The following is a 535,103-nucleotide window of genomic DNA, read 5'->3' as shown; positions in this document are numbered from 1 at the left end:
CTTCGACAGCTCTTTGGTCTTGGCCATCGTGGAGTTTGGAGTGTGACTGACTGAGATTGTGGACAGGTGTCTTTTATACCGATAATGAGTTAAAACAGGTGCCATTAATACAGGTAACGAGTGGAGCCTCGTTAGAAGAAGCTAGACCTCTTTGACAGCCAGAAATGTTGCTTGTTTGTAGGTGACCAAATACTTATTTTCCACTGTAATTTGGAAATTCTTTAAAAATCAAACAATGTGATTTTCTGTTTTTTTTTTCCCACATTCTGTCTCTCACGGTTGAGGTTTACCCATGTTGACAATTACAGGCCTCTCTAATATTTTCAAGTGGGAGAACTTGCACTATTAGTGGTTGACTAAATACTTATTTTTCCCCACTGTATATGCTGTCGTGGATTTAACATATTATGGCTAAATGTATTGTGATGCCCCACTGGATACATTAAGAAGTATTTTCATAAGGCATCTTTAGTATATTATGTCTGTATGCATCTAAACAAAACAAGCAGAAAGCGAATGGTAGTACATTGGGTGTTAAATTTGCCTCTTGTAAGACATTTTGCCGGTGTAGCACATTTTGGCAGAACAGTTTCCCCCCCCACTCTCATCTCGTCTCATCCAGTCTTTCCCGTTCAGTTTGCTTTTGCTGCTCGTTTCATGATATTTCAACAGTGCTGTCATGCTCATTTATGTTCCTCTCGGGTTCAAATTGAAAGGGCTGAAGAGATGACATGTTTATGTCGCTAGGGTCATACCCTGGAAGCCCGGCAGCGTAACCATGTGACGTCACCGCCCTGAGACGTCAACAACAATGGCGAGCTACGAGTTACATTTTACAAAATGTATAAAAACGAAAACATCTAGAGGTGTTTCAATAACAAGTCTCAAGTTTCAATATCTCATAATAACATTTTTTACGAACTACAAGCCTTTCTATTCATAGACCCCTTTAAGGCCTGAATTTTGACAAAATCCATGTAATGACTTTTAATGCTTTTTAATGACCTGCATAAACCCAGCTAAAGAACAGAACGAGGTAGAATTGAAATGTTCTCCAGGTAAAAAAAGGGTATTCTTCAGTTTTGTATACTCCATGCATCTATAATCATACTTCACATTATTGTAGGTCTTAATGAATCTGAGGGTATGGCTGATCTGAAAAGAGAATACAATAATGCAGTTTTCACTCAATTTTCCAAGTGTGTTCTTGCTTTTAGGAACTTTTCGAGTTGAAATTGACTACAAAACCGACATCAAACTAAAGAATTCAACATCATCAGTCATGTTTAACACTCATACATAACCCTGCACCTTGCTCTAATCACTCAGCAACCCGCGGACTCCGCTAGCCATCACTGTCACATTCTTGCGCCCTCCAACTTAGCTGAGCGTTACTTAGTTCCGAAGCAACGTTGGCGGAAAGGTCAGACTCTAAAGTATTGGCGGAGATCAAAGTGCCCAGATTGGATGGCGAAAATGAGCGGTGACGTCTCAGCAGTGGCTCGTTACCACGTCAAAATGTCAGGGCGGGAGGCCCCCGGTTTTTCAAAACGGCCTTTCCGTAACATTTAGCCCGACATCTGAACGTTACGTAACCGTCCTAGCGCACGATGTCGCGATTTGACGTGTTCACTGCGAATCCATTATTGATGAAGCAGAAGCTTTTTGTTTTTTTTTTTAACATCACAACTCATTTGGATCAAAAAAGCACCAGACGACAAACACTTACGACTCACACAAACATATTACATAAGAGGAAATCCTAAGGTCTTCCTTGAAAGTGACTGTTTTAGTGCCATTGACTGCTACAGACGTCCAATCTATTTGGAATGGAAGCGATTGAACAAACCAATCCAGTACTAATGGATTAAATGTGTATTGCTGTCAATGAGATAAATTAATGATTAAAGACATGAAGTGAAAGGTAGTCATTCTCAGAGGAAGAGATGCTACCCTCTTGTGGTTAAAGTTGGAAACTGTAGATGGAAAAGTTTCAATATTAATCAATCCTGCCACAAAACTACTAATAAAATCCTATTGAACTTTATTGAAAATATTTATTATTCAACAATAACTTTATTATTCAACAAAAACTTAAACACTTGGTAACTTTTCAGTTATGGTCGATATTAGCGACACCAGTGGATAAAAGCAGTAGTGTTTTAACTCAAGAAAGACTGCGTTTCCTATGAGGACCAGTGCACACCCGCACAGTGTCGTAAAATATATATTCAATCAGAAATCAATCTCCCGGTCTTCTGCAGATGGATTAAACGACATTTCTGTTTCCAGTGGCTGTGTAAAGGCTGAATAGTAATAAGGTAATGAATCCAGCTGTGGCTAAAGAATAGCATATGACTGTTAGCAACCGTGTGGCTTAGTAGGGCTAACGCCTCACCGCTGATGAGTTCGGTTTGGGGATGGGGGGGTTGTCACGCCAGCGAGTGAAAACCGGGCCAATGTTTATTCTGTATAACCTGAAAAAGTAGTGCCTTATAGTCTGAAAATTACAGTACATGACGGTTAGCAACCATGTGGCCTAGTGTGGCTAAGACCCCCACCCCACCTGAACTCATCAGCATTGACGAGTTCGGTTGGGGGTGGTGGGGGTCGTCATGTCAGCGAGTGGAAGCAGGGCCAGTGTTTATTCTTGAGTATCCTGGTAGCCTCCCTTTTTTTCCCCCTCCTCAGACTAAACTTTTTGTCTCTCTTTTTGCTCTGCCATCTTTGCAGAATTCACGCGAAAGCATCCGACTTCCGTCTTTATAACAAATGGGGAAAGGGGTAAGTGACGTATGCCGTAAAGCAGTCAGCACATTTGTAGTTTTTTTTTGTGTGTGTGTGTGTGGCAGGGTTCCTGCCACCCTCCTAAAAGTTCATTAGTGCTGCTGAAAGCGATACAGAAGCCCTCAAGATATAAAAGATGTGTCATTCAACTAGTCAGTTGACATATTACCACAAATGTTATGAAAGTATTTTAGAAAGGTCGACAAGTTACCTAGATTTGCTTTATATGTAAAAATCACTCGATAATTAATGTACAAAACCTTGATTTACATATCTTTTGGGACAAATTGACCAGTCAAAAGTTGTTTTTCTTCAAAATGAAAGCTTTACACAATTTTTCATTCCCATACACTCACACACACATACATATACATATATATACATAAACTGAAAAAGCAGTTTCTGCTCTTGCACTCCTCTTTAAAAGAAACTGCTGTATTTTAAGCCAAACAACTGTTGTTTGATAAAACAATGTCGATATGCTGCCATAGTAGATTCATGGCGCATTAAGCCCCCGAACTATTTTTGATCTGTCCGTTTTACCCTGAAAACCCCCGTTTACAGACGTCGCGAAACCACTTTTTTTTCAACCCAGCAATAAAACGAAGGTAATTAATTATATTTATTATTCAAAATGTCCGTCATTTTTAGCTTAGAATCGTGAGTTGATGTCTAATATTTCGTTTGAAAAAAAAAAAAAAACTTTAAAAAAATTATTCACTCACATATTATAAACTTTTAAACAAATGATGTCACAATGAAAAAAATGGTATCGGTAAAAAAGTCAAAAATCTAATCTTAATTGTTTTTTTGTTTTTTTACTTTAGCATTTTCCCCGATATATTAGATGATAAATGATCCAAACAAACAAAAATTGGGGGGGGGGGGGGGGGGGGGGGGGGGAGTTTAAAAGGGTAAATACCGTATTGGATCGAATATAAGACAGCCCTGATTATAAGACGACCCCCTCTTTTTCAAGACTCAAGTTTGAAAAAAAGATTTTTTGAACACCAAATTAATTTTTATACACAAAATAATTACAGTACATCTGAAACAAATGATTATAACAATATATTTGAGAGAAAAAGCATGTTATTTTGCATCATTCAAATCTTAATATCTGAACATTTAAATATGTAAACTAAAGTGCAATCACATTCGTAAATGAATGGCTTCTGGTTTTTGAAATGTAAATAAACCAAACTATTGTGATAAAGCAACAAAATTGTCTAAATGAATAAAAAGTCTAAATGTAATTGTAGTCTTGAAAGAAATCTGAATATGGAAAAACCTTGCAATAAAATAATGCAAACTGGTTCAACTTGAGAGTGGCTGAGATCTGTCATGACAGAACATAGCTTCAATGATATCTGGCGCCATCTAGCGTCGTGAATTGGGAGAGTAGCTGGGATCTGTCATGAGAGAACATCGCTTCAATGATATCTGGCGCCATCTAGCGTCGTGAATGGGTAGAATGTCTCGACCGTGAATATAAGACGACCCCCTCTTTTTCAGTATTATTTCAATACAAGAAAACACCTATATTCAGGCCAATGCGGTATATGAAAAAGAACATCTCGACTACTCCTTGATGTCTGCAATTTCTGCATCGCAACCTTTGTTATATTACCATGTTTCACCCATAAAATCCCCTAAAAATCCGGTTGTGGCCATTCACATCTGTGTCTTGACACTCGATGATACATGCTACACAGAGTTTTTGGATCGAAACAAGGTAACTACGCGATAAAATCTCGTTAAAATCATGGCGTCTTTAATTATGCTCTCACCTCCAGTTAGGGTTTTACGGTTTAATTATTATTACTATTATTCTTTTTTTAAATGCCCTCCTGTCCCAAAATTTTTTTTTCCCCAGAAAATTAAGATTTTAAGCTTTCCAATGATATATCACACGTGCATATCGGACAATTTTGAAATTTGGCCAAATTGGGGGTCTCAGATCGTAACTTGAAGTCACCTGAGAGTGTTTTCCGCCATATATATTTTTTAGGACCGAGCCATTTGTGAATTCACCAGTTAATTATGGCTCAAGCAATAAAATATGCATGATGTCACCCAGGAACAACGTTGACACAAGTTCAGGACTTTTTAGGGAGAAAAAAAAGTTGCGTTTTGCCTCCATCTTGTGGCAATCATAGACATAGATTTTCCCAACTGGCAGCCGGACTGCCCCCCAGGAATTCACTGTATTGTATTGAAAAGCCCACGATAAACACGTATCAATCACTCACTGGCAAAAACAAAAAAAATCCTCAAATTTCTCTGATCTAAAAAGGGAAAACTGTAAAACAAGACCATGTTTGGCATCCATTTGATGGCCGCTTCCCGCGTTCCCTCAAATTTCATTGTGCTCTTGTCATTGCAGTCCGGGAGGTCTTTTCTCCTAAAGTAAACCCAGACAGAGATCAGAGCGCGGTCCAGACGGCCGGGCCGGCCCGGCGCTGCTCGGGTCTCGGACCGCGACGTGCCGAGCTACTGGAAGCACAAAGGCCAGGTCAATAATGTCAAGTGATCTGCTGGCTCAAAAGACTTGGCCTGCTTCCAGTCATTGTTGGAGGGCTTGATTTGGGATTTTTTTTACAAGACGGCATGCAGTCCGCTTGTCTGTACTCACGCTAAACTCTTGAGTATTTCCTGCGGCGGAAACAATAAGACAATAGAAGAGAGTGGCCCGCGGTCACTAGAAGGTCCATATCGTCAACATTTGGTTATCTGAATTATGTGAAGAGCAGGAGACGCAAACGTCTTTCACAATGTCCTACGACCCCGGATGCTCGACAAATTTAGTTTGAAAGGGAGTGTCAGCAATAAAATTAACTTACAAGAATATTTATAATAGGGCGGTCAAAATTATCGCGTTAACGGGCTGTAATTAATTTTTTAATTAATCAAGTTAAAATACTTGACGCAATTAACGCACATGCCCCGCTCAAACAGATTAAAATGTACAGTACAGTGTAATGTCCGCTTGTTACTTGTTTTTTGGAGTTTGGCGCCCTCTGCTGGCGCTTGGGTCCAACTGATTTTATGGGTTAGTACCATGAGTGAGCATGGTGTAATTACTGACATCGACAATTGCAAGCTACTAGTTTATTTTTTGATTGAAAATTTTACAAATTTTAATAAAACGAAAACATTAAGAGGGGTTTTAATATAAAATTTCTAAACCTTGTACTAACATTTATCTTTTAAGAACTACAAGTCTTTCTATCCATGGATCGCTTTAAGAGAATGTCAATAATGTTAATGCCGTCTTGTTAATTTAATGTTATAATAAACAAATACAGTACTTATGTACAGTATGTTGAATGTATGTATCCGTCATGTGTCTTATCTTTCCATTCCAACAATAATTTACTGAAAAATATGGCATATTTTATAGATGGTTTGAATTGCAATTTATTACGATTAATTTTTAAGCTGTAATTAACTCGATTAAAAATTTTAATCGTTTGACAGCCCTAATTTATAATAAGTTGACAATGAGTGTTTTTTGTTTCCCATCATTCTTGAGGGGAATTCTAAATCAGGCTGCTTAGGCAATACTTTTCGCCAAGATCGTCATCCATTGAATATGGTACGCCCGCCGGTGTCGTGCCAATGTAGTTACCCCAGTCAAAAACCGTATCCCTTGGGCGGAGCCATATGGAAGTAGATTTGGGTCTTTATTAAAATATATATTTTCTGGACTAATACACGTTGCAACAACAAAAATCATTTTTTTCTGCGGGTTTGCAGAGTGGAGGTGGGCAACAAACATAACCTTAGTGGTGACATGCGTGAGCCAGCCAATGGGAGTGAAGCATTTGAAAGTTATTTTTAGAACAGCATGTCTCACACTCGCTTACCAGACTACGCAGAGTGACAGCCAAAAACTGAGCCGAATGAAGTTAGAGGAAGAGGCGAAAAGGTACGGCAAATGGCGTGCTCAAAACTACGCAAGATTGATGCAGAAAACTGAGTGGTTATGGAGGAGTGGATAAACACATTTTTGTTCATTTTACCTGGTGGCATCACAAGACCGCTATGCCTCATCTGTTCAGAGACGGTAGCGCTTGTAAAAAGCAGCAACGTGAAAAGGCACTATGAGACGAAGCACGCAGCTTTTTTGCAAAGTTTCCCGATGAACTCTGCCATCCGTTCGCAAAAAATAGCGGAATTAAGGGCTCAATATGATCGCACCTCAAGGCTCATGGTTAATCTCTTTACATATTCACATCATTCACAGCAACGCGCAAATGAATGCTCCCTCAGAATAGCGTGGATATTGGGTCAAAACAAAAAGTTTTCAGTGACGCACCGATTGTCAAAGAATGTATGAGTGCAGTTGTTGAAACTTGATGGAAAGCAAAAAGAAGAGGTCTGTCAAAAAATAAAGCAAATCCCCCTGTCAGCATCCACAATTAAAAAAAAAAAAAAAAGCCTTGAACATGCACTTATGTTGCTATTTAATGATTCAATTATAGCACTTTTTTAGTTTTATGCACCTTATGTTTTATTTACATTTTTGAATGTTGTAATTATCAGCATGGCCACGTAAAGATACGTTTGTATTTTTTGGAAAAAAAGCATAAAAAATATTTCCGGACCCGAGATTGTTGTAATTTTTTAATCTCGGACCCAGAGGATTTTTAATTCATGACCCCTGGTCTAGACTGTGAATATAAGACGACCCCCTCTTTTTCAATCTTATTTCAATGCAAAAAACGTCGTCTTATATTCGGGCCAATACAGTGTTACACAATACAGTATATCAGTGGCCGTGTCTTTAAGTCTTTCTGATAGTTTTCCCCTGACCTTTTTACTGCAATAATATAACAAAAACCTGAAATTATGGCTTTTAGTTTTGGTGTGCCACCCCAAGATTTTAAGTAGCCCCATCTGGCCACCCCTATGAAAAATTTCTGGAGGCGCCACTGAACACAATATTACGTAAAGGACCTTTAAGTTTGGATATGTTGGTGCTACCTGATCACCAATCCTGGCACTGACCATATCCCTACTTGAGTGTGTCCAATGGCACCCAGTCATGCATGAACCCACTCAGAGGTGTGATAGTCTTGGAGAAAAGTGGAAATGCTGCGAATGGGGAACCCCGGGTCCCCGGCACCGCCCCAGCTAATTGGAGGGGGAACGAGCACAGGTCACCCCTCCTCCCACAGTTCCGGCAAAGGGGCTACCATCCCCCCGGGACCTAAGGCGGTCCCCCAGACCAGCCCCGCCTTCAATTAACAGCCTTCAGGGAAGGGATGAGGGGACTCACCCAACCACCCAGCCAACGTGGCACACCGCAGGACCTCCACGGCCCACTAGACCCAAGGCAGGAAAGGACCCCCACCCGGAGGGGGCGACAACTCTACACCCCACCGGCGTCCAGCTGGCGAGCCGTATCGGGGCCCAAGGAGGATGCCCGTGTAGAAATGATAGCAGAAGGCGGAGCCAGGAGAACACCATGAGGCCACCACGATTAATTTAGACTAATCTCACCAATTTCTGCTCCATGGCGGACGTGCAGATCAGCACCTCCTAATTGCCACTTTTTAGCCTTTTTTTAGACTAGTTGTGCATTGTCTTTTTCAGACAACAGTTCCTAATTGTTGGCATGAGATTCCGAAACAAAGCCAAAAAAAAGGCCAATTCAAGATCAACAATTGTTCGTTTTGAAACGTTTGACATTTGCGTTGCTATTCGTGAACTCTCTCAGGATGTGATTTTTTTTTTTTTTTTGGGAGGGTGGTGGGTGGGTTTATCACCTTGTTTTTTTGAGCGTCTGGCAATCCATGTCGCTGGTCGCTTTATAATCAGCGAGAAAAGCTGAAGGCAACTGATAAGAAGGTCAACGACCGCTATATGAAAACAGGAAGCGTTTTGTAACTGTATTCATTGATGGTGATAGACGTCGAACCCGTTTAAATGTAAGGTCGGAATGTAGACAGCGGGAGCGTTTTAGTATTCTAAAAAGATTTTTTATTTCAACTGACTTGATATTTACAAGGAACAATTGTACATAAATAAGCCATTGTTATAAATATCAGCTGTTTGGCTGGTACAAAATGTTTTTTTGTGTGTCCTTTTTTTTTTAAGAAAAAAATTCACATTTTATACATTGTATACAAGCGCCACTGAGTTTTGGACATTTTTTTTGTTAAATTGTGGTATTTTGTATATTTGCTGCCTTTGACAGTGATGGATGTCCAAGCCATTTTAATCTGCTTAGAAAATAAACTCAAACACAACTTTAAAATGCAATGTTGATGTGAAACTTTGAGGTGTGAGTTTAATTGGTTACATTAAAAGGGATTGGATGTCTACAGCTGTCAATGGCAGTGATTGAGTTCATTTTTTTTGTTGCTGCGTCAGTATACAAAGAAAACACAGCTAGCTCTAAATGTCAAAATGGCGGTGGAAATTTAAAAATGATATTCAGATTTGCTTATGGCACAACTGCTTAGCCAGGAAATTGTTTTTTGCGTGTACGCTGGAAGGATGCGTGAGTTTACTTCACAAAAAAATTCAACAAAAATCATTAAAATTACAGTGGTATGAAAAAGTATCTGAAACTTTCGAAATTTCTCACATTTCTGCATGAAATCACCATCAAATGTGATCTGATCTTTGTCAAAATCACACAGATGAAAAAACGGTCTGCTTTAACTAAAACCACCCTAACGTTTATCGGTTTTCATATTTTAATGGGTAGAGCATGCAAACAATGACAAAAGGGGGAAAATAAGTGAACCACCACTTTTGTAGCTGCCTCTTTGGCAGCAGTAACTTCAACCAGACGCTTCCTGTAGCTGCAGATCAGTCTGTAACACCGATCAGGACTAATCTTTGCCCATTCTTCTCTACAAAACTGCTGTAGTTCAGTCAGGTTCCTGGAATGTTGACATGAATCGCTGTCTTTAGGTCATGCCACAGCATCTCAATTGGGTTCAAGTCTGGACTTTGACTTGGCCACTCCAGAACGTGTATTTTCTACTTCTTCTGAAACCATTCTGAAGTTGATTTACTTCTGTGTTTTGGATCATTGTCTTGTTGCAGCATCCATCCTCTTTTTATCTTCAACTGCCTCACAGACGGCCTCAGGTTTTCTTGCAAAACATCCTGATAAACTTATGAATTCATTCTTCCATTGATGATTGCAAGTTGTCCTGGCTCTGAGGCAGCAAAACAGCCCCAAATCATGATGCTCCCTCCACCATGCTTCACGGTGGTGATGATGTTGGTGAGCTGTTCCATTTTCCCTCCTCACATGACGCTGTGTGTAACTCCCAAACAATTCAACTCCGGTTTCATCAGTCCACAAAGTATTTCGCCAAAACTTCTGTGGAGTGTCCAAGTGCCTTTTTGCGAACATTAATTGAGCAACAATGTTTTTTAGACAGCAGTGGCTTCCTCCGTGGAGTCCTCCCATGAACACCATTCATGGCCATAGTTTTACACATGATTGATGAGTGCACAGAGATATTGGACTGTGTCAGTGATTTCTGTAAATCTTTAGCAGACACTCTACGGTTCTTTTTTACCTCTCTGAGTATTCTGCACTGAACTCTGCGTTCTTTGGTGGATGGCCACTCCTTGGGAGAGAAGCAACAGTGCCAAACTCTCTCCATTTGTTGACAGCTTCTCTGAGTGTCGATTGATGAACATTCAGACTTTTAAAGATGGTTTTGTATCCTATCCCAGCTTCATACAAATCAACAATCCTTGATCGCAGGTCTTCAGGCAGCTCTTTTGACCAAGCCATGATGCACGTCAGACAATGCTTCACATCGAGACAATTTTTTTTACTAGGTGTGTGTTTTATAGTGGGCAAGGCAGCTTTAAACCACTCATCAGTCATTGGGCACACACCTGACTTAAATTGTTTGGTAAAAAATTGGTTTTAATTGCTTTTAAAGTCTCCTTAGGAAGAGGGTTCACATTGTTTACATGCTATCCTAATTAAAATATGAAAACCCATAAATGTTTGGGTGGTTTTTGTTAACACGGACACTGTTTCTACATCTGTGTGATTTTTACAAAGAGCAGGTCAGATTTGATGGTGATTTGATGCAGAAATGTGAGAAATTCCAAATGGTTTACTTTTTCAGACCACTGTATGTAAAGCTAAGTTCAGATAATTTTATTTAAAAAATAGATTTAATAATTGTATTTTTTTTCCAGGTAGTTGCACAACTATAAAACATCAATGTAATACAACAAAATTAAGTGAAATTAGGTTTACTCAATTTTTTTTTATGTCACTTAGTTGTACACAATAATTTTAAGATGAAACTTCATGATTTAAACATCAATTGTTCTAAGTGAAATTAAGTTTACTAATTTTTTTTTTTTCGACAAATAGTTGCACAAAATAATTTTAAGATGAAACAGAATTTCATTGAATGAACAAATCTGAATTTATACATATTGTGGGTTCATATTCATTTTGTGCAACCATTTGACATACAAAAATGACGTTTGCACTTCCACTAGATGGCAGAATTTGTGCCCAGTTGTTGCCATTGAAACATTAGGAGCATTTCATTCCCTGGTTTTGTGAGTAAAAAAAACAAAAATCAATATTTCAGTCTGCATCATTTTTTTGTTAAACACTGCTTTAGGGCATAATTTTAAATTATTAATACCTTTCAAGATTAAAGCACAGTACCCAAATAATACTGTCGGTGGCAATTACACACATACACACTGCAAAAGCACCTTTCAAATCATACATAGAAAAATAATAAATTAAAGATTCAGTGCCAACACAGCAGGTGAGTCACTAGGAACTCAACATTGGTCCCTGAAAAAAAGTGAGAAAACATTCAGAAGGGCAAAGGTAAGACATATTCAGTCACATTTGTCACCACCAGTTCTTTCAATTCGGTGCAATGGCGCCCTCTTGTGTGCTGAACTGATTGTTAAGGTGAATCATTTTAGTTACACAACCTGGTGGCGTTTACAATTCATTAAAAAAGTGATATTAAAATAAAGACAAATAAAGCTAGTCTAGCAGATACTTTGGCATAATGTACTTTTTGTTTAGCGGGATTTTGGGCAGGTTTTGTTTCAGAACAAGTGAACATCGCGTTGTTGTGCGCTAAAACAAGGCAAGAGTAAATTCCGTGCAAACTGCAAAAAAGTCAAGAATCCATTCGTCCGCTTCTGAACAAGGAAACGTCAGTCCATCTTACCTTGAAACCACTCGTCGTCCCCCCAAAAAAATTGCGACGAGTCTTCCATTTTTTTGTTTTAATACCACCTGCTGGTTTTGCTTGTTCCGACTTGACAAATCAAACCTTTAAGGGACACTTTTTAAAAGAAAACTAAGCAGCAGAAATGAATAAGACTCAGGGGATTACGAAAATATGTGCGTTTGAGTGTCTTAAAATAATTCCAGAACAGTTGGATGCATTCAAAAAAATTGCCATTTGAGAACCCCTTAGTAGTCCGGAAGTGGCAGAGATTTTTAAAACCTGGTCCAAAATAGTCCAGAGTTGAATGGCTGCAGTTGATCCGCTGCGTGTCCTTGAAAAAGTTACCTTCATTTCATAGCGTGGCCAGAACGCGGGAGAAGGAAATTACGACGGAAAGGCTCGTCTGGCCCACGCCGAGGAGCAGAGCCTCCAGCGGCGCCATGTCTTTCCCGGCTACGCGGTATACGCCTGCTATTGCTGCACCTGGTGGGGTAAAAATACATTTTACATTATTTTTCTTTCAAATACATCGGGAAGTTAAATGATAATCCCTGTATTCGCTCTGGAGTTATTGTGGAATTCCTATTCTGGCTATGAGTGGGAACCTCTCCATCCCCATTTTTCTGCGATGAATTGGAATGAGTTTATCACGAGTAGATGTCCAATCCATTTGAACTGGGAGGGATGACAGCGAATGAACAAACGTTCATTCGCTAATGGATTGGACATCTAAAAAAGTGTGTGATGGGACTCACGCATGAATAGGTGCAATTAAACACACTCAAATAAAGAAACTCAGTGTCAGGATTAGCGATCAGGCAGCATAGAATCGGATGCCAACATTTCAACACTCACGAGGGATTCACACAAATACTGGGTTCTACACCGTCCCAATTACTTGTCTTTCTGAACCCCCCCCAACCAAACCCCCCTCCTATTTCTCCTTGGTCATCAGCCCCCCCCACATGGTGTCAACTGGAAATACAACTAGCTAGCGATAGCTCATAGTTACAGTAGTATGAAAAAGTATCTGAACCTTTTGGAACTTCTCACATTTCTGCATAAAGTCACTATCAAATGTGCTCTGATCTTTGTCAAAATCACACAGATGAAAAAACAGGCTGCTTTAACTAAAACCAACCAAACATTTATAGGTTTTCATATTTTAACAAGGATAGCAAGCAAACAATGTCAGAAGGGGGGAGAAATAAGTAAGTGAACCATCTGCCTAAGGAGACCTAAAGAGCAATTAAAACCAATTTTTTATCAAACATTTTAAGTCAGGTGTGCCCAATCACTAATGAGTGGTTTAAAGCTGCCCTGCCCACTATAAAACACACACCTGGAAAGAAATGTCTGGATGAGAAGCATTGTCTGATGCATCATGGCTGTTCAAAAGAGCTGTCTGAAGACCTGTGATCAAGGATTGTTGATTTGTAAAGCAGGGAAAGGATACAAAACCATCTCTGAAAGTCTAGATGTTCATAAATCGACAGTCAGAGAAGTTGTCTACAAATGGAGAGTGTTGCTTCACTGTTGCTTCTCTCCCAAAGAGTGGCCATCCAACAAAGATGACGCCAAGAGTTCAGCGCAGAATACTCAGAAAGGTAAAAAAGAACCCTAAAGTGTCTGCTAAAGACTTACAGAAATCACCGGCACTGTCCAACTGCATGTAAAACTAAAGCCAAGAATAGTGTTCATGGGAGGACTCCATAGAGCAGCGGTCTCAAACCGACTCCACAAAGGGCCGCAGTGGGTCCTGGTTTTTGTTCCAACAGATCCAGCACAAACAGTTCAACCAATGAGGTTTCTACTAATATAAGCAGCACCTGATTGCAATCAACTGATTACACTTGTAAGAAACCAGATTGGTGAAAAGGTATTTGTCTCGTTTGGTTGGAATGAAATCCAGTACCCCCTGCGGCCCTTTGAGGACCGGTTTGAGACCACTGCCATAGAGGAAGCCACTGCTGTCTAAAAAAAAAAAAAAAAAAAAAAAAAAAAAAAACATTGTTGCTTGTTTAATGCTTGCAAAAAAGGCACTTGGACACTCCACAGAAGTTTTGGACTGATTAAACCAAAGTTGAATTGTTTGGGAGTAACACACAACGTCATGTGACGAGGAAAAACGAAACAGCTCACCAACATCAACACCTCATCCCCACCGTAAAGCATGGTGGAGGGAGCATCATGATTTGGGGCAGTTTTGCTGCCTCAGGGCCTGCACAACTTGCAATCATCAATGGAAGAATGAACTCAAAAATGTATAAGGATGTTTTGCAGGAAAATCTGAGGCCGTTTGTCAAACAGTTTAAGATAAAAAGAGGATGGATGCTGCAACATGACAATGATACAAAACACAGAAGTAAATCAACTTCAGAATGGTTTCAGGAAAACAAAATACACGTTCTGGAGTGGCCAAGTCAAAGTCTAGACTTGAACCCAATTGAGATGCTGTGGCATGACCTAAAGACAGCGATTCATGTCAACATTCCAGGAACCTGACTGAACTACAGCAGTTTTGTAGAGAAGAGTGGGCCAAGATTAGTCCTGATCGATGTGCCAGACTTATCTGCAGCTACAGGGAGCGTCTGGTTGAAGTTATTGCAGCCAAATGGGGGCAACACAATATTAAATATGATGGTTCACTTACTTATTTTCCCCCCTTCTGTCATTGTTTGCATACGATCCTCATTAAAATATGAAAACCTATAAACGGGTGGTTTATGTTCAAGCAGACTTTTTTTATCTGTGATTTTGAAAACGATCAGATCACATTTGATGGTGATTTTATGCAGAAATGTGAGAAATTGCAGAAGGTTGAGACTTTTTCATACCACTGTCCAAACAATGCCATTTTTTTTCATATAATGCCATGTTTGTTTCTTTATAATGCCATTGTTTTTCGTTTCTTTTTCCGTTGATGCCATGAATTGGACTGGTGAGCATTGTGCTTTCACAATGGAAACGTTTGAGTTCCGTTTGCACTTCAATCTTGGTAGTCATGATCCCGTACCAGCATGAAACACGATCTTTTTATGGGTTACCAACTTCAGAGCTACTGGATTTGCATTGAAACGAATATCAACCGGCCAGCCTCACCCTGCCATAATTCCGGAAAATATGGCAGCGGTAATGACATTCATAACATTTAATAATAACACAATAATAACTGATTCCATTTGACTGATTTAATTTTTAAACCTAATGAAACAGAAAGACATTATATGTACTTTTCGAAAATAAAAACACTTTTTTTGTATCTTTATTGGGCTCTTATTAAACCTACAAATGTGTCTCGAAACTTTCTAACGCTGTGCTACTTGGAGAGCTGCTTCTAATTTTTGGTTGGCGAAAAACCGCCTCTAAAACATCTATCACGCGCAGCCGTTTCTTCCCGTGTCAGCACCACCTGCAACTGACGCAATACCCTCATCCGTCCTCCCCTGGGTGAACGAACGCTGAGCTCATTATATTAAAAAAAGGAAAACAAAAGAGATGAGCCGGCACTAAACTTACTGGTGATGACGCCTCCAGAGAGGGAGGCCAGGAATCCCACGCTGACCAGCACCAGCGTGATGAGACGGCCTCGCTTGTGGCGCTGAAGCATGACAAACATCAGCAGCCCCATCACACCGTGGACCAACAGGGATGAGAACAGACACCACAGGAACACCCAGTACCACATTTCTGAAAAAGGGCAAACATGAGGGAGAATCCAAAACGCAACAACAAAGACTTCATTTATTAAAGACCACGTTTAAAAAAAAAAAAAAAAAATGAACATTCGCACCCTTCCTATTCACTTTACAGACAAATTATGTTACATTTTTCAGTCTTACTAGATTTTTCTAACTCCGAAGCAGACGCATTCACAAGCACAAAGTCATTTCCGATTGCAACACGACTATCTTTTAAGGCGCTTGCTTTACATCCTGTTAAGCAACATGTCGGGCGTCAGCGGAAAGAGGTAGTCATTGATGCTTAGTCAGCAGCACACAAGTTTAAACCCTTAAATTTCAACGTAGTACATGTACATCAAAAGGCATTTGGAGAATACACACTGAAAAAAATAAATGGTGGATCTACTTGATAAAATCATTGTAACAATTTGCACTTACTTCCATTAAGTGCATTTTACTGCTTGTGAACTGAACTTGATATTGCAAGCAGTAAAATTTACCTAACAGAAGTGCAAATTGTTACAATGATTTTATCGAGCAAATCCACCAGTTTTTTTGTTTGGTTTTTTTTTAACCAAAAGAAAGGAACAGTGTGAAATGAAATGAGTTTAATTTCATTTTATCAATGTGAAAATCACCAGTAAAAGGCAAAATTATTTAAAGGAAATTTGAAATCTGGAAGAAATTTGAACAGGAATTCACTTGATAGGTTTGGAATTCGGAGGAAAATTGCTTTACTATGAAATCCCAAAGGGTTGGGTGGATGCACCTGTGAAACTCATGGGGTTCGGTACCTTTAGCAAGGTTAAGAACCCTCGATTTAGTTATATGTTGATTGATTGATTGATTGATTAATTTATTTCGAGCAGTAATAACAAAAACAGCAAGAATAGGGAAAAACAAATAACAATAGTACCAGTAATGTTGATTTTAACAAAAATTAATAACAAATACATACAGTACATACGTAGCTTGAAAAGGAGTGGGAAGAAGCCAAGCTTTTTTTTGGGTCCCACCCCCAATTTACTCCCCAAAAATTCAATGTGAATACAGTCACTTCCCAAAATCGTCATCATCATTGCACTATCACCACCACCACCACTACCACCGCCATCATCGTCGTCATCACCATCGTCCCCATATATTAATTGTACATTCAAAATCAAAATTTATGTAATAACAGCTTTACTGGTGCCAGTGGTGATAATTATTGAAATGTGTATTATTCATTATCCAATGTTATTTGTGGACCTGCTGCCATAGGGAAACAACCCCCAGGCAACAGGACCACTCATTGCTACGTGTCCTAGCTGTGCATTAAAAGACAAGATTTGGGTACCTGAGCCAAGGGGTTAACCTCCAGCGTCAGAGCTCCCACTTGCCAGCCCTATACTCCAAGTTTAATTGAACGTGTAGCCATATAACATGCTTGCATACTATATCATTTATATAGATATGTATAACCATTTAATTATCACCATCACCATAGACTTGCTCATAACAATAAAATCTGGACTGTCTATTTGATTAGAGCAATAGTGACAACACCAAATATGAAAATGACAGATATGGCCACAACAGTAATGACAACAATGGCAACAACAGCCATGATAACAGTGATGACGTCAATGATGACAACAAAACACTTATACGACAACTCTACTAATCATAACGATTACACAGATAATAATAGTTGCAGTGATAACACAATATATCAGTAGTAATATGTATAAGTAACTATAGCATATGTAATAATTATATATACAGTATATACCCAAAAACATTTAGTTCATATGTTCATGTGCTTATGCACTGAAAAAAATAACTTGTGGATTTACTCAATAAAATCATTGTAACAATTTGCACTTTTATTAAGTAAATTTTACTGCTTGCAATATTAAGTTCAGTTCACAAGCAGTAAAATTTTAATAAAAGTGCAAATTGTTACAATGATTTTATCAAGTAGATCCACTAGTTATTTTATTCACTGCATAAACACATGAACATATAACTAAATCAGTGGTTCTAAAGCTTGCTAAAGGTACCGAATCCCATGAGTTTATCAGGTGCATCCACCCAACCCTTTGGAATTTTATAACAAAGCAATTTTCCTACGAATTCAAAACCTAGCAAGTGAACATCTAAGTGAATTTCTGTTCAATTTTTTTCCAGATCAAATTTACTTTGAATAAATTTGCCTTTCACTGGTGATTTTCACATTGGTAAATGAAATTAAACTCATTTCATTTCACACTGTTCAGTTTTTTGTTGTCATGTCTACATTCTCATTTTATCGTCACATCCTTGCATCACATACTATTGAAGCGTAAAATGAAGCTTATTTCTACACAGTTCATGCTGTCTTTAGGTCTGTTATACTTCCTCATACCAAGTGCCAGTCAACCTTCCACTGAGCAAACCAATTTCTCCTCCCATTAGATAGAGGTCTATCATTTGAAAAATGGAATCAAGCCTGTAAATTGAGGGCAAACCAGTCTAAAACGCCACTTTGCCTAGATTTATCGATAGTCAGCTCTGCGCAGGGGGCGTTACGGGGGGTGGTCAGGGGTGGGCACACGCTCTGCCCACCCAAAGAAAACTGGATGTAGTACCAACAGCAGTCTGGGCACCGTGCATGGTATCCCATTCATATAGTACTGATGTGTTCTAAGTTTTAACCTTTGCCTTGTTACCACCTCTTTCACCTCAAAAAAAATAAATAAATAAAAAAAATAAATAAAATGTTGGTTTTGTTCCTAGGGGCGCTACACACATTTACGCATATTTTTTATTTAAAATTTTTTTTTTTTTTTTTTTTTTTTTTTTAGATTTTATCAAACCAGCTGTTGGGTTTGGTGAGTTTCGAAGCATTTTGAGGGGGTCAAAGTGGGCTCAAAGCGTCGGCGGGACAAAGAATGACTGCTAGGGGGCGCTACATAGTGTATTTGGAATTTGTCTTTACACGGTATCACAGATTGCACCTGCCTTGACCTGCCTGCCGATTTTGAACCATTCTAAGGGGGTCAAATTGAGCTCAAAGGGGCTGCGGAACAAACTATAATAATAATAATAAAACAGAGGAACCACAATAGGTTACCTAAAAAAAACATTGTCACCTGCATGTCCATACTGTTCAGTTATGGATGTGTTCTAAGTCAAATACAATCAAATCATCTTTTGTTTAGACCAAATCGACCTACTTGAGGATTTCTTTTTTTTTTTTTTTGCCCCCCAGGTAAGACTAATGCCCACCCACACCTGGCATCCTGGTAACATCACTGGCTCTGCGTATCTTCACCTTAACCAAACCCCTGAACCTTTGCCCCCTTCACACCCGAAAACCGGGCCCAAAGAAACCCAGGCGCGGCCGCACCTCCAGTACCCCCCTACGTTTCACCCCTGATAACGACCATGATCCATGACGGAATGAAAGATGAGCATTTACAGCCAGTCCTCCCAGTTTTAACAAATTGGACGTCTATCATTGTCAATGCCAGGCAATGAGCTAAAATGATAGTTATCGATTTTTCCAACCTCCCTGGTCAAACAAAGGGGGCCCACTACCTGCTTCATTAATACCCCCCAATAACATCGCTTTCCTCCGCCATGCAGTCCAAACCCAATTGACGGCACCTTTCGTCCTTCCGGCGCACCTACCTGCGAAGTGCTGCAACGCCGTCCCTTGCACCCAAAGACTGAGCACTTGCTGCACCGACAGATTAACGGAATAATCCCTGTTTGTTGACATGTTTCTGCCACCGCAGCCTCCTTTTATCGAGTAGCCGGACTTGGCTCCGGGGAGACCGGGGTGGCATTGGCTGGGAGGCGAAGGTGGCGGCGGCGGCTCGCCTCTACCGCTTCTGCTCCGCGTCTGGAAGGGAAGGGCCGCCTGCCGGTCGGTTCCTCCTCGGCGGCGGCGGCGGCGGTGGTGTTGCCTCGGAGGCCATGACGGGGACGGCAGCCGGAGCTCGGAGCACGCTCGTTCGTCCTACATTTGACTAGCCAAGCTACATAACCCTTAAAGGGACAGGCGCCCACTCAGCTGCGTGTTACGTTGACATTTTCCGTATAAAAGCCCCTTTTTTGAATGGGATACACGAAAGGGGACGGTGAATTCGGAGGGTTGAAGTCCGTTTAACGTCTACCGACTGCTAGCTACACGAAACTGTCTGTAGGTTTTATTTATTTTAATGGAAACAACATGCTAGCTCGTGGAACACAACCGGCCGGCGTGAGCTCTCCTGATGAGCAGCTCAGCCAATCAGAAAAGAGGACGTCGATTTTTTTTTTTTTTTTAATTAATTATTAATAATTAATAATTCCACAGATAAAACATATCGATTTAGTCGTAATATTTACTTTTTGTTTTATCCATTTATTAATTTAAAAGAAAAAGAGTGACTGGTATGGCAGCATGCCATTTCCGGGGCGTTGTCCGTGACGACACGAGTATTGTGGGGGAGCTCTCCATGGTTCGCAGGCAAAAACCATTCATTTTTTGACGGCTATAGACGTCAGTTTGAACAGGAAGGTTTTATTGTATTTCAGTGCCATTGACGGGGATAGACGTCCAATTCATTTGAACTGGGAGGGCTGTCTCGCTGATTTTTTAAAGTCATAACAGGAACTGTCTGCAAGATTTTTTTCCCATCTGTTGCTATGATAACAGAAAACAAAAACTACAGTTTGCGTGGTTTGATTAGTTTGTTTGTTTTTTTTGGGAGGGGTGGCGGGGTATGAAAAGTGAGAACCAAAAATTTGTTGTAGAAAATTTAAATGGAGCGAGAAGACACATCTAAAAACATACTAACATATTGACTGAGCGTAATAGGCGTCAAATCCGTTTGAAGTGGCTGCAAATAAATGTTCGTTCATTTATTATCATGTATCTAAATAAACGAGTGATCTACAAAGGGTTAATAACGTGACAATTTCAAAAAGAGAAAAACATTATTTATAATGTAATATACCGTCATTTTCGCACTATAAGGCGCACTATTAGCCTTCACCGACCATATTTGACGCGAAAATGACATTTCTTCATCGATAAGCCGCACTGGACTATAAGCCGCAGGCTGTCCTCACTGTATTATGGGATATTTACACCAAAAGATATTAACCGGTAACACTTTATTTGACAGTAGCAACATACGACTGTCATAAGACCAAATGAACCACCATGAAGCTTTGAACCATTTGGCAGCAACCATCAGTGCTTCGAGAAGCTTCATTTGGTCAACACTGCTCCCTTGGGAGAGGCAGTCAACCTCTTCTGCCACCTGCTGTCAACACTTTTGTTGTCCAACATGCCTCCTAGCATGTATTGCAACACTACAGATGTAAATAATCAAAATTCATGTTCTGTGCTAATTATTTCTTCTGTTAATGTTCCAGTTGTTTCATTAATTGCTAGTTATATTTCATAACACTTATTTTGACAGTGGTGCCATAAGATTGTCATTAGGCAATCATAATTATGACATGAGACTGTCATGAGCATTAATGAATGCTTATAAGGGATGTCATTTAGTGTTATCCGGCAAATTATCTCACTTTTGAATGGATGTAAAAGATCCGAGCTGGACATAAATGGAATTAGTGACATAATTTGCTGGATGACACTTAATGACATCTGTCATAAGCATCCAGTAAAGCCCATGATAGTGTCATGTCATAATTATGACGGTCTTATGACACCACTGTCAAAGTGTTACCCATTAACCCAAATGAATCAACAAATAAGCCGCACTGGACTCTAAGCCGCAGGATTGAAAATGAAGGGAAAAAGTAGCCACTTATAGTCTGAAAATTACGGTACATGCCTTTAAATCATTTTACTGATCAAAATCTAAAATGCAAATAAGTACTGTACTGTAATTTTATACTGTATTTAAAAAAATATTTTTTGCAGCTAAAATAGTGTTGTCCACGAGATGGCGTACTTCCACCACGTTACACTTGCCTCCCTGTCAATACTGTAGCCATCCTAGCCATGACATCAACAAACCAAAATGACTGTTTCCACCATGTCTGTCATCTTTTCTTCACAAAACAGCTTGGTTACACTACCTCCATTATATTTCAGATCTGAGCCTTTTTCGCCCCAATTATATCGTCAATCTACCTTTGAAAGATGAGGTCATCCATAATTGCTCCTTTTTCAACCGAACATTGATTGGACTTGTAGTTTTTTTCCCCCTTCAGATGGGGATTTTGGAGGCAACGTGAGACGCCGCCGCTGTTTTTATATCGAGCCCATTGTGCTTTTCCGTCGGTGTAACGGAAGCGGTAAGGTGAGCCGCTTCCCCCTTGAAGCCATTCATCTCCTGCTGTTTCTCTCCCTGCCAATCAGAGTCCCGGCATGTGTTTTGTCTCGCCTTTGTGGCCTCTAGCCTCGCCTGGGGGCGGATGGCCTTGACCTACCTGCAGGTGAGTCAGCCCTCTTCATCCTGGCTGACATCCTTGTCACAGTCAAGAGCGCTGGGACAGGAACCGGCTGGCTCATGAGTCAAGGTGTAAACAGTCCACCCGCAGGGATGAGAAATCATACTCTTTTTGTCTTTTTATCTATATTTAGTCTAACATGGATGTCAACAAATCAGAATGCTTCTACTTTAAACCACACATTGAATTTGTCATAGGAAAACTACTGCTTAAAGGCCATTGCTTTTGTGAGTAGCTCAAATTTTTAATGATCTAAGGGTGTCAAACTTAAGGCTTGGGGCCCAGATGCGGCCACATCATTTTGCGTTGCCCGTGAATGTCCCGTAAATCACATGCGTCGAATTGGTTTTCCTCGCTAAACTAATAAGGTAACATGAAAAATAGAATTATAAAAAGTAGGGCTGCAGCTATCGATTATTTTAATAGTCGATTAATCTATCAACTAGTTAGTTCGAATAATCGAGTAATCGGCTGAGGAACATTTAATACGTTGCAGAATACATTTTAGCTGTAAAGCAAAGGCTTGTCAAGATGACACTTTCAAAAGAGCATTAAATGTGAATACAAAATAAAATTCCAGAGTGTTTCTCCAAACTATGCAGGATTGCACTTTCATTTAAGAATGAATTAAAATACTTGAGCTTAGCCTAAAACTGTATAAATAAAATAAATGAGGATCTAAGTGCAGTACAACAAAAGAACAATTGACTAACTTGCTTAGCAAGAGTCTGCTCGCTTAATTGCTATTAAAATGCTAACATGAGAGTCTGCTACCTCAATTGCTATTAACTCATTTGCTCCCAAAAACATATAATTATGTTCTATTTTTAACTGTTTCAGTGTCCCAATTTTAAGTTTTTTTTTTTTTACAAGAGACATCTCTGGGTTCTGATTCAATTTAGCTCCAAAGCACAAAGCTGAAAATCCATTTTAAATCAATCAAACTGGCCACTGGAGGGCAGTAGCGCATTTAGTAAGACCCGCAACCCGATTCAACGGCAACAAATGGCTGGGCCGCATGGCCGGGGCGCCGGCAGAAGACGACCAGATGGCGTCCAGGATGCCAGGCGCTGGACGACCGAGCAGAACAACCTAGAGGACCCCCGGGATGCCAGGCGCTGGACGACCGAGCAGAACGACCGGGACCACCAGTGCAGCGGACGGTAACGTTGAGTCCGTGCTGCTCGCCGAGCAAACCCCGCAGAGACCAAAAAAATTCATCTTTATGAGACTAGGCGGCGATGAGGGAAAAGTTTACCCGGCTGTCGCGGCCACAACAGCGTCATCTCTCAGTTAGTTATGTGTAAATAAATTGTTACTTTGCTATCAAAAGCTCTATTTGTCTTGTTGTTTATGTTATTTTGTAAAATGGTAAATGGTGTTATACTGTATAAGGAAAACATTCAGATGTTTGGGATGTCAAAAAAGCAAAAAATAGCTGTGTTAAAGTCAAAGTTATGTTTGAAATGTATGCTTTTACAAAAAGCTAAATTTCTCTGTTTTTTTTCATCAGAAATTGGAAAATTGCTCAAACTGAGCTATTTTCTCATGCTGATTTCTAAAGAACGCAAAAAGATATGAACTTAACTTTTTTCCTGCTAAAAGAAGAGAGTCTAATCTTTCTTTTGGTGGGTTCCATGTTTATACAGCAATAGAACAGAAATTTCTCTGGGCCTTGCAAAATCAGGCAAAATCCAGTAAAACGGCCGGGAGCGAAGGGGGTTGCACTGGTGAAAATGGCTGGGAGTGAATGAGTTAAAATGCTAACTTTTTTTTTTTTTTTTTTAACAATGCTCTTAAACAAATCATTCAAACGCATATTCCCAACAAAAAACGGCTAAATATACCTATAAACTAAATTACGAATGTGTAAAAAAACATTAACTCAAATAAAAACTTACCTTATGTTGGTCTCAACAGGGAGCAGCTAGATTCAGCCATGTTAAATGAGTTATGTCATATTCACTGTTGCCACTAGAGAGCAGTGTAGCGACCCAAATCAATAAAAGTAAATGCAAAAACTTTCAAAAAAACGATTAGAACGTCACTCTAATTACCGTCAGCGAATACTCAAAGCAGCAAAATTTGATTCGAAGATTTTTTTCTAATTGAATTACTTGAATTAAACGATTCATCGTTGCAGCCATAGACTTCATAATTATCTTGACAGGTCATAACCGTCATATATTGCGCCACGCCTTCAAGTAAGGGGCCTGCAAGAGGAGTTATTTTCAAACACACGGACGCAGCGATCCAACGCCGAATTCAGGTTGAAAACCTAAAAAAGCTGTACCGCATACAAACAAGAAGGATTGTCTCAGGAATGATTTGTTCAAGGGTTCAAGGTAATTAGTATTTTTTTTGTACCATGCATGCATTTTGAAACGTTGTGAAAAAAAATCAATAGGAGAAATTAATTGGCGTCATCATTTGCAATATTTACGTAAAACAAAGGCTAACTGCAGGGTTTCTTTGCTTTTAACCAAGAATCGAGACTGGGTTAGGTCCATATTTATAAAGAATTCAGGGATTTAAGCATTTATTCACAAGAATTTTCAACGGAAAAAGCTTTTTGTGGTGATTAGGTGGCGCTACAGTGGCTTAAAGAATAGCAGCACATTCAACATATTTACGTAAAATAAAGGTAAACTGCCGGGGTTTTTTTTGCTTTTAACCAAGAATCAAGACTGTTTTACGTCCATATCTATAAATAATTCAGGGGTTTAAGAATTTATACACAAGAATTTTCAACGTAAAAAGCTCTTTGTCTGTGTTTCCAGCTTTGATAGGCCCCCAATTAATCGGCCCCGCGCCCCGTGTCCCGTCAATATCATTATAAAGTCTATGGTTGCAGGACTAATAAAACATTTTAATAGTACTGTAAGCAGTTATTGTGATAGTGTAGTTATTTTTTTAAATGTTGAGTTCACTGTTCCGGGAATCCCCAATATCAAAGATAAAAACATGAGTGTAATTGTGCCTCACCTGCGCCGGCCCTTTAAAAGCAGGTGTTCACAATAGTAGCATCGTTTGATCCCTAGCTGACTGCACCTACAAACACATTGACGTCACTTTGTGATAACTTACAGCCTGCCATTGACAGCATATAGACGTCATACTACTACTAGTATTAATATATACATATGCTGTATATAATATATAATAATACATTATGAAGTCTATGGACGGCGCTTAACATCTGATCCATTTTGACTGATTCGCCCCCCAAGTCAAAATGGATCCGATATCTATCGGCGTCAATGGCACTGAAGCACGATCATCCCCTTCCAGTTCTCCATGGCATCAAGGGGTTAAGTTACAGACTCAAGTGTTATCTGATTACAGGAGTTTCATCGCTTTGAAGGGTTACATCAAGAAACGTGTTGAGTGATTGGTGATGTCGTTTCGGGTGCTGTGGGAAAGCCAAAGTGAGATGTGTGTAGCTGAAGGCCGCGTCTTTCCGATGAAAGACAAGTCCCCATTGCTTCTGGTAAGAAGTATTCTGTGGTGAATCACTACAAAGAGGACAAGTTGCTTCACGATGTCGCCTGTGGGCGTATTTTGGTCTCTTATTAAGGAAGCGTCGCCTCGGGGCTCATGGAGTGAGCGCCAGAGAAGTGTACAGTATTTCACTTTTCTTTGTAATTACATTTTTCTTTGATGACCTTTTGACTTCACGTGATTTGGAGTAATACTTTGGGATGCTGCTGTGCTCTTCAGTGCAACATGAATGAATGAATAATTGGAGTTTAGTTGGTGATACTGAACTATTGACCTTGGAAATGTGTGGAAAAAATATATACAATATGGTTACAGGAGTGGATGGTCAACAAAGACAGTGACGCTTAGAGACCATGATAATCAGCTTTTGCTATAGATTCTAGTTAGATGGAAAAGGGAAAACAAGAGGTTGGATGAGGGAAAAACCTGTTTTTTTAAAGTCAGTTTTGAGAAGCCTAGATGTGTTTATTTTACAAAAGTGTAACCAAAAAATAATGAGTTTGTGTCAACACGATTTCACTATCAGCGCCTGACTTTTTAGGTGGAAAAGGGAAAACAAAAAGGGGTTAATGAGAGGGGGGGGGGAAAACAACTTGTTTTGTTGAGGTGTAACCATGACACAAATAATGGCTTTGGCTCAAACTTGTCGCTTTCACTATAGGCACGAAGATTTCTTAGGTGGAAAAGGGAAAACAAAAGGGTTGATGGAGGGGCAAACTTTGTTGATTTTTGAAGGTGAAACCACTAAAATACTATGATGTCTGCTCAAGAAGCTTTTACTACTGGTACCCCAATTCCTTAAATGGAAAACGGAAAATGAGGGTGCATGAGGGGAAAAATGTGTGGAGTTTTTTCTTTGTCGTCTTTGTGAAGGTGTAACCATAAACAAATGATGAGTTTAGATTTTTTTTTTTTTTAATTACTATACGCGCCTCAAATCTTTAAGTGGCAAAAAGGAAAATAAAAGGATATATAAGAGGAAAAAAACAACTCACAAATTTTGTTCTTATAGCTATGGTTATTACAAAAAACACCTAAGCAATAAAATTAGACATTACACCACCAATCAAAGACTAGCGCATGTTAGAGGTAAAAACTGAAAGAGCAGTTACAACCGAACAGGATACAAGAAACATTAAAAACTTAAACTGCTATATTGTAATTTTCGAACTATAAGCCGCTACTTTTTCCCTTCATTTTGAATCCTGAGGTTTATAGTCCAGTGCGACTTATTTGTTGATTTATTTTGGTTAATAGGTAATATTTGGGTTGATAGGTAACATTATTTTGAGAGCGGCGTCATAAGACTTTCATAAGACACCCCACTCGGGAAGGCTGGGTGGGGGCCGTGGCCCTGGGTTTGTCCCTGCGCGCTGTCCCTGCTCGTCTGCGTGGCTGTCACGTGCTTGGTGGGTCTCGCTTGCGGCTGGAAGTGATTGGGCGCGCTCAGGTGGGGGGGTCCCGGTGCCGGCACTGGCGGTGGGGTTGCGTAGGGTTGGTTGCCAACGGGCTTACATTCACAAGGGATTCACACAATTACTGGGTTCTAGACCACAGAACTGATTTGTGTACACTCTACCCCTCTCAATCACTTAGGTTATAGACTTCCCCACCCCCCTCCCCTTCTTTCCCTGGTCAACAGGCCCCCCACATGGTGTCAACCGGAAATAGATCTAGCTGACGATAGCACCAAAATATTAATAGTTAGTGTAGGCGTTTAATGTATTTCTTGTTGTTGTTTGTGTTTCTTTACTTTTATGTCATGTGTTTTTCTTCTGTCCCCCCATAACTCCTTCCTGTTCGCTGCTTTGTCATAATAAACGAGATATGTTGAATGATCAATGGGAGTAAGTTATACTCTCAGTGTTAAAGACTAAAACTGTTCAGACCAACCGGACACTTAGACTTCCATTCTCCGTGTCAAACAGCTAAACAGGACAGGTTTTAAAATAGGGTTGTTCCGATCATGTTTTTTTGCTCCCGAACCGATCCCGATCGTTTTAGTTTGAGTATCTGCCGATCCCGATATTTCCCAATCCGATTGCTTTTTTTTGCTCCCGATTCAATTCCAATCATTCCCGATAATTTTTCCCGATCATATACATTTTGGCAATGTATTAAGAAAAAAATGAATAAAACTCGGACGAATATATACATTCAACATACAGTACATAAGCAGTGTATTTGTTTATTATGACAATAAATCCTCAAGATGGCATTTACATTATCAACATTCTTTCTGTGAGAGGGATCCACGGATAGAAAGACTTGTGAATTTGTATATTGTGACTAAATATTGTCATCTAGTGTATTTGTTGAGCTTTCAGTAAATGCTACGGTAGCCATGCCCTGATGCATGATGTGAAGTGGAACCATGACTGTGCGTAGTGTTACCAATTGATATATCTTCTCTGCATTGGGTAATAACATAAGGTGTTAAGAAAAAGATCAATTTCTACCTTACTTCCCCACATTACTTCCCATGATGTTTCTAATTGTAGGGAGAGGGATTGTAAGGCTTTAGCCAATTAAAAAGAGGCTCCAAAGGCTGCCAAAGTTCACTCTACTCATTTTACGCTGCCATTTATCTCTCTATATAGATAAAACGGCGCCATCACAGATTGAGCGCGACAATGCGTGAGTGGGTCGTGCAACGCATGCATTAATTGCGTCAAATATTTTAACGTGATACATTTAAAAAAAAAAAAAAATTACCACCGTTATCGGGATAAATTTGATAACCCTACCTTAAGCCTAAAGACTCTGGATGAGTGTAAAATATTATGTCTGTAATGTTAAATTCAATTAGAAAACAATTTAATTAAAATATACATATATATATTTCAAAAAAACATGGCCGATATTTTTGTGCCGATTCCGATACTTTGAAAATGACGTGATCGGACCCGATCGATCGGTATGGCGATCGATCGGAACATCTCTAAAAATAATATTAATAATAAATGAATAAATATAAAATAAGACTGTCATAATTATGACATGACACTATCACAGGCATTACTGAATGCTGATGACAGATGTCATTAAGTGTCATCTGGCAAATTATGTCACGAACTCCTTTTATGTCCAGCTCGGATCTTTTACATCCATTTAAAAGTTAGATAATTTGCCGGATAACACTAAATGAAATCTGTTATAAGCATTCCTTAATGCTCATGACAGTGTCATAACATAATTATAATAGTCTGATGGCGCCACTCTCAAATAAAACATTAACAATACCATAACTAGCAATTAATGAAACAACTGGAACAGTAACTGAAGAAATACCGTAATTTCCCGAATATAAGGCGCACCCGTGTATAATGCGCACCCCATATTTACTTGTAAAATCTAGGGGAAAATATTGTACCCATTTATAACGCGCACCCTAATTTTAGCACCAATAAAAAGAGGAATACAAAAAAACAGAGCTCGTGTACAGATACAGAAATGTCATTTTACTGACTGGTGAAACACAGCACAAGCATAGCACATTGGTAGTTCAAAACATTACCATAAACTGACAATATTTACGGTAATAATATGATTTGACAACTTCTCCAACTTACCAGAATCTAGGAGAAAACAAAACAGATGTGACTTTTCTTTTAAAGGCTGCTGTATAACTTGCTCATGATGAATAAATGTTTCTTCCATGGATTGATACGGTAAAATGAAAGTGAGAACGTTAAGTCGGAAATCCATGAGAGCTCATCGCTATCAACACGACAGTATCAATAGGAACTATTGCATTTATTTGGGTTTGAGTTTCCCGAGGGACAAATATAGTTGACGGACACAGAAAGTCTGTGTGCTTACGTTTGTTATGGTCCGAGTTGTGGAGCTGCAATAAACGTTGACTCAAATGAGTTCAAGAAATTAAATTCTGTGCTTTATGAAGAGTGAAAAAAGCAGAATTTAACACGGACGAAATCATTCGGCCGATTAGAGTGAAGTATTACCGAAACAAAATGGTGACGTCACGTACCGTAATGGTCGGCAACGGGTTGCCGCATACGTTTCTTCAACACAACGTGGCCGTGTCAATTAAAAAAAAATCGGTTATATACAATATGTAATATATATATATTTCTGTCTCCATCCATGTACCCGTTTATAATGCGCACCATGATTTTACAAGTTGATTTTGGGGGAAAAAGTGCGCGTTATATTCGGGAAATTACGGTAATTAGCACAGAACATGAATTTTGATTGTCATTTACATCCGTAGTGCTGCAATGCATGCTAGGAGGCATGTTGCACAATAACAGTGTTGACAGCAGGTGGCAGCAGAGGTTGACTGTCTCCCCCAAGGGAGCAGTGATAGCCAAATGAAGCCTCTTGAAACAATGCAATTGCAGCCAATTGGTTCAAAGCTTCATGGTGGTTCATTTGGTCTTATGATAGTCGTATGATGCCGCTGTCAAATAAAGTGTTACCGATCGGGTCCGATCACGTCATTTTCAAAGTATCAGAATCGGCAAAAAAATATCGGACATGCCTTTTTTTTAATATATATATATTTTTTAATTAAATTGTTTTCTAATTGTATTTAACGTGACAGACAAAATGTCTCACATTCATCCAGTCTTTAGTTTTGGCTTAAAGTAGGGCTATGAAATTTATCGTGTAAACGGCGGTAATTAATTTTTTTTTAATTAATCACGTTAAAATATTTAATGCAATTAACACATGCGCTGCACGACCCACTCACGCATTGTCGCCTTCAATCGTTTTACGTTTTACCTGTATATAGAGCTAACAGGCAGCGTAACATGAGTAGAGAGAATTTTGGCAGTCTTTGGAGCCTATTTTTAATTGGCTAAAGCCTTAAAATCCCTCTCTCAACAATTAGATATATCGTTGGAAGCAATGTGGGGAAGAACGGTAGTGGTTGATCTTTTCCTTAATACCCTATGTTACTTCCCAACGCAGAGAAGATATATCAATTGGTGCCACTACGCACGGTCATGGTTGCACTTCCCATCATGCATCTGGGCAGAACAGTTAAATGGCTACAGTATCATTTACTGAAAGCTCAACAAATACACTAGGTGGCAATATTTAGTCACAATATACAAAGTCACATTTATCCTTTAAGAATTACAAGTCTTTCTATCCGTGGATCCCTCTCACAGAAAGAATGTTAATTATGTAAATGCCATCTTGAGGATTTATCGTCATAATAAACAAATACAGTACTTATGTACTGTATGTTGAATGTATATATTCGTCAGACTTTTATTCATTTTTTTTAATGCATTGCCAAAATGTATATGATCGGGAAAAATTATCGGGAATGATTGGAATTGAATCGGGAGCAAAAAAAAAAAGCAATCGGATCGGGAAATATCAGGATCGGCAGATACTCAAACTAAAACGATCGGATCGGGAGCAAAAAAACATGATCGGAACAACCCTAGTTACCGGTTAATATTTTTTGGTGTAAATATCCCATAATACAGTGAGGACAGCCGCGGCTTATAGTCCAGTGCGCCTTCTCTATGAACAAATGCCGTTTTCGTGTCAAATTTAGTGGGTGCGCCTTATAGTGTGAAAATTACAGTAAGTTTGTTTGATTGTACATGTGTCCACGAAAATTTAAACCGTGAATCAATCCAACAATCTGAAACTTCAATTAACAGAACTCGAACCCCCTTTGAGATTCTCATCCGTCTCCTTGCAGCAGACCGGAAAAAAACATCAACCAAAGTTTCCACAAACAAAAAAATGTTCCCGACATGTTTGGAGGATTCTGGTAAGCGATCCAAAGCAACGTGTTCCAGCAGGCCTATCGGCGAATGATTATGCTGACGGCCAAAACAGTTCATAAAAATCCATACAAACGGGCATTCATTCAAAATCATGTCAAGATTTAGTTTGAACGTTTAAACAGACACAATGGCCATGTAATATTCCTGCCAGCATCTTTTACAGTCCTCTGTTCGACTTCACTTTCATGCCTGGACAGTTTTATCGAAACGGGAGTATGGGACCGCTACTGCTTTCATTCCAGGTGAGATGAAAATTTGCTCAAGCAGGAAGGAAGCAGGAAGAGCTGTTCATTATTAAAACCGTAGGTGGTGCTTAGTTGTAAATGTGTAACAAATTATTTTACTTCAGGTTTTTGAATTACAAGTAGTAGCAAGAACGATGATGATTTAAGTTGTATCTAAACTGTTGCTGCGTAAGACGATTAATGTGTTTGCTTTGAATCAGCTGATCCCGTTTAATCCCTTGTTTGCTAAACATTTGCTTCAAAACGACCCATTCATTTTTGCCTGAATATTTCATGAGCGATCAGATGCACAACAGATGCTCTCTTTGCCCTTTATTCCGATGCGTGTGGTGGGTCACAGTTCAGCGGTGGAGCTTTAAATGAGGCCTGGCGAGGTTGGCTGCTTCTTACAGCTGGATTACCTGCTTCCCGTGAACAGACGTGCTGTGTCTTTTGCCAAAATAGCTACAGTAAATGGATGGTAGGCTCTTGGTTATGCTTTAGAGGCAGACTTTTTGGAAGAAAAAGGGATTCTATATTGCTAAAAATTAGGGTTGTTCCAATCATGTTTTTTTGCTCCCGATTCAATTCCAATCATTCCCGATAATTTTTCCCGATCATATACATTTTGGCAATGCATTAAGAAAAAAATGAATAAAACTCGGACAAATATATACATTCAACATACATTACGTAAGTACTGTATTTGTTTATTATGACAATAAATCCTCAAGATGGCATTTACATTATTAACATTCTTTCTGTGAGAGGGATCCACGGATAGAAAGACTTGTGACTTTGTATATTGTGACTAAATATTGCCATCTAGTGTATTTGTTGAGCTTTCAGTAAATGATACTGTAGCCATTTAACTGTTCTGCCCAAATGCATGATGGGAAGTGCAACCATGACTGTGCGTAGTGGCACCAATTGATATATCTTCTCTGCGTTGGGAAATAACATAGGGTGTTAAGGAGAAGATCAACCACTACCGCTCTTCCCCACATTGCTTCCCACGATATTTCTAATTGTTGAGAGAGGGATTTTAAGGCTTTAGCCAATTAAAAAGAGGCTCCAAAGATTGCCAAAATTCTCTCTACTCACTTTACGCTGCCTGTTAGCTCTATATATAGGTAAAATGGCGCCATTAGAGATTGAATGCAACAACGCGTGAGTGGGTCGTGCAGCGCATGCTTAAATTGCATTAAATATTTTAACGTGATTAATTTTTAAAAAATTAATTACCACCGTTTACGCGATAAATTTTTATAGCCCTAATTTAAGGCAAAACTAAAGACTCTGGATGAATGTAAGACATTTTGTCTGTAATGTTAAATACAATTAGAAAATGATTTAATTAAAATATAATATATATTTATTAAAAAAAGGCATGTCCGATATTTTTTTGCCGATTCCGATACTTTGAAAATGACTTGATCAGACCCGATCGATCGGGATGACATCTTTACTAAAAATGTTACTTCTCCACCATTACAGAAAGGTTTTTTTAAAAAAACTACTGTAATTTCCGGATTATAAGCCACCACCCACCAAATTTGACACTGATATGGCATTTGTTTATAGATAACACGCACTGGACTATAAGCTGCAGCTGTCCTTATGGGATATTTACACCAAAAGATATTAACCGATCACACTTTATTTGACAGCGGCATCATAAGACTGTCATAAGACCAAATGAACCACCATGAAGCGTTGAACAAACTGGCTGCAAAGCTTCATTGCTTCAAGAGGCTTCATTTGGCCATCACTGCTCCCTTGGGGGAGACAGTCAACCTCTGCTGCCACCTGCTGTCAACACTGTTGTTGTCCAACATGCCTCCTAGCATGCATTGTAGCACTACAGATGTAAATAACAATCCAAAATTCATGTTCTGTGCTAATTATTTCTTCAGTTACTGTTCCAGTTGTTTCATTATTTGCTACTTCTGGAATTCTGGTCACACATTTGACAGTGGTGCCATAAGACTGTCATTAAATCATCATAATTATGATATGACACTGTCATGAGCATTAATGAATGCTTACAACAGATGTCATTTAGTGTTATCCGGCAAATTATCTCACTTTTAAATGGATGTAAACTATCCAAGCTGGACAAAAAAATGGAGTTAGTGACATAATTTGACATTTGAACCAATTGGCTGGAAAGCTTCATTTGTCCATCACGGCTCCCTTCTAGTAGACAGTCAACCTCTGCTGCCACCTGCTGTCTACACTGCTGTTGTCCAACATGCCTCCTAGCATGCATTGCAGCACCACAGATGTCAATAACAATCAAAATTCATGTTTTGCGCTAATTATTTCTTCAGTTACTGTTCCAGTTGTTTCATTAATTGCTACCATCATTTTCGGACTTTAAGGCACACCTGACTATAATTAATCATATTTGACACAAAAACTGCATTTGTTCAGGGATAAGCCGCACTGAACTATAAGCCTCCCACTGTATTATGGGATATTTACACCAAAACATAATAACCGGTAACACTTTGTTTGACAGCGGCATCAAAAGACCAAATGAACCACCATGAAGCTTTGCAGACAATTGGTTCAAAGCTTCAAGAAGTTCATTTGGCTATCACTGCTCCCTTGGGGGAGACAGTCAACCTCTGCTGTCAACACGGTTTTCATCCAACACACCTCCTAGCATGCATTGCAGCACTACAGATGTAAATGACAAACAAAATTCATGTTCTGTGTTAATTATTTCTTCAGTTACTTTTCCAGTTGTTTCATTAATTGCTACCATAATTTTCAGACTATCAGGCGCACCTGACTATAAGCCGCCACCCACCAAATTTCACGAAAACGGCATTTTTTCAGCGATAAACCGCACTGAACTATAAGCCGCAGAAGTCCTCACTGTTTTATGGGATATTTACACCGAAAGATACTGACCGGTAACACTTTATTTGACAGTGGCATCAAAAGACCAAATGAACCACCATGAACCAATTTGAACCAATTGGCTGCAAAGCTTCATTGTTCCAAGAAGCTTCCTTTGGCCATCACTGCTCCCTTGGGGGAGACAGTAAACCTCTGCTGTCAACACGGTTGTCATCCAACATACCTCCTAGCATGCATTGCAGTGCTACAGATGTAAATAGCAGTCAAAATTCATGTTCTGTGCTAATAAGTTCTTCAGTTACTGTTCCAGTTGTTTCATTAATTGCTACCATAATTTTCGGACTATAAGGGACACCTGACTATAAACCGCCACCCACCAAATTTGACACGAAAACTGCATTTGTTCAGATATAAACCGCACTGGACTATAAGCCACAGCTGTCCCTACTGTATTATGGGATATTTACACCCAAAAGATATTAACCGGTAACACTTTATTTGACAGCGGCATCAAAAGACCAAATGAAGCACCATTAAACAAAATGGTTGCCAAGCTTCATTTCTTCAAGAAGCTCCCATGGGAGAGATAGTCAATCTCTGCTGTCAACGTTGTTGTCATCCAGCATGCCTCCTAGCATGCATTGCAGCACTACAGATGTAAATAGCAATCAAAATTCATGTTCTGTGCTAATTATTTCTTCAGTTACTGTACCAGTTGTTTCATTCATTCATAGTTATGGTATTTAGTAACACTTTATTTGACAGTGGCGCCATAAGACTGTCACAAAATCATCATAATTATGACATGATACTGCCATGAACATTAATGAATGCTTATGACAGATGTCGTTTTGGGTCATCCGGCCAATTATCTCACTTTTGAATGGATGTAAAAGATCCCTAATGACATCTGTCACAAGCATTCATTTATGCCCATTACAGTCTCATGTCATAATTATGACGGTTTTATGGCAGTGTTATGACGCTGCTGTCAAATAAAGTGTTGCCTATTAACCCACATAAATCAACAAATTAGCCGCACTGGACTATAAGCCGCAGGATTCAAAATGAGGGACAAAAATTAGCGTCTTATAGTCGGTAATTACGGTAATTTTAAAAAATGAGTTTAAAGTAACATAAAGTCAGGAACTCACTCAAAGGAACACAATGACACATAACAGCCACAATAAACTGACAAAGACTGAAATAAAACAAGGAACTAAATAAAAATAACACTGACGCAACAATCGGGAACACCTGGACAAGGCACGCTTGAAACTTGTGGATATAAAAAGCTATTCATTAGACAAGACGGAACTAGGAAAACAAGGAAAGACAAAGCATAAAGGGTGAAATGTTACATTCTGCTACATTGATTCCTTAGGTGAACAAGGGAAAACAAAATTGTGGATGAGGGGTGAAAAAAATATTCATTAATCTTCTGAACCGCTTATCCTCACGAGGGTTCTGGAGCCTAACCCAGTGAACAACGGGCAGGAGACGGGGTACACCCTGACCTGGTTACCAGCCAATCGCACCGCACATAGAGACAAACAACTATTCACGCACACCTACAAACAGTTTGTACTAGTGTACAATCAGCCTAACATGCATGTTTTTGGAATGTGGGAAGAAGCCGGAGTACCTGGAGAGAACATGCGAATTCCACACAGTAAGGACGAAGGTGGGATTGAACCAATAATCTTGGAACTGTGAGGCGGACATGCTAACCACTCTGCCACTGTGGCGACGTCTTTTTAAAAAAAGTTTTATATCGGAAAGGCGCAATCACAAACAAATCATGAGTTTGGATGAGAAAGATTTCACTATCAGTTCTCTGATTCCATAGGTGGAAAAGGGAAAACAAGCAAGTTCTATCGGCCTAATTTCCATCTGATTACCACAACATATTTTCAGTAGTGTTGTATATTTAAAGCAACGCTTTGTAACTTAACAGTTTTGGTCGATTTTAGCGACGTCGGTGGACAAAAGCAGAAGTGTTTTGCTTTAAGGAAGACTAGCACACCCCCGTACAGTGCTGTAAAATCATTATCAATCAAAAATCAATCTCCCATTTCTCTTTCCAGCGGCTGTGTGAAGGATGAATAGTAATAAGTAGGGCTGTCAAACGATTAAAATTTTTAATCAAGTTAATCACAGCTTAAAAATTAATTAATCGTAATTAATCGCAATTCAAACCATCTATAAAATATGCCATATTTTTCTGTAAATTATTGTTGGAATGGAAAGACACAAGAGGGATATATACATTCAACATACTGTACATAAGTACTGTATTTGTTTATTATAACAATAAATCAACAAGATGGCATTAACATTAACATTCTGTTAAAGCGATCCATGGATAGAAAGACTTGTAGTTCTTAAAAGATAAATGTTAGTACAAGTTATAGAATTTTTTTATTAAAACCCCTCTAAATGTTTTCGTTTTAATAAAATTTGTAAAATTTTCAATCAAAAATTAAACTAGTAGCTCGCCATTGTTGATGTCAATAATTACACAATGCCAGTCGCGCCAAAGCGCCAGCAGAGGGAGACAAAAAAACACAAGTAACAAGTGGACATGACACTGTTCTGTCATTTTAATCTGTTTGAGCGGGGCATGTGCGTTAATTGCGTCAAATATTTTAACGTGATTAATTTAAAAAATTAATTACCGCCCGTTAACGCGATAATTTTGACAGCCCTAGTAATAAGGTAATGAATCCAGTTGTGGCTAAACAATAGCATATGAGGGTTATCAATCATGTGGCTTGAGACCACTCAACAATGTTCAGAAATTAATAAACATATATATAATATAAAAATGTATAAATTAAAAATAACTGAAAAAAACTCAAGTCAGGAAATAACAAAATAAATAAAAATTCTGCCTTCCATCAGGTAAAACATTACTGGTTTTGTCCACAAGCACAGCCAAACTTTACAAAAAAAAAACAAAAGCTTCTGCTTTAAAACCACATGTGTTGCTGGGCTGCTTTAAAACCACATGAATATAATAAAAATGAAAATTGGGGCGAAAGGGACAAACCTCGGTTCACTACATTTCTCGCAGTTTAATTAACGTTAACAAGAGAAAACACTTCTCGCAAACCAGCTTCCAACACAGGTTTTGCAGGTTAGCAAATTCATACCATTTAATGTTATGCTAACGCTGATACAGGTCAGACTCGGACTTTCAGTAGCAAAATTAGTGGTGTGTTCCCCACATCCACAACATTGACGTCTTTTTACATTACTTACAGTGGCTGCGGCTCCTGCTGGCCCAAAAAAAATTTTTAATATCGCTCCTCTTCGAAGGGGACGGAAGAGGCTGCATGTAGCTGGGGCTGTGAGTGTGTGTGGTTGTCAAGTCATCAGCCAATCAAACGTGCATTTGGGCGGAAAAAAAATGGACTGGCACATTCATCAGGGAAAAGGGCTACATTTAAGTTCAAACATAATTAAAATAATCATTCACTTAATAATGGGAGAGTCAATTACATGCTTAATACATATGGGGAGACAATCTAAATTACTCATACAACTGAAGTCATTATATAATGTAAAAAGGTTGCTTAAAAGTTGGTGGGAATTTGAGCATCCTAAAAAGTTGCTAGTGTTATGTCCCTACCACCCCTATGCAAAGCTAGGCCCTTGCATTCAACTAGTTGTCAGTCGACATATTATCACAAATGCTATGAAAATATTTAATAAAGGTTGAAAAGTTACCTAGTGGTGCTTTATGCAGTTTCTATAGCTGTCTAAAAGCCTACTTTTTCTGTATGCGTCATTATTCGCAACATTAAGTTCCAGTCTGAAAGGAAATCTGCAAAACTACTAAAAAGGGCTCATCATGAATAACAAACACCTCCGATTCTGTCTGAGTAAAAAAATGGAAATGAAACCTGAGCGTCCAATCCACAGTGGCGCTGTAGCTATCTGGCAGATGCCCATATAATTACAGGCTTGCTGTAGTAAATGTCGTCCTCCCTCCCATCCTCCTGCAAGGATCCGCCCTCACGGTTCAGCAGGCAGGCAGCATTAGCTCCGTGACGCTCCCACTTCCACCGGTGAGGTCTTATGGAAACATTCGAGTGGACGCGGCCGGCAATTTCACTCCCTTGTGGTTCTGGTGGGGGGGAGAAGTGATGGGATGAACATGCAGCAAAGCCTCAAGCAGATCTAACATGGACGTTTCTTCTCAGGCTTATTGATTGGAAACAGGGCTCATTAGCTGTCAGTTTATTTCCGTCCGCAACGAGCAGGTGACACGCGTCATCGCCGAGAGGGCTCCAGCTAGATTTCATTTTGCGGTCATTAGCGTGTCACTTCCTGTTTCAACCACTAATCGGCGTCTAACAAGAGTTTGTGCGTGAAAGATTCATACAGGGGAGAACAGGGAGGCCATGGTTATCAGTTTTCGTTTTCGGCCCACAATTCCTGAGATGGAAATGGCAAAAGAAGGGGGTAGAAGAGAGAAAATAAACAAATGTGTAATTTTGTGAAGGTGTAACCCCTAGCAAATGATGAGTTTGGATCAGATTGCACTATTGGCACCCTGATTGCTTAGTTAGAAAAGGGAAAACATGAAAGTGACTGAGGGAAGAGAAACAAAATATGTGCAAACAAAACAAAAGGTTCCACTTTGAAGAAATAATGAGTTTGCATAAGAATGATTTCACTATCAATGTTTCGATTGCTTAGGTGGAAAAGGGAAAACAGGTGGGTGTAAGAGGGTAAAAAAAAAAAAAAGCAAAATTTTTTCATATTGTGAAGGTGTAACCACTAACAAATAAAAGTTTGGATCAAACATATTTCACTATCAGCACCCCCTGGACTGGCTGGAAAAGGGAAAACAAGAGAATGCATGAGGGGAGAACAAAGAAACAGACAAAAATATGAACATTTCATGAAGATGTCACTACTAAGTAATAATGACTGTAATCACTGATCGCTTAGTTGAAAAAGGGAAAATAAGGTGACTGAGGGGAAAAACCCAACAAAATATATGCAAACAAAACAAAAGGTTTCACTATTAAGAAATCATGAATTTCCATGAAAATGATTTCACTATCAATGTTTCGATTGCTTAGGTGGAAAATGGAAAACAAGTGGATGGATGAGGAAAAAAACAACAAAATGCTTTCATATTGTGAACGTGTAACCACGAAAAATGATAGTTTGGATCAAACATATTTCACTATCAGCACCCCTGGGGCTGGAAAAGGGAAAACAAAATTTAAAAAAAAAAAAAAAAAAAGGGGGGGAAAGGGAAAACAAGAGGGCGCATGAGGGAAAAACAAACAAAATGTGTACATTTTGTGAAGATGTCACGACTAAGCAATATTGACTTTAATATCTGATTGTTTAGTTGGAAAAGGGAAAACAAGAAGGTGACTGGGGGAAAACAACAAACAAAATATGTGCAAAGAAAAGGTTTCAACATTAAGAAATCATGAATTTCCATGAAAATGATTTCACTATCAGTATTTCGATTGCTTGGGTAGAAAAGGGGAAACAAGTGGATAGATGAGGGTAAATAAAACAAAATGTTTTCATATTGTGAAGGTCTCTATCGGGTCACTATCAGCACCCCCAGGGCTGGAAAAGGGAAAACAAGAGGGCACATGAGGGGAAAACAAACCAACAAAATGTGTACATTTTGTGAAAATGTCACTACTAAGCAAAAATGACTTTAATGACTGATGGCTTAGTTGGAAAAGGGAAAACAATAAGGTAACTGAGGGGGAAAAAAACAAAATAAGTGCAAACAAAACAAAAGGTTTCACTATTAAGAAATAAAGAATTTGCATGAAAATGATTTCACTATCAATGTTTCGATTGCTTTGGTGGAAAAGGGAAAACAAGTAAATGGATGAGGGTAAAAAAAAAAAAAAAAAAAAGTTTTCATATTGTGAAGGTGTAACCACTAATAAATGATAGTTTGGATCAAACACGTTTCACTATCAGCACCCCCCAGGGCTGGAAAAGGGAAAACAAGAGGGTGCATGAGGGAAACAAACTAATAAAACAAGTACATTATGTGAAGATGTCACTACTTATGGTACTTAATTAAATTTCCATATTGTAAAGGGGTTATCATGAACAAATTATGAGTTTAGCTAAAAAAAAAAAACATTTACTATTAGTGCCCTGATTCCTTAGGTGGAATAGGGAAAACAAAAAAGTGGATAAGGGAAAAGAAACTTGTTGATTTTGCGAAGGTGACTCTACTGAGACATAATGAGTCTGCTTGAAAATTATTTCGACATTTCCTTAAGTGGAAAAATAAGAGGGTGCATAAGAGAAAAGAAACATCATGTATTTAGGCTTCAATGTCAGTGAATGAGTTCAGTAAGGATAAATTGCAAGATTTGCTCACAAAACAAAACAAAAAAAAAAAAAAAACAAATACAGTTAAAAGAAGTGTAAAAGAATTCCGAGCACCAGATGTCGAGTTGTAACACCTACGTTGTAGATAAATCCCACCATAAAACCCCACCCCCAGACAAGTCGCTATCTCCTCATCTTTGGACTTTAATGAGACCTCCAGCTTCTCCAACTTCCTCTAACGTGATAAGAAACCACGCAATCAGAGTCTGGGGGCCTCATTTCCATTCGATTATGGGACCAAGCGTCTGCGAATGTTCGCGTCTACATCTGAAACAGCTAAAACTGACCCCCAGCCTGTCTAAATACCAATAAACGTCCATCTCTGTCACCGAACACACGCTGACGCTAGATTAGGAAAATAAAATAAAAGCATTTTCATCATGAAGTTGAATATTCTCACTGATTTAAGCAGTTCCTGAGCCATTTGCATTCATTTGATTTGAGGAAGTGCATGCGTTGACTTTAACAAAGATTTGCTAATGACTTGAACTTTCCTCTGAGGGAAGCTCAACACACCACTGATTTATTATTTCACATTCACTTCCCGCCTTCCCCGGGCAAATATTATTATCATTCAGCTTTGTTGGTCACAGTGCAAATAAGTTCGTATTTGGTTTCACAGATGGCGGGATTACAATATGCAAATGAGCTGACTATGAAGGAAAATATGGAGGTTTTTTTTTCTTTCTTTGCTGGTGATTATTTTGGGGGGACAGATGGAGCGGGCTCCAATGTTTACTAATGAATATATTAATTGCATCAAAATAGGCAAGTTTCATTTGACTGGTTCGTGTTATATTCAATACATATACTGTTATTAACTCATTGACTACCATTGATGGCAATAGACTTCCAATCCATTTGAAATTTAAATAAAAAGCACAGTGGGGCAAATAAGTATTTAGTCAACCACTAATTGTGCAAGTTCTCCCACTTGAAAATATTAGAGAGGCCTGTAATTGTCAACATGGGTAAACCTCAACCATGAGAGACAGAATGGAAAAAAAAACAGAAAATCACATTGTTTGATTTTTAAAGAATTTATTTGCAAATCATGGTGGAAAATAAGTATTTGGTCAATACCAAAAGTTCCTCTCAATACTTTGTTATGTACCCTTTGTTGGCTATAACGGAGGCCAAACGTTTTCTGTAACTCTTCACAAGGTTTTCACACACTGTTGCTGGTATTTTGGCCCATTCCTCCATGCAGATCTCCTCTACATCAGTGATGTTTTGGGGCCGTCATTGGGCAACACGGACTTTCAACTCTCTCCACAGATTTTCTATTGGGTTGAGATCTCCGACGTCGGCCCGTATGTCCACCGAGAATGCGCCAATTTCGGCTTTCAACGACGAGCTGAAACCTGCTCCCCGCTAGGGGCTGGCCGATCGGTGAAGGCTATCACCCCCACCGCCGTGTGTGACATTAGTCGGGGTAGTTTTGTGTGATTTTTTATTTTCAAAAGACGAGGAAGAGACTTGGAAGAGTCGCTCGGTTCGGGTTAGCATGTAGCATAGCTCTCACACTCTTTTGTTTACGCTCTTTCCTTGTCTCGAGTCTCCGCAGGGAAATGACAAGAGCCGAATAACTTTGGTGGCATAAAATACCATTCGGGAGTTTTAAAAAGTCGGCAGTTTTGACCACTATGCAGTAATTTAGCCCTGTCGTATTGAATAAATGCATTTTTTGATATTTCATATTCCATTTAGCACAAGACATTTGTTATGACCATACAATTTATTTAGCAATTGGGGAAAATACTTAGATAAAAAGAATATCCTGTAAAAATATTGGAGTAGAGAGATAAAAACAATTATGATATTTTGCTGCTGTTTTTCACGTTTTCCAAGTTCTGAATCTTCCTCCTCCATTGGGCTGAATTCTAAATCAGCTGAAATCGTTACTCTGCTGACATCATCACCCAGATGGCGGCGCCAGAGCTCTATAATGACAGGAGTAGCTAAACAGCACATTGAAAGACTCATTTCTCGTCATTTGCCAGATTGTTGTATATAGTCGAATAGTCTCAAAATATGATTTTAATTCACATAATAACGCTATTTAAGATTTTTCCATGCTGTCACATGCACTTTAAACATAATCCTTTACTGTCAGTCTACCTGTTAGTGCTGTTAGGTGGAAAAGAGAAAAACGAGGGAATGGATAAGGGAAAACATGTGCTCACATTGTAAAAAGACTTACAATTAGTTTGAATCGAAAAGCTTTTACTCTCGGATCCCCGATTTTTTGGGTGGAAAAGGGAAAACAAGAGGGTGACTATAGGAAAAACACAAATTATATACTTTTTAAAGGTCTTTTCTACAACAAATATTGAATACGGATGAAAAAGCTTTCATCACTTACGTCACGATTCCTTAGGTGGAAAGGGGAAAACAAAAGGGTGAATAAGGGAAAAAATACCTAACAAAGTGGGGTTTACATCGATTTTGGACATCTATTGCCGTCAACGGCACTGAAAAATGATCAATCAACCAGTTTAAATATATTTGACGTGATACAATCTAACGAATGAATACACTCAAATACAAACTAGCAGTCACAAATCACCGTGTGCGTGTATTTATTTGTCTTTCCTCTTTCAGTGCTTGTGTACGCGCAAGGTAATCCCCCCCTTGGCCTGGTGATGACACAAGCCTGTGGGTGGTCTTAATGGTCAACAACTGCTCTGTCAGTTCAGCCACACCAACGCACCAAAGGTGACGAGACTCAACAGGCGCTGTTAGTTCACGCGGGATCAATAAAACGACCAAATTTTAAAATGATGACTAATTCACTTTTTTTTTTTAATGTTCTGTTCCGTGCCAAGTTTGATGAATGAAGAAGCCCAGACGCTTTAAATCATCTGCGAAATTCTGGCCGCTGTTTGTGATGTGATTAACTGCACATGTGTCATGTCTGCAGTTTGTGGCAGTCACACAAGCAGAAAATAAAAGGGAAAAGCACACAAATTAACACTAATGTGCCAGATTTGAAGCACGGGTGGCACAAAACGGGCCGAAAATGCTGATACTCGTTTTACGTGGATTGATTTCTTTTTTTTTTACACCGGAGACGAGCGAGACTGAAACCCGTACGACCCGTTGGCGGTTCGATGGATGAATCCCAGAAGTCTGCTGGGGAGATACGAGTGGAGCGCAAAGGTCAAAGGTGAGAGGGCAAGCCGCGGTAAACATTCGGCAGAGAGGCGTGATTTTCACAGCGGTTTGTTTGATTAAGCTTGAGAATTGAATGAATGACAAGTTGTCAAATTGGGAACATATAGATTGGAATTTTGCATCTTTGAAAAAATTGGAGTGGAAAGACTCCAAAAGAAGAATGCAAAAGTAAAGAAATAAAGTAAAAACTGTAAGAATCCAGATTTACGGAACTACCTCATGTTATCACGAAACACAACTGGAAAAATTACACTTTTTTTTTTAAAAAATGTTATTTTAAAAAATCCACAAATATTTTTCCTAGTATTTTAGTACAATTTTTGCATTTTTTAAATTTTGCGGTAACATGTGCTTAATCGTGTTCCCAAAACACTCTTTCAAGAATTTTCTGGTTTCGAAATTTCTTTCAACAGACATCATTTATACTCAGCCTCGTCCCTTCTTTTATTCCATTGTACCGTATTTTCCGGACTATAGGGCTAGGTTCATACAGCAGGTCTTAATGCACAAATCCGATTTTTTTCCGACTCAGGTGAGGCATTAACTTGACGGTCTGAATGGAAAAAGTCACATAAAAGTGGACCATTTCAAATCTGCTCTACAGTGGGGCAAATAAGTATTTAGTCAACCACTAATTGTGCAAGTTCTCTGTCTTGAGAGACAGAATGTGGAAGAAAAAAACTGAAAATCACATTGTTTGATTTTGAAATAATTTATTTGCAAATCATGGTGGAAAATAAGTATTTGGTCAGTACCAAAAGTTCCTCTCAATACTTTGTTATGTACCCTTTGTTGGCAATAACAGAGGCCAAACATTTTCTGTAACTCTTCACAAGCTTTTGACACAGTGTTGCTGGTATTTTGGCCCATTCCTCCATGCAGATCTCCTCTAGAGCAGTGATGTTTTGGGGCTGCCGTTGGGCAACACGGACTTGTAACTCCCTCCTCACCCCGTGGCATCAAAATAATAACAAAAACGTGGAGCAAAAATCCCAGAACCACACGGGGGGACCTAGTAAATGACCTACAGCAGGGGTGTCCAAACTTTTTGCAAAGGGGGCCAGATTTGGTGTGGGAAAAATGTGGGGGGCCGACCTTGGCTGACGTTCTTTACGTGGAACAATATATTTAAGCAAATTTTAGCAAGCCATTCTGTGTGTCACATTTGCTCTATTTTTTTTTTTTTTTGAATAATTTCAACAATCTCGCAACTAGCCTTTGTGGCGTTCTCTTTCGACTCTCGGCCTATTGCGAAATACTAATGCTGTAAAATTAAACTAGCTTCAAATTGCTTCAATTTCTCGCTACGTATCTTCCCTGTAATCTTGTCGTACATGTCAGTGTGTCTTGTTTGGTAATGTCGCCTCACATTGAACTCTTTAAAAACAGCGACAGTCTCTTTGCAAATGAGGCTGACACAGTTGTTGCGTATTTTAGTAAAGAAATAGTCCAATTTCCACCTATCCTTGAAGTGTCGGCCGTCGCAGTCAACTTTCTTTTTTTTGTTGCCATTTTAGAAAATTAGGAGTAAAGGGTCACACAGGGTAATTTTGCTCAGAGTGCTGCTACCTTTTAGTGGGTAAATGAGAAGCAGCATTTAGTGTGTAAGCTACTTCATATGCTGGTAGCAGTACTGCTGACCAATTTATTAAGTCTGCGTGCGGGCCAGACGTTAGTGATTTTATGACAGAGGCTGGGGGCCGTATGAAACTTGACCACGGGCCGCATTTGGCCCCCGGGCCGGACTTTGGACATGTCTGACCTACAGAGAGCTGGGACCACAGTAATAGTAACACAATGCGCCACTAGGGACTCAAATCCTGCACTGCCAGACGTGTCCCCCTGCTGAAGAAAGTACACGTCCAGGCCCGTCTGCAGTTCGCTAGAGAGCATTTGGATGATCCAGAAGAGGACTGGGAGAATGTGTTATGGTCAGATGAAACCAAAATAGAACTTTTTGGTAGAAACACAGGTTCTCATGATCATGAAAATATGTAGACTATTTAAACATTAAGAAAACTTGCGTTTTTTTTCTGCCAACTCGAAGAAATGAAAATAAATTGCTGCTTTTTTTCGTGTCACTCCAACAAAAAAACAAAAAAAATTGTGTTTTTCGGGCTGGGCCTGCAAATCTAGTTAATTGATCGGGCTCGGGACGGGTCGGGCTTCAATACCAGCGGGTCGGGCTGGATTTTTTAAGCTCAATTGCACATATATAGTGGGCTAGGCCTACATTTAACTTTTGTTCTACATTGCAATTTAGTTGATGTTTTGTTTGCAACTGAACTGATCCCTGGATTGATATTGCGATAAAGATGCTGCTGCACTACAATATTTTCTCAGTCGTTTTCTTTAATATTTACTTGAATATTTTTATTGATGGGTCGTTGTGACTAAAATACATATATACTGTTATTACTGATTTTGCACAGGAGTTCAGATGTTGCACTGTGTGAAAGGCTGCTACTGTGTGTAAAAAAGAGAAAACCCTGGTCTCATTCAAAGCACTAATTAAATGCTGTGATCTGTTTTTTTTTTTATATATATATATACATATATCTGAAAGTATTTTCATTTGACTTCAACCAGGAGTGACACAAGAGCCAATAAAAACTGGTTTAATGTCTGACCGCTTGTGTTGCCTCATGATTCATGAAAAATATGCTTTGCTTTAGAATTTTAATGTATCCCAGGCTTTAACGCATCGCGATGCATTGCCCAATCGAACCGAATCGAATCGTGACCCTCTGAATCGAATCGTGGCCCTCCGAATCGTAATCGAATCGAATCGTGAGGGCAGTGCCGATGCACACCTCTATTGTCTACCATGTTGTGTTTTTTAGGATGTAGTTATCTGAAAAACTGTTAATTAGGGGTGTCAAACGATTAAAATTTTTAATCGATTTAATTACAGCTTAAAAATTAATTAATCGTAATTAATCGCAATTCAAACCATCTATAAAATATGCCATATTTTTCTGTAAATTATCGTTGGAATGGAAAGATGAGACAAAAGATGGATATATACATTCAACATACGGCACATAAGTACTGTATTTGTTTATTATAACAATAAATTAACAAGATGGCATTACCATTATTAACATTCTGTTAAAGCGATCCATGGATAGAAAGACTTGTAGTTCTTAAAAGATAAATGTTAGTACAAGTTATAGAAATTTCATATTAAAACCCCTCTTAATGTTGTCCTTTTAATGAAATTTGTAAAATTTTCAATCAAAAAATAAACTAGTAGCCCGCCATTGTTGATGTCAATAATTACTTACACAATGCTCATGGGTGCTGAAGCCTATAAACTCAGTCGCACCCAAGCGCCAGCAGTGGGCGACAAAACTCCGAAAAACACAACAAGTACACATGTCACTGTGCTGTCATTTTAATGTTTGAACGGGGCATGCGCGTTAATTGCGTGAAATATTTTAACGTGATTAATTTAGAAAATTAATTACCGCCTGTTAACGCGATAATTTTGTCAGCCCTACTGTTAATATGTTATGTTAACCTAGTATTTCACCTCTTTTCTCTATTTTACTATTACAGTGGTACCTCGACATACGATCGCATTGACATCGGACGTAAAAATCGACTCGCCATTTGTCTCGGCATATGGCGACAATGCTCGAAATACGACGATTTATGACAGCATCGCAATTTTCCCGCAAGACGCACGACGGATTTTCTTGTAAGACAAATTGACATGGGTCCGAAGGTTAGTGCAGGTGGTGGAAAAAAAGGAAAAAGGTGACGCTGACCGTTGAAATTAGGAAGGAAATGATCGATAGATATGAGCGTGATTTGCGTGTCAGTGAAATGGCTAGACAATGCGGCTCACCGGTCCCCCCACCCAGCTAACAACAACAGAACATGAAAAGCAAAAGTAAAAACTTCACACTCTCCACGGTGCGTTCAGGAACAGTATGTAAAACTTATTAGTACATTATTATAATTATTCCGATTTGTATTAATAATTTATTTGTTTTGCTATATGTAATTGCTATTAGTAACTGTACCTGCAGTATTTATTAAGGATTTAGCGTAGGTTTTTGGGGCTTTGGAACAAATTAATCGAATTGCCTTGGGAAAATCCCGCTCGAAATACGACCATTTCGACTTATAAACCAGGTCCTGAAACGAATTAAATCCGTATGTAGAGGTACCAACGTATAAGGTTTTAGTTTCTGATCAATTTAAAAAATCAACCTCTAAAAATGTGACTTATACTCTAGTGTTATTTATATATTTTTTCCTCTTTATTGGGCATTCTTTGGCTAGTGTGACTTATACACAGGCGTGACTTATAGTCCGAAAAATACGGTAACTGCAAATGTCCAAATAGGCTTAATTAACCATTTCCCTTCCCAAGATCACGTGACTCGTTAATGTTCCAAGATCTCAAGAGTAAATTTAACCTCTTTGATACCTGCACTGTTTATCCTTACAATATCTAGTCCAAAATTCTAAATATATTAACATTTTTGACCAAAAACTGTTGGTCCAGTGATCCCAAATCCATTTTTTTAAAGTTGTATAAAACCGATTTAAACAGGCAGCCATGTTGTTCACCTGCTTTAATGTTGTGTGCATGACACTTGACGTTTTGTATACCCGTACTTGTCCCCAAGGACTTTTTAAACCAGGTGGGGAGGACACTTGATACCTGTTGTGCTTTAAGTGGAAACCTATCGGGTTACATTTAACTGTTGGTGAGGTTCCTGCATTTTGTTCACTGTTTTCCCACAGAGGCTCAATACATTGGAGTAGATTCTGGAAATCGGATAGTTATAGACTGAGAAGATCATCTTTCAGCTCCCACGTCTACAAAGAAACAGCCATTGACGGCGATAGACGTCCAATTGGTTTGGACTGGGATTGGATATCCATCACCGTGAATCACACCCAATAATATATGTATTTTTTATTTACTGTAATTTTCGCACTATAAGGCGCACCTGACGATAAGCCGCCACCCCCTAAATTTGACACGAAAATGACATTTGGTCATGGATAAGCCGCACTGGACTATAAGCCGCAGCTGTCCTCACCGTTTTATGGGATATTTACACCAAAAGATAAAACCGGTAACACTTTATTTGACAACGGCATCATACGACTGTCATAAGACCAAATGAACCACCACGGAGCTTTGAACCAATTGGCTGTTAAGCTCCATTTCTTCAAGAAGCTCTATTTGGCCATTACTGCTCCCTTGGGGGAGACAGTCAACTTCTGCTGCCACCTGCTGTTAACTCTGTTGTTGTACAACATACCTCCTAGCATGCAATGCAGTGCTACATATGTAAATAAAATTAAAAATTAATGATCTGTGCTAATTTTTTTTTTTTCAGTTACTGTTCTAGTTGTTTCATTAATTGCTAGTTATGGTATTTGGCAACACTATTTGACAGTGGCGCCATAAGACTTATTATGATATGACACTGTCATGGGCATTAATGAATGCTTATAACATGTCATTTAGTGTTATCTGGCAAATGACCTCACTTTTGAATGGATGTAAAAGATCTGAGCTGGACATAAATGGAGTTAGTGACATAATTTGCTGGATGACACTTAATGACATCTGTCATAAGCCTTCAGTAATACCCATGATAGTGTCATGTCATTATTATGACGGTCTTATGATGACACTGTCAAATAAAGTGTTACCTCTTAACCCAAATAAATCAACAAATAAGCCGCACTGGACTATAAGCCGCAGGATTCAAAATGAAGCAAAAAAGTAGCGGCTTATAGTCCGAAAATTACCGTAACAAAAAAAATAAATAATTTGGATGTTTTTAATTTTCAATGAATCAAATTAAAAAATATTACTCCACAATGTTGTCCCATGTCTAAATTTATGTCCAAAAAGTGGAAAATTAGGTTGCACGTCTAGTTGCTATCAATCGTAGTCAATGTTTTTTCTTTTTATTTAATTCATTCATTCAAAGCAAATGAGTTATTACAGATTAATCTTCTCCGGTTAACTATATTCTCCTACAAATTGCTAATCTTTCATTTTTTTTCACTCATTTGGTCCTACATTAGTTCAATCAAAGATGGACAGTGAATTCAAACTTTCATTTGTCAACAGCAACCGGATAAGGCTGAGCAATCCTCATTTGGATCGGCACCTTTGCATGAGACTTCAAGGTTGCAAAAGTTGGCACCCCGTCAACCCGTTTGTATTATTTTGGAAACACGCAGCTTGTTTCGGGGTAAACTGGACACATTTTTTTTTTCACTTGTATTATGTTGCTTAGTTGACTTTCAACTTACTATATTATGAGACAACTTGCGTCTCCAAAAAACATTTTCCGTCAACTATTCAATTTTAAAGACAAAAAAAACGCATTGTTTCATAGTTGTATAACAAAACTTGACAGAACTTGAACAGCAGCTTGCCACAAATAATTGCAAAATAATAAATTCCAAGGCATTATTGGACTTGCGTAATAAATTAACAATTATCATCAGAAGGGATTGTCTTTCATTTTTCTGTAACACTTTATTTTGTCATAAGAGTGTCATATGTCATAATTATAACATGACACTGTCATGAGCATTAAATAATGCTTATGACAGATGTCATTAAGTGTCATCCAGTAATTTTTAAGCTTCACTAACTCCATTTATGTCCACTCCGCATCTTTTACATCCATTCAAAAAAAGACATAATTTGTCAGATGATACTTAATGACATCTTACATTGGAGCAAAAAAATTAAAAATACATTTTTAGAAATTACACACCTTTAATTTATTTGTAAAGCGAACAACTATAAAACCATTTAACGGTAATCTTTTTCTATAGCTGTATAAGTAAGTATCTTATTATGTATCACTCAGGTGACAGCCAATCATCAACTGTGTGCACACAAAGACGAAGGAAGTGCCTTTGTGTGCTTGAAAAGACATTTATTTCAAGTCTGCTTTGAAAATGAAATATCATTTTCGGAATAACGGGCCAAAAAAAGTAATTGGGAAGCAACAGGAGCTGTTTCGTCGGAACACAGAAATTGCTAAGTGGAAAGCCAGTCGTGACAGGTCAGCAAAACAAAGCGTGCTTGGAAGAAAAGAGACGTAACAACTGCAGGGGGGCTGGGATTGATCCCTGGGGGACGCCCGTCTGATCGAGCTCAAAGCAATATTTCATTGATTTTTTTTTTCTTTCCCTCAGCGTTGTCACAAGGTAGAGAACAGGTTTAGAAGACATCCAGGTTTTAGACATGAGAGCTGAATTGAGGTTTTTATACCGGAGGGAAAGCAGTCTGGCAGCGTTTTAGCAAAACTGGTCTGTTTGGGAAGCAGCTGCCTTGACCCACTTCTACTTTGCTGGCGAGATGCGGCAAGCAGACGGCAAACAGCTCCGCTTTGTCTTTTGCGAGCGGATGTCTTACATTTTGGGACTCCACGTGCAGACAGGCGCTCGCATCAAATGACATCGGCAACTTCACATTGGGGAGGCTGCCATTTGCCTTTCAAATTGAATTGAACACTATGTCTGTTGTGTTGACGGATTGCGGTTGTAATTTGCCGTGTGGAGAATCGCGTTTCGAGTTTGGAGCCCTCAAGCTAAATGAAGTAACTGGATTTGAGCAAAAAACAATGTGAGTCCTAATATTGTGGCGAGTGAATGAATGTTTGAGAGGACATCACACAGATGTAACCACCAACAATAAGTTTGTATAAGTAAGTTTTCACTATTGGCATCCCAGTTTCTTGGGCGGAAAAGGGAAAACAAAAGAGTGAATGAGGGAGAAAAACTACCGTAATTTTTGGACTATAAGGCGCGCCTGCTAAAAGCCACCACCCACCAAATTTGACACAAAAATGACATTTGTTCATAGATAAGCCACGCTGGAATACAAGACGTAGCTGTCCTCACTGTATTATGGGATATTTACACCCAAAAAATATTAACCGGTAACACTTTATTTAACAACGGCATCATAAGACTGTCATAGAACCACATGAAGCTTTGAACCAATTGGCTACAAAGCTTCATTGCTTCAAGAAGCTTCATTTGGCCATCACTGCTCCCTTGGGGGAGACAGTCAACCTCTGCTGCCAACACTGTTGTCGTCCAACATGCCTCCTAGCATGCATTGCGGCACTACAGATGTACAGTGGGGCAAATAAGTGTTTAGTCAACCACCAATTGTGCAAGTTCTCCTACATGAAAAGATTAGAGAGGCCTGTAATTTTCAACATGGGTAAACATCAACCATGAGAGACAGAATGTGGGGGAAAAAACTGAAAATCACATTGTTTGATTTTTAAATAATTTATTTCCAAATTAGAGTGGAAAATAAGTATTTGGTCACCTACAACCAACCAAGATTTTTGGCTGTCAAAGAGGTCTAACGTCTTCTAACGAGGTCTAACGAGGATCCACTCGTTACCTGTATTAATGGCACCTGTTTTAACTCATTATCGGAATAAAAGACACCTGTCCACAACCTCAGTCAGTCACACTTCAAACTCCACTATGGCCAAGACCAAAGAGCTGTCGAAGGGCACCAGAGACAAAATTGTAGACCTGCACCAGGCTGGGAAGACTGAATCTGCAATAGGTAAAACGCTTGGTGTAAAGAAATCAACTGTGGGAGCAATTTTTAGAAAATGGAAGACATACAAGACCACTGATAATCTCCCTCGATCTGGGGCTCCATGCAAGATCTCCCCCGTGGCGTCAAAATGATAAGAACGGTGAGCAAAAATCCCAGAACCACAAGGGGGGACCAAGTGAATGACCTACAGAGAGCTGGACCACAGTAACAAAGGCTACTATCAGTAACACAATACGCCGCCAGGGACTCAAATCCTGCACTGCCAGACGTGTCCCCCTGCTGAAGCCAGTACACATCCAGGCCTGTCTGCGGTTCGCTAGAGAGCATTTAGATGATCCAGAAGAGGCCTGGGACAATGTGTTATGGTCAGACGAAACCAAAATAGAACTTTTTGGTAGAAACACAGGTTCTAGTGTTTGGAGGAGAAAGAATACTGAATTGCATTCGAAGAACACCATACCCACTGTGAAGCATGGGGGTGGAAACATCATGCTTTGGGGCCGTTTTTCTGCAAAGGAACCAGGACGACTGATCTGTGTAAAGGAAAGAAAGAATGGGGCCATGTATGGAGAGATTTTGAGTGAAAATCTCCTTTCATCGGCAAGGGCATTGAAGATGAGACGTGGCTGGGTCTTTCAGCATGACAATGATCACAAACACACAGTCAGGGCAACAAAGGAGTGGCTTCGTAAGAAGCATTTCAAGGTCAAGGTTTGGCCAAATACATATTTCTCACTATGATTTGCAAATAAATTCTTTAAAAATCAAACAATGTGATTTTCTGGTTTTTTTCCACATTCTCATGGTTGAGGTTTACCCATGTTGACAATTACAGGCCTCTCTAATATTTTCAAGTGGGAGAACTTGCAAAATTAGTGGTTAAATACTTAATTGCACCACTGTAAATTACAATTAAAATTCATGTCCTGTGCTATTTCTTCAGTTACTGTACTAGTTGTTTCATTAATTGCTATTTATGGTATTTGGTAACACTTTATTTGACAGCGGTGCCATAAGACCGTCATAAACCCATCATAACTATGAGATGACACTGCCATGAGCATTAATACATGCTTATGACAGATGTCATTTTGTGTCATCCGGCAAATTATGTGAAAGATTTGCCGGATGACACTAAATGACCTCGGTCATAAGCATTCATTAATGCCCATGACAGTGTCATTTCATAATTGTGACGGTCTTATGGCAGTCTTATGATGCCGCTGTCAAATGTTAAGTATTAGTGTTACCTATTAACCCAAATAAACAAACAAATAAGCCGCACTGGACAATAAACCGCAGGATTCAAAATGAGGGGAAAAAAGTAGTGGCTTATAGTATATTTTAAATCTAACGTCGCCACTGGCAGCTAATGAGTTAACTCACACTATAGAGGTGCCGTGTCATGTTTCATTTTCTGACAACCCTATGGAGAAGCAGTACAGTAACACCACCCCACCCGCATATCCACATACACTTCTTTAAGGGATTATACAGTACAGGATGTTGTTGATTCTAAACAATAGTGTTAACCTTTCACTCCCCTGGTTTGTTTGCACGACTTTGAATGAACACTCAGGCAATTTGAGCTCTTTTATTGCTGTGTCAATAGCGCAATGTTGAGGACATTTTGGAATGGAAGCACAAAGGACTATTTTGTAGGAGGAATACGAGATAGCGAACAAGGGTCTCACACAGCGTGTATTTGTTTGCTGTCAAATGATTGTGCTGACATCACAATGCATTCCGAAATCACGGCAGTTTTGAAAGAGTAATTGTTAAGAAATAGTCTTGTTGAAACCAGTGTTACGTCTGAATTATGAATGGTTGAAAAATGAGGTTGGGCTAATCATTGGTTTGTAATGGGTGTGACGTCAACTAAGAACAAAATGAGTTCCTTTGTTTTTTTTTTCTAACTCATTGCCATTGACGTCCAACCCATTTTGACTGGGAGAGGACGAATGAACGTCCCTTCCCAGTCAAAATGGATTGGACGTCTAGCGTCGTCAATGGCAGTAAAGTATTACTGTGTCCATCGGTAACATGTACCTAACCATGAAATTTGCAAAGACAATTTGTAAAATCCATTGTCCATGATGCAAAGAAATATGAGCATTCATAATAGTACCTTTTCAAAAGAAACACATTTTGTTTTTTCCCAGATCCATCCACTTGTTTTCCCTTTTTCACCTGATGAATCAGTGCACCACTACTGATTTTTTTTTTTTTTACTGGAAATCACAATTTCTTAGTGGTTACACATTCACGAAAGAATTTGTTTTTCCCTGATCCACCCTCAAGTTTTCCCTTTTCCATGATTATCCCCGTCCCTCCCAGCTCAAATGGATTGATCGTCTATCGCCGTCAGTGGCACTAAAAAAATTATTCACTTTCAGACCTGTCAAGTGAGCATTGATGAGCATTCACAGCAGTACCTTTACAAAAGAAACACGTTTTGTTTAATTTTTTTCCCATATCAATCCACTTGTTTTCCCGTTTCCACATGATGAATTAGTGCACCAAATAACGATCTTTGAAATAAAAAAAAAATGAAAATCGCAATTTCTTAGTGAGGTTAGGCCACAAAATAGATGAGGTTAGGTCACAAAACAATTAGTTTTCCCTCAACCACCGTCAAATTTTCCCTTTCACACAATCATCCCAACCCCTCCCAGCTCAAATGGATGGAACATCTATTGGTGTCAATCGCACTGAAAATTATTCACTTTCAGACCTGTCAAGTGAGCATTGACTAGCATTCACAGCAGTACCTTTATGAGAGAAACGCATTTTGTTTAATTTTTTTCCCATATCCGTCCATTTTTTTTCCCTTTTCCACCTGAGGAATCAGTGCACCAATAATGATTTTTTTTTAATTGAAAATCACAATTTCTCAGTGGTTACACATTCACAAAATAATTTGTTTTTCCCTCATCCACCCTCGAGTTTTTCCTTTTCCATGATTATCCCAGCCCCTCCCGGTTCAAATGGATTGGTCGTCTATCGCTGACAGTGGCACTGAAAATTATCATTCACTTTCAGACCTGTCAAGTGAGCATTGATGAGCATTGACAGCAGTATCTTTACAAAAGAAACACATTTTGTTTTGTTTTTTCCCCGTATCCATCCAATTGTTTTCCCTTTTTCCACATGAGGAATCAGTGCACCCACAATATTTTTTTCAGAAATTGAAAATTACTATTTCTTAGTGGTTACACATTCAGAAAATAATTTATTTGTTTTTCCCTCATCCACCCCTCAAGTTTTTCCTTTTCCATGATTATCCCAGTCCATCCCAGCTCAAATGGACTGGTCGTCTATTGTCGTAAGTGGCGATGAAAATTATGACACACTTTTAGACCTGTCAAGTGAGAATTGATGAGCGTTTACAGCAGTACCTTTAGAAAGGTAGCACATTTTGTTTGTTTTTTCCCATATGCATCCACTTGTTTTTTGTTTCCCACCTGAGGAATTAGTGCACCAAAAATAATCTTTTTAAAAATTGAAAATTTCTTATTGGTGCCACGTTCACAAAATAATTTTTTGTTTTTCCCCATCCACCCTCGAGTTTTCCCTTTTCCACAATTGTCCCTGCCCCTCCCAGCTCAAATAGATTGGCCGTCTATTGCCGTCAATGGCACTGAAAATTATCATTCACATTCAGACCTGTCAAGTGAGCATTGATGAGCAGTAGCTGTACAAAAGAAATATTTAGTTTGTTTGTTTTTTCCCTTTTCTACATTAGGAATAAGGCGTACCAAAAAGGATTTTTTTAAAAATTGAAAGTCACAATTTACGAGTGGTTACACATTCACAAAATAATGTTTGTTTTTTTTCCTCATCCACCCTCGAGTTTTTCCTTTACCATGATTATCCCTGCCCCTCCCAGCTCAAATGGATTGGTCGTCTCTCGCCATTAATGGCAATGAAAATTATTATTCACTTTGAGACCTGTCAAGTGAGCATTGATGAGCATTCACAGCAATACCTTTACAAAAGAAGCACATGTTGTTTTTTCCCCATATCCATCCAAGTGTTTTCCCTTTTCCACATGAGGAATCAGGCGCACCAATAATGTTTTTTTGTTTTTGTTTTTTTTAATGAAAGGCACAATTTCCTAGTAGTTACACCTTCATAAAATAATTTGTTTTTCCCTCATCCACCTTCGAGTTTTCCCTTTTCCATGGTTATACCTGCCTCTCCCAGATCAAATGGATTGGTTGTCAATCGCCGTCAATGGCACTGAAAATTATCATTCACTTTCATACCTGTCATACCTGTACCATTGATGAGCATTCTCAGCAGTATCTTTAAAAAAGAAATATTTTGTTTGTTTTTTTCCCATATCCATCCAATTGTTTTCCCTTTTCCACAAGAGGAATCAGGTGCACCAGTAAGAATTTTTTTGAAAAATGAAAGTCATAATTTCGTAATGGTTACACCTTCACAAAATAATTCGTTTTTCCCTCAATCACCGTCAGGTTTTCCCTTTTTCACAATCATGCCAGCCCCTCCTAGCTCAAATGGATTGGACATCTATCGCTGTCAATGGCACTGAAAATTATCATTCCCTTCCAGAACCGTCAGGTTTTGGCCCCTTTTGGTCTCCTTTTGTCTTTATGAGAGTATTTTTCATTGCTGTAGGTTTGTTTATAAGTAGATGCAGCGAGGTTTGAGAATGTGTGGGTGAAACTGGATGCGGGTGTACTCGGGAGAGTTGGATGTAGGCAGGCAGGTTATATCAGGTCAGAAGTAGAGCCGGATAGCCTGCAGCCTCTTTTTTAATTCCCTGCCCTCTATTCCAGGACCATCTCCCATGAAAGTGCTTTTGCCGCAGGTAGAAAACTCGGGAATAAATGGGAAAATGTGTTCACTACCAGTGGAGTGAACACAAAGAATACTAAATTGTATTGTTCTATACACGCTAGCCTTTTAAATAGTTTTGGTCCCGACGTTAAATAAAAGATTTACGGCCTTCGAAAGGCAAACAACTAATAAAAACACGACATTCCTCCCAGCAGATGAGCTCAGCAGACAAAACAAATGTCAGTTTCAGGCAGGCGCATTCCTTCAATGATGGGATGTTCATCTGCTGTCTCCTATTCTGGGGATTTTTACTTGCAGGGAACGTTCGGAGTGGAGTTTGCATCAAGTGAAATTGAAGACTTTTGAACCATTGACGATGAGAGACATCCATGTGACTTAATAAACAGATTGAAACTCTTTAAATGAGTTTATCGCTTGTAGACGTCCAATCCATTTGAACTGGGAGGGTGGCAGCGAATGAACGAACGTTCATTCGCTGCCACCCTCCCAGTTCAAATGGATTGGACGTCTAGTGCTGTCAATGGCACCCAACGATAGCGCAATTTAGAATTCTGTTGAAAATTCTAAGCCATTTAAATCAAGATGAGTCGATTTAAGTTAATTCAATGAGGACAAGCTTAAAGTGTGTGAGCTCAGCTGCTCAGTAAGGATAGAAACTAGAGTGCCAGAAGTCAAGTCTCCAAACACAAACAGCTACAATGGAAAAAAACACCAGAAACTAGCTAAAAAAAATTTTTGCTAGTCGTTTTTAACAAAGCAAGTGTCGCTAGTATGATTATGAAAGTCTCCGCTTCAACTTGGAACAACGGAATAAAAATGCAAAAATTACTGTTTAAATGAGTATGACGCAGTGTTGTTTTCGACAACAGTGACGACAACGAAAATATTTCGTCAACACACATTTTTTCATGACGATGACAACAAGCTAAAAACGCGTTTTGGGAGACTAAATCATGACGAGACTAATACCAGTTTTCGTCAGGCAAGATAAGAACGAGACAAAAATGCGTAATAGTTTCCGTCACATGTTCATGATGTGTGGCATTTTATGTGTAGTTAGCCTGCATCGTAGAAATGTTTGGTTGTGTCACTCATGTGACGTGCTTCGTCCCAACCATCCCCTGACTCACCAGTGTAGTCTCCAGGCTTGAACACACGGTAAGATTTGTTTTCTTATCTTGGCCAGGGTTAATGTGCAATGTTGCTTTAGCCTTTAAAGGTCTGTGCTAAGTGATCATCACACACGAAATGTAACTCCTAGCGTTAGCATAGCATTTGCGTAAGCATTAAGCTAATGCTAATAGTGAGTGTAATCTTAAACTTATGCCGTCCAGGTGGTAATAAATCAATTAAAAATAATGTACTGTTTTCCTGCTGAGCGCGTATTATCACCAAGTTGGCGTTGTCCTTGTAAATTGTACTGTACAATATGTGCTCGTCTGTCAATATCAATTCGAAATAGTCATAAACCTTAATCTAATTTATTGTTGGAGTCAATTTTTTAAAATTTTACAGAAGAAAACATTTTAAGTAAACCTCGACTAAAACTAGACAAAGACAAACACATTTTGCAATGACTAAAATATGACTATGACTAATAAGTATTATCGTCCAAAAGGCTAAGAATTAGAAAAAAATCAAAACGGCTGCCAAAACAATACTGGTGTGAAGCTGCATGAACAAATAAAAAGATTACTGATTCGCTTATTGTCACTCAAAAACAGATTCAGCCTCAGACAGATCATCCAATCATCATGCAGTGAAGCAGAGCGTCAGGGCCAGTCGAGCCCCGCCCACTGCCCATAGACGCAGAGCGTCCGATGGGTGGGATGAACCCAGCCTTTAGCCAATGACTCTTATCTTACTTGTATTTTTTATGACTGTAGTCAAGCCCGCCTCCTGCGTAGTAAAAGCCGAGTTCAAGCTAGGCGCTAACGCTAATGAACAGCTACATCGCTGCCATCCTGCCTGTTGATCTCGCTCTTTGGTGACATACAGTTGTGGTCAAAAGTTTACATACACTTGTGAAGAACATAATGTCATGGCTCTCTTGAGTTTCCAGTTATTTCTACAACTCTGATTTTTCTCCGATAGAGTGATTGGAACAGATACTTCATTGTCACAAAAAAACATTCATGAAGTTTGGTTCTTTTATGACTTTATTATGGGTTAACAGAAAAAGTGATCAAATCTGCTGGGTCAAAAATATACATACAGCAACACAAATTAGTAATTTCTTGTGAGTGATTATTGACTTGAACAATCATTGACTTGAACAAGTCAGGAAAGTCACTTGGAGCCATTTCAAAGCAGCTGCAGGTCCCAAGAGCAACAGTGCAAACAATTGTTTGTAAGTATAAAGTGCATGGCACTGTTTTGTCACTGCCACGATCAGGAAGAAAACGCAAGCTATCACCTGTTGCTGAGAGAAAATTGGTCAGGAGGGTGAAGATTCAACCGATAATCACCAAAAAGCAGATCTGCCAAGAACTAGAAGCTGCTGGAACACAGGTGTCAGTGTCCACAGTCAAGCGTGTTTTGCATCTCCATGGACTGAGAGGCTGCCGTGCAAGAAGGAAGCCCTCGCTCCAAAAGCGGCACCTCAAGGCTCGACTGAAGTTTGCTGCTGATCACATGGACAAAGATAAGACCTTCTGGAGGAAAGTTCTGTGGTCAGACGAAACAAAAATCGAGCTGTTTGGCCACAATGCCCAGCAATATGTTTGGAGGAGAAAAGGTGAGGCCTTTAACCCCAAGTACACCATGCCTACCGTCAAGCACGGTGGTGGTAGTATTATTCTGTGGGGCTGTTTTGCTGCCAATGGAACTGGTGCTTTATAAAGAGTAAATGGGATAATGAAGAAGGAGGATTACCTTCAAATTCTTCAAGATAACCTAACGTCATCAGCCCAAAGATTGGGTCTTGGGCGCAGTTGGGTGTTCCAACAGGACAATGACCCCAAACACACATCAAAAGTGGTAATGGAATGGCTAAATCAGGCTAGAATTAAGGTTTTCAAATGGCCTGACTTAAACCCCATTGAGAACGTGTGGACAATGCTGAAGAAACAAGTCCATGTCAGAAAGCCATCAAATTGAACTGAACTGCACCAATTCTGTCAAGAGGAGTGGTCAAAGATTCAACCAGAAGCTTGCTAGAAGCTTTTGGATGGCTACCAAAAGCGCCTAATTGAAGTGAAAATGGCCAAGGGACATGTTACCAAATATTAGCGCTGCTGTATGTATATTTTTGACCCAGCAGATTTGATCACTTTTTTCTGTTCACCCATCATAAAGTCATAAAAGAACCAAACTTCATGAATGTTTTTTGTGACAAAGAAGTATCTGTTCCAATCACTCTATCAGAGAAAAATCAGAGTTGTAGAAATAACTGGAAACTCAAGAGAGCCATGACATTATGTTCTTCACAAGTGTATGTAAACTTTTGACCACAACTGTAATTGCTGCATGAATTCCGATTTGGGAGATCTGACAGTTCAGACCGCCGCCACATTCGGGAAAAATGTGGCCCAGATCGAATTTAAACCACATACGGAAGTGACCCAGATTGGATTTAAATGGTCCACTTCTATGCAACTTGTCTCATTCAGACAATCAAGTTAATGTCTCACTCGAGTCGGAAAAACACGAAAAAATCGGATTCTTGCATTAAGACCTGTGATATTAACCTAGCCTAAGTCTCACTCTCTTTCCTGTAGCTTTTCTTGGTCAGGCAGTGCACTGGAATTGCTTATTAAAGTTAACGATGATTGACAGACGTTAAGGTCTGATCTAGCCAAAGATGCATGGAAGTGGAAACTTGAAAGAGCGCATGCGTCAATAATTGTTTAACTTGTTAAACAGTTGCTAAGGCAACTCATTGTGTGTAAGTGAGCAGCTTGAGCCAATTTGAGAGGATTCACTCAATGAAGCATTTAATAAAGACAAGCATTTTTCTACTTCACTCTTTTTTAAAAATAATTTGGTGGGACAGTAACATGTTTAAAGCTTATCATAATGATTACATTTACACACAAATGGCAGGGCGCTACTTAGCGTTTTTTTTTTACTTATCACGGCGGGTTCTGGTCCCTATTAACCGCGAAAAACGAGGGATTCACTGGATCACCATTTCGATATTTTGTCACACACTTAGTTAAGATAATGAACTGTGTTCAATAATTTAGAGTTAACTTACGCAACCTTATAAATATCTGCAAAAACATAATTTTTGTTGAGTTGTCTGTTTTGTTGAGTTGACTAATTGACAAATTTTCATGTCATTAACACTAAAAAAGTTCATATTTCAATATTTTTTAAACTGACCTCAGTTCAGGTAAGTCCCGCTAATTTGTCCATATGTTACAATGTTAGCAAAAGCTCACCGAGTTGCGCTTTTAGCTCCTTGGTGTCTCGTTTCATATTATTTATTCCGTCTTCCGTCTCGAGTAACAAGAAAAACTGCACGTGTACAAATGCACACCATACGCTTCGCTGTTAAAGAGCGAAACAGTTATGGTTTCTCTTTCCGTTCTGACTGTGAAAACAATCTCAAAGTCCAATTGCTTCACTCGAGTGTATTTTTAACACCAAATTGAATTGGAAAATCAGAGGTCAGGCAAATATTGGAGTTGAGAGAAACCCGGGAAGGAATCTGGGTAAAAGAAACGCTTATAAAAGAAGAAGGGGGGAAAAAACTACGCTCGAAAGCGTTTGTGAGCTCGGTGACACACGTATGCACGGAACGTGCCAACTTGTGCTCAGCACTTTTCTAGCGCAGTTTTAGGCTGCTGCGTATGCAGATGTTTGCTGCAGCTGTTCAGATTTATGCGGCGGGCTGCTTCGGTAGCAGCTGTGCTTTTCCTTGAGTCAAATCGAATCAATGTTTGTGCAATTCAACAGTCGCTAGGCGAAGGACGATAATTGTTAGGGCTGGAGTTATTTTTGTTGTGCGTGAAAGAAAATGGAAAAATATGGATGTATGGGATGGAGAGTAGAAACAAACAGGATTTGGCACAATGGCTGCTATTGACAGGGCTTGACGTCCAGTTAAGTTTGACTGGGACTAAAGAATGAGTCTGTTCATTTGCATCATCAAAAATAAAATGAGAATGAAATGAAAAAGAGAATGTTTGCTGTTTTTCCATTTTTTTATGTAAATACATACAACAATAAATAAAAAAATATATATATTTCATATTAAGATTTGCCCAAAAATAAAAAATATTTACATTTTCTTAAAAATGATAAAAAAATAAATAAATAAATAAACAGAATATTTTTTGTTTTTTTAGTAAATTAAATATTAGTATCAATAAATAAATGCAAGAATATAAATTAACAATTAAAATTTTGTTTCTTTTTTCAATTTAAAAACAAAAGATATATATTAAACTACATTTGTTTTTAAAAATGTCAATAAAGAGTAAAAAATATAAGATACATTCATATATAAAATAATAATATATATTATCATAAAAATATTTTTTTCATCTCATTTTTTGACAAATTAAAGATTTGCCCCAAAATATGAAATTTTTTTCATAAAAATGGAAAAAAACCTAAACAAAAAATAAATACATAAAAACCAGAACATTTTGTGTTTGTTTTTTTGATGAATAAAATATATTTTTTTAAATATATACAAGAATATAAATTAACAAATAAAAACAAGATAAATATTTCCGTTTTTGCTTTATTTTTCAACTTAAACACAAAAGATATACTGTATATTAAAGAACTATATATATTTTTTTCAATGTCAATAAAAAGGTGAAAAATATAAACTATATTAATATATAAAATAATAAACATACAAAACATTATAATAATATAATATAAAAATATTTTTTTCTTTTTTTATTTCATTTTTTGAAGGATTGAAATAAAGAATTTGCCCAAAAATAACATTTTAATTTTTTTCCGTTAAAGTAAAAAAAAAAAAAAAAAACATTAATTCAAAAAAAAAACTTTTTTTAAAATAATTTTAAAATATATATACAGTATCTTTAATTTATATTCTTGAATTTATATTTTAAAAAAGAAACATAACATATATTAAACATATATTCATTAAACCTAAAGAATATTCATATTTAAGAATATTATATGTTTGCTATTAAAAGGCTCTCGGGAAAAAAAATCCAAAGATTTGGACAATTTTTATATCATTTACTCCTAATCATTTACAGTTACTCCTCAAAAAAGGGCGCTAAAATACCTGAGATCAATCCACTCATTTGCTACCATTGACGTAGATAGTCATCCAATCCGTTTGACCATCCCAGCCATGCGCTTCTATAAAAATGTCCTCCGATTTGTCCACTGTTGATTTTTTGGCTCACCTACTAATTGCCCTTGCACACAACGGAAACCTCACATCCCTTAAAAAAAGATACCCCTTATTTCATCTGGTCCTCTCCACCCACATCCAACCCCAAATCCAGATGTCAGCCCTACGCCGGTTTTAGTTTTCAGCCGCAAAACTTTGGCGGAGCTCCTTGTCCTGACAACAACAAATTTGCGCTACCCTACGTGCGTTTATCTCGTTGGACGCGGTAAAGAAGAAACTTATTTTCAGTCCAAGTGTGTTAAAAAAAAAAAAAAAAACGCTATTTGGACACGGAGTCGGGCATGTTATTTATAACGTTGTCTTCCAAGAATTCCCTCCCGCGTCGTCAGAGCACAAAAGGATGGATGGATACTCACCGTAAATAACTAGCAGAGTCAAGCCAAAACCACAATGTTTTCTTTCTTTGCTTTGTTTTAGTGTCTTAGACAGTAGAAACGGGAGTTGTTTGGGAAAATTGCTGCCATTGACGGCAAAATAAAATATAAAATGTGTCCAAACTACAGCCCGCGGTCGGCAGTTTTTAATGGCCCACAAATTACGAAAATAACTCATTCATTCATTAACCCCTCCCAGTTAAAATGGATTGGACGTCAATTGCAGCTTTCACATTACACCAAATATGTGTCATCAAATGTGATTTTGTTAGATTATTCTAAATTAACTCATTAGATTAATCTAATAAATTCACCTTAACACATTAGATCAATCTCTTCAAATATGCATCATCAAATGTGATGATTAATCTTAGTTACAAATGCGCATTTCATCAAAAATGCATCATCAAATCTGTGAATTATGTGTCATCACATTTGATTAATCTTAAATCATTAAGATCACAAATGTGCATTTCATCAAAAATGCTTGATCAAATGTGAACTTCTGAGATTAATCTATTGGAAGTCTATCCCCGTCAATGGCAGCTTTCACATGTAATCAAATCTGCATTATCAAATGCGACTTTGTAAATTATTCTAAATTAACTCATTAATCTCACAAATGCACATTTCATCAAAAATGCGTGATCAAATGTGAATTTCTGAGATTAATCTAAATTAGCGACTTGACTGCCATTGAGGACGCTAAATTCCTCCATTCACCTGCCTCAGTCAAAATGGATTAGATGTTTATCCCCAACAATGGCATCTTTCATATTATATCAAATCTCTGTCACCAAATGTGACTTTGTAAAATTATCCTAAATCAACTCATTAATCTAAAAAATGCACATTTCATCAAATATGTGTCATCAAATGTGATGATTAATGTTAATCAACTCATTCATCTCACAAATGCGCATCCCATCAAAAATGCGTGATCAAATGTGAACTTCTGAGATTAATCTAAATTAGCGATTTGACTGCCATTGAGGATGCTACATTCGTTCATTCACCCCTCCAAGTGGATTAGATGTCCATCCCCGTCAATGTCAGCTTTCACATGACATCAAATATGCGTCATCCAGTGTGACTTTGAGATTATTCTAAATTAACTCATTAATCTCACAAATGCACTTTTCATCAAAAATGTGTCATCAAATGTGATGATTACTCTTTAATCTCACAAATGAATATTTACTCAAAAATGTATCATCAAATGTGAATTTGTGAGATTAATCTATATTAACTAATTGACTGCCATTGACGGCGCTACATTCGTTTAGTCACCCCTCCCAGTCAAAATGGATTAGACGTCTATCCCCCATCAACGTCAGCAAAATATGCGTCATCAAATGTGATTTTGTGAGATGATTCTAAGTAACTCATTTATCTAACAAATTCACATTTCATCAAATATGTGTCATACAATGTGATGATCTGTGATTGATGGATACTTATACCTTTCCACCTTCTAGCTCCTCAAGGCGCTTCACACTACATCCCTACCCACCTACTAGTGACGCAGCACCTGAGGCAACATAGGGTTCAGTATCTTGCTCAAGTATACTTAGACGAGTTCATCGGGGCGGAGAATCAAACCCACAACCTCTAGGTTGGGAAACGACAACTTTACCACTGAGCCACACCATACCATTAATTAACTCATTAATCTCACAAATGAGTATTTAATCAAAAAATGCATCATCAAATGTGAATTTGTGAGATTAATCTAAACTAACTACTTGACTGCCTTTTGGGATTTTATATTCGCTCATTCACCCCTCCCGCTCAAATTAGATTGGACGTCCACCCCCGTCAATTGCAACTTTCACATTATAACAAATATGCGTCATAAATTGTGACTTTGTGAAATGTTTCTAAATGACCTAATTAATCTCACAAAATCACATTGCATTAAAAATGTGTCAGCGAATGTGAATTTAGTAGATTAATTTCAATTAACACACTAATCTTAAATTCAGGTCACTTTAAATATACGTCATTAAAAGTGATGATTAATCTAGTTAACTCATTAATCTCACAAACGCGCATTTCATCAGCAATGCGTCATCAAATGTGAATTTCTGAGATTAAATCAATTCCTTGACGGCCTTTGAGGTCGCTACATTCGCTCATTCACCGCTCCCAATCAAAATGGATTAAACGTCCTTCCCAATCAATGTCAACTAGAGATGTTCGATCACGTAATTTTCAATGTATCGGAATCGGCAAAGAAATATCGGCCATGCCTTTTTTTAACATATATATATATGTTTTAATTAAATCGTTTTCTAATTGTATTTATCGTTACAGACATAATACGTTACACTTATCCAGAGTCTTTAGTTTAGGCTTAAGGAAGAGTTATCAAATTCATCCCAATAACGGCGGTAAAATCGCGCTCTATCTGTACTGGCGCCATTTTGCCAATATACAGTTTAAAGGCAGCGTAAAATGAGTAGAGTGAATTTTGGCAGCCTTTAGAGCCTTATTTTAATTGGTTAAACCCTTACAATTGCTTTCCCTATGATTAGAAATATCATGGGAAGCAATGTGGGGAAGCAAGATAATAATTAATCTTTTTCTTAACACCTTGAATTATATCCCATCGCAGAGAAGATATATGAATTGGTAGCACTACGCACAGTCGTGGTTTCACTTCCCATCATGCATTGGGCATGGCCTTCAGTATCATTTACTGAAAACTCAACAAATACACTAGATGGCAATATTTAGTCACAATATACAAAGTCACAAGTCTTTCTATCCGTGGATCCCTCTCACAGAAAGAATGTTAATGTAAATGCCATCTTGAGGATTTATTGTCATAATAAACAAATACAGTACTTATGTACTGTATGTTGAATGTATATATTCGTCCGAGTTTTATTCATTTTTTTCTTAATGCATTGCCAAAATGTATATGATCGGGAAAAATTATCGGGAATGATTGGAATTGAATCGGGAGCAAAAAAAAGCAATCGGATCGGGAAATATCGGGATCGGCAGATACTCAAACTAAAACGATCGGGATCGGATCGGGAGCAAAAAAACATGATCGGAACAACCCTAATGTCAACCAATGAGTTTTTAGATTAATCTCACAAATTCAAATTTCCTCAAGTGCTATCAAATGTAACTTTGTGAAATTTATTGTAATTAACACATGAAATGATTCTATGAAATTTACATGTCTTCAACAATGCGCCATCAAATGTGAATTTGTGAGATTAATCGTACTTAACACATTAGATTAATCTCTCAAATTCACATGTATTCAACTGTGTGTCATCGAATTTGTAAAAATTAATCCAAACTCATTCAATCGTTCAATGGATTTGACGCCAGTGAGTTATTACTTAATAAATACGTTTTAAATCACAATCTCTTTTACCTGATTCCGATCCTCTGTTTAACAAACTAAAGTAAAGGATTTTAAAGTTGGCCTTTGCATCCTTGGGTTTGATTCCCTCAACAATTTTTTTTGTAAATGGCTCCTACTTGTTCATTCATTGTACACAGCATCTTCCCCGGTGAGTAATTTGCTCCGCGTCGCTCTTGTATTGCCGCACGGGCGACCGTTCATCATTCTGTCAGCAGCCACTGCAGAATAATGTTTCAGTGTCAAGAGAAGTTTGCCAATGGGTGATATACTGATCCCGGCGTACGATATAGGCGCCGCTTACTTGCAATCATCTTCTTCAATGGGCAATAAGCCCTGTCATACTCTGGCAAATTGATCCCGAATGTAGAGGTGTGATTGCGTGTTGACACTCTCATTTCTGCACAGCAGGGGAGGTGTCAGACTGAGCCGATTAACCTCATTCACTCCGGTTGATTGAACCTCACGTGTGCGTTTACTCAGACACTTTGAGCCCTGTTAGAGGTGATGATTGTGATTGCGATAAGCGTCTTTTACCTGAAAATCTTTACTTTTGAAGTGGCGTTGTCATTCGTGTTGAACCAGTGGCAATTGCTCTAAGACTGCAAAATGTCAAAAAATAAGTGATCAAATGTATACTGTTGTGTAGTGCTGCAACAATTAATCAATTAACTCGAGTGGCGTTGTAATGGTTTATTTTGAAAGTGTTTGCATTTCGTTTTATTGATTTGGTTGGATAGTCTGCCTTCTAGTCTGTTTCATTTCACATGGCTGAATCCAGGTGCTCCCTGTTAAGACCAATGCATTTTAATTAGGGTTGTTCCGATCATGTTTTTTTGCTCCCAATCCGATCCCGATATTTCCCGATCCGATTGCTTTTTTTTGCTCCCGATTCAATTCCAATCATTTCCCGATAATTTTTCCCGATCATATACATTTTGGCAATGCATGAAGAAAAAATGAATAAAACTCGGACGAGTGTATACATTCAACATACAGTACATAAGTACTGTATTTGTTTATTATGACAATAAATCCTCAAGATGGCATTTACATTATTAACATTCTTTCTGTGAGAGGGATCCATGGATAGAAAGACTTGTGACTTTGTATATTGTGACTAAATATTGCCATCTAGTGTATTTGTTGAGCTTTCAGTAAATGATACTGCAGCCATGCCCAAATGCATGATGGGAAGTGGAACCATGACGTTTGGAAATAACATAAGGTGTTAAGAATAAAGATCAATTGCTACCTTGCTTCCCCACAATGCTTCCCATGATATTTCTAATCGTAGGGAGAGGGATTGTAAGGCTTTAGCCAACTAAAGAAAGGCTCCAAAGGCTGCCAAATTTCACGCTACTCATTTTACTCTGCCTTTTATCTCTCTATATAGGTAAAACGGCGCCATTACAGATTGAGCGCGACAATGCGTGAGTGGGTCGTGCAGCGCATGCATTAATTGCGTTAAATATTTTAACGTGATACATTTTTTTAAAAATTAATTACCGCCGTTATTGGGATAAATTTGATAACCCTACCTTAAGCCTAAACTAAAGACTCTGGGTGAGTGTAACATATTATGTCTGTAACGTTAAATACAATTAGAAAACGATTTAATTAAAAAATATATACAGTGGGGAGAACAAGTATTTGATACACTACCAATGGGAAAACCCATTGGCAGTGTATCAAATACTTGTTCTCCCCACTGTATATATATTAAAAAAAGGCATGGCCGATATTTTTTTGCCGATTCCGAGACTTTGAAAATGACGTGATCGGACCCGATCGATCCGGATGCCGATCGATCGGGACATCTCTAATTTTAATGCATTCGTTATTTAGTTTAATGTTATTTTTAGCCTATTTTTGTGGGAATATGTGTCTGAACCATTTGTTAAGAGCATTGTATAAAAGTTAGCATTTTATAGTATTTAAACTAGCGGACTTTTGCTATGTAAGTTAGCCGATTGTTCTTTTGTTGTACATAGATCCTCATTTATTTATTTTTATACCATTTGAGGCTCAGCTCAGGTAATTCAATTTTTCATGTTCCTTAATTAATTATGCGCTACAACACACTCAACTTTGTTCAGAATTAGCTTCTTATCGCTGGTTACGATGCAGCTTGCTTTTCATTTGGTCGCGCAGCTTCTTCGTCCTTTAAACAGTCTGGAAGCTTCTTCTCAAAAATATACACGGTCCCAGGCTTCAACTGGGAACGTGTGCTTTGGTCAGATGATACCAAGATTGAGCTTTTTGGCAACAAACACTCTAAGTGGGTCTGGCGTGCCACGAAAGATGCGCATGCTGAAAAGCACCTCATACCCACTGTGAAGTATGGGGGTGGGTAAGTGATGCTGTGGGGCTGTTTCGCTTCCAAAGGCCCTGGGAACCTTGTTAGGGTGCATGGCATCAGGAATGCTTTGAAATACCAGGACATTGTAAATCAAAATCTGTTGCCTTCTGCCCGAAAGCTGAAGATGGGTCGTCACTGGGTCTTTCAGCAAGACAATGACCCTAAACATATGGCCAAATCTACACAGAACTGGTTCACCAGACACAAAATCAAGCTCCTCCCATGGCCATCTCAGTCCCCAGACCTTGTTTTGTTGGCAAAAGGGGGTTGTACAAAGTATTAACACCAGGGGTGCTAATAATTTCGACACACATTATTTGATGTCAAATCATCTTTTCTTTATGTGGGATTTTTTTCCCACTGAATGAATGCACTTGTATTGAAGGTTGGATTTTTCTCTTTTTTTCCATTAAGGTCCCATATTATTTGAATTTTAAAAAAATATTAGAAGCTAAAAAACACATCTTTTTCAGGGGTGGGCACTGGACATCATTTTTTCAAAATAAGCTTTCAAAAGCGACAACAACCACTGAGTAAGAACCAAGGATTGAAGATGTGGACCATGAAACGCCGGAGAGGACCGCCAAAATGGTGAGCAGTGTTTAAGTTTGCTCCACTAAAGACGTTAACCCTACAAAAATGATGGGAAACACAAAAACGCTCATTTTCAATGTATCATTATAAATGTTACTGGCTGGATTTTTGGCCAAAAAATGGTATCCATGCATCACTACTTCTCATGTGTTTAAAAAGCTTTTCCGTTGTAGGAAAGAGTGTAAGACAATCCTGATATAAATTATTAATTGAAAATGACATCATTTCATGAATCAAAAAACACCAACGCGACTGCCGCAAAAATGCAAATATTTTCCATTTTCCAATAGCGTGTAATTTGTCACAAATGCTTCAAAAGTCAAATTTGGGTCACTTACATTTCAATGTTGTCATATAGCTATAAACAATAGCTGCAATGAACTGCTTCGCAATTACATATCTCACCGCAAACTCCGATATAAAACAGATGAGCAGTAAATCCTTCTTTTTGTCACTATGGAAATAACTCTAAATATTTTCTGTTTACTCCCTGCCATTGACAGCGATAGATGTCCTATCTACCCGAATGTCCCCCCAGTCAAAATGAATTGGACGTCAAATGCCGTCAGTGGGTGTTTTTAATATGCATGCAATTCTTCTTTTACTAACTACCACAACGCATACAAACAACACAGCAAAATTGTCATGGCAGGGAACTAAAAAAACTAACAAAAAAAATGGAATAAAGCATTATGTTGTATGTACATGTGATTATTTGAAATTTGAAAATACCGTATGTCCTTTTTTCAACAATCTGAGATCCTTAAATTGAGTATGTATGCTATAAATAAAAATGCCTTTTCATCCTCGACTTTGACTGGCAACAAAAACACATTTCTGTCCAATTGTAGTCGTTCCACGCTATCGTATTTCTCCATTTTGAGTACACAAACAAACATTTTCATATTACTTTAGTTTTTGGCATGAAAATCCCTATTGAAAACGTCCAAACAATTACCCAGACGGCAAGTTACTGTTACCAGGCGAATGTTTTCAGCGGTTGCGGGATGTAAATCAGAACCACTTAAGAGCGAGGCCACTATTGGCGACAACGCAACGTTGTGTCTGACTTTGCCTTTCTTCTCTCTTGTGTGTTTTGCGCATTCCTGCGTGTTGCCGCCGGCCGACGGAGGAGCCTGGCAACACGGGGAAACGTGGAGGTACGAAGGGGGCTAAATATATGGTTTGGAGGATTTCTACTACTTTAAACTGCAAAAACAAGGTGTGATTGTCATGGAAGAAGCAGGTTGCAGGTGACAATAAAAGAGAGGGAAAATATGTTGATATGTCGCGATACGGTGGTATGAAAAAGTATCTGAAACTTTTAGAATTTCTCACATTTCTGCATAAAACCACCATCAAATGCGATCTGATCTTTGTCAAAATCACACAGATGAAAAAACAGTGTATTCTTTAACTAAAACCACCGAAACATTTATAAATTTTTATATTTTCACGAGGACAGTATGCAAACAATGACAGAAAGGGGGAAAAATAAGTAAGTGAACCATCACATTTAATATTTTGTGCCCCCCCCCCCCCCCCCCCCCTTTTGGTAGCAATAACTTCAACTAAATGCTTCCTGTAGCTGCGGATCAGTCTGGCACATCGATTATTCTCTACAAAACTGCTGTAGTTCAGTCAGATTTCTGGGATGTCTTGCATGAATCGCTGTCTTTAGGTCATGCCACAGCATCTCAATGGGGTTCAAGTCTGGACTTCCAGAACGTCTATTTTGTTTTTTTCTAAAACCATTCTTAAGTTGATTTACTTCTGTGTTTTGGATCATTGTCTTGTTGCAGTGTCCATCCTCTTTTTAGCTTCAACTGTCTGACAGACCTCAGGTTTTCCTGCAAAACATCCTGATAAACTTTGGAATTCATTCTTCTATTAATGATTGCAAGTTGTCCAGGCCCTCAGGTAGCAAAACAGCCTCAACTATGATGCTCCCTCCACCATGCTTCACGGTGGGGATGAGGTGTTGATGTTGGTGAGCTTTTCCTTTTTTCCTCCACACATAACGTTGTGTGTTACTCCCGAACAATTCAACTTTGGTTTCATCAGTCCACTAAATATTTTGCCAAAACTTCTGTGCCTTTTTGCAAACATTAAACGAGCAACAATGGGTTTTTTTGTTTTTTTTAGACAGCATTGGCTTTCTCGATGAAGTCCTTCCATGAACACCATTTTTGGTCATAGTTTTACATATAGTTGATGTGTGCACAGAGATATTGGACAGTGCCAGTGATTTCTGTAAGGCTTTAGCAGGCCCTTTAGGGTTCTTTTTTTACCTCTCTGAGTATTCTGCGCTGAACTATTGGTGTCATCTTTGTTGGACGGCCACTCCTTGGGAGAGAAGCAACAGTGCCAAACTCTCTCCTTTTGGAAACAACTTCTCTGACTGTCGATTGATGAACATCCAGACTTTTAGAGATGGTTTTGTATCCTTTCCCAGCTTTATACAAATCAACAATCCTTGATCGCGATCTTCAGACAGCTCTTTTGACTGAGCCATGATGCACATCGGACAATGCTTCTCATCAAAACATTTATTATCAGGTGTGTGTTTTAGAGTGAGCAGGGCAGCTTTAAACCACCCATCAGTGATTGGGCACACACCTGACTTAAAATGTTTGGTAAAAATTGGTTTTGATTGCTCTTTAAGTCTCCTTAGGCAGAGGGTTCACTTACTTATTTTCCCCCTTCTGTCATTGTTTGCATGCTATCCTCATTAAAATATGAAAACCTATAAATGTTTGGGTAGTTTTAGTTGAAGCAGACACTGTATTTTCATCTGTGTGATTTTGACAAAGATCAGATCACATTTGACGGTAATTTTATGCAGAAATGTGAGAAATTCTAAAAGTTTTAGATACTTTTTCATACCACTGTACTTTGTATCCCAATAGGTTATCGATAAGCTCCAAACAAGAATCGATGACGTTTTAACAGTCTTGCAGTGCACCTTGTTCTGGCTACAGTTCTGTTTTGTTAAACAGGTTATCGTGTTTGTGGTACTGTAACTCCAGAAATCTGAATTATTTCTGACCAAGGTTAGTAAATATTGGTAGGGGACCTCTCTGACTGCTCCCTTGCTCAAAACTATGCATTTTTACTGAAGCGATATTTAGAAAAAAATAATTAAAAGTCCCGCAAGTGGACTTTGATCTGGCTACAGTTCTCTTATTTTTTGATCCGGCTACAGTTGTCATGTTTGTGGTACTGTAACTCCACAAATCTGAATAATTTCTGACCAAGGTTGGTGAGTATTGGTAGGGAACCTTTCTGACTCCTCTCTTACTCAAAACTATGCATTTCTACAGGAGCAATATTGAGAAAAACAAATTAAAAGTGCTGCATGTGCACTTTGATCGTGTTACACGTGCTCCACAAATCTGAATAATTTCTCACCAATGTTGATGAGTATTGGTCGAGGACCTCTCTGACTGCTCCCTTTCTCAAAACTATGCATTTTTACTGAAGCAATGTTTAGAAAAATGAATTAAAAGTCCTGCATGTGCACTTCGGTCTGGTTACAGTTCTCATTTTTGTTGACCAGGTTAGTTTTCATGTTTGTGGTACAGTGACTCCACAAATCTGAATAACTTATGACCAAGGATGGTGAGTATTGTTAGGGGACAGCTCTCATTTTTACTGAAGCAATATTTAGAAAAATGAATTTAAAAGGGTAATTCAGTAAAAGAACCAATAGGTTTCTATTCCTAACAAAATTTTCTCCAGGATTAGCTTTTTTGTTAACTCAAATAAACAAATGAGTTATTTAAGATTAATCTCGTACGTTCACATTTTTGACGCATATTTGATTAAATTAGTGAGGTTAATCTATATTACCGTAATTTTCGGACTATAAGGCACACCTGACTATTAGCCGCAACCCACCAAAATTTAAAGAAAACTGCATTTGTTCATATATAAGCCGCACCGGACTATAAACTGCAGAGGTCCTCACTGTATTATGGGATATTTACACCAAAAGATATTAACCAATAAAACTTTATTTGACAGCGACATCATAAGACTGTTATAAGCCCAAATGAACCACCATTCATTGCTTCAAGAAGCTTCATTTGGCCATCACTGCTCCCTTGTGGGAGGCAGTCAACCTCTGCTGCCACCTGCTGTCAACATTGTTTTCATCCAACATGCCTCCTAGCATGCATTGCAGCGCTACAGATCAAAACTCATGTTCTGTGCTAATTATTTCTTCAGTTACTGTTCCAGGTGTTTCATTAATTGCTAGCTATGGGATTTAGTAACACTTTATTTGACAGTGGTGCCACAAGACTGTCATAAGATGGTCATAATTATGACATGACACTATCATGGGCATTAATGAAAGCTTATGACCAGGGGTGCACATAATTTTTTTGCCCAGGTTCTCAGAGGAGGACCTGGAGATGTGACTTGGTCCTCATTGAGCTTGAGAGCCGACCCGCCTGATGCGATAAATTTATGACAAGCTTTACTTAGAGCCAATTAACTTTAATTAATTATATTAACAATTAATGCAACAACTGGCACAACAAAATTGCCATTACTTTGAAGTGAAATGTAAAGAAATAAAAAGCACCAATTCAAAATAAAGGGCATTATGCGGCTCCCACATTAACTCCAAGCCTTTTTAAAAGTGGGATGTCCTCCTCATAAGACCTCATTGAACGTGCATGTTTAGCTTTGTAAAATGCGAGCAAAAACACGTTTGTCAGTGCATGTCGCTGTTCATTACCTTTATTCCGCCGCCACTTGTCCATAGGGCGAGTGGGGTCCTGTTTGACATCGATAGTTTGCTTAATTGCCACATGCTCTCTGTTTTTTTTCGTGCTTTTCAAAGTTTGGATGGCTGAAATTCTTTGACCCTACATAAAATGTGCTGCTCTTATCGGCGACATTGGGATTCTCACGGCACATTTTGTACCGCATTTCCGTGCGAGCATCATTTGCTTCTAGCCATGGTACCTCCTGTAGCCACTTTTCAGCAAAAGTCCTTTTTTTCGGTAGCTCCGGTGACGTCTCTGTTGTCTGTTTGTCTTTTGACGGGGGTGGGGGAACACGGAAGTAATTACTCAGTGTGGCCTGCCTCTTCGACATTTTGAGAAGTTATTTTCTCGTGTCCGCCGCAAATACAGTGGTCAGCCATCGGTACGCAAAAGCGTATGGAAGCCGTTGAGGGCCAGCGCGTTTGTCTACGTACAGTACGAATGCGCGCATGCGGACCACTTATGTGCACCCCTGCTTATGACAGATGTCATTTTGTGTCCTAACTTTTGAATGGATGTAAAAGATCCGAGCTGAACATAAATGGAGTTAGTTACGTAACTTGCCCGATGACACTTAAAAAATTCTGTCATAAGCATTCATTTATGCCCATGATAGTGTCATGTCATAATTATGAGGGTCTTATGGCAGTGTTATGACACTGCTGTCAAATAAAGTGTTGCCTATTAACCCAGATAAATCAACAAATAAGCCACACTGGACTATAAACTGTAGGATTCAAAATGAGGGAAAAAGTAGCGTCTTAGTTAGTAGTCCGAAAATTACAGTAACTCACTGGCTCAAATTCGTGTTGACTGACCCTCTGAGCATTACATTAAAACACGGTTTTGTGATTCCCAGGTACGAATTTTTGAACCGCGGGTGTCTCGGCGGGGTCGCTTACGCAACCCGTACGGCGCTGATGAAGGAGACTCATCTTTCCCCGCCGCTATTTCCATCCTCAAAATACGCCGTCGTAAACACCCGGGCGCCTCTCGCGCCTTCCATTTCATGTAATCTGTGAGGTGTCAGAGCAAAGATAGCGCAACCGTGGCGGCTGTCGTCAGGGAAACGGGGGCCCAATACAAATGTTCTCCTGATCGTTTGACTTTGCGGTGGTTGAAAAGGAGGATTTGGAGGCTGTAACTCAAGCTGGCTGGATCTCCCGATCTCACGCTGCCAGTAAATTGATAATGCATGTCAAGGATAGGGTTGTCCCCGATCCGATCACGTAATTTTTCAGAGGATCGGAATCGGATGAAGATCAGGTTTTAATATGTATCTATTTATTTATTCATTTAAGTATTGACTCTTTGGCCGCCATTGTTTGGCTGCGGGTGCTAGCAGCGATTGATCGAATGAGTTAATTTAGATTAATCTCACAAATTCACATTTGATGACGCATATTAGAAAAATTGTGCATTTTGAGATTCATCTACCGAGTTAATTTAGATTAATCTAAAAAATTCACACGTGATGAAATTCATGAGAATGATGAGAGAATTTAAGAGATTACAGTAATCTTATGAAATTGTTGGCCACCAGTGAGGACGCGAGACTGGGAGGAGCGAATGAACAGTCAAATTGGATCGGATGTCTAGCGTTCTCAATGGCAGCTGTGAAATTAATTTAGATTAATCTCACAAATTCACATTTGATGATGTATATTTGTAAAATTGTGCGTTTGTGAGATTCATCTAATGAGTTCATTTAAATGAATCTAAAAAAATCACATTTGATGAAATGTCAATTTGTTAATTTAAGATTAATCTAAAAAAAAACCACTGTGAATTTGTGAGATTAATTTAAATGAATTCATTGGCCGCTATTGAGGACGCTAGACGTCCAATCCATTTTGACTGGGAAATGCGAATGAACAGTCTATCAATCAATTGATCAATCAACATTATTTATATAGCCCTTTACAAAACCTGAAAGGCCCTCAAAGTGCTTTACAACAAAACATGACTCAACATAAATAAAAGGCAGGAAAGTATTATACAGTGACATTAAGAAAAAAGAAATGAAACAAAAACAGCGCAACGTGATAGAAGTCCAGCAAATAAAACAATAAAACCGATAAAATACAAAAACATTAAAAACCCTAAAGCAAATAAAACCAGGCTATCCTAATCTGTGTAAAAGGCGAGTCTAAAAAGGTGTGTTTTTACCCGAGACTTAAAAAGACCTAGATCCGTGGTGGTGTGGATTTCAGGGGCTATATTCCATAGCCTAGGGGCAGCAACCGCAAAAGATCGGTCTCGCCACTGTTTAAGTTTCGACCTCGGAACATGTGAAAGAAGCTGGCCGGTCGAACGAAGAGTCCTGCCAGAGTTACGGAAGGTTAAAATTTCCGATAAATAAGATGGAGTTTGGCCATTAATAGAATTAAAAACAAACAGTAAAAGTTTGAAATCAATTTTAAAATGGACTGGAAGCCAGTGGAGTGATGACAGCACATTTAGATAAATCTCACAAATTCACATTTGATGATGCTTTTTTTTTTTTAATTGTGCATTTGTGAAATCCATCTAATGAGTTAATTTAGATTAATCTCAGAAACTCACATTTGAAAATGAATTTCTGAGATTAATCTGAATTAACTCATTGGCCGCCAATCCATTTTGACTAGAAGGGGCGAATGAACTGTCAAAAGGGACTTGACGTCAAGCGTCCTCAATAGCAGCTAATGAATTAATTTAGATTAATCTCACAAAATTCACATTTGATGAAATGTAGAATTCACAATTGATGAAATGTAAATTTTTGATTGGCTGCTATTGGGGACGTTAGATGTCCAATCCATTTTGACTGAGAGGGGCAAATGAACTGTCTAAATGGATTGGACGTCGTCTAGCGTCCTCAATGGCAGCTAATGAATTTATTTAGATTATTCTCGCACATTCCCATTTCAGGACATATTTGATGAAATTTGCATTTATGATGTTAATTAATCAAATGAGTTAATTACGATAAAGCGTCACATTTGGTGAGGCATAGCTGACGAAATGTGAGTTTTTGAGATTAATCTAAATGAACTCATTAATCTCTCAAATTCACATTTGAGGATGCATTTTTTGTTTAAATTGTGCATTTGTGAGATTTATCTAATGGGTTCATTTAGATTAATCTCAAAAACTCACATTTGAAAGTTAATGTGAGATTAATCTAAATTAACTCATTGGCCACCAATGAGGACGCTACATGTCCAATCCATTTTGACTGGGCGAATGAACTGTCAAAATGGACTGGATGTCTAGCGTCCTCAATGGCAGCTAATAAATTCATATAGATCATTGGTTGTTAACCTGGGTTCGATCAAACCCCAGGGGTTCGGTAAACATGTTTCAGGGGTTCGGCGAAGGTAAAGAAATCCAGAGCCCTATTTTCGTATGCTGATTAAATCTAGGCAAAGTTGTTTTTTAGACCAGGTTTTGGACTGGTTTGCTCCCAGTTTACAGGCTTAATCCATTTCTTTTAATTGTTAGTCCTCAATCTTGTGGGAGGAGGAAGCGGTTTGCTCAGTGGAAGGTCGACTCGCACTTGGAATGAGGAAATACAACAGATCAATGGGCAGCACGGTCTCAAATTTTGAACGGTTTATAAAACATGCTGTCAAAATGAGAAGAATTTTAAATGAGAATTTGCTAAATTATTAGCTTGCTATCTTAGATATATTGTTTTTGAATTGGACAAAAATAGCTTTATTATCTAATTCTGAAGGATGTGGTGAATCCACATGTGAAACTTTTGGGGTTCGGTACCTTTAGCAAGGTTAAGAACCACTGCTTTAGATTAATCTAAATAAATCATATGTGTGAGATTACATTTGTGAGATTAATCTCATGAGTTAATTAAGATAAATCATCACATTTGTTGAGGCATAGATGACGAAATACGAAAACTGTGAGATCAATCTAATGAGTTAATTAAGAACCACTTGACTTGGACCCACGTGCAAAAAATTGGACATCTGTATACTGAAGCACAAGTTGAATAAATTGAAAATGGCATGCCGCCGGAGTACCAGTCCCATCCTGCTCGACGTTATGGAAACGAGATGACTAACATTTCTCGCACTGGTATAAACAGGCTTTAAAAGATATGCGGTGTTTGTCGTAGGAAGCAGGTGCTCGAATGTACTCGTACTTCATCACACGCGCGAGACAGAAAAGAATAGCGGCGATGCCCACTTGAATGGGTTGCAGCTGCGCGGCGCGCGCTGCGTAAACAAGGCTCGGAGGAGCGCACGCTTGATATTCATGTGAGGATATGACTGTTCGCGTAGGACAATGAGGGCAGCTAAGAGCCCGCGCTTGCGATAAATGAGCCGAAACATCAGAGAGAGTCGTGGAAGTAAGGCTGAGTTCTCCTACTTGAAAATTGTTTTTGTCACAGCCAAGCAGTCACAATAGATTCATTACTGTAGATTCACAATTGTGAGCAATGTTTACAATGGTTCTGCTTAGGGAAGCACACTCAAATAGTTAATTATGGGATGCAAGCCTTAAAGCAACACTACTTTTCAACCAGTGTTGTTTTTGGCTGCCCTTTCAATTTGCGTCTTAGTCTTAGTCTTTCGGAAGATAAAACATATTAGTAGGGTTGTTCCGATCATGTTTTTTTGCTCCCGATCCGATCGTTTGAGTTTGAGTATCTGCTGATCCCGATATTTCCCGATCCAATTGCTTTTTTTTTTTTGTGCTCCCGATTCAATTCCAATCATTCGCCATAAATTTTCCCGATCATATACATTTTGGCAATGCATTAAGAAAAAAATGAATAAAACTCGGACAAATATATACATTCAACATACAGTACATAAGTACTGTATTTGTTTATTATGACAATAAATCCTCAAGATGGCATTTACATTATCAACATTCTTTCTGTGAGAGGGATCCACGGATAGAAAGACTTGTAATTCTTAAAGGATAAATGTGACTTTGTATATTGTGACTAAATATTGCCATCTAGTGTATTTGTCGAGCTTTCAGTAAATGATACTGTAGCCATTTAACTGTTCTGCCCAAATGCATGATGGGAAGTGCAACCAAGACTGTGCGTAGTGGCACCCATTGATATATCTTCTCTGCGTTGGGAAGTAACATAGAGTGTTAAAGAAAAGATCCACCACTACCGTTCTTCCACACATTGCTTCCCACGATTTTTCTAATCGTTGAGAGAGGGAGTTTAAGGCTTTAGCCAATTAAAAAGAGGATCCAAAGACTGCCAAAATTCTCTCTACTCATTTTACGCTGCCTGCTAGCTCTGTATATAGGTAAAACGGTGCCATTATAGATTGAGCGCTACAATGCATGAGAGGGTCGTAAAGCGCATGCGTTAATTGCATTAAATATTTTGACGTAATTTTTTAAAAATTATTTACTGCCGTTTACGCGATAAATTTGATAGCCCTACTTTAAGCCAAAACTAAAGACTGAATGTAAGACATTTTGTCTGTAACGTCAAATACAATTAGAAAACGATTTAATTTAAAAAAAATATATATATACATATATATATACATATATTAAAAAAAAGGCATGTCCGATATTTTTTTGCCGATTCCGATACTTTGAAAATGACGTGATCGGACCCGATCGATCGGGACATCTTTACTTACTTGCGTCTTCATCTAGTTTTTTTTTGTTGACAAAAACTCAAGACTAATTTTTTCTAGTTTTAGTCCACGTTTACGCAATATTTTTGTTTGTAAAATTTGAAAGTTTCACTTTAAAAATAACTAAAAAAAAGGTTTCCAATTATTTCAAATGAATATTGACTGACGAGCACATATCGTAGCATCTACATATCTATCACGTAATGATACACACTCAGCAGGAAAACAGTACATTATTTTCCAATTAATTATACCCACCTGAACGACACGAACTGTATGGAAAAAAAAAGTTGTCCAAGAGTATAAGAGGAATCTGGCCGTTAGCAATAGCCTAATTCTAACGCGAAAGTGTCCATTCATCATAAAGACAGAAGTGGATGTGAATGCTTTCACGTGAATTCGGCAAGGAGGGCAGAGCGACAAAAGAAACAAAAAGTTTTGTCCGAGGAGGGGGGGGGGGGGGGGGAACGAGGCTACCAGGTATATACAGAATAAACATTGGCCCGGCTTTCATTCGCAGGCGTCAGAACTGATGAGGTGGGTAGGGTGGTGAGCCACACGGATGCTAACCGTCATATGCTATTGCTTAGCTACAACTGGATTCATTACCTTATTACTATTCATCCTTCACACAGCCGCTGGAAACAGAAGTCCATCTGCAGGTGACCGGAAAATTGATTTTTGATTATGATTTTACGACACTGTGCGGGTGTGTGCTGGTCCTCATGGGAAACGCAGTCTTCCTTAAGGCAAAACACTCCCGCTTTTGTCCACCGGCTTCGCTAAAATCGACCAAAACTGAAAAGTTACCAAGTGTTGCTTTAAAGCAGGGGTTTCAAACTTGTGGTCAGCGGAACAGTATTATTAGTTCTAGCTTAGGCTAAGGTCAGATTTCTGCCATGTTTGTCCACCTATTAGCCAAAGTGAATTTGTTAGCCACATTTGAATCGTTTAGAGTAGCGTAGCACCGATACTATTTTTATGCATTTCATGTTGTTGTTTTTTCTAATAATAAATAAACAAGGAAAAACCTATGATTATTGTTTTTAAACTAACAAGGAAACCCCTATTATTATTTTTAAACAAACAAGGAAAAACCTATGATTACTATTTTTAAATTTGTATTTAAAATTTTTTTTTTAAAAAGGGCGGGAGAAAATCTCTCATATTTTATAAATTTGTGAACTATTTTGATTGTCAATTAAGTGTTTAGAGCAGGGGTGTCCAAACTTTTTGCAAAGGGGGCCAGATTTGGTGTGGTAAAAATCTGGGTGACCGACCTTGGCTGACGTCCTTTACGTAGAACAATATATTTAAGCAAATTTTAGCAAGCCATTCTGTGTGTCACATTCGCTTTGTTATTATTTTTTTAATTACCATAATTTTCGGACTATACGCCGCTACTTTTTTCCCTTATTTTGAATCCTGCAGCATATAGTCCAGTGCGGCTTATTTGTTGATTTTTTTGGGTTAATAGGTAAAAATTCATTCGACAGTAGCATAACTGCTTATAACAGATGCCATTTAGTGTCATCTGTCATAAGCATTCAATAATCCCCATGATAGTGTCATGTCATAATTATGATTGTCTTATGACAGTCTTATGGTACCACTGCCAAATAAAGTGTTACCAAATACCAGAACTAGCAATTATTGAAACCACTGGAACAAGAACTGAAGAAATAATTAGGACAGAACATTAATTTTAAATATAATTTACATCTGTAGCGCTGCGATGCATGCTAGGAGGCAATTTGGCCGACAACAGTGTTGACAGCAGGTGGCAGCAGAGGATGACCGTCTCCCCCAAGGGAGCAGTGATGGCCAAATGAAGCTTCTTGAAGCAATAAAGCTTTGTAGCCAATTGGTTCTAAGCTTCATGGTGGTTCATTTTGTCTTATTATGCAACTGTCAAATAAAGTGTTACTGGTTCATATCTTTTGGTGTAAATATCCCATAACACAGTGAGGATAGCTGCGGCTTATAGTCCAGTGCGGCATATCTATGAACAAATGTCGTTTACGTGTCGAATTTGGAAGGTGGCGGCTTATAGTCAGGTGTGCCTTGTATTCCGAAAATTACGGTAATAATTTCAACAATCCCGCAACTAGCCTTTCTGGCGTTCTCTTTCGACTCTCAGGCTCATGCGAAATACTGCTGCTGCGAATTTAAACTAGCTTCAAGTTGTCAACATGTCAGTGTGTCTTGTTTGGTAATATCGCCTCACATTGAACTCAACAACGACTGTCTTTGCAAATGAGGTAGACACAGTTGTTGTGTATTTTAGTGAAGAAATAGTCCAATTTCCACCTATCCTTGAAGCGTCGGCCGTAGCAGTCAACTTTTTTTTTTTTTTTAATTAATTGTCACCATTTTAGAAAATTGGAAGTCAATGGTCACACAGGGTAATGTTGCTTAGAGTGCTGATGCCTTTTAGTGGGTAAATGAAGAGCAGCATTTAGTGTGCAAGCTACTTGGTGATTTTAAATCTCTTTTGTCTGATGTTTTTACTGATTATTGTAACTGTTTCCGTTAGGGTATTTTGTGTTTGATATATGTGAATGTTTCTTTGTGCTTAGGCCTCTCTTGTAAAAGAGATATTAATCTCAATGAGACTGCCTGATAAAATAAAGATAAAATAAAAATAAATAAAATACTTCATATGCTGGTAGAAGTACTTCTGACCAATTTATTAAGTCTGTGTGCGGGCCAGACGTTATTGATTTTTGTGACAGAAGCTGGGGGCCGGATGAAATTTGACCACGGGCCGCATTTGGCCCCCGGGCCGGACTTTGGACATGTCTGGTTTAGAGGCAGTGTTGTCCACAAAATAAGTTTTTTCTTTTTCATTTTTATTTAACTTTTTTACATTTTTTAAACAGCAAAGAGAAAAGATGGTAAATATTTTTTTTTGAATGATTGAAAAAAATGAAACATTCTCTTTACTTTTGTTATTTTTAATTTGCAGTTTTCTATTGTTTTTATTTTTATACTTATAAACTAAAAAAAAAAAAACTTTCTTTACATCTTTTTTTTATATATGTGTACTTTTTTAAACAAATCTTTTTGGGGTGTGGTAGTCCTCATTCTTTCAATAAGCACGACAGAATTTATTTGTATTTAAGTGAATTAAATTTTTGTGAACAACATAATTTACAGCACATGATTTACTTTCACGGACCACACAATGTGGCGTGCTGGATTTGGCCCACAGCGTTGAGTTTGATACTATAGTGCATTAAACAATAAACCAATCAAATTGATCCAAATCTTTTAGAAACGCCACTGTGTTCAAACGAATGCTTTTCATTGAAATGTCTGCAATATTTTTGCTATTTTTTCCCCAAAGATTTGGTAGTGACGTCAGCGCAAAAAGAGGCGGACTCAGTATTTCATCTTGGCCAATCAGCGCCACGTATGCAAACGAGGGCATTTCGTCAGAGTCGCAGAGGAGCAGCGGTGAAGTCCAGGCTATCAGTCCGAGTCTCGAGGCGCTCTAGTCGGCGACTTTCTCCGTCTCGGCGGCTCCGGATGGCTGCTTAACCAGCACGCAAGTCCCCTTTCTTTCCCTCAAAAGCGGATATTTCTCATCTGATTTGGAATCTTCTCGAGGAGCAGCATCATGAAATATAAAGTAAGTGACTCGAAATAACGGAGCCGCGGGTGTCAGAAACTGGGGTGCGATGTCGGAAGAATAGCTGCGGGCGTTGAACAACTTTTACACCGGGTTTCAACTTTTGCAGGAAAATGCATCGAATCCGAGTGAAATAATCGTGTAAGATTAAAAACATGCTGTCACGTAAGCTTGTTGGACGTCTGCTTGATACGTGACTTGTCCTTTTTTTTTTCAACCATGTCGCCGCTATTTTCAACAGCAGGGGCGTAAATAGGGAGAACATGTTACTTGCTTCCCTGCGCAACAACCCACCCCGCCCCCCCAGACAAACGTTGATATTTGGTAATACTTTTAGAAAATACACACATATAAAAGTACAATACGTTATAACACCACTGATTTTTTTTTTTTTTACAATCATACTTTACCAGCAAATGCACTGTTAATAAAAACTAGATTTACTTGACTTAAAATGAATAAAAAAAGAAATAGTCACTAAAGCAAGACTCTTAAGTTGAACTCATTGTCTGCCATTGACAAGGCTCGACGTCCAATTCATTTAAACCAGGAACACTGGCTGTAAAGTACAACACTTGAAGCAATGAGGTGGGTTTTCAGTGTCATTGAAGTGGAAAACTTATTTAAATTCAGCCTTTAAGTTAAATGAGTTCCCCATAAAGGATTAACATATTTATTTAACAAAAAAAAAAGATCTAATTAAAAAGCATTGCTTTACTAATATACTTAAGTCAATATACTTACTTAAGTCAATATACTTAAGTTTACAATTTCACATGTAAACGCTCAAAGGTCAGCAACACGCCTTCTCCAATCATTGCCAATTTCCAAAGAATTGTTTGTTACGACTATAAAATAATCCTGAGCTACATTTAGGGCTGCCACAAATGATTATTTAGATTGTCGACTAATCACGATTATTTTTTTTTCACAGTTGACTTATCAATTTTTATAAAAAATCTCTTGTTGTTTACTGTTTTATTACTCTGGGCATAATGTTTTAGCTGGAAATGTGCATTGGAACTGAAAAAAAACTATGTAGTGAGAAAATGTGAACTATGACTACTACATAACTATGTAATTAACTTAAACTCTGTTCAAGATAACTCAAGAATAATTAAAGGGATTTAAAATTTTGCATTGAATTTGGCTGATTGGCGGAAGTCAGCTCTCTCAAGAGTCTCGAGCAGCCCTCCCACTTGAAATGGATTGGACGTCCATTGCCGTCAAAGATAGCCAATGAGTTCATCTATTTTTTTGTCTGCAGTATATCCAGAGGTGGGAAGAGTAGCCAAAAATTTCACTCAAGAAAGAGTAGAGTTACTTCAAAATAATACCAAGTGAAAGTGAAAGTAGTCATCCTAAAAATGTACTCAAGTACAAGTAAAAAAAAAAGTCTTTAGTGAAAAGAATACTTGAGTAATGAGTAAGATTGTCAAAAACTGCTTCAAATTTTGGATTTTTTTTTTTTTTTAATAATAGTATTTTTTTCTCAGCAAAGTTATCTATATGAACTGTTATTATACTGTACAATAACCCTCGACATAACCACATTAGGCCAAAGAAATCAGCGAGAGAGAGAAAAAATACAGAAATGAAGCATCATTCATCCAAAGAGCATGACTGCCCTCTTGTGGAGAAAATAGTTCCTAGTTTGAATAGTGAATAGTTCCTTCATAGTTCCTATTATGAAATTAAAAGGATCATATCTCTGGTTTTCTGTGGTCAATCAGTGCCAAATCAAAACTGGGAGAGAAGTTAAAATCCACGCTTTCGAGTCATGTTGAAGGCAGCACTCTATGTCAAATACTTACATTTTTACGGTTCTTTAAAGACGCCACGTGATTAAACAGGCCGGTGTAATCATAGAACGGCAAGCTTGAGTCTGATTGGTATAATGGAGTCATGTGATTATTGTTATGACGTCTCATTGGTGAAACTTGTAGGGCTACTCTTGGCATCGCTGGCAAAAAAAAATTTAAAAAGTAAAATCTAATATGGGGAATAAAAAGGAAAAATGTAACAACCAGTGTAGCCCAAAGTAGCAGAGTAAAAGTCGCATTTCTTCTTCACAAATTTACTCAAGTAAAGGTAAAAAATACATTTTTCTCAAAAAGTTACCCAAAGTTACGCATTACGACCTACTTCTGAGTATATCTGGACTTCGTGCACCGATTGATTTTTTATTTAAACTATTTACAGGGCACTCATTGAGCCCATTTGCTGCCATTGACGGCGCTAGACGTCGAATCCATTTTTACCTCCCATTCAGCCTCCGAGTAGCGTCCCCAATGGCAGCCAATGAGTTTAGATTCATCTTTTGAAAATTACGTTTGATGATGCATATTTGATGAAATGGAAAATTGTCAGATTAATCTAATGTGATCATATAGATTAATCTCACAAATTCACATTTGTGACTCGGAGTGGGAACCTCTTGGTACCTCATGATACGATACGATTTGCGATACAAAGCTCACGATAACGATGATCTGACGATATGGCGATACAACGATTATCGATACATGGGTCAGGAAATCATTCTAGAATACTCTATAAACAACTAATAAACAGAAAAACAAGCTTCTGCTGTGAATTGGAATGAGTTTATCACTAGTGGACGTCCAATCCATTTGAACTGGGAGGGTGGCAGCGAATGAACATTCGTTCATTCGCTGCCATCCCTCCCACTTCAAACGGATTGAACGTCTATGGCCGTCAGTGGCAGCCAATGCCATGGCGATGAGTTAATTTTGGGCTATTTAAGGTCATTTACCTGTTGATTTTCAGTTACTTCCTGTTGATTTGGGGGTATTTTACAGGTCACTTCCTGTTTATTTTGAGTTACAGAACAGGAAGTGACCTGGGAATCACCCTAATGAATAGGCAGTGACTCAAACTCAACAGGAAATGACCTCAAAATACCCTGAAAAATCGGACAGAATGACTGTGAATGCTCTGGTTTCGAATGAACGAACGTTCCCAGTCTAAATGGATTTGGTGTTGTGCACCGTCAATGCAGCCTTAAGAGTTGACTGAAACACTATTTTGGTGGAAGATTTTGGTAGCAACTTGTTGGTTCCTTTTAATTTTTTTGTTTTGTTTTGTTTTTGTTTGTTTTAGACATTGACACCTTTTTAAAACGATATCTCAATTCTTGGCAGGAGAATATCGATAACTTTTTGTGATACAAAGTATCACGATATATTACCATTTCGATATTTTGTCACACCGCTATTTGTGACGCATATTTGATTTGACCATTTTATCATTTAACTGTAAAAAAAAACGCAAAACCTGATAAAAATTTTGAAAAATGGCAAAACAGCAAAAAAAGCAGCGGAAAACATGGAAACTGTCAAATTCTGGCTGTTTGAAATAACAATAATACTCTAAAGTATGCATGTGCCAGGATGAGATTCTGACGGTTATGATAATCTTAAACAAAAATTTCACGGTATTGCAATTACAGCTCTAAAATGTGTTACTTTGAGATATCTGAGTTGAAAAAAAAAAAAAACTTTATTCCAATGAACATGATTTTTATTTATTATACTCTCGTAGCTGGTGGGAAACATTCATGACAGTGTTTACTAACCTTTAATTTTGTATGAATGCAAAATCATATCGGAGGTATTGCCTCCTCGAGAGCCACCCTCCACAAACATGTCGGTTGGCCCACTTCCTCTAAGCCGCAGCCGTCTGTAACTTTTCTGGAGCCGAAGTATTCCCATACCGGCGATTCAGTTTTCTTCGATGGGGGAAAAAGTTCAGGAGCTTCACCTCCTGCAGCCATCATGTAGCACAGCTGACTCACTGACACTGAGCAACAACTGGTGAGGGAGGGTTGAGGGATTCCTCCCTGCATTTTGAGATATGAACGGCTAATACCGTAGGGACCGTATGACGGAAAATTTTAGCGGTTTTGAAACCGTGACGCTTTCATACCGCGGTGTACCTTGAAACAGCTAATTGGCACATGTCTACTCTAACGTAGGTTTTTTCATTGTATTAAACTGATTGACAGCGCAGTCAAAATGGATTGGATGTTTATCTCCGTCAATGGCACTGAAAACCCAATTCAATGCTTCCAAGTGTTGTACTTCCACGCCATAACATTTCATGACGCAAAACCCGACTCGGGTTTGATCATCCGAACACTATGTTCGGTTCACACAAAAGCCTCCGTTTTCCTGCGGTCGTATTCGCCGCTGGTCTTCATTAGATGAGCTCACGGGCTCGCCGCGCTCTCCTCGGAATCCATGTGAAACGTCGGGATGATTCAGAGGCTTTCAAGGACGGGGGGGCTGCGCCGTTGCGGGTTGTTTTCTCAACTTGCTGTTTGTCAAGTTGCTCAGCGTCGGGCCCACTCCGTCTTAAGGGGGCCGTGCTTGCCGACTGACTCATCGCTCTGTTAAATATATACTTCGGTTTCAGCCTGTGATCTTTGCAAGAGTGGTTTGGATATTTATGAATCGGGTGGTGAGATCCAGGAAGGAAATCGACATAGTCTGATAGTTAGCTCACTTGAAATGGTGGCTAGGTTTTTTTTTTGTTTGTCTTTTAAGATAGCGAGGCGGTTTCCTCAAATGGTGACCTAGGGTGTTGAGTTACTCAATTGCTAACCGCGGCATGCATTTATTTGAAGTAGGCATCAAGTCAAGAGGCTTGTTTTTAAAAGACGTTACTATTAGCATGTTTTGCTGATACCGATCCAATACCAAGATTTTTAGACTAGTAAAAATAATGCAAAAGAATAATGTTTTTTTTTTCTTTAATAAACTGAGCTCTGCTGGTACCTCCTCAAGAATATTACACAATGCTTTGTTTCTATCATTAGTTGCTAAAGAGTAGTAGTCTCCCTTAATAGACATATTTGCCTAGTGGTTTGATTTACAGCAGCCGAAAAGCATGATGATACTGAAAACACGCAATTACTGGATCGGATTTGATCTTGTGACCAAATACTAAGGGTGTAACGGTGCACAAAAATCTCAGTTTGGTACGTATCTCGGTTTTGAGGTCACGGTTCGGTTCATTTTCGGTACAGTAAGAAAACAAAATGCAAAATATAAATGTGCTAGTTGTTTATTACACACTTTTGTGCTTTCAACAATAGGAACATTAGCCTATGCAAAGCTAGAATTCTGATCAAAAAGTAGCAGGTATATAAAGATAATCCAACAATAATTTGTCTTTCAGACCCCGCGTATTGGTCAGCTTTCTTTCTGAAAGAAAGAAGAAAAAAAGAAGTCCTGTGCTAAAGAGAAAAGCAATCCCAATGACAAAGATTTTAACATGTATTTTACAAATGAAATGCCTCTATGAATATTTTTTTTTTCTTATGAACGGTTTTCAAAAGCTTTATTGGTGGATTTTCTCAAGTTAAAGCACCACACAGAAATTAATTTAATTGTGTAAGCAGGATCTGTGTATTATTCTTATTATTTAAATACCGTTGTTTTAGCTCATTTCAATTTATATTATTTAAATGGGCTATTATTTATTTTATTATGTGTTTATATTTTACAAATGTGATGTAGTATTCATTTATATTGTATATTTTGTGTAACTTTAGTTCCTATGTGAATATTAGTTCCTACTTGTCTTGTTGTGGTAGGAGGGTTTTGTATTGAACACGGGGCCGTGTTGGTTATTATTATAGCAGAGAAGACAACAGTAAATCAACAAAGACAAGTTAACTGTGCCGCGATCTACCACTCAAGAGATCTGATGGACTCAAAAAGTGGGTTACGATTGCATATTAGTTTGAAAATCGACCGGATCCACCGTATTTTTACACGAGTGACTTCCAGTCTGCCCGATCCTAGCTACCGGTAGTAGTATTGACGCAGGAGCGTCCCGTCTCGCGTCAAATAATAAACTCTGCCGTTCTTTTCGCGTGCGTCGTGTTGAGCTGCTTCTGGGACACGTCTAACACGCGGCCGCACTGCGACTTGTGTGCATTGGCTGATTGACTTTAACGCCCGCGTTTCACTGCGTTCTCGCGGCGGCCACGTTGTCGTTGATGTTTCTGGGTTATACTGTCCTACCATGTTGGTCCTCATTATAGTAGAGAAGACGGAGTTAAAAAGAAACTGTGACTCGATCGACTCACAGCCTCGAAAAGAAAGGGTTACATTACGTCAGAAACTCGTTCGGTACGCCTCCGTTCCGAACCTAGCACCACGTACTGAAACGGTTCAATACAAATACATGTACCGTTACACCCTTATACATTAGCGTAATTTCGCGTAATTTCCCCATTTTTCTACTTTCTGGTCTTTCAACAATTGTGATATATTTTAGCATCTCCAGCTAAGTGTTCGTCTCGGATACAGACCAGTCCTCATTTCCGATCGCTCTGCTTCTAAAGGCTTCCGGTAACAGCAGAAACGCGAACACTGACGTCACAAACATGCGCGGAAAAGACGGTTGGGTCTGAAATTTTGGAATTCTTGGGATTATAAATGGACATAAACCACCACTTCTGTACGGAATAGAATCTTGAGCAGAATGGGCTTCATCGGGTTAGAATTTTTTAAATGTAGTGCTAACAGTGAGCTTTTGAATTCCAATCAGTCTTTTAATCAGATGTAAACGTCGTCAGTGTTTATATAGCAAAGTTATTAGTAGAGTTAATTTTTAGACCAACTGAGGTTCGTCTATCGTTGTCATTGGCAGCCAATGAGTTACAAAGACAGTGATTGGTCGAAAAACGATTTTTAGTCTAGATTTTCAACACAATGCACAACTAATGCCCATTTTCAACCAGACTTGATTACCAACGTGAGAGCAATCTCATACATCTTCCTTACGACATTCCCGAGCGAGTGCGCCGTCCTGGAATGTTCTCATTCTCCCATGAAGCTCCTTCAACCTCTCTCGTCCCATCCCCTCCCCCCATCACCAAACATTTTGCCCTTTGGTCGCCCCCCACAACTTCCTCTCCTTTTCATTTGACGCAGCCCCTTTTCAACATCGAGGATTCTCCTCCCACTCGCAACAATGTCTGCTTCGCCCTCCTCTAGCTCCCTTTACCCTTGGACCGGTGCCTGGAAGCTGAACGCGTCAAAAAAAAAAAAAAAAAAATTGAAACAGTGAGAAAAACACACATTCTGGCCATTTAATCGCTGCGGTTGCAAAGCTATTTCGGCAACTGTGACATCAGCTGTAAAAGAGGCACGGGTGGAATTTTTCCACCGGAACGATCTGAACTCGGGAAAGTAGCACAGGTGTCGCGCTCTGTTGAAATCCGCCGACGTCGCTGGAGATCAGAGAGCGTGCGTACAGCTCCATGGAAGGGATTTACAAGTATTAACTCACTGGCTGCCGTTGATGTTGATAGATGAACCAGAGTTGTTTGAAAAATCAACTCCTTTTACATTGATGTACAATAACTTTGGCATATACAGTGCCTTGCAAAAGTATTCGGCCCCCTTGAATCTTGCAACCTTTCGCCACATTTCAGGCTTCAAACATAAAGATATGAAATTTAATTTTTTTGTCAAGAATCAGCAACAAGTGGGACACAATCGTGAAGTGGAACAACATTTATTGGATAATTTAAACTTTTTTAACAAATAAAAAACTGAAAAGTGGGGCGTGCAATATTATTCGGCCCCTTTACTTTCAGTGCAGCAAACTCACTCCAGAAGTTCAGTGAGGATCTCTGAATGATCCAATGTTGTCCTAAATGACCGATGATGATAAATAGAATCCACCTGTGTGTAATCAAGTCTCCGTATAAATGCACCTGCTCTGTGATAGTCTCAGGGTTCTGTTTAAAGTGCAGAGAGCATTATGAAAACCAAGGAACACACCAGGCAGGTCCGAGATACTGTTGTGGAGAAGTTTAAAGCCGGATTTGGATACAAAAAGATTTCCCAAGCTTTAAACATCTCAAGGAGCACTGTGCAAGCCATCATATTGAAATGGAAGGAGCATCAGACCACTGCAAATCTACCAAGACCCGGCCGTCCTTCCAAACTTTCTTCTCAAACAAGGAGAAAACTGATCAGAGATGCAGCCAAGAGGCCCATGATCACTCTGGATGAACTGCAGAGATCTACAGCTGAGGTGGGAGAGTCTGTCCATAGGACAACAATCAGTCGTACACTGCACAAATCTGGCCTTTATGGAAGAGTGGCAAGAAGAAAGCCATTTCTCAAAGATATCCATAAAAAGTCTCGTTTAAAGTTTGCCACAAGCCACCTGGGAGACACACCAAACATGTGGAAGAAGGTGCTCTGGTCAGATGAAACCAAAATTGAACTTTTTGGCCACAATGCTAAACGATATGTTTGGCGTAAAAGCAACACAGCTCATCACCCTGAACACACCATCCCCACTGTCAAACATGGTGGTGGCAGCATCATGGTTTGGGCCTGCTTTTCATCAGCAGGGACAGGGAAGATGGTTAAAATTGACGGGAATATGGATGCAGCCAAATACAGGAACATTCTGGAAGAAAACCTGTTGGTATCTGCACAAGACCTGAGACTGGGATGGAGATTTATCTTCCAACAGGACAATGATCCAAAACATAAAGCCTAATCTACAATGGAATGGTTCAAAAATAAACGTATCCAGGTGTTAGAATGGCCAAGTCAAAGTCCAGACCTGAATCCAATCGAGAATCTGTGGAAAGAGCTGAAGACTGCTCTTCACAAACACTCTCCATCCAACCTCACTGAGCTCGAGCTGTTTTGCAAGGAAGAATGGGCAAGAATGTCAGTCTCTCGATGTGCAAAACTGATAAAAACATACCCCAAGCGACTTGCAGCTGTAATTGGAGCAAAAGGTGGCGCTACAAAGTATTAACGCAAGGGGGCCGAATAATATTGCACGCCCCACTTTTCAGTTTTTTATTTGTTAAAAAAGTTTAAATTATCCAATAAATTTTGTTCCACTTCACGATTGTGTCCCACTTGTTGTTGATTCTTGACAAAAAACTAAAATTTTATATCTTTAAGTTTGAAGCCTGAAATGTGGCGAAAGGTTGCAAGGTTCAAGGGGGCCGAATACTTTTGCAAGGCACTGTAAACACTTTAAAGACTCAAGCTAAGGAAACAGATCAACAACCTTGCAACTGTTCAATCAACTTACATGTTATTTGATCAATTGCCATTGACAGCGATAGACATTCAATCCATTTTGACTGTTCGTTCATGTATTGGAAGGTTTATTGCAGTCAATATCTAGGAATTTAGTAAATAACCAGTGTTGCACCGATACTAGCATCGGACGGGACCCCGATACGGCACTAAAATGCAGGTATCGGTGAGTACTAAGAAATAATGCACCCATGCCGCACAAGATGTTCACGTCAAGCTTCCAAACACCGGTTGTCCTTCCAAGATGGCCGCCGATTACAAACACCGCCAAAGAAGCATTAATGAACTTTTTTTTTGTAAGATAAAAAATGATAGCGTCAAGTCCTGTGGTGTTTTGAACCAAGAAGAGAAGTATTTATCCTGCTCATTTAGCAGTCATAACTTCCATTTTAGAACCTGTACTTTAAATTGTGTATAAATGTACTCGTTAAATGATAATATCAATCAGGATGTGTTTATGAACAATGACATTCACATGAAAATTTATAACGATGTTTGCTTTGTTATACAGTCAGGTAGGCATGTGCCGGTATGATATTCTGACGGTATGATAACCTTAAGCCAAAATATCACGATATAACGGTATTGCAATTACAGCTCTAAAAACTGTTACTTTGCGATATCTTGGTTTAAAAAAAAAAAAAAAAAACATTGAACAGGATTTTTATTTTTCAAAACATATTTGCAAATTGGAGCATAGGTATAATGTTAAGTTAAAATAAATTCTAAAAAATAACAAAATATTTTAAATGAAATTAAAATAAATGCAGTCCTTTTGGTGAGCCTACAGCCACAGCTCAACAGTATTACCATCAGAACAAAAATAATTGAATTATTTGCCATAAAAAACATATGTGTATGACTCGTATTATGTTTACATTATACACACACTCTCTTTCCCAACACAGACAGTTGCCAGAGAGGAAAAAAAAAACACGTTTTACCACCGCTAGACACACTAAACACGCTGGAGTTAACTCTCGTAGCTGATGGGAAACTTTCATGACAGTGTTTACTAACTTTCAATTTTGGATAAATGCAAAATCATATTGGAGGTATCGCCTCCTCGGCAGCCACCCTCCGCAAACATGTTTTATATGTCGATTGGCCCTCCTCCTGTAAGCCGGGGCCGTCTGTAACTTTTCTGTAGCCAAAGTATTCCCATACCGGCAATTTCATTTTTTTCGATAGGGGGAAATAGTTTCACCTCCTCCAGTCATCGTGTACCACAGCTGACTGACTGACACTGAGCAACAACCGGTGGGGGAGGGCTGAGCCTTACAGCTGCAAGCAAGGGATTTCTCCATGTATTTTTAGGACATAAAAAATAGCTAATACCTTAGGGACGGTATGATGGAAAATTTATGCAGTTTGGAAACCTTGATGTTTTCAGACCACGTATACCTTGAAACCGATAATTGGCACATGCCTATTATAAGGTGGTAAAATAGGGAAAAGTAGGCTAGCGAACTTAGCAAAAGTGATTAGCACATGCGCTGAGCTAATGTACTAATGTGGTATAATGGTATTAGCACCATTTTTATTGTTTCAGAAAGGTTTTTGACCAAGTCATGATAGTAATTATTTTACATTCAAGTGAGTATGCAGTAATTCAGTATTTAAAAAAAATATATATAAATATTGTATTATTATTTTTCTTTTTAAACGTGGTATTGGTACAGTATCAGCATTAGCCAATAACACACAGCCAGATATCGGAATCAGTCTCTGAAGCAAAAAATGCTATCCAGTGGTGTTTTCGTCAACGATGACGATAACGAAAATATTTCATCAACGAACAATTTTTTCATGACGACGACCTGACGATGACGAGCTAAAAACGTGTTTTGGGAGACTAAAACATAACAACAAATGACGATGACAGATGAAAATTTGCCATAGTTTCAGTCATAAGTTCACAATGTGTGACATTTTCTTATCGTATGTGTAGTTAGCTCGAATCGAAGCAGTGTTTGGTCGTGTCACTCATGTGACGTGTTGGGTGAGTAAGCGTGTGTCCACTCTATGCTTCCTTTGTGAAATACATGTGTCAGGTGCACCTTGGTAAGTTTTGTTTTCTTATCTTGGCTAGATATGCTATGTTGCTTTAGACTTTAAAAGTCTGTGCTTAGTGATCATCACGCATGAAATGTAACTTGCAGCGTAGCATAGCATTCGCGTTAGCACAGTGTTCGCATTAGCATCTTCCGTGGTGAGTGTCGTCTTTAACTCTTGGAAAACGTTATACATACAGTTCATCACCATGGCAGGCGAGTTTAATTCATTGAAAACAATGGACTGTTTTCCTGCTAAATGGGTATTATCATTACGAAGATTGTGATATCTTTGTACACTCTACAATTATGTGCTCATTTGTCAATGTTCATTCGAAATTGTTTTATTATTCATGGACTAAAATGTTGACGTTTACAGATGAAAACATTTTAAGTAATTATCGACTTGAACTGGACTAAATTTGAGTTTTCGTCAACTAAAACTAGACAAAGACTAACACATTTTGAAATTACTAATATATGACTAATAAGTATTTTCGTTCAAAAGACTAAGACGAAAATTATAAGGGCTGCCAAAAACAACGCTGATGCTATGGGTGTAACAAAATTAGTAACGTGTAGTGTGGCTTTAATAACAAAATGGCAGTGCGCAAGGTTCTGTTCTATTTCTACGTCTGACTTTATGGGTGGTAAAAATGATCGAGCAAACACACTCCCTTAAAGAATGCCAACAATTTTCAGGGTCATCCCTCAAGATGGTGAACCCCTTGTCACCCCCCCGGGGGCCGTTGACCCTCAATGTGGGAAGACGGAAGTGGGACAGCTGAGAAAAGTTATTAATACCAGCGCAAAAGTTAGTTCATGCTTTGAAATCCGCAAAGTGGTATTTTTAAGACTGTTCTAGCAACAATAGGTTGGATTTATTTTCAAACGCATTGGCTACCCCTCTTTTCATCCCCTTTGGGGTGGGACAGAAGTAGTTTTGGGGGCATTTTTCTCCCTGCGCAATCTTAGCCTAGCGTGAAATCGCAAAGACATTGCAGTGAATTTCCATCTCATTGCTAATTCCAATATGTAAAACCATCCAATATGGTCCTGCAGTGATATAATGATGATTTCAGATCTTGGCTCCTCCCTCCCTGGAAGGATTAGTTGGTGTCTCCAGGGTCTCACGAGATGCACCCATTTGGCCTTGGCACAATGCTACATTTAGAAATGCTAACAAATCCGGGGTGAGCTCTCACTACAAAATCCCTTTCTGAAGCAGAATTCAGTGTTTGGAACTCAACAAAATGCTAAAAATTGGTGTGACCAAGCATCACATCCGTGAGTATTCACTTGAGGGACACTCTCGTTCCCTGCTGCTTTTAAAGGGAACCACGGATAGAAAGACTTGTCGTTCTTAAAAGATCAACGTAAGTATGAGGTAAAATAACGACATTAATTCCCTTCTTGATGTTTTTGTTTTTATACAATTTCTGAAATTAGTTTAACTAGTAGGTCGCCATTGTTGTCGATGTCGCAGGGCGGTGACGTCACTAGACTACGCTGCCGAGCTTCCAGAGTATGACTAGCGACATAAACATGTCATATGTTCAGTCCTTTCAATTTGAACTTGAGAGGAACATCAATGAGCAGGACAGCACTGTCGATATTTCACAAAACGAGCAGCAAAAGCAAACTGAACAGGAAAGACTGGATGAGACGAGACGAGAGTAGGACAAAACCGGTGTTCTGCCAAAATGTGCTATACTGGTGAAACGTAATACAAGAGGCAAATTTGACCTCCAAAGTACTACCGTACAGTTATTTTGTTTAGGTGCATACAGGCAGAACATAGTAAAGATGCTTTAAGAAGATACTTAAACGTTGTAATATCAAATAAGGGTGGTTTAAATACGCTACGTGACTAATGTGGTCAACAGATCAACAATCTGCTTTAAAACTACCACAAGAAAACACAATGCTTAAAAGTAAGGGAGGAAAATACATGCAAAAAGCGTTTTGAGGCAATGAAAAGGTAATAAAAGACTCAATAAAACCACAACTAGTAAGTACTCACCACTTTTAACCAATGTGCGCATGTGTTGGACGTCCCGCCGCGTAAAAAACTAAGGCAAGCAACGAAGGGATCGAGAATACAAACTGTCAAATGGTAGCAAGTCAATATCTCGGCAACCTGCCTAGGATCGGTTTAAATACACTGCTGATGAGCTGGAATTAGATGCAAGAATTCATCCCACAGCTCTGCAACAAAACAATCTGACCAGCAACAGAATGTGATAAAATCATGCCAGTCGTCAGACTAGCTTAGCTAGCTAGCTAGCACAGCTATTCTCCCATTCCAGGCCAACAACATCATCAACAAAGCGCCCTGCGTAGATCACAACATATACAAAATATTATAGCTTTTAAATAAATGGCAATATTTTATGTTTCTAATAACATATTTTAGTAAAAGAGAACAATTGTGGCTTATTAGAGCCTACAAGTCTTCAAGTCTTCAGAGTTTAAAAACGTCTTGCGCTCACGCAGCAGTTCTTCAGATTCATGGAAATAGAAGTGCTTTTAAAACGTAGCTCGGACTCTTAATTATATAGTTGGTGCTTAAAAACTCTCATAAACGATAAGGCCAGTGGGTCGTGAGTGGCTAGGTTTGCTTGAAGTACTGTAGGAGACGGGAAGCGCTGCAGGGTAGGGAGTTGTGACAGCGGGGTCATGTCAAGATAACAAGTGGTTCATGTGACAGTAAAGAAATAAAATGAGTGTAATGAGTAGAATAGGTTAAAAGGACTTAAAGGAGCATTTCTTTAAACTAAGAGATTTCACAATCACTTCCTGTGAGGTAATAAAACATCAGTTACAGTCATGGCCTGCCCACGTAGTAGTCATAATAATGTTGGTTTACTCCAAAAGTGGTTTGAGTTTGTAAGCAAATGACATCATTCTAGTGTAGAATGTTAACTCATTTGTTGCTATTGAGGGCGAATAATGACCAATACGTTTCAACTAGTGAGGGGCCGGATGATAGTGAAACAGGGAAAAAACGAGGGTGGATCAGGGGAAAAAAAACGAACAAAATGTGGTTATTTTTTGAATGTGTAACCGCTAACAAAATGTAAATTTGAACCAAAAACGTTTCAGTAAGGTGTCCCAATTCCTTGAGTGGAAAAGGGAAAACAAGTGTGTGTAAAAGGGGGGGGGGGGGAGTTTCACAACAGGTGCCCTGATTCCTTTAGTGGAAAATTGAATACGGGAGGGTGGATGAGGTTGAAAAAAACAAACAAAATGTGTTTACTTCATAAAGGTGTAACTACTAAAGAAATAGTGACTTAAAATGAAAGACTTTCACTACTGTCACTTGTTTCGATTGGTGGAAAAGGGAAAACAAAGATAGTGGATGAGAAGAAAAAAACCAAAATGTATTCATGTATTGTGAAGGTACTACGTATTACAAATGATGAGTTTGAATCCAAAATCTTTAACTGTTGGTGCTTCGTTTTCTTAGGTGGTAAAGGGAAAACAAGAGGGTGGATGAGGGGGAAAAAAACAAGCAATGTTTTTACTGTCTAAAGATGTAACCACTTATAATTTGGCATGTGCCGGTATGAGATTTTGACAGTATGAGAACCTTGAGCAAAAATACCGCGGTTTCACGGTGTCACGGTATTGCAATTATAGCTCTAAAATGTGTTATTTTGAGATGTATAGGTTAAAAAAATGTTTTTCCATTCCATTTTTTTTTATTTTTCACATTTTTTAATTTATATTTTTAAAATTTAAATTTTATATTTATTTTATTCATATTATAATTGGAACATCAACATGAACATAATGTTAAAATAAAAAATAACTGAAATATTTTAAATAAAACTGAAATAAATAAAACTATATCATATATAAATATTCTAAACCCACAGCCACAGCTCAAGTTGCTAAACATTAGGAAAAAAATAATTATTTTCCATAAAAAAGTAAAAACAGTTCTAAATAAAACTTTTTTAGAAAAAATAGCGTGTGTGTATGACTCGTATCATTGTGGAAAAGCGCTATATAAGTATAACACCATTTACCATTTACACATTAAACACACCCTCTCTTAACACAGATAGTCGCCAGAGAGAAAAAAACACCACAGGCTGTATTGATGAAATTGTTATTTTGAACAGATGTTTACCATAGTGGAGGACTTTACAAAAGCACGCTAATGGAGAGAAAACTAGTTAGCCCTCTTAGCATGCTAACTAGCCACGTATCGCTAGACACACGAAACCTGCTGGAGTGAACTCTCGTAGCTGGTGGGAAACGTTCATGACAGCGTTTACGTACCTTAAATTTTGTGTAAAGTAACGAATGATGGTCACGTAAATGTGAAATCATGTTGGAGGTGTTGCCTGCACGTCGGCTGTCCTTCCTCCTCTAAGCCGCGGCTGTCTGTTTCTTTTCAGTAGCCAAAATACTCCCATACTAGACTAACTTTTTTGAGGGGGTTTTAAAAAAGCTCAGGTGTAGTTTTAAAAGTGACAGCAGTGTCACCGACATACAGTAGAGAGCAACAACCAGGGAGGGTGTTTGGGACATAAAATAGCTTATACTGTACGACGGTATGACGGAATATTTTAGTGGTTTTGAAATCATATCACGGTAAACCTTGAAACCGGTAACCGGCACATGCCTACTTATAATGAGTTTGTATTAAAACGGTTTCTCTCTTGGAGTCCTTATTCCTTTGGTGAAAAAGGGAAAATAAGAGGGTAAATAAGGTTAAAAAACAAACAAACAAAATGTGTTTACTTTTTAAAGGTTTAACCACTAAAAAATCACAAGTTTAAATGAAAAGCTTTCACTATTGGCGCCCTGCTTCCTTACGTAGAAACAAGAGGATTGATGAGGTGAAACAAAACAAGCCTTCGACGACAGCCCTCTCAGTCAAAATGCATCCGACGTCTATCGCCGACAATGGCAGCTAATGAGATTGTGTTTGAAGGAGACGGCCTTACTGTACAAAAATAGATAAACTAATCTAAGTTACGTCTGCCCAAAATGTCATCTCAGTTTGCTTACAGGCAGTCAATGGCAGTAATCACAAGGCTGGAATGAGCTATTGATTTATAATCGACTCTTTCAAAGCACATCATCGCTGTGGGACTATTCTAACTTTAATTACAACTTTGCACATAAAGGTTCGCAGTCTACGAAGCGGGGAGGTTAGATAATGTTTAATTCCGTTGGCGCTGGACATTGATGTTGTGTTTTCCGTCCCACGTACGTATGTAATTACACTTGAACGCAACCACTGGCAGAAGTTACAAAGAGGCTGTAATCGGGGGTAAACCTTCTTGTAAAAGGTCCAAAAAGAAGAAATGACTACGTACTCCGGGCACGGAACCACTTCTCATGAGTTTTTCCTACCCAGAACCCTTCACACGGCCCATTTATCTGAACTGGCTTTCACCCGCGGCAGGCCCGGCTCTGAGGAACGACTGGTAAAAGTCATCAGGTCCTCATTATAGTCATTACCATAATTATTTTCTATATATAACCATGCCAAACGAGGCCACATGAGTGTGCTGCTTTTCCCATTCCGCAATGTTACAGTGGCGTATTCTCGCAGATGGAGTGGAGCAAGTTTTAGGGTGTTTATTTGTTGGAAAAAGGGGATTTTGAGCATTTCTGAGCTATTTACGATCCACCCTAACAGAATTTAACCTCACACAGAGCCAACTGCCAGCGAAAGGTGGAGTTCTTTCAACAGGCCGTGAAGTTACGTAAGGCCCGTTTTATTTTGGGATTGGTCAGTGAGTGAGTGAGAGGTTTACACAGTCTAGAGACCAGACGTCGATGGAAAAAAGCACGCGTGAGTCACTGCTGTCTGTGTGCGTAGAAGGGGGATTTAAAGGGGGCCAGACAGCTGGATCTTTAGGTTGTCTATAGTGATCCAGGTGCAGACAGTTCCGCTTTACGCTGTTGCATGCGTTCAAGCGGTGAAAACATGCGAGAACAGATGTTGAAAGGGCTAGCAAAGATTTAAGAGACTGGAGATTCTGTCTTTTAAAATTGTAGGGTTAATCCAATTTTTTACTATCAGAAACAGAAATGAATAAATCTAAGGTAAGCGATATATCGCTACTTTTTTCCCCTAATTTTGAATCCTTCGGCTTATAGTCCAGTGCAGCTTATTTGTTGATTTATTTGGGTTAATAGTAGGAGTGGGAACCTCTTGTTACCTCACGACACGATATGCGATACGGAGCTCACGATAAGGCTACAAAAAACTAATAAACAGAAAAACAAGCTTCTGCTGCGAATTGGAATGAGTTTATCACTCGTAGACGTCCAATCCATTTGAACTGGGAGGGTGGCAGCGAATGAACATTGGTTCATTTGCTGCCAACCCTCCCACTTCAAACGAATTGAACATCTATGGCCGTCAGTGACAGCCAATGCCAGGCAATGAAGTAATTTTGGCCCATTTAAGGTCATTTACCTGTTGATTTTCAGTTACTTTCTATTGATTAGGGGGTATTTTATGGGTCAATTCCTGTTTATGTTGAGTTACAGAACAGGAAGGACTCAAACTCAACAGGAAATGACATGTAAATGTCCTAAAATGACCAGCAAGTGACCTGTAAATTAAGCTTGAGAACGATAAACCGATACGACCAGATATTTGGTTTTACAACTGAGAGATACAGCTATATTGATGGTAAACTTACCATTCGACAGTAATTAGCCATTAAATATTCAATTAACCGATAGTAGAGATAGAATTCGGCTATCGCGAGCACAAGAATCGGCTTCTAATGCCTAGTTCAATGCATTGTTTAATATGATAATAATTTAGCTTTTACCTCACATGCTGCGCTTGTGTCATTCACCACACAGTGCACTTAGATTGTGACCGCCGTCGTGGTTGCCTCAACTTCACGTTTATTTCGGCGGAACCGCTAGTAGTCGCCGTCATTACCCGATCGTCACGGGCGTGTCATAACAACGCGAGAGTAACCACTGTAACGCACGCTCCGTAGCGTTTTCTTCACAGCCCAAAACGAAACTAGTAGTGGCAAAGAAGCAACATGCTAAAACAATGGACAGTTTGCGCACCACGCCAGCGACGTGCAGCGATTGATTTTCAACGCACCCCGGAAAACAAAAGTCGGACTTTGAAGTGACGAAGGTAGCCAGATCTGTTCGCATGGGACAGAGCTAGTATGAAGCGGTACAGAGATGGTGAGTTTTTAACCCTAGAAAATAACCCGCTACAATGGTGGAAAGGGCGGCATATTGTTTCCACGAAACGCAGTCTACTTAAACATGAACATGTGGATCAGTTGATCTTCCTCAAGAAAAATCTGCCCTTCAAAAAAGATATAGACAGTGATGAGGAATGAAAAAAATGTGGAAGCACAGGCATAAGTGAATGACTTTGCTGTGTATAAGGTTAAAGTAATGATTATAGACCTGTTTTTCTAAAATGCCATGTTTTTATTCCCCCAGTTATACCAGTGGTAAAGCATAATTTATTATTTATTCATGATAACACTAGCAGGTTTGATTATTTTTTTTCTAGAGCTGCTGCATATAATTAATGTTTTTTGCTTGTAAGACGTTTACGTTGAAAGTTTGCACTTAAATTACTTACCTATTGTGTTCAAAACACCAGGAAATACAGTAATTAAATTACTGCACTTTATTGTTGTCTGTCACTGGAGTTTTATTTTATTATCAATCCCATCCAACAAAATAACGGTCATATAGTAAGCTTTGTTTTTTTTTCATAAAAAAATAAAACATAACATTGGTATGACATTTTGTTGTTTAATTTAATCTAAAGTTGCACTGATACCGATACCAGTATCGGCAGGGGGCGCCGATCCGACCCGAATTGGTGGTATCGGTATCGACGAGTACCAACATTTAGGGCGCCGATACCATCTACTGGCATCACTTTAGCGCAAATGAGCTGTCCTCCCCACGTGAGCCAATTTCCCAAATCCCGATGCATGACATCTGTATGTCTTTGTCTCAAAATTACCAAACGAAAATAACACCTTCCTCTTCAATATTAAGGATGTTCACTACAACGCATATCTGCGATGTTACGATGCTTTTCTAACATGGCATTCACAAACGATTAGCATGCTTATGCTAACGTTAGCTGTAGTAGCGCCGATGGGATCAGAAAGGTTAAGACCGTGAGAGACTAAGCAAACTCATGGTTTCATGATGAACAATGAGTGGCAAATTAAGAGCGCCGTACTTCAAACTCGTCCTGTTTATGAAAGTCGATTGTCATATTATTCTGGTGTTGTGCAGTCATGAGCAGAAGTGACTTCTGTGGCAAGAAAACACTCAAACGGCGAAGCGCGCACAATAGATATCATCAGATAGCAACCTAGATGTCCTATGGTAGATCCCATGCCAACTCTCGCGCACACACACTAGATATCATCAAATAGCAACCTAGATGTGCTACATTAGATCCCATGCCATTAGCTGCATGAGCCCAGAGCGACGCGTAGTCCATATAGACCCTACTCACCTACGTCACAAAATGGGCGTGTCGCTGTTTCCGGCCGCCATATTGTACCTCTTTTTCAGACCTATTCCCATTGTTTTCTATTAGTCGAGCAAGTTATAGAGCAATTCATGGAAGCCCCGGTGTTATCTGACGCTGTAAACTCATTGGATCCGTTGCATAAAAGGCGTTACGTGGAAAAGCTTCAGTTTATCCATTCGCCAGATCCGTATTTGATGCCTAAATCGATGTTTTTCGACCCGCTGGCTTCGCCTGACATCTGATACCCACACAAAATCAGCCTATTCTCACGAAAGTTTGAAAAACTTTAAGAGCTTGGAGGCTTATAAATGCTACGTTGCTGGTTAGGTGAAACACGTCCTCGTACACGAAAATTCGGCAGGAATCTTGTGCTCGGAAGGTGAGTTACGAAATTTTCAATTGAAAATCTTTTGTTCTTGCTAACATCCACTGTCAAGTCTAATGTATTTCATGTCATTTGTCAATGGAGCTAGGGCTTTTAATGTTTATATGGTTTAGCGATAGCACTAACTACATACATACGTGTATGTTGTCGGCGATTAGCCTAGCAATGATCTTAATTGTGGTTGTCAGCCCGAAACCCTCTAAATATATATTAAATGCATCTTACCAGATATAAAATGACTACTACATAATCTGTGGTAGTCGTTTGGAGCCCATTTGTCTCGTCGAATTGCAGCAGTCAATCGCGGCCTCCTCTTCGTGTCTCTCGGAATACGGTAAAAATTCAAGTCTCTCCGTCTATCTTCTCTGTTTTTGCAACCGACCGCCACACACGACTTCACCATTTTGAGTATTAATGTTGACGAGCAGTAAAACGTGCAATAATAGGAAGAATTTACGAAGCGCTAATGCATTTCTATGGCGAGTATGCGGACATCATGGCGCGGGGGCGTGGCTGTGACGTCACGTGAGTAGGGTCTATACTACATTGACGAATTAGAAACCGCCATGACTGAACGGAAGTTAAGCAGGCCAAATCAATCCATACCAGTGAATATAGATAATGCTGCAAATACTGTTAATTCAGCACATGTTACAGATGGACTCGGACCACAAATAGGATGTTTTGCTTATATGGTAAATATAGCTGCTAAGAGAGCTGCAGCACTCAACAGTGTGCCCCACTTTACAAACAGTAAAGATTGTTCTCAGCACTTACAGTATATACAAAATTTCATCAGATCAGTAAGAAGTAAGCACATATATATTATGCACTAAAATGCTTGTTTATATGATGGCACTGTTATTTTTGCTTGTTAGCAAAATAAATAAATAAATAAATAAATAATAATAATAACAGTTGTATTTTCTGTTTCAGAGCATTAAATGCATTGAATTGTATCGAAAATCGTACCGAACCGTGACTTAACTGTATCGTTGCATCCCTTATATGTACACACACACACACATATATATATATATATATATGTTTTTTTTTTTTTTGCAAACAGAGTGGTATCGGAGTGGTATCGGTATCGGCCAATACTGCACAGCCAGGTATCGGTATTGGGCCAAAAAATGGTATCGGTGCAACACTAATTTAATATTTAATCTTTTTTTATGTGTTTAAAATACTGTATGAACACACACAACAAATGTTTACTATCGTATCATTTTCACTCTGTATCGAACCGTATCATTCTTAAATTGTATCGAATCATATCGAATCGCTCGTCCTTAAACATGTATCGTTTTTTTAATCGAATTGTAACCTGTATATCTAGATACATATCGAATCGGCTTCATGCCAGAGATTCCCAACCCTACTGTAAAGGCCCTGAAAATCGGACAGAATGACTGTGAATGCTCTGGTTTCCAATGAACAAACGTTTCCAGTCTAAATGGATTGGGCATCAATCACCGTCAATGCAGCCTTAAAGTTAACTGAGACACTATTATGGTGGAAGATTTTGGTAGCAACTTGTTGGTTCCTTATATATATTTTTTTAAACATTGACACCTTTTTAAAACGATATCTCAATTCTCGGCATGAGTATGTCGATAACCGGGGCGTCATAAGACTGCCATAAGACCGTCATGACACTATCATGGGCATTAATGAATGCTTATGACAGATGTCATTAAGTATCATCCAGAAAATTATGTCACTAACTCCATTTATGTCCAGCTCAGATCTTTTACATCCATTCAAAAGTGAGATCATTTGTCGGATGACACAAAATGACATGTTATAAGCATTCATTAATGCTCATGATAGTGTCATGTCATAATTATGATGGTTTTATGACAGTTTTATGGTCCCACTGTCAAATAAAGTGTTACCAAATACCGTAGCTAGCAATTAATGAAACAACTGGAACAGTAACTGAAGAAACAATTAGCACAGAACATGAATTTATGATTGGTATTTACATCTGTAGCGCTGCAATGCATGCTCGGAGGCATGTTGGATGACAGAAGTGTTGACAGCAGGTGGCAGCAGAGGTTGACTGTCTCCCCCAAGGGAGCAGTGATGGCCAATTGAGGCTTCTTAAAGCAATGAATGAGGTGGTTCATTTTGTCTTATGACAGTCGTATGATGCCGCTGTCAAATAAAGTGCTAACGGTTAATATTATCTTTTGGTGGAAATATCCCATAATACTGTGAGGACAGCTGTGGTTTATAGTCCAGTGCGGCTTATCTATAAACAAATGTCATTTTCGTGTCAAATTTGGAGGGTGGGGGCTTATAGTCAGGTGTGCCTTTTGGTCCGAAAAGTAGGGTAAAGTTAACATCAGTGATTTTTTTTTTTTTTTTTTTTTTTTCAATTCAAGAATTTGTATAGGGTGATTTTCACCACTTTGTGAGCAGCTGTGTGAGCATGAACGCCAAATGTTTGGGTTCAAGAAAACCATTACATGAAAAAAATAGTTTTCATAGTACAGGTAGTCCCCGGGTTACGAACGAGTTATGTTCCTACGCTGGTGACGTAAACCGAATTTCCGCATAAGTCGGAATTAACCCTTTGAGTACCCCAAAATAACTATCCAAAAAGTCAAAAAATATTGTATTTTGTTTAATGATGGAGGATACACTGCCATTTTGTGGCAGCGTTGGGTCTGGCTAGACTGTCACCTTATGACTGAGGAGCAGACTCTCATCTGACATGGATAATGGAGAGCTGCGCTCTGCTTTGGCCCACATAAGGCTGTAAATTGTTTCAGCTAATATATGTTTGTGTATGCATTTGTAGTGAAGTTTACAGCTACAGTTAGTGGAGTTACGTGTGTGCGATTTGCTATGAGGATTGTAAATACACTAGCATTCGTAGCATTTAAGACAGCGGACTTTTGTTTGGCTAATTAGGGTAATTTAATCTACTGAGTTTACATTTTGTTTTGACTAGATGGAAGTATAAACACCAGTTGTTGGTGTCAAGTGTTTTATTGTTAAAATGCTTGTCGTTTTGAACGTAAGTGTGCATATGTGTGTTGCAGCTTTACAAATTGTCAAAAGTGAAGGAAGTAAAAAGCTTCAAAAAGCACAATTGCCTTGTTAATGTGTGTAAAGCTGAACAACTTCTCATTTAGTAAGTACGGAACACGTCGTATTAATAAAGTAAAGTTAAAAAAATCATACTTTGAGGTACAATAAGATACTGTTTATGCGACCAAAAAAAAAGTCAAAATGGCGTAAGTCGAGTACGTCGTAACCCAGGCAATACCTGGATTATTATGTATTTTAACAGTTCTTATGTATTTTAACAGTGAGGTGAATGATCACGTTTCAGTGCTTTTGACTGCGATTGATGTCCAATTCTTTTTAACTGAGACAACATTTTTGGCGGAGGGGGGGCAACATTTTTTTTTAAAATTGGAAATAAAAATCTTGATTTGTTTTGGTTAAATGTATATAAAATAATCGACTGATTGACTGATTGTGAAATGAAAAATAGCAACAAATCTTTTGAAAAAAAAATTAAATATAAATTGTTTGAATTGAAAAGGCTAATAATGAAATGATCAATGTTGTCGAGCGAAACAGAAGAATTCAAACTTTTTTTTTTTTTAGAAATCTAAAAATATATACAGTATTTCCTAATTTTTTAGTTTTTTTTTCTCATTAAAATCATGTTTTCTAATCATAATGATCAAATAATGTCTGCAAGCCCCGCCCAGTTCAAATGGAACGTCCATCTATTGCCGTCAATGGCAGCCCATGAGTTAAATACAATTTTTTAAAAATGTATCTGAACAAAAAGTATCTTGGGTGGATTTTGTTTCTCAAACAGTTACTCACTAAACGGTAAACGACATTGGACATCTTTTGCTGTCAATGGCTACTAATTAGTTAAATAGAATTGATTTTAATGATTAAAAATGTATTTTTTAGTGCTCACACACTCGCTCACAAAGTCTTTGTTAACATTGAGTTAACGTTGAAGAAGTATGTCACACTGTAAAGACTATTTTTTTAGGTCGTCAGGGCCCAAACTGCATTCTCATTTTCTTCAGGGAGCCGTAGGACGACTCACCCCGTCACTGACCTTTAAATGATAACTTCCTGGAAGTGAACACTCATAGGTGGGAGTCGCAGAAGGGGCCCTCCCCTTTCCCTCACCATCCAAATGGCAAACACGTGTGTTTACAGCAAAGATCAATGGTGTCGTGACTAATCGGTGTTTGTGTCAGACGTGACGCTTGCTTAATAGTCAGTTTTATCTGCTCAAATGACAGTCGTGCCCGCGCAACTCAAGAAAACAAACACGGCGAGGAAAACGCCGTGTTCTCTCTCGGCGTCACGTCAGACACGCGTGATGGTTATTTTTTACAAAGAACCTCTTTATGGAAATGGCCACCGCTCTTTTTATTGCATTTCCCTTGCTGGTCATTTGCATGTAATGCTTTAATATTAGGTTTCAGATTGAATGGAAACCACGGGTGGTGAACGTTTCCTGGGTGAAGGTGCAATATAAACAGTCATTATTCCCACCGCAGATAATTATGTTTTCTCAAGGACTGGTTGACTGCCAAGTTTTGCTTATCAAAATGGGTTTGCGGCAACAATGCAACATTTAACAACATTATTGCTAAATGTGTAATAAGGTAACAGGCATTGGATTTCTACTATGCACCTATAAAAAGTATAAAGTACCAGGAGTGCCAAAATTGAATAATACATGAACAAATGTCATTAAATTTGTATTATTTCAGTATTTATTCATTTTTAAATTTGTTTCAATATTTATCGATATTTTAAATTATATACATGTATTAGTGCTGCAACGATTAATTGATTAACTCGAGTAATTCGATTAGAAAAAAGCTTTGAATGAAATTTTGCTGCTTCGAGTATACGTTTAATTAGAGTTGCGTTGTAATAGTTTGTTTTGAAAGTGTTTGCATTTGATTTTATTGATTTGGGTGGATACAAGGCCCTCTAGTGGCAACAGTGAATATGATCCAGCTGCTCCCTGTTAAGACCAACATAAAGTTTTTGTTTAAGATAATTTTTTTTCATACATTAGTAATTCAGTTTATACTTATATTTAGCCGCTTTTTGTGGGAATATGTGTTTGAACAATTTATGAGCATTGTAAATAAAAAAAAAAAAAAAGTTAGCATTTTATAGCATTTAAGCTAGTGGACTTTTGCTCTGCAAATTAGCCAATTGTTCTTTTATTGTAGATCGATTGTAGTTATTCGTTGTATACCATTTGAGGCTAAGCTCAGCTATTTTAATTTATTTTTAAATGAAAGGGAAACTCTGCATTGTTTGAAGAAAATCTCGGGAGTTTAATTTTGTATTCGCATTCAATGCTTTTTTTGAAAGTACTTTTAAGTATTGTAGCAAGCCTTTTTTTTACATCTCCTAAAATATATTCTGCAACGCATTAAATGTTCCTAATCCGATTTACCGATTATTCGAACTAACTAGTTGATAGATTATTAGACTACTAAAACAATCGATAGCTGCAGCCCTAACATATATATATTTATTTGGTTGACTTATTTATACTTTCATATATTGTATTTATTCAACTTTTATTTAATTTGGAATTCATTTTCATTTCTATTAGTCCATTTGGTTATATTTATTTAGATTTACATACCTATATGTTAGAATGATTTTACCCATTTCAATTTCAATTTTTTTTCAACATTTTTTTTTTCATTTTAATTGCATTCATTTCAACTTTAAATCATTTATTTCAGTTACTATGTACAAGTAGTTACGAACGAGTTCCGTTCCTACACTGACGACGTTACCCGAATTTCCGCGCAAGTCCGAATGGACCCTTTAAGTGCCCCTAAGTACCCCCTAAATATCAAAATAACCATCCAAAAACATGGATTATACTTCATTGTCCTGTCTTCGCCAATACGTCGGAGCTAAGTCCTAGCTAGACAACGAGCTAAGCTCTCTTTCTCTCATAGGAGCAAATGCACTCTTCTTCATGTGTAAATGTGCTCTTACTCGCATGCGGACGTACTACCCGGTCTACGCGTCTGGCGGCAAAATAAAAGCATCCATCACAAAACACAACTAAAAGTCAACATAATCAAATTTACATTTCACCAAAGGGCAGAACATTCATATTAATAAAACCAATTAAAAAATGAGATACCGTGAGGTACAATAAGATACCATTTAAACAACAAAAAAACAACTGGAGACAAAATGGTGGACAAGACTCCGGAGTGGTAAAGTCGAAATCACGTAAGTCGGGTACGTCGTAACTAGTGCTGCAACGATTAATCGATTAACTCGAGTATTCGATTAGAAAAAAAAGATTCTAATTAAATTTGGCTGCTTCGAATATTCGTTTAATTAAAGTGGCATTGTAATGGTTTGTTTTGAAAGAGTTTGCATTTAGTTTTATTGATCTGGGTGGATACATGGCTCTCCAGTCTACCTCATTTCACATGGCTGAATCCATCTGCTCCCTGTTAAGACCAACATAAGCTAAGTTTTTGTTTGAGCTAACATTTTTTTATGCATTCTTAATTTAATTTATTGGTATATTTAGCCATTTTTTTGTGGGACTATGTGTCTGAACCATTTGTTAAGAGCACTGTAAAAAAAACGTTAGCATTTTATAGCATTTAAGCTAGCGGACTTCTGCTATGTAAGTTAGCCAACTGCTTTTTTTGATATACATAGTTTTATTTTTTTATATATATACCATTTGAGGCTCAGCTTAAGTATTTTAATTTTTTATGGTCCTTATCCGATTACTCGATTATTCGAACTAAATAGTTAATCGATTAATCGACTACTAAAATAATCGATAGCTGCAGCCCTAGGACTACCTGTATTTCAAATATTCATTTCAGATTTGTGATATATTTCAATTTGTATTAATTTATTAATTTAACTTTTATTTGCTTAAAGGGAATCCCGGATTTAAAGACTTGTAGGCTCTAATAAGCCACAGTTGTTCTCTTTTACTAAAATATGTTATTAGAAACACATAAAATATTGTCACGTAGCATATTTAAACCACCCTTATTTGATATTACTACATTTAAGTATTTTCTTTAGGCATCTTTAGTATGGTCTGTTTGTATGCATCTAAACAAAACTAGCTGAAAGCTCACAGTAGTACTTTGGGTGTCAAATTCACCTCAGGTGTAGGACATTTTGCCAGGACACGTTTTTTTCCCTACTCTCGTCGAGTCTCATCAAACAAAATAACTATACGGTAGTACTTTGGAGGTCAAATTTGCCTCTTGTAGTACGTTTCGCCAGTATAGCACATTTTGGCAGAACACCGGTTTTGTCCTACTCTCGTCTCGTCTCATCCCGTCTTTCCTGTTTATTTTACTGCTCGTTTTGTGAAATATCGACAGTGCTGTCATGCTCATTAATGTTCGTCTCGGGTTCAAATTGAAAGCGCTGAACAGATGACATGTTTATGTCGCTAGAGTCATACTCTGGAAGCCCGGCAGCGTAACCATGTGACGTCAACAACAATGGCGACCTACTAGTTAAACGAATGTCACAAATTGTATACAAACAAAAGCATCAAGAGGGGTTTCAATATCAAAATATGTTAACTCATAATAATGTTTATCTTTTAAAAACTACAAGTCTTAATATCCGTGGATCCCTTCAAAAATATTTCATTTCAGCATATATTTATTTCAACATATATTACACATATGCTTCATTTATTTTAAATTCCATTTATTTCACTTTCAATGTATTTGTTTTTCGTATTCATGTTATATATTTATTTCAATTATTTTAGATTTCAATTTTTATTCATTTCACTAATTTCAAAATCTATTTAAATTTTTACATATTTGAATTTTTATTTTTACTTCAACATTTATTTCACTTTTTGTTTCATTTTTGTACTCCTATCCATGTTTACCTCTTCAAAGAAAGTACCATAATCAGCATTTTCTATGCAAAAAAAAAAAAATATATATATATATATATATATACGTATATATATATATACACTGACAAGCACGAGGATTAACTTGAGTTCCATTTTCACTATTAAAAAGCGCCCTGAGGCTGAAGTAAACAAAACAGTCCAGTTGATGTATGCGTTAATCTGCTCAGGGGCTTGTGATGTGATTAGGTTTGCAATAATGTATTGCCGAGGCAACTCCGCCTCTCAATGCTCTTGGCAGGCTGCAATACACTTTATCAACTGATTCCTTGGCATTGACGGTGATAGACGTCCAATCCGTTTTGAGTGGGAGAGAGCTCAAAACATTAGCTTCTCCTCTGCCAGCATCCATCAAATTACCCGAACCAACAGTCGCGTGACCTCCGAGGTCACGATCGAACACGCCGCGGGGAGCCAAAGGAGCGGTCGTCGCGGGCGCGTCGGGTGTCGCCCGCTAATGGTGCTGACAGTGCACTTAGACAATAGCCCGAGCGGCCAGAAGTCCAGAGAGCGATAACGGCGTTAACAAGAGTTTCACGTGGGAACCTTTAAAGCCAGCTTCCTGTTTCTCACGTGGAGTTACCGTGTACTAAAAGCTTGATAACAAGCGAGGAAATTAGTTATTACGATGCAGTCGCCGTAAAATAAAAAACAAAATGGCGTGCTCAGGGACAAAAAGCCTGTTAATCAATTATTCAATTGATAAGTGGATTGTTAGTTCCGCCTAAATGAGTTTGTTATTGACGTTTTTGACGATTGTATTTATAGGGCAAGTAAGTATTTTTGGTCAGTTATAAAAAAAAATTAAAAAACAGCCTCAAAAGACCTCACATTTGGGGCTATATAGACATTTAGAACATTTCTATAAGAAAAAAAACATTCTTTTCTCTATTAACGTATTGACTGTCATTGACGGTGATAGATGTCCAATTCATTTTGACTTTGAATTGGATTGGATGTCCATCACTGTCAATGGCTGTGAATGAGTTAACAAATATACATCAAAAAGCATTGGGGTAATACATAAGTACATAAAATAATAATATTTTTAAAATGAATAATTAAAACAGAATTATTGCAATTTTATTTTTATTTAAGCTATATATTCACAGTTATATTCCCTTTTTTTTTTTTCTTAATCAACTAAGAGAATATTCACGATAAAATCATGTCCAATCCATTTTGACTTGGAGGGTAAACAGCCACCCAGTCAAATTGGATTGGACGTCCATCACTGTCAATGGCAGTGAATGAGTTAACACATATATCCCAAAAAGCATTGGGGTATTACATAAGTACAAACATTCAAAATATTATGAAAAATCATCAGTAACTTTAAATAAAGAGAATAATTGCTATTTATTATAATAATTCGTTTACTACTACTACTACTACTACTACTACTAATAATAATAATAATAATAATAATAATAATAATGAGAATATTCACTTTAAAATCATTGGCTGCCATTGGCAGTGATAGATGTCCAATCCGTTATGTCTTGGAGGGCTAACCGCCACCCAGTCAAATTGGATTGGATGTCCATCACTGTCAATGGCAGTGAATGAGTTAACACATATATCCCAAAAAGCATTGGGGTATTACATAAGTACAAACATTCAAAATATTATGAAAAATCATCAGTAACTTTAAATAAAGAGAATAATTGCTATTTATTATAATAATTCGTTTACTACTACTACTACTACTAATAATAATAATAATAATAATAATAATGAGAATATTCACTTTAAAATCATTGGCTGCCATTGGCAGTGATAGATGTCCAATCCGTTATGTCTTGGAGGGCTAACCGCCACCCAGTCAAATTGGATTGGATGTCCATCACTGTCAATGGCAGTGAATGAGTTAAAAAATATACGTTGGGGTAATACATAAGTATATCAAATAATAACCTCTTTAAAAAATCATAATTTTCTATAAATAAAGAGAAGGACTGCAGTTTTTCTTTATTTAAGCTATTTTATATTATAAAAATAAAATAAACATAAAAGAATATTCTCAGTTATTTCCCTTTAAAAAATTTAAAGTTAAAATTAATCATAAATAAGAGAATATTTACTATAAAATCATTTTCTGCCATTGACGGTGATACACGTCCAACTCATTTTGACTGGGAGTAGGCGAATAAACGGACGTCAAGCGTCGTCACTGGCAGCCAATGACAAAGGGTTAAGACAGTGGTTCTTAACCTAGGTTCGATCGAAACCCAGGGGTTCGGTAAGTAAGTCTAAGGGTTCCGTACGCTGATTAAATCTAGGCAAAGTGGCTTTTTAGACATGGTTTTGAACTGGTTTGCTCCCAGTTTACTGGCTTAATCAATTTCTTTTTTAACTGCGAGTCCTTGATCTGATGGGAGGAGGAACTGGTTTGCTCAGTGGAAGGTTGTCGCAATTGGTATGAGGGAATACAACAGACCAATGGGCAGCGTTGTCTCAAATTTTGACCTGTTCATAAAATATTCTGTCAAAATGAGAAGAATTCTGAACGGGAATTTGCTAAATTATTACCGTATTGGCCCGAATATAAGATTTTATATATATATATATATATATATATATATATGATTATAAGATGACCCCCTCTTTTTCAAGACTCAAGTTTGAAAAAGACTTTTTGAACACCAAATTCATTATTATACAGAAAATAATTACAGTAAATCCGAAACAAATGATTATAACAATATATGTGAGAGAAAAAGCATGTTATTTTGCCCCATTCAAATCTTAATATCTGAGCATTTAAATATGTAAACTAAAGTGCAATCACATTCGTAAATGAATGGCTTCTGGTTTTTGAAATGTAAATAAACTAATCTATTGTGATAAAACAACAAAATTGAAATAACTGCATTAATCATCAAAGTCTAAATGCAACTGTAGTCTTGAAACAAATATGAATAAGGAAAAACATTGCAATAAAATAATGCAAACTGGTTAAACTTGAGAGTAGCTGAGATCTGTCATGACAGAACATCGCTTCAATGATATCTGGCGCCATCTACCGTCATGAATGGGGAGAGTAGCTGAGATCTGTCATGACAGAACATTGCTTCAATGATATCTGGCGCCATCTAGCGTCGTGAATGGGTATAATGTCTAGACCGCGAATTTAAGACGACCCCCTCTTTTTCAGTCTTATTTCAATGCAAAAAACACAGTCTTATATTCGGGCTAATACAGTAGTTTGCTAGCTTACATATATTGGCTTTGAAATTTAAAAAGAAAAAATGCTAAATTATTTAATTCCGAAAAGTTCGGCGAATCCACATGTGAAGCTTGTGGGGTTCAGTACCTTTAGTAAGGTTAAGAACCACTGGGTAAACAGAACAGACCTATTTCGCTATGAGAAACTGTAAAAGTGCAAAACTTGTTTGTTTGTGTCCTTAGCAGCCCCTAATATTTGTTTAACGTGCCCCATTCATGCAACGTTGATGCTTTCCAGGCATTTCAAGGATAATGGCGCATTTAACATGGCAATTAGTTGCAAATGTCTTCCTAAAAAACGGCAGCGGCACACTCCGGGGCATCTGCTATCGCCCAAATCTGCCTGTTAGACTCATTATACCTCGACCCCCGCTGGCCGGAACATGTAAGCGTGCCCCGGAGAGGGAGGGAAGCGAGCTGAGAAAATCCTGTCAAGTTCAGAGTTGTTTGAAAGACATCTGGCCGAGAGCTGCGGGCTAATGCCATCTGCACGCTCATTTTAAGTGGGCTTTGAGTTCAGTGGCGTGTCAATGTTAACAACAATGTCTTGCAAGAGGAATTTAAGGATCTAGATTAGCTGCACCCCCCCAAAAATATATTTTTAAACAAAAGAATCTGGTATGAACACATAAGAAACTTAGAGAGTAGTTCCACTTTTTTCTTCACATAGGAAGTAGTAGCAAAGTGCTCTCGCGAACAAAACTTCTCACGGTCATTGTTTGAAAAAGGAGACCCAAAATTACAAGCATTCAAAGTCAATAACAAATAAAATAAATGACATAATTTAAAAAATAATGCGAGGAATTTGTAAAACTTTCCAGTGTGCTTCTTTGCAGAGATGTTTAGACTGACAGTAACAGAAAGTAGTATAAGATAACGTATGATAGTAATCATTGTTATTTTTTAGCGTTCAATCCTGCAACACCATGCTAATTTTCCATAGCGCCTGAGTTGAAACTTCATTGTACATTAGCATGAAGCTAACATGTTTTCTGGACCAAAAGAATGCAAAGTTGATTTTGTGTCTTAAATAAAACTGACATCAAATCAGGGTGTACACCGCCTACTAACTAAGCTAACATGTTTTCCAGGAAAAAGGGATGCAAAGTCAATTTTGTACTTTAATCAAATCTACCATGCTAATCTTCATTAGATTTTAACACCAGACGTTATTGTATAAAATCCCAATAAGCTAACATGTTTTACTGAACAAAGGAATGAAAACAACATTTTGTCCTTTAATTAAAACTGCCACGCTCATTTTCATTAGCACTTGACTGGAGCCTTCATTGTATATTAGCATTAAGCTAACATGTTTTCCAGAACAAAGGAATACAAAGTAAATTTTGCATTTTAATGCAAAAAACCATGTTAATTTCTGTTAGCACTTGACTGTAAACTTCATTGTAAAGTAGCATTAAGCTAACATGTTTTCCGCAACAGAGGGATGCAAAGTCAATTTTGTCCTTTAATGAAAACTGCCATGCTATTTTTGTTAGCACTCTACTGGAGACTTCATTGTACATTAGCATTAGGCTAACATGTTTTCCGGAACAGAGAAATATGAAGTAAATTTTGCATTTTAATGCAAACAACCATGCTAATATGATTATAATTTTCATGAGATTTTAACTCAAGACTTTACCATTAAGATATTACCATTAAGCAAACATGTTTTACTGAACAAAGGAATGCAAAGTAAAATTTGTCCTTTAATGAAAACTGCCATGCTATTTTTGTTAGCACTCTACTGGAGACTTCATTGTACATTAGCATTAAGCTAACATGTTTTGCGGAACAGAGAAATACGAAGTTAATTTTGCATTTTAATGCAAACAACCATGCTAATATCTGTTAGCACTTGACTGGAAACTTCATTGTATATTAGCATTAAGCTAATATGTTTTCCAAAACAAAGGAATACGAAGTAAATTTTGGATTTTAATGCAGACAACCATGCTAATTTCTGTTAGCACTTAACTGGAGACGTCATTGTAAATTAGCATTAAGCTAACATGTTTTCTGTAACGAAGGAATACGAAGTAAGTTTTGCATTTTAATGCAAACAGCCATGCTAATTTCTGTTAGCACTTGACAGGAGACTTCACTGGATATTAGCATTAAGCTAACATGTTGTTGGGATCAAAGAAAACTAACATCTATTTCCTATTTAAATGAAAACTGTGATTTCCTTGTTCATGTATGTTTAGTTTTACAGTTTAATTTTACAGTTAACTCAACTGCAGTGTAATAATCAGCTTGAAAAATGTTTTTTCAGGGACCGTTCGCCATCTTCCGCACTTCCACCATGCTTGATCAATGAAATATGCACAAAAACAGTCTCGATTCTACAATCGCCCAAGCCTCATTTCGATCTGTAATAAGTTTTGGTTTTCCCACAGAACCAAATGGCCAAAGCCTTGTATGACAACATGCCCGAGTCCCCGGAGGAGCTGGCCTTCCGGAAAGGGGACATTCTGACGGTGATCGAACAGAACACGGGCGGCCTGGAGGGCTGGTGGCTCTGCTCGTTGCACGGCCGGCAAGGCATCGCCCCCGGCAACCGCCTCAAGCTACTAATCGGGCCCAAGTTCGAGGCCCAGTCGCCTGCCGCCCAGTCGCCCCAGCAGAGCTCGGCGGCCCAAGGCCTGTACCGGATGCCGGCTTCTCTGCAGAGTCCGCAGCAACAGAGTCAGCAGTGCGTTTACCAGGTGCCCTCTGGGCAAGATGTCTATCAGGTGCCGCCAAGGAGTGCGCTGTCTGCTGATAACACGCCGAGCAAGGTGAGATTTTATCAATGAGGGTCATGAGTTTTCGTTTAACTCTGTGGATAGCTGAAGTGGGGTTTGTGATTTTTGTTCTTCAAACTTTTAATTGTTTCTTTTCGGGGGAAGGAAACCCGAGAAAACGGCTTGTTGGTTCTTTATTTGTTTTTATTCTAGAATTTCTGGTGTTTAGTAAATTATTTTTCCTTTCAATTCATCTTTAATGGCTGGAAATTCTGTTCAGATTTTCGCCATTCGCAGTCACGCCAGTCTTCTAATTTTATATCCATCACACTATGGAAACCATTAAGAGGTTCTCCTGTCTATTAACCAGTGTTGTTAATAACGGCGTTACAATATAACGGCGTTACTAACGGCGTTATTTTTTTCGTTAATGAGTAATCTAATTAATTACTTTTCTCATCTTGGCAACGCCGTTACCGTTACTGAGGCGGGAAAGGCGTGCGTTACTATGCGTTACTAAGTTGGTTGAATAAAAAAAAGTCTGAGAGAAACGGACTCACGGGGACGAGAGCAGAGCAGGAGTGGGGAAGACGCCGTTGCAACCGCGATGCTAGATGGCTCCAATAATACCTGACTGCAGCCATAGCCGACAAACTACGCCCACATGACACGGTAGATATCATATTATAGAACTAGATGCAGATGACAGACACTGCTGCATTGCCAACATGTTTTAAGGACTACATGCGTTTGTAAACAGCCGCCATCTTAAAGCAGTACACCTCTCAGGAAGGCCCTGATGTAGAGATCCTTCCTAGCGAACCTAAGTAATTTTTTTTTATCTAAAATGCTCCTAAATCGGCAAAATCTTAACTTAAATCTATCTTTAAATGATGAAACAGTTTTAAAACTTACACATGTTTAAAGTAGACAGAAGGGAACTAATGCAATAACGGGAGAAATTTTAACAACTTTAACGATTGATTCACAACTTTAAATGACTTCCACACATAGCAAAGGTTACTAGCTAGTTATCGCAATACCCTTGTGTCTAGTTAAGTGGAGGGTAAAGAATTGGGCTTGGGCCAATTGTCCCCCAAACCCTTTAAGCTTCACATTGTGTGACCTGTTTTTTTTTTTTTTTTTTTGGAGAAAAAAAAAATCCCTAGTTACTTTGCCAAGTAACTAATTACTCTTACATTCAGGTAACTGAGTTACTAACGCAATTACTTTTCTGGGAGAAGTAATTTGTAACTGTAATTAATTACCTTTTTAAAGTAAAATTAACAACACTGCATGGCACTAAATGCGTTAGTAGACAGCCGCCATCTTAAAGCAGTAGACTTTTTAGGACGGCTCTGTTGTAGACAACCTTCCTAGCGAACCTAGGTAACTTTTTATCTAAAATACTTCTAAATCGGCAAAATCTTGACTTGAATCTATCTTTAAATGATGAAACAGTTTTAAAACTTTCATATGTCGAAAGTAGAGAGAAGGGAACAAATGCAATAATGGGAGCAATTTTAACAACTTTTAACAGTTGATTCAGGGTAAAGGGTAAAGAATTGGGCTCAGGCCAATTGTACCAAAAACCTTCACAAAAAACTTCACATAGTGTGGCCAATGTTTTTTTTTTTTTTTTTTTTTTTTTTGAGGGAAAAAAAAAAGTAATTATCACCAATTACTTTGCCAAGTAACTAATTACTCTTACATTCAGGTAATTGAGTTACTAACGCAATTACTTTTTGGGAGAAGTAATTTGTAACTATAATTAATTACTTTTTTTCAGTAAGATTAACAACACTGCTATTAACAAGTTTGTTGCGCCATCAATGGCACTCAAAACTTCACTGCTAGCCAAAGTAGCATTTGGTGTGCGTTTACGTAATATTTTCCAAGCGCATTATGTCTTCTGAGTTGTTTTCGCACATCTGTGTGAACGCGGATCATTTTCTCATCTATACGTGAACAAAAAGTTCCCACACACAAAGTACATTGTAACCCTCTCACAGTTTGTTTTTGCTCACAGGTATTTACTATATTTTCAAGCAGCCCGAGCTAAATTATACACTGCAAAAAAACGTTAAAACGCAGCAATAAAACACTTTTAACTATAGTGCCTATATGCTAACCCATCAATTCAATGCAGGGAAACCAAACTATTTTTAACGCGGCTGCGCTCCGCCAAAAACTGGCTTTGTGCAGTTTTGCTTTTCCCCTCAGTGCACTGATTCCCTCGGCCTCTGCGGCTTACAGCGGCTTTGCTCCACACAATGCCAGACGGGAGCCCTCGCATGAAAACACTACCCTGCTCTGCGGTAAACACTAGGCTGGACACACCCCGTACGCATTTGTCACGGCGCACCCGCGATCCCTCCGAAAGGTCGGGAGTTGAGCGCGATTGTGTAAATGTCCCGCAGGTCGCACCCACCGTTTGATAAATCCGCACCGAGCCCACGTGAAAAGCCTCTTGGGATCGATACCAGATCATTTCTCACACTTTTAGAGCATTCTTAACTGGTGAATCTTTCCCTGGCATTGCCGTGGCTCCCCCAAATTGCTTTTTCCAGTGCGGTGTTATTCATTTTCAAGCCATATTTCCACTAAGCGCTACGCTCCGGTTTGCTAAGGCATGTTTTGGAACATTAAAGCCGGATTGAAATATGTTTCCATGCGGGATTGTGAGAGTTGAAAATAGAAGCACTACATTGTCACGTTGACAACTTAATGATAGATTGCTTTTAACATCGATTTGGATTTATTCTCAGTGGCTGCCACTGAAGCCTTCTGATCCACTTGAATTGGGAGGACTGTTTTGTTATTGTTTCATAATTACCTCAATTTTTAAGGCAGGTAATCCCTGGGTTACGACATACTCGACTTACGTTATTTCGACTTTATGATGCCAGAGTTTCGTCTGCCATTTTGTCTCCAGTTGTTTTTTTGGGTGTTTTTTTAGTCGCGTAAACAGTACCTTATTGGATCTCACAGTATCTTTTTTTTTTTACTTTATTTTATTAATATGACTTATGCCCATTGGCGAAATATGTATTTGATTTTAAAGTAGACCGGTAAACGGGCCGACTGATATATCGGGCCGAAATTTGGAAATTTGACATATATGGGTATCGGCCTTTTTTTTTCAATCCGACTGGCCGATATGAAAAAGTCCATTTAAAACTAGGGATCGGAATCGAGTGATAAGGATCGGGGTTTTTAATTAAAAATATATATATCTGTGCTTTTCTGCCTCATGCTCGTACAGCCTCACTCTCCCTCCTGCTGCTTTTCTTGGTCAGCTGTGCACCGCGAATTTTGCTTGTTAAAGTGAATAATGATTGACAGGCGTTGAAGTTTTGATCTTGCCAGAGAAGTGTGGCAGCGCTACCTTCAAAGACGCCGAATGTGTCAATTATCGTTTAGCTCAGGGGTGTCAAACCAATTCCACAAAGGGCCAAGAGGGTCCTGGATTTCATTTCAAACAAGACTGTGCAAACAGATTAACCAATGAATTTTCTGCTGAAACAAGTAGCACCTGACTCCAATCAACTGATTACACTTGTAAGAGATCAGATTGGTGAAAAGATGACCTCTTTATTGGTTGGAACGAAATCCAGGACCCTCTTGGCCCTTTGTGGAATTGGTTTGACACCCCTGGTTAAGCTTGTTAAACACTAGTGTGCTGTGGCAACTCATTGTGTATGTGTGTGAGACTGTTCTCAGCAGTGAGCGGATTTGACTGGACTCACTCAATGAAGCATTTAATAGAGACAATCATTGTTCTACGTTATTCTTGTTTAAAAATAATTCACATTATGAAGGCGGCACGGTGGGACAGTAACATGTTTAAAACTTTTTTGTATTTATTTTCTTATAAGAGATGTTTCTGAGTCTAGGAAATTCAGGCACTTCTGGAGCTATTATTTTTATTTGTGTGATTCAGTAAACATGCTTTAGGCATTTCAATTAAGTTCAGTGTTTGCATTATTCAATTTCTTTATGCCAATTTTTACGCTTCTACTGCAAATGACTTTCGGCTCCAAAAATCTGTTATCGGCCCCTCTAACTACGGTCCTGAAAAACCGTCGATCTCTACTATAAAGTTAACTTTTGTTGTGTAATGCATGCTTTTATTTTGGCGCAGAAAGCGTAGAGCATGTAGTACTACCGCACGCGAGTAAGAGCGCATGTACACACGAAAAAGAACGTACGCGCACATACAAGGAAGAGCACATTTGCTTCCATTAAGAAGTCGTGCAGCCGAGTGAGGGAAAGAGATGGGCAAGATTACAGTTTAGCTTGTTTTCTAACTAGAACCTAGCTCCAATGTCTTGGCAAGGACAGTACAATGATGTATAATACATGTTTTTTGATAGTTATTTTGAGATTTAGGGGGTATTTCAGGGTACTTGTAGGGTTCATTCAGACTTACGGGGAAATACGGGTTACGTCGTCAGCGTGGGAAGGGAACCCGTTCGTAACCTGGGGACTAACTGAATAGTTACAAATATATTCAATAGATATTTAATGAAAAACGGATGAATTTGAGTGTTTTTAGTGTTCATTTAGATGTTACGAGGTTCACCACTTTGTGAACTTGTGCGTGAGCAAAGACTCCAAAGGTTTTATGTACAAGAAAACCGTAACATACGTTTTAAAGATCAGTTTTTTGTGTTAAAGTTAAATGAGAAGAAAATGAAAAGACTGGGCAAATCATTGATTTTTTTTTTGGATTTTTTTTTACATTTTTTTGTGAATGTTCGCTGCCAGACTTCCCGGTCAAAATGGATTGGACATCTAGCCATTTTAATGGCACTGAAACATGAGATGAAACATTGACTACCAGCCCTTAAAATAATATTTTTTTAATTAACAAAAAAATATATTAATTCTTCACTACATACAGTTGTACAGTTTTTTACAGTTTAATTTTTTTATATTAACTCAATAACCGCCATTGACGGCGATAGGCGTACAATCCATTTTTATCACTGCTAGCCCCTCAGTGAAATTTGATTGGACAGCTAACTCAGTAAACGGCAATGAATCCTGATCACTTAATGACAGCCATCCCTGTTGAAATTGATTGAATGTCCATCACTGTCAATGGCAGTGAATGAGTTATATGTAGAAAACTACCTTAAAGTATCATTTGCTCCTCAGAATATTGTTTTCCTAAAAAAATATTCATTTTTGATTACACACACATATTTTAAGGATCTTAAAATATCAGTCCAAAATTGTCTGCAACTCTATAACCTATTTTATTGTAAAGTCAAACCCAAGCGACATATTGCTAAAGGTCAGTCCAAGCCCGCGGGTTGAAGGTGCGCGTTGGCGATAAGAGGATATCTGTACTCAGCTGCCAAATGCAGATGGCAGCAAGGTGTCTACATACAACCTAGTGACCTTTTCCAAAGGTACGCCAGGCTGTCGTAATTGCGTTTTTGTAAATATTTACCAGCTCGGATGAGGTCTGTGCTTTTTGCGGTAGCGCTGATGTCACGAAAAACCTCCCGAGCGACCGAACAAACATTTGATAGTCTCCGAGGATTCTTTCACAAGGGAGGTAGAGCAAACTGCGTGACTCAAGGGGGATCAGGTTTGGACTGGTTCCAGGAGAAGCAAATGATATGTGTAGCGGGGAGTGAGTCACGACACCTACAGGTTGTTTGGTAAGCTCGGATTTTGGCAGGTAGAGCATTTTAAGGCTGATTTGAGAGGTGTCGTCATAGTTTACAACTGCTTCATGAGCAAGTTGTAAACCTTAGATTTTACGAACTGTACTCGCAGCACATTTTTTTAACATGCGTAATATGTAGGGTTCTTTATTAAGACTTAAAAAAAACAAACTTTTTAAGACCACTTGGGAAAAAATTAACTCCTAGAATGTCTGAAAATTTCTCAAACAGTGCAGCATGATTTAAAATTAAGGAATTTAAGATCCAACAGATGAGCTTCCATTCTTTCTAAGTATTAATAACTTCAAAAACTGTCCAGCATATTGAAGTGCAAAGTTCTAACAGGTTTAATTAAACAAGGTAAAAATTAATACTCATTAAAACCTCTTAAGAAATTTTGCAGCCAACCTTTTACCGCTTTGACATTTTTCTGACATTTTTTTCTCAATCGAGTACAATTTAAAATTTAAGGAAATTAAGATGAAGTTCAATGCATTTTTGAAACTATCAAGAGTTCAAAATTGAAGAGTCAACTAACCTTCTCATTCTTCATCTTTTTGTTCCCATTGGCTGCCGTTGACAGTGAGGGACGTCCTATCCATTTTGATTCAGAAATACTGCAAACATTATAGAAAAAAAAAATACTTTAAAGCCATAAATATACACTTTCACAAGCATGTGCTCCACCATTTTACTCATAAAGCTGCAGTACAGTTTATTAACTGATTCCTTGGCACTGGATTAATATTACATAGTGCTGTACTATATGAGGATTGAAATATATATATATATTAAACTGTATCAATATTTTACATGTCATTATCGCCATAAATAGACCTACTCCTGCAATGCACATTTTGCCCAGTAGATAGGATTCCATATACCACATTACTAACGGGAAAGTTCGGAATTTTTGACATCAGGCTTATTCTTCGAGTTAGCGAGGGTTTAATTAGTCGGTAGTGTTGATTTCAACAAATTCTGTGGAGTTTGTTAGTTATTTGTTAGTTTCAGGGCTCCGGAGTGGCTAAGCTAGCGCGAGTAAATTGGGCTGACTTGACATGCCAATAAAAAACATATGCACACATGAAAATCATCACTGGCCCATGCAATCAGCAGTGTTGGCTATGTTTTCAGGACAAAGTTATTAAAACTTTCCAGTTGTATGTTAATAATTGCAGTATGAACAGCAACATTTGTAATCCAGCAGCTCTGCAGAGGAGCAGAGCGTACTGATATCAGCTTTTTTTCACCGCTGATTTATTATGTCGTAGCCAGCAGCAAGTAACCAATTTATATTGTTCCTCGTTCTTCATAGGGAATTTGTGGAAACTTTGCTTTGCCCATTTCTTCTATGTGTTTCCACAGCCTCTAAATGCACATTTTGCCATGTTGCTGGCTATCACTTAACTCAGCAGACTGATGCTGCATTCGAGGAAGGTGGGAAGTCAGTTTCCACCCTCCGATCTGGAAAAATATAATTGGAATGCCTCCACTATTTGATCGCTTACGAGAAGGCAGGTTTGCTGGAGGTCAAAATGTCTTTTGATGGCCGAAATAAAAAACAACTTCAGGATCAGACATATTTGCTGTTTACATTCGCTTGGAACACTTTGAGGTCGCAACTGGTACCATCTGAGTGGGATAAGTCTGACTTCCCACCTTCCTCGAATGCATCATGAGCACGAGTGGTCGAAGCACTCCTCTCTATGTGGTTGCATTACACATCTAAAAAAAAAAAAACCTGCAGAATGAAATTACCGTATTGGCCTGAATATAAGACGGTGTTTTTTGCATTGAAATAAGACTAAAAAAGGGGGTCGTATTATATTCGCGGTCTAGACATTATACCCATTCACGACGCTAGATGGCACCAGATATCATTGAAGCGATGTTCTGTCATGACAGATCTCAGCTACTCTCAAGTTTAACCATTTTGCATTATTTTATTGCAATGTTTTTCCTTATTCAGATTTGTTTCAAGACTACAGTTACAGTTAGACTTCACTTTGTTAGTTAATGCAGTGATTGCAACTTTATTGTTTTATCACAATAGATTGGTTTATTTACATTTCAAAAACCAGAAGCCATTCATTTACGAATGTGATTGCACTTTAGTTTGCATATCTAAATGTTCAGATATTAAGATTAATGAGGCAAAATAACATGCTTTTTTTCTCAAATATATTGTTATAATCATTTTTTTCGGATGTACTGTAATTATTTTCTGTATAAAAATTAATTTGGTGTTCTAAAAGTCTTTTTTCAAACTTGAGTCTTGAAAAAGAGGGAGTCGTCTTATAATCAGGGCCGTCTTATATTCGGGCCAATACGGTAATTACGGCAGTTTGGTGTGACATTGTTTTTGCCGCATTGGTGTTTTGGAACAATGAGCTGCATTTTGAATTTATTTGACTGTGTTAGATCTGTTTGTAGATCTGTATCGTTTTTTTATTGGCATGCTAAGCAGGCACCATTTACTTGAGCTAGCTTAGACACTCCGGAGCCCTAAAACTAAAAAATAACTTACAAACTGCACGGAATTTGTTGAAATCCACCGACTGATTAAACCCCCGCTAACTCCAAGATTAAGCCTAATGTCAAAAATTCTGAACTTCCGCTTTAACACCAATCGGCCACAAAATGGTAACCAATTAGCTTCCCCTGTCAACCGTATGTGAGTAATACTTGCAGACAATTGAAAATAGCAACACATAATCCACAGACAACATCATTCGTTCCAATATCAATATTAATATATTAATATTATGCTAACTTAACATACACCATTCTTTAAAAAGTCAAGTTATCTTTCATTTGAGCAAAATTATGTATGCTACTGTGCATTACAGTTCTCTTACACTGCGGCCTAACACTTAATAAATCAATAAAATGAAATATTTCACATGATAAAGAAGCACTGTGTGTGTGTTGGTTCCTAGCTTGAACCAGGAAACCATCATGTCACACTTGCTCATTGACTTTATTGACACTCCCTCTGTCCCATAATATTTAACTGACATAAAGACGGCGACAACTACCAATTTTGAGTTCTCACAGGGATGACATCAGTTCTATGTTAGTAGCGGGTGGAACTTTTAAGTGCTAGCATAGGGAGTGTCTCCACTCAGATGAATCACTTTAGAAAAACATCGCTCTAACATCGATGCTGTTGTCTCTACTGCTCAAAAAGCAATTAACGCAAGCAATTATTTAATCCCCGTGTTGCATCGGCGTGAGCTAGCCGATTTAATGAGGACCGTCTTTCATCCGCTCGGATCAAAGCCGCGTCTCAATCTGGAGGAATGTTAAAAGATGACACCCGGCTTTTTATTTCGCGGAAAACACCAGTACATATCATAATTCCCTGGAGAACAAGGCAGATTACCGAAAAACTCGAGTTTAAATGCTAACACAGTGACAAGCCACATGTGGACTAAAGTGCAACACAGACAGGTCAAATCCTTGAATTGCCAAAATGTTCCGGCAAAGCATTTCCTGTCATCCCGGCTTTGCTTTATGACTCATTTATGATGGGGCGCTGCTCTAAACCTTCAAGGAGCAAAGTCCTCTCGGTATGCTAACCCCGCCGCAGATTAGTGCTTTTTTTTTTGTTGTTGCTGCTACTGATTTATGGGCTTTCTGCAGTCGGCGATTCATCACCGCGGCAACAATGGCTAGCGTCGGAGAGAACCAGCAATACATAAGTCACCTTCGTACGGGTGAAATCGTCATAAACAGGCCGTTTATTACACGTAGCGTAGCTTTATCGAGGGTTAGGGTTTTTATGAATTAGTTTGTCAATAGGCGGACAATAAGTTAACAACGTAAGCAACCATAGGGATGCTTTTTTGAGATTCGTGTAGGAGTTTGTACGTCTTGAAGGCTTTCAGGGTATGACGCAGCGAATGGAGGAAATGCCCATATAAGGATCAGAGTTTTTAGCAGCAGGAAGTGAAGAATGAATAGGCCGTCTGGTAGGCGTAGATAAGACGCCCGGCTGCGGTCTTTGAACTCTGAACCCAAGCCGTCTTTAAACAGCATGACCTCAGAGTTTTGAGTCACCGAGGAATGAAACGGATCCACAGTTGAAGCACAATGACGGGTTTGAAACGTCACGTGGCGCGGGTCAGGCAAGGACGAGGCCCGACATCAAACCGGAGCGCCAGTGCCAAACCCCAGTGAGCGTTTATACTCTAAAGCCACATGAAGAGAAAATAGCCGGTTGCCAATCTGGATCTGAAATGTGATGACCGTGAGGACAAATTGCAGAGGAAGTAAAAATGGACGGCGGTTGGTTCGGAGAGGAAAAGTTGGGACTCGAGCAACGCTGACTCAAATCATGGAGTTAATAGGAAGCGATTCAGGATGTAATGTCCAAATGAGTTAATAAGGATGTGTGTGCATGCCCTCTAATGGCTAACTCGTAACCTATAGCATAGACTCCACCATGAGTTGGACAAAACAGCTCCCACAGACATTGCGCCACGCCTTACCATAGGGGGCCGACCCAAGCAGAACGTCAAGTTAGCTTTCACCGTGATAAAGTCAAACACACGTTCTAACGCCGGATTTAGGTGGAAACAGGACTAAGGTTTTACTGCATACAAGCAGGCAGAAGTGTCTCGAGTGATTTGGTCGAGGATTCAAGGTAATTATTATATTAAATAGCACCATGTATGCACTTTGAAACGTGGGGGGGGGGGAAATCATTTGATAAAATAGTGTAACTTTGGCTTGAAATATTTACGTAAAATGAATGATAACTGCCTGTCTTTTGCTTTTAACCAAGAATTTAGACTTTTCTGTTCATATTTACAGAAAATCTGCGATACAAGCATTTATTTGCAAGAATTTTCAACTTAAAAAGCTCCTTGTTTCATGACAGGCGCCACGTTGGAATAAACAATACCTTAACTTTGGCTTGAAATATTTACGTAAAACGAACGATAACTGCCCGTTTATAACTTTTAACCAAGAATCTAGACTGTTTAATGTTCATATCTGTAGAACTTCCGCAATTTAAGTATGTATGTATAAGAATTTTCAACTTAAAAAGGTCTGTTTCATGACGGCCACCATGTTGAATTAAACAATACCGTAACTTTGGCTTGAAATATTTACGTAAAATGAACGATAACTGCCCATTTGTCGCTTTTATCAAAGAATTTGGACTGTTTAACGTTCATATCTTTAGAAATTATGCGATTGAAGCATTTATTTACACGAATTTTCAACTTAAAAAGCTCTTAGTTTTGTGACGGCCGCCTTGTTGGATTACACAATAGCATAACTTTAGCTTGAAATATTTACGTAAAATAAAGATAACTGCCCGTTTCTTGCTTTTAACCAAGAATCTAGACAGTTTTACGTTCATATCAATAGAAATTCCGTGATTTAAGCATTTATTTACAAGAAGTTTGTAAAGAATTAACTTAAAAAGCTCTTTTTGTGTGACGACCGCCATATTGGATTTTGTATCTCCACACAATAGCGGAATTCAACCTAAACAAGTTGTGATTATATATAGAAAAATGCTAATTATGCTTAGTAAAATGAAGATGATTTTGCATGCTTTCCTCTAGTACAATATTGAGTTCGATGTTTGATGTGAAACTTTAGTGATTTAGTAGCTGTTGAAAAAAATTTAAAGTTGCTATTTTGGGCAAAAAACATATATGTTAAATATTGCTATTCATCCTGAAAATACAGGTGATTATCTCTGTGCATCTCGCGTAAAATTTGAGAATGTTATAGCCATTTTAAGTGTTGTTATACTTGCATTAAAAAAAAAATCAGGATTTTATTAGGGAACAACTTTGATTTTTTTTTATTTCGCTGCTCATGGAGACTCATATATGCCTAGGTGGAAAAGCGCTACATAAGTATAACACTATATAACTATAAGGGAGGTGCCTGTTTGGGTTTTAGATCGCTAGCGCCTTTGGTTTATGAAAGATTTGAATTTGAACTTTTTGAAAATAGGCCTACGAGCCCTGTGTCTCGTCAACTGACAGTGAAGTCTATGCCTATAGGCAACAATAAGTCCGCAATTAATCAGCCCCGATACAAAAAAAAAAAAAACGGCTTCCGAGACTTGATTCCCGCAAACCTATTAACTTACTGACTCCCATTGATGGCGATATACATGCAACCAAGCGACCGAATGTTCATAGAGACCGTATAAAGACGTGCATGATTTATTTTTCCATGGATGTGTTGTTGTCAGAAAGTGCGATTTCATCATCACGGAATTTGATTTGAGTCTTGATAAGTGCGTCACATGCAAATGAATTCTCTCCTCAGGGTTCAATTGTACATTGTTTGGAATCCAGACAAGGCGCTGTTGTTTTCTGATGACGTCTCACTGTTGGACGGCGGCACGGTCGGTCCGTTTTTGAAAAGCTCGCCAAATAGTACGAGTTGTTTTTGGCTTTTATGGTTGAAGAATTCCTTTTTCGGTCCGCTGTTGATGATTCAAAATCTATTATGGGGAAGTGAGAGTTCATTTCCAAACGTATGAATGGTCCTGTGGGTTCCCTTCGGTGTAATAGAAGACGAGAAATGACAACATCGCTCACATCGGGGTAGCTTTAACCTCCCAATCGCCTTGGTTTTTCTTCTATTTTTGTTTTTTTATTGGCAGCCATTTTAAGAGTCTGGTCTGAATCGGGATGGAAGGAAAACAATAAAAAAAAGCGGCCTCAAGCATGGCCTCTTGTATTTTTATCAACTTATCACTGCCAATAAATGATCATATTTAAGTGCCATTGCCACAACAATCAATCAAAACCGATTGGACGTTTGGCGACGTCAATGGCAGCAGATAAAAGTACTGTATTTCCCGCACTATAAGGCGCACCTAAATGCTTTCAATTTTCTCAAGTGTCTTATAATCCGATGTGCTTTATATGCATCAATATCAATCAGTCAATGAGCCAGAACATGGCATTATTACAAGAATTTAGTGCGAATCTCCCCAACCTGTTTGCAATAAGTTAGAAATTGCAGCGTAATGCCATTTTGATCTTTATATGTTTTTTACTATCCTGGGGAAATATTAGCTCCCTAGTGTAATTTTTCCAATGCTTTGTCTTTGATGAAACACAGAAAAAAACAAAAAAAGCTAGAAAATGGACAAATAACACTGACGGGTTAAGCAGGAAGTGACCTGTAATTGCACCAAAAGGAAAAAAACTACCCGAAAATCACCTGGAAATAACGTGAAATGATCCAAAATTAACTCGTGGTCAGGCATTGGCTGCCATTGATGGCCATAGACGTCCAATTTGTTTGAAGTGGGAGGGATGGCAGCGAATGAACGAATGTTCATTCGCTGCCACCCTCCCACTTCAACCGGATTGGACGTCTACTAGTGATAAACTCACAGCAGAAGGACAGAAATAGCTTGTTTCTCTGTTTATTACTTTTATAGTCAAATAGCCATTTCGTGAGGCCATCATTATCGTGAGCCTTGTATCGTAAATCGTATCGTAACTGGTAGTCAGGAGGAAATCTGACGGAAAATGTCGTCATTTCTAAATGTTTTTACTATTTTCAGATACGCTCACATTCCTTGTTAGCATTCCATTTGAACTACTAACATTGACCAAGACTATCATCTGCTACTTTAGTGAGTCTGCCGTGTCCGGTTACATGCGTCGGCAGTCTATTTATTCCTCCTCCTCGGCGTCCGCTTTCTGGCTGGCCGCACGCGTGGACAGGTATGCTAGCAATGAACACCTTAAATCACCTCCAGCGTCTCGGAATCGGATTGATTGGAAACATATGAAGTTCACGTTGAATGGCATTCCTTTCCATACTGAGCAACGCACTCCTATTTTCCATCCCCCGCCTCTTCTGTTGACTTTTTTTTCCATAAATCTCTTTAACAGAGCTGTCCCCCCCGCACTTTCCCCGAAATGTTAATCCCGTTTTTTGCGCAGGCTGAGCTTTTCTTCGTTATCAGAGATGGTATTTAGCGAGTAAGCCTGCTTAGTGATGACTCAAGAAGAGTGGATAGTATGAGTAAAGCAGGGGGTGTCAAACTCATTTTTTTCGCAGGCCACTTTGTAGTTATGGTTGACTTCGGAGGGCCATTATCATTGACTAACTGATATATCATTGGTGATCAAATGAATATTTTGAGTGTTGATTTAAGTTATTACTAAAAAAAATATTCTCCGAATCCTCTTTTTAAAGCCCCATAATAGCAAATTTTCTCTTATATACCGTAATTTTCGGCCTATAAGCCGCTACTTTTTTCCTTCATTTTGAATCCTGCGGCTTATAGTCCAGTGCAGTTTATTTCTTGATTTACTTGGGTTAATAGGTAAGACTTGACAGCAGAATCATAAGACCGTCATAATTATGACATGACACTATCATGGGTATTACTGAATGCTTATGACAGATGTCATTAAGTGTCATCCGGCAAATTATGTCACTGACTCCATTTATGTCCAGCTCGGATCTTATAGATCAATTCAATAGTGTGATAATTTGCCACATAACACTAAGGGGCCGTTTACATGGTGACTCTCCAAGAATACGAAAAATTTCAAATTTGCATTTGTGTCTCCATTAGAACAATGGGTCGCAATTCCGCATGAAAACGATGTAGTATTCATGCCAGGCCCTAGGGGGCAGTGCAGATTTACAGGGCGACAGAGAATGATGCACTTTGACCTCACCAAGCTCTTTCAGCCCGGAAAAAAATATGCCCGCCCACTTGAAGCAATGGCATTTTTCTTTTGTTCAAAACAGCACAAAATAGAAAACATTCAAAATATTTAATTGAAAAGTATCATTAAAACAGTCAAATTAAAGCCGACATTCTGCCATATTTGCTGTTTTTAATTTTTAGTACCACCGCTGCGCACGCCCAATGTGACGTGTACGAGTGCTGACGTTATCGGCGCGGTCTCGCGCCGCGGGAGCCTTTGATATGCATGCCGAGGAAGCCCCCCCCCCCCCACTCAATCCCCCGCAATCGAATTCTTCCACTTTGGAGGCAGGATTCAGAATTTTTCGTCTTCGCCGATACCATATGCCACTCCGCAACAGTCATTGCGTCTTCGTGTCGCAGAGTCGCCATGTAAACTGCCCCTAAATGACATCTGTTATAAGCATTCATTAATGGTCATGACATCTCATGTCATAATTATGATTGTCTAATGACAGTCTTCTGGCACCACTGTCAAATAAAGTGTTACCAAATACCATAACTAGCAATTAATGAAACTAGAACAGTAACGGAAGAAATAAGTAGCACAGAACATGAATTTTGATTGTTATTTACATCTGTTGCACTTCAATGCATGCCAGGAGGCATGTTGGACAATAACGGTGTTGACAGCTGGTGGCAGCAGAGGTTGAATATCTCTCCAAAGGGAGCAGTGATGGTCAAATGACACTTCTTGACGCAATGAAGCTTTGCAGCCAATTGGTTCAAAGCTTCATGGTGGTTCATTTGTTCTTATGACAGTCTGATGATGCCGCTGTCAAATAAAGTGTTACCGGTTAATATCTTTTGGTGTAATATCTCATAATACAGTGAGGACAGCTGCGGCTTATAGTGTTGTGCGGCTTATCTATGGACAGTTTTTGCATCAAATTTCGTGGGTGGCGGCTTATATTCAGGTACACCTTATAGTGCGAAAATTATGGTATACATAAATATATATACATAAGGAGTGAACAGGGGCGTAAATTTTTTTTTTTCTTATCGATATCACTTTAATTTTTAAACATTTTATTGGTAGATATTGCGGTTTTCTTTTTTAATTTATAGTATATTTTTATTATTTATTTACATATAATTAAAAAGGGTCAGGGTTAAAGAAACAAATGGAAAAGGTTTTTTTTATTTGTTCATTTGTTAAAAACAAAGAAAATGTTTTTTAAATTCATTTTTTATTCTTTGTTATTAATTTTTAAAGTAAAACAGCTAATATTTCCTTTATTTTTTAAGATTCTTTAATTTCATGTTGTTTTTATTTTTTTTATAATTTACATTTATAAATGACAACAAAAAACAGTAATTGTTGATTTTTTTTTATTTGTTGTTCTTTAGTTTTAAAAAAAATTCTTGGTCACATTTTTAATTTAAAAAATTTGAAAAAAACGGGAAATATATATGACTTTTCTTCTTTCATTTAAAAAATACAAAAGAAATATTCAAACTATAATATTTCCAACTATATTAAATATTCTAATTCCATTTAATTGAGCTTCTATTTATTTTTGTATTATTAAAAAAGTTCACAGTAAACAGTTACTTTTAAAATAAATATTTAGTTGTTTATTGTATTTTTTTTTTATTAATTTACATTTTAAATTGAAAAATGTGGAAGAGTGAATATTCTTGATTTTATTGTTGTTGAGTAACAAACAAAAAAATAACATTTTCTTCATTTGTAAACTTAAAAAAGAAGAAAAACAAAACATTTTTTACTGCAGTATACTACAATCACTTTATTTAAATCTCATTTAAGCAAAAAAAAAAAAAGATAAAAATTACGTCAGTGCATGTGATTTACATGGGTCACACAAAACCGCGTGCAAGGCCGGATCTCACCCCCGGGCTTTGAGTTTGACACCCGTGGACTAACGTCACAAACACCCTCAAGACCCGAACGTGTGTATTTTTCGAACCTGGGTGATGAACCTTGCAAGTGGGGGTGGAAAAAGCATTTCTGGTCCCAGAGAAGGACATTCGCAGAATTCCTCTGTCTGCTTGACGCAGAGAGCTCTGCGGCGCGGGGGGAGGGAAATGGAAAGAACCGGATTAGGAGGTGTGGAAGGACTGATCGGCGCTAACGGGAAAGCGGGTCGAAAAACAAGAGACGGAGCGAGGCAAAAAATGTCACGGTTTCAAGAGAAGCAGGCAAAAAAAGATTTGTTTCCCGAGCGGTAATCATGTCATTATGCTCAAAGGCTGTCTGCGGCGTAGCGCTAAATAGTTGGCTTGATTCATGCGTAGCGGCGAAGATTTGAAAATAACAATGTGGCGTTTACAAGCAGAAAACCTCAACTTAAATCGGGGCAAAATATCTTCAATAAAAAAGCCATGTTTTGCAATCAAAACTGCATATTTTGGTCATCATCTGGTGGGGTTAGCCAAAATAAAACACGCTAATTGTCGGAATTAGCGGTTGTGGAATGTAGTTCCCTCTAGCGGTAAAGGAAAGAATAGCTAGATTCTGTTTTACTTTAACAATTTAAGTATAGTTGCTGTGAGAATGTTGTCTTCGGAAAGCAACATTTGGATTTTGGATGAGTTAAATCAATATTTCAGAAGTCTTTATTTACTTAACTTATTTTGAGTATTTCAATAGATTTAATAACATTTTGATTACTTTTAAGGAGTATTTCACGTAATTTTAAAAGTATTTGAGTACATTTAAGAGTGTTGAAGGCACTCTATTAATACCTTGGTCAGCCTTGGTGTGCCTTTTTTTGGGCCAGCGAATCGTCAACTGTTTGTATATGAACTACTGTTGTCACCATTCTAAAATTTTCAACATATGATTGCTCCAAAATATACTTAATACCATTTTTGATACTACATCAATGAAAAAAACAAAATTCAAGGATTTTATTTATTAACTCTTTCAGTGGTTCTCATTCCGTGGTTCTCATTATTTTTGAGACAAAAAAACTTTTCACCAAAATAAACAGGAAGTGACCCAAAATGTACAAGAAGTGACCCGGGAATACGCCTAATTCATCAGAAAATGACCCAAAATCATCAAAAACTGATGGAAATGATACAAAATGCTCATCTTAAAGGGAACCTTGGACTAAAAAGACTTGTCAGCTCGAATAAGCCACAATTGTTCTCTTTTACTAAAATATGCTATTAGAAAAACACATATTATTGCTATCGATTTAAAAATCTATAATATTTAGTACATATTTTGACCTATGGAGGACGCCATGTTTTACGTGCACAATGCACACTGGGGGTGATGACGCTGTTGGGCTGGACTGGGAGAATAGCTGTGCTAGCTAGCAAGCGAAGCTAGTATGACGATTGGCATGATTTTGTCACATTCTGCTGCTGGTCAGATTGTTTTGTTATAAAGATATGGGATGTGCTCCCAACGTCGTACCTGCATCCAATTCCAGCTCATCAGCAGTGTCTTAAACCGATCCTAGGCGGCTTGCCTAGATATTGATTTGCTGCCATTTTTTTCGTTTGCCGCGATTTTCCCTCTTTTTTTTTTAATTGATCCCGACGTACTGTCACGGACACATTTTGTGTCTCGATTTTGACACAATGTAAAGTAGTCTGTGTGCAGCTTATATAATAGAGTTAATTTATTTTCCCCTCAAAATAACTCAAAATATAGTCATTAATATCTAAACCCCTGGCAACAAAAGTGAGTACACCCTTTGAAAAAACGTACATCCCTAAATGTCCAAATTGAGTACTGCTTGTAATTTTCACTGGTTACAGGAATGCTTGAAGAGATTGAAGAGGTGGGGGGTCAGCCTGTTAGTGCGCAGACCATACGCCGCACTCTCCATCAAATTGGTGTGCGTGGCTGTCACCCCAGGAGGAAGTTATTTTTAGGGGAAAATAAATTAACTATTATACACTCACCAGCCACTTTATTAGGTACACCATGCTAGTAATGGGTTGGACCCCCGTTTGCCTTCAGAACTGCCTCAATTCTTCGTGGCATAGATTCAACAAGGTGCTGGAAGCATTCCTCAGACAGTTTGGTCCATATTGACATGATGGCATCACACAGTTGGTGCAGATTTGTCGGCTGCACATCCATGATGTGAATCTCCCGTTCCACCACATCCCAAAGATGCTCTATTGGATTGAGATCTGATGACTGTGGAGGCCATTTGAGTACAGGGAACTCATTGTCATGTTCAAGAAACCAGTCTGAGATGATTCCAGCTTTATGACATGGCGTTTTATCCTGCTGAAAGTAGCCATCAGAAGTTGGGTACATTGTGGTCCTAAAGAGATGGACATGGTCAGCAACAATACTCAGGTAGGCTGTGGCGTTCCAACGATGCTCAATTGGTACCAAGGGGCCCAAAGAGTGCCAAGAAAATATTCCCCACACCATTACACCACCACCACCAGCCTGAACCGTTGATACAAGGCAGGATGGATCCATGCTTTCATGTTGTTGACGCCAAATTCTGACCCTACCATCCGAATGTCGCAGCAGAAATCGAGACTCATCAGACCAGGCAACGTTTTTCCAATCTTCTATTGTCCAATTTCGATGAGCTTGTGCAAATTGTAGCCTTAGTTTCCTGTTCTTAGCTGAAAGGAGTGGCACCAGGCGCGGTCTTCTGCTGCTGTAGCCCATCTGCCTCAAAGTTCGACGTACTGTGCGTTCAGAGATGCTCTTCTGCATACCTTGGTTGTAACGGGTGGTTACTTGAGTTACTGTTGCCTTTCTATCAGCTCGAACCAGTCTGGCCATTCTCCTCTGACATTAACAAGGCATATCCGCCCACAGAACTGCCGTTCACTGGGTATTTTTTCTTTTTCGGACTATTCTCTGTAAACCCTAGAGATGGTTGTGCGTGAAAATCCCAATAGATCAGCAGTTTCTGAAATACTCAGACCAGCCCTTCTGGCACCAACAACCATGCCACGTTCAAAGTCACTCAAATCACCAACTGTGTGATGCCATCATGTCAATATGGACCAAACTCTCTGAGGAATGCTTCCAGCACCTTGTTGAATCTATGCCACGATGAATTGAGGCCGTTCTGAAGGCAAAAGGGGATCCAATCCGTTACTAGCATGGTGTACCTAATAAAGTGGCCGGTGAGTGTATAAGCTGCACACAGACTACTTTTCATTGTGTCCAAGTATCATTTTGTCAGTGTTGTCCCACGAAAAGATATACTTAAATATCAGCAGAAATGCGAAGGGTGTACTCACTTTTGTGATACACTGTAGCTAACGAGTGACACTCTGGAAGTACGGCAGCGCTGCCCAGTGACGTCATCGCCCAGAGTGCATTGCGTCGTCAACAACAATGGCGACCTACTAGTTGTTTTCAAATTTTATTAAAACGAAAACATTAGAAGTTTGAATATCAAATTATTATAACTCATACTAACATTTATCTTTTAAGAAGTCTTTCAGTCCGTGGTTCCCTTTAAGAGTGCTATTGACGGCGCCAGAACATTCATTCATTCGCCCCTTCCAGTCAAAATGAATTGGATGTCAAGCGATGTCAATGGCAGTTAATGAGTGAACAAGGGAAATGTGTTAGCCCAACACCTAATTGACATTACAGCCCTTGACTCATAATGATTTCCATTACTCTGTCAGTACATTTTTACGACTGCAGTTTGCATTTAAAGTTCCTAAATATAACCTAAAACAGCAAACACGTCTACCTAAATTAAACCCGCTAGTTGTCATCGGGTCACGGCAGGACTGGAAATAGGAAGCTTGACGAAACAGATGCGCTTAAGTTGACAGCGGCTCTCATTGTTTGTTCTTCCTCCTGCTGTGATTGGACAGGTGGTGACCCCCACCCGAGTGGGACAGACGTACACCTACAGCCCGGGTCAGCACAACCAGCAGGACCTCTATGATGTCCCACCCAGTCGTTCACAAGGAGTAGGTGTCTTTTGTCTTGTTTTGTTTTCTCGCAAAACGACGCGGTGGGCCCAATCCAGCCCCCGTACCTTAAGTTTGACACCGGTGTCTTACATAACCCATAAAAATTCACCTTTTTTTTTTTAGGTGTACGACGTCCCACCCGGTCAAATGTTAGCCTCGCCGTACCCCGGCCAGCACGGTGCAGCGCGCAACCAAGATATCTACGACGTGCCCCCGTCTCAAGCGGATCTCAGGACGCAAGGACAAGACATTTATGACGTCCCGCCTTCTTCCCAAGCGGTGAGAAACGACACTTTTAGGTTTAGGAAGTAAAAGCGCCTGAAGCGATGATGTGAAATTATTGTTACAGTTCACGCTGTTTGTCAGATTTGGCGCGGAGACATTAATAATACGCTAAATGTCACACTTGTGACATTCTTGTGGTCACGCTAAATAAAAGCTTTGCCTGCCAGCAGAGTTGAACTAAAGCTCCGTGAGTGCCGTTTTTTCTGTTTCAAGCGCCCGTGAGAAAATCATTTTTTTCAGGCAGGCATCCAAGCGTTTGTTTCTTATAATCAGAAATAAAACAGCACGCTGCAGTGCCACTGACAGCGATAGATGTGCAATCCTACAGTAGCTCCAGTGGATTGGACGCCTATTGATGTCATCAAGGACAACGATGTAAAAAAAAATGTATGACAATTAAACTATGAATGCAACAATTTGCAAATCCTTCATCATGTTATTTTGATTTGAATTCACAACACGTTATTTGACAGCAGCATCATAAGACTGTCATAAGACCAAATGAACTACCATGAAGCTTTGAACCAATTGGCCGAAAAGCTTCAATGCTTCAAGAAGCTTCATTTGGCCATCACAGCTCCCTTGGGGGAGACAGTCAACCTCTGCTGCCACCTGTTGTCAACACTGTTGTCGTCCCACATGCCTCCTAGCATGCATTGCAGTGCTACGGATGTAAATAACAATCAAAATTCATGTTCTGTGCTAATTATTTCTTCAGTTACTGTTCCAGTTGTTTCATTAATTGCTAGTTATGGTATTTGGTGGCACTTTATTTGACAGTGACGCCTCAAGACTGTATCAAGACAATCATATATACAGTGCCCTCCATAATTATTGGCACCCCTGGTTAAGATGTGTTTTTTAGCTTCTAATATTTTTTTTTATTCAAATAATATGGCACCTTAATGGAAAAAAAGAGAAAAATCCAACCTTCAATACAAGTGCATTTATTCAGTGGGGGGAAAATCCCACATAAAGAAATATAATTATTTGACATCAAATAATGTGTGTCACAGTTATTAGCACCCCTGGTGTTAATACTTTGTACAACCCCCTTTTGCCAACAAAACAAGGTCTGGGGACTGAGATGGCCATGGGAGGAGCTTGATTTTGTGTCTGGTGAACCATTTCTGTGTAGATTTGGCCAAATGTTTAGGATCACTGTCTTGCTGAAAGACCCAGTGACGACCCATCTTCAGCTTTCGGGCAGAGGGCAACAGATTTTGATTTAAAATGTCCTGGTATTTCAAAGCACTCATGATGTCATGCACCCTAACAAGGTTCCCAGGGCATTTGGAAGCGAAACAACCCCACAGCATCACTGACCCACCCCCATACTTCACAGTGGGTATGAGGTGCTTTTCAGCATGCGCATCTTTCGTGGCACACCAGACCCACTTAGAGTGTTTTGTTCCAAAAAGCTCAATCTTGGTCTCATTTGACCAAAGCACACGTTCCCAGTTGAAGCCTGGGTCTGGCATGCCACGAAAGATGCGCATGCTGAAAAGCACCTCATACCCACTGTGAAGTATGGGGGTGGGTCAGTGATGCTGTGGGGCTGTTTCGCTTCCAAAGGCCCTGGGAACCTTGTTAGGGCGCATGGCATTGAAATACCAGGACATTTTAAATCAATATCTGTTGCCCTCTGCCCGAAAGCTGAAGATGGGTCGTCACTGGGTCTTTCAGCAAGACAATGACCCTAAACATATGGCTAAATCGACACAGAAATGGTTCACCAGACACAAAATCAAGCTCCTCCCATGGCCATCTCAGTCCCCAGACCTTGTTTTGTTGGCAAAAGGGGGTTGTACAAAGCATTAACACCAGGGGTGCTAAATAATTGTGACACACATTATTTGATGTCAAATAATTATTTCTTCATGTGGAATTTTTTCCCCACTGAATAAATGCACTTGTATTGAAGGTTGGATTTTTCTCTTTTTTTCCATTAAGGTCCCATATTATTTGAATAAAAAAAAAATATTAGAAGCTAAAAAACACATCTTAACCAGGGGCGCCAATAATTATGGAGGGCACTGTATGACATGACACTGCCATGAGCATGAATAAATTCTTATGACCGATGTCATTTTGTGCCATACGGCAAATTATCTCGCTTTTGAATGGATGTAAAAGATTCAAGCTGGACATAAATGGAGTTAGTGACATAATTTGCCGGATGACACTGAATGACATCTGTCATAACCATTCATTGATGCCCATGATAGTGATATGTCAGAATTATAACAGTCTTATGGCATTCTTATGACGCTGCTGTCAAAGTGTTACCCATTAAGCCAAATAAATGAGCAAATAAGCCACACAGGACTATAAACCGCAGGATATTCAAAATAAGGGAAAAAAGTAGCGGTGTATAATCTGAAAATTATGGTACTTAAACTTTTTTGTTTTTCATCGTTTTTTTAGCCTCACTCCATCCAAATGATAAAATATTTTATCTATTATTAATTCGAATATATGATGAAAACTTTTTTTCATGTATATTGTGGTTTTCTTGTACCCAAACATTTGTCGTTCATGATCACACAGCTGCTCACAAAGTTGTGAACGTCAACCCATATAAATGACAGAATTCTTGTAAAAAAAAAAACAAAAAAACATTTAACTCTGATGTTAAATATATCTATTTTAAATATCTTAGATTTATTCATTTATAATATGGTTTTCTATACTTTTGGAGTTTGTGCCCACACATTCACTCACAAAATCAATCCTCACCCTATTAAATGAGAAAATATTTGCAAAAACAGTCAATTTCATCACTTTGACATGAAAATATAAAACAAGGATTTGCAAACCCTTTTGATCTTATATTCATTTGAATATAAAACAAGTTTTTTTTTTAAATGTATCTTGTACTCAAACTTTTGCATTTTGATCACGCAGTCACTCACAAAATGGCAAACCTAATATTTGAAAACAAACCACTTGAAATTCCTCATTCCAATTCCTCCCTTTTTACAAAAAATACTAAAATTGTTCATAAAACCTCATTTAAAAAAATAACAAAATGTTTACTATTTTGTTTTCTGATTTTTATTTTTATTTTTAAACGTCTAAAGCAATTTTTTTAAGAGGGCGTCAATATATATAATAAACAAACAACCTGTGTTTGACCTTCAGGTATACTCGGTGCCACCCTGCCGAGCCAACCCTGCCCAGCAGGAAGGCACCTACGATTTCCCTCAGCCTCTCAAACAGTTGCAAGAAGGCATCTACGACGTCCCCCCGCCCGCTCTGGTCAAAAGCAGCCCCGACCCCCACTCGGTGTACGACATCCCCCCCAGCTCGGAACCCGCAAACCGACACCGCAATAGTAACGAGGGCATCTACGACGTTCCGCCGACAGCACTCCTGTCAGGCGGCGCGGTTTCTCCCAGTGACGTCTATGACATCCCGAGGGGCGCGCAACTCCCCCAGCACAGAAGCTCGCCTGCCGAGCGGGACAAGGGGGTGTACGACATCCCCGCCGCGGACTCCCGAGCTGTGGCGGATGCCACGGATGGCGTCAACCGTCTGTCGTTCTCCAGCACGGGCAGCACTCGGAGCAGCATGTCTACGTCATCTTCCTCGACGGGGACCGGGTCGGAGGGCCGCTTGGCGCTGGACGTGGACGCGGCCCTCCAGAGGTTGTACCGTCTCCAGCAGGGCGTGGATCTTTCGGTCGGGGCTTTGCATTCGATGGCGGCGTCCCCGCATTGGAGGACTTTTCCCTTCATGGAGCGCCACGCTAACGACGTCCGCACAGTTCTGGACAAAGTCCGAACAGGTCTAGGGGACTTTATCGTGTTCGGAAAAGGGGCGGCGGCCAACGCCACGGCGCTTTCCGACTCGGCACTTCACAGCAAGCTGAGGCGGCAGCTTGGACGTTTGGAGGACTCGCAGCAGATCCTTCTGCAGATCTACCAAGCTTTGGAGAACAGCGGTTGGTCACCCAACACGCTGGCGTCCTCCGCAGCCGGCAAGCACCACAACAAAAGCGACGAACTGGACCGATTTATCATGGTCTCCAGAACCGTGCCGGATGACGCCAAGCAGGTGGCGTCCACGATAGGGAACGGCGCAGAGCTGCTGTTCCGACGGTCGCACGCCGACGGATCTTTCTCCGGCGGGAGCACGCCCGACGACAACGCCGGCCACGGGCTCACTTCGCCCTCCTCGGACGCCGACAACTACGGGGTGCCCATCAAGCCTTTCCCGGTGCCGTCCACCCAGGACAAGGACAACATGAACCACAGTGAGAAGTGCGTCAAAAGCTGGATGGAGGACTACGACTACGTGCATTTACAGGTGCGTTTAGAATGTCATTGCTAACTCAAATATTGATTAGTTAAGCACTATCAAATTGAAATCGATCAAAACATTGATCAGTATTATGGTCTTTTAGTTTGTTCAAATATTTTCAAAAAGATCAACATTACAAATATGGCACAAAATGATAGCTGGTTTTGAAATAATCCATCCATCCATTATCTGCCACTTAATCCGGGGTCGGCTCGTGGGGGCAGCAGCTTAAGCAGGGAAGCCCAGACTTCCCTCTCCCCAGCCACTTCAACCAGGTCCTCTGGCGGGATCCCACGGCGTTCCCATGCCAGCCAAGAGACATAAACTCTCCAGCGTGTCCTGGGTTGTCCCCATGGCCTCTCGCCTGTGGGACATGCCTGGAACATCTCTCCAGGGAGGTGTCCAGGAGGCATCTGAACCAAATGCCCGAGCCACCTCAGCTGGCTCCACTCAATGCGGAGAGTAGCGGCTCGACCATGAGTCCCTCCCGAATGACCGAACTTCTCACCCTATCTCTGAGGGAGAGCCCGGACACCCTGCAGAGGAAACTCATTTCGGCCGCTTGTATCCGGGATCTTGTTCTTTTCAGTCACGACCCACAGCTCGAGACCATAGGTGAGAGTAAGAACGTAGATCGACTGGTAAATAGAGAGCTTCGCCTTTTGGCTCAGCTCCTTCTTCACCACAACAGACCGGTACAGAGTCCGCATCACTGCAGAGGCTGCACCAATCCGCTTGTCAGTCTCCCACTCCCTCACTTGTGAACAAGACCCCAAGATATTTGAACTCCTTTACTTGGGGCAAGCTCTCATCCCCGACCCAGAGAGGGCATGCCACCCTTTTCTGACTGAGGACCATGTTCTCGGATTTAGAGGTGCTAATCTTCATCCCAACCTTTTCACACTTGGCAGTGAACCGCTCCAATGAGAGTTGGAGATCACGGTTCGAAAAAAGCCAACAGCACCACATCACCTGCAAAAATTGCAATACTAAGGCCACCAAACCAGATCCTCTCAATGCTTCGGCTTCACCTAGTAATTCTGTCCATAAAAGTTATGAACAGAATCGGTGACAAAGAGGCCAACCTTGGCGGAGTCCAACCCTCACTGGGAACGAATCCAACTTACTGCCAGCAATGCGGACCAAACTCTGGCACTGGTCGTAAAGGGACTGAACAGCCCTTACCATGGGGCTCGGTACCCCATACTCCCGAAGCACCTCCCACAGAACTCCCCAAAAGAACAGGGCCGAACGCCTTCTCCAGATCCCCAAAATACATTTAGACCGGTTGGGCGAACTCCCAAGCACTCTCGAGGACCCTTGAGCATCTGGGACGAAAACCACACTGCCCCTCCTGAATCCAAGATTCGACTTCCCAACGGACCCTCCACTCCAGCACCCCTGAATAGACTTTACCAGGGAGACTGAGGAGTGTGACCCCTCTATAATTGGAACACACCTTCCAGTCCCCTTCCTTAAATAGGGGTACCACCACCTCGGTCTGCCAATTCAGAGGCATTGTCCCCAATGTCCACTTGATGTTGCAGAGGCATGTCAGCCACGACAGCCCCACAACATCCACAGCCCTTAGGAACTCCGGGCGGATCTCATCCACCCGCCGGGCCCTGCCATACAAGAGCTTTCCAACCAACTCAGTGACTTCGACCCCAGAGATAGGAGACCCAACCTTGGAGTCCACAGACTGTGCTTCCCCAAATGAAAGCGTGTCGGTCAAGTTTGACACCTGTGCTTCAGGGAAATGTCCTAAAATGTCAACATCATATCGTATGGTCATTAAAACCCTTTTTTTCCACAGGGCAAAGAGGACTTTGAACGTCAGCAGAAGGAGTTACTAGAGAAGGAAAACATCATCAAGCAAAACCAAGCTCAGTTGGGCCAGGAGCAGGTGAGTTTCATCAACTTCAACCTCAGCAAGAGGGTTGTAGTAACACTTTGCACAAGTAACACCGACTAATGTCAGTGTTGCTCTCCTCTCCAGATCCAGCAGTTCAAGAAGCTAGAGCAAGAAGTCATCAAACCCGTTGAAAACGACATCTCGCGGTGGACGCCTCACCAACACTCCGGCAGGACCGGCACCGGCAGCGCCCCCCGTATGGAGACCCCCACGCCTCCATCCGCCTCGTCCCGCACGTGCCCACGGGACCGCCAGCTTCTGGGTTTCTACTCGGAGCAGTGCGAGCAGCACTTTGTCACCCTTCTCAGCGCCGTGGACGCCTTTTTCAGCTGCGTTAGCTCTGGCCAGCCGCCACGTATCTTCGTGGCGCACGGCAAGTTCGTCATCCTCAGCGCGCACAAACTGGTTTTCATCGGGGACACTTTGTCCCGGCAGGCCGCCGCCCCCGAGGTGGCCAACCGGGTGATGAACTCCAGCAATGTGCTGTGTGACTTGCTAAAAACGGTGGTGGCCGCCACTAAAACGGCGGCGCTCAACTACCCCAACACGGCCGCCGTCCAGGAGATGGTGGACCGGGTCACGGATCTTTCGCATCATGCGCAACAGTTTAAAGAACAGTTGCTTCAAATGGCCAAATGGTGATTCTCATTGTAAAAAAAAAAAAAAAGGATGTGTTGTGTAAATATTTGCTCTATTTTTGTGTAGTTTTACGTGGACATTTTTCATAACATTCCAGTCGTATCGTACATAAAGCACCTTATGTTGATTTCACCCGTAGACTGTTGTTGACTTGTCGTACTGCTGGATGTAACAGTAGATCCTAAACTATGTTAATATCCGTGTGTGTATGTGAGAAGTCGGGCTTCTCTGCAGATTAAGTAAAGATTTGTTCATAACCAGGTCAAGTGCCTTTTACTTTTTTTTACATACACATCACTTTGTCATAATATCTGATATAAAGCCATTCAACAAAGTGACAAAAAAAGCTTTTTTTACTCTTCCAGGGAACTCTTTTAAATCATTGGCTGCCACTGACGGTGCTAGACGTCCAATCCCGTTAGACAAAGGGTCGAATGAACGAACGTGGAAATAGATGGTGCGTGGTTCACCACTTTGTGAGCAACTGCGTGAGCAAAAAAATTTGATCACTTTTAACATTCAAATCTTTGTTTTGCAGTTATTCAAATCAAGATAAGATTAAGGCTGCAGCTATCGAGTTTTTAAATAATCGATTAATCTATTCATTAGTCAGTTCGAATAACCTATTAATCGGATTAGGAACATTTAATGCGTTGCAGAATAAATTTTAAGAGATGTAAAACGAAGGCTTGCTTAGATTGCACTTTCAAAACAGCATTAAATGCAATATAAAGTAAAATTCCTGGGTTTTTATCAAACTATGCTAGTGCTGCAGCGATTAATCGATTAATTCGATTAGGAAAAAGCTTCAAATTAAATTTGGCTGCTTCGAGTATTCATTTAAGTAGCGTAATTGTAGTTGTAGCGTGTTGTAATAGTTTGTTTTGAAAGTTTGCATTTATTTTTATTGATTGGGTGGATACACTACCCTCAAGTGGCAACAGTATACATGAATTTATTCATTTAACATGGCTGAATCAAGTAGCGTTGTAATGGTTTGTTTTGAAAGTGTTTGCGTTTATTTGTATTGATTGGGTGGATACACTACCCTCTTTTTTTAATGCATTCGTAATTTAATTCATAGGTATATTTAGCTGTTTTTTGAGGGAATACGTGTTTGAACAATTTGTTAAGAGCATTGAAAAAAATATATATATAGCATTTTATAGCATGTAAGCTAGCAGACTTTTGCTATGCAGGTTAGCCAATTGTTCTTTTGTTTTACTTAGATCCTCCTATTTATTTTTTTACACCATTTGAGGCTTTTATGTTCCTAATCCAATTACGGTACTCGAATTATGTTGTTCATAGATTAATCAACTGCTAAAATAATCTATAGCTGAGGCCCTATACTATGCAGATTTGCACTTTCATTTCGAAAGACCAATAAATTAATTTTAAAATAAATTAAAACACCTCCGCTTCGCCTCAAACGATATTCAAAAATTAGTCATTGAGGATCGAAGTAAAACAAAAGAACAATTGTGCGCTAGCTTAAATGCTATAAAATGCTAACTTTTTTTTTTTTTTTTAATACAATGCTCTTAACAAATCGTTCAAACACATATTCCCACAAAAAACAGCTGCACTACTGGCACCCCTGCAATTCTGTCAGATAATGCTCAATTTCTCCCAGAAAATGATTGAAATTACAAATGCTTTGGTAGTAATATCTTCATTTATTTCGCTTGCAATGAAAAAACACAAAAGAGAATGGGGAAAATAATCATTATCATTTCACACAAAACTCCAAAAATGGCCAGACAATTGGTACCCCTCAGCCTAATACTTGGTCGTACAACCTTTAGACAAAAAAACTGAACAACCACTTCGGGTATCCATCAGTGAGTTTCTTACAGTGTTCTGCTGGAACTTTAGACCATTTGTCTTTGGCCAATTGCTCCAGGTCTCTGAGATTGGAAGGCTGCCTTCTCCAAACTGCCATTTTCAAATCTCTCCATAGGTGTTCTATGGGATTCAGGTCTGGACTTTTTGCTGGCCACTTTGGAAGTTTCCAGTGCTTTCTCTCAACCATTTTCTAGTGCTTTTTGGGTCATTGTCCTGCTGGAAAACCGATGACATCTGAGGGAGACACAGCTTTCTCACACTGGGCCCTACATTATGCTACAAAATTTGTTGGTGGTCTTCAGACTTTATAATGCCATGTACACGGTCAAGCAGTCCAGTGCCAGAGGCAGCAAAGCAAACCCAAAACATCAAGGAACCTCCACCATGTTTGACTGTGGGGACCGTGTTCTTTTCTTTAAAGGCCTCGTCGTTTTTTCCTGTACTCTATGTTGATGCATTTTCCCAAAAAAGCAACTTTTTAGAGTTTTAATTTAGTTTTTAAGAGCCACATGATATCACTATTAATGGTAACCGAGGAGTTTTCACTTCTGAGCTGATCTCGATACCAGAATAGGGCCATCTGCCGATACGGATACTATTCTAATACCGGAAGCAAGCTATGTATGCCGCGAAATTGGCGTTAAATCCAGTTATTAAATGGTATTCAGACAACAACAGCTACCACAAATGACCCTGAATCGTGACTAAATTGCTAGCTAGGAGGTAAAGTCAGGTTCTGAACAGATTTTGTTCAAACATAAGCACGAACTGCTTAAAAAGGTATGCCTGAAAGGGGCTTCTATTGTCTGTTTATTTATTGTATGGCTAAGATACTACTCCAATGAGTGTACTATCATTTTTTTGTCCCCTGTCAAATCCTCATCAAAATAAGCTATTCCTGGCGTCCACTCTAAAAATAGCTGATTATTTTTAACAAAGACGTCACGATTTTACTCCAAACAGCATACAGTACCACTCGGACTCATTCCGACTCATTCCTCAGCATCCCCGTCGAACATTGAATGTGACAGAGGCGAACGAGGACACGACGTGTTTTGTACGTGTCCTCTGAGCCGTGAGGGACATTTTTCCGAAAAATGTCAAAACGCATTTCCGACAAAGACCTTCTTTACGTTTTTTTCTTCTTCTCCGGGCTTAGTGTAATAACTAGCTGACACGGACACATCCTTTTCTCCTCGACGTCTTCACTAATCCCGCTAAATTCTTTCATTAGCTCTTGAGTGAAATAGAGTGTCTCCCCAAAGAGGGTCTGCTCTATAGATAGATAAAGAATAGCTGGCCATAATCACAGCGAGAAGCCTCACACCCCCCCTTCAGCTCCCGATCGCAAAATCTCATTAAAGCTCTTTTCAGCTCACGCACAGGCTGGCACGGCATGCCAGGCAATTTGTTTTTATTATCTAGCGCATTCCTGCTCGCGCTCTCCGGGGAGACGACCAGGAGAAGGAATTTGCCAATGCAATCACTTTTGAAAAGGCGAAAGTCTTGTTTCGTCTCTCTCAAAATGGCAGTTTTATAGTGGAAGAGGCATTAAGATTGCTAGCTAGAAAAGTCACAAACATTTGAGCAACAATGTGGAATGACGTGGTGATCAGAGTTTGAATTTTCCGATAAAAACACAAGTCAGACGATTCGTTTGCTCGTAAAGATGTCATGCCAGAAGCGACGCGAAAGCAAGCAAAACACGGAGACCACCCTCCCTCCCGTCCCTGGTGATGAATTTTATCTTCACTCGAGATGGAATCTTTGACAAAGGCGCAAATTGCAACGCTTTCAAAATGAGAAGACGCTGTCACAGAAAGAAAAACAAGCAATTGAAGACGAGGGAAATTCACATAATGAAGATCTGATTGTGCACTTATTGTTCTACAGCACAATTAAGCTTTTATAGGACAATCATTTAAATACTAACACATTTGGAATAACCAACAATTTTTAGAGTGCTATTTTAGCCACAACCAGAGTATTTCTGATTTGATTCATTTTATTCATTCATTCATCTTCTGAACCGCTTATCCTCACAAGGATCATGGGGGTTCTAGAGCCTATCTCGGCTAACTCCAGGCAGGAGGCGGGGTTGCAAGCCAATCGCAGGGCTCATATAGACAAACAGTGTTGTCACAGATTACTTAAAAAAGTAATTTAATTACTGATTACTGATTACACCTAAAAAAAAGTAATCTAGTTACTTTACTGATTACTTTATCATCAAAGTAACTAAGTTACTTTAAAAGTAACTTATCAGTTACTTTTTACCAATTTTTCTCCTTTTGCTGCCTCAACATAAAAATGACAACAAAAAATTTCATCGCATGTAATTGAATTTTTCACATAAGGCTTCATCTTTGAGTTAGCGGGGGTTTAATTAGTCGATGGAGTTGATATCAACTACCATTGACTCGCGCTAGCTTAGCCACCCTGGAGCCCTAAAACTAACAAATAACTGACAAACTGCACGGACAAACCATTGACTCGCGCTAGCTTAGCCACCCTGGAGCCCTAAAACTAACAAATAACTGACAAACTGCACGGAATTTGTCCAAATCAACTCCAACGACTAAATAAACCCCCGCTAACTCCAAGATAAAGCCTAATGTCAAAAATTCTGAACTTCCCCTTTAAAATAAAGACCTAGCTGTTAAAATATTGTCTATAAAAGTTGTAAAGCAATAAAACAAACAACAAAAATGATTGAAATGAACAAGAATCCTACAACGTATTTCATAATGGGTCAAAATCATTTTTCGAGCAGATTTTTCTAGCACCTAAGACACTAGCTTTTGCTTTGCTAAGCCAAAACTACACCTGTGGAGGCAAGATGGGAATTTAGAATTTCTATAAACCTAAGCTTTCAAACGCAACCAACAAGAACCAAGCTTGAACAGTTTTATATATATATGTATATATACAGTATTGGCCAAAAGTTTGGGGACACCTCAAAGGTGGACACTTTGAAGAATGTAGAATATAAAACCTGTTTTCAGTTATTTCACTTTTTTTGCCATTCAACATGTTCGTTCATAGTTTTGATGTATTCAGAGAGGATTTACAATAGTAGGGAAAATATATAAAACGTAAAAATGTTTAGGTGTGTCCAAGCTTTTGACTTTTGTTTCAGTCATCAACATGCTTTGCCCCCAGCCCCACAAAAGTAAAACTCCGCCTATGGTTACAAACACTGACAATAAAATGTGCATAAAGGCTGGTTACAAACTGTAGAAGTGCGTGCTGTCTTGTTACCTCTAGGCTTTTTCGAGTTTTCTCGCGTTGTCCTGTAATTCCAATTGCTTCCTTGTTGAATTGGATGTAGAGTTTTTAGCGGCCGACAGTCTTTTTCAGCCAGCGTAAAGTTTGCAACGCACGGAGATATTTTTGTCATCTTTACTGGACAGATATGTGAAGTAATGGCTGTATTTCCAGTGAGCAAATGCATCCATTTGCGGCATATAACCTGCCTTTCACTGTTAGCCTCGCTGCCTCGTCACAATGCTATGTTGTTGACCGCCGTGGCAGACAGCCTCAAACAGCATCGTAAAACACGTGACCCGTTTTTTTTTTCCCCCGATGAGAAATATTCTTCGTACATGACTACAGTAGTCTTCATTCTACATACATCATGAGGCAAAAACAAAATAGTAACGCACAGGCACTAGGGAAACTAACTTTAATCGGATTACTGTCTTGGAAAAATGAACGCGTTAGATTACTCGTTACTGAAGAAAGTAATCAGATTATAGTACTCGCGTTACTCTGACAACACTGTAGACAAATCATAGACTTCACTATCAGTTGACGAGACAGGTCTTACAGACATTGCGCCACAGCTTCCCCAAGGGGGCCAAACCAGGCAGAGCATTGTGAAAGCGTTCAAAGCGGTAAACTCAAACACATGCTGCGTTCTAACGCCGGGTTTAGGTGGAAAGAGGACGAACGTTTTAGTCAGGGGTGAAAGTGGGCCAGAACGGTCAGGCTTTTACATTTTTCATTTTATATAACAGCAGGTCAGATAGCTGGCAAGACATGTTGAGGCAATAGTGGCATCTCAATTCAACCTAAATCAGTTGTGATTAGGGTTGTTCCGATTATGTTTTTTTGCATTTTATCTCCAAGAAGAAAACAATCTACCCATACACAAGTGTTCACAACAGGCATAATAAAGGGCTTGTGTAGCGTAAGCCGTTTGCATCGATATTTATCATTTATTTTATTCCACGGACAGCATGGAGGTTTCCTCAGCTGCTGCAGTTATCGGTGTCTGACGATGATGAGTCAGGTCAATGTGTGAATGCAAAGCAGCAAAGCAAAACGCCTGGACTCATTTATCCGTTCAGTTGGCTGACATACTGAAATGTGATCACCAGAGATGGTTAGCTCTGATTGGCTCAAATGTGCATGTTTTCTGAAACAACAAAAAAAAAAAAAAAAAAAGAATTGATGCAACAAAAAAAGGGCAATGCAACAGAAAATAGATTAAATCTTTAAGAGCAAGGCAAGAGTTAAGGAGGCTTATTTATCATATTTAGTTTTATTTGCTCTGATGGAGGAGGTTCAGAACATCTTAGCTGTCAATGTGCAATTTGGACTTATATTTGTTCATTTATGTTAGCCTACTTATTCATTTCCTTATGATTTAAAAAAGTCAATGTTTGCGCGATCTTCAAAATATATTCCACTTCCCGCATAATATCAGTCATTTGTACTTATTTTTCTGAATTTATGTTACTTATATCTTTATTATAAAAAAACAACAAAAAGTAAATGTTTACTTTAACTTCAATTTTATTATACATCTTATGTTCTTAAGTAGTTAAAATTTGTTATTACGGTAAGTATGTGAGGAAATGAGGGAAATAAAAATTAGGGAATGGAGGTTGGGGTTATTGCTATTTTTGTTAACTTTTATTTTGCAAATCATTGAAAAAAATACAATTTTGAATGAAAATCAGTTTTTGTATGTGTTATAGAAACAACTGACCAAAACAGTTTTCTTTGCATTTCAGTTGCGTTGACACCCCCCCCCCCCCCCCAAAAAAAATTTGAAAAAACAAATAAATAAAATTTCTGGCTCCGTGACGACCTTCAGATCGGAGAGTTCCGGCAAGAAATTCTAACCGCTTTCACCCCTGCATATAAGACATGTTTTTTTCCCGAAAGTATAATTTAAAAAAAACAAAACAAAAACAAATCAAAAAATCCTTATATGTATATTTTAGTAAATGTTTTTTAAGCACTGCAAAAAATCCGGCCATGTATACATGCATATATCTTAACATTTTAAATATTGCTTTTTTTTTTAATTGAAAAACAATCTGCGATGGACTGAAGGCGCGAAGTTTGAAGCGAGGAATCACTGTATATCGGTTAGTGATGCACGATAATGCATTTTTCAACCGATACCGATAACCAATAATCACCTCCTCCTTCCAGCCGATAACCGATAATGTCAAGCCGATAACTGTATTGAAAAGATATACATATATACAAATTTAAATGATAAAAAACTGGAAATGTTACTGTCCAAAAATACAATTTATCACTACTTTTTCCACATCAAATGTGAGCAAGTAGTAAATTCCAACGTTGAATCATTGTATCTTAATTAATATTCATAATGCTTACAACTTAATTACTTAATTGCACAAAAAATACCTTTAGGAGGGGTTAGGGTGCCGGCCCAGAATTCGACAAAACTGTGTCGGTTGCACACATTTGAAGAAAAATACCTTTAGGAGGGGTTATGATGCCGGCCCAGAATTCAACAAAACTGTGTCGGTTGCACACATTTGAAGGCTAAATAAAGTACAGAATTATCGGATTGCATTATCTGTTGAATTTTTTAAAATCTCTCTTATCGGTGTGACGTCATAATTGCCATTATCGGCCGATAATTATCGGTAACCGATATTATCGTGCATCTTTAATATCGGTATCGGATTTTTGGAGTTGAATAATATCGGGATTCCGGTTATCTGTTAAAAAGTCATTATCGGACAACTTGACTTCCCACTATTTGACGGCTAATTTTCCAAACTAGACATTACAAGTCATTTTTCACAAAGCTACTTGCATTTAATTTGACTGATTTTACATTTAGTGGAGGACTTATTGACAAGGCAACACACCATGGAGTCAGTCTCAAGTCATTTGAATCAATAGTTATTTTTAGTCCTGGCAGCTTCAAGTCGATCTCTGCCAGGTTCAGTCTTTCAGTGTGTCACTAGGAGCTACTGCACAAACCTCACAGTGTTGTACCACAGTTACACAACTCGGCAAGGTTCTGCAAAACCACAGCGATGCAGCGTTTCGTTCCATCGAAATCTGTCGATCTGTCGACTGGAGTCACTTTGACTCGCTGTGGGAGAGCAAGCAAGTGTTGTCGATATGGAAATTTGCGAGTGGAAAAACACAAGCGAAGCATCACCTGCTGACCTCGTCTGCTGACAAGAGTGGCGTGGCGGGCCTTCGCAAAGCGTGCAGCAGCAGCAGCAGTGAAAAGAACTGGAGAGTGGATGTCATTTCCGTGGTTTACCACAATCATTTCCTGAAAAGTATTTGCAGAATCTGAAATTACAGCTTCTCAAAGCACAAAAGAGCCGTCTTTGCTCAGAAAGGAGGGTAGCAACGGGCCAGCTGCAAATCTCGGACCATGCAGCCAGCTCATTTTTGGAAGGGAGGAAGAAAACGGGCAATTACAAGTAGATTTTGCTGCATATGGTTTGAAAATAACATTTTCCGCACCTTTAAATTGAGCATATTTACAAATGTGGGTGGTTTTTTACGATGCTAGCAGGTTATTAGTTATGTTTTTGTGTATTTTACGAGAAAATACACGGATGTACACCAGAAAAAGTCTTTTAATTAACATCTGTAACACTTTGTGGATACAAATTTAGTCCCTTTGCTCAATAAAATGTTGAAAAACAGCTCTTTGTATTCATATTAATGAGTCAACCCTGAACGAGTGGCATAACGGGACCAAGCAGGGTTTTTGGTGCAATGCTGCCACCTGGTGTTCATCATCTTAAACGCAGTTTAAAGGTCATTGACGTGCTTCACCGTCCCGTGTTGTTAATGGCAGTCAATGCGTTAACTGATACGTTTACTGAATGTTTTGTCAATTGTGAAAAATAAAAGGGTTTTAAATACAAAAGTATACTGAGAAAATTAAACCAATTGAATTATGTGGACTTTGATTTGTCCAGGTTTGATTTCAACCATCATAATTCAACTCATTCTTTCCCCATTGACGGCGATAGTCTATCGTCAATGGCTGCAATTTCAGTGGATCCCATTAATGTCAACAATTTCTTGCAGTGGACGCCATGTTACGAGACGAGTGTGCGGTCAGTAATATTTTATTTCTAGGCGCCTTCAAGGTCGCCATACAAGATAAAAAGTAAAAAATTAAGGACTGCTTTGGACCTCCTGGATGTCAGATTTTATGTATAGCAGCATCAAAACAGCATACAACTTTTGTCAGTTCCTTACAAACCTCTCCTTAAAATTTACATTGTATTTTTTGCAGTTTTTTTTTTTCCTAAACCTTCTTGAATGAAGCTCCATTTCATGTCATCCACCGGGTCAGTCTATTAAAACCACCACATTCCTTTCATTGCACTTTAAGAACAATTTCCATTGAATAAAACGACTAGCTGACATCTAAAAATGGATGGCGCTGAAAATCCCGTCTTCAAGCCAGTATCAGTCAGGAAATTTAGCGTAAGGTGCGTACATGGTTGTATGGCGTTCTACAAAGAGCTCTCCGGGAAGGCGACTCTTTGGCGTGTGGTCCTGGGACGGTTGCGTGCCGGGGCGTCGCCGGCACCTTTGTTGGCGCTTTCGGTTGGGGGCGGCGGCGATTGCGCTCGGGGGGCTGCCGCGTCACCCAGAAGCTCACGCAGGAACTTGAACTTTGACAAGAAGAGTTGCCAGACCACGTACCAACCTGATCAAAGACATGACATAACAAAACATATTTTTAATGTCAATTTTGTTTTTTTATTTTAAACATTACACAAACATAACTTTTTTCCATGCTTTATTTTTCAGTTCAGCTAACAAAAATTTTAACTTTTCGGCAGAGGTGGATAGTAACGCTTTACATTTACTTACATTTTCTTTAAGGGCCTTTTGTGAAAAATGTACTTTTTAGTTTCACGCAATACTTTTTATTAGAGTAGATTGCGATGAAGAAACACTACTCTTCCTCTGATATTGGGCTATAGTACAATCATTACATTTTCCCCTTTTTATTCAACATATTGACTATTTTTGCCAGAGATGCCGATAGTTTTGTTTCACCAATGAGACGTCGCAAAAATAACCACGACTCCAGATGTAACAATATTTTTTCTCCAGTAGAGGGCATTCTTGCTCTTTGGATGGGTGATGTTTCATTTTTCTTGTTTGAATTCTATTATCTTGGTGTATTTTTTGGCCTAATATGGTCATGTAATAGGTTCTAGTACAGTACAATAATAACAGTTCATATAGATCAAGTTGTGCTGAGAAAAAAAAAATAACATTACAGTGGTACCGCTACATACGAACTTAAATCGTTCCTGGACCTTGTTTGTGGTCGAAATGGTCGTATGTCGAGCAGGATTTTCCCATAAGAATACATTATAATTCCACTAATTCAAAACCTACAATAAATCTTTAATAAATACTGCTGGTACTATTACAAATGGCAATTACACATACCAAAACAAATAATGTTTAAAAACATCGGAATATTAATAATTCCGGTAATGTAATGAATAGGGTTTTGATGTGGCTGACATGTTTTGCGTGCTGTACCTGAACGCACCGCGTGACTGACGTCACAGATTAAGAAAGGTGCAGATGAGCATTGTTCTCTTTTAATGTTTTGTTGTTGCCGTCAACTGGAGCGGACAGTAGGCGTGTTGTGTTGCACAAGTTCTGAAATAAACTGCCCGAAAGCGCCACGGTTTTCAGTTCGAGGGGACGAGGGCCCTCTCGCCCCCGGACTGGGGCTTCTTCCCCGGCGGCTTTCAAGCTGGATCTCGAGCGGTTAGAAGCCACCCAGCGGCTTTAAGGCTGGCTCCACATCGCGGCCGGCTGCCGAGAGCTGGCCCTCACCTTCATTGCGCCTCAGGGTTTCGTCGCTGGGAGAACGCTGCGGGTAAGCGTCACCTTTATCCTTTTACCACCTACACTAACACTGTGTTGATTGCTCTCACAAGAAAATCCTCCGTGCGCCCATCTGCGGCGCTGTCATGTCGTCGGATGTAGAAACAAATGGCGAGTCAAATTTTATGTCGGATGTCGAAAAGATCGTGTGTCGAAGCGATCGTATGTCGAGGTACCACTGTATTTAAAAAAACAGACATTGTAAGCAGTTACTCACAATGTTACTCATTCAGTGTTCTTTTCAACAAATACTTTTGCTTGAGTAACATTATAAAGAAGTAACTCTTACTTGAGTAAAATTTTTAGTTCCTCTACCCACCTCTGCTCGTTGGCTGCCACTGATGGCGATAGACGTCCGATGCACTTGGAAATTGGATTGGACGTCTATCGCCGGCAATGGCCGTGACACTTGATCACTCAATGCCAGTCATCCCAGTTGAATTGGATTTGATGTTGTATATATTTCCTTTTATTCACGGAAACATATGTTCATTTCACATTGTTGCACATAATCGTTCTTTGTTCTCCTAACTCCGTGTTTATCTATGAATTCTCTAGTAAAAGTACTGCTTCCAGACAAGGACTTTTTCTTTGTATTATCTAGGTAGGGGCCAGCACTAAGCTGCTGCCTGTCCCCCCCCTCCCCCCCACTGTTTGTGTAGACGGCAAATATGAACTGTATTATTTGAAGGTCGAGGCAACTCGACACTGGCATAACTTGCGCTTTAATTACCGTATTGGCCCGAATATAAGACTTGTTTTTGCATTGAAATAAGATTGAAAAAGAGGGGATCATCTTATATTCGCGGTCTAGACATTTTACCCATTCACGACGCTAGATGGCGCCAGATATCCTTGAAGCGATGTTCTGTCATGACATCTCAGCTACTCTCAAGTTTGCATTATTTTATTGCAATGTTTTTCTTTATTCAAATTTGTTTCAAGACTACAGTTAGTTAGACTTCACTTTGATGGTTAATGCAGTTATTGCAATTTTGTTGTTTTATCACAATAGATTTGTTTATTTACATTTCAAAAACCATTACGAACGCGATTGCACTTTAGTTTACATATTTAAATGTTCAGATATTAAGATTTGAATGGGGCAAATAACATGCTTTTTATCTCAAATGTATTGTTATAATCATTTGTTTCGGATGTACAGTAATTATTTTCTGTATAAAAATTAATTTGGTGTCCAAAAAGTCTTTTCAAACTTGAGTCTTGAAAAAGAGGGGGTCGTCTTATAATAAGGGCAGTCTTATATTCGGGCCAATACGGTACTCTTTCCTTAATAAATGTATATATCTTAGGTGATTATTGTTTCCTTTTTGTTCCTGAATTTTCTCGTCATCTCCTGTTTGTTAAGAGAATAAAAGAACCTGTTAAAAAAAAAAAAAAATCACTTTTTTCTTCAATGTCGATCACGGTTAATGGCAGTGAAGGAGTTAATATTTCAATATGTTTTCGTTTAATGAACTCAAAAAATATATTTTAGTTGGGGTTATTTCTTCATTTTGGTTAACCTTTGTTAGAACCAATCATGTCATAAAGACTACCAACATAGGGTTGACGACAAATACCTAACTAGTTTTTACAGTACAATTAGCGATATTAACTTTCATTTGGAGTGTTTAAAAAAAAAAAACACATACAAACGACAATAACGGTTATATTGAATAACATATCTTAGCTCACGTAGTAACTGACTCAAGAGTATAAAAATAAAAAACTTTTTTCTTCAATGTCTCAGTATGTTTTCGTTTAATGAGCTCAAAAAATATATTTTAGTTGGGGTTATTTCTTCGTTTTGGTTAACAACCTTTGTTAGAACCAATCATGTCATAAAGACTACCAACATAGGGTTGACGACAAATACCTAACTAGTTTTTACAGTACAATTAGCGATATTAACTTTCATTTGGAGTGTTTAAAAAAAAAACACACACACACACACAAACGACATTAACGGTTATATTGAATAACATATCTTAGCTCACGTAGTAACTGACTCAAGAGTATAAAAATAATTTTTTTTTTTTAAAAAAAAACTTTTTTCTTCAATGTCTCTATGTTTTCGTTTAATGAACTCAAAAAATATATTTTAGTTGGGGTTATTTCTTCGTTTTGGCTAACAACCTTTGTTAGAACCAATCATGTCATAAAGACTACCAACACAGGGTTGACGACAAATACCCAACTAGTTTTTACAGTACAATTAGCAATATTAACTTTCATTTGAAGTGTTTAAAAAAAAATTTTTTTTTAAACCACACACACACAAACGACACTAACGGTTATATTGAATAACATATCTTAGCTCACGTAGTAACTGACTCAAGAGTATAAAAATACTTTTGGTCGACGTTAAGAGAATAAAAACCTGTAAAAAATAAATAAATAAAAATAAATACTTTTTTCTTCAATGTCTATCACGGTTATTGGCAGTAAAGGAGTTAATATCTCAATATGTTTTCGTTTAATGAACTCAAAAAATATATTTTAGTTGGGGTTATTTCTTCGTTTTGGCTAACAACCTTTGTTAGAACCAATCATGTCATAAAGACTACCAACACAGGGTTGACGACAAATACCCAACTAGTTTTTACAGTACAATTAGCAATATTAACTTTCATTTGGAGTGTTAAAAATTTTTTTTTTTTAAAAACCACACACACACCAACGACATTAACTGTTATATTGAATAACATATCTTAGCTCACGTAGTGACTGACTCAAGAGTATAAAAATACTTTTGGTCGACATTTGAAGCTGGTAAAGGACTACAAATCCACTCCAAAGTGGACCCTTTCGTTCAAAATTTGTGTTAACTAAGTCAGCTATGTTGTGTTATGTAAACTAACCATGAAGATAGTCGTCTTTCCAAACTTACCGCACAACATGAAGATAAGAACACAAACCAGCGTGGCTACAATGACCAGCAAAGCTAGTCCAACACTTTGCCACATTTTGGCGTCGATGAGGTGGCTAGCAGCTTATTTCCCGAAGGAAGCCATTTAAAAAAGACACAAATAACAAACGGCAGCTAGGTTAGCCGCCGAGCTCGTGAGAGAAAAACAAAACTCACTGTTAGCTAGCATGTGGCTACTGCAATAAGCCGGCCGTTTGACCAGCAGAAAGTAAAAATTACAAACGCCGTTAAATAACTTGTCGAGGTAATAAAGGCTAGTTCAAAGTAAGCTGGTCCGGCATTTCATGAAGCCGCGTTTTCAAGCTACATAACTGCTAAATGTCATCATATGCCTAGCTCTTTAATCAATTGAATGCGAGACCGCAGCTGCGTGGCCGCATTGACTTCTGGGTAATGTAGTTTCTTGAAGAAAAAACAATAGTTTTAAAGACGTCGCCATTTCGCCGCGAAAAAGTTTATTTCGGTTTAATTTATACATTGCTTAAAAGAGCATTGATAATGTTTAGAACTCATAAAAGTCAAATATTCATATGTAGGAGCGTGCTAAAATTCATTTCATTTTATTAGATGGTGACATGTCGTTGACCTTGTTGGCTAATGTTAGCATTGCGGACATGTTTACAGTACAGGATGTTCAGAGGTGAAAGTGGCTTGAATTAAGCCAGATTTTTATTTATTTATTTATTTATTTATTTTCCCCCTCATTTCCTCAAATATAATTGCTAAAACCTCAATTTTAGGACATAGGATGTACATTAAAATTGAAGATTATGTAAACATTTACTTTTTTGTGTGTGTGTCATAAAGATATAAGGCGGAAAACACTCAGGTGACTTGAAGTTCCGCTCTGAGACCCCTAATTTGGCCATATTTCAAAATTGTCCGATATGCATGTGTGATACATCATTGGAAAGCTTAAAATTTCAATTTTCTGGGGGAGTAAAAATTTTGAACAGGAGGGCTTTTTAAAAAAAAATTTTTTTTAAGTTTTCTAAACAGCAAAACCCCACTTCAAGGCGAGAGCAGAATTACAGACGCCATGGCTTTAACAAGATATTATCGAGTGCATACCTTGTTTCGATCCAAAACTCCAGGTAGTATGGATCACTGAGTGTCAAGACACAGCTGTGAATGGCCACAGCTGGATTTGGGGGGGATTTTACGGGTGAAACATGGTAATTTAACAAAGGTCGCGATGCAGAAGTCGCAGACATCAAGGAGTGGTCGAGAGCTTCTTTTTCATATATTTACTCTTTTAAACGTTTTTTTTTTTTTTTTCACACACTTTTTTTGTTTGGGTCGATTATTTATCATCTAACATATCGGAGAAAATGCGACAGTAACAAAAAAAAATGCAATTAAGCGATAGTTATGAGGTAGATGTCCGTGACTTTTTTACAGACGGCATTTTTTTCATTGTGACATAATTTGTTTAAAAGTTTAAAATATGTGTGAATAATTTTTTTAAGTCTTTTTTTTTTTTTTTTATGAAATATGAGACATCACTTAATGATTCTAAGCTAAAAACGACAGACATTTTGAATGATAAATATAATTAATTACCTTCATTTTATGGCTGGGTTGAAACAAAAGCGGTGGCGCGACGTCTGTAAACAGGGGTTTTCGGAGTAAAACGGACAAATCAAAATAGTTTGGGGCTTAATGCGCCATGAATCTGCTATGGCAGCATATAGACATGTTGTTCTATCAAACACAACAGTTGTTTTGGCTTCAAATACAGCAGTTTCTTTTAAAGAGAAGTGCAAGAGCAGAAACTGCTTTTTCAGTCTTGTCTGTGTTTTCCGCCATTAGTATCATACGTTAACAAAAATAAGTGCAAATGACTCTTACATTATGAACATGGAAATGTAATAAATTTTGAAGATAATGCAAACATTGAATTGTTTAAATTATAAGGAAGTAAATAAGTAACCTAACATAAATCAACAAAAACAAGTCCAAAGGTGCACATTAACATGGAAGATGTTCTGAACCGCCCCATCAGAGCAAATACAATTTGCCTTTACACCTCTTAGCTGGAATCAATTTTGCGCATTGTCCTTTTTTATCGCATTAATTCAACAAGTTATTCGTTACCGGTAACAACAACCTCTGAAGTTTGTCCTTTTTTGTTGTTTTTGTTCCAGAAAACAAATGTGCATTTGAACCAATCAGAGCTAACTATCCATGATGATCAGATGTCAGTCCGTCAGCCAATTGAACGAACAAGTGAGTCCAGGGTGGTTTGCTGCGCGCATGCACACATCGATGCGACTCGTCAGACTCAAATACACTGAGCTGCTCAGCAGACCTCTGTGGAATAAATAAATAATGAAAACAGATTACGCTACAAAAGCACTTTATTGCGCTTACTGTTAACACTTCTTAAATCTGACTTTAGTCAATTGTTTACTTCTTGGAAATATATGTGTGGCAGCCTGCCAGGTTTTTTAAACAAAGAAGTTTTGACAGTTGCCGTCATATTTTCAGTATCAAAGCACCGTTCCGCCCTGTTCCGGAAACCGAATCTTTTACCGGAACGGGGTCCCAGCCCACTTTCAGCCCTGAGCAGTGGCGCAGGAAGTGGGGTGCTCAGGGTGCTGCAGCAGCCCCTGGTGTTGGGGAGGGGGAAAAAAAGTGTTTTGGTAGAATTTTTCTTTATATATAAATAAATAAAACATATTGAAAACATAGCTCATTTAAATTTGAGGATTAAATATACATGTTGAAAAAGTGCTGCAGCACCCCCTGGTGTTGGGGAGGGGGAAAAAAAGAGTTTTGGTAGATTTTTTTTTTTTATAAATAAATAAAACAAATTGAAACCATAGCACATTTAAAGCTGTAGTTGGAACTAATTTCTTCACATGCCAAATAGGGTCACAAGTAAAGTAATTAAACATTGTCCAACAAATAAAGCATGAAAAAATAATTTATATGTTGTATATTTGACAAAATAGTCGCGTTTCCGAAGTTCGAGCCTGAAAGGGGACGAACCCGAAAGTAATACGTCACACCGGGAACGCGATGGCACCCCCATACATACGGCCGCCATACAAAGCCCTTCAAACAATGATCCAAACAGCTATATAAGCGATAGATCAAGCGCAAGGGAGGAGATCCAAGTTTTTGAAAAGTTGGAGGAAGAAGAGGAGATTGGAATTTTATGTTATTAGCCAGACGCCAGTCAGGATGCCAACAATGTGCCTAGACTTCCTGACATGGAATGGATACAAGACCCATCGAGATTACAACATTGGTAAGATATAGGCTGTTATTATTTTCATGATTTGAAGATGCAGGTATTTGCACATAATTTTATGGTTTTGTCTATCTGATGACATTGTTAAAAAAAAAAAAAAAAAATCAGACTTCATGTTCATTTTGGCAGATCCGGCAGCTCTCGTGCATATTAAATAATAAAACAAAAACGTTGGGGGGGAGATGAGTCGTTGTTATATCTTGACCGAGTGACCCACACGACACCTTTATTGGCTTTTACAACTTTACTCAACGTCTTGCCAAGTGACTCTGAACAATAACGTTTTTCTCTTAGTGAAGGAGTAAGGCACAAACAATAACACATCTAAATGACATGCGTACACTCAACTCCCGTATTACAACTAAATAATATCCACTATATCACAGTCGCCGATGACTTTCTCCACTTTTTTGTGGCATCAATAAGAAAACAAAGTGGCGTCTAATGGCGTGAGGAAATGCAGTTTTTTCACACAAGCGAACAGATTACAAAGCACCAATTCAGTGTTGTCCCGAGACTACATTTCCCATGATTCACTGCGTGGCCTGCGCGCTCGCTGATTCGCTGCCAGACATTAAAAGCAACACTTGTCACCTGTCAGTGGCTCTCGCAAAGCGGCGAAACACAAACTAGAAGGCTATCTGCAACGTGACCGTGAATTATCGCGACGCCGACCCGCTTATGTGCACATCCACACCCCTTTCCCGATTGATAGTGGATTAACCCTTTCGGACAAGATCGTAGATGACGCACAATTTAAACACGCTTAACCTAGCGAACGCAACAACAACTATGATCGGGGATAGCCTCGGCTAACGTCGCTAGCTTATACTGTTCATTCCACAATAGTTGGCAGCCTCTGCTTTGACAAAGTCATCAGTCATCTATCCAAAAATCACACTTACTTTTTGGCAAATCCTTGATCATAAGCAGACCGGTTAAGGAAGCAGACATCTTCGAAGTGTTTGCAGCAGAGAACACTACTCGATGATGGCATGAAATTCATTCGCTTAGTGCGAACGAAAGATGTCCACTTACGTGCCCTGCTATCCTTTGGCCACTCATACAACTTTTCGTTTGAGTGAGAACAAAACATCGCCACACACCGCCGTGGCATCTTACCGAGAAACAATGCAACAAACAATACTGTTCTATGGCGGACTTCCCTCGCACTTCCCGGTGTGACGTAATTTCCGAAGATTGCCGAAGAAAAGCATTTTCGTTGTCAAGGGCGTTGCTATGGGTTAAACAAAGAATCTGGAAGGGTTTTGTAAAAAATAATAATGAAAATATGCTTATAATTGTTTAGCCATTGATATTATTCAAAAACATGGTTGGCCAACCTTACTTCAAAGTTCCCCTTTAACTTTGAGGAATAAATATACATGTTGAAATTTTTTTTTTTGTATTTGAAAACACCATCCGAAACCTTACTTGCTACCGAGTCATGTTGAATAAGGCACTATTGCCATGAAAAAAACCTGACACAGGAGGTGTTAACACGGCACAGATACGAATTAGCGATTTTTTTTCTTTATAAAAGCAGCCACATTTTTTTTAATTTGGAGGTCAAAAATGAAGATGATTGTCTTTTGTTGTCTTCTAATAGGAAGACATGCTTGCATTGTAGCCATATTATTGTTTGTTGTTGCTGTGGGATATTTGTGTGCAATATATTTTAGCGTTGTAGAAAGGGGGTGTCAAACTGATGCTTATTGGCCCTTTTAGTTTTCAAATGAGTGTGTGTCATTGTGCCGTCTAGTTGCGGGGATTTGCATTATAATACACGGGCGCTTTTATTTCCAATACAAAAACTCCAACACATACTGTAGATGAAATAGAACGCTGTCTTTGTAGTAGCCTAGTAGTAGGATGTAAAATATCCAGCATGCATGTGTACGGCCATTGTGCATATTTGTGGGAAAAACTAAAAACAAAAAAGATGCTCAGCAGTGTCAGCACCCCCTGCTGTGAGTTACTTCCAGCGCCCCTGCCCCTGAGTATGTTTATAAAAATGTGAAATGTCGTTTTATGAACATTTTAGAGTGAACACGTCAAGCTTAATAATCTTGAGACAAAAACATTTGTGAATAGTGTCATTAATATCTTTTTAATGATCCATACATTACTGTCCTGTTTCCAAAGTAGTTGTTCCTCAAGCGTCCAGCAGGCGGAGACATTAACAACCTAATTAAAGATTTTACAAGAAAGAACACATACAGTAGTAGTATATGGAGATAGAATAGTGCCAAAACAAGTGAGGCTGTAAAATGAAAATTATCCCTGTAAAATGACCAATTTTAACTAGAAAACACTTGTATTTCCAAATTTTACGTTGTAAAATAAACATGAAAAAAACTCGACGGAATAAATTGTTCTACAAGTTGTTTTTTTCTGTTTGCAAGTATTTTTTTTTTGTTCGGGTTAAAAACTACCAATTACAAGTGCACAAGTTTTGTCACATTCTTGTCGAGTTTTTCCAAATTTTGCGTTGTGAAATAAACATGAAAAAAAAAACAGAATGTAAAAAAAAAATTGAAAATATAAGGGTTTTTTTTGTTTTTGTTTTACAAGTTAAAATTAGTCATTTTACAGGTATCTTTTTATTTTAAAACTAGGTTACGAGTATCTTTTTTTGCTCATAAAACTCGACAAGAATGTGACAAAACTTGTGCACTTGTAATTGGTAGTTTTTAAACCGTAGTGAAGAAAAAACACCTGTAGAACAAAAAAATCACTTGTAAACAGAAAAAAAACACTTGTATTATTATTTTTTTTTTTTACATTGTGTTTTTTTTCCTGTTTATTTCACAACGCAAAATTTGGAAATACAAGTTGTTGTTTTTTTGTTTTACAAGTTAAAATTAGTCATTTTACAGGTATTTTTTTATTTTAAAACTAGGTTACGAGTATTTTTTGCTCATAAAACTCAACAAGAATGTGACAAAACTTGTGCACTTGTAATTGGTAGTTTTTAAACCGTAGTGAAGAAAAAACACCTGTAGAACAAAAAAAAATACTTGCAAACAGAAAAAAAAACAACTTGTAGAACAATTTATTCCTTCAAGTTTTTTTTCATTTTTATTTTACAACGCAAAATTTGGAAATACAAGTGTTTTTTAGTTAAAATTGGTCATTTTACAGGGATAATTTTCATTTTACAACCTCACTTCTTTTGGCACTATTCTATCTCCATAGTAGAACAGTATTCTGAGCAACCATCAAGCAACAAACCCAATTCCCGAAGCAACCATGATAATCTAACTGAAGGAACACATAAGAGTAGGAGTTTTTTTTTTATTTTTTTTTTTACGCACAATAAAGCTTTGTATCAACTCCATTGCCATCAAAAATGGAGTGTGACAAGTTCAACTTGATTTGAAAATATCTTCCATTAGACTTTGTTATTCCCAAAAAAAAATCAACACTTTAATACAAGCACAATAAAAAGACAATACCTCTAACAAGAAGAACAAAATGTTTTCACTTGCGCACACATGCAGAGCTGAAGATCCTCCTTCAGTGGAGTATTTGCATTTTATGCAGCAGAGAGGGGAGGTCCATTTTCGTGATCAAAAAAGAATCTTTACGTCAGGCGCGCCAAACATCTTGTGTAACTGAGGTCAAGTGTGACAAAAGTGCAGGGCTGGGCTTATGTAACCTCTTCCATTTGGAAGCGCTTTTATTTTGAAGTACTGAGAATTGGGTCGTCTGTATTTTGACCCTTTTGGTAGTCTGTAATAGTTCTGGTGAAGTGCAACTGTGTGTCCAAACAAAAGTTTTCGATGTTTTTAAATCTTATTGTGACTCGCTAGCCAAATATTCTCCGCCAACTTGACGGGGTCCACCAGTTTCGGGTACATGCTCATGGCCGCGTCCACAACTTTAGCGCTGAAGGTGGCTAGCAACTTCTTGCGCGCCGCATTTCTCTTCTCCCGATAGGCCGCGTCGGCTGGCTCCGCTCGCCTGAGGCTTCCGTGGTGGTCTTGAGAAGTCACATGTGAATGGCAGAGGCATGGTGGTGCACTCCGGGAAAGAGAATGCAGTTTTGAATGGTAGCCACCAGATGATGGTATTGACCAGTTACGTTCTGACGATGGGGTTTCCATAGAACACACACCAGAGTCTAGCTGTTTATAGGAACCATGCTCTGAAGATGACAGACTGTTCTTCTTCTTCTGCTTGTAGCCAACTGATGTTGGTAATGGGGTTTCCATAGAACCCACGCCAGAGTCTAGCTGTTTATAAGAACCGTGATCTGAAGATGTTAGACTGTTCTTCTTCTTCTGCTTGGAGCAGGGACTCACTTTGTCTTTCTTTAAGGAGCTTTTCTCAAGTTCCAGCGACAATTTCCTCGCCTCTTCCACCTGAACAAAGTTTTGGACACCGACCAGACTTCTGGAGGAGTCAGAAGCCGCGGAGGAGCGCTTTGCTTCCTCTCGAAGACTGTCGGCGAGCAAGCAGTTGGGCTGATAAGCTCGCTCGGGATGGAAGTATTTACATTTGAGTCCGAAGGTGCATTTCTTCCCTGTTAGATGAATACAAGTGAAATGTTGCTTTTAAAACGCTGGACACAAGTAGAATTTTTTACATTGGAGATTCACGCACCATAAGGGCAAGCCATTTTTTTCGTCGTCTTCGGAATCCAACGCAAAAAGTTCTCCAAGGTTGGTCCGTCTCGGCCGAGCGGATCGTCAGGAACCATGAACCTGGAATTGAGAACAATTACTGTATTTTTCGGACTTTAGTAGTATTTTACAGGTACTAGTTTCCAAGAGGAGCTATTTCAGGCTAAACATATATGGTTTGGCAGATATAAACAAAAAAAACAGGACATGCACTGTTTGTAACAATGAAGCTGCTCGCTAAATCTGTTAGTCACTCAAGGATTTCCACGCCAAAGAATACTCTGCCCCATGTTGGTTGCTATTACACACGAACATGTGCATGAGTGGTTTGACTGATTTAAAATGATGTAACATCCATAATTTGCAAGGGACGAAGCTGCTACGTTAGCACATTGCTAGGGTTTTATAGCCGAAAATCGATCTGTCGGATGCTTGGTGCCACTACGGAAGAACAAGTTAAGACTAGCCATGAGAGGTCTGACAGATTTAAAAACATACCTGCAATTTGCTACAACATGTTAGCACGCTGCTAGCTAAGTTTATTAGGTATTACGGCGATTTTATACCCAAAGAAGACTCTGTCCGATATTGGTTGCTATTACATACAAATATGCCGTTAGCCAAGTCCTTTAGTCACTCAGGGATTTTAACGCCAAAGAATAAATCTGTTATTTTAGCACGTTGCTAGCCAAGTTTGTTAGGTACTATGGAGATTGTTTAGCCAAAGAAGGCTCTTTCCGATGTTGGTTGCTCTAACATGAGTGGTTTGACAGGTTTAAATTTAATTGAAATGCATAATTTTGCTAGAGGGAAGCTGCTACGCTAGTACATTGCTAGGATTTAATGGCTGAAAATCGATCTGTCGGAGGCTTGGTGCTATTACGGAAGAACAAGTTAAGACTAGCCATGAGAAGTTTGACAAATTTAAAAATACATCTACAGTTTGCTACAATAAATCTGCTATGTTAGCACGCTGCTAGCTAAGTTTTTTTTTTTTTTTTTTTTTTTTGTAAAGCACTTTGATAAAATTTAAATCAATAAATGAGAACAGTTCATTAGGTACTAAAGAGATTTTATAGCCAAAGAAGATTCGGTCCGATGTTGGTTACTATTACATACGAACAAGTTTAGACTATCTATGACTGGTTTGACAAATTTAAAATGAACTGAAATCCATCGTTTCCTAGAGACAAAGCTGCTACGCTAACACATTCCTAGGATTTTATGGCGGAAAATTAATCTGTTAGGTCCATTACGGAAGAAAAAGTTAAGACTAGCCCTAAGAAGTTTGACAGATTTAAGAAGACATCTGCAGTTTGCTACAACAAATCTGCCATGTTAGCACGCTGCTAGGCAAAATTGTTCGGTACAGCTAGTCCAAGGGTTAAGCTGTACCCGACTTTACAACACCGGTTCTCATCCGCCATTTTGTCTCCAGTCGTTTTTTTAAAGTCGTGTAACAGTGTCTCGTCCGCCATTTTCCGATTATTTTTTACTTTATTTTCATAACATGACGTATAATACATGTTTTTGAAGAGTTATTTTTAGATTTATGGGGTACTTGGGGGTACTTAAAGGGTAAATTCTAAATTACACGGAAATTACTTCGCCGGCGTAGGAACGAAACTCGTTCGTGACCCGGGGTCTACCTGTACTACAGAGATTTTATAGCCAAAGAAGGCTGTGTCCGATGTTGGTTGCTATTACATACGAACAAGTTAAGGCTAGCCATTAGTGGTTTGACATGTGTAAAATGATTTGAAATCCATAGTTTTGCTAGAAATGAAGCTGCTACGCTAGAACATTGCTAGGATTTTATGTCCCAAAATCAATCAGTCAGCTGCTTGGTGCCATTACGGAAGAACAAATTAAAATTTGTCATGAGAGCTTTCTTTCAGATTTAAAACGACATCCACAGTTTGCTACGACAAATCTACTATGTTAGCACGCTAATAGCCAAGTTTGTTAGGTATTACAGAAATGTTATATCCAAAGAAGGCTATGTCCCAAGCTTTTTGCCATTACAGAAGAACGATTTAAAGCTAGCCATAAGTGGTTTGACAGATTTAAAATTGACAGATTTAAAATGAACTGAAATCCATAGTTTTGCTAGAGATGAAGCTGCTACGCTAGCACATTGCTAGGATTTTATGGCTGAAAATCAATCTGTCAGCTACTTGGGGCCGTTACGGAAGAACAAAATAAGACTAGTCATGAGAGGTTTCTTACAGATTTAAAAAACCATCAACAGTTTGCTACGACAAATCTATTATGTTAGCACGCTGTTAGCCAAGTTTGTTAGGTATTACAGAGATTTTTTTAGCCAAAGAAGGCTATGTCCCATGGTTTTTGCCATTACAGAAAAACAACTTTAGGATAGCCATAAGTGGTTTGACATATTTAAAATGAATTGAAATCCATAGTTTGCTAGAGGCGATGCTACTATGCTAGCGCTTTGCTAGAATTTTATGGCTGAAACTCAATCTGTCAGCTGCTTGATGCCATTATGGAAGAACAAACTAAGACGTTGTGAGAGACTTCTCACAGATTTAAAAAGACATCCACAGTTTGCTACGACAAATCTGCTATGTTAGCACGCTGCTAACCAAGTTTGTTAGGTATTACGGCGCTTTTATAGCCAAAGAAGGCTATGTCCCATACTTTTTGCCATTACAGAAGAACAATCCAAGGCTAGCTATGAAAGATTTCATAATTAAAGATATCACTAGGCTCTATGCAAGGGCGAGCTCGAACAGCCATTAGCCGCGCAAATTCCCGCTCAACTTGTGTTCCAACTCACCTGTCATTAACAAACGAGTACATGAGCAGCCTCTCATTGATGCACCGCTTCCACTCGGGCTTGTCCACCTGCAGGTCGCGGTACATATCGTTGGACACGATGACGCCGCCCGTTTCGAAGGCTAGCTCTACGATGAACTTGTCGTCGTTGCACACCACCCGTTTATTGTCCACCCAGCGCGACGGCGTGAACGTCAGGTACTTCTTCTTTTCCAAAACTTCCAAAATCTTCTGATCTGTGGCAAAAACATGACTTCATGAGCTTGTAAATCAACGAGACAGGTTTTGGCTTGACAACATCGCTTCAAGACAACAATCAACAGCTGCAGAACAATGAATTTCATGTTCAGTCTACCGTACGTGAGCCAACAATTTGTTTCATAATCACATACCATGCCAAGTTTTATTTGAACAGTTTTACAAAGTAGCTACCGTTGACGCCGTCAATGGCAGTGAACGAGTCAAGAGGGTCTTTTTACCTGAGATTGGTACATTGGGTCTGGGCTGCTCTTTCCTCCAAGAAGGAACAAAAACAGTGATGGCTGTGTGGCCTCGATCCAGGAAGAAGTCCACGGCCAACTGTATTCCCTTACAAGAGAATACTTCTTTGTTTCCGTGGCTGGTGAGAGGACAAAACATATTTTTTGTGCCAAATAGCATTTGGTTTAATCATGCCACACCTTCGGAACACCAAAACATGGCACAGAGCCGTGACAAAATACTGTGCTACATACATGGCGGGCCTAGAAGCATGGTGACCTTTTTCTCTTTTTGTATAAAAGAATTACAAATACCTTGATTGAAAGATAGTAAACCATCCCACACTGACATTTTCAGTCATTTTCAAAGTATCGGAATCGGCAAAAAAATATCGGACATGCCTTTTTTTAATATATATATATATTTTTTTAATTAAATCGTTTTCTAATTGTATTTAACGTTACAGACATAATATATTACACTCATCCAGAGTCTTTAGTTTAGGCTTAAGGTAGGGTTATCAAATTTATCCCGTTGACGGCGGTAATTAATTTTTTTTAAAAATGTATCACAGTAAAATATTTTACGCAATTAACGCATGCGCTGCACGACCCGCTCACGCATTGTCGCGTTCAATCTGTAATGGCGCAGTTTTACCTATATTTAGAGCTAAATGGCAGCGTAAAATGAGTAGATTGAATTTTGGCAGCCTTTGGAGCTTTTTTTTAATTGGCTAAAGCCTTACAATCCCTCTCCCTACGATTAGAAATATCGTCGGAAGCAATGTGGGGAAGAAAGGTAGTAATTGATCTTTTTCTTAACACCCTATGTTATTTCCCAACGCAGAGAAGATATATCAATTGGTACCACTACGCACAGTCATGGTTGCACTTCCCATCATGCATTTGGGCAGAACAGTTAAATGGCTACAGTATCATTTACTGAAAGCTCAACAAATACAGTAGATGGCAATATTTAGTCACAATATACAAAGTCACATTTATTCTTCAAGAATTACAAGTCTTTCTATCCGTGGATCCCTCTCACAGAAAGAATGTTAATAATGTAAATGCCATCTTGAGGATTTATTGTCATAATAAAAAAATACAGTACTTATGTACTGTATGTTGAATGTATATATTCGTCCGAGTTTTATTAATTTTTTTTCTTAATGCATTGCCAAAATGTATATGATCGGTAAAAATTATCGGGAATAATTGGAATTGAATAGGGAGCAAAAAAAAAAGCAATCGGATCGGGAAATATCGGGATCGGCAGATACTCAAACTAAAACGATTGGGATCGGATCGGGAGCAAAAAAACATGATCGGAACAACCCTAATTTTTATACTTAGTTTCTGTTGGTTTCTAATGTCTAATGTCACCACCATCAACCCCTGACTTGAACCCTATTGAATACTTAAAAGAATTGACTATATAGAGAATGAAATAAATGATAAATGATATTCATGCAAGATAGCCCACCATCCCATACTGCAAAAACATATATTATTTTACATTTATAAGTACGGTGTGGCCACCATTAACCCCTAACTTGAACCCTATCAAAAATGTAAAAAAATAAATAAATAAAGTTTTAAGATTTTAAAATCTTATTGTATGCACAAATGGGGTAGTACATTTTCGTATTTAGTTGCTGTGAATATTTTCATAATGTTGCCACCATTAACCCCTGACTTGAACCCTATTGAACACTTAAAATAATTGATTATTAAAACATTACAGCGATCCCTCGTTTTTCGTGGTCTGGACCGGAACCCGCCGCAATAAGTGAAAAACTGCGAAATAGCGCCCCCCCCCCCCCCGCCCCCTCAAAGTTGTTGTTGTGTGTTCATTGCATTCAGATTTATCATTGGAAAGAGATACAAATAAGACATGTTTTTTCACTTTCCCCCCCCAAAAGTTTAATAAAAAAAAACACTTTTATGCATATATGTATTATTAAATGTTTTTTAATCACTTTAAATTAATAATTATGATAAGTTTTAAACATGTTACTATTCCATCGAATTATTTTTAAACAACAAAAACGTAGACACATGCTTGTCTTTATTAAATGCTTCATTGACTGAGTCCACTCAAATCCGCCCAAGCTGCTCACTTACACACAATGAGTTGCCACAGCAACTGTTTAACAAGTTAAACGATGATTGATGCATGTGGCGCTTTGAAGTTTTGACTTACAAGCGTTTTTGACAAGATCAAACCTTAACGTCTGTCAATCATCGTTAACTTTAATAAGCAACTCCTCTGCACTGCATGACCATGAAAAGCGGCAGGAGCGAGAGTCAGAGACTACGAGATCAGATCGGGATTGCTCTATAAAATACTGCATTTATTTTTTTATTTAAAAAAAAAAATCTGCGATGGACTGAGGGTGTGAAGTTTGAAGCGCGAAGTAGCGAGGTATTACTGTATATAAAAAGATGAAAAATAAAATCTTAACGGAAGATAACGAACCATCCAAAACAATAACAAAAATATCATTTTAGATTGAAGTACAGTGTGGCCACCATTAATCCCTGACTTGAACCCTATTGAAAATGTAAAAAATATTCATGATCTAAAATCTGACTGAATGATAGAATGAGTTAATCCATTTTAATATTTAGTTCCTGTGTGTATTCTCATAATGCTGCCACCAATAACCCCTGACTTTAACCCTATCGAATACTTAAAATAATTATTAAAACATTATTCAAAAAAAGATGACGAATGATGCAAGATAACACACCATCCCATCCTGCAAAAACATTTAAGTATGGTGTGACCACCATTAACTTCTGACTTGTTTGTGTGGAATGTGAGGCTGACAGTGATTAGATTAAGAGAGAAAGAGTTCACTGCTACACTCAGGTTGGGTTGCTGAATGAATAATATTACGAAATGTTGAGGGCAGAGGTTCCGCTAGACTTTTTCGTTGTCTGTCATTTTGACTGACAGGGTCATAAAAATCCGGTCATAATCTATTTTTACCCGTCACTTAAATTTTTAAGATGATGATAATGACATTGTGGTTGGCATAATTCACCTTCCGTACTTGTGTGTCCATTTGGCCGAGCGCGTTACCGGCTACGACAGTCACGTGACAGAGACACTTCAGAGCCGCGCGCGGTCCCCTCACTATCCACTCGCTCTCGCTATATGATTACCGAAGAGTCGAAATGCTCTCCCGTGAAATGCCTGTTTAAAAATGTTCCCGTTGTTACTTCTTGCGTTCGCTTATTAGTGCCCATTTAAAAAGGAAAAGCGATGGATGATAATACACACAGAGCGCATTATTAACAAATGTTAAAGTTGTATAGTCATATAGCGAGAATAAAAAACGTCACTGACAAGCGCAGGCCCCCGCGAGTGGATAGTGAGGGGAATTGGATAGTGCGCCAACAGCTAACAAGACTCTTAACATTACATACCGCTTCAACATATTCAATAGTATTTCGTTTTCATTCATTTTAAATTAATATTCTGTCCAAACAAGCTTAACAGAGAATCCACACCGTGCCATCACACATCAAGCAGATGAATATGTAACTTTTTCTCTGCAGTGACAAAAACAGCTGACTGTGGCCCCAGTAGGTAGGTAGCCAACCATATGTAGCATAGGGAGCAATGAAATTAACAGTTCACCTGCTGTGGCCTGAACGTAGTCTCACACTTTCCTCCTGGTGCGCATGGACTTGAATTGCATGCCCGCTTGTGCAGTCCCTGTTTTTTCACCTCTTTTATCAACACCATCGTCGTTTTGGGGCTTTTTGAAGAAACTTCGGACACTCAGTTGCCTTGACATTTTTCAGAGTAAGGCCAACGACGTCATGCATCAAGAGAGACAATAGCTAATTAATATGCTCATTCGCCACCCTGTGGTCTGGTGTGTGAATTGCAACCGGTCAAAATGACGGATGGACTTCAGTTTTTTCCGTCACCGTTTTAAAAAATCAGTCAACTACGGGAAATATTCGGTTAACGCGACCCCCCGATTTTTTTTGTGTCGTTAGATCAAGTTTGTCTCTGTCAGAGGCGAGTAAATGAAGCCAATTGAATTGTTTGTATTCTTTGTTGATGAGTCGTTACTACTTATCATGGAGCGCTAAAATAGTTAGTGATTATGCTAATCTGTTTGTATTGAGTTTTGAGGAAGCATATTGGCGCTTGAGTTATTGTTTGATCGTAAACTTGTCTCATCTCTCTCTTATGAAGAAACCACATACAAAAACCCATTCAGATTACAGCTTTCTCAACACAAACTCCCATTCAAACTGTAAATTGTCATACAAGAGAGTGTGCTTTGAAATTGGATTTTGTCTTCATTGTTACTTATGCCTAGAACAACTTCAAGTTAAACTGTGACGGTAATTGAAAAAACTGACATTTATCCGGTTAATCGTTTAATTGGCTGATTAATTGATTAAAAAATAATAATTAGTTGCAGGCTTGCAGCCCAAATAAAATGCTGAAATTCTCGCACAGGCTGAGGTAAAGCCCTTTCATTACTATCCAAACAGTTCGGAACTTCCCTGAGTGACTCTGAAAGTGACATTACCAAATGCTACCACATTAGCGACATTATGAAATAAAAAGGCCATTGTGGAAAAAGTCATTATGGAACAAAATGTTTAAAATCTCATTGTGCTGAAAATCAACAATATGAAATAAAAAGGCTATTTTGGAAAAAGGCATTGTGAAATAAAAAGTGTTTTTCACAAATTTTTTTTAATATCTTGTAAAGTATTTTTCATAATAGTATTGCCTTATTTTACAATTTAAGAGGCATATTACACAATGTGTTATTTATCAAAATTAATAATTATTTCAAATTTTTTTGAATTTATTTAATTTTGACCCTTTGGGGTTTAATAGACTTAAACCCTATCGAAAACCTAGGGAGCAATCCTTAAAGAATAAGAGTTTTATTTTGAAAAGTGTCTCAGTTGTGCGTAATTTTTTTTCCAGTCAGTGTTTCAAGATATGAGCTATCCACGCAATATTTTGGCTTAGAACTACGAGCACAGACTTGTAATATGACAACTTCAGACTGTCAAGGATCCAAAATGTCTGGGTCTTACTTTTCGGGAGACAGGAAACATCAGTAAAAATACAAGGCGAGCGCTTATGGTCTAAAACACTAAAATGCAGTCAGGCTGGTTCTTGGTGAATCTGTGCTCTGATTTGCATATTCTAGGTACAAATCCCTTACCTGCACAGACATGCCTGACACACACACACACACACACACCCATGCATGACGACACTTATGGGGTTAAAATAATTGAAGGTCAAGCATGCATGGTCTGAGGTTTTGTATATGCAAATCACTGGTGAACGCTCACGAACTGAACTCGTGTATGCAAATGGTGCATAATTGTGCAACAGCTCGTTAAAATTTTATGACTTAATGACACAAAGTTAGTATATGATTTAATTATACATAGTAAAAGACATTTTGTGCAATTGCTTCGACTACAATTTGACCTAATTTTTGAGTGCTGAAGTTTTCACTATAAGATTGTGTTGTTGTTTTTTTAATACAGAATACTTTCAGCTGTGAGATGTTTAAGGGGTTTCTTGTATGTACAGTCCGTTCTAAGTCACCCCACAGTATATCAGTGAGCTTAAGATCTGGGCTTTGACTCGGCCACTCCATTTCTTCCTTTTCAGCAAGTCCTTGGTTGATATTCTGTTATGTTTTGGGTCATTGTCATGTTGCAGTGTCCAGTTTCGCTTCAGCTTGAATTTTTTTCACATATGAGCTCACATGTTCCTCAAGCACCCTCTGATACACGATAGAATTCATGGTGGGTTCTATGATGGTGAGCTGGCCAGGCCCTGCTGCAGCAAAGCATCCCCAAACCATGATACTTCCACCACCAGGTTTCACAGTTGGTATGAGGTTATTTTCCTGGAATGCTGTATTGGGTTTACGCCAAACATGTCCTCTGTTCTAGTGTCCAAATAATTCAATTTTAGATTCATCTGTCCAAAGAACATCATTCTAGATGTCCTGGTCTTTGTCTACATTCACTCTGGCGAACTTCAGTCTGACCTTCATGTTCTTCTTGGAGAGCAAAGGTTGCACACCTCCCATGAAGGTTATACTTGTGAAGTCTCTTTCTGGATGTAGAGGCATGCACTTTCACGTCAACAGTAGCAAGAGCCTGCTATAGGTCCCGTAGGGGTTTTGGTGACTTTTTTAGCATCCTGTGGTCTGCTCTCGAGCGAACTTGCTTGGACGGCCAGACCTGGGCATGTTGGCAGTTGTTTTGAATGTCCTCTACTTGTAGACTATTTTCCAGACAGTTGAATGGCTTATTTAATATTCTTTTGCGAACTCTTGAAACCCCCTACCAGACTTATAAGAGTCTACAATCTTCTTTCTGAAGGCCTCAGACAGTTCATTTGATCTCAACATGGTGTTTTCTCTCACTTCAACAGTCAGTCACAGCTGAAAGTATTCTGCGTTGAGGAGTGGGGCAAACTTTCTTCAGACCGATGTCAAAGACTGGTAGATGGCTACAAAAAGCATCTCACTGAAGTGATTATAGCCAAAGGGAGTAACACTAGCTATTACGTGGTAGGGTGTCCAAAATTTTTCCTCAGTTAGGATATGCAATTTTTGTTGATATATTTGGTAATGAGTAAAACAATGTTAATTTTTGTTGTTTACCTGCAATTAAATCACTTTCTCTTCCGGACTTAAAGAAACATAAGATCAGAAAGTGATATGTGAACATTTCTGAATAAAGAACTCAAGATTTCATGGGGTGTCCTAATTTTTCACATGCATTGGACGAGAAGCCGCAGGATTCAATATGAGGGGAAAAAAATAGCGTCTCATAGTCCGAATATTACGGTAGTTTTTTGTCGTTATTCATAGACTTCATTACCTATTAACATGACACTTCGTCATTCTTTGCGTAACGCCTTATCAGAGGGGGCCGAGCTTCATTTAATAATAGCCGAAGACGGCACACGCTCATGTCGGATTTAAGCTTGGATTTACTTACAATTGGATTTAACTACGAAAGCTGTACCACATACAAACAGGAAGGATTGTCTCAGGAGTGATTTGTTCGAGGATTCAATGTAAATATATTTTTCGTACCATGCATGCGTGATTGAAGCATTTACTCGCAGGAATTTTCTTCTCTGTTTACACATGGAAGCGGCTAATTTTCGGAACTGACTAGCCTCATAGTTGGCAATATTTACCCAAAATAAATGCTACCCGCACACTTTTTTGCTTTTAACCAAGAATCGAGACTGTTTTACGTCCATATCTATAAGGAATTCAGGGATTTAAGCATTTATTCACAAGAATTTTTGCCAGAAAAGCTCTGTTTACGCCAGGCAGCCGCTAGCCTCATTCGCTAACAGAGTAGCATTGCACTTTGACAATATACACAGAAAAAACACTAACGCACGGTGAAGGAAAAGAGTCGATTTTTTCTTGTTACAGATTGTTTTATTCTTACAACGAACAGGAGTTGATGACACAGAATTCAGGAATAAAAAAGAACAAAGAATTTACCCTTAAAGACAGACAAACATCCGGTACCGGGACAAAGAAAGTGCTTCCAAGCCTCCCAGTGCATAGCATTTTTCCTCCCTTCCAACTTGGGAGGTTCTCTCCCTTCCCCCACCTTGCTAGCACCAGCAAATATTTTCCAGATGTGCAACTATTCAATGGCATATGCTGAACAAAGGACAAAGAGCTTGTCATATGATGGAGAATGCAATGTCCACATATGATTATGTGAATAAATGGAAATATAATCCAACAAATCCCTCTTTTGAATTCAAATAAAATATTGAATTCAACGGTTTCTTTGCTTTTAAGCAAGAATCGAGACTGTTTTACGTCCATATCTATGAAGAATTCAGGGATTTAAGCATTTATTAAGAATTTTCGCCAGAAAAGCTCCGTTTACGCCAGACGGCCGCTAGCCTCATTCGCTAACAGTATATAGTGTATAATGATTATAAAGGGCTATTGTATTCTAAGTTGTGATTGTATATCGAATTTATTAATAATCTATTTAAATATTATGTATAATTGATTCTGCATGTTTTCCTCAAGTATGAAGTTTCTGATGTAAATGGAGTGATTTATTAGCTGTTGAAAACTTAAAAAAAACATGAAGTTGCTATTTTGGTCAAAAACTTGTATATGTTATGTTAAATATTGCTATTAAGCCTGAAAATATAGGTGATTTTTGTGCACCAAGTGTAAAATCTGAGACTTTTATAGCCATTTTAAGTTGAGTTATACTTATAGAAAAAATTATTAATTGGGATTTTATAAGGGAACGACTTTGAATTTTTTGATGCCGCTGCTCATGGAGGCTCATATACGGCTAAGGTAGGTGCTTGTTTTGGTTTAGGTCAGTAGCAGCTTTGGTTTTGAAAATATTTAAATTTGTAATTTTTGAAAATACGCCCCTTACAAAACGGCCCCGTTTTCCGTGTCATGTCAATAGGTTATGAAGTGATTCAAGTCAAAACAAGATGAAAATAATAGTTTTCATGTACAATATGTTCACTACCATTGACGGAGATAGACGTCCAATCCATTTTGAACTGGGAGGGTGGCAGCGAATGAACGTTTTTCATTCGCTGCCACCCTCCCAGTTCAAAAATGATTGGACGTCTACTCCTGATAAACTCTTTTAAAGACTTTGTTGTACATCAATAATGAAGTTCTCACCTCATAGCCACGTTACTCCCATCTATGACGATTGGCCTCAAAACGTCTTTATCCCCGCCGCCCTCCTCGCCCCTCTGAGCCAGCGGCAAAGTCACGGTGGGCTCGGCGGTCCAGGGGTTGGTAAGCAACACCGACACGGTGGTGACGGGCTCCGTTCCAGACCTGGCGTCGGCGTTCATCCGAACCAGCTCTGCTAAAACCGTATCCGTGTCCGTGTCGGGGCCGTACTTCTCCAGAGCGGCTTGGACCTGCGCTTTGGGGAAACCCAGTTTGCAGAAGTAGTTCAGTAGTGTCACCGAGGGATCGGGTTCCATGGCGTCTGGCCACCAGACCCATCCGCTTGGGTTGCGCTCTGACTTAGTAAGGAGTGGAGTCCACAGATGTCAGATTTAATGGTTCATCCTCTTTGTCTGGGTGCAGCCTCTTCATGTTCCACCTATCTGGAATCACAACACAATGTTTATTTCCGCTACAAGGGTGTAGGCAGCGTTGTTTTTGGCAGCCCTTGTCTTAAGTCTTTTGGACAAAAATACTTATTAGTCTCTGTCATATTTCAGTCATTTCAAAATGTGAATGAAAACTCGGAACTTGAAAACAAATTTCGTTGAGTTTTAGTCGACAATTACTCAGAATATTTTTGTCTGTAAACGTCAAAAGTTTTAGTCCACGAATAAACACGTCTGCCGCTCGGACGCCTTTAACGGACGTATGCACGTTATAATGGATGCTGCCTGTAACTAAGTGAGAGATTTACTCTTTTTCAAAGGACAGGAAAAATAATTTGTGTATGAGACAGGCGGGTACAGAAGCACGACCCGGCTTAAAACACTGGATGATCTTAGCCACAGTGCTGCAGCTTAGTTTCAGGGTGTTGGCAATCTCTTTGTAGCCATGGCCATCTTCATGTAGTGCAACAATATGTCTTTTAAGATCCTCAGAGAGTTATTTCCCACGTGGTGCCATGTTGGAACTTTGAGTGACCAGTATGAGAGAGTGTGAGAGCTGCACTACAAATTTGAACACACCTGCTCCCTATGCACACCTGGACCAAGTAACACTAACGAGTCACATGATATTTTGGAGGGAAAACTGACAAGCAGTACTCATTTGGACATTTAGGGATGTAGTTTCTAAGGAGTGTACTCACTTTTGTTGCCAGGGGTTTATATATTAATGGATATATTTTGTAGAGATGTCCCGATTGATCGGGCCGATCGATCGGATCCGATCACGTCATTTTCAAAGTATCGGAATCGGCAAAAAAATATCGAACATGCCTTTTTTATTTTTTATTTTTTGGGGATTAAATCGTTGTCTAATTGTATTTAACGTTACAGACAAAATGTCTTACTCTCATCCAGCGTCTTTAGTTTTGGCTTAAAGTGGGGCTGTCAAATTTATCGTGTCAACGGCAGTAATAACATTAGAATATTTAACGCAATTAACGCATGCGCTGCACTACCCACTCACGCATTGTCGCGTTCAATCTATAATAGCACCATATTATGTATACATAGAACTAAAAGGCAACGTTAAATGAGTAGAGAGAATTTTGGCAGCCTTTGAAGCCTTTTTTTGATTGGCTAAAGCCTTACAATCCCCCTCTCATCGATCAGAAATATCGTGGGAAGCAATGTGGGGAAGAAAGGTAATAGTTGATATTTTTCTTAACACCCTATTTTATTTCCCAACGCTGAGAAGATATATCAATTGGTACCATTACGCACAGTCATGGTTGCACTTCCCATCATGCATTTGGCCAGAAGTTAAATGGCTGAATTATCATTTACTAAAAGCTCATAAAAATCCACTAGATGGCAATATTTAGTCACAATATACAAAGTCACATTTGTCCTTTAAGAATTACAAGTCTTTTTATCCGTGGATCCCTCTCACAGAAAGAATGTTAATAATGTAAATGCCATCTTGAGGATTTATTGTCATAATAAACAAATACAGTACTTATGTACTGTATGTTGAATGTATATATTCGTCCGAGTTTTATTCATTTTTTTCTTAATGCATTGCCAAAATGTATATGAGCGGGAAAAATTATCGGGAATGATTGGAATTGAATCGGGAGCAAAAAAAGCAATCGGATCGGGAAATATCGGGATCGGCAGATACTCAAATTAACACGATAGGGATCAGATCGGGAGCAAAAAAACATGATCGGAACAACCCTAACTGGTAGTAGTATTGACACAGGAGGGTCGCGTCTCGCGTCAAATAATAAACCGTTTTTTTCGCGTGCGTCGCGTTGAGCCGCTTCTGGGACGCGTCTAACACGTGGCCGCTCTGCGACTGGTGTGCATTGGCTGACTGACTTTAACGCCTGCGTTTCACTGCGTTCTCGTGGCGGCCACGTTGTCACGCCGTTGACGTTTCTGGGTTATACTGTCCTACCGTGTTGGTCCTCATTACAGTAGAGAAGACGGAGTAAATATAATCTACACAAAGAAACTGTAACCCGATCGACTCACAGCCTCGAAAAGTAAGGGTTACATTACGTCTGAAACTCGTTCGGTACGCCTCCGTTCCGAACCGAGCACCACGTATCGAAACGGTTCAATACAAATACATGTGCCGTTACACCCTTAGTGACCAGTATGAGAGAGTGTGAGAGCTGCACTACAAATGTGAACACACCTGCTACCTATGCACTCCTGGACCAAGTAACAATAACAAGTCACATGACATTTTGGAGGGAAAATGACAAGCAGTACTCAATTTGTACATTTAGGGATGTAGTTTCTAGGGAGTGTACTCAGTTTTGTTGCCAGGGGTTTAGATATTAATGGATATATTTTGAGTTATTTTGAGGGGAAAATAAATTAACTCTATAGTATAAGCTGCACACAGACTACTTTTCATTGTGTCAAAGAGTCATTATGTCAGTTTTGTCCCATGAAAATATCTGCAGAAATGCGAGGTGTGTAGTCACTTTTGTGATACACTGTAACTGTATCGTTGCATCCCTAATCAGCACGCACCTTGGCACAATGTCACTTACAGATGCAAATCAAGTCAGAAATCTTGGCGTAATTATTGACTCAGTCTTAAAATTTGACAGCCATCTATGTTTGTCATAAACAGCTAAAAAATATAGCCAGAATTAAGGGGTTTCTGACTAAACATACATGGAAAAACTTATGCGTGCATTCATTTTCAAAAGATTGGATTATTGCAACGGTATATTCACAGGTCTTGATTTGAAAAAATCAGTCAGGAAGCTGCAGCTCGTACAGCTGCCAGAGTCCTTACAAATACAAAGAAACAGGACAATATTACACCTGTTATTAAATTGTTACACTGGCTTCCAGTGGGTCAAAGGATAGACAATAAAATACAACTGCTCGTCTACAAAACACTTAATGGCCTTGCTTGATTTGTTGGATCCCTATGAAGCATCTAGACACCCCAAGGCCGTTTGGAACCGGTCCGCTGTATGTTCCAAGAACAAGAACAAAGCAGGGTGAGGCCACATTTAGTTACAATGCTCCTCACCTCTGGAACAAGTTACCTGAAGGTCTGAAGTGTGCTCAAACTGTTAACTCATTTAAATCAGGGTTAAAAACGGTTTGTTTACCACAGCATATTCGTAACTGCCTATGTATTTGAAATTTCACGTTGTTTGCTATTTATTCTTTTTTTTTGTTTGTTTTATCGCAATTTCCGATTTCAATTTTTTAAATATATTCTATTGATGATTTAATGTGATTTTTACAAATCATTTTATCTTTGCTTGTGGATTTTCATGTGATGTAAAGCACTTTGAATTGCCTTGTGTTGAATTGTGCAGTACAAATGAATTTGCCTTGCCTTGCCTTAATTACACTGGCGTTGTAATGGTTTGTTTTGAAAGTGTTCGCATTTAGTTTTATTGATTTGGGTGGATACACTGCTCTTTAGTGGGAACAAACCATTACAACGCTCCTTTAATGAAACGAATACTCGAAGCAGCAAAATTTAATTCGAACCTTTTTTTCCTCATCAAATTACTCGAGTTAATCGGTTAACCGTTGCAGCACTAAATAATATATATGGAAATATAAATATAATATATAGTATATATTCATATTTTTAGTTTATAAATATTTTATTATCCTATTTCATCATCCTATTTTGATGTAAGTACACTATTAAAACAAACTCCTTATATTAAGTTCAAAGTGTTTTTATTTTTTTGGTTATGTCCTTAAATTTGAACGAATCCTTTTTTTTTTGTCTAATTCCTATTTATTTATCTTAAAATATTTCCATTTTTAAATTAAAAAAAAGGTAAAATAACAGAAAATAGTCATTTTTTTAATTATCTTTCATTGTCCATGCTGCCTGCCTTATGTTGGTCTTAACAGAGAGCAGCTGGATTCAGCCATTAGAAATGAATTATGTGAAGTTTACTTTTGCCACTAGAGGGCAGTGTATCCACCCAAAGCAATAAAACTGACTGCAAACACTTTCAAAACAAACCATTACAACGCCACTTTAATTAAACGAATACTCGAAGCAAACAAAATTTGATTCGAATCGAATTACTCAAGTTAATCTATTAATCGTTGCAACACGAGTCTAATCCCTTTTGACTGATCTATCACCGTCAATGGCACTGAAATAACATTGAGCAATCTTGATATTAACATTGAGAATATTACAATAAAATGTTCAGAGACATTTAAAACTACTGTCAATAAACATTTAAATATTAATTGATAATATTTTAAATTCATTGATTTTATTCTTTTCCTCTCTTTTTCTGATTTAGCAATTTTTAGTTGCATTTTTACACTAACATTTTTCTAAATATATCATTATTTTCATGTACTTGCTTTTTAACATTTAGAATTGCGAACGTCAACATCAATGAGTTAAACTGAGGAGCTTTATCACAAAAATACTTAACAGACTGAATAATTCTATCGACCGAGTAGTTTACGAAATTACAAAAAAAACACAATTCAATGGAAAAGTTGAAAGCCACTTTTGCTTTTAAGTTCCGAACATAATTTTGAGTATCATTGAAGCGTAAAAGTGACTCCGAACTCGCGTTATTATCAAACCAACACAATAGTAGCAGTTTTTACACCACATTCCCCCCGAATTGTTTCGAAAAAAGACCTACCTTACGCTATAAGAAGAAAAATACAGTCTCCAAGAGCACTTCCGCGAAACTTTTTTCCCCACTTCAAAAGCCGTAACTGCTTCTTCTTTCAAGTCGAGACCGATTTAACTGCTTTGCTTTTGAGTGATCAGAAGCACACGACAGGTCAGCATTGCCGACTCTTTACTGCTCTCTAGTGACAGGAAGGAGAACTGCACTTTTAGTACTACTCACTACACTACTTCTCACCATGAGGTGTCATCAAGTATGGAACTCTGAAGGTGTCAGAATTAAATATGGGGGGAAAACACTCAGGTGACTTGAAGTTCCGCTCTGAGACCCCCAATTTGGCCAAATTTCAAATTTGTCTTAAATGCATGTGTGATACATTATTGGCATGAGCGGATTTTAAGGGGGGGCAGCGGATTCAGCCCCCCCCCCCCCCCCGGTGGCCGAAAAATATCATTGCATGTAATTCACTTTCCTGTATATACACTCACCGGCCACTTTATTAGGTACACCTGTCCAACTGCTCGTTAACATTTAATTTCTAATCAGCCAATCACATGGCGGCAACTCAGTGCATTTAGGCATGTAGACATGGTTTAAGACAATCTCCTGCAGTTCAAACCGAGCATCAGTATGGGGAAGAAAGGTGATTTGAGTGACTTTGAACGTGGTATGGTTGTTGGTGCCAGAAGTGCTGGTCTGAGTATTTCAGAAACTGCTAATCTACTGGGATTTTCACGCACAACCATCTCTAGGGTTTACAGAGAATGGTCCGAAAAAGAAAAAATATCCAATGAGTGGCAGTTCTGTGGGTGGAAATGCCTTGTTTATGCCAGAGGTCAGAGGAGAATGCCCAGACTGGTTCGAGCTGATAGAAAGGCAACAGTGACTCAAATAACCACCTGTTACAACCAAGGTAGGCAGAAGAGCATCTCTGAACGCACAGTATGTCGAACTTTGAGGCAGATGGGCTACAGCAGCAGAAGACCACGCCGGGTGCCACTCCTTTCAGCTAAGAACAGGAAACTGAGGCTAGAATTTGCACAAGCTCATCGAAATTGGACAATAGAAGATTGGAAAAACGTTGCCTGGTCTGATGAGTCTCGATTTCTACTGCGACATTTGGATGGTAGGGTTAGAATTTGGCGTCAACATTATGAAAGCATGGATCCATCCTGCCTTGTAGCAACGGTTCAGGCTGGTGGTGGTGGTGTAATGGTGTGGGGAATATTTTCTTGGCACTCTTTGGGCCCCTTGGTACCAATTGAGCCTACCTGACTATTGTTGCTGACCATGTCCATCCTTTTATGACCACAATGTACCCAACTTCTGATGGCTACTTTCAGCAGGATAATGCACCATGTCATAAATAAATAAAAATCCAGCTGCCAATTGGTTAAAAGCTTCATGGTGGTCCATTTGGTGTTATTACAGTCTTACGATGCTGCTGCTGTCAAATAAAGTGTTACTATAGTCAGGTGCGCCAAAACGGTATGTCTCTTGGCTGGCCTGTGAATGCATTGGGCTGGAGGAGCTGGTTGGAGTGAGCGGGGAGAGGGAAGTCTGGTCATCCCTGCTAAAGCTGCTGCCCCCGCGACCCGACCCCGGATTATGCGGTAAGTAATGGATGGATGGATGGATGGATGGACGGTGGCAGCACAAACAAACAAAAATTAAAGCACAAATTAGCACAAAAGTAGCACAAACAAATGGCGCCATTTCAGGTCCATTTTGCAAGAAATGAGTACAGTGTGACGTCATCACTCGAAATTAATATCTTAAAAACAAACAAAAAACTTTACAGCACAAACGTGGCACAAATGTTGCACAAACGATTGGCAGGGCATCTAATTGCTTTCTGTGGAGATTATAAATCCATCCAGGTAATCTTTGAAGGGCTGCCAGATTTTACAAAGGATACTCATCATCTCTACCATAAAATGAGTCTTGAATATTTACTTTATTTATGTTTAATTTGAAGTGTGTCTTTTATTTTTATATAATATATAATATATATAATACTATAATATAGTTTTCTCTTCTGTTTATTTCTAGGACTGTACTGTAGTGCGTTGTATTGCATTTTTGTGTTGCCTGTTTTGCATCGTATGTTTGCAGTTGTTTAAATAAATGAGTAAAAAGTGACAATGATATGAGACAATCATAGGTGGAGTTTGACTTTTGGGGCAGGGGGGGCACAACATGTTGATGACCCCGAACTGCAGCGTCAGCAATTAAATTAACTTAATTAACTTAATATTTGTAATAATAAGTTGACAATGAGCGTTTTTTTGTTTCCCATCATTCTTGAGAGGAATTCTAAATCAGGCTGCTTAGGCAATACTTTTCACCAAGATCGTCATCCATTGAATATGGTACGCCCGCCAGTGTCGTGCCAATGTAGTTACCCCAGTCAAAATTTGTATCCCCTGGTCGGAGCCATATGGAGGTACTGTAGATTTGTGTCTTTATTATTCTTTTTTTTTTTAAATTGCCTCAATCAAAATATATATTTTCAACCAAATAAACGTCGCCTTATTTAAAAAAAAAAAAAAAAAAAAAAAAAACGTGTTAGAATGCAAAAATGAATGTGAAACTCAAAAAACTCAAAAAAATGCAAGTGAAAGCTCTTTTTCTTTGATTATATATCTATATATATATATATATATATATATTTTTTTTTTTTTAATTGCAGTCAAGTTTTTTTGTATTTTTTTTATTGAAGCAATGTTGATTTGTGTTTGGGCCACATTTTGGCTTGGACATGTTTGTCTTTATTATTCAATCAAAAAATAAGATGCTTCAAAAAAAGATATATTTTCAAAAAGAAAAATCACTTCAATCAAAAAAAAAAAAAAAAAATTTCAATCATGGAAAAAGTTTTTGAATGCGAAAAAATCCTTGAGATTGAAAAATTTGCATTTCAACACTTAATTTTTCATTGAAAAAAGTGTCCTTTGATTGAAGCAATCCTTTTTGTGTTTGGGCCATATTATAGCTTGGACATTTTTGTCTAAATCATTTAATCCACAAAAAGTTGCTTCAATCAAAAAAAAATAATTTTCAATCAAAGAAAAAAACATCATTTGAAAAATAAAATTGCGCTCCCCAAATTTTTTTTTTTTTTTCATTATGTGCAAAGCAAATGACCGTCTAAGTTGCTAGTCACATGATCTGTTCGAAAAATAATTTTGACCCATTATAAAAAAATTTTTTTGTCCATTTCATTCATTTTTGTTGTAGTTTTATTGCTTTACAACTTTGATTTATACATATATATATATATGTCAATTACATGCAATTACACTTTTCGGCCACCGGGGGGGCTGGCCCCCTGGCCCCCCCTTAAAATCCGCTTATGGAGACAATGTCCTTTGAGGGTTTAAAAAAAATCATAATTTATGTATAAAAGGGTTAGGTTTTATAAAAGAAAACCTTAAACCAAGAGATGAAAAGTTAGCGCTTTAACTGACTGTATTCATGTGCAATTCCATTTAAAATATGTACACATTAGTGTTGCCTGTCAATTTTTTTTTGACATTTGTCCTACTCAACCGTACACAGGATATGCCGTAGTTGTCCAACAGCCAATGAGGATGAGCCTGAGCAGGTCTGATCCTCTTCCTGACCACCTGTTGCATCTTAGCGTTTCTCGCAAGCCTCCACGCAAAACATGTCCTTGAAAAAGATTCTTTCATGTCCAATTTGCCGACAGTGGAACTAATTCCGTCAAAATGTCCGTCACGACTCTCCCCCTGGTTTTAATGAACCTCGGAGGAGAGATGCTTTATATCCTGGATCAACGTCTGCGAGCTCAAAGCGCTTGTGAGGATAAATCCTGTGAAAAAGGTCAGGTCAGAAACTCACCTTCTAATACAAACAGTATTTTTATCGTACGTTTTTTGTCTTTAAAAGCTGCTCTCGTGTGGTCGGAAAATGACAGAAAAAGAGGTACCCGAACTAACAATTTCACAAACTAGCTCAGCATTAAACTCACTATTCTTTGCTTTGGACGTCAACAGTGATGAACGATATTATCGGAACGATGTTTAGTAAAGCCTTCATGGACGAACTCCTCAAACCTCAGCCGATGTATTCGCACAGAACCATGAAAGTGGTGCTGACTCGCTTGGCACATGTTTCTATTATGAAGCTCAACCCGGTTAGCATGGACAAGGTAAGTGTAGCAAACTGGAAATGTGTTAACTGATCAGCTGCGATAGACGTCCAGTTATGGGGATTTGAATAACTACAACAACAACAAAAATCAAAACCAAGAATTTAATGTTAAAGTGATCAAATGTTGGATTTTTTATATCACGCACTTGATCACAAAGTGCTGAACGTTGCCCCATTTAATTGAGAATATTTAAACCCCACTAAAAATAGTTTGTTTGTTTTTTTGTTGGATAAATATTCACAATATATTTATAGTATATTATTATACTACAGTATATATACATTTGCTTATGTATTTGTTTTTTTGTTTATTAATTGTTTGATTTATTTATGTACTTATATCACTTTTATGCTTTGATGATACTCAATTGTACAATATATTAATTTATATTTATATTATATATATATATATGTATAAACATTTATACATATACTGTATAAAATATAATATTTATAATATATTTTATTTATTTTATATTATTTATATATTTACAGTTATTCTATTTTGATGTAAGTACACCATGAATAATAATACATTTAGTATTATTATTAGTAGTAGTTATTATTATTGTTAGTTATTATTGTGGGCAATGGTGGAGCTTATACTAGGTCACAAATGTTGCCATCTAGTGTTCAATAATGGAAAATACTTTAACAAAGTAACTATATGCCACAAAAGACTTTCGAGGATCAGGAGTGGCTAATTTGACTATATGACTTGACTGTATGACTTCATTTTTTAATGTATTTTTCAATTTAATATGAAAAACATTAAATGCTATGAAATGTATTTTAAATTCACTCCTCAGTGTTTAATATTTCACCTATTTTCTATAAATTTACTTTTTTTTTCAAAAACAATTTAAATACATTCATACACTCATTGAATAGAATTTTGAAAAACATTTTTAGTTTTAAAATAACATTTAAAAAATAGGTGATGAATCCGTTATTTTTAATGTGTCCGTTTATTCAGCTATTTCGATTTTTAAATTAATTTCAGTTTTTAATATTTAATTAATTGAAAATAGAGATTACATATAAGTAAAAAAGTTTAAATACTAAAATACATATTTAATTAGTGCTGCAACGATTAATTGAATTAGATTAATTAATTAAATATAATATTTATAATATTTTTTTATTTATTTTATATTATATATATATTTACAGTTATCCTATTTTGATGTAAGTACACTATGAATAATAATACATTTAGTATTATTATTAGTAGTAGTAGTAGTTATTATTATTAGTTATTATTGGTTTTAGGTATTTTATTATATATATATATGTATATTATATCATCATTAGTAGTATTAAATATATTTTTATGTTGTATTTATGTGTTTCAGTGATACTCATATATATAATATATATATATAATAAGTATACATTCATAATTTTATTTATTATTTATTTTATTAATTATTTTATTATATATTAGTAGTATCATTTTTTTATGCTGTATTTAATTTTTTATTATGCATATATACAGTGGGGAGAACAAGTATTTGACACTCAAATACTTGTTCTCCCCACTGTATGTATATAATATATGTATATCATTATGACTAGTATTATTAGTAGTATTTGTAAATATAATTAAGACATCTCCGCTCAGAAGAGCGCAATCCTAGGGACATACATTCATGTATATATATATATATATATATATATATATATATATATATATATATATATATATATATATATATATATATATATATATATATATATATATAGTTTATATTTTTTCTTATTTTATACATATTTATTAAATATATGTACTGGACTGTCTCAGGAAATTAGAATACACAATATTCTAATTTTTTGAGACAGTCCTGTGTATATATACAGGACTGTCTCAGGAAATTAGAATACACAATATTCTAATTTCCTGAGACAGTCAGGAAATTAGAATATTGTGTTTTAATATTGTATATATACACAGGACTGTCTCAAAAAATTAGAATATTGTGTATTCTAATTTCCTGAGACAGTCCAGTATATTCAGTCATCCTATTTTTATGTAAGTACACTATAAAAGCAAACTCTTAATATTAAATTTTTTTTTTTTTTTTTTTGGGGGGGGGGGGGGGGTAATAGTTCCAACCTAAAATTTGTGCAAGTCCTCTGTTTTGGTCCTAATTCCTATGAATGTATTTATATTAAAATCAATTTCCATTTTAATTTTTTTTGTTTTTTAAAGGGTAAAATAACAGAAAATATTCATTTTTAATGATCTTTCATTGTCCGTGCCCTTTATCATCGTTAGTGTCGCGGGGGGTGATGTAGTCTATGCCAGCAAGTTATGGGCAGAAAGTGAGGTACACCCTGAAATGCATTTCTCATTATGTTAATTTAATTTTTTAAAAATTATTATTTAAAAGGGCAAATAATCATAAATGTTCCTTTATTTAGTTATTTTTATTCCAAAAAAAAGGAAAAGGTGAATATTCTCTTATTTTTAATGTTTAGGAAAATGTTTTGGGGGTTTTAAAAAAAAGAAAAACATTAAATATTACCTTCTTTATTTACTTTTCATAATTAAAACAAGGACATTTTTTGGGTGTTTTTTTTTTTCTTTTTTTTAAAGAGGGGTAAAAAGAGTAAATATTCTTTATTCTTCTTTGAAGACTACAGAAATATTTATTAATGCAGGCCACACCAAATCACATGAGGGCTGGATCTGGCCTCCAGGCCACGAGTTTCACACCTATGCTCTCAATGAACAAAAAATCTATTAAATAAAATAAATAAATAAAAATATATTGATAAATCGTTGCATTCTGTATGTTTTATTTTTACATTTTTCACCTCATACGTTTTTTATCCTATCGCAAACAGCTCTACGAGTTGATATTGATGGCCTTCAAGTACCAAGTTTTCCACTGTCCTCGCCCTAAAGACCTGCTTCTCATCTCATACAATCACATCGACAGCATCCGCCAATTTGTCAAAGACACGCCCGCCATTCTAAACAAAGTGGATGAAACTCACAGGAAGATCATTGAGGTACACACACGACATCTCTCCATTTGGACTCCACTCAAACTTCTCCTCAATTCAGGTCTACTCGTCTGTAAGCGAGGGTGAATTCCAGCTTCTCCGCCAAACGCTGCTCACGTTCTTACAAGACACGCATATCCGCGTGAGTTCCTCGCGATTTAAGATCATCCACTCAAATCAAAATCTCATTAACGACACATTCCTTGAAAATCAGGTGTCCATTTTCCTGAAAAACAAAATCCAAAACCCTAACGGACGTTTCGCCATGCCCACCTCAGGCCCGGTTCCTCACGGAATGGACGTTCCTGGCACAATTAGGTGAGGACATTGTCTTCCCATATGTTGTAAGGATAGAATTGACCCTACCATTATTAATTGAATTTTTTTCACAATTTTCAAACTTACATTTACCCCTTTTCACTTGCTGAATACTGAATGCGGCTATCCGCCCCCCCCCCAATTACACATTTGATTGGCTGATGACTTGACCCACCCTCGACACGCACGCTCACGCTCACACAGCCCCGACAGAAATATATTGGAAGTTTTTTTTTTTCAGCCAGCAGCAGCCACTGTAAGTAATTTAAAAAGACGTCAATGTTGTAGAGGTGGGAAACACACCACTAATTTTGCGACTGAAAGTCCGACCTGTATCAGAGTTAGCATAACATTAAACTGTGTGAACTTGCTAACCTGCCAAACTCGAGTAGGAAGCTGCTTAGAAGTGACCTACTGTTTGTGTTTTCTACTGTTAACGTTAATTAAACTTTGAGAAATGTTGTGAACTCTGCTGGAAACTATAGAACCAGAAAAACGTGAGCAAAAAGCTGCTTGGAGAGCGACGGGTGCTGCATATCCTCATATGTTGTTCACACAACATAATCATATTTAACTATGGACATAACCAATGCGATCAACTGGTTGATCGTGATCGACGTATTGAGCGCCCCAGATTTACCATATCAATTCATTAGGTTCATATTCGTGAGAAATGTAGCCCGAACCCACGTACACCCAATCAGTTTGGTCTTATTAATGTCCCATCCCAAGCAAAAAAGTTACATGCAGGTTATGCTGTTATATCGTCCCTACCAATATTGATACCAAACCTATGCCCTTGGTTCACACTTATTTCATTCCTTATCACAGACACGATCATTAGCATGTTTTTACATTATACTATAGCGTTAAAAAGTGCTAACTAGATTTTATTTATCTATTATGGTGTGGGAGCAATACACGTCTATATTTGTTTTAATTTCTATTGTGTCTTTGTAGAAATTTTGACAATAAAGGACGAGAAACACGTCGCTACCGGTTCCCTACGGGTGGGAATTACTGCCATCCGGTTAAAGACGCATCATTCGGCCTACACGGAGAACGAGTCATCAAACTTGGCGTGAACATGTCGTGCACCTGATATCATATATTATATTTTCACGCTAAGTGGACATGAATAAAAATGTTTGTTTTTTTTTATCAATTAAAGGTATTGCATCAATTTTGAAGATTCATCCAAAGTTCCTAAAATGGAGGTAAGTGAACCGAAAAACATTTTAACTCATTGACTGCCATTTAATCCTATTAAAATAGGATGAACAGCAGGGCCAAGAACGAAAAGTGGTATTTGCCATGTGGCAAAATGGATTTTGCCATGAGGCTTTTTATTTGCTATGTGGCAAAAATTATTTTGCCACGTGGCAAAAATTATTTTGCCACGTGGCATTTTTTTTTACCATGTGGCAAAATTCATTTTGCCATGATGCATTTTTTTTTGCCATGTGGCAAAATTGATGCACTGTCATGTAGAGTGTATGGTCTAAAACACTGGTGTCAAACTGACTCCATAAAGGGCCGAGTGGGTGCAGGTTTTCTTTCCAACCAATGAAGAGGACACCTTTTTACCAATCTGATCTCTTACATGGGTAATCAGTTAAACTTTGTCAGGTGCTGCTTGTTTCAACAGAAAATTCATTGGTTAAACTGTTTGCGCGGCATCGGTTGGAACAAAATCCAGCACCCACTTGGCCCTTTGTGGAATTGGTTTGACACCTATGGTCTAAAATGACAAACACACATTTTTCTGCCATTCAAAATGAATGGAAAATTTGGGCGTGCACAGCCGTCAATGGCATAGCCTGACTTGGGTGCCAGTTGAATGTCAATGCGCTGTAATGGTAAGTGTATGGTCAAAAATCACAGCCACGTGATTTTTCTGCCATTTAAGATGAATGGAAAACTTGGACGTACATAGCCATCGATGGCATGGACGTGCACGGCCTGCAAAAATGCCATATACCCCAAAAAAATACATACGAAAAAAAAAAATGCCACAAACCAAAATCCATTTTGCCACATACCAATAACAAAATGCCACATGGCTAAATCAATTATGCCACATGGCAAAGAAAAAAATGCCACATGGCTAAATCCATTTTGCCACATGGCCAAAAAAATGCCACATGGCAAAATCAATTTTGCCACTAGGCAAAAAATTGCCACATGGCAGACACATGGCAAAAATAAATGCCAGATGCGAAATCAATTTTGCCACATGACAAAAAAAAAAAAAAAAATGCCACATGTCAAAATACATTTTGCCACATGGCAAAAAATTGCCACATGGCAGAATCCATTTTGCTACATGGCAAAAAAATGCCAGATGGCAAAATTAATTTTGCCACATTGCAAAAAAAAAAATGCCACATGGTAAAATCCATTTTGCTACATGGCAATGATAATGCCACATTGTAAAAACAAAATGCCACATGTCAAAATACATTTTGCCACATGGCAAAAAAAAAAACTCCACAAGGCCAAATCAATTTTTCCACATGGCAAAAAAAAAGCCACATGGCAAAAAAAAATGCCACATGGCTAGATCCATTTTGCCACATTGCAAAAAAATGCCACATGGCAAAAAAAATGCCACATGGCAAAATCATTTTGCCACATAGTAAAAACAACGCCACATGGCGAAATCAATTTTGCCACATGGCAAAAAAAATGCCACATGGCAAAAAAAATAAAATAAAAAAGCCACATGGCGAAATCCATTTTGCCACATCGCAAAAAAAAATGCCACGTGTCAAAATACATTTTGCCACATGGCAAAAAAAAATGCCACAAGGCCAAATCAATTTTTCCACATGGCAAAAAAAAAGCCACATGGCAAAGAAAAAATGCCACATGGCAAAATCCATTTTGCCACATGGCAAAAACATGCCACATGGCAAATACCACTTTTGGTTATCACTGTTTCTCTAAAATAGGATGACTGCAATGAAAATAACTTATGCACAATCACTACCACTGACGATAATAGACGTCTAATCCATTTGAAGTGTGAGGGCATGTATGACTGATAAACATTTCAAATACAACAGCACATCAACAATAACACTAGAAATGTTATAATCATTTTTTGTGTCCGCCATGCTACAGACAGCTAGCATTTCCAACCCGCTAGCTAAAGAAGAACTCAATCTTCTCGCTCGTTTGATGGGAACGGTCGAAGTTGAGAACATTCCCGGTTCCGAAACCGGTTTTCACTTCAACTTACTCGTTTTGACCCAAGAGGAAGACGCAGAGTAAGTGACACGGTTGTTTTGACTCCTAGCAATTAAGCTAACTCCTAGCATATTCTGTTTGCTAGTGCTGCTTCAGGTGGAGCCGAGGAGTCGTTCGGAGTTGTGAACATAAAACCCCTACAGGTAAGCGCACACATTTACTTTGTAAAAGTAACACTTAACTTAAAGTATTTTTGAATTTCAGGATGAAAAATCTGCAGCTCAGCTAGCTCAAATCGCCGGACTTTTCGCAGAACACGAGACGCGGGAAGATGTGAAGCGCGACAGAGGAGATGAGCTGTTAGCCATGATGGATGACCTCATGTCAATGTAGTGAAATGTGATTATTTGAAGGATTTTGTAAACAAAATTTAGTCAGGTATATTTTCAGACTGTTATAAATTGTAACACACCTGACAGACTGTTCCACACCCCAAAAAGAATGTGCAAAAATAAAGATTTCTTTTTTAATAGTTTTACTCTTGAATGAAATTTACCCTCTATCATTAATACTATCTTGACTGCAGAGCCATGTACCTTGACTCGCTCAACTCAGACCCCACTTAGTTCACGCCCGATGCTCGATGAGCCAATGACAGATAAAATTATTTCATGCGGCCACAGGGGGAGTAAGAGTCCAAGAATGAAATAAATAAAGGTTGAAATAAATAAATAAAAATGGAAATAATTCAATTAAAATTTACATAAATAAAAGCTGAAAATAATGAATATTAAAATAAATATAAGTTAAAATAAACAAAAAGTTGAAAAAATACATTTAAATTGCCATAAATAAAATGTGAAAAAAAATTGAAATAAAGATAAATTGAAATAAATATATAACTGTTGAAATAAATATTGAAATAAATACAACATAAAAACAATAAGTAAAAATTGAAAAATATATTGAAATAAATATAAATTTAAATAATTAAAAAGCGAAAACAATATAAATTTAAATAAATAAAAAGTGAAAAACAACTGAATATAAATTGAAATATATAAATGTTGAAATAAATAAAACGTGAAAACTGAGTAAAAATTTCAATAAATAAAAATTGAAAAAAATATAACTTTAAATAAAGTGAAAACAATAAATATAAATTGAAATATATAAATGTTGAAATAAAAAATGGAAATACATTTTGAAATAATTGAATTAAAATTGAATAAATAAAAAGTGGGGGGGGAAAAACAAAAATTTAAATAGATAAAAAGTGAAAAAAATTAAAATTGGAATAAATATGAATTGAAACACATAAACAGGGGAAACAATATAAATAGAAGTGAATAAAAAGTGAAAAAAATGTTGAAATATACATTGAACTATATAAAAATTTAAAAAATTAATATAGACTGAAATAAATAAAAATTGAAAAAAATATTTAAATATAAATTTAAATAAATAAAAAGTGAAAAGAAATATAAATTGAAATAAATAAAATGTGAAAACTAAATGAAAATTAAAATAGATATACATTGAAATAAATATATATAAATATCGAAATAGAAGCACTTTAATGACACATTTAATAATTTGTGTATTTATGTAATTTTTGCACTTGTGGTGCTGCATATTTTTCTGCAAAAGCGACATAAATAATTAACACCGAGTACTATTCTTTTGTATTACGTCGTTTGCGAAAATAATATCCATTAAAAATACATTTTTGTAGCATCAGTAGCTTTTTCGCCTGAGAAGCACGTTGTCGCTTTAAACGTACGTCACGTTGCTTCTACCCGGAAGTGTCTGGCAAATACGCTCCAAGTCTTTTCGTGCGTTTATAAAATGGATGAAAACGCAAAACGAACGAAGGTAAACGTCTTAAGTTGTTGTTTTATTGATAAAATCGTTTTAGTGTTCATAGCAATCCGTTTCGCTGAAATATTGAAACTTAAATATTACATCTAGTCCGTTTAGAAATATTGTTTATCGAAAGAATAGTGAAATAAACTGTAATTCCTGAGCAAACTCACAGTTTAGAAAACATGATTATGATCATATTTTGGATGAGTCCCAATGTCTACTTCATTGAATAAAGTTTTCTGATTAAGTTTGAGCTCAACCTCAACTCCTGCAGGAAACCATGACCTCGGAAAGTTTCATCAGCACCAGTGAACGCACCATCATAGAGAACAGCATGGTGATCCTTCTGCAGGGTCTTCGGGGCGAAGTGACCACGGTGGACCTGAGGAACGAGAGCACGGCGCGGGGACGGGTGGTCAACGTGGACGCCTTCATGAACGTACGCCTGGAGGACGTGCTTTACCGTGACAGGCGGGGAAGCATCGTTCGGTTGGAGGACCTCTTTGTTACGGGCAGGAACATCCGCTATGTCCACATTCCGGACCATGTAGATATCATGAAGACAATCGAGGGAGAACTGAAGAAGATTCATCGGGTTAGGAATTTTGGGAAAGAAGGGGGTGGCAGGAAAGAGTTCATTAAGAAAGCAAATTGATTTTTTTAACTCCTTCACTACCATTAACGACGATAGTTGTCCAATCCACTAGAATGGGAGGGCTAATGGATTGGACGTCTATCGCCGTCAATGGTAGTGAATGAGTTAAATTTCCCTTAGGATGTAATAAAAAATGATTTAAAAAAAAAAAAAAGTCAATCCATTTGTTTTCTATACTTTTTGCGCACATTGTGGGCAATGGTGGAGCTTACTAGGGTACAAATGCTGCCATCTAGTGTTCTATCATGGAATTTATGCCACAAAAGACGTGATCTTGAGGATCAGGAGTGTCTAAAGGACTTGACTGTAAGACTTCATTTTTAAATGTATTTTTCAATTTAATATCAAAAACAAATACCATGAAATGTATTTTAAATTCACTCCTCAGTATTCAATATTTCACCTATTTTCTATAAATTTAAAAAGAAAAACAATTTAAATTCATACACTCATTGAATAATTTTGAAAAACGTTTTTGGTTTTAAAATAACATTTAAAAAATTACAAATACGTTATTTTTAATGTGTCCATTTATTCAGCTATTTTGATTTTTAAATTAATTTCAGTTTTTAATATTTAAGAAATTGAAAATAGAAATTATATATATATATATGTAAAGTTTAAATACTAAAATACACATTTAATTACATATTTAACACAACATTAAATAACTTTTAAGTTTTGGTCAATTTTAGCGACGCCGGTGGACAAAAGCGGTAGTGTTTTGCCTTAAGGAAGACTGCGATTCCCATGAGGACTAGCACACACCCGCACAGTGTCATAAAATCGACCTCCAGGTCACCTGCAGATGGATTAAATGGATATTTTGTTTCCAGCAGCTGAATAAAGGATGAATAGTAAGAAGGTAATGAATCCAGTTGTGGTTAAACAATAGCATATGACAATTAGCAACCTTGTGGGTAACCCCCACACACACACACACACGAGTTAGGTGGGGGCATCACAGCAGTGAGTGAAAGCCGGCCAATGTTTATTATTGAGTATCCTTTTATCCTGGTAGCCGCCCTTTTTTTTCTTCCTTGGGCAAAACATTTTGTCTCTTTTGTTGCTCTGCCATTTTTTCAGAATGCGCCCGAGAGCTTTATAATGAATGGGGAAAGGGGGTAGTGATGTATGACATAGAGCAGCACATTTGTAGTTTTCAAAGTTCATTAGTGCAGGTGAAAGCGATACAGGCCCCCTCAAAATATAAAAGAGGTGTCATTCAACTAGTTTTCAGTTATGTATCATCACAAATGTTATGAAAATGTTTGATAAAAGGTTGAAAAGGTACCTAGTTTTGCTTTAAATATATTTAATCTCCGTACTCTAACTCATTGTCTGCCATTGACATTGATCGACGTCTGATTCATTTAAACTGGGGTCAACTGGTCCCCCAACACACAAATACAAAAGAGAATCTGAGGAATTTTATTCCTGCTGGCTGTCAGGAAGAGGGCAGGCCTGACAAAACACAAGTGCAGCTGTGACACATCCACACGTGTCATTTTCAACTTTCGGGAATGTCCCGAGCATCACTGGCCAATTCACTCCTGGCTGTTTACTGAGAAACTAACCTTGAGATTGTACGAATGACAACAGGCCACATAATGAACGCCTACGTTCAACGCCGCACCACATCAACCGCGTCGCTCGACTCGGAATAGAACTTGACACTGGCTCAGTGCTGTAAACAATACTTTAAAAATATGAAGCACACATGTGGAAAGGACATGGATATAAAGTGTTTTTCCAACTCTGTCCATTTTTATGAGGAAGATAATTTAAGTTTTCCTACCATAAAGGCAGAATTTCATTTAAGGCATGCAAAAAAATAACTCAATTCTTGTCAAACAAACGGACAGAAATCCAGGACGAGCCTCGAGATTTTTGCATTTAATTCCCAAAACCTATGTATATCCAATTAGATTTTAATGTAAGACAAATATAACATAAATTTGATATTTAGGGCCCGAGCACTAAGCGTGCGAAGGCCCTATTGTTTTGCAAAGGATTTTTTTTTTTTTTTTTTTTTTTTTTTTTCAGGGCAAATGAAAACGGCCAATTTGGAGGCCTGAACATGCACGAAAAGTCACCAAAATTTGCACATACGTCCGGAAAATTGTAAATTTCGATAATTTTGCAACGTTGCAAAAAAATATTACAAAATGGCTCAGTGGCGCCCCCTTGAAATTTTAAAATTGGCCTATAACATTAGGGTCTGTCAGCGTAGAGCAATGAATTTCGGGGGGTCTATACCTTGTCCAAAACCGCTCCAAAAAAGCATTTACACCCATATTCCAAACCCAACAGGAAATCGGTTATTTTGGATCAAATATGAAATTTTTATCGATTTACAGGGTGCATATTTGAGACCTTTTCGCCGAGGGAGTTAGTTGGATCATCTTCAAAATTGGTGAGACTGTTCAGGAGACATATGAAATCTTAAGTTTTGAAAATGGTGCGTTTTCATTCACGGGTCTGACCTGGGCGTGGTCCCAAAGTCGGCCATTTTTTCGGCAAAATGACAAATTCAGTAAATGACTAATAGTTCCTTGACACAACGTTCAATCTTTTTCATATTTGGCATGTATGTGTGGTATCCCACCCTAAACACGATTGCATTGAAATATTACCCATTAGGTCTAGCGCCCCCTAGTGAGAACAGGAAATGCCTTTTTTTACGAGACAGGTTCCTCCTCCAAGGGAAAAAACTCTTGACCTCAAACCTGCATCAGGGGAGCCTTAAGACCTGTGTTCAGGTGCCTGATGAAAAATATTGAGGTTTCGTTGAGGCGGAGGGGTCCAAACAGGAAAGTGAAAATGAACGTCAACAATTTGTCACGCAAAAAGCTTTGAACAGTCATAACTCGGCAGATATACAACATATCTGCGCCAAACTTCCTGTGTTTGTTGAGAGTCATACCCTGAAGGTTCTTGTAGGGGTCATTGCATCAACTCTACAGTGCCAACTAGTGGCGACAGAAAGAAGTTTTAAAAAAGGCCTTTCCTATTGGGTTTTTTCAACATAGAGCGAGGAAATTTGGGGAGTAGATACCTTATGCAAAACTGCTCCAAAAAGTCTCTTGCACCCATATTCCAAATCCAACAGGAAATCGGGTATTTTGGATCGAATGTGAAATTTTCATGGGTTCACAGTAGGAGTTTACATTTGGAGGCTTGAATATGCACAAAAACTCACCAAAATTTGCACATACATGCGGCTTTGGATAATGTTCGATAATCTTGCAACGTTACGAAACAATTTAACAAAATGGCTCAGTGGCGCCCCCTTGAAATTTTCAAAAAGGCCTCTCCATTTAGGTTTTTCTAACATAGAGTGATGACATTTGGAGAGTCAAAACTTTGTGCAAAACTGCTCCAAAAAGTCTCTTGCACACACATTCCAAATCCTACAGGAAATCGGGTATTTTAGATTGAATGTGAACTTTTTATCGATTTACAGTGTGCACATTTTACACCTTGGCACCTAGGGAATTAGTTTGATCATTCTCAAAATTGGTGAGACTGTTCATGAGGCATATGAAATCTTAAGTTATAAAAATGGTGTGTTTTCATTCACGGGCCTGACCTGGGCGGGGTGCCAAATTCTTCCATTTTTTCGCCAAAACACCGAATTCGGAAAATGACTGATAACTCCCTCATACAACGTTCAATCTATTTTAAATCTGGCATGTGTGTGAGGTATACCAGCCTGAGCAGGACTGGATTGAAAATTTACCATTTGTGCCTGGCGCCTCCTAGTGGGAACAGGAAATGCCCTTTTTTACGGGACACACTCCTCCTCTAAAGGGAAAAAATCAATCTACCTCAAACCTGCATAAGGGAAACCTTAAGACCTGTCTTCAGGTGCCTGATGAAAAATATTGAAGTTTCGTTGAAGCGGAGGGTCCAAACAGGAAAGTGAAAATGACTGTCAACAATTTTTCTCTCCAAAAACTTTGAACAGTCATAACTCGGCAGATATACAAGATATCTGCGGCAAACTTCCCGTGCTTGTTGAGAGTCATACCCTGAAGGGCCTTGTAGGGGTCATTTGCATCAACCCTACAGCGCCAACTAGTGGCGATAGAGAGTCACTCGTTTTTCCAAAACATGTCCAGTTCTTTTCATGTTGGTCATTGTAGTTTCAAGACCTATTAAAATACTTTTTTACGGCCCATGTCCACGTGTCTCTGTCTGTTGCCGTGACGACCCTTTGTTCGCCATTTAAAGGAAATATTTTTTTTCAGAGACTCAGGGAGCTTATAGAGCCACAATAGTTGGCACACTTGGTCGAATTGGCCCAGTTAGAAGATTAATTTTGGTTTTGAATAAGGGCTTGGCTGCACAGCTCAGTAGTGGCTCCTTTTTTGTAGTACTCTCTCCAATAGGGTTTTTTATCTCTTGGGTGTGGGAATGTAAATAGGCGACTTTCGAGCATGTTAGGTTCTAATGAGATGATTAGAGAGGAGGATCTGCCACCACCCTGACCTGCACACAGTCCGAGTTGCGTGACGTCCGAGTTGCACTAGATTGCGAGGGCCCGTTCAGTCCTGCTTGCAGGCCTAGTTTTATGTTGTTCTCAGTCTGAATGTAACAAACCATGAATCCACTTTGGCTCCACATAGACATTTCCTGTCATAGCAAAAAAACAAAAAGAAACAAAATGAAAATCTGATTCATAAAATTGACATTTTTAAATTTTAGTGCATCAATTTCTTCAATAGAACAGGGAAAACAAGAGGGTGGATGAGGGAAAACAAAAAACTAAATGTTTTTTTTCCAGGTATAACCAGTGAACAAGAAGTTGGATCAAACGCTTTCACTATTAGCGCCCCGTTTCCTTAGGTGGGAAAAAGAGAAAACAAGGGTAGATGAAGGAAAACAACAAACTAAATGTTTTCATTTTTACTTAAACGTAACCACTAGTAAATGAGACGTTTGGATCAAAACACTTTCACTAATAGTGCCCCAGTTCCTTAAGTGGAAAATGGAAAACAAGAGGGTGAATGAGGGAAAACAACACACTAAATATGTGTTATTTTTCGCTTAGGTATAACCAGTAAACGAAAAATATCAAAACACTTTCACTATTAGCGCCCCAATCATTTAGGTGGAAAAAGGAAAACAAGGGTGAATGAGTGAAAACAATAAACTAAGTGCATTCATTTTATTGAGATGTAACCACTAGTAAACGAAAAGTTTGGTTCAAAACTCTTTCACTATTAGTGTTCCAATTCCTTAGTTGGAAAAGGGAAAACAAGAGGGTGGATTAGGGAAAACAACAAACTAAATGTGTTCACTTTTACTAAGATGTTACCACTAGTAAATGAGAATTTAGATCAAAAGATTTTCACTCTTGGCACTCCAATTACTAAGGTGGAAAAGGGAAAACGAGGGTGGATGAGGGAAATCAACAAACTGCATGTGCTCATATTTATTTAGATGTAAACACGAGTAAACGAGAAGTTTGGATCAAAACGCTTTCACTATTGGCGCCCCGATTCCTTAGGTGGAAAAGGGAAAACAAGAGGGTGGATAATGGAAAACAAAAAACTAAATGTGTGTTTTTTGCTTTAGGTTTAACCAGTAAATGAGAAGTTTGGATCAAAACGCTTTCACTATTAGCCCACCAATGTCATAGGTGGAAAAGGGAAAAAAGAGGGTGTTTTTATTTAGAAGTTTGGATAAAAACGCTTTGATTATTAGCGCCCCTATTCCATAGGTGGAAAAGGGAAAACAAGAGGGTGGATGAATGGAAACAAACTAAATGTGTTCCTTTTCATTTAGTTTGTTTTCGCGGATGAACGAAAGCAAACTAAATGTGTTTATTTTTATTTAGATGTAACCACTAGTAAGCGAGAAGTTAGGATCAAAACGCTTTCATGATTGGCGCCCCGATTCCTTAGGTGGAAAAGGGAAAACAAGAGGGTAGATAAGGGAAAACAACATAAATGTGTTTATTATTATTATTTTAAAAATAACCACTAGAAAACGAGAAGTCTGAAATAACAAGCTTTCATGATTGGCGCCCTTAGGTGGAAAGGGAAAACCAGAGGGTGGATGAATGGAAACAAACTAAATGTGTTCCTTTTCATTTAGTTTGTTTTCGTGGATGAACGAAGGTGGAAAAGGGAAAACAACATAAATGTGTTTATTATTCTTATTTTACAAATAACCACTAGAAAACGAGACGTTTGAAATAACAAGCTTTCACAATTGGCACCCTTAGGTGGAAAAGGGAAAACTAGAGGGTGGATGAATGGAAATAAACTAAATGTGTTCATTTTTATTTAGATGTAACCACTAGTAAGCGAGAAGTTAGGATCAAAAAGCTCTTACTATTGGCGCCCCGATTCCTTAGGTGGAAAAGGGAAAACAAGAGGGTGGATGAACGGAAACAAACAATGTGTTCATATTTATTCAGATGTAACCACTAGTAAGCGAGAAGTTCAAAAAGCTTTCACTGTTGTCACCCTGATTCCTTAAGTGGAAAAGGGAAAACAAGAGGGTAGATGAGGGAAAAAAACAACATAAATGTGTTTATTATTACTATTTTACAAATAACCACTACAAAACGAGAAGTTTGAAATAAAAAGCTTTCATGATTGGCACCCTTAGGTGGAAAAGGGAAAATTAGAGGGTGGATGAACGGAAACAAACGAAATGTGTTCATTTTTATTTAGATGTAACCACTAGTAAGCGAAAAGTTAGGACATAAAAGCTTTCACTGTTGGCGCCCTGATTCCTTAGGTGGAAAAGGGAGAACAAGAGGGTACATGAGGGAAAATAACAACATAAATGTGTTTATTATTACTATTTCACAAATAACCAATAGAAAACGAGGCGTTTGAAATAAAAAGCTTTCACGATGGCGCCTTTAGGTGGAAAAGGGAAAACTAGAGGGTGGAAGAAGGAAAACAAGAGTGTGCGTGTGCTGGGGATGTGGGTTGCAAAGATGTAATCAATCATTTAAAAAATTACTAGATCAAAAAGCGTTTACTCTTGATACCTCAATTTCTTCGGTGGAAAAGAGAAAGCAAGTCGGTAGAGGAGAAAAGTAAAACATTTATATATGGTTGTTGTAAGTTAACCAATAACAATCTGTTTGGACCAAAAAAGTATCAAACTATTCCATTTGAAGACTATAATTCAGCCCCTTATGCTGTGCACATCCTCAATTTTCTCCCTCATTTTAATCAAACCACACCACCTGTCCATCTGCGCCGCTCCTTCTCTCCATAATACATTCTGGGACGGCACAGCTTCCTCCCTCCCCAACTCCATTAAAATACAAAGAGCTCAATTAATTCGCAAGCCCCCAAAGCGGGGCCCGCTGCCCGAAACGGCCGACAAACTATTTCCTGTCCCACCCTCTGGGCTCTCTGGCGAACAGACCTGTGGTGTGTTTTGCCAGCGGACACATCACCTCACTCCGGTCAAATGTGGTCGCGGGAAACGCACGAGGGCGGAGGAAGCTTGAGTGGACAGGCGTCCTCCCACTGGGGATGAGAGGGAGTGGATTTTTTTAGGACTCCTGGAGTAGAAACATCTCCGCTTTCCTGGCTGTTGGGGACATATCACTGCTTTTTCTGCAAGGGAACAATGACCTTTTATTTTTGGTACAAGCGGAATTCATTGTAGGAGGTGAGTGATTTTTTTTTCACTCATTCACTAGCATTGACAGCAATAGACGTCCAATCCATTTGGACTAGGAAGGGTTGGCGGCGATTCCTCCCAATACAAATGGATTAGACGTCTATTGCCTTAAATTCTGTGAGTTAAATCAGTACTTTAACTGCTTTGAAAACAGGAAAACTGCTTTTAGCTTTTATCTTAAATGGAATTATCCTGGCAGGAAATGTGGGAGTGAGTTTTACTGGTTCACATAAACAGCCGATAGAGGCTGACTGAAGACGCTTGACTGGAAATGTTGTTTCATTGGTTTGGCTGAAGTATAAAAATGCACATTTTTTTCTCTGTCTGGGATTTGTGTAAAGAGCTTCCTGTTTGGAGTACCACAAACTGCTTGTTTGTGCCATTTGGTGTAAAAATACACTTGATGAGGGATGAAAAGCCCCAAAAATAAGGTTAGAGAGGAGAATTTGACTTGATAGACTTACTTGTTTGGGGATATTTTTAATTTTTAAATCAGTTTGTCACAAAAATGTGTTTTGAAAACTAAGAACAGGAAATGAGACTTTATCCACAAGTATTCTTCTATGTTAAATGTTTGTTATAAGTACTACAGAGTACCGAAATGAAGAACTACAACAGAAAAATGTATACACGTCTGTATAGAATGCACTCCTAAATCAGGAAGTCTGTCTATTCAAAATGGCTTCCTGAATATATGCTCTGTCTTCAGCTAATTCCAAGCAGTTATCTAATCATTGTGGGAAGTGAGAGAGGATACACAACATCAAAAAGTACTTTAATGTATCTTAAATCCAACTAGCTAAACTTGTGGGAAGGTAGACTACCCTAATGAGAAAATAAATGTACCACTTGGCTTCACTGCGACTTTGGTGGGAAAGTAGGAAAGACTGGTGTTGAAAAATGCCAAAATAATTATGCCGTCAAGACTTTTGGGACTCAAGAACAAGACCCGAAAGGTAAAGACGTCCCTGAGATCAGGAATCCTTGAGATTAAGTCTGGATAAAGACTTTTGTGAAGTAAAGACCAAGACTGGAACAAGACAATGACGTCCCTGTAATCAGGTTTCACTGAGATTATGACAAAATCTCAAAACAATCAATCAAGACCGAGACAGAGACAAGAGCAAACCACAACCAAGACTTGCATGAATTCAGGAAGTGGTGAAATTCAATTAAATTCAATCAAAACCAAAACATTTTTGAGAATCAAGACCAAGACCAAAACAAGACGAAGACATAAATGAAATCAAGAATCGCTGGGATTAAGGTCAAGAATAACACTTTTGGTTATCAAGGAGACCAAGACTGAATCGTAGACCTTGAGTGGGTTTTGAGATTATCTTGAAGTAATCTCAGTGATTCCAAAAGACTTTTGTGAGTCAAGACCAAGACCGAAATAGGACAATGACTTTCCTGAACTCAGGAATCACAGATTAAGATTTAATCTTTTGCGAATCAAGAGCAAGACCAAAACTTGCATCAAATCAGTAATCGGTGAAATGAAATAAAAAACCAAAACATTTGAAAATCAAGACCGAGACCAAAACTGAACAAAGACATCCCTGAAATCAGGAATCACTGAGATTAAAGTCAAGATCAACACTTTTGGTTAGAGACCGAGACGAAGACTGAATCCTAGAAGTTGACTGAGCTTTGAGATCAGGAATTACCGAGACTAAGTCAAAATCAATACTTTTGTGAGTCAAGACCAAGACCGAAACAAGACAATGGCATCCCTTAAATCAGAAATCACTGAGATTAAAATTAAATCTTTTGCGAATCAAGAAAAAGTCCCAAATCAAGACTGAAACAAGACCAAAACTAATCAAATCACGTATCGGTGAAAATAAATCAAAACTAAAATATTTTAAAAATCAAAACAGAGACCAAAACAAAACAAACACATCCCTTAAACCAGGAATCACTGGGATTAAGGTCAAGATCGACAGCTTTGGTTATCAAGACCGAGACTGAATCCAAGACCTGGACTCTGATTTGAGATCAGGAATCACTGAGATGAATTCAAGATAAAAACTTTTGTGAGTCAAGACCAAGACCGAAACATGACAATGACGTCCGTGAACTCAGGAATCACTGAGATTGATAAAATCTTTTGCGAATCAAGAACAAGAACGAAACAAAGACTGAAACAAGACCAAAGTTCCATCAAATCAGGAATCAGTGAAAAAGACCGAAACCAAAACAGAAAAAAGACATCTGTGAAATCAGAAATCTCTGGGATTAAGGTCGAGATCGACACTTTTGGTTATAAAGACCGAAACTGAATCCAAGACCTAGCTTGGGCTTTGACATCAGGAATCACTAAGATTAATTAAAAAATACAGAGTTTGGTGAGTCAAGATCAAGACTGAAACAAGAAAATGACGACCCTGAACTTAGGAATCATTGAGACAATGTTCAAATATTTTGCGAATCAAGAACAAGATCCAAACCAAGACTGAAACAAGACCAAAACTTGCATCAAATCAGGAATCAGTGAAACTAAATCAAGACCGAGACCAAAACGAGAAAAAGACATCCCTCAAACTAGGAATCAATGGGATTAAGGTCAAGATAAACACTTTTGCTTGTTAAGACTGAGACCCAAGACCTTCTCCAAATCAGTAAATAGCTGTCATTAAACCAAAATCAAGACTTTTCGGCCTCAACACCAAAGACTGAAAGTAAACGGATTCTTTTGCGACGAGTCCAAGACTTCCAAAATTTCTCTCAAACCAAGTCTCCAGTGTCAACACTAGTGACAATGCCAGAAGACTGTAATCAGGCAAAGTTTTCGCAGGGGTCTGCCAAGAGTCATGAGGATAAAGATCAGGGTGGGTGAGTGAGTAGAGCTGCCTAATGGCGACAACTGGAACAAGTCTAGAATTTTCTTATCCCTGGAGATAAATCGCAAGAGGGTCAAAGTTTTAGTTCCCATGTTCTGTCTGTTATTTCAATGACGTGGGCATCGTGGGGAACTGGGAAATCATGTTTACGTTGAACTGCAACCGTGGGACAAATGAGTGGCGGTATTTACATTATTCCCCAATTTGTTGCTGGAACAGACGATTAAATCCTTAACAGCCTTTGTTGGATTTACTTAAGAAACCACGCGAGAGCCATCATGTCACTGTCCCTGTGTAAAACAAGAGCTAAAGTGTGGTTGTTCCACACCGGAAACTGGAAATGAGCCCCCTCGGGCACTTTTGTCGTAAATATAAACATCCCCAATAGTTGAGGCCCAACATAAACCCGACATTCCTTGTTTGAATGTCGCGTAAAGAGTGGGAGGTTCTAAATCTTGGCGTGTGGTTTTATCTGACAGGAATTCACAGTTAAGAAAATCCTGGAGATGTAAGGAACTTCAAGTGGCAGTTCAACCAAGATGGAGCCTATTAGGAAAGACATGGAGCTGCTTAGTAATAGCATGGCAACATATGCTCACATCAAAGGTAAGATTAGTTGAAAAAAAAAAAAAAACTTCTCGTTCGCTGCCATTGACGGCAATGGATGTCCAACCCGTTAGGTTGGACTGGGTAGGGACCTCCCAGTCCAACCAAATGGACTGGACATCTAAAATCGTCAATGAGTTATGATAGATAGCGAGAACAACAAGTGGTATTTGGTATGTGGCAAAATGGATTTTGGCATGTGGCTTTTTTTGTCATTCATTTTAAATGCATTTTAAATAGCAGAAAAACATGCGTGGCGATGTTTTTTGACCATACACTTACCTTTACAGCACATTGACATGCAACCGGCACCCAAGTCAGGCCATGCCATTGACGGCTATGAACGTCCAAATCATCCATTCATTTTGAATGGCAGAAAAAGGTGTGGTTGTGATTTTTGACTATACACTTTACATTACAGCTCACTGAAATTCAGCTGGTACCCAAATAAGGCTATGTCACATACCAAAATAAATTTTGCCACACATCAAAAAAATGCCACATACAAAAAAAAAGCTACATGCCAAAATACATTTTACCACATAACAAAAAGCATGCCAAATACAAAAAAAAAAAAAAAAAAGCTACATAACAAAAAATGGCATGTGCCAAAATCCATTTTGCCACATGGCGAAATCCATTTCACCACATACCAAAAAAATGCCACATGCCAAAATACATTTTACCACACGTCAAAAAAATGGCACATGGCAAAATCCATTTTGCCACATGCCACAAAATACCACATACCAAAATCCATTTTGCCACATTCCAAAAAAATGGCACATGGCAAAAAAAGCCTCATGGCAAAATCATATTTGCCACATACCATAAAAAATACCGCATACCAGAAAAAAAAATGCCACGTGCAAAAACCCATTTTGCCCTATACGGAAAAAAATGCCACATACCACAATCCATTTTGCCACATACTAAAAAAAAAAAATGCCACATGCCAAAACACATTTTGCCATATGTCAAAAAAATGCCACATGGCAAAATCATTTTTGCCACATAAAAAAAATATATGCCAAAATCCATCTTGCCTCATATCCCCCCCCCCTCAAAAAAACGCCGAATGGCAAATATAAAAAAATAAATTAAAAAAACATGCCAAAATACATTTTGCCTTTTGGCAAAAAAAAAGCCAAATGACAAAATCCATTTTGCCATATACCAAAAAAATGCCACATACCCCCCATAAAAAAAGCCGAATGGCAAAAAAAAAAAAAAAAAAAAAAAAAAAAAAAAAAAAAACTGCCAAAATACATTCTGCCATATGGCAAAAAAAAATGCCAAATAGCAAAATCAATTTTACCACATACCAAATACCACTTTTCGTTCTTGGCCCTGCTGTGAATAAACACACCTCAAAAACATTTGAAAAAGGTCACTTGGCACTGCGAGTGTTAGACAATGAATAATTATGAATAAACTCACCTCAGAAACTTTCACTGATAAAAAAATGCTCCCACTTCAAATGGCTTGGACGGCCTTTGCCGTCAATAGTAGACAATGAGTTAAGCGTCAATTAAAAAATGAAAGATTGAAAGTTGGAATATTATATACAATGTATAAGCAACAATATCTATCACTTTGTTAGTTCGAATAATCGAGGAATTCGGATTAGGAACTTTTAATGCACCCCATAATTTTAGGAGATTTAAAACCAAGGCTTTCAAAAGAGTATTAAATGTGAATACAAAATAAAATTCCCCGAGTGTTTCTTCAAACTATGCAGAATTGCACTTTCATTTAAAAATAAAAACACCCGCTCATAGCTGCTAGCTTAAATGCTATAAAAAAATTTTTTTTTTTTTTTTTTACAATGCTCTTAACAAATCGTTAAAACACATATTCCAACAAAAAACGGCTAAATACACCTATAAACTAAATTACCAATTCATGAAAAAACAGTAGCTCAAACAAACTTACCTTATGTTGGTCTTAACAGGGAGCAGGGTTAGATTCAGTCATGAATTCAGCCGTATGAAATGAGTTACGTCATATTCACTGTTACGATTGAGGGCAGTGTATTCATCCAAATCAGAAAAACAAGGCAAACACTTTCAAAACAAACCAATACAACACCACTTTAATTAAACGAATAATCGAAGCAGCAAAATTTGAAGCTTTTTTTCCCCTAATCGAATTATTCAAGTAACTCGATTAATTGTTGCAACACTAGTGTAAACATAAATGAGTAAAGGTGGAAAAGGGTAAAGAGAAGTGGTGAGAATTGAAAAAATGTGATTATAGTTGCTATGAAGACATAACCACCAACAAATAAATTTGGATCATTCAGCTTTCACTATTGGCACTCAGATTCCTTAGATGGAAAAGGGAAAATGAGGGCTGTTGAGGGAAAACTAAATGTAAAGTTGTAACCATCTTGCTACTAAAAATGCATTGGATGTCTATCATTGCCAATTAATAAGTTCAAAACATTTGATTTCCCTAATTTTTCATGTTTGTCCACTCAGCCAACCCCGAGAGCTTCGCACTCTACTTCATGATGGGCGTCTGCTTCGGCCTCCTCATGGCGCTGTGCCTGTTGGTGTCGGGAATCACCTGCAGGTCACGCCGCCGCATTCCCAAACCCGCGCCGTCACCCGAAAGGCGGCAACTGAAGGAGTCCAGCGAGGACGACGAAGAAGAGCGAGCGGAGGAGAGCGGAGCAGATGAAGAAAGTGTGAAAATGAGTCTGGCGCCGATGGACGAATGCAGCACGCGTTCCAACGGAACCCTAAAGAGCGTCGACGTGTTTGATTCGGTTGAGGAACTGGAAAAGGCTCGTCGACTGGAGGAGAGAGAGCGTATCGTCCGGGAGATATGGAGGAACGGGCAGCCGGATATTTTGGTCACCGGGACCGGCACTATTGGGCGGGTCCATTACCACTAGAGTCCAGAACATGAGAACACTTCAAGTAATATGTTGTCGTTGTAACTCTTACCTTCTGCTTTACAAGTGAAAGAAATGTCTGGTTTTGTTATAATAAGAATGTGTCCAAGTCTATTCCAGTTGGTATAACGTGTATGGTTTTATGTTGAAAGGAAGACCAATAATTTAATGTTAAAAGCTGTTCTGTGGCTGCTTTCCTGGTTATATTAACCATAATCTACACCACTGTCATGTAACCAAATGTGTGTGGTTCTAATAAAGTGTTATTTTGTTTGTACATTTCTTCATGTTCTTCCAGATTAGTTACCATCATCATCATCATCTCACTGTAATTTCACGGCATATTTTATTAAATAAAAGGCATCAGCTTTCAATAAAGGTGCCCCAATTCCTAAGGAAGAAAATGGAAAAAGAGGTAGATGAGGGGGAAAGAAATTAACAAAATGCATATATTTTGCAACATTGATGGTTACAATCTTCTCCCGCTTATCCGAGGATGAGTCGTGGGGGCAGCAGCTTCAGCTGGGAAGCACTGTCTTCTCTCTCTCTAGCCACTTTGTCTAGCTATTCCAGGGAGTGTCTCGAGAAACTCCCAAGCCAGCTACTGGCATAGTGTCCCCTAGGGACTTCCGTGAAGTTGGTTCCCTATTACACGCTAATTTAAATAAAAATGATATAAATCGTTTTGCTGTAAAAACTTTTGTATGTGCCGCTATTGTTTTAAGATATTTACAATTCTTTTATAGGTCAATCTGGGGTGAACCAGCCCCACCCCCCCTTGATTAAAAATGTCTAAAAATAGTTAAATTTCGTTTTTGCTGCCATTGTTTTATAGATAAAGATATTAATTTCGAGTAATGACGTCAATCGCAGCGTTTCCGTCGCGGCTGACGGAGCGTACCATACCTCAATAACAGAGGGGTGTCTCAACAACTAGCGCAAACGTAGCACGGACAAATGGCACCCCTTCGGGTCCATTTTGCAGTAAATTGGGGACTAAAAGTAATGTCATCACTCGAAATTAACCTCAATATCTAAAAAACGATAGCAAAAACGAAACTTTTTACAACACAGACAAGCACAAGCGTAGCACAACCAATTGACATCATTTTTGCATAAATTTGCAAATTTTAAAAACCGCAAAATTTTTCCGTCATACCGTACCTACGGTATTAGCTACTTTTTATGTCCCAAAAATGTGCGGGGCTCAACCCTCCACCACCAGTTGTTGCTCAGTGTGAGTGAGTCAGCTCTGCTACACGATGGCTGGAGGAGGTGAAACTCCTGAACTTCTCCCTCCCGTTCGGCTACAGAAAGGTTACAGATGGCCGCGGCTTAGAGGAGGAGGGCGAACCGACATTTATGCTGAGGGTGGCTGCCGAGGAGGCAATACTACCAATGATTTCGCATGTGTATATATATATATATATATATATATATATATATATAAAAAATTAAAGGTTAATAAGCACTGTCATGAATGTTTCCCACCATCCATGATAGTTAACTCCAGCGTGTTTAGTGTGTCTAGCAGTGGTAAAACGTCTCTCCCCCCCCCCCCCCCCCACTCTCTTGCAACTGTGTTGACAAAGACAGCGTGTGTATAATGTAAACATGATACAAGTCATACACATGTGATTTTTATGGAAAACAATTCAATTATTTTTATTCTAGTGGTAATAATGTTAAGCTGTGGCTGTAAATCCTGTTCATTTTTTAACCTATATATGTCAAAGTAACACATTTTAGAGCTGTAATTGCAATACTGTGATATTTTTTGCTAAAGGTTATCATACCGTCGGAATCTCATACCAGCCCATTCCTAAAGGAAAAGGTAAAACAAGATGACGTATGGTGATGTTTTGTGAAATTGTGACAACTAGGGCTGCCGCTATCAATTATTTTAGTAGTCAATCGATGAACTAGAATAATCGAGTAATCGGATATGGAACATAAAAAATAAAGTACGTGAGCTGAGCCTCAAACGGTAAAAAATAAATGAGGATCTAAGTAAAACAAAAGAACAATTGGCTAATTTACAAAGCAAAAGACCGCTAGCTTAAATGTTACAAAATGCTCATGTTTTTTTTTTTCCTTTTTTTTTTTTTTACAATGCTCTTAACAAATGGTTCAAACACATTCTCACAAAAACGGCTAAATATACCTATAAACTAAATTATGAATGCATTAAAAAAAAACATTAGCTCAAGCAAAAACTTGCTTGTGTTGGAACAGGGACGGCTGGATTCAGCAAAGTGAAATGAGTTATGTCATATTCACTGTTGCCACTAGAAGGCAGTGTATCCACCCACATCAATAAAAGTAAAAGCAAACTTTCAAAACAAACCCCTACAACGTCACTTTATTTAAACGAATACTCGAAGAAGCAAAATTTAATCCCAATTTTTTTCTAATCAAATTAATCGTTGGAGCACTAGTGACAACTAACAAATCATGCATGAGACTGAATAATAAGCCTTTCATTTTCAGCTCTCTATTGCTGGTGGAAAAAGGAAACCGAAAAAGTGGATGAGGGGGGAAAAAATCCAAAACAAAATGTGTTTATTTTGTTAAAGTGTAACAAAAAACAAAATAATGCCGTTAGATAAAAAGGCTTTCACTCTTGGTGCCCGAATTTCTAAGGTGAAAAATGGAAAACGACAGTGTATCTGAGTGTGTGGTAAAGCAAAATGTGTATATTCAGTGAATATGTAACCACTAAATGAGTTTGGATCAAAAAACACTTGACTGTGCTTGTAAAGGACGTTAATCGTTTTCTAAAAGGTACACCAGAAACTTAAATATTAATTCACATTTGTGTTTTATTCACTTACACAGGTGAATAAATCCGGTTTTTCCGTTTCCTTCAGTTTCCCAGTGTCACTCACCCCATTGCCCCGTGTTTCTCCTTCCACACAATTCCCAACAGTGTCTCTCTTTCAGCAAAGGCACCTCTGTTTAACTTTATGAAAGAACCATTTATTTCATCGTAGTGTGAGGGAGTGAATTTTCTGTTGGCCTCAAGTCGTCCTTCATAAAAACATAAGCTACCGTTTTGTTGCCGAAAACGCCATTGTACGGACAGCGAAAACCTCAGCAAAATGTGACTTAAACCCGATGACTACCGCGTCCAAACATTCCAAACGAGCAGTTTCCTAAATCAAAGGATGTTTATTGAAAATTAAAAGACAAACACAAAAAGCGCTTCGACAATATAAAAGTTGCCAGCTTCATATTCGTCCCAAAAACAAAATTGTCGCGTACATGCAATATGGATCGAAAATAGTTCTTAAAACATTTTTTGAAGCGAATGTTTCAATTTACTGGGATACAATTTTAGGGTTCCTTCCACTTAAGTAGCTTAATTTTCAAATTTGGATACTTTTGCTTGTCAATACCCCAAAATCTGTACATACTAGTAGTACACATACGTAAAGTTTAACTCATTATCTACCATTGATGGTGATAAACCAACCAGACATTAACCACATAGTAACTTTGGCTTTTTACCATTTACAACACAAATTAATGGGGAAAAAAACTTAACAACTGTCCTTTTTCTCGAATGGCTTCATAAATTAACATTGTCTGCCATTGACAGCGCTAGAGGTCCAATCCATTTTGACTGGAAGGCAGCAAATGCATAAAGGTTTTATAGTGTACTTGCATCAAAATATATATTTTGAGTCATCCTATTTTTTTGGGGGTGGTTCCCAATGAACGAACGTTCATTCGCTGCCACCCTCCCACTTCAAATGGATTGGACGTCTACTACTGATAAATTGGGCATTTACAATAGTTTTAACAGTTTTGTAGTTATTCAAATCCACCTAAGTCAAAACAGCTTAGACGTCAATTGCCGCCAATGGCATCAAACGAGTTAATTTAGCTGGACATTTGACATTAAAATACGCATGTGGTTGATAATCACAGATGGTTTTGCTACAGTATTTTTGAAAAATGAACATTTTAAGGGGTAAAATCAGAAAAATTCCAAATGAGCAACTATCGGTTGGTCCCGTGGGAGAAGCAAAAAAAATCTGTTCATGCAGTTTTAACATCGAGAAGTATCAGAGCCTCCCAAAACAAGCGTACAAGAACTGTATTTTTTTAATCATCTAAGGCACAAATATTTTTGTATTTTTCTGGTGTTTTTCATTGAACGATCCTTGATATTCGAAAAACAAAAACAAAAACAAAACATGCATTCATTGAACACATGACCAAAAACTACAACATATGAGTAAAAGGGTGGCTAGATATAGATTTTACAAGCGGCGACAACAAACCGCCGGTTTAGGATTTGAGGCCGTCGTCGGCGTTTTTGCCGTCTTTAGGCTCCGCCTCCATGCTGTCGTCTCCCATTTCAGGGTTTTCGGCGTTCTGGAACATGTCGTGGGCCCACTTGGGGCTGCTGCCCCCCTTGCGATAGACGAAGCGGCCGCGCCGGGGCATGAAGGACCCCCGGCCGCGCCCGCGGTTATCCACCCAGTTTTTCTCCCCGTCGCGGTCGTCGTGCTGGAAAAATGAGACTGATGTTAGCTTGGGTGAAACAAAAATGAGAGGACTGTGAGCTACTAAAACATGACACAAAATGGAGACTAAAAACAAAATGGCGGACAAATTTACTAAAATAGGACACAAAATGAAAGACTGACACATACTAAAAATGACACTAAATGATGGATGGCTACATACTACAAAGGTGTCACAAAATGGTGCACAAGATTAATCGGCATGCCACATAATTCTGCGTGGCCAAAGAACAAATTGTTTTTCTTTTGTTTTCTCACCAAAATAAAATACCATTTTATTAGCGTATACAACCCCCCCTTTAAAAAACTTTTTTTCCATTTGTTTTTCAATTAAGGAAAAAAAAAGTTTAATTTTTTAACCCCTTCAGACCTAATAATGCTGTTAAAGGACATCACGTGTTCACATCCCTAAACCAGTAAATACTCTGAATTTAGTTGCTATTGCCACTTCTGGTGGATGACTGAATGAAACTTTACCCATCGAAATCAAATCAAGAGGTTTGGCACGCCCTCTTTGCTATTTTTGGCTCTTTGAAAATGGCTGACCAAACACAGTTTCAAAAAAGGATAACGTAAAGTGCTCCTTTCTCATTAAAAACAAATTATGTCACCAACTCCATGATGTCCAGCTCGGATCTTTTACATCCATTCAAAAGTGAGGTAATTTGCTGGATGACACAAGACGTTATAAGCATTCACTGCTAATGGCAGTGTCATGTCATACTTAACCCCTTCAGACCTAAACAAGCTGCTGAAGGACATGACACGTTCGCGTCTTAACCAATGAATACACTGAATTTAGTTGCTACTGCCACTTTTGGAAGATGACTGGATGAAACCTTACCCATCAAAATCAAATCAAGAGGTTTGGCACGCCCTCTTTGCTATTTTTGGCTCTTCGAAAATGGCTGACCAAATGCAGTTTCAAAAAAGGATAACGTTAAGTATTCATTTCTCCTTAAAAACACATTAACATTAAAAATAACCAATAAAAGCATGAAATATCCCCAACCAAAAATGTACACTTTATTCTGGTGTTTGAGTAAAAATCAGCGCTTTTTTTTTTTTGCCCAGCAGAAAAAAATACGGGTCGGAAGGGGTTAAAAAACAAGTAAAAATAATAATGTAAAATAATACAGTGGTACCTCCACATACACATTTTTTTTTAACCTGTACTGTTCAGCGACACCGAGAATGGAAATCTGAGTGTCCGATTGGTCTGAACAGTTTTAATGTATGAAATGGGAGCATGACATACTATCATTGTGATCATTCAACGTGCTTTGTTCATTAGGAGAAAGCAGCAAACAGCAAGGGTAAGAAGCACAAACAACAACAAGAAATACATTGAACGCCTACACGGGGGGTTCAGAAAGATTTCAGTCATGCCACGTGAGGTGTAGAACCCAGTATTTATGTGTGAATCCATTGTTCGTGTGGATATGGTGGCATCCTATTCTATGCTGCCTGATCGCTTATCCTGACAAAGAGTTTCCCTACTTGAGTGTAGGCATGTGCCGGTATGAGGTTTTGACGGGATGATAACCTTGACGAAAAATACCACGGTATTGCATATTAATGTCTCCAAAATGTGTAATTTTGAAATGTATGGGTTAAAAAAAAAAAATTCGCCGAGATTTTGAAGCTACTCACACATGTAAAATACTATTGTATAATGTTTCAAATGTATTAGTTTTGTTTATTTCAGTTACAATGATTTGAGACGTCCATAAATTCAAGAAAAGTACGCCTTTCTTTTTTGTGGTTCGCTGGCTGTATAGCAGAATAGCGTCACTGACACACAGGGCAACAACCGGAGAGGGAGTGGTGAGCGCTGCCACTCTAAGACACTTCTGGCTGCATTTTTGAGAAATGTATAATAGCGAATACCGTACTGCGGTATGACGGAAAATGTTAGCGTTTTTGAAACAGTAAACTTTTCATACCACGGTAAACCTTGAAACCGGTAACCGGCACATGCCTACTTGAGTGCGTGTCTAATTGCACGTAGTAATGCACATCAGAAATGTGATAGTCCTGCAGACGAGTGGAAATGCCAGGGCTACGTATATCCCATACCTATTTAATTCCTTCCAGGAGCTGGTTTCTAAATCAAAATGGTTGTATGTCGAGCAGGATTTTTCCATAAGAATACATTATACTTTGATTAATTCGGTCCACGGCCCAAAAACTCACACTAATTCCTGAAGAAATACTGATGGAAATACTGCTGTGTTGGTAGAATTACAAATAGCAATTACACATTACAAACCAAATCAATTATGAATACAAATGGGAATAATAATAATAATGTAACGAATCAGGTTCTAATGTGGTGGTTGTGTTTTGCATGCTGTTCCTGAACGCACACTGACCGTCATCAAGCCCACTTGGGTTTCCCTTTGGAGTGACAGAGGTGCAGAAGAATAGGAAGTTTGTATTTTTTACAAAACCTGTCTTGTTCAGCTGCTTGACACAAAGAATTTAAATCTGAGTGTCCGATTGGTCTGAACAGTTTAATTTTATCACATTGTGATCATTCAACATGCCTCGTTTATTAGTAGAAAACAGCGAACAGGAAGGAGTTATGGCGGGACAGAAGGAGAGAGACACAAGATGTACAAACAAATAAACCGAATGCCTACACTAACTATAGAATAGGAAGTTTATAATTTCTCTTTACATATTGTTGCTGGTGTTGGTTACGGCGGACAGCAACTGCGTTGTGTTGCACAAGTTCTGAAATAAATGATTAAAAACATGACCAAGCTGACGATTACCTTACCGAGTTAGAGTACAGTAATAATTGTCACCCTAACTTATAGAGACCGGCGAACGGAGATCGGAGCAGGACCGTTGAGGTCGTACACATATTTCGGCCGCATTGTCGAGCCAGTTCACGGATGGCACACCACGCTCATATTTTTCTATTGATTCCATCTTAATTTCAATGGTAAGCGTAACCTTTTTTTCACCACATGCACTAACCTTCTTGGGACCCACGTTGATTTCTCTCACATGACAATCCGCTGTGCGTCCGTCTTGCGGGAAAAATATGAAATTGCAACGCTGTCATAAATCGTCGTATTTTGAGCATGTCGTCATACGTCGAAACAAATGACGGGTCAAATTTTACGTCGGATGTCGAAAGGGATTGTATGTTAGGGTACCACTGTATTTACTTTCCGATTAATTAAAAATTTAAAAAGGAAAAGGAAAATAAAAAAGGAATATTTACAGTTTTACCCACTTTTTAATTAACTCATTGGCTGCTCATTTGTTTTTCATTGAAAAAAAATATATAAAATTTGACTCACCAAGTAGTACTTCCTGCTCTTGGGCGTGTACTCAGGATCCCACTCTTCCTCTGGAGGGCGCACTTGAGGATTCATGTTGGCAGGGTTGCCATTACTGTTGTTGTTGTTGTTGCCAGGATAATTGCCCCTGTTCCATCCTCGCCCTCTCATCCTTGGGAACTAAAAACATGAAAATAAGGTTCAGGTTCCCTTCCACTTTATTCACCTAAAATTCCATGAGACCCCAAAAGGGACGATCACTCACAAATCCGCGCCCTCGTCCTCTTTCCATATGCTGACCCTCAAATTCCCGCGGGTGGGCTCGATCCCCGTGGCCTCCATACTCACGTTGAGGGTACCGCGAGTGAGAGAATCCCTCCTCGAAATTGTCCGGGCCGTCTCCCATGTTGAACTCCTTGCTGCGGAATTGCTGCTGCGGCGCGGAGGGGAACGGGGACGGCGAGGAAGATGAGGAAGAGGATGACGGTGAGCGGTCGCGCTTCTTCTTCCCTTTCCTGGGCACGGAATAAAAACGGTCAGTGATGAGAATTTTTTTTTTTTTACCTCATTGGCTTCCTAGTCAATTGTGGTAATACAGTGTAAAACGAAAGTGAGTACACCCCTCGCATTTCTGCAGATATTTAAGTATATCATTTCATGGGACAACACTGACAAAATGACACTGACACAATGAAAGATAGTCTTTGTGCATATAATATAGTTAATTTATTTTCCCCTCAAAATATAGCCATTAATATTTAAACCCATGGCAACAAAAGTGAGTCCACCTATTAGAAACTACATACATCCCTAAATGTCCAAATTGAGTACTGCTTGTCATTTTCCCTCCAAAATGTCATGTGACTCGTTCCAGGAATGCTGTCAGCATTGCTGCAGAGATTGAAGAGGTGGGGGGGTCAGCCTGTTAGTGCTCAGACCATACGCCGCATTCTACATAAAATTGGTGTGCATGGGTGTCACCCTAGGAGGAAACTTCTTCTGAAGACGGTACACAAGAAAGCCCGCAAACAGTTTGCTGAAGACATGTCAGCAAAGCACATGGATTACTGCAACCATGTCCTATGGTCTGATGAGACGGGCGGGCTTTACACCACCAAACAACGTACAAATTGACATGGCAATACATGGTAGCGAAGTCGCTAATTAGCTTAGCGTTCGGCACTAACTATTAACATCTAAAAAAAAAAAACAACAATAAAAGCTAAACAGTACAAGAGGGTTCGTGTACTCACCTCCGATAGACGGACACGTGACTTAGCAAAACACTAGGAACTTATTCCAATTAGCACGACTTGAACCTACTAGTCCTGCAACGATTAATCGATTAACTCGAGTATTCGATTAGAAAAAAAAGATTCCAAATAAATTTTGCTGCTTTGAGTATTCGTTTAATAATTGTGGCGTTGTCATAGTTTATTTTGAAAGTGTTTGCAATCAGTTTTATTGATTTGAGTGGTTACACTGCCCTCTCGTCTACCTTATTTCACATGACTGAATCCAGCTGCTCCATGTTAAGACCAACATAAGCTAAGCTTTTGTTTGCACTAATGTTTTTTTTATGCATTCATAATTTAGTTTATGGGTATATTTAGCCATTTTTTGTGGGAGTATGTGTCTGAACTATTTGTTAAGAGCATTGTAAAAAAAAAAAAAAAAAAGTTAACGTTTCATAGCATTTAAGCTAGCATGCTTTTGCTATGTAAGTAACAAATTGTTCTTTTGTTGTACATAGATCCTTATTTAATTGTTTTTTATACCGTTTGAGACTCAGCTCAGGTATTTTAATTTTTACTCTATTTTTACTCAAATTACTCGATTATTTGATAAATTAGTTCATCGATTAATCGACTACTAAATTAATCGATAGCTGCAGCCCTAGTATTGACTTCAACTTTGGTTAGGATGTAAATTAGTGCTGCAACGATTAATCGATAAACTCGAGTATTCGATTAGAAAAAAATATTCAAATTAAATTTTATTGCTTCGAGTATTTGTTTAATTAAAGTGCCGTTGTAATGGTTTGTTTTGAAAGTGTTTGCATTTAGTTTTACTGATTTGGGTGGATACATTGCCCTCTGGTCTGCCTCATTTCACATGGCTGAATCCAACTGCTCCCTGTTAAGACCAAAGTAAGCTAAGCTTTTGTTTGAGCATGTTTTTTAACGCATTCGTAATTTAGCTTATAGGTATATTTAGCCGTTTTTGTGGGAGTATGTGTCTGAACCATTTGTTAAGAGCATTGTTTAAAAAATAAATAAAAAAACTTTGCATTTTATAGCATTTAAGCTCGCGGACCTTTGCTTTGTAAGTTAGCCAATTGTTTTTTATTGTACATTGAGCCTCATTTAAAAAAAAAAAAATGTTTGAGGCTCAACTCAGGTATTTTAATTTTTCATGTTCCTTATCCGATTACTCAATTATTCGAACCTAATAGTTCATCGATTAATCGACTACAATAATACTCGATAGCTGCAGCCCTAGAACCTACTGCTGGAAAATTGAAAGACAAGGAGCAACAAACTACCTCTCTACCCTGCTCTTTCTAAAAAATAACATGCGCACAGAAGAGGACCAAAAGCGTGACCGCCAGGATTCTGCCTTTCTCATAAAAATTTATTTTCGAGTCTTTTAAACAGGAGTAAATCTCTCGGTCAGTAACTTCAGCTGCATCCATCATAACGTTGTGCATCCGGGCGGCAGACCTGTCTTGAATTTCTTCCGCTACTAGCGGCTGTCATAAAGTTATTAGGGAAAATCATCGTTTTTGAACACTGATGAACTGTAATCGAATCGTCACGTGTCGAATCTCAAAGCATCTAATAATCGATTTTTTACGCACACCATTAGTATGTGTAGTGGTAGTTGGTAAAAAAGGGACTTGATATTGGAAACACCTACTGACGGCAATAGCCGCCTGATACATTTGGACTAGATGGAAAAGGGAAAACAAGCGGGTGAAGGAAACAAAAATTATAATGGTGAAAACGAACAAAATATGAGTTTGGATCAAATAGCTTTGACTAACTACACCCCAATTTCTTAGGTGGAAAAGGAAACATGGATATAAGGGTAAAAAAACTAAATGTGTTCATTTTGTAAAGAAGGCACTACTAATAAACAAAGCTTGCTTCAATAAGCTTTCACCATCTACACCGTGATTTTTAGGTGGAGAAGGGAAAATAAAGATGGATGAGGGGAAAAAAAAACCAAGTATTCCTTGCCAAGCCCTCCCAGTCCGAATGGGTTAGACGCCTGCCAGTATAAGTTGTTCCATAAACTGTCCACCTGCCTTCAGGTGCAGCACAGAAAATGGAGCACAGCATGGTGCCAGAGCAAACACTAACTTCATATAAAATTAATATTGCTTACTTGGATTTCTTGTGGTGTTTCCCGGATTTCTCAGAGGACCTCTCTTGAGAACCTCCGGGGCTCCTGCCCGCCTCACGCCGGTACTCCTTCCCGGCAAACCTCTTGCGCCTTTCAATGTCCAGGCGAAGGTCCATGGTGTCCCCTTTGAACTTTTTGCTTGACTCCTGCAGTCAAACGCATCAACTTGTCAGTAAACGTGCTTTTGCCGATAACATGAGGTACTTTGGCAACACATTTGTCTGTTGAACGCTTCCATTTGACTCCCATTTAAGCCGTTTTGCCTCCCCCTAGTGGTCGAATGCATACGCGTACTCGCAGTTCAAAAGGCATCAAACAAGAAGCACTGATGGAACACCAGCAGCATGCATGTATCACTTAAGGTTACAGCAGTCGGGTAGCTTCATTTGTTTCTTTTCATGGAAAGATACTTACAAGGTTAAGGCATTGATAAGCGTCCCATGACAGGCTTGGACTCAGGATCATAACTCCCTTCCTTTTAGCCTTTTGCTCGGGGTTGGTACATACCCAATCAATAACCATATCTCATAGGCCGCAGGCTCGCTTGGCACTTATAAAACACATTTGGGCTCTTTTGATATAGAAATATGCATCCTTTGAAAGAAAAGCACAAAGCTGAACACTGTCGTTTTGGGTCCTGGAAATTGAGAGGGGGGAGGGTTTCGAAACGACTGGTCACCTTGAAGCTGGCCTCCTCCATATCCTCAAACAGGTGAGAGTGCCTCTTAAAGGCACTGGGGGAAACATCAATTCTCCTAAAAGAGAAGAGCGGAGCTCAAGAAAATGGCGGTGCTGTGTAAAATGTGATGTTTGTCGTGCAAACCTGTGGATTTCTGGGCTTTTCCGTGGCTTCATTTCTGCCTCTGCGGCCTTTCTTTGGTACATGGCGAAGCGTTCACTTAAAGACATGTCTGAGGAGGGGAAGTGCTGAGCTGCGCGGAAGAAAGAGAGAGAGCAAGCAAGAGGTATGAACACCGTTTGAGAGACGAGCAGTCGATAACAATTAGAAGTGGGCAGATATCAGTTTCTGGCAGTATGATAACCTTGAGCAAAAATTAAAGCTTTGAAATGTATTGTTTAGACAATATGGGTTTAAGAAAATGTATTCACTTTGAAAAATGTTTTTTAACAATGTATTAGTTATGGTTATAATACAATGGTATGGGATATTTTATTGTAACTAAAACGGGGTGCACTTAGTCATTACTAAGACATCGACTTTCACATGAGTAGGGTTGCAGCTACCGAATATTTTAATAATCGAGTAATCGACTGAAAATTCTATCGATTAATCGAGTAATCGGATTTTTTTTTTTTTTTTAAGGTAAAGAGCAATTATAAATATACATGAGAAAAAAAGACATTTAATCCAATATTGAACCATTTTCAGTCAATCAATGTCTTTATTTTCGATGTACGTTGTCGAAAACAGCCAACAATCACATCTAAAATGTGACTAGAAAAAAAAACTCACTGCTTTCACTCAAAAAACTTATAGATCTTAAACAACATATTTTTTACCTAAAAGTGTAATTATGCTTGATAACACACATCACTTGAAAGCTACATGTTTTTCCCACGTGTTTCAATTTAATTTCCATTTGTGTCAAGCTATTTTAAGTTTTAGATAAGTTTTAAGTTAGTCTAAACTGTAAGTCCTGATAGGATTTTTAGTTTTTGCAGTGTTCAAAATAAATCTATGATACCTGGTTGCTACTTGGTGTTTTATTCAGCAATGAGTACTGAGCTAAAACTGACAATTAGCTTTATTATGTTTTAATTTTACCCCCTCATCACTCTACAGCGCTGTGTTTTTACAGATTAAGTAAAGCCTGTCTGTAAGACACGTTAGCCACGCATCGACAGTGGTCATAATCAATAGAAACCTAGCCCTTCGAAGGGCTAACGTTACGTGAGGGAGTGACAGTAACGTTATATTTATTAGCGATGAGAAGTCAACTGCTTAAAGATGGCGGCTGTTTACTAACGCTGCCCAGACGCGGCCGAGTCTGTCATTTCGCATCAAGTCCTAAATGCATGCGATATCTATGAGACGCATCGGACACTACCTGCTACCACACTAGCATCCTGCGGACGTAGTTTTTAGAAACGTCGGCGTATTTTGTAGCGGCTGTCGGTTGCGGCAAGTTTTTAAAAATTTATTTATTGCTTCTTCCTTCACGCACGTGACGTTTGCGCGTTGTCCCGCATTAAAAGTAGTCCGGGCAAAACGTGATGCTGGCAAAATTAAACGATTCCTCGAGGTGAATAAAATTACTCGGATCAGTTTTTAAACTCTAGTTACACGAGTTGCTTGAGTATTCGTTTCAGCTCTACACATGAGGCACCCCAATTTTTAGGTGGAAAAGGGAAAATTGAAAGGTGAATTGGGGGCACAAAGTAAAGGTCTTCATTTTGTGTGCCCAGACTCAGGGCACCAAACATTTGGGCGGGAATGGGAAAACAAGGAAATAAACCAGGGGTCTGCAACCTGGTCCTCGAGAGCCACTATCCAGCTTGTTTTCCATGTCTCCCTCCTTTAACACACCTGAATCAAATGATCAGCTCATCAGCAACCTCTGCAGTAGCCTGAAAACGATCCTGAATTTAGGTGTGTTAAAGTTGGGAGACATGGAACACAAGCTGGATAGCAGTTCTTGAGGACCGGGGTTGCAGACCCCTGGATCAAACAATAGCTGCAATCCCTGCCAGTCAGATGGCAGCCAATGAGTTCAAACTTTAAAAAATTTTTTTTTTAAATCATCATTTTCGGATGCCTCTGTCCAAGGTGGAAAACGGAAAACAAGAGGTTTACAACCATCTTGTGCAAGAATAAATACATTTAAAAAAAACATTATATTGGATACCGCTAGGACTGTCGCGATAACAAATTTAAGTGGGCGATAAATTCTCTCAAAGTATTGCGATATTATTGCCCCCCCTTCCAAAATTTTTGAACCAATTTACATTAACACAGTGAGAATACAGTAGATATTAATAGATCAAGTACACCTATTTAAACGCAATAGACGTTTTCTCTTAAATTAAAAAATACTTAAGAAATCCCAACGAAAAACAATAGACCATGCTTCTTTTTTTAAGTATAGACAACAATATTAATATCAAACATATAATAAAATATATTTTGAAAGTAAAAATAAAATTCAATAACTTTAGAGAGGTATAAAAGGTTATAAGAAGTATAAAATTGTTCTAACACGAACAATTGTACTTCAACAACAGAGAAAAATAGTAATTAAGTGGCGGTAGCAAAACAACATTAAAGAGGTGAAACTGTCTCATTTCTTCAGCAATGTAGCAGACTACACTTTCCATGAGGGACCGTCACTTTGCGCGGTCTCGTTTGTATTTCACACATCAAGCTAACACCTCTCTAATTGTCGACTGACGTGACGAGGAAGACTCCGCTTGTTGCGATGCAGTTTGCTTACCAAGCAGTGAAAACTAAAGAGGGTGAAGTTGTTTCAAATGAGCATGTAGATTTGTTGTGTTGTTGAAACAACCTCTGCACAAATTTTGCAGACTGGTTCATCCTTTTTGGTTGCCTCACAATTTTCATTTGGTTTAAAATCAAAATATTGCTTAGGCTTGGAAATGAGGATTTTCCGTCCCTTTTCCCCTTCCTGACCCTGCTCATTGCTATGAGCTGACTGTGCACTCGGCCCCTTTTTATTTCCCGTGCGATAAATGGATTTATTGCATATCGCGACAGGCTTAGATAGCCCTGCCTCGGGTTTACAGGTGCCTAATTTTCGGGTAATAACTCATTGCCATTGTGACGAGTTTTTAAAACCTCAGTACAGCCACGGGACACGTCTACTACCAACGCAAGAAAGACATCGTCCCGGACTCAATAGTCCCGCGAAGGAAGCGTAGCGTTGACGTCACTGTACCTTTGATGTAGTGCACAATGGACACGATATGCTGAGCGAAAAGCTCGGCGGGGCTGCTGCGAAGTTGAGCCGACTGAATATTCTGGAAAATGGAACGATACTCGGCATCCTTTTTTGAGGGGTTCACCAGATCTCTGGACAAGAAGCGATTCTTTGACATGGAGGAGCTGAAAATAAATGCACAAGAGTTGAGTTTTTTTTCAGTAATTTTGGGAATATTTGAGGAATTTAGACATGGACTACCTCGGCATTTCTTCGGAGACCCTTTGTTCAAAATCCTCTCTGGACGAAGCGAGACGTACAGGCGATTCGTCACGAGTCGGGAAAGCCCCCGGAAAGAGGGGTCTCTCCTTGCTTTTGGACGTGGTCGCCGGGGACGGACTTCTTTTGTTCTTCTCTTTCTCCTTCTCCTTCTTCTCCTTCTTCTTGGCCTTTTCCTCCTTCTTGCTGTGCTTGCGGCTCTGGTACATCTCCTCCACCATTTTGTCTAAAGTTTCGGCGTCCTCGTCCCTGCGACTTTTCTCCTTTATCGGCGGGTAGGAGGTGGGGTAGGCGGGCTCGTCGCCCCACTTCCCGAATATGTCGCGCGCCGACGGATTGGATTTGTCCTCGTCGGCATCCCGGTCTTTCAAGCCGTGAGACTTGAGGAACTCCTCCTCCTCTTCGTCAAAGAAGGGCATGGTCTTGTCGTCCTTGGTGTCGGCGAAGGGGACGGAGATGCTGAAGATGTCTCCGGATTTGATGCCCTTCTCTTGTTCTCGCTCGGCGCTGCTCTTCTCGCGTTCGGCCGCTTCCTCCTTTTCGGCTGCCTGCTTTTTGCTTTTGTTTTCAGCCAAGAACCTGAGGAGACACGAGCCACCGTGAAAGGAGAACCGGGGGGAAACGGTGAGACATCCCCATCGGCTGACAGAACAAAACACGTCTGGGGCCGTCTAAATCGGTTCTCACAAAAACACCTAGAAGGGTGACTGCGCCATTACACAGCAGAAGAACGTAAATTAGTGCTGCATGATATGGAAAAAGAGCGAGATATGTGCCGTTTGTAATGAGTTTTACTAGTAGGCATCCAATCAATTTCGAACTGGCAGAGTGGCAATGAATGAATGTTTGCTAAATTAGCTCGGACTCTCCCTCTTCAAATGGATTGGACATATTGCGCAGTCAACGAGTTAAACTGTCATTAACTGTTTGAATTCTGTACAAGTTTATCATGCAGTATTAGTGGTCTAGTCCATAGACTTCACTATCAGTTGACAAGACAGTTCCTACAGACATTGTGCCATGGCTTCCCGTAGCGGGCTGGGCCAGGCAACTCAAACGTGCTGCGTTTTAACGCCAGATTTGGGTGGAAACAGGATGCAAGTTTTAGTGCATACAAGTAGGCAAGAGTGTCTCAAGAGTGATTTGGTCGAGGACTAAAGGTAATTACAGTGATACCTCGGCTCACGAACGCTTAAGCTCACGAACTTTTCGCCTCAAGAACATTAAATTCGCGAGCATATAGTCTCTGCTGGCGAACTAGTTTTCGGCGGACGAACCAAGCCACGCGGTCGGACAGCGCCACGAGAAGCTGACGCACGCTCACGGCGTCCCAGTTCGTCCCCTCCCTTTCGTTGAGTGCGGACGTGGTTTGTGTTTGATAGACATTTTGGACCATATTGAGTGTACTTTTGCTATTATGGGACCGAAAAAGAGTTACATACAGTCCTTATGGAAGGTGACTCGTGTTACCAATTCGCCCTCGACTGGTAATTGGCGGTGCTTTCAGCTTCCCACCGTCGTGAGAAGTGGACCGGCGAGTCACGTTGGCTCGTTGTCGTCGGTTGTCTTCGGTGCGCCCGATGGCGGCTTGCATACAAACACCCAGAGGTGTCGGATGGCTTTTTGTGGGCACTTTTATTAACAACCAAAAGCATGCGGGGGGCACAGCAGTGGAGTCTACGCTAACTGCGCACTTTGCCGGTAACACTCTCCTTCCAAACAGTAACTCCCTCCCTCCTCCTCCCACTCCTCCCACTCCCATACCATCGCAAAGGTAAATAAAACAACTTTATTATACAGTACAGTTTATTTCTTTAATTATAATACAATAGCACACTTATTATACATAAAATAAGGTATATTTTTGTGTAGTTTTAAGGCTTATTTAGTAGAAAATTATGTTTTATGGGGACCTGGGAACGGATTATTCTCATTTTAATGGTTTCTTATGGGAAATAAATGTTCGGAAGACGAACTTTTCGCCTCACGCACACTTTCTGGGAACCAATTATGTTCGTGAGCTGAGGTATCACTGTATTATATAAAATAGCACTATGCATGCACTTTGAAACCTGAAAAAATTTAAATGAACGGAAAAAATTTGCGCAACTTTAGCTTACCTAAAATGATAACTACCTGTTATTTTTTGCTTTTAACCAAGAATCTAAACTATTTTACGCTAATATTTATAGAAATTCCGGGAGTAACGCATTTATTTACAACAATTTTCAACCTTCTTTAAACCTTTCAACAGCTTTTTGTTATGTGATAGCCGCCATGTAGGATCTTGTATCCATACACAATAGCATAACTTTACATTCAAATAATTAGGTAATTTTCGGCCAACTGCCTGTTTTTTGGCAGAAGAATAAAGTAATTTAGACATTTCTGCGTACATTCAAAAAACAATTTGGCTTTTATGTGTTTTACTTTATATAACATTTCAATCTAAAAACGATGCGGGCCAGATAGCCGACGACACGTGCTGAGGCAGTAGATACAACGGAATGCAACCTACCGTAATTTTAGGACTATAAGCCTCTACTTTTTCCCCCTCATTTTGAATCCTGCAGCTTATTCCAGTGCGGCTTATTTGTTGATATATTTTGGTTAAAAGGGAACACTTTGACAGCTGTGTCATAAGACTGCTATAAGACAGTTATCATTATGACATGACACTATCAAGGGCATTGATTATCTCTATTTATGTCCAGCTCGGATCTTTACATCCATTCAAAAGTGAGATGTTTTGCCGGATGACGCAAAATTATATCTTTCGTAAGTAAGCCTGTCGCAATAATTCCATATATCGCGCGGTACATAAAAAAAAAATGAAGACGGTAATTTTCCTGCGGCGATTTATCGCTTCGCGTGCACGTGCGCGCGTGACGCACGCGCTTGCGGCAGATGTGTGGCAGACGTGCATGACGGCGCTGTTTAAAGTTCAGCTTCCTTGTGCCACTCTGTTTTAAGACTTCTGGGTATGTTCGTTTTATACATTTGAGTTTGAGTGATCGTCATTTAATGGATGGAGGCAGGGCCGAATGCACTGTCGGCGCACAGCAATGAGCGAGCGGAATGAGGAAGAGGACGAACCAGTCTGCAAAATGTTTCTGGAAGTTGTTTCAACAAAGATGGCCAACAGAATAAATCTACATGCTTATTTGAAACACAATCATCCTCTCCGGTTGTCACAGCTTAGTAAGAAAACTGCATCGCAACAAGCGGAGCCTCCTCGTCACGTTAATTAGAGGTATTCGCTTGATGTGAGAAAAACAGACGACACCGCGCAAAATAGTCCGCTACATTGCTGAAGAAATGAGACAGTTTTACCTCTGTTAAATGATATTTGATACCTTTGGGAGCCAAATTTTTGTTACTGCTACTTAATTAGTCTATTTTCTTTGTTGTTGTTGAAGTGCAATTACTGTTACTGCAACTTTATACCTATGTGCCTAAATGCTTCAGTTATTAAGTGCAATTTTATTTTTCTTGAAAAAAGACATTTATTTTGTGTTTCTGTTCGGTATTAATAATGTTGTCTTTTACTTGAAAGAGGCATGGTCCATTGTTTTTAGTTGTGATTTCTTAAAAGGTATTTTTTAATTTAAAAGTAAACATTTATTGCGTTTAAATGGGTGTACTTGATCTAATGATATATACTGTATTCTCACTGTGTTATTGTAAATCGGTTAAAAGGGGACGGGACTTGATAAGCATATGCTTCTCTCGTCAGCCCTTGTCTTATTTTCGTTTTTTTCGGGTTGCTCATATCACATCTTGCAACTGTCAATGATACCGATGATGATGACAATAAATAAATAAACGCAAATTTTTTAAATTTTATTTGGGGGGGGGGGGTGCAATAATATCGCATATCGCAATAATTTATGAGATAATTTATCGCCCACTAAAATTTGTCATCGCGACAGGCCTATTCGTAAGCATACATTAATCCTCATGGCAGTGTCATGTCATAATTATGGTCTGATGAGAGTCTTATGGCGCCACTGTCAAATGAAACAACTGGAACAGTAACTGAAGAAATAATTAGCACAGAACATGAATTTTGGTTGTTCTTTACATCTGTTACGCTGCAATGCATGTTAGGAGGCATGTTGGACGACAACAGTGTAGACAGCAGGTGACAGCAGAGGTTGACTGTCTACTACAAGGGAACAGTGGTGGCCAAATGAAGCTTCTTGGACCAATGACGCTTTGCAGCCAATTGGTTCAATGCTTCATGGTGGTTCATTTGAGCTTATGAGTCTTATAATGCCGATGTCAAATATAGTGTTACAAGTTAGTATCTTTTGGTGTAAATATCCCATAATTCAGTAAAGAGAGCTGCGGCTTATCGATGAACAAATGCCGTTTTTGTGTCAAATTGGAGGGGGGGGGGGCACGGCTTGTAGTCAGGTGGGTCTTCTAGTCTGAAAATTACAGCAAATAAGTTGATGATTGTATATAGAGAAATGCTTAATTTGCTTTTGTTGAGTAAAATTTAGATGATCCTGCATGTTTTCTTCAAGTGTTAAGTTTCTGATGTGAAAATTGATTTATTTGCTGTTGAAAAATTACACCAAAAAAAATTTAAGTCGCTATTTTGAGCAAAAACTTCTGTTAAATACTGCTATTGATCCTAAAAATATAGGTGATTATCTCAGCGTTTGGTGATTTTTTGTGCATTTAGCATAAAATGGCTATAAAATCTTCAGATTTTAAGTTTTGTTATAATTATATATAAATAAATAAAAATTAATCGGGATTTTATTCGGGAACGACTGGAAACCTGCTGCTGGAAACCTAAGGGAGATGCCTGTTTTGGTTTTAGGTCACTACTTCCTTTGGTTTTGAAAATGTTAAGTTTCAACAGGCCCCCTGTGGAGCGGCCCTGCACCTCATTTCCCATCAACAGATAGTGAAGTCTATGTCGAGTGGTAGTGATTGGGACATCTATAGGCTGTTCGACGGAACTACTGTGACATACTTGGCAAAAAAATGTTCTATTCTTTGTAAATGACGATGTATATCGTACAGCACTAATGCAAATATGTATTTTTTGTGAACAAGCAAAAAAAAAAGGAAATGTAAAAAAATTTTTAAAAAAAAATAGGGCCACCCCTGTCGCAAATAGAACAGAGGATGAGGCAGTTTTTATACTCACGTCATGCGCTTCTTTCTAAGTACACCGTGGGATTTCAATAAAGTTCCTCTCAGTGCACATCAAAGGACAATTGTCATATTTAAAATCAGGAGTCCTATTCCATTTTAACCTGTTGATTCATCCAAAGATCTTTGGCAAAAGGCTAAAATATTTGAAAGAAAAACGACATTTTGCTGAGAAAGGAAAGAAAGCAAGGAAATCCCATCGAGCTGGGACCAAAGGCAAGACGGACATACTTTTTGAAGGCAGCCGAGATCACCGTCTTTTCTCCCGATTTGGCGTCGTCTTTGGAGAAGAAGCCGAAGCCGCTGAAGGAGGCCGTTTGCCCCGATTTGGGGGTGCTGTCGGCGGCGGCTTCCTCCTTCTGAGTCGTTTCCGAGCCGCCGTAGTCGATCCATTTGCCTCCCGAGGCCTTCTCGATCGCGCCGCCTTCCTCGGCCGGCTTCTCTGCCGGCGGTTCCGCCGGCTTTTCCTTGGTGATCTTGGAGCTGGGTTTGCCCTTGTTGCGGGGGCAAGGGGTAGACGAGCGGGATCTGGAGGAACTGGAGGCCCTGGAGCGCTGCGACCGCTCAGACGAAGAGCGGTCCGAGTGGCGCGAGTGCGAGCGGCTGGCAGAGCGCTTGCTGGGCGAGTGCGAGCGCGAGCGTCCTCGCCGGGGACTGTGCGAGCGGCTGTCCTGGTCGCGCTTGCGGTCGTGCCAGCCTCCGCCGCCTTGCCAGTTGGACTTGTAGCCGTAATTTCCGCCGCCGCCGCCCCGGTTCTGATAGTGGCCCCCCCGCGGGTAGTACCCTCGGTTTCTTCCACGGAAGTGGAAGGGCCTTCGGTAGCCGCGATTGTAGCCTCGGTTGTAGCCACGGTTGTTCTGATAGTCCCGGGAGGGATAGTTTCGGTAGGACATGGGGGTGCGGGAACGAGAGCGGGAACGGGACCTGGAGCTAAAAACGAAAAGGAATACGGGCATAGTTGTCAATTACCATTTCTGTACTACATTTTGATACTGTGAAAGAATATTTTATTCATGCTTATAAAACATTACTGCTGTGATACGATTTTCATTTGTGCTGAGACTGTATCCATTCATGTTCGTGTGCTCTACCTATTTCTTTGAACATAATACAAGAGTTTCTGTGGACTCCCTTATCTGATTTTACTCCCTCTCGCACCAGTTACGGCTAAGTTCCCAAGGTCGTAACTCACGATGTTTTTCAGCTGAAACTCACCAGAGGTGGGCTGTCGTAAGTTTCGTTTTTGCTTTCATAGTAGGTATCGTTTTCATAGTTAGCAACACCCTTTCAACAAGCATATGTAAACCCTTGACTTGTGTATTCTCTTTGCTACTGGCCGGATCACGCCATTGTACCCCTGATACATATCTTGTATTCTATAAAGTCTTCGAAGCAGGCAATCCTTGGCTGCGTCTGATTCATTTGTCTCATATTTGAGCTATCGAGTTGATACTTGTCTCTGAGTTCAAAATAGAATTTCCCTGACAGATTCTAGAGGTCGACCGATATGGGATTTTCTAATGCCGATACAGATATATATAAAAAAAAAAAATTCAGCCGATTTAAGAGATCCAAAACCGAATTTGTAAGCCATTAGTATTTTTTTTAAAAAGCACGAGATTATGAAAGGCATTTTTTTTATTGCTTCAACAGCTTCAAATTTACAATGAACTGAGACTTAAACGGTTAATTCGGTCTTGTGTTACCAAACCAACGAAAGCAGCGGTTCTTTTTATGATTATCCACTCAACAAGAACGGTACTTTTTTTTCAAATAATTAAAACCCACCAGGACTTCACGACGAGACGTTAACGAGTTAGAGTAGCGTTTAAGTGGATGTTTGCCATGCTCAAGATCATCACTCAAATGCTCAACTAACGCTACGAGTTACATTTAGAGTGTAAGGATCACCCAGTAAACACCTTAAAAGGCTAAAGCAACATTGCATATTCTCTCATGCAAGATAAACATAATCTTAAGATTCGGCATGCGCCGGTTACCGGTTGCAAGCTTTACCGCGGTATGAAAGCATCATGGTTTCAAAACCACTAAAAATTTCAGTCATACCGTAGTACGGTATTTGCTATTTTTTACGTCCCAAAATTGCAGCGGGAAATCCGTGGCTTGGAGCGACAGCACTCACCCCTTCCCCTCTGGTTGTTGCTCTGTCCGGTGTCTGTCGATGACACTAAACCTGAGCCCCCCCCCCCCCAAATAAGACAGCCGCTCGGATGGGAGTACTTCAGCGACCAAAAAGAAACAGACGGGCCGCGGCTTAGATACTATAATGTACACTAGTTAACGAGGCAGATAATGTGGCTTGTTAGCATGCCAAGAGGTTTAACGAGTTTCCTCTCTTCCATTAGCCTTCTTTTGTAAAGTCCTCCGTCATTGTAAACATCTGTTCAAAATAATATTTTCATGATACAGCTTGCGGTGTTTTTTCTTCCCGGAAGACTTTCTGTGTTGAGAGAGGGTGGCTGTGTGTGTATAATGTATCATTATTTACACAAGTCATACACATGGGCTCTGTTTCTTCCTCTCGCTCTCTATTAACGTTCAATACTAATAGCAGTAATGGTATCTGTTTAACATAAAATCAATTTGATCACAAATTGTTTCACTCATTGGCTCCCCAAAACGTATAAATACGTTCTATTTTTAATTGTTTCAGTGTCCCAAAAACGCATTTATATGTCTTTTACGTTTTTGTTTTTTTTACAAGAGACATCTCCAGGTTCTGATGCAACTTGGCTCCAAAGCACAATGCTCAAAATCCATTTTAAACCAATAAAACTGGCCACTGGAGAGCAGTAGCGCATTTGGTAAGAACTCATATCGGACCTTGAAAGGAAATGAATGAAGAGAAATAGTCAGGAAACGGAAGTTGGAAGAAGTAAGAAGCGTGAGAAAAAATGTGGAGAACGATGTGAGGAAACAAGGCACATGCCCCACACAAGTTCTCTCGGTGAATTCTGTTATGAGGTAGTGGTCACTAAAAAATAAAGATTCAAAAAAATATATCTTGATGAGACAGGCATTGATGAGGGAAAAATTTACCCCGTATGCCAATGCAGCCGCGGCCACAACAGCGTCATCTCTCAGTTCAATAGTTTAGTTATGTGTAAATAAATTGTTACTTTGCTATCAAAAGCGCTATTTGTCTTGTTGTTTATGTTATGTTGTAGAAGGAAAACATTCAGATGTTTGGGATGTCACAAAATAGGCCTGAACGATATATCGTTCAAACATCGCCATCGCGATGTGCGCATGTGCAATAGTCCCATCGCAAGGACGTGCGATAGTTTTTTAATTTCATTTTTTTTAATCCACAAACGTTTGTTTTGAGGAAGGAGAGGGGAAAAAAGCGCACAGCTTCTCTTTCCCTCCAGCAACAGCGGAGTGGAGGGAGGAGGGGCCGAACAGCAGAGCGGAGGGAGGAGGGCCCGTTCTCAAAGTGAAAGCAAGCAATCAACACGTTGGAGGAGCAAGGAAGACTGTATCCAAAAGGAGTTTTGGAAGTATTTTGGCAAGAACAAGACTATAAGGGACAAAAAACAGCCCTGTCGACAGTGCCTCGCCATGGTTGCCTCAACAAGAAGTAATCTGTCAAACATGTGGGACCATTTAAAACGCAGGTATCTATGCATTCCTGCTACGAGCTCCCCATCAGAAGCTTTTTAGCACAGGTGGGAACATTGTTACGTGCCAACGTTCTTGTCTCAAGCCTGCTATAGTGGATAAACTAATAGTCTTGGCCAAAAACCTATGAGACCCAGTTGAGAATTGCTGAGCAAGGAAGGTGGACGATATGCAGACAAATACATAACACAGCTGAAGGAATGTCTTTTCTTCTTTTTATTCATGTGACGGCTATCAGGAAGGCAGGAAATTTGGGAGTTAAAATGGTTCTGTTATTCATCACAGTTATTTGCAGTTATTCAGTTCAATTATTTACAAGTTCAATTGAGTTTGTTTCTTATATATTTAAATTTATTGTAAACCGTATTTTTCAAATAAATATATATAGTACAGCTGCACATAAAGTTTTGATACTTAATATTTTTGTTGAAATATTTTTACAACTTTGTTGCCGTTTTGCAGTTTTATATTGTTATATTTTGTGTAAACAACTCAGGGGACTAATGCACTTGCACTTTTATTAGTCAGATGTAATATAATAATAAAAATGTTAACATGAAAAGTAACCATTTTTGTAGTAAAACATTGAAATATGATGTTGATGCGCAAATTTTTAGTCAACGACGTAACAGAGAAAAAAATTTTTCGTAATACATTGGAATATGAATGATGAATATACGAATATATCAATTGCATTTAACAGGATGTTTTGGTAATTTACTTTTTGGTCAAAAAAATCTAAACATGCAAATTGTTCATTTATGAGTTAAAATGTTGAAATATGAATGATGTGAATAGGTTATTAGATCTGTCCAAAAATTGTTCCATAATTGTTTTTTTATTAGGTCAAAAAGTTTTTTTTACCTGTAGCGACGCTTCCTGGATCTTGAACGGGAGCGGCTTCTAGATTGTGATCTAGAAGCCGATCTGGATCGGGACTTAGATCTGGAGTTGGAGCGGGATGGAGAGTAGGGAGCCATTTTAGCCCTTATTCCAGATTAAAAATCCTTCAAAAAGAGAGGAGAAAGCTTTGTCAAGTGCTATTGTACTCGCTATTTGCCTTCCAAATTGAGAGTCAAAACAAAAGATGGTGGTGACGCAGAAAAGCCAACAGGTTAGAACGGAGAAATGCGGCAGCAGCTGGAGCCGCATGCAAACATATGGACATGAGCCAGTTGCGTAATGAGACCGAGCGGCGCTTCTGTGCACACAATATGTGCACTGGGTGGGAATAACGCCTGTGCGATGTTAGAACTTGTAGACGCCCAATTCATTTGAACTGGGAGTTTATGGCCGTTAGTGGCAGTGTTTGCATTTAGTTTTATTGATTTGGGAGGATACACTCCCCTCTGGTGGCAACAGTAAATATGACATAACTCATTTACAATGGCAAAATCCAGCTGCTCCCTGTTAAGACCAACATAAACAAATGTTTTTTTATGCATTTGTAAATTAGTATATATATTTAGCTGTTTTTGCAGGAACAAGTGTTAGAAAAATCTGTAAAGATTATTGTATTTTTTTTTTAGCATTTTAGAGCATTCAAGCAAACAGACTTCTATGTGAGTTAGCAATTGTTCTTTTGTTGTACTGAGATCATCTTCTATTTTTTTCAACACATTAAATGTTCTTTATCTGATAACTCGATTATTTCGCGATTATACGAACAGCTGAGAGATTAATCAACTACCGTAATTTTCGCACTACAAGTCACACCCGACTATAAGCTGACACCCACCAAATTTGACACGAAAACGACATTTGTTCATGATAAACCGCACTGGACTATAAGTCACAGCTGTCCCCACTGTATTATAGGGTATACACTCCAAAAGCTATTAACCAGTAACACTTAATTTAACATTATAAGAATGTCGTAAGACCAAATGAACCACCATGAAGCTTTGAACCAATTGGCTGCAAAGCTTCATTGCTTCAAGAAGCTTCATTTGAAGAGAGAATCTTCTGGGGGAGACAGTCTCCCCTCTGCTGCCACCTGATGTCAACACTCGTCATCCAACATGCCTCCAAGAATGCATTGCAGCGCTACAGATGTATAACAAAATTCATGTTCTGTGCTAATTATTTCTTCAGTTACTGTTCTAGCTCTTTCATTAATTGCCAGTTATGGAATTTGGTAACACTTTATTTGACAGCAGCATCATAAGAATGTCCTAAGACCAAATGAACCACCTTGAAGCTTTGAACCAATTGGCTGCAAAGCGTCATTGCTTCAAGAAGCTTCATTTGGCCATCACTGTTCTCTTGGGGGAGACAAACAACCTCTGCTGCCACCTACTGTCAACACTTGTCATCCAAACATGCCTCCAAGCATGCATTGCAGCGCTACAGATGTTTATATAACAATCAAAATTCATGTTTTGTGCTAATTATTTCTTCAGTTACTGTTGTAATTGTTTCATTAATTGCCAGTTATGGAATTTGGTAACACTTTATTTGACAATGGCACCATGAGACTGTCACAAGACCATCATAATTATGACGTGACACTGCCATGAGCATGAACGAATATTTATGACAGATGTCCTTTTGTGTCATCCGGCAAATTACCTCCCTTTTGAATGGATGTAAAATATCCGAGCTGAACAGAAATGGAATTAGTGATATAATTTGACAGATGAGACTTAATGACATCTGTCATAAGCATTCATTAATGCCAATGATAATTTCATGCTATATTAAGACGGTCTTATAGCAGTCTTATGATGCCGCTGTCAAATAAAGTGTTAGGTATTTAGCCAAATAAATAAAAAATAAGCCACACTGGACTATAAACTGCATGATTCAAAATGAGGGAAAAAGTAGCGGCCTGTAATGCGACAATTACGGTACTAAAAGAATCGATAGCTGCAGCCTTATCCACAATACAAGTACAGTGGACCCCCAAAATACATTGCAAGACAGCGCACGTCTGGTTTCGTTTCAAAAACTATTTTAAGAAATAATGAAACTAGAACCGACATTCGGTGCAGTTTGTTGGTTACCAGTCAAGTTATAAAAATAACATTAACAGCTACCTATAACGATATTTCATGAGCCTACCAGTTTGGCTCAAAATGACAAGAATAACATTGCATTTAAAAAAAAAAACACCTTTTTACCCAGTTTCCTTGCCTTGTATTCACGTGTAATTACTTGTGCTGTCTGAAAAAGTGGAATGTCAATATCTCAAATGGGTTAGAAAATGTAGGGAGAGCTTTGAATTTTGTTGCCCAGTCCTCCGTGACAATGTGGCAGAATGTCCAGAAACAACAAACAGTCGCTATGGAGCCGTTGCCATGACGCTTGGACCATTTGATACACAAGAAACGCCACTCAAACCTTTTAAAAGCCTTTTCTCACACTTACGTACTCGCCGTAGGCTTTTAGGAGTGGCCGTTTTAGGTAACAAGGGCATGTATTATTTACACAGAAAAACAGAATACTTTCTATTTCATGCATGAAACAATGACAACTATTTGGCTGCCGTTGGCAGCAATAGACGTCCAATCATGTAGCTTTTAAAGGCTAAATTCTCTTTAAATGAGTGAAGTGGGACGGTGGCAGCAAATGAACGTTCATTTGCTGCCAACCCTCCCACTTTTAATGAATTGGACGTCTATCGGCGTCAATGTCACAGATTTGATTTACTTTTTTTTACTGTAGGTTTTCCCTGATCTGATTTTGAACTGCATTCTTTAATAAATGTTCTGTATTTAGTATTTTTCATAGCACTGGATTTCTTGATGTAGATTTGTTAACTCAGCCTGCCATTGACGGCGCTAGACGTCCATTTGAGTTGGGAGGTCTGTCAGCGAATGAACGTCTACTAGTGATACTCATTTATAGAGCCACGTAATTGAACGTCTATCCTCGTCAACGGCACTGAAAGAGTTAAAGAATCATTAATGTGACCCTAAAACGGCAAAAAATATTATCAAACACGTATTACACGTGCAACATCAATCAAGACACGTGTTGTAACGAAAACCTGTGACATTACATGATTAAAAACATATTCAAACTGAACATTTGCATCCGGACAAAAATATATTCATATATAATTGAACATAAACATTAATGTAGATAGATATTAGATATTAAATTATCGATTACGCACCAGACTGCAACGTTACGTGCTTCCGTGAAAGACGACCCGTAACGAAAACGTTAATAAACCTTTCAAACTGTTAGTTAGCTAATATAGTTTTAACTATAATGAACACATACACCAACAAGGAGTCTTTGAAATTACCTGTTTTTCAAGAATTTGTGCCGTTTGTGCGTCAAGAGCAAGCTTTTAGGCCGACCACCGCTTCCTGTATTTTTCCGTCCCGAATTGTTAGCAAGAAGGCTAACTAGCTCGCCGCTAGCAATTGCTACGCGACAAAACGCGACAAAAAAGGGGGAATCTTTCGCTTTAAATACAAGCTGGGGATGATGACAAACTCCGATTTGGACGAGTACGAAGAAAAAGCATGTTTTTCCGTTTCGTTTGTGCGCAGCTCCGAGGATTCGAGCGTTCTATGCACCGTCGACGGGCAACAGAGATTAGCTCGTGGTTGGAGAGGGAGCCAAATCTCGCGAGATTTGTGACAATACGCGTTACATTGATGACGAATTAACAAATTTTAAACGTAGAAAATGTTGTCATTTTGACACTTGACAGTAATAATTCAATGTCTAAGTACAATACAATATTCTAAATAGTATACAATCATAAAAAGCGCAATTTATAATGTTTTACTACTTTATTTTCCAACTAGAAACTGCAATTTCCGAGAGAAATTACTATGGGGCTTTGCTGTGATGGATACAGAACTTTGGCCCACCCACTTTCTGTCGATTTCAGGACATTCGGGGGACACGTCCTGTTGATATCAGATCACTTCCTGTTGATTTGGGGACATATCCTATTGATAAATGGTCACTACCTTTTGATTTGGGGACACAGGATTTTTTGCCTTTGGACGTATATGACCGTCAATGGCATCGACTTACATATGCGTCAATGGAATCCAAATACTTTGGCATTAATACAATTTACATACATAGCTGTCAATGGTATCTGCATAAACAGGTGGCAATGCAATTTAAATGCCTTTGGAAATGAATAGGAAATTTGGACGTACATGACCGTCAATGGCATCGACTTACATATGCGTCGATGGAATCCAAGTACATTGGCGTCAATACAACTGACATACATGGCTGTCAATGGCATCTGTATACATGGGCGTCAATGCAATGTAAATTCCATTGGAAATGAATAGGAAATTTGGACATACATTGCTGTCAATGGCATCGACTTACACATGCGTCAGTGGAATCAGAGTACATTGGCATCAATACAGTTGAAATACATGGTCTTCAATGGCATCTGTATACATTGGCGTCAATGCAATGTAAATGCCATTGGGAATGAATGGGAAATTAGGACATACATTGCTGTCAATGGCATCGACTTACATATGCGTATATATGGCATCCGTATACATGGGCGTCAATGCAACGTAAATGCCATTAGAAAGGAATGGGAAAGTTGGACGTACATTGCTGTCAACGGCATCGACTTACATATGCATCAGTGGAATCCAACTACATTGGCATCAATATAATTGACATACATGGCCGTCAATGGCATCTGTATACATGGGCGTCAATGCAATGTAAACACCATAGGAAATGAATGGGAAATTTGGACGTACATGTCCGTCAATGGCATCGACTTACATATGCGTCGATGGAATCCAAGTACCTTGGCATCAATACAATTGACATACATGGCCGTCAATGGCATCTGTATACATTGCGTCAATGCAATGTAAATTTGCCTGGCACGGCCAGACTGTTCTCCCTGTGTTTTTCAAACACTGAGAGTCAATAGCTGGAACAGCGGTGAGTCAGGAGTACCAGGTTAAATGTAAATGCCACTAGAAATAATTGGAAAAGTTGGACATACATGGCCGTCAATGGCATCTGTATACATTGGTGTCAATGCAATGTAAATGCCATTGGAAATGAATGGGAAAGTTGGACGTACATGGCTGTCAATGGCATCTGTGTACATGGGTGTCAATGCAATGTTAATGTATATGTTTTGAAGTTTGCTTAATAAATTAATAAATAATTTTTATTATCAGTAAAATGTTTTGAATAAACTGAAGAAGAGTTAATAACCGTCATGGCCGCTTATGTCCACCTAACAGTGGAGTTGCGTGCCTCCTATTTTTAGACTATTTTGAGCCACATAATGCCTTTGGCCATTGAGACAGATCAACTTTAATCATCACTCATGCCCCACTCGTTCTTCAGCGCCAGCTAGCTGGCTTCTCATTTTACTTCTTTGGAACAACTGTAAACAAAGACATGACTTTCCAATTAATGTTTATTAAAGACATGCCTGATACTACCATAAATGGTAGTGTACTGTCTGCCCAAAACGTAACATTGTTTGAGGATTCTTAAACAAGAATTTAGCATGCTAGCAAGCAACGTGTTTTCGACATGCGGGCTGAGAGTGAAGTCATTTGCTTTTTTTTTAAATACTAAATTGCTGCATACTGACTTGAATGTAAAATTATTGTATTTTACAGTATCATGGCTCACCCAGATACTGCTTAAAAACCTTTGCGAAACAGTTTAAAAACATTGTGTCCACAGTAAACGCCATGAAAATACATTAGAAAGCTATCTTAGCTCATGTGCTAATCACTTATGCTAGCTGGATATGGCAGAAAACACTAAGGTGACTTGAAGTTCCGCTCTGAGACCCCCAATTTGGCCAGGTTTCAAAATTGTCCTATTTGCATGTGTGATACATCATTGGAAAGCTTCAAACCTCAATTTTCTGGGGGAAGAAAAATTTTAAACAGGATAAAAAATAGTGCGGCAGCGCCATGAATCTGCTATGGCCGCATATAGACATATTGTTCTATCAAACACAACAGTTCTTTTGGCTTAAAATACAGCAGTTTATCTTAATGAGGGGTTCAAGAGCAGAAATTGCTTTTTCAGTCTTGTCTGTGTTTTCCGCCATATATGACATTAGTACATTAGCTCATGTGCTAATCACTTTTGGTAGCAGGATACATGACATTCACACATAAGCTAATTTAATTTACAAATGTCACATATCCTGCTAGCAAAAGTGATTAGCCCATGAGCTAAGATAATGTGCTAATATGGTATAATTTGATAGTAATTAGCACATGAGCTAAGCTAATGTCATATATTCTGCTAGCAAAAGTGATTAGCACATGAGCTAAGATAATGTACTAAAGTCATATATTCTGCTAGCAAAAGTGATTGGCACATGAGCTAAGATGATGTACAAATGTCAAATATCCTGCTAGCAAAAGTGATTAGCCCATGAGCTATGATAATGTACTAATGTGGTATAATTTGATAGTAAGTAATTAGCACATGAGCTAATCTAATGTACGAATGTCATATATTCTTCTAGCAAAAGTGAGTAGCACATGAGCTAAGCTAATGTAAGAATGTCATATATCCTGCTCGGAAAAAGTGATTAGCCCATGAGCTAATATAATGTAATAATGTGGTATAATTTGATAGTAATTAGTAAAAAATTAGCTAATTACTTGCTATAGTGAGTAATCACTTGTGCTAGCAGGATATATGACATTTGTACATTATCTCAAGTGCTAATCACTTTTGCTAGCAGTTTATATGACATTAGTACATTAGCTTAGCTCATCTGCTAATTACTTACTATCAAATTATACATCACTCATACAATAATTACTGCTCATTACTAGAAGATTATTTTAGCTCATGGGCTAATCACTTTTGCTAGCAGGATATATGACATTCGTACATTAGCTTATTCGCTAATCACTTTTGCTATCAAATTAATTGCATTATTACTTAGTATTACTAGCCACCGATACCAATTTTAGTACAGTATCTGGGCCCCTTTCCGATACTAGTATCGGTGCAACACTAAGTTCTACACTCGGCTACGTTAACAGAAGCAAAAAAACCTGACAAGTGAGTGGGACATGCACCACTGACCTCCACCAAGGAGAAGCCAACAGTTGTTATTAACGCTTCGTTTTTGACACTTGAACGCACCGTGGTTATTCTTAATGGTGACAATCCCTCCTTTGGCTCCGCCGTCAGACCGCATTTGCCTCCTTGTCTGTCGCTCACCGTCAAGGGCTGTTTACGGTCTCACTTGACCACGCCGAAGAACGACGAAAAATAAAAAGCTCCCTTTCATAAAGCTTTATTTCACAGATCCCCTTTGACAGAAGGCCTTTTGGCAGCCAGGTTCATATACATTTACATACTGTCTGATGCCAGTCGGTCCAATACCCCTCATGTTAAATAACTCAACATATTTCAAGACAAAAACAACAAACACACATTGTTCAACTTAACAATATCAGAACGACGGTAATAATAACAACCATTTTTTTTTCCTCCGTTGGGGCTTATACTGTATTTTCTAAAAATTCAGTCATCTTTAAGGTGCACCAAAAATCTGCATGTGACGTTTTTTTGAAGAAAACTTTCAACAGAACACGCTGAAGACAGAATACTGATTTTTTTTTTCCTCCTGTGTGTTGTCATGGAGTCAGCAGAGGCATGTTGTTTGTTTGGCACACATTTTTTTTCATAAGCTGCTGTGGTGTAGCATGATTCTCTATGCTGAAGCGTAGATGTAAGGCGTGTCCATGGATGTGCGGGGGACTCACAGGACCTCTGAAAGGCACAAAATGGAGAAAATTCTGTCATTGGGCTGGCGAGATTAATCGTCTGGCAACTAATGGATTCTCAAATTATTTGACAACTATTTTATAGTTGGGGAAATGATTAGAGATATTGTTAAACCAGGGTTTCCCTTATACTTAAAAGATTGTGGCGCACTTCCACACCAAAATAAAAGCCGCCAGGCCTTGCAAATGAGATTTTTTTTTTTTTTTTAAGTTAAATTCGAATTTATCTGTATAATTCATAGGGCTGTCAAACAATTAAAATTTTAATCGAGTTAATCACAGCTTAAAAATTAATTTATCGTAATTAATCGCAATTCAAACCAACATCAACAAAAACTCTATAAAATATGCCATATTTTTCTGTAAATTATTGTTAGAATGGAAAGATAAGACACAAGACGGATATATACATTCAACATACTGTACATAAGTACCGTATTTGTTTATTATAACAATAAATCAACAAGATGGCATTAACATTATTAACATTCTGTTAAAGCGATCCATGGATAGAAAGACTTGTAGTTCTTAAAAGATAAATGTCAGTACAAGTTATAGAAATTTTAATATTAAAACCCCTCTTAATGTTTTCGTTTTAATAAAATTTGTAAAATTTTCAAACAAAAAATAAACTAGTAGCTCGCCATTGTTGATGTCAATAGACAATGCTCATGGGTGCTGAAACCCTTAAAATCAGTAGCACCTAAGCGCCAGCAGAGGGCGACAAAAAACACAAGTAACAAGTGGATATGACACTGTGCTGTCATTTTAATCTGTTTGAGAGGGGCATGTGCGTTAAATGAGTCAAATATTTTAACGTAATTAATTAAAAAGATTAATTACCGCCCGTTAACGCGATCATTTTGAAAGCCCTAATGATTTAACAATACGTCTAAATGAATATCTATAGCTAATCATTTACGCGCTATTTGCCAAAAGTCGCCTGAAATAGCGCGTTAAATAAAAATTGTTCCTTTATACACTTCATTTTGAAAATCACATCAGTTCTCCTGTTGCAACCTTGAGTCTGATTATGTTGGGGCGGAGTCGGGAGAAAATTCCATAGAAAGATATTTCAAGTGAATGAATGTAATTTTGGTTTAAACCCGTGAAAACAACCTGAATAACATTCATTGTAGTAAGATTTCAACTTTTTTTCTCTTGCCTCATCTACATCAAATTATTATCCATAGAATGATTTATGCTAATGCTTCGTCGTAGCTCCCAGCTAAGGTACATGTACGTAAAGTGCGTCGCGGTTTACAGGTACATTACCCCTACGTAATAATACTTAATTTTTTTCCCCCCTCGGAGCAAATTTAATCTCGTAGTCATTTTATTAATTTTTTTATTTGGCCCAAAAACTCCATCGTAAATGTAGACCGTCACGTTTCAAAATATTTCATTAGTCTGGCGAATGAAATATTTCAAATAGATCTTTGTTATGGTTCTTCTTGGAAAAAATAAATGTAAAAAAAAATTTCATTAGTCATGATATGAAGCAATTTCGCCGCGGCACAACATGTTGGGCTGTCTGACTTCGATGCAGCCCACCACCACAATTTCTAAAAATCCTAGGGGAAACCCAAAAAACCTCTTTATTTTTAGCCTTTTAATTTTAAATATGTATTTATGAGTTGTTTTTTTTTAAGAATTAAGAAGTTTAAATGTTCTCTTATTGAGCCTCTTAATAGTAAATAGTCATAATATTTTACTATTGAATGTCTTTTACATTTTCTAAGAACAAAAAAAGTGCATTTTAAATTCATTTATTGATTTAATGACTGTGTATATTTAATATTTTAATACCTTGTTTTAAATTTTTTTGAATCACAAGAAATGTTCAAATGCTCCTTTTGAGCCTTTTAATAGTAAATATTCTCATATCTATTAATTATTTAAAGTTTTCTTTTAATTATAAAATGAAAAAAAAGCTTCTTGTTTTCATCTTTTTAAATTATTTTTTAAATTTATTAACTATTCATTTTATTATTTTCAATTAAGGAAAAAACAGTATTCTTTTTACGCGCTTATATATACAGTATATTTTAGGAAATTTTAAACGACAAACCTTTTGTCCATTTGTATGTTTTTTTTTAATATGAAAAAACTAAAACTTTTGTGTTTGTTCGTACATCAAACAAAAAGGAAAAAAATATTTTTTCATTATATTTATTATTTCTTTATCATTATATATAAAAAGTATTTTTAATAGAAAACAATTTTTTGAAAACTCCCCATGTTTTTTTTTTTTTTTTTTAAATCTGTAACATTCTGACTTTGTGTAGTCAAACGTCTGCTTTTGCTTTGGAAAACAATGATACGTACATAGTTCCAATGCACATTTTCAGCTAAAATATAAATCCCAAAGTAGTATATAACGTGATTTATACATTAGCCAATTAATGAATTCACAGCAAAAATAATCCTTCATTATAAAAATAATCAATTGTGGCATAAGTTCAGCACTTAACGTCGCGTACCTGCCACGTGTTGAGGTTTCATCGGACCCGTTTTCATCAGAAAGGGTTCTCCGACCGTAACCATCCCGCTTGGAGGGGGGGCGGGGCTAGTGCTGCTGTTCAGCTGCATGATGGGATCGAAATCGCCGTTAGCAGAGACGCCGTTTTGCACTCCGTTCACGACGGGGCTAGCCGTGGTCGGCGGGGTTGGGGTCGTCAATTTGTCGCCTGAAAAAATAAATCGTGGCATGAATCTCGATGTTGGTGGTTTTCGGAACTACATTAGCTACCTTTGCTAAGGTCCGCGTCCTTGCCATTAACCTGTGGCGACGCCTTCGCGTCCTTCTGTAAAAAAACAGGAAATGAGGATGCTGTTCTGAGGACAGGAGAAAGTTATGTCGGGAAAAACACGAACTTTATCGCCGGCGTCGCTCTTGCGAGTCCTCTTCATGATTTCCTCAAGACGCTATGAAGAAACAAAGAAACAAAACAAAAAAAAAACGTATTAATAAAGATGTCCTGTTTAATAATTGGCTGCCATTGACGGTGAAAGGAGTCCAATACGTTAAATCGGATTGGACGTCTATCGCCGTCAATGGCAGTGAAAGAGTTGAAGGACAAGCTTCTCTATACCTTCTTCCTCTCCAGGCGTTCTTGCTCTTCTTTTTGGAAGTGTTTCTCCCGTTCCATGCGCTGCTGCTCGGCTTCTTCCCGCGCTTTCGCTTCAGCTTCTTCTCTCTGTAAACGCGTCAAAACATGATTATTGTTTTGGAAAACCACAATTAATCGATATTGAGAGTCTGTTAATTGTTTAGAGACATTTTTGAGCTCCAAATAGTTTTTCCTCCCATGTTTTGGTTCAAGATAGCTCAAGAAAGAATAAAGAGTATCATCTAAGGTGCAGGATAGGGGAGGTCATAAGGTCAAAGGTCACAGAGGTCAGGAGAGTAGTTTCACTAAAACTCAAGTACGAATAAAGGGATTATTAGCAAAGAGGATAGGTTTGCAATATGAAACAGAAAAGGTCTTTAAATTTTAGGGGTCATGAGGTCAAAGGTCAGGAGAGTAATTTCATTAAAACTCAAGTATGAATAATGGGATTATTAGCAAACAGGATAGGTTTGCAATATGACACAGATTATTGTGATTAAATTTCAGGGGTCATGAGGTCACAGAGAGGAGAAAAGTCATATAGCGATACCTTGTTTCATAGTAGTGTATTTGCCTAACTTTATCGCATTATTGAGACTACTAAAGTGGCATTTTAGCGCCTCTCAATGCATGAACTGTGAACTGAAAGTCATTTCTGATTTGTATTCAAATTCAACAAATTAACTCCAACAAATGACATTGCAATGAAAATGCGTTAAGTGGTATTTTTGCTAACATGCTAATTGATGATTTCTTCATTATTTTGTAGTAAAACAATAGAAGCAGGCATGTACACGATTATCGATTAGCATTTAGCATGCTAGCAATAAATCTTTAAATGGATTAGACGTCTATGGCAGTCATTGGTAGCCAATGAGTGAGGCAGCTACAATGTTCAGCAAGCTAGAAATGGTAAATTAAATCGTAAAACACTTTGAAATGTGTTTTTTATCTACGATTGTCGATTAGCATGTTAGCACAAATACCATTTCAATTCGATATACTGTAATTTTTTGGGTTTTGTCCGTATTCTGGTCTGTTTCAAATCGTTTTCTCTCGACAGGTGTATTTTCTTTTGCTTTTGACACCAATGGTAATAGATATACTGCTCCCAGAATGCACTTCAGAATCTAGAAATATCATTATTATTACTATCTAGAAAATATTGCCAAAGTTGTACTTTGACGGTGATTTCTATCGACAAGCATTGATGTTTAATAACGTATAAAAAAATAGAGTTCATCAATTTTTGTGTTTATTGAAACCTTTTTAAAGAACTACATTTCCCATCATGCTTATCTGCAAAACACGTTTCTGTTTATAATATAGAGGTATTAGCAAGTAAACAACTAGAACAGGAGCTTGTAATTTGGGCTTTTATTAAACTGGGCATGTTTCTGGGCAAACCTGGTCTGCAATAGACTTCCACCAGAGGGCGTACTGTACACAGCTAGTACACTCTCCATGTCATAGCTGTGATACAGTGACAGCTTATTAACCTCCATTACAAGCTTCAGTGAGCTTTCACACTCGCTCCCAAGCAGTCACATGGGCACTCAACTTCTAATGTACACTTCCAGTACGTCTGCCCTTTTCAAAATAAGAGTCCAGCCAATCTCGATCACCGTCACGCCAAACAATTGAACCATTGAAAGAGAAAAGGCACACTGACGCCGCTTGTCCGTCTCGGCGAAGGGAGCCGCGAGCGACAGAAGCGTCGCTATCTCCGCCGCCGCTTGTCAGCATTATGGAGGTCACCAGCTGGCATGCGCCTGGGCGGACAAGGGGCCTCTCTGACTATTAGGGCTCGCCCGCGACGTGAATAATCCGTGACAGCAGTGCATATATTCTCTGCGTGTAATCTGCCCAGATGCCAGACAGCGCAGGGATGTGTCTATGCATTAAGAGACGCAGATGGTAAATGCCGTCTCGGCATGTGGGGGGTCATTACGAGCTTCCGTCAACTTTAATGGAAATTTCAAGGCTTTACAGTAACTAACAGTATTTACACTTGACGGCATTGGCGGCGCTAGACATCCAATCCGTTTTGACTGGCTGGACTGGAGTCTTAACCAGACAACTGCACGAGTAACTATGATCTGAGTCTTACCTGTTGTGGGCAAGTCAAGTCGAGTTGAGTCACAAGGTTATGTTTAGTCGAGTCGAGTTATACAGTTATGTTGAGTCCAGTCGAGTCTCGAGGTCATGTTGAGTTGAGCCAAGTCACAAGGTTGTAAAGATGATTCGTGTCAAGTTAAAGGTTGTAAAGACGAATCGTGTCAATTCAAAGGGTTGTAAAGTCGAGTCATGTCAAGTGGAGTCACAGGTTGTTCTGTGAGGGTGTGGCGAGAGGGGACAAGGCGGCCAAGCGTATCATTGGCAGGTGGGAACCAATCTACGAACCAAGTTTTTTAAGTCATCTTGTAGAGTCTGGAGTCATTGTCTCCAGTCAAGTCGAGTCACGAAGCTATGTCGAGTCGAGTCGTAAGGTTGAGTCGAGTTGAGTCGAGTCTTGAGGTCATGTCGAGACGAGCCGAGTCACAAGGGTTTAAAGACGAGTCGTGTCAAGTCAAAGGTTGTAAAGACGAACTGTGTCAAGTCAAAAAGTTGTCGAGTCGAGTCACAGGTTGTTCTGTGAAGGAGTGGCGAGAACAGTCAAGGCGACCAAGCGGATCACTGGCAGGTAGGAACCAATCTACAAACCAAGTTTTTTGAGTCATCTCATCGAGTCTGGAGTCATTGTCTCAAGAGTAAAGTTGAGTCGGGTCATGAAGTTATGTCGAGTCGAGTCATAAGGTTATGTCGAGTCGAGTTGAGTTTAGTTTCAAGGTTACGTTGGGACGTGCCGAGTCACAAGGTTCTAAAGACGAGTCGTGTCAAGTCAAAATGTTGTCGAGTCGAGTCACAGGTTATTCCGTGAGGGAGTGGCGAGAGCAGTCAAGGCAACCAAGCGGATCACTGGCAGGTGGGAACCAATCTGGGATCCTTTTTTTTTTCAAGTCATCTTGTCGAGTCTGGAGTCATTGTCTCATGAGTCAAGTCGAGTCTGGTCATGAGGTTATGTCGAGTCAGTTTATAAGATATTGAGTCAAGTCCAGTTGAGTCAGGTCTCAATGTCATTTCGAGTCGAGCCGAGTCACGAGGTTCTAAAGACGAGTCTTGTCAAGTCAAAGGTTGTAAAAAGTCGTGTCAAGTAAAAGGATGTCGAGTCGAGTCACAGAGTTCCGTGAGGGAGTGGCGAGAGCAGTCAAGGCGACCAAGCAGATCACTGGCAGGAGGGAAACAATCAACGAACCAAGTTTTTTGAGTCATCTTGTCGAGTCTGGAGTCACTGTCTCAAAAGACAAGTCGAGTCGGGTCAGAAGGTTATGTCGAGTCGAGTCATAAGGTTATGTCAAGTCTCCACGTCATGTCGAGTCGAGCCGAGTCACAAGGTTGTAAAGACGAGTCGTGTCTAGTCAAAGGTTGTAAAGACGAGTCATGTCAAGTCAGAAGGTTGTCGAGTCAAATCAGTTATTCCGTGAGGGAGTGGCGAGAGCAGTCAAGGTGACCAAGCGGATCACTGGCAGGTGGGAACCAATCTAGGATCCAAGTTTTTCAAGTCATCTTGTCGAGTCTGCAGTCATTGTCTCAAGTCGAGTCATAAGGTTATTTCGAGTCGAGTCTCAAGGTCATGTCGAGTCGAGCCAAGTAACAAGGTTCTAAAGACGAGTCGTGTCTCGTCAAAGGTTGTAAGGACGAGACATGTCAAGTCAGAAGGTTGTTGAGTCGAGTCATAATTATTCCGTGAGGGAGTGGCGAGAGCAGTCAAGGCAACCAAGCGGACCACTGGCAAGTGGGAACCAATGTACGATCTAAGTTTTTCAAGATCGCTTGTTGAGTCTCGAGTCATTGTCTCATGAGTCGAGTCAAGTCTCGAGTTAATGTCTCCAAGTCGAGTCTCGCACCCTCCGAGTTCAAACGAGTCAATTCCGAGTCTTCGTTTTTTTCTTCTAGTCAGAATTGAGTTGTGAGTCATCAAATTTGTGACTCGACTGAGTCCCAATGACTCGAGTCCAACTGCCTCGTCTGAACACAACGGAAAGGACGAATCGCCATGCACTGACCTGTTTCTGAAGCCTGTCGTTTTCCTCCTGCTCGGCTTTGGCTCGCTCCTGGGCCTCCTTCTCCTCTTGGGCTCGTTGGGCTTCATCCATCAGCCGCTGCTGCTCGGCCATGAAACGGGCCTCCTCCTCTCTGCGTTTCCTCTCTTCTGCGTCTCGAGCCATCGCCTCCTCCCGAAGGATTCTGAGGACGCGTCCAGGTTACGTACGTCGCTCAAGTAACCGAGTCAATTTTGACTTTGGCTCACCTGTTCTTGTGCTCTTGCTCTTGGCGTTCCTGCTCCTCCCTCTCCCTCTGCTCGCGGGCTTGTCTGCGTTTTTCGGCCAGGACGCGAGCGGCCTCCTCTGGGTCGTTGGTGCCGGCTGACGGCCTGCCAGTGCTTGCAGGCTGAACCGCGGGAGAGGCGACTAAAGTGGGGAGCTCTTCTCTAGGCGTGACACTTGAGGAGGAGTCCACACTTGGTGTGCTTGGGACTGGAGATGAGACTGGAGTGGCGGTCGACGTATTACTGGAGCCTATGAAGGAGGAAAGAAATACAACTGAGTAAGTTTTAGGGTTGCTCCGATAATGTTTTTTTGCTCCCGATCTGATCCCGATCGTTTTGAGTATCTGCCGATCCCGATATTTCCCGATCCGATTGCTTTTTTTTTTGCTCCCGATTCAATTCCAATCATTCCCGATAATTTTTCCCGATCATATACATTTTGGCAATGCATTAAGAAAAAAATGAATAAAACTCGGACGAATATATACATTCAACATACAGTACATAAGTACTGTATTTGTTTATTATGACAATAAATCCTCAAGATGGCATTTACATTATTAACATTCTTTCTGTGAGAGGGATCCACGGATAGAAAGACTTGTAATTCTTAAAGGATAAATGTGACTTTGTATATTGTGACTAAATATTGCCATCTAGTGTATTTGTTGAGCTTTCAGTAAATGATACTGTAGCCATTTAACTGTTCTGCCCAAATGCATGATGGGAAGTGCAACCATGACTGTGCGTAGTGGCACCAATTGATATATCTTCTCTGCGTTGGGAAATAACTTAGGGTGTAAAGAAAAAGATCAACTACTACCTTTCTTCCTCACATTGCTTTCCCACGATATTTCTAATTGTTGAGAGAGGGATTTTCAGGATTTAGCCAATTAAAAAAAGGCTCTAAATCGGCGCCATTATAGATTGAACGCGACAATGCGTGAGTGGGTCGTGCAGCGCATGCGTTAAATATTTTAACGTGATTAATTAAAAAAAATTAATTACCGCCGTTAACGCGATAAATTTGACAGCCCTACTTTAAGCCAAAACTAAAGACTCTGGATGAGTTTAAGACATATGTTAAAAAAAAAGACATGTCCGATACTTTTTTTGACGATTCCGATACTTTGAAATGATGTGATCGGACCCGATCGATCGGCATCATTGATTAATCGCAAAATTATTGGTCAGATTAAGCTATGATTAGCCCTTCACTATCAGAAATCATGTTTCAGCGCCAATGATGGCGCTAGATGTCCAAATGAAACCATGGTTACCACACTTACTCTTTCTCTCCTCCGGTGTCTCAGCCTCCTCGGATTCTTGTCCGGTTTCCACGGAGACCGCCGTGACCGACTGGGCCTGCACTCTCGCGGGCGTCTGGGCCCGTTTGGGTCGCGTTTTGGACCCGGGAGGGGGCGTCTTCTTACCCGTGGGCGAATTGGTTCCCGCCGCTTGTACTAAAGGCGATAAAGGCCGACTTTTGGGAGGGGCAGGAGACGGGGGTCTGGTTCTCGGTCTGGGGGTGCTAGAACTGAAAACATTGACGAGGATAGATGTCCAATCATACTTCTGTTCATTTAAGTTTATCACTAGTAGACGTCCAATCCATCTGAAGTGCGAGGAATGGCAGCGAATGAACGAACGTTCATTCGCTGCCATTCCTCACACTTCAAATGGATTGGACGTCTATAGCCGTCGATGGCAGCAATACCTGCTGTCTGTTTGGGATCTCCTGGAACTAGAAAGGGGCGACGGCGTCTGTCTCTTCTGTATACGCTCTTTGGAGAGCGCACTTTTCTCCTTCTCATTCTCTCTCTCCTTATCCTTCTTCTCTTTTTTCTTTCTGTCAACCTTGAAGAGGACGAGCACAAAAAATCAGCTTTCTCCAGGGAATATAAAGAAGTGCCTTCCCTGACGTAAGTAGATATCGGTTACCTAGCGACAAATGGCGTTGCAGCTTTAACCCCTTGGTGCCTGAATTTACATTTAATTAGTGTCTTGATGAAGCATCGCTTGTGAAGGAGATAGTACCTTTTCTCGTAGGCACTGTCTAACTCTTTGCATTACTACAACACACTTAATATAATTCCTCAGGGAATTCGATTGACTATTTGTATTACTCTAACACCCCCAATATAAAATAAATAGCACTTATACCATAGTTTAAGGAAAACAGCACAATATAGGGCATAAGAGACACATGACGCCTTCTTATCACGGAACGCCCAACGTGTGCATCATGCAACTGACTAGAGCTGTCCCGACTAGTCGACGCTGTCGACGTCATCGAAGACGGAAATGCGTCGACGGGCAAAACATACCGTCGACGGGTAATGATGGGTTAGATTGAGCAAAGAGGAAGAAACTGGGCGAGCGAGAGAGAGGAAGCGAGATCGGTGAGTACGCAGGTAGCGCGGAGTTGAGAGGCTGCATCCCCACATTTTTGTTTTGGTCAGTAAAAGTATCCATAAAGAGCCATCCGACACCTCTCGGTGTTTTTATGCACGCCACCGCCTTCCTGAGGAGGAAATCGGACGAATCGACAACAACGAGCCAAGTGAATCGCTGGTTCACTCCTCACTACGAAGAGTTGAAAACACCGCCAATTGCCAAAAAGGGCAGAATTGGTAACACGTGAAAGCGGCATAAAGCCAAAAAAAGCGGACCAGAATAGTCAGAGCCTAGAATTATTTCAAGGAAAATATGGAGGGTGCCACTGTGTGTACTCTTTGCTAAGCTGAGCTCGCATACCACGGTAGCACGTCGGCTATGAACGAACACTTGAAGCACCGTCACCCAAGTGTAATTTTCCAAGACAACAAGAAACAACAAGCTAGCGGATTGTAAGTCCATACAACTTTCTAACGATTGAAGTTGCCTTTATGTGCGTCATATCAACGTGCATTTTTATTTAATAATTAATTTATATATATATATATTTTATTACTATTAAATTTATTAGGATCATGGAAGCTCCCACTTGGAGAAAATATATACATACATCCTGTATATACATAATATAATAAAAATATATATGGAAACAGCACTGGCCTGCTTACTGTAATCCATGACTGCACTAATGTTAGTTACTTTATATTATAAAGTATTATTGTGTACATACATATCGTAGTATACTATAAAATTAATACTATATATTTTTGTTACTGGGAGTATGTGTGCCTTTCATTCAAAATAATTGTGGTAATATTTCAGTGTGTCCTCTACTTTATCTATTTTTTAGGTTAAAACAAAAGTTGAACAGTTTTTCCCCTCCTCCAAAAATGCGGAATGCACACCAGAAAAAGCATCTGAACTCTGTGTGACACAAAATATTCTGAAAATGGTTGTCCAGGACATTGCAATTCATTTTAACATTTACTACAATATAGACAATGACATACCACAAAAAGAGTAAGAATTGTTTGACTCCTGTTAAAGAGGTGAAATCACAGTGTTTCCGTTTACATTTTTTTGCACTAGTTAATGCCAGCAGCATTTGACCTTATTGTTTGTGATTTATTATTGATATTTATGTTATTTATTTACACGTTAATAAAGAATTTAGGTGTTCCAAAATGTTTTTTTTGTGAATTAATAAGCTTCAACAAAAATTTCATTATTAAAGTAGTAAAAAAAAAAAAAAAATTATTAGATTAGTCGACTAATCGTAAAAATAGTCGGCTGACTAATTGGGAGGAAATTAGTCGTTTGGGACAGCCCTTAATTTTTTTTTACATTTTTAGTCAAATGTAGTTAGATTATTGAATTGCTGCCAGTGAGAATTAGCTATGAAAGTACGTATGACGAATCCTTTTTTCGTAAAATGAAGCGAAAAAGCTATGAATTTTTTTCAGAACTTATTTCTCCTTTGGAGAAGCTTTTTTTTTTATCTCGATGTCCCACTATATATATTAGATTTTTTACTATTACTATTTTAACACTTTATACAGTTTATGCTCAATGTAAATTCAGGTATCAAGAAGGTCAATATGTAGAAACTGAGCAGGAACTCACCGGTGTGGAGTTCCGTTGGCGGTGGCGCTGGGTGATGTCGGGCGTACTGGCGGACGACACCCTCCAGCGTTCGGAGCTCTGGTGCTGCCGTGAGGAGCAGTTGAGCGGGCTGGCCGAAGCTGAACGGGAGCAGTGGTGAGAGTCTGAGCGGCGTGTAGACATGCAGAGACACGGGTAGGTGGGGGGGTCACACACCATGCAGGTGGCTAGAACTCATCGACTGCCATTGACGGCGACAGTCCGTTTGGCAGCGAATGAGTTCAGCATGAGGGTTCACGCAGTCCACATGACATACAAGTGACCTATTTTGTCTATTTCAAAACACCTGCTTAATACAGTTCCATAGTTACATATACATAGCACATTTACAGCTAAAATGTTTAGCCCAGAGCAAGAAAACGGGTTAATCGACTATCAAAATGATGGTTTTGGCAGCTAGCACGGAAAACAAACACATTCAGGCGATGTCATGTCATGTCCACTCACACGAATCACTGCTGTTGAACAGGGTGGCGGCGCTGCGACTGCGAGCCAGGAAGGAAAGCGTAGGCGTCATGAGCCGCTCCACGATCTTACTCTCCCACGGGCTCAGACGCATGCTGCGGGCTGACACAAGATGGCACCGTTAAAAAAAAAAAAAGTTCATTTTCCAGTACATCCGAAACACCTGTTACTTCATATCTGTGCAAAATGTTGATGTTGACATGAGATTTATGTCGTTTTGTGTTCTCAAGTGAATTTTCCAGGTTGCGTATGAATGAAAAATGGAATTATTGCAACACTTTTTACAACGCAAATTCATTAACATGTGCAGTTAGCTCACATGATTTGGGATCATAAAGTGCCTTCCTTATATAACATGCCGTTTTACGACCGACCGATAAATTGACTAGCTCCTGTTGCTAGGCAACGGTGGTGTACCGCCACCTCCTCTTCAATGCGGCAAGGAGGAGGCTGCGTTCGCTGCTGCCTGCTTACAGACTGTGTTTCTGCCTCGGTGTGTAAATGTCAGCGGACTCTCATTGCTATCCGCTTGATTTTTTGGTACTTATTCACGATTTTCCTGCTTTGTGTTTTGTTAAACGCTAAAGATGACGCAGTCAGGACATTGAGACATGATGTTCACGGTTACATCATGAATAGAAGAATGGAGGACCAAGAGAGCCAAAATAAAATCAATCAGAACAGAAATAAAAAAAAATTTAAAAAGTGTGATTAAATATTACTTCAGTATTATTTTTTTTCCCAATTTGTATTTATTTATTGTATATTTTATTTTTTATTTATTCTTTTTAAATATTTTATGTGTATATTTATTGCAGTTTTTATATATTCATTTTGATTTTTGTATTCTTTTGTTTAAAAATTGAAATAAAAATTTTTTAAATTAAATTGAAATCAAAGTTGATATTTCAATTGAACTAAATGAATAAAAATTGAAATAAATTATGACATAATAAAAAATATACTGTATAACTCAATGCCATTGACAATGGACGGGAATTCTGTAACGACCGTAATTTTCGCACTATAAGCCGCAACCTTCAAATTTAGCACGAAAACGGCATTTGTTCATAGATTAGCCACACTGGATTATTCGCCGCAGCTGTCCTCACTATATTATGGGACATTTACACCAAAAGATATTAACCGGTAACACTTTATTTGACAGCGGCGTCATATGACTGTCATAAGACCAAATGAACCACCATGAAGCTTTGAACCAATTGGCTGCAAAGCTTCATTGCTTTAAGAAGCTTCATTTGGCCATCACTGCTCCCTTGGGGACGACAGTCAACCTTTGCTCCCACCTGCTGTCAACACTGTTGTCTTCCAACATGCCTCCTAGCATGCATTCCAGTGCTAAAGATGTAAACAACAATCAAAATTCATGTTCTGTGATAATAATTTCTTCAGTTACTGTTCTAGTTGTTTCATTAATTGCCAGTTATGGTATTTGGTAACACTTTGATTGACAGTGGTGCAATAAGACTACCATTAAACAATCATGTAAAAGATCCAAGCTGGACATAAATGGAGTTAGTAACATAATTTGCCGGATGACACTTCAGTAATTCACTAATGCCTATGTTAGTGTCTTATGACAGTCTTATAATGCTCCTGTCAAATAAATTGTTACTTCGTTAACCCATATAAATCCACAAATAAGCCGCACTGGACTACAAGCCGCAGTATTCAAAATGAAGGACAAAAGTAGCGTCTTATAGTCCGAAATTGTGGCATTTAATTTTGGCATTCCTGGTCTTCCATAGAAAAGTACATTCCTGTAGAAAAAAAACAATAAATAAAATCAAACCATATCCACCACTGATCCCACCACCAGCACACCAAGCTGCAGTGAAAAACCACATGAAAACACCATGAAAAAATGTCAACGTAGAAGCCAATGAGTCTCACCAAGCACGGTGCCATGACTTCAACGAAAAAACACTGATCCAAAATGCATAAACAAACCAAATCAATTAACTCAAAAAGAAATAACACGATGCATACGAGACTGTGAACGTGTCGGGGTGGTGCTGAATGACCGATCACCAAGCGCAGGCAGCAGGCGGGTCACCGATTAAGAACAACCAAAAATCAGATTAGGGTAAGAGGAAGGAAAAAAAGTGTCGTGGGATGAGGACATTGACGCTGGCTCGCTCTTACTTCTGTTGGGAGAGTTCCAAAGCGTGGCAGAAGACTTGGACAGTCTGTTGTTAATAACAGGCTCCACCTGTCTCGGCAAGTTGACTGTAGAAGCTGAGCACCTGCCTGTACCGAAGAAAACGCAACACAAATATCGGTTCACATGAGCACCGGGGGTGCTGTGTTGCACGCCGCCCGATCTCTTGGAATCGTACCGTTAGGTCTCCCCAGCCCGGGGCCTCTCTCGCGTGTTTAGACGCTAGGCCAAGCTACCCAGCCGGCTGGGGAGAAGCTAACTGTTCTTTTAGCCAGTGTGGTGGAACTTATTAAGAGTGAAAACTCTCTAAAAGATTAGCGAGAGTACAAAGATGCAAGGACAAGCTAACCAGCTAGCTAGATAGAAGCTAACCGTTTACTCCTTTTATGCAGTGTGGTGAAACTTCCCTATTCAATGACAAGACTGCCAAGTAGCCTATCCGTTTTGGGTTTTCATCTAAAAAAATATAGCTAAAACATAAAAATGCAAGGCCAAGCTACCCGGCGAGAAGCTAACCATTTACCCCTCTTTTACGTTATGTGGTGGAACTTGTGCATTAGGTGTCAAAACTAATAAGCAGCCCATCCGTTTTCGGTTTTCGTCTAAAAGATTAGCTAAAACACAAAAATGCAAGGACAAGCTAGCCAGCCAGTCAGCGAGAAGCTAACCGTTTACCCCTGTCCTTTTATCCAGTGTGGTGGAACTTCTTCATTAAGTGCCAAAACTGCTCAGTAGCCTATCCGTTTTGTGTTTTTATCTAAAAGATTAGCTAAAGTACAAAAATACAAGGACACGCTAAACAGCAAGCTGGGGAGAAGCTAACTGTTTACCACTGTTCTTTTACGCAGTGTGGTGGAACTTCCCCAATTAGTGTCAAAACTGCTTAGTAGCCTATCCGTTTTGGGTTTTCATTAAAAAAAAAAAAAAAAAAAAAAAGTTAAAGTACAAAAATGCAAGGCCAAGTTAACCGGCGAGAATCTAACCATATACCCCTCTTTTACGTAATGTGTCTAACTTGTGCATTACGTGCCAAAACCAATAAGTAGCCCATCCGTTTTCAGTTTTCGTCTAAAATATTTGGTAAAACACAAAAATACAAGAACAAGCTAACCACCCAGCAGGGAAGAAGCTAAATGTTTACCCATTCTTTTATGCAGTGTGGTGGAACTTCTTTATTAAGTGTCAAAAGTGCTCAGTAGCCTATCCGTTTTGTGTTTTTATTAAAAGATTAGCTAGAGTACAAAGATGCAAGGATAAGCTAGCCAGCTAGCCAGGAAGACGCTAACTGTTTACCCCTGTTCTTTTATGCAGTGTGGTGAAACTTCCTCATTAAGTGTCAAAACTGCTAAGTATCCTATCCGTTTTGGGTTTTCATCTAAAGAAATTTGCTAAAGTACAAAAATGCAAGTCCAAGCTAACCAGCTAGCCGGGGAGAAGCTAACTGTTTACCTCTGTTCTTTTTATGTAGTGTGGTGGTATTTCTTCATTAAGAGTCAAAACTTCTTACTAGCCAATAGGTTTTGAGTTTTCATCTAAAAGATTACGGTAGCTAAAGTACAGAAACGCAAGGACAAGCTAACCAGCTAGCCAGGGAGAAGCTAACCGTTTACCCCTGTTCTTTTACACAGTGTGGTGGAACCTCCCCATCAAGTGTCAGAACTGCTTAGTAGCCTATCTGTTTTAAGTTTTTGGGTTGAAAGATTAGCTAAAGTGCAAAAATGCAAGGACAAGCTAACCAGCTAGCCCGGGAGAAGCTAACTGTTAAATGCTGTTCTTTAACGCAGTGTGTTGGAACATCCTCATTAAGTGGCAAAACTGCTAGGTATCCTATCAGTTTTGGGTTTTCTTCTAAAGGAATTTGCTAAAGTACAAAAATGCAAGGCCAAGCTACCCAGGGAGAAGTTATCCGTTTACCTGTCTACTATGCACTGTGGTGAAACTGGGAGCAGTATTTGAAGTAACAGCGAGGGGGAAAAGGATAGGAAAAGTTGAAAACACACGAATAACAAAACTAGTTTGTCCTTGTTACAGTTTTTCTAAATTACCACTGACGTCATGTGCGTCAGGGCCCTCTGGTGCTTCGCCCTCGCAACTGCAAACTCGCGTTAGTCCCATTAAAACTTACTTTCCCTGCGGGAGGTCTGGTTGAGTCCGCCCGCCCAGGACCATCTCTGCTGCCGGATCTCAGCCCATGTCTTCTTGGTGGACCTCTTGATGGCCGACTCGTATCGCTCCTGCCAGGATCGCAAATGTTCATTGAAAGACTTCATGCGCTTGTTAGCATCATCGGCTCACCTTGTTTTTCTCAAATTTAAGCTTTTGTTTCTCCTCCAGAAGAGCTCGACGCTTTACAGCCTTCAGTCTTTGTTCCTCCAGCTTCCTCCTGCGGTCCTCCAGTTGGCTTTCTCTCAAACGTCGGGCCTTCTCTTCCTTCTCCAGCCATTGGGCTTTCTTTGCCGCTAATGGAGTTAGCACAAAAACAGGCGTTAACTGCATCCGAGCTAATTTGAGGTATGAAAAAGAGAATTGTGCTGCAAAAATCAAACAGATGGAAGCTGATTTTTTACAACAGTAAATAGAAGTTTTCCTGCGGTGAGTCAAAGACTTTCGCAGATGCTAGTCTGTTAGCGACCGCGCCTCATTTCTTCGGCGAACAATTACACAGCAATTAGCCCTCTTAAATTAAACTTCTGTCATGCTGGAAAGCAGAAGTGCATTTTCGAGCTTTGAACAAGTGTTACAGTTTATTTTAGGTCTCATTGTGTGAATTCTGGAAGCATTTTTTGGCATGCTCCTACCCCCATACGGTTCAAAATTAATAAGTTATTGGGAGATTCAACTTTAGCTGGTCACTTTAGTCAACAATAAAAATAATTTCACATCATTCTACAATCCTACAAATTCATGAAACAACATTTTCCACCGTACAACATTATTCCACATCAGTCAGCATGTTACATCTTTTAACATTAGTCCAAATAATTCAACAATATTCCCCATCATTCATTTAACATAGTTTCACATGGTTCCACATCATTCTACTTCATTTCTCGATTCCACTTCAACAAAAATATTTCGATTCAAGTGACACCATATTATTTTACACATTCATTATTCCACACCATTTTACAGTATGCCACATCATTCAACATATTTTTCCACATCATTTAACGTTATTCCACTTCATTCAACCCTATTGCATTTGATATATCATTCATTTAACACATTCAGACCTCTCATTACTCCACATCATTCAACAATATTTTGATTCATAAAACAACATTCATTTAACATGATTCCACATCATATAAAAATATTCCTAATCATTGTACAGCAAAATAGCACATCATTTAATCTTACTTCACATAATACAACATTTATTTACACCATGAATTATTCCACACCATTCTACCTCATTCTTTCATGACATTCTAATAAAACGACATAACATCTTATCAGTATTCCACATCATTCAACTTTTTCCCCACATCATCTAGCAACAAAAATTAATTTCATATATTCCACTTCATACATTAACCGAATTCCACTCCAGTCAGCATGTTGTTACATATTTTAACATGATTCCAAATAATTCAACAATATTCCCCATCATCCATTTAACAGTTTCACATTTTACATTATCCCACATCATTCAACAATGTTTTACCTCATTTCACATGATTTCATTCAACTAGAGCTGAAACGAATACTCGAGCAACTCGAGTAACTCGAGTTTAAAAGCTGGTCCGAGTAGTTTTATTCACCTCGAGTAATCGTTTATTTTGACAGCTCTAAGCATCACGTTTTGCTCGGACTACTTTTAATGCGGGACGCGCTGATGTCACGTACGTAGAGGAAGAAGAAGAGAAAAAAAACTTACTGCAGCCGACAACCGCTACAAACGACGCCGACGTTGCTAAATACTAGCCCGCACGATGCTAGTTGGTAGCAGGTAGTGTCTGATGAGTCTCATAGAGATCACATGTATGTTGAATTAGATGCGAAATGACAGACTCGGCCGCGTCTGGGCAGCGTTAGTAAACAGCCGCCATCTTAAAGCAGTAGAGCGCTAAGCGCTAATAAATAAGATTAACGTAACGTTAGCCCTGCGGAGGGCTAGGTTTCTATTAATTATGACCACTGTCGATGCTTGGCTAACGTGTCTTACATACAGGCTTTGACATAACATAGCGATGTGGAGTGATGAGGGTGTAAAATAAAAACTCAATAATGCTAACTATCAATTTTAGCTCAGTAGTCATTGCTGGATAAAACACCAAGTAGCACTGGTCCCTACTGTGCTCCAATACAGCCTGTATCATACATTTATTTTGAACACTGCAAAAACTCAAAATCCTATCAGGACTTACAGTTTAGACTAACTTAAAACTTAACTAGAACTTAAAAATGGCTTGTCACAAATAGAAATTCAATGGAAACACGTGGGAAAAAAATCCTAACTTTTAAGTGATGTGTGTTATCAAGCGTAACGGCATTTGTATGTATGTATGTATGTATGTATATATATATATATATATATATATATATATATATATATATATATATTTTTTTTTTTTTTAAATAAGATCTAAAGGTTATTTGAGTGAAAGCAGTGAATTAGTCTTTTTTTTTTTTTTTTTTTTTTAGTTACATCTGAGATGCAATTGTTGGCTGTTTTCAACAATATACATCGAAAATAAAGACATTGATTGACTGAAAATGGTTCAAGATTAGATGAAATGTCTTGTTTTCTCATGTATATTTATAATTGCTCTTCACCCAAAAATATATTAGTTTTATCCGATTACTCGATTAATCGATAGAATTTTCAGTCGATTACTCGATTACTAAAATATTCGATAGCTGCAGCCCTACATTCAACAAAAATATTTTAATTAAAACAACACCATTCAAAAATTACACATAATTTCAAACATATTTCCACACCATTTTACAGTATGCCACATCATTCATTTTTCCACATCATTTAACGTTATTCCACTTCATTCAACCCTATTCCATTTCATATATCATAGACTTCATAATATATATAGGTATTGAAGACTACGATATTATTCATTTAATTTAACACATTTGCACCTCATTATTCCACTTTATTCCACAATATTTTGATTAAGCACAACATTCATTTAACATGATTCCACATCATTATTATTATTCCTAATCACTGTGCAGCAATATAGCACATCATTTAACCTTCTTCCACATTATACAACATAGATTTACACCATACATTACTCCACACCATTCTACCTCATTCATTCACAACATTCTAGTAAAACAACACAGCATCACACCATAAATTATTCTTCACCAACACATAGTATTCCACATCATTCAAACTTTTCCCCCACATCATCTAAAATCAATCCATATTACTCAACAATATTCAATTTCATACATTCTACTTCATACATTTGTCCGAATTTCACATCATTCAACATGGTAGTTCTACAAAGTAGTCAACATTTTTTTCCACATCATTTAACATTATTCCGCATGCTTCCATCTCTGCTTTCATTCCAGAATACACACAGTAATTCTACAGAGTGACAACCAAATCTGGAAACTGAACAATTGTTATTTTCGAGACCGCATGCTCACAATACGGGTGCAAGAAGCAATGTCCACCCTCCACAAGTCACCATTTCACACAGTTTTGTTGGGTGAAACAGCATGACAAATATTTTGCCGACTCAGTCCTGAGGAATGTCGCGGCAGTGTGCCAGGAAAAGATAAGATTTTTTTACTCTCATTCAGTTCAGCAACTCTCTGGAAAGAAGCGCCACTGACAAACTCTTCTGGTAATCCAATTTCCGAGGGGAAAAAATCCCATTATGCCTGCAGGATTACGGCGGAATTGTGGAAAATACATCGGGTTAAAGCTTCTGTTTGTGCTTACGGGGTTTAACGATTTGATACCTGAATTTACATTTCTTTTGTGTAGATATAATATCAATAAGTGGCTTTTTGTGTATATATCATATCAATAAGTGGATATAAAACCCTATAAAAGCATATGGTATCATAAATTGGAACATGTAAATAAAACAATAATACAAATTACATAATGTATAAGTAATATAAATAATACTTACTGTATGAAAACATCACGGTTTCAAAACTGCAAAAATTTTCTGTCATACCGTCCCTAAAGTATTAGCTATTTTTTATGTTCCAAAAATGCAGGGTGTTGCTCAGTGTCAGTGAGTCAGCTGTGCTACACGATGGCTGGAGGTGGTGAATCTCCTGAACTTTTCCCCCCATTGTAGAAAACAAAATCGCTGGTAAGGGAATACTTCAGCTACAGAAAAGTTACAGACGGCCGCGGCTTAGAGGAGGGCCAACCGACATGTAAAACATGTTTGCGGAGGGTGGCTGCCGAGAAGGCAATATCTCCAATATGATTTCATATTTATTCAAAAATAAACGTTAGGAAACACTGTCATGAACGTTTCCCACCAGCTACGAGAGTTAACTCCAGTGTGTTTAGTGTGTCTAGCGGTGGTAAATCATGTGGGGTTTTTTTTTCTCTCTGGCAACTGTCTGTGTTGAGAAAAACTGTGTGTGTATAATGTAAACATGATATGAGTCATACACATGTGCTTTTTATGGAAAATAATTCCATTATTTTTGTTCGGATGGTAATAATGTTGATCTGTGGCAGTGGGTTTACGCTCACCAAAAGAACTGTATTTATTTTAATTTCCTTTAGAATATTTTAGTTATTTTTGTTGTTATATTTTGTATTTATTTTAATTTAACATTGTTCTTATGTTCCAATTTGCTAATGTTTGAAAAATGCTAATATTGGAAAAAAGTTTTTTTTTTTTTAACCAAGATATCTCAAAGTACCGTGATACTGTGAAACCGTGATATTTTGGCTTACAGGGATCCACGGATAAAAAGACCTCTAGTTCTTAAAAGATAAACGTTATTTTGAGTTAAAATATTTTGATGTGAAAACCCCACTTGGTGTTTTCGTTTTTATAACATTTGTTAAATTAATTTAAGTAGTAGGTCGGTTGTTGTTGACATCGCAGGGCGGTGACGTCATGCTGCCGAGCTTCCAAAGTATGACTCAAGAGACAAAAACATGTCATCTGTTCAGACCTTTCAATTTGAACCCGAGATGAACGTTCAAGAGCACGACAGCACTGTCGATATTTCACAAAACGAGCAGCAAAAGCAAAATGAACAGTAAAGACGGGATGAGAAGAGACCAGAGTAGGACAAATGTCCTGCCAAAATGTGCTACACCAGCAAAACGTCCTACAAGAGGCAAATTTGACACCCATAGTACTACGGTGCGCTTTCAGCTTGTATTGTTTAGATGCATAAAGACAGAACATACTAAAGATGCCTTAAGAAAATATTGAAACATAGCAATATCAAATAAAGGTTGTTTAAACGTGACTAATGTGGTCAACTGATCAACATGCTGCTTCAAAGAAAACACAGTGCTTAAAAGTATGAGAGGGAAACACATGCAAAAAGAATTTTGAGGCAATGAAAAGGTAGTAAAAGACTCAATAAAAACACAAATAGTAAGTACTCTCTGCTTTTAACTGATGAGCGCATGCAATTGCAATAACCCGGTAGTATTCGTCGAGTGACAGTGACAAACTACGTCATCACCCGTCAGTAAAAGAGAACAATTGTGGCTTTTTAGAGCCTACAAGTCTTTAAGTCTGAGGTTCCCTTTAAGGTTATCATACTGTCAGAATCTAATACCGGCAATTGCCTAATCCATATAAATATATATATTTTAATTAAGGGTGTAACGGTACATGTATTTGTATTGAACTGTTTCGGTACGTGGTGCTCGGTTTGGAACGGAGGCGTACCGAACGAGTTTCTGACGTAATGTAACCCTTACTTTTCAAGGCTGTAAATCGATCGGGTTAAGGTTTCTTTGTGTAGATTATATTTACACCGTCTTCCCTACTATAATAAGGACCAACACGGTAGGACAGTATAACCCAGAAACGTCAACGGCGCGACAACGTGGCCGCCGTGAGAACGCAGTGAAACACGGACGTTAAAGTCAATCAGCCAATGCACAACAGTAGCAGTGTGGCCGCGTGTTAGACGCGGCCCAGAAGCGGGTCAACACGACGCACGCGAAAAGACCGTCAATACTGCTACCGGGTAGCTAGGATCGGGCAGACCGGAAGTCACTCGTGTAAAAATACGGTGGATCCGGTAGATTTTCAAACTAATATGCAATCGTAACCCACTTTTTGAGTCCATCAGATCTCTTAGTGGTAGATCGGGGCACAGTTGACTTGTTTTTGTTGATTTACTGCTGCTGCTGCTGCTGCTATCTTCTCTGCTATAATAATACCAACACGGCCCCGTGTTCAATACTAGGAACTAATATTCACATAGGAACTAAAGTTATACAACATAAAATATACAATATAAATGAATACTACATCACATTTGTAAAATATGAACACATAATAAAATAAATAATAGCCCATTTAAATAAATTGAAATGAGCTAAAACACCTGTAATTAAATAATAAGAATAATACACTGATCTGTTTACAAAATTAAATTTATTAATTTCTGTGTGGCACTTTAACTAGAGAAAATTCACCAATAAAGCTTTTGAAAACCGTTCATAAGAAAAAAAAAATGATTCATTGAGGCATTTCATTTGTAAAATACATGTTAAAATCTTTGTCATTGGGATTGCTTTTCCCTTTACCACAGGACTTCTTTTTTCTTCTTTCTTTCAGAAAGAAAACTGACCAATACGCTGGGTCTGAAAGGCAAATTGTTGTTGGATTATCTTTAAATACTCGCTACTTTTTGAGCAGAATTCTAGCTTTGTATAGGCTAATGTTCCTATTGTTGAAAGGACAAAGGTGTGAAATAACCAACTAGCACATTTATATTTTGCATTTTGTTTTCTTACTGTACCGAAAATGAACCGAAACGTGACCTAAAAACCGAGGTACGTACCGAACCGAGATTGTTGTGCACCGTTACACCTCTAATTTTAATTATTATTATTTTCATGAACTTGTGTATTCTGCTTCTTTTTTTGTTCCATTTGTAAAATCTAAATTCAGGCATTAAGGGGTAAAAGAAATCCCATTCCATTTGAAACGATCAATCATATCAGGAAATTATCCGTGACCGAAGCAGAATAAATGTTGAATATTGCGATAAGAAATATACGCTTCCAACTGTGGTACGCCGGCAGCGTTACCACACTGGCCATGCTAATGATTGTGGTAATTAAATCTAATCGCTTTGAAAGGGCTGCTTTCAGCTCATATTAAAGACTGATCATTTTTCAGACCCGAGGTAAAGTAAAATTATTCATTCTTGAGGGTAAAAAAACATGACATTATTTGTCTTCATTTAAAAAAGCAGCCAAGAGGTGAAAAAGTCACATGAATATAATTTAGTAGAAGCTTAAACATGCAAAAAAAATGAGGTCAGCATGCAAAAACTGAAACATTAGGTTGAAAAGATTAAAAATCGTATGGACCATGAATCAGAATTATATATATTTTTAAACTACGATTTCGTGTCAATTTCCGTTCATGATGGCGAATATGTTGTCAGTTTTAGTAAAGCGCCTTACCTTGCAGCTGCGTTTGCTGTTCTGAAAGCCATGCAAGGAGACAACAATAAAAAACGTCAATAACCGTCAGCACGCAGCCGGAAAAAGGGACGAGAGAAGAGATTGTTAGAGAAAAGCAGACACATGCATCAACTCGCTAAGGGGGTAAATCGGTTATTCGAAAGGATTTACGGTACTCACCGATGTATTTTGCTCTTTCTTCTCGTCGTTGCTTTGCGAGTTTTTGTCGCTGTTCTGAGTTCATAACATCTGCGGTACAACAAAATTCATATACTGTATGTCAATTTTGTGAACGTTTCTGGGGTGAAAGTTTGTTAATTATTTCGATAGTGGACTAATCGTGTTTTTTAAGCAACAGCAGACGTTTGCAAATATTTTATTTGGATGAATTAAAGATATTTAATCTGTTTCCATCAAATGCTGCAGAATTCAGAATATTTTCTTACCTTTACGTTGTACTTTATACACTTAATATTTACAGTGCTTCCTCCTTTTTTTTTTTTAAATAATAAACTAAAAATGATTCACCGTACATTTAAATTAAAGACAAATTAAAAAGATCTAGTGCTTTTTTTTAAATTAAAAATAGATGAAAAAAATATTAATAAGGTATTTACTGTTGCTTTTAAAATAGAAAATAAGTGAAAAAAAATGAAGGAAACGGAAAATATACTATAAAATTAAATAAAACAAGTTTAAAAGTAAAAAAATGAATTAAAAAAATAACTTTTTTTTTAGTATACAAAGAATAAAAAAGGAATATTTCCTCATGAAAAATATAAAAAACAGTATTTGCTCTTTAATTAAAATATAAAAAACTGTTGTTTTTTCTTTTTAAATTAAAAATAGATGAAAAATATGATTAATATAGTATTTAGAATAGACATAGAAAATAAGTGAAAAAAATGAACGAAATTAAAAAAAATACTATAAAATGAAATACAAGTTTAAAGTTAAAAAATTAATTTTAAAAAATAGTATATAAAGAATAAAAATGAATATTTCCTAATAAAAAATATGTAAAACAGTATTTACTTTTTAATTAAAAAATAAAAATAAACTGTAAACTGTCTTGCTTTCTATTTTATATTTATTTATATTCTATACAATGAAATAAAACAAGTTTAAAGTTAAGTTCTTTAGTATAGTGCTGTAACGATTAATTAATTAACGTGAGTAATTTGATTGGAAGAAAGATTTGAATTTAAATTTTGATGCTTCGAGTATTCATTTAATTAAAGTGGCGCTGTAATGGTTTGTTTGGAAACTGTTTGCATTTCATTTCATTGATTTGGGTGGAAACTAGTCGCAACATGGAATATGACATAATACATTTCACATGGCTCAATCCAGCTGCTCCCTGTTAAGACCGACATAAGCTAAGTTTTTTTTGAGCTAATGTTTTTTTTTTTTTTTTTGCATTCGTAATGCAATAACAACGGTATATTTAGCCCTTTTTTGAGGGAATATGTGTTTGAGCCATTTTTTAAGAGCATTGTAAAAAAAAAAAAAACAACAACAACAAAAAAACGTTAGCATTTTATAGCATTTAAGCAAGCGGACTTTTGCAATGTAAGTTAGCCGATTGTGATCTTCGTTAATTTTTTTATACCGTTTGACGCTCAGCCCCGGTATTTTACTTTTTTATGTTCCTTATCTGGTTATTCAAACTAACGAGTTCATCGATTAATCCACTATTAAAATGATCGATAGCTGCAGCTGTACTTTAGTATATAAAGAATAAAAATGAATATTTCCTCATAAAAAATATATAAAGCAGTATTTACTCCTTAATTTTAAAAAACTGTAAACATTTAAAAATGAAAATGGAGAAATTCTCTGTTTAATTTTTTAAGAAAAAAAAATGCAGATAAAAATGAACAAATAAAACTAAAAATACAAAAATAATCACATTATTTAGGGATTTTTAATCGTACAACAGTACATGGATTAATTGTGGCAGCCCACTAAAGAAATGCTTAAAAGATTAACTCATTCACTGCCACTCAACTCGATAAACATCAAATCCATTTTAACTTGGATAGCTAGCATTTGTATTACCAGGTTTCATGCTGCCAGCCCCATAGTCCAAATGAACTGGACGTCTAACCGCCGTTAATGGCAGCTATTGAGCTAACCCAAAAATCCATTCTTTCCCCACTCACAAGAGAACATCATTATGATTGTTGAAAACGTATAACACATAACACAATGACACCAGCTCTAAATCATCCTTAAAAACGCCGGATTTTATTACACTTGAGAGATTGGTTAGGGAGGGGATTCAAGCATTTCTGCCCAGCGCAGCTTTGATGAATTTTCAAGGTCGAAGCAGCTGCAATGTCAATGAAAAAACGTCAAGCTGAGCTGTGAATTTCATTTCTCATGCTGACTTACAGCTGCCCACTGAACCCTTTTTATTGTCGTAAGTCAGCTGTCACTTTGTTGTTTTTCTGCTATCGCTAATTGTTGTATCGCCATATCGTGAGATCATTATCGTGAGCCTTGTATCGCAAATTATATCGTGATGTACCCAGAGGTTCTACTGGACAGTGCGCGGAACTCACCTTTCTTGGGGGCTTGAGGGGCGACTGTGCCCGCGACGGGCTTTTCCATCTTACATGACGCGTCGGTATCGGTCGGGGTTTCCGCTTTAGTGCCGGAATCAGTTTTAGGGGAAAGGTCGGTGATGGCTGAGTCGTCCGGCGTCAGAAACACGCTTGGTAGACACTTATCTCCATTTCGGATGGGTGGACAGTCACCTTGCAAGGGCAGAGCTGGGGAGAGGAAAAGTCACATTGAGGCTTTGTAAACGCACTCGATGCACAACGACAGATTTTTTCATTGCCAATGCCGACAGACTATGACTATCAAACACCAGGAGTTCACAGCAGCTTCATTATCGCAAACACGTCAAGCTCATTAGAAATCATTAACTTTGCGTTCACACGCCGTTCTCACTCACTTCTTGATTTTTCAGCCCTGAAGAAAATTAGTCCCTTCGGCATTGCTTTAACAAGCCAAATTCATGACATTCACTCAAAGTATATTAACATGGAATTTGATGCCTGATTTTTAGGGAAGATCAGGAGTGCAAAACAATAAAATATTACAAAGCTAAATTAATAATTCAACATTAAATTAACTATGCTATGATGAGGAATAGAATAAATTAGAAAAAAAATTTAAATAACAGATGTTGAACTAAATGTTGACAATTGAAATAGTATTAAAATACATGAATAAAAAGTGAAATAACTATTTAAGTAAATGTATAAAAATCGGAATAAATCCTAAAAAAATCTCAAATTGACATTCATAAATGATTATATGTTGAAAAAAAATAAATACGAATGGAAAACAATATATACTGAACTAAATGTTGAAATAAATTAATAAAAATTGAAACACATGAAGGATAGAAACTGAAGTAACAATTGGAATACAAGTAATACTCTAAATACATATTTAAATAATCGCAAATTTCAATATACAGTCATGTGAAAAAAATCAGGACACCCAATGGAAGCCTGTGTGTTCTCTAACATATTTGGTTATATGGATATTTAATATCAATTTTAACAATCTTGAGAGATTCAAGTAACAGAACTAAACAAATAAAACAAAAAAAAATATTCTATAACTTTCTGTAAAATGTCATTTGAAATAAATGCGATTTCTGTTGAGGAATAAATTGGGAACCTCCCCATTCAATCCCACTTAAAATGGCTAAAATCACACACATGTGTATCACATCAGGTGCACATGATTAGAACATCATTACCCAGTCTTTTGATGGAGGCTTGCCCTATTTAAACCTCACATTTAGTTTATAGTGGCCCTGACTGTTGAAGTGAGAGAAAACACCATGGTGAGATCAAAGGAGCTGTCTGAGGCCTTCAGAAAGAAGATTGTAAGCACTTAGGAGTCTGGTAAGGGATTTCAAAAGATCTCAAAAGAATATACAATCAGCAATTCCACTGTCTGGAAAATAGTCTGCAAGTGGAGGACATTCAAAACAACTGCCAACATGTCCAGGTCTGCCCGACCAAGCAAGTTCACCCCGAGAGCAGACCACAAGATGCTAAAAGAAGTCTCCAAAAACCCTAAAATGTCATCACGGAACCTACAGCAGGCCCTTGCTACTGTTGATGTGAAAGTGCATGTCTCTACAATCAGAAAGAGACTTCATAAGTTTAACCTTCATGGGAGGTCTGCAAGTATGAAACCCAGACTGAAGTTTACCAGAGTGAACGTTGACAAAGACCAGGACTTCTGGAATAATGTTCTTTGGACAGATGAATCTAAAATTGAATTATTTGGACACCAGAACAGAGGACATGTTTGGCGTAAACCCAATACAGCATTCCAGGACAAGAACCTCATACCAAATGTGAAGCATGGTGGTGGAAGTGTCATGGTTTGGGGATACTTTGCTTCATCAGGACCTGATCAGCTCACCATCATAGGATCCAACAATAATTTTATCGTGTATCAGAGGGTGCTTGAGGAACATGTGAGATTATCTGTGAAAAAAATCAAGCTGAAGCGAAACTGGGTCCTGCAACACGACAGTGACCCAGAACATACCAGTGAATCCACCAAGGACTGGCTGAAAAGGAAGAAATGGAGAGTCCTGGAATGGCCAAATCAAAGCCCAGATCTTAATCCCATTGGGATGCTGTGAGGTGACTTGAAATGGGCTGTACATACAAGAAACCCCTCAAACATCTCACAGCTAAAAGTATTCTGGATTGAGGAGTGGGGCAAACTTTCTTCAGACCGATGTCAAAGACTGGTAGATGGCTAGAAAAAGCGTCTCACTGACGTTATTTCAGCCAAAGGGGTTAACACTAGCTATTAGGTGGTAGGGTGTCCTAATTTTTTCCTCAGTTAGAATATGCATTTTTGTTGATATATTTAGTTTAATGGGTAAAACAATGTTAATTTTTGTTTACCTGCAATTAAATCACTTTCCTTTCCAGAGAAGAAGAAAAACAAGATCAGACATTAATATGTAAACATTTCTTAATAAAGAACTGAATATTTAATGGGCTGTCCTAATTTTTTCACATGACTGTACAACTAAAAAATGCAATTTCTGGAGGAAGTGCGATGATAGCTTTGCTTTGGTAGGTGAACCCCCTAGTCACTTCCTGTTGATAACAGGTCATTCACTGTTGATACCAGGTCACTTCCTGTCAATAGAAATGACATACATAGTCCTCAATGGCATCGACATTTATGGGCGACATTGTCATAGACATATGTACATGTCCATAATTGAACTGGATGTACATTGCTGTCATTGGGATCTCGCAAATGTATTGAAAAAGTTGAAATATTGAATGTGCGGGAAGAGAATGGGGCATTTTTGGCTTAAAAAAAAAAAAAAAAAAAGAAATTATAGAAGAGGCGTGATTTTTTGGGGGGCAAAACTGAATTGAATCACACATAGCATGAATTTTTAGACTATGTTGAAGTTGCAACTGAGTCGATTGGTGAAAGCGTGTGGAAGGATTAGCGTACTGAAAAAGTGAGGAAAATAATATTAAAGAAGTGGAAGAATTAAAAAAAAAAAAAAAAAAAAAGCAATAACATTGATGGTAGCTTACGCATTACATGCAAAGCTACCACCAATCAACACCAAAATAAATGTAGAAATAAATCAACTGAAATAAAAACAAATTTAATTGTTCTTTCCTTCGGAAAGACCAAGGTAACAACACAATAATTTATTTAATTAATTATGTATTTAATGTGTGCACTGGCACCACTGGCCCTCGACAGATTTTTTTACCGATATCTTGATTTTGCACATTGAATTGAACTCTTTCTACATGCAGGACAAGATTCGGAATCTTATGTTAATAACATTCTCACATGTAAAAGGACTTATAGTTACCGTAATTTTCGGACTATAAGGCGCACCTGACTATAAGCCGCAACCCACCAAATGACATAAACAGCATTTGTTCATACATACTGTAAGCCGTACTGGACTACAAGCCACAGCTGTCCTCACTGTATTCTGGGATATTTACACCAAAAGATATTAACCGATAAAACTTTATTTGACAGAGGCATCATAGGACTGTCATAAGCAAAATGAACTACTATGAAGCTTTGAACCAATTGGCTGAAAAGCTTCATTGCTCCAAGAAGCTTCATTTAGCTATCACTGCTCCCTTGGGGGAGACAGTCAACCTTTGCTGCCACATGTTGTCAACACTATTGTTTTCCAACATGCCTCCGAGCATGCATTGCAGTGCTACAGATGTAAATAGCAATAAAAATTAATGTTCTGTGCAAATTATTTCTTCAGTTACTGTTCCGGTTGTTTCAGTAGTTGGTAGGTATGCTATTTGGTAACACTTTATTTGACAATGGCACCATAGGACTGCCATAAGAACACTATAATTACGACATGACACTGCAATGACCATTAATTAGGGGTGCACGATATCCCTTTTTTGAAACCAATACCGATATCTATAACTTCCTGCTCCTCAAGGCCGATACCGATACGATAACCGATAATATATATTTAATTTTTCAATGTATATTCACCTGAGTTTTTGAACACCCGTAAGTCAAAAATACAAGTGGTTGATTCAGCATTGATTTGCCTTTGACGGGACCAGAATTTTCATGATGACACGAAATTTGTTATAATAAACACAACAAGTACAAGACCAGTTTTGACTTCAAATAAAGTGTCCATATTATATTTTTCAAATGAATATAATTTGAGTCAATCACAGTCAATTCATCATTCAATATCATTGACGATGTGTTCCCCTGAACAATGAGCGCTGATCTAAAACAAACATAAACCCAACAGGTATTATGCATTGTCAGCAGATTAAAAAAAATGGTGCAACAGGAGAGTAGACTTTTGTCGTCTTGGTCCATGAAACAACTTTCTTAACTTGGCAGTTATAGAACAGCAAGCCTACCAATAACCAAAAGGCCTCTCAAGAACTTGTAAACATAACACTGTAAAATGCAAACATTTGATAATTGCCATAGTAAGGTTTATAACTCAGTGAAGGAAAAATACGGCCTCTAGAACAGTAACAAAACTTTGCATACTGGCAAAACAGGAGTAGAAACAAATGCACACATCCCAATCCGACACCGCGCCAAAAATGTTATTAATAGGCCCGATAACATATTGTTATTGGATTTATTGGGATGACGTCATAATTCCTATTATCGGACCGATAAATATCAGACCGATAAATATCGTGCACCACTACCATTAATGATTGCTTATGACAGATGTCATTTTCACTTTTGAATGGATGTAAAAGATCTGAGCTGTACATAAAAGAAGTTAGTGACAAAATTTGACGGATGACACTCAACGACATCTGTCATAAGCATTCATTAACGGCTTTGATCGTGTCATGTCATAATTATGACGGTCTTATGGGAGTCTTATGACGCCGCTTTCAAATAAAGTGTTTCCTATTAGCCCAAATAAATCAATAAATAAGCCGCACTGGACTATAAACTGCAGGATTCAAAATGAGGGTAAAAAGTAGCGTCTTATAGTCTGAAAATTACGGTCGTCCAAAGTAATCAATGGTGTTGCAATTACAGAACAAGAAATTTAACTCCTTTTGCACTCATGTGTGGGCATGTCAGGTGATATTTGTTGAGAAAGAAGAACTGGCAAACAACAAAGGATGAAAAAAAGAACAGCGGACATTTTTATTTTAACAGATTGTCGGCTTGAAAAGAGAGAAAATAAAGACGCTGACTGAAAGCCAACTCTTGCCTAGGTTTGCCAACAACTGGCAGATGGAGAAGGATGCTCTCTTTGGGTTCCAACGAGCACTTATCCAACCACATGAATTACAGATTAACATTGGGCTTCCTTCCAAAAAACTAATGAGGAATCGTGGGAAGTAAAGTTGGACTATAAAGCATTTGAACCCGTTCACCGTTATCGTCGCTCTCGTGACCGAATGACAAATTCAGGGCGCTTCGTCTCTCCCTCCTTTTGCTGCCATCTCAGGTTTCTGCGCCACCCTGGTAGAGTCGGCATTTATAAATAGCGACGGGCGCCATACTGAGAATGTCGGCCATAAAAGGGGCGGGTGTCTGATGAGGCAGCTTGGGACTTTCTACAGCCGGCTGAGTCAAGGTGCAACTTCCCTGAACATCGTTTTTTTTTTTCGGGGTCGGTTAGCTTAAAAACTAGCGTTGGCATAGTGCAGAAGGCGCTATGCTGAAAGTAGATTCCGGGTCAGTTTTTATTAGGTCCTCAAAGGAATAAAAACATGACTTTTAATTCACAGGCGCCAAAGTCATGGTTTGGGGACCAGATTCAGCCCGCTAAATGTTCAATAAAACACGTTAAAGACGATTTTTTTTGGTATGGCTGCAGAAATGTCAAAATTATTATTTTTTTGCCAAAAAACGGGCAGTTGGCCGAAAATTACCTAATAATTTGAATGTAACATTACACTATTGTGTATGGATACAAAATCCAACGTGGCGGCCATCAAAAAACAAAGGGCTTTTTAATTTGAAAATTCTTGTAAATAAATACTTAAATCCCAGAATTTCTATTGATATGAACATAAAACAGTCTAGATTCTTGGTTAAATGCCCAACAAACGGGCAGTTATTCATTTTAGTAAATATTTCAAGCTAAAGTTACGCTAATATTTTCCATTCATTTCATTTTTTTCCCCACATTTCAAAGTGCATACATGGTGCTATAATTACCTTGAATCCAAATCACTCTTGTGACAGTCCTGAATGCTTGTATGCACTAAAACTGGCTTATGTTGCCTAGGTGGGCTTACCTCTCTCATTCCTCCTTGCTGATTTATCCTTGCTGCGAGCAAGTAATTTTCTAATATCCGTTTTCAAGAGTAATGTAAACAGTGAATAGAGTAATATAACCATAATAAATAGGTATATTCTGTAGGTTATGCTAGAATTATAGTAAAAAGTAAAATATACAGTACTGTATATATATATATTTTTTTTTTACCAGCAAAATTTATACTGGGGCACGTGCCCCAGTGAAATATGTCCGGCGACGCCTATGGCGCATAGTTTTCTACCGGTGCGTATTTAGAGTTAAAATGTCAAGATCAGCATAGTATAACAGTAAAAAAACATGATTTATGTGTGAGCCAATCAGTCGACTCATTGCCAAAATAAACAGTGATTAGTCGACCATCAACATAATCATTTGTGGCGGCCCAAATGTACACAAAGTCAAATTGATGTAATTGTTCTAGTGTGACTGCATGGATCAGTTTCCATTCACAAAACGGAACAGTCCATTGAATGAACAGGTGGGGTGCTGAAGCCCCCATGTTCTGTGTGAAGCAGGTCAGACTCCCTGTCGTTAAGAGTTCAGCGCATGAGAGTGTTGTTAGATCTGGGTCACGCCACCTCAGGAATCTCAGGCATCCACAACTCAACTTCCAAACACATACAAACACTATGTCTTGTGGACGTCCAATCCGATATGTTCAAACCTAAAAGCTGTGTTTCAGTGTCACACGCCGTTTACCCTTGACGGCACTTCCTGTGTGTATTAAAAACACGGAAATCCACACAGGCAACAAGCGTCCACGCCCAAGGCGACAAGAGGAAGAACATTCCTGAGTTGTTTTGAGCGACAACAATGAGGACTATCATCTTGTACCATTCAATAAGAAGATTTTCCGCTGTCGTAGCTCATGACAAGTTATAGAACAAAGCAGAAGGTCAGCAAGTTTGTGCTCAAGCACGCGTGGCAAAAAGTCAACATTTCAAGTTGTCTGTACGGGTATGTGAGAGTCAAAACAGACTCTGAAAGGAAGGCAGGATCTGACTCCTAAGAGAAGAGTGGTCTCCAGATGCTTTAAAACAAAGAAGTGGGTTACCCAGTCACAAAGCTGTAACACAGCCGTATATTCATTTTAGATGAATCATTCATTATTCATATTTTCCTGGTGCACTCTTCACCAGCTGGAAGTACGTAGATGGCAAAACAAGGCCAGAGGTTCAGCTGACTTAAATCCTTTCTTGCAGAGAGAATTTCATGATTTTGAGACTAATTCAGAATTTTGAAATATCTTTCCTCAAAGAAAAAATAATTGATGCAAGTAAAGATGTCCCGATCGATCGGGTCCGATCACGTCATTTTCAAAGTATCGGAATCGGCAAAAAAATATCGGACATGCCTTTATTAATATATATATATTTTTTTTTTATTAAATCGTTTTCTAATTGTATTTAACGTTACAGAAAAAATGTCTTACACTCATTCAGAGTCTTTGGTTTTGGCTTAAAGTAGGGCTATCAAATTTATCGCGTTACTGGCAGTAATAACATTAAAATATTTAACGCTATTGACGCATGCGCTGCAATACCCACTCACGCATTGTCGCATTCAATCTATAATGGCACCGTTTTACATATACACAGAGCTAAAAGGTAACGTAAAATAAGTAGAGAGAATTTTGGCAGCCTTTGAAGCCTTTTTTTAATTGGCTAAAGCCTTACAATCCCTCTGTTAACAATTAGAAATTTCGTGGTAAGCAATGTGGGGAAGAAAGGTAGTAATTGATCTTTTTCTTAACACCCTATGTTGTTTCCCAACGCAGAGAAGATATATCAATTGATACCACTGCGCACAGTCATGGTTGCACTTCCCATCATGCATTTGGGCAGAAGTTAAACGGCTACAGTATCATTTATTGAAAGCTCAACAAATACACTAGATGGCAATATTTAGTCACAATATACAAAGTCACATTTATCCTTTAAGAATTACAAGTCTTTCTATCCGTGGATCCCTCTCACAGAAAGAATGTTAATAATGTAAATGCCATCTTGAGGATTTATTGTCATAATAAACAAATACAGTACTTATGTACTGTATGTTGAATGTATATATTCGTCCTAGTTTTATTCATTTTTTTCTTAATGCACTGCCAAAATGTATTTGATCGGGAAAAATTATCGGGAATGACTGGAATTGAATCGGGAGCAAAAAAAAAAAAAGCAATCGGATCGCGAAACATCGGGATCGGCAGATACTCAAACTAAAACGATCGGGATCGGACCAGGAGCAAAAAAACATGATCAGAACAACCCTAGATGCAAGTCAACTCCTGCATCTGCAGGTTCCATGAGAAAAAAAAAAAACAGGATTTAGCAAGGGTTATAGATAAAAGAGCGCTTATTACACATATTAATTTTTATCTTTTTTACAGATTCGAAAAAAAGGTTTCATTAAGACCTTATTTTTCAAATTTTGTGATTCCTTGACAATTGCTTCATATTGCTGGCTTTAAAGGGTTAAGAGTCTAACAGTATTTGTATATATTCCAGGCCTTCAGCCTGTAGTATTACATACATGCTTGTTTAAGAAAACGGAGATACTATAGTTAAAAAACAAGCAAAAACTGAGATCAATTCAAAGTTCAAAACAAGTAAAAATGATTGACAGGTCTGTAGCTTTGATCTGGCGAGTGAAGGCTCAGTAGCGCTACGATCGAAGGCACAAGTGTGTTAATCATCTTTTAGTCAATCTTCATTGTCGAGAGGCTGTTCTCGGCAGCGTGAGTGTCAAAGCGTGAGTGAATTTGAGTGGACTCACTCAATGAAGCGTTTCATAGATACAATGGGGCAAATAATTATTTAGTCAACCACTAATTGTTGCAAGTTGCACTTGAAAATATTAGAGAGGCCTGTAATTGTCAACATGGGTAAACCTCAACCATGAGAGACAGAATGTGGGGGGGAAAAAAACAGAAAATCACATTGTTTGATTATTAAAAAAATTATTTGCAAATCATGGTGGAAAATAAGTATTTGGTCAATACCAGAAGTTCATCTCAATACTTTGTTATGTACCCTTTGTTGGCAATAACGGAGGCCAAACGTTTTCTGTAACTCTTCACAAGCTTTTCACACACTGTTGCTGGTATCTTGGCCCATTCCTCCATGCAGATCTCCTCTAGAGCAGTGATGTTTTGGGGCTGTCGTTGGGCAACACGGACTTTCAACTCCCTCCACAGATTTTCTATGGGGTTGAGATCTGGAGACTGGCTAAGCCACTCCAGGACCTTGAAATGCTTCTCACGAAGCAACTTCTTTGTTGCCCTGGCTGTGTGTTTGGGATCATTGTCATGCTGAAAGACCCAGCCACGTCTCATCTTCAATGCCCTTGCTGATGGAAGGAGATTTTCACTCAAAATCTCTCGATACATGGCCCCATTCATTCTTTCCTTTACACAGATCAGTCGTCCTGGTCCCTATGCAGAAAAACAGCTCCAAAGCATGATGTTTCCATCCCCATTCTTCACAGTGGGTATGGTGCAATTCAGTATTATTTTTCCTCCAAACAAGAGAACCTGTGTTCCTACCAAAAAGTTCTATTTTGGTTTCATCTGACCATAACACATTCTCCCAGTTCTCTTCTGGATCATCCAAATGCTCTCTAGCGAACCGCAGACAGGCCTGGACGTGTACTTTCTTCAGCAGGGGGACACGTCTGGCAGTGCAGGATTTGAGTAGCCTTTGTTACTGTTGTCCCAGCTCTCTGTAGGTCATTCACTAGGTCCCCCCGTGTGGTTCTGGGATTTTTGCTCACCGTTCTTGTTATCATTTTGACGCCACTGGGTGAGATCTTGCATGGAGCCCAAGATCGAGGGAGATTATCAGTGGTCTTGTATGTCTTCCATTGCTCCTACAGTTGATTTCTTTACACCAAGCGTTTTACCTATTGCAGATTCAATCTTACCAGCCTGGTTCAGGTCTACAATTTTGTCTCTGGAGTCCTTTGACAGCTCTTTGGTCTTGGCCATGGTGAAGTTTGGTGTGTGACTGACTGACATTGTGGACAGGTGTCTTTTATACCGATAATGAGTTAAAAAAGGTGCCATTAATACAGGTAACGACTGGAGCCTCGTTAGAAGAAGTTAGACCTCTTTGACAGCCAGAAATCTTGCTTGTTTGTAGGTGACCAAATACTTATTTTCCACTCTAATTTGGAAATAAATTATTTAAAAATCAAACAATGTGATCTTCTGCTAACAATTGAAATCAGCAATGGAGATAAGAATAGAAAGCAAATAGAATGAAATATATGGACTGTTATGGATATGCAGTGCTAAACAAAAGCGTTTTTAGCCCTGATTTAAAGGAGCTAACAGTTTGAGCATACTTCAGACCTTCAGGTACCTTGTTCCAGAGGTGAGGAGCATAATAACTAAATGCGGCCTCACCCTGCTTGGTTCTTGTTCTTGGAACATACAGGAGACCGGTTCCAGACGACCTTAGGGGTCTAGATGTTTCATACGATTCTAACAAATCAAGCATGTATTTTGGTCCAAGGCCATTAAGTGTTTTGTAGACGATCAGTAGTATTATATAGTCTATCCTTTGACTCACTGGAAGCCAGTGTAATGATTTCAAAACCGGTGTAATGTGGTCCAGTTTCCTTGTATTTGTGAGGACTCTGGCTGCAGCATTCTGTACTAGCTGCAGCTTCCTGACTGATTTTTTTATCAAGACCTGTAAATATACCGTTGCAATAGTCCAAATAAAACCAAAAACTTTTTTTTCGATATCAGACCAGGACTTAGGATCAGCAGATTCTCAGAATCAGGTGAATTGGGTGCAAAAACATGCGATCAGGACCCATTGCCATTGGAAATTAAGTTTTTTTTTTTTTTTTGTCCTATCCCCATTAATCTTTTTTTTTTTTTTTTTTTTTGCAATGCAATGCAATGTTGAAAATATTTTAAAGATGAAACTGAATAAAAATAAAAAAAAATAAATAAAAAAAAAAAACACAGGAGAGAATCTTGGACGGAAGCATAGCCGGACAGACCGTGTGACATGTCATGTTTGTGTCGGAAAGTCAAGTCAACACAAGAGTCAGCATAGTAACCACAGCTGATTTGCTCCCTCCCAACGCTCTTGTTCGACTCCTAAAGTAGGACATAGCTCGACACAGCTGACTAACGTGCAGTATTATTGTCAAAGGTGAGGTGACGGACTAATCTCTGTCTCACTTTTTCCAGCCTGGCTACTCAATGCCATAGAAAGAACTGCTCCAGAATCTTGTAGAAAGATTTGAAATGCAGGCTCACAGTGCTGCATCCTCATAGGAGACTGCAGAGGTAATCAATTTTACTGGTGCAGCACAGGAAGCTCCACTTTTACTGGTTCAGCGAGCTCAAAATAGCCATAAAAACGCATGTGACACACAGCACAACAATGAATTATGAATGTAAATGGAGCACCTTTACGACGACAAGCCTCTCGTCTTTTTTTTTCTTCTTGTCTGTGGTCACTTCGTCCGACAATATCTACGTTCTAATATTAGAATACATTTGAGTGGTCCCGCATCTGTTAGCTATTCCCCTGAGGTTAGCAAGCAGCAACCAAGTTATGTATTTGCAGCATAGTAAAAACATGAAGGCTGATTGGCAAGCTACCAGCAACACGTAGTGATCTGTAATTGTCCGAAAATGTGACAATATATCGAATAAGTGAAAAATTGTGATACTTTGTAGCCAAAAAACCTTATTAATATGCTCTCACCTACAATCGATAAATCGTGTTAAAAAGATGTCACTGTTTAAAACAAAAATCTAAACCTTCCATTAGTACAGTGTCTACGTTAGCTAACTGGCTGCCATTAATGGTGCTAGACAAAAGTGAAAAATCGTGATACTTTGTAGCCAAAAAAACGTTTTTTTTTTTATATGCTGCCACCTTGAAACGGTACATCGTTTTAAAAAGATGTCACTGTTTACACAAAATTAAATAAATTTTGCATTAGAATAGTGTCTACGTTAGCTAACTGTCTGCCAATGATGGCGCTCAACATCCAATTAATTTTGACTGGAATTGACGTCTAACGCTGTAAATGGCACTGAAACCAGAGCATTCAAGGCCAGGCTTGTTGGCATTTACAGGACACTTACTGCTCATTTAAGGGCATTTACATGTTACTCCCTGTTGATTTTGAGTTAATTCCTATTCATTTGGGGATATTCTTGAGTCACTTCCTTCTCAGTCACCCAAAATCAACAGGAAGTGACCCGTAAATGCCCCAAAATCATACAATAATACCTGACTGCAACCAACAGCCGCTACAAACTACGCCCTCGTTGCTCCAAACCACGCCCATATGATGCTACGTTGCTACAAACTACGGCCACATGATGCTACACCGTTAGCGTCTGATGCTTCTCATAGCTATCACATGTATATAGAACTAGATGCGAAATGACGGACTCGGCGGCGCTAGTAAAAAGCCGCCATCTTAAAGCAGTAGACTTCTCAGTAGTGTTTTTTTCGTCAACGATGACGATAACGAAAATATTTCGTCAACGAACAATTTTTTTCATGACGAAGTCATGATGACACACTGAAAACGTGTCTTGGGAGACTAAAACATAACGAGATGGATGCCAGTTGTCGTCTAACGACACGAGAACGAGATGAAAATTTGCCATAATTTTCATCATAAATTCACAATGTGTGTTATTTTCTTGTTGTATTTGTAGTTGACATGCATTTACCAGTATTTGGTCGTGTCACTCATGTGACGTGCTGCGCCTCCAACACACACGCTAACTCACCGGCCCATTCCAGGCTCCTTTTGTGAAACATGTGTCAGGTGCTGCTTGGAAAGTTTTGCCATAGACTTCATCATGTATTGACGGGTCAGATCGGTCACGCACTGCGCCTCGCATTCAAGCAGGGGGCCGCCCACATCAAGAGGAGCTATTCACAAACACGCACGCAGCGAACTAACGCCGTACGAAAGCTGTATCACATACGAAAAGGGAAGATCGTCTCAAGAGTGATTTGTTCGAGGATTCAAGGTAATTATTATATTTTTTGTACCATAAATGCATTTTGAAACGTTGTGAAAAAAATCAATGGGAGAAATTCGCCACTACAGCAATGGCATAATAGTTCGCAATATTTACGTAAAATAAGTGCTAACTGCATGTTTTTTTGTTTTTTTTTTGTTTTTAACCAAGAATCGAGACTGTTTTACGTCCATATCTATTCTAATTCAGGGATTTAAGCATTTATTCACAAGAATTTTCCCCAGAAAAGCTCAGTTTACATCCGGCGGTCACTAGCTACATTCACTAACAGACTAGCATTGTACTCAGACAGTTTCACAAAAGAAATGCTCACTGCACATTTTTTTTTGCTTTTAAACAAGAATCGGGACTGTTTTACGTCCATATCTATAAAGAATTCAGGGATTGAAGCATTTATTCACAAGAATTTTCAACGAAAAAAGCTCCTTGTCTGTGATTCCACACTGTCAGCTTTGATGGCCTCGCCAACAATGCAGGCCGCCTGTTTATGGGCCCCGCGTCCCGTCAATACATTATGAAGTCTATGGTTTTGCCATGTTGCTTTAGCCTTTAAAGGTCTGTACTGAGTGATCATCACACACTAAACTAACTTGTAGCGTTAGCATAGCTTTTGCGTTAGCATTTAGCTGTCTTCTTACACTCTTGGAAAAAAATTTATATACAATTCGTGGCGTCCAGCTGAGTTTAACTGATTACAAATAATGTGCTGTTTTCCGGCAGAGTCTGTATTATAATCATCATGAAAATGTTGATATACTTGTAGACTCTACAATGATGTGCTCGTCTGTCATCTTCATTCAAAATTGTTGAAAACCTTTTATTTATTTAATCATGGATTTAACACATTTTGAAATGACTAAAATATGACTAAGACTAATAAGTATTTCCATCCAAAAGACTAATACTAAGACAATAAAATGGCTGCCAAAAACAACACTGCTTCTCAGGAAGCCTCTGTTGTTGCTAACCTAAGGTGAGTCACTTTTTAACTAAAATACTCCTAAATCGGCAAAATTGTGACTTGAATATATCATTAAATGATCAAACAGTTTAAAACTCACTTGTCGAAAGTAGAGAGATTGGAAATAAAGCAATAATCCAATAACGGGAGCCATTTTAACAACTTTAACGGTTGATTCACAACATTAAATGACTACCAAACATAGCAAACGTTACAATCTAGTTATTGCAATATCCGCAATACCCCAGCGTCTAGTTAGGTTTAGGACAAAAAGAATTGGGCTAGGGCCTATTGTCCCAAAAACCCTTTGAACTTCACATAGTACAGTAAACGAATTCTTCGTGCCACCGTATCAACAGCAGCCGTGGTTTGGAGGGACGTGGTTTGTAGCGGCTGCAGTCAGAACCTTCTCAAAGGATAAGGAAATGACCGGAAATCAATAGGAATGACGTGAAATGCCCCAAAATGAACTCGTTGCCTGGCATTGGCTTCCACTGTTGCTACCAAAATCTTCCAATGGCAGTGAAAGAGCTAATCTCACCAATACTACACGACGGCTCAATTTGAGGCTAAATTCCCACTCACACGTGAGCTAATCCCCCAAAAAGGATTAATAACATCAATGGCAATTGGGGTTTTTTCCCAACTCGCAACAGGAACAAGGAGGGGAAACATGAGTAATCTGAACGTAAGCCCTCAGGAAGCTTATTTCATTCTCCCTCTGACTCCGTAGCAGGACGGAGGCCTTCCTCGCTTTTCCTGTGCAGGCGAACATCTGCCCTCGCCTTCGCTGACGTGGAGCTCCGTCTACAGTTTCTACTTGGAGCACACCCATTCCCTCACAAAAACTGACTGACCTCCACCTTCGTGAATCACGATACTAATTCGGCTAGATTTACAAATGTTCTAGATTGGATTTCTTGACTGAATGCCAAGAAAATGACGTCAACGTAGCTCGGGAGGAAGCCGGACAAAAGGGAGTGAGTCGACGTCTCGTGATTGTTTTCACAGTGAATACTGAAACTGACTGCAGGGCAAATACGCGTATCACAAGTCCAAAGGTTTACTAACAGCACATATGGCGTACTTTTTTTTTTTTTTTTTTAAAGTACTATCACTCCAAAAACTTGTCCAAAGTTCCAAGAAGGGCTGCCACAAATAATTTTTGTTAGTCGATTATCACTGATTATTTTTGCAATGGGTCTATTATCGGCTCATATAAAAATAACATGCTAGTTACTGTTTTATTACTCTGGTCTTAACAGTTTAGCTGGAAATGGAACTAAAAACGATGCACTGAAAATTTTGGGCAATGAATAGGGGTGGGAACCTTTGGGTACCTCACAATACGATACGATTTGCGATACAAGGCTCACAATAATGATCTCACGATATTGCGATACAACATGGGTCAGGAAATCATTCTTGAACAGTGGTTCTTAACTCATTTGCTCCCAAAAATGTATGAATACGTTCTATTTTCAATTGTTATACGTCTTTTACGTTTTTTTTTTTTTTTTACAAGAGACATCTCTGGGTTCTGATTCAATTTAGCTCAAACGCGCAAAGCTGAAAATCCATTTTAAAGCAATAAAACTGGCCAATGGATGGCAGTAGCGCATTTGGTAAGACCCCCAACCCGATTCAACAGCAACGAACGGCCGGGCCGCACCGCCGGGACACCCCTGGAAGACGACCGAATGGAGAACAAACTAGAGGACGCCTGGGATGCCAGGGGCTAGACGACCGAGCAGAACGACCGGGACCACCAGTGCAGCTGACGATGCCGTTGAGTCCATGCTGCTCGCTGAGCAGACCCCGCAGAGACTCCAAAAAATCCATCGTTATGAGACAAGCAGCGATGAGGGAAAAGTTTACCCGGCTGTCGCGGCCACAACAGCGTCATCTCTCCGTTAGTTATGAGTAAATAAAGTGTTACTTTGCTATCAAAAGCTCTATTTGTCTTGTTGTTTATGTTATTTTGTAAAAGGAAAACATTCAGATGTTTGGGATGTAACTAAAGCAAAAAACAGCTGTGTTAAAGTCAAAGCTATGTTTGAAATGTATGCTTTCACAAAAAGCTCAATTTCTCTTGTTTCATTAGAAATTGGAAAATTGCTCAAACTAAGCTATTTTCTAATGCTGATTTCTAAAGAATGGAAAAAGATATGAACTTACTTTTTTTCCCATTAAAAGAAGAGAGAGAGTCTAATCTTTCTTTTGGTGGGTTCAATGTTTATATAGCAATAGAACAGAACTTTCTGTGGGCCTTGCACAATCAGTCAAAATCCAGTAAAACGGCCGGGAGCGAAGGGAGTTGCATCGGTGAAAATGGCTGGGAGTGAATGAGTTAATAGTAGTAGTGGTGTGTTTTTCATAATATCCTATTTGATCATATATTGTTTAAGTACAGTTCTTTATTACCAAGGGTTCTTCTTGTTCTAATGTTGACGAACTTGAGCTGTGGCTGTGGGTTTAGTCTATAAGTTGTATTTATTTCTATTTAAACTATTTCAATCATTTCCTCTTTGTTATTTACTTTAACAATATATTCATGCTGATTTTCAAATTTGCAAATATATTGTGATAAATAAATAATACTGTTCAATGGAAAAAAGTTTTTTTTAACCCATACATCTCAAAATAACATTTTAGAGTTATAATTGCAATAACGTAATACCGTGAAACCGTGTTATTTTGGCTTAAGGTTACCATACAGTCAGAATCTCATATAGACACATGCCTAGTCGATATGTGCCCTGCAGTGGGTGCTCCTACATTTTATGCTGGTCCACCTTAAGAATTTTTTTCCCCCAATACCATTTAGGCCTAATTCCAAACAGATCTATTTAAGTTATCTGATGAAAATTCCTCTAGTTTTAATATCGCAATATAACTTTTTTTTTTCGGTATCGGATCAGGATTCGGCAGATTCTCAAAATCAGGTGACTCAGGTGCAAAAATATGCTATCGGGACATCCCTAATCAATATACTTGGAGCCATACTGCTCCAAAAAAAAAAAATCATGGGGAAAATAATAATAATAACATTTATTGTTTTCCCACTTTGATTGTTTTCCAAAATAAAAATGATAATGAATATTTGCTATTGAGAGGCTTTAAAAAAGCAGATTGCGACTATTTGCAGGTCAAGAATACCGAAAAAAATTTACTTTGAAAAATAGCTCTCAATCACTTAGTTGATTCCTCGTGGCAGTTGGCAGACATAATAGCAAAAGACAAAAATGGGTTCGACATCCACGATTACTGGATATGTACACCGAAATGACTCTGCATGTGATGTTATCAGGAATGCGACACACCAAAAATGGTAGGCGCGCTAGATAAACAGAAACATTCTTTGCTGGTGTCTCCTCTCGGAGTTGTCGTCTTGTAAAAATAGCGAATGAAAGACAAAAAAGAGGATCCCGACCTGGTTTTGTTTTTACAGTTTGGTGTGCACGCAGAGCTTTGAAAGGCATTTGTTTGATAATCCCAAAATAACTGAGTTTATACATAACTGTGGTTGTGACGTACTGTTGTATAATGTATGATTAAAGAAACAGATTTTTTTTCCTAAACAGGATTACTGTCAACTAATCAATTATCAAGTTAGTCTTAATTATTTTAACAGTTGATTAAGTATTTGACTGCCATTGAAATGTGAATGTTGGCAGTAAATACCATAATTTTTGGACTATAAAAGGTGCGTCTGACTTTAAGCCGCAACCCACCAAATTTGACACAAAAACGACATTTGTTCATAGATAAGCCATACTGGACTATAAGCTGCAGATGTCCTCACTGTATTATGGCATATTTACAGCGGCATCATTAATACTGTCATTAGACAAAATGAACAACCATGAAGCTTTGAACCAATCGGCTGCAAAGCTTCAATGCTTCAAGAAGCTTCATTTGGCCATCAATGCTACATTGGGGACAGTCAACCTCTGCTGCCATCTGCTGTCGACACTGCTGTCATCCAACATGCCACCTAGCATGCATTGCAGCGCTACAGATGTAAATAACATTTAAAATTCATGTTCTGTGCTAATTATTTCTTCAGTTACTGTTCCAGTTGTTTCATTAAGTGCTAGTTATGGTATTTGGTGACACTTTATGTGACAGTGGTGCCATAAGACCATCATAATTATGACATGACACTGCCATGAGCATTAATGAATGCTTATGACAGATGTCATTTTGTGTCATCCGGCAAATTATCTCACTTTTGATTGAATGTAAAAGATCCAAACTGGACATAAATGGAGTTGATGACATAATTTGCCGTATGACACTCACTCATAGGTTAATCTGATTGATAATTTTGGGATTAAACATTGAAACTGAAAGAGTCATCTATTGTTGCGATTAATTGATGAAGTTGAAAGCTTAATCTACCAGTTAAATTTGCGATTAATCAATTTCCAAGGTAATCTATGTACTCGAGCGCTGTCCTGAAACAGGATTATTGGCAGTAAATGACTTCATCGTAGATTAATCCGTCTAATAATTTTTTACTCAATTGAGCTCAGTTAGATTGGACCATAGGACGTCCATCGCCGTCAATCGTGTAAAATGAGTTCAAAACACCCCATTTTTCTGATTGATGTTCCCCTTGACATCTCCGCCAAACGCGTAACATGGCAACGGTGATCATGATAATGCTCGTCTGCTGAAAACATGGGGGAGGGATGACAGGGATGTCCTCCAGGTCAAGGGGAGATGTTGATCTCCATCTTCATTAATCAAGTTTTCCATTAAACCTTCTTGATCGAAGCCATTTTGAAACCACTGTCCATGTGAGATGTTCCTGCACGCCCGATAAGGACCATTGCAGTATTTTTTGCTGATCTACTAGTAAACGATGACACCAATAAAGCCACGTAGGACTTTCCACACCCAAATTATAACATATAAACCCGAATAATTCGACTTCGCAACATGACCTAATTTAAATTCAGCGTACTCACATTTATCCGTCAGTGTCAGTTTCTCTTCGAAATGCTGCCCAAGCTCTTTATAATCCATTGTGTCCATTCAGGCGGATTGCAGTGACTTTCCAGATGCTGTCATTCCTCACGAGTATCCCGAGTACAGGAGCTGCAACTCCCGGTCCAGATTCAGCCAAACACGCCCTTTGGAAAAATCCAGCAGGAATGGTGAAGCGACAGAAAACAGGCAAAGTTGTTTAAAGACGCTGAAAACGACGAAGAACTACCGATTGTTTAACATATACAAAGTGACGCGAGTGTTTAGATAATATATTATTAATTGGAGTTGAAAGGGTGGACGTGTATTGTGTGGAAAATCCACAGCGGGACTAAAACGTCTCAGTATTGCCAACCACAAATTAGTCAATTCATGGAGTGACCTTTAACTTCTGGTTCAGGTTTTCGCGATAAAAGCTAGTACTAGCGGCTAATTTGGACAAAACACATTGTATTATTAATTGTAAAATGAAAATAAATACGTATATTGTTACTAAGTATTAAATCATAAAATACAAACATGCGAATTGTTGTACGTTCAACAACTTTATATGACAGTTATTTTATTCTGAAAGTAAACTAAATTTTCCGGTCATTGTTCAAGGACGCTACATGCTAACTTTACGTAGTTGCGAAAACCGCATGTCGGAAATCTGGACTTTACCATGCGCTAAAACGATAAACGAAATTATTATTTAAACCTTCGTATACGTTTAACATTTTCTTTTGACTAATAAAGTCGTCACTATATTTATCGTGTGTTTTAATTAGTTTGTAGCGTCGTGGAAAAATAGTTTTGTTCTCTTAACTCAGAGAATGGTTTGACCCATCAGATGATTTGGAGCAGCTGAAAACAGGGTGACTTGACAAGTCTGGGTAATTACAATAACCAGGGCTAAAGTTAGCTGTAACGCTAGAATTGTGTAACACTTTTACAATATTTTAACGTTTACGGTCATAAAGAATGGTAAACGAACTGCTTTAATCATTTGGACGCTAAGTGAATCCTAATGTGAAGCCATTTTTCAGTCTAAATATAAAGTGACAACTAATTATCTGCCATGTCAGTGACATAATTGGGATGACAAGCTTATTAATTATTAATATATTTCCATTACATTAAAGAAGAAAAAAAATCAAAAGCAGGATGTTGTTTTTGTGTGTGTGACATAAGTCACAACCAAGTCATGTGTTGCAAACAAAGCAGAGAAAAGGCCATTTTTTCATGAATATAACCTGCAGGAGTCAATGTGAAAAACAACAAGCAGATTACAGTAAACATTTCAGTCAGAATTGTGAACTGTATCTGAGGACGGCGAGTATACAAGAAGCTAAGCAGGAACAAATGCGTGTCTGTACTCAAAAGATGCCGAAAGGGATTTGCGGCCCTGTAAAGAAAAAAAATCCCTTGAGGCCTAACCACATCAATGCCGCAAATTGTAAATATTATTTTTTCATAGGGGCCTTGATAATTGTCAGCACTTTTACTCAATTCTTTGTTGAAAAATAAAGGTGAATGATCATGTTTCGGGAAGTGCTCAAAATTAACAGGACCTGACCTGACCTCTCATCCTGTTGATTTTGGTGTAATTCCATGTCACTTTCTGTTGACGTCATGTCAGAGATGAATAGTAACGAGTTACATTTTACTTGAGTAACCTTTTGAGAAAAATGTACTTCTTAGATCAGTTTTGCCACCCAATACTTTTTATTTTTACCGTAATTCCCGGACTATAAGCCACCGCTTTTTTCCTTCATTTTGAATCCTGCAGCTTATAGTCCAGTACGTCTTATTTGTTGATTTATTAGTGTTAATAGGTAACACTTTATTTGACAGCGGTGTCATAAGATTGTCATAAGACCATGCTAATTATGACATGACACTATAATGGGCATTACTGAATGCTTATGACATATGTCATTAAGTGTCATCTGGCAAATTATGTCACTAACCCCATTTATGTCCTGCTCAGATGTTTTATATCCATTCAAAAGTTAAATAATTTGCCTGATCACACAAAAGGACTTCTGTCATAAGAATTCATTAATGGTTATGGCAGTGTCATGTCATAATTATAAATGGTAAATGGTGTTATACTTATATAGCGCTTTTCCACCTTTCAAGGCGCTCAAAGCGCTTTACACTATATTGCCAATGGTCTTATGACAGTCTTTTGGTGCCACCATCAAATAAAGTGTTACCAAATACCATATCTAGCAATTAATGAACCAACTGGAACAGTAAGTGAAGAAATAATTAGCACAGAACATGAGTTTTAAATGTTATTTACATCTGTAGTGCTGCAATCCATGCTAGGAGGCATGTTGGACGACAACAGTGTTGACAGCAGGTGGCAGCAGAGGTTGACTGTCTCCCCCAAGGGAGCAGTGATGGCCTAATGAAGCTTCTTGAAGCAATGAAGCTTTTCAGCCAATTGGTTCAAAGCTTCATGGAGGTTCATTTGGTCTTATGACAGTCGTCTGAAGCCGCTGTCAAACAAAGTGTTACCGGTTAATATCTTTTGGTGTAAATATCCCATAATACATACGGCTGCGGCTTATCTATAAACAAATGCCATTCTCGTGCCAAATTTGGTGGGTGGCGGCTAATAGTCAGGTGCGCCTTGTAGTGCAATAATTACGGTACTTGAGTAGATTTTTAAAGAAGAGACAATATTCTTACTCCGCTACTTTGGGCTGGACTATAGTCGTTACATTATTCCTCTATATCCTCCATATTGACTTTATTTTTGCCAGTGATGCCGACAGTGGTTGTCTCAGTTTCACCAATAAGACGTCGCAACAATAATCACATGACTGCTTCAAATCAGAGGTAAATGTTTTTTCTCCACTAGAGGGCACATATACTCTTTGGACGTGTGACGTTTCATAGTGTTGTTCTTGTCTGAATTTGATAACTTTTCTGTCATCTTTTTGGCCTAATAAGGTCATGTAATAGATTACAGTACAGTATAATAATAGTTATATAGATGACGTTGTGTTGAGGAAAAAAATATACTACTAAAGAAAACTGATATTGTCTGCAGTTACTCACAATGTTACTAATTACTTGAGTATTCTTTTCAACGAACACTTTTTTTACTTGTACTTGAGTAAATTTTTGATGACTACCTTTACTTGAGTAATATTATTTAGAAGTAAAACTACTCTTACTTGAGTACCCACCGCTGCTTCATGTTGATTTTGGAGCACTTCCAGGGCACCTGGAAAGGACCCAAAAGTGCCCTAAAATGAACAGAATGTGACCTCACTTCCTTTTTTATTAACTTGGCCATGACTCCAGGTCACCAGCAGTTAATTTTGGGACAATTCCAGGTCACTTCCTGTTTATTTAAATGCTGTTGTTTTTTTTCAAATATGTCAAATTGCCTTTAGCATTCTCACAGTGAAGAGAGATATTCAAGGTATACTGTTAAAGCAAACAAATTCTTCCACGGATTGCATCTAATCTTTTCCTAAAAAGCAACATCAGTGTGACCAAAAACAGTGTTTCTACTGTGCTTTCCGGAGAGGGAGTACATGTCCACACTTGTCTGCAACAGACCGTAACTCATGGGCGGATCAGAAAGAGTCTCCCACCATTCCACAGAGACATAATTGCACTTCCACCACATAAAAAAGCAACACAAAAAGAGTCCAACTTGAGATGGACTCCGGTACTAGTCATCGGAATCCGCCTTTTGACTGCAGGGCACATTTGAGAAAAGGGAGCTGGTTATGAAAACCTCCTTTCATTGTTAAAATCCCCTAAACTCAAAAGAGCGGAGGAGGTACAGTATATATATGTAGTGAACGCATGAGGTCATAATCTGAATATATCTACAGCTGCTGCTGTGCGGGAGTCTGCAGTTGTTATGAAGAAGGGGAAAAATCTGAATAATTTTGTGAGCAGATGACAGTATGCTATAAACGGGATCGCATCATAGTTGCCAATATGGGAAAAAAAACTGTTAGGCCATTTTTATCACAATTTAATATACTTTAAAAAAAAATAAGGATGAAAAAAAGTTTTTTTTCATTAACAGTTTTCTACTGCACCACATGTTTGTGTTGTGTGGTGATTTATCACCACCCACATTTGCTAGTAGCCATTCAATATCATAGATTTAGGAAGTATCAGTGCTGTAGTGTTAGTGTAATTGAATTTTTTTGATGGGGTGGGGTCCATTCATTGTTTTATTAGTACACCATATGTTTGTGTTGTGTGGTGATTTATCACCACCCAGATTTGCTAGTAGCCATTCAATATCATTGATTCAAAAAGTATCAGTACCATAGTTAATTTAATTTTTTAAATGGGGGGAAAAAAGAAATTTATTCATTGTTTTATTAGTAGACCATATGTTTGTGTTGTGTGGTGATTTATCACCTAACAGATTTGCTAGTAGACATTCAATATCATTTATTTAAGAAGTATCAGTACCGTAGTTAGTGTAATTTAATTTTTTTGATGGGGGAAAAAGAAATGTATTCACTGTTTTATTAGAACAGCATATGTTTGTGTTGTACGGTGACTTATCACCACCCAGATTTGCTTGTAGCCATTCAATATTGTTGATTTTAAGAAATATCAGTATCATAGTTAAACTGATTTTTTTTTATGGGGCGGAGAAATTAATTATTTGTTTTATGAGTACACCATATGTTTGTGTTGTGTGGTGATTTACCACCACCCAAATTTGTTAGTAGCCAATCAATAATATTGAATTAAGAAGTATTAGTACCGCAGTTAATGTAATTAAATCTATTTGATGGGGAAAAAAAGGAATTAATTCATTATTTTATCAGTACACCATATGTTTGTGTTGTGTGGCAATTTATCACCACCCAGATTTGCTAGTAGCCATTCAATATCATTGATTTAAGATGTATCAGTGCCGTAGAGTTAAGGTAATTTAATTTATTTGATGGCGGGGGGATTCCTTCATTTTTTTATTTGTACACCATGTGTTTGTGTTGTGTGGTGATTTATCGCCACCCAGATTTGTTAGTAGCCATTCATTATCATTAACTTAAGAAGTATCACTACTGTACTTAGTGTAATTTGAACATTTTATGGAGGAGCGGGGAGAAATTAATTCATTGTTTTATTAGTACACCATATGTTTGTGTTGTGTGGTGATTTATCGCCACCCATATTTGCTACTAACCATTCAATATTATTGATTTTAAGAAGTATCACTACCGTAGTTATTGTAATTTAATTTTTTTTTGATGGGGGGGGGGTTCATTCATTGTTTTATTAGTAAACCATATATTTGTGTTGTGTGGTGATTTATCACCACCCAGGTTTGTTAGTAGCCATTCAATATCATCGATTTAAGAAGTATCAGTACCACAGAGTTAATGTAATTGAAATTTGTTGGTGGGGGGGAGGGATTGTTTTATCAGTACATCATATGTTTGTGTTGTGCAGTAATTTATCACACCTTAGATTTGCTAAAGGGCGTTCTGAATGGTGTAAAAAGTTGGACTTTGCTGTAGTTCACAATCTGACACCAATAAAAGGATTCGACTGATGTGTCCATTTGCCGGCCTCATGCCCACTTAGTCACATTGCACACATAGAGTCAGACTCCATGCCCTCTAGCAGTTGGCACTCTGGTGTCATCACAAGTGCTCAGCTGTTCCAGAGGCAGACCGCCTGTGCCATGAATGAGAACCTTAGTTAATATAAAACTACAGTATGCTATGTGTACTGTGCAGTCTGAACAGCCATATGTAACACCACATCACCCAATGTCCAATATTCATTTACATGCAATATGCTATGTGCAATACTTACTTACGTGCATTATTAACATGCACTATGCCACTTACAAACTGCTGCTACTTAACTTCGATTCACACATTCTATGTGCAATACTTATTTACGTGCAATATTCAATGCCTTCGCTGTAAAACTGGTGCTACTTCACTTCGATTATTTGCCCTGCCTCTATTTCTATTCTGTACTTACAGAAGGGTGGTTTTCTTCTTGCGTGCAAGGGCCTCATGTGGACTGCTCACTTTTATACCTGGAACCTTACAGTTCAACCCTGGATTGTGGGATAACCTGAAATACAACAAATTGAAGATTAATTTTATTTTTGGGTGTATTATAGCGAACCCTCCCGGAGCAAATACTGTCTAAATTACTGCTGGGCAATTTCAAAATTTAGATTAAAGATTCAAACAAATATTTAGCACGATTTCAGTGATTAGCCGTAGCATAGCTTAGCTTATTTTGAACAGAGACAAATGTGAATGGTTTTTAAGTGGTTTATTACAGCCCAGGCAAGGTAAACTTTGAAGATAACACACATCTTCTACAGTGAATTACAATGTACATTTCATTTTTCGAACACCTGCTAGCTTATTACAAAAACAACATTGAAACCGAAATAAAAAATGTGAAAATTCATAATTTTTTGGGAATAAAAGTGGAAATTTTAATCTATTCCAGTTATATAAACTAAATAACTTCATCATTAGCATTCTCTAGAGTGGTTAAAATAAAACAAAGCTAAGATTTCAGCTAATTTATATATGATTTTGAACTCAATTGACTCCCATTGACCGTCCATCAATAATTAACACATTCACTAATTCCCCGTCATTAAATAGTCCCCAAATCTTTTTACGGTCCTTTAGCGCCATCTGTCGGCCTTACAGACAAATTTATGCGTCGCTACGAGCTCTCCCGCCGCCACACTTTTTGTTTTCCCATATTGCTCGATCCATCATGGCGATGCACGCGAAGGCTACTCCGCCGCAGATTCCGGACACCCGGCGGGAGCTTGCCGAACTGGTCAAGAGGAAACAAGAACTAGCTGTACGTTTGTTAAAAAATGTTCTTTAAGCTCGCGAACCGGCCTTACGGTAAATTAAAATGTTAATAAAATTTCAGCCGCGGTGTTCACTGCTAGCGGGCCTTGTTAAGTGCGAGGCTAAAAACGGCTCCGTGTCTCGCACTGCTTCTTTGGCTAATATTTGCGCACATTTTGCTACTTTAACCGTGTTTTGTGTACATTACGTTCCAAGTTGTCGTTTTAAACCTACACACACTTTGCAAGATGCTCCAGTACGTTCCATTTGCCTGCAACAGCCAAGTTTTTTTGTGTGCTAACTAGCCAGCAGCTGGATATTCCGCCTTGGGATCGAGTTCTCGCGTGAATATAATTTCAAAACGTCATCAGACCTCGACATACACGCTTCAAACACCCAAGCGTGTTTAAAACGTAAACGTTTGGGCTTCAATTGCTGTCGGGGTTTAATTTCACTTCATTAAACATTTACATCTTTGTTTATAGAGAAAAATTGCGGTGTGCAGTAAAAGTTAAACAATTGATATACTAAAAAAATTGCATAACAATGGTTTAGCTGTACTGTAAGTGTAATAATTTGATTAAAATATCGCACAAAACATTGTTTCACACTGGAACATGTGCAATTTAACACTGTCACAGTTGCATTAGTCACACTTTTAACTCATTCGCTGCCATTGACGATGCTGTACATCCAGCCATCCATCTGCAAATGAGTTTATCACTAGTAGACATCTATTCCAGTCAGCTACTAGTGATAACTAGTAGACATCTAGTCCAGTCAGCTACTAGTGATAACAGCATAAGGGTGATTGAACCCGACCTCAGTGGCGCTGAAATGTTTTTTTTTTTTTTTTTTTTTTTTTTTTTTTTAACAATATATGACAACTACAAAGTATAAACTGAGGATAGAGTTGCAATTATTTTACACAAACAGTCTCCAGTGCTACCCAAGCTTGTAAAATTAATATATGGCGGAAAACACAGACAAGGCTGAAAAAGCAGTTTCTGCTCTTGCACCCCTCTTTAAAATAAACTGCTGTATTTTAAGCCAAAAGAACTGTTATGTTTGATAGAACAATATGTCTATATGCTGCCATAGCAGACTCATGGCGCATTAAGTCCCCGAACTATTTTTCATTTGTCCATTTTACCCTGAAAACACCTGTTTACAGACATTGCGCAACCGCTTTTGTTTCAACCGAGCCATAAAAAGAAGTAATCGTATTTATTATTCGATATGTCTAATTTTTAGCTTAGAATCATTAACTAATTGGCTCCTAAAAACGTATAAATACGTTCTATTTTTAATTGTTTCAGTGTCCCAAAAACTTATTTATAAGTCTTACGTTTTTTTTCACAAGAGAAATCTCCAGTTTCTGATGCAAGTTCACTCCAAAGCACAACGCTCAAAATCCATTTTAAAGCAATAAAACTGGCCACTGTAGGGCAGTAGCGCATTTGGTAAGAACTCATATCGAACCTTGAAAGGAAATTAATGAAGAGAAATAGTCAGGAAATGGAAGTTGGAAGAAGTAAGAAGCGTGAGAAAAATGTGGAGTTCCCTAGGTGAATTCTGTTATGAGGTAGTGGTCACTACAGAACACTACAAAAGAAAGATAAAAAAAAAATCTATCTTGATGAGACAGACAGGCAGTGATGAGGGGAAAATTTACCCCATCTGCCGATACAGCTGCAGCCACAACAGCATCATCTCTCAGTTAAATAGATTAGTTATGTGTAAATAAATTGTTACTTTGCTATCAAAAGCTCTATTTGTCTTGTTGTTTATGTTATTTTGTAGAAGGAAAATATTATTCAGATGTTTGGGATGTCACAAAAGCAAAAAATAGCTATGTTAAAGTCAAAGTTATGTTTGAAATGTATGCTTTTACAAAAAGCTCAATTTCTCTTTTTTTTTTCATCAGAAATTGGAAAATTGCTCAAACTAAGCTATTTTCAAATGCTGATGTCTAAAGAATGGAAATAGATATGAACTTACTTTTTTTTTCCTGCTGAAAGAAAGTCTAATCTTTCTTTTGGTGGGTTCCATGTTTATTTAGCAAAAGAACAGAATTTTCTGTGGGCCTTGCAAAATCAGTCAAAATCCAGTAAAACGGCCGGGAGCGAAGGGGGTTGCTCCGGTAAAAATGGCTGGAAGTGAATGAGTTAATTGATGTCTAATATTTAGTTTAAAAAAAAAAAATCGACTTTAAAAAAAATTATTCACTCGAATATTTTAAACTTTAAAATAGATTACATCACAATGAAAAAAATTGCGTCTGTAAAAAAGTCACGGATATCTACCACATAACTATCGCTTAATTGTATTTTCGTTACTGTCGCATTTCCCCAATATTTTACATGATAATCGATCTAAACAAAGAAAAATTGAAAAAAATGTTTAAAAGGGTAAATATATGAAAATGAAAATCTCGACCACTCCATGATTTCTGCGTTTTCTGCATCGCGACCCTTGTTATATTACCACGTTTCACCCGTAAAATCCCCCAAAAATCTGGCTGTGGCCATTCGCAGCTGTTTCTTGACACTCGGAGATACATACTACATGGAGTTTTTGGATCGAAAAGAGGTAAATAAGCGATAATATCTCGTTAAAATCATGGCGTCTTTTATTATGCTCTTGCGTGCTCTCACCTCCAGTTAGGGTTTTGCTGTTTAAAAAATCCCTCCTGTTCAAAATTTTTTCCCCCCAGACAATTGAGATTTTAAGCTTTCCAACATGCATTTAGGACAATTTTGAAAGTTGGCCAAATTGGGGGTCTCAGAGTGGAACTTCAAGTCACCTGAGTGTTTTCCGCCATATGTGTTAACGTATGTATTTCCCCCTGACGATATAGGAGACGCTTGTGAATTTGGAACGACAAATATACGCCTTTGAAGGCAGTTACCTAGAAGACACTCAAATGTACGGCAACATCATCCGAGGATGGGACCGATACCTAACTAACCAAAAGTAAGTGCACAGAATTATGTTATTTGTAGCTAATTTGTACAAGAATACTAATCTAAGTGATTCTCGCAGGAACTCCAACAGCAAGACGGACAGAAGAAATCGAAAATTTAAAGAGGCAGAGCGTCTTTTCAGCAAGTCGTCAGTTACATCGGTTGCTGTAAGTCCACACGTGTCCTGTATTTTATGACAGAACTTCAAATTAAATCTTTATTTTGATCGGCAGGCGGTTTGCGCACTAGGCGGGATCCCAGATCACATGAACGAAAAACGTAAGAGAAGAAAACGTGAAGTTTTCATGTACGTGCGCTGAGATTTGGGTTCTTATCAGGCGAGGCAGGCAGCGGCACGGAAAGCGACGCGTCTCCGGATCTCCAGAATCAAGAAAATGAGCCCAGTCAGGAAGACACGGAAGATGTGGATTCGGCCTTGCAGGACTTGAAACCTCAAAAAGCTGCGTCTTCCTCTTCATCTGGCAGCCATCATGGAAGTCATAAGAAGAGGAAGAACAAAAATAGGCACAGGTATATACAAAATGATTTTTGATCGTTGAAAATTTGAATGTTTGCTGGTATCGAGCTAAGATTAATCACCAATAAAGCAAAAAGTAATATTATATTGATTTCTGTAGTCCTGAAAGCGTATCTTTTTTAATGTTATATATATATATATATATATATATATATATATATAATACTCTGCTAGCCAAAAGTATTGTCAGATAATGCTCAATTTCTCCAAGAAAATGATTGCAATTACAAATGCTGTGGTAGCAATATCTTCATTTATTTTGCCTGCAATGAAAAACACAAAAGAGAATGGAGAAAAAAATGATTTTACACAAAACTCCAAAAAATGGCCAGACAAAAGTATTGGTACCCTTTGAAAAATCATGTGATGCTTCTCTAATTTGTGTAATTAACAGCACTTGTTACTTACCTGTGGCACAACAGGTGGTGGCAATAACTAAATCACACTTGCAGCCAGTTAAAATGGATTAAAGTTGACTCAACCTCTGTCCTGTGTCCTTGTGTGTACCACATTGAGCATGGAGAAAAGAAAGAAGACCAAAGAACTGTCTGAGGACTTGAGAAGCAAAATTGTGAGGAAGCATGGGCAATCTCAAGGCTACAAGTCCATCTCCAAAGACCTGAATGTTCCTGTGTCGACCGTGCGCAGTGTCATCAATAAGTGTAAAGCCCATGGCACTGTGGTTAACCTCCCTAGATGTGGACGGGAAAAAAAAATTGACGAGAGATTTCAACGAAAGATTGTGCGGATGGTGGATAAAGAACCTCGACTAACATCCAAACAAGTTAAAGCTGTCCTGCGGTCCAAGGGTACAACAGTGTCAACCCGTACTATCCGTCGGCATCTGAATGAAAAGGGACTCTGTGGTTCGATACCCAGGAAGACCCCCACTCATGACCCAGAGACATAAGAAAGTTTGCCAAAACTTACTTGAGAACACCAAAAACGTTTTGGAAGAATGTTCTCTGGTCAAATTGAGACAAAAGTAAAGCTTTTTGAGAAAAGGCATCAAGATAGAGTTTACAGGGGGGAAAAAACGAGGTCTTCAAAGAAAAGGACACGGTCCCCACAGTCAAACATGGCGGAGGTTCCCTGATGTTTTGGGGTTGTGTTGCTGCCTCTGGCACTGGACTGCTTGACCGTGCACATGGCATTATGAAATCTGAGGACTACCAACAAATTTTGCAGTGTGATGTAGGGCCCAGTGTCTCCCAATGACCCCAAAACACACTTCAAAAAGCACGAGAAAAGGGTTTGAGGGAAAGTACTGGAGACTTCTAAAGTGGCCAGCAAAGAGTCCAGACCTGAATCCAATAGAACACCTTTGGAGAGATCTGAAAATTGCAGTTTGGAGAAGGCACCCTTAAAATCTCGGAGAACTGAAGCACTTGGCCAAAGAAGAATGGTCTAAAATTCCAGCAGAGCATTGTAAGAAACTCATTGGTGGATACCGGAAGCGGTTGTTCGCAGTTATTTTGTGTAAAGGTTGTGCTACTAAGTATTAGGCTGAGGGTGCCAATACTTTTATCCGGCCATTTTTTGGAGTTTTGTGTAAAATGATTTTATTTTTTCATTCTCTTTTGTGTTTTTTCATTGCAAGCAAAATAAATGAAGATATTACGACCAAAGCATTTATAATTGCAATCATTTTCTGGGAGAAATTGAGCATTGTCTGACAGAATTGTAAGGGTGCCGATACTTTTGGCCAGCAGTGTATGTTAGCGCTTCAGCTATAGATTATTTTAGTGTTCGATTAATTGATGAACTATTAGTTCGAAAAATCGAGTAATTGGATAAGGAACATAAAAAATTGAAATACCTGAGCTGAGCCTCACATGGTATTAAAAATAAATAAGGATCTAAGTACAACAAAAGAACAATTGGCTAACTTACATAGCAAAAGTCCGTTAGTTTCAATGCAACAAAACTTTTTTTTTTTTTTTTTTTTTTTTTATATATATAAAACACAATGCTCATAACAAATTGTTTAAACACTATCTCACAAAAACGGCTAAATATAACTATAAATTACAAATGCATAAAAAATGAGCTCAAACAAAAACTTAGCTTATGTTGGTCTTAACTGGGAGCAGCAGGATTCAACCATGTGAAATGAGTGATATCATATTCACTGTTGCCACTAGAGGGCAGTGTAGCCATCCAAATAAGTAAAAGCTTAATGCAAACACTTTCAAAACAAATCATTACAATGCCACTTTAATTAAACGGATACTCGAAGCAGCAAAATTTAATTTGAATCTTTTTTCAAATCGAATTACTCCAGTTAATCGATTCATCGTTGCAGGACTAATATATTGTCACACCAAAAATGATGTGGCGGGATTGCTCTGGCCCCTCGTCCTCAGGTGTGACACCTGCGATATAGAAAATTGGGTTAATTTACCGTAATTTTCGCACTATAAGACGCACCTGACTATAAGCCGATACCCACCAAATTTGGCACGAAAACAGAATTTGCTCATAGATAAGCCGCACTGGACTATTAGCCGCAGCTGTCCTCACTGTGTAATGGGATATTTACACCAAAAGATATTAACCGGTAACACTTTATTTGACAGCAGCATCATACGACTGTCATAGGATCAAATAAACCAGCATGAAGCTTTGCAGCTAATTAGTTCAAAGCTTTATTTCTTCAAGAAGGTTCATTTGGCCATCACTGCTCCCTTGGGGGGGACAGTAGACCTCTGCTGCTACCTGCTGTCAACACTGTTGTCGTCCAACATGCCTCCTAGCATGCTTTGCAGCACCACAGATGTAAATAGCAATCAAAATTCATGCTCTGTGCTAATTATTTCTTCAGTTACTGTTCCAGTTGTTTCATTAATGGCTAGTTATGGTATTTGGTCACACTTGTTTGACAGTGGCGCCTTATGACTGTCATTATACAATCATAATTATGACATAACATTGTCATGAGCATTTATGAATGATTATGACAGATGTCATTTAGTGTTATGTGGCAAATTATCTCACTTTGGAATGGATGTAAAACATCCTAGCTGGACATAAATGGAGTTAGTGACATAATTTGCCGGATGACACTTAATGACATAAGCACTCAGTAACGCCCATGATAGTGTCATATCATAATTATGATGGTCTTATGACAGTCTTATGACGCCACTGTCAAATAAAGTGTTACCTATTAACCCCCCAAAAAATCAACAAATAAGCTGCTCTTGACTATAAGCCGCAGGATTCAAAATGAAGGAAAAAAGTAGCAGCTTATAGTCCGAAAATTACGGTATATTGATTTTTATAGTCCTGAGAGCTATTTTTTAAATCCTAAAATATGTATTTATGCATTATCAATATTTTAAAAAAACAAAATGGATAAAAATTAGTAAATATTCAGATATTTGTAGTCCTCAATGAAAGCAGATGACCCAACAAAGTGACTAAAATATCAGTTCAAATGCATTGGACGGATATCGCAGTCAATGGCAACCGAAGAGTTTTATGAAATCCAACAACCGCACATAAACTTTTTGAGAACATAACATAAAATGCAAAAACAAACAAACAAAAAAAATCTTGTCTGCTGTAGTACCAATAGTAACCTGTAGAGGCGCCGCTTAGCCACAGAGCCATTGCGACCAGCCTAAATAATTTCCAATTCCCCCTTCTGCTTATTCGCAACTTCCTCCTCTCGCAATTAACACCGCGTCAACGCGTTGTTTTACTCTATTGTGTTCATGTCAGGGTTCCGACTATCAACTAACAGCTGCTGATCTTTTCCCCCCTCCCCTGTTGTAACGCTGACTCCTCCCCCTTTCCCCCTTAGCCCTTCTGCCATGTTTGATTATGACTTTGAGTAAGTTCTGAATTTTACTTCCTGCACGTGGTCTTTTCTAGCGTTCCGGTAATGCTGCATGTCTTTGAATGCTCCGGCACCCCCCTCATCTCTCATTGCTTGCTAACGGGGGGACTGGCGCCACTTCTTCTCATGTCTGGTGCGCTTGTTCAAAGCTGTGCTGTTCTTGTAAAATGATGAGCTGGCTGCAAGTTTGCGAATAATTAACTGGAAAATAATTGAGAGTTTTTGCAGTGGTTTTGGTTTTTAGGCTTCCTCATGGTACAGTAGTGGCACTGCTTTTTGTCATTGCTAGCTAAAGTTGATTCAGTGTTCTACTTGTAGCTAAACCCATCATCTATTTTTTTTTTTTTGACGCAGGTTCGACATGAAAGTGAACAAGAAACCGAGAGCTGTAAGTATTTTAACACTGTTATCTGGTTTGTTAAATCCCATAATCATTTTAAGCCTTAGGAAGTATTTATGGCCATTTAAAAAAAAAAATAAATAAATAAACTTCAGGATTAATATATATATATATATATATATATATATATATATATATATATATATTTCATGAAATAAAAATTGGATGGAGGTACATACTATTTTATTTAAAAAAAGAAAAAAAGAAATTACTAGTAATCTATCTGGTAATTTAATGACCAAGAATTTGCTTAAGATTATTAATAATTATTAGATGATTTTTAAATTATTATATTTCATATTTTCTATTTTTTCTATTCTGGATAAATCTACACATGAGAAAAGTACGAAAATTAAATTTAAAAAAAAATCTGAAATATACTCTTGACCCCAAAAAACGTATTAATTACAAAATATTTTTAATTGATGATATGTCAATTTTTGATATTTTTATTAATACAGTTATACGTGAATACAATTAAATTGATCAAATTAAAAATAATAAAAAATTCTTCAGTGATTTTAAAAACTTACAGTGCGTATGACAGGATTAAAAAAAAAAAAGAGTTATTATATGTGAATTACAATCATATTTTGAGACAATTCGACTATTTGGCAAAGCGCAGATGACGAGAAATTAGCCTTTTAATCTGCCGTTTAGCCCTGCCTGCAATTATAGCGCTCTCGCGTCCCCATATGGAGGATGACGTCGGCAGGGTCATAATTTCATCTGATTTAGAATTTGGCCCATTGAGGGGGAATTGTTCAGAACGAGGAAAATGCGACAAAGGGAGCAGCAAAGTGACATTGTTCAATCTCGCTACTCCAATATTGGTGCAGAATATTCTTTTTGCCCAAGTATTTTTCCCCAATGCTAAGTCAGTGGTATGGTCATGACAAATGGAATACTGTATGAAATATTTTAAAAATCATTTATTCAGTACGACATGGCAAAATTACTTCATAATGGTCAAAACTGTCGTCTTCACTGTCGAGATATTATGCCATCGGAGTTAGTCCGGCTTTTGTCATTTCCCTGCAAACAAACCAGGAGACGTGACAGCTAGCCGACATGCTAACCCGAACAGAGTGACGTCTCAAAGTCTAATTTTCGCTTTTCGAAGCGAAAAATCACACAGAACTACCCGGGATCATATCACACGGCGGCGGGGTTGTCGATTGTCTCCGCTGATCAGCAAACCGCCCGGCGGCGAGCAAGTTACAGCTTGTCGTTCCCCTGCTGCGGGCAGGAGAGCTCGTTTGCGGGGAAGCAGCTGGAGAATGACCGCCGGACAAACCAGCTGATGTCAGAGGAACGCGTAGCTGCCACATGGTCAACACGAATATGCCGTAAATTATTGCTTAACTACACGGCGAAGACGTAAACGGTGACAGAGTGGCGTGCAGTTCTTGTGTGCAGCTAACAAGGCAGGATGTGTCTGAGAACTTTTTTACATATCCGTTCATGATCAAACGTGAGTAAATATTCCTTAAAGAGTATTTGTCGTGTTTACTTTTTGATCGCTGTATTCACGGCCATTTTAACACAAAATTGCAATTTCTGATGGGGTTGAAAATTGGACAGAACTAGAAGAGGCCAAAAAGCCAAGTGTAGTGCTCTCCCGGCAGGCACGCGAAGGACCGAGGGGTCCGACAAGCCGCCGGTCGTCGGCCGAGTGACATTCTCGGTGGACAAAGAGCATTGTCAGCCACAAAATTTAAGCCACCGTCGTATTAAAACGTGTGCCATGATCCTAGTATGTGACATAATACAAAACACTGTTTACTCACTTACTCTTAAGTCCAATGCTCCCACAGTTGTCGCACACTTGTGTTGGCCGTTCTCGGGGTGAACGGTGACTTTTTGTAACCCAAAAAGGGTCACACCCCTCTCCCTGGTGCAGCTACAAAACCCTGCAGCCGTTTGGCTTGTGTGATGCGAAAAATAAATGAATTAATCCGCAAAATAGGCTGAATCCGCAGTCCATCTGCATGCTATAAGGCAATTCTGTATTGTGAGATGTTGACCCAGCTGACGTCACATTTGCATTCGTCCTCAACTCGAGACTGGAGCCGGAAGTCACTCATTTTCATGGTGCGGGATTCAAAAATTGAATAAAATAACGATCGCTTCCACACACATCCACGTCCATTTCATTCAAGAGCATAAAATACCGCGTAAAATATGAAATACACATGCTTTTTGGTGACATACGCACTTTGTTTTACTATTGATAGATTTTTATTCAAATGTATATTTTGATAAAATGTTAATAAACATGGATTGATTGAAAATAAAATGAAATTAATACAAAATACAAAAGTGCTATTTCATAGCATTTAAAGGGTTAATTTTCCCTCTGTTTGCAGGAATATTCCACCTAAGAAAGACAAATTCAAGACCCTACAAGAGAAATAAGACTTTGTGAACTTTGTACACCTTTTATTTTTCAGTGTACCATTCAAAACATTCCCTGGCTTTCAAACGTCCCGCATGTTTTTTTCCACAACATTTTTGTATAGTGTTTAAAAAAACAAAAACAAAGACTATTTATTTAGTAGGCAATCATCTTATATTCCCTTTTTTGTGAACGTCACATTGTTGTGGATCCCCTTTTATCTGTATTATTTTTATGTCATGGTGTTTTTTTCAAGAAAATAAAATGCCAGTGATGTCGGTATATTTTTTTTTAATCAAATGTCATGTTTTTATTTGCAATTATGGAGGGGGAAAAAACTTTTCAGAGTGAGAAAACTATTAAAACATATTGATTTGCATTGACAAATGAATTATAATGAATGAATATATACGTGTTTTAAGATGAAGATTGTTGAGTATGTTCAAGTTACTTTTAGTTTGAGCTATATGTCTGATGTAGTACTAAGACTGACCTGCGAGAGGCAGCATAGCGCCATAGAGCGTCCAGACTGTCTAAAATACAAAGAAACAAGTTAGATGTAAACGAAATGGAAGCTAAGCTAAATGTGTGCTCTTTTTAGCTTCACTGACTGACAAGAATATCTTTTTAAGGGAAGACAGTCCAAAACAGTAACTTAAAACTGTTGAAATTCACACATTAACATAGGCTAATACATAAGACAGAAACAATACTGCTAGCAAAAGCAGGAGTGAACGCAAAATGCTGCTAAATCACTTAAAATGTTATGATAGTCCAAGACGAAATCTTTACTTCAGTTTTGAAGTATCATGATGAGAATTTCGAGCAATGTGCTAATTTAAAGGCCATTTTTTTGACAAAAAGTTGTAGTCATAAACGAAATGGAAGTTAGGCTGATTGTTTTGTTACAAAATCGCTTTAAAATTTTAGGAGATGTAAAACAAAGGCAAGTATACAAAGTACAACCGAAGAAGAGTTGGCTAAGTTGTTTAGCAGAAATTGATAGCTTAAATGCTATAAAATGTTAACTTTTTTTTTTTACAATGCTTTTAACAAGTCATTGGAACACATTTTACCACAGAAAACAGCGAAATACACCCGTAAACTAAATTACAAATGCATAAAAAAAACATTAGCTCTAACAAAAACTTACCTTCTGTTGGTTGTAACAGGGAGCAGCTGTATTCAGCCATTTTGAATGAGTTTTACAAAGCCACTGTAAATAAACAAATACTCGAAGCAGCAAAATTTTATTCTGTTTTTTTGTTTATATTACAAATTGGCTTCAATTTACGAGCAAGAATCTATTTATGGGAATTGTGTTCAAAACAAACATTCGCGTTTTAATAGTCTCAAACTGAAAACACGACGCGAATTATACACCTAGTAAACTAAACAAGACGACGCTAAGCTAACTGTTTGTCCGGCTCTTATATTACAAAATCGCTTCAATTGACAAGCAAGAATCGATTTTTTGGGGGAGGGGGCGAAAAGTGTTCAAAACACTCATTCACGTATGAATAAAAAAGCCTCGAACAGAAAACACGACACGAATGATACACCTAGTAAACGAAACAAGACGACGCTAAGCTAACTGTTTGTTCGGCTTTTATATTACAAAATCGCTTCAATTGACAAGGAAGAATCAATTTTTGGAGGCAAAGTGTTCAAAACCCCCATTCACATATTAATAAAAAAAAAATGACACGAGCGAAACTCAAAGTAAACAAAACTGATGAAGCTCAGCTAACTGCTTGCTTGTTCAGCTTTAATTTATAAAATCTTTTTAACTGACGAGCAAGAATCTATTTTTTAACGGAAAAGTGCTCATAACCGACATTTACGTATTGATTAAATGGCCTCAAACAGAAAAAATGACATGAATGAAACTCTAAACAAAACCGAAGAAGCTAAGCTAACTGCTATTTTGTTTTGCTTTTATAGTACAAAATCGCTTAAATTGACAGGCGAGAATCGATTTTTTCGGGGGGTGTTCAAAACACCCATTCACGTATTAATAAAATGGCCTCAAACAGAAAAAAACAACATGAGCGAAACTGATTTGTGAACAAAACGGAAGTAGCTAAGCTAACTGCTTGTTTGTTCGGCTTTAATTTACAACATCTCTTCAATTGGCAAGCAAGAATCTATTTTTTTTACAGAAAAGTGCTCAAAATAGACATTTACGTATTAATAGAATGGCCTCAAACAGAAAACATGACACAAACGAAACTCAGTAAACAAAACAGAAGAAGCTAACTGCTATTTTGTTCAGCTTTTATATTACAAAATCGCTTGTATTGACAAGCAAGAATCGATTTTTTTTTTTTAAGGGAAAAGTGTTCAAAACACCCATTCACCTATAAACAAAATAGCCTCAAAAAGGACAAAAACGACACGAGCGAAACTCAAAAGTAAATAAAACGGAAGAAGCTAAGCTAACTGCTTGTTTGTTCAGCTTTAATTCACAACATCTTTTCAATTGAGGAGCGAGAATCTTTTTTGTAACGGAAAAGTGCTCAAAATAGGCAGTCACGTATTAATAAAATAGCCTCAAACAGAAAACATGACACGAGCCATACTCGTAGTAAACGAAACAAGAAGACGCTAAGCTAACTGCTTGTTGGTTCGGCTTTTATATTACAAAATTGCTTCAATTGACAAGCAAGAATTGATTTTTTTGGGGGGGGGGAGTGTTCAAAACGCCCATTCACGTATTCATAAAATGGCCTCAAATAGGAAAACTGACACAAACGAAACTCATATTAAACAAAACAGAAGAAACTAAGCTAACTGCGTGCTTTATTTTGCTGAGTCACTCAAGATATTGTTTAAACCTTTTCAGTTTCAAAGCTTACTAAAGTGAATTCTAAGCCAATTACTAATTCAAAACTTTCCGACACATTTAGCAGTTATAAATAGCATAATTTCTAACTGCACAGCACAGAAATGTCAAATTCAGCCCATTTAAGGATATTTTGACACCTCATAAACATTCCAAATACGCTCCTAGTCTTCCACAGGAGTCAAAAGTTGTGTGTCTGCATGACAAAAATAGCTGGAAACTGTAAAAGAGAACTTAATGCTACGTTGGCAGACGCTCTGATGGATAAACTGTTAAGTCTCCAAAATACATTCCCCGGTTTCATTCTGGAGTCACGTTTAATTTGGCTCAACAGTTTCCTAAGTCGTTTTCCTACACGTGAACGCCAAGGCCTTCATACTTTTTAATTTCAAGATCCGAATCTTTAGACGGAAAGTTCAATTATTGCGGCGATTAGCTCGAATTTAGCGCAGAGACGCTCTGAAATGTATGGAGACACTTCTTGCACGCTATAATTACAGCTTGTCTGTGGTCGGATTCTGTCACGGTTATACATAGCTTGTTGTGCAACATAAGCTCATAGTTGAGGTTGAAAGAGTGATTTCAGAAATGGGCGTGGACAGGGAAAACTGCCATTTTTGACAAAAAATGTTCATCTGGTTTAAGCCTTTTAAAACGTCAGGGTGGGAGTAGGAGGCAAGAAATGATAGTATCACATTTATTGCTTTTGAAAGTGATAGGTGAACCAGAGTTGAGTACACATTAACACTGGCATATTAGCATTTAGAACTCTCAGCGTTTAAACGGCTTTAATGTTATTTAATCATTTAACATTAATTGGCTGCCATTGACGGCGATAGATGTCGAATCCGTTTTGATTGTGAGATTCCTGCAAGCCCTTCAAGTTAAAGTGTGTTGGATGTCAATAGCCATTAATGGCAGTTAATCAGTTAGGAATAAATGTTCTTATTTTTAGATGGGGCTTTGCAAGGCAAAGGCCCATATAGTAAAATTATATATATATTTTTTTGAACGGTGTTTCTTCGGGGCGCCGAGCAACCCAAGCTGTTTGACCGACCATCACCGGTTGAATATTTAAATGACCGGAATTTTTCAAACAGCCCCAAAAATTTTTCATTCACCCGTAAACGCAGGGGGTTTTTTTGGGGAAAAAAAAAAATCAAATTGCTACTTGTCCTCCAATTTTGGACCAAATCACATAATTTACACATCAAAAAATCCAGGACGGTAAAGGTAAGGGGTAAGAATTTGCCCCCCCCCCCAAAAAAAAGTGGGTTCTACCAAAATTCGCCAAAACTGTCCCATTCATTTCTAATGGGATACCATTGACAGCCATGTTCGTCCAAATTTCCCATTCATTTTCAATGGCAGGAAAACATGGGTCCTTGTGATTTTTGACCATTTATCATGACAACCCATTGACATTCAGCTGGCGCCCAAGTAAGTCGATGCCATTGACAGCCATTCACTTCCATTCCATTGACGGCCATGTATGTCCAAATTTCCCATTCATTTTCAATGGCAAAAAAAACCTTTGTGTTTGTGATTTTTGGCCAAAACTTATATTGCAGCCCATTGACATTCAACTGGCACCCATGTAAGTTGACACAGCTATGCAATGGGACATGTCCCCGAAATGTCCCCAAATAATCAAGAAATGGTATAGCAAAAGGACTGTATCTACCACAGCAAAGCCACTTTGTAATTTCTCCAGAAATGGCAGTTTCAATTTTTTTTTTCTCAAATTTTTATTTTTTAATTAAAAAAGGGAAAACTAAATATTCTAATTCTTTTATTTATTGAATGTTTATTAACTTTGCTAAATATTTATTTTTAAAAAGGGTAAATATGTTGTTTTTTAAATATACTGTATATTTCAGATTTTAATTAAAAGATAAATATAAAGTTATAAAAGAAAAAAATTTCTCTCTTAGTTAAAAGGGATTGAACTTCTGTTGCCGTCAATGGCAGTGACTGGGTGAGAAGTAAATCTTGTCTTAATTTTTCTAAAAATTTTCTAATATTTTCAATTTTTTTTATTAAAAAATGGTGAAAACTAAATAGTCCCTTATTTTTTTAAAGTCATTATATTAAATTAATAAAATAGTGAATGTGTCTTTATTTATTTTTTATTTTTAAATTTTAATTCAATATAAATAGAGAGCTATAGAAGAAACACTATTCTCTCCAGTTAAAATGGATTGAACGTCTATTGCTGTCAATGTCAGTGAATGGGCTTGAACTTAAGTAAATCTTGTTTTAATTTTTAATATTTCAAAAAAAAGGAAAAACCAAGTCCCTCTTTATTGATTTTTAAAAATTAATTTTACTATTTTTTTTAATAAAATGGTAAAAAAAAAAAATAAGTATTTGTTTAAATTTCAATTTAAAAATATTAAATATAAAGTGATAAAAAGAAAAAATATTCTCTACAATTTCAAAAGAATATAACATCTATTGCTGTCAATGGCAGAGAATAAGTTCATAGTAAATATTGTCTTAATCATTTATTTTTAATTTTAAAGATGTTAAAACAGCAAATATTCTCATTATATTTTAAATGTACCGCTTTCCTATTTTTTAAAAGAAGAAAAACTGAAATTATCCTTATATTTGTTTTTTTAATTAAAAATGTTTTTTTTTTAATACAAAAAAAGGGGAGGAGGGACGATTTTCAATCATTCACCCTTCAAGATGTACTGAACATTTATAGTTGTCTACAGCAGCCAATAAGTTATGAATAAACTCCCCTCAGAAACTTTCACCGAAACACGATCATTCACTTCAGCCATCTCAGGTCAAACGTATTTGACGTCCATTACTGTCATTTGTAATGACAAGTTAATCAACTTCATTATTAAAACTGTAACTCGAAGACTGACTTTCATTATTATTTTTCTAACCACAAACGTAATTACGCCACATCCCGCGAGCAAAATTCCTCGCGTCTGTGTCAGCGCCGCTTCCTGTCACGTCAGGAAATTCAACCGAGTTTTAATTGCGACTCTGAGCGGGATTCCTAAACTCAGCTGTACGGTAATTATCAAGAGAGTCACTGTATGGGACTCTTTTATTTTTGTTGTCCTCTTGAGCGCACAGAGGAAATGGCAGTCTGTGGCCTCGAGGCGTTTATGTTCAAATTGTTGCTTTGGAGTGACTTGTAAAAGGAGCTGCTTTGTTTTGAAAAAAAAAAAAAAAAAAAACGCTTCTGGAAATCTGTTTGACATGTACTCGTGGAAATGAGGGAACATGCGGGAACACAAAGGTGCGTTTTTAGGGAATAGCTTGTGGTTTACGGTCGTAAACTTTAATTATAGAGTGATGTCAAATTTTTTTTCGACTGAGTTTAGCTGAGCATTTTGGCTCTCGACTGTTTTATGACTGCATTAAGCAGGAAGTGAGGTAAGAGTAAACCCCCCACCTCAAAAACATGTACTAAAACATAATCACTATTCAATTTCAAATGGGTTGGATGTCTGTTGCTGTCAGTGGGAGCTAAAGACTTAAGAATAAACTTCAACCTCGGAAAATTTTACGCTGAATTATTTTAGTTTTGGTGAACGTGGGCCGGAATGGTCAGGTATGCTGTTCCGGTAATCGATTCGAAAAAAGATTATTTTTACATTTTGCTGGTTTGAGTATTCATTTAATTAAAGTGGCGTTGTAATGGTTTGTTTTGAAAGTGTTTTCATTTAGTTTTATTGATTTGGGTGAAAGCACTGCTTTCTAGTGGCAACAGCGAATATGACATACGAATTTTACATGGCTGAACCAAGCTGCTCCCTGTCAAGACCAACATAAGTTTTTGGTTGAGCTGTTTTTTTAATGCATTCGTAATTGAGTTTATAGTAGGGCTGCAGCTATCGATTATTTTAGTAGTCGATTAATCGATGAACTAGTTAGTTCGAGTAATCTGATAAGGAACATAAAAAAATCACATTTTTGTTGAGCCTCAAACAGTATTGGAAAATAAATAAATAAATAAATGACGATCTAAGTTCAACAAAAGAACAATTGGCTAGCTTACATAGCAAAACTCCACTAGCTTAAAGGCTATAAAATGCTCCTTTTTTTTTTAATGCACGTATTCCCACAAAAAACGACTAAATATACCTATAACCTGAACTACAAATGCATTAAAAAAAACATTAGCTCAACCAAGAACTTAACGTTGGTCTTAACAGGGAGCAGCTGGATTCAGCCATGTGAAATCAGTTGTCATATTCACTGTCGCCACTAGAGGAGAGTGTATCCACCCAAATCAATAAAACTAAACGCAAACTCTTTTTCAAAAAACAAGAAAACATTACAACGCCACCTTCAACGAGCACTCCAAGCAATTTAATTCGAATCTTTTTTCTAATCAAATTACTCAAGTTAATCGATTAATCGTTGCAGCACTAGTTTATAGGTATATTTAGCCATTTTTTTGTGGGAATATGTGTTTGAACCATTTGTTAAGAGCATTGTACAAAAAAAAAAAAAAAACAGTATTTTATAGCATTTAAGCTAGCAGACTTGCTTTCAAGACTACAGAAATCAACATAAATTAGCCCAATCTTCTATATCGCAGGTGTCAAACCTGAGGACTAAGGGCCAGAGCAGTCCCACCACATCATTTTTTGTGTGACAATATATTAGTGCCGCAACGATGAATTGATTAACTGGAGTGATTCGATTTGAAAAAAGATTCAAATTAAATTTTGCTGCTTCGAGTATTCGTTTAATTAAAGTGGCATTGTAATGGTTTGTTTTAAAAGTGTTTGCATTAAGCTTTTATTGGTTTGGGTGAATACACTGCCTTCTAGTGGCAACAGTGAATATGATGTCATTCATTTCACATGGTTGAATCCAGCTGCTCCCAGTTAAGACCAACATAAGCTAAGTTTTTGTTTGAGCTAATTTTTAAATGCATTTATAATTTAGTTTATTGGTATATTTAGCCGTTTTTGTGAGAATGTGTTTAAACATTTTGTTACGAGCATTGTGTTATATATAAATAAATAAAAATATTTTGTAGCATTTAAGCTAACAGACTTTTGCTATGTAAGTTAGCTAATTGTTCTTTTGTTGTACTTATATCATTTATTTTTTTGATACTGTTTGAGGCTCAGCTCAGGTATTTTAATTTTTTTTCATGTTCCTTATCCGATTATTCAAACTAAGTAGTTCATCAATTAATCGAATACTAAAATAATCGAGAGCTGCAGCCCTAAACTCAAGCGATCAAATGCATCCGAAAAGTAAAACTAAACAATGTTTACAAATCTTTTTTTGTTGTCGCTGCCCAGACTTTAGCTCTCGATGTTGCTTGTCTTTTCTATTGCATTTTTATGATTGCAAATTTGGGCGCTTTCACACTAGCACTGTTTGCTCCATTTGTTCGTAACCCGGGGACTACCTATTAGTATTATTAGTATTAATTGAGTATTATCACATTCCTAGTATACAGTGCCCTCCATAATTATTAGATTTATAATATATGTTTTTTAGCTTCTAATTTTTTTTTTTCTAAATAATATGGGACCTTAATGGGGAAAAAAGATAAAAATCCAACCTTCAATACAAGTGCATTTATTCAGTGGGGAAAAAAATCCCACATAAAGAAATAATTATTTGACATCAAATAACGTGTGTCACAATTATTAGCACCCCTGGTGTTAATGCTTTGTACAACCTAATCTTCTCCTATAATGTTTCACAAGATGGGAAAAGACAGAAAGAGGGATCTTCAGCCATTCCTCCTTGCAGAATCTCTCTAAATCATCCAGAGACCTGGGTCCTCTCCTCTTCAGCTCACCCCACAGATTTTCAATGGGGTTGAGGTCTGGGGACTGAGATGGCCATGGGAGGAGCTTGATTTTGTGTCTGGTCAACCATTTCTGTGTAGATTTGGCCATATGTTTAGGGTCATTGTCTTGCCGAAAGACCCAGTGACGACCCATCTTCAGCTTTCGGGCAGAGGGCAACAGATTTTGATTTAAAATGTCCTGGTGTTTCAAAGCATTCATGATGCCATGCACCCTAACAAGGTTCCCATGGCCTTTGGAAGCGAAACAACCCCAGAGCATCACTGACCCACCCTCATACTTCACAGTGGGTATGAGGTGCTTTTCAGCATGCGCATCTTTCGTGGAACGCCAGACCCACTTAGAGTGTTTGTTGCCAAAAAGCTCAATCTTGGTCTCATCTGACCAAAGCACACGGTCCCAGTTGAAGCCCCAATACCGCTTGGCGAACTCCAGACATTTGCGTTTATGATTGTGAGTGAGGAAAGGTTTTCCCCGTGCATGCCTCCCAAACAGCTTGTTGGCGTGTAGACAGCACCTCATACCCACTGTGAAGTATGGGGGTGGGTCAGTGATGCTGTGGGGCTGTTTTGCTTCCAAAGGCCCTGGGAACCTTGTTAGGGTGCATGGCATCATGAATGCTTTGAAATACCAGGACATTTTAAATCAAAATCTGTTGCCCTCTGCCCGAAAGCTGAAGAGGGTCGTCAACGGGATCTTTCAGCAAGACGATGACCCTAAACATATGGCCAAATTTACACAGAAATGGTTCATCAGACACAAAGTCAAGCTCCTCCCATGGCCATCTCAGCAGTGTTGTTAATAACGGCGTTACAATATAACGGCGCTATTTTTTTTTCAGTAGTGGGTGTAAATGGCGTGTGGGTCTGTGAATTGCGGGCACTTCCATTTTTGCATTTCTTTTGAAAGGCACCGCGCACAACCCCATGCTCCCGTCTTTTTCTTAATGAGGAAATCTAGCACACCTGTCTGTAAACCTGTCCACACGCTGCACTGTCTGAGAAGCAGCGCAGCCACATCGTAGGTGAGTCCACAAATAAATTGCAAGAGTTATTATTACTGCGGGAATTTATGTTTATATTCGTTTGGCTTGTATTTGTTTGTGTAAAGACTGTAGTGTGGAGAGGTTATATTGGTTCGATTGAAGATAGCGCGCTCGGAAAGCAGATGGAGGTAGGAGAAATGGAAATGTTTATTGTTGGTTTTGTGAATTGTATTTTAATGCCACACCGTTGTTACGTTTCTGAAATTTTGTAGTTTTCACGGTGTCAACTAAAGAACAAAAAATGACTGAAAATAAAGTTAAAGAACACCCGTCGAAGCCCTCTGCGTGTCGCATCATTCCGAGCGGTCAGCTACAGTGGGGAATCTAATTAATTTTCTCATCTTGGCAACGCCGTTACCGTTAATGAGGGCGGAAAGGCATGCGTTACTATATTGGTCGAAAAGTCTGAGGGAGACGGACTCACTGAGACGACAGAGCAGAGCAGGAGTGGGGAGGAGGCAAGAAAGTTGTGACGCCGAGCAAACGCGATGCTAGGTAGCTCCAATAATACATGTTGTAGCCGATAGCCCACAAACTACGCCCGCATGTTATGGTAGATATGGTAGACATGGTAGATATCACATGTACTGTATATAGATATAACTAGATGCCAAATGACAGCCATGGCACTAAATGCGTTAGTAGACAGCCGCCATCTTAAAGCAGTAGACTTTTTAGGACGGCTCTGTTGTAGAGAACCTTCCTAGCGAACCTAAGTAACTTTTTATCTAAAATACTTCTAAATCGGGATAATCTTGACTTGAATCTATCTTTAAATGATGAAACAGTTTTAAAACTTTCATATATCGAAAGTAGAGAGAAGGGAACTAATGCAATAATGGGAGCAATTTTAACAACTTTTAACAGTTGATTCAGGGTAAAGGGTAAATTAGGGTAAAGAATTGGGCTCGGGCCAATTGTACCAAAAACCTTCACAAAAAAACTTCACATAGTGTGGCCAATGTTTTTTTTTTTTTTTTTTTTTGAGGACAAAAAAAAGTAATTATCACCAATTACTTTGCCAAGTAACTAATTACTCTTACATTCAGGTAACTGAGTTACTAACGCAATTACTTTTTGGGAGAAGTAATTTGTAACTATAATTAATTACTTTTTTTCAGTAAGATTAACAACACTGCATCTCAGTCCCCAGACCTTGTTTTGTTGGCAAAAGGGGGTTGTACAAAGTATGAACACCAGGGGTGCTAATAATTGTGGCACACATTATTTGATGTCAAATAATTATTTCTTTATGTGGGATTGTTTCCCCATTGAATAAATGCACCTGTATTGAAGGTTGGATTTTTCTATTTTTTTCCATTAAGGTCCCATATTATTTAGAAGAAAAAAAATATATTAGAAGCTAAAAAACACATAATTATTATAAATCCAATAATTATGGAGGGCACTGTAAATATGTTTTATAGGCAGGGTAGTGACTCAGCACTACGAATATTTGCCACCATATCCTTCCTTCTCCCCCTCTTGGGAGCAAACAACTCTGCCGCACCGCCTCAAATGAGGTCAAATATATTTCAGGACGAAGCCTGGGAAAGCAGTCGGACAAAAAACAGCAACCGCGTGGCTCTTTTTATTATTTATTTTTCATCTGGACTCGATAAGTGGAGGAGTTTTGTTGCAGTTTCAGCTCATAAATGGTGATCAACAGCAGGAAGTGGCTGGATGTTCACGTTCACCGCGTGACAACCGCGCATCGGAGTTGACGGTGAAACAACACAGGCCGAAGCGGCGGTCACGTTCACGCCGCTTTAAATCATATTTTTAATGGTTTGCGTGGATTTAATCGGATGGAAAATGAAAATGCGCGATCGCGGTGTTCCTCCATCATGATGTCACGATTATATAAATACGAGGTTGCGAACTGTAAATATTTAGACTCTTCGCTGAGTTGATTGAGTTCGCACGGGAGCGCTATTTTGAGGATGCAAAGTGGGTGGGGCTAATTTTAGTGAGTTGAAATGACAGGTTTTTCAATGCATCATTTTAATAGAAATTGAATTATTTGTTGGTTTTTACATCAAAAACAATGAATTTTGCATATAGTACAAGATTATTAAATCCTAAAATGCTACATTGCTGCTAAGAAGGGGAAGATGTGAGGCTTCTATTAGAATATGAACATGCAAATATTCCAGAGTGGCCATTAATAAAATACATTTTACAATTTTGCATCGGAAATGTCCATTTGTTTGAATTTGAGGACATGAGAATTTAGTTGGACATGTGCAATGAGTAAACTCACACCTCCGGAACTTTCATTTCGACTTTTCAAACAGATTGGATGTCTGTCTCTTTCAATGTCAGCCAATAAATCTCACTTCAGAAACTTTCACTTCAGCTTTTCAAATAGATTTGACGTCTGTCAATGGCAGCCTATAAGTTGTAAATAAACTTGCACCTCCGAAACTTTCACTTCAACTTTTCAAATAGATTGTACATCTATTGCTGTCTATGGTAGCCAGTGATTTATGAATGAAGTCTCACCTCAGAAACTTTCACTTCAACTTTTCAAGTAGTTGTTGTCTATCACTGTCAACAATAGCCAATGAGTTATGAATAAACTCTCACCTCAGAAACATTCACTTCAACTTTAGAAGTCAAGTGTATGTCTATTGATGAGTTATGAGTTAACTCACCTCAGAAACTTTCACTTCAACTTCTCCAACAGATTGGATGTCTATCACTGTCAATCGTAGCCAATGCGTTATGAATAAACTCTCACCTCAGAAACTTTATCTTCAACTTTTTAAGTACAGTTGATGTCTATTGATGAGATGTGAATAAACTCACCTCAGAAACTTTCACTTCAACTTCTCAAACAGATTGGATGTCTATCACTGTCAATCGTAGCCAATGGGTTATGAATAAACTCTCACCTCAGAAACTTTCACTTCAACTTTTTAAGTACAGTTGATGTCTATTGATGAGATGTGAATAAACTCACCTCCGAAACTTTCACTTCAACTTTTCAAGTAGAGTTGTTGTCTACTGATGAGTTATGAGTGAACCCTCACCTCAGAAACTTTCACTTCAACTTCTCAAACAGATTGGATGTCTATCGCTGTCAATCGTAGCCAATGCGTTATGAATAAACTCTCACCTCAGAAACTTACACTTCAACTTTTTAAGCACAGTTGATGTCTATTGATGAGATGTGAATAAACTCACCTCCGAAACTTTCACTTCAACTTTTCAAGTAGAGTTGTTGTCTACTGATGAGTTATGAGTAAACCCTCACCTCAGAAACTTTCACTTCAACTTCTCAAATAAATTGGATGTCTATCACTGTCAATCGCAGCCAATGAGTTATGAATAAACTCTCACCTCGGAAACTTTCACTTCAACTTTTTAAGTACAGTTGATGTCTAGTGATGAGTTGTGAATAAACTCACCTCAGAAAATTTCACTTCAACTTTTCAAATAGATTGTACATCTATTGCTGTCAATGGTAGCCAATGAGTTATGAATGAATTCTCACATCAGAAACTTTCATTTAGCCTTTTCAAGTACTGTTGATGTCTATTGATGAGTGATAAACTCTCACTGCCGAAACTTTCACTTCAAATGTTCAAATAGATGGTACATCCATTGCTGTCAATCATAGCCGATGAGTTATGAATAAACTCTCACTTTAGAAACTTTCACTTCAACTTTCCAAGTAGCGTTGATGTCAGTTGATGAGTTACGAGTAAACTCACCTCCGAAACTTTCACTTAAACTATTTAAATAGATTAGACGTCTGTCACTATCAATGACAGCCTATAAATTATAAACCCTCACAGCAGAAACTTTCACTCCGCCTTTTCAAGTAGGGTGGACATCTATTGGTCAAAAATAAACTCGCACCTCTGAAACTTTCACTTCAGCTTCTCAGCTAGACTGGACATCTGTCAGTGGCAGCCAATAAGTTATAAACTCTCACCTCAGAAAATTTCACTTCAGCTTTTGAAAACAAACTCTCACCTTAGAAACTTTCACTTCAAGTTTTCAAATAGATTAGGCCTCCATTGCCGTCAATGGAAGCCAATGAATTATGAATAAACTCGCACCTCCAAAACTTTCACTTCAGCTTTTCAAACAGTTTGGACATCTATCACTCTCAATAGCAGCCAGTGAGTTAGGAATAAACTATCACCTCAGAAACATCCCGACTAAATTCTCATGTTTACCACCCTTAAAGAAGTCTTTTAAAAAGACAAATCTGTCATTCAAATACTTCCTAATACATATTTAATTGATAAAAAATGGTGCGCAAACTATTCGGATTATTATTTCAACCCCAAAAAATGGAGCCTTGGTGTCCGTCCCCGATCCGGTCAGTCGTCGCTGTTGCAGTCTTTACACAAAATCTGCTCTCGGTCCGGAAAAAATCCAGATCCCACCAACGACACGGAGCATCGGGAGCACTTGAAACACGGCTGGTGCCACTGTCGCTCCTCAAAAGACACGTATTTGCCGTCTCCGAAGCCTGCAGACGCGCAAATAGGCGTCGTTAAAGCGAGCGAGCGTACGTTAGCGAGTGAGTTTTCCGTACCTGTGATGGCCGTGTTGCAGCCGGCGCATTTTTTGGCGTAGAGGCTGCTGAAGCACTTGACGCAGTAAGGTTTTTCCCCCTCCGAGGTGAACGGTTGGCCAGCCAAAGGGCTTTTGCATCCCGAGCAGAGGAAGCATTCTTTGTGCCACACCTCGTCCCGGTAGGTCACCCCTCCTTTAGTCAGAGCCTGCCGTTCCAAAACACACACACACAAAAAAAACATTGAAATAAGGAAAAGACTCAGGATAAGTTACCACATTTTTAGAGATGGGAGAGGTCTTTACTATTCTGTTTGTGTTAATATAGTATTTTGATTATATTATTTTTATACTTTTTTATTTAGATATAAATTTTTTAAAACATTTTTTCAGATTTTGTGTTCATTTTTTTATTAGTTTTATTTGTAGATTTTTTTAAATTATTTATGTATAGTTTAACATTTAATGTTTTACGTGTATTTATTTTAATCCAAAATATTTTATTTTAAACCAATGATTTATTTTTAATTCTTTAAATTGTTGAACATATATTTTTTTAAATTTTCTGATCATTAAAATTTTTCAAAATGCTTTGAATTTAAAATTTTACATAATTATATGTTTAAATTTTTTTTTTTATGTATTCATTAATTTAACACATAAACATATTTTTAATGAATATTTTATTTAAAGAATTGTGAAGATGACTGGCAACGTCCCGCAGTGGCAGCCATATTGGTAGGGGCAACATCGCCGTCAAATGCAATGCGTGGACAATACAATTAAAGTCATAACTTGCTTTTTACAAATTCTTTTATTATATTTTACATTCATTATTTTGATTTAGAAAAAAAATATTTTCAAATTACCCTAAATTTTATTTTGGTTATTCAATTTTTTTAAACATTTATTTTTTATTTTATTTCAAAACAATTTTTAATTCTTTTAATTGTTGAAAATATTTTTTAAATTATTTTATGATCAAAATATTATTAGACTTTTTTAATTTTTCAAAATGCTTCAAATTTTAAATTTTATAATTTTTTTTATATATTATGTAACTTAACAAATAAACATTTTTAATGATTATTTTATTTAATTAAATGAATTGTAAGGATGACTGGTAACGTCGCCATCAAATGCAATGCCTGGACAATACAAACCAGTTTTTTTTTTTTTTTTTTTTTTTTTTTAATAATTTTGTCATATCTTATTATTTTTATTTTTTTTAAAAATACATCTCAAAATGCCTTAAATTCATTTGATTATTCAAAATTTTTAAACCTATTTTGTAATACATTTATTTTCTATTATTTTTATTTTTACAAACTTAGTTTTAAAAAAATATACATTTTTTGTATTTAATTATTTTGGACTGTATCTTTTGTATTTTAATTTTTGTTGTTTTTAATTGAACAAATAAGGTAGCTGACGATATGGCTCGGTGGCGGCCATGTTGGTTGGGGCAATGCTCCTATGCGAAGTTATGCGCAGACCTTTGAATTATTACATAACCTGCTTATTTCTCAACCACTACTTTCACAATTACATTACTCATACAATTACATGTCAAAGCCTCTGTTATTAACTCTTCACATGCCATTGACGGCGCTAGACGGCCAATCCAATTGGACGTCTATCTCTGTCAATGGCATTCCACCGCGTTCACCTTGTTGCAGTGCCTGCAGCGGGGAGCGAGTCTTCCCTCGTAGCACGGCACGCAGTAGTAATTGTTTTTGTCTGGGATAAAGGCCTCGGCGCCGATGGGCTTCTCGCAGCCGTGACACATGAAACAGTCCTCGTGCCACGTGGAGCCGCCGTACTCCAACAATTTGGATCCTGTCGATGAGAAGCGCGTTGATAATGATAGGAAATATTTGTCATCACTATCTTCTAAGTGTCATGTGAAGCATTGAAATATGTGAGTATTCGAAACCACAGTTAAACCTGTTCTGCACTTCCTGTTATTCATTTAGGAGACCTTGGAGAGCAGTGACTCTCAACCACGTCTGTGACAGATCATCAAATATGTTGTTATTAACTCGTACTGTGCCAAGGATGTGTTTTTAAATCTTCTACACGTCGGAATGTCTAATGTCTGCCATTGACAGATATAAAGTTTTAATCCAGAAGTGCCAAGTGTAGATACAGTAAATGTGTAATTAAATGTTATTTTATTATTTGTTTATGCATTTTAATGTGTATTTATTTCATTAAGTTTTATATATATACTGTATGTACAGTAAGTACATGTATTTTTAATATATAAGTAAACCTATCAGTACTAGTCTACGACATACTGTATGTGTCTGTCTTTGGCATTGACGTAAATGGCCATCTTTGGCATTGACATGTACTACAAGTGCGTGTACATGCGGGGACGTGTACTTGCAGGGACATGCACAACAAGTGAGTGTACTTGCGGGGACATGTACTACAAGTGCTTGTACTTGCGGGGACATGTACTACAAGTGCTTGTACTTGCGGGGACATGTACTACAAGTGCGTGTACTTGCGGGGACATGTACTACAAGTGCGTATACTTGCAGGGACATGTACTACAAGTGCGTGTACTTGTTCTACAAGTGTGTGTACTTGTGTGTACATGTACTACAAGTTTGTGTACTTGTGTTTCTTTGTACTACAAGTGTGTGTACTTGTACTAAAAATGCGTGTACTTGCGGGGACATGTACTATAAGTGTGTGTACTTGCTTGTACTACAAGTGCGTGTACTTTTTTACAAGTGTGTGTACCCGTGTGTGTACATGTACTACAAGTGAGTGTGCTTGTGTTTACTTGTACTACAAGTGCATGTACTTGTACTATAAATGTGTGTACTTGCGTGTACTTGTACTACAATGCATGTACCTGGACTACAAGTACGTATACTTGTGTGTACTTGTACTACAAATACGTGTACTTGTGTGTATTTGTACAACAAGTGTGTTTAGTTGCTTGCACGTGTACTACTAGTGCATGTTCTTGCCTGCACATGCACTACAAGTGCGTTTACTTGCGGGGACTTGTACTATAAGTGCGTGTACTTGTGGGGACATGTACTATAAGTGTGTGTACTTGCGGGGACATGCACTATAAGTGCATGTACTTACTTGTACTACAAGTGCGTGTGCTTGTGTTTACATGTACTACAAGTGCATGTACTTGTACTATAAATGCGTGTACTATAAATGCGTGTACTTGTACTGCAATGCATGTACCTGGACTACAAGTACGTATACTTGTGTGTATTTGTACAACAAGTGTGTTTACTTGCTTGCACGTGTACTACTAGTGCATGTTCTTGCTTGCACATGTACTACAGCTGCGTTTACATGCGGGGACATGTACTTCAAGTGTGTGTACTTGCGGGGACATGTACTACAAGTGCTTGTACTTGCGGGGACATGTACTACACGAGTGTGTTTACTTGCGGGGACATGTACTACAAGTGCTTGTACTTGCGGGGACATGTACTACAAGTGCGTGTACTTGCGGGGACGTGTACTACAAGTGCGTGTACTTGCGGGGACTTGTACGATAAGTGCGTGTACTTGCGGGGACTTGTACTATAAGTGCGTGTACTTGCGGGGACATGTACTATAAGTGCGTGTACTGACTTGTACTACAAGTGCGTGTACTTGTACTATAAATGCGTGCACCTGCGTGTACTTGTACTACAAGTGTGTGTACTTGTGGGGACGTACTATAAGTGCGTGTACTTGCAGGGATATTTACTATAAGTGCATGTACTTGTACTACAAATACGTGTACTTGTGTGTATTTGTACAACAAGTGTGTGTACCTGCTTGCATGTGTACTACTAGTGCGTGTACTTGCGTGTACTCGCACTACAAGTGCCTGTACTTGCGTGTACTTGCACTCCAAGTGCCGATACTTACTTTTACAGTGTACTACAAGTTGACTGACCAGCACACAAAGCTACCCACGTAATTTCTCCAGAAATTGTATTTTCTAGTTTAATTTTGGTACTCCTAGTTAGAGATTTGTGTCCGTTTCCACTCACCGGGCAGAACCTTCTTATCGCAGACTACACACTTGGAGGAGAATTCGTTGCCGTAGCATTCGCTGCACACCAGCGCATCATCCTGGCTGGTGAAGGGCTCGTCGGCCAGCGAGCGCTCGCAACGCATGCAGCGGAAGCAGTGTTCGTGGTAGTATCGGTTGTCGTAAAACAGCTCCTGAAAGACAAAGACTTAGTTAACAAAATGGTACACTAAAACCCACGCGGATCACAGTCAGGAGATCCCTGTTGGAAGACTTTTGTGTTTTGTTTTTGAACAGCTGCAGTTCAGCAGCAGTTCATCTCAAGCTTTTGATAAATGGATCCATTGAACGGCGGGCAAAAAACGGCTTTTACAGGCCACTGAGCGAACGGGATGAGGAATGGCCGCCGCTTCGTCTTGTGAGCGAGCTGGAGGGCCAAAGTAAGCAGCGGCGTGATTTACTGGCGCTCCCTCACATGGAGATCGTGAATTACGGGATGCTCGTGGCCTTTCGTGACATCAACGGGTGTTTTCTTGAAGACTTAAGAGTTTTCTTTTTTTTCACGGGTTGAAGAAAGAGTAATGATTACTGTACTTTTTTTCCTCTCCCTTTTAACAACGAAGCGGCTTATTTATGGATTTTTAAAAGCTAACTAGCATCATTCTTAGCTGAAAGCTTTCATTCAGTCTTTACTTACTTGCATGAGCATTCCATTACCCAACAACACTCTGTTTGTTCACGATAGCATTTCCGAAACTACCTTTTGAGAAGGTGTGCTATTTACATTACATTTACGTTATGTTACATGCTGACTTTTGTAAAGAAAAGAGTCTTGGTGCCACTATAAAGGAACATTTTCATGATCAGTTTGCTGTGACGAACCTGCTATGCTAGCAGTCTGCTAGTTGAGTTTGTGAACTTTGTAAGATGGAGAGTTATTTACAAGTATATACAGTTAAGAAAAGACACTTAGTGCCACTATAAAGAAACGATTTAACGATCAGTTTGCTTGGACAAAGCGGCTATGCTAGCACATGGCTAGCTGAGCTCATTAACTATGTGCAAAGGTGCATCATTTACAATTACAGTGAGGCAAATAAGTATTTAGTCAACCACTAATTGTGCAAGTTCTTCCACTTGAAAATATTAGCGAGGCCTGTAATTGTCAACATGGGTAAACCTCAACCATGAGAGACAGAATGTGGAAGAAAAAAACTGAAAATCACATTGTTTGATTTTTAAATAATTTATTTGCAAATCATGGTGGAAAATAAGTATTTGGTCAATACCAAAAGTTCATTTCAATACTTTGTTATGTACCCTTTGTTGACAATAACAGAGGCCAAACGTTTTCTGTAACTCTTCACAAGCTTATCACACACTGTTGCTGGTAGTTTGGCCCATTCCTCCATGCAGATCTCCTCTAGAGCAGTGATGTTTTGGGGCTGTCGTTGGCCAACACGGACTTTCAACTCCCTCCACAGATTTTCTATGGGGTTGGGATCTGGGGACTGGCTAGGCCACTCCAGGACCTTGAAATGCTTCTTACGAAGCCACTCCTTTGTTGCCCTGGCTGTGTGTTTGGGATCATTGTCATGCTGAAAGACCCAGCCAAGTGTGATCTTCAATGCCCTTCCTGATGGAAGGAGATTTTCACTCAAAATCTCTCGATACATGGCCCCAATCATTCTTTCCTTTACATAGATCAGTCGTCCTGGTCCCTTTGCAGAAAAACAGCCCCAAAGCATGATGTTTCCAACCCCATGCTTCACAGTGGGTATGGTGTTCTTCGGATGCGATTCAGTATTCTTTCTCCTTCAAACACAGGAACCTGTGTTTCTACCAAAAAGTTCTATTTTGGTTTCCTCTGACCAGAACACATTCTCCCAGTCCTCTTCTGGATCATACAAATGCTCTCTAGCGAATCACAGACGGGCCTGGACATGTCCTTTCTTCAGCAGGGGGACACGTCTGGCAGTGCAGGATTTGAGTCCCTGGTGGCGCATTGTGTTACTGATAATAGCCTTTGTTACTGTGGTCCCAGCTCTCTGTAGGTCATTCACTCGGACCCCTCGTGTGGTTCTGGGATTTTTGCTCACCGTTCTTGTTATCATTTTGACGCCACGGGGTGAGATCTTGCATGGAGCCCCAGATCGAGGGAAATTATCAGTATTCTTGTATGTCTTCCATTTTCTAATAATTGCTCCCACAGTTGATTTCTTTACACCAAGCGTTTTACCTATTGTGGATTCAGTCTTCCCATCCTGGTGCAGGTCTACAATTTTGTCTCTGGTGTCCTTCGACAGCTCTTTGGTCTTGGCCATAGTGGAGTTTGGAGTGTGACTGACTGAGGTTGTGGACAGGTGTCTTTTATACCGATAATGAGTTAAAACAGGTGCCTCGTTAGACCTCGTTAGAAGAAGTTAGACCTCTTTGACAGTCAGAAATCTTGCTTGTTTGTAGGTGACCAAATACTTATTTTCCACTCTAATTTGGAAATAAATTCTCTAAAAATCAAACAATGTGATTTTCAGGTTTTTTTTCCACATTCTGTCTCTCATGGTTGAGGTTTACACATGTTGACAATAACAGGCCTCTCTAATCTTTTCAAGTAGGAGAACTCGCACAGTTGGTGGTTGACTAAATACTTATTTGCCCCACTGTACATGGCACCTTTTTGTCAAGAAAATACATTTGTGCCATTAAAAATAGAACGATTTAACAATCAGTTTGCTGGGACATAGCTGCTATGCTAGCATGCGCAGCTATCCGAATTCATTAACTTTGTGCAAAGGTAAGTTCAGTTAATTACAATTACATTGCAGCCTTTTGTCAAAAGACATTTGGAAGGAAAAAGGAACTATTTCACAATCAGTTTGCTATGAAGACGCTGCTATGCTAGCACAGTGTTAGCTGAGTTCGTTATTTTTGTATGAAGGAGAGTTATTTACAATTAGGCCTACACACCGCCATGAATTATGAAGGACCGAGTTAACAATGTTTGTTATGAAAAAAGTTGCTATGTTAGCACGCTGCTAGCTGAGTTCATTAAATTTGTAAGAAGGCGAGTTATTTACAACAATGTACTGTACAGTTAAAAGACACTTGGTGCCACAAAAAGAAACAATTTAGCGATCAGTTTGCTTGGATGAAGCTGCTATGCTATCACCCTGCTAGATGAGTCCATTAGCTTTGTGCAAAGGTACAATTTTTCTAATTACATAGCAGCTTTTTATCAAGAAAAGACATTCTGGTGCCATTACAAAGGAGCAATTTAGTGCTCAGTTTGCTAGGACGAAGCTGCTATGCTAGCACGCTGCTAGCCGAGTTCGTTAACTTTGTAAGAAGGCGTGTTTTTAACAAGTACATACTGTCAGGAAGTCACTTGATGCCATTACAAAGGAACAATTTAACAATCAGTTTGCTAGGACAAAGCTGCTATGCTAGCACACTGCTAGCTGAGTTTGTTAACTTTGTAAGAATGTGAGGTTTTAACAAGGACATACGGTCAGGAAGACGCTTGATGCCATTACAAATGAACGATTTAACAGTTGCCAGGACGAAGCTGCTATGCTAGCACGTTGCTAGCCGAGTTAGCAAAGGTAAAATTAAATGGCGGCTTTTTGTCAAGAGAAGACAATTGATGCCATAAAAAGTAACAATTTAGCAATCAATTTGCTAGGACGAAGCTGCTATGCTAGCACGCTGCTAGCTGAGTTTGTTAACTTCGTAAGAATGCGAGTTTTTAACAAGGACATACTGTCAGGAAGACGCTTGATGCCATTACAAAGGAACAATTTAACAATCAGTTTGCTAGGACGAAGCTGCTATTCTAGCACGTTGCTAGCCGAGTTAGCACAGGTGAAATTAAATGGCGGCTTTTTGTCAAGAAGAGGCATTCGGTGCCGATAAAAAGGAACGATTTCACGATCAGACTACTATGACGACATGTACAACATGCTACAACCTAGCTGCTATCTTGTAAACCGTTTAGCCGAGTTTGTTAGCAACTACAGGTATTTAAACACGAAAGATCGCTGCCAGCATCTATTGCCGTCAATGGCAGTGAAACATGATCAAGTCAGTGAATGAGTTTTGAACAAACTCTCCCCTCAGAAACTTTCACTTCCACCGAAACAACATCAACCCCAGCCGAAATTCAAAAATTTTGCATAATTCGAACCAAAACATGCTATCATAATCCAAATAATCTTACTTTTGCATTATGATTGATGATTTCTTTGCATTCCTGGCAAGTATTAGCATAAAGACGATCATAACACGGGATGCAGTGCGGATTATCCTCCGCTTGGATGTACTTGCGTCCGTACAGGGACTCCTTGCAGTTCTTACAATCGAAGCGATCGCTCATGATGTCACCCTGACCTCCTGCGTACAAGAATGCAAAAAAAAAAATCAGAAGGCAGTTGTCAAGATTCATCCATATTTTTACCCTAATTTGGGCATCAAGTAGCATCAAAGCACAGCTGAGAAACCAAAGCGGTTCCTAAACGTCCCTCGGGACTCAGTCGAAACAATGACATGACCCAGAGCTCAAACTATTATTTTTCTGAAAAAGAAAATGAACTGGTTGTTTATGAAAAACGTTAGACAAAACGATCGTTCGAGAAAATGTTGACCTTTACGGTGGCCGCTTAAAGAACTCATCTTTTACATTCGGTTTACATTCCGCTTCTAGTAGAAGACGCCGGAATGGAGACGTTTGGTGTTGGGAGTGAAGACATCCCTTCGCACTGATAGCAAACTGGCTTCCTCTTGCTAGGTCAAAAGAAAAAACAAACTAGTCATGTCAAAATATAGCATTCAAGTCTGTTTTGTGTCATGTGTTGCGAGTGAGGAAAGCATTTTGACTGCTTTTTTAACTCATTGACGGCGATTGGCGTCCAAACCATTAGGACTGGAAGTGGCTGTTTGTAAATAAAGCAACACGAGCAACACTATGCTATTGTTTAGCCACAACTGGATTTATTACTGAACGAGATGGTACCTTTTCTCATAGGCACCGACTAACTGTTTGTATTACTCTGCACACACTCAATATAAAATAAATAGCACTTATACCATAGTTTAAGGAAAACAAGCAGAATTTAGGGCATAAAAGAGACACAAATTCTTATCACAGAAGCCCAACGTGTGCGTCATGAGCAAGATTGATGCACCAACTCTCACAATCAGTTCTCCCGGACAGTCCAGAACAAATGGCGGGACGCTCTGTACCAACATAAGGAGCACCGGAGAATGGCCAATATCCAACTGATAACATAAATGACTGACCCCTTTGACGCTGAGGTGGCAAAATCCACAACCCTTGTTTCCCGGACAACAGTAACTCCCGAACCCTCCTGTCCAATCCACAACCAGAAAATAATCCTAAATAGTGCTGCAACGATTAATCGATTAACTCGAGTATTCGATTAGAAAAAAAGATTCAAATTAAATTTTGCTGGTTCGAGTATTCGTTTAATTTAAGTGGTGTTGTAATGGTAAATTGTATTTAGTTTTATTGATTTGGGTGGATAAACTGCCCTCTAGTCTGCCTCATTTCACATGGCTGAATCCAGCTGCTTCATGTTAAGACCAACATAAGCCATGTTTTCGTTTGAGCTAATGTTTTTTTAATGCATTCGTTATTTAGTTTATAGGTATATTTAGTCGTTTTTTTGTAGGAATATGTGTCTGAAACATTTGTTAAGAGCATTGTAATAACAAAAAAAATTAGCGTTTTATAGCATTTAAGCTAGCAGACTCTGGCTATGTAAATTAGGCAATTGTTCTTTTGTTGTACATAGATCCTTATTCATTTAATTTTCTTATACCGTTTGAGGCTCAGCTCAGGAATTTAAATTATTCATGTTGCTTATCAGATTACTCAATTATTGGAACTAACTAGTTTATCAATTAATCGACTACTAAAATAATCGATGGCTGCAGCCCTAATCCTAAACACACCCTTCTTCCTGCCACTTCCCGCCCTGCGAAAGCCTTCAAAAGACTGAATGTTTAACTAATTGTGGTCATTTTTTTCTCAGGAACCTTATGTTGACTTCTAATATGGTGACCTTGGAATACGCTTGCCTCCCCGCCTGAGTGTTTCTGTTTTGCCTTGCCGTTTTGATCTCTGTTGACCTGAATAAATTGTCAACTTGTTTTCAGTGAGCCTTCTTTAAACCTTTCAAAATGGAGTCAGTACAAAGTGTTAGGACTAAGGTTAATACGCGGAGTTTGCCCTTCTGGCCGGATTGCCCGGTCCCGCCAGCCCGAGTCGTTGGAGATGCTCCAGTGCGGGTTCGACCGGCGCGATTCCGGCGGTCTGGCTACAAGGTCAGATTCCTTCAATTACCTTTATCCTTCACCTAGCCACTGGAAACAGAAATGTTGTTTAATCCATCTGCAGGCGTCCAGGAGATTGATTTTTGAATGATTTAAAGATTTTACGACTCTGTGCGGGTGTGCCCTGGTCATCATGGGAAATGTAGTCTTCTTTAAGGCAAAACACTACCGCTTTTGTCCACCGGCGTTGCTAAAATTGACCGAAACTAAAAAGTTATCAAGTGTTGCTTTAAATTGAAAAATACAATGTGTGAAATCATTTGATTGTGAAATGTTTATGGGTTTGGTTTTGGTAATCAATTTATTGTCATGTCGTCAATAAATGTGTATAATCAATAAAAATATTGTGGGGAAAATTTTTTGAAAAATACAGCTAAACAATTTTGCAAAAAAAGATTAAAAATAAAAATGTAGTATTAATTAAATTGAAAATACAACTAAAAATTTGAAAATCCACTTAAAATGATAATTTAAAAAAATATTTTAAAAATAATTAAAAGGAAATAAAGAAAATAAAGATGTTGAAATAAAATATAAAAAAATTGAAAAAAAATTCAAACTATAAAAAAAGTTTTGGGTAAGCTTATACAATAAATACTGTATGAAGGAATGTATTAATAAATTCCAACTTTTTTATGTTGGAAATTTATTATTAATGTTTCAGTCAAGAATGTAAATCAAAAACTTATTTAATATTGAATATCTTATTTGTTATCATTTTTTAATCTTTCTTTTTTAGGATTTCCAAAATTTTACTGTATTTTTCAACGCAATTTTTTATATTTTTATTTTTTAATTGATACTACTTTAATACACTAATTTATTTCTCCAACGCTTTATGTGTATATTTTCACTCTTTGGCTAAAATTGCCAACCCTCCCACTTCAAATGGATTGGACATCTACAACTAGTGATAAACTGATTCCCCTTCACCTCAGAAGGATAATCGGACCCCACACGAATGAACATCTATCACCATCAATCAATTAAAATGTCTAAAAATGGCTATTTTCTGTTGATGTTGCCGCAACATAACAATGTCTTTCCTCCCGGACATATTTGTTTTTCTTTTTTTAAAAAAAGGTTTTCCCGAATGTTTCCTGTCATTCGCTACCACACATTGTGCGGGTTTGCAGCTGTTCTTTGTTTTTTTTTTCCGCATTGTGCATCCTTCACAATCCACACAGTGTCTGCAAACAGAAGTAGCATTGTGGTTAAGCATGTGAATGAGACTTTGGAAACAAAAATAACTAAGAATTTGGGCAGTTGAAATGACAAGACCTTGAAAATAGAATAGAAGAGAAAGCTTTTATTGTCATTGTGCAGAGTACGACGAGATTTAGAGCTTCACCATACAATAAGGGTAAAATAAACACTGTACACAGATGGGGAATAAAGTGAATAAATAGATATTGATGTAAAAGTGCAAAAATGCTGCAATGTTACTCATAATATTGCATCAGCATTATACAGTAGCCTGATTGAGCCAGAGTCTGAGAACATATGACTTGCATGTAGTGCTGCAACGATTAATCGATTAACTCGAGTAATTCCATTCGAAAAAAGCTTTGAATCAAATTTTGCTGCTTCAATTATTCGTTTAATTAGAGTGGCGTCATAATGGTTTGTTTTGAAGGGTGTTTGCATTTAGTTTTATTGATTTGGGTGGATACACTGCCCTCTAGTGGCAACTCTGAACATGACTGAATCCAGCTGCTCCCTGTTAAGACCAACATAAGGTAAGTTTTTGTTTGCGCTAATGTTTTTTATGCATTCGTGATTTAGTTAATAGTTTTTTTTGGGGGGGGGGGGATTCGTGTTTTAACGATTTGTTAAGAGCATTGTGAAAAAAATGTTAACATTTTATAGCATTTAAGCTAGCGGCTAAGATCAGGTATTTTTAATTTATTTTTAAATGAAAGTTCTGCATAATTTTAAGAAACACTCGGGAATTTTATTTTGTATTCACATTTCATGCCCTTTTGAAAGTGCAATCTTAGCAAGACTTTGTTTTACATCTACTAAAATTTATTCTGCAATTCATTAAATGTTCCTAATCCGATTATTATTTGAACTAACAAATTGATAGATTAATCGACTACTAAAAGCTGCAACCCCTTCATGCATGTGACAATGTTGTGGCATTAGCAGTGCAATGACGGTGACATTCAAAAATTGACACCTACCTAAGAACTTTGAAACTTTATAGAGCAAGGGAATATTTTTGGTCATTCAAAAAAACTCAATAGCAATGTTTAATGTTTGTATTTTTTAATAATTCATCATTTTTTGTATTTTCTATACAATTTTTAAAAATGAAAATAATTCATTATTTATTTATGAATTAATAAAATGATAATAAAAACTAAAATGAATTCACACTGTCCCAATTAACTATATATATACCGTAATGTTCGGACTATAAGCCGCTACTTTTTCCTCTCATTTTCAATCTTGCGGCTTATAGTCCAATGTAGCTGATTTGTTGATTTATTTGGGTTAATAGGTAACACTTGACAGCAGTCATAAAACTGCCATAAAACCATCATAATTATGACATGACACTATCATGGGCATTAATAAATGCTTATGACAGATGTCATTAAGTGTCATCGGCAAATTATGTCACTAACTCTATTTATGTCCAGCTTTTACATCCATTCAAAAGTGAGATAAATTGCCGGATGGCACAAAATGACATCCGTCAGAAACATTCATTAACGCTCTTGGCAATGTCATGTCATAAATATAATGATCTTATGACCGTCTTATGGTGCCACTGTCAAATAAAGTGTTAGCAAATAACATGACTTGCAATTAATGAAACAACTGGTACAGTAACTGAAGACGTAATTATCACAGAACATGAATTAGGGCCCAAGCACCAACCAGTGCTCATTGCGCCAAGGCAGTTAGTTGGATCCTCCTAAAAATTGGTGAGACTCTTCATGAGACATGTGATGTTAAGTTATCAAAATGGTGAGTTTTCATTCACGAGCCTGACCTGGGCGGGGTATTGTATTGTATTGTATTGTATTGTATTGTATTGTATTGTATTGTATTGTATTGTATTGTATTGTATTGTATTGTATTGTATTGTATTGTATTATATTGTATTATATTATATTATATTATATTATATTATATTATATTATATTATATTATATTATATTATATTATATTATATTATATTTTGGGCTGTCGAACAATTAAAATTTTTAATCGAGTTAATCACAGCTTAAAAATTAATTAATCCTAATTAATCGCAATTAACACCATCTATAAAATATGCCATATTTTTCTGTAAATTATTGTTGGAATGGAAAGATAAGACACAAGACGGATATATACATTCAACATAAGGTACATAAGTACTGTATTTGTTTATTATAACAATAAATCCACAAGATGACATTAACGTTATTAACATTCTGTTAAAGCGATCCATGGATAGAAAGACTTGTAGTTCTTAAAAGATAAATGTTTGTACAAGTTATAGAAATATTATATTAAAACCCCTCTTAATGTTTTCGTTTTAATAAAATTTGTAAAATTTTCAAACAAAAAATAAACTAGTAGCTCGCCATTATTGATGTCAATAATTACACAATGATCATGGATGGTGCTTAAACCCATAAAATCAGTCACACCCAAGCGCCAGCAGAGGGCGAAAAAACACCAAAAAAACACAAGTACATGACACTGTGCTGTCATTTTAATCTGTTTGAGCGGGGCATGTGCGTTAAATGCGTCAAACATTTTAACGTGATTAATTTAAAAAATAAATTACCGCCCGTTAACGCGATAATTTTGACAGCCCTATATATTATATTATATTATTTTTATTTTTATTTTATTTACTTTTGTTCCGTGAAGAATTCAGAAAGAGTTATTTTATTGTGGCTTTCTGAAAAACAATTTTTAAAAAATTGATCCATTTTGACTGGGTCATTCACTGAGTCAATGGCAGCCAGTGAGTCAACTTTTTTTTTTTACCAAAAAAAAAAAACCAGTCCGGCTAACATGAGATCTAATTGCCTTGAATGTGGCATGTGAGCCAAAGTAAGTTGACACCCTGGTATAAATGTATTATAAATTTGATGTAGATGAGCGAAAACATTAAGGATTTCCTTATTTTGGAAACTGATTCTCAAACACAGCCTCACGAGATGCTTTCAATATTGTTGCAGCAACGCGCTACGTCAAGTACGTAGCTGCTTATTCAGCTACATTATCCCTACGTAGGTAAAACTAAGTCATTTTCTCACGGGATGTCCATTTTAGGTCTGAGGTGTTAATGTCGCAAGTGCTTGTTAGTTCACTTTTCTGCTTGATTTGTTTGTCTTTCATTTGGAGCTCTGTTTTGGTATGGCAAACTTTCAGAGGTTGTTGTTTGTTCTATAAACAATGATGTCAAAGAAAGGAATTCAAACCTGCAGAGGAGGGAAGTTGTGTGAGATATTTCAGAAATATTATTTGATTATTTGGAGAGTGTGTTATTTTTATTTTCTATGTCTCACAAGTTTTGTGATTTTTGAGTTACACTAACACAAAACTTGATGAGATTTTCATTTTCATGCTTGTTTCCAGTTGCTAAGCAGTTTCTATCCGATGAATATTCACGTACACAGTATCAACTTTCACTCAAAGTAAAAAATTCGGAGGAATGCAAGCGTGGTCGAAATGTGGCCAAAAAAATTGCACGTTTCTGAGAAGACCGTTATTTTTTTCTTCTGCTCTGTTTCTCGGTGAGTAAACAACGAGGTACTGTGGAAGACAGATAAGTATACAAGCCAGAACACTCTAGTTAAAATATAAAAACCTTCTGTGATTTTTTTTTTTTTAAGAAATAGATTCTCTAAGGTTATTTTTGATTTAAAAAAACAATATTTAATTTCAAACTGTATCTGTGTACATTTTTTTTACACATATTATTTTAATTTATCCAACTGTTTTCTAATGTATTCACATTTTTAATACTTTTTTTTTTTTTTTTTTACCAAATATTTTTAAATGGATTTAAATGTTTTACCTATACATCACTTGAATTAATTCAATTGTTTTAAATGTAGTTCTATTTTTGATTTTTAATTAAAAAAAATTTTTTTACTAAAAAAAACTGGATTTTTAAATTTATTTACTTGACTTTATGAGATTTTCATTTATTCAATTGTTTACTGTTTTTTTTTTTGAGTATTTTCATTTCTGAATACTTTTTAATTATTTCAAAATATATTTGATTTTTTTTACAACAAAAATTGGATTTTTAAATATATTTACGTCACTTTTTGACCCAAATTTCACTTTCATTTATTCAATAGTTTTAAAAAAAATGTATTTGTATCTCTGAATATTTTTTAATTATTTAGAAATATATTCATTTTATATTTTACAAAAAAAAAATTTGATTTTTAAATATATTAACATCACTTTTTGACACATTTTTATCTAGTCGTTTTTAAAAATGTATTTACAATTCTGGATACTTTTTTTTCAAAGAAAATTCTAAATTATATTTTTTATTACACAAATTTGATTTTTAAATGTGCTCACGTCAGTTTTTGAGACATGTTTTCATTTTTTCAATTGCTGTTTTTTTTTATGTATTTGCATTTCTGAATACTTTTTAATTATTTAAAAACTTTTATTTTTTACTGCAAAAATTGGATTTTTAAATCTATTTACGTTATTTCTTTGGACACATTTTACTTTCATGTATTCAATATTTTTTTTGTAGAAATGTGTTTGTATTTCTGAATATTTTGAAGTTTTTAGAAATATATTTGATATTTTACTACAAATATTAGAATTTTAAATGTACATCACTTTTTGACACATTTTTATTTATTAATTTAAAAAAAAAAAAAACGTATTTGCATTTCTGAATACTTTTTAAAAATTTTAAATTGTAATTTTTTTTACTCCAAAAATTTGAGTTTTAGATGTATTTACATCACTTTTTGAGACATTTAAAAAAATAATAATTTATAATTATTCAAATTTTAATTTTATTATTTACAACAAAAATTGGATTTTTAAATATGTTTACGTCACTTTTTGACACAGGTTTGAATTTCATGTATTCAGTAGTATTTTTTTGTAAAAATGCATTAGCATTTCTGAACACTTTAAAAATTATTTTAAAATGATTTTTTTACAACAAAAATTGGATTTTTAATGTATTTACAACACCTTTTGAAACATTTTTATTCAATTGTTTTGTGTTTTTTTTTTTTTTTTCTGTATGCGTTTTCATATCCAAAAATGTATTTGTTATTATTCTTTTTTTTACACAAATATTTTATTTATTTATCTATTTTCTATGCAGGAGTCTCACCCACATGTCACCCGACCAAGATGCTAGTGGAAACTTCGAGCTCTAGAGACATGACATCATTTGAACTCACAAATATGAATGAGCTGTAAACATAGTCAGCCATTTTTTCCCTAGAAAAATCTTGTCAAAGTCTCTCTAGATTAAAAAAAAAACACTTCTCTACAAATAGTTCCACACATTTCACCCATTTTAAACCCCAACTCCTTACTATTTCCCTATTGTTTTTGCGCATTTTCCGCATGAAAACAACACCTCCCTTGAATGGCAAGTTTTGCATCATTCACGTTAATTAAAAAATCTTACCTTTTATGCCTCGTTCCACTTCAGCCACGCGTGTGCGTGAAATAACGCCAATCCTGTTGGTTTCCTGCGGGCTCCCTTTGCACACTGACTTGAAACTGGCGCATCAGATGCGTAAAAACGCCAAGCATTCTCTTTGAGCCCGCCCCTTTCCTTCCTCTCTGCGTCTTTTTGGCACCTTGACGGGAGTTCCCACTCCTAGAAAGGCAAACTGTGAGTTAAGATAATGAGATGAAAAGAGCGCAAAGGCTTGTGAAAATAAAGTGTTTGTTTACTACAATCATTCCAAAGGGAGTTGTGGTTGCATTCCAGCATAATTACCAAAGCATTTAAGGGATTTTTTAAAAAAAATTGTAGTTAAAATACACATTTTAGTTTGTTTTTATTTGTTTATTAATAGAACTAGAAAGTCAACCTGACTAAGCCGTGCATAAATTATGGAATATTTTTGTTTAGACTGTTTTCTAAGTCTCCAAATAATTAAAAAAAACTGTTTAATACATGGGTATACATCATATTTACATGGAAGGTGCACATTTATGATATGACAGTATAATATTTATGTGTAACTGCATAAAAGCTGCATAAACTAAACTAAAAAAAAATGCCTCCCAACGTAGTTATTCTGTATTATACTGCCCTCTATTGTGCAAAAGTGTTAAGTGCAAATTTGTCTTTTCAGTTTGTTTAGGGGTGTCAAAATTATCGCGTTAACGAGCGGTAATTATTTTTTTTAATTAATCCCGTTAAAATATTTGACGCAATTAACGCACAAATGCCCCGCTCAAACAGAAAGGACAGCAAAAAGGACTGCAAAGTGAAAGGTGCACTTGTTGTGTTTTTCGGAGTTTTGCCGCCCTCTGCTGGCGCTTGGGTGCGACTGATTTTATAGGTTTCAGCATCCATGAGCATTGTGTAAGTAATTATTGACATCAACAATGGCGGGCTACTAGTTTATTTTTTGATTGAAAATTTTACAAATGATATTAAAACGAAAACATGAAGAGGGGTTTTAATATAAAATTTCTATAACTTGTACTAGTTATTATCTTTTGTTTTCTATAAATTTTTATAAATATTTATATATTTTATTTATTTATACATTTATATATTTTATTTATTATTTTTATTTATCTTTTAAGAACTACAAGTCTTTCTATCCATGGATCGCTTTAGCAGAATGTTAATAATGTTAATGCCATCTTGTTGATTTATTGTTATAATAAACACATACATTCAACGTACTGTATTTATCAGTCTTGTGTCTTATCTTTCCATTCCAACAATAATTTACAGAAAAATATGGCATATTTTATAGATGGTTTGAATTGCGATTAATTGTGATTAATTACGATTAATTAATTTTTGAGCTGTAATTAATTTGATTAAAAATTTTAATCGTTTGACACCCCTAGTTTAAATTAGGCTGTCAAACGATTACATTTTTTAATCGAGTTAATCACAGCTTAAAAATTAATTAATCGTAATTAATCGCAATTCAGACCATCTCTAAAGTATGCCATATTTTTCTGTAAATTATTGTTGGAATGGAAAGATAAGACGGATATATACATTCAACATACTGTACGTAAGTACTGTATTTGTTTATTGTAACAATAAATCAATAACAACAAATCCACAAGATGGCATTAACATTATTAACATTCTTTCTGTGAAAGGGATCCACGGATAGAAAGACTTGTAATTCTTAAAAGATAAATGTGAGTACAAGTTATAGTATTTTATATTAAAACCCATCTGAATGTTTTTGTTTTCATAAAATTTGTAAATTTTTAATCAAAAAATAAACTAATAGCTTGCCATTGTGGAAGGTAGTGATTGAAATACACCATTAGGTGTCAAGGGCGAGTTTTAAATTAATTATAAGATCTAGCCAAGTTTTTCTCGTGGGTTTTGCCCCTCGACTGACGCCGTAGTTTCCGCGTTCATTGTACCTTACCTTCATTTGAGTGTTGACTTCACAACGTACGAGACCTCTGATAGTTTGTATATTGTGATTAAATATTGCCATCTAGTGTATTTTTTAGCTAAACGAAATGCTTGAATAGAGTTTGACCAAAGTCTGAGTATTTTTTTGCATAGCTATTTTGATTGGGAATGCCAGTTCTCTTTGCATTGAGCGCTAATCTTTTTGTGAACATTATTTTTTTTTAGAAATAGGAGTATTATTTTTGTCGTGCTTTCAGTAAATGATACTGTAGTGACTTAAATGTTCCGTCCAAATGCATGATGGGAAGTTGGGCGACCATGACGGTCAGTAGTGGCTGCAAATGGTATATCTTATCTGCGTTGTGTTCAATACAGGGTGTTAAGAAAAAGTTTATCTTCTGTCATTCTACCCCACGTCGCTCACCACAATAGTTATAATTGTTGTGGAAGACACGCCAAAGCTTATGCCATTAAATAGTGCGGTCCCAATGAATGCCTGAGTCCACTCCTCTCACTTGTCTCTGCCTCTTGGCTCTCAATATACATAAAACAGTGCCATTGTAGTCTGTTTGCAGCAATGCATGAGTGGGTCATCCTACATTACCGCCCCTTAAAAATTTGACAGCCCTAATAATAACGCCTCGGTCTCATAGAGCGCTTTTTAGGACACTCAAAGTGCCCGGCTTCTACTACATTAGGACATAAAACTCCAGTAACATAGTTCACTTTTCTCCTCTTCTGCTTTTTTTTCTTTCTTTTGTCGCTTTCATAATTATAACTTCTCTTCATTTTGGATATACGCCAATTAAAATAAAGCTAAATCGCCGCTCACTCTCACTCTGAGTCATGTGAGGGAGGGGGGGAGTGTAGTTCAGGGAACTCAGACACAAGGCTTTCATTGGCATGCAGTAAAGCTGCGTGTGCTAAATCTGTTGGCCCTCTGGGGGCCCCTGTTGGCTTGGGGGGGGCTAGGCAATTGCCTGGTTTGCCTAATGGGACGCGACGCCTCTGTAAGTAAATATATATGTTTTATTATTATCCAATGTAAGTCGATGCCATTGACGGCCATTGACGTCCAAATTTTTTCCCATTCATTTTCAATGGCAAAAAAAAAACAATGTCCCCAAATCAACAGGAAATGACCAGATATCAATAAGACGTGTCCCCCAAACGTCCACGATTCTATTGACGCTTATGGAGGGTGCTTCCATTGACGGCCATGGACGTCCAAATTTCCCATTCATTTCAAATGGCATTTACTTTGTTTTATGCCATTGACGGGCATGTTTGTCCATTCTATTGATGGCACTGGGTGGAGCTGAGATCTGTATCTTCACACAGCAAAGACCCAGAGTAATTTCTCCAGAAATTGCAGTTTTTTAGTTATTTTTATTATACATCCACAACATCAGATATTTTAATCACATAATAAATGTAAGTGAAATAATTAAATAGAGAAAGAGAGAGAGAAAACTGAAAAATAAATTTAAAAAATGTTCAATTTTTTAAAAGAATAAGGAGAATTTTGTGGTCTATCAGCTAATTTAAGCTCCTCAACAATTCTACACAGTTTCAAAGCATTACCCCCCTTCAAATATTTCATAGATGAAAAATAATGACATAATTCTTTATGAAAAATATTAAAATTCGGAAGAGATTTGAAATATTTATTCTTACGTCTGAAAAATTTAGCAAGAATTATTGTATTGATGGCTAGGTCGTGCAATGAATCTATATGTGAATAATAAAATGACACAAGACTGAATTTTTAAATGTCAAATTATATTGCTCACCTTTTCACATACCTTTTTAAAGTATAGTTATTCATAGATTGTTAATCATTTATTTACTTTTTATTCTTTTATTTATGTATTTAAAGAATTTACGTTTAAAAAATATTTAATTAATTAATTAATTTTTAAAAAAAATATTATTTTTAATTAATTAAAAAAATATTTCATTAAATAAAGATAGTGACATGCCATATTTGTAGGGGGGATGTTCCCATTAAAGGCAATATGTGAACAATAAAATGAAACCATAACTTGCTAAATTCACAAGTTATTTTCGAACAATGACGGACATAGACGTCCAACCCATGACTCATTTATTAAGAGAAAGTTGGCAGCGATCATTCGTTCCCAGTCAAAATGCATTAAGCGTCTATCGCCGTCAATGGCAACCAACTACGTTAAGGAAAAAATATGATGAGTGATTCGATTTACGAGCGTAGCTAGAACACCAATTAAATTGTCTAAAACCAGCGCTGTGTGTCGAAGAAGAAAGTCGTCCAATCAGGTGACTCCCCCTCGCGCATGCGCTATTCGTGATCCTCCCCGGTAGCAACAACAACAGTGAAGCAGCAGACCAGTGACCACCAGCGGCAGCTGGGCTCGCAGTCATCCGCCAGTCTCGCCCCTCTTTCGGCAGCCGCCTAACCATCGTCGCTCCCCGCCGCACAGCCCCGCCTCCTGGCCGGCTGGCTCCTGGTGGCTGTGAAAGGATGCTCGAGTGGATGAGAAGCTCCTCCGGTGAATGACAGCGAGTTATGGCCCAGCGAGAGTTACTATTACTACGCCCGCGGAGCGAGTGAAAACGGCGGCAAAGGTGAGTTGAAAGCGGCTCTGATTTTCTCGTCCAGGGGCTGGTAAACCGCGTTAGCATCTTGAAGCTAACTTGCTTAACCGCAGGTAGCAGGTACGCCTCGTCCTCCTTCCCGCCTGTTCGCCGTGCCTTTTCCGGGTTTTGTCGCCGGTGAGGGAGCTCTCGCAGCCGGTCGGCTTGCCGGACAAAGGCCGGGGCCCCGCCGCGCCGACGAAGCGCTTCATTTTAAAGCGTTTTTGCCCATTTTACCACCATACTTAACACCATTATTAGCACATGTTGCTAAAGCTTCTGCTACTGTTTTGTTCTTTCACTTTCTATGACGTTAGTAAGTCAAATGTTCGTTAACGGAACTCTTAACAATAAGGCTCAGGGCCAATTGACACCTTTCAGTAAGGCGTTAATTGAGTTAATTGTGGTATTATCATGTTAATGTTGATGTATTCATTTCAGTTCGTAAAATAATGAAATTCATTTAGCTGCCATCGTTATATGAGTCACGACAACAATTAAAGACGACTATTTCATAGCGTTTCATAGCGACTCATGACTTGAAATAGGCATTTCAGCCGCTCAAAAATAAACTTTTGCAATAATTTTTTACAAACAACTTTAGAATTTTCCAAGGTTTTAGAACAGTAACTGAATTATATCAAAATTTCTATTATAAAAACAACAAAGAATTGTTAGTTATCATTCATTGTAAATAACATGTTGAACCTGAGGTAGCGGTAGAACTTGAATTCAAAATGGCCAAATATTAATAGCCAAAAATTAACAGTTAAGTTTCTGCAAAAAACAAAAGGGGGCAAATAGAAACTAAAGCAAGTGATTATTCGGATAGTCGACTGATAACCAGATATTTTTGTGATGAGTCGGAACACTCTTTGTTTTCCAGCACAAAGGATCTCATTGCTATGTGATATAATCATCATCTTTTCCTTTAGGAAAATGACTAGAAACAGGTTTTCCTTTAGTTGTGTCAATTAATACAATATAAATAAATTCATTTTAAAAATTTAACTTATTTTCGTTAAATAATATTTGGGGGAAAATGAGGAAAAGTAGCATGGAAAATGAATGAATGAATGTAAGGATAAAAACTTCAAACGGATTGGACGTGTATGGCCGTAAGTGGCAGGCAATGCCAGGCAGTGAGCTATTTTGGGGCATTTCAAGTCATTTCCTGTTGATTTGGTGTACTGAAAAGGAAGTGACTCAAAAATGTCCTTAATTGAATAGGAGGTGAGCTGTAAATGCCCTGAAATGAACAGGAAGGGCCTGTAAATGCCAACAAGACATGCCCTGATTTCAGTGCCATTGACAGCGCTCGACGTCCAATCCGGTTAAAATGAAATGAATGTTTAGCGCCATCAATGGCAGTCAGTGAGCTAACATAGACACGATTCAAATGGAAAATTTTGGTTTAATTGTTTTTTTTTTTTTTTTTAAAGAGACACCTTTTTAAAACCTATCAATTCTTGGCCTGAACATATCGATAACCTTTTGGGCTACAAAGCGATATGTTGTCTAGTGCAGTAGTTATCAATTATTTGAGTAATCGATTAATCTACCGACGAGTGAGTTCAAATAATCGAGTAATCGGATTAGAAACATTTAAATTTTAGGAGACGAAAAACCATAGACTTCATAATGTATTGATGTGACACATTGGCCATTCCCACAATCCGCGTCATTTATTAGCAGTCGGTGACGTGCAGCGATCTAACGCCGGATTTAGGTTGAAAAAGTACGAAAGCTGACCGCATACAAACAGGAAGGATTGTCTCAGGAATTATTTGTTCGAGGGTTCAAGGTTATTATATTTTTTGTACCATGCATGCTAGGGATGTCCCGATCCAGGTTTTTGCACTTCCGATCCGATACCGATATTGTTTTGCACTTCCGATCCGATACTGGCCGATACCGATACCGACCTATCTGAGCATGTGGTAAAGTTTAAAGTTATTTAGCCTCTTTACTTCGTTGTCAGACTCATTTTGAAAAAGGTTTTAGTACTCTTGATAACAACTAGCCAGCTGAATTAGGTGAGTTTGAATAACACACAACGATTGGTAACAAGAAACTGACTTGTTTATTCAGTGACAAACACAAAACATTACAAATAACAAACAGAAATGGCATAGTCAGTCAGTAAAACGTGCAAATTATATTGTAAACTGCCTTAAAAAAGCAAAACACACCAACAACCTCAGTGGAAAATCCCACAAATTTAATGTTTCGTGCATTAGTTACAAAAATTTTATAAAAAGCCTCTCAGGTTTAAATAAACGACTATTTCAGTTTCAAGTTAACAATTTAAAACAGTAAATAAACTACTCAAGTCCCCATTCTGTATCAGCAGCTTTAAACTACATTCAATTAATTTAATTTTGTGAATCAACTGTTAAAGTTGTTAAAATTGCTCCCGTTATTCCATAATTTCCCTTCTGTCTACTTTTGACATGCGAAAGTTTTAAAACTGTTTTGAAGATAGATTCAAGTCATGAATTTGCCGATTTAGGAGTATTTTAGATAAAAAGTTAATTAGGTTCGCTTGGAAGGTTCACAACAGCCTACTAGGGAAGTCTTCTGCTTTAAGATGGCGGCTGTTTACTAAAGCATCTGGTTTTCAATACTTCAACGTTGCTAACGCAGTCGAGTCTGTCGTTAGTTCGATAAACATATGATATCTATTATCTCCAGTAAAACGACGTTGACGTAGTTTTTAGCGGCTGTCAGCAGCAGTCAGGTATTCTTGTGTTTTTTATCCAGCGGCATGAGTTGAGCTAAAGCCGTGAGTTGAGCATTGGCATTACCCGGGTCTATGACAAGCATTATGTTTACTTTCGGGACGCAATGCGGTCAGTTTCTCATTGCGTCCCGAAGACTACGCTGTGTATTAGTTCCGCTTTACTTGACATATTTCAATAATCGGAATTTGGATGTTTGTGAGTCGTCCTCGAATCTTCCATGGCCGAATCGCTCAAGGATGTAATGACGGCTGGGCATGTTGTACCGTGGTTCTAAGTGTTGGATGGTGCGTCTTTACTCACGAGAGATAATGGCTCGTCATCCAGAATGAATTCTTCGGCAATGACTCTTGTTATTCCCTGGGCTGTCGAGTGCCAGTTTGTCACGCATAGCAAAAGTTTCTGCCAGTGTTAGTTGCGTAGGACCTTTCTTTTTGTCTTCGGTTTTCTTAACATACTCCTCATGTTGTTTGTGGTGGTATTTTGCTAAATGCTTGATTAGGTTAGTACCACCACGCTTGACTTTATTGTGGCATATGTTGCACTCTGCCTCTTCGTCTTTGTCGTCCTTTAAGGTGAAATGATCCCACACAGCTGACATTTTTACCGATAAAGTCTCTCGGTAAATTGGGAGACGGTAATGTAAATGTAGTGTGTTGAAGGTGTGCCGTAAAATGCGGACCGGATTTTAGGGAAACCGAAGCAAAAACTGGAATGGATTATGTAAATCGGTGTGCTGGAAAACCCGGACCGCAAAAAAAAAAACTGGATCGGAAGTCTGGATCGGAATTTTTCCCTTGTTCCGATCCGATACCGATGCGCATTTTTCTGCCCATATCGGCGTCCGATCTGATCCAAATATCGGATCGGGACATCTCTACTGTGTAGATTTGGCCATATGTTTAGGGTCATTGTCTTGCTGAAAGACTCAGTGACGACCCATCTTCAGCTTTCGGGCATAGGGCAACAGATTTTAATTTTAAAATGTCCTGGTGTTTCAAAGCATTCATGATGCCATGCACCCTAACAAGGTTCCCAGGGCCTTTGAAATGTTGAATTGTGTCCTATTCTAGTAATTACATTTGGAAACTGGCTCTGTGACATTTGGTTTGAGCGCAATCCTCAAAATGAATTTTGAAATCCATATTGACCTCCTTAGGCGGAAATAGGTGCGATATGGAAGGTTTGCCCATGTTGACAATTACAGACCTCTCTAATATTTTCAAGTGGGAGAACTTGCACAATTAGTGGTTGACTAAATACTTATTTGCCCCACTGTATATCGAAGCGAATAACAAATCTCTCTTAATTTTTTATTCCAGAATTAACAACCGCAACAACTCCCCCACCTGTTGGAATCCGGCCGCACATTGCCGGATTAAGGTTACCGGGTCAGTTTGAACACTAAGTTCGGTTAATACGTGCCCGCCCGTGGGAATTCCAGACTTCCGGCCGTTGTTTAGCACACAAGAGGGAAGTGGACTGGAAGTAAAGCAGACCGGCTTGCTTATTAACTGTACCCTCACTGAGGGAAAAAAAAAGACACTTTTCAAGCATGATGGGAAAGGGCCGTATGCGTCCTGTCTGGCGCATCGTGAAATCTCGCGGAGGGGAGGCCTCCAGAAGAAAAGGGGCGGGGGTGTACACGAAGGCCGGCATTTAAAAGAGGTTCTTTGTGAGACGCCAGACAGATGGTGGTGGACTCAACACTGTAATGATACACTCAGTCAAGCAGAGGTGGGCAAAGAGGCAGGAAATGAAGCGGAACGCAATGTTTAAAGATGGTGATTATCTACCGTGTGTGACCAGAAGCAGAGGTTGGATTTTGGAAAAGAGCAGCTGCTAGAATCGAAATGATGGATTTGCTGTGAAATGTGAAGTCTGGGTTGAGGCTGTTGTTGATCTTAAAGGGGTTCAAAGTTAAGCATTTTCTAGTCAGCGAATGTTTAATTAGTCGGTGGAGTTGATTTAAACAAATTCCGTGCAGTTTTAGTTTCAGGGCTCTGGAGTGGCTAAGCTAACGCGAGTCAATTGGGCTGACTTAGCATGCCAATAAAAAAAAACATATGGCACACATGAAAATCATGGATGACCCATGCAATAAATAGTGTTGGAAACATTTGTAATCCAGAACCTCTGCAGAGAAGCAGGGTGGAGTGATGTCACTTTGTTTTTTTTCACCGCTGATTTTTTTATGTCGTAGCCACTTTCTTTTGCCCATTTCTTCTGTTTGTTTCCACAGCCTGTAAATGCACATTTCGCCATGTTGTCAGTGAACTCCACAGACTGATGCTGCATTAGAGGAAGGGCGGAAGTCAGGAGTTGCCAACCTCCTGTTTTCCGAAATTTCCAGGTTCGCGGTGAATCAGTAACAGGCACACTTTGGCTCAATAGACGATGTTTATTGATTAGAAAATGCAGAATAAATGATATTTATTGATTACAATCCCACAAGAGCAAGCAACAAGTATCAAAAACAAGCAAAAACAATGGTAACGTGACGCTAGATTAGAGTTTGTCAATCCCAGAATCCCCGCGTTATCGTTACAGCACAACTAGTTGTCCCTTAGCAATGAAAATCGCTTACCATGACAAATGAGTGGGAAGCCAGCAACACTCCAGTAAAGCGGCAAAAGGACAAAGCTGGGCGATCCGTACGCTTAATCCAACAGCAGACTACACGGGTCGCCCGGAAACGTCCGCTTTCGTAAGGACGCACCCCTCGGAGGCGGAGAGGCCAACTTCCAGCCCCGGGTGGCGCGGCCCCGTCCAATGACAAACATTAAAGCTACTTTTGGTTCAGCCCCCTTGAAAAAGGACTTTTCACATGGGACAAATGAGCTGTGCTGCAACAGATGCAACAAATGGTAAATATATGGGTGCAAAACAAGTTATCTCGTGAGATTCCCTCTTAGCTATGGAACTCAGGCGCGTACTATGGTGCAAAACAAGTTATCTCGTGGGATTCCCTACTCAAGCGCGTCTCCTAACTATGGGAACAAGGTGAAAAACAATACATGTTGTTACAATCTATGTCACAGAAGCAATCATACATCACAAAGGCATAATGTAATATTTTCCCCCATCACCTCCAATCTGGAAAAAGTATCATTGGAACGCCTCCACTATTTGATCGCTTACGAGAAAGCAGATTTGCTGGAAGTCAAAATGTCGTTTGATGGCCAAAATAAAAAACACAACTTGTCGCAATCAGCCGTCCTTGCTATTTACATTCACTTGAAACGCTTTAAGGTCGCTACTGGTACCCTCCGAGCGGGCTGAGTCCTACTTCTCACCTTCCTCAAATGCAGTGTGAGCACGAGTGGCCAAAGCACTCCTCTCTATTGTGGTCGTATTACGCATTTTAAAAAATAGTCCTGCAGAATGAACTGTATTACGGCAGTTTTTTTGTGATATTGTTTTGGCCTCATGGGTGTTTTGGAACAATAATCTGCATTTTGAATTTATTTGAATATGTTGGATCTGTTCGTAGATCTGTATTGGCATGCTAAATTGGCCCCATTGACTCACACTAGCTTAGCCACTCCGGAGCCCTGAAACTAACAAATAACTTACAAACTGCACGGAATTTGTTGAAATCAACTCCAACGACTAATTAAACCCGCGCTAACTCGAAGATTAAGCCTAATGTCAAAAATTCTGAACTGCCGCTTTATGAAGGATGATGAAGAACTGACAGCGAGGTGAGTCTTTGTTTCAGTGGAAGTGGACGTTTCTAAAGTGAGAGTTTTTTTTCGTTTTCTTTGGCTTTCATTGACGCGAAGGGGTGTGATATTACATTGAAGTGGTGATGTATCGCGTTGCTTTGTACTAGCCGAAAAGGTTAGCAATATGCTCCTTTCAAGAATCAATATCTTTTTAAAAAGGTGCCATTGTTTTGAAAAAAAAAATCTAAATCTTCCGTTAGAATGAATAGTGTCTACTAGAGGTGGGAAACTTTGGGTACCTAATGATTCGATAATGATTACAATTCAGAGGCTCCAATTCGATTATAAATCGATTATTGATGTCGCCCAATACCCCCCCCCCCCCCCCCCCCCCCCCCCCCCCGTCCCTTTTAATGTTTTGTACATTACTTCCAAAATAGTTTAAAAATCCTATTAGGCTAAACCAAACTAATATTTAGGTATCAAGTTAACAGTTAAAAACATTGAATAAAATACTCAAGTCCCCATTCTGTATCAGCAGGTTTAAACTACATTCAATTAATTTAATGATGTGAATCAACCGTTAAAGTTGATAAAATTGCTCCTGTTATTCCATAATTTCCCTTCTGTCTACTTACAACATGTCAACGTTTTAAAACGGTTTCATTATTTAAAGATAGTTCCAAGTCAAGAATTTGCTGATTTAGGAGTATTTCTGATAAAAAGTTAATTAGGTTTGCTACAACAGAGCCTTCTAGAGAAGTCTACTGCTTTAAGATGGCTGCTGTTTACAACGGGGCAACTACTAAACGGCAAGCCTGTCGTTTCGCATCTAGTTCTTTTTATATGTTCTAACACCGCAGTCATCTAGTTCTGCATATATGTGTTAAGGGTTGTTCCGATCATGTTTTTTTGCTCCTCCGATTGCTTGTTTTTTTTTTTTGTTTTTTTTTTGCTCCCGATTCAATTCCAATCATTCCTGATAATTTTTCCCGATCATGTACATTTTGGCAATGCATTAAGAAAAAAATGAATAAAACTCGGACGAATATATACATTCAACATACAGTACATAAGTACTGTATTTGTTTATTATGACAATAAATCCTCAAGATGGCATTTACATTATTAACATTCTTTCTGTGAGAGGGATCCACGGATAGAAAGACTGGTAATTCTTAAAGGATAAATGTGACTTTGTATATTGTGACTAAATATTGCCATCTAGTGTATTTGTTGAGCTTTCAGTAAATGATACTGCAGCCATTTAACTTCTGGCCAAATGCATGATGGGAAGTGCAACCATGACTTTGCGTAGGGGTACCAATTCATATATCTTCTCTGCATTGGGAAAGAACATTATTACCACCGTTAACGCAATAAATTTGATAGCCCTACTTTAAGCCAAAACTACTCTGGATGAGTGTAAGACATTTTGACTGTAACGTTAAATACAATTAGAAAACGATTTAATTCAAAATTATATATATATTTTTTAAAAAAGGCATGTCTGATATTTTTTTGCCGATTCCGATACTTTGAAAATGACGTGATCGGACCCGATCGATCGGAACATCTTTATATGTGATATCTACTATAGCCGTATGTGGCTGTATGTTTGTAGCACCTAGCAACTGGGCGTTTTTGAATCAGCTGTCGGCCGCAGTCAGGTATTTTTGGGTTTTTTTATCTAGCGGCATGAGTTGAACATGATATTTGCTCTTGGTCCGTTCCTCATTGTGTCCCGAAGACCGCGCTGACTGTGTTTTAGTTCTGCTTTACCTGGTATAATTCAATAATAGGAATTTAGATGTTTGTGAATCGTTCTCGAATTTTCCACGGCCGAATCGCGAATAATCTAAGAATCGGAAATTTCGCACGCCTCTAGTGTCTACGGTAGCTAACTGGCTGCCATTGACGGTGCGAGACATATAATTCATTTTGACTGGATTGGACGTCTACCTCCATCAATGGCACTGAAACCAAAGTTTTCACAGCCAGTTTTAGTGCCGTTGCCCTGTCACTTTGTGTTCATTTTAGGGCATTTACAAGTCACTTACTATTGATTTTGAGCCACTTCCTATTCATTTGGGGAAATTCTATGGTGCTAAATCAAGGCCAAAAGTATTGTGATCTGAAAAAAAGAAACGATGGGAAAAAAAAAATCTTGAATCTTTAAAAAGCTAAAAAAAAAAAAGCTTTAAAAAAAAAAAAAAAAAAGTTAAAGTTGATATTTTTTAGGTATTTCAGGTATCATTTGTGCTGCTATCATTTTTGAGATATTAATATATTAATTTTAAGTGATGGCGTCACTCGCAGCCCCATATGTACTGCAAAATGGACCTGAGGTGGTGCTATTTGTTTGTGCTAGTTGGGGGCACCCTTGTTATTGAGAGAGTTGGTACACTCCGTCAGACGTTAGAGATGTCGATGCCGATCGATCGGGTCCGATCACGTCATTTTCAAAGTATCGGAATCGGCAAAAAAATATTGGACATGGCTTTTTTTAATATATATATATTTTTTGATTAAATCGTTTTCTAATTGTATTTAACGTTACAGTCAAAATGTCTAACACTCATCCAGAGTAGTTTTGGCTTAAAGTAGGGCTATCAAATTTATTGCGTTAACGGTGGTAATAATGTTCTTTCCCAATGCAGAGAAGATATATGAATTGGTACCCCTACGCAAAGTCATGGTTGCACTTCCCATCATGCATTTGGCCAGAAGTTAAATGGCTGCAGTATCATTTACTGAAAGCTCAACAAATACACTAGATGGCAATATTTAGTCACAATATACAAAGTCACATTTGTTCTTTAAGAATTATAAGTCTTTCTATCCGTGGATCCCTCTCACAGAAAGAATGTTAATAATGTAAATGCCATCTTGAGGATTTATTGTCATAATAAACAAATACAGTACTTATGTACTGTATGTTGAATGTATACATTCGTCCGAGTTTTATTCATTTTTTTCTTAATGCATTGCCAAAATGTATATGATCGGAAAAAATTATCGGGAATGATTGGAATTGAATCGGGAGCAAAAAAAAAAAAGCAATCGGATCGGGAAATATCGGGATCGGCAGATACTAAAACGATCATTATCGGATCGGGAGCAAAAAAACATGATTGGAACAACCCTAGTCTTAATCCATCAAAGTACCCAAGTTTCCTGAAGGCAGCGTCATTTGGGGTTGCTTTGAAAGGCTGCCTCTCACAAGCCAACACGCCTCCCGTCGAGGCCACGCCTCCCGCGCCAAAACACGACTAAAAGTTTTGAAACTGAATAAAAAGATCGGAAAGTGAAAGAAAAAAATTAAATGTGAAAAAATAACTGAAATTGGAAAAAATTAGATCTGAAAGTGGGGGAAAAAAATCTGAAGGTGAAAATCAAAAAGTTTGAACCTGAAATTATGAACTTTGTAACTGAAGAAACGGAACTTTTTTTTTGTTTTTGAAAGATTCAAGAAAAAACGTAGTCATTTTCATTGTTTTTTCCAATTGTTTTTTTTACAGATTATACTACTTTTGGCCTTGATTCAGCAACATAACATTCCCAGGTCACTTACTGTTCAGTAACGCAAAATCAACAGGAATTGACTTGTGAAATGCCCCAAAATTGACTCGTGCCTGGCATTGGCTGCCCCTGACGGCCATAGAACTGAGAGGGGGTGGCAACGAATGATCGCAGTTCAGTGGTAGTGAAAGTTTCTGAGGTGCAAGTTTGTTCATAACTTATTGTTATTCCTATACATTGAAAAAAATGCAACAATTAAAAAAAATACTTTATGTGAATTTCTAGTTGTTTATGTTAATCATAAAAAAAAAAAAAACATCTTATTAAACCAACATCGTGTCACCTGTTGCTAGGGAAGCCAACTTACCATCCCTTCAGTCCCTCCCCGAAAGATCCAACCCTGACAAATGCACATAAACAAGCCGCGCGATGCACGTTTTATCGAGCGCACTTTGCCGTTCATCAATGCCCGGAGAGGAATCGATGGCTCGCGTACGAACGTTCATCCTTCCCCTCCTCTTATATTTATTTTTTCCCCTCCTGCTCCTCCCCTCCCACATGGCCCCACCCAGTCTTTCCGGTAAGATAACATGCACAGCTGATAGATTGATGTTTGTCTGCTGCCTCCATCTTTTTTTTTTTTCCCCCTCATCTCTTATCTCACAATCACCGACGACGCCCCTTTTCTCTCTCGTTTTCTCAAGGCAGGGCAGGGCCAACCATGAGCCGTTCCTGAGGAGGGAGGAAGTCGCCACACATCCCGCCGGCCGCCATGGGCAACACGGCCACCAAGTTCCGCAAGGCGCTGGCGGGTGGCGACGAGGCGCTGGCGTGGCAGCTGTACGAGGGCAACCCGCAGTTTCGGGACGGCCTGGACCCCAACGCCTCGTACGGGGAGCAGTACCAGCACAACACGCCGCTACACTACGTGTGCCGTCACGCAATGACGCGGATGCTCAGGTGAGCGGGAATTTTCCGGAAGACCAGTTCGGCAAGACGCTCGCTCCTATTTGCCTGAATGGGAATTAGCAAACCACTTTTTTTGCATGTTTGCTAGCGTGGGAAATTGTTTGGGTACATTGGCACCAACTCAAAAACTTAGTAACTCATCATAACTATTCACAAGAGGTCATTCGCTGCCAGCTCTAACAGCAGTGTTGGGCACGTTACTTTAAAAAAGTCATTGGTTATAGTTACTCACTACTTCTTCCCAAAAGTGAGTTAGTCACTGAATTACTCTATAGTAAAAGTAACTAGTTACCAGGGAAAGTAACCATTTCCGTTACTTTAAAAAGAAGTTGTTGTATTTCAAAGAATTAGAAATTTTCTGTGCAGTATTCGGGTTAGCTGAATAGAGAAGAACAGACAGGTAGTTGTGTGACAGAACCTTGTAATATTTATTGCACCTCACCAGCAACAGATTTAGGGATGTCCCGATCCAGGTTTTTGCACTTCCGATCCGATACCGATATTGTTTTGCACTTCCGATACCGATACTGGCCGATACCGATACCGACCTTTCTGAGCATGTGTTAAAGTTGAGTTATTTAGCCTCCTTACTTAGTTGTCAGACTCATGTTGAAAAAGGTTTGAGTACTCTTGATAACAACTAGCCAGCTGAATTAGGTGAGTTTGAATAACACACAACGGTTGGTAACAAGAAACTGACCTGTTTATTCAGTGACAAACACAAAACATTATAAATAACAAACAGAAATGGCATAGTCAGTCAGTAAAACGTGCAAATAATATTGTAAACTGTCTTAAAAAAGCAAAACACACCAACAACCTCAGTGGAAAATCCCACAAATCCCCCAAGCTATTAGATGCTTTTAATGTTTATGCATTAGTTACAAAAATTGTATAAAAAGCCTCTGAGGTTTAAATAAACGACTATTTCAGTATCAAGTTAACATTTTAAAACAGTAAATAAAATACTAAGTCCCCATTCTGTATCAGCAGCTTTAAGCTACATTCATTTAATTTTGCGAATTAACTGTTAAAGTTGTTAAAATTGCTCCCGTTATTCCATAATTTCCCTTCTGTCTACTTTCGACATGTGAAAGTTTTAAAACTGTTTTGAAGATAGATTCAAGTCAAGATTTTGCCGATTTAGGAGTATTTTAGATAAAAAGTTAATTAGGTTCGCTTGGAAGGTTCACAACAGCCTACTAGGGAAGTCTTCTGCTTTAAGATGGCGGCTGTTTATAACGCATCTGGTTTTCAATACTTCAGTGTTGCTAACGCAGTCAAGCCTGTCGTGTAGCATCTTGTTCAATATACATATGATATCTATTATCTCCAGTAAAACGACGTTGACGTAGTTTGTAGCGGCTATCAGCAGCAGTCAGGTATTCTTGTGTTTTTTATCCAGCGGCATGAGTTGAGCTAAAGCCGTGAGTTGAGCATTGGCATTACCCGGGTCTAAGACAAGTTATGTTTACTTTCGGGACGCAATGCAGTCAGTTTCTCATTGCGTCTCGCTTGACATATTTCAATAATCGGAATTTGGATGTTTGTGATTCGTTCTGAAATCTTCCACGGCTGAATCGCATGTTGGATGGTGCGTCTTTACTCACGTGAGATAATGGCTTGTCATCCAGAATGAATTCTTCGGCAATGACTCCTGTTATTCCCTGGGCTTTGGGACTGTCGAGTGCCAGTTTGTCACGCATAGCAAAAGTTTCTGCCAGTGTTAGTTGCGTAGGACCTTTCTTTTTGTCTTCGGTTTTCTTAAAATGCTCCTCATATTGTTTGTGGTGGTATTTCGCTAAATGCTTGATTAGGTTGGTTGTATTAAAACTTCTTACAGCTTTACCACTACGCTTGACTTTATTGTGGCATATGTTGCTCCCTGCCTCTTCGTCTTTGTCGTCCTTTAAGGTGAAATGATCCCACACAGCTGACATTTTTACCGATAAAGTCTCTCGGTAAATTGGGAGACGGTAATGTAAATGTCGTGTGTTGAAGGTGTACCGTAAAGTGCGGACCGGATTTTAGGGAAACCGAAGCAAAAACTGGAATGGATTATGTAAACCGGGTGCGCTGGAAAACCCGGACCGGACTTCAAAAAAAAAAAAAAAAAAACTGGATTGGAAGTCTGGATCGGAATTTTTCCCGTGTTCCGATCCGATACCGATGCGCATTTTTTTGCCCATATCGGCGTCCGATCCGATCCAAATATCGGATCGGGACATCTCTAAACAGATTTATCCGACATTTGAAGTGCAACAAAAATAAACAGATTTGAATTGCTTACCACAGATGTCGACAAAAGCTTTGCCCCGGGACATAAATTACACTTTACATCAGGGGTGTCCAAACTTTTTGCAAAGGGGGCCAGATTTGGTAAAAATGTGGGGGGCCGACCTTGGCTGACGTCCTTTACGTAGAACAATATATTTAAGCAAATTTTAGCAAGCCATTCTGTGTGTCACATTTGCTTTATTATTATTTTTTTAATTAATAATTTCAACAATCTTGCAACTCGAGATCATCCCTCTAGTTTGTAGAAGATGCCAACCATGGTTTTGGGGATACATTTTTATCATAATCCATGCATGAAATACCCCCCCCCCCCCCCCCCCCCCCCCCCAAAAAAAAAAAAAAATTGAATAAACTATCACGACTACTGCTATGACTAATAATTATAAAAAACAAAATTTTTCAAATGTAATTTTGACAATAAAAGGACTTTTTTGGTATTTCCCCTGTTTTATTTTTAATAATATGTAGTTTTAGAAACACAATAATAAGACGGCAAATATTCGACATCATAGCAACAGCTATTTTCTTCCCTTGCATTTAAAACAGAAAATGACATCGATTTGAGGTGTGACGTCAGTTTCGTCTCCGCAAACAAAATCATATGATTGTGCTTGTCAGGCCTCATGTCAATTACAGTAAGGATGCAAAGCAGAAACCTCTCTGGTCTTCTTCTCCTCTCCAATGAGCACATCTCCTCTCTCTATTTGCCATCAATCTACATTCGTATTTCTATTTCAGTTTGTGACCCCCCCCCTTCCTTTGGCAGGTCTTTCTTGTTCAGCAAGGAGGGCAACCCCAACAAGCGCAACGTTCACAATGAAACATGCCTCCACGTGCTTTGCCAAGGCCCACTTATCCTGCTGCTACCAGAGGGGGCGTTGTCGCCGCGCCTCGCACGGCCTCAGCGGGACGAGCAGCGACGGGCCGACTGCCTGCAGGTACGCTACGGTAGAAAAATTGTGCACAGGAGGAACATTTTTATGGAGTTTTTACATTTTTGTGGTGTCGATAGATGATTCTGAGCTGGACGGGGGCTCGGCTAGAAGGGGGTCAATACGAGAAGGCCAACGTCAACGCCACGGACAACCGCCGCAGCACCTGTTTGCACTACGCCGCCGCGTCAGGCATGAAAAGCTGCGTGGAGGTGATTTCTCTTTGTGCAAAAATGTCATAAAGTCCAATCCAGACTAGTCATAATCATGACTTGAACATGCTTTGCAGCTGCTGATCCGGAGCGACGCCGACCTGTTCATCGAAGATGACGACAAGCTGACCCCGTGCGACCACGCCGAGCGCCACCATCACACCGAGCTGGCCCTCAGTCTGGAGTCACAGATGGTTTTCTCCTCGGCCTCACCGGGACCCGCGCCGCCGCCACCTTTGTTGTCGTCGCACTCCAATGCGGACGCGCGAGGGCAAGTCAAGCTGCTGCAGTATAAAGAGGTGACAAGGTTGAGGGCTACTTTACTTGGTTGATGTAGGAAAGAAGACATGACAAAACAAGGTTTAGTCGAGTTATATTTAAAAATTGTTTTAAATTATTTATATTTTTCTGTACGTGGAATCGAACAGAAAGATTTTATTGTCATTGTACAGAGAACACCGAGATTTAAAGCCTTACCATAACGTGCACCACAGAAAACAAAAGGCTAATATAAACAGCGTATACAGATTGGTAAGGGTGTAATGGTACATGTAATAGTATTGAACTGTTTCAGTACGTGGTGCTCGGTTCGGAACGGATGCGTACCAAACGAGTTTCTGACGTAATATAACCCTTACTTTTCGAGGCTGTGAGTCGATCAGGTTACGGTTTCTTTGTGTAGATTATATTTACTCCGTCTTCTCTACTGTAATGAGGACCAACACGGTAGGACAGTATAACCCAGAAACGTCAACGGCGCGACAACGTGGCCGCAGTGAAACGCGGGCGTTAGAGTCAATTAGCCAATTCACACCAGTCGCAGTGCGGCCGCGTGTTAGATGCGTCCCAGAAGCGGCTCAACGCGATGCACGCGAAAAGAACGGCAGAGTTTATTATTTAACGTGAGACGCGGCCCTCCTACGTCAACATTACTACCGGTAGCTAGGATCGGGCAGACCGGAAGTCACTCGTGCAAAAATACGGTGGATCTGTTCGATTTTCAAACTAATATGCAATCGTAACCTACTTTTTGAGTCCATCAGATCTCTTGAGTGGTAGATCGAGGCACAGTTGACTTGTCTTTGTTGATTTACTGCCGTCTTCTCTGCTATAATAATAACCAACACGGCCCCGTGTTCAATACAAAACCCTCCTACTACAACAAAACAAGTAGGAACTAATATTCACATAGGAACTAAAGTTATACAACATAAAATATACAATATAAATGAATACTACATCACATTAGTAAAATATAAACACACAATAAAATATATAATAGCCCATTTAAATAACATAAATTGAAATGAGCTAAAACACCTGTAATTAAATAATAAGAATAATACACAGATCCTGCTTACAGAATTAAATGTATTAATTTCTGTGTGGTGCTTTAACTTGAGAAAATCCACAAATAAAGCTTTTGAAAACCGTTCATAAGAAAAAAAATGTTTCATTGAGGCATTTCATTTGTAAAATACATGTTAAAATCTTTGTCATTGGGATTGCTTTTCTCTTTAGCACAGGACTTCGTTTTCCCCTTTCTTTCAGAAAGAAAACTGACCAATTCGCGGGGTCTGAAAGGCAAATTGTTGTTGGATTATCTTTAAATACCCGCTACTTTTTGAGCAGAATTCTAACTTTGTGTAGGCTAATGTTCCTATTGTTGAAAGCGCAAAGGTGTTTAATAAACAACTAGCACATTTATATTTTGCATTTTGTTTTCTTACTGTACCGAAAATGAACCGAACCGTGACCTCAAAACCGAGGTACGTACCGAACCGAGATTTTTGTGTACCGTTACACCCCTACTAATCAGTTTGGTTTTATTAATATCCTGTTCCCAGCAAAAAGTGTACATGCAGATTATGCTGTTATAGCGTCCCCACCAATATTGAGACCAAACCTACGTCCTTGTAATGGAGCCATTTCAAGGTGTAGGGGGAAATTCTAATTGCCGTGTAAAGAAGTTTGCTAGTTTCGGTGAGAAGGTGAATTGTATTTTGTTATTGTTGTTGTTCGTGAACTACTTTTCCACACAAACGCACATCAAGGTACCATTTAGCTTAGCAAGGAGAGGTATGAGAGCGCATTTATCAAGGGTTCGTCAGCCGTGATTGCATTTATCCGTCCACTGTAACAGCACTGCATTTTCTGCTATTGAATGCGTTGTTGACACATTAGCGCTGCGGTACTCTGACCCACCGCTCGGTGCAAATTCATTCAAACTTGCCTTTCCGTCCAAGACGGCTGTCCACCGCTCACTTTCGCCAAAAAGTCCGATCCAAAATACAGTAATGCCCCAGATGGGGGAAGAAGGACAGCCACTTTCTGGTGGCAACAATAATATAGAAAAGTAATAACAAAATATCGGCGGCTTCCGCAACATGCGACCGCTGTCTCCTCCTCGCTTCCCTCGACGTCACAGCTTCCCGTCCAATCGTCACTTTAAGGTGGCCCCGTAGTTACGGACATTACAATACACAATGAATTGGTTGCCGCTGAACCCTTCACATTAGCCTGCCATTAGTTTGAAACAGCCTTAAAAAAAATAATAAAAAAATAAAACATCTCTTTTTCACGGCGTGGCGGCTTTTATTTTGTTGTGGCGGTGCGCCACAATATTTAATATGTACGGGAAACCCCGAACATGGTGACATTTGATGCCAACCAAAAATGATGTAATGTCTGGGTTATAAAATCGCACAGAGAGCACCCGTGGGCAACAAGTTTGTGAAAGTGTCCAACCCGTGTCATTCCCGGGATGTCTCTACATGCGTGAAAGCAATGACGCAAGTAAATCCCGTGTGACCTTACACGGGAATTTACCGGGATATGTTTGTGAAAGGGGCTTATGTCAACAATTGTTTTTCAGCCTTACGAGGGCTTGAAACTACAAGACCTCCGTCGCTTGAAGGACATGCTAATCGTGGAGACGGCCGACATGCTGCAAGCTCCCCTATTCACTGCCGAGGCCTTGCTACGAGCTCACGGTAACCCTCCGAACTCCGCCTCAGGTTCTTGGATTTTTCTAAATCCCGCCCCCCTGGCCCAGACTGGGACCGGGAGAAGCTACTTGAAGCGTGGATGTCGGACGCGGAGGGATGCTGCCAGCGATCGGGCGTGACCATGCCGACGCCGCCTCCCAGCGGCTACAACGCCTGGGACACGCTGCCCTCGCCGCGCACCCCTCGGACGCCGCGCTCACCAGTCACCGTCACTTTCACTTCCCCCACGGACAGCTGCCTCACGCCCGCCGACGAAGGAGGGGCCACGGTAAGAGCACGCAAATCATAGACCGCCTTCCCAAAATTCTAACATTTTTTTGCGTGTAGTGCGGCATCTGCCTCTGCTCCATCTCCGTCTTTGAAGACCCAGTTGACATGTCCTGCGGCCACGAGTTCTGCCGAGCTTGCTGGGAGGGGTACGTTTAATTCGACGCGTCATTCATGACGACACGATATTTCCAGTATTTGCCGATATGACAAAATGTGCCATAATTTGATTTCAATCGATCGCTGCTAGTCCTCCCAGTCACAATGGTTTGGACGTCAATTGTCGTCAATGGCAGCAAGTGTGTTAATAGCAGAGGCTTTGACATGAACATAAAACAAAATTCCTCAATACCAGTACAAATAAATTTGACATCTATTGCTGTCACTGGCGGTGATTAACTCATTTGCTCCCAGAAACGTATAAAGACCTTCTATTTTTAAATGCTTAACTGTCCCACAAACGTATTTATACGTCTTTTGCGTTTTTTTGTACAAGAAGCATCTAGAGCTTCCGATCTATCGCCGAAACAAAAAACAAGCCTCAAAACCAATTTTAAAGCAATAAAACTGGCCACTGGAGGGCAGTAGCGCATTTGTTAAGACCCCACAACCCAATTCAAACAGTACAACTTTATTAGGGAAGTTAGCAGAGCCCCTCCGCAGCTTGCTGCTCAGGTCCACCGCACGCTCGAGTGTCCTGCACGGAAACGCGCACGGCCAAACCAGTTCCCCCCTAGGAACATAAGTTCCCCAGGCGAACGAGACAGTGGACACCACAAAAAGAAAAGACCAAAAAAAAAAATCCATCTTTACGAGACAGTCGGCAATGAGGGAAAAGTTTAACCGCTGTCGCAGCCACCAAACGTCATCTCTCAGTTAGGTAAGTGTGAATAAATTGTTACTTTGCTATCAAAAGCTCTATTTGGCTGGTTGTTCATGTTATTTTGTAAAAGGAAAACATTATTCAGATGTTTGGGATGTCACTGAAGCAAAAAAATAGCCGTGTTAAAGTCAAAGATATGTTTGAAATTTTTGCATTTACAAAAAGCTCATTTTCTCCGTTTTTTCATCAGAAATTGGAAAATTGCTCAAACTAAGCTATTTTCTAATGCTGATTTCTAAAGAATGGAAAAAGATATGAACTTACTTTTTTTCTGCTGAAAGAAGAGAGTCTAATCTTTCTTTAGGTGGGTTCCATGTTTATATAGCAATAGAACAGAATTTTTTGTGGGCCTTGCAAAATCAGTCAAAATCCAGTAAAATGGCCGGGAGCGATGGGCCTTGCTCTGGTGAAAATGGCTGGGAGTGAATGAGTTAAGTAACCCATCGGGATCGATGTATCTTTACATTTTCTAATCTTAGCAACTATGCTAACTGTGAGTTTTGTTATGAATGTATTGATCAATGTGCAGTGTCCCATTGAAAATAAAGAAATTTACCTTCAGATTCCTGAACATCAAAATCCAAGAAGGCGACGCCCACAACATTTTTTGCCCCGCCTACGAGTGCTACCAGCTAGTACCCGTGCACGTCATCGAGAGCGTCGTTTCCCGGGAGATGGACCAGCGCTACCTGCAGTTTGACATCAAGGTACTGTAGCAAGCGTTTATTGAAAACTTTCTTTACTGTCATCTACAGCGACTGGAGTGAAATTGCATTTTTGTTCTTGAACCCCGTAGGCCTTTGTGGAGAACAATCCCGCCATCCGATGGTGTCCGGCGGCACGCTGCGAGCGGGCGGTGCGGCTCACGCGGCCCGGTCCGGGTGAGAGCGACCCGCACGGCTTCCCGTTATTGCCCTCGCCTGCTGTCGACTGTGGAAAGGGTCACCTATTTTGCTGGTAAACTCATACTTCCAAATTAAACTTGATTTTTACAATTTTGACACCTGTTTCCCCAGCAAAATTCTGCAAGTGAGCCTTGCTGCTGAAATCGTTAATACGTATAAGCCCGCCATGGCCAAAAAAAGGCAAATAAACATTAGCCACGTTTACATGGAGCCAAATATTCCAATTACAATCGGTTTAGATGTTCAAACCGAATAAATGTGTTCCATATAAACACCTCATTCGGAATGAACAGGCCCAATTCGAATGGAATTTCATTCCATTTCACAGGGGTGGAATATTCCTTTTCCCAAACCGATTAGAAGTAAAATTATATCATGTAAACAGGGAAGCGGAATGCTGTCTGGTTGCGTTCTTTCTGCACATGCTCCGTACTGACGTGGTGACGTCACTTGGTGATGTAAGGAACGTCACTTGCAACATGGCTTCCAAGCACAGCGCACCTAATTGGAGTCCGGCGGAAAGTTTGTATTTAATTCAAACTGTAAAGGAATTGAATATAATTGCTCGCTTAGATGGGCGTAAAACGAGGAACAGTGAACTATTTAAAAAAGTTCACGAGAGGTTACACGAACCCTAAATAGACCGGAGCGTTGACTAGATTAGAAACCGGTGGAAAACGCTGAAAACCGGCTACTACAAGGCAAAAGAGCAAAACAGCAGAAGCGGATACGACCCCACAAACTTTCCGTTCTTCGAGCCGATGGACGAAGTGATGGGAGGACGACTACTGGCCAACGTCGATGTCCACGGCGTAGACGTGGGTTTTGAGGAGGAACTGTGTGATGGGGACAGTTCTTCTCTGAACGCTGCTCCGGACGCTGGCATGGGCACTACGGGGAAACATCGAAAAAAGGCTAACCTGTCCACCTTGTGTACGCCTTCTTCGTAGTGCCTTCACTAGGAGCACCCTGAGGTCGAAATGGTTCTTGAACAACAAGTGGGTAAAAGTTAAAACAGCAGCACTCTGACGATCGATCTCCATGTTTTGCAACGCGACGTTTTGTTTTGATTAATCTGCGCATATCAGACGGCAGTTGTCAAACGTCCTTTCGGAATAAAGGCAGACACATGTAAACGCTGGATCGGAATAGATGAAGTGACATGTAAACAGCTGATCTGAAATTTCCATTCGGAATGATTTGAATCGGTATGAATAAAAGTCAGCATGTAAACGTGGCTATTGTCACATGGTTGTTTTTCCAAGGCAAAATCAATTGGATGCCGATTGTTTCAGAAAATTTGATTGTTAATCTGAGTTTTATGTGTTCCCGTCTGACCGAATCTGTAAACAAAAGCCTTTTGTTGCTGTGCGCGTTCCCCAGGGAGTGCCTTGGAGAGGCCCACGAGCCATGTGACTGCCACACTTGGAGGAAGTGGCTCCAAAAAGTCACCGAGATGAAGCCCGAGCAGCGTAAGTATTGCTGGAGAGTGACTGAATTTATTGATTAAAAAATTTTTTTTTTTACTCCTCCTCACCTTCTTCTTTGGCGGCGATCGGAATCTGTGACCGTCTTGGGAAGGGCAAGAAGCACTGCTTCCTTTAAAGTGCCTGTGAAAGCATTAAAAAAATATTTGATAGCATTTTTATGTGAATTAGAATCACATTTGGAGACGATTTGGCTATATACAATAATTTGGCAGATGATGAGAAATGAGTCTTTTAATCTGCCGTTTAGCCCCGCCTGTCATTATAGCACCCTTGCATCCCCTGCTGGAGGATGATGTCGGCAGGCTCACGATTTCATCTGGTTTAGAATTCAACCCATTGGGGGGGGGGGGGTTCAGAACAAGGAAAATGTGACGAAGAGAGCAGCAAAATGCCATTGTTTCAATCTCTCTACTCCAATATTTTTACAGGATATTCTTTTTAACGAAATATTTTTTCCCAATTGCTAAATAAATGGTATGGTCATGACAAATAACAGTCTTGTGCTAAATGGAATACTAAAAATGCATTTATTCAGTCCGACACGGCAAAATTACTCCATAATGGTCAAAACTGTCGACTTCACCTTCACTGTCGCACCTCCCAGACGATATTTTATGCCACCGGAGTTAGTCAGGCTTTTGTTATTTCCCTGCCCCCGGCTTTGAAGAGTGTAAACAAACCAGAAGGCGTGACAGACAGCTAGCAGACATGCTAACCCGAAACGAACGGCGTTTCCAAGTCTTATTCACGCCTTTCGAAGCGAAAGATCACACAAAACTACCCTGGATCATTTCACACGCCGCAAAGTCATTACATGAAACTGACTTTCCTACATATATATATACCGGTATATAAAAGTTGTAAAGCAATAAAACTGCCAACAAAAATGAATGAAATGAACAAAAAATATTTATAATGGGTCAAAATTATTTTTCGAACAGATCATGTGACTAGCACCTTCAACGGTCATTTGCTTTGCATACAATTTTCAAAAAAATAAAAAAATTAGGGGAGGGCAATTTTATTTTTCAAAAGATTTTCTCTTTGATTAAATTTTTTTCTTTTTTTGATTGAATTGATTTTTCTTTTTGAAAATATATATATATTTTTTTTTTTTGGGAAGCACCTTATTTTTTGATTAAATAATAAAGACAAACACGTCCTTGCCAAAATGTGCCCCAAACACAAATCAACATTACTTCAATCAAAAAAGTTGCTTCAATCAAAAAAAAAAAAATGACTCCAATCAAAAATAAATTCAATCAAAGAAAAATAGCTTTCACATGCATTTTTTGACTTTCAAATTTATTTTTGCTTTCAAACACTTTTTGAAGCGACTTTTTTTGGATTGAAAATATATATTTTGATTGAAGCAAGTTTTTTTTTAATTTTATTGAAGCAACTTTTATTTTGATTGAATAATAAAGACACAAATCTACCTCCATATAGCTCCGCTCAGGGGATACAATTTTTGACTGGGGTAACTACATTGGCACGACACCGGCGGGCGTACCATATTCAATGGATGACGATCTTGGCGAAAAATATTGCCAAAGCAGCCTGATTTAGAATTCCCCTCAAGAATGATGGGAAACAAAAAACGCTCGTTGTCAACTTATTATTATGAATATTCTTGTAAGTTAATTTTATTGCTAACGCTGCATTTCGGGGTCATCAACCTGTTGTGCCCCTCCTGCCCCAAAAGTCAAACTCCGCCTATGTTGTCAACCACAAAATGCAAGCCACCTCCTTATTAAAACATGTGCCATGATCCCAGTATTTGACATGATACACTTCCTCGTCAATCCGCTGGTCCCACAGTTGTCGGACTTGTTTTGGCCATTCTCAGCGGTGAACTGGAAAGTTTTGAAACCCAAAAAGGCTCACACGCCTCTCGCTGGTGCAGCAACAAAACTATACAGCACATTTGGCTGGCGTGATGCAAAAAATAAGCAAATTAATCCACAAAATCGGCTCAATCCGTAGTCCCATCTGCATGCTATAAAGCAATGCTGTATTGTGAGATGCTGACCCGGTGACGTCACATTCGCATTCCTCCTCAATCCAGGAAGTCACTCATTTTCGTGGCGTGGGATTCAAAATATTGAATACATACTGTAAATCGAACGCTTCCACACACATTCAAGCGGTCCATTTCATTCAGCAGCATAAAATACTGCGTGAAATATGAAATGAACATGCTTTTTGCTGTCATATATGCACTTTTAAGCAGGTTTTGCAACCTGCGGCCATCTTGGTAAGGGCGACCAACAGTACATTTTGTGCGTTATTTCTTAGTACTAGCCTGTACTGATGCCTGTATTTGAGTGCCTATCAGAGCCTCTTCTGATATTAGTATCGGTGCAACACTAGTAGACAGTTCAAATGTGTTTGCATTAGAGCTGAAACGAGTACTCGAGCAACTCGAGTAACTCGAGTTTAAAAACTGATCCGAGTAATTTTATTCACCTCGAGTAATCGTTTATTTTGACAGCTCTAAGCATCACGTTTTGCTAGGACTACTTTTAATGCGGGACAACGCGCTGTCACGTGCGGAGAGGAAGAAGGGAAAAAAAAAAAAAAACTTACCGCAGCCGACAGCCGCCACAAACGACGCCGACGTTGCTAAATACTAGCCCGCACAATGCTACATTGGTAACAGGCAGCGTCTGGCGCGTCTCATTGAGATCACATGTATGTTGAACTAGATGCGCATTGACAGACTCGGCCGCGTCTGGGCAGCGTTTGTAAACAGCCGCCATCTTAAAGCAGTACAGCGCTAAGCGCTAATAAAGAGCGCTAATAAAGAGCGCTAAGCGCTAATAAATAAGATTAACGTTACTGTCGCTACTAGCTCACGGAACGTTAGCCCTGCGGAGGGCTAGGTTTCAATTAATTATGACCACTGTCGATGCGTGGCTAACGTGTCTTACATACAGGCTTTAACATAACATAGCATTGTGGAGTGATGAGGGTGTAAAATAAAAACGTAATCATGCTAACTATCAATTTTAGCTCAGTAGTCATTGCTGGATAAAACACCAAGTAGCACTGGTCCCTAATGTGCTCCAATACAGCCTGTATCATACATTTATTTTGAACACTGCAAAAACTCAAAATCCTATCAGGACTTACAGTTTAGACTAACTTAAAACTTAACTAGAACTTAAAAATGGCTTGACACAATGAGAAATTCAATTGAAACACGTGGGAAAAAAATCCTAACTTTTAAGTGATGTGTGTTATCAAGCGTAACGGCATTTTTAGGTAAGATATATATATATATTAATAAGATCTAAAAGTTTTTTGAGTGAAAGCAGTGAATTAGTCTTTTTTTTTTTTTATTCTAGTTACACCTGAGATGCAATTGTTGGCTGTTTTCAACAATATACAACGAAAATAAAGACATTGATTGACTGAAAATGGTTCAAGATTAGATGAAATGTCTTGTTTTCTCATGTGTATGTATAATTGCTCTTCACCTAAAAATATATTTGTTTTATCCGATTACTCGATTAATCGATAGAATTTTCAGTCGATTACTCGATTACTAAAATATTCGATAGCTGCAGCCCTAGTTTGCATGCTTTTCCTGGGCAGTGGCAGGTGTGAGCGAGGCGTACGAGGACGCCGCCAACTGCCTCTGGCTGCTTACCAACTCCAAGCCCTGTGCCAACTGCAAGTCCCCCATTCAGAAGAACGAGGGCTGCAACCACATGCAGTGTGCCAAGGTAGTTGAGCCACAACACGTGTCCGGTCGTAGCTTGTACTAGTTTGACGGTGCGTCGACGCTCTCTTCCAGTGCAAGTACGACTTCTGCTGGATCTGCCTGGAGGAGTGGAAGAAGCACAGCTCGTCGACAGGAGGCTACTATCGCTGCACGCGCTACGAAGTCATCCAGCAGCTGGAGGAGCAATCCAAAGAGATGACAGTCGAGGTGAAAAAAGGAAAATTAATACATCTTTGGTTTTTAGTACGACTTTTTTTTGCACTCGTGAGATAGGATGTATTGTAAAATTGTGGCTTTTGTATTGAGAACAGTATCAGTGTCTCACCTAGTGCTTTATAGGCTTGGTGGGCCACCAGGCCTTTCTTTAGCGATATTTCGTTTTTTAAAGGAATCCTACAAAAAAATTACACTGTAATGGTGTTTGTTTGTCTAATTCATTTTGACTTGGAGCGGCGGATGATGAATTAGACCTCCAGCGCCATCAATAATACTCAAACATGCCACCACGGTAACATAATTTCGTGTCAAATTATGGCAACTCTGTATGATGCTTTGTTTTTTTCCCTTTAGGCTGAGAAAAAACACAAAAGCTTCCAGGAACTGGACCGCTTCATGCACTATTACACTCGATTCAAGAACCACGAACACAGTTATAAGGTGAACAAAACACGCACAGTATTAAGAGTTTTGTATCACTTGGGTTCTATCAGATACGAGTTACTAGAGCTAAAACGAATACTCAAGTAACTCGAGTTTAAAAACTGATCTGAGTAATTTTATTCACCTCAAGGAATCATTTAATTTTGCCAGCTCTAAGCATCATGTTTTGCCCGGACTACTTTTAATGCGGGACAACGTGCTGATGTCACGTGCTTAGAGCAGTGCTTCTCAATTATTTTCTATTACGCCCCCCCCAAGGAAGACGTAAATGTTTCGCCCCCCCCCCCCCCCCCCCCCCCCCCCCAAATTCTGCCGCCACTGTAAATAGTATTTGTCTATAATATTACTATTATAAGTACGTCTCTGCCTCATATTGTCATTTTTTTCAATTACAGAAAATAACAGATCAACTTATAAAGTATAACTTTATCAACATTGTTTTGTTTGTAACAGAAAAGACTTAACGCGCATCAATTTGCCTGAATTGGGAAAAAAAAAAAAAGTCACATCCAAACTGTAAAAATACACTCAAGTTACATTTTTGACCATTTGATAAAGAAAAATAAAATGTAATAAAATCAGTAAATAATAACAAATTCAAATTGATTAGAAACATTAACTCATGAGGACAATATGCCAAAAAATTTGAAGAAACAAAACTGAATAGAAGGGGGGGGTGTCTTTGGACAAAAGGACAGTTTTTATTTTCGCTGCTCACAGTAGCACCTCCAGTTTGCAATAGTGTGGGGTTATTTTCCACTGAGCATGCTAACAGTGCTCACTGGTTTACTTGTATAACACTGACAAAGCGGGACGATTATTGGCAATATTCGGCACGTTTTCACTGAAAAACAACCAAGTGGCTTATCAATGAGATTGGGGTCTAATGTCTTTAAGTGGCGTCTTAATTGATTTGGCTTCCGGCTGTCCGCTATAATCATTTTTAGACACAGTAAACAGTGGTCTTTCCTCACCTACCACTGTATTAAATGTCAAAGCCAAAAGGCAAACGGCCCGAAAAAAGTGCATTCTCGGCGGCCGAGGGAGAACCGTAGGTGACGGCAGTCGTCGTGACGATTCCAAGCCGAAAATGGCACGTCTCGGGCAGACACGTGAGAACCGGAGAAGACTGCGCTGCGTGAGTCCGGCCAGATGCCGCCGGAAAACGGCTTTTGAAAACGGCGCACAGCTCTTCATATCTCTCGTCTGTGTGCTCTTGCTTACTTCAAAAATACTGCGCGCACTTTGAAAATGAGAGCGCCACTGCCACCCACTGAGTGGATGCGCAAGTACACTTTATTCTAATATGGCAAAAAGAGAGGGAAAAAAAAAAAAGCATGTTCCCCGAGGTCACATGCGCCACCCCTGGCATCGCTCTGCGCCCCCCTGGGGGGGGCGCGCCCCACTATTTGAGAAGTACTGGCTTAGAGGAAGAAGCAATAAAAAAATATTTAAAAAACCTTTCTGCAGCCGACAGCCGCTCCAAACTACGCCGACGTTGCTAAAAACTAGCCCGCATGATGTTACGGTGGTAGCAGGTAGCATCTGATGCGTCTCATAGATATCACATGTATGTTGAACTAGACGCGAAATGACAGAGTCAGCAGTGTTGGTAAACAGCCGCCATCTTAAAGCAGTACAATTCTCAGCGCTAATCAATAAGATTAATGCAGTGCTTCTCAATTATTTTCTGTTACGCCCCCCCAAGGAAGACGTAAATGTTTCGTGCCCCCCCAAACTCTCTGCCACCACTGTAAATAGTATCATTTGTCTATAAAATTACTATTATAAATACGCATCTGCCTAACATTGTGTCCTTTTTTTTCCTAATAACGAAAAAAAGTAACAGATCAACTTATAATAAAGTAGAACTTTATTAACATTGTTTTGTTTGTAACAGAGAAGACGACGCGCATCAATTTGCCTGAATTAAAAAAAAAAAGTCCCATCCAAACTAAAAAATACACTCAAGTTACATTTTTGACCATTTGATAAAGAAAAATAAAATGTAATAAAATCAGTAAATAATAACAAATTAAAATTGATTAGAAACATTCACTCATGAGGACAATATGCCAAAAAATTTGATCGGAAAAACAAAACTGAATAAAAGAAAAAGAAAAAAAAAAGTGTCCTTGGACAGAAGGACAGTTTTTATTTTTGTACCTCCTTTGCAATGGTGTGGAGTTATCTTGCAATGAGCATGCTAACAATGCTAATTGGTTTACTGATATTAAACTGACAAAACAGGACGATTGTTGGAAATATTCGGCCGTTTTCGCTGAAAAACAATCAAGCTTATCAATGAGATTGGGGTCTAATGTCTTTAAGTGGCGTCTTAATTGTTTTGGCTTCTGGCTGTCCGCTATAATTATTTTTAGACACAGTAAACAGTGGTCTTTCCTCATTACCCACTGTATTAAAAGTCAAAGCTAAAAGGCAAACGGCACGAAAAAAGCGCATTCCCGGCGGCCGAGGTAGTACCGTAGGTGAGGGCGGTCGTCGTGACGATCCCAAGCCAAAAATGGCACTTCTCGGGCGGCGACGTGAGAACCGGCCGGACAAGACAGTGGGTCGCTGCCTGAGTCCGGTCGGAAAACGGCGGCGGCGCACTGCTCTTCATATCTGTTTTCTGTGTGTTCTGAGTGCTCTTCCTTAGTTCAAAAATACTGCGCGCACTCTGAAAATGAGAGCGCCACTGCCACCCACTGAGTGGATGTGCAAGTACACTTTATTCCAGTTCGGCAAAAAAAAAAAAAAAAAAAAAAAAGCATGTTCCCCGAGGTCACATGCGCCCCCCCTGGCATCGCTCTGCGCCCCCCCAGGGGGGCGCGCCCCACTATTTGAGAAGTACTGGATTAATGTTACTGTCACTCGCTCGCGTAATGTTAGCCCTGCGGAGGGCTAGGTTTCTATTAAGACCACTGTCGATGTGTGGCTAACATGTCTTACATACAGGCTTTATTTAATCTGTGAAAAAATAGTGCTGTAGAGTGATGAGGGTGTAAAATGAAAATATGATAAAGCTAACTGTGAGTTTTAGCTCAGTAGTCATTGCTGGATAAAACACCAAGTAGCACTGGTCCCTAATGTGCTCCAATACAGCAGGTATCATACTGTAACGTTAACGTTATTTCTTTTTTGCGAACTTGTGGAATGACAACAACAACAACAGAAAGGGACGTCCCTCGCTCTCCCGCACCCCCCTCGCCCCCGCACGTCACGCGGTGCATTCAGGAACGCATGCAAATATCACTGCCATATTATAACCTGATATGTTACAATACATTTATTTTGAACACTACAAAAACTCAAAATCCTATCAGGACTTACAGTTTAGACTAACTTAAAACTTAACTAGAATTTAAAAAAGGCTTGACACAAATGGAAATTCAATTGAAACACGTGGGAAAAACACTTAACTTTTAAGTGATGTGTGTTATCAAGCGTAATGGCATTTTTAGGTAAGAAATATATATATATATATATATTATAAGATCTAAAAGTTTTTGGAGTGAAAGCAGTGAATTGGTCTTTTTTTTTTTTTTTATTGTAGTCACATCTGAGAGGCAATTGTTGGCTGTTTTCAACAATGTACATCGAAAATAAAGACATTGACTGAAAATAGTTCAATATTACATGAAATGTCTTGTTTTCTCATGTATATTTATAATTTCTCTATATTACATGAAATGTCTTGTTTTCTCATGTATATTTATAATTTCTCTTTACCTAAAAAAGTATATGTTTTATCCGATTACTCGATTAATCGATAGGATTTTCAGTCGATTACTAAAATATTCGATAGCTGCAGCCCTACTGGTTACTACTCGGTACTTTTTAAAACTGCTCCAGTGCTGAGACGGTTCTTGAAATTGAAATACAACACAATAGAGTAAACTTTTGAAGAAATGTTCGCCTCGCCTAGCCTAAAATGGACTAGCGACGGTAATGCCACTCAAACATGATTATTGGTCGTAATTGGATTGCCGTATACAAGTAGTCCCCAGGTTATGACGTACCCGATTTACAGGATTTTGACTTTACGACACCTGAGTCTATTTTTTAATGTATTTTTTTTCAAATGTTAAATTTTGTTTTGTAATGCGGGCTTTTATGTTGGCACAGAAAGCATAGAGCTGAAGAGGAGAATTATTGAATTTCTTGTTATTTTAGATTCATTCTGCAAGTGTTGATGTCATGAGCAGCTGAATAAAGTCAGCAAACCACACGGACGTCTGACATCGTATTTAGGAGCTAAAGCTAGGACATAGCTGCAACGCCTTGCCGAGGACAGTACAATGACATATACCGTAATTTTTGGACTATAAGGTGCACCTGACTATAAGCCGCCACCCAGCAAATTTGACATGAAAATGGCTTTTGTTCATCAATTAGCTGCATTGGACTGTAAGCCGCAGCTGTCCTTACTGTATTATAAGATATTTACACCAAAAGATATTCACCGGTAAAAATGTATTTTGACAGCGGCATCATACGACTGTCATAAAACCAAATGAACCACCATGAAGCTTTGAACCAATTGGCTGCAAAGCTTCATTGCTTCAAGAAGCTTCATTTGGCCATCACTGCCCCTTGAGGGAGACAGTCAACCTCTACTGTCAACACTGTTGTCGTCCAACATGCCTCCTAGCATGCATTGCAGCACTACAGATGTAAATAGCAATCAAAATTCATGTTCTCTCCTAATTTCTTGAATCACTGTTCCAGTGGTTTCATTAATTGTTAATTATGGTATTTGGTAACACTTTATTTGACAGTGGAGAAATAAGACTGTCTTAAGACAATCATAATTATGACATGACATTGTCATTAGCATTAATAAATGCTTATAACAGATTAGGGCTGCAGCTATCGATTATTTTAGTCGTCGATTAATCGATGAACTAGTTAGTTCGAATAATCGAGTAATCAGATAAGGAACACAAAAAATTAAAATACCTTAGCTGAGCCTCAAACCGCATTTAAAAAAAAAAAAAAAAAGAATCTTGGTACAACAAAAGAACAATTGGCTAACTTACATCGCAAAAGTCCGCTAGCTTAAATGCTATAAAATACTTTTTTTTTTTTTTTAATTTATACAATGCTCTAAACAAATGGTTCAGACACATATTCCCACAAAAACTGGCTAAATATACCTTTAAACTAAATTACGAATGCATTAAAAAAACATTAGCTCAAGCAAAAACTCAGCTTATGTTGGTCTTAACTGGGAGCAGATGGATTCAGCCATGTGAATGAGGCAGACTAGAGGGCAGTGTATCCATCCAAATCAATAAAACTAAAGGCAAACACTTTCAAAACAAACCATTACAACGCCACTTTGATTAAACGAATACTCGAAGCAGCAAAATTAAATTCGAAAAAAAATTTCTAATCGAATACTCGAGTTAATCGATTAATCGTTGCAGCACTATGACATATCATTTATTGTCATCTGTCATAAGCATTCAGTTTGACTAAAGTACTGTGCATATTTTTGTTGTGCGAGATTTTTTCTATTTTGAGCGTAACTTGTTTTTGTAGTTAGCGTACATAGCTAATGTTAAGTGTCAGTTTTACAACGGTCTAAATTTGGCAATAGTCGGACCGAGGACAGCATATCTGGCGTAAAGTTTTTTTTATACTATGTTTGGGTAGCCAGCCCTATACAAAAGCTAACATTTCACCTGAAAATGTCTTCCACATACTTGTGAATAATACTCATTTCTGTTTGTTAGCTGGAGCAAAAGCTACTGAAGACTGCCAAGGAGAAGATGGAGCAGCTTAGCCGAGCTTTCGTCAGCCGTGAGTCGATTTCACTTCAAACAGGAAATTGTTTGACCCTTCCTCAATAAGGTACCGTGCACCGCCAGGTGAGGGCGCCCCACCCGACACGCGCTTCATCGAGGATGGCGTGAGCGAGCTGCTGAAGACGCGGCGCGTACTCAAGTGCTCGTACCCGTACGGCTTCTTCTTGCAGCAGGGCAGTACGCAGAAGGAGATTTTTGAGCTCATGCAGGTACGCGCGAAAAATTCAACCAAAAATAGTGACCACGAGTAAAATGGCGCTATCCCGGCCAGACGGATTTGGAGATGGTGGTGGAGGACCTGGCGCAGAAAGTGAACCGCTCCTACCTGAGGACGCCGTGCCACAAGATCGTCAGCGCTACCCACCTGGTCCAGCAGAAGCGGCAGGAGTTCTTGGCGTCGGTGGCCCGCGGCGTGGCGCCTAATGACTCGCCTGAACCACTGCGTAGAAGGTAACAAATGATTTGACCAAAAACCAATAGTGTGATTATTCTTTTACGATGAGTCGACAAATCAGCTCATGTAGAAATCGGTGTATTTACCATTCTTTCACATTTTTCCCCTTTTTTAACCCTTGTCTTGTGTTAGAAATCAGCCCATATTTTTGCTGGTGAATAAAATTTGACCTGAAATTTAACTTGGCCTGAAAATACTGAACCTTTGCAGTATATTGTTTTCGGGTCAAGATTGACCCGTTTTCAACTTTGGGTATGTCAAAAGTAACATTGATTTTTGGATACAAAAATGTGAAAACAGGTCAATTCTGACCCCAACATAATACGGGGATGAAATTTAAAATATTTTAATAATTTAATTTTATTGTATTATATATTATAATTTGATAAATTAAATGAAATTAGAAATAGAATTTAGTTTTTTTTCTTATTTAGAATTTATAAATGTCACAAAATTTAAAAATTAATACATAAATGAACATAGATCATTTTTTCCTCCATTTTTTTTCAATTAAAAATAAGAATGTTTGCTGTTTTTTTTCCAGTTGTTATTTTCACATATTTAAAAAGATTAATTTGATAATATGAGAACTTTTGTTTTTTTAAATGAATAAAAAAAACCAAAAATTAAAACATCCTAAATAAGTGAATCAACAGACTCCCGTTTTTTGTTTTATTAATTTTAAAAAACAATTTATTCAAAATTTTAAAAAGTTAACTGGTTTTGTAATAAAAAAATCTCACAAAATAAAATTTTAAAATGTAAAAATTTGTGTATATTTACGATTAAAAGGCCCAAAACATGCTGTGTACAATTTTTAAATCAGCAAATTCCTTAACAATTCATTGGCTATCAATTTAATTGACTGTCAGTCAATCTGATACTTGATTTGCTGTCAATAAATCCTGGTACCTCTAGAAATAATCCTCAAAAAAACTTTCCAAAAAGAACAATTAGATAAATTAGATTAACTCATTGCCTGCCATTGATGTCAATGGGTGTTTTTAATATAAACCTCCTTCTTCTTCTTTACTAAATACCACAACACAAACTCTGTGTTCCAGCTACCCCGGAGGATCATGGGATTGGGAGTACTTGGGCTTCGCGTCCCCTGAGGTGAAACTCTTCTGACAGTTCTGCTTCGCGAAGTGTGAAGCCATTTGCTAAAATGCTTGTCGTACCGATGTGTTTCTAGATGGGGAGCCGGCACTCCGTGCTGGTAGCAGGAGACCAAAGAGACCGAGCGTCACAGGTAAAAAGAAAAAAAAAATTTAATGTGTGGCATTCTTTTTCTCCCTCCGATAGTTAATTATGAATTGGGCTCGGCAGGATTTCGCTGACATTCAGTACCGGCGACGGCACCGAACACGGCGCAGCAGAGACATGCTGAATCTACACAATCTCCGGAGCAGCAGCAACACGCCAGAAAGCAGCAGGAGGAGCGACAACACAGGTGAAGAAATTACTACTTCAATATAAAATTTAAAATATTAGGACTGCTTTTTATAATTACAGTATTTTCCGCACTATAAGGCGCACCTAAAAGCCTTTCTCAAAAGCCAATAAGGCGCCTTATAATCTGATGATTCTTATACAGATGCTTCTAAAAAAAATTAGCATATTGTGATGAAGTTCATTAATTTCTGTAATGTACTGATAAACATTAGACTTTCATATATTTTAGATTCATTACACACAACTGAAGTAGTTCAAGCCTTATATTGTTTTAATATAGATGATTTTGGCAAAAAAGTCAAGAAAAACCAAAAATCCCTATCCCAAAAAATTAGCATATCATGAAAAGGTACTCTAAAGAAGCTACTAACCTAATCATCTGAATCAACGAATTAACTCAAAACCCCTGCGAAAGATTCCTGAGGCTTTTAAAAACTCCCAGCCTGGTTCATTACTCAAAACCGCAATCGTGGGCAAGACTGCCGACCTGACTGCTGTCCAGAAGGCCATCATTGATATCCTCAAGCAAGAGGCTAAGACACAGAAAGAAATTTCTGAGCGAATAGGCTGTTCCCAGATTGCTGTATCAAGGCACATCAGTGGGAAGGAACAAGTATGGCAGGAAATGCTGCACAACCAGAAGAGGTGACCGCACCCTGAGAAAGATTGTGGAGAAGGGCCGATTCCAGACCTTGGGAGATCTATTGAAACAGTGGACTGAGTCTGGAGTACAAACATGCAGAGCCACCGTGCACAGGCGTGTGCTGGAAATGGGCTACAGGTGCCGCATTCCCCAGGTCAATCAATCAATCAATCAATCAAATTTATTTATATAGCCCTTTACAAAACCCGAAAGGTCCCCAAAGTGCTTTACAACAAAGACAAACATGGCTCATAGTAAATAAAAGGCAGGAAAGTATTATACAATGACATTAGGAAGAAAAAAAATAAACGAAACAACGCATCACGATAAGTCAGACAGCAAATAAAACAATAAAACAGATAAAATCTGAAAACACTAAAAACCCTAAAGAAATAAAACCAGGCTAAACTAACCTTGGGGTAAGGCGAGTCTAAAAAGGTGTGTCTTTAAACGAGATTTAAAAAGGCCCAAATTTGTAGTGGTGCGGATTTCAGGGGGAAGACTATTCCATAACCTAGGCGCAGCCAGTCTCCCCACTGTTTTAGTTTGGACCTCGGAATGTGCAAATGAAGTTGGCCGGTAGAGCGAAGAGTCCTGCCAGAATCACGGATGGTTAAAATTTCCCATAAGTAAGAAGGAGCCTGGCCATTAATAGAATTAAAAACAAACAGTAAAAGTTTAAAATCAATTCTAAAATGGACTGGAAGCCAGTGGAGCGATGGTAGCACGGGGGGTAATATGTTAAAAATCGAGCAGCTGCATTTTGAACAAGTTGGAGACGAGAAATTGAGGACTTGGGAAGACCAACATAAAGTGCGTTGCAGTAATCCAGCCTTGAGCTTATAAAAGCGTGAATTGCTTTTTCAAGGTCGTGGCGAGTAAGAAGAGGCTTCACTTTGGCCAAGAGACAGAGCTGGAAAAAACTTGCTCTTACAACAGAACTAATCTGTTTTTCAAAGTTGAGCCTGCAATCGAATATCACTCCGAGATTTTTAACATGTGTTCTAAAAAAAGGGAGCCAGAGTGCCAGGGTTGGGTTCAAGGGCATTTAACATAGAAGGTGTGCCAAAAGTAATATATTCAGTCGTGATGCACGATAATAAATTTTTCTACCGATATCGATAACCGATAATTTCCTGCCCCTTGCACCCGATAACCGATAATGTCACGCCGATAATTCTATTCAAATATGTATGTAAAATTTTAAAGTATACAAAGATCAAATGTTACTGTGCAAAAATGTAATTTAGTGCTATTTTTTTCCACATCAAATGGCAATGACATTGTGAATTGGTAAGCTTTTGGCAACAATTACTTCGATAGTAAACACCCAATTTGCACAAAAATGCCTTTAAAAGTAAGCCATTCCTAACATATATCACATGACTACACTGCAAAAACACCTAAAACTAGCAGAATTGGACAAAACTGTTGATTGCGCACATATGGAGGCTAAATCAAGTATAATAATTATCGGATTGCATTGTAGGTTGAATTTCGTTTTATCTGGATTATCTGTGTGACGTCATAATTGCCATTATCGGCCGATAATTATCGGTGACTGATATTATCGTGCATCTCTAATATTCAGTTTTGCTTTCGTGTAGATGTAAAAAGTTTTGTGCTAGCCACTGCTTCACATCGGATATGCAATCCATTAATTTAGTGAGAGCAGTTTGTTCGTTGGGTCCCAGGGGGGATACAGCTGCAGGTCATTAGCATAAAAATAAAAAGAGATATTATGTTTTTTTTATAACTGATCCTAAAGGTAGGAGATAAAGTGCAAAGAGAACAGGCCCTAAAATAGAGCCTTGTGGCACCCCACAAGACAGAGAAGTTTCCCCAATCGTTACCGAAAAGGTCCTATGTTCCAGGTACGATTTAAACCACTGTAGAGCGTTACCATGGATACCTATAAAGTGTTCTAAACGAGATACAAGGACCGTGTGGTCGACTGTATCAAATGCTGCTGTGAGATCTAGTAAAACAAGGATTGCTGGGTTTCCATTATCTACAGAACGGGTAATGTTGTTGTGCACTTTTAACAGTGCTGACTCTGTGCTATGTTGGGACCTGAAGCCAGATTGAAACTTGTCAAGGGTGGAGTTTGTCTCCAGAAATGTTTGCAACTGAATTAAAACAACTTTTCCTAAAACTTTAGAAAGGAAAGACAAGTGGGAGACTGGTCTAAAATTGGACAGCACTGAGGAGTCGAGACGGGGTTTTTTAAGAAGGGGTCTGACTACAGCCTGTTTGAAGGCAGCTGGGACAGAACTGATACTGAGAGAGGGATTTATAAGAGCCAGCAGATTTGGTCCGAGGCAACTAAAGACTTCCTTTAGAAGCCCAGCTGGAATTACATCTAACGGACAGTTAGTGGGTTTCATGCCACTAACTATTTCAGTTAGAGATGACAATGAAAGGAGATCAAATTGTTCAAAAACAATGAGCAGTTGTGGAGGACGTACATTATCAGATGATATGGTCAAGCCACTTTTGAACCTTGAAACGCCTGACCTGGGCTACAGAGAAGCAGCACTGGACTGTTGCTCAGTGGTCCAAAGTACTTTTTTCAGATGAAAGCAAATTTTACATGTCATTCGGAAATCAAGGAGCCAGAGTTTTGAGGAAAACTGGGGGAGGAAATGGCAAAATGCCTGAAGTCCAGTGTCAAGTACCCACAGTCAGTGATGGTCTAGGGTGCCATGTCAGCTGCTGGTGTTTGTCTACTGTGTTTTATCGAGGGCAGGGTCAATGCAGCTAGCTATCAGGAGATTTTGGAGTACTTTATGCTTCCATCTGCTGAAAAGTTTTATGGAGATGAAGATTTCATTTTTTCTGCTCACAGTGCCAAAATCACTGGTAAATGGTTTAATGACCATGGCATGACTGTGCTCAATTGGCCTGCCAACTCTCCTTACCTGAACCCCATAGAGAATCTGTGGGATATTGTGAAGAGGAAGTTGAGAGACACCAGACCCAATACTGTGGACGAGCTTAAAGCTACATTCACACCGGCTGCGTCATTTGCTTGTGGCGCGTCGGGTTCCCATTGAAAGTCAATGTAAATCCGCGAATAGGCGCATCAAGCTGCCTCGTGTCACGCGTCGGGGCGTCGCGATGACGCCAAATTGACTGTCGCGCGTCAAATTTAACGCCCCGCAAGGTGATGGTTTGGTTGAACTTTCTGCGACAGAGTTCGGCGTCGAGGGGGAAAGCAGCCAATCGAATACGTTTTCTCGTTCACGTGACTTTAGCTGCCCCGGTGAACACAAGTCCAAACATTTCGAAGTGCTCTGAAAAATGGAAGACGCTTGGATTATTGCTGTGAGTGACCATCCTGTCCTTTACAACACGACGATGTCAACTTATAAAGACCGGAACAAGAAGGACGCTGCCTGGAGGGAAATAAGCGATGCTCTCAATGTTTCTGGTAAGTACTTAAAACGCCGCAGCTAAAGCAAAAAAGGCAACTGCTAAATTGTAAACGGGCTACAGTACTTAAAGCCAAGCGATGTATTTACTTTCTGCTGACTTGTACCGTCTTTGCTTAAGTTCTTGACAACTACAACTCAGACAAAACGGAAATCGGCTATGCTTTATTTGTTTACAATAATCGATTGAAAGACAACCGCAACAAAACAATGGTAATATCAGTAACATTCAAGCAAGCAACAAAGTCAACAAAGTGGCTAGCAGGCTACAAAGCCAAGTTATTTAGCGACTACAGGCTTGCAGTCTTTGAGTTTTGGGCTTCCACAGTTTGTACACAAAAAGGGCCTCTTGGCTATTTGTGTATTTGCAATGCCTGTTCATAGAATAAATATTTTTCTGTTCCTGTTGCATCAGCTGATACTTGTCGGCGAAAATGGAAGAGCCTGCGGGACACGTATCTCAGGAACAAAAGATTAAAAAAGGAGGGAAAAAGGAGTGGAGCAGCGGCTGGTTCGGCGCCGATGTGGAAATACACAACAGTGATGGCGTTCCTTGATAAATTTGTCGCGCCGAGAAAGACCTCTACCAATTTGAGTTCGTTTGCATGTGCATAAAGTTTTGATTGCATGTGCATGTAAAGTTTCTGTGCGGTACGGAAGCAATTTTCAGGAACAAAAACTTGGCATATCTGCTCAAAAGAATGCCATCCCCCTTATAGGCAGCATTGTTACTATGTTTTGGGTTGTTTCATTTTTATTATTTACTTATATTTATGTAATTTTTTTGTAGACATGAGCCAACATCAGAGTTTGATGGGGGTGTCTCCTCCTGCCATAGAGCCAATCTGTCCTGAAACTACACCCTCCATGGACTGGCCTTTTGGAACACCTGCCTTGGGAAGCACAGAGATCCCGCTGACACACTGCACACCAGCCATGGGTCACGTGGCAGAAACGCCAGCCGTTGAGCTCTGTGCAACTCAACTTCCACAGTTGGCTGAGGACCCCTCCTCTTTCACCCCAGCAGTCACACCACAAAGGCTGCGTGGTATGTATTAGGAGTGCAACGGTTTGCGGTTCAAAGCCGAACCGTACGGTTCGCCCTGTACCAGACATGTCCAAAGTCCAGGAAATGCGGCCCGTGGTCAAATTTCATCCGGCCCCAAGCCTCTGTCATAAAATCAATAACGTCTGGCCCGCACACAGACCTTAATAAATTGGTCAGCAGTACTGCTACCAGCATATGAAGTAGCTTACACACTAAATGCTGCTCCTCATTTAACCACTAAAAGGCAGCAGCACTCTAATGCCCCTTTCCCACTGAAACTAGTGGGTCAACGCGCGTTTTTTCCAAGCCGATGCAACCCACTAGCAATTGGCATTTGGCACCTTTCCCATTGACAAAAAAAAAGCTGTGTCTTTTTTTTTTTTTCACCCTTCTAACCCCCCACCCCTCCTCAGCCGTGCGTAAGGTTACGTGACGTCACCACGCTAAGATCAATGTCGACAAGTGCGACCGAATTCATTCAGTTCAAGGAAGTAAACAATGCAGAGCATAATGGAAGCCTCCTTTCCGTTTGTGTTCTGTTTTCATGCTTTTTACTGCCCTCATAATGGTCGAAATGCGGCAAAGGATCAACACTCTTCTTGTGCTGCGGCAACGTAGGCGACGTGAATTGTTCTTCTTCTACTAGCTTTGTTGTTAGCATCGACGTAACTACGGTTGTGGGGCATGTAAAATGGGAGGCGACTGGCATGTTATGACGCATCACGTAAGAGCTTACGTCACCACGTAGATTAGGGTGTTGACTGTTGACCCAGGGTTTTGCTTTCACACGATCAGAGCCGAGGTGATATTAACGCGGGTCACTTGGCGGGTAGATTGACACGGGTCGAGGCGGGTCGCTGCACCTTTCCCACTGCCACCAAAAGCCGATTGTTAGTGGGTTGACACGGGTTTTTTGGCCAGTGGGAAAGGGGTATTAGCAACATTACCCCATGTTACCCTTTCCCCATTTCTAAAATGGCGACAATCAACAAAAAAAAGAAAGTTGACTGTGACGGCCGACGTGGAAATTGGACTATTCTCTAAAATACGCAACAACTGTGTCTGCATCATTTGCAAAGAGACAGTCGCTGTTTTCAAAGAGTTCAATGTGAGGCGATATTACCAAACAAGACACGCTGACATGTACGACAAGATTACAGGGAAGATACGTAGCGAGAAATTGAAGCAACTTGAAGCTAGTTTAATTTTACAGCTGCAGTATTTCGCAAGAGCCTGAGAGTCGAAAGAGAACGCCACAAAGGCTAGTTGCGAGATAGTTGAAATAATTAATTTAGGGCTGTCAAACGATTAAAATTTTTAATCGAGTTAATCACAGCTTTAAAATTAATCGTAATTAATCGCAATTCAAACCATTCAAACCATCTATAAAATATGCCATATTTTTCTGTAAATTATTGTTGGAATGGAAAGATAAGACACAAGACGGATATATACATTCAACATACTGTACAAAAGTACTGTATTTGTTTATTAGAACAATAAATCAACAAGATGGCATGAACATTAACATTCTGTTAAAGCGATCCATGGATAGAAAGACTTGTAGTTCTTAAAAGATAAATGTTTGTACAAGTTATAGGAATTTTATATTAAAAGCCCTCTTAATGTTTTCGTTTTAAATAAAATTTGTAAAATGTTCAATCAAAAAATAAACTAGTAGCTTGCCATTGTTGATGTCAATAATTCCACAATGCTACTGGTGCTGAAACCCACAAAATCAGTCGCACCCAAATGCCAGCAGAGGGCGACAAAACACCAGAAAACACAAGTAACAGGTAGACATGACACTGTGCTGTCATTTTTATCTGTTAGCGGAGGAGTGGAGAGACCGAATTCTGAGGAAGCACCGGCTTCTTTCAAATCTGCGGTGTGGCAACATTTCGGTTTCCCCGTGGACTAAAATGCGGAGGGAGAGAAAATATTGGGGGGGGGAAAAAACAATTTGCAAGCATTGCTCAGCCCTTTTCCCTATGCTAATGTCAACACTTATAACATGACTCTGGCATCTCAGCCGGCATCACCCACAGATATCACTTTCTCAGAGCAGGACAGCCCTGGAGATGACACCAGTGAAAACACATGGCGGGCTTCGTTGATTTATTTGCAACGCTTCACCCGCGTTACATTGTTCCCTCACAGACATATTTCTCCACCAACTTATTCCCTGACATTTACGAAATGGCACGCAAAGCCATCGAAGATGACTTCGCTAAAGCACATAGTTTCGCCCTGACCACTGATAATTGGACGTCCCGTGCTACAGAGTGCTACTACCTAACTGTGACCGTCCACTATAATTTATACCTGTCAAGTTGTACGGTCTCGGCTTAATTTGTACAATTGAGCACTGATTTTTACACCAGTGCCGTACGCCGTACGTTAAGTTTTTCGTGCTTTACGTTTTTTTTCCTCCGTTCGTTAATACGTTGGTTGAATGACGCGAGAAAAGTCAGAGGCACGGAGAGGGAAGAGTGTTTGTTGTGACGCTGTAGTAAACGCGATGCTAGGCGGCTCCAATATTTCCTGACTGTAGCCGACAGCCTACAACCTACGCCTAGATATCTCATGCATATAGAACTACATGCGAAATGACACTCTGTAGCGTTAGTAAACAGCTGCCATTTTAGAGCAGTAAACTTCTCAGAAAGGCTCTATTGTAGTGAACTTTCCTAGTGAACCTACGTGTAGTGAACTTTACTAGAGAACCTAAGTAACTTTTAATCTAAAATACTCCTAAATCGGCAAAAATCTTGACTTAAACATCTTTAAATGATGAAACTGTTTTAAAATTTTCACGTCAAAAGTAGACAGAAGGGAACTAATGCAAAAACGGGAGCAATTTCATCAACTTTAATGGTTGATTCACAACATTAAATTGGTTGATTGATGACCTCCAAACATAGCAAAGGTTACTATGTTTTTTGTTGTTGTTTTTTTTTGGTTTTGAAAAAAATGAAGAAAAAAAACATGGAAGGTAACACCAGTTACTTTGCCAAGTAACTTTTTTACTACTGTGTGTGTATTTCAGTTGTCAGTCACTAAACTAGCTAAAGAGCTAAGAGGCATTTTAACGGTCGAACATATTTACATTTTAAGTGTTTATTTCATTTTCTTAAAAGCAAAATAAAGGCGGTTTAAAAAAAAAAAAAAAAAAATTAAAAATGCAAAAAGCAAACCGAAACCCAACCGAAACCGTGATCCCAAAACCGAGGTTCAAACCGAACCGCGGGCTAACTGAACCGTTGCACCCCTGGTATGTATAAAGTTTATCAATCGACGTAACCGATGTCTTTGTTGGACAGGCTATGATTGTGTTGTAATGGCATGAACCACCGTTTTTTATAATGCAGGTAAAAAGCGAAAGGCGGGAGACTCCGTGGGAGACCTGGAGAATGATTCTGCAAGCCATCAGATTCCATGGAAAAAATTCACCTCTTTCTTTTGGAAGTAAAAGTTAATCGACACACTTCCAACGATGAAGCAGCAAGACCTAAAATTTAAGTTGCATCAGGTCGCGTATGAGTTTGTGAAGGCACACAGAAGCGCTGAGTAGTTTATATTTTCTTTCCATTTTATCTTCCCATACAACTACTATACTGTGTGTATTTTGCATAAGCGAATTAAAGATTGTTTAGTACTAAATTGATCTCCTGCAGTCTGGTCTATTATGTTAAGTGTATCAAAGGGGTCAAATTACAATCAGACTTATAAAACTTTGCCAAAAATGATTCGCTGTCTAGTTGAAGAAATGGTTTACATACAGTGCCCTCAATAATTATTGGCACCCCTGAAAAAGATGTTTTAGCTGTTTTATTCAAATAACATGGGACCTTAATGGAAAAAAAGAAAAATCCAACCTTCAATACAATTGCATTCATTCAGTGGGGGAAAAAATCCCACATAAAGAAAAAAATATTTGACATCAAATAATGTGTGTCACAATTATTAGCACCCCTGGTGTTAATACTTTGTACAACCCCCTTTTGCCAACAAAACAAGGTCTGGGGACTGAGATGGCCATGGGAGGAGCTTGATTTTGTGTCTGGTGAACCATTTCTGTGTAGATTTGGCCATATGTTTAGGGTCATTGTCTTGCTGAAAGACCCAGTGACGACCCATCTTCTGCTTTCGGGCAGAGGGCAACAGATTTTGATTTAAAATGTCCTGGTATTTCAAAGCATTCATGATGCCATGCACCCTAACAAGGTTCCCATGGCCTTTGGAAGCGAAACAGGCCCACAGCATCACTGACCCACCCCCATACTTCACAGTTGGTATGAGGTGCTTTTCAGCATGCGCATCTTTCGTGGTGTTTGTTGCCAAAAAGCTCAATCTTGGTCTCATCTGACCAAAGCACACAGTCCCAGTTTTTGTCCCAGTTGTTGTGTGGGACCAAGATTGAGCTTTTTGGCAACAAACACTCTAAGTGGGTCTGGCGTGCCACGATAGCCTGACGTGAGGCTCGCTGTGGCTCCCAGGAGGCGGCAGAACTCCTTCCAGAAGGAGGATGCAAACTGCGGACCCTGGTCAGATACAACATCCCTCGGTAGTCCATGAATTCGGAACACCTACTCCATTACCACCTGTGCCGTCTTCTTAGCAGTGGGCAGTCTTGGCAGCGGGAGGAAGTGGGCCATCTTGATGAACCTGTCCACAACCGTGAGGATGACAGTGTTTCCTTCAGAAGGAGGGAGTCCAGTTACAAAGTCCATTGATATATGGGACCAGGGGCGTTTGGGGACTGGCAGGCGTTGGAGCAAGCCGGCTGGGGAACGGGTGGTGGTCTTGTTCTGGCTACAGGTGGGGCAGGCATTCACGAAGTCTTGGACATCTGTTCTCAACGATGGCCACCAGAATCGCTGGGAGAGCAGGTGGATGGTGCGTTTGACACCAGGGTGACAAGCCAGGTGGGAGTTGTGGCCCCACTGGATCACCTGGGACCTCAGATTATCAGGAACAAAGAGGAAATCAGTGGGGCAGGCGCTGGGGCCAGGTTTTTCCCGGATGGCTTCTTTAACCTGCTCCTCAATGTCCCAGGTCAGCGTGGAAACTAGGCAGGAATCTGGGAGAATGGGCTCAAAATCCTCCGCTAGTGCTTCATCCTTCTGGAATACTCGAGAGAGAGAGAGAGGGCATCGGGCTTTGCATTCCAGGAACCTGGGCGGTAAGAGAGGGTGAAATTGAAACGTGTGAAGAATAGGGACCACCGGGCCTGCCGCGGGTTCAACCGCCGAGCTGTTCTTATGTATTTAAGGTTCTTGTGGTCGGTCCACACCAGAAACGGAACGGCTGATTCTTCAAGCCAATGTCGCCCTTCATCCAGAGCGAGTTTCACAGCCAGCAGCTCGCGATTCCCAATGTCATAATTCCGCTCTGCCGGGGACAGTCGGCGAGAGTAGAATGTAACTTCCCGTCCGATGCTGCGCGCTGTTAAAGCACTGCCCCGACTCCCACGTCGTACAAATCCACCTCTACCACAAATTGTTGCTCTGGGTCGGGCATTTGGAGGATTGGGGCAAAAGTGAAGCGTGCCTTAAGCGTCTCGAAGGCCTTGTCGGCTGCCGGAGTCCAACTGAACGGAACCTGTGTGCTGGTAAGCGCCGTGAGGGGCGATGCCACTGTGCTGTAATTCGGCATGAATCATCTGTAGAAGTTGGCAAAGCCCAGGAATTGTTGCAATTTTTTGCGGTTCTCCGGGACAGGCCAGGATGTAACATTTGCAGGGTCCATCTAAAGCCTTCCCTCTGCCACTATCTGTCCCAGGAATGATACCGATCTGGCGTGGAATTCACATTTCTCTGCTTTGACAAACGGAGTTTTCCAGGAGACAGCGCAGAACCTGCCGGACGTGATTAATATGGTCAGACATGGTTTTGGAAAATATCAGTATGTCATCTAAATACACAAACACAAAGATATTGAGCATGTCTCAAAGGATATCATTCACCAGGGCCTGAAATACTGCAGTGGCGTTGGTTAAGCCAAAGGGCATGACTAGGTACTCATAGTGTCCTGAAGGCGTGTTGAATGCCGTCTTCCACTCATCGCCTTCTTTCATTTGAACCAGATAAGCGCTCCTCAGATCCAGTTAAGTGAACACTGTGGCACCTTGGAGAAGTTCAAAAGCAGATGACTTGAGTGGCACGGGGTAGCTGTTCTTGATGGTTATGTCATTGAGTCCATGGTAATCTATGCATGGGCGGAGAGAGCCATCCTTCTTTGGTACAAAGAAGAATCCAGCTCCAGCAGGCGAGGACGATGGACGGATTAACCCGGCAGCTAGTGATTCATTAATGTACTTCTCCATGCCGCTTCTTTCTGGTGCAGATAAAGAATACAAACGGCTCTTTGGTGGCACCGTGCCGGTCAGGACGTCTATGGTGCAGTCATATGGTCGGTGAGGGGGTAGCGAAGTGGACTCGGTTTTGTTAAAGATATCACGGAGTCCATGATAGGCAGGCATGTTGGAGATATCTGAAACAGAACTGACAGGTTCAGGGTTAACAGGACTGACAGGTTCAGGGTTGGTGGGTATGACCGCCTCCTTCAGGCAGGTCTGGTGGCATCTCCTGCCCCATTCTCATACCACTCCAGCTTCCCAATCTATGTTAAGGTTGTGCTGGGGCAGCCACGGATAACCAAGGATGAGAGACTGCCTGGTGAGCGGAGCAGATGGAACTGAATGGACTCGTGGTGGTTTCCGGACAGAAGCATGGTCACCGGGGCTGAGAGGTGGGTTACTGTGCCGAGTAGATGTCCATCCAGAGCTTATGCAGGAACAGATGGGGAAAGTTGGTGACGCCGAATGCCGAGCTGCTGGGCCAGATCCACATCCATGATGTTGGCCTCCGCTCCAGAGTCGATTAGAGCGGTCAAGGTATGGGTGGTGTCAGGCAGCAGGAGGCGAATTTGGAGCAGGGGTTTACGAATGGGGGGAGACTGAAGACACGTCGAGCTCACCCGAATCTCCCAGACCTCTGGTGAGCTCTGGCTTTTGCTGGGCAGGTTGCGATTAACAATTGGAAAAGGCTGAGAGGCAGAGGATGCGTTCCGACGTCCCCTCTCTCGCCGCCGGGTCTGAATCCGACGGTCAATGTGGGTTACAAGGGCAATGGCTTCATCAAGAGTGCTGGGTAGATCATAGGAGACGAGCTCGTCTTTGATGTAGTCCGCCAGGCTGTGGTAGAATGCGTCGATCACGGCTTCCATGTTCCAGTCGCTGCGCCTCACCAGAGTTCGGAATTCAATCGAATACTCCGACACTGACTGATTGCCTTGACGGATGGTCATAAGGGCGCGGGATGTCTCGGAGTTAGAAAAGCCCGGGTGGAACACTTTGATCATTTCATCGCCTCTCAAATTCTGCTGTTCCCCAAAGCCGAGCCCGACCAGTCAAGTGGGTGATGACGTATCCCACTTTGGCCCCTTCGGTTGAAAAGGTCCGGGGTTGCAGGGAAAATTGGACTTTGCAACTTGTCAGAAAGGCTCGTACCTGAATTGGGTCGCCGTTAAAGCATTCAGGGTTTCCAATCTTGGGCTCGGGAGCGTCAATAGCCAAGGCTGGGTTCACCGTAACCGGGGATTCTGGAACCAGACCATTGGATTGTGGTGACGATAGAGTTGCCAGTTTGGTGAGAGTTTGGATCACCTGAGTCAGTTGATCTTGCTGTTGCTGGAGTTGTTTCTGTCGTTTGTTGCCGATCTGGATTAACGATGCGATGTCATCAGACATCCGGGAGACCTCCTCTTCCGTTTGGTGAAGATGGTCCAGGGCAAAGGGTTGATACGCTGGTTCCATTCTGGTCAGGTCGTACTGTCATGTACGAGACGGAGGACCCAGTTGCGTATCGCAGACACAGGATTTTATTGATTTTGACAGGCAAAGGAAACAATCAAGTCAAGCGGAAATGGCTAGTTGGCATGCAAACATATGCTGAATCGCTGATGACCTGACACTGGATGTTGTCTGCTCAAGGCTTATATAGTGTTCTCAGTTGTTCTTTGTGACATAATAAAGGGTACACAGTAACATGTGACGAAAGCTTTGTGATGCATGAGTGTGATGCAATATGCTGAAACATTAATATCTGCAACATTATTACTTGCAATATGATGAAACATTAATAGCTGATACATTAATACATGACACACAGCCATGAACCCACCAGGCACTCCCAAATTGCTGCTGCAACTTGCGGCACAATATTTGAGACCGTGGACACCCCCAACACGGAAACTGTTTGCAATAGACCTGTACGAGTCCCCACAAACCTGCAACACATAAAATGAGAAGCGATTAGAATGCCACACTATTTACTGTACATAAGAACGACTTCACACAGTTTTAATATGAGGGGCAAAGAAAACAGGAACAAAGCCAACATAACTGCTCCAAACATTGGCAAGATAAGTGAATTAAAAATACTGTAAACTGTAAATTGAAATTACTTAACAGCTACAGCCCAAAGGAAATAAAGATGCCAGAGTAAAGGACAACAGAATAAACATTCATCTTCCATTTGCATACATAAAATTAAACGTATTTCTCTATAACTTTTTAAAAAGTATTTATTAGTAGTATTTTAATGTATAAGGCATGAACTATTCAGTTGTGTGTAATGAATCTAAAATATATGGAAGTCTGTTTTTTTAGTACATTACAGAAAATAATGAACTTTATCACAATATGCTAATTTTTTTAAAAGGACCTGTATGATACACTTTTGCGGGCCACTCCAAATGATCTGACTGCGAGTTGGACAATCACCCTCAATGTGTTTTCTTTTTCCGCCTAGAAGGTCCAGAACGGAACGACTCCCGTCGCGGCGCTCTGGACTCCCTGGATGAAGACGACCCCAACATCCTGCTGGCCATCCAGTTGTCTCTACAGGAATCTCGGCGAGAGAGTGCCCCCGAGTCAGACGGGGGTATCCTAGGGGAGGTCCCCGACGGCCCCACGGGAGCGGCCGGGGCGCCGTGTCCAACGGACCCGCCGCGCCCTCCCCGCAGGACGGACTCCTCTTGTTGTTTGTCGGCTCTGCCGTCCGTCGCCATTCCCCTGCCGCCCCCGCCTCCCCCGCTCAGCGCCGAGCTGCTGAAGCTAGGGGACAGCCTTATGAAAGCGGGGACTCCCGAACAGAGCCCTCTCCGACGCCCCCTCGCCCCGTTGTGCCTCCCGTCTCCGGAGCCGGAACCGGATCTCCTGCTGCTGTCGCCCGTGGTCCCGCCGGGGGGACCCTTCACCCCCAGCGACCCGCAGAGCCTGGAGGCCTTGGACCCCGTGGCCAGTGCCCAGCTGCTGGACAACATCATGGCCTGGTTCAACCACAACATCACCCCGCAGAACAACCCGCAGAGCCTCGCCCTCATCCCCTCGCCGCCCACCACCGACAGCGACACGTCCCCGGAAGCTCTCGCCGAAGCCCCGAGCAGGCCCGGCACGCTGCCGCTGGAAAACAAAACCGACGAGGACGACCCGGGCGGGGAACAGGCGGCGGCCCGCTGCGACAACCCCCTGGACGAGGACCAGTCTCCAGAAGAGTGGGAGGAGAAAGTCCACTTAGTGTGAGGTGGAAGAAAAGAGCTGCTGTTTACTGTGTGTATTTTCATCATTATTATGATTATACAGTCAAATCTTGGTTCACAAACAACCGAGAACGACCGTACGATGTCTTCTATTGAAAAACCTATTTCAATTCACAGCAGAAGGATGACCAGACGCCACATGATTGGATTTCAATCATTGTCAATAGCACTGAAAGAGTTAATCTCCGCGTAATGTGAGGTTAATCTATGGCCGATCTGAGATCAAGCTAAATTGGAACCATTTTTAATCTACAGGTGATCAAAACTGAGTTTAATCTAGAAGTGGTCTGAGATTAATCTGCAGTTGGTCTGCAACCGACCTCCCAGTTCAAATGAATTGGATGTCTTCGAGTGACAAATACACTGAAATCCACAGCAGAAGGATGAAAAGAACTACGGTCCCGTAATTTTCGGGTTATAAGGCGCACCTGACTATAAGCCGCCCCCCACCAAATTTGACACGAAAACGGCATTTATTCATAGATAAGCCGCACTGGAATATAAGCCACAGCTGGGCTATTTACACCAAAACATATCAACCGTTAACACTTTATTTTATAGCGGCATTATAAGACGGTCGTAAGCAACTTTGTGTGGCATGAAAAGTGCTCTAGAAATAAAATGTATTATTATTATTAGACCAAATGAACCCCATGAAGCTATGAACCAATTGACTGCAAAGCTTCATTGCTTCAAGAAGCCTCATTTGGCCATCACTGCTCCCTTGGGGAAGATAGTCAACCTCTGCTGCCACCTGCTCTCAACACTGTTGTTGTCCAACATGCCTCCAAGCATGCATTGCGGCGCTACAGATGTAAATTACAGTCAAAATGCATGTTCTGTGCGAATTATTTCTTCAGTTACTGTTCTAGTTGTTTCATTCATTGCGAGTTATTCTATTTGGTCACACATTTTTTTACAGCGGCATTATAAGACTGTCATAAGCATCCTAAGCTTCTTTGTGTGGCATGAAAAGCGCTCTAGAATTTTTAAAAATTATTATTATAAGACCAAATGAACCCCATAAAGCTTTGAACCAATTTGCTTCCTTAGAGGAGACAGTCAATCTCTTCTGCCACCTGCTGTCAACATGTTGTCGTCCAACAGGCCTACTCGCATGCATTGCAGAGCTACCGATGTAAATTATAGTCAAAATGCATGTTCTGCGATAATTGTTTCTTTATTTCCTGTTCTAGTTGTTTCATTAATTGCGAGTTATGGTGTTTGGTAACACTTTATTGTACAGCGGCATTTTAAGACTGTCATAGGCGTTCTAAGCGTCTTTGTGTAGCATGAAAAGCGCTCTAGAAATAAACTATTATTATTATTATAAGACCAAATGAATCCCATAAAGCTTTGAACCAATTGGCTGCAACGCCTCATTGCTTGAAGAAGCTTCATTTGGTCATCACTGCTCCCTTGGGGAAGACAGTCAACCTCTGCTGCCACCTGCTGTCAACACTGTCGTCGTCCAAAATGCCTCCTAGCATGCATTGCATCGCTAAAGATGTAAATTACTGTCAAAATCTATGTTCTGTGCTAATTATTTCTTCAGTTACTGTTCTAGTTTCATTAATTGCGAGTTATGCTATTTGTTAACACTTTATTTGACAGCAAGACTGTCATAAGACCATCATAACTATGACAAGACATTGCCATGAGCATTTTTGAATGCTTATGACGGATGTTTTTTTGTGTAATCCAGCAAATTACTGTATTTCACTTTTGAATGGATGTAAAAAAAAATCTGAGCATAAATGGAGTTAGTGACATAATTTGCCGGTTGACGCATTCATTAATGCCCATGATAGTGTTGTCATAATTATGACGGTCTTATGACAGTCTTATGATGCCGCCGTCAAATAAAGTGTGACCTTTTAACCCAAATAAATCAACAAATAAGCCACAGGATTCAAAATGAAGGACAAAAGTGGCGGCTTATAGTCCGAAAATTACGGTGTATGATTTGGCGTCTATCATCGTCAATGGCACTGAAAGAATTAACCCCCTCCACTCAGCAATTAGCCTGAGATGAATCGACAAATGGTCTGAGACTGACCTACAACTTATCTGAAATTACGTCATTTGCTGCCCACGACGGGGCTAGACGTCCAATCCCTTTGAAGTGGGAAGCCTGCTAGTGAATTAACGAAATGTTTTTTTGGACTCATTTACTGCGAATGAGCGTTGCCAGCCCTTCACAGTTCAAACGGCACTGAAACATTCAATCCCAGAATGAATAAACTCCCACCTCAGAAACATTCACTTCGACTGTAACATGATTATTCTGTAATTTTAGTTAATGCTTCTGAGGAGAAGGTTTGTTAATAAGTTTTTGAACCGAGGTTTGACTAATAATTTGAGGTTTTTATTTTTCAAATCATGTTTATAAAAAAAAAAAAAAATCAAGGTAAACCTACTGAGATGGTCACAAAAAATGCTGCACATTTTATTTAATTTATTAACAAGCATCACTTGTCCGCAATCAGGTATTTATTTACTTTAATTATTTGTATATTTTTGACTAAAATCATTTTTACGATTATTATATATATAGGTGTGTCAATGCTTGCCATCACAGACCGGTGGCGCTGTAGCACCTGAGCCAATCAGAAATGTGCAGACGGCCGTTGAAGGAAAAGGTACAATTTGGAAAATAAAATATGGCACCACTAGGAATATTCATATTTTTAAAAAATACTAATGAGGAAAATGGCAAATATTTCTAGAAATTCATCTTTAAAAAAAAATCAAATTCTTTACATTGTCATTTAATATTTTTACATTTTTGCCAATTTTTTCATCCATTTTGATCCACTTTACATCAACAGGCGGCGCTGTAACGCCTGCTACTGGAATTGTCGTTTTATTAGCTAAAAAAAAATCACTGAAAAAGGCACAATAACCACAAAATGGCGACAATGATGTAATATGACAACTAAAACAACAGCCATTTTTTTCCCTCTTTTACATGCCCAAAATATTTTTTAATACTTTAATCCTACTTCAGTTGTTATTTTGATGTTAATGAAGTGTAATGCTGCCACATAAAACAAATCTAGCATAGCTTTCACCGTCTTAAAAAAAGAAATGTTAAAGTGTGTATGCCAAAGCAACAGATAACGCTGTAACTTCTACAGTCTGAATTTCCTTGTTATCCAATCACAAACAAGAAAGCCATTTTGAGGAAATGTATACAATAACTCCATCTCTTGTTTCGAAATGTGAAAAATTTACAGTTTTTTAGATTTTTGTGCGTGTTCCAGTTTTTGTGTTTTTGTGTGGACAAGGCCTCAAGTGTTCAGTAACGTTTTGGTGCTCAAATCCAAACAAAAAGGCCAACAACAACAGAAAAATAAAAATCCTGCTGTAGCCTTTAGCGTTAGCGTACTGTACAATCAAGCGGGGCTCGTTTTATACTGGACCTTTTGTGCCTGTAGGATAAAAACCCACACGCTTGTGTTCATTTTTTTTTTATTACCATTATTTTGTTCTCCATTATTTATCCTAAAAGATTCACCGCCTGTTCGTAAATCACAATTACAACGAGGTCAGCCATTTCCTAAGTGCCATCAATGGATTCTCTTTTGATTGTAGCTAATTTTCACGCAGATGTCAGTGTTGCTACGCAGTACAAAATTCTGGGGGGAAAATGTCATTTGTTTTTGAGGTTAAAAAAAACATGAAGATGTCACTTATTTTGCCCCTTAAAGGGGATGTTCAGAATTTTTTATATTAGGCTTAATCTTCGAGTTAGCGAGGGTTTAATTAGTCGTGAAGTTGATTGCAACAATTTCTGTGTAGTGTGTTAGTTATTTGTTAGTTTCAGGGCTCCGGAGTGGCTTAGCTAGCGCGAGTCAATTAGGCCCACTTAGCATGCCAATAAAAAACAACATACGCACACATGAAAATCATCAATGACCCATACAATCAATTGTGTTGTCTATGTTTTCAGGATAAAGTTATTATAAACGGCAACATTTGTAATCCAGAAGCAGGGCGGAGTGATAAGACGGTTTTTTTTCACTGCTGATTTTTTGTCGTAGCCAGTCAGGGGTGTGCCATCTTAGGCACCCCACGATTCGATTTCGATTACGATTCAGGGTGCTACGATTCGATTTTTGAACAATGATCACTAGGGGTTTGACAAAATATCGAAATGGTGATATATCGTGATACTTTGTATCCCAAAAGGTTATCGATATGCTCCTGCCAAGAATCAAGATATCGTTTTAAAAAGGTGTCAATGTTTCCACCACAGGTTATCAATAGGGTTGGGATCTGGGCTATTTGTAGGCCATGACATTGACTGGATAAGTCCTTCTCCAAGGACTGCTTTAACGGTTTTAGCTCTGTGGAATGATGCATTGTCATCTTGGAAAATGACAACATATTTTCAATTGAAGGGATAAGAAATCTAAAATTTCAATGTGAACTCGTGCATTTATTGAAGATTTAACCACAGCCATCTCTCCAGTGCCTTTGCCTGACATGCAGCCCTATATCATCAAGGACTGAGGGAATTTTGATGCCTTCTTCAGGCAACCATCTTTGTAAATCTCACTGGAATGGCACCAAACAAAAGTTCCAGCATCATCACCTTGTCCAATGCAGATTCTTGGCTCTTGACACCTTGTCCAATGCAGATTCTTGACTCCTTGTCCAATGCAGATTCTTGACTCTTTACAAGGTGATGATGCTGGAACTTTTGTTTGGTGCCATTCCAGTGAGATTTACAAAGATGGTTGCCTGAAGAACCTGTTCCAGGTAGACCTTAAATGGCCCAAAATTACCTAATCGCCTGGCATTGACTGCCACTGACAGCCATAGACGTTCAATCTGTTTGAAGTGGGAGGGATGGCAGCGAATGAACGAATGTTCATTCGCTGCCACCCTCCCAGTTCAAATGGATTGGACGTCTACTAGTGATAAACTCATTCCAATTCACAGCAGAAACTTTTCCTGTGTATTAGTTGTTTGTACTATCTTAGAATGATTTCCTGACCAATGTATCGATAATCGTTGTATCGGCGTATCGTCAGATCATCGTTATCGTGATCTTTGTATCGCACATCGTATCGTGAGGTACCATGAGGTTCCCACTCCTAATGATCACGGTATTGACAATGATCGCGGTTATCGCAATTATCACAATTATCGATGCATCATACATTACTGATTAATAAAGTAGCTAAACAAATTATGTCCATGATTTATTTAAAATATCCTTATGATTCAACAGGAACGATGGAAACATGCCCATACAACAAAAAGCTTCTATTAAGCTGCTTTTTTATGTATTTATTTTACATGAAAGTGCAAAAACATTAACCATTTTAAAGGGAGTACTTATTTCTCTGAACAATACAACAAAATTTACACTGGTGGAATAAATTCCACATTTTCTGGACACAAAGTGTCTTTAGAAATAACACTTCTTTTAACCAATATACTTTGTTTTCACAGTGTTACCTCCCTTGTGTAACTCTTGGAGTGACAGGTGGAAATCACAACTGCTCTTGATCACTTTTACCTTGTGGCGTTTATTGCCGAGCACATAAAAAAACAACACAGCCACACACACACTCATTACAGCGCATGCACTTACTTCTCTCCCTGCCCACCCACGCGCACACACGCCTGTCGGCTTGCAACAACAGATTTCTGTACTATTTTGCATGTTTGTAGTACTTACCATTGTACTTAATCATGGTTTTACACGTTCTGATTATGAAATACACGTTAGCGAATGAGCTAATTAGCTTAGCGCTCGCCGCTAACTATTAACATCTCAAAAACAACAACGATAAAGGCTAAACAGTACAAGAGGGTTCGTGTACTAACCTCTTATAGACGCACACAGGTCTTAGCAACACACTGCGTCTGTTAACGGTGTCCGGGCGGCAGACGTGTCTTGAATTTCGTTCTGCTACGAGCGGCTGTCATAATGTTATGAGTGAAAATCATCGTTTTTGAACCTTTATGAATGGTAATTGAATCGTCTCGTGTCGAATTGCGATGCATGTAATAATCGATTTTTTGGAACTCCTCTAGTAGCCAGCAGCAAGTAACCAGTTTATATTCTTACTCATTTTTCATAGGGAATTTATGGAAACTTTCCTTGGCCCATTTCTTCTGTCTGTTTCCACAGCCTCTAAATGCACATTTCACCATGTTTCCGGCCGTCAGTCAACTCAGCAGACTGATGCTGCATTCGAGGAAGTTGGGAAGTTTCCAACCTCTGATCTGGAAAAATATCATTGGAACGCCTCTCCTATTTGATCACTTATGAGACGGCAGGTTTGCTGGAAGTCAAAATGTCTTTTGATGGCCAAAATTAACAACTTGTTGTGATGAGCCATCTTTGCTGTTTACGTTCGGTTAGAACGATCACAACGGGTGGGAGATTTCCAACCTTCCTCGAATGCAGCGTTAGCACGAGTGGCCGAAGCACTCCTCTCTATTGTGGTCGTATTACGCATTTTAAAAAATATATTCCTACAGAATCAAATAAATTTCTGCGTTTTTTTTTTTTTTTTTGCGACATTGATTTGGCCGAATGGCTTGCCTTGCCTTGTAACAAATATCTGGATTTTGAATGAATTTGACTATGTTTGATCTGTTCGTAGATCTGTATGGTTTTTTATTGGCATGCTAAATTGGTCCCATTGACTCGCGCTAGATTAGCCACACCGAAGCCCTGAAATTATCAACCAATTTACAAACTGCACGGAATTTGTTGAAATCAACTCCACCAAATAATTAAACCCCAGCTAACTCAAAGATTTAGCCTAATGTCAAAAATTCTGACCTTCTGCTTTAAGAAATGTATTGTGTATTGTATTAATTGGCGTGCTTATGATTTTGTGCCTTTTTTTTTTTGTGTTGCTAGGTTGATGTTTTTCTTCGTAACTGTTTGTTTTGACTTTCCAGACCAACTATGTAGCCTCAAATTGCTCTTTTAACAACAAGTTGAGATTTGACTTAGTCGAGTCGGTAAATTTGGAGATTTGGATGTGAAAATCAGAAATGTTGCATTTAATATTTAAAAACTAGGTTACCATTTCAGGCAGCCATTTTGTTTTTGTATTGTTTTTTTTTTTTTTTTTTTTAAGAAAATTAAATGATGGCACATGACGGTAATTATTTTTGGAGGGGCATTTGGTGACTGTTTTATCATAAAATACAACAGAAATCAAAAGAAGGCATTTCACATCCATCTACGATACTTGATACATTCCCACCTGCGTACATAAGAGCGGTTATTCAATGTGTGGCAAAAATGAAAGTATCAGTGCTGTTTACGCTCAATTAAATGGAAAAAAAAGTGTTGTTCTAGTCCAATGTTTGAGTGCTCAGTCTTTTGAAAAGCATTTTCTTTGACATATGGATATAGTCAATCACCAAAAAGTATGCATTTTTATTTGGTAAATCAATGTCAAAATGTCCATATTATAATTATTTTTCAGGCCGTCTACAACGTTAAAACTTATGGAGGACCAAAGCTGCCAAAATCAAAAATAAATCAATCAATAAAAGGCAAAATAAAAACGAATATAAATACACAAATAAGATCCAGAAATTAAATATAAATACAAACATAAATCGCTAATTAAATAAAAGTAGAAATAAATATGAATATATATACAAAAATAAATTAAAATGTTAATTTATTTTTAATTCTTGTATCTAATTTTGTATTTATAGTCGTATATATTTTGCCTTTTATTGATTTATTTTTAATTTTGGCAGCTTTGGTCCTCCATAAAAACTACATAGAGAAAAGTGTAATTCCACGCCTTGCCTATTCACGGCGCCGTAGTCTCCAGAACTCCTTTTGGTCGCGCTTAAATGACGTCAAAGCAGCGCTTTTTGAACGTTACGTCCATCATTAGCGGCCTGCTGGTTTTCTTAAATCGAGCGCCGTAATTTTTTTGCACCTCAACTTTGGTGTAGGAATTGTCGTGACAACATGAAACTAGTCAGGTGAGACGCTTTTTAAAGCATCTATGTTTGTAGTAATGTGATGTTTGGTGTCTGAAACAAAGATTTTGATGCTCGATGGCGTTAGATTGAAGTCAAGGGGAGGATTGTGTTGGAGCTAGCTAGGCGGGAAGTGGTGGTCCGAATGAATGGAAACTCTGAATACAGCCATTAAAGTACACATGTATTGAAATTTACTTAAACCATAAGGTATATGACGTCATATGTTACGCATATAAGGCCTTCGACCAACATAGGCTTCGTCTAAAATGGCACCAGAGTCTTTGTTTTGGTTCACGTTAGCGTACTGGCTAATAAATACGGTCAATGTTACGGTTTTTGTGTGTTTCTCAAAAGGTTTTTGATGAAACTGAGCCATGAGACGGTTACCATCGAGTTGAAAAACGGTACCCAAGTCCACGGCACTATTACAGGTAAGTTGACCTCTAAAAAACACAAACGGAAAACTCACTTTGAAGGTGGACAGCACTGGTCAAATGTTTTGAGACACTTTGCCATTCACTTGAATGGGAAAGTGTCCCAAGACTAATATATATATATGGCGGAAAACACAGACAAGACTGAAAAAGCAGTTTCTGCTCTTGCACCCCTCTTTAAAAGAAACTGCTGTATTTTAAGCCAAAACAACTTGTGTTTGATAGAACAATATGTTTATATGCTGCTTACCCTGAAAACCCGCGTATGAAAAGGTAAGTAATTATATTTATTATTCAAAATGTGTCATTTTTAGCTTAGAATCATTAATTAATGTCTAATATTTAGTTTAAAAAAAAAAAAACTTAAATTATTCACTCGCATATTTTAAACTTTTAAACAAATTACGTCACAATGAAAAATTTGGCATCTGTAAAAAAAAAAAAAGATATCTACCTCTTAACTATAACTTAATTGTATTTTATTTGTTACTGCCGCATTTTCCCTGATATGTTAGATGATAAATAATCGGTCCAAACAAAAAAATTTGAAAAATGACATTTAAAAGGGTAACTATATGAAAAAACAAAATCTCAACCACTCCTTGTTGTCTGCAATTTCTGCATCGCAACCCTTGTTATATCACCCTGTTTCACCCATAAAATCCCCTCAAAATCCGGCTGTGGCCATTCACAGCTGTATCTTGACACTCGGTCATACATGCTACATGGAGTTTTTGGATCGAAACATGATATGTAAGCGATAATATCGCGTTAAAATTGTGGCGTCTTTAATTCTGCTCTCGCCTCCAGTTAGGGTTTTGCTGTTTAAACAAAATATTTTTTCGAAAATGCCCTCCTGTTCAAAATTTTTCTTCCCCCAGAAAATTTAGATTTTAAGCTTTCCAATGATGTATCACACGTGCATATCGGACAATTTTGAAATTTGGCCAAATTGGGGCTCTCAGAGCGGAACTTCACGTCACTTGAGTGTTTTCCGCCATATATATATATATATATATATATATATGTGTGTGTGTGTACGGCGGAAAACACGGACAAGGCTGAAAAAGCATTTTCTGCTCTTGCACTCCTCTTTAAAAGAAACTGCTGTATTTTAAGCCAAAACAACTGTTGTGTTTGATAGAACAATATGTCTATATTCTGCCATAGCAGATTCATGGCACATGAAGCCCCCAAACTATTTTTAATTTGTCCGTTTTACCATGGAAACCCCCGTTTACAGACGTCGCGCAACCGCTTTTGTTTCAACCCAGCCATAAAACGAAGGTAATTAGTTATATTTATTATTCAAAATGTCATTTCATCATTAATTGATGTCTAACATTTGGTTTAAAAAATGAACAACATTAAAAAATTGTTCACTCGCATATTTTAATCTTTTAAACAAATTACGTCACAATGAAAAAAATGGGGTCTGTAAAAAAGTCAAGGATATCTACCTAATAACTGTAGCTTAATTGTATTTTTTTTGTTACTGTCGCATTTTCTCCGATATGTTAGATGATAAATAATCGATCCAAACGAAGAAAAATTGGGGAGGGGGGGTTAAATATATGAAAGAACATTTCGACCACTCCTTGATGTCTGCGATTTCTGCATCACAACCCTTGTTATATTACCGTGTTTCACCCATAAAATCTCCCCAAAAAAATCCAGCTGTGGCCATTCACAGCTGTGTATTAACACTCAGTGATACATGCTACATTGAGTTTTTGGATCAAAACAAGGTAAGTATGCGATAATATCTCGTTAAAGTCATGCTGTCTTTAATTCTGCTCTCGCGTGCTCTCACCTCCAGATAGGGTTTCGCTGTTAAAAAAAAAGTTTTTTAAATGCCCTCCTGTTAAAAAATTTTCTTCCCCCAGAAAATGGAGATTTTAAGCTTTCCAATGATGTATCATACATGCATATGGGACAATTTTGAAAGTTGGCCAAATTGGGGGTCTCAGAGCGGAACTTCAAGTCACCTGAGTGTTTTCCGCCATATATGTCGACTTAAAAAGATATTTTTAATGACAAAAAAGCCCTCCTTGTACAGGTACGAGAAAGGCCAGCCACAGTTAAATCTTTTAATATTTGCAGGTGTTGACGTGAGCATGAACACGCACCTGAAAGCAGTGAAAATGACTTTGAAGAACCGCGAACCGGCGCAACTGGAGTCGCTGAGCATCCGCGGCAACAACATCCGCTACTTCATCCTGCCCGACAGCCTGCCGCTCGACACGCTGCTCGTCGACATCGAGCCAAAAATCAAGTCCAAGAAGAGGGAAGCCGGTAAGCGCCGTAATCAGATGGCCCGCCAGATTGCTTGCTACCGGGTCATGTTGAATAAGATGCTATTTGTAAAAAGGCATTAAACCGAGGCTGAATGGACCTTTTCGTTTTCAAATGTGTTTGTCTGTCATTGCGCCATCTAGCGGCAGGGGATTGCGTTATAATACACAGGCCCTTTTATTTCCAATACAAAAAACTCCCAACGCACACGGCAGGTGAAATTGAACGCTGTCTTTGTAGTAGTAGCCTAGTAGTATGTAAACTATCCAGAATGTGAGTGCACGGCCATGCTGCACGCCTTGGATGGGGGAAACACGCTAGCATGAAAAATTTGGACCGAAGCAGCTGTTTTTGGATGGGAAAGAATAAAAAAATGATCTCTGCACCCCTGACTTCTAGTGCTCCTCCACAAGTGTAACTTTGGTTTGTTGTAACGTTTGTCTCAAATAGCAATAATTAGTCTTGAGTTAACGTTCAATGACCTGTCAATATTTTAATGTCCATTCATTTTTACTTATACAGTGATCTAGCTCTTAAAAACTTTGCGCCCTCAGTCCATCGTGGATTTTTTTTTTCCCCCAATTAAAAAAAAATTATAAATGCAGTGTTTTCTAGAACTGTGCTGATCTGATCACGTAGTCTCACGCTCACTCCTGACGTTTTTCTTGGCCAGGCAGTGCACTGGAGTTGCTTATCAAAGTTAACGATGATTGACTTACGTTAAGGTTTGATCTTGCCAGAGACGCATGGGAGGTGAAACTTCAAAGCGCCACATGCGTCAATCATCGTTTAACTCGTTACAGTTGCTGTGGCAACTCATTGTGTGTAAGGGAAGATTTGAGTGGACTCACTCAATGAAGCATTTACCAACCACTAATTTTGCAAGTTCTCCCACTTGAAAACATTAGAATTTATGTTAATTGTCAACATGGGTAAACCTCAACCATAAGAGACAGAATGTGGATGGAAAAAAACCCCCAGAAAATCACAATGTTTGATACTTTTTTTTTTTTTTTTTAAGAATTTAATGGCATATCATTGTGGAAAATAAGTATTTGGTCAATACCAAAAGTTCATCTCAATACTTTGTTATGTATCCTTTGTTCGCAATAATGGAGGCCAAACGTTTTCTGTAACTCTTCACAAGCTTTTCACACACTGTTGTTGGTATTTTGGCCCATTCCTCCATGCAGATCTCCTCTAGAGCAGTGATGTTTTGGGGCTGTCGTTGGGCAACACGGACTTTCAACTCCCTCCACAGATTTTCTTTGGGGTTGAGATCTGGAGACTGGCTAGGCCACTCCAGGACCTAGAAATGCTTCTTACGGAGCCACGCCTTTGTTGCCCTGGCTTTGTGTTTGGGATCATTGTCATGCTGAAAGACCCAGCCACGTCTCATCTTCAATGCCGATGCTGATGGAAGGAGATTTTCACTCAAAATCTCTCGATACATGGCCCCATTAATTCTTTCCTTTACACAGCTCAGTTGTCCTGGTCCCTTTGCAGCAAAACGGCCCCAAAGCATGATGTTTGCACCCCCATGCTTCACAGTGGGTATGGTGTTCTTCAGATGCAATTCAGTATTCTTTCTCCTCCAAACACGAGAACCTGTGTTTCTACCAAAACGTTCTATTTTGGTTTCATCTGACCATAACACGTTCTCCCAGTCCTCTTCTGATCATCCAAATGCTCTCTAGCGAACCGCGGAGGGGCCTGGACGTGTACCTTCTTCAGCAGGGGGACACGTCTGGCAGTGCAGGATTTGAGTCCCTGGCGGCGCATTGTGTTACTAATAGTAGCCTTTGTTACTGTGGTCCCAGCTCTCTGTAGGTCATTCACTAGGTCCCCCCATGTGGTTCTGGGATTTTTGCTCACCGTTCTTATCATTTTGACGCCACGGGGTGAGATCTTGCATGGAGCCCCAGATGGAGGGAGATTATCAGTGGTCTTGTATGTCTTCCATTTTCTAATAATTGCTCCCACGGTTGATTTCTTTACACCAAGCGTTTTACCTATTGCAGATTGTCTTTCCAGCCAGGTGCAGCTCTACAATTTTGTGTCTGTTGTCCTTCGATAGCTCTTTGGTCTTTGCCATAGTGGAGTTTGGAGCGTGACTGACTGAGGTTGTGGACGTGTCTTTTATACCGTTAATGAATTAAAACAGGTGCCATTAATACAGGTAACGAGTGGAGCCTCGTTAGACCTCGTTAGAAGTTTGACCTGTTTGACAGCCAGAAATCTTGCTTGTTTGTAGGTAACCAAATACTTATTTTCCACTCTAATTTGCAAATAAATTAAAAATCAAACAATGTGACTTTGTTTTTTCCCCACATTATGTTTCTCATGGTTGAGGTTTACCCATGTTGACAATTACAGGCCTCTCTCATCTTTTCAAGTAGGAGAACTTGCACAATTGGTGGTTGACTAAATACTTATTTGCCCCACTGTAAGCATTCAGTAATGCCCATGATGGTGTCAAGTCATAATTATGACGGTCTTATGACCGTGTTATGAAGCAGCTGTCAAATAAAGTGTTACCTATTAACCCAAATAAGCCGCACTGGACTATATATAAACCGCAGGATTCAAAATGGAGAGAAAAGCGGTCTGAAAATTTTAGTAGTTGAATGACACCTCTTTTATATCCTGATGGGGTCTGTATTGCTTTCACCGGCACTAATTAACTATGAGGAGGGTGGCAGGAAGCCTGCCACACACAAAAACTACAAATGTGCTGACTGCTTTACGGCATATGTCACTTTCCTCATTCATTATAAAGAAGGAAGTCGATGCGAATGCATTTGTGCCAATCCTGCAAAGAGTGCAGTGCGACATAAAGTTTTGTTCGGGGGGGGGGGGGGGTGAGTTCAGGCTGCAAGGATAAAATGATACTCAAGAATAGACATTGGACCAGCTTTCACTCGTTGGCAGGATGCGCTCCTTCCCCCAATCAAACTCAGCAGTCTGACAAATACAGGTGGGGTGGGGAGGAGGGGTTAGCCACACGGTTACTAACTGTCATATGCTATTGTTTTGCCACAATTGGATTCATTATCACAATTCCTCCTTCACACAGCTGCTGGAAATCGAAATATCGTTTAATCCATCTGCAGGTGACTGGGAGATCGTAATTTTACAACACTGCGCGTGTGTCCGCTGTACTTCATAGGAAACGCAGTCTTCCTTAAGGCAAAGCACTACCAACAGCTTAACAACAAAATTGTGTATCTTAAATATTGATGCTGACAAATTTTGTTTGAATTTTAAAGCGCAAAAAAACTTTGTCAACATTTTATCCAGTTTTTGTGGCTTACTTTTGATGCTGAAAAAAATGTCTGTTAGAATTTCAACTTGAAATCGTGTATTTCCCGTAGTAGTCACGACCTACAGTAACAAGACCATCACGTTTTGCTTGAAATATTCCTGTAAATTTTGCAAGTACTTATTAACAAACTTTTGTCAACGATTCCTGTTTGTTGCAGTGGTCGGACGAGGTCGGGGCAGAGGGCGTGGACGTGGCAGAGGACGGGGACGAGGCCGCGGGGGTCCTAGGAGATGATCAACTCGCTCCTGAAAACATTTGTCGCCTGCTCTTTTCTGTTTTTGTACAGGATTCTTTTTTTTTTTTATTTGTACATTAAAATGTTCCTTCATAAAGAGGGATTGAGTACCTGTGTTGCCTCATTACATTTTTCTTTCAGTAAAGTTTAAAAAAAAATTGAAAAATAATGGATCATGAATGAAATTAAACGTTTACATTTTTTTATAACGTTTTGTGTAATTTAAAAATACGGTGTTGAGTTAGCACCTTCTCTATAAATGAGGTGGTTATGTCACAGAATCAACGCATGTCCCGGATGTAGAGGATTAACCTCCCGCTCAGTTTCCTCAAAGACAGCATTATTAAGAGTTAACTTTGGAACTATTTGACAAATATTGTCTCCAAAGGCGTGTTTATGCGGTTAGTGAGTAAACTGGTTCCTTTAGGCGCATTGCATAATGCCCTAGTTAGCTTGCTAGCTGTTAGCTGCACCCTGGCTAAAGTTGGCGGCGCCGAGACGTTCGAAGACGTCGAAATGCCCCCGGGAGGAACAGAAAACACCGGCTCTTTCGTCTATTTCGCCTTCGGGAGCAACATGTTGAGGGAGAGAATTCGCCTGGATAACCCGTCGGCGACTTTTCTCGACACCGGCCGACTGAAGGTGAAATAACGTTTATCATATGATTTTTCATCTTTTTAGCGGTTGCTAATTTGGCCACCTGCTTTGTGGCAGCGAAACCGCTCGGTTTGTGGAATTGAAGCGAATAACTAGCCGCGTTTGACCCTTATTACGTCCTATAAACGTAAAATTAACGCTATGTAAAATAACAAATGGTACCGTTTTTTATGTTGTCGTGTAAAGACTATTTTTACTAGCTTTAATTGAACGCAGCGTACCGTCATTTTACAACTAATGGCAACCCAACCGGTTTTTACCAAGATAAATACTTTCATTTTCACTTTTGATTGTGCTTGACGTGCATTTTGGGTTTGCCACGAGATGGCGTCCAGTTACTGCGACATTACCACCCCAAAATCTGCTGAACACGTGGTGGTTCAGTCAACTACGTGCGCTAAATTCTACAAACTGGGACGGAAAAATAACAGGCGTGTCCTGTGCTATTCAGTTTTAAATAATTACAAAAATGCCAACTATTTTAATCACGAACTACAAAGCACATCCCGAGAATTACTAATGGCGTGGTAAACCAAACAATCTTCCATAACACCATGACACAAAATCGTGAAGGTGACCATAAAATGCCCTGAAATCAACAGGAAGACACCTGAAATCAACACACGATGACAGAATTGATGCTAAATGAACAAGAAGTAACCCAAAAAAGCTTAAAATTAGGGGAAGTGACAAAAAACTCAAAGCAACTAGAAAATGTCAGAATAAAATCAACAGGAAGTTACTTTAGGACTGACCTAAAATGAACAGTTAAAGACAATGAAAATCCCACAAATCTATAAGAAGAGACCTGAAATTAACAGGAAGTGACCCGGAATTGCCCCAAAATTAACACGAGCGAACTAATATCTACAGAAAGTGACCAAAATGCCCCAAATCAACAGCAAATGACCTCATACCTACAGAAAATGACCTGAAATGAGTCAATAGAAAGTAACTCATAAACCCCACAAAGTCCGGGAGTTCAATAACCAGCACACCAAAACGTCCTCATATAATTTCTCCAGAAACTTTATTATTTAAGCCAAATATGAATGTTTTAAAATTTAAGACTAAAACTAAATAAACTGACATACAATAAACAACTTGTATGTCATATGGATAAAGAAAACTAACATGCCATGTTAGCCTGTAATTTGAAAAATCTTATCACAGGACTACCGACTTGATTTTGGTCTGTGGGACCAAAATGCAGAGAGCAAGAGCTGGCACGGCGGCGCGGCCACCATCCGAGAAAGCCTCGGTTCGGAGGTGTGGGGCGTCATCTGGACCATGAACCGAGACCACGTGGACTCCCTGGACCAGTCAGATGCATTATCCGCACGCCCGTTTGAACACACGCACGCAACGTCGTCACATATTGTTGTTGTCTTCAGTCAGGAAGGCGTCCACCGCGGCTTTTATTCTCCGCTGGAGGTCCGAGTGGAGAGCCGCGGCCACGGAGAGATGACGTGCAGGACATACCAGATGAACAACTTTCACGCACGGCCCACCTCACCGCAGTACAAACACGTACGTGTTATATGAGGGATGGGACGATGCGATTCGATACCGCAGCGATATGTGGGCAACAGTAAGGATAATTTCACAATAAAGGTATAATACATGTTTTTGGATAGTTACTTTGAGATTTAGGAGGTATTTAGGGGAGTGACGTGCGGTGAGGTTCATGTTTGGTGAGGCACTGACTCCTTTAGTGTCAGATTTACAAATATATAAACCAAAAAGGGTAGCTTATTCAATCGGCTATTAGTTATTTCATATCTCATGAGCATTCTTCACAAAACATGCACACATGGTACATATTACAGATAGCATTTGTTCTACACCCTCCATGTGTTGGCCGTCACAATTCTATAATTCATACAACATAAATGAGAGTATAGAATGGTGTACAAAACCACAGATTTCAATTTTGACCTTTAGCGAAATATTCCGTTGTTTTTAAAGCTTAATTCCGATACTTTAATCAATTTAATACAGATTGCTCAACAAAAAGCATGAAAAAAATGTTTTATTTAAGGCCAAAATTTAATTTTTAAATATTCTATTGTATTTTTCTTAGTCAAATCTCTTTTTTATAAGATTGAAATGAAAACTGTTTGTGGTCTTACCTTTATTTGTTGATGAAGTCCATGCGCCTATCCTTCGCCACAAAAATCTCCGTTACTTTGTTGTAAAAGTCCTCCTTATTTTCCTTTAGTTTTAAAAGTCTCTCAGCCTCAATGGAGATGATCACCGATTGCTTCAATCAGATCGTTCTGTATTCTATTTGACACGCCAGAAAACACAGTGGATGTGTCCAAATGTCTAGCTAACCTCTCATCTTTCTCAGCAAAAGCATGTAATAGTTCTACATAATTGCCACGATTAGAAGAGCTTGCCCTCTCATCGTTACCACGAAATGCTAACTCCTGTTTAGCTAGGACGCAGGTTGCATAAATGAGGTCTTTCAGAATCCCTCAGTTTTCCTTTACCTGAGCATTGTGGATGCTGATGTTGAGCCTCCGCTGTTCGTTCAAAGTCAAAGTTTGCTGAGGCTTTGTGGTGAATTTTCCATGTCACAATATTTAGTCCAGACATTTGCACAAGTTGAGAACAAAAGGCGATTTTTCGAAATACAGCCACATAGAGAGTATTTTCGGGTGTACCACTCCGTTTGAAAAGAGCGAGTTGTCTTCTGTCCCGTAGTTTGAAGCAAACCTTTTAGCTCCGGCGTTTGTGTCTCTGTGTTAATCACGTCCACTTTTGACTGAAAGTCCAGTTTTGAGAAATGTTTAAGCTTAGATATATAATCCTCTTTCATTTTGGGAGTACGACGCAGTGCACTTGACTCGACAGGCGCCAAGAACCCGTTGGCTCACATACGCCCCTTTCTGTGCGGCAGAGTACTATCTGCCGCAACCTGTGCCTTTTCGCTGCGGTTTTATTTCCCATCAGCAAAACTAAGTATGTCACTAACTAGAGATGTCCTGATTGATCGGCATCCTGATCGATCGGGTCTGATCACGTCATTTTCAAAGTATCGGAATTGGCAAAAAAATATCGGATATGCCTTTTTTTAATATATATATATATATTTTTTTTTTTTTTATTAAATCATTTTCTAATTACAATATTACCGCAATTAATGCATGCGCTGCACGACCCACTCGCGCATTGTCGCGTTCAATCTGTAATGGCGCCGTTTTACCCATACAATATATAGAGGTAAAAGGCAGTGTAAAATGAAAAGAGTTAATTTTGGCAGCCTTTGGAGCCTTTTTTTAAATGGCTAAAGCTTTACAATCCCTCTCCCAACAATTTCCCAACACAGAGAAGATATATCAATTGGTACCACGACCCACAGTCATGGTTGCACTTCCCATCATGCATTTGGGCAGAAGTTAAATGGCTACAGTATCATTTACTGAAAGCTCAACAAATACACTAGATGGCAATATTTAGTCACAATATACAACGTCAGGTCTGTCTATCGGTGGATCCCTCTCACAGAAAGAATGTTAACAATGTAAACGCCATCTTGAGGATTTATTGTCATAATAAACAAATACAGTACTTATGTACTGTATGTTGAATGTATATATTCGTCCGAGTTTTATTCTTTTTTTTTTTCTTAATGCTTTGCCAAAATGTGTATGATCGGGAAAAATTATCGGGAATGATTGGAATAGAATCGGGAGCAAAAAAAAAGCAATCGGATTGGGAAATATCCGGATCGGCAGATACTCGAACTAAAACGATCGGATCGGGAGCAAAAAAACATGATCGGAACAACCCTATCACTAACATTAAACTATAAGGGTAAAAGACATTAGCCAGACTGTGTAAAATCAGGTCAAATAAACATATCTGCAAACACAATAGCGACGTGCAGATATACGGCAACCCGCACGCTCCAATTGCATGTATCAACCCAGTTTGTGATGGATTGCGCATTTAGAGGTGAGGCTTGACTTGTTGCTGCCGCACCTCCCGTTTCATTTCTTTAATTGAACAGGAAATGGGCAAATTCAGCGATTGTGACCATATAAAAGTTTGAAATTAGTCATACATAAAGATCAGTGGACAAATATTATCAGTGGACAAATATAAATGTAAATTTGATGTTATAATTATTTTCAGTCATGATCCTCACCTGACTGCACGTCACTGATTTAGGGGTACTTAAAGGGTTAATTCCGACTTACGTGGAAATTCAGGTTACGTCGTCAGTGTAGGAACGGAACTCGTTTGTAACCCGGGGACTACCTATATCAATGATACTTGATATATTGTTAGAAAATTTCTTCAACGATAAGCAAGTTCGGGCACCTCTGATAATTTTTGATTTTCCTTTGTAAATTGCTTATTGTTTAGAACAAAAAATTTTGTTGTATATAGCAGATGAACACAGTAATATTTGAGAAGGGAAATTAGGTTTTATAGGATAAACAAAGTGCCTAATAATTACCTTAACAAAAACCTACACGTACGCAGGTCATTTGCCAAGGCGCCCAACAGAACGGACTTCCCGAGCATTACGTGGACGGACTGCGGGCCATCCGGACCAACAACTACACGGGGCCAACTACGCTGGATCGCATCAAAATTGACGTGAATTATGAATGATGAGATGACATTCGATCGCATTTCCATGTAAGATGTGTAAAGTTTGGATTTAAGAGCCATTGATGACGATAGATGTCCGATTGAGTGGCGTCCGGTCGTCCTTCTGCTGTGAATTTAAATTAGTTTTATCACGAGTAGATGTCCAATCCATTTGAAGGGGGAGGGCGGAAGCAGGTTCGCTGCCATCCTCCCCTTTCAAATGGATTGGACGTCTATCCTCGTCAATGGCAGCTAATGAGTAAAGAGGTGCTTTTAGTTAATAAAAATAAAGAAATTAGACGCGTTGAAAACAACAGATAATATGAACCATTATGATGGTTTAGACTTCTGTTAGATTTGAAGCTAGGTATATGTAGATCTAGCTTGGCTAAAAAGAATGTAGCTTTTGTAGATGTTGGTAGGGAACAAAAGGATGGGAGGGGCAGGAAAGCAAGAATAGAATTGTATACATAGAATATTTGGGGGCTACATGGCCCAGGAGAAACGAAAGGCTGACTAGACAGACGTTATCCTACCTGGTGACGAACTATAAAAAGGAAAGCATAAGTACTAACTGCAGGGGGGTGGGTAGAGTAGCCAAAAATTTTACTCAAGTAAGAGTAGTGTTACTTCTCAACAATATTACTCAAGTAAAAGTAGTCATCCGAAAGTGTACTCAAGTACAAGTAAAAGTATTTGTTGAAAAGAATACTCAAGTAATGAATAACATTGTAACTGCTTATAATGTCAGGTTTTTTTTTTAATAATGTTTTTTTTTTTCTCAGTACAACTTCATCCATATGAACTGTTATTATACTGCTATTACATGGCCTTATTAGGCCAAAAAGATGACGGAAAAAGTCATTGAATTCAAGCCAGAAAAACACAGCATGAGTGCCCTCAAGTGGAGAGAAAACATTGTTACCTCTGAATGGTATAACAGAGTTATGTGGTTATTGTTGTGACGTCTCATTGGAGAAAGTGAAACAGCCACTGTTGGCATCCCTGTCAAAAATGTGAATATGTAGAATAAAGAGGAAAAATGTAACGACTCTTAGTTTAGCCCAAAGTAGAGGAGTAAGAGTATTTTTCCTTCTTCACAAATTTATCAAGTAAAAATAAAAAGTATTTCATGGCCAAACTACTCTAAGATATACATTTTTCTCAAAAAGTTACTCAAGTAAATGTAACTGGGTAAATATAGTGTTTTACTACACACCTCTGGTTCACTGTATGCTCAATCATTCTAACAATTTTGAAAGATTTTGGCCAGCTGTGGTCCAGAAAATGTGATCTAGTGTGGGTGATCGTAATAGTTTTGGAATCATTTTCATGGGGCAAAACATCACAATATTACATTTTTTCCTTAAATTAATATTTCTTCATTGCATATTTTAACTATGAACTATTTAACTAGTTTAACTATTTCAGTGTCATATTGTGGATTAAGAGCAAATGAGAATTAACTCAGTGTTATAGTTAGTAAATATCAGATTGGTTTTATCTGAATGTCTAGTCGGTCACAGAATAATGTCAGCTCTTGAGCTGCAGCTATCGATTATTTAAGTAATCGATTACTCTATCGATTAGTTAGTTCAAATAATGGAGTAATCGGATTACAAACATTAAATGCTTTGCTGAATACATTTTAGGAGATGTAAAATGAAGAAACAAATGTCTATTCTTGCAATAATATTTATTTTGGCTTGCTAAGATTGCAGTTCCAAAGAGAATTAAATGTGAATACAAAATAGAATTCCTGAGCGTGTCCTCAAACTATGCAGAATTGCGTTTTCACTTTACAAGAGCAATAAATGCATTTAAAACTGAATTAAAATACCCGATGTTGGCCTCAAGCGGTATAAAAAATAAATGAGGATCTAAGGGCAACAAAAGAACAATTGGCTAACTTGCATCGTAAGTCCGCTAGTTTAAATGCTATAAAATGTTTTTTTTTTTTTAACAAAGCTCTTAACAAATAGTACAAACATATATTCCCACAAAAAAACAGCTAAATACACTTCTAAACAAAACAATGAATGCATAAACAAACATTAGCTCAAACAAAAACTTACAAATTGATGCTGGTCTTAACAGGGAGCAGCTGGATCCAGCCATGTTAGATGAGTTATGTGATATTCACCCCTTCAATGAGAAGGCAGTGTATTGAACCAAATCCTGCAAACACCTTGAAAACAAACCATTACAACATCATTCTAATGAATTTTCGAGGCAGCAAAATTTGATTTGAAGCTTTTTTTCCTAATCGAATGACAAGAGTTAATCGATTAATCGTTGCAGCACTACTCAGATCAATTGTAGATTAAGATCAAATCGATTGCGGAATAATACCTGCTTGACTGTAGATTAATCTCGGATCGATTTTGGGTTTTTTTGATCGACTGTAGATATTTTTTGCAGTTTTTATGTAACAAATTGATACGGTTGTGGCATTTTATCTTATTCCGATCACAACTCAAACTAATAAAGGCTAGCAACAAAGATTTGTAAAATTAGACACACAGCAAAAGATCACAATATTACATTATAATATATATTTAAATATTTCAAAAATGTGTCTTTATTTAAATTAACTCTTTTATTGTCATTAATCACAGATTGGTTGTGGATTAGTCTCAGATCAATAGATTAAAAGCAAATAGATTGCATAACAATATCTGCTCAATTTTAGATTAATTTCAGATCGACAGATTTTTGTTTTTGTTTTTTATGTAACAATTTGGTCGGTGACATTTTTAGCTAATTCTTATCACATCTCTAACATGCTAATAAAAGCTAGCTAAAAAGCTTTATAAAGTGTTCACAAACCAAAATATTTTTGCTTTAACTCCGCAGAATTGCTTGCAGATAATATGTGTACGGTTCTGACAGTAATTAATGTAACATGCTGATTTTCAGACCTTGTTTGGAACACATTTACTTCAAAATGATGAGAGGTAATCACTTACCTTGCAGCCAGGAGGGACAGGGATGCAGTGTCACTTCCTACTGAGAAATTCAGGTGTGTGGCTAAATCCAGATTCCACCCATGTGCTAAAACGACTCGTTACTTCAATGAGTAGGACAGCGTTTTTTTAAGCATGTTTTGACATAAAAAAAATAAATAAATAAAAATGAGCTTGAATAATTGACATTCTTTTCAAAGTAAACCAAACATTAAAATAAACTTGTGACTAAAATGACTAAAAAAATGTTACTTGCTGCTAGCTTCCCACCTCAAATGGATTGGATGTCTGCGTGTTAGCACATCAGTGAAAGTTTCTGAGGTGAGATTATATTCATATTAATATATTGTATTTATTGTCTATTATTAAGTTTGGGTCATTTGCAGGTTACTTCCTGTTGAATTTGGGGTGTTTGCAGGTCATTGAAAATATGATATTTTTTTTTGGTCTAATTATTTCTTAATTTTTCTGTTATTGGTGTAAATCGGACAAAAAATGTAGGAAAATTTGGATGATTTGAAATTTTATGTCAACCAGTTTAGGGTGTAGTCCGCCTTTCACCTGAAGTCAGCTACAGCACCCTGACAAGGATAACTGATGTTGAAAATGGATGGAAATTTACCGTAATTTTCAGACTATAAACTGCTACGTCTTTCCTTCATTTTGAATCCTGTGGCTTATAGTCCAGTGCGGCTTATTTGATTTGGGTTAATAGGTAACACTTTATATGACAGCGGTGTCATAAGACTGTCATAAGACAGTTATAATTATGACATGACACTATCATGGGCATTACTGAATGCTTATGTCAAAACTATGTCCAGCTCGGATCTTTTACATCCATTCAAAAGTGATATAATTTGCCAAATAACACTAAATGACATCATTAATGCTCATGACAGTGTCATGTCATAATTACTATTGTCTTATGACAGTCTTATGACACTACTGTCAAAGTGTTACCAAATGCCATAACAATTAATGAAACAACTGGAACAGTAACTGAAAAAAATAGTTGGCATAGAATTTTGAAATTTACATCTGTAGCGCTGCAATGCATGCAAGGAGGCATGTTGGAGAATAACAGCGTTGACAGCAGAAGTTGACCGTTTCCCCCAAGGGAGCAGTCTTGGCCAAATGAAGCTCCTTGAAGCAATGAAGCTTTGTAGCCAATTGGTTCAAAGCTTAATATCTTTTGGTGTAAATATTCCAAAATACAGTGAGGACGGCTGCGGTTTATAGTTCAGTGCAGCTTATCTGTGAACAAATGCAGTTTTCGTGCGAAATTTGGTGGGTGGCGGCTTTTAGTCAGATGCGCCTTATGGTGTGAAAATTATAGGGTTTTTTTCCCCATTAGAAATTGTCGTAAACATTAAGCTAAAAAAAAATGTAAAGAACCTATGTCGCGTGAATTTTCGCAACGTTGCGAATCCTTCAAGCTGTACGGCACTTTGAAAAACAGGGCGGGACAAAAGGAAATCGGGAAATGATTTCAAACTTACAACGTAATCAATAAAATGTGGCTATTCAAAAAACAAAACAATAAGCATGAATTGTTTTTTTTTATTCTTCCAAAGAGAACAAAACACTTCAAGCAGCATAAACAGGATATGAAACCACTTTTATTTTGGTAGAACACTGTAAGGGGGCTGTGAAAGGTAGCGGAGCAATTAGTGGGTTGGGGTAACACTTGCAACACCCACCAAAGTAAAAAATAAGAGCACAAAAATAAACAGCAGCTTTCGTGTGATCAGAACATAAACATAGTGTATACGCAGATACTTTGGACCTGTACGTTTTTTTTTTCCCCAAACTACAAAGAGACAACTTAGGTCTGGAAGTTGATAAAAAACATTTAACTTAGTAATATTATCAGTCTAGTGAAAAACAAAAATTTGTACATATTTATATATATAAAAGGAAAAAAGGAAGCGTGAGAAGCGTAACAAGGAAGAAGTATTTCGTCACCTCACCAATGGGAGAAATGGCCACCTCTAGCGGAAGACCAAAGAACTACAACAACGACGTCGCTGTTTACCCTGTCATAATCACAGTGAACCTTCATTGTTTTAATCTGTTGAATAATTTTGCAATTAATTGGATTCAAGAGATTAACCTGTCAAGAAAAAAAAATGTCCGACGGATTTTAATGCTGCCAAAACGGATTAGACGTCTATCACAGTCAATAGGACTGACACGCTCAATGGCGGTTAGCTGGTTCAGAACAATATTTTCAATCATTTTTCTCATAAATTTGAAATTAATCTTTATTTCTGACTAGATTCTAATGTTGCCAATCAAAATTGGACTGACACATTCTCATTGGCAGATTAATCTCTTGAATAATTTAGCAATTAATTAATGGATTCACTTACCTGTAAATTATGTCTAACAATTTGCGATTAATCTATTAGTAACGCCAGTCGCGTGTCTTATCACCGTCGATGGTGCTGAATATAGCTGAACTGCTCGTGATAAGCTAACGCTAATGACAAAATATTATAGTAGTGCTTTGGCACACGTTTCTGACATCTGTAGGGAGTCTCAGTTATTTTGCTCCATTTGCACCTCAGCTGTTGTTTTGTCATCCGCCGCTTGCGGTTCAGGCGTCGTCGCCGGTATCTCCGGTAGTTCTTCCGGTTGGTCCTCCTGCTCAGAGTCGTCGGCCTGCCCCTCCCCTTCCCTGGTATCGACGGGCCTCTGCTCGGGCACCTCCATCGGGTGTTGCACTTGCGCCAGTCGCGCCATGTCGAAGCCCAAGAGCACGGCGGCGTTGCTGGTCTTGAAGCTCTTCATGCAGCGCGTACGCTTCTTGCTGAAGAGCGCCGTCACCTCCGACTTGGTGAGCGACAGGCGGCGGCAGAGCTCCAGCGTCTCGGCTCGGCCCAGGTAGGGCTTCACGTTGAAGTAGCGGGCGATGAAGTCGCGTCGGTCCTCGTACTTGCGGCGGTCCTGCCCCGTCGGTTCTAGCGCTAGCTTGACGTCAGGGTTGGCCTGGATTTCGGGCGCTTCCGGGAGCTCTTTTCTCTCCTTGCGCACGGCCGCTTTTTGCTCGCGTTCCTTTTTGTTGAACTCGATGACCTGCTTCAGGGCAGCCTCCAGCCTCCTGGTGGACTCCAGTTGCTCTTTGCTCTGCGGCGGCGACTTGGGATTCGGCAGCAACTTGGCTTGCGACGTTTTCAACGTCACCCCTCGTGGCATCTGGAGGAACACCAGCCCTGATGAATGCGGAGTTGCTGCAGCAGCTTTGGCCAACTGTAGAAAGGCAGGGACGTCGTTAGCTCTGTAACTCATCAACGGCGATAGTAGCTAGTTGTTGTATCGGCTAAATTAGCATGTCGCAATACCGTAACGACAGAGGTCACGACTGCGCTCGGCGGAAATCTGACTTCATTTACTCCAAAGAAATCAAAATCTGTTAAGTGAAATCTGCGTTGACTGTTAGTGTAGCGGCTAAATTAGCATGTCGCGATGCTGTAATGCCAAGTCAGGCCTGCGCTGAATTTACGCTTAGCCAGAACTTGACTTCATTTACTCCAAAGAAATCAGAATATTTACCTGTTAACTGAAATCTGCGTTAACTGTAAGTGTAGCGACACTGTAATGACAGAGGTCACGACTGCGCTAAATTTACGCTCGGCGGAAACCTGACTTCATTTACTCCAAAGAAATTAGAATCTTTACCTGTGAAGTGAAATCTGCGCTAACTGGCTGTCAGTATAGTGGCTAAATTAGCATGTCGCGATACTGTAATGACAGACGTCACGACTGCGCTAAATTTACGCTTGGCGAGAACCTGATTTCATTTCCTCCAATCTTTATCTGTTATGTAAAATCTACATTAAATGGCAGTGTAACGGCTAAATTAGCATGTTGCAATTCCGTAATGTCAGAGGTCACGTCTGCGCTCGGCTTAAACCTGACTTCATTTGCGCCAAAGAAATCAGTATCTTTACCTGTTAAGTGAAATCTGCACTAACTTTTAGTGTATCGGCTAAATTAGCATGTCGTAATACTGTACTGTCAGGGGTGAAAACTGCGATGGGCGGAAACCTGACTTTATTTACTCCAAAGAAATCAGAATCTTTACCTGTTAAGTGAAATCTGCGCTAAGTGCTAGTAGAACAGCTAAATTAGCATGTCGTAATACCATAATGCCAAGTCAGGACTCGCTGAATTTGCGCTTGGCCAGAATCGTAGCGCAGATTTCACTTAACAGGTTAACTGGCTAACCGTTAGTGTGGTGACCAAATTAGCATGTCGCAATACTGTAATGACAGCAGTCACGACGGCGCTAAATTTATGCTCGGACTTCGTTTACTCCAAAGGAATCAGAATATTTACCTGTTCGCTGAAATCTGCGCTATCTGCTCGTACAACAGCTAAATTAGCATGTTGCGATACCGTAATGCCAAGTCAGGACTGCACTGAATTTACGCTCGGCCAGAACCTGACTTCATTTACTCCTTAGAAATCAGAATCTTAACCTGTTAAGTGAAATCTGCGTTAACTGGCTAACCGTTAGTGTGGCGACCAAATTAGCATGTCACAATACTGTAATGGCAGCAGTCACGACTGCACTAAATTTACGCTCGGACTTCGTTTACTCCAAAGGAATCAGAATATTTACCTGTTCAGTGAAATCTGCGCTGACTACTAGTGCAACAGCTAAATTAGCATGTCGCGATACCGTAATGTCAAGTCAGGACTGCACTGAACTTACGCTCTGCCAGAACCTGACTTCATTTACTCCGTGGAAATCAGAATCTTAACCTGTTAAGTGAAATCTGCGCTAACTGGCTAACCATTAATGTGGCGACCAAATTAGCATGTCGCAATACTGTAATGGCAGCAGTCACGACTGCGCTAAATTCACGCTCAGACTTCATTTACGCCAAAGGAATCAGAATATTTACCTGTTCGGTGAAGTCTGCGCTAACTGCTAGTGCAACAGCTAAATTAGCATGTCGCGATACCGTAATGCCAAGTCAGGACTGCACTGAATTTACGCTCGGGCTGAACCTGACTTTATTTACTCCGTAGAAATCAGAATCTTAACCTGTTAAGTGAAATCTGCGCTAACTGGCTAACAGTTAGTGTGGCGACCAAATTAGAATGTCGCGATACTGTCATGACAGCAGTCACGACTGCGCTAAATTTACGCTCGGACTTCATTTACTCCAAAGAAATCAGAATCTTTACCTGTTAAGCAAAATCTGAATTAACTGTTAGTGTTGCAGCTAAATTAGCATGTCACAAAACGGCGATGACATATTTACCGAATGCGCTAAATTTACGCTTAGTGGAAACCTGACTGTATTTAATTAATCCAAAGAAATCCAAATCTTTCACTGATAAAATGAAGCATTATTGTGATCTCCTCATTACTTCGCAGTGTCGGTACAGTCTCTTTTTCGGCCGATAGTGCTCAGCCTAGTATCAGGTGCCAAATAATTGGATAGGAGCAACACTACAATGAACGAGGTACGTCCATGGCACACAATAATGGACCGTGCAACGTCGTTTCAGATTTTAACACGACAGGACTTGCATCAAACGACATGATTTAGAGGGTACCTGAGGAACTGGTGGGGCGACCATTTTGGGAGCCTGCGGGGGCTTGGGCGAAGAGCGGCAGCGTTGCATGTGCAGCATGACGGCCTGCTGCGTCACTTTCCCCGTGTAGACCCCGTTGCAGTAAATGCATTTGAAGGCGTCTGTCTTGAGGATGGCGTGGATGGTAGGCGCCACCAGGTGTTTCTGCTTCAAGTGCTGCAGGTACTTGGACTCCTCCGGGAACTTCTCATCACAGAAGGTGCAGCAGGAGGCATGGCTATTGACGGGCGGCGGACAGACTTCGCTCCGAGCGCTGGGCCGCAGGTTGACGTAGATGAGCTCCAGGGAGCTGGTGACCAGCGCCAAGTTGACCTCGCATTCGCCCAAGATCTCCTGGGGCGCCTCGGCGGTGACGTCGAAGTAGGGGAAGATGATCCCGGAGCCGCTCTTGGTGTAAATCTTGTAGTTCTGACGCAAGAAATCGCAGTAGAGCTTGCCAGCGGGGTCGTGCTTCTTGACGTGCTCGGCGAGCTGCTTGACGGAGAAGAACAAGATGGAGCAGTAGAGGCAGCTGAGGCCGTGGAGCAGGTGCTGCAGGACGCTTTTCTCCGACAGCAGCGCCTTGCACGTCAGGCACTTGATGGTCTTGTCGGGCAGCTTCTTGAGGAAGGCCGCCCTGCCCGCCAGGCACTCGGCGCGGTGGGGGGTACACTTGGTCTGGTGGGCAACCTCCACGTGCACGTCGAAGACGTTGGAAGGGAAAAGTTCATTGCAGAGGGGGCAAGTGATCCACTTCTTGGCCTGGGCGGCCGTCTGCTCGGGGGCTTTGCCGGAGCTCTGCGTGGCGGGGACCATCTGGAGGGGCGCAAAGGTGTACGTGGGCATGCCGTTGACGCGGTTGCCAGTGGGGATGAGGTGGCTCAGGAGGGACTGCGAGGTCAGCATGGTGCCTTGGAGCGTCATCTGGTTGGGCGGCGGAACCTGCGCGGGGGCGGCGGCTCTGATCTGCGGAATCAGGATCTGCTGCGCTTGAGGCGAGGCCGCCGCCGGCGGGGGCGGCTTGACGCTGGGGTACGGCGCCACCGGGGATCCGCGTAGGGATATGGTGGCGCCTGGCTGGAGTAAACCCTTGGCCTCGGCGCTGGCCAGCTGGACCAAGGCCGACGCCTGCGGGGGCAAAAAGCTCTGGTTGCTCCCGGGGCCGCAGATCAAGGCGGCCTTGTTGGTCGCGCTTTGAAGTTGCTGTAACGCCACCACCGTGCCGCCGCCTGGCTGCCCGTTGCCGGTCACCATGAAGGGCTTGCTGTTCATTTGCTTGGGCGCCAGGTTGGGCAAGGTGACAAAGAGTCCGTTGCCATTGGTCACGGGTGCGCTCCTGGGGGCAGGAGTGGGCTTGTTCCTGTTGTCGTAGATCATTGCCTGCACCTGACAGAAAAATTGCAAAGGGATCAACATCTCCCGAGTTAAACCTTTATCCGGATTGGCTAACATATCGAAAGAAACCATAACTACCTGCGTGCTGATAGTGTAGTGCTTGGGGTCCACCAGCAAGTGGTGCAGCATCTGGTCCAGATTTCCCGCGTTGAGGTCGCAGACTTTACAGTAGTACAACTTGGCGTTGGAGCCCGCTATGGGGTGCCGGAAGCCCACGTAATGTTCGGCCACGCCCTCCATGTGCTTGAGGATGATGTGCTTCTTGATGGTGAAGACCGACTGCGACGGGAAGGAACACTTTTTGCACCGGTAGCGCTCCATTCCGTGTAGGACGGCGGCGACCGAGAGCGGGGGCGCCGGAGCCAGCGGCGGTAAGTTGGCGGGGGGCGCGGCCCCCGGGTCGAACAAACGCCCCCCGTGGAAGAGCAGGATGTGCTTCTTGACGGCGCGCGGGTGCGCCACGAAGTAGCAACGTTGGCAGGAAGTCAGCGAGCACAGACGCTGCAGGTACTCGTGGCAACGCGCCACGTGGCTGCGGTAGTGGTAGATGTTCTTGGAAGAGTACTTGCACATGACACAGCACATGGTGCGAGAGCGGTAGGGCCACTAAGTTAAAAAAAAAAAAAATTGTCTCAAAATTTGGATGTGTCTGCTTGAGGTAAACCGCAACCTCAGAAAATATCACAAGACCACCCTGATATTTAGGGAGTTTCTGATGGTTTTTCTGTGCTAACATTTAGCATGAGGCCTTTTTTTTTTTAAGCTATTAACATCACCTTCTTGCGTAGGCGTCCATTGTATCCATCAATAAAGTCCGTCCACTCGGTGCCCATTAAGGGATCGCCCTCCTCATCGTCTTTCTCAGCCTCGTTTTCCGCATTTTTGCCGTCAAGTTCCTAAAGCAAATCAACGGAAAGTGAGGTTCGTTTTTAACTCATCGGCTGCCATTGACAGCGATAGAAGTCCAGTTCAAATGGATTTAAAGTCTACTTGAGACAAACTCATTTTAGGCTACGTCTACACTAGGACGGATAATGGCCTTAAACGTGTAATTAGTTAAACTATACGGCATGTCGGCTCCACTAATGTGCCTCCTAATGTTTACTCTCGGGACGCAATGCGGTCCGTTCCTCATTGCGTCCCGAAGACCACACTGACTGTGTTTTAGTTCCGCTTTACTTGACATATTTTAATAATCGGAATTTGGATGTTTATGAATCGTTCTCGAATCTTGCACGGCCGAATCGCGAATAATCTAAGAATCGGAAATTTCGCACATCTCTAATAGATATGAATGTAAAACAGTCTCGAATATTGGTTGAAAGCACTTTAAATGTAGTGCAGAAAGGTATAAAAATAGTCAGCAAAATACCACGGAGAAAATGACCCGTCCTAGTATAGACGTAGCCATAATTCAGATCAGAAGGATAAAAAGAGCCACGTGATTGGATGAAAATCATCGTCAACGGCACAGGAAGAATTCAAGTGCATGTGACACGAAAAAGCATGTTTATTTCATAATTCACGCGGTATTTTATGCTCCTGAATGATATGGACCGCTTGGATGTGTGTGGAAGCGATCGCTATATTTATTTAGTTTTTTTGAATCCCGCGCCATGAAAATGAGTGACTTCCGGCTTCGGTCTTGCATTGAGGAGGAGGGCGAATGATGAAGGCGTCCTCTTTACTATACAGCCGTACTGTTGTGTATGAGGACTAAGGATTCAGCTAATTTTGCGGATTAGTACGTTTATTTTCGCATCACGCCAGCCAAACGGCTGCAGAAAAATCTTGCTGTATGAGGGAGAGGCGTGTGCACCTTTTTGGAGTTTCAAAAGGTTCCCATTCACCGTGGATATTGGCCAAAACAAGCCCTACTATTGTGGGACCATTGGACTTACAAGGAAGTAATAAACACTGTGTTTTGTATTATGTCAAATACTGGGATCATTTTAATATGTAGGTGGCTTGCATTTTGTGGCTGACATGCATGCGAGGCGGCTATTTTTCGTCACAACACCGGCGGCATGCCGCACATCCATCCGCCGGGAGAGCACTATATTCGGCTTATTGTGCTCATGTGCCCGGTGTTCTGTCAAATTTTCCGATCGATCAGAAATTGCAACTTTGAGTTAACAATAGCCGCGAAAACGGCAATTACAAAGTAAACACTACAAACTTTCTTTAAATTAAGGACTACTTATGTTTGATCATTGATAGGCATGTAAAAAGCTCTCCTCATGCACATTAGCTGCACGTTAGCTGCACAACAACTGCAGCCGCCCTCCTCCGGGGAACGAGCTGTAAATTGCTCTCCGGCGAAGACATGTCAAAACATCCAGGCTAGTTATTAGAGGCGTGCGAAATTTCCGACTCTTAGATTATTCGCGATTCGGCCGTGGAAGATTCGAGAACGATTCACAAATATCCAAATTCCGATTATTGAATTATGCCAGGTAAAGCGGAAGTAAAACACAGTCAGCGCGGTCTTTGGGAAGCAATGAGGAACGGACCGAGAGTAAATATCATGTGCAACTCATGCCGCTAAATAAAAAAACAATCATACCTGACTGCGGCTGACAGCCGCTACAAACAACGCCCAGTTACTAGTTGCTACAAACATACAGCTACAGTAGATATCACATATATGTAGAACTAGATGCAAAATGACAGATGACGTCAGTGTTAGAACATGTATTATTGAACAGAGATGCGAAATGACAGACTTTCCGGCGTAAGTAAACAGCCGCCATCTTAAAGCAGTAGACCTCTCTAGAAGGCTCTGTTGTAGCGAACCTAATTAACTTTTTATCAAAAATACTCCTAAATCGGCAGAATCTTGTCTTGAATCTATCTTTAAATGATGAAATACTTTGACAAAAGTAGACAGAAGGGAAATTATGGAATAACGGGAGCAATTTTAACAACTAACAGTTGATTCACAACATTAATTGAATGTAGTTTAAAGCTGCTGATACAGAATGGGGACTGGAGTTTTTTAATTTACTGTTATTTTTGTATATTTGTTTACTGTTATATGTTAACTTGATACTGAAATAGTAGTTTGGTTTAGCCTGAGAGGATTTTTGAACAATTTTGGAACTAATGTACAAAACATTTTTAAAAAAAGGGGGGTGGGTGCATCAATAATCGTTTTATAATCGAATCGGAGCCTCTGAATCGTAATCGTAATCAAATCGTTAGGTGCCCAAAGATTCCCAGCTCTACGAGTTATGTGTGATTTTCCGCTTCGAAGACTTTGAAACATCACTCGGTTCGGGTTAGCATGTCGGTTAGCTGTCACGCCTCTTGGTTTGTTTACATTCTCCGAAGCCGGGGAAGGGAAATGACATATGTCCGATTTAGGCGTCATAAAATATCGTTCGGGAGGTGCAAAAGTAAAGGTGCAGTCGACAGTTTTGACCATGATGGAGTAATTTTGCCATGTCGTCCTGAATAAGTGCATTTTTATGATTTCATATTCCATTTAGCACAAGACTGTTATTTGTCATGACCATGCCATTTATTTAGCAATTGGGGAAAATACTTGGATAAAAAGAATATCCTGTAAAAATATTGAAGTAAAGAGACAGAAATAATGACATTTTGCAGCTCTCTTCGTCGCGTTTTCCTCGTTGTGAATAGTTCCCCCTCGACGGGCTGACTGGTCCTTCTCAAGCCATTTATTTAGCTATTGGGGAAAAATACTTGGATAAAAAGAATATCCTGTAAAAATATTGGAGTGGAGAGACTGAAACAATGACATTTTGCGCCTCTCTTCGCCGCATTTTCCTCGTTCTGAATGATTCCCCCTCAATGGGCTGAATAGTAAAACCGATGAGCCCAGTCTCCCGCTGACGTCATCCACCTGTTGGGGACGCTAGAGCCCTATAATGGTAGGCGTGGCTAACCGGCAGATTAAAAGACTAATTTCTCGTCATTTGCGCTTTGCTAAATTGTTGTATATAGTCGAATCGTCTCAAAATATGATTCTAATTCACATAATAATGTTATTTAAGACTTTTTTTCTCCTGTCGTATGCTCTTTAATCTACAACTAAGCAAACATCTCATTAATTTACAGCCAATATGAGATTAATCAACGATGAATCTACAATTAGTCTGTGACTGGTCAAAAGTAAAGCTACAACACATCAAAAATTAATCTGTGACCAAATGTAGATGAATTTACAACCAATTTGGGATTAATTTAAAATGAGGGTACCTTAAGGAGATTCTGGCAGTCTTCCAGCCCGATGTCGCTCAACACGTTCTTCACCGCTTTGCGAGCCTTGCGGACTCTGTCCAAATTGGTCACCGGAAGTTGGTACATTCTCGCTAACGTCCTGTTGGACAAAAAAAAGACACCGTTAGCCACAATTCTGATCGAGCAAAGAAAGTGTTCTCGGAGCATATATTTGGATGTACTGAATGTTTACTTCCTGTTTGTGTGTTCACTTCCTGTTTTGGACTTCTTTTAAAGCAGAAAACATGTCAGGTTTAATCATGGCCCTCTCAAATTACTATGTGGACTACTACAAAAATTATTCTAACACTCCTGATATATAGTGTCGTTAAAAAAATGCATATAATTAAAACAATGGTGAAAGAACGGTCAAAATAAAAGGAAAACAGTGGCAATCCCACATGAATGTCATATGGTTTCCTCCTAGTGGCCGGAAGGAGCATAGCTCTTTCTACTTGGTATATTCTAGAAACTTCCAGAAGCCATGCTGGAACAAAATGAATGCGTTGGCTGCTATTGATGGTGATAGAAGAACCGGACTTGCACTGAAAAAAATCATATTGACACCTACACTACGGAAACACATCAATAACTTTCCTACTGTTCAAACGGCTTTGTCCTTTTGCATAAATTCACTCATTGGCTGCCTTTGGCAGCAATAGAAACCCAATTCATTTGGACTGAGAAGGCTAGAAAGGTAATTTCCTGTTGATTTTGGGTTACTGAAGAGGAAGTGACTCAAAATCAACAGGACGTAATCTGTAAATTCCCGAAAATGAACAGGAAGTGATCTGTAAATGTCCACGAAAGACTGTGAGAGAGAATTTTATTCATTCTTAAAACACAAACCACTATACATCATATTTTGTATGCTTTTGTTATGCTTGCATGAGAACATTGTAGCATGGAGCATCATTATATTTACCTGTTTGAGTGTGCCTTCCCATAGACTATATCACAATATGCCCCAATATGGACTGTTATGTTCATGTTTTCCTAATATGCCCTGAATGAATACAATGAGCAACTGTGGCTTATCAGACTAAGCTTATCTTCGTTCTAGCCAGGGCCAGTGCTCAAGGTCTCACCTCAAAGATGTTTTTGTATGGAAAAATACCCAAGTTTGTGAGATGATGAGTTTCGTTTCTTAGTAAATTTCGTTTTACGGTGGGCTTCGGCACCGTTCTTTCAACAGTATAAACGTCCAGCCCAGAGGTTGCGCTAGACATTTTCGTTGTCTGTCATTTTGACTGACAGGGTCATAAAAAAATTGGTCATAATCTATTTTTACCCGTCACTTAAATTTTTAAAATGATAATGATGACATATTCAACAGTATTTAGTTTTCATTCATTTTTAATTAATATTGTAACGCTTGCTTGGCGGCGAAAAATTAGACACGGAAGTCGTGGTATTTTTCTCCCTCTTTTTACTCTGCTTACCGCCAACAACACCAACAAAACAACTACTCCTCCCCCAAAGAAAAAGACGCAACTATATAGACCTCAATCACCAACGTAACACAATGATCTTAATTGTGGTTGTCAGCCCAACATCTTCTAAATATATATTAAATGCATCTTACCAGATATAAAATGACTACTACATAGTCTGTGGTGATCAGTCCATCTCGCTCTCCTCTTCGGGTCTCTCAGAATACGGTAGAACTTCAAGTCTCTCCGTCTATCTTCTCTGTTACTGCAACCAACCGCCACAAACGCCTTCACCATTTTGATTATTAATGTTAACGAGCAGAAAAACACGCCGTAATAGGAGGCATGTACGTAGCGGTAATGTGTAAACACGACGAGCTGACACACAATATGGCGGCTCCAGTCAGGGGGCGGAGTAGTGACATCATGTGATTGGGGTCTATGCACAGGTGGCAATCTAGTCCACCAATTGGATGACGCGCTGGCACACCGGGTGCACCAATAAGAACCTCGCGTCGATGTGTCAATCACGGTGCCGCCGCCAGACCCCGGTGACAGAATAGCCAACGACGTCATGTATTATGAGAGACAATAGCTAATTAATATGCTCACTCGCCACCCTGTGGTCTGGGATGTGAATTGCAACCTGTCAAAATGATGGACGGACTTCAGTTTTTTCCGTCACCGTTTTAAAAAAACGGTCAACGACGGAAAATATTCGGTTAACGCGACCCCTGGTCCGGCCTCTATTGTACTTCTTCGTACTTCTGGGTGAGTACAGCTTCTGGCTAGTTCACATCATTTTGTACCCGAGAGCTCTTGTTCATAAAGCCTTCGAAGCAAAGCCATCCATGGTTGGGATCGTATTCATTTCTCTAATCGAGCTATCGAGGTAACACTTGTCTTGGAGTTCAAATTTGAGCTTCCTTGACAGACTGCTGTGGTTTCAGAGCCACTGACAGTGCTAAACGTCAATTCCAGTCAAAATTAATTGGATGTCTAACCCTATCAATGAGCTAATGTAGACGCTATTCTAGTGGAAAATTTTGGTAGCAACCTCTTGGTTCTTTTTTTTTAAATTAAACAGTAACACCTTTTTGAAACGATATCTCAATTCTTGGTGTGAGCCGATCGCTAACCTTCTGGGCTATAAAGTAACCCGATTTATCACCTTTTTGATATATTCTCACACGAGGTAAATTGCAAAATGACATTCACCGACATATAAATCTATTATTTAAACATGCACAATGACATTGGTTACCGACAATTATGACGTCACCCAGATAATCCAATTTTTTAAAAAAAAAATTCAACCGATATTGTAATCCGATAATGATATACTTGATTTAGCCTCCAACGACGCAATTTTGTCCAATTCTGCGCTGGCGCCTAAACACCTCTAATAGGCATTTTTGTGCGAATAAGTACTTACTTTGTAAGTATTATTAATATTAATTATTTTATATACATTGCAATGATTAACTCGACTAGAAAAAAAGCATCGAAACAAAATTTCCTGCTTTGAGTATTTGTTAGAGTGGCGTTGTCATGGTTTGTTTTGAAAGTGTTTGCGCTTAGTTGTATTCATTTGGGTGGATTTACTGCTCTTTAGTGGCAACAGTGAATATAACATAGCTCACTTTCACATGGCTGAATCCAGCTGCTCCTTGTTGAGACCAACATAAGGTAAGTTTTTCTTTGCACTTATGTTTTTTTATTCATTTGTAATTTAGTTTATAGGTATATTTAGCTGTTTTTTGTGGGAATATGTTTGAACGACTTGTTAAGAGCATTGCATTTTTTTTAGCATTTTATAGCATTTAAGCTAGCGGACTTTTGCTGTGTAAGTTAGCCAATTGTTCTCTTGTTGTACTTACTCATTTATTCATTTTTTATACCGTTTGAGGCCAAGTTCAGGTATTTTAAGTGTAATCTTCAAATGTTCCATATTCGATTACTCGATGATTCCATCTAACTAGTTGATAGATTAATCGATTACTAAAATAATCGATAGCTGCAGCCCTAATACATTGTTCGGAAGTTGGAATTTACTATTTACTACTAAGAAGTAGCAATAAATTCTATTTTGTTTGCTCTTGTGTATAATTTAAAACTTGATATACATCCTTTAATAGAATTATCGGCTTGACATTATCGGTTGAAAAATGCATCATCGTACATCAGTACGATGACTAACTCATTCTTTGACAATGATCACGTGTCAGTGGCATTGACGACGATAGACGTCCAATCCATTTTGACTGGTCGCTTAAAGTAATCACAAATTGACATTCATCACCAATTTACTCGACAGATTAATCGATTCAATCCATCATTTAATTGCAAAATTCTTCAACAGATTTACTCAAAATGTTCTAATATGCGAGGGCTCATTCTGATTGAAACAATCTCACAAAATTACATTAATCACAAATATAGTAGACAGATTAATCCATGAGATCAATCACCAAGGAAACATCAGTAAATATTATTCGACGAAATAGGCTGTTTTAACACTGACCTCACAGTAACGTTAGCATATTACTACTTACAACACTCTGTTCAAACGTCTTAAATGTTATTCCACGAAATAACATTGACTGCAATTGACGGTGATAGACGTCTAATCTAATCTGGACTGTGGGGGTTGGCGACGTTTCCTGCCTCTCCCAGTACAGATGAATTTGACGTCTATCGCCGTCAAGATCACTGAAACATGATCTTTCAATGCCGGCCATCCTAATCCAAATTCACAGCAGCGAATGAGTTGATAGCAATTTTACTTTTGTACGAAACTAAACATTCTCATTTTTACGCAGGCATATTTCCGGTCGAATATATTTGATTATTTGCATGTATCAATGGCGACTGAGCAGCTCCATCTATAAACAAGCGTGCGCGCGTCTCGTCTTTACGTGTGCGTGCTCGTAAGATTGTGACAGCATCACAACCGGGTCATGGGAGCTTCCTCCCCGCCCCTGACCATCCAAACCCGGCCGGCGGCCGACTACCTGCTCCGGGCACCGTGATCGAATTCGGGTCCTCTCGCAGCACGTCGTTCGTCCCACTTCCTCTACTCGTCCTCCCGCCAGCCGAGCCGATTCGTGTCCGTATTCGTCGTCCGCCGTCGTCGCACTCAGACGAGCCGCATCCCGCGAGTTCGCGCGACAACAGCGGAAAGTCAAAGCGTCGTTAGCGAGCGGATGGCGAGGACATTAACTAATTTTTTGCCACTGCTTTTTGTCCCCTTTCTTCGCCGTTACGGAAAAAAAATGGCGCTCAAGTACAGGATCTGACGTAGGAACTTGCTCATTTGCATAGCACCCAAACTAACCAATAGGAAGCCTCCTAGCTTTTTGGCTAAATAACTTTTTTCCAGCTTGATAACGAGTTTATAATCACTTTCAAAGAGTTGAAGTCCAGTATTTCTTCATAAACTTTTGGAATTTAATGAAATTTCTGCCTCGCTAATTGGTTTGCTGGCTGGAATGTGCCTAGCTTGCTGGAAGGGGCGTGGCTACAGAAGCGGTTGAGGGGATCACGTGGGACATGGCTTAGCCCAGCCAATGAGCGGCTGGGGTAGTGAGCTAAATGGGCGGTGCCGTTCCAGGATGACGTCATATCATGCCACTTTTATTAGCCAATTGCACAGCAGCCATCATTTTGCTAGGCTTAGTGGTGGACAGTGGTATTGCAAGGTGGTTTAGCCCAAAATGTAGGCTAGTTGACGCAAAAAACTGAAATTTTAAAATCTTTTTACGTTTAAAAATTTGTTTTTCAAGTGCGAAAATGTTCGCATTGACCCAAGTCTTAGCGCTGTTCAAAAATAGGCTAAACTAGCAATGTTCTTTTTACATAAACTTTTAACTATTCAATTGAAAAAATGTATCGTAGTTTAGCATTTATACAAACAGACCAATTTTGCATATTAAGCATAATTTCCGTCATTATTTGACGAAAAATTTTAAGCGAGCAACAGTTGATGTTTTGCCTGTCCAAAAGCATAGTCTTGGCGCGGTTAAAAATAGGCTAAACTCGTACAGTTCTTTTCACACAAGCTCTACACATTCTTTTAATTAAAAAATGTAGTTTAGCTTTTATACAAACATCACTTTCTGTCATTATTTGACGAAAAAATTTAAGCTAGCAACAGTTGATGTTTTGCCAGTCCAAAAGCACATTCTTGGCGCGGTTAAAAATAGGCTAAACATTTTCCACAAACTTTAACATTCTTTCAATTAAAAAAATGTACCATAGTTTAGCATTAATACAAACATCCAAATTTTGCATATTAAACATAACTTCCGTCATTATTTGACAAAAAAAATTTAAGCTAGCAACGTTTTGCCAGTACGAAATCTAAGATAGCCATAATTGCAATACCATTTTGAAGCACAATTTAAATAAAGCTTTCATCAAATAATGTCAACATATACATAATTACATCATTAAACATATTTCCTTTTTAAACACGTTTTGAGCAAAACTGTTAATGTCCACATTTTCGAAAACACATGAGCAACATCGCTAAATAATATCATTAGTAAAAATAAACCTAATTATTTTTCCGCAACCCAGACATTTATAAAAGAAAATATTAAACCTACCACACTGAAGCAAACAAAATTCATCCAACAACTTTTCACTTTTGAAGGGAAATGCTATTTTTGCTAACATGCTAATCAGTAATTGTAGACATGCCTGCTTCTATTGTTTTAGTACGAAATAAAAACTATAGTGTAACCAACATTTTAGTTTTCTAATAACTCAAATAACATGCCTGTTTTTGTGAATTATTTTTTTTTTACTATTAACAAACATAAAAAATGAGTATTTAAATAGCTGCAAAGCTAATATTTATATATTTTAAAAAAATCACAGACTCCGAATGAATGATTTCAGTCAGAAATGTATTAAATTAATCACTTTCATTACTTCACAAACAATTTACAGTCAAAAAACAAACAAACAAAAAAACAGATTGTGGTCCATTAGTGCTTTTTTTAGCAACTCATTGGCTGCCATTGACAGTGCTAGACGTTCAATTCATTTCGACTGGTAGGGGCAAATGAACAACCCTCCCAGTCAAAACGGATTGGACGTCTATCGCCGTCAACGGAGGACTCTGCGGCCGTTCGGAGGTGACGAATGACAAGTCACAGCACATATGAAGCCGACAAACGCATCAATATCTTATTAATAGGAAAAAGTTGTGGCCCTCAACCACAAATTATTCCAATAAATACAAAAAAAAAAATCATTTCATTTCAGCTACGCTAGGTTTTGAGGTACGTCCATTCTTCAAAGTTGTCTACGCGTACACACAGAGACGATAGAGCATTAGCAATTTTTGTAAAAGGGTTATTAATCTGATCAGAATGAATGCAACCCCCTCCCCCGCTGCTCGGTTAGTGTGGTTGTGGTGGGCGGGCGGTTGGGGGGGGGGGGGGGGGGGGTTCCATCTCCGGAGTCGTCCATTTTGTTGCATAACATCACTTGGGCAGGATTGATTTGATATGACGGGGGGAAAAAAAAAAGAAAAAAAGAGGGCAGGGGATTATTTTGTAATCGAAGGCTGGCTGGAATGTTGCTTAGCGGCGATTTGAGGGCGACTAAACGAAGGAGAAGGTTTTGATGGCGCCGTCCAGCGTCACGCCCGCCTCCTGCATTTCGTACCTGCGGATGACAAACAAGTTATGGTGGTTTTACAATAAAAAAATGACAAAAATCCAATCAAACAGCACCTAATCTTCTCCTATAATGTTTCACAAGATGGGAAAAGACAGAAAGAGTATTATTATTATAGTAGAAGTATATCTACCTCCATATTCCTCCGCCCAGGGGATACAATTCTTGACTGGGCTAACTACATTGGCACGACGCCGGCAGACGTACCATATTCAATGGATGACGATCTTGGCGAAAAGTATTGCCTAAGCAGCCTGATTTAGAATTCCCCTCAAGAATGATAGGAAACAAAAAACGCTCATTGCCAACTGATTAATTTTATTGCTGACACTGCATTTCGGGGTCATCACCATGTTGTGCCCCCCCCGACCCAAAAGTCAAACTACGCTTATGACGTTCAATCCGTTTGAAGTGGGAGGGATGGCAGCGAATGAACGAATGTTCATTCGCTGCCACCCTCCCAGTTCAAATGGATTGGACGTCTACTAGTGATAAACTCATTCCAATTCACAGCAGAAGCTTGTTTTTCTGTTTATTAGTTTTTTGTAGAATATCCTACAATGATTTCCTGACCAATGTATCGCAAATCGTTGTATTGCTATATCGTCAGATCGTTATCGTGAGCTTTGTATCGCAAATCGTATCGTATCGTGAGGTACCAAGAGGTTCCCACTCCTCGTTACGACGGATGTGACCTGTCAATACCATTATGAAGTCTATGAGCCATTTAACTTTCTTATACTTGTATTAAAAAAATTAATCGGGATTTTATTAGGGAATTACTTTGATTTTTTTTTTTTTATGTTGCTGCACATGGAGATACATATATGCCTAAGTCGGGTGCCTGTTTTATATACTACATGCAATACTTACTAAGTGCAATATTCATGCCTCACTGTCAACTTCTGCAACTTAACTTCTATTTACACATTCTATGTGCAATACTTATTTACGTGCAATATAAATGTGCAAAATTCAATGCCTTCACTGTCAACTTCTGCAACTAACTTCTATTTACACATATTCTATGTGCAATACTTATTTACGTGCAATATTAATGTGCAATATTCAATGCCTTCACTGTCAACTGCTGCTATTTTAATTATTTGCACTGCCTGAATATAGGACTACCTCATACATATTTTATACTTATTTAGATTATATCCTATTCTTGCAAGCCACTTTCGAGATTTTTACCTGTGCAATATTTAATGCCTTCACAGTCAACTGCTGCTACTTCAATTATTTGCCCGTCTATCGCCGCCAATGACAAACAATGAGTTAAATTTAAGGGAATTCTGACTGAACAAGTAAATGACTTTAATCTTTGTTTTGTTCTGAAAGGAAGCAACCTACCAGTCCGATGCGGCGGCGGCGTAGTAGACGGGCGGCTGTGGCGAGGCGCACGTGCCGCCGGCGTTGTCGTCCAGGCCGCAGGCGCCCATGTTGGCAAAGATCAGCCAGTCGCCCACGCTCAGCTCGGGCAGGAGGCAGCGCTCCACCACCAGGTCCAGCTCGTCCAGCGTGGGACCCCGCAAGCTACTGGGGTACGCCGCCGTATCCGTGCACGGCGCGTGCTGCCAGGAAAGGTAAGATGCATTATTTTCATTGCGATATAGTCATGTTATAATATTGTGAGTCATTTTAGTTGAAAATTTACACTGGAACCATAAATTATGTGCTGGGAAAAGTTAAACTATCAATTATGCATTACAATGTAACTCATCATTTTGAAAGCAAAAGAAGATATTTGCATTTATCTCGTTTGGAATCACTGCAAAGATAATCGTTTGATTTCGTAGAGGAATAGAGAACTCATAAAATATTTCCTATTATTAGAAAAAAGGGAAAAAAAAACGAATGCAAAACATGTTTTTTGAAAGAAAAAAAATGCCGTCAAAAATAATTTCGTTAATTACTTTAAAAAATGAAAAGAGTATAGAAACAGGATTTTTATTTTAATAATTACATGTATTGCTTATTTTGAGCATTTTTTTAAAATGAAAAATACATATATAAAGAATTAGTTCATCAATGAAAAATTTAAAAAACCTTTAGCTTAATTTTTTTTAATGAATAAAATGACACAGAAAATTTTGTTGTTGTTTTTTAATTAAATCCGGATTTTACCCATTTTTATGAAAATTATGAAAAATTTTAATTAAAAAAATATTTAATAAAACAATATAAAAATAAACTATAAATAGCAATTTTCTAACTCATAAAAACAAAAAAAACTTTCTAAAAAAATAAGTTAAAAAACAAAAATTTTAAACCAAAATAAAAAAAAGTGAAAAGATTTTTTTTAATTAAGTACTGAAATTTTTATTAAAAATATAAATATAAGAGGATCTTTACTTATTTTAATACTTACATTTATTGTTTGTTTTGATCATTTTTTAAATGAATATATATAAAGAATTACTTTATAATTAAAAAAAATAAGAATAAAACAATGTTTCTTTTTAAATATGAATGATTCTATCCATTTTTATGCAAATAAGCAAATAAAAAAAAACGAGAAAAAACTGAATAAAACAGTATTTAAAAAATAACAATTCTCCTAACTCTAATGAAAACAAAACAAAAAAACAAACTTTCTAAAAATAATAAAATCATACAATTTAAATAAATTTTCCTTCTAATAAAAACTAAAAAAAAAAAAAACTTAAACCAAAATTTAAAAAATAGAGTAAAAAGATTGTTTTAAAGTACTGAGAAAATTAAAATATAAAAAGAGGATCTTTACTTATTTTAATAATTACATTTATTGTTCATTTTGAGCATTTTTTAAATGAATATATTTATAAAGAATTACTTTATAATTTTCTTTTTCTTTAAACAATTAGTTTAATTTTTTGAAATGAAGAAAATGAAAAAGAATATTTAGTTTCTTTTTAGATATAAATGGTTTTTATCCATTTTTATGCAAAACAATTTTTAATAATTTAAATTTTTTTAAAAACTATGAATAAAACAGTATTTAAAAAAAAGCAATTCTCCTTCTAACTCTAATGAAAACAAAACAAAAAAACAAACTTTCTAAAAATAATAAAATCATACAATTTAAATAAAACCAAATTAAATCTTGATAAGTCCGATAAGTCTGATAAGATCAGTCATGTACAAAACACGTCTCCATATCGTCCCATAAACCCCGACCCACTTTCATTTCATCCATCAGAGGGCGGGGCCTACGAACCTTATGCACCGTCGGCGCGGCCACGGCGTTCCCAAGGAGCTTGACACCAAACGGCCCGTAAACACCCTCGCTCATGTAGTACAGGAACTCCGCGTCCTCGCTTTTGTCACCTGATGACACATACACAGCAACTTACAAACGCGGAATAACAAAAACAACACAATGGGACACCGCCATGGAATTTGAGCCCCGGCCGCATGTTAACATTACATAACGCGACTTTGCCATGGATCAGACCAACCTGAAGCTAAGCCATCCCAGCGGCGGGTCGCCGCTTCTTTGCCGATCACGTTGACCGCCAGGCTGAAGGCCGAAGCCGCGTAGAAGGCGCCCGGCTGGGCCAGAACGTGAACGCCGGATAGCGACGGGAAGTAAGCGTCCAGCAGCGGCACGATGGCGGATTCCACCTGTGACGTGACAACAAGGCACATATTTTAGGTTTAAAGTCACTGGCTGGGAGTTGCGATTGAAAAGTGCAAGTTAACAGTCAGGCTGCAGCTATCAATTATTTTAGTAGACGATTAATCGATGAACTATTCAGTTCGAATAATCCAGTAATCGGATAAGGAACATGAAAAATGAAAATACCTGAGCTGAGCCTCAAACGGTATGAACAAAAATAAATAAATAAGGATTTATGTACAACAAAACAACAATTTGCTAACTTACATAGCAGATGTCCGCTAGCTGAAATTATTAAACGCTAACTTTTTTTTTTTACAATGCTCTTAACAAATGGTTTAAACACATTCCCACAAAAACGGCTAAATATACCTATAAGCTGAACTACAAATGCATTAAAAAAACATTAGGTCAAACAAAAACTCATGTTGGTCTAAACATGGAGCAGCTGGATTCAGCCATATGAAATGAGGCAGACTAGAATGCAGTGTATCTCCCCAAATCAATAAAACTAAATGCAAACTTTCAAAATAAACCATTACAACGCCACTTTAATTAAACAAATACTCGAAGCAGCAAGATTTAATTCGAATCTTTTTTTCCTAATCGAATACTCGAGTTAATCGATTAATCGTTGCAGCACTAGTTAACAGGTTAGTCTTAGACTAATATGACAAATAATTATGCGATTAGTCAATGAATCTGAGATAAGTGTTGCAACGATTAATCGATTAACTCAAATAATTAGATTAGAAAAAAAGCTTCGAATCGAATTTTGCTGCTTCGAGGATTCGTTAAATTAGAGTGGTGCTGTAATGGTTTGTTCCGAAAGTGTTTTTGTTTCGTTTTATTGATTTAGGTGGATCACTTCCCTCTAGTGGCAACAGTGAATATGATATAACTCATCTAACATGGCTGGATTTAGCTGCTTCCTGTTAAGACCAACTTCAGCATTTAAGTTTTTGTTTACGCTAATATGATTGTTTATGCATGCAAAATTTAGTTTAGAGGTGTATTTAGCAGTTTTTTGTGGGAATATGTGTTTGAACGATTTGTTAGGAGCATTGTTAAAAAAAAAAAAGTTAGCATTTTTTAGCATTTAAGCTAGCGGCCTTTTGCTATGTAAGTTAGCTAATTGTACTTTTTTTGTACTTAGATCTTTATGTACTAATTTTTTTATACCGTTTGAGGCTAACATCAGGTATTTTAATTTATTTTTAAATGCATTTATTGCTCTTGTGAAATGAAAGTGCAATTTCTGCATAGTTTGAAAAAACACTTGGGAATTTTACAGTATTTTGTATTCACACTTAATGCTATTTTGAAAGTGCAACCTTTGCAAGCCTTTCTTTTATATCTCCTAAAATTTATTATGCATTCAATGTTCCTAATCTGATTACTCAAACTAATTGATAGATTAATCGATTACTCAAATAATGATAGCTGTAGCCCTATCCAAAATTAATCTATTTTGCGATTATTCTATGAACTCTAGCGTCGTACCTGAATGAAATTGAATATGTGATTGATCAATGAAGTTGAAAAAAATAATCTGCCCGTTAAATCTGAGATTAATCTAATCTATGAACTCAAGGGTTAGGGGTCGTTTGCAGTAAACGGGTTATAGATTAATCTGTCAAATGAGTTGATTAGAATTGTATATAAACACGTAAAGATGTTTAATAAGTAGTAATTAAAAATAAATGTAAATAGTAGGGCTGCAGCTATCGATTATTTTAGTAGTCGATTAATTGATGAACTAGTTATTCGAATAATCGAGTAATCGGATAAGGGACATGAAACATTAAAATACCCGAGCTGAGCCTCAAACGTTATAAAAAAATAATAAAATAAGGATTTATGTACAACAAAAGAACAATTGGCTAACTTACACAGCAAAAGTCTGCTAGCTAAAATGCTGTAAAACGCTAACTTTTTTTTTTTTTACACAATGCTCTTAACAAATGGTTCGGACACATATTCCCACAGAAAATGGCTGAATGGCCTGTAAACTAAATTAAAAATAATGCATTAGAAAACATTTAGCTCGAACAAAAACTTCGCTTATGTTGGTCTTAACATTGACCAGCTGGATTCAGCCACGTGAAGTGAGGCAGACTAAGGGGCAGTGTAGCCACCCAAATCAATAAAACTCAATGCAAACACTTTCAAAATAAACCATAACAACCCCACTTTAATTAAACGAATACTCGAGGCAGCAAAATTTAATTCGAATCTTTTTTTCTAATCGAATACTCAAGTTAATCGATTAATCGTTGCAGCACTAGTAAATAGTAAAAAAAATATGGGTAAAGACATAATAAATACATACATCTTTTGAAGCCCAAATCATTAATTCACAGCAAATAAATTTTTTGGGGAAAAAAATTAATTTGCATCATATTCATATGATACATGTTTTTAAGGGGAAAATATCACATGGTTCAAAATTCATGTATCAAATATGTTAACAATGGCCAAATCCTCTGAAAAGATTAATTAAAAAATGCATACTGTGTCATTTGATCATTGCTAGACCAGCCAATCCAAATGGATTGGACATTTACCGCTGTCCATGGCGTTCAATGAGTTAATTTTTTTAAGAAAATAATAATCATGGCATTTTAACAGCAGTAAGCTTGTTTACTATTTTTCTAGATCTCAATGTTGTAAGTGCTAATATGCCAAAGATAATTTCTAATAGATTGCTAGTTTGTCTATCAATGATAGCCAATGAGTTATGGTATTTCATCAAGATTAGTACCGTAATTCTCGCAATATAAGGCGCACCCGACTATAAGCCGCCACCCACTAAATTTGGCACGAAAACGACATTTGCTCATATATAAGCCGCACTGGACTATAAGCCGCAGCTGTCCTCACTGTACTATGGGATATTTACACCAAAAGATATGAACCGGTAACACTTTATTTGACAGCGACATCATACGACTGTCATATGACCAAATGAACCACTATAAAGCTTTGAACCAGTTGGCTGTACAGCTTCACTGCTTAAAGAAGCTTCATTTGGCCATCATTGCTCCATTTGGGGAGACAGTCAACCTCTGCTGCCTCTTGCTGTCAACACTGTTGTCGTCCAACATGCCTCCTAGCGTGCATTGCAGTGCTACAGACGTAAATAACAATCAAAATTCATGTTCTGTGCTAATTAGTTACCTCAGTTACTGTTCCAGTTGTTTTATAAATTGCTAGTTATGGTATTTGGTAACACTTTATTTCCAGCGGCGCCATAAGACTGTCATTAGACAATCACAATTATGACATGAGACTGTCATGAGCATTAATAAATGCTTATAACAGATGTCCTTTAGTGTTATCCGGCAAATGATCTCACTTGTTACTTGTTATGTCTCAGTTACTGACATAATTTGCCGGATGCAATTACTGGCATCTGTCAAAAGCATTCAATAATGCCCATGATAGTGTCACGTCATAATTATGACGGGTTTGTGACGCCACTGTCAAATAAAGTGTTACCTATTAACCCAAATAAATCAACAAATAAACCGCACGATTCAAAATGAAGGAAAAAAGTAGCGGCTTATAGCCCGAAAATTACGGTACATTAAAGATCTCAGTTTTTTAATCTAAACCTGTTGAACCTTTGAAAATGACCAAATGGACTACAAATTCTTCGCTTCAGTTCCAAATGAGCCTAATATGAATGCCACTCCTTCGCTCTCTCCACGAATGTAAACAAACAGAGCTAGCGTGACCTATCTCTGAACAAGTAAACATGTCTTATCTTTGTCCTAGTTGACACTAATCAGCAGGTCGAAGTCCCCGCTTAATCAACGAGTCATTTAAGGCGTCATCAACCTGTTTGAGTTGGAAGTCCGAGCCGCTGAATCCTCCGCCGATATCCAGGATGTTCATGTGGAAGCCCAGGTCCGCCTAAAAATAGCGAGAGACTCAACGTCAAGAGTTTTTTTCGGGGGATGAGGTCACCAGCGCGGGTCCGCTTACCCCCATGTCGAAGACACAACGGGCGTCGGCCAGCGCGTGCCCGTAAGCCCGTTGCGGCTCCGGGCAGGTCGCCGGTACGTGGAAGGACACGCCGACGACCTCCATGTCCAGAGCCTTGGCCGCTTCCAAAAGGCGGCGGCAGCTCTTCAGGGACGCGCCCAAGGCCAGGCTGGTCTCGGCCGCGTGGGCTTCAGTGTTGAGCAGAAGCAACAGCCTGACAAAAAAATGCCACGGTTAGCCAAAAATATCATACAAACGGTACAGTTAGCTAACATTCCTAGTCCAATTTTTCGTAATATAACAGTAAATAACGGATCACGTGATCGGAAATCAGGCCCCGATTGCGTTGGTTTTAGAGCAAAGGTCAGAAACCTCAGATACTCAAAGAGCCATTTCAACCATTTCCCGCCAAAATAAAATACCAGGAAAAATACCACAAAGTCCCTTTGCCATCTAACATTTTAATGAGTTGCAACAAAAAATGTTTTTTTAGTTTGCTTGTAGTCTGCACCATCATCTTCACATTTAGAATTAGGTTTGAAAACTGCATTCCAATTTAAATTCAAATCAAATACTCGTTAACCCATTAGTTGCCACTGACAGTGATAGATGTCCAATCGACTTGAAATGGATTTGATGTCTACTAGTGATAAACCCATTTCAATTCATGGCAGAAGCGTGAAAAGACCTTTCACCACCCCTACCAACATAGCCTAACTTTAAAATAAAGTTATAACTAGCTTATTTCTGAACCGATTATTTTATCAATGTCAAAGCATCTGCGATTTACTCAGTGCCTGCCATTGATGGCGTTAGACGTCCAATCTATTTGATTTTAGCGGTGTTTTATGATGCAGAATGAACAGTAGGGGTGGTGAGATTGACCCTTGGGGAACGCCACAGCTCATAACCCATTCCCAGTTCAAATAGACTAGATGTCTACTAGTGATAAACTCACAATTCACAGCGGAAGGATGACTGGGTGTCTAATATTGTCACTGGCACTGAACTGTTTCACTGCCATAGTCAGGGAGACCCACAGCAAAAGAATAAAAGAGCCACATGAGGCTCTGGAGCCGCAGGTCGCCCCTGTTTTAGAGGATCGGGATTGGGTAAAAATGCCGTTGTCAAAAATATACAAATGATAGTTAGCTAATATTTAGAGTCCAACGTTTTGTAATATAACACTAAATAATAGGGCTGTCCCCGTGATCGGAAATTGGGCCCCGATTGCATTGTATTTAGAGGAATCAGGTAAAAAAGATTGGGTTTTTAAAAATGCCACGGCGAGCCAAAAATACACGAATGATACCGTTGGCTAATATTATTATCCAACTTTTTGTAATATAACAGTAAATAGATAACGTGATTGGAAATCGGGCCCGATTTCATTGTATTTAGAGGATCGGAATCAGGTTAAAAAAAAGATCAGGTTTTTAAAAACGTAACAGTTAGCCAAAAATATAATACAAATAATACAGTTAGCAAGTATTCATAGTCCAACTTTTCGTAATAGAACAGTAAATTAAATGGATGTCTCCAATCCGGTCACATGATCAGGAACTGGGCCCGGATTACGTTGTTTTTAGAGGACCTGAATCAGGTAAAAAAGATCGGGTTTTTAAAAATGCCGCAGTTAGCCAAAAATATCATACAAATAATACAGTTAGCTAATATTTATCGTCCAACATTTCGTAATAGAACAGCCAAAAATATCATACAAATTAATACAGTTAGCTAATATTCATAGTCCAACTTTTCGTCATAGAGCAGTAATTGATATGGATGTCTCTGATCCGGTTACATGTTCGGAAATCAGGCCCCGATTACGCTTTTTTTTTTTTTTTTTAAAGGATCGGAATCTGGTAAAATGCCACTGTTAGTAAAAAAATACCATACAAATAATAGTTAGCAAATATTCAGTCAGACTTTTAGTAATGTAACAGTACGTAATAGGGACATCTCCAATCCAGTCACATGATCAGAAACTTGGCCCTGATTACGTTGTTTTTTAGAAGATCGGAATCAGGTTAAAAAAAGATCAGGTTTTTAAAAATGCCATCGTTAGCCAAAAATTCACGAATGATAAAGTTGGCTAATATTCATCGTCCAACTTTTCGTAATACAACAGTAAATAATTGGCATGTCCCCGATCACGTTGTTTTGAGAGGATCGGAATCAGGTAAAAAGGACTGAACGGTCAATGGCATGAGTGAGTAATTGTTTGTTGCAGCCCTGCTTTGTACTTACTTAGCACGCGGGTGGAAGCGCGCGATCTTCGTTAGCTCAGCCTCATTGTCGCACACGAGGTGCTGCACGTCATGTTTGGCCGCGGCCTTGATGAGTGCGAGCTGCTTGCAGATACCCGAAAGGATGATATTGTCGGGCGCTACTCCGTGCTCCAGCGCCAGGTTGACTTCAGCCTGCAGATGACACCGCCACGATAGTTGTTAAAACCCTGGAGCTCGGCGCCAAATCTGTTTAAAAGCACTCTCACCTTGCTGGCGCAGACAAAACCTAAACCCAACGAGGCGAGGACCTCGACGACCGCCGGGCTGCGGTTGCAACGGAGCGGGAAGTACGGCTGCAGTCGCGGTACGGCGCTCTGCCAACGGGCGTGCTGGCGCATCAGAGCGCCCAGGTCGCCCACCACGAAGGCGCTCTTCTCTGCCTGTCAAAACAGACAAAAGTAGTTGAGTCTCAAATCGTAGATTAATCTCAGATTAATCTATGTTAGCCAATGAGTTAAAGGGAAAGACGCCAAGAAAAAACAACTTTTTTGACACTTGGCTGCCATTGAGATCGATACGTTTGGATGCCAGAACTCCTACTTGAAATGAATTGGACATCTACTAGTGATAAACTCACTTAAATCACTTTCAGAAATACTAAAACAGCCGCAATAGGACATTTATCATCGTCAAAAGCACTGCGAGTCACTCTACAACCAATTTGAGATTAATCTACAGCTGATAGGAATCCATGGTCAATCCAAGATTAATCCAAATTCCAACAGCAAACTGAGATTAATCTGTGAAGCCAAAACCAATCTGTAAATCATCTACAGCCGGTTTGAGATGAATCTACAACAGATCTGAGATTAATCTACAGTCGATCTGATACGAATCCATGGTCAATCCGAGATTAATCCAAATTCCAACAGCAAACTAAGATTAATCTGTGAAGCCAAAACCAATCTGAAGCTCATCTACAGCCGGTTTGAGATGAATCTACAACAGATCTGAGATTAATCTAAGATGATCTGATAGGAATCCACGGTCAATCTGATATTAATCCAAATTCCAACACCAAACTGAGGTTAATCTGTGAATCCAAAACCAATCTGAAAGTCATTTACAGCCGGTTTGAGATTAATCTACAACAGATGTGAGATTGATCTACAACAGATTTGAGGTTAACTTGTTGGCTGTCATTTACAGCAATAGACTAGGTCAATGGCACTGAAAGAGTCACTCTACAACCAACCAAAGATTAATCTACAGCTGATCTGATACCACTCGATAACCAATTTGAGATTAATCTACAACTGATCTGATATTAACTTGTTGGCTGCCATTTACAGCAATAGACTGGGTCCATGGCACTGAAAGAGTAACTCTACAACCAACCAGAGATTAATCTACAGCCAATCTGATACCAATCTTTGGTCGATTTGAGATTAATCTACAACTGACCTGAGATTAATTTGTTGGGTGCCATTTACGGCAATAGACTGGGTCAATGGCACTCAGGTTACTCTATAACCAACCGGAGATTAATCTACCGCAGATCTGATACCAATCTACGGCCGATTTGAGATTGATCAACAACCGCTCCGACGTTAATCTACAACTGATACGAGGTTAATCTTCAACCAAATCGAGATCAATCTAGAACAAAAACAAATCCGAGGTTGATCTACTCTTTGTCTGCCATTGACATCAATAGATGTCCAATCGATTTGAATTAGAAGGGCTGAATCGCTGCCAATGGCAGTGAATGAGTTAATATTCCTTGTGTTTTTTTTTTTTAAACGACTGTTTTGCAGTACCCCCCCAGAAATTCGAAGCACTCACCAGAGCCTGCTCGCAGATGCGCTCGTCGATGACATCATCAAGGCTAGCTCCACCCCCCAGAAGCTCCACAGTGTAACCGACAGGTCGGTCGGCGAGTCCTTTCATCTTAACCGTATTCCAGCGATCCAAAAATCATAAAGAACAGGTGAGCGAGAGTCGGCGTTGAGCGGGTCACGACTGAGCCAAAGGGGGGGTCCTGCCGGTTATGCAACAAACTGAATGAGGGCGAAAACAACAAACGTTGTTAGATGAACGCCAGGGAGGGAGAAACAACACATCAGCGTGGCGGACTCACATGGACAAGTCGGGAGACGGACCTGTCCCGCTATCAGCTAGGATCCCAAGGCGGCTCAGCGTTGAAGTCAAAGTGCTCCCGGTAAAGAGCCGCCCCTAGGTCCTCTGGATAGCGCTCATACACCTGTGCAGAGACAGGGGAGCCCTGCGCACACGTTCAACCAAAATATCAATTAGGACCCCAATAAAACATTATTTTCGTAGTCTACTAATTCACGTATGAATGAACTTACTCTTCAAATTTGAAAAAAAAAAATCTATGGAAAGTTCAGTTGAACCAAAAGTCATGCACTAAGAAAAGTTGCTTACAAATATATATGTATCAAGGGCTTAGGTTTGTATAGGGACAGTAGGGACATAACACTACCAACTTTTCAGGATGCTCAAATTGTCCCTACCAACTATTAGGCAACCTTATTTGCATTATAAAATGACTTCAGTTACTTAGGTAAATTAGATTGTCTCCCCAGATGTTGCAAGGATATAATTGACCCTAACAATATTAAGTGAATTATTTTTATTATGTCCAAACTTACTTACATTTACCCCTTTTTCACTGCTGAGTGTGCCAGTCCATTTCTTCCCCTCATGTGCACTTATGATTGCCTGATGACTTGGACCCCCACACACAAACACACACTCACAGCCCCAACCCCATCCCGCCTCCCCCAACCCCTTCAAAGAGGAGGGATATTAGAAGGATTTTTTTTTTTCCGACAAGCTGCAGCCACTGTATTGAATATAAAAAGACGTTGTGGAGGTGGGGAACACACCACAAATTTTACAACTGAAAGTCCGACCTGTATCAGCATTAGCAGAACATTAAACTGTGTGAATTTGGTAACCTGCAAAACTAGTGTAGGAAACTGCTTAGAGAGAAGTGTCCTGTATGTATTTTCTACTGTTAACGTTAATTAAACTGTGAGAAATGTAGTGAACCGAGGTTTATCCCTTTCTCCCCAATTTTCATGCTTATTTTATTGATGTGGTTTTATGTCAGGAATGCGGGCAGGCAGGTGGTGTGTGGACCCAAGTGCAGGGAAAGGGAAGAGAGGCAAAAAAGCGATGCAAAAGTAATTTAATTAAAGCCGACAGAAAAACAAAGTACAAACTGAAACTGAGGTGATCCCAAAAAACACAGTAGCAAATAAAACCAAGGATATTGGCAAAAGACAGGTCTCAAAAAAACTTACTAGGCAGAGGAACACAATGGCTGGGGCGTAGGAACGGACAAGGATCAACGTTGGCCTGAACTAAGAAATTGACAATGACGCAAAAAGGTGTGAAAAGAAACTGGGAGCTTATATACACACGCAGACAAGGGGTAACGAGAAAACAAGGAACGGGTGGGTGACACAGGAGGACACAGGTTGGAGGAAATCAATGAGCAATCACAGGGACACACTAGGAGGGAACCAACACAACACCTAACAGTTTTAAAGCAGCCCAAAGGAGCTTTCATTTTTTTGTTGAGTATATATTTATATGTTATATTAATTTCTCAACAATGTTGAGTGGTCTTAAGACAAATGTTTATTTTTTGCATTCCTGGATACTTAACAGATTATTAACGAGTTTGTATTTATTGTGTATTTTAATACAATTTGAGTTATGTTCATATTTGAAATATAAATTTGCTAATTAAATCCAGACATTCTGGAAATTTTCAAACTGTTTCTTTAGTAGTTTTTGAAAACAAAGGTTTGAATGGAACAGTGTATCACGTGAACCAATACATATGAAAGTTAGTGTAAGAATACAAATGTATTTTGCATGGAATATTTAGCCTATCAATTAATGAGGTTTATATTCGTGAGAAATGTAGCCATGACCTCCATTCACACCGATCTGTTTGGTCTCATTAATGTCCCGTCCCCAGCAAAAAGTGTACATGCTGTTATATCGTCCCTACCAATGTTGAGACCAAACCGACACCCTTGATATATATTATATATACACAGTGATCCCTCGCTATATCACGCTTCAAACTTTTTGCCCTCAGTCCATCGCTGATTTTTTTTTTCCCCAATTAAAAAATAAATACAGTGGTACCGATACATACAAAATGAATTCATTCTTATGTTAGCAGGATTTTCCCATTAGAATACTTTATAATTCCATTATTCATTCCACAGCCTGAAAACCTACACTAAATCCCTAATAAATGGTGCCCGGGTACTATTATAAATGTCAATTACACAGAGCAAAAGCAAATAAATTATTAATAAAAACCGGAATAATAAAATAGTAATTCCTGTAATAATGTAACAAATCGGGTTCTAATGTCGCGGACGTGTTTTGCGTGCTTTACCTGAACGCATCGCGTCGCTGAAGTTGACTGAGAGAGGGAGAAAACTCATGTGGTACATATCTATCTCTTTCCAATGTTGTTAAATCTGAATACATTGAACAGTGAACACCCCTTTTTTTTAAATGTAATTAAGCTCCGCCTCTCATTAACCCATTAAAACCAAGGATGACTGTATTGTATTATTTTGATTGGTTCATCATGAGGACTACAAAATTTACAGCATTTACTGTTTTTTTTTTTTAATTTCCTGTTTTTAATAGTTAGATTTTTTTTCTTTTAAAAAATACTTTTTTTTTAAATAAAAGCGTTCCTGTGTTCATTTTTTGTAAACCAACCTTTTGTTTTTTAACAAATATACTTTCACTACTCTAACAAGACAAATCACTATTTTTTATAGCGTTGTGATTTTTTTTATAGCGTTATGAAAAAAATCGCCTTTTAAAACTACTAAAATGGCCACTTCGCCAAAATACCAACTGCGCATGCGTATTACACAACTTGACAAATGAGATTAGCGATTTAATAGCGACGGTATAACAGAATTCGCACGTTAATAAACATGAAAAATCTCCCGATATGTCGTTAAGAGTCAAAATAATCAAATAATTGGTCGAAAGATTTGAACAATCGAGCTAAATCGGGGTCTAATTCATGTTGTGGCGCCGCCGAACACGCCGCCATAGACGCTGACGTTAACGACTCGCGTTAAAAATAACCCAGCAAAGCCTAAAGCAGCGATCCGACATACTTAATGTCAATGCCGCAGTAATTAAACCGAGTTGGCTTGTAATTTTAAGCACGCGGATCACATATCGAGAGTCAAATGAAAACGTATCGACTCCGGCTGTCATGTTTGGGGCAATGGAGACGGAAAGAGCAGCCCGCCATGTTAACTCCACTGAGACCCATACAGACTTGACTCGAGTACTTACGTGAGATAACGGCCAGAATGTTTTAGAAAATCGTCTTCTCTTTTTCGGCGGAATTTTTAAAGAGTAGTGGGCCCCACGTTGAAAGAAAGAACGGCGTCTTGTGTGGCCATATGGCTCGGCAAACGGTCGAGGTTAGCGGAGTCCCTGTCGTCGTCTTGTCTCTTCGACAGTGGGAGGACAACTACGGCGGCGACGGCGGCAGAAAGTAGCAAAAGTTCAGCGATGCCTCGTGGGCGGGACCTCAGCGGCAAGACTGACCAATGAGCGCTCGGCTTTGCGGGTGGGCCGAACCAAATTTGTATTTCCGAAAAGGGAGGGGCGTTCTCTCGAGTGGTTACGTAATGCCGAATTTCCAAGTGGATGGACACTCGTCGCTGTCATTCAGGGCCGAGGGTCGCTTCGTCGGCGTGTTCGTCAAGGCTCGTCATAAACAATTATTTAAAGACCAAATGTGAAGTAATTTCATAACATGCCAAATAGGGTCACAATTAAAGTAATTAAACATTGTCCAACAAATAAAGCATGAAAAAATAATTTATATGTTGTATATTTGACAAATAATCGCGTTTCCGAAATTCGAGCCCGAAAGGGGACGAACCCAGAAGTGATACGTCACACCGAGAACAGAGATGGCAGCGCTCCATACGGCTGCCATACAAAGCCCTTCAAATAATGATTCAAACAGCGATATCAGCGATAGATCGAGCGCAAGGGAGGAGATCCAAGTTTTTGAAGAGTTGGAGGAAGACGAGGAGGTTGGAATGGCGTACCGCACGCAGGCTATTTTTAGACCGTGACGTCGCATCATAAATCGGAAGCCGAAGTGGGACATTATAGACCCGCCCTCGCATAGACACAACGTAATTTGTGCTACTATTCTCCGGTAATCTTTCAAAAACGAACATGCCGATCACGCATTGCTCTTTTGGAACTTGTAGAAACGACTCTAGACATTACGACACATGAAGGATGTTTTCTTTATGCGTTTCCGGAAACCAAAAACTCGGGAGGGAAAAATGTGAAGACCGAATTAATTTGCGCGGACTTTAACACCAGCTCGGTGAATCCATTCACATTTCATATGCAGTAAACATTACGTTGGGTTTTCATGGTCTTTCAGAGGAAGAAGAAGTAAGCCAGTTTTATATTTTTAACTTTTTTTTTTAGCGTAACGTTGTGCCGTACTGCTTCTGTCTGACAATGAATGACCGGAAAAGAATTACAATGGTATCTGACTGCCACTGTTACAGTTTCTGTTATATTTCTCTCTCTCTCTCTCTCTCTCTCGCTCTCTCTCTCTCTCTCTCTCTCTCTCTCTATATATATATATATATAAACAACTTTAGTAAGGGGGAAGTGTAAATAAATGATAGAATTAAGATGTGTTATCAATGAAAAAATTAAAAGTGTTCGTTGGCTGTCACTGAGTAGCATTTGCGATCGCTACACAAAGCTAACTAAATTACCCCCAAGAACGGTAAGAGACGTAGGACAACCAGAGGATATATAAGAAAGACAGGGCTGATGGTTAAGGATAGCTTGTTGAAACAGGAGAATGTCATTGTCAGTCGCGTCGATAAAAAAGCTAAGGCTATGCTTAGGTCGGCTCGTTTTTTGTCGTCTTTTTCAGTCTTCGACACTCAAGCCATCTCTTTAACTGAACATTTTTATGTTCCTCCACATCTTTGCCAGTGAATTTGGCACCAGGCAGATCATTTTCGGAGAGAATTGTTAGGTTTGGCTCTGTAAACATCTCCTTCGTACATGATTTCCATTCATTTCCTATTAGGGACAAACGGTGGCTTGTCCCTACTTAGCAACAGTAGCTAATGTCATGAATATTAATGAGCGGAAGTGACGTGTTGCTTGCGGTACGCCATTTTATGTTGGAACTAACATGTATTAGCCAGACGCTAATCACGATGCAAACAATGTGACATGGAATGGAGACAAGACCCATCGAGATTACAAGATCGGTAAGATATAGGCTGTTATTATTTTCATGATTTGAAGATGCAGGCATTTGCACATAATTTTATGTTTTTGTCTATCTGATGACATTGTTTAAAAAAACTAATAATCAGACTTCATGTTCATTTTGGCAGATCCGGCAGCTCTTGTGCATATAAAATAATAATATAAAAACGTTAGGGGGAAAGAAGGAGATGAGTCGTTGATGACTTTCTCCACTTTATTGTGGCAACAATAAGAAAACAAAATAATAGCGGACTGCCGCCACATTCGACCGCAAAGTTTTGCTTCTCCCCCTGGCCTCCTACTACTCACAGCTCTCCAGTCCCAGCGTCTCTTAAATGGATCGTGCATAGTGTCTTGTTATGAGCTTTTTGTTGACAAAGGTATCGAACACACGACGTGCTGACAACTTTATTTCTTATTAACACATGGAGCTAACAGGACGAACACAGCTTGGGGCTCTCGGCAGGCTGAGCGGAGCGATAGATAGAACCTGTGCTTCTCTATCACACTCCCGCATCACATGACCAAAACAAGAGTAACGTTGCGTGCACTTCAGGGTACCTCGAAAAACATTATATCAGAATATTACACGCAATTACGACACTACGGTATTAAATAAAATAATAATGGTGCACTGAGAAGCTGGACCAACAAATCACACTCCTGACATTAAAAAAAAAAAAAAAAACTTGAAATTTGCGGCATCTTGGGAGCAAGCAGCCAGGATCAAACGGTATTTCAACATGCCAAAAAGACTTGCATTTACTGTCTTTTTCAAAAAGAAGGAAGATGGTTCAAAACGAGTCAGAAAAGCGCATAGAAAAGAAAGAAAAAAAAGTCCCACAGCATGGCAAGTAGGCATTTGCGTTTTGTTTTCAGCACCATTTTCTGCATAATGTAATGTCCGTAACTGGGTGCGGGCCCGTGGACGGGCCATCGGACAGCAGAGTAGTGACGTAGCGGGAAGTGAGGAGAAGAGTGCGGTGTAAGAGCGACGTTGGCGGTGGCATGTTGGAGCAGTCTGCTGTTATTTTTGTTATTTGTTTAACTGTTACCACAATAAAGTGAAGGAAGCCATCATTCTCTCCTCTCCTTTCTATTTCCCTATTCGGGCTATTACAATATGTTCCGGGACCTGTCCACGTGCCGTCATCCCTGCGCTGTCACATGTACTTTGCGTTCCGGCTAGAGATGCCGATCGATCGGATCCGATCACGTCATTTTCAAAGTATCGGAATCGGCAAAAAAATATCAGACATGCCTTTTTTTAATATACATATATATTTCTTAATTAAATCGTTTTCTAATTGTATTTAACGTTACAGACATAATATGTTACTCTCATCCAGAGTCTTTAGTTTAGGCTTAAGGTAGGGTTATCAAATTCATCCCGTTAACGGCGGTAAGTAAATTTTTAAAAAATTTATCACGTTAAAATTTTAACGCAATTAACGTATGCGCCGCACGACCCACTTATGCATCGCCGCGTTCAATTTGTAATGGCGCTGTTTTACCTATATATAGAGCTAAAAGGCAGCGTTAAATGAGTAGAGTGAATTTTGGCAGCCTTTGGAGCCTTTTTTTAATTGGCTAAAGCCTTACAATACCTCTCCCTATGATTAGATATATCGTGGGAAGCAATGTGGGGAAGGTAGTAATTGATCTTTTTCTTAACAGCCTATGTTATTTCCCAACGCAGAGAAGATATATTAATTGGTACCACTACGCACAGTCATGGTTGTACTTCCCATCATGCATTTGGGCAGAACAGTTAAATGGCTACAGTATCATTTACTGAAAGCTCAAAAAATACACTAGATGGCAATATTTAGTCACAATATATAAAGTCACATTTATCCTTTAAGAATTACAAGTCTTTCTATCCGTGGATCCCTCTCACAGAAAGAATGTTAATAATGTAAATGTCATCTTGAGGATTTATTGTCATAATAAACAGTACTTATGTACTATATGTTGAAAGTATATATTTGTCCGAGTTTTATTCTTTTTTTTCTTAATGCATTGCCAAAATGTATATGATCAGCATAAAATTATCGGGAATGATTGGAATTGAATCAGGAGCAAAAAAAAAAAAAGCAGTCGGATCGGGAAATATCGGGATTGGCAGATACTCAAACTAAAACGATCGGGATCGGATCGGCAGCAAAAAAAACATGATCGAACAACCCGAGTTCCGGCACCTTATGATTTACAAATTAAGCACTGTTACACAACAGTTGGCAGCTCTGCTTTGACAAAGTCATCAGTCATCTATCCAAAAATCACACCTACTTTTTTTGCAAATCCTTGATCATAAGCAGACCGGTTGAGCAAGCAGGCATCTTCGAAGTCCTTGTAGCAGAGAACACGACTCGATGATAGCGTAAATTTCATTCGCTTAGTGCGAACAAAAGATGCCAATTTACGTGCCCTCCTATCCTTCAGCCACTCATACATCTTTTCTTTAGATTGAGAACAATACATCGCCGCACACCGCCGTGGCATTTTACCGAGAAGCAATGCAACAACACTGTGTGTATGGCGGACTTCCCTCGCAGTTCTCGGTGTGACGTCAATTCCGAAGATTGTCGAAGAAATGAATTTTCGTTGTCAAGGGCGTTGCGATGGGTTAAACAAAGAATCTGGAAGGGTTGCGTTAAAAAAAATAACGAAAATATGCTTATAATTGTTTAGCCATTGATACTATTTAAAAACATGGTTGGCCAACCTTACTTCACATTTGGCCTTTAAATTGTCATTCTTCATTAATTTTTGCGGTGGGACGCCGTATTCTGTAACCCCACCTCCTTTAAAAACTGATAATATAAAAATCCTGCTTATTTCCGGCTAATTTCCAAAGTAGAGCACACGAAGGACTGGTCGCCAGCATATCACATGGCTCTAAATGACAATCAAACACGTGGAAGCTTACCAAAGATGCGTTTTGGCAAGAGAAGCACAGTCCACACCCTAGAAAGGTTGACGCACGAGGTGGGTAGAGTAAATAGTTTCATCCAAGCGTACTGTCACTTGAAGGTAAAAAGTAGTTCTCTTTATAATTATTTTAAACCACAAGATAACACCTATTAGAAAAGACTTTTGCTTTGTGCAAAGTAGTTAAAGCAACATTAGGTAACTTTTCAACCCTTATGAAATATTTTCATAACATTTGTGACGATAGGTCGACTGACAACTAGTTGAAGGACACCTCTTTTTTATATTTTGAGGGGGTCTGTATCGCTTTCACCAGCACTAATTAACTCGTCAAATGCTGACGAGTTCGGGGAGTGGGGTGGGGGATTAGCCACGCTAACCCACACAGTTGCTAACCGTCATATGCTATTGTTTAGCCACAACTGGATTCATTAACTTATGACTTTTCATCCTTCACACAGCCACTGGAAAGAGAAATGTTGTTTAATACATCTGCAGGCGACCATCATGATTTTACGACACTATGTAGGTGTGTGCTGGTCCTCATGGGGAACGCAGTCTTCCTTAAAGAGCATACGACAGGAGAAAAAAAGTCTTAAATAGCATTATTATGTGAATTAGAATCATATTTTGAGACGATTCGACTATATACAACAATTTAGCAAAGCGCAGTTGACGAGAAATTAGTCTTTTAATCTGCCGGTTAGCCACGCCTACCATTATAGGGCTCGAGCGTCCCCAACAGGTGGATGATGTCAGCGGGAGACTGGGCTCATCGGTTTTACTATTCAGCCCATTGAGGGGGAATTATTCAGAACGAGGAAAACGCGACGAAGAGAGCCGCAAAATGTCATTGTTTCAGTCTCTCTACTCCAATATTTTTACAGCATATTCTTTTTATCCAAGTATTTTTCCCCAATAGCTAAATAAATGGCTTGAGAAGGACCAGTCAGCCCGTCGAGGGGGAACTATTCACAACGAGGAAAACGCGACGAAGAGAGCGGCAAAATGTCATTGTTTCTGTCTCTTTACTTCAATATTTTTACAGGATATTCTTTTTATCCAAGTATTTTCCCCAATTGCTAAATAAATGGCATGGTCATGACAAATAACAGTCTTGTGCTGAATGGAATATGAAATAATAAAAATGCATTCATTCAGGACGACATGGCAAAATTACTCCATAATGGTCAAAACTGTCCACTTCACCTTTATTGTCGCACCTCCCGACCAATATTTTATGACACCTAAATCGGACATATGTCATTTCCCTTCCCCGGCTTCGGAGAATGTAAACAAACCAAGAGGCGTGACAGCTAGCCGACATGCTGATGTCACAAGGTGGAAGTGTTTTAATATTTTGATTTGTTTTAATATTGTGTGGTGTGGGTTGCTTTTAGATTCATTGTTTGTAGTTTTAACTTCCAACCTAATTGACACCAATCAGAACACTTACACAGGACACCTGTAACACTCTGGTCAAGATAACAAAATGGAGGACTAAGCCAATTGGAGGCTGACGTGGGCGGCACAAAAGCAGTGCCACTGGTCAATAAAAGGCAAGGTGACGTGGACACTGGGAGAGCACAGGGCCACGAGGGCACAGGGCCACGAGGGCATGGAGCTAGGAGGACGCCGAGTCACGTCAAGTCAAAAGTCAAGTCCTGATGAGAGGCGCTGGAACGACCAGGCAGCCTAGAGACTGGAGACGATCACCGGAAGGCCCTGGCCAACGTGTCACGACCTGAGACAACCGCAGCGGCAGGGTGACAGGCCCTGCCTCGGCTGTTTGCAGACAGTGGAGAGACAAGAGCGACTGCCCAAAGGACGTTGGACTCCACCTGGCCAAGATCAACTTCGAGTGCCCTCCTCCTATTGTTGGCTCGTGACTTTTATGGTTTTAGCCATTTTAGCCATTTTAGCCTTTTTTAGCCTTTTTACTTTTTTGAAATTTTAATAAATATTGTGAACTGTGAACAGTCTTGAGTATCTCCTTGGTCGCACGGTGTCTCTCTCCACCCGGTTTCTCACATCTTCCCCCCGTGACACTAACCCGAACCAAGTGATGTTTCAAAGTCTTCGAAGCGGAAAATCACATATAACTAGCTCGGATGTTTTGACATGACGACTGGGTTCTCGATCGTCTTCGCCGGAGAGCAATTTACAGCTCGTTCCCCGGAGGAGCGCGGCTGCAGTTGTTGTGCAGCTAATGTGCAGCTAATGTGGATGAGGAGAGCTTTACACATGCCTATCAATGATCAAACGTAAGTAGTCCTTAATTTAAAGAAAGTTTGTAGTGTTTACTTTGTAATTGCCATTTTCGCGGCTATTTTTAACTCAAAGTTGCAATTTCTGATCGGTCGGAAAATTTGACAGAACACCGGGCACATGAGCACAATAAGCGATGTGCGACATGCCGCCGGTGTTGTGCCAAAATATAGCCGCTCTGCATGCATGTCAGCCACAAAATGCAAGCCACCTACATATTAAAATGATCCCAATATTTGACATAATACAAAACACAATGTTTACTCACTTCCTCTGAAGTCCAATGGTCCCACAGTAGTAGGTCTTGTTTTGGCCAATATCCACGGTGAATGGGAGCCTTTTGAAACTCAAAAAAGGCACACACGCCTCTCCCTCATGCAGCAAGATTTTTCTGCAGCCGTTTGGCTGGCGTGATTCGAAAAATAAACGTATTAATCTGCAAAATCAGCTGGATCCTTAGTCCTCATACACAAAGGTACGGCTGTATAGCGAAGAGGACGCCTTCACCCGTACACGTCACAGCGCCCTCCTCCTCAATGCAAGACCGAAGCCGGAAGTCACTCATTTTCATGGCGCGGGATTAAAAAAACGAAATAAATATAGCGATCGCTTCCACACACATCCAAGCGGTCCATATCATTCAGGAGCATAAAATGCCGCGTGAATTATGAAATAAACATGCTTTTTCGTGTCACATGCACTTTAAGGCAAAACACTACCACTTTTGTCCACTGGCGTCGCTAAAATCGAGGACACATCTTATGGACGCAGCCATTTTGTGACATCGCTTATACCCACTTACGTTAAAAGACTGGAGCACAGCCGCAAATGATAATGGTATTAATGACGTCACGAGAAAGGGCGGGAAATGTAGAATATTCGCTTTCGATTGGCTAAAATAGAGAAAATGGATGCACCTGCTTATGATCAGTGTTGGGAATAACGCCGTTATAAATAACGCCTTAACGGCGTTATTTTTTCAGTAACGGGGTAATCTAACTATTTTTTCCGCCGCTACAACGCTGTTACCGTTACTGACGGTCAAAAGCGGTGCGTTACTTTGAATAAATTGAAGAAACTACCAGCCGTAGCGAGTCTACTTTGCTCTGTTTATTTGTCATCCAAGACTTGGGGTGCGTTCAGGTTCATGGCAATGAAAATAGTAAACACACATAGCCTACCTTTGCAAGAACGATGGAGTTGCCATTTGATCAGGTGTTCTGCCAAAATCTCCTACATCGGCGAAACGTCCAACAAGAGTCGAATTTGACACCCAAAGTACTACCGTGCACCCTAAACTTGTTTTATTTAGATGCATACAGGCAGAAGGTACTAAAAAATGCCTTAGGAAAATACTTAAATGTAGTTATATCAAATAAGGACGGTTTCAATACGCTACGTGACTAATGTGGTCAAGTGTTTCAAAGCTAACACAAAAAAACAATGGTTGAATGTAGGATAGGGTAGTACATGAAAAAAGTATTTTTGAGGCAATGAAAAGGTACTAAATAACTAAATAAAAACAAAAATAGTGAGTACTCACCGCTTCTAACCGATGGGCGCATGCGTGCGGATGCTTGTGCAAGCGCGCTGAGCATGTTTCGCCGCGTAGTAAGGAATGGCTGAACACCGGTAAAAAAAAAAAATATTTTTTAAAAATACTTCAGAGCCGGTATTTTCACACACAAACCGGAACAGCGCGTATGGCAAACACACACACGCAAAACAGATGCAGAGGGATATGATGGCAGGGCATTCAAAGGAAAATTTGGAGATATAAACACTATTTCAAGTTGGTTGAAATTAAAGGAAAGAACGTGCATGTAAAGTGTAATTTATGTCCCGGGGCAAAGCTTTTGTGGACATCTGTGGTAAGCAGTTCGAATCTGTTTATTTTTGTTGCAGTTCAAGTGTAGGATAAATCTGTTGCTGGTGAGGTGCAATAAATATTACAAGGTTCTCTAACACAACTACCTGTCTGTTCTTCTCTATTCAACTGACTCGAATACTGCTCAGAAAATTTCTAATTCTTTGACATACAACAACAATGGAAATAGTTACTTTCCCTGGTAACTAGTTACTTTTACTATGAAGTAATTCAGTTACTAACTAAAGTTACTTTTTGGAAGAAGTACTGAGTAACTATAACTAATTACTTTTTTAAAGTAACGTGCCCAACACTGCTTATGATGGCCACTTCCAACACATCAACTGCCATTGACAGCAATCGACGTCCAATCCATTTTACCTGCGAAAAGCTGGTAGTTAATGATAGATTTTGATGGATGTCCCATCTTATTCTTTTTAATTAAAAAATAGAAATAATTATTTTTTAAAAATCAATTAAAAATGTTTTCCGTTTTTCTTATTTTTCTATTTATATGTAATACATGTATAATACTGTACGTATATACTGTTTGTACAGTACTGCAGCACCCCCTGGTGTTGGGGAGGAAAATTGTTGCTTTTTTTGAAGGGTGGGGGGGGGGGGTAAAAATTATAAAAACATTGAAACAATCGCATATTTAACTTTAGGGATTAAATATAGATGTTGGAAAAGTTTTTTAACACCTGTTAACAACTGTTGACACAGGAGGCTTAAGTTAACATGGCATAAAAACGAATTAGCAATTTTTTCTTAACAAAAGCAGCAAACTTTTCTAAAATTCAATTCAAGGTTGAAAATGAAGATGTTCGTCTTGTATGTATTCTTCAAATAGGTAAGACACGCTTGCATTGTAGCCATATTGTTGTTTGTTGTTGCTGTTGAGCTGCCGCCGTGCATAGCTCTGTTGGATATTCCTGTGCAATTTATTTTAGTGTTGGGAAAATGGGGTGTTAAACCAAGGCTTATCGGCCCTTTTAGTTTTCAAATGTGTTTGTGTGTCATTGCGCCATCTAGCTGCGGGGATTTGCTTTATAATACATGGGCGCTTTTGTTTCAGATACAAAAACTCCAACACACACTGTAGGTGAAGTGGAACGCTGTCTTTGTAGTAGCCTAGTAGAAGTACGTAAACTATCCAGCATGTGTATGTACTGCCATTGTGGACAGCTTGTATGGAGAAAACGCGCAAGCATGACAAATTTGGACCCAAAACAGCATCTTTTGGATGGGAATAACTATGAAAGATCCTCAGCACCCCATGTTGTGAGGGACTTCCAGCGCCCCTGAAATTCACAATGCGTTACATGTTAGCGGTGAACACAGTAATACTTTAGCTGCCAATGACGGCGTTAGATATCCAATCCATTTTGACTGCAAGGGAAATGGATATCTACTAGAGATGTCCTGATCGATCGGGATGCTGATCGATCGGGTCCGATCACGTCATTTTCAAAATATCGGAATTGGCAAAAAAATATCGGACATGCCTTTTTTTTAATATATTTTTTAAAAATAAATAGTTTTCTAATTGTATTTAACGTTACAGACGTAATATGTTACACTCATCCAGAGTCTAGTTTTGGCTTAAGGTAGGGTTATCAAATTTATCCCGATAATGGCAGTAATTATTTTTGTAAAAACTGTATCACGTTAAAATATTTAACGCAATTAATGCATGCGCTGCACGACCCACTCACGCATTGTCGCGCTCAATCAGTAATGGCGCCGTTTTACCTATAGTGGGGAGAACAAGTATTTGATACACTGCCAATGGGAAAACCCATTGACAGAGTATCAAATACTTGTTCTCCCCACTGTATATAGAGAGCTAAAAGGCAGCGTAAAATGAGTAGAGTGAATTTTGGAAGCCTTTGGAGCCTTATTTTAATTGGCTAAAGCCTTACAATCCCTCTCCCTACGATTAGAGCTATCGTGGGAAGCAAGGTAGTAATTGTTTTTTTTCTTAACACCTTATGATATTTCCCAACGCAGAGAAGATATATCAATTGGTAGCACTACGCACATTCATGGTTCCACTTCCCATCATGCATTTGGGCATGGCTACAGTATCATTTACTGAAAGCTCAACAAATACACTAGATGGCAATATTTAGTCACAATATACAAAGTCACATTTGTCCTTTAAGAATTACAAGTCTGTCTATCCGTGGATCCCTCTCACAGAAAGAATTTTCATAATGTAAATGCCATCTTGAGAATTTATTGTCATAATAAACAAATACAGTACTTATGTACTGTATGTTGAATGTATATATTCGTCCGAGTTTTATTCATTTTTTTCTTAATGCATTGCCAAAATGTATATGATCGGGAAAAATTATCGGGAATGATTGGAACTGAATCGGGAGCAAAAAAAAAGCAATTGGATCGGGAAATATCGGGATCCGCAGATACTCAAACTAAAACGATCGGGATCGGATCGGGAGCAAAAAACATGATCGGAACAACCCTAGTTAAGAGGTTAAAAAAAAGAATATTTGGACAATTTTTCGTTCAACAATATTTGAACAACTAATCAACTGTCAAAACTGTTTGACAATCGATTTGTTGTCGATTAATTGTGGCTGGATTTTCCTGTGTTTGATCAAACGAAGTCCAATGTCACAAAATGTCTTCTTAACAACTTAACAAGACAGTAAAAGTAGACTTAATGGGGTGTATAGCTTTTCAGGATTAATGTGGGACGACACTTGCCAAGATCTAATGAAGTCTTTTTCGGCATCAAGCGAAACAATTTTAGCGCAAGCTGAATCCTGGGAATCCTAGCTAAAGTTTCATCTGCTAAAGGGTCAGACCGCAAAATCATGCATTAAATCCAATTTACAGGCATCAATTTTATTTTTTTAAAACGATTTCTCACATTCTCAACGCGTAAAAAAAAGTCTGCTTTGAAAACAAGCGTCGACCTGTTAATGGGAAGCTAGCTAGTTAGCCGCAAGTGTTATCGGTTATCTACAGTTGCCGGCAAACGTTTGATTTTCAATCCCATGGGAGAGAAAAATCACTAACAGGATGTTTTGCCCGTTTAGCTTTGGTCAGTGTCACGCATCTGCTTGAAAAGTATTTGCCAAATTTCAAGCGTCACAAAAGGGGAAAGATTCGTTTTGCTTCGTCGGGATTGATTAAGTGCGGCGCTGGTCAGGAGTTCAAATTCGGAAGGCCTGCGGGAAAAAGGCAAGACAACTTTTTTTGCAGACACGTGTTGCCATCTGCTGTTTGTGTACTTTTTGTTTACAATTTGTGCTTTTTCAGCAGTTGAGACAAAACCACAGCCAAGTGACAGAGTGAAATATGCTATTCTGGCTGTACCGATAAAAATATCATCTGTCGAGAAAAAAGCAAATAAACAAAGTGTGAACAATGTATCCAGATTGGTTGACTAATTGATTATGTGGAGATTCACTTTGACTATTTGTAAGTTTATTTTGTTTTTTAATTGTTGTGCAAGATTTGGTTGGTTGTATTGTGAATCGGGGATTGTTTTATAATCAAATTACGATGAAAATATTTTTTTCCTGCTTATGAAAGAATTACAGCTGTGCTGCAGTACTTGCCTGTCACAGCAAATTAAAAAAAAAAAAAAATCACAATTTCTTCAATTTGGATGTGTTTATTTCATAGACAACGAAGCCTTTCTGTCCCAGAAGAAGGCTTGACTCAAGTGTAACGTAGTGCAGTGCTTTAATCCTGTCAGGAGTGTCGCTGTTGAGTGGAAATCACGCAGAAGTCAAAACAAATAGGATGAGGCTTTTAAAGACTGCCGGGAAATGAAAAAAATGTAGGTTGTATACGATTGCTCAAACGTGAAAATTACAAGCAATAGTTTTTAAACTATTTTAAATTACATTATATATCATTTTAAAATTAACATCAACCAAATACGTCTTATTTTCCCGCTTTAAAAAATAAAGTTGTGCAATTCACGAAGCAATTTCAGTCACTGAAGGCTTCGTGGCGGCGCTCGACATTCGTGTACGCATGCGCAAAACCTCTCCGCTAAATCAGCTGACCTGAGATGCTAGCTAGGCTGAATTGAAGGACCTCCGAGTCGCAACGCCGCAATCATTATCAGTATTATAAACATATTTTTGTGATATGAATGGGAATTTGCAGCTGTTTGACTGAACTGCACCGAGTCAAGCGAACGTTGAAGCCTGTTAACGTTTCGGTAAGGACAGCAACGCGACAATTTACGTTTGTCGTGACGCAGCTAAATGCTAATAATACTGAGCACATTATTCACTTAATAGTCACGTATCGTTTGAATTTCTGTGTTCCTGATGTTTTGTGCTAATACATTTCTCGTGGATTTTTTAAATATCGCTTCTGCGTATGACTGTCACATGACAACAGCTCTTCTGACGTCATCACCACGCTGCAGAGTGTTCGTGAAGCCAGCAAGTGGAATAATGGAACTGAAAAGAGGAACAAAGTCATGTCATGAGGATTTGAAATGAGGAATTAACATTAAGTACATTTGCACAAGGTGTTGTCATTCGATAATAAAAGAAAAGACGCCTTAACTCTTAAAATAATTATTATTTTAAGATTGACTTCGGTATTCTCGTTCCAAAAATACTAATGTAACCTATATGTAATAACATTGTATTTTTCCGAACATCCCTTCTAGTGCTCTTCCTGCATTAGTAGAAGCTTAGATTATCAACAGCAACACCATGACGGAATTCTGGTTGATTTCGGCGCCGGGCGAGAAGACGTGTCAGCAGACGTGGGACAAGCTGATGGTGGCCACCACACGTACCAACAACCTCTCCGCCAATACGAAGTTCAGCATCCCTGACCTCAAGGTGAGCACAATTTAAAAAACTGTTTTGACACAAATCTGTAAAGGTGAAGTCATAATTTCCATTTATGCGACAGGTGGGCACCCTGGATGTCCTGGTGGGCCTGTCGGACGAGTTGGCCAAGCTGGACACATTTGTGGAAAGGTAAAATGTAGCGTTAATTACCGTATTTTCCAGACTATAAATTGCACTTTTTTTCATAGTTTTGCTAGGCTTTCAACTTATGTATAGTATTCATTAGGAGTGGGAACTAGTACCGCAATGATATATCAATGAACTCGAGTAATTCGATTAGAAAAAAGATCCGAATTAAATTTTGCTGCTTCGAGTATTCGTTTAATTAAACTACCGTTGTCATGGTTTGTTTTGCAAGTTTTTTATGAGGTAATGTTTTTTTTAATGCATTCGTAATTTAGTTTATAGGTATATTTAGCCGTTTTATGTGGGAATATGTGTTTGAACCATTTGTTTAGAGCATTGTTTAAAAAAAACAACAACTATATAGCGTTTAAGCTAGCGGACTCTTGCTGTGACTCTTGCTGTGTAAGTTAGCCAATCGTTCTTTTGTTGTACTTAAATCCTCCTTTATTTTTTTAATACCATTTGTGGCTCAGGTATTTTAATTTTCTAATATTTCTTATCCGATTACTTGATTATTCGAACTAACTTGTTCATCGATTAATCGACTACTAAAATAATCGATAGCTGCAGCCATAGTGGGAACCTCTGGGTAGCTCACGTTACGATATGATTTCCGAAACAAGGTGGCCATACAACTAGTGCTGCAACAAACAGTCGATTGATTTAGAGCTGTCCCGACTAGTCGACGTTGTCGACGTCATCGATGAGCTGAATGCGTCGACGGGCAAAACATACCGTCGACGGGTTAAAAAACAAAAAACAAACATGCGGATAATGTTTAGAATGGCAGTCGCTCACAATGCAAGCAGTTGTTACTGGCACCCCCAAGGGGGCCGCTGTTATTTCAATGTGACGGGCATTGTCAGATTGAGCAAAGAGGAAGAAAGTGGGCGAGCGAGATCAGTGAGTTGGGAAAGTGCGCGGGCACCGCGGAGTTCAGTGGCTGCGTCCCCAGCGTTTTTGTTTTGGTCAATAAAAGTATCCAAAAAGAGCCATCCGACGCCTCTCGGTGTTTTTATGCACGCCGCCGCCTACCTGAGGGGGAAATCGGACGAACCACGACAACGAGCCAAGTGAATCGCCGGTTCACTCTTCACTAGGCAAGGAGTTGAAAACACCGCCAGTTACCAAACAGGGCAGAATTGGTGACACGTGAAAGTGGCCTAAAGCCAAAAAAGCGGACCAGAATAGCCAGAGCCTGGAATTATTTCAAGTAAAATATGGGGGGTGCCACTGTTTGCTAAACTAAGCTCGCATACCACAGTAGCACGTTGGCTATGAACGAACACTTGGAGCGCCGTCACCGAAGTATAATTTTCGAAGACAACAAGAAACAACAAGCTAGCGGATTGTAAGTCCATACAACTTTCTAACGATTTTTTTTTTTTAAATGGAAGTTACCTTTATGTGCGTCGTATCAATGTGCATTTTTATTTAATAAAATAATATGTATATGATATAATTATATATATTTTTTAAATTATTATTACATTTATTAGGATCATGGAAGCTCCCACTTGTATTATAAAAATATATATGGAACCAGCACTGGCCTGCTTACTGTAATCCATGACTGCACTAATATTAGTTACTTTATATTATAAAGTATCATTGTGTATATACATATACAGTGGGGAGAACAAGTATTTGATACACTGCCAATGGGAAAACCCATTGGCAGTGTATCAAATACTTGTTCTCCCCACTGTAGTTGTATACTATATTTAAATAAATAAATTAATGCGATATATTTAATTTTTGTTACTATGAATATGTGTGCCTCTCATTCAAAATAATTGTGGTAATATTTCAGTGTGCCCTCTACTTGATCTATTTTCAGGTTAAAACAAACAAAAGTTGAACCGTTTTTCCCCTCCCCCCCCAAAATGCGGAATGCACACCAGAAAAAGCATCTGAACTCACACAAAGTATTCTGAAAATGGTTGTCCGGGACATTGCAATTCATTTTAACATTTAGAACAATATAGACAATGACGTACCACAAAAAGAGTTAGAATTGTTTTGACTCCTGTTAAGAGGTGAAGTCTTAGTGTTTCCGTTTACATTTTTTTCCACACTAGTTAATGCCAGCAGCATTTGACCTCATTGTTTGTGATTTATTATTGATATTTATGTTATTTATTCATACGTTAATAAAGAATTTAGGTGTTCCAAAATGTTTTTTGTGAATTAATAAGCTTCAACAAAAAATTCTTCAACAAAAATTTCATTATTAAGGTAGTAAAAAAAAAAAAAAAAAAAAATGATTAGTCGACTAATCGTAAAAATAGTCGCCTGACTAATCGGGAGGAAATTAGTCGTTTGGGACAGCCCTAGATTGATTCAAGTAATTCGATTAGAAAAAAGCTTCAAATCAAATTTTGCTGTTTCGGGTAATCGTTTCATTTGATTGGCGTTGTAATGGTTTGTTTTGAAAGATTTAGTTTTATAGATTTGGGTGGATACACCGCCCTCTAGTGGCAACAGTGAATATGACATAACTCATCTAACATGATTGAATCCAGCTGCTCCCTGTTAAGACCAACGTAAGGTATGTTTTTGTTTGAGCAAATGTTTTTTTATAATGTATTCGTTATTTAGTTTAGAAGTATATTTGGCTTTTTTTTTTTGGTGAGTATATGTGTTTGAACGATTTGTTAAGAGGTTTGTAAAAAAAGAATAAAAGTGATCATTTAATAGCATTGAAGCTAGCGGACTTTTGCCATGCAAGTTAGCTACCGTAATTTTTGGACTATAAGCCGCTACTTTTTTCCTTCATTTTGATACCTGTGGCTTATAGTCCAGTGCGGTTTATTTGTTGATTTTTTTAGGTAACACTTTATTTGACAGCAGTGTCATAAGATTGTCATGAGATCATCAAAATTATGACATGACACTATCATGGACATTACTGAATGCTTTGTCATTAAGTGTCATCTGGCAAATTATGTCACTAACTCAATTTTTGTCCATCTTGGATCTTTTGCATCCATTCAAAAGTGAGATCATTTGCCGGATAACACTTAATGACATCTGTTATAAGCACTCAGGACAGAGACATGTCATAATTATGATTGTGTAATGACAGTCTTATGGCACCATTGTCAAATAAAGTGTTAGCAAATACCATAACTAGCAATTGATGAAACAATTGGAACAGTAACTGAAGAAATATTTAGCACAGAACAGGATTTTTGATTGTTATTTACATCTGTAGCGCTGCAATGCATCCTAAGAGGCATGTTGGGTGACAACAGTCAACAGCAGGTGGCAGCAGAGGTTGACTGTCTCCCCCAAGGGAGCAGTGATGGCCAAATGAAGCTTCTTGAAGCAATAAAGCTTTCCAGTAATTGGTTCAAAGTTTAATGATGGTTCATTTGGTCTTATGACAGTCGGTCGTATGATGCCGCTGTCAAATAATGTTGTACCGGTTAATATCTTTTGGTGTAAATATCCCATGATACAGTGAGGACAGCTGCAGCTTATAGACCCTACCCACGTGACGTCACAACTCCGCTCTCCTGAATGGTACCGCCCACTTGTCCGTCAAAACATAGTGTTAACCTGTTACGGCTACGTACATTTCTCCTATTTACGGCGTGTTTTTCTGCTCCTTAACATTAATAATCAAAATGGTGAAGGCGTGTGGCTGTTGGTTGCACTAACAGAAAAGATGGAAGGAGAGACTTGAAGTTTTACCGTATTCCGAGGGATCCAAAGAGGAGAGCGAAATGGACGGCTGCAATTCGACGTGAAAACTGGGCACCAAAAAATCACCACAGACTATGTAGTAGTCATTTTTATCCGGTAAGATGCATTTAAGATATACTTAGAGGGTTTTGGGCTGACAAATAACCACAATTAAGATCATTGCGAGGCTAATCGCCGACAACATACGACGTAGTACGACATAGTTTCAAATTCAAGATGTTTGTGACTTCCCTTTCTTCCACCATCGTTATTTTTTGAATAATATTTAGCTGGTACCAAGTGAAAGAAACTGGCCTCGTCTACGGGGCTGACAAATAACCACAATTAAGATCATTGCTAGGCTAATTGCAGACAACATACACGTATGTATGTAGTGAGAGTGCTATCGCTAAACCATATAAACATTAAAAGCCTTAACTCCATTGACAAACGACATGAAATACATTAGACTTGACAGTGGATGTTAGCAATAACAAAAGATTTTGAATTGAAAATTTGGTAACTCACCTTTCCAAGCACAAGATAGATTCCTGCCGAATTTTCGTGGACGAGGACCTGTTTCACCCAACCAGCAACGAAGTATTTATAAGCCTCCAAGCTCTTGAAGTTTTTCAAATTTTCGTGGGAATAGGCTGATTTTGTGTGGACAAGATAATTGTAAATATCAGCGTAGCAGATGTCAGGCAGACAGGGCGAAGACAGTGGGTCGAAAAACATCGATTTGGGCATCAAATATGGATCTGGCGACTGTATAGAACGAAGCTTTTCCACATAACGCCTTTTATGCAACACATCCAGTGAGTTTACGGCATCAGAAAGCACCGGGTCTTCCATGAAATGCATTTTAAATTCCTCGATCAATTGAAAACAATGCTAATACAGAGACAAAATGACGGACAAGTGGGCGGAACCACACAGCGAGCACGTGGTTTTGTGACGTCGGTGGGTAGGGTATATAGTCCAGTGCAGCTTATCTATGAACGAATGCCGTTTTCGTGCCAAATTTGGTGGGCTGCGGCTTATAGTCAGGTGCGCCTTATTGTGCGAAAATTAGTGTAATTGTTCTTTTGTTGTACTTAGATCCTGATGTATTAATTTTTTTATAGCATTTAAGGCTAAGCTCACGTATCTTAATTTGAAGAAACATTCAGGAATTGTATTTTATATTTGCATTTAATGCGCTTTTGAAAGTGTAAGCCAAAACAAATATTATTGCAAGGATAAACATTTGTTTATTTGTTTTACATCGCCTGAAATGTATTCTGCAACGCATTAAATGTTCATCATCCGATGACTCGATTATTCGAACTAACTGATCGATAGAATAATCAATGACTTAAATCAATGATTGCAGCCCTAGATAGAACAATTATCGATACATGGGTCAGGAAATCATTCTAAGATACAGTGGTACCTCTACATACGATCACTTCGACACACGATCTTTTCGACATCCGACGTAAAATTTGAGCCGCCATTTGTTTCTACATCCGACGAGTTGCTCGAAATACGACGACATGACAGCACTGCAAACGAACGCACGGTGGATTTTCTTGTGTGAGAAATCAACACAGTTTTCAAAAAAAGTTGATACAGTTGGAGAAACAAGGAAAAAAGTGATGCTTACCTTTGAAATGAAGATGCAAGTTATAGAAAAATATGAGCTTGGGGTGCGTGTCCCTGAACTGGCTCAACAATACAGCTCCGTGGTCCTCTTCCGACGACCGTTCGCCACTATTTATAAGTTAAGGTGAAAATTATCATTGTGGTAACATTGCCAAGGAAATCGCCAGCTTCGTCACGTTTTTATCATTTATTTAAGAACTTATCCAACACAAAACGCCCATTAAGCAGTTGACTGCTCTCAAGAAAACGAAAGTATTATCTCTACCGCACCGACCTATCTCACTTCGCGGTGCGTTCAGGGACAGTAAAAAGCCTGAACTGGCTCAACAATACAGCTCCGTGGTCCTCTTCCGACCACCGTTCGCCACTATTTATAAGTTAAGGTGAAAATTATCATTGTGGTAACATTGCCAAGGAAATCGCCAGCTTCGTCACGTTTTTATCATTAATTTAAGAACTTATCCAACACAAAACGCCCATTGTCTTAAGCAGTTGACTGCTCTCAAGAAAACGAAAGTATTATCTCTACCGCACCGACCTATCTCACTTCGCGGTGCGTTCAGGGACAGTAAAAAGTGTCCGCCATATTAGAATCCGATTCGTTACATTATTTACAGGAATAATTATTAATTATTCTTCTTATTATTATATTATTCTGAATTATTTATTTATAACTTATTTGTTTTTCTATGTTTAATTGCCATTTGTAACAGTGCCAGCAGTATTTATTAAGAATTTAGTATATGTTTTTAGGCTTTGGAACGAATTAATGGAATTATAATGTATTCCTATGGGAAAATCCTGCTCGACATACGACCATTTCGACTTACAAACAAGGTCCTGGAACGAATTAAATTCGTATGTAGAGGTACCACTGTATTCTACAAAACATCTAGTAAACACAAAAACAAGCTAGTTTCATCCTTCTGCTATGAATTGGAATGAGTTTGTCTCAAGTAGACATCCATTCGGTTTGAAGTGGCAGCTGTCATCCCTCTGACTTCAAACCAATTGTACATCTCCCGCCATCAGTGGGTTTGGTTTATTGAAAAGGAAGTGATTTAAAAATGTCCCCAAATGAATAGAAAGTGACTCAAAATCAATGACAGCCAATGAGTTCAAAATCCGATCTTTTTTTTGTGTGGACGCAGCGTGGTGAAGAAGGTGGCACAGTACATGGCCGACGTCCTGGAGGACAGTCGCGACAAAGTGCAGGAGAACTTGTTGGCTAACGGACGTAAGACATAGAAATATGCCAATTCTTCTCCTGAAAGCGTATGCTGATGGCGTTATTTGTTGTTCTCCAGTGGACCTGGTCACTTACATCACCAGATTCCAGTGGGACATGGCCAAGTATCCCATCAAGCAGTCGCTGAAGAACATCTCTGAAATCGTCTCCAAGGTCGGTCAGAGAAATTTTGTCTTTAAGACGCAGTTCGGATACTGTTGTATTCTTTGTGACTTTTTTTTAGCAAGCGACGCAGATTGACAACGATTTAAAGGCCCGGGCGTCGGCGTACAACAACCTGAAGGGGAACTTGCAGAACCTGGAACGCAAGAACGCGTGCGTGTTTCTTTAAGAAGTTGGTTAGTCTTCTCGAATGCAGGCGTTAACTTTAAAAGCACTCACGTTGTCTCTCAGTGGAAGCTTGCTGACCCGAAGCCTGGCCGACATTGTGAAGAAAGACGACTTCGTGCTTGACTCAGAGTATTTGGTGACCATGTTGGTGGTTGTTCCCAAGTAAGTGTGGTCAAAAATGAGTTGAACAAAGGTCAGAAATTGATCATGTATTTTTGCGTCGCAATCAGGACGAGCTTCGTCGACTGGCAGAAGACATACGAAACCTTGGCGGAGATGGTGGTGCCGCGTTCTACCAAGCGAGTACTCCGTCGAAAATGTTTCAGAACTGGCTAACGTTGAGAACGAGGAGATGCTAACTAGCTCACCTGGGTTCAGGTTGCTTTTCGAAGACAACGACAGCGGTCTGTTCAGCGTGACGCTTTTCCGGAAGGCGGTGGACGACTTTAAGCACAAGGCCAGGGAAAACAAGTAAGCTCAATTAAGCCTGCTTTTAACTCTTTCAGTTCCATTGATGATGCAAGATGTCCAATCATTTAGTGTCCAGTCATCCTTCTGCAAATGAGTTTTTCACAAGTAAATGATAGTTGTCAGTGGCAGCTTGGGCTGCAGCTATCGATTATTTTAGTAGTCGATTAATGTATCAACTACCGAAATTTTCGGACTATAAGCCGCTACTTTTCCCCCTCATTTTGAATACTGCAGCTTATAGTCCAGTGCGGCTTATTGATTGATTTATTTTGGTTAATAGGTAACAGTTTATTTGACAGCAGTGTCATAAAACTTCCATAAGACCGTCATAATTATGATATGATTATGACACTGTCATGGGTATTGATGAATGAATGAATGAATTTCATCCGGAAATTTTGTCACCAACACTCCCATTTGTGTCCAGCTCGGATCTTTTACATTCATTCAAAAAGTGAGATAATTTGCCGAATGACACAAAATGACATCTGTCATAAGCATTCATTAATGCTCATGGCAGTGTCATGTCATTATTATTATGATGGTCTTATGACAGTTTTGTGGCGCCACTGTCAAATAAAGTGTTACCAAATACCAATTAATTAAACCACTGAAACAGTAACTGAAGAAATAATGAACAAAAAACATGAACTTTGATTGTTATTTACATCTGGAGCATTGTAATGCATGCTAGGAGGCATGTTGGACAACAGCAGTGTTGACAGCAGGTGGCAGCAGAGGTTGACTGTCTCCCCTGAGGGAGCAGTGATGGCCGAATGAAGCTTCTTGAAGTCATGGAGCTTTGCAGCCACTTTATTCAAAACTTCAAGGTGGTTGATTGGTCTTATAACAGTCTTATGATGCCGCTGTCAAATAAAGTGTTACCGGTTCATATCTTTTGGAGTAAATATCCCATAATACAGTGAGGACAGCTGCAGCTTATTGTCCATAATGGCTTATCCATGAACGAAAGCAGTTTTCGTGTCAAATTTGGTGGGTGGCGGCTTATAGTCAGGTGCGCCTTATAGTCCAGAAATTACAGTTGTTACTTTGTATAATCAGATTAGGAACATTTACTTCGTTGCAGAGATGTAAAACAAAGGCTTGCTAGGACTGCACTTTCAAAAGAGCATTAAATGTGAATTCAAAATAAAATTTCTTATATATAAATTAGGGCTGTCAAACGATTTAAATTTTTAATCGAGTTAATTACAGCTTAAAAATTAATTAATCGTAATTCAAACCATCTATAAAATATGCCATATTTTTCTGTAAATTAATGTTGGAATGGAAAGATAAGACACAAGTCGGGTATATACATTCAACATACGGTACATAAGTACTGTATTTGTTTATTATAACAATAAATCCACAAGATGGCATTAACATTATTAACATTCTCTTAAAGCGATCCATGGATCGAAAGACTTGTAGTTCTTAAAAGATAAATTTTAGTACAAAATTTCATATTAAAACCCCTCTTAATGTGTTGTTTTATTAAAATTTGAAAAATTTTCAATCAAAAAATAAACTAGTAGCTCGCCATTGTTGATGTCAATAATTACACCATGCTCACTCATGGTACTAACCCACAAAATCAGTTGGACCCAAGCGTCAGCAGAGGGAGCCAAACACCAAAAAACAAACAAGCATACATTACACTGTACTGTCATTTTAGTCTGTTTGAGCGGGGCATGTGCGTTAATTGCATCAAATATTTTAACGTGATTAATTTAAAAAATTAATCACCGCCCGTTAACGCAAACTAGGCAGGATGGCACTTTCATTTAAAAATATATTAAAACACCTGATCTTGGCTTCAAACATTATAAAAAATAAATAAATGAGGATCTAAGTACAACAAAAGAACAACTGGCTAACCTGCATAGCAAAAGGCCGCTAGCTTAAATGCTATAAAATGCTAATGTTTTTTTTTTTTTTTTTTAATTAACAGTGGTCTTAGCCAGAGTTGTTTTTGGCATCCCTTTTAATTTTCATCTAAGCCTTAGTCTTTTGGACGAAATTACTTATTAGTCTTAGAAATATTTTAGTCATTGCAAAATGTGTTTGTCTTCGTCTAGTTTTTGTTGACGAAAACTCAAGACTAATTTCGTCTAGGTTTAGTCGACGTTTACTAAAAATATAGAAAGATTTACTCCAAAATTAATGAATAAAGGTTTCCAACTATTTTGAATGAACATTGACAGACGAGCACATATTGCAGCATCTACAAGGACAACGTTAACTTGGTGATGATTCACACTTAGCAGGAAAACGACATTATTTTCACGAGTTGGAAGAGGACATGCGCTGTTTGCATTAGCCTAATGCTAAGCCGAATGCTATGCTAACACTACGAGTTACATTTAGTGTGTGATGATCACTCAGCACAGACCTTTAAATCTTACTGTATATTCAATACTGGAGACGACAATGGTGAGTCGGGGGGTGTGGGTGGGACGAAGCACGTCACATGAGTGACACAACCAGACATTGCTACGATGCAGGCTAACTACACATAAAATGTGTCCATGTGACCGGAACTATTACGCATTTTAGTCCTCGTCTTGCCAGACGAAAACTGGTATTTGTCTCGTTATGATTTAGTCTCCCAAAAGTCGTTATCGTCATGAAAAACTGTTTGTTGACGAAAACAACACTGCTCTTAAGAAATGGTGCAAACACATAGTCCCACAAAAAACGGCTAAAAATACCTTTAAACTAAATTACGAATGAACAAAAAAGTATTAGCTCAAACAAAAACTCAGCATACGTTGGTCTTAACAGGGAGCAGCTGGATCCAGCCATGTTCGATGAGTTATTTCATAGTCACTGTTGCCACTCGAGGGCAGCGTATCCACCCAAATGAATAAAACTAAATGCAAACACTTTCAAAACAAACCATTACAACGCCACTCTAATTAAATGAAATCAGTGGGAAATCTGGGCCATTAGAAATGAATGAGTGTTTTTGGCAAATTTTAGCTGAACTGCGTTGTGATTAAGACAAAAATAATAGGTCAAGTAATGTTTTGAAATGTCCCCTTTTTGTTCCCCCCCACCCCCACCAAAAAAAAAAAAAAAAAAAAAACACGGTTTTGGGTGAACGGTCATTTTTAGGATGTCAAACTAAAGAGAATTCTGGTCATTTTGGTGTATGAGTGGTGTCGGTAGGTCAAACGTTTTTGGCTGGGTAGAAACGCCATTGGAACATGAAAAGCTACCATCAATAATATAAATGGAATCACATTTTAATTGAAACCTTCATTCTCTATTCATGTCAATAGTACAAAAAATTCGATTCGTGCCTGAAACTCATTTCAAAATGACTGACACGGTCACAAAAAGAGCTTGCTTTCTGTTCAGGTTCACAGTGCGTGACTTCCAGTACAACGAGGAAGAGATGAAAGCAGACAAAGAGGAGATGACGCGCTTATCCACCGACAAGAAGAAACAGTTTGTACGTCTCCGCATATGCGCGCGCACTTGTTGCGCGGTTCTCAACATGGCTCCCATTTTAGGGCCCTCTGGTCCGGTGGCTCAAAGTCAACTTCAGTGAAGCCTTCATTGCGTGGATCCACATAAAAGCGCTACGTGTGTTCGTGGAGTCCGTCCTGAGGTACGATATGATTTGCAATACAAGGTAATGATGATCTCGCGATACAACAATAATCGATTCAAGCTATTTTCATAATTCTGCTGTGAATTGGAATGAGTTTACCATGAGTAGACGTCCAATCCATTTGAAGTAGGAGGGTAACGAACGTTCATTTGCTGCCTTCCCTACCACTTCAAACAAATGCCCACAAAAGACTGGCTGTGAATGCTCTGGTTTGAGTGCCATTGACGGTGCTAGACGTCCATTCCAGTCAAAATGAATTGGACGTCTAGCAGCCAGTGAGCTAACGTTGACAGTATTCTAATGGTAGCAACCTGATGGCTCCTTTTTTAAACAGTGACACGGTTTTAAAACGATGTATCGCTTCTTGGCGTGCTCATATGGATAACCTTTTGGGATGCAAAGTTTCGTGATATATCATCTTTTCGATATATCGTCACTGGGTAAGAGATTCTCATGATATGATAACTAGACATGTGCCGGTTACCGGTTTCACGGTTTACCGTGGTGTGAAAACGTCACGGTTTCAAAACCACTAAAATTTTCCGTCATACCTTAGTACGGTATTCGCTATTTTTCAAATGCCAAAATGCAGCCGAAGTGGCTTGGTGCGGCACCGCTCACCCCTTCCCGTTTGTTGCCGTGAGTGTCACTAAACAGCCAGCAAACCCAAAAACAAATCCTCCAAACACAAGGTGTACTTTTCTTCAATTTATTGAGCTCTCAAATTGTGGTGAAATATATAAATGAATACATTTAAAACGTTGTACAATTGTATTTTTCCACGTGTGATTAGGTTCAACAGGATAGCAGTAGCACCATTAAAAAGTTTGCCAAAAACAAAACACACATTTTCCTTTCAAATTCAATATACAAACTAACTACAACTTACAAAGACGAATGTTAACCTAGGCTAAACTGGGAGAGCAGCTTCTTTTATGTCTCATAGCCGCTGAGTGAGAGAAAAGCTTGAATGAAGGAGGGAAAGAAAAAGAATCGCGTCAAAGATCGCTAATTGAGAGAGGAGGTCTCACTCCTCACTTTTTTTTTTTTCAGATGAAACCTTTCCTCAACAATATTTACATTTTAACTAATTTATAAAACTAACTCATACATTTTTAACTAACTTATTAACTTATGAATTCTTTGTTCTTTTTAACACAAAGGCATGGCATCATGTAGACTAGAGTTGACACAGTGGCTGAAAATGGCGAAACTTCACTTGAGCTTCCCCCCTCAAAAAAAAAGTCATACAGTATATATTTTTAATTTTATTTAGAAGTGTTTTTACTTTTTATAGCAATTATTTTGTTCTTACTCTAATATTGAGCAACTTGGGCTGTGGCTGTGGGTATAGTCTAGGTTCTATTTATTTTAATTTTATATAATATTTGTTATTTTTTGTTAATTTTTTTATTTTCACATTATATTCATGTTCCAATTTGCAAATATGTTTTGAAAAAATCCTGTTCAATGGATTAAAAAATTTTTTTTTTAAACCCATACATCTCAAAATTTTGGAGCTATAATTGCAATACCGTGAAACCGCGGTATTTTTGCTCACGGTTATCGTACCGTGAAAATCTCATACCGGCACATGCCTAATGATAACCTTAAGCCAAATATCACGGTATCCTGTTTTTGCAATCACAGCTCTAAAATGTGTTACTTTGAGATATCTGGGTTAAAAAAAAAAAAAACTTTTCCATTGGATTTTTATTTTTCAAAACATATTAGCAAATTGGAACATAAGTGTAAATGTTAGGTTAAAATAAATTTAATTTTTTGGGGGAAATATTCTAAATAAAATGTAAGTAAATGCAGCTCAACATTATTACCATCAGAACAAAAATGATTGAATTATTTTCCATAAAAAGCACTCGTATTATGTTGACACTATTTACACACTCTTCTCAACACAGGCAGTTGCCAGAGAGAAAAAAACACCACGTTTTACCACCCACCGCTAGACACACTAAACACACTGGAGCTGGTGGGAAATTTTCATGATAGTGTTAACTAATCTTTCATTTTGTATAAATGCTAAATCATAAATGTGAAATCATATTGGAGGTATTGCCTCCTCAGCAGCTACCCTCCGCAAAACGTGTTTTACATGTCAGTTGGCCCTCCTCTAAGCCACAGCCATCTGTTACTTTGCTGTAGCTCAGTGCTTCTCAATTATTTTCTGTCACGCCCCCCCAAGGAAGACGTAAATGTTTCGCGCCCCCCCAAACTCTCTGCCGCCACTGTAAATAGTATCATTTGTCTATAAAATTACTATTATAAATACGCATCTGCCTAACATTGTGTCCTTTTTTTCTAATAAAGAAAAAAAGCAACATAGATCAACTTATAATAAAGTATAACTTTATTATAAACATTGTTTTGTTTGTAACAGAGAAGACTTGATGTGCATCAATTTGCCTGAATTAAAAAAAAAAATTCACATCCAAACTAAAAAATACACTCAAGGTACATTTTTGACCATTTGATACAGAAAAATAAAATGTAATAAAATCAGTAAATAATACCAAATTAAAATTGATTAGAAACATTCACTCATGAGGACAATGTGCCAAAAAATGTGACCGAAAAAACAAATCTGAATAAAAGGGGGGGGGGGGGGGGAGTGTCCTTGGACAGGACAGTTTTTATTTTTGCTGCTCACAGTATTTACCTCCTTTGCAATGATGTGGAGTTATTTTTCAATTAGCATGCTAACAATGCTCACTGGCTTACTGATATAACACTGACAAAGCAGGACGATTGTTGGCAATATACGGCACGTTTTCACTGAAAAAATCAAGCGGCTTAACAATGATTGATTTGGCTTCTTGCTGTCTGCTATAATTATTTTTAGACACAGTAAACAGTGGTCTTTCATCATCACCCACTGTATTAAAAGTCAAAGCTAAAAGGCAAACGGCACGAAAAAAGCGCATTCACGGCGGCCGAGGTAGAACCGTAGGTGAGGGCAGTCGTCGTGACGATCCCAAGCCGAAAATGGCACTTCTCGGGCGGCGACGTGAGAACCGGACAAGACAGTGGGTCGCTGCGTGAGTGAGTCCGGTCGGAAAACGGCTTTCGAAAACGGCGGTGGCACACTGCTCTTCATATCTGTTGTCTGTGTGTGCTGAGTGCTCTTCCTTAGTTCAAAAATACTGCGCGCACTCTGAAAATGAGAGCGCCACTGCCACCTACTGAGTGGATGTGCAAGTACACTTTATTCCAGTACGGCAAAAAAAAAAAAAAAAAAAAAAAACCCACATAAAACATGTTCCCCGAGGTCACATGCGCCCCCCCTGGCATTGCTCTGCGCCCCCCCAGGGGGGCGCGCCCCACTATTTGAGAAGTACTGCTGTAGCTGAAGTATTCCCATACCAGAGATTTCGTTTTCTTCGATGGGGTGGGGGAGGTTCAGGAGTTTCACCTCCTCCAGCCATCGTGTAGCACAGCTGACTCACTGACACTGAGCAACAACCGGTAGGGAGTGTTGAGCCTTGAGTTTCTCTCAGCTTTTTTGGGACATAAAAAATTGCGAATAACTTTGGGACGGTGTGACGGAAAATGTTTGCAGTTTTGAAACCGTGACGTTTTCATACCACGGTATACCTTGAAATCAGTAATTGGCACATGTCTAATTGTCGCACCCCTAGTACCCACAAGCGATTGTTTTGATGGTGAATTACAAAATATTTTTGAGATTAGTCGACTAAACTGCTCATGAATCAAAATAGTTGTTCATTAATTTGGTAACGGATAAGTTGTTGATTAGCCGATTAATGGCGGCAGGATGTGTTCCTAGAAATGTTTTTGTTATTTGCAGATATGGCCTTCCGGTGAACTTTCAGGCCATGCTCCTGCAGCCCAACAAGAAGAACATGAAGAAGCTGAGGGAGGTTCTCTACGATCTTTACAAACACCTGGACAGCAGCGCCGCCATCATCGATGTGAGCGTTACAACATCACAAATGAACAGGAAGTCTGACATGGTGGTCTTTGTAGGGCACTCACGAATCGAACGTACAGTCATTTAACCTGCCGTTGAAGACGAATCTGTTCTGACCGGTGTTGTCACTAACGGGATTACTTTCTTTCAGTAATGGTAATCTAAAGCGATCATTTTTCCATACCAGTAATCCGATTAAAGTTAGTTTCCTTAATGTCTGTGTGTTACTATTTTATTGCCTCATAATTTATGTGTAATTAATATTGTAGTCTTGTACAAAGATCATTTTGAATAGAAAATGTGAGAAAGGTTCGCACTACAAGTTCGTTTCCATGGTAACTGCTTATAGTTACTTCCTGTTTTGGTTGTAATCAATAAAGTAACTAGATTACTTTTTTGAAGCGTAATCCATAATTAAATTCGGGTTTTAAGTAATCTGGTTATGACCAGTCAAAATAGCAGCCAAACAGTTAACATCAACTATTATCTTACCGGTATTTATTTTTTAAATGATTTTTTATTACATTTTTGTTATGTTCAAAGTAAATGCATTAATATGATCTGTTTAGCCTATTTTTGTATTTTTAATTTGGAAATTGTTTTAAACAATGAAATATTCTCATCTGGTTTTTGAATACTGAAATATATAGAAAATATACACATAAAACCATATCAAACATGCATTAATGATTCATTTATTACAGATTATATAACTTGTGGTCAAAATATTTTGGGTTATTTATGGCAAAATGTGCGTCTTAATTTTATTTCATTTTTTTAACCCTTTATAGGGCATGTTTTTGGTCTTTTAAAAAAACATCATTTTCTATCATTTATACTGTTATGATTATATGAGACTATTTTAACAGTATTTCTTGATAATTAAGCAAATACATGTTGATGAATAAAAATGATAATAAAATAACAAAATGAATGAATCTTAAAGGGTATTGTTTGTTTTAATTATTTTAATGGTTAGTAAATTTATAGTTTAATACACACAAAAAATTATAAGAATAAAATGAATACAACAAATAGAAATACAAATAAAAACATATAGATTTTTAAAACTGCATAGTATTAAACAAACAAAAAAATTCACCTTATAAAAGGTTTCAAAATGTGCATTTTGTCAAAAGAGTCCACATCTCACATCTTTGTTTTTTAAAATATTCTTCTTTTTAGGCGTCGATGGACATCCCCGGTCTGAACCTGAGCCAGCAGGAGTACTACCCATATGTTTACTACAAGATCGACTGCAACCTTCTGGACTTCAAAGTCTAAAAGAGCCGTTCGGTTTGCCACCCTTTGACATTCCTGCCCATCCTTGTCTAACTCATTCCACTTTCAGAAGTCTCTCGCCATCCAAAGACGTCGATAAAACTGCGTTTTCACCACGTCATGGTACGCAAATGGAGATGTGTATGATAAATATAGTATTTATTTGAGTATTTTATTTGACGGTGACGTGTTTTTAGCGTGTTTGTCTACGGTTAGATGTTGATCATCGTTCCCTGGTTAAAAAAGCAATATATTTGCTGACTGTGCGCTCCCGTTAATTCTGTATATTTGGTCGCTCTTTTGCGTGGATGCTGCTGTAACGTCGCTCTAATATGAATATGGAGTCCTTTCAAAAGAGAAAAACAATAAATGTGAAAATAATGAGTGTCATGTGAAAGATGCAGTGTGACTTCTCGCTTTTGTTCTTTTTAGGCAGTAAAATCAGTTATGCAATCAAGTTTTGATGAGAACCTTAAAGAGGATTTTTTTTTAATGGGGAAAAAAAAAACCTGAAAACACAACAATTATTTTCATAATCGATTAATCGGACGATTAATTAAAAGGTTAATTGGATATATGTCTTTTTATTTTCAATTACCTACACAAGTTAAAGTTGTTTTAAGCAAGTAACGAAGACAAAATGGATGACTATTCCCTTAAAAAATATTTTATTACAGTTTCCAGACTTCGATGCTTACAGTTACCAATTTATTATCGATTTTAATGGATTTAATCGATTAGTTGTTGCAGCCTTATTAAGAAGGTAGCCTAGACTGTAAAATTGGCAAAAAATGTGAATTGTTGTTTTCTAAAGTAAAAGTGGATTTTTGTTCATGTCCAGCTTTGAACAAAAATATAATGAAGAAATGACGTAACATTTACAACTGACGTTTTATATATATATGTGTTATAATTTCAAGAATTTTGACAAGTTTAAGGTGAGGAAGGTCCAAAACGATTAATCGGTTATCAAAATAGTTGTCAATTAATTTGCTATTCAATTAGCTGTTGATTAATCGATTGTTGCACCTCCAGAATATATATATATATATATATATATATATATATATATATATATATATATGTATAATAAAATAATTTATTCTTAGTAATGTTTTTATTTTAAAAAAAATCTTTAAATTATTTGTAATTTGGTATGAATTAAAATGATTATTTTTAATGAATAAAAAGAAAAAAAAATCATTTTAAATTAAATTATTTGTAATTTGGTATTGATTCAAATGATTATTTTTAATGAATAAAAAAAATATTTCATTTTAAATTAAAATTTATTTTTAGTCATTTTTTTAAAATTAAAATTTCATAATTAAAATGAATAGTTTTATGAATAAAAAGACAAATTTAGTATTCTCATTTAATTTCCTTTAAAATTAAAACATTTTTTTGGTAAATATTTAAAAGAATATTTTTTACATTATTTGTAACTTGGTACTAATTGAAATATTTACAAATATTTTTATGACTAAAAAGAGAAAATTGTATTCTCATTTCCTTTGAAATTAAAACATTTATTTTTAATAATTTTTTATATACTGTTTTTTAATTATTTGAAATTTGGTAATAATTAAAATGAATATTTTAATGAATAGAAAAAATTTGTATTCTCATTTCCTTTAAAATTAAAACGTTTTTTGTAATTATTTTAAATCATTTGTAATTTGGTAAGAATTAAAATGAATATTTCTATGAATAAAAAGAAAATGTAGTGTTCTCACTTTCTTTAAAATTAAAACATTTTTGTAATTTTTTTATTAAATATTATTTAAATTATTTGTAATTTGGTATTAATGAATATTTGTATGAATAAAAAGAGAAAAATAGCATTCTAATTTCCTTTAAAATTAAAACTAGTAATTTCTTTTTTTTTTTTTTTAAATTGCATTTTGGTAATAATTAAAATGAATATGTTTTCTGAATAAAAACAAATAGTTTAGTATTCTCATTTTCTTTAAAATTAAAATTTTTTTATAGATTTATTTTTTGTTGATTTTAAATCATGGAAAAACAATCTTTCTAATCAAAACGTTCCTCTTTTTTTAGATATATTCTCATCTCGAGAAATTTGAAAGTCAATGCAATGACTTTAGCGGGCCACACAAAATGGTGTGGTGGTCCAATTTTGGCCCTCAGGCTTTGAGTTAGACAACTGTGTCCTAAATCATCTAAAAATATCAAAGGTCTTCAAAAACAGTAGGTATTCAAATGTTAAAGAATTAAACAACAGAAAATCAGACATTTAAATATGACAAAAAATAAACTATCTAGTCATGAAATAACATTTAAGCTGTCGGAAAAGGAAGATCCATTGACTTTTGTATTAGCATTTTTCAGTGTACCTAATAATTTCACCTGCACGTGACTACCTTTTTAAAAGGAAGTAAGAGTACCTATGAATGTGACCAAATGATCTTTGCAGAGCGTGCCTAATATTATGACAATAACAATGACGACAGCGTCCTAACCAATCAGCGTCCCAGGCCCGATTTGACTCCGCCTCCTCGCTCGGATGACGCACGGCGTGTGGTCACGCGGGTCAGCTGATGTTAACCGAGGGAGCAGCGTCACCGCAACACCGCGACCACCGAACACGACCAACCCAGGGCCGGGCCACGGCGTCCGGGATGAAGCGCCGAGCCTCCGGGGAGATGAACGCGAGGACGTGAGGCCCCCAGGCCGCCTTCGTCGCACCTGTGGCGGATGATGGGCTGCGGGGGGAGCAGGGCGGACGCTATCATCGAGCCGAGGTACCACGAGAGCTGGACCAGAGACACCGAGTCGACGTGGCTCACCAACACCGACGTGGAGGCTCCTCTGCCGGTTGGAAACAGTAAGAATGACGCCCCTTCTCCAGACCCACCTATTGATATTTGTATATATATATATTTTTTAAATTAAACATTTATTTTTCAGGACCCATAATGTAGCCTATGAGTCTTACATGATATTTTATCATTTTAATCTTTTTTTAGCCTTTCAAAAGGCTTTTTAACGCTAATTTAAGGTGTGTCAGTCACACTAGTGGAAAAAAACCAGTAATTTTTCAATTTCTAGATGTTATTGTTTTTTCTTTCAACCAATCACGGTGTTTATTTTGATATGAAGAATAGCTTTGAAAGAAAAGCAACTGCTGAAACACTTTTTGGATTGACAGCAATAGACGTCAAAACCATTTGAACTGGGATTGTGATCATGTTTCAGAGCAATTGATTTAGTGCTGCAACGATTAATCGGTTAACTTGAGTAATTCGATTAGAAAATCAAATTCGAATTCAATTTTGTTGCTTCGTGTTCGCGTGATTAATGTGGAGTTGTCATGGTTTGTTTTGAAAGTGTTTACATTTAGTATTGATTTGGGTGGATACACTGCCCTCTAGCGGCAACTGTGAATATGACATAACTCATTTCACATGGCTGAATCAAGCTGCTCCCTGTTAAGACCAACATTAGACAAGTTTTTATTTCAGCTATTTTTTTTAGTGCATTCATAATTTAGTTTGTATATTTGGCCATTTTTTGTGGGAATGTGTATTTGAACCATTTGTTAAGAGCATTGTGAAAAAAGTTAGCATTTTATAGCATTTAAGCTATAAGTAAGTAAATAAGTATTTAGTCAACCACTAATTGTGCAAGTTCTCCCACTTGAAAATATTAGAAAGGCCTGTAATTGTCAACATGGGTAAACCTCAACCATGAGAGACAGAATGTGGGGGAAAAAAACCCCGAGAAAATCACATTGTTTGATTTTTAAAGAATTTATTTGCAAATCATGGTGGAAAATAAGTATTTGGTCAATACCAAAAGTTCATCTCAATACTTTGTTATGTACCCTTTGTTGGCAATAACGGAGGCCAAACGTTTTTTTGTAACTCTTCACATGCATTTCACACACTGTTGCTGGTATTTTGGCCCGTTCCTCCATGCAGATCTCCTCTAGAGCAGTGATGTTTTGGGGCTGTCGTTGGGCAACACGGACTTTCTTCTCCCTCCACAGATTTTCTATAGGGTGGAGATCTGGAGACTGGCTAGGCCACTCCAGGACCTTGAAATGCTTCTTACGAAGCCACTCCTTTGTTGCCCTGGCTGTGTGTTCATGCTGAAAGACCCAGCCACATCTCATCTTCAATGCCCTTGCTGATGGAAGGAGATTTTCACTCAAAATCTCTCGATACATGGCCCCATTCATTCTTTCCTTTACACCAGACATGTCCAAAGTCCGGCCCGGGGGCCAAATGAGGCCCGTGGTCAAATTTCATCCGGCCCCCAGCCTCTGTCATAAAATCAATAACATCTGGCCCGCACACAGACTTAATAAATTCGTCAGCATTATTGCCACCAGCATATGAAGTAGCTTACACACTAAATGCTGCTCCTTATTTACCCACTAAAAGGCAGCAGCACTCTAAGCAACATTACCCGTTGTAACCCATTACTCCCAATTTTCTAAAATGGCAAAGATCAACAAAAAAAGTTGAGTGCGAAAGGCCGACGCTTCAAGGATAGGTGGAAATTGGACTATTTTTTCACTAGAATACGCAACAACTGTGTTCGCCTCATTTGCAAAGAGACAGTCGCTGTTTTTAAAGAGTTCAATGTGAGGCGGTATTACCAAACAAGACACGCTGATATGTACGACAAGATTACAGGGAAGATATGCAGCGAGAAATTGAAGCAACTTGAAGCTAGTTTGATTTCACAGCAGCAGTATTTCGCAAGAGCCCGAGAGTTGAAAGAGAACGCCACAAGGCTAGTTGCGATATTGTTGAAATTATTAAAAGAAAAATAATGAAGCGAATGTGACACACAGACCGCCTTCTTAAAATTTGCTTAAATATATTGTTCTACGTAAAAGTCGTTAACCAAGGTCTGCCCCCCACTTTTTTAACATACCAAATCTGGCCCCCTTTGCAAAACGTTTGGACACCCCTGCTTTACACAGATCAGTCGTCCTGGTCCCTTTGCAGAAAAACAGCCCCAAAGCATGATGTTTTCACCCATATGCTTCACAGTGGGTATGGTGTTCTTCGGCTGCAATTCAGTAGTCTTTCTCCTCCAAACACGAGAACCTGTGTTTCTACCAAAAAGTTCTATTTTGGTTTCATCTGACCAGAACACATTCTCCCAGTCCTCTTCTGGATCATCCAAATGCTCTCTAGCGAACCGCAGACGGGCCTGGACGTGTACTTTCTTCAGCAGGGGGACACGTCTGGCAGTGCAGGATTTGAGTCCCTGGCGGCACATTGTGTTACTGATAGTAGCCTTTGTCACTGTGGTCCCAGCTCTCTGTAGGTCATTCACTAGGTCCCCCCGTATGGTTCTGGGATTTTTGCTCACTGTTCTTGTTATCATTTTGACGCCACGGGGTGAGATCTTGCATGGCGCCCTAGATCGAGGGAGATTATCAGTGGTCTTGTATGTCTTCCATTTTCTAATAATTGCTCCCACAGTTGATTTCTTTACACCAAGGGTTTTACCAATTGCAGATTCAGTCTTCCCAGCCTGGTGCAGGTCTACAATTTTGTCTCTGGTGTCCTTCGACAGCTCTTTGGTCTTGGCTATAGTGGAGTTTGAAGTTTGACTGACTGAGTTTGTGGACAGGTGTCTTTTATACCGATAATGAGTTAAAACAGGTGCCATTAATACAGGTAACGAGTGGAGCCTCGTTAGAAGAAGTTAGACCTCTTTGACAGCCAGAAATCTTGCTAGGTTGTAAGTGACTAAATACTTATTTTCCACTCTAATTTGGAAATACATTCTTTAAAAATCAAACAATGTGATTTTCTGTTTTTTTTCTCACATTCTGCCTCTCATGGTTGAGGTTTACCCATGTTGACAATTACAGGCCTCTCTAATCTTTTCAATTAGAACTTGCACAATTGGTGGTTGACTAAATACTTATTTGCCCCACTGTAAGTACAACATGACGTAGGCGTCAGACTGAGACGTCGTGCAGCCGTATTGATTTGGCAAGAAAACAATAAACCATGTCGCAAAGCGACCACAAGAGGGCGCTGTCAGATAGCACAATAAACCCTGCTGTAAAACTTACCAAAAGCAGAAGAGAGTCAGTACAAGATGTTAAGACTAAGGTGAACGCGCGAGTTTGGCCTTTTGGCCAAGTTGTCGGGTTTCCGCTGGCACGGGTCGTTGGAATTGCGCTAGCGCGGTTCCGACGGTTCGGCTGGCGATATTGCGGCAATTTGGCTAAAAGGTCAGATTCCTTCAATGTCTATTGCCACCAATGGTAAAAAATGAGTTAATTTCTATCACCGTACAGGTAAAACGTTCGAATCGGGTCTACGCGAGAAGAGGATGGTGACGACGGGCACCCAGTGCGGCAAACAAACGCTCCCCAGAACCAGAACCAGACGCTCCATCAGCGATGTAAGCCTTGACGTTTCACTTTCTCAGATTCTCCTACATGTTCTGAACTCCTACTTCCCGCAGCAAACCGGTCGTGACGCCAAGCGTAAAACGTCCAAAGATTCGGCCGCATTAGCCAAAGACGCTCAGTCCGTCTGCAGCGGCGACGGCGAGCCCGCCGAAACGTGCGACGACAGATGAGGATTCAACGACAGCGTTCGGGATGCTGCATTTTTTGTGCCCCCGCCCTTTGCCTCGCGCATGCCAAAGCAAAGCTAGGGGTCAGGGAGCGGATCCTTGCGGAACACCGCTACCATCGGCTTCACTTCTCCCTTTCGAGAGTGCGTGAGGTGACTTTTTAGTGTTTTTCAAAAGAAACCAAAAGTGCTGTTTTGTAGAAAAACACCCGCATGTGCCTACACTTCATCCACTAAAAGCCTGGTGATCACAAGTCGTGTTTGTGTTTAAAGCTTTTGTTGTTATTTGGAGTGTTGTGTTCCTCACATGGATGAAGCCTCAGACATGACATGGAGAAAAATACTCATTTTGCGCTCAAATTATTAATTTGTGCAAATGAAATGCTATTTTCTGGACACAAAACACAAATACGGAAGTCCCCTTTTGTATTCATATAATAATAATATGTACAGTTGTGGTCAAAAGTTTACATACACTTGTGAAGAACATAATGTCATGGCTCTCTTGAGTTTCCAGTTATTTCTACAACTCTGATTTTTCTCTGATAGCGTGATTGGAACAGATACTTCTTTGTCACAAAAAACATTCATGAAGTTTGGTTCTTTTATGACTTTATTATGGGTGAACAGAAAAAAGTGATCAAATCTGCTGGGTCAAAAATATACATACAGCAGCGCTAATATTTGGTAACATGTCCCTTGGCCATTTTCACTTCAATTAGGCGCTTTCGGTAGCCATCCACAAGCTTCTGGTTGAATCTTTGACCACTCCTCTTGACAGAATTGGTGCAGTTCAGTTCAATTTGATGGCTTTCTGACATGGACTTGTTTCTTCGGCATTGTCCACAAGTTCTCAATGGGGTTTTGGGAAGGCCATTCGAAAACCTTAATTCTAGCCTGATTTAGCCATTCCATTACCACTTTGTATGTGTGTTTGGGGTCATTGTCCTGTTGGAACACCCAACTGAGCCCAAGACCCAATCATCGGGCTAATGACGTTAGGTTATCTTGAAGAATTTGAAGGTAATCCTCCTTCTTCATTATCCCATTTCCTCTCTGTAAAGCACCAGTTCCATTGGCAGCAAAACAGCCCCACAGCATAATACTACCACCACCGTGCTTGACGGTAGGCATGGTGTACTTGGGGTTAAAGGCCTCACCTTTTCTCCTACAATCATATTGCTGGGCATTGTGGCCAAACAGCTTGATTTTTGTTTCGTCTGACTACAGAACTTTCCTCCAGAAGGTTTTATCTTTGTCCATGTGATCAGCAGCAAACTTCAGTCGAGCCTTAAGGTGCCGCTTTTGGAGCAAGGGCTTCCTTCTTGCACGGCAGCATCTCAGTCCATGGAGATGCAAAACACGCTTGACTGTGGACACTGACACCTGTGTTCCAGCAGCTTCTAATTCTTGGCAGATCTGCTTTTTGGTGAATCTTCACCCTCCTGACCAATTTTCTCTCAGCAGCAGGTGATAGCTTGTGTTTTCTTGCTGATCGTGGCAGTGACAAAACAGTGCCATGCACTTTATACTTACAAACAATTGTTTGCACTGTTGCTCTTGGGACCTGCAGCTGCTTTGAAATGGCTCCAAGTGACTTTCCTGACTTGTTCAAGTCAATGATTCGCTTTTTCAGATCCATGTATGCATATTTTTGACCCAGCAGATTTGATCACTTTTTCTGTTAACCCATAATAAAGTCATAAAAGAACCAAACTTCATGAATGTTTTTTGTGACAAAGAAGTATCTGTTCCAATCACTCTATCGGAGAAAAATCAGAGTTGTAGAAATAACTGGAAACTCAAGAGAGCCATGAAATTATGTTCTTCACAAGTGTATGTAAACTTTTGACCACAACTGTATGCACAAAATACAAAAGTACAAATTCATGCAAATGTTGTTTTTATAAAATACTAATTTGTGCACAAAATGCAAAAAAAAAAAAAAAAAAAAAAATTGCCAAGTATTAATTTGTGCAAATAAAATACTAATTTGTATGGACAGAAAAATGACAAAAAATACAAAACAACTAACCTGCATGTATACCACAGTAATCTGCACAAAGTACAAATTAGAGTGCATGAAATACTGCAAAGACACAAAAAAATACTCATTTGTGCTGACAAAATGCTAAATTGTGCAAATGAATTTTTTGCAAATTTTCTGGGCACAAAATGCTTATACAAATACAAAAGTACCTTTTCGTGTGCGTATAATATTAATCTGTGTGTACAAAATAGAAAAATATTCATATGCATTAAATACTACAAATATTTTTAAAAGAAATACTAATTTGTGCACAAAAATACTAAATTTTTTTTTGGGTAGTATTCAGTTGTGAAAATAAAATACAAATTTTAAGAGCAAAAAAACAAAACAAAAACTATTAACTTACATGTATACCACAATAATCTGTATGCACAAAATACAAATTAGTGTGAATTAAATGCTGCAAAAATACAAAAGATAGTAATTTGTGCCAGGTGCAAATTTAATAGTATTTTCCGGGCACAAAACACTTATACAAAGATGGAAGTACCTTTTTGTTTGCGAATAATACTAATCTGTACACAAAAAATACAAAAATACTAATTCATGTGCATAAAATACAACAAAAACATTTTTTTAAAATTATTTTTTTGGGCAACAAATACAAAAATTTTGTACCAAATATGAATTTGTGCAAATAAAATACTAACTTGTACGCACAGAAACATGACAAAAATTACAAAACAATTAACCTACATATATACCACACTAATCTGTATGCAGAAAATACAAATTTGAATGAAATACTGCAAAGATACAAAAGATACTAATTTGTACTCACAAAATGCTAACTTGTGCAAATTAAATAAGTATTTTCCGGGCACAAAACACTTATACAAACATGGAACTACCTTTTTGTGTGTGAATAATACTAATCTGTACACAAAAAATACAAAAATACTAATTCATGTGCATAAAATACAACAAAAACATGTTGAAATTTATTTATTTATTTATTTATTTTTTGCAACAAATACTAAAATTTTGTACCAAATATGAATTTGTGCAAGTAAAATACTAACCAACAAATACAACAAAAACATGTTTAAAAAATTGTTTTTTTTTTTTGCAACAGATACTAAAATTTTGTACCAAATATGAATTTGTACGCACAGAAAAATGACAAAAATTACAAAACTATTAACCTACATATATACCACACGAATCTGTATGCACAAAATACAAATTTGAATGAAATACTGCAAAGATACAAAAGATACTAATTTGTGCTCACAAAATGCTAACTTGTGCAAATCAAATAGCATTTTCTGGGCACAAAACGCTTTTACAAATATGAAAGTACCTTTTCGTCTGCGTATAATAATTTTCTGTTAGCACAAAATACAAATTCATGTGCATTAAATACTACAAATATTTTTTAAAAATATACTAATTTGTGCACAAAATACAACATTTTTGTGCCAAGTATTAGTTTGTGCAAATAAAATATTCATTTGTACGCACAAAAAATACAAAACTACTAACCTACATAAATACCACACTAATCGGTGTGCACAAATTACAAATTAGTGTGCATGAAACAGAGCAAACATACAAAAGACACTAATTTGTGCTCACAAAATGCTAACTTGTGCAAATGAAGTGCTATTTTCTGGGCACAAAACACTTATACAAATACAGAAGTACCTTTTCGGAGGTGTATATAACTAATCTGTATGCACAAAATACAAATTCGTGAATCGTTTGCATAAAATACTACAAATATTTTTTGAAAAAATACTAATTTGTACAACAAATACTAAAATTTTTATACCAAGTATGAATTTGTGCAAGTAAATACTAATTTGTACACACAAAAAATAGAAAACTACTAACCTACATCTATATACTACACTAATCTGTATGCACAAATTACAAATTAGTGTGAATGAAATACTGTAAAGATACAAAAGATACTAATTTGTGCTGACAAAATGCTAACTTGTGCAAATGAAATAGTATTTTCTGGGTACAAAACACTTATACAAATACAGAAGTACCCTTTTGTATTCATATAACACTAATATGTATGCACAAAATACAAAAGTACAAATTAAGGTGCATAAAATAATACAAATATTTTTCTAAAAATACTCACTTGTGCACAACAATATATTCTTGTTCCAAGTATTAATTTGTGCAAATAAAATACTAATTTGTACACACAAAAAATACAAAACTACTAACCTACATGTATACCACACTAATCTGTATGAAGAAAATACAAATTTGTGTGCATGAAATACTGCAAAGATACAAAAGATACTAATTTGTACTCACAAAATGCTAACTTGTGCAAATGAAATTGTATTTTCTGAGCATGAAACACTTTTACAAATATGAAAGTACCTTTTTGTGTGCGTATAATAGTTTTCTGTTAGCACAAAATACAAATTCATGTGGATTAAATACTACAAATATTTAAAAAAATATCCTAATTTGTGCACAAAATACAAAAATTTTTGTGCCAAGTATTAATTTGTGCAAATAAAATACTAATTTGTACGTAACAAAAAATACAAAACTACTAACCTACATATTTACCACACTAATCGGTATGCACAAATTACAAATTAGTGTGCATGAAACAGAGGAAACATACAAAAGACACAAATTTGCGCTCACAAAATGCTAACTTGTGCAAATGAATTAGCTTTTTCTGGGCATAAAACACTTACACAATAGGAAGTACCTTTTCGTGTGCGTATTATACTGTTCTGTATGCACAAAATACAAAAATACGAATTCATGTGTATAGAATACTACAAATATTTTTAAAAATACTACAATTTTGTGCTATTTGTTAATTAGTGCAGATAAAATACTATTTTGTACAAACAAAAAATACAAAACTACTAACCTACATGTATACCACACTAATCTGTATGCACAAAATACAAATTACTGTGAATGAAATACTGCAAAGATAGAAAAGATATGAATTTGTGCTGATCAAATGCTGACTTCTGCAAATGAAATTGTATTTTCTGGGCAAAAATCACTTAGGGAGTACTCTTCAGTTTGCATATAATACTAATCTGTATGCACAAAATACAAAAGTACAAATTCATATGCATAAAATACTACAAATATATTTTTAAAATACTAACTTGTGCACAAAATGCTAAAATTTTTGTGCCTGGCAAATAAAATACTAATTTGTACGTACAAAAATGACAAAAAATACAAAATTAGTATTTCCTGGCCACGAAACACTTATGTAAATACGGAAGTACCTTTTCGTGTGCATATAAAACTAATATTTATGCACAAAATACAAATTCATGTGCATAAAATACTAAAATATTTTTTAAAAATACTAATCTGTACAAGAAATTCTAAATTTTTTGCACCAAGTATGAATTTGTGCAAGTAAAATACTAATTTGCACACACAAAAAATACAAAACTACTAACCTACATATATACCACACTAATCTGAATGCACAAATTACAAATTAGTGTGAATAAAATACTGCAAAGATTCAAAAGATACTAATTTGTGCTGATAAAATGCTAACTTGTGCAAATGAAATAGCATTTTCTGGATACAAAACACTTATGCAATGACAGAAGTACCCTTCAGTTTGCATATAATACTGATCTATATGGACAAAATGCAAAAATACAAATTCATGTGCATAAAATACTACAAATATATTTTTTAAAATACTAACTTGTGCATAAAACACGAAACTTTTTGTGCCTGGTATTAATTTGTGCAAATAAATAACTTATTTGTACGCACAAAAAATACATAAATAGTATTTTCTGGACACAAAATACTTACACAAATACGGAAGTACCTTTTTCTGTGCGTATAATACTAATCTGTATGCACAAAATACAAATTTATGTGCATAAAATACTACAAAAATATATATTTTTTTAAAAAATACAAATTTTTGCAACAAATACCAAAAATTTTGTGTCAAGTATTAATTTGGCCAAATAAAATACTAATTTTTACACACACAAAAAATAAATTACAAAATACAAATTAGTGCGCATGGAATTTTGTACTGCAAAGATGCAAAAGATGGTAATTTGTGCTGACAAAATACTAACTTCAGCAAATGAAATATTATGAAATATCTGGGCACAAAACACTTTTAAAAATACGGAAGCACCTTGTCGTGTGCGTATAAATAGTTATCTGTTTGCACAAAGTACAAAAATACAAATTCATGTGCATAAAATACTGCAAATATATGTTTTTGAAATACGTAATTGTTCACGAAATACTACAATTTTTGCGCTTAGTATAAATTTGTGCGAATAAAACACTAATTTGTACACTCAAAAAACAAATTAGTGTGCATGGAATACTGCAAAGATACAAAAGCTACTAATTTGTGCAAAATACACAAAAAAAATATGCACAAGTAATTTGTACTGACAAAACGCTAATTTACTAGCATGAAATAGTACATAAATTCTAATCCTTAAGCATGCAATCCTAATTTGTGCTCACCACATACTTCAAAATTTAAAAAAACAACACATTTGTGCACATCAAGTACTACATGAATACAAAACTACCAATTTGTGCACACATAATACTGTAATCTGTATGGAAAAAACTGACAATTTGTGTGGATTAATTACTACGGAAACACAAAAAATTGTAACTTGTGTTGAAAAATGGCATGAAATATTTTTTGTTCACTAATTTGTGTGCACGAAATCATTTTTTGACTAAAAATGCTACTCCTTGTGCGTGAAACACTAATTTGTTTGCACAAAATGGTAAAACAGTTACCAAAAAAATCATATTTGTACTCACGAAAATTTGTATATTTTTTTCATGTCATGTGTGGGTGTTTATTCATGTGCATGTCCAAAAACAGGCAAGTTCTACGTGTCGTTGTACCAATAAAAACAAAGCAGTTTGCGCCAACTTCATATGCCATATGCTACCTGGCCACCAGAGAGCGCCGTTTATCCTAGAATGTCTCCTTTCATAAGCAAATAGGATTGATGCTTTTAATTTAAAGAGAACATTTAATAAAATAAAATTTTAAAAAAAAAACTTTTGACCTGTGTGATGAGTCTTGATTCTACTGGTAATCACATTGGATTTGAACTAGTTCGTTGCCATTGACGGCGCTGGACGTCCAATCCATTTTTATTTGGATTAGCAGACAGTGGATGGATTAAAAAAAGGACGACAAATTTGCCTATTTCGAAAAGCTTACTCTGGTTGATTTTATCTGTGTTTTTGACTGTTTTTGCTTTTACTCTTTTATTTTTAGTCTTTTTATTTTATTTTTTTTTTTACATGATAATGTGCACTTGGAGATTTGTTTTTCAAATTTAAGTGCGTTATTACGGAAGCGTATTGCATTAACATTAAAAATTAAAAAATGGGGGGCTGTTTTTTGAATTAATTTTTTTTCAACTCTCCGTTTTTCTGACTAATTTATTTTTGGGCATGTTTTTTTAATTCATTTTTTTCCCCAACCCTCCATTTTTCTGACTAATTTATTTTTTAGGTCGTTTTTTGAATTATTTTTTTTCCCCCAACTTCGTTTTTCTGAGTAATTTATTTTTGGGTTTGTTTTCTGAATTAATTTTTTCCCCAACTTTGTTTTTCAAAATAATTTATTTTTGGGGTTGTTTTTTGAATTAAAAACTAACCCTCAGAAAAACGGAGGGTTGGAAAAAAATTAATTCAAAAAACAGCCCCAAAAATAAATTAGAAAAACGGAGAGTTGAAAAAAATTTAGTTAAAAAAACAGCCCCCCATTTTTTAATTTTTAATGTGAATGCAATACGCTTCCGTACAATACGCTTCCGTAGTTATAAATAAAATGTATTATTATTATAAAGCCTAGAAAGTTTAAATTGAAAAACAAAACGGAACTACAGTTGTCAAATATCATTAATATTTAGAATGATCACATTTAAGAGTTTATTTAAATAGAATTAGATTATTTTTTTCTCCTTGTTGCATTATTTTTGAGAGATTTTTTCCCCTCCAAACGGGAACATTTTTCAAATTTTTGACGTGTCAATGTATAATGATATAAGATTTAAGATCCGGTTCAATTTCAAATTAAAGGCAACTCATCAGCACGAAAAACTGTACTTTACAGTTTAGTAATTTATCACCATGATTATTCGCGTTTTTCTGAACTGATAGAGAAATTCGTGTATGAAAACATTTTTAAAATAGTTCCTGTTTTGAAAATTATGCATCAATTTCCGCTTCCTGCACGGGGGAAGCGCTTAAACAGCTCCCCACCCGCAGTCACTTCATCATCGTTCAGTCATTTGAGCGACAGTTAACTAACGAGAAGATACATTAGCATAAAACCTCCGCGTTAAAAGCTAAGAAAAAACACCTAATTAGTTGGAATTAATCTCCTCGCCGTCGTTATGCCGGTGAAATAACGCCAACGGGGCATGTCCAAGAAAGCGGTTACCGACGACGTGGTGCTGACTTCACCGAGCCTTCCCCGCGACTTCGCCGCCGCCTTGAGCTCCTCCGCCGGCCAGGACGCCAACATGGACGCGGTGGGCACCGAGGAGGAGGCGGCGGAGGAGATGGAGAAGATGGACGTCTCCTTGGCGGAAATTCTGGCGTTGTACAGCCAGCCCATTAACGAGGAGCAAGCATGGGCCGTGTGCTACCAATGTTGCCGGACGCTGGCGGCGAAGCGACCGCGGCGGAAGGGCTCCAAGAGCGGCGGTAGCTGCGGTGGAGACACCCCGCGGAGGATCGAGGGACCCGGGGATGTCCGAATTTCCCGGGACGGTACCGTCACGCTGCGCTTTGAAGGCACTACAGGTACGAGTTTTTCCCTTAAAAAGCGACTTTAAATGGCGCACGTTGACGTCACACAATTTGAAATGCATTTGTCATATTTTTATCTCGAAAATTGCATTAAAACTTAAAAAAAAAAAATGAATATTGGAGTGGGTGGGTCAGTAAACAATGTCCCACGTGATGGGGGGGACCACCATGTTTTACAGTCTGCAGCAAAAAGCCAGGCTAAAAATAGCCCAAATGCTAACATGCTAGTCTAGAGCAGTGCTTCTTAACTGGGGTGCGATCGAACCTCAGGGGTTCGGTGAAGATTAAGAAACTAAGAAATAGTGCTGCACGATTAATCGATTAACTCGAGTATTCGATCAGAAAAAAAGATTCGAATTAAATGTATTTGTTTAATTAAAGTGGCGTTGTAATGGTTAATTTTGAAAGTGCTTGTATTTAGTTTTATTGATTTTGGTGGATACACTGCTGTCCAGTCTGCCTCATTTAACATGGCTGAATCCAGCTGCTCCATGTTAAGACCAACATAAGCTAAGTTTTTGTTTAAGCTAATGTTTTTTTAATGCATTTGTTAGTTAGTTTAGAGGTATATTTAGCCGTTTTTTGTAGGAATATGTGAACCATTTGTTAAGCGCATTGTAAAAAAACAAAACAAAACAAAAAAATAGCGTTTTCTAGCATTTAAGCTAGCGGACTTTTGTATGTAAGTTAGCCAATTGTTCTTTTGTTGTACATAGATCCTTGTTAATTAATTTTTTTAATACCGTTTGAGGCTCAGCTCAGGTATTTTAATTTTTCATGTTCCTTTTCCGATTATTCGAACTAGTTCATCGATTAATCGACGACTAAAATAATCGATAGGTAAAGCCCTACTAAGAAACGCAGAGCTCTATTTTTTACGCTGACTAATTCTGGGCAAGTGGCATTTTAGACTAGGTTTTGCACTGATCTACCCTCAATTTACAGGCTTTATTCCATTTCTTTCAAACGCTAGCCCTCTATCTAATGGGAGGGTTTGCTCAGTGGAAGGTTGACAGGCACTTGGTATGAGGAAGTAGACCTACAGACAGCGTGAACTGGAAAGATAAAAAAATAATTGTGTAATTTTTAGGGCTGTCAAACGATTAAAATTTTTAATCGAGTTAATTACGGCTTAAAAATTAATTGTAATTAATAGCAATTCAAACCATCTATAAAATATGCCGTATTTTTCTGTAAATTATTGTTGGAATGGAAAGACGGATATATACATTCAACATACTGTACATAATTACTGTATTTGTTTATTATAACAATAAATCAACAAGATGGCATTAACATTATTAACATTCTGTTAAAGCGATCCATGGATAGAAAGACTTGTAGTTCTTAAAAGATAAATGTTAGTAGCAGTACAAGTTATAGAAATTTTATGTTAAAACCCCTCTTAATGTTTTCGTTTTAATAAAGTTTGTAAAATTTTCGATCAGAAAATAAACTAGTAGCTCGCCATTGTTGATGCAACTAATAATTATGGTGCTGAAACCTATAAAATCAGTCGCACCCAAGCGCCAGCAGAGGGTGACAAAAAACCAAAAACCACAAGTAACAAGTGGAAATGCCACTTTTCTGTCATTTTAATCTGTTAGAGCGGGGCATGTGCGTCAAATGCGTCAAATATTTTGACGGAATTAATTTTAAAAAATCAATTAACACCCGTTACGCGATATTTTTGACAGCCCTAGAAATGAGTTATGTAATATTAGCTGTTGCCACTAGTGGCCAGTATATCCACCCAAATCAATAAAACAAAATGCAAACACTTTCAAAACAAACAATGACAACGCCACTTTAATTAAACGAATACCCGAAGCAGCAAAATTTATTTCGAATCTTTTTTCTAATCGAATTACTCAAGTTAATCGATTAATCGTTGCAGCACTAGTGCAAACTTCTTGATAATTTTATTGCTTGTCACCCTTAACTCATTCACTGCCATTGAGTTATAGGCAATAACATCCATTTGAACTGGAAAGGCTTGGACATCCATCGTTGGATTGGACGTCTATCGCTGTCAATGGCAGCTGATGAATTAAATCTAATAAATAATTAAGTACATTTTAAAAACCCCATCTTTTTTGAACGGCCCTTGGGGAAAAAGTTTGGACACCCCTGTGCTAGTCTTTCATTAGAAACACTTGCACGCAATAATTGATCCAAAAATCTTCAGTAAAAATGATCTCCATACAGGAAAAGACTTGACAGCTGTGAATTTCATGCCTTAATGTTTGGCTTCAAAGCACCTCGGGCCACGATAAACATCACTGAAACACGTTTTGCACATTAGCTTCAAAACACAACTTTATTATTGCTATAGTTTGCAGCATTTGGGAGGCAGAAACGCATTAGAAAATTCAGCCCTCGAAGCCAATTATAGTTAGCTTCATGAAATTTGACAGACTCACTTATCATAAGCAGCCTAACAAAAAAAGTCTCAAGAAGTCGAGCTTGAAAAGCCACAGGAAGTCTGCCATTTTGGATCAAAGTGAGTTAGCTAATACGTTGATTTCCTGAAATCCTTCAAAGCTGTTTGCTGTGGAAAAATCTATCAACCCCTGAAGCCTGTTTGACCTGGAAACAGGAAATTTGCGAGGCATGTTTCTGATAAGTTGTAAAATTTCATGCAGCCACGTTTGGGAAAAAAAATAAGAATTTCAGTTTTGAACAGCTTTTTTATGCTAATTTTCAGTGGTTCTTTGAAAACACTTAAATTATTACCATGTACTTTTTAAAATTGTTCAGAAAGAAGCAGGAAGTTTGACATTTTAATTTCCGCTAATTTGTTTTGTTCCTTTTCATAAACCCAAACACCACCCATGTTATGGTACAAGTGTTCCGTAGCTAACCGCTAATGTGAGTGGAATGTCACCCTGCCACACTGACTATATTGGCACTGCCTTCAAACAGAACAAACCCAACAATTACACAGGTACGGTGTTAGTGGGAGTACTTTGCGTTTCTTCTTGGCATGCACATGGAATCATTTTAGGGACATTTCAGCTGAATAAAGCCAACGTGAGACCAATTAGGATGAATGGAAGCACGGACGCTTACGTAATTTGTATCCTTGCACATGAGCTGGGCAGCCAGTCTTGATGTTGTCATAAAACAAGCAGTGTGACTTGGCATAACTAAACAAAGTATAACAGACAGAGCATAAGGATTAACTGTATTCATACAGAGATATTGACTGTGTGTCCACCCTGTCATAACGGCAGCAAATGTTTTTAGTGACCTCATGAGTTGGCATTATTTCCAAAATGAATATTTGTTTTGTAATTTCAGCATGTTTTGCATGTAGGTTGACGCGGACAAGTGGAAGGAAAATTGCTGTCTACCCTGTCATAACAGCGGAATGTTTTTAGCGACTTAATGAATGAAAGGGTGAAAAGCGCTATATAAGTATAACACCATAACACCATAACTATTTTGATGTGGTCAAGTCAGACATTTCCACCATTTGCATATGGAAAATTGCTGTCCAGCCTTTCATTACAGCAGTATGTCTTTAGCGACATGAACTAGCGTTATTCTCAAAATGAATATTTATATTTTGTAATTTCAGCATGTTTTGTGTATAGCTTAACGAGGTCAAGTGAAACACTTCCATTATTTACATGTGGAAAACTGCTGTCCACCCTGTGATAACAGTGGAATGTTTTTAGCGACTTTATGAACTGGCGTTATTCCCAAAATGAATGTTAATATGTTGTAACTTCAGAATGTTTAACGTGTAGCTTGATGTGGTCAAGTGAAACATTTCCACGATTTGCATATGGAAAATTGCTGTCCACACTGTCATAACAGCGGCATTTTTTAAGCGATATTATGAATTAGCGTTATTCCCAAAATGAATACTTAAATGTTGTCATTTCAGCATGTTTTGCATGTAGCTTGACTCTGTCAAGTGAAACATTTTTCACCATTTGCCTATGGAAAATTCCAGTCCACCCTGTCATAACAGCGGCATGCTTTTAGCGACATGAACTAAGTTTATTCCCAAAATGAATATATTTTGTAATTTCAGCATGTTTTGTGTGTAGTTTAACGAGGTCAAGTGAAATATTTCCACTATTTACGTGTGGAAAACTGCTGTCCACCCTGTCATAACAGCGGAATGTTTTTAGCGACTTTATGAACTAGCGTTATTCCCAAAATGAATGTTTATATTTTGTAACTTCAACATGTTTAATGTGTAGCTTGATGTGGTCAAGTGAAACATTCCCACCATTTGCATATGGAAAATTGCTGTCCACACTGTCATAAAAGCAGCATTTTTTAAGCGATATGATGAATTCACATTATTCCCAAAATTAATACTTAAATTTTGTCATTTCAGCATGTTTTGCATGTAGCTTGACTCTTGTCAAGTGAAACATTTTTCACCATTTGCCTATGGAAAATTCCTGTCCACCCTGTCATAACAGCGTCATATGCTTTCAGCGACATGAACGAAGTTTATTCCCAAAATGAATATATTTTGTAATTTCAGCATGTTTTGCTTGTAGCCTGATGCGACCAAATGAAACATTTCCACCATTTACATGTGAAAGATTGCTGTCCACCCTGTAATGATAGGGCAACTGTTTTCAGTGACATCATGATTAGCATTTTGCTAATAAAGTGGATACTTGCTGAATATATATTGTTTCTTTGTTAATTTCATATGTTTAATTTCTAGATGCACATTGTCAAGCTAACCATGTCCACCCTATCATAGTGAAATTGTCAATTACATTTTTGCTGTCTAATAGAAATACTTCTAAATTAGGGTTTTGGTTGGATAAAAAAAACACATTGAAATTTGGACTGTCTTGAGCATTTTTCATTTGAAAATTTTATTTTTTAGGGGTGTAGTGAGGGAGTTTAAAAGACGTCTTTAGTTTATCGACTGAGAACCCCAAAAACACTTCAATTTGTGTTACTTCCTATGGGAAAACATGTACACAGAGCTCCTTGTCTCCTGGTGCCCCCCTTTTCCCCCCTTGACGACCGTTAATGGATGACTTTTATTTTCTCTCCCGTCTCCATTTTCGGTGACCTCAGCGGGCGGTGAGTTCACTTGCACGGGAACAAAATTCACATGACGTTCGTGTAACGTGTGGACACGGAAGCTGGCGTGTGGGTCAAAATTCCAAAAGGGTGTGCGACGTTGTTAAAGTCTACAACTGAAACACTTGACGACTTTCACTTTCTGGGTTGGCTAGCGAACATTGAATGAACATCTTTTACGGCCATTGACAGCGATAGACGTCCAATCCAATTTGACTGGAATGTTCATTCACCCTTACCAGTCAAAATGGATTGGACTAGCGCAGTCAATAAGTTAAAAAAAAAAAAAAAAAAAAGTTTATTTTAGTCGTTTTTGTGTTGCTAATCATCAAATCTTCCACACTCTGTGTCTTTTTATTGCACAATTTTGAATAACACAAATAACAACGTTTGTTTTGTTCTCTACTTTTTTTGCTCCCGCAGATAAATATGGATCAGCGCCAACATCACTGGAGGTGAGTTTTCACACTTTGTCGTAGAATACACGTAAGACAAGGTTAGCAAGCATGAAAATCTCTCACCTTTCGGCGAAATTCGCCGTTTTGAAGTCAAAAAGGGCGACCTACGTGAATTGCGTAGATCCGAGGAGAAATTCTTTTGGGGAGGGGGGGGGGGGGTCGGGAGGTTTTATTTAATTATTATTATTATTATGATCATGTGATGAACTTAGTACGTAAATTGAGCACTTAAGAAATCGGTTGTTTAAAAAAGGGACATTTGGACAGTCAGGAAATCCTTCTAGATGCTTCGCTGACGAGAACCAATCATCGGCCCAAGCTGCGTTCCATTATTCCAAACGCGCGCACTCCTTACGTTAACATGGAGTGCTCGGAGAGCCTTTGGTTGCATTGCAAAGCTGCGAAAAGAAAAAGCAGGCCTTATTCACACCGGGGCAGACCAGAGCGCAGCATACACACTTGCCTGTATTTGCCAGCAGATTGAATTTGGTGAGTAATGGTTTCAATCGTTTTCACATTTTGCGATATAAAAAAGTTACTGCCATTCGTTGCAGCTTGCGTTGAACACTGCCAGAGCTAGCCAAATCTCCCATGAGAAAAAAAAATAGCTCCTGTTAAATTGGCGTCAAGGTTGTGTATTTAGCGGTAATATAAACGAAGAAACACACTGTTGAGTCAAATTAAGCGGCATGCTCTCGGATGGAGGACTGCGGTGAAGTGAGCCGCTTGACTGGGGCGCCTCGTATCGCTCCCGTCGTCCTCCTGAGACGCGTTATTTTCGGCTGGGACTTGAGCTGACGGCCGGTGTCGGCACAATACCGGCCCGACGAGTGGTGGGAATGACTCTTGCTTCTTAAAGCTTTTCAGACATACATGGATCCCTCGTTTTTCGCGGTTAATGGGGACCAGAACCCGCCGCAATAAGTGAAAACCGTGAAGAACCCCCCATCCCCCCCCCATTTTTTGTGCGTGTTCAATGTATTTATTCAGATTTTACATTGGAAAAAGGATACATATATATATATGACGTTTTTTCACTTTTTTCACCAAAGTATCATTTATAAATGGTTTTCAAGCACTTCAAAATGTAAGAATTATAAGTTTTAAACATGTTACTGCCCCACCGAATTATTTTTTAAACAAGAATAAAGTAGTAAGAAAATGCTTGGCTTTATTAAATGCTTCATAGTGAGTCTACTCAAACCCTCTCAGGCTTTGTTAAACAGTGATTGACACATGTGCAAAGTTTTTCTTTTTATATATATTTTTTTGTTTGAAGCAACTTATTTGATTGAATAATAAAGACACAAATGTCCTAGCCATAATGTGGCCCAAACGCAAAACAACATTACTTCAATGGAAAAATTTGTTTCAATCAAGAAAAATAGTTTTCAAATGCTTTTTTTGTCTCAAATTTATTTTTGCAATCAAAAACAATTTTTTTTTATTGAAGTGACTTTTTTTGGGATTAAAAGTATATACTGTATTTTGATTGAAGCAACTTTGTTTTTGATAGAAGTAACTTTGTTTTTTGATTGAATAATAAAAACACAAATCTACCTCCATCATTATTGAGAGAGAAAGAAATTAAGAAAGCTTTAAAACTAAAAGTCACCAGGGAGTCTGTTTTTTTGTTTTTTTAAAAATATTTATATTTCATTACATAGACATGCCTCGTAGGGAAAGGAGATTGAGGGATAAAAAAGGAGTTGGATGAGGCTGCTAAAGGCAGTGGATACCTCATCAGCTGGGTGAATAGCAGACCTGGTAAGAACAAGTTTGCAAGGATAGTCGGGTATTAAATACAATTATAAACACAATTGCAATGTTATTTTACTATAAGATTTTATGTCATTGCTTTATTAATCATTAGGTGCTACAGTTGTTAAGTATGGATAATAATGAAATAATAGTTTTGAGAAAACTGTGCTGTTGGTGGCTCAGTGACCATCTGATGTGGTTTGTTCTCAGATGAACAAGTTGAGGAAGGAAGTTTTGATGCAGAGGTTGAAGGAAGAAAAGAGGCAGACTGACTGAGTCACAGCCAGAAAGTGTTGATGACAGTTTTGATTTCTATTCACTGTTGCCCCCTCCCAATTAAAGTATGTCACAGTCACAGCCAATTATTATCTAAAGCTGGTTAAAATTGAAGTTATGTTGTTTTAAGGTGTATTAAATACTTGTTCATGTGCTTCTTTTGATCTACGAGCACCCGCCCCTCCACCGGTCTCTGCACGGCCCTGCTGAAACACAGTGTGGGTCGACAGAGCTCAATATTTTGTTGGGGTGTACAGTGTACTGGAACATATTTCCTCCACACCCTTCTCACCTTTTTAACCCCTGACCCATTTTCATGCCTGAGGTTAGGGATGTCGTGATCATATTTTTAAACCCGAATCCACGTCAACTGATCTTGAGGATCCGCCAAAACAGTCATGATTCAATACCTGATTTAACAAAAAAAATAAAAAAATCCTGCAGTATGTAAATATTTATCGCTCTTCAACGATACTATTTTAGCGTTCCCGCCACATTTAGCATAACATTTGCCTTCCGACGGTGTTTACTTCCGCTTCACTATGCTATCTTAGCGTTAGCTACGCGCAACAGCTTACCATAACATTCGCCGTCCGACGGTGTTTACTTCTGCCGTTTCTGGATGTTTTTAATTTTTTTGTTGTATAAAACCTATCCCGCGACAGGTAGCATAACATTCGCCGTCTGACTGTGTTTAATTCCGCTTTTCATGATGCTATCTTAGCGTTGGGTACGCGCGACAGCTAAGCATAACATTCCCGTCGGACAATGTTTACTTCTGCTGTTTCTGGCTGTTTTTAAATGTTTTGTTGTATAAAACCTATCCAGCGACAGTTAGCATAACATTCGCCTTCCGACGGTTTTTAATTCCACTTTTCATGATGCTAGCATAGCATTAGCTTCCCACGACAGCTAAGCATGACATTCGCCTAAACATATCCCGCGACAGTTAGCATAACATTCGCCTTCCAACGCGTGTTAACTTCCGCTTTCATGATGCTATCTTAGCGTTAGCTTCCCGCGACAGCTAAGCACAACATTCACTTTCCGACGGTGTTTACGTCAGCTGTTTCTGGCTGTTTTTAAATGTTGCGGGATAGGTTTTATACAGCACAACAGTTAGCATAACAGTAGCCTTCACACAACAGTAACCTTCACCTTCATTGTATAAAACCTACCCCGCGACAGTTAGCCGAACATTCGCCTTCCGACGGTGTTTACTTCCGCTTTCACGATGCTATCTTAGCGTTAGCTTCCCGCAACGGCTAAGCATAACCGTTCCCTTCTGACGGTGTTTACTTCTGCTGTTTCTGGCTGTTTTTAGATGTTGTGTTGGATAAAACCTACCACGCGACAGTTAGCATAACATTCACCTTCCGTCAGCATTTCATGATACTATCTTAGCATTAGCTTTCCACGACAGCTAAACATAACATCCACCTTCGTTGTATAAAACCTACCCCGCAACGGTTAGCATAACATTCGCCTTCCGACCGCATTTCATGATATTATGTTAGCATTAGTTTTCCGCGATATCTAAACATAACACTCACCTTCCTTGTATAAAACCTACCCTGCAACAGTTAGCATAACATTCGCCTTCTGACGGTGTTTACTTCCATTTTCACAATGCTATCTTAGCGTTAGCTTCCCGCAACAGTTAGCCTAACATTCGCCTTCCGACGGTGTTTACTTCTGCTTTCACGATGCTATCATAGCGTTTGCTACCCGCGACTGCTAAGCATAACCTTTGCCTTCTGACGGTGTTTACTTCTGCTGTTTCTGGCTGTTTTTAGATGTTGTGTTGGATAAAACCTACCACGCGACAGTTAGCATAACATTCGCCTTCCGTCAGCATTTCATGATACTATCTTAGCATTAGCTTTCCACGACAGCTAAACATAACATCCACCTTTGTTGTATAAAACCTACCCCGCAACGGTTAGCATAACATTCGCCTTCCGACGGTGTTTACTTCCCTTTTCACGATGCTATCTTAGCATTAGCTTCCCGCAACAGCTAAACATAACATTGGCCTTCCGATGGTGTTTACTTCCACTGTTTCTGGTGGTTTTTAGATGTTGTGTTGTATAAAATCTAACATTTTTCGGACTATAAGTCGCAAAAATGCGCGATGAAGGGGAAAAAAGCATGTCGCATCGGAGTATAAGTCGCATTTTTGGGACGGACATGACAGACGTTTTTTGCCAACTCCAAACTTTCTTTCTGCTGCTTGATGATTGTTTTCGGCTGAATATAATTTTCTTTTCGGTGCAGTTTTGTTCAGCCCTTCTCAGTTGTTTTTATAAGTTACCACCAATGTTGAAACACTGACTTTTAACGCCTTCTTTCGGTTTAGTGTGAAAATAACATGTGAAATGATACAGTAATTTGTAAATAATTTCACACATCAATTGCTCCAGAGTATAAATCGCACTCCCGGCCAAACTATGAAAGGGAAAAAAAAATAACTGCAATTTATAGTCCTCAAAATACGGTATATTATTTGGTTTCTTTTGGCAAAATGCTTGTACATCAGGAATATTTCGTTGCATTGTACCTTTTGAAATGTAAAAATAAAAACAAATGCATTTTAAAAACACGATCTTGTTCACCCCATTCCGATCCTTTGAAAATTTTGTGATCGAGGTTGAATTACGTGATCAGATCGGGGTGCTCTCCTAGTTTTAGCATTTGTTTTAGATACGTCCGCCATTTTGGTGAAACCTACAGAAGTTTGAAGTTGTGTATTCCGTGCCGTATACCTGTTTGTTTTCAAGATGACTCATGAATGAATTATGATCAAATTTGTAGAATATGTTTGGAATATGAAACAGAATAGGAGATTGTTTTGGGGTTGTAAGGTCAAAGGTCACAGAGGTCAGAAAAGGAATTTCATGATAGCTTGATAACTAAAGTCACATTTGCAGGTTAGGTGATATGAGAAAAGAAATGGTCAAAGGTTAGGGTGGCATGAGGCGGAAATCTGTCGTCTTAGCATGTTCATTCAGTTTTTCATACTTTTTTGAGCTAACAATTTTAAAAACATGTATTCAGTCATTTTAAATTTCATGTGCAAGGTATAAAATCTGAACACAAGATTACGTTGTAGCTAGTTTTGTGAACATACAATTCAGTTTCCTTTTTTTTTTTTTTTTTTTCATTGAATTAGTTTTTATTCACTTCCGTGAACTAAAACGTTCTTTTGTCTTTAGTTTTGTCATTCCGTTTGTATTCCTCCACCAGCTGATGTAACTACATTTACTATTTGTCAGTAAGTACACAAAATCTAATCTTGTTTATGAAATTAGCTTCCGGAATCATCCGCATTCTTCAAAAATATTTTTTTGCTCCATTCATGTTAACTCAATGGCAGTTTTAACTTTTAAGTTTAAAACGTTTCGGTGTTTCGTCAACAATCTTAACCCAGTTTGTCCCGAGTTTAAGATTAAACCGAGATTAATCGGCGATATCCTATTAACTATGACTCGTCCGGTCAATGTTGGGCGCTCCGTCTTTAATTGGCGGCGTCACGCAACGAGACGGGATTTGTGAAATGGATCCGAAGCGGGATTTGGCTCGCTCGTCAATAGGCCCGTTCAGTCAGTTTCTACTGTTTTCTTTCCAAAACTCAACTTTGAGTGCTGTGATGCGCCACGACCTCATTGTGTTGCCTCCATTTTCATCTGCATCGATCTATTGACTCTGGTTTCACTTTGTGCTTGTGTTACCCAATCCTCGTCTTGGTTTTCTGCATACACGGTGAAACAAAAAGACATTTGGTAGCTGTTCAAATGCAATTGGTGGGGTTAAAATAGCATCTTCTATTTAAAAATACTGTGGAGACCTTAAAGGGCTATCGACAGAAATAAAATAAATTTAAGCAATGTGGTGCGCACTAGATTGTTTCTCGTATGCACCAGAAACTATTTGTTAAACATTAGCGTTATATTGCATGATTTAAACTAGTGTACTTTTGCTATGCAAGTTAGCCAAATTGTTGCTAACTTGCATAGCTTACCCAAATTGTTGCTAACTTGCATAGCAAAAGTCCGCTAGCTTAAATGCTATATGCTAACTTTTACAACAATCAGCTAACTTTCGTAGCAAAAGCCCGCTAGCTTAAATGCTATAGAAGCTAATGTTTACAACAACTGACTAACTTGCATAGCAAAAGTCCGCTAGCTTAAATGCTATCTAAAACTAATGTTTACAACAATTGGCTAACTTGCATAGCAAAAGTCTGCTAGCTTAAATGGTATATGTCAATGTTTCTAACAATTGGCTAACTTGCATAGCAAACGTCCGCTAGCTTAAATGCTATATAATGCGAATGCTTACAACAATTGCTAACCTGCATAGCAAAAGTCCGCTAGTTTAAATTCTATATAATGCTAATTTTTACAACAATTGGCTAATTGCACAGCAAAAGTCCGCTAGCTGAAATGCTTTATAATGCTAATGTTGACAACAATTGGTTAACTTTCATAGCAAAAGTTTGGTAGCTTATATGCTATATAATGCTGATGTTTACAACAATTGGCTAACTTGCATAGCAAAAGCCCGCTAGCTTAAATACTATATAATGTTAAAAGTTTACAACAATTGGTTAATTTACAAAGCAAAAGTCCTCTAGCTTAAATTCTATGTAATGCTAATGTTTACAACAATTGGCCAACTTGCAAAGTCCGCTAGCTTAAATGCTATATAATGCTAATGTTTACAACAATTAGCTAACTTGCATAGAAAATGTCCGCTAGCTTAAATGCTATCTAATGTTAATTTTGACAGCAATTGGCTAACTTGCATACCAAAAGTCTGCTAGCTTAAATGCTATATAATGCTAATTTTTACCACAATTGGCTAACTTTCATAGCAAAAGTCCGCTAGCTTATATGCTGTATAATGCTAATGTTTACAACAATTGTCTAACTTTAATCTCAAAATCTGCTACCTTAAATGCTAATGTTTACTAGATTGTTTCTGGTGCGCACCAGTTGTCCCTTTAGGGGCTCCGTAAAATACATCGTTCTTAGTCATGCTAGTTAGGTTTTAAGTAGACTTAATTTGAAGTTCAACTAATTGGCATACATTTTGACTGAGAGGAGTAAATGACATTCAAAATGGATTGGACGTCTAGCGCTGTCAATGATATATGAATATGAATATATATGAATAGTTCATAGCGGATGCTTTGACAGAACAAAACATCTCGTGAAAATCAGTTGAGAAATGTTATGACAAGTTATGACTGCATTTTCAAGTTCATGCATTACCTTTGATGGGGATGCCGCTCCTCTCAAAATGGCCGCCACTAGCCTCGGTGGCAATCATATTTCAGTTATTATTATTACTATTATTATTTTTTTTTTTCTTTACAGTATCTGCTTTTAGAGAGGGGTTCAGTAGACTTCAATATTAATAGAAAAAAAGTTTTTTTTTAAACCCAATTCAAAAGCTAATGTTAGCATATAGCTAGCTAAGAAATTCAATTGAATAGTAATAAAAATCTACTTTTAAGTGTTCTATTATCCGCTCTTTTCCTAACAATGTAAATGCACCAATTTCACATCTGCACATCATTGATAATATAGCGCCTTTAATCAAAGTTTGAACGATGATGTCAACGTCTCTGTTGTCAAATTTTCCAATGGAAAATCAGCTTATTACATCGTAACGCTCACACATCACTGTATTGTGATATTACGACCCAAATTTTAGAGAGACATTAAACAGAGGCTGTGGAGTTCTTTCAAGATGTCCGTGAGTGTGAGTGTTGCCTTGGCGGAAATACCTAGCGTTAGTGACATTATGAATGAATAAATGTGCTGTATTGCGTAATTTTTCGATTTGAAATTGAGTTTTTGGAAATATCTGTATTGTCAATATAAAAGGTTTTGGTAGTCGACGAATCGGTGGCTATAGCATTGACTTCATAAACCACGTTATGTACTGTTTATATGACAGAAATCGGGGAATGTTTAATAAAGGTTGACCGATAAATCGGGCCGATATATGGACTGTTTTCAAGACTTTTTTTTTTTTTTTTTTTTTTTTTTCATGAGACGATCGGAATCGTGTGAATACTGATCGGGTTTGAAAATGTATTTTTATTCATTTTAAGGGCGAAAAAGCAACAAAATAAGGTGTAATTTCCAAGAGAAATGTTTTATACTATTGGACAGTGCCGTCAATGGCAGCCAATGAGTTAACCGCGGCAGCCCGATTAACCACTTTCTCTGTACGTTCAGAGCCCCGTCTCACACAGTGGTGGGGGGAAAAAAAACCTCTGGATTTAGCTCCACTTATGTAACCCGAGCACCGCAGCGCTGCGACGCCGTTTTTTTGCTGACAACCTGAAAAGCATCACCTTATCCTGCCATGTAATTGTTTACGTCAAATTGGGCTGTTGTTTCAACCGCAGTCGTTTCCCTGATGCTCATGCGCGCCGGCGAGACACAAACAAGTCATTCTATAACGAAGTCGACGTTAGCGCTTGACTCATTGGTGCTCAAGCATCACGGAGCCGCACGGCCGCTCGACAAAGACGAAACTTGTGGTTTCATTTTTTTTTTTGTTTAAATTAAATTGCACAATAACAGGCTTATTTGATGATTCAAAGAATGTAAAGTTTTTTTTCTGAGTAAAAATAATGAGCTTTTCATTTTAAAATTGAAAAATAAGTTGTTGGTTTTTTTTCTGAGTAAAAATAATGAGCTTTTCGTTTTAAAATTGAAAAATAAGTTGGTTTATTTTTGGTATATTTGACCATTTTTAGGACGCTCATTTATATGCTGAAAAAAAAAGACAGTATTTTTTAGCGTTTTGTTTGTTAATTTTGTTTGTATTATTTATAGAGGATAATAAAAATAATACTAAAAAACTATCAAAAAATAATTCTGTTTATTGAATTTTAGATAAAAAAAAATCAATTGCCCTATGAATGGTTAAAAATAATTAAAATATAAATTGGCAAAAGATGTTAATTATAACAATTAGTGCTGCAACAATTAATCGATTAACTCGAGTATTCGATTAGAAAAAAATATTCGAATTAAATTTTGTTGCTTCGAGTATTCGTTTAATTAAAGTGGCATTGTAATGTTTTATTTTGAAAGTGTTTGGTATGCCTCATTTCACATGGCTGAATCCAGCTGCTCCCTGTTAAGACCAACGTAAGCTAAGTTTTTGTTTAAGCTAATGTTTTTTTAATGTATTTGTAATTTAGTTTATAGGTTTATTGCCTGAACCATTTGTTAAGAGCATTGTATAAAAAGAAAAAGTTAGCATTTCATAGCATTTAAGATAGCGGACTTTTGCTCTGTAAGTTAGCCAATTGTTCTTTTGTTGTACTTAGATCCTTATTTATTAATTTTTTATACCGTTTGAGGCTCAGCTCAGGTATTTTAATTTTTCATGTTCCTTATCTGATTGCTCGATTATTAGATCCTTATTTATTAATTTTTTATACCGTTTGAGGCTCAGCTCAGGTATTTTAATTTTTCATGTTCCTTATCTGATTACTCGATTATTCGAACTAAATAGTTCATCGATTAATCGACTACTAAAATAATCCATAGCTGCAGCCCTAATAACAATCATTTGTTTCTAAAAAAAAAAAAAAAAATGTTTAAATATCAAGTGCTACAAATAATCATGAAATTGTTCCCTTTTTGTGTTTTAAATTGGGGGAAAAATAGTTGTAATAAAAAAAAATAGTGCATTCAAAGCAAGATTGCTCTTTATTTAAATATTTTAAAATAAAAAACACACCAAATTTTTTTTGACCGGTATAAAAGTTATTTTTCCTTTTAAAACAATTTCAGTGAAAAATAAAAATAAAAAAGTCTGCACAAAATAAAATGGCATTCTTATTACATTTTTCATTGAAAAAAAAATAGTTTTAAATGCCAAAAGAAAGTTAAAATGACTTGGTTTCAATTTTAGGTTTGAACTTTCTACATATGATATTTCACCGTTTTTTCCCCCCATACTAAACACATATTAAAACTGTTTGCTTTTCCATCGATGCAAAACTTTCTGGGAAAAATAACCTGTCAAAAGCCAATAACAATATTTTCTGTGCCAAGCAAATGCTTATGAACCTTGCAGCCAAAAACGTGCTTCCACCTCGAATGGGTGGAGGCTGATGGGTAAGGCCCGCTCAAGTTACCGTCGGTCAAATTATTTACCGCATTCTGTTGTTGTCCTTGGGGCTAAATTGCATTTCCCTTAAAAATATAGAAAAAAAAAATGAATGTAAAGAACAAAAAGATTAAATCATAGGCTAACATTGACGGCGATCGACGTCTAATCTAAATGGTTCGGGGGGGGGGGGTCAAAATGGATTGGACGTCTTTCACCGTCGTTGGTGCTGAAACGTGATGCAGGAATACAAATGGGTCAATTGTATTTTCGTCCACAAAGGAGAAAAGGATGTATTGTGTACTACCTGGAAAAATGTCACCTCCACTATGGAAACAAAGGAAATATGAGATGGAACCGGTTTCGCACGTTTTTTTGCGAGCTTGTGCCAAGATGCTTCTTTCCTCGGAAGGTTAATTCCCACTCTCGCAGGAAGTTTTTAAAGAGATACTTGGAAATAAGTCACATTTTTTAATTGGAATTTGGAAGCTATGCAAAATGTAACAGTGGTTGGCGTCCCTCAAGGACCAGAATTTAGCCCACTTTTTCTATTTTTTTTTCTCTTCCTTTTACAAACTTTTACAAATAAATTAATCAATAAAAAAGTATACTAAAATTGTGAATATTTACAATGAAGATGCTAAATAGACCATTTTCATTTGAATCTTTTTGGGTCAAAAAAATGTCTCAAAGCAATCACTCAATCCTCAGAACAAAAAAAAGGCAAAACAATAGGGAAAAAAAACTCAAGGAATGCTTGCAGACCTCTGCTTTTCTGCACTTGATAACATGAGCAATTCTTTGTGCTCCGCAGGTGATCGACTCACTGGGCGTGATGATCTACAAGGCCTTGGATTACGGCTTGAAGGAGAACGAGGAGCGCGAGCTGAGCCCGCCGCTGGAGCGCCTCATCGACATGATGACCAACGCGCAGGAAGCGGAGAGCGACGACGCCTGCCCCGACGAGGGCTACGAGGCCACCGAGGAGGAAGAGGAGGAGGAGGAAGAGCAGCTGGTCGTCACCGCTCCGGGCGGCGTCGTTAGTCAAATTCGGAGCTACCGCGACTTGATCACGGTACGACTCATTCAAATATAGAGAGAGAAAGAGCTGGTAGTAAATACCGTAATTTTCGGACTATATGACGCTACTTTTTTTCCCTCATTTTGAATCCTGCAGCTTATAGTCTAGTGCGGCTTTTTTGTTGATTTATTTGAATTAATAGGTAACATTTTGTTTGTTGGCGGTGTCATAAGACAGTCATAATTATGATATGACCCTATCATGGGCAGTAATGAATGCGTATGACAGATGTCATTAAGTATCATCTGGCAAATTATGCACAATTTATGTCCAGCTCGGATCTTTACATCCAGTCAAAAGTGAGATAATTTGCCGGATGACACAAAATGACATCCGTCATAAGCATTCATTAATGCTCATTGCAGTGTCATGTCATAATTATGATGGTCTTACGACAGTTTTATGACACCGCTGTCATATCGTGTTACGAAAACCATAGCTAGCAATTAATGAAACAACTGGAACAGTAACTGAAGAAATATTTAGCACAGAACATGAATTTTGATGATATACATCTGTAGCGCTGCAGTGCATGCTCGGAGGCATGTTAAACGACAACAATGTTGACAGCAGGTGGCAGCAGAGGTTGACCGTCTCTCTCAAGGGAGCAGTGATGGCCAAATGAAGAGTCTTGAAGCAATGAAGCTTTGCAGCCGATTGGTTCAAAGCTTCATGGTGGTTCATTTGGTCTTAGAAGGTCTTATTTTGCCACTGTCAAATAAATATCCCATAATACATTGAGCACAACTGTGGATTATAGTCCAGTGTGGTTTATCTGTGAACAAATGTCATTTTAGTGTCGAATTTGGTGGGTGGCGACTCATAGTCAGGTGCTCATTCTCGTCTGAAAATTACGGTAATTATGTTCCAGCGTCAAATGATTAGATGTTTATTGCCGTCAATTGCAGCTGAGTGAATTACCAGTAAATATTAGAGTTGTATATTGAGTTGATATTATTGGGTAACTGATAATATCGACCGATAAAAGCATTTCAAAAAGGAAATTGGATGATATCGACATCGGATTATCATTATCGGTTTTGGGCCAATATGAATGTTGTCTTCATATTATTGAATGTAGAGGCCTTTTGCCTTTGTAGAAGGGCTGGTCACAGCTTAGCACAGCAGTTATGCTTGACTATTAGATGTCTCCAAACTAAGATGTTTGGGATTTGTTATGTGAGCATTATTATTATTAAAGCATCCAGTGGGGCATCAACATAAAATTAGTCATGTTAAGTCCACGGCCACATATATCTGTATTGGTGTGATATCTGTATGGTAGATTTTTTGACTTGGTCAATATCGGTTATCGGTTAAACAGATATTATCGCACCAACCAAAAAATTGTGCAAGGAAGAGGGAAAAAAAACAAAGTCGCACAGGGGTATTATAAAAATAGAATAGAGAACAACAGGCCGAATAAGTGTACGGTATGATAACGTTACGTGACTCATAAACAACGAACTGAAAATGTGCTTGGTATGTTAACATAACATAGCTATTAAGAGTTATTCAGATGACTAAAGCATTAAGAACATGATAACAAGTTTACCAAACCAGCAGTGTCACTCCAAATCCCTTAATGATATATTAATATGTTAATAGTTTCACACATAAGTCGCTCTAGAGTATAAGTCACATCCCCAGCCAAACTATGGAGAGAAAAAAAAAATGTGACTTATAGTCTGAAAGATATGGTATTTCAAATTGGGAGGAGGAAAATTCACTGCCAGTATGTCTTGAAAACACCCATTGGCTTTCATTAACAGCAAGATGTCCAATCCATTTACAAATTATTGCTTCCTGCGTGTCTTTAAATGTTGTTACAGCATACAATAAAATGCATGACGCATGGAAATGTTCCTTTTAAAAAACGTGCTAGCAAAATTAGGCAACATTAAAGTGCGGTTTTACCCGATATACAGTTAATCCAGTACATTTAAATGACGACTCATTCCGATAAAGCGACTGCAATTAAAGGAACACTACGCGGTTAACCAGATTTTAGCAGAAGTACATATTTTTTTGTAACAACAAAAGGTGAAATAAATAAATAAATCAACATATAAGGAAGGACTCAACGTTGCTACCGTCAAACATTTATAATTATAATGTCATTAAGTTTGAAATTGGCACAGGTTTCACAAGCGATGACTGTGCCGCGTTCGTGCGAGCAGGTCGTCAACCTATTAATGGAGTCACGCCAAAGCAATGTGTGTGTCCGCTATGAGCAACTAATCCTGTGAATATTTCCTGGGCTTATTGCGCTGGAAATTTGTTTACGGGGCCGCGAGCGGCAGGAATGTACAGCGTGACGGGCCTTATCAGCGACACCTAAGAGTGACGGAGGGTGTATTGGAACATTCACACACAGCCGGGTAATTATGATGTAAGAAAAAGCCTTTGAAGGATTGCTGTTGGGGGCCATTTTGGTAGGGGCGACGTACCGTCAAAGGCGATGCATGGACTTGCAAAGTTATAAACGGATCTCGACGTGATTTATTTTTTTTCTCAAAACTCATTGCCTACCATTGACGGCGCTAGACGTCCAATCTATTTTACTGTGAGGGGGGAATGAATGAACGAACATCGCCACAGTCACCACACTACGATTGGTTCCTTACTGTCATGTGACTAATCACGCAAGTAGAAAAATGGCTTGGGATCAGGTTTAAATAAAAGTTTTTTTTTTAACTTTTTTATTTTTCGAGATTTATCCATCCACTAGTAACTCATTTGCTGTCATTGACGGTGATAGACGTCCAATCCATTTTGAGTGGGAGGGCCTGACTGAGGCGCTTTTTAGCTAAATGCTAATGTTAGCAATAGCATTAAATATAATAGCATACAATTGTCGTAACTAAAGATGTTGGTCCGATCACGTCATTTTCAAAGTACAGTGGTACCTCGACATACGATCGCTTCGACACACGATGTTTTCGACATCCGACGTAAAATTTGACGCGCCATTTGTTTCTACATCCGACGACATGCTCGAAATACGATGACACGACAGCAACGCAAACGAACTCACGGCGGATTTTCTTGTGTGAGAAATCAACACAGGTTTCCAAAAAGTTGGTACAGTTGGTGAAACAAGGAAAAAAGGGATGCTTACCTTTGAAATGAAGATGCAAATTATAGAAAAATATGAGCGTGGGGTGCGCATCCGTGAGCTGGCTCAACAATACAGCTCCATGGTCCTCTTCCGACCACCGTTCGCCAGTCTTTATAAGTTAAGGTGACAATTATTATTGTGGTAACATCGCCAAAGAAATTGCCAGCTTCGTCACGTTTTTATAATTTATTTAAGAACTTATTCTACACAAAACGCCCATTGCCCTCTGCAGTTGACTGTGCTCTCAAGAAAACGAAAGTATTATCTCTACCGCACTGACCTATCTCACTGTGACGTCAGCCCCGCGGTGCATTCAGGTACAGCAAAAAGTGTCCGCCACATTAGAATCCAATTTGTTACATTATAAACGGAATCATTTTTATTTTATTATTATTATTATTATTATTACTAATATTATTATCGTTATTATATTATTCTGATTTTTATTAATAACTTATTTATTTTGCTATGTTTAATTGCCATTTATAATAATTGTACCAGCAGTATTTATTATGGATTTAGTATAGGTTTTTGGGTGTGGAACGAATTAATGGAATTTTAATGTATTCCTATGGGAAAATCCTGCTCGACATACGACCATTTCGACTTACAAACAAGGTCTTGGAACGAATTAACTTCGTATGTAGAGGTACCACTGTATTGGAATCGGCAAAAAAATATCGGACATGCCTTTTTTTAATATATATGTATTTTTTACAGACAAAATGCCGTACACTCATCCAGTCTTTTTAGTTTTAGCTTAAAGTAGGGCTATCAAGTTTATCGCATTAACGGCGGTAATTATTTTTTAAAAATGAATCACGTTAATATATTTAAAGCAGTTAACGCATGCGCTGCACAACGTACTCACGCATTGTCGCGTTCAAATTATAATGGCGCCGTCTTAATTTGCCAAAATGTATATGATCGGGAAAAATTATCGGGAATGATTGGAATTGAATCGGGAGCACAAAAAAAAGCAATCGGATCAGGAAATATCGGTAGATACTCAAACTAAAACGATCGTGATCGGATCGGGAGCAAAAAAACATGATCGGAACAACCCTAGTCGTAACAGTGCGAAATTGTTTTGTTTTATTAATTTATGTTACTTATGTTCTAGAGTCAAATGTTAACATAAGTGTATGACTTTACTGAGTAAAACGTATTTTATTGGCTGGTTCCTCTTCCTATGCTATTAAACTTTACAGTAACCAAACTGGCCTAGGATTGGTTCATGACTGTCATGTGACCAATCAGATACAATGAAAAATAAAGATGGCTGGTGACGAGCCTCGCTGGAGGCCATTTTGATCGCGGCAACATTCTCCTTGAAGGCAACGCATGGAGTTAAAAATTATGCGTAACTTGTTTTTTTCTCAAGATGTTATTTTTTAACATCACAGCATCCACTATTAACTCATTGGCTACCATTCACTGTAATAGACGTCGAGTTCATTTTGACTGGGTGGAACAGCAACCTTGTAATGATCGCTGTTTTCCCTCTATGTAGGTGCTCTTTTGCTGAATGCTAATGTTAGCATTAAATGTGGTACCTATAGCCAAATATAGGAACAGTTCGATATTGTTTTATTATTTTTAAATGAAAACCTAATTTAAAAAATAAAAATAATTTTTAATCATGTTATGTTGTAGAGTCAAATGTTAACATGCATTTGTGACTTCACTGAGTAAAATGTATTTTGTTGGCGGGTTATTCACACGCTATTAACATTCATGACGGTTGTGTGGCCAATCAGATTAAATAAAAAAATTAAGATGGCTGGTGACGAGCCTCGCTGGCGGCCATTTAGATAGAGGCAACAACATTCTGTTTGAAGGCAACGCTTGGAGTTAAAAAAAAGGAAGTTTAACTCATTGGCTACCATTGACGATGACAGACGTCCAATTCATTTTGACAGCCACTGTAAGAAATGTAAAAAGACGTCAATGTTGTGGGGAACACACCTCAAATTTTGCGACCGAAAGTCTGACCTGTATCAAAGTTAGCATAACATTAAACTATGTGAACTTGCTAACCTGCAAAACTTGACGTCTCTCGTCACCCATGTTAACTCACCGATTGATTCTACCCTACAGTTATGTTCCTCCCACCTTCCGAGCCCCTCGGACGCCCCAAACCACTACCAGGCTGTGTGCCGCGCCCTCTATGCAGAGTCCAGAGAACTTTGCACCTTCCTGGAGAAGATCAAAAGTGCCAAAGAGGTAAAATACCACAAACATAATGTCCATATATGATGAAACTGACCTAAAAGTAACCTCACGACAACTATTTATGGAGCTTATCTGAGGGGCTAAGTGGAGCTAATGAGTAGCCACAGTACTGCACATACCAGCCACTTAGCATGTTACTTAATCGGGTCCTCAGTCAGACTCGTTGTACACTCGCCAATAATTAGCATTAGTTTGTTGACTGGTATTTGACTTCATCATGGCAGAATCTTCTCAAAATGGAAGGCGAGACTCCGCAACAACCCGTTCGAGATCTGGACGAGCTACAGAATGCAGATTGGGTAAAAAATTAGTAAAAAAAAAAAAAAAAAAAAAAAAAAAAGCCACTACATGTTAGAATTGCAATGAATTTAGTTTAAAATGTGCTTTGGGGGCGCGACAGGCTCGGTTCTGGGTCCAAGTGATGCGAGACCTGCGCCACGGTGTCAAGTTAAAGAAGGTACAAGAGCGGCAGTACAACCCGCTGCCCATCGAGTATCAGCTGACGCCCTACGAGATGCTCATGGACGACATTCGATCCAAGCGCTATAAGCTTCGCAAAGTTATGGTGAGGAATCAGTGTTGGTCAAAAATATGTTACACATTCTCATTATAGCTATTGTGTGACAAAAATGTGAAAGAATTTTAAAAACAATCCAAAATAATAAGATTTTATCGTGATTCTCAATGTCTCTCCAGGTGAACGGCGACATCCCTCCGAGGCTTAAGAAGAGCGCCCACGAGGTCATCCTTGAGTTCATCAGGTCGCGACCGCCCCTCAATCCTGTGAGTTGACTCTTTATGTGACACTTCTGCGTTTTCGCTACGACTAGTTGACACCGGGGCTCTTTTGCCAGGTGTCGGCCCGTAAACTGAAGCCGACACCGCCGCGACCGCAGAGCCTCCACGAACGCCTGCTGGAAGACATAAAGACGGAGAGGAAGCTCAGGCCAGTGTCTCCGGACGTGGCCCGGAGGACCCGTTTGGGTAAGGACACTTACTCGTATTTCCTCCGATTTGTGGGCGCCTCTTTGACTCTTTTAGTTCTATTTATTTTAGACGTGCAATCTTGTTTTCATACATCTGCCGTAAATTTAAATGCGTTTGTCACTAGTAGACGTCCAATTGATTTGAAGTGTGAGGGTGGCAACGAATGAATCGGGCTGTCTGTTGATTAATCTCGGATTGTTTGTAGTATAATCTGATTGGTTGAAAATTAATTTGGGGGGGGGGGGTCAGTTTGTCTGTGTATTAATCTCATATTGGTTGCAGAATAATTGTAAATTAATTTCTGATTTGGTTGTAAATTCATCTTGGTTTAGTTGTTGATTGGTATTTGGTAGTAGAATAATCTTGGATTGGTTGTAGATTACTCGCGGATTTTCTTGAAAATTAATCTTGTATTTGACTGTAGATTAATTTTGATTCGGTTGTTCATTAATTCTATTTGATTTGATTGTAGATTAATAGTAGAATGATTGTGATTTCATCTCGGATTTGGTTGTAAATCTTGGTTAAATTACTAATTATTGTAGTGTTTGGTTGTGGATTAATCTTGGATTGGTTTTAGATCAAGCACAAAATGGTTGTAAATTAATCGCAGATTTGGCTGGAGATTAATCTTTGATTTGATTGAAGATTTATGGCAGAATAGTTGTAAATCCATCTCAGATTGTCTGTGGATAAATCTTGGATTTTCTGTATATTAAACACAGTCTTCATGTTAATCTCAGATTGGTTGCAGAATAATGGCAGAATGATTATAATTTAATCTATGATTTGGTTCTAAATTATTTTTGGTTCAGTTGATTATTCTAGGATTTGCTTGTCGATTAATCTTGATTAGTTGTAAATTAATCGCAGAATGGTTGTAAATTAATCACGGATTTGACTATAGATTAATCTTGGTTCGGTTGTAGATTAATCACAGAATAGTTCTAAATTTATCTTGGATTGTCTGTGGATTAATCTCGGATTGTCTGTGGGTTCATCTCAAATTGGTTTCAGATTAATGGCAGACTGATTGTAAATTAAAATCTGATTTGGTTGTAAATCAATCTTTGTTTGATTGTTGATTATTCAAGTATTTGGCTTTTGATTCATTTTGGTTCAGGTGTTCATCAATCTTTGATTTGGTTGTACATTAATCACAGAGTAGTTGTGAATTAATCTCAGATTTTATGTGGATTAATCGCAAATTTTCTGTAGATTAATCACGGTCTTCATGTTAAACTCAGATTGGTTGCAGATTACTCGCAAAATGTTGTAAATTAATCTTTGATTTGGCTGTATATCAATCTTTTATTTGGTTGTAAATTAATCTTGGTTCGGTGTATTAATCTAATATTTGGCTGTGGATTAATCCTGGATTGGTTATAGATTAATTGCTGAACGGTTGTAAATTAATCACGGATTTGGCTGTAGATTAATCCTGATTCGGTTGTGCGTTAATCTATGATTTGGTTGTAGATTAATCACAGAACAGTTGTAAATTCATCTCTGTTTTGGTAGTGGATTGATCTCGGCTTGGTTGTGAATTAATCTCGAAGTAGGTTGTCAGTTAATCTCAGAATGGTTCAAATTTTATATAAATTATCAAAATAAAATACATGTTTTGAATAAAAAAGAAAAACATGAGTCCAACAACGAGTCCAAAAATGAACTTTTTTTTTTTTTTTTTTTTTTTTTTAATATAATAAAAATTAGCCAGTATTTACTGTGCAAATCTATCATTTTCTCCAGCAGAACTGTTGTTGCTACTCAGAACAGCAACACCAAAACCAGACCTCCAATTAAAAACTCAAAATGTCAGAAATTCTCTACCCTCAAACACTTTTCCTTTCAAAATTGAAGAAAAACCTGTCGTACGGGATATTGTCACTTGTGGAATTTGCCTCGCGAACCCAAACGACTGCACCCACAAGCACTATTTGTGCTAATTAGATTGGAAATAAGTGCATTAGTGGCATAAATGTGCATACCGTACAGTGTTTGTTGTGTTCTTAGCTTGTTACGTAATTCAACATGTATTGACTTTGGGCCTTCTTTTTCCTCCAACCTGCATACAAACGTGTCAGTCATTCGTCCTCTTATCACGTCTTACAGCTTTGACTCGGCAGGTAAAGAAAGTTTCCCACGCATCACCTTTTTCCTCTGCTATTATTAAGCCGATGTGCTTTCTTTTTATTGTTTTTTTATGAAATGGCCAACACACCCTCTGTTTGTATGTCTTGTCTGTGCTGTCAAATATGTATTTAAGGCACACCCTTGTCACATGGCGCACAATTTTATAAGCAGACGTAACTGGATCTCTTTAAATTGCTTCATTGCTTTAATGTTTTTAAAAATTCACCCCCCCAAAGCCAGTTTGAATTATGAACGTGAAATTTGGAAGGCAAGTAAATCATGAGAAGACTTACAGAAAAGTCTTAAGAAGCCATGCTGGAGAAGACTTAAGAAGTCGACCATTTTGTGTTAAAATAGTTGTTTTGGTCTATTTTTAAAGGAGTAGTCAGTCATTTAATTTGATCGCTAACAAATTTGAGCAACTATGCTAGACAGGTGACCCTAAAATATTGAATTTAGAAATTTTTGGGGTCATTTTTACTTAAATGTACGATGGCAATATAGTTTAATGACAAAACAAAATTGAAATTAGCAAAGTTAAAGTTAGCAAAAGCAAATTCATGTCCAAATATGCACTATTGCTATTTAAAAAAAAAAAATAGATGTATGTATTTCTCAATCAAGTTTATAAATGTAAATATTAATAATTATTTTTAAACATTTTTTTTCATGTAATGATTGCTAATGATAATGATGATGCATTTTTTAAATAATTTAAATGATGTATCTTAGTTAGTCATTTTATAGCTCTTAATTCAAATAATGAATATTACATAAAGTGATAGATGGTTTGCTGGTGAGTGGCGGCCATGTTGGTAGGGCCAAAATTTCCCTTAAAGTGCCTGTGACAGCATAAAAACAATCTTAAATACCATTATTACGAGAATTAGAATCATATTTTGAGACGATTCGACTAACAATTTGGAAAAGGGCAGATGACTTTAAATTAGTCTTTTAATCTTCCGTTTAGCCCTGCCTGTCATTATAGCGCTCTAGCTTCCCCAGCTGGAGGATGACGTCGGCAGGGTCACGATTTCATCTGATTTAGAATTCAGCTCATTGAGGGGGAATTATTCAGAATGAGGAAAATGCGAGGACGAGAGCAGCAAAATGTCATTGTTTCAATCTTTCGACACCAATATTTTTAGTGGATATTCTATTTATCCAAGTATTCACCACAATTGCTAAATAAATGGTATTGTCATGACAAGGAACAGTCTTGTGCTAAATGGAATATGAAATATTAAAAATGCATTTATTTCAGTACGACATGGCAAAATTACTCCATAATGGTCAAGACTGTTGACTTCTTGCACTTCCTGAACGATATTTTATGCCACCGGAGTTAGTCCGGCTTTTGTCCTTTCCCTGCCTAGGCTTGAGGGAACGTAAACAAACCAGGAGGCGTGACAACTAGCTGACATGCTATCCCGAACTGAGCGGCGTTTCCAAGTCTTATTCTCGCCTTTCGAAGCGAAAAATCACACAAAACTAGCCGGGATCATTTCACACGGCGGCGTGGTTGTCGATTGTCTTCACTGATCGACAACCCCCTGTCGGAGGAGCGCGAGCTGGCTGAGCCCAACTCGAGGACAGTGGTCTATTGTCGGGCACATGAAGAGAGCAGAGGGGATTGGAAGTCTGGAAGATGCTGAGAACCATACGAGCATAAGCCAAGTATAGCGCTCTCCCGGCAGGCACGGAAGAGGACCAAAGGGGGTGTGCAACAAGCCGCTGGTCGTCAGCCGAGTGGCCTTCTCGGTGGACAGGAAGCATTGTCACCCACAGAACGCAAGCCACCTCTTTATTAAAACGTGTGCCATGACCCCAGTATTTGACATAATACAAAGCACGATGTATACTCACTTCGTCGTAAGTCCAACGATCCCACAGTTGTCGGACTTGTTTTGGCCATTTTCAGCGGTGAACGGGAACTTTTTGAAACTCAAAAAGGCTCACACGCATCTCCCTGGTGCAGCAACAAAAGCCTGCAGCACATTTTGCTGGTGTGATGCGAAAAATAAACAAATTAATCCACAAAATCAGCTGAATCCGCAGTCCATCTGCATGCTATAAAGCAATGCTGTATTGTGAGATGCTGACCCGGGTGACGTCACATTAGCATTCCTCTTCAATCCAGGAAGGCGCTCATTTTCATTTCGTGGGTGTCAAAAAACTGAATATATAAATCCAAACGGTCCATTTTATTCAGGAGCATAAAATACAGCGTGAAATATGAAATAAACATGCTTTTTGCTGTCATTGGCACTTTAAAAGCAATGCGTAGATATTAAATTACATTGTTTTTGATTAAATAGAAGATATAATTCAACTGAATTAGATATATTTTAATGGTAATTAACTCAGAAGATGTCTTGACGGTGTTTGACGTCTACGACACAGCCCCTCGACACCTGGCACGAATTTCCCCGCCGTGTCCCAACAGAGAGATTACGCTCGCCCGTCTGCGCCGACCGTCATCCTAATCCACACCCGCCGAGGAATATGTCCGCTTACATAACTCACACGGCTGGGATAAATTCACGAATGGCAGATGACGCGTCTAAACGCATCACAGCAGCGACCTAAATCCCGACAACTGAATGAAAATAAGCTATCCTTGCGTCCCTCTTTGTTTGTGCGCACCTCCCTTTCTGCTTGGTCACCGTCCCCAAAGTACCAGTCAGCCATTTTGTGTTTTTAAAGATTATTTTTTTTCCCCCACAGGTGCTGGGAAAAGCCTCAGTACTCCTCATGATTTATGTTGGACTTCAGGTAAGCAGCAAAACATGCTTAAAATGTACTTCCAGACAGTTTCTGAGTAAAAAATTGCTTGAATCTGATTGTTTTTTGGGCCGATTAGACACCCCCGACGCTCCTCGAAAGCTAGCCACTAGCACGCAGTCGCTAACGCGTGGCTCGGCGAACCAGATGAGTCAGAGGAAGAGAATACTTCACGCGCCCACGTTGGCGGAACTCGAAAGCTCCGACTCGGATGTAAGAAATCGCCACAATTGTATTAGTTGTCGGTTTGGACTCTTGAGTACACAAAGTTTATGCGCAGGAGGATACGACAACGACAACAAGGAGTAGCTCAAGCGCCACGCCGTCCTTGATGGACATCTCTCCAGATTCTACTAAAGGCAAAAAATGTAAGTTTTAGAAAGAGCAGTCAAATACACAGTATCGCTATATTTGGTAGAGTGGATACACAAGTACAGTGTTGTATATGGCTACCCTTTTAATTTTCGTCTTGGTGTTTTGGACAATAATACTTATTACTTTTAGTCATATTTTAATAATCTCAAAATGTGTTTGTCTTCATCGAGTTTTTGTTGACGAAAACTCAAGACTAATTTAATCTAGTTTTAGTCAACGTTTACTAAAAATGTTTTCGTCCGTGAATAAGTAAAGGTTTTCAACTATTCCGAATGAACATTGACAGACAACCACATATTGTAGCATCTACAAGAACTATGCCAACTTGGTGATAGTACACACTCAGCAGGAAAAGAGTACATTATTTTCAGTTAATTAGACCCACCTGGATGCCATGAATTTTAAGTAAATAACGAAAGAACAAAAGTTTTACGCTCGTTGTTAGAATTAGCCTAAAGCGAATGTTATGCTAATGCTACGAGTTACATTTATTGTGTGATGATCACTTAGCTCAGACCGTTAAAGGCTAAAGCAGCATTGCATATTCTTTCTGGCCAAGAAAACAATTCTTACCTTGTGTGCAAGCCTGCTTGGAGACTGGAGATGACAGACTGGGGAATCTGCAAGGGGGTGGGGGGGCGTTCAGCACGTCACAAGTGACTCAACCAGACACTTCTACAATGCAGGCTAACTACACATAAATGTCACACATTGTGAACACGTGACGGAAACTATTGCGCATTTTTGAAACTGTCATTAGTCTCGTTATGTTTTGTTCTCCCAAAACATTTTTTTAGCTCGTTATAGTCTTGTCATTGTCATGAAATCAGTGTTTCTTGACGAAAACAACACAGCTGAAGTATGAAACAAGTTATCACGAAAGTCCTTTTTTGACTGACACTATTCGTTCTTTAGTTAAACACAGGCAATGCTATTTAGACCTTTGACCTTATGACCCCAAAATGTAATCACCTCTGGCCTTTCATAGTACATTTACTACAAACTTAATAATAATTCTTGAGTTACCTTGAACACAGACTATGCAATTTAGACCTTGTGACCTTTGACCTCATGACCCCAAGTCTACTTTCGACATGTGAAAGTTTTAAAACCGTTTCATCATTTAAAGATAGATTCAAAGATTTTGCCGATTTAGTAGTGTTTTAGATAAAAAGTTAATTAGGTTAGTAGGCTCGGAAGGTTCGCGACAACAGCCTTCCAGAGAAGTGAAGAACTCCAGAAGAACTGCTTTAAGATGGCGGCCATTTACTAACACCGGCGAGTACAGTGCCCTCCATAATTATTGGCACTCCTGAAAAAGATGTGTTTTTTAGCTTCTGACATTTTTTTTTTTAAAGTCAAATAATATGGGACCTTAATGGAAAAAAAGAGAAAAATCCAACCTTCAACACAAGTGCATTCATTCAGTGGGGAAATAAAGAAAAAAAATATTTGACATCAAATAATGTGTGTCACAATTATTAGCACCCCTGGTGTCAATACTTTGTACAACCCCCTTTTGCCAACAAAACAAGGTCTGGGGACTGAGATGGCCATGGGAGGAGCTTGATTTTGTGTCCGGTGAACCATTTCTGTGTAGATGTGGCCATATGTTTAGGGTCATTGTCTTGCTGAAAGACTCAGTGACGACCCATCTTCAGCTTTCGGGCAACAGATTTTGATTTAAAATGTCCTGGTATTTCAAAGTATTCATGATGCCATGCACCCGAACAAGGTTCCTAGGGCCTTTGGAAGTGAAACTGCCCCACAGCATCACTGACCCACCCCCATACTTCACAGTGGGTATGAGGTGCTTTTCAGCATGCGCATCTTTTGTGGCGCGCCAGACCCACTTAGAGTGTTTGTTGCCAAAAAGCTCAATCTTGGTCTTACACAAAAATACACACGATCCCAGGCTTCAACTGGGACCGTGTGCTTTGGTCAGGTGATGGGTGCCAATAATTATGGAGGGCACTGTATGTTATTTTGTATCTAGTTTTCTTTACATGTGCTCACGCTGCTGTCTCTTTTCGCATCTAGTTCTAGATAAATGTGATATCTACCGTAGCATTATGTGGGCATAGTTTGTTGCGGCTGTCGGCCGCAGTCAGGTATTATTGTTTTTTGTTTTTTTTATCTAGTGGCATGAGTTGAGCATGATGTTTACTCTCTGTCCGTTCCTCATTGCGTCCCTACGACCGTGTTGATTGTGTTTTAGTTTTGCTTTACTTGGCATATTTCAACAATCGGAATTTGGATGTTTGTGGATCGTTCTCGAATCTCCCACGGCTGAATCGCGAATAATCTAAGAATCAGAAATTTCGCACGTCTCTAGAATTTCTTGAGTTATCTTGAATGCAAACATACAAACAATGCAATTTAGACCTTGTGACCTCTGACCTCAAAATTTAATCACCTCTTTAGTTTCAATGCACAAACAGTTACTGCAAATTTAATTACCGTATTGGGCCGAATATAAGACGGTGTTTTTTACATTGAAATAAGACTGAAAATGAGGGGGTCGTCTTATATTCGCGGTATAGATGTTATTCCCATTCACGACGCTAGATGGCGCCAGATATCATTGAAGCAATGTTCTGTCATGACAGATCTCAGCTACTCTCCCCATTCACGACGCTAGATGGCGCCAGATATCATTGAAGCGATGTTCTGTCATGACAGATCCCAGCTACTCTCAAGTTTAACCAGTTTGCATTATTTTATTGCAATGTTTTTCCTTTTTCAGATTTGTTTCAAGACTACAGTTACAGTTAGACTTCACTTTGATGGTTAATGCAGTTATTGCAATTTTGTTGTTTTATCACAATAGATTGGTTTATTTACATTTCAAAATCCAGAAGCCATTCATTTTCAAATGTAATTGCACTTTAGTTTACATATTTAAATGTTCAGATTTTAAGATTTGAATGAGGCAAAATAACATGTTTTTTCTCTCAAATATATTGTTATAATCATTTGTTTCGGGTGTACTGTAATTTTCTGTATGAAAATTAGTTTGGTGTTCAAAAAGTCTTGAAAAAGAGGGGGTCGTCTTATAATCAGGGCCGTCTTATATTCGGGCCAATACGGTATAATATACAATTCCTAATGACTTACTGGTGTAAGTTATTAGGAATTGTACATTTTGAAGTGAGTAGAAGTGACTGTGTAAGTAAGCGTTTTTCTTTTTAATATTTTAGCGCCTCCAGCGTTCCTGCCCGTGTCCGCCACGCCACTGCCGGACAAGCGGCAGGCGGTCTCCCTGCGCCGGCACTCCATCGAGAAGGCGCCCACTGATGTCAGTTCCTTCGTCGTGCCGTCCAAGCAGAGCTCAAAGTCTCTGGTATGTGAATTGCAGATGTCCAAAGCAGCAATATTTTTTTATTATTAATATCGCAATTTTTTTGGATTTTTTTCCCCCAATACACAATATTGTATTATATTTTTATTTTTTATTGATTATTGTTTTTTGTTAGATTATATATTTCCCAACAAAATTTTTCATACTTAACCATATTTTATTATTTTCATTTTTAATGTTTTTAAAAAATTTTTTTTTTTAAAACAATTCCTCCATGGTTAAGTGGATAATTTTTTCATGTCATTTACATCTATAAATTCAATAAAAATCTACAATGAATTGTTATTTATATTAAATTTAGTTTTTCAATTTTGTATTAGCTTTTTAATTGTTAGAATTACTTTTTTTGCAGCACAATTTTGTGCCCCCCCCCCCCCCCCCCCAAAAAAAAAACAAAATAAACTCCCTCCCTCCCACCACATATTTCCAGATAATAAAGTCATTTTAAATCCATTGGCTGCCATTGACGGTGATAGACGTTCGTTCATTTGCTGCCACCACTCCCAGTTCAAATGGATTGGGCGTCTACAAGTGTTAAACTTGTTTAAAGTTGAATTTTAGTTTCATAAAAAAACACTTCCAGCCACCACTGTCCAAATTCATTCGACATCTATCATGTCAAAGACGGCCAATGAGTTACCAAATTCTTCCTTCTACACTAGCCTTATGAAATCTTCGCCCATTATTAAATTGCCCGTCAATTACATCATCATTGTTGTCTATTGACTGGCTTGCTTCCTGTTTTCACGCTGCAGCTGATAGACAACGCTGGCAAGGTAACTCCCTCTACCCCCAGTTTCTGTTATTTTTCTCAACCGTCCACAATTTTTGCTCATCACGCGTTGTCTTTAATACGGTGCAGTTCCTTCCGAATTACGACGTGTAACGTAATCTTCCAAAACATGATGAGTTTATGGAACGAAACGATATAATTACGTTCAAGTTGAGTTTAGCATAACTCAAAAACAATCCTGTGTTTGTGAATGTTGTTCAGGTTCAAGCTGCCGCTAAAGCCACTAAAGGCACGGTATGTCATCTTAACCCTTTCATGCACGAATTATGATTTTTTTTTTTTCTTCTTAAATTATTTTATTATGTTTATAAAGGACAGGGATATTAAAATTGGGCCCTAATTTGACATCCAATTGGAGTATTAGTGCTACTATGACATTTTTTTGCAATGGGCAAAACAACACTATATAGCATATTTTCTGGACTATAATGCTGCTGCGTTCATGTGGTGTCGTAAATATGGTAAATACTACTTGTCGAGTACAAAATTGCATGTAAACGCCCCCTCAAGTAGTATTTTGTACTGGAGAAGTAAGATTTTTTTGTGATACCTGAGTTTCCCAGGTGGGTGGACCTTTTACTTTTCAAAATGGCGCGCGCAAACAAGAAGTTGTTCATGATAAGAAACTAGAAGTTTTTTTAAAAGATTTATCATCAATTTCACTTTTATCAATATACAAGGTAGTCCCCGGATTACAGACGAGTTCCGTTCCTGCTCAGGCGAGGTAACCCAAATTTCCACGTGAGTTTGATTTAGAACTTTAAAAAAAAAGCTATACAAAAAGTCCAAAAGTAATGTATTTTGTTTAATGGTGCAGGATACACTGCCCTCTGGTGGCAGCATTGGGTCTGGCTGGACTGTCGTTTAATAATGCGCCCATACCGGAGCACTCAGAACTCTCGCATGTATAAAGGATAGCTGTGCTCAGGTTTGGCCCACATAAGGCTGTAAGCTGCTTCAGCTAATATATGTTTGTGTATGCATTTGTAATTAAGTTTACAGCCACAGATTGTGGCGTTATGTGTGAGCACGTCTTGGCAGAAAAATCAAAAGTCTTATCAATGTGAGTGGGGGATAATGTTTTTCAGTGACATCTTATGTGATTTAGCTTCCTGCTGTCCGTAGTAAACATTTTCAGACACAGACTGGTCTTTTCTAGTCTCCCACTGTATTAAAAGTCAAAGCCGAAAGCTACATACTCTTGGTCATATTTCCTCGTTTTAGCTCTTCATATCTCCAGTGCTCTTTGCTGTATGTTCGTTTAGTTCAAAAATACTGCGCACACTCTGAAAATGAGAGCGCCACTTCCACCCACTGAGTGGATGTGCAATTACGCTTTATTCTAGTATGCCAAAAAAGTGTTTTCCTCAATGTCACATGCGCCACCCCCGGCATCGCTCTGCCCCCCTATTTGAGAAGTACTGATCAAGTTGATGCATAATGCAACCCCAACAACTACTACTACTGCACCTTACAGTGCCCTCCATAATTATTGGCACCCCTGGTTAAGATGTGTTTTTTTAGCTTCTAATATGTTTTTTATTCAAATAATATGAAGTATGGGGGTGGGTCAGTGATGCTGTGGGGCTGTTTCGCTTCCAAAGGCCCTGGGAACCTTGTTAGGGTGCATGGCATCATGAATGCTTTGAAATACCAGGACATTTTAAATCAAAATCTGTTGCCCTATGCCCGAAAGCTGAAGATGGGTCGTCACTGAGTCTTTCAACAAGACAACGACCCTAAACATATGGCCAAATCTACACTGAAATGGTTCACCAGACACAAAATCAAAATCAAGCTCCTCCCATGGCCATCTCAGTTTTGTTGGCCAGACCTTGTTTTGTTGGCAAAAGGGGGTTGTACAAAGTATTAACACCAGGGGTGCTAATAATTGTGACACACATTATTAGATGTCAAATAATTATTTCTTTATGTGGGATTTTTTCCCCACTGAATAAATGCACTTGTATTGAAGGTTGGATTTTTCTCCTTTTTTTCCATTAAGGTCCTATATTATTTGAATTAAAAAAAAATTATTAGAAGCTAAAAAACACATCTTAACCAGGGGTACCAATAATTATGGAGGGCACTGTATAATGCAATGCGCTCTCTATATGAAAACAGTTTTCAAATAGGCTATTCATTGAAGGTGCGCCTTATATTCCGAGGCACCTTATAGTGCAGAAAATACGTTAATAAGCATAGGGTTTGTTTGTTTGTATGTTTGTTTCTGCTGAATTAAAAAATTGTGCCACAAATTGTGACTTCTACTCCGGTGAGACTTACAGTGGTGTGCGACTTATAGTCCGAAAAATATGATAATTTTCGATGAAATGACTGATTTAACTGAAGGTAAAAAATCATTCAAATAGTAATGAATTTTTTTTTACATCCATGAGTAATAATAAAAAAATCTACATAAAATTGAAACAAATAATTTGAAAAAAATATTTTATAATTTTTTTGTTTGTATATTTCTCCTTGGGTGCTATTGACAGCAATAGATCGGACATCTATTGCTGTCATTAGGTGTGTTCTATAACAATTTCCCCTCTTTTTCTAACTACCACAACACACACTGTGCTCTGGGCTGGCAGCGAAAGAGTTAAGCTAATGGTAATGTTTGAAGAGGTGTCCACTGTTTAAAAGTAACAAAAAAAACCATGTCTGGGCACATCCTCGCCATCCGCTTTCTTGGGACGTCCTCTCACAAAACTGTTGATGACTTTCAGTGGCGGTGTTCTGTCGGTTGCTCATTTCTTATGGCATGAAGGCATCTCGCTGGTCTGATTTCCACTAGGAGGAGTTCTGCTTCCCGGTGGAGTGCCTGGCGCTAACCGTGGAGGAGGTCATGCACATCCGGCAGGTATTAGTCAAAGCCGAGCTGGAGAAGTTCCAGCAGTACAAAGACGTCTACAACGCGCTCAAGAAAGGAAAAGTAAGAGCGAGAAGCAATCGGATGGTTTCTTTGGTTCGGATATGCTGATTTTTAATGTAATGTTTGTTTGTAGCTTTGCTTTTCGTGCCGGGTAAAGAGGTTCTCTTTCTTCACCTGGTCGTACACGTGTCAGTTCTGTAAGAGGTAATAGCAAGTTGATTTATTAAAGAAAAATTTTATTGAGTTACTGTTTAAAAGGGAAGTGACCTTTGACCTCTTGGTTGTTGTTTTGTAGGCCCGTGTGCTCACAATGCTCAACAAAGGTAAGATAACAAATTTTAAGCACAAAACTGATTCAGGGAAAAATTTATTATCATTTTTTAAAAATATATATACATACTGTAAGTATTTGATTTGTCTTCTGGTTGAAGGCTAACATAGTGTACTTGTATACGCTTTTTCTGTCCAGATGCGACTTCCTTCCAAGCCGTACGCTACATTGCCCATTTACTCTTTGGGCCCTAGCGCCACATCAGCTAAAGACGAAAAAGCCGGCGCTTCATCTGAGACTGGGAGGCAGACGTTCGGGTCCTCGCAGAGCCGCCGCAGTTTTCGTGTCTACAAGTCAGTCAATACAGTTTTTTTTTGTGTTTTATACCTTATTTTCTGGACTATAAGTCGCTTTGGAGGATAAGACAAACTAGTCAAAAAATCCATCAGACAAGGAAAAAAGTAGAGATAAATCACATCGGATTAGAAGTCGTATCATATGTTGTCCACCATTTATTGCCAAGTAGCACAAATGCAGTCACTAGTTTTACTTCAGTTCAAACGAATTGAATAGTTTCCAAAACCATGGCTTTACTGCCGTGTTGCACATAGTACTGATTAACAGTACTGCTGCTAGTGCTAAGATAAGCCGCTTTTGGACTGTCGGAACCTGAGTACTTACTGGACTGTCTCAGAAAATTAGAATACACAATATTCTAATTTTTTGAGACAGTCCTGTGTATATATACAGGACTGTCTCAGGAAATTAGAATATTGTCAGAAGGGTGCCGCACTAAAGGGAGGGGAAAAGCAAGCTGGAGACACCCATGTGATTTTGATTGGCTATGTGTGGGCATGTAGGTGGAACTAACTAAATACACGTGTGTAAGCAAAGGCACTTAGATAAAGTGGTCAGAATGACCCAGACACTTCAGTTATGCAACGCTGCGGCCATGGAAGATGTCCTCGACTGGAAGATGTCCTCGAAAGTCTAGACGAAAGTCTAGACGTCAGGTGCTGAAGATGTCCCGGAAGGTCTAGTTACGCAATGATGCGGCCATGAAGCAAGGCAGTTGTCATCCCAATCCTCTTTACTCTTTGTAACACTTAAACGTTATACTACAACCTAGTATAGCAAGCAATAATCATTTACTGGTTATATCAATAAGAAAAAATATGGCAATATGTATTATGTATGTATTAGATCTGTATGAGCACAAGCAAATATTCAATCAACCCTCGATAATTAACTCAACATACAGTGTACCGGAACATATTTCCTCCACACCCTTCTCACCTTGTTAACATTTTCATGCCTGTATGTAATCCATTCCATGGCATCAGTGAAAGTCCCTACCTCAGAGTAGGAACTAAAATGGTTCTCGGAACTCGAGTTCCTGGAGCTTAGTTCCTAAATGCGCAAAAACTAAATGTTTTAATAACTACCACAGCACATATTCTGTGAATACTACCCATATACGTTGCATTATGCAAAACCTCCATTTGTTTGACGTCTTCATCAGATTCTCCAAGGACAACAACGCGACGTCACCGCCCACACGGAGCGAGCTGGACCTTCCCAAGGAGCTAACGGAAGACTGGGCGTCCATGGAAGTATGCGTAGACTGCAAGAAATTCATCACCGAGATCATCTCGTCCAGCAAGCGCAGCCTGTCCGTGGCTGGCAAGCGCGCGCGCCTCCACCGTCAGACCCGCTCCTTCTACCGCAGCTCGTCGGCATCCGTCGACTTCCGGTCCTCGGTGCGCGTCGCCGTCCACGAGGCGTAGGGCAAATCACGTGGCGGGTTCTTCCTGCTAGCCAAAGCCGCTTCCCGCGCTCAGGAAACGTAGGAGAATGTCAAGAATGAAGGACGGACAAAAATGCTTGTAAATAGCATCCAATCCTGACCCAGCAAGTTTTTTCCACGTAGCACTCAGGAACAAGAAGCGATTGTCGCCGCCCTCAGGTCGTGTCCTCATTCTTTCGCCAACATTTTTAGTCTAATTACACTAAATAATAATTTCCTGACCCTGATTGGAAATTGTTTCTTTGCACATTTTATGCCAAATAAGCAGCTTTGACTACTTTGCTCATCGTGGAAATGACAGTTGAACCCTTTCGGTGGCATTGACGATGAATCGAATATCTTTTTCATCCAATTACATACATACAATTTAAATTTTGTTCCAAGGAGACGTCCAATCCACTTAATGTGGATGGGCTGGCAGTGAATGAACATCGGTTGATTCTCTGCCAGCCCTCTCACTTGTAATGGGTTGGACATCTATCACAGTCAGTGGCAGCCAATGGGTTAATCTCAGAATAGTTGTGTATTAATCTCGAATCAGAATAAACTTGGATTTGGCTGTGAATTAATCTCAGATTTGTTTTAGATTAAACAAATTGTTTTTTTGTAGATTAACTCACAACCGATTTCAGGTTGATCTCAGATCAATTGTAGATCAAATTTGCATTTGGGTGTGAATTTGAGATCAGTATCTTAATTCCAGATTTGTTGTAGATTAAACTAAAATCTGTGGGTTAATATACCGGTTGTCTCAGATTGGTTGTGGGTTAATCTCTAATCGTTCATGGATTAAATTTGGATTTGGTTGTGAATTAGTTTGAGATCAGCAATATCCTAATCTCAGATTTGTTGTAAATTAAACTAAAATTGTATGTTGTCGATTAATCTCAGATCGGTTGTGGGTTAATCTCGGAATGGTTGTGTTTTAATCTCGGATCGGTTATAGATTAAATTTGGATTTGGTTGTGAATTAATTTGAGATTAGTAATATCTTAATCTCAGAATTGTTGTAGATTAAATGAAAATCGTCTGTTGTAGATTAATCGGTTGTGAGTTAATCTCAGAGCGGTTGTAGATCAAACTTGCATTTGGGTATGACTTTCGAGATCAGCAATATCTTGATCTCTGATTTGTTGTAGATTAAACTACAATTGTTTGTTGTAGATTAATCTCAAATCAATTGTGAGTTAAACTCTGATCGGTTGTATATCAAATTTGCATTTGGGTGTGAATCTGGGATCAGCAGTATCTTTATCCCAGATTTGTTGTAGATTAAACTAAAATTGTGGGTCACTATACCGGTTGTAGATTAATATACAACTGATCTGAGATTAATCTTGGATTGGTTATGGATTAAACTTGGATTTGGTTGTGAATTAATTTTAGATCAGCAATATCTTCATCTCAGATTTGTTGTAGATTAAATTTAAATTGTCTGTTGTAGATTAATCTCAAATCGGTTGTGAGTTAATCTCAGATCGGTTGTAGATCAAATTTGCATTTGGGTATGACTTTCGAGATCAGCAATATATTCATCTCTGATTTGTTGTAGATTAAACCAAAATTGTCTGTGGGTTAAAATAGCGGTTAATCGCTGATCGGTTATGGGTTAATCTCGGATCAGTTGTGTATTAATCTCTGGTTGTAGATCAAATTCTGATTTGGTTATGAATTTGAGATCAGCAAAATCTTACTCTCAGATTTGTTGCCGATTAAAACTGTCTATGGGTTAATATCTGTTGTAGATTAATATCATGCATTCTGTAGCTTCTTCTCAGATTGGTTGTGTATTAATCTCAGATCAATTGTAGATTAATCTCAGATTATCTGTGGAATAATTTTGAAACGGCCATATATTATTCTCTGATCGCTTTGAGAGCAATGTGAGATTAACCTCAAAATGATACAAAATGGATCTCTGATTCATTCAGTTTGCTCCCATCCCACCAATTCAAATCGATTGGACGTCTATCAATTGGAGCCAATTAGTTAATTTCATATTTTTCCAATACAGAAGTGGATTTTCCATCTCTTTGCTTTAGTCCTGTTTGATCAAATGATATACCTTTTTCAATTTAAGGGTGTAAATTGCCCAAAAAAATTAAATAAAACCACAAATTCCAACAACTTTGAAAACAATACTTCCTCCCAAATTTCAGCTTTCCAGACTAATTTTTTATAACCATTTTCCCCAACTTCAACACTGTATTTTCAAGTGTGCCTGGTGCCAAACTGCTGTTTATTTCTGAATGTTTTTTTTCTATTTGTACATAGTGTACATGTATGCAGTACTACATATGGGACTCCTCAGTGGGCTTCATCTTCATCACCGTTCTGAATGTTGTACATGTTGTAAAGCTCCAAAAGCTACAGATTTAATACAATTTTTTGTTTATGAATGATCAAATGTTTGTCAAATCAAAAACTTATCTTTACAAAAAGTACTCAACTGCGCTTATATTTAATTATTTATGTCTTTTTTTCTTTTTCGTCTTAATACTTGATTTTCTCTATTTTCCCGCTCGGGTTTTTCATGAAGGATTAATTTTTCAGTCGTCACACAAAACCAACTTGATTGTTTCAAGCTTTAAATGACCTCTTGTGACTCAAACAAAACCAGCCGGTCTTGTTCTCGAATGACGCTTGTGTTACTTCCTTAAACTTGATTTTAGTTTTAGGCTGCTGCCTGGAATGTGTGCATGCTACTATTGTCGTTTAATAATAAAACATTGCGTTAATAGGTGTGACTTGCAGTCATTTATTTGTTCGGTAGGTCTCGCATCACATTAAAGTACAGTAATTTTCGCACTATAAGGTGCACCTGGCTAAGTCGCCACCCACCAAATTTGACAAGGAAACATTATTTGTCCTTAGACGAGCTGCACTGTAATATGGGGTCTTTACACCAAAACATACTCACTGGTAACCCTTTATTTGACAATGGCATCATACGACTGTCATAAGACCAGATGAACCACCATGAAGCTTTGAACCAATTGAGTGCAAAGCTTTCATTGCTTCAAGAAGCTTCATTTGGCCATCACTGCTCCCTTGAGGGAGACAGTTAACCTCTGCTGCCACCTGCTGTCAACACTTGTCCAACATGCCTCCTAGCATGCATTGCAGCGCTACAGATGTAAATAACAATCAAAATTCATGTTCTGTGCTAATTATTTCTGAAATTACTGTTCCAGAGATTTCATTTATTGCTAGTTATGATATTTGGTAACAGTTTATTTGACAGTGGCACCATAAAACTGTCATTAGACCATCATAATTATGATATGACTCTGTCATGAGCATTTATGAATACTCATAACATGTCATTTCGTGTCATCCGGCAAATTATCTCACTTTTGAATGGATGTAAAAGATGTGAGCTGGACATAAATGCAGTTAGTGACATAATTTGCCGGAATGACACTTAATGACATCTGTCATAAGCATTCAATAATGCCCATGATAGTGTCATGTCATAATTATGACAGTCTTATGACGCCGCTGTCAAATAAAGTTACCAATCAACCCAAATAAATCAACAAATACACCGCACTGGACTATAAGTCGCATGATTCAAACTGAAGGAGAAGAGTAGCGGCTTATGGTCCGAAAATTACGGTATGTATAACAATATCAAACTTAATATACTCGCTCCTTCTTTCCCTTCTATATTTAATAATGGCACAAAAATACAATGTAGCACTTAATTCTGCCAAGATTACAGCTTTTCTCAAAATAAATAAATCCATCATTGAGGCTCGCCAGCTTCACTTGTTCACAGTATTTTTAATAACAAAAGACTATAATGACCTCTGGTGGTAGAAAAGCATACTGTAAGATTGTAATTGTTTATTTCCACCCACGTCTCAAACGTTAGATTTCTCCTACACATATTATCAGTCTCCACTTTTCATCGAAAAAGTTTAATCTGGCATGAATCACTGCATATTTTGTACATTTATGCATTTGCATCAGCAACCAGTCTTGAGTACAACTGGAACATTGGCTCCCTCTAGTGGTAAACAAATGATAGCCATAATTAAAAATCGTGATAATTCAGATCGGACCTTATTGAATTTTTTTCCAGACCTATTCCACATTTATCTACATATTTAGGCTGTTATTCCACATTTACCATACTTTACTAGCAATGTGCCACATTGGCGGCCATGTTGCCAAGGGCGAGATTCCCATCATAGAAAATACGTGGACTAGAGGTGCAACGATTAATCGATAACTACCGTAAGTGAGACAATTTGCTGGATAACACAAAATGACATGACAGCGTCACGTCATAATTATGATTGTCTAATGACAGTCTTATGGCAACACTATCAAATAAAGTGTTACCAAATACCATAACTAGCAATTAATGAAACAACTGGAACAGTAACTGAAGAAATAATCAGCATAGAAAATGAATTTTGATTGTTATTTACATCTGTAGTGC

At 38.6% G+C, this 535,103-nt stretch overlaps 19 protein-coding genes and 1 long non-coding RNA gene across 40 annotated transcripts; 11 read left to right on the top strand and 9 right to left on the bottom strand.

Annotated features, from left to right (window-relative positions):
• Positions 1-8,235: 8,235 nt before the first annotated feature.
• tmem170b (transmembrane protein 170B) lies at positions 8,236-19,904 on the bottom strand. Its single transcript, XM_057828779.1, has 3 exons — positions 19,334-19,904; positions 15,513-15,683; positions 8,236-12,476 (listed from the first exon to the last, which is right to left on the bottom strand). The coding sequence occupies exons 1-3, from the start codon at positions 19,422-19,424 to the stop codon at positions 12,346-12,348; spliced, it is 393 nt and encodes a 130-aa protein (XP_057684762.1). The 5' UTR covers positions 19,425-19,904; the 3' UTR covers positions 8,236-12,345.
• Positions 19,905-38,272: 18,368 nt separating this feature from the next.
• Positions 38,273-154,429, bottom strand: LOC130910339 (uncharacterized). The gene is made up of 4 exons (XR_009061852.1): positions 154,318-154,429; positions 154,134-154,248; positions 124,802-124,880; positions 38,273-38,625 (listed from the first exon to the last, which is right to left on the bottom strand). It is a non-coding gene; the product is annotated as an uncharacterized LOC130910339 (long non-coding RNA).
• nedd9 (neural precursor cell expressed, developmentally down-regulated 9) lies at positions 84,406-146,387 on the top strand. Its single transcript, XM_057827545.1, has 7 exons — positions 84,406-84,583; positions 118,256-118,636; positions 138,782-138,880; positions 139,007-139,162; positions 142,313-143,479; positions 145,290-145,379; positions 145,473-146,387. The coding sequence occupies exons 1-7, from the start codon at positions 84,572-84,574 to the stop codon at positions 146,028-146,030; spliced, it is 2,463 nt and encodes an 820-aa protein (XP_057683528.1). The 5' UTR covers positions 84,406-84,571; the 3' UTR covers positions 146,031-146,387.
• An 806-nt stretch (positions 154,430-155,235) lies between the features above and the next one.
• smim13 (small integral membrane protein 13) lies at positions 155,236-160,343 on the bottom strand. Its single transcript, XM_057828164.1, has 2 exons — positions 159,943-160,343; positions 155,236-155,841 (listed from the first exon to the last, which is right to left on the bottom strand). Exons 1-2 carry the CDS (start codon positions 160,016-160,018, stop codon positions 155,645-155,647), a joined length of 273 nt encoding a protein of 90 aa, XP_057684147.1. The 5' UTR covers positions 160,019-160,343; the 3' UTR covers positions 155,236-155,644.
• A 6,025-nt stretch (positions 160,344-166,368) lies between these two features.
• On the bottom strand, positions 166,369-185,090 carry LOC130910636 (endoribonuclease ZC3H12A-like). The gene is made up of 6 exons (XM_057828098.1): positions 184,995-185,090; positions 179,873-180,312; positions 171,147-171,286; positions 170,669-170,903; positions 167,849-167,949; positions 166,369-167,768 (listed from the first exon to the last, which is right to left on the bottom strand). Exons 2-6 carry the CDS (start codon positions 180,184-180,186, stop codon positions 167,032-167,034), a joined length of 1,527 nt encoding a protein of 508 aa, XP_057684081.1. The 5' UTR covers positions 180,187-180,312; positions 184,995-185,090; the 3' UTR covers positions 166,369-167,031.
• A 3,478-nt stretch (positions 185,091-188,568) lies between these two features.
• On the top strand, positions 188,569-196,520 carry oscp1a (organic solute carrier partner 1a). The gene is made up of 11 exons (XM_057828115.1): positions 188,569-188,831; positions 188,898-188,933; positions 189,005-189,159; positions 192,012-192,179; positions 192,235-192,315; positions 192,388-192,491; positions 193,452-193,580; positions 193,663-193,708; positions 195,618-195,763; positions 195,829-195,886; positions 195,948-196,520. Exons 1-11 carry the CDS (start codon positions 188,717-188,719, stop codon positions 196,074-196,076), a joined length of 1,167 nt encoding a protein of 388 aa, XP_057684098.1. The 5' UTR covers positions 188,569-188,716; the 3' UTR covers positions 196,077-196,520.
• A 903-nt stretch (positions 196,521-197,423) lies between these two features.
• On the top strand, positions 197,424-198,731 carry lsm10 (LSM10, U7 small nuclear RNA associated). Its single transcript, XM_057828287.1, has 2 exons — positions 197,424-197,558; positions 197,824-198,731. The coding sequence occupies exons 1-2, from the start codon at positions 197,532-197,534 to the stop codon at positions 198,202-198,204; spliced, it is 408 nt and encodes a 135-aa protein (XP_057684270.1). The 5' UTR covers positions 197,424-197,531; the 3' UTR covers positions 198,205-198,731.
• Positions 198,732-205,607: 6,876 nt separating this feature from the next.
• eva1bb (eva-1 homolog Bb (C. elegans)) lies at positions 205,608-212,748 on the top strand. Of its 2 annotated transcripts, none has more exons than XM_057827213.1 (3): positions 205,608-205,854; positions 209,192-209,318; positions 211,802-212,742. In XM_057827213.1, the coding sequence occupies exons 2-3, from the start codon at positions 209,252-209,254 to the stop codon at positions 212,218-212,220; spliced, it is 486 nt and encodes a 161-aa protein (XP_057683196.1). In that variant the 5' UTR covers positions 205,608-205,854; positions 209,192-209,251; the 3' UTR covers positions 212,221-212,742. The 2 variants fall into 2 exon arrangements, with proteins under 2 accessions (XP_057683196.1, XP_057683197.1); XM_057827214.1 differs by lacking the exon at positions 205,608-205,854 and adding an exon at positions 209,609-209,700 and having other exon boundaries at positions 209,191-209,318; positions 211,802-212,748.
• Positions 212,749-215,371: 2,623 nt separating this feature from the next.
• Positions 215,372-241,014, bottom strand: thrap3b (thyroid hormone receptor associated protein 3b). Of its 2 annotated transcripts, none has more exons than XM_057828225.1 (11): positions 240,704-241,014; positions 237,313-237,455; positions 233,038-233,736; positions 227,617-228,213; positions 227,374-227,540; positions 224,283-224,391; positions 224,139-224,214; positions 223,442-223,605; positions 220,317-220,566; positions 220,073-220,231; positions 215,372-216,738 (listed from the first exon to the last, which is right to left on the bottom strand). In XM_057828225.1, exons 2-11 carry the CDS (start codon positions 237,426-237,428, stop codon positions 216,517-216,519), a joined length of 2,559 nt encoding a protein of 852 aa, XP_057684208.1. In that variant the 5' UTR covers positions 237,429-237,455; positions 240,704-241,014; the 3' UTR covers positions 215,372-216,516. The 2 variants fall into 2 exon arrangements, with proteins under 2 accessions (XP_057684208.1, XP_057684209.1); XM_057828226.1 differs by lacking the exon at positions 240,704-241,014 and adding an exon at positions 239,571-239,719.
• A 3,379-nt stretch (positions 241,015-244,393) lies between these two features.
• On the bottom strand, positions 244,394-297,975 carry LOC130910377 (MAP7 domain-containing protein 1-like). Of its 7 annotated transcripts, XM_057827603.1 has the most exons (20): positions 297,907-297,975; positions 296,819-296,914; positions 290,821-290,985; positions 271,573-271,782; positions 269,186-269,254; positions 269,006-269,026; positions 261,676-261,839; positions 261,506-261,614; positions 259,365-259,469; positions 257,181-257,300; positions 256,695-256,837; positions 254,392-254,531; positions 253,964-254,211; positions 252,657-252,924; positions 252,412-252,592; positions 248,288-248,392; positions 248,070-248,120; positions 247,945-247,999; positions 247,676-247,882; positions 244,394-245,178 (listed from the first exon to the last, which is right to left on the bottom strand). In XM_057827603.1, exons 3-20 carry the CDS (start codon positions 290,885-290,887, stop codon positions 245,168-245,170), a joined length of 2,274 nt encoding a protein of 757 aa, XP_057683586.1. In that variant the 5' UTR covers positions 290,888-290,985; positions 296,819-296,914; positions 297,907-297,975; the 3' UTR covers positions 244,394-245,167. The 7 variants fall into 7 exon arrangements, with proteins under 7 accessions (XP_057683586.1, XP_057683588.1, XP_057683585.1 ...); XM_057827605.1 differs by lacking the exons at positions 296,819-296,914; positions 297,907-297,975 and having other exon boundaries at positions 256,695-256,813; positions 290,821-291,196; XM_057827602.1 differs by lacking the exons at positions 296,819-296,914; positions 297,907-297,975 and having other exon boundaries at positions 244,395-245,178; positions 290,821-291,196.
• Positions 297,506-308,094, top strand: meaf6 (MYST/Esa1-associated factor 6). Of its 2 annotated transcripts, XM_057827609.1 has the most exons (8): positions 297,506-297,673; positions 300,527-300,642; positions 300,712-300,799; positions 300,866-300,911; positions 300,971-301,163; positions 304,979-305,008; positions 305,369-305,402; positions 307,784-308,094. In XM_057827609.1, the coding sequence occupies exons 1-8, from the start codon at positions 297,584-297,586 to the stop codon at positions 307,796-307,798; spliced, it is 612 nt and encodes a 203-aa protein (XP_057683592.1). In that variant the 5' UTR covers positions 297,506-297,583; the 3' UTR covers positions 307,799-308,094. The 2 variants fall into 2 exon arrangements, with proteins under 2 accessions (XP_057683592.1, XP_057683593.1); XM_057827610.1 differs by lacking the exon at positions 304,979-305,008.
• Positions 308,095-317,862: 9,768 nt separating this feature from the next.
• On the bottom strand, positions 317,863-339,157 carry LOC130910836 (four and a half LIM domains protein 3-like). Of its 4 annotated transcripts, none has more exons than XR_009061918.1 (7): positions 339,043-339,157; positions 330,268-330,440; positions 326,071-326,245; positions 323,715-323,884; positions 322,068-322,254; positions 320,548-322,001; positions 317,863-320,477 (listed from the first exon to the last, which is right to left on the bottom strand). XR_009061918.1 is itself a non-coding variant. In XM_057828424.1 (6 exons), the coding sequence occupies exons 2-6, from the start codon at positions 330,421-330,423 to the stop codon at positions 321,850-321,852; spliced, it is 840 nt and encodes a 279-aa protein (XP_057684407.1). In that variant the 5' UTR covers positions 330,424-330,440; positions 339,043-339,157; the 3' UTR covers positions 317,865-321,849. The 4 variants fall into 4 exon arrangements, 1 of the variants encoding a protein (XP_057684407.1); XR_009061916.1 differs by having other exon boundaries at positions 317,864-320,701; positions 320,772-322,001; XR_009061917.1 differs by having other exon boundaries at positions 317,865-320,701; positions 320,926-322,001.
• Positions 339,158-343,301: 4,144 nt separating this feature from the next.
• LOC130910422 (ankyrin repeat and IBR domain-containing protein 1-like) lies at positions 343,302-398,869 on the top strand. 4 transcript variants are annotated; one of them, XM_057827705.1, is made up of 22 exons: positions 343,302-343,596; positions 354,241-354,496; positions 357,570-357,741; positions 357,816-357,947; positions 358,025-358,246; positions 360,823-360,940; positions 361,003-361,223; positions 361,283-361,371; positions 362,668-362,812; positions 362,902-363,062; positions 364,394-364,482; positions 368,101-368,231; positions 368,303-368,437; positions 368,801-368,887; positions 374,632-374,698; positions 374,767-374,912; positions 374,975-375,153; positions 376,222-376,273; positions 376,353-376,409; positions 376,487-376,610; positions 381,528-381,737; positions 385,109-390,544. In XM_057827705.1, exons 2-22 carry the CDS (start codon positions 354,309-354,311, stop codon positions 385,207-385,209), a joined length of 2,826 nt encoding a protein of 941 aa, XP_057683688.1. In that variant the 5' UTR covers positions 343,302-343,596; positions 354,241-354,308; the 3' UTR covers positions 385,210-390,544. The 4 variants fall into 4 exon arrangements, with proteins under 4 accessions (XP_057683688.1, XP_057683685.1, XP_057683684.1 ...); XM_057827704.1 differs by having other exon boundaries at positions 343,303-343,596; positions 381,480-381,737; XM_057827702.1 differs by lacking the exons at positions 381,528-381,737; positions 385,109-390,544 and adding an exon at positions 390,557-398,869.
• Positions 398,870-399,166: 297 nt separating this feature from the next.
• snrpd1 (small nuclear ribonucleoprotein D1 polypeptide) lies at positions 399,167-405,728 on the top strand. Its single transcript, XM_057827650.1, has 4 exons — positions 399,167-399,329; positions 399,684-399,760; positions 401,867-402,058; positions 405,541-405,728. The coding sequence occupies exons 1-4, from the start codon at positions 399,316-399,318 to the stop codon at positions 405,615-405,617; spliced, it is 360 nt and encodes a 119-aa protein (XP_057683633.1). The 5' UTR covers positions 399,167-399,315; the 3' UTR covers positions 405,618-405,728.
• A 147-nt stretch (positions 405,729-405,875) lies between these two features.
• LOC130910397 (gamma-glutamylcyclotransferase-like) lies at positions 405,876-416,923 on the top strand. Of its 2 annotated transcripts, XM_057827649.1 has the most exons (5): positions 405,876-406,260; positions 407,449-407,597; positions 407,670-407,805; positions 410,773-410,931; positions 413,803-416,923. In XM_057827649.1, exons 1-4 carry the CDS (start codon positions 406,015-406,017, stop codon positions 410,902-410,904), a joined length of 663 nt encoding a protein of 220 aa, XP_057683632.1. In that variant the 5' UTR covers positions 405,876-406,014; the 3' UTR covers positions 410,905-410,931; positions 413,803-416,923. The 2 variants fall into 2 exon arrangements, with proteins under 2 accessions (XP_057683632.1, XP_057683631.1); XM_057827648.1 differs by lacking the exon at positions 413,803-416,923 and having other exon boundaries at positions 405,878-406,260; positions 410,773-413,787.
• adnp2b (ADNP homeobox 2b) lies at positions 415,452-429,886 on the bottom strand. Of its 2 annotated transcripts, XM_057827646.1 has the most exons (7): positions 429,532-429,886; positions 426,670-426,782; positions 425,064-425,184; positions 421,616-421,735; positions 420,918-421,445; positions 419,427-420,830; positions 415,452-417,104 (listed from the first exon to the last, which is right to left on the bottom strand). In XM_057827646.1, the coding sequence occupies exons 3-7, from the start codon at positions 425,169-425,171 to the stop codon at positions 416,394-416,396; spliced, it is 2,871 nt and encodes a 956-aa protein (XP_057683629.1). In that variant the 5' UTR covers positions 425,172-425,184; positions 426,670-426,782; positions 429,532-429,886; the 3' UTR covers positions 415,452-416,393. The 2 variants fall into 2 exon arrangements, with proteins under 2 accessions (XP_057683629.1, XP_057683628.1); XM_057827645.1 differs by lacking the exon at positions 426,670-426,782 and having other exon boundaries at positions 429,532-429,876.
• Positions 429,887-431,413: 1,527 nt separating this feature from the next.
• On the bottom strand, positions 431,414-447,620 carry azin1b (antizyme inhibitor 1b). The gene is made up of 11 exons (XM_057827647.1): positions 447,416-447,620; positions 444,174-444,317; positions 443,879-444,093; positions 442,300-442,473; positions 442,053-442,225; positions 439,803-440,016; positions 439,656-439,730; positions 435,652-435,817; positions 435,411-435,520; positions 433,565-433,785; positions 431,414-432,196 (listed from the first exon to the last, which is right to left on the bottom strand). The coding sequence occupies exons 3-11, from the start codon at positions 443,981-443,983 to the stop codon at positions 432,133-432,135; spliced, it is 1,302 nt and encodes a 433-aa protein (XP_057683630.1). The 5' UTR covers positions 443,984-444,093; positions 444,174-444,317; positions 447,416-447,620; the 3' UTR covers positions 431,414-432,132.
• A 12,872-nt stretch (positions 447,621-460,492) lies between these two features.
• On the top strand, positions 460,493-478,072 carry atp6v1c1b (ATPase H+ transporting V1 subunit C1b). Its single transcript, XM_057828354.1, has 13 exons — positions 460,493-460,671; positions 461,134-461,311; positions 461,385-461,452; positions 467,938-468,023; positions 468,094-468,188; positions 468,259-468,350; positions 468,429-468,527; positions 468,596-468,664; positions 468,744-468,836; positions 472,203-472,296; positions 472,358-472,455; positions 476,285-476,408; positions 477,593-478,072. The coding sequence occupies exons 2-13, from the start codon at positions 461,180-461,182 to the stop codon at positions 477,689-477,691; spliced, it is 1,149 nt and encodes a 382-aa protein (XP_057684337.1). The 5' UTR covers positions 460,493-460,671; positions 461,134-461,179; the 3' UTR covers positions 477,692-478,072.
• A 2,183-nt stretch (positions 478,073-480,255) lies between these two features.
• On the top strand, positions 480,256-485,964 carry si:ch211-215i13.3 (brain and acute leukemia cytoplasmic protein). Its single transcript, XM_057828163.1, has 3 exons — positions 480,256-480,536; positions 483,984-484,090; positions 484,154-485,964. Exons 1-3 carry the CDS (start codon positions 480,407-480,409, stop codon positions 484,268-484,270), a joined length of 354 nt encoding a protein of 117 aa, XP_057684146.1. The 5' UTR covers positions 480,256-480,406; the 3' UTR covers positions 484,271-485,964.
• A 6,587-nt stretch (positions 485,965-492,551) lies between these two features.
• Positions 492,552-533,391, top strand: spire1a (spire-type actin nucleation factor 1a). Of its 4 annotated transcripts, XM_057828263.1 has the most exons (19): positions 492,552-493,108; positions 498,608-498,639; positions 509,639-509,899; positions 515,127-515,252; positions 515,486-515,560; positions 515,662-515,826; positions 515,958-516,044; positions 516,116-516,245; positions 521,112-521,159; positions 521,248-521,381; positions 521,449-521,536; positions 524,744-524,886; positions 525,660-525,680; positions 525,899-525,931; positions 528,498-528,635; positions 528,709-528,779; positions 528,871-528,898; positions 529,045-529,199; positions 530,369-533,391. In XM_057828263.1, the coding sequence occupies exons 1-19, from the start codon at positions 492,724-492,726 to the stop codon at positions 530,631-530,633; spliced, it is 2,385 nt and encodes a 794-aa protein (XP_057684246.1). In that variant the 5' UTR covers positions 492,552-492,723; the 3' UTR covers positions 530,634-533,391. The 4 variants fall into 4 exon arrangements, with proteins under 4 accessions (XP_057684246.1, XP_057684247.1, XP_057684248.1 ...); XM_057828264.1 differs by lacking the exon at positions 525,660-525,680; XM_057828265.1 differs by lacking the exon at positions 525,899-525,931.
• Positions 533,392-535,103: the final 1,712 nt, after the last annotated feature.

Source organism: Corythoichthys intestinalis, chromosome 22, assembly GCF_030265065.1.
Source record: "Corythoichthys intestinalis isolate RoL2023-P3 chromosome 22, ASM3026506v1, whole genome shotgun sequence".
Classification (NCBI taxonomy): domain Eukaryota; kingdom Metazoa; phylum Chordata; class Actinopteri; order Syngnathiformes; family Syngnathidae; genus Corythoichthys; species Corythoichthys intestinalis.
Note: the sequence above shows the minus strand (reverse complement) of the source record. Positions and strands in the feature narration are given on the sequence as shown.

Excerpts from the sequence above, each read along its gene's own strand:
- tmem170b (XM_057828779.1), bottom strand. The coding sequence starts at position 19,424 with ATGTCAACAAACAGGGATTATTCCGTTAATCTGTCGGTGCAGCAAGTG. Across the intron at positions 15,684-19,333 it reads GGCGTTGCAGCACTTCGCAG|AAATGTGGTACTGGGTGTTC; the intron begins GTAGGTGCGCCG and ends GCCCTTTTTCAG. Across the intron at positions 12,477-15,512 it reads CTCTGGAGGCGTCATCACCA|GTGCAGCAATAGCAGGCGTA; the intron begins GTAAGTTTAGTG and ends TTACCCCACCAG.
- nedd9 (XM_057827545.1), top strand. Across the intron at positions 143,480-145,289 it reads ACGACTACGTGCATTTACAG|GGCAAAGAGGACTTTGAACG; the intron begins GTGCGTTTAGAA and ends TTTTTTCCACAG. Across the intron at positions 145,380-145,472 it reads CTCAGTTGGGCCAGGAGCAG|ATCCAGCAGTTCAAGAAGCT; the intron begins GTGAGTTTCATC and ends TCTCCTCTCCAG.
- smim13 (XM_057828164.1), bottom strand. The coding sequence starts at position 160,018 with ATGTGGCAAAGTGTTGGACTAGCTTTGCTGGTCATTGTAGCCACGCTG. Across the intron at positions 155,842-159,942 it reads TCTTATCTTCATGTTGTGCG|GTTGGTACGTGGTCTGGCAA; the intron begins GTAAGTTTGGAA and ends GTCTTTGATCAG.
- LOC130910636 (XM_057828098.1), bottom strand. The coding sequence starts at position 180,186 with ATGGAACCCGATCCCTCGGTGACACTACTGAACTACTTCTGCAAACTG. Across the intron at positions 171,287-179,872 it reads GGGAGTAACGTGGCTATGAG|CCACGGAAACAAAGAAGTAT; the intron begins GTGAGAACTTCA and ends TCCTCTCACCAG. Across the intron at positions 167,769-167,848 it reads AAAAATGGCTTGCCCTTATG|GGAAGAAATGCACCTTCGGA; the intron begins GTGCGTGAATCT and ends TTCATCTAACAG.
- oscp1a (XM_057828115.1), top strand. The coding sequence starts at position 188,717 with ATGTCCGTCACGACTCTCCCCCTGGTTTTAATGAACCTCGGAGGAGAG. Across the intron at positions 188,934-189,004 it reads GGAAAATGACAGAAAAAGAG|TGATGAACGATATTATCGGA; the intron begins GTACCCGAACTA and ends GGACGTCAACAG. Across the intron at positions 193,709-195,617 it reads CCAAAGTTCCTAAAATGGAG|ACAGCTAGCATTTCCAACCC; the intron begins GTAAGTGAACCG and ends GCCATGCTACAG.
- lsm10 (XM_057828287.1), top strand. The coding sequence starts at position 197,532 with ATGGATGAAAACGCAAAACGAACGAAG. Across the intron at positions 197,559-197,823 it reads AAAACGCAAAACGAACGAAG|GAAACCATGACCTCGGAAAG; the intron begins GTAAACGTCTTA and ends CAACTCCTGCAG.
- eva1bb (XM_057827213.1), top strand. The coding sequence starts at position 209,252 with ATGGAGCCTATTAGGAAAGACATGGAGCTGCTTAGTAATAGCATGGCA. Across the intron at positions 209,319-211,801 it reads AACATATGCTCACATCAAAG|CCAACCCCGAGAGCTTCGCA; the intron begins GTAAGATTAGTT and ends TTGTCCACTCAG.
- thrap3b (XM_057828225.1), bottom strand. The coding sequence starts at position 237,428 with ATGGCTCCCTACTCTCCATCCCGCTCCAACTCCAGATCTAAGTCCCGA. Across the intron at positions 228,214-233,037 it reads ATCTCGGCTGCCTTCAAAAA|GTTCTTGGCTGAAAACAAAA; the intron begins GTATGTCCGTCT and ends GTGTCTCCTCAG. Across the intron at positions 220,567-223,441 it reads AAACACCACAAGAAATCCAA|GAAAGGGAAGAAGAAGCGCG; the intron begins GTAAGCAATATT and ends TTCCGTGCCCAG.
- LOC130910377 (XM_057827603.1), bottom strand. The coding sequence starts at position 290,887 with ATGGACACAATGGATTATAAAGAGCTTGGGCAGCATTTCGAAGAGAAA. Across the intron at positions 269,027-269,185 it reads AGAAAGAGCAAAATACATCG|AACAGCAAACGCAGCTGCAA; the intron begins GTGAGTACCGTA and ends CATGGCTTTCAG. Across the intron at positions 248,000-248,069 it reads AGAGCGACGCCGGCGATAAA|AAGGACGCGAAGGCGTCGCC; the intron begins GTTCGTGTTTTT and ends GTTTTTTTACAG.
- meaf6 (XM_057827609.1), top strand. The coding sequence starts at position 297,584 with ATGGCGATGCACGCGAAGGCTACTCCGCCGCAGATTCCGGACACCCGG. Across the intron at positions 301,164-304,978 it reads AAGAACAAAAATAGGCACAG|CCCTTCTGCCATGTTTGATT; the intron begins GTATATACAAAA and ends TTTCCCCCTTAG. Across the intron at positions 305,009-305,368 it reads ATGTTTGATTATGACTTTGA|GTTCGACATGAAAGTGAACA; the intron begins GTAAGTTCTGAA and ends TTTTTGACGCAG.
- LOC130910836 (XM_057828424.1), bottom strand. The coding sequence starts at position 330,423 with ATGAGCGATCGCTTCGATTGTAAGAACTGCAAGGAGTCCCTGTACGGA. Across the intron at positions 323,885-326,070 it reads CGATAAGAAGGTTCTGCCCG|GATCCAAATTGTTGGAGTAC; the intron begins GTGAGTGGAAAC and ends TCTCATCGACAG. Across the intron at positions 322,255-323,714 it reads GCTGCAGGCACTGCAACAAG|GCTCTGACTAAAGGAGGGGT; the intron begins GTGAACGCGGTG and ends TTGGAACGGCAG.
- LOC130910422 (XM_057827701.1), top strand. The coding sequence starts at position 354,309 with ATGGGCAACACGGCCACCAAGTTCCGCAAGGCGCTGGCGGGTGGCGAC. Across the intron at positions 360,941-361,002 it reads GGCCTTGCTACGAGCTCACG|ACTGGGACCGGGAGAAGCTA; the intron begins GTAACCCTCCGA and ends CCCCTGGCCCAG. Across the intron at positions 368,438-368,800 it reads CCAAAGAGATGACAGTCGAG|GCTGAGAAAAAACACAAAAG; the intron begins GTGAAAAAAGGA and ends TTTTCCCTTTAG.
- snrpd1 (XM_057827650.1), top strand. Across the intron at positions 399,761-401,866 it reads AGTCCACGGCACTATTACAG|GTGTTGACGTGAGCATGAAC; the intron begins GTAAGTTGACCT and ends TAATATTTGCAG. Across the intron at positions 402,059-405,540 it reads GTCCAAGAAGAGGGAAGCCG|TGGTCGGACGAGGTCGGGGC; the intron begins GTAAGCGCCGTA and ends TGTTTGTTGCAG.
- LOC130910397 (XM_057827649.1), top strand. The coding sequence starts at position 406,015 with ATGCGGTTAGTGAGTAAACTGGTTCCTTTAGGCGCATTGCATAATGCC. Across the intron at positions 406,261-407,448 it reads TCGACACCGGCCGACTGAAG|GACTACCGACTTGATTTTGG; the intron begins GTGAAATAACGT and ends ATCTTATCACAG. Across the intron at positions 407,806-410,772 it reads CCTCACCGCAGTACAAACAC|GTCATTTGCCAAGGCGCCCA; the intron begins GTACGTGTTATA and ends ACACGTACGCAG.
- adnp2b (XM_057827646.1), bottom strand. The coding sequence starts at position 425,171 with ATGTACCAACTTCCGGTGACCAATTTGGACAGAGTCCGCAAGGCTCGC. Across the intron at positions 421,736-425,063 it reads ACTGCCAGAATCTCCTTAAG|GAACTTGACGGCAAAAATGC; the intron begins GTACCCTCATTT and ends GATTTGCTTTAG. Across the intron at positions 417,105-419,426 it reads TCGCCCCACCAGTTCCTCAG|TTGGCCAAAGCTGCTGCAGC; the intron begins GTACCCTCTAAA and ends GCCTTTCTACAG.
- azin1b (XM_057827647.1), bottom strand. The coding sequence starts at position 443,983 with ATGAAAGGACTCGCCGACCGACCTGTCGGTTACACTGTGGAGCTTCTG. Across the intron at positions 442,474-443,878 it reads GCATCTGCGAGCAGGCTCTG|GCAGAGAAGAGCGCCTTCGT; the intron begins GTGAGTGCTTCG and ends CTGTTTTGACAG. Across the intron at positions 439,731-439,802 it reads GTTGTGTCTTCGACATGGGG|GCGGACCTGGGCTTCCACAT; the intron begins GTAAGCGGACCC and ends CGCTATTTTTAG.
- atp6v1c1b (XM_057828354.1), top strand. The coding sequence starts at position 461,180 with ATGACGGAATTCTGGTTGATTTCGGCGCCGGGCGAGAAGACGTGTCAG. Across the intron at positions 468,189-468,258 it reads TCTCTGAAATCGTCTCCAAG|CAAGCGACGCAGATTGACAA; the intron begins GTCGGTCAGAGA and ends ACTTTTTTTTAG. Across the intron at positions 476,409-477,592 it reads GCAGCGCCGCCATCATCGAT|GCGTCGATGGACATCCCCGG; the intron begins GTGAGCGTTACA and ends TCTTCTTTTTAG.
- si:ch211-215i13.3 (XM_057828163.1), top strand. The coding sequence starts at position 480,407 with ATGATGGGCTGCGGGGGGAGCAGGGCGGACGCTATCATCGAGCCGAGG. Across the intron at positions 480,537-483,983 it reads TCCTCTGCCGGTTGGAAACA|GTAAAACGTTCGAATCGGGT; the intron begins GTAAGAATGACG and ends ATCACCGTACAG. Across the intron at positions 484,091-484,153 it reads CCAGACGCTCCATCAGCGAT|CAAACCGGTCGTGACGCCAA; the intron begins GTAAGCCTTGAC and ends TACTTCCCGCAG.
- spire1a (XM_057828263.1), top strand. The coding sequence starts at position 492,724 with ATGTCCAAGAAAGCGGTTACCGACGACGTGGTGCTGACTTCACCGAGC. Across the intron at positions 515,253-515,485 it reads AGATCAAAAGTGCCAAAGAG|AATCTTCTCAAAATGGAAGG; the intron begins GTAAAATACCAC and ends TCATCATGGCAG. Across the intron at positions 521,160-521,247 it reads TGATTTATGTTGGACTTCAG|ACACCCCCGACGCTCCTCGA; the intron begins GTAAGCAGCAAA and ends TGGGCCGATTAG.